The following is a 576,716-nucleotide window of genomic DNA, read 5'->3' as shown; positions in this document are numbered from 1 at the left end:
TAGCTGGGGACGGACACGATCACAGAGAGCCTTTGAGTTTATTTACACAATTGGTCTCACCCACTAAGAGTCTGGATAATGGTTTACTTTAAATTTATGTTTAGAATTGGGATTGTGTTCAGGGAACCTTAATAATTCCAGGTCTGCTCATTGACAGGTATGTATAGGAGTCTACCACCAGCCCCAAGCATATACACCTGTGCCCTCCATGTTACAGAACACATCACGGCTCATCCCACTGCTATGACATCACTGATCCTACTGCTCCCAGAGATAAAGGACCACCCCTAGTACAGGGGCTGATGACCTCACACCCTCAATAGACATCACATTAAGGTAAGGCTAACTGGTAAGTCTATGGTGTTGAGGGATATAGTTGTCAGCTGACCACTTGGCCTAGCATCTGAATTTCCTCCACTGAATGTTTTGTTTTATCTAAATGGATTTATTTATTTATTTAGCAACTGGAGCCACCACAAGAGGACGCTTCTAACCTTACTGCATACTGTATACACCAAGTATACTCAACCTGCCATCTGGTGTAGGTCCGAGCTGAAGGAGTCCAAAATTTACATATGACACCTCTAACTCTCTGGTTCTGCCCATGCTCCCTTTGACCACACTCAGTCCGTATCTGGACTACAGCCTGCCAGTTGAGTACCCCTGGTCTATACAATAACCTCTAGTGGTGTCTGCAGACAGACAAGTTTTATCATTTATGTCTTTGCAGGGGATTTGGAGCTCTGCATCAGAAAACAAACTTCTGACTAGTGCAAGTCATCAGCATGCAATACCTGACTGTGACATAAACTGGTAGGGGCAGTATTTACTAGACAGTATCCACAGCGGTACATAGTAATAAATTAGGCCTTCTCCTTTACAGATAGCTCATCTCTTTCCTACCCAGGCCTAACTATAAAGTTCAGAGTTTAACTCTTGAGGGTTTGTTGTCTACAGCAGCAAATCCGCATTGATGTGAACCTCAGGGCCTGTTACCAGTTATTTATCATCTCTTCAGGCGATAAATCGGTTAAGCGGCCTACATTTCCCAGTAGTCTCATTCTGGAGAAGGTCTGGGATGTTTGGCGGCTGGAATGTGGTGGGATGTGCAGGATCCTCATTCCTGGTGTCAGATCAGAGGCAGCGGAGCCGGTGATGAATGCCCCTTCACAAGGGGTCAGGGCTACATTATGGGGAGACAGGATAAGTCTGATGACTCCCACTCTCCTGAGGCAGCTTAAGAAGCTTCTTCCACACATGGCTGTCAGTGATATGTTCTTCTGTCTGTCCATCCACACCTGGACGCATCTGTAAGTTCTCGCTATTGTCCTCACATCCTTGTATCCTTATATTCTGCTTACCTGTAAGTCCTGCTAATAACAGGAAGAAGCAAAGACATCATCCATCTAGTCAGTGACTACCGCAGGCTCGCCCGCCCCATGTACAGTAATCCTATTTATGCCACATTAAGAGCTCGTAGCAACCGTAGATAACCAAGAACATCCATAAACTAGGATTTCATGCACAAATCGCTTCAATCATTATTACTAAATTCTGGATCTGGATCTTGTGCGTGAAGAAACCTCAAAAATACCATAAATGATTCCAGAATTTGGATTGACCCAGTTACAGCCAACGACCTCAATCTATAATCATAAAGGAGCTGTGGATGACGCCAATGCTATTGGGCTAAGTGGACTATTGTGTGAGAAGGCCCAACATTGTTGAATCTTGTTCTTTGGTCCTGGAACCTCCAATGGTCATGTTCTTTTGCCTGGCTGAAGAACATACTTCAAGATGAAGAGTTGTATCCCACTGGGGATCATACGATGGTGTATTCATTATCCAGTACCCTACTCTTGGTGTGGCGTTGAAAACGGTCCCATGACATCTCCCATCTCACAATGTCCAATAAGAGCCCTCCGAAAGAGAAACAGAAATTGACCACTAAAGCTGGCCATATGCATTAGATGAAAGTCGACTGACCCTGCCGATTTTGGTAAGATTGACCAACCATCTAATGTGTAAGAAGAACTCTCTCGATCCTCTTCTTCTCAGGACAGAGCACACCACCAGAAGTATCTGATATCAATTTACTTCCCTCTCTCTCCATAGACAACAACAAGTCATGGTCTGATATACGATGGCCACCAGCTCTTGAGCGTGAGGATCCTGCCAAATAACTCCCTATATCTTAGGATCTCTGGAAGTTTCAAGAAGTTCTGCCTAGACTAATGTTGACCATGGAGATCTTGTCTAAAAAGATGTTTCTCGGAAAAAAACATTAGGCCTTACTGGCAGATTTACGTCCATGTTCAGATTGAAGGGACTGGCTTTAATTCAACAGAGAAACTCTTGTGGAAACAGTTATAAATCCAGCCTGATGACCGTTTTCCCAAAATGTATACTAAGGTACGGTCAGCCTCCCAGGGATATTAGACTGTCCTCAGATCCTGCCAAAAGTTAAGAGAACCACTAACATAAATCCAGGGCCTAGAGCAGCCTTGAGGGCCTCAAAGGAAATTTTTGTGACTTCAACAGAAATAAGTGAACCTGTTTGAATCGAACTGGATCCAACCTGAGCTTAACAAAAGGTTTGGGCTCAACTCAAACCTGAAACGTTTGGGATTCGTCACCCACAAATCACTAATACTAATACTCTGAGGTTCTCATAGGTGGAGGCCTAAGGAGGTGTGGGAACATAATAGACACAAGTGTCATGATGTCGGCAGTCCCCTGGGGCACGTGACATCAACCAGGAGGCCAGAAGGGGATGCCCAAGGACCCCCAAGCTCTGCAACGGTGCTTAGGATTGGTGACACAACGTGATTATCACTGCTTATTATGTTTCTGCACCTCCTCTGCTACTCCACTTGTTACTATCTGGGGTCTGAAGCAAACCACAACCTTACAAATATTCATCAAAACAAATCTTGTCCATCTGTAGTTGCCAATATCAGATCGGTGGTGGGCTCGACTGCTGGCACCCCCACTGGTCAGCACTCACCTCTTAACTGTCTACCAGGCACAGCATGGTACATAGTCTGGCGAATGCCTGGAATAGGCGCTCAGTCCCATTCACTGAAATGGGACTGAACTACACAAGGATCATGTAATTGATGGCCATGATATCAGTAGCTATAGTGCACACCCGAGCATCATGGCCCCTTTAAGTGGCTGAATGGTGGGGTCACCAGTTGGGGGATTCCCACCAATCTGATATCTAAGTCCTGGAATACCCCTCTAAGACTGCATATCATCCGCGGTAGTCACTAGGCTGCTAATGTTCATCTCTAACGGTCCTGGCACACATTGCAGTGAAAACCAAAATATCCACAAACGGCAAAATCTCCAAGCCACGCCAAGTCCTAGAAAGTCCATCATCCGCTGTACGGACTACGACAGGAGGACATGGACTGATGGGTTAACCATTTCACTCTTAGACGTCTACAGTAGGCTACACACACAAATAAAGCTCTGGTCCGTCGCCTTCCACCTCATCTGTCACTTGTTCGGACGTGTTGTACAGCTCGGATTGTTCCAGACACAGAATCGATTCTTTACAGTTACTTGTCCTTCTCCACTCATATCCATCCATCAATGTGTCTGTCTTGGCTGAACTTTCTTATTTTGGAGATATGGACAAGGACTCGTGGAAACGAGGAAGACACGGCGAGCATTTACTGGATGGACCCTGTTCACTGGCGACTCGACACTCACGACTGTCTCTATGATTATCTTCCGATACTGTGACCTGTTGGACAATGGTGGGAATTAACTCAAGACTCTTGACTCAAGACTCTCTTAACATAACTCCAGCAAGACTCACTCCTTAACCTCTTCACGCCCAGACTCTTTTAGTCTAATCTTTCTCCTGCCATCAATCTCTCGCAGAGTAAATCCTTTAGTCCTTTAAAGATCCCCTGCCTTTAAAGTCCTTATTCCCGAGAGGCGGAGATCAGTCACATAAAGCCCCGGGTATTATACACCATAAAAGAATATAATCCAATAAATATACAAAAAAATCAAACAGTAGCAAACAAGCAATATTGCACAATCAGTTAGTGGCGTAGGAACAAGGGGGGACCTTATCCCTAAGATATCTGATCATTGGGGGCCTGATAACTGGGTACCCCAATGATCAGCTGCACGAGGAGGCACTGGGGCTGAGATGCTCAACACAACCCCTACCCAATGTATGACGCTGTGCTTGGTGTTCGGACGCTGCGGTCTCTTCATACAGTCTGTCTGTGGGGGTTCCGATTGTCCGACCCCCACCAATAAGATATTGGAGACCTATCCTAAGGACAAGTCATCAAGGTTTACTGCACCCCTTTAACAATGCCTCTGCCTAGAGCACCTGTGACCCAAGTCAATGTTTATGCTGAGGGTCAACCTATGGATGAAACTGGCCACAATTGGTTCAGTATTTCATGTTAATGATAAATTTAACATAAAATAATTTTTTTTGTCCAGGGGGCTAAATACAAAAACCATTGTTTATTGAGGACACCGCCCATTGTCTACGTCCAGCCCCCTATATGTTATTAGGGTTATATCAGTGCAGGATATTACTAATAATGGCTCCTTGGTCTACAGGCTTATTGGGCTCTACGTGGGGGATGGGGGGGGTCACGCAGAGGTCTCTGCACATTTTAGATATTACCTAAACAGGGACGCAGCATCTGCAATAATCTGAGATGTACGAGAGAAGAGTCGTGTGCCGCCGAGGAAGCGTTATTAAATCACACATACATCTCTTCTCCAAGAATAATCATCTTAGCAAATGTCATGCCGGGACTCACTGGGGGGGATCTGTACACGGCCACAATCAGGAGCACCAGAGGCACAAGACGTCTTGTATATCTAACATAACCGGGACCAGTAAGGTTAAGTGACATTAGGAATCCTGGGGCGATCTCTGACAACCTAATCGGTAATGAGGGGCCTCATGACTGACCCAACTGATGGGCTGAGAGGTCACACAGGAGCCAACAGGATTTCCAAGGATTTTACTGGATCCCTTGTCAAAAAGCTTAAAGGAAATGTCACCCTACGAATTTGACAAGTATCAACCTACTATTAACCTTAGTGGCCAGAGTAAAAATTGCAGGATATAAAACTTAAAAAAAGAAAAAAAAAGATGGAAAATGAAAAACAAAAATGATGAAAAAAAAGTCTCTTTTAACGTAAAAACTAGGTTTAAAAAAACTAGGTCATTTTCTGCTGACACATTCCCTTTAGGTCTCTGTATCAAAAAATGGAGGTCCGACTGCTATCAAGAGATTAAGAAATTAATTAGCAGAGATTATTGAGCCTGAACACAACATCTTATTCGAAGGTGGACACTCAGTCTATGGGTATTTGGTGGAAAATTATTCATGGTTCTCCCTCTTCCTCCTCACGTTCCTGTGTTTGTCTGTAAGATAACTGGCTGCAGCAGGAGCCCCCCCCCTCTACTGTCAACCCCTCCCCTTAGCTAAACCACGCCCCTTTTATGCAGGAACCAGCTGAGGATGGATATGTTCAGATTAACCCTGTGTTCTCTTCTGTGTTTGTGCAGACAGTGTTCTCGTACATTGTTATCAACATATCTTTTAATCCCTTCAAACACTTAAGAATATTTCCATCCCGCTACTTTGTCCTAAACCTGTTGTTGGTCAAATGTCCGACCTGAGTCATCTCGTATTATGATTCTAGTCAATGGTCGGTGTCCAAAGAAGGAAAAGAGATAGAAGTGTTGGTGAAGGAGCAAGTGACACGAAAGGAAGTCATGACCACAAGATAGGATTGGGTGTCTTTTCTACTAAGTCTGATAAACCGGACTCTGATAATTCCTTCATGCTGATCGTTTCCCAAATATATTACTTCTTACACAAAGCCCCAAACCTTCAGCATAGTCATAGGTATATGGCATGGAATATCGGTGCCCGTAGGACCAATCATATAGTCATCATCACTTTCAGTCTGGCAAGTGGACCACCAGCTTTAGAATGGTGGGACAAATAAGGTTTTCCAAAAAAAAAAAACAGGCATCCAAAAACAGCATGGGCGCAAAACAAGAGAAGACTCACAGTGTTGTAATGGCCCAGTCATAGTCCAGATATCAACCCGGTAGGAATGCTGTGGCCGGACATTAAGAGATCATGCAGATTACGATCAGAATCCGATCTTTCCCGATCACTCAATCCTAGTCAATGCTTCTCTATGGGAAAAGTCACTTTTAGGGTTGAGCCGATTTTGAGATTTTAAAATCCGATCATTTTCCTGACGATCCCGATCGTGAAATTTGCTCAATCGCCGATCGGGATCCGATCTTTTCCAATGCCGATTGCTCAACTCTACTCCAGAATGATGAGAGAGGATTCTAAGATGGCAGACTTTGTTTTTCTCAAGACTGTATACCGTACATCTTTATATTCAGTAAGAAAGGCTTCTCGCAGCGAACTGTCTCGGTGATAAAATTAGAGCCCACATAAGTGACACATCTATACAGAACCCAAGATTGTGAAGACTCTGTTGACAACTCAGTAAGATAACGGGCCCGATTGACAGTCATGGGTCAAGTGAGGGGCAGCGTGACGAATACTCGCACATCTCCTTCCCTGGAATTCACAACTCCAAATCATTGAACACTTTATTGTTGTTCTATCAGAAAATCCTAAAAACATCCCAAAAGGAAAGAACTGACCTAAACTTCCTCTATAGCAATTCTCCCAGAGATAAGTCTGCAGATTAGTCCTCCTGAAGAAGTATATACCTATAGGCAAGTCATATAGGCAACTTGTATACCTACAAGTCAATGTCCGACCCATGACAGAGACTTGAATTAGGATCTCTTCCAAAAAGTAGAGAAAGCTGTAGAAAAAGCAGGGTGCTAGTTGGCTGGAAGAGATAGACTATATATTCTGAATGGGATGGCTGACACCTGGCCCCCAGACTGATCAGCTGTATGGAGCCGCATCTACGTGGCCAGGAGAAAGCTCCATAGACTCAGTAGACAACAGACGGAGCTTTCTGCTTCTGGCCCTGTGTTGTGTACTTGAAGCGGCTCCATACAATTGGTCGGTCCAGGGGCTGGGAGTTTTCCCAATGTTGATCATATATAGGCCTGAACAACCGCTTTAACATAGGTCTTTGGGACTCTCAGGGACTTATCAGTGGCCCATTACGTGTCCAGCCACTGTCACTCTGGTTTGCAGTGGTTGACCATTAGGGGTTATCTAATGTGTTAAAATTGATTGCCTATCCCTAAAATAGTCCACCTACTTTGCATTGGAGGGTGTCTGACTCTCAGCGCCCCCGCTGGTCATCTGTTTTTAAGAAGCTGTGGTGCTCATGCAAGAATTGAGGCCTCTTCGTTTTTCTCCAGCACTATACAGACTCAGACTGCTGTATTTTGTATTGCAGTGTTGTCCTCACTTGAACCTGTGACAACCCTGATTTGTCTTCTAGATGGTCCGAGATTCGTAAAAAGTGTCTGGAGCTGAGCTGCAATACCAGACATGGCCTATAGAGTGGCGCTCTTTATGACAGGAAAAGTCTTTCTCTAATCATGGTCAAGGCTTTCTTATCTGATCTTTTGGAACCAAGTCATAGGGGTATAGTTAATAACATACAGATGAAGTCTTGTAGCTTGGGTGGCCCTTTATTTTATAAAATTTTTCAGAATTCTTGGAATCTTTGTGTATCAGTTTCCAGAAAAGCAATAATCTTAAGTTTAAAGGAATTTTCTTGTATTTCAGTTCTTTTGAAATCCATCAAACCAATGTAACCTGCTTATGTAGAGTAATTCTCGAGGAGTCGGAGACGGTGTAATGAGCTGATGAAGAAGAGGTTAAAGAGGAATTATTCCGGATTCTATTAAGGTGGGATTGAGAGCCTGGCGAATAAACAGCCGTCGTGTGTAGGGGAGGGGTTTTTTTTCTTTAACAGGATTGGATTAACTGGGAAAAACCACATCTGCTTCAGTACATTAACTATATTATATGTAATGTGCAAGGAGACAGATAAGGGCGAATTGGGAAGTTAATTCAATACAGACCGCACTGCGAGCCGCACTGTACCTCAGGACAGGTTGTACTGTAATGTGCAGAGAGGACTGGTATAGCATAGTATATAGTATATACCCAGAGCAAGACACACAAGTACCACAAGGAATATTAACACACAGGGAACTGAGCAGTGAACCCAATACAGGAATACTGTATACATATATACATACATGTAGTGTCCTCCTGATAACCAGCCATGATGTCCTTATTGTGGTCGGGTCATCTTCTCATACATGTAGTGTCCTCCTGATAACCAGCCATGATGTCCTTACTGTGGTCAGGTTATCTTCTCATGCATGTAGTGTCCTCCTGATAACCAGCCATGATGTCCTTATTGTGGTCAGGTTATTTTCTCATACATGTAGTGTCCTCCTGATAACCAGCCATGATGTCCTTATTGTGGTCAGGTTATCTTCTCATACATGTAGTGTCCTCCTGATAACCAGCCATGATGTCCTTATTGTGGTCGGGTTATTTTCTCATACATGTAGTGTCCCCTCCTGATAACCAGCCATGATGTCCTTATTGTGGTCAGGTTATTTTCTCATACATGTAGTGTCCCCTCCTGATAACCAGCCATGATGTCCTTATTGTGGTCAGGTTATCTTCTCATACATGTGTCCTCCTGATAACCAGCCATGATGTCCTTATTGTGGTCAGGTTATCTTCTCATACATGTAGTGTCCTCCTGATAACCAGCCATGATGTCCTTATTGTGGTCAGGTTATTTTCTCATACATGTAGTGTCCCCTCCTGATAACCAGCCATGATGTCCTTATTGTGGTCAGGTTATCTTCTCATACATGTGTCCTCCTGATAACCAGCCATGATGTCCTTATTGTGGTCAGGTTATCTTCTCATACATGTAGTTTCCTCCTGATAACCAGCCATGATGTCCTTATTGTGGTCAGGTTATCTTCTCATACATGTAGTGTCCTCCTGATAACCAGCCATGATGTCCTTATTGTGGTCAGGTTATTTTCTCATACATGTAGTGTCCCCTCCTGATAACCAGCCATGATGTCCTTATTGTGGTCAGGTTATCTTCTCATGCATGTAGTGTCCTCCTGATAACCAGCCATGATGTCCTTATTGTGGTCAGGTTATCTTCTCATACATGTAGTGTCCTCCTGATAACCAGCCATGATGTCCTTATTGTGGTCAGGTTATTTTCTCATACATGTAGTGTCCCCTCCTGATAACCAGCCATGATGTCCTTATTGTGGTCAGGTTATCTTCTCATACATGTAGTGTCCCCTCCTGATAACCAGCCATGATGTCCTTATTGTGGTCGGGTTATCTTCTCATACATGTAGTGTCCTCCTGATAACCAGCCATGATGTCCTTATTGTGGTCAGGTTATCTTCTCATACATGTAGTGTCCTCCTGATAACCAGCCATGATGTCCTTATTGTGGTCAGGTTATCTTCTCATACATGTAGTGTCCTCCTGATAACCAGCCATGATGTCCTTATTGTGGTCGGGTTATCTTCTCATACATGTAGTGTCCTCTCCTGATAACCATCCATGATGTCCTTATTGTGGTCAGGTTATCTTCTCATACATGTAGTGTCCCCTCCTGATAACCAGCCATGATGTCCTTATTGTGGTCAGGTTATCTTCTCATACATGTAGTGTCCTCCTGATAACCAGGTTTATGGGAGACATCACAGTAGTTAGTTTCAGGCCACCAACTGAAAATTAAATACAGAACCCGCAGAGGGAAAACTTCTGAACAATGCAAAATACAAGTCCTATAATGGACATATACAGTGTTACTCCTCACGTATACAGGCTGTACTAATGATTTATGCAATGTTTGATGAAAGGTAAGCTACATATTAAATGGGTTATCTGGAATATTAATATTCATAGCACAGGCCATCAATATGTGACCAGTGTGGGTCCAAGACCTCATACCCCCTCCAATCATTTGTTTAAAGAGACCATAGTGTTCGGGTAGGTTCCTCGGCCTCTTCGATGTAATGGAGCCTTATTTGTTTTTTCCTGTTCCTTTACTTGTCCGCTGTATCCCCCTCCTCCTCCATTTAGCACATTACTGATATTTTGAGAATTTGGCACCGTAATGTCTGTATTAGTCTAATTTACAAAACCAAATTCCTGTAAGGTAGAATACTCCATGTTTGCGGTGCCATTTAGCAGATATAATATCAGGAAACAGATTGTAGCTGTGGCAGTAAAGGCTGATGCGGTCACCTACTGACATGACATAGCGCGCTCACGCTGGGCCTCATTCACATCGGCGAGTGCTGAGTTACAGGTCAGATATTCAGGGATTCGTCTATTTAATGCACTGGTTGAACATGTGTAGATGAAACCTTGTTTTTACTACCTATTCTGTTACAGCAGGGAGGTCATAGAGAAAGCACATCCGACTTAAGAAAGCCTGGAGAGAGGAAGAGTACATCTGCTTGTCTTATGATCAAAGCAAGACATAAGCAGGAGGCACAACCAAGGCACCTCTGCAACCTGATCTTTCCTGCCCCCCTTATTGCCTCCCTAAGTCTTATTACAATTGCATTTTAACCTCCACATTGTTCTCCTCTTACTGCTATTACCTTCTTCAGTCTTGAGGGCCCCTTTACTGTTTGCTCTTTACCCCCCCCCCCCCCCCCCCCTCCATTTTCTCTTACTGCTCCTTGGACTTCCACTTCACTTCTGGAATTTTTCTTTGTCTTCAAGACTTTCTGCACTCTAATCTTGCTCCTACTTTTCTCTGCCTTAGTCTACCTTCAAGGTCTTTCCTTGTATCCTTATTGTTTCCTTGGTCTCTTGGCCCCATTTCTTCTCCATTCTCACACTGCAACCTCTCTTAGTATATCACAGCACCTTGAACAATTCCCCAGTGTCTTGCTGCTCCTTTATTTCTTCCCTAGTCTCATCCCTGCTTGTTCCCTGGAGTCGTCTCTTTCTTCCTCAGTATCTTCAATGTCTCTCTTTTTCCTTGGTTTCTTCCCACGGCCTTATTTCATCCTGAGACTCCTCTACTCCCCAATATCTTCCCTCTCCTCTTCCCACACCCCTATTTCTTCCTTAGCTCCTTCCCAAACCCCTTTTTCTTCCTTATCCCTGTCTCACACCTCTATTCCTTCCTTAGCCCCTTCCCACACCCCTGTTTCTTCTTTAGCCCCTTCTCACACCCGTTTCTTCCTTATCCCTGTCTCACACCCGTTTCTTCTTTAGCCCCTTCCCACACCCGTTTCTTCTTTATCCCCTTCCCACACACCCGTTTCTTCTTTAGCCCCTTCCCGCTCCCCCATGTCTTCCATACACTTCCAATATTTCCTTTTTCATCTTGTACTCTTCCTACACCTCTGTTTCTTCCCTAGGCTCGTCCTTCTCCCATTACTCCTTAGTTTCCTCCCCTAATTCTTCTCTTACCACTCGTTCTCCATTAAGCTTTTCCCACATTCCTCTTTCTTATCCTCATCCCATCTGATTCTGACCCCTCCTGCTCACTCCTTATCGACCCCCACCCTATGCACTGACCATCATCTCTTGTTCCCTTCTTTCCTAAAATTAGGCGATGTGACTATGTTCCCCGCACCCTATATATTCATCTGTTGGACATGGCAGTAGAAATGTGGTGGTGTGTGGGGGGTGGGGTAGCAGTGCTGTCCGGCTGTCAGGCCGTTTGATGGATGAGAGGTGGTAAAGCTGCAGAAGGAAGCAATGGGGAGTTGGAGACATTACACACAAATAATAATAAAGACATTAATCATTCCCTGACAGTTGCCAGTCACCCCTCTCCAACCTCCACAGCTGCTCTCTGCGCTCGCTCCCCCCAGCACCTTGCATCAGTCCCAGCCATGTGCTGTTTGATATGCACCGGAGCTGCCTCCTAGGGAGGAAAATCTGTTCCCTTTCCATACAGCGGCACAGAACCGTCTCATCCACGGCGAGCCCAGACACCGCATTATTACCGATACATATGGAATAGGTTAGAAATGTTGTCAATCTGTAACGCAGAGCTTACAATCTAGTCTGGGGAGGCGTACTCCCTTAACTAGCTTATTATAATCTCATTTTACCCATATTATTAAAGGAATTCTACCATTAAAATTTAATTTTTTTGTCCCTATCACACATAGGAATAGCCTTAAGAAAGGCTATTCTTCTCCTACCTTTAGATGTCTTCTCCGTGCCGTCGTTCAGTAGAAATTACGGTTTTCGTTGATATGCAAATGAGTTCTCTCACAGCACTGGGGGCGGTCCTCAGTGCTCAAACAGCACTGGGGGCATCCTCAATGCTGCGAGAAAACTCTCAAGCGCCGCCTCCATCTTCTTCAGGAACAGGTCTTCTTCTGGTGGTTGGCTTCAAACGTCTAGGCCTCGGGCCTAGAGAAAAGCCGACTACACGTGCCCACCGGCCACAAGAAAATGGCCACTTACACAGTATTGTAAGCGGCCACTTTCTTGTGGCTACGGGCATGCGCAGTCAGCTGCCTAAGGTCTAGAAGTCTGAAGCCACTGCCGGAAGAAGACACGAAGAAGACCTGTTCCTGAAGAAGATGGAGGAGGCACTGGAGAGTTCTCTCGCAGCATTGGGGACACCCCCAGTGCTTCGAGAGAACTCATTTGCATACCGACGAAAACTGGGATTTCTACCGAACGGCAACACAGAGAAGACAACTAAAGGTAGGAGAAGGCTATTCGTACGTGTTAGGGACAAAAAATTTAATTTTAATGGTAGAATCCCTTTAAACCCAAAATGAGTAGTCCCAGAAGGAAGGTTGGGCAGTGCACAAATATACCAAAACCAGCTGTGGAATTATTGGTAGACTGAACACGGACTCCAACTCTGACTCCTACGTAAGCCATGGGCAGACTGGTGCAGGAAAGAACCTTATTCACAAAAAACACTGAATCCAATGGACCCCAACCAACCCCATAAGCTGTCTGGTGCTCCCTCTCCTCCTCTTCAGTGACTTCATGCATCCGGGCCCACCATGACACGGGCATGCAGAGCGTTATGACGTCATAACCCTCAGCATGAACATGTCACCACTATTTGCCCAAACACAGGCCTCAGCGGGGACCCCGGGCACATCACATTACCAGGAGAGCGCCAGGGACCATGAGGAGGCCCAAAAGAGGTAACAAAGTGAATATGAATATTTACTTATGGGCCTCCAGCTACTATATGCTGTGGACTGAAGAAGGGACCCCAGACTATAACGCAGCGGCCATTTTAGTTTGCCCAAGACTAATCCCCAATTTTTCGAGTTTGTAAAAAATTGAATAATTTGGAATATTGGGTTTGAGCTGGGCTTGGTGCGAGTCAGTGCACCCATCTCTAGTGCCAACTGGATGTTTTAGTGCATTTGAACCCTTAATATTCTGCACTATGGGATCCGGAGGCCTAGAGGAGCAGATCAGCCCTGTAGTACTGGTAACTGGAGAAATTAGCAAAAGGGTCTTTATTTCATTTATTTATTTTTTGGGCTGGGGGGGCCGGCACAATGTATATAAAAAAAAAGAACAGGCATCCCCCTTATATAAAATCAATAAAAATGACATAAAATTAAAGCTCACAAAAAAAGACACTAAAATAATTTCAACATAGCCAAAAAAAACCTGAAGATGTGTCCAGTCATAAAGAAGAAAAAATGGCCTGGCCATGAAGGGGTAAAGAGTCCTCACCTGGTATGAGAGATCACATTATAGTGCCACCTAATGGAAACATTCACACTGAAGCTTTTTAGATACTTAAAGGGGTTTTCTGGCCCCGAATTGATAGGTCATTAGTATGAAAAATGGATTTGGGGTCAGAAAACCACTTTACTCAATGGCACACCCATCAATGTAGTTTTTGGGGAGGGGGTGATATATTTTGACAAATAGCTCTTGGTCTACCGTGCCTTTTATAGGATCGAATCTGTGGCTTTATAGCAGAAGAGATTTTCTATAGCAGCGATAACGTAACGATATGGTGCTGAAAGGGTTACAGCGGGGGGTGCGCTCTCGCACTCTGCTATGGGGGCTGCAGAAATGCTGCTCTTTACTTTTTGCCAATTTAATTAACCAAAAACTACCAGGGAGCTGACAAATTTATTGCTCGGAGGATGGAAGTGGAGCCTTGGAGTGGAACAGAAAACACTCAGGATCTGTCTATTTTCTCTTGTTTTTAATAGGTCGGGAGATTTACACAATCAGCGAGCAGTAAATAACCCAGCAGGACGGAGCGCAGCAGCCAGCCCCTGTGATGTATGGAGCAGCTAATGGACTGAGGTCACCGCAGCAGCAGCAGCCAGCAGGGCGGGCACCCCCAACACTAAGCTGGCACTTATACAGTATCACAGAGGACACTGGGCTCAATCCTGCAAATGCCAAGGTCCTACGGCCTATAGGCAGCCTGGTGATAGAGCACTGCAGGGCACATTAACTCCATCCAAAAAGTGGTTGTTTGTATATACCTGCTTCAGGTGATCTTCACTGCCAGGACATACAGCGCCCCTTCTGATCTGCATCGATGGACTGCCAGCTAGTTCCCTGCTCCGCACTGACGAGGGGCAAGAACCCCAACACAGTTGTCACCAGACAGGTGTCTTTTCCTTACAGAAGAGATTTTTTGGTTTGGCTTTTAGCTGAAGTCTTTTCACAATGATTCTCTCAATAGGTGGCGCTAGAGGCAGGCCCTGGTCCAAAAGCCATGACTGTTAGCTGTGTCCCATCCATACATATTTCCATTTCCCTTTCCTTCTCTATCTGGCCCAGACCGCCATGATGACTTCTCCACAACATGTCTACACACAAGCTTCCCATCATTCCCATCCCCAGTCGCTGCCCCCATATCCCAGTAATCCTGCCCCCTTATGTGCCACAGCCTCCCCCACACAATCCTTCCTTACTATATGCTGCCTTTTGGGTAGTGAAACTCTTAGTATCTTCATTACTGTGCACCAGAGGGCAGGGGAGATACATTTACGACAGACGACCAGACATCAATGGAGATCAGAAAGAAGATCTAAGTAGCCTTAGTGTGTAGAGGGCGACCTGCGGACCCCACTGGCTTATGGGCCCAGTGGCAGCTGCAACTTCTATACATAGGCCACTGCTTATAGGCCCCCTATGACTCCTGGGCCTGTGAGCAATCGCACCCACTCAAGTTACACCCCTGGCTACTAATTTTCTTTTTTTCCATATCCAACTGTAGGGCATATGAGGGCCCCTGGGCTGCACAGTGACAGCAAACCCAATATTATATAATTATTATTGTTTATTTATATAGCACCATTAATTCCATGGTGCTTTAAGTATCCATCTTGTCCTTGGCTACAGAAATGTGCAACATATTTGCCCAGGTAATCCACAGCGTACTCGTCAACAGCCCCAATTTGCCTTGGACAATCCTGTGAACCGAACCGAAACCAAAAGGTGCCATGAAAAGGGTTAAACTTGGGATTCATGATGGCTGGGTCGCGATGCAGTAAATATGTCTAGTCTGAACTGGTCCTTTGCTTTAGCTTTGTGTCCATTTACTGTATGGGGGCAGAAGTTGTTTTTCTGTGACAGCTCCACTCCCAAGCATTGGTGGGCGTCATGATGACCCTTACCTATGGTACATTGGATGGTGGTTCCCATAATCATTTTATCTGGGGGGCCCAAGGAGCCTCAGTCCAATACTTGGTCATTTCAAGGCCTAGTCCTAGAGCCCAATGTATAATATGTAATGGGGACCTTGACTATCATTAGTTATTCATTGGTTTTAGGACCCATCATACTCTAGGGGCCCCTTAAAAGGGCAGTTTTACATGTGCTCCTATTGGCTTGATGATGAGTATAGAGAAACAGTACAGGATGAGAACATGGCGTACAGATATTGAGGCCTAGGAGAGCCTGCCGTATGTAATAAACCTTCGGACCAGTCATGCTGGAAACCAGACCCATCTATGCAGCGATCGCTCCCAGTCCCTATTGCTGGAAACCATTACCTATTCTAATAATTTTCCCCAAATCGCAGTTGCAGCGTACATACCCCCAGCCGTGTGCTGCGCTACATTCTGCTTCCCAGTACGTCAATCTGATCTCTCTCAATAATGGAAACCGTCTAGCGAGGCAGATGCTCAGGCGGAACAAACAATGACAATCGTAATGAAGGGGTGACCAGGGGCAGAGGGTGATATACCCAAATTTAGCAGATGTACAAGAACAGAGAAGCTGTCATCTCTTCATCAGACCCCCAAAAGCCAAGCTAACAGTTTGGGGCGAGCCCGCTTGGGGTCACGGGGGGAGTTGCAGGGGGGAGCGTTGTCCATCATACTACTTTAAGGGTAAGGCCTGGTTCAATTGGAGGGTAATGAAACCACATCAATCATGCAATTATACACCTGTCAGGGCCAGAACAATGGCCGAATGCCTTAATGTAGTGCTGGGGGGGCCGCGGAGAGGTGGGACCATTCAGACCGGCTCCAGTGATTGACAGGACGTGATGTGTGGGAAGACAAACCCAATCTTATCACTCCAGAGACAAACTACACCTGGAAATGGGATCTGTACACAGCGGGCCAGGAAAGCCCAACAATATCCAAAAATACAAAAGGAGTCATCCAGGAATGAGAAAACCTAAACGTGGAGATTAAAGAGATCCAAAACTTTCCACCGGTCAGGAAACCATTGTATAGAACGAGAATACAAGAATACATGGTCTACTAATAAGATCTATAGATCAGACTGTACTGAGTATAGACTAATATATATATTATATGGGGAGGATATCATAATACTTATTATATAATGCACTGACTATAGACTAATATGTTACATGGAGAAGATGTCATATTATATATTATATACTGCACTGAATATAGACTAATATATTGTATGGAGAGGATATCATACCCCAGAATGTTAGATACTGCACTGACTATAGACTTGTGACATGCTTTACCTTTCAGGTGACATGTGCAGGGGATTACAGAGAAAGCTGCGATACCGCCAAACACCGGACAAACCTGTCCTATGTTCAGGCCTGCTGTGGCCCCTGCCATAGACTCCTGATACTGTTCTATGTTCAGGCCTGCTGTGGCCCCTGCCATAGACTCCTGATACTGTCCTATATTCAGGCCTGCTGTGACCCCCACCATAGACTCCTCATACTGTCCTATGTTCAGGCCTGCTGTGGCCCCCGCCATAGACTCCTAATACTGTCCTATGTTCAGGCCTGCTGTGGCCCCCGCCATAGACTCCTGATACTGTCCTATGTTCAGGCCTGCTGTGGCCCCCGCCATAGACTCCTGATACTGTCCTATGTTCAGGCCTGCTGTGGCCCCCGCCATAGACTCCTCATACTGTCCTATGTTCAGGCCTGCTGTGGCCCCTGCCATAGACTCCTAATACTGTCCTATGTTCAGGCCTGCTGTGACCCCCACCATAGACTCCTGATACTGTCCTATGTTCAGGCCTGCTGTGACCCCCACCATAGACTCCTAATACTGTCCTATGTTCAGGCCTGCTGTGGCCCCCGCCATAGACTCCTCATACTGTCCTATGTTCAGGCCTGCTGTGGCCCCTGCCATAGACTCCTAATACTGTCCTATATTCAGGCCTGCTGTGGCCCCTGCCATAGACTCCTAATACTGTCCTATGTTCAGGCCTGCTGTGGCCCCTGCCATAGACTCCTCATACTGTCCTATGTTCAGGCCTGCTGTGACCCCCACCATAGACTCCTCATACTGTCCTATGTTCAGGCCTGCTGTGGCCCCCGCCATAGACTCCTCATACTGTCCTATGTTCAGGCCTGCTGTGGCCCCTGCCATAGACTCCTAATACTGTCCTATATTCAGGCCTGCTGTGGCCCCTGCCATAGACTCCTAATACTGTCCTATGTTCAGGCCTGCTGTGGCCCCTGCCATAGACTCCTCATACTGTCCTATGTTCAGGCCTGCTGTGACCCCCACCATAGACTCCTAATACTGTCCTATGTTCAGGCCTGCTGTGGCCCCCGCCATAGACTCCTCATACTGTCCTATGTTCAGGCCTGCTGTGGCCCCTGCCATAGACTCCTAATACTGTCCTATATTCAGGCCTGCTGTGGCCCCTGCCATAGACTCCTGATACTGTCCTATATTCAGGCCTGCTGTGACCCCCACCATAGACTCCTCATACTGTCCTATGTTCAGGCCTGCTGTGGCCCCCGCCATAGACTCCTAATACTGTCCTATGTTCAGGTGTGCTGTGGCCCCCGCCATAGACTCCTAATACTGTCCTATATTCAGGCCTGCTGTGGCCCCTGCCATAGACTCCTAATACTGTCCTATATTCAGGCCTGCTGTGGCCCCCGCCATAGACTCCTAATACTGTCCTATATTCAGGCCTGCTGTGGCCCCTGCCATAGACTCCTAATACTGTCCTATGTTCAGGCCTGCTGTGGCCCCTGCCATAGACTCCTGATAAGGCCCAGTGCAGGGATTTTATAATGTTTTGTGTCTTCCAGGATGACTTGTAGAATTTGGACAATTCTAAGGATAAGCGAACCAGTTTGTAAGGAGCCAGAACAGACCACATGACACTATGTACCATCTATATGTTATATGCAGAATACATCTCAGACACTGCTGGTATATGTGACTTTTTGCCTTCTTGCCTTTGCCTCCCCAGATGTAATTTGACATAAAAGGTTTGTGTGTTGCAGGAATGTTAGCCCTGACATGTCTCTTTCAGTCCCTCTGTCACTTTCTACCCCCCTGGGAGGAGCCTCCTTCAGTGGAGCCGAATTCCTGGGATAGTTCTTGAGCAGAAGAAAGGAGGCGAGAGCAGACACCTGCCCGCTCCAACAGCTGGCTCTATTCTGCGCTGTGTGAATGCCGCCTATTTACCGAGGCCTCCTGGCCGCAGAACCCGGGCAAACCCAAAGGACAAAGCAGCAAAGGAGAGACGAGGCCGGGGCCCAGCTTTGTGTTACCCCAATTGTCAGCAGGAAATTCCATAAATGGCCGTTACCACGAAAATAGAAAATGACAATACCCAAGGGAAAATGTGGCCTGAGCCTTCCAGTAACACGGCTTGTCACAGAAGTCATGTATATACACACACTATATCTTACAGTATATATATATATATATATATATATATATATATATATATATATATATATATATATATTAGGCCTGATCTGCCCACATCGAAGGCTCGGGGCTTTACAAAGGGGGCATCACCATTTAAACAAAAAATTCAGTGCCTTCTGGATGCCAAAGTGAAAAAGTTGGCAATCCATTTATGTACAATACAGTAAATATAGTATATATAGAGCAATAACTTTCATCCAGCGTCATGGGCTCTTGGTAGGATTATCAGATATTCTGCATTATTGCACAAAACTGTATAAAGTCACATGACAGCCTTCAAGAAAAATACTAAATATGTAGAGAAAAACGTCTGACATGATTTAAGGTTGGACTTCAGATTTGCTGGATTATTAGATTCCAGGTTAAAGGATTTTGCAGGGCTGTAGGATTCCTCTAATCCGCTGTCTGTGCATATAGTTATAGGAAGGTATATATATATGATTCTGCACAAGAATCTATGTTCCTGTTATTTTAGCTCTCACACTAATATCTCAGCCCTGCAGCTGTTCACATAGTAGTTACATAGAGCAGCCACTGGGGGCGCGCACTGCATACAGATCACAGTAAATTAGATATAAAGATAGCTCCCCCTAGTGGAGACCGAGGGCAGGCAAAATAAGATCAAGTCATAGAAAGAGCGAATAAAAGAGTGTCTCCAGCTCAGCGGCCGCTTATAAAGGGAAACATTCATCTATATTAGGATACACAGATGGGTAAAACGGTACGAGATTCATTTCAATACATATCTGAGGGTTTGTTTTTGGCTGAACTTGCTATTATAGTGTGGGGTCTCCTCTGATGCAGGAGAGGTGCGGTGACAAATAAACCCCTGGACTCCCCCTGCTCCCCTCCCTGGGCTGCCCCTGATGTTGGGGGGGGGGGCCTTGGTGCCCTCTTCAGGCCTCCTGTTTAATGTCATAGGTGCAGAATACCTTATCTTATCAGCTCCTCAGTGAAGAACATGCATGCTCAGCTGAGTCGAGTGTGCATGTGGGGATTTTATAGGAAGAGACTTCAGCTATGTAAGTGATTGGTGATAAGATACTGTAAGTGCATGAGAACCTTAAAGGGGACTTATCATTACAGACCCTCATCCCCGTATCCAGGCGCACAGGAGTAGAGGTCACGTTGCGCTTGTGATGCAGATGAACACAATGTAACGCACTGCTTTACTGCAAACTGGTGCAATTATCAAGTAATTATCGTGTCCACACATGTTTATTTGGTAAAATTGCTGCTTAAAAAAGGTTCACATGCAAAAAAAGACCCCCTGATATTGATAATGATTAGAAATCACATCAGTTTGTGGTAAACCCACATGGTTGGCGTCTGTGCGCATCAAAGCTGGATCTCAGCCACACAGTGATCACTACATGTGGAGAGACCTGTAGGTAGTCATACACATACACGTGAAAGCTATCCCTACCATTCAATGTGCGTGACTGACATCTAGTGGTCATACGTGACATTGTGTATACTAATGTTGATGGACAGTGTGTGGCTGAGGACATCTAGTGGTCATACATGACATTGCGTGTACTAATACGGGTGGGCAGTGTGTGGTGAGGACATCTAGTGGTCATACATGACATTGCGTGTACTAATACGGATGGGAAGTGTGTGGTGAGGACATCTAGTGGTCATACATGACATTGCGTGTACTAATACGGGTGGGCAGTGTGTGGTGAGGACATCTAGTGGTCATACATGACATTGTGTGTACTAATACGGATGGGAAGTGTGTGGTGAGGACATCTAGTGGTCACATGTGACATTGTGTGTACTAATGCTGGTGGACAGTGTGTGGCTGAAGACATCTAGTGGTCATACATGACATTGCATGTACTAATACGGATGGGCAGTGTGTGGTGAGAACATCTAGTGGTCACATGTGACATTGCGTGTACTAATGTTAGTGGACAGTGAGTGGTGAGGACATCTAGTGGTCATACATGACATTGTGCGTACTAATACAGACGGGCAGTGTGTGGTGAGGACATCTAGTGGTCACATGTGACATTGCGTGTACTAATGCAGATGGGCAGTGCGTGGCTGAGGACATCTAGTGGTCATATGTGACATTGCGAGTACTAATGCAGATGGGCAGTGTGTGGCTGAGGACATGTAGTGGTCATACGTGACATTGTATGTATTAATGCTGATGGAAAAGGTTTGTTTTTGTACCGTGTTAGCCAGTGGGTAGGAAATATAAAAACAAAAAACTTGAGAGTCTTCAGTAGTTGATACCTTTTTTTAATTGCTAACTAATAATGATGACAGATTACAACGTTTCAAAGCGCTTGGCTTCTTCTTCAGGTATATCTAAAAACAATTTCTGAAGGCTGCATATTTATGTACAGAGAGACACATAGGAATAGAATTCTAGGAGGGAAGGTGGAAACCAATGGACCGCCCTACCTACATAAGATGGGATAGCTTTCATCCAAAACACATAAAGAACTCCATTGTCTACAGCCAGGCTATCAGATACCATCGCATATGCTCAAACCCTGCAGATAGAGACAAACACCTTGGGGGTCTCAAAAACACATTCTTGAGGCAGGGTTACCATCCAAGAACTATTGAAAACCAAATCACCAGAGCCACCAGAATACCAAGATCAAAGTTATTAAAATACAATACCAAACAGGAGAACAATCGGGGGCCCCTGGTGTCACATATAACCCCCACCTGGAGACGCTGAGAGGAATCACACGCAAATTACATCCACTACTGCAAAAAGACAACTGTCTAAAATCCATATTTCCAGACCCCCCTCTCCTGTGCTACAGACAGCCACCAAACCTCAGGAATATGGTTGTCAGCAGCTCTCTGTCACCTCTGACTAACAAAGGAACATTTCCATGTGGACAGAAGAGGTGCAAGACCTGCCCTCACATACTGACCACTGACAGGATAGAGATCCCAAACTCTAACAGGGAATATAAAACCCCAGGTACGTTCACCTGTAACACACCGCATGTAGTGTATGTAATAATGTGCACCAAGTGTCCCACTGATAATCTGTATGTTGGAGAGACCGGACACAGCTTAGAATGAGAATTAATTCACATCGCCATACAATTAGAGAACAAAGAATGGACCTTCCCGTGTCAAAAAATTTCTGCAATGAAGATCATAATATCACCAATGACATGAAAATTTTGGTTTTAAGAGGGAATTTTAAATCCGGGAAAGAGAGACGGATCTATGAGTACAAGTTTATGACCCTGCTTCAAGCATTGCAGAAAGGGATGAATCTGTCACATGGGTTCATGGCATCCTACAGCAATCACTGAACTGAGACAGCCATAATGACACTCTGTGAACTGATAAGAACATTGCAAACTGATGAATTGTTTATTTGTATGTACCAATAACTTTCTTCCACCCTCCCTCCTAGAATTCTATTCTTATGTGTCCCTCTGTACATAAATATGCAGCCTTCAGAAATTGTTTTTAGATATACCTGAAGAAGAAGCTGAGAGCTTCGAAACGTTGTAATCTGTCATCATTATTAGTTAGCCATTAAAAAAGGTATCAACTACTGAAGACTATAAAGATGGGCAGTGTGTGGCTGAGGACATCTACTGGTCATACATGACACTGCGTGTACTAATGCTTATAGGCAGTGTGTGGTGAGGACATCTAGTGGTCATCTGTAGTATTACAGTCAGTGATGCAGAACTAATTGTGATGCAGTTAATGACTGGTCACATCATTATACGTCCCCACTATCTGATATACTTAATAATGTCTCACCTGATTTCACCGCTTCATCCACCAATAAAAGCGTTTACAGCAGGGTTTTACTCTATTAGCATAGAGTTCATATATAACATGAATCAAGCAAAAATTTCAGCAACTAATCTGCTGTGTGTGAATATACCGGAAATTATAGGCATGGCAGGATATAATCTGTACAATAACACAGCGCAACAATGATTTTGTTACTGAGAGAAACACATGTGAGTTATACTAAAATGAGCGCACTGATACCAAATATAAACTCGGAATTTGTCTCACACGTCTAGATTTTAAGTTATACACGTAAAGCCTATTCATTTATAATATTAATATATTATATACTGGAAATATTCCAATGGACATGCACAGACCTGTCCGGCACCACAACTTCATACTTTGGTCATAGACATAGCAAGTTAGCTCCATACTATGCAATGAAAAGCGATGTCTGTTTGGGCTCGTTCACACGTGAACAAAGGGGCGGATTTTGACAGCGGATTTCACTTCAAAATCCGCCCCTTTACAATGGTGGTCTATGCAGACCGCCGGGCTTCTTTTTTCCACTAGCAGCGGGCTGCTGCTATCGGAGAAAAGAAGCGACATGTCCTATCTTCAGGCGGAAGCCGCAGCGCGCTGGAGCGCGGCTTCCGCCTAGCGGCAGCACCCTCCTATGTCGCCTCATTGATTTGAGCCGACATAGGAGGGGAAAGCCGCAACCACGATGGTTGTGGCAGGCGGGTTTTGACCAGAGAGAGACACAGCTGTGTTCTTGTGCCTGTGGAACAGTCGTGACAACAATCATTACTATACGAGACAGTGACCTCTCAGAGCCGAGCACACAAATGGTCAGTACAATGTACAACACAAATCTCTGGTCCATCCACTACAGGTTTATCTTGTAATTGTACATGATGGTGACGGAAATGGTTTCCAGTCTATGAAGGAGAAGTTTAGTGCACTGAAAACTGAGGCTAAAATAAAGGCTGGAACTTTTATTGTCCCCGAAATCAACAAACTAATGCGATGACACATTCAGAATAAAACTCAAACCTCTGGAACTTGCAGCTTGGGATGTGGGAGGGGGGCAGAAAGCCTTATTGTACATTCCCACAGCACAGGGACAAATGTAAAATGTGCTACAGCCATAATGTGATTATTAGCAACATAAAAACTGATAGGACATCATGTGTGAGGCTTATACAGTCATAGACACTGCAGATGTGCAACTCAGGTAAACACTTTCTTGGTAGAAACTGAACCAGAATTCTGATACATTAGTAAATCTCCCCCAAGTGTGGAGGAAAGGGGAGCGGCTAAGTATCAATGGCATAATTCTATACTTAGTGAATACACCAAAGGTTCACACGCAACTGCGAATTTCAGATCAGTCCACAGTGGACATAGTGATCACAGCCTTATGCCCCATTCACATGAACGTAACTGTTATTACGGATAGTATATGAACCCATTCATTTCAATGGCTTTATATACACTCGCCCATACAAATGTTTTTGTGGATTTTTGATTACAGATGACATAATGCAGACATGTTTCTTGCAGACATTAAAGGGGTTGTCCCATGAAAAGCATCCTTTCTATACTGCTAGTTTATGTGGATTTAAGACTTTTCCTAAATGCATTGCTTTATCAGAACTGCTTTGTTTGGCCGCTATCTTAATTTATTCACTTCATTGTTAACACTGCGTTTCTATGGCCACTGGGCTTATCTGCTCATTTTGTAGGGGGGAGGGAGGGGCTGACAAGCAACGAGCTCCTCAGATAGGGGAGGGGGAAGGTGAGAGCTCCGGGATTACTGTGCTGTCTATCTTTAGCTTTTCCACTTATCAGCCGGTTTAATTGAATTTGGCTGATAAGGGCCCATTACCTCTGTAAGTAATGCAATCTGACTCAAATCCAGCTCTGCTACATCAGTTTCCACATCAGCTTTATACTGTGGTAATGCATTTACAACCAATCCTCATTACTAACTGCAAACATAGCAGATAGCAGAGCAAGTGAAACCCCGCCCACCAATGTGCCGAGAAATCCAGGAAGTGAAGAGAGCACACAGCCTGCAGGCAGCTGAACAAGAGTTATGGGAATACCCCTTTAAAAGCCACTGTGGCAGTGTACATGCAGCTTTAGGCCTTGTTCACACAGCAACATTTTTTCACTGATGCAGATGCATCACAGCAATGAAAGGCAATGAGTCCGTAATAAAACACAAACAAACAGTGATCTGTTTTTCATATCCCAGAGACACAGAAAAGCACTGGAGCGGTGACAAAAAAAAAAAAAAAGAAGGTCAAAAAGATCAAGTGTGAAAACCAGATGAACCCCGGACAACCAATGACCTGCACATAAGGGGTCTGTCATCATCACATGCGTGAATATGGCCCTGCAAGACACAAGGGCGTCCCAAAATCATCTGCATTAGCGAAAACATGGATTCTGGTAATGACGCTATCTTAGGGTATTGTCCTTTGTGTTAACCCTTACTGATACCGTAGTAGGGTCTGGACATAGCCGCACGACATTTCATAGTTGTACACATGGGAACCCCCTACCCTTTAGCTCAGTAGGCGGCCTAAACCAAAAAAAAGAATCTCCCCACCCCTTTAACAAGGGTATTTCTAGCTTAATTCTTCTCAATTAGGGCAAATAGTTCCCACTTACAACCATCTGAGAGCTCGGCTGAAGATTGGCGGGGTCAGATGTCAGTATCTGACTATAAATAGCAATCTGGGAACAGTTATTTGGGGGAGAATTATTGGGAATTCAGAGATAGCTGTCAGTTTGGGGGCCGGTGCTGACAGACCATTGTGTTAATAATATCTCTCCTTTAATGTCGGCTTTCAGACATTCCCGCACCCCACAGATGGGACAGTTAGAAGAAACAAGCTGCGCCAAGTTCTGCTGCAGATGTCTTAGGCTATATATTATACCTATAGGGAAACTTCCATACTTATAATTGACAAGTCCACACTTTTTGTGAAAGTAGATGATCTTTTTTTTCCATGTTTGTCAATGTCTTTAGGTCTGTGAGGACAACGCCAGGACGACCCCATAGACCTGCATTGCTGCGATGTCTCCATGTCCATGAGGACATAAAAATAGACGATCTGTATTCTGTGCGCAGACACTCCATGCATGTGAGATGTGGCTGTGTGAATAAGCCCTTAGGCTGGAGTCACACAGGCCGGACATTCAGCAGGTTATCCAATAGGTTATAGATCTGACCTGTCACACAGGAATCATAATCACTCAGCTTTCTAACACTCCTGAATGGTATAGAAGACTAGTTATGCAGAACATAAAAATAAGTGGATATATATCTAGGTAGATTTCAGGACTCATGGAAGGCAGCGGGGGCATACATAGGAAATTAGAGAAAAGTAAGTGACACCTTGGCCACAACGTTTGTCGCCCAAATTTCCAAGGCAATGGGATATAGGTCTGGTTATGCAGAAATAAGGAATCTTGTCTAGCCACATCTATCATTCTGCAATGACAAGACCTGTAGCAGATATAATGGAAATCACCCAGCTTTCCCAGAATATTCGCCACTTGTGATTGTTGGCTTTTAGCATGAGATTATCTGCAGTCGGTAACCACATCAGTGCATTCATCCTCTGGATCCCAGCCAGCAACGCACAGAAAAGGAAGGGTTAATGCGTGCAGCTGTCACTCGATTCGGCGCTCTCCCTTTCATTCCCCCCTAATTGCTCCTAACAAGGGACATTAACCCTAATAATGTCTCTTGCAGACATGCTGGAGCGTTTAGTGCAGCAATTGGATACAGACTGAGCAGCTATGAGACTATATTTCTATGTTCGGGTCACAGTTTTTGGTACTGGGGGCAGATACGTTCTATCTAAAAGACATTCCAAGATGGCGGTGGTTTCACCGTACAATACATCAATGGATTATACGAGTTGGGATGGAGTAACCTTAGACTCAATGTGTGATGTAGCAGAGTTGAGTGTTGCCTGGTTTCACAGAGGGCTGCCCGCTATATTATCTTGCAGTCCCCCCCCCCCCCCTCTGATGTGTCAGTTTTAGTAAGTATTGGATTTCCCATGAAATAACAATTCTGAGAATCCTTCATTTCAACTCTTGGGCTGCCCCTCTGTTATTCCTCCTGGACATGGCTGAATTAATCGACAACCGGGAGTCTCCATTCATTTTTATCGGTCATTACACATGGTGACACAATCCGTACTACCTAGGTAGTGTCAGCAGCGGCAGGACCACCTCCATAGCAGCTATAGGGCCCACAAGATTAAGGGGCCCGCCCCCACTGCTTTTTTTTTCTTTAATAGCCGGCTATTACCTACAGGCGGATGTTCAGCGTCAGGATGTGATATGAAGCAAGAGGCTGGAGCTGAGATGGCTCTGGAGCGGGGAAGTGAATAGCGGCCATTACCTGCTGTGGAGTAATCTAATAGGTAGAAGCCGTAAGTCAGTCACTTACTCTATGGGCGGAGTAAACTTTGGGGCACAAGGACAGATCTCTAGGGGCAGAATAGGGATTGTCCTGTTGGCTCTGTGTTGTGGTTGCCCCATGACCATTGGTCGTTCTTTCAGCTCGCACCAGGCCACCATATCCACCTTTCACACTATACAATCGCCTAGTAGACTACGCTATGCTGACAACATGTGGGATATGTTATTATGAATGAAGCAAACTTAAACATAGATCACACAAGTATAATGACATCACAGTAATAGATATCAGGCTTGCTGGTCTCTGTAGTCCTACCTCCACCACTTGCAGGGTGACGCTTAGACCTCTTTACACATGTCCTCCATACAATCGCTGGCTCAGGATAAGTTCTTTAGCGCTATAATGCTGCTCCTTTGTCTCCCTCTTGTGGTTCCTTCAGGGTACAGCGTACAAGAGTAGTCAGGTGCGTAAAATCTCATAACCAACAACTCACATCTCAGTGACTGACAATAGTTTATATTTAGGATAGGGCTAAAAAAAAAACTTTGGACGCGACTCCTGAGGTGCACACAGAGGTTGCTCTGTGACTCTTTCATTAAAGAGGACCTTTCATGTTGTAAAACCGCACATGCGGTTTTATATACTGCTATAAAGCAGACGGTGCACAGAATTTCCCGTTATGCACCCAGGGGCAGGAGATATTATTGCCGTTAGTTTCTGCACCGATCTCTCCCCACCATCAGAAGGGTGTCCCTGACCGTCTAGCTGGGCCCAAACACCCCCCAATAGTACTTTCCCATAGCGCTGTATAGTCAGAGGGGGACATTCCTCACAGCCCAGCTAGACTATCAGGGACGCCCTTCTGACAGTGAGGAGAGATCGGAGCTGAAACTAACGGCACCTATATCTCCAGCCCAGGGGTACATAACAGGAAATTCAGTGCACTGTCAGCTTTCTCGAGAATGTGCCCGAGGACATGAAAGGTGCTTTATAATGTTAGTGACTGACTCCTAGTGTGCCACAAACGGAGACATCAGCCCCGGAGAGCCTGTCACAGGGCGATAAGCGAAATAAGCTGAGGCTCCTTATACTGCGAGGGGGCCTCACCAAAGACATTACACCATGTAGGGGCCACATTATACTGTGTAGGGGCCACCATGAGGACATTATACTGTGTAGGGGCCACAAGGGACACTATACTATGTAGGGGCCACCATGAGGACATTATACTATGTAGGGGCCACCATGAGGACATTATACTGTGTGAGGGCCACCATGAGGACATTATACTATGCAGGGGCCACCATGAGGACATTATACTGTGTAGGGGCCACCATGAGGACATTATACTATGTAGGGGCCACCATGAGGACATTATACTATGTAGGGGCCACCATGAGGACATTATACTGTGTAGGGGCCACCATGAGGACATTATACTGTGTGAGGGCCACTATGAGGACATTATACTATGTAGGGGCCACCATGAGGACATTATACTATGTAGGGGCCACCATGAGGACATTACACTATGTAGGGGCCACCATGAGGACATTATACTGTGTAGGGGCCACCATGAGGACATTATACTATGTAGGGGCCACCATGAGGACATTATACTGTGTAGGGGCCACCATGAGGACATTATACTGTGTGAGGGCCACCATGAGGACATTACACTATGTAGGGGCCACCATGAGGACATTATACTATGTAGGGGCCACCATGAGGACATTATACTGTGTGAGGGCCACCATGAGGACATTATACTATGTAGGGGCCACAAGAGGACATTATACTATGTAGGGGCCACCATGAGGACATTATACTATGTAGGGGCCACCATGAGGACATTATACTATGTAGGGGCCACCATGAGGACAGTATACTATGTAGGGGCCACCATGAGGACATTATACTATGTAGGGGCCACCATGAGGACATTATACTGTGTGAGGGCCACCATGAGGACATTATACTATGTAGGGGCCACAAGAGGACATTATACTATGTAGGGGCCACCATGAGGACATTATACTGTGTGAGGGCCACCATGAGGACATTATACTATTTTGGGGCCACCATGAGGACATTATACTATGTAGGGGCCACCATGAGGACATTATACTATGTAGGGGCCACCATGAGGACATTATACTATGTAGGGGCCACAAGAGGACATTATACTATGTAGGGGCCACCATGAGGACATTATACTATGTAGGGGCCACCATGAGGACATTATACTATGTAGGGGCCACCATGAGGACATTATACTATGTAGGGGCCACCATGAGGACATTATACTATGTAGGGGCCACCATGAGGACATTATACTGTGTGAGGGCCACCATGAGGACATTATACTATGTAGGGGCCACCATGAGGACATTATAGTATGTAGGGGCCACCATGAGGACATTATACTGTGTGAGGGCCACCATGAGGACATTATACTATGTAGGGGCCACCATGAGGACATTATACTGTGTAGGGGACACCATGAGGACATTATACTGTGTAGGGGCCACCATGAGGACATTATACTGTGTGAGGGCCACCATGAGGACATTATACTGTGTAGGGGCCACCATGAGGACATTATACTGTGTGAGGGCCACCATGAGGACATTATACTATGTAGGGGCCACCATGAGGAAATTATACTATTTAGGGGCCACCATGAGGACATTACACTATGTAGGGGCCACAAGAGGACATTATACTATGTAGGGGCCACCATGAGGACATTATACTATGTAGGGGCCACCATGAGGACATTATACTATGTAGGGGCCACCATGAGGAAATTATACTATTTAGGGGCCACCATGAGGACATTACACTATGTAGGGGCCACAAGAGGACATTATACTATGTAGGGGCCACCATGAGGACATTATACTGTGTAGGGGCCACCATGAGGACATTATACTGTGTAGGGGCCACCATGAGGACATTATACTATGTAGGGGCCACCATGAGGACATTATACTATGTAGGGGCCACCATGAGGACATTACACTATGTAGGGGCCACATTATACTATGTAGGGGCCACATTACACTATGTAGGGGCCACCATGAGGACATTATACTGTGTAGGGGCCACCATGAGGACATTATACTGTGTGAGGGCCACCATGAGGACATTATACTATGTAGGGGCCACCATGAGGACATTATACTATGTAGGGGCCACCATGAGGACATTATACTATGTAGGGGCCACCATGAGGACATTACACTATGTAGGGGCCACATTATACTATGTAGGGGCCACATTACACTATGTAGGGGCCACCATGAGGACATTATACTGTGTAGGGGCCACCATGAGGACATTACACTATGTAGGGGCCACCATGAGGACATTATACTATGTAGGGGCCACATTATACTATGTAAGGGCCACCATGAGGACATTATACTGTGTAGGGGCCACCATGAGGACATTATACTGTGTAGGGGCCACCATGAGGACATTATACTGTGTAGGGGCCACCATGAGGACATTATACTGTGTAGGGGCCACCATGAGGACATTATACTGTGTAGGGGCCACCATGAGGACATTATACTGTGTAGGGGCCACCATGAGGACATTATACTATGTAGGGGCCACCATGAGGACATTATACTGTGTAGGGGCCACCATGAGGACATTATACTATGTAGGGGCCACCATGAGGACATTATACTGTGTAGGGGCCACCATGAGGACAATATACTGTGTAGGGGCCACCATGAGGACATTACACTATGTAGGGGCCACCATGAGGACATTATACTGTGTGAGGGCCACCATGAGGACATTAAACTGTGTAGGGGCCACCATGAGGACATTATACTGTGTAGGGGCCACCATGAGGACATTATACTGTGTAGGGGCCACCATGAGGACAATATACTGTGTAGGGGCCACCATGAGGACATTACACTATGTAGGGGCCACCATGAGGACATTACACTATGTAGGGGCCACCATGAGGACATTATACTATGTAGGGGCCACCATGAGGACATTATACTATGTAGGGGCCACCATGAGGACATTACACTATGTAGGGGCCACCATGAGGACATTATACTATTTTGGGGCCACCATGAGGACATTATACTATTTTGGGGCCACCATGAGGACATTACACTATGTAGGGGCCACCATGAGGACATTACACTATGTAGGGGCCACCATGAGGACATTATACTGTGTAGGGGCCACCATGAGGACAATATACTGTGTAGGGGCCACCATGAGGACATTACACTATGTAGGGGCCACCATGAGGACATTATACTATGTAGGGGCCACCATGAGGACATTACACTATGTAGGGGCCACCATGAGGACATTATACTATGTAGGGGCCACCATGAGGACATTATACTATGTAGGGGCCACCATGAGGACATTATACTATGTAGGGGCCACCATGAGGACATTACACTATGTAGGGGCCACCATGAGGACATTATACTATGTAGGGGCCACCATGAGGACATTATACTATGTAGGGGCCACCATGAGGACATTATACTATGTAGGGGCCACCATGAGGACATTATACTATGTAGGGGCCACCATGAGGACATTATACTATGTAGGGGCCACCATGAGGACATTATACTTGTCACGGAGCAAAGGTATACGTCTTCCTCCGGATGGTCTTTTGAATCAACAGGGACGCAAGAGGTCGGGAGACAACAGCAATTTATTGTAATCCACAAAGTTAGTAGCCGGCGGCGGTCACATCAACCGTAATAACAATAAGTCCACAGAAGTCACAATCCAATGATAACTTTGGTTCCTTGGTCCTGTAACTAAGTCCTGGCTCTCTGCAGAGCTGTGCACAGGCCGGCTAACACATACTAACTGCTAGCTACATCTATATACTAAACTGTTACTTCCTATACCTGGGGGTGGGAAGGGCTGAGTCACAGATCCTTCCCCCCTCACCTATACCAAGGAGAGCAGACTCCCTGTCTACTATGGACAATGCACCGTCCAACATCTTCTTGGAGACACTGATCAGATTATCTCCACCCATTGTCCTCACTGGTCCTCACTAGTTAGAGGGATTTGCATACAATGTGCTAACACACTAGACCCCAATCAGCCAACTACACACTGATGTATATAACAGGTTAGAGAATACATTCCACATGAAATATATATTCCACATTGCCTATAGTATAGACTCTAACCATCCCGTGACAACCCCTCCCCCTCTCAAAACATGTGCATGACACAATTGGCCTACACAGGTAAATTGGGGAATGCACATCAGTCTCTATAGCTCATATGTCCTCCTGCCGGGATAACCCATCTGCGTTCTGGTGTTGGTTCCCTCGGCGGTACTGAATGGTAAAGTTGTAGGGTTGAAGGGCTGGCATCTGTCAGAAAATCCGGTGGATCCATGTTGGCTTCTCTCTGAGCTTGGCTTCGGGTCACTGCTCCCACAAAGTGGCACTGTAGATTTCCAACATCGTTGCCTAACAGAACATCGGCCGGCAGCCCGCTCATCACACCAATTGTGCATCGTTTTGGTCCATAACCATAGTCGAGTTCCACGGTAGCTTTAGGAATACGTTTCCGAGTACCTCCTGCCAACTTGATAGAAATGCCAGGGCCCTCCTCTAGGGCCTCGGGTCGCACAACTCGGGGGTCCGCTACCGTTAGGAAAGCTCCCGAGTCCCGGAATCCAACAACTGTTCGGCCATCCAGTAGGACCTCCTGCAAGTGCTTCCTCTGAAGGTTTGCGGGATGTGTGGCGGAAGGCTGAATCCCATAGACCCCTGGAGGTGGAACAGATGGGTCATTCATGGAGTCATCTGGAAATGGGGCCAAACTTTCTGTCCTAGGGGTGGTTCCCAGGTAGTGAATAGGCCGGGATGCCACGGTGGCCCGTGCCCCCATGTTAGCAGGGCAACTAGCTTGCAAATGTCCAGGCCGCCCGCACCCAAAACATCTGCGCTCTAGCATTCTTCCAGTGGGTCGTTGTCTAGGGACAGGGTTGTTCATAGCTGGAGGCCGATGGGCTGGGGCAGGGGTAGAGGGGGAATTGTAATCCTGAGGCCGGACACGAAAGGTGGGTGGCTGGCTGAAGGGTGTCTGGCGGACTGTGGTAGTTTTCCGCTCCTCTGCAAACAACCTCTTCCACTGCGGCTTGATGGTCAGGCCCTCATCTGCAAGGGAAGCAGCTTGCTCCACTGTGGCTGGGTTCCGTTCCAGCACCCACTCACGGATCTCAGCGGGGCACTGGGAAAAGAACTGTTCCTTAAGTATGACTTGGAGGATCTTATCGACTGTGTCAGCCTCCTCTCCTTCTAGCCAGCGCTTGCATGCTTGCTTCAACTTGTGGGCGAACATGTGGAAGGAGCTTCCCCCATTGTAAGACAAAGAGCGGAACTGAACTCGGTAGGTCTCTGGAGTGACTGCATAATACTTCTGCACCGCTCTTTTAATGGCCTCATAGTCCCGCTGATCACTAGGGTCCATGGCTCTGAGAGCTTCCGCAGCCCCATCTCGTAGGTGTCCCACCAGATACCGGACCCAATCCTTCTCTGGGACTTCCATCAGGCGGCACTGGTGTTCGAAGTCCTGAAAATATCCATCAACATCCCCAGCCGCTTCCTCAAAGGTCTTGAAGTGTTTATGGGAGACATATGGTGGTTCTCTCACTGTTGGGCTGGGGGTCGACGTTTGATTATAATTCCGCGTAGTTATCTCAGCCATTCGCATTTCATGCGCCATTCTTTCCTTTTCATGCGCCATTCTCTGTTCCTCCTTCTCCGTTTCCTGAGCCCTCTGTAACGCTCTACTCCTTTGCTCTGCAGTTGCTCCTAGCCCCAGCACTGCCAATTCCTCCTCATACAAAACAACCCATCTGCTCTTTTGGGTCTGTACCTGCCACTCCCGTATCTCTCCAGTCTCCTGGGGGCAGCCCTCCTCATGGTCGCTTTGCAGGGTCATCTCCTCCAGTGCCTCGATCAGTTGCTCTTTCGTTCTTCCCTGGTAACTCAGGTTTAGTTCCCGGGCCCTTACTTGTAGACTTGCCATAGTCCAGTTCCTGTATTCTGAGGTTGTGGCTCCATTAATCGCTGGGCTGCTGTAGTCCATCTCGCTATCCGCTGTTGATCCCACCGCTGCCAACCAGTTGTCACGGAGCAAAGGTATACGTCTTCCTCCGGATGGTCTTTTGAATCAACAGGGACGCAAGAGGTCGGGAGACAACAGCAATTTATTGTAATCCACAAAGTTAGTAGCCGGCGGCGGTCACATCAACCGTAATAACAATAAGTCCACAGAAGTCACAATCCAATGATAACTTTGGTTCCTTGGTCCTGTAACTAAGTCCTGGCTCTCTGCAGAGCTGTGCACAGGCCGGCTAACACATACTAACTGCTAGCTACATCTATATACTAAACTGTTACTTCCTATACCTGGGGGTGGGAAGGGCTGAGTCACAGATCCTTCCCCCCTCACCTATACCAAGGAGAGCAGACTCCCTGTCTACTATGGACAATGCACCGTCCAACATCTTCTTGGAGACACTGATCAGATTATCTCCACCCATTGTCCTCACTGGTCCTCACTAGTTAGAGGGATTTGCATACAATGTGCTAACACACTAGACCCCAATCAGCCAACTACACATTGATGTATATAACAGGTTAGAGAATACATTCCACATGAAATATATATTCCACATTGCCTATAGTATAGACTCTAACCATCCCGTGACAATACTATTTTGGGGCCACCATGAGGACATTACACTATGTAGGGGCCACCATGAGGACATTACACTATGTAGGGGCCACCATGAGGACATTATACTATGTAGGGGCCACCATGAGGACATTACACTATGTAGGGGCCACCATGAGGACATTACACTATGTAGGGGCCACCATGAGGACATTATACTATGTAGGGGCCACCATGAGGACATTACACTATGTAGGGGCCACCATGAGGACATTATACTATGTAGGGGCCACCATGAGGACATTATACTGTGTAGGGGCCACCATGAGGACATTATACTATGTAGGGGCCACCATGAGGACATTATACTATGTAGGGGCCACCATGAGGACATTATACTGTGTAGGGGCCACCATGAGGACATTATACTATGTAGGGGCCACCATGAGGACATTATACTATGTAGGGGCCACCATGAGGACATTATACTATGTAGGGGCCACCATGAGGACATTACACTATGTAGGGGCCACCATGAGGACATTATACTATGTAGGGGCCACCATGAGGACATTATACTGTGTAGGGGCCACCATGAGGACATTATACTGTGTAGGGGCCACCATGAGGACATTATACTATGTAGGGGCCACCATGAGGACATTACACTATGTAGGGGCCACCATGAGGACATTATACTATGTAGGGGCCACCATGAGGACATTATACTGTGTAGGGGCCACCATGAGGACATTATACTATGTAGGGGCCACCATGAGGACATTATACTATGTAGGGGCCACCATGAGGACATTATACTATGTAGGGGCCACATTATACTGTGTAGGGGCCACCATGAGGACATTACACTATGTAGGGGCCACCATGAGGACATTATACTGTGTAGGGGCCACCATGAGGACATTATACTATGTAGGGGCCACCATGAGGACATTATACTATGTAGGGGCCACCATGAGGACATTATACTATTTTGGGGCCACCATGAGGACATTACACTATGTAGGGGCCACCATGAGGACATTACACTATGTAGGGGCCACCATGAGGACATTATACTATGTAGGGGCCACCATGAGGACATTACACTATGTAGGGGCCACCATGAGGACATTACACTATGTAGGGGCCACCATGAGGACATTATACTATGTAGGGGCCACCATGAGGACATTACACTATGTAGGGGCCACCATGAGGACATTATACTATGTAGGGGCCACCATGAGGACATTATACTGTGTAGGGGCCACCATGAGGACATTATACTATGTAGGGGCCACCATGAGGACATTATACTATGTAGGGGCCACCATGAGGACATTATACTGTGTAGGGGCCACCATGAGGACATTATACTGTGTAGGGGCCACCATGAGGACATTATACTATGTAGGGGCCACCATGAGGACATTACACTATGTAGGGGCCACCATGAGGACATTATACTATGTAGGGGCCACCATGAGGACATTATACTGTGTAGGGGCCACCATGAGGACATTATACTATGTAGGGGCCACCATGAGGACATTATACTATGTAGGGGCCACCATGAGGACATTATACTGTGTAGGGGCCACCATGAGGACATTATACTATGTAGGGGCCACCATGAGGACATTATACTATGTAGGGGCCACCATGAGGACATTATACTATGTAGGGGCCACCATGAGGACATTACACTATGTAGGGGCCACCATGAGGACATTATACTATGTAGGGGCCACCATGAGGACATTATACTGTGTAGGGGCCACCATGAGGACATTATACTGTGTAGGGGCCACCATGAGGACATTATACTATGTAGGGGCCACCATGAGGACATTACACTATGTAGGGGCCACCATGAGGACATTATACTATGTAGGGGCCACCATGAGGACATTATACTGTGTAGGGGCCACCATGAGGACATTATACTATGTAGGGGCCACCATGAGGACATTATACTATGTAGGGGCCACCATGAGGACATTATACTATGTAGGGGCCACATTATACTGTGTAGGGGCCACCATGAGGACATTACACTATGTAGGGGCCACCATGAGGACATTATACTGTGTAGGGGCCACCATGAGGACATTATACTATGTAGGGGCCACCATGAGGACATTATACTATGTAGGGGCCACCATGAGGACATTATACTGTGTAGGGGCCACCATGAGGACATTATACTATGTAGGGGCCACCATGAGGACATTATACTATGTAGGGGCCACCATGAGGACATTATACTGTGTAGGGGCCACCATGAGGACATTATACTATGTAGGGGCCACCATGAGGACATTATACTATGTAGGGGCCACCATGAGGACATTACACTATGTAGGGGCCACCATGAGGACATTATACTATGTAGGGGCCACCATGAGGACGTTACACTATGTAGGGGCCACCATGAGGACATTATACTATGTAGGGGCCACCATGAGGACATTATACTGTGTGAGGGCCACCATGAGGACATTATACTGTGTAGGGGCCACCATGAGGACATTATACTGTGTAGGGGCCACCATGAGGACATTATACTATGTAGGGGCCACCATGAGGACATTATACTATGTAGGGGCCACCATGAGGACATTATACTATGTAGGGGCCACATTATACTGTGTAGGGGCCACCATGAGGACATTATACTATGTAGGGGCCACCATGAGGACATTATACTATGTAGGGGCCACCATGAGGACATTATACTATGTAGGGGCCACCATGAGGACATTATACTATGTAGGGGCCACCATGAGGACATTATACTGTGTAGGGGCCACCATGAGGACATTATACTGTGTAGGGGCCACCATGAGGACATTATACTGTGTAGGGGCCACCATGAGGACATTATACTATGTAGGGGCCACATTATACTATGTAGGGGCCACCATGAGGACATTATACTGTGTAGGGGCCACCATGAGGACATTATACTATGTAGGGGCCACCATGAGGACATTATACTATGTAGGGGCCACCATGAGGACATTATACTGTGTAGGGGCCACCATGAGGACATTATACTATGTAGGGGCCACAAGAGGACATTATACTATGTAGGGGCCACCATGAGGACATTATACTATGTAGGGGCCACCATGAGGACATTATACTGTGTAGGGGCCACCATGAGGACATTATACTATGTAGGGGCCACATTATACTATGTAGGGGCCACCATGAGGACATTATACTGTGTAGGGGCCACCATGAGGACATTATACTATGTAGGGGCCACCATGAGGACATTATACTATGTAGGGGCCACCATGAGGACATTATACTGTGTAGGGGCCACCATGAGGACATTATACTGTGTGAGGGCCACCATGAGGACATTATACTATGTAGGGGCCACCATGAGGACATTATACTATGTAGGGGCCACCATGAGGACATTATACTGTGTAGGGGCCACATTATACTGTGTGAGGACATGACGGGACAGTGTGCCATCACAGCAGCCTGGCGATGTGACCTGTGATACCTATACAGTACAGTACTGGCCGCACATCGTGTCTCCTCCTCCTCCTTTGCCGTCTGAGGGCTCCGGAGCTCTGAGGAGAAATTCACAGACACCAGTAGACTGGGCTGTTGTCCCTGGCAACCAATAAAGTTCCCGCTTCCATCTTCCAGCCCTCTGATTGGTCACTAGCAGCAGCTCCTGTACACTGGCTGTAAGATAGCCCAAGAAACCACAAGCCCCTCCCACTCTTTGATGGGGTCCTATCAGTATGCGAGGGGCGTGGTTTATTATGTGCTTAGTGACTAGACCGTGTAGGCTACACCCGGATATCACAGTAGGCTGCGCCATGTCCGCCATCTTTATTAAGGGCCATAGCAGTCACATACATTTTAGCAAAGTACAGACCCTGCGGCTCTTATAACCTGTAAAATTATCTTATTCTACTTTTTGTTTGCGGTTTTTGTGGGGTTTTTTCCCCCTTTTTGGTTCCACTTCCTTTGGTGACCTTCTCCAAGATGGCGGCATGGAATTCTCAGACGCTGCGTCATGACGTTTCGTGTGCTGACGTGATGACGTGGGGGGCGGCATGTGTTGTCCTGCAGTTGCCGATTCATTGTGGAGATGGCGGTGAACGGAGGAGAAGCCGCTGGCCTGAGGCAGGTGGCCGCCATGTACGAGCAGCTGAAGGGCGAGTGGAACAAGAAGAGTCCGAACCTGAGCAAGTGCGGGGATGTGCTGGGCAAGCTGAAGGTGAGGCGGCGGCGGGACAAAGCCTGGCAGTGGGGGAGGGGGCCGAGAGCTGGAGGCTGCAGGTCGGTGATCATGGGGGGTGGTGGGGTCAGGATTTAGGGTGACTCCTCCTCAGATGAGTGGGGGCAAGTCCTCATAGATGCATGACGCTTCTGTCTGGTTTTGGGGGTGATGAGGCCCCGGGGTGACAATGTCCTCGCCCCCCATTCTAAATCTAGGCTCTCTTCACAATCCTGGGACCAGTCCCTGAAATATCACAATCCAGGCTGTTAGAGGGGTGCGCGGAATCGGTGCACAGGGGTCTCCTACCGGCAGCTCCAGGGTGTGATCATGTCCAATATGGTGGAGGGGGCGCAGTCACCACAAGACCTGGCAGGGATGACTGTGCCGGAGCCCAGCATGATGACCAAGTCTCAGGGTCTGGGGTGTCTGCGCTCTTCTCAGGACAGCGCCATCTTTGTCCTCAGGTTGTATATGGGGAGCTGGTCAGATAGGAGCGCGGGTCTGCCATCGTCACCCCTGAAATAATCTGCAGGTTACTCACTGTCACACCTGCTGCTCCTTACGGTATGGCTTGTATTTGGGCAGGTGTCGTCATGTCCGCTGTGACCACTACTGAATATGAGCAGGGGGAGATCACTTGATATAAGGAGTGGTGGGGTCACAGTGCTCGATTCAGTGTGGTCCATGGTCCCTTCTTACTGATGGATCCTTGGTCCCTTCATGGTCCCAAGGATAGGCCATCAATAACAATGACCTAGACAACCCCTTTAAGGCCCCTATAAATCTGCCGCTGCCTCCAGACTGATCAGTCTTTAACCCTTTATACTGCTCTACACTAATAAACAGGCACACGTTTCCCGACTGACCTTTAGTGCGGTGTCTGTGGATCTGCTGCTCCCCCTGTCCTGTGGCTGCGCTGCCCTTGTCTTATTCTCATCTGTCACTCCTTGTGTATGTTCATATGGGCACCTCCTGGCATCACTGGGGGCTGGTATATGCAGCGCCTCACATTGCTACTACCATTAATACCTTGTTTGCTTGTTGTTGACCTGGGACTCTGCCGTGACCCGTATTTGGTGCCCAGCAGGATTTTTGACACTAATCTGCATCAGAATATATATTAAGGGTATTCTGGTTCTAAAGTTCTGGTTATGATCAGTGGGGATCTCTGGGACCCCTCCTATCCTGAGACCGAAGAGCCCGCAGCGCTAATTTAGCTGTTTCCCCATCACTATCATCTTCCTGTACTTCATTGATGTAACTAACCTGGTACCCCAAGATTTGGTGCATAAAGAACAATCTCCAAAGAGAGAAAGCACAGGTAGAAATGAGCAGAATCGATGTGGGGGTCGTTCACTTTCATCTTGGACATGACTATTTGTGCCCATGAAACCTACATGCCCTATGACATGCCCTGTAACCCTCTGTGTCTTCTCTCCTCACAGTTGGCCCTTTTGGAACAGAATTTTCTTCCCACCACTGATGCCAGACTGACCAAGCAGCAGCTTATTTTAGCTAGTAAGTATGATACATACCCATCATGGATATAACGTCTCCGTATGCCACAGTTTTATGGGACAGAGACGTATCAGGTGATGTTACTGCTGGGGGGGATCTATTCCTTGTCATCCCCATGGATCGTGAGGGGCACAGAGCTTTAGGTCTGGAGTTTGCATCTGCATTACAGACCCACAGTAATGAATTAGATGTATTAATGTCTCATAGATTTTGTACATGGTGATCTCATCGGTGTGGAGCTGTATTGTACAACCTCGTAACTGCAGAGATTGAGGGGTGCGGTTAACCCTCTCTGCGCTGACATTAATTATGAGAGAGTCTCCTTGTAGGTGTCATCTCGGGTCCTGGTGGCCAAGTCATTGGAGCTGGTGACAACATAGGGACAACTGTGGCCCTAAATGGAGTCTCTCTGCAGTTTGATTCCCCCCCCCCCCCCTATAAAGGCCATGAGAGAAACATGGCTTTGTGCATGCATGCTTTTTGCAGAATTGACATATCCAAGAGTTAATGACCCTGGTGCTAAGATTGTCAGTACCCCGGAGGCTTTCCCGCCTTGTATCGTGCCTTGCGCTTTCTGCTTTGACCCCTGCCGTGTCCAGTTGAGGGGAGGTTCGAGCCGCCACTCATAGGAGGGGTTGTGGAGCGGCTGAGTGCAGTGATCAGAGCCGTCCATGTCCAGGAGCTGTGTATGGTAGATGAAATGTTCTACTATATCCCCTGCATACGAGATCCAGTGCACCGTATACCTCTGTGTACCTAGTAAGGGCAGCAGGTTTATAGGTTGCCTGTAAGTTTTGCTAAATCTTTGCAAAACTGTTCCTTCAAGGGTTAACCCCATTTCACGCATTGATTGGCAGATCCCTAGTCTCCTATTTGCACCTCCATTCTGACGCAGCTTTGATCCCAATATAGCCCAAAGTTTCCTATTGGTTTTCCTGTAGATTTGACTCTAATACTAGATGCCACAGGCTGCCCTATTGTCATAAAAGAAAACCTAAACCTGTTAATGTGAACAGAGGATTAGGGCCCATTTCACATCTGACCATGTTCTGTTCTGTGTTCAGGAGACGTCTTGGAGATTGGCGCCCAGTGGAGTATCCTGAAGAAAGACATCCCATCCTTCGAAAGATACATGGCGCAGCTGAAGTGTTATTACTTTGACTACAAGTAAGATCACACATATTTTAGGCTGTTTTCACCCCACTTTTAGGGCGTATGTTTGGGATGGACATGTGAAATGTGCTGCTGACTATATGGGGAGCTGTTGTACGTCTAGTCACGTATATCTCCCGTTAATATAAAATGTACATACACTATGTGATCAAAAGTATCCGGTCACCGGGCTGACAATGACTTACAAGTTGGTGGCGCCCTCCATGGGTAATGCTGGATACAATATGGTGTTGGCCCACCCTTAGCCTTGATGACGGCTTCCACTCTCGCAGGCAGACGTTCAATCAGGTGCAGGAAGGTTTCTTGGGGAATGGCCGCCCATTCTTCACGGAGTGCTGCACTGAGGAGAGGTATCCATGGAGGGTGGTGAGGCCTGGCACCAAGTCGGCGTTCCAAAACATCCCAAAGGTGTTCTATAGGATTCAAGTCAGGACTGTGTGCAGGCCGGTCCATTACAGAGATGTTATTGTGGTGTAACCACTCCGCCACAGGCCGTGCAGGATGAACAGGCGCTCCATCGTGTTGTAAGATGCAATCGCCATCCCCGAATTGCTCTTCAACAGTGGGAAGCAAGAAGGTGTTTAATACATCAATGTAGGCCTGTGCTGTGATAGTGCCACGCAAAACAACAAGGGGTGCAAGCCCCCTCCATGAAAAACACCACCACACCATAACACCACCGCCTCCGAATTTTACTGTTGGCACTACACGCTGGCAGATGACGTTCACCGGGCATTCGCCATACCCACACCCTGCCATCAGATCGCCACATTGTGCACCGTGATTCGTCACCCCACACAACGTTTCTCCACTGTTCAGTCGTCCAATGTTTACGCTCCTTACACCAAGCGAGGCGTCGTTTGGCATTGACCTGCGTGATGTGTGGCACCCAATCTCCTGACCATGTTCCAAGTCTGTGAGTTCGGCGGAGCGCCCTATTCTGCTCGCTCACGTGTCTAATGTCTACTGAGGTCGCTGATATGGAGGACCTGGCAGTAGGGGGCAGCACAATGCACTGAATATGAAACACGGATGTTTTGGGGGTGTCTGGATACTTTTGATCACATAGTGTATGTACATGGCAAACGTGTTCAACAAGATCAGAGTCTGGTTACTGAAGTCTGTGGCAGCTCATTCTATATGTTCGGAGGTGCTTACAATGTATATGTGTAATGCACAGCAAACGATTGGTGGGAATGGACTGCCTTACGTGTTCTCCTCACCGGAGCCGCTCGCCACTCTGGCCCCTTCTGACATAGACAAGGATTGTCACACACACACACACGTGTTATTTTGGCATTTTACATATCCATAATATCTTATATACTTCTCTCTGTCGTGATTGGATGTGAATACGTTCTCCGTACGCATGCTCGGCGCTGCACAATATATCCCGCCACTATGTATATAATCCACAACAGCTTCTTGTGTCTTCTCTCACCGCAGGGATGAACTCCCAGAATCCGCCTACAAGCACCAACTTCTAGGCCTCAATCTCCTCTTCCTCCTGTCTCAGAACAGAGTGGCCGAGTTTCACACCGAGCTGGAACGGTTACCTGCCAAAGATATTCAGGCTAATGTCTACATAAAGCACCCGGTGTCTCTAGAGCAGGTTTGTGTCTGCAGTGACCCGGATGTCGGGCTGAGGGCTCCTCCATGAATCTTATAACACTCATATCCCATTTCTTCCTGTATTCTAGTACCTGATGGAGGGCAGCTATAACAAGGTGTTTCTGGCCAAAGGGAACATTCCTGCAGAGAGCTACACCTTCTTCATTGACATCCTGCTGGACACAATAAGGTCAGGGCCAGTTCTGTGCGGCGTCTGCTTATTTCTGGCAGCTCTTACCAGCTCTTAGTCTTATGTTACAACCTGCAGTGTATGAGTGATGTACAGCAGAGATCCGGCAGTAATATCTGTGATTGGAGACCGCTCCAACGCAGGTATTAACCCTATCATTGTGCTCCGCAAACTAAAATAAAAACATTTGTACCTTAGCTGAGCTCACCAGGCTGGTCACTACCTCATCTGGTCATCATACCAGCCTGGCCCTGCAAATAAAGACTCTCTATTCATCCCCATACATAGGGGTTAAAATGTAAAAACCTAAATAAGGGTGAGTTCACACCAGCTCCCGATTTCCATTTTGCAGGTTTCCGTTTCCTGTCCAAGAAACTGGACAGGAGACGGAAACCTGCAGTCAGTTTTCAAACCCATTCACTTGAATGGGTTTGGAAAGTGTCCGGCCGTGAGCGCCGGTGAGCGTTTTGTGCTCTCCGTGGTGAAACCATTTTCACAAAGTTGGATATGCAGGATTTTTTTGTGTCTGGTTAAAAAAAAAAAAAAAAAATCTGTTTTGCCGCGGAGACTAGAAAACGCTCACAGGCGCTCACGGCCGGACACTGTCTGTCAGGTTTCCGTCTTCTGTCGGCAGAAGACAGAAACCTGAAAGTGGAGGCCGGGGCGCAGATGTGAGCTTGGCCTTAATTTGGTATCCCTGGAATCTTACCAACCCATAGAATACAGGTGACGTCATTTTGGCTGCACATGGTAAAAACCAAACCTGGAAGAAAGTCAAGCAAAATGCAGTTTTTCTCCAATTCCACCCCATTCTGAAATCTTTTGTAGCTTTCAAGTAAATTGTATAGAATATTAATTGTTACCATTACAAAGAGCAATTTGCCCTGCAAATATTAACCCCTTCCCGACATGCGCCGTAATAGTACGGCGCTGCCGGGAAGGGCTTCCCGCAAACCGCCGTACTATTACTGCGGCTGCATGGTGCGCACACAGAACCTGTGTGCGCACCATGCGCTGCGGGTGACAGCCGTATGTTACGGCTGACAGTGCCCCGTAACACCCGCGGTCGGAACCGGGTCCGATCGCGGGTGTTAACCCCTGATATGCCGGCGGTCAACATGACCGCCGGCACCTCCGGGGTTTCGTTTCAAAATGGTGGCGATCGGCACCCCCCGCGCCGGTTTCGGGGGGTGCCGGTGTTCGTAGAGGGCAGCCCGGGGTCTGATCAGTGACCCCGGGTCTGCCCCATCACTTACCCCCTTCACTACCTGGTTGATACTGCCTAAAAAGGAAGCTGTCAGCCTGTGCGTCCACACAGGCTGACAGCTTCCTATACTCTGCAATGCACGTGTAACACGTGTATTGCAGTGTATGTGTAGTGAAGCGGTGATCAGCCGATCACTGCTTCAATCCCCCATGGGGACAGAAAAAAAAAGTTGGACAAAAGTAAAAATAAAAAAGTTTAAATAAGTTTAAAATAAATTAGAAATAAATAAAGCCCCAAAAATCCCTTTTTCCCCATATAAAATGTTTTATTATGTAAAATAAAGAAAAAAAAGAAAAAAAATTACATATTTGGTATCGCCGCGTCCGTAAAAACCTGAACAATAAAATTAAAACATTATTTAACCCGAACGGCGTAAAAAAAAAAAAAAAACGTAGAAAACCGCACAAAATAATGATTATTCACCACCTTTCCCTTACAAAATGTTCAATAAAAAGTAATCAAATGGTCAGATGAAAACCAAAATGGTACCAATAAAAAGAAGAGGTCATCCCGCAAAAAATAAGCCCTCGCCCAGCTCTGTGTAGCGAAAAATAAAAACGTTATGCCTTTCAGAAGATGGCGATGCAAAAATAATTGATTTTTTTCCCTAAATTGAATTTTATTCTGCATAAATAGCAACACATTAAAAAATCATATAAATGAGGTATCGCCGTAACCGTACTGACCAGCAGAATAAAGGTAACATGTTACTTATGCTGTACGCTGCACGGGAAAAAAATAAATGCTAAAAAGCAATGCCAGAATTGATGTTTCCTTTTACATCCCACCCAGAAAGAGTTAATAAAATGTAGTCAATAAGTTACAGGGCCCAAAATGGTGGCATTGAAAAGCTCATCTAATACCGCAAACACCAAGCCCTCATATGGCCACATTGCCAGATAATAAAAATAAAAATCTTGCTTGTACAATGTGAAGACAAAAACCCTAAAAGTCGCCAAATCATTAGGACATAAGTGGCTGTGACTAGAAGGAAATGTATAAGCGGTGCGAGCGTTTTCAGGGGACCCCCCATATTTAGAGCTTATGAGGGATTATACACAAGGGGGGGGGGGGTCACTTTCTAGAGGTTTCCACTGTTTTGACTCCTCAAGGGCTTTGTAAGTGCGACAGGGTGCCTGAAACTGATCACAGCCAGATCTGCCCTCTAAAAGCTCTTTGGCGCGCCTTCCCTTCTGCGTCTCACTGTGTGTCCATATATTAGTTTACACCCACAAGTGGGGTACTATGGTAGTCCGGAGAACTTGCCTAACAAATTGTGGGGGGCGTTTTCTCCTTTAACCCCTTGTGAATGTGCAAATTCTAGGGCTAAACGAAAATATTAGGAAAATAAAATCAAATTTGAAAATTTCACCTCCATTTTGTATTAATTCCTGTTAAGCACTTATAGGGTTAAAATACTAGGTTTATGTTGTTTTGGCTGATATCGATAGGCGCTGCTGTGGAGAAGTGCGTCCCTGGACCGATAGCACTTTTTTCCGGGGCACAGATCGGGAAAGCCGATAGTGCGCTGAATTTAATGCACTGTCAGCTTTCCAGCAGTATATAGAACTGCCTGTGCCCAAATCGGTGAAAGGGCCTCTTTAAGGGATATGGTTATCATACAGGGTAGTCCTGCTGGGATTCTCACCTTTGTGACGTTCTCCCCTTGTATTTGTGTAAAGAGTCTGCCCTGGAGTCTTCGGGTAATATTTTAATGCTGCTTTTCATCAGTTCTCGGTGCTGTCAGGATTTTTCAACTTTATATTTTTTTTTTTCAGTATTTCTTGCCCTTCTCTCTACACAGCACTGTTAGTAATATGATGGTTTTCTTCTACAGGGACGAGATTGCAGGTTGCATTGAGAAGGCTTATGAGAAGATCCTGTTCAATGAGGCCACCAGGATATTGTTCTTCAGTACTCCAAAGAAAATGACAGACTATGCAAAGAAGGTGAGTCTGACCGCCATATATTATCTGCTGGAGGATCCACCTAACAGCACAGATTCTGCACCTAGAAACCTGTATAGTTTAGCCCTTTTGGCTCTTCTTCAACCCTGGGCGCTCCCTGTGTCCAGGGATGTTGTTCCAATGTATGCTACACCCTGACACTGGAGGCCATTAGGACCGGGTGTGCCAGTGTCTGGAACTGCAGCAGAGCCTGATGGTGAAGAAGTAAGAATCCTATAGGCCACAGTATTGGGGTCCCTGACTTTATACATACAGAGGCCAGATTTACTATCGCTGTAGGATTTAGTTATAATTATATTGTTCCTTTCTTTTTGTGTCTAGCCTGCTCACGGTGCTCATCCATAGACGAGTATTATCAGGAGGGGAGGGGGCGTTCCTCCCCGCTTACACTGTACAGCGCGATTGGCGCTGCTGTGGAGAAGGACGTACCTGACAGACTGTCAGGAACGCCCTTCTGACTGTAAAGAGTTACGATACCGGGACCGATAGCGCTTTACCCGGGACACAGATCGGGAAAGCCGACAGTGCGCTGAATTCAGCAGTATATAGAACTGCCTGTGCCCCGGACCATGAAATGTCCTCTTTAAAGGGAACCTGTCGGGTCGATTTGGGAGACTACCCCATCCACCGGTTATGTGAATATTCCCCACTGAAATTAATGCAGCCATGTGATGGCAAAAAAAACCTGCCATCACACGGCCAATTTTTCACTGTTGTGTGAATATAGGTTGTAGTCCCCAATCTGGCCCGCCGTTTCATAAACAACAGACAAAGTGGTGCATCCTTAGGATAAGTCATAAGTTGAAGACTCTTGTGACCCCTGCAGATCAGCTGTTTGAAGTGGCAGCAGCATTCTCTTGGCTACACTTTTTGGACCCTGTGATATCACCTTGGTCTGCTCACAGCTCAGTCTAATTCAAGTGAATGGGCTGAGCCGTTACCCCAAGTGCAACGACTATACAATGTACAGATGTGCCAGGTAAGTGCAGAAGAGGATGCGATGCTCACCGTGCTCTGCAGCCTCTTCTAGCAACTGAGTTGGCCCAGGGCTCGGGTGTCAGACTCCTAACCTCTGGATAGGTCATCAATTGTTTATCCTGAAAAAACTGCTTCAAGCTCCAATTTGGCACAAAAGGTGTTAAAATAAAACCCGCTCTTGTCTTTTTTTTTTTTTTGTCGTCTACAGCGTGGTTGGGTCCTGGGCCCGAATAACTACTACAGTTTCAGCAGCCAGCAGCAGAATCCGGAGGAGGCCACAATTCCTTCCACAGAACTAGCCAAACAAGTGATCGAATACGCCCGCCAGCTGGAGATGATCGTATAAGTGACGGGAAGTCGCTCCAGCCAACTTCCCACTTGTGTTCTCTGTTCGGCTCTGCCTGTTCACTTCCCATCCCCACTTGTATCTCATCGTTTTATAGGTTGGCGGGGGGAGGGGATATTTTGTAAGAAGATATATTATTATTAATACCTTTTCCCCCTGGGCTGGTTTTATGGGGTAACTGACCCCTCTGTAACCACAATAAACTTTTCCTTTTTTTTTTTTTTTTTTCTTTTTTTGGACTAGAGGAACTATTTTTGACTTCCTGTGCGGCTTTGCTGCTTTAGTTACATGGCTGCAGCAAGGTTTCTTTATGTTCCAAGACTGGGCGTCCTGTCCTCCTATTAGTGTCATGTAGAGCTTTCTGGGTTTAAAGGGGATGTCGCAACAAGCACCCCCTCCCCCTTCTCAAAAGCAAGCTGTGCGATCAGATGACCTTGCCAAGGGAATGTTATAGGCGGCCACATCAGCATTGCACAGTGCCCATTGGCTCACGGGTGGATCCTAAATGTGAAAATCGCCTCTATGACTTGGGGTATAGGAACAGGGGTTGTGTAGATGGATGGACCTTCAGCGCATACTTAGTAGCCTATACACCTCTCCTGGGCTATCTGGCCCATGGTGACTCTTCACAGGGCCATTTCTACCACCTTGGTCTGACACGACACAGAAGTTACGTCTGCAGTTCCTGATGTTTTTGGTTTTGGCTGATTAGGGCCGGTAACGGTGTAGCCTTCATACCAGAGGCCTGGATTAGTGATAGGCCTGGAAAAGTAAGATTCATTGACACCTTCTATTTAAAAATGTGATAATAAAATAAAATCTGATCTTTTGAGACTTTCAGACTTGTTATTGGTGTTTTTTTAAACGTCTATGAGATACAACTCCCGTCATGCACTCCTCGTGTTGTGGTCCTGGAACTCGCAATGAAGTCCATGGAGAATGCTAGGAGTTGTAGTGCCAAAGGTGGCTAACCCCTGGTGTATGATCACTGGAGCCTGTTATTATGGAGTGGTGGTTTGCTCTAGAGCAGGGGTAGGGAACGTACGGCTCTCCAGCTGTTGCAAAACTACAACTCCCAGCATGCATACTGGCTCTGCTGTTCTGGGAACTCCCATGGAAGTGAATGGAGCATGCTGGGAGTTGTAGTTTCACAACAGCTGGAGAGCCGAAGGTTCCCTACCCCTGCTCTAGAGCCAAAAGTGGACGACAACTCTGATAACGAATGTGAGCGAGCTGAAATTGCTGTTATTATACTGTGGGGTCTCTTTGTACATCAGAGTATAATAAGCGGAGGTCAGGAAACATAACATAAGTGTTACTCACCTCTCCTGGGCTTTGGCATGGCTCCCTCTTCTCTTGCTGTCTTCTGACTGATGTCAGGGACCGATGAGGCCTGTGATTGGGCCACAGCCTGACTCCAACGACTTCATAAATGGCTGACAACTGTGGTCTGTCAGAACTAAAGCTCCTCTAATTCCTTAATTCAGTGATTGATCCCTATGACAGTAAATATGTTACAAACTCTACATCTAATTCTATTCTATAATATCATAAACCTCTTCCTGATGTCCGCCACACTATAATACAGCAAAGACCTGACACTAAAGCCCCCGATGAGCCCCCTCACTGACTGTGCATTAAGGATCGAGGCGCCATTTTTGAATAAACCTTACAAGGCCAGAATTGATGTTTTAGCCTGGACACAAGTCGCTGGTCAGGCCGCATTTTTGGGTTCCTGTATACGTAAAGGATAAAGCTGATCTGGAGCGGGTGCAGGGGAGGTGACCATGGGCCGACAAGACAGTGATGGTTGTGTCTGAATGTCCCTCACAATTGTTGGTTTCTGGTTGTCATCGCTATATGGGGGTGAACGGATGGCTCTTCCCAATATAGTCTTTATTGGTCGCTTGCTCATTGTCCTGTCGATGAAGGTGACTTTTGAGCCCATGTAAAAAATACTACCCTCCCCCAATGATTGACATGATCATAGCGCCATGTAAAGGGGGGTCTTTAGAAGGAGCCTCTTCTAGGCCTCATACGTCAGCCATTACTACAACACATTGGGGCCTATTTATTATCATGATTAAAACTGCGGTGGTCGCCCATAGCAACCAATTACAGCGCAGCTTTCAGTTTGTATATTGTGTTTGAAAGCTGCGCTGTAATTGGTTCTTATGGGCGACAAAGCCTTCATAATGAATATGCCCCATTGGTTTCCATGTGTCTAGTCCTATATTGTCACCAATCCATCAATAGACATAAGTCTACGAGGGATCCAAGAAAATGGGTGCAATATGGCCTGTGTGCATGAGGCCCAAGTCTGAGTGCTACATGTGCAGGGATCATATAGAAACCCGCCACAAACTCACCGATGGCCACCCTGCGGCCATTACTGCAGGTAACATCTGTGGCCTTCATCCTTTGTAATGCAATTTCTGAAGGTGACCCCCAAATACATCAGATTTTGCCACGAGCCATCCATTTCTTCTGCAGCAGACTGTAGTATCTCAGCTTAGCTGCTCTGATTCACGTTTGTAAGTTACTGGTGCACTGGGAAAGTAGGATAGTAGGGATCATGATGTTGTATGGTAGTGATATAGTATAATAGTGATGCGATATGGTGTAGTAGTGATATAGTATGGTAATGATGTGATATAGTATAATAGTGATGCGATATGGTGTAGTAGTGATATAGTATGGTAATGATGTGATATAGTATAATAGTGATGCGATATGGTGTAGTAGTGATATAGTATGGTAATGATGTGATATAGTATAATAGTGATGCGATATGGTGTAGTAGTGATATAGTATGGTAATGATGTGATATAGTATAATAGTGATGCGATATGGTGTAGTAGTGATATAGTATGGTAATGATGTGATATAGTATAATAGTGATGCGATATGGTGTAGTAGTGATATAGTATGGTAATGATGTGATATAGTATAATAGTGATGCGATATGGTGTAGTAGTGATATAGTATGGTAATGATGTGATATAGTATAATAGTGATGCGATATGGTGTAGTAGTGATATAGTATGGTAATGATGTGATATAGTATAATAGTGATGCGATATGGTGTAGTAGTGATATAGTATGGTAATGATGTGATATAGTATAATAGTGATGCGATATGGTGTAGTAGTGATATAGTATGGTAATGATGTGATATAGTATAATAGTGATGCGATATGGTGTAGTAGTGATATAGTATGGTAATGATGTGATATAGTATAATAGTGATGCGATATGGTGTAGTAGTGATATAGTATGGTAATGATGTGATATAGTATAATAGTGATGCGATATGGTGTAGTAGTGATATAGTATGGTAATGATGTGATATAGTATAATAGTGATGCGATATGGTGTAGTAGTGATATAGTATGGTAATGATGTGATATAGTATAATAGTGATGCGATATGGTGTAGTAGTGATATAGTATGGTAATGATGTGATATAGTATAATAGTGATGCGATATGGTGTAGTAGTGATATAGTATGGTAATGATGTGATATAGTATAATAGTGATGCGATATGGTGTAGTAGTGATATAGTATGGTAATGATGTGATATAGTATAATAGTGATGCGATATGGTGTAGTAGTGATATAGTATGGTAATGATGTGATATAGTATAATAGTGATGCGATATGGTGTAGTAGTGATATAGTATGGTAATGATGTGATATAGTATAATAGTGATGCGATATGGTGTAGTAGTGATATAGTATGGTAATGATGTGATATAGTATAATAGTGATGCGATATGGTGTAGTAGTGATATAGTATGGTAATGATGTGATATAGTATAATAGTGATGCGATATGGTGTAGTAGTGATATAGTATGGTAATGATGTGATATAGTATAATAGTGATGCGATATGGTGTAGTAGTGATATAGTATGGTAATGATGTGATATAGTATAATAGTGATGCGATATGGTGTAGTAGTGATATAGTATGGTAATGATGTGATATAGTATAATAGTGATGCGATATGGTGTAGTAGTGATATAGTATGGTAATGATGTGATATAGTATAATAGTGATGCGATATGGTGTAGTAGTGATATAGTATGGTAATGATGTGATATAGTATAATAGTAATGCGATATGGTGTAGTAGTGATATAGTATGGTAATGATGTGATATAGTATAATAGTGATGCGATATGGTGTAGTAGTGATATAGTATGGTAATGATGTGATATAGTATAATAGTGATGCGATATGGTGTAGTAGTGATATAGTATGGTAATGATGTGATATAGTATAATAGTGATGCGATATGGTGTAGTAGTGATATAGTATGGTAATGATGTGATATAGTATAATAGTAATGCGATATGGTGTAGTAGTGATATAGTATGGTAATGATGTGATATAGTATAATAGTGATGCGATATGGTAGTGAGGTAGTAGTCATAGGATACTAGTGATATAGTATGGTAATGATGTGATATAGTATAATAGTGATGTGATATGGCATACTGCATATGGCAGTGAGGTAGTAGTGATGTAGTGATATAGTATAACAGTCATGTGGTAGTGATATAGTATGGTAGTGAAGTAGTGGTGATATAGTATAATAGTGATATAGCATGGTAATGATGTGATATAGTATGGTAGTAATATAGTATAATAGTGATGTGATATGGTAGTGAGATAGTAGTCATAGGATACTAGTGATATAGTATGGTAGTGATGTGATATAGTATAACAGTCATATGGTAGTGATATAGCATGGTAATGATGTGATATAGTATGGTAGTAATATAGTATAATAGTGATATGGTATGGTAGTGAGGTAGTAGTCATAGTATACTAGTGATATAGTATGGTAATGATGTGATACAGTATAACAGTGATATGGTAGTGATAGTGATGTAGTGTTAGCTTATGCTAGTGATATGGTTTAGTAGTGATGTAGTGTTATAGTATAGTAGTGATATTGTAGTGAAGTTATATAATATAATAGTGTAATAGTATAGTAGTGGTATGGTAGCGAAGTGATATAGTATAATAGTGTTATAGTATAGCAATGGTATGGTAGTGATGTGTTATAGTATAGTAGCGGTATGGTAGTGATATGATGTAGTATAACAGTGATATAGTATAGTAGTGATAGCAATGTATAGTAGTGATGTAATACGGTGCTGTGACTTAGGCCTTATACAGTAGTACAATGTAGGCATGTTCTCAAGATGTTTATAAAATTTATTTTGTAGTTTGCGATAAGACTTTTAGTCTCTGGACAGTAACAGGTTAATCCTCCATGACCTCTCTGGCCTAGGATTCGTTCAGCGCTCGTCGTCTGCCAGGCTGCTGGTGTTCGCCACATGGACATGGATGATCCTGTAAGATTTTGGTCCCAGTGAGTAGGGAAGAGGCGATGGTATGAGGGGTGACCCAGTCAGACCCTGCCAGCTTGTCCTGTGCCACGGAGAACCTGATGAAGAATAAGGGGTGCACTTGGTAAATATTCTCAGCGGGAGACTCCCTGCAGGTCAAGCATTGTCTCTCATCACCCATTCTATCCAGTATCGTCTGCGCCATCTTCACAGCAGTGTAGGCTCTCATGGTCCGGCCATGGAGAAGTCAATTGTTACCTCTTGTAGGTCCATCCATGTTATATGGGGACTAAGTCCCTGAGATGCCACCAGTGAAGACCATGACATCTGTACACTGTGGAGAACAATGGTGCTGAACCTGTGATAGACATCCCCGGGGGTGTGCGCTCCAGTAAGAGCCACCGTCCCCCACCACCACATACTATTAGTACTTGATCATAGCACTCGCTGCACTTCTAAAATAGATTGTGTCCTGGGCCTCGCCCACCTTCAGAAAACTGACAAGACCAGCGGAAAAACTCCACCTGTGGTTATTGTAGTTGCAGGTGGCGTTAAATAGTCAAAAGTTGCCAATTTGAAATGACGATCCCCCTGCCATTGTTTTCCTTTGATTTATTAATGTTTAGCACCAAAAGGAATGACAGTGTGCCCCCTGGGGGAGCTATAGGGGTGTAGAGGCCCCCAAAAGTCCCTCTGCCACATTATATACACCACTGTCCTAAATGGCACAAGGTATGGATGTTGCATTGGGGCCCAGGAGCTTCAGGTTTCGGCTCTGTGTGCCCCTCACTCTGCCTCTTTGGTCCAAGCAGACAATGGATGGGGCTTAAAGTCTAACAAATCTATCAGACAGCACCAAACACTGTGGTAAATTGTGCACCTCTATAGACTATACAAAGCTGGTACTGTCTATTACACAGTGTTGGTCAATGTACCCCATTGTTTATTACACTGAGCACCCTGATATTGTCAGGGAGATAACTATCCACTATAGAGGTGACAGATACATAGATTAGTTGTTCCCCCGCACCGCCCCTGCTGCTATATTGTAATCTATAGTTGCATCTCCGTAGATACGAGCCAAAATTTTTCCAACTTGCTAGACATTTCTTGTAAAATTCTGTCTGAAATAAATGGTGGTATAAATGTAGACCAGACAGTGTGAAGATACAGCAGAGTTATCATTGAGCATCAATCACTGTGATAAATCTGGTGTAGTATCAGGTGTCCGGTCTAAGTTTACACTAACTAATGATAAGGAAATCTGGGTTGCTGTGTTTCCAATATGCACAAGGAGGAAGAACTCCAAAATACATGAAGTAGCACAGCACTGAGTACTTGAGGCGATCTTCTTCAGACGCCATATGTATGGATGTATTACCCTCTGGACAAGTCCCCAGCAGAGTGTGATATGACCGTACGCAACTCCTTGTCCTGCCATATAGCCTCTCACATACATTCACGCCTTACCTTCATACACACTCACCATCTCACTACATTAGGTGGAAGCTTTCCTGGGCGGTGTTTGCATCTACATTTCATGGTGCAGGAGTTGTCCACATAGAAATCTTTCCACCTTCCAGATGGTCGATGTTTTGGGACCACATCTGGATCAGGCTCGTCCTTCTCTGCACCTGAAATATTATCTAGGACCTCTACAGTGGTGGTTGGTTCCTTGGCCGCTTCGTTCCCCAGGTCCACAAGAGACTGATCTGGAATCTGGTCTTTGGAATTTGGGCATTCTTTTATTCCCTTGATATCGGGGACAGATGAGGCTGAATCAGTCAAGTCTGATGCATCATTGTGTTCCTTGCCTTCAGACTGGGGCAGAGGGTCTTTATGATTAAGAGGTTCGAGAGCAGCAATGATTGTATTGTTTTCCCGTGCAGGCTTCCCTACTGGAACAGATTGTGCGGCTTGTAGACTGATGTCTAGTGGTTGGATAGATACATCTTTACTCTTAACCAATATTCTGGATGTAAATGTAGGAGCCAGATTACAGACTGGTTTAGGTCTGCCAGTTCTTTTGATAGGATATGATTGATACACCTTCTCTTTTTTAGCATCTTGGAGCTTGACCTGTTCCTGTGACTTCCCAGTTGAAGTGTTTTTGCAAAGCTGTGTTGAGTTGTTAGGTGTCGAGCCTTGATGTTTGGCCACATTGCAAGAACCTTTAAACTGGAAGTGATCCTTTGGATTGTTACAAGAAGTCCACGGAAGCCTTAGCTGTCCCTTGGTGGCTTTAGAAGGTGGTGTTGATGATCCACTTGGGTTCCAAGATTTTCTGCTGTTTGTCTTGGGATTTTTAGATTGTAGTTGAGCATTGCTTTGCCGTACATTAGTCACAGCTATTGTTTTTGTGTCACCCTTTTTCTCCATGTTGGCTTTGTTCTGATGTCCACTAGATCTCTGCTGTACTATTAGGCCTTCTTCACCTTGACCAAGGAGTTTTGGTGCCCTCACTTGTTGTTTGACTTGAAGGCTTCTTTTTAGAGCATCTGCATAGGAGAAACTTGTAGCTGACTTCACTTGTGTTTCTTCTGGAGTATTTTTTGGGACACTCCGAGGCGATGGTGGTAGTGTGCTTATCGATACACCTTTCACTGGATTTGTCTTAGCCATTAAACGAGTATCTGCTTTTTCTTGTGTCATTTTTTCTTGAATATCAGGAGTGAGTATGCAAGGATGTCCTCTGGTGGCTTCTGATGCAGAAAATGTGAAGGCAAATACTGGGTGAGCTTTGGCTGCTGGTCCGATATTCTGGCGGGCATTTACTGGCGAGAAGACATTGTTTGGTGGTTGAGTGACGTTAGGCATAGATTCCAACGCTGTACAATTGCTCTTAGCCAAGAACACGCCTTGCTTGGTGGCACTTCCATCTGCAGTTTTTGGTGTTTGGCGCTCTGATGGTTTTGCTCTTGTTGTTCTCCAGTCTTGTGGCTGCTCTTGACAGATTACGTGATTTCTGTCAGAACTTAATGGTGTGAATTCTGCCAATTGTGTGCTTATAGAAGCCATTCCTACAGGGTACAGGGGAGTTTTCTTTGGAAATCTTCCAGAAGAAAATCCCAACACTGGTGGCCATATAGCATGAGGTTCCTTAGATATTATATCTCCTTCCACCTTATATTTGCCATCACTGTTATTGCCTCTGCTATCATCTGCCGCTTCTGCAGCCGGAGCTTCAAATTTTTGTATTTGTTTGTTACCTAAGAATAGACTGTTCATAGGTGGACCCATCATTGTAGGCATTGACCATTGCACCTCTGGGAGATCCTGCTCTATTGGCAGTTCTGTGCTAGTATTAAGGTTGATGTTCATAGGGCCCTTCCATGGAGCACTTAGAATGGATTGTACCTCCATATCCTCTGTCGTAGGTCCCCTAAATATCTGGTCTTCTTCTCCAGTTTGAGTGACTAGGTTCATAGAGTAGGGATGAAGGCCAGGAGGAGATACGTCAGGCTGGGTTCCTCCAACAGTTCCGTCACGGATTCTTCTACACATATTTCCAATTACTGTCTCAAATGATTCCTTACTTTCCACCCCCTCTATGTTACCCATGTTTTAATTCAGGAACTATCCAGGCAAGCTAACACAACAATCGGTGGAGTATCTGTAAGATAAGAACAATCGGTGGAGTATCTGTAAGATAAGGTGGGGTATCTGTAAGATAAGAACAATGGTGGGGTATCTGTAAGATATGTACAGACACACAGGAGAATTGTTAGTGCTTATGTCATGCAATGTCTCAGCATTAGAATGGGAGTGAACGTTTCTTTGCTATGTATTGAAGGGGTATTCCCATATCAGATAGTCATGTCATATCTAGACGATAAGCCATAGATGTCTGACAGATGCTGACCCATTTTGGGGGCTCTCACCTATCCCCAGGACCCTCATCCTGCTTGTTGATACAGCCATTGTAAATGGAGAAGTGGCTTACTTACATGTGAAGTCACTTGTCTATTCACAGCACCACATTACCAGATGGCCTAGGGCAGGGATAGGGAACCTTCAGCTCTCCAGCTGCTGTGAAACTACAACTCCCAGCATGCTCCATTCACTTTCATGGGAGTTCCAAGAACAGCAGAGCCAGTATGCATGCTGGGAGTTGTAGTTTTGCAACAGCTGGAGAGCCGTACCTTCCCTACCCCTGGCCTAGGGGTTGGGGGACCCTCATACTGGAGACAGCTCAGGTTTCAGAGGTCTATCTGACAGCTATTGCATATTGGTAAATATATTGCATATTATGTAAATGTCTTTGATAAGAGTACCCCTTTAATGTCAGCACAAAATTTAGTGTTTGGTCCTCCAAGCTCACAGAGGACATAAGTACTTGGATAGCTCTGCCCCATTCAAGGGGTGATAGGTTGCAATACAAGACGCAGGCAGGGCACAGGAGGGGGCGCTATTTCTGCAATCACATACATCTTTAGCTATTACAACTACCCAGCTACTGAATGTGCAATAATTTGGGAGTGGTAGATGACACCCTAGGTGAAAAGATGGGAGACATGTGGCAGCTGTATATGGATGCTAAAATTGGACTTTAGGTAACAGGGACTCTGTGTACATATATAAGCAGTATATAAACAAGGGTTGCTCCCCCACCCTGTATGGCAAAGTTCTCAACCTCACTACTGTTATACAACCCCTTTAATACACAGTACACATTGGAGACAACCAGTACAGTAACCCACGTCATTCCAATGTCAGGCAGCAGGGGGCAGTACTGCACCACCTAAACCTCTTCCTACCGAACTCCATTCACTATATTTGCCGGCAATTCATGAACAGACACAAGTTTCCTACCGTGGTCTGGACGTGTCTGTAGCGCTAATCCCCAGTCTACACAACTGCCGCACTCCTCGTGGGCGGAGGAGTCGGGACTGGCGCGGAGGCGTGGCCAAGTAAACTCCCGCGGTATGTAACTGTACAGCTGTGTGTAAGCTCCCCATTCATAGCCACGTGACCCAGAGCTCTCCTGTCTACATAAGTATAATGGTCATATAGGGGTATACACTAGATTTTGGCTTGTTACTGCCCCCTAGGGACAGATCATCCCAGTCATATATTTTCTATTCAGCTATATACATCTGTTCTCCTGTGCAGTTTACAATGTATAATCAATCAGCCAAATGTCCATTGCATTCTGACCTTTATGGATATTTCATGGGAAATGAGAAATCCTTTGCTGCATTAAGAGGCCATTTATCCATTGGGAAAGTAAAATCCCTCCTAAGGCTCCTGAGTTATACAGTATATACTGTATACTGCCCTCCAGGGGCTAATATATCCATATACCGGCAGGCTACTTATTATAGAGCCCTACATTAGTATATACCCATTATAATGGCTGTGTCTTCTCTACCATGGGTCTCCTTTAGCACAGATGTGTTACATCTTTTTGGCCATGTGTACGTTGGGGCAGATTTTATTATGCCTTACCCATCAGCTTTCTGGGGAACAAGGAATAAAAAGTCGCACATTTTTTGCACCAATTTTTTTTTTTTTTGCAACAAAAATTTGCAACTTTTTCTTTTCGGTGCTGACATCACCGCTTACCTGAAAAGATGTAGCAAGGGCAGGTAGGAGTCGGGGCCATTGTCTCCACCAGATTTATCATCCTCTAGGCTAGTGGAGGGTATGCTTCATTTTCGGGAGCCGTGCGCCTTGTCATTGCACCTTCCGCCGGGGTTACGGAGACCGGTGTGGATAACGTCAATCCTCTAAGTCTTCCCTATTGTGCAGACTTGTATAATAAATATTGCACAAATCGCAGCGCGCGGAGTTGTGATTCTGACGCCGTCTGACATGATGAGTCTTTATTTTACACACCCAAGTACTGGAGGGCATTTGCATTTTTTTTGCACCTTTTTAACCCTATTTTAGGACTTGATGCCCAAACCATGTTTTGTGTTTTTATTGTTCAGATCCTTGCGGACTCGGCAATATCCAATATGTGTGTTATATTTTATATTTTACAATGCATGACACTACCTGTCAATTTATCACAGCCCTTCTATTAGGCCAAGCCTTTGGGACAGCCTAATTGGAATTTACTTAGGACACCCTGGGGGCTTTGAACTAGGTCCTTAGCTGCCATGTAAAGACATCGGACCTCTGCAATCTTGTCCACAGGGCTCCCGATGCCTCCAGGTGGGAGCCCCCTCCCCTCCCAAACCATTTAGATGCTGTGGTTGCTATTGAATGCAGCATCTAGAGGGTTTAAAGCCAGGGATCCTCAGTTTGCTAATCTCTGGCAATAGAAGCAGGACGCCCCCTGTGAGCATGTGGAAGATCCCGCATCTGTTGTATAATGTCTATACACCAGTCACTAATGGGTTAAAAATGGCAGAAGTTATCAATATAGAGATAAAAGAAAATATACTTCCACCACAAGTGGGTGAGGGCAGCCTAACATTCTGGGACATAGAAGTGTAAATGCGTCATACATAAAGTGCAGATCAAATAAGACAAAGAAAAAGATGGAAATTACACCAAAACTTTAATAAATATGCCCCTATAGATATATATATACATGAAGGTGTCGCCAGTCACCATAAGCAGTCGGAGTCTCAGGACGCTCCTTCTGGCACTGTGGCCAAACCTCTGACTGGTACTGAAGACGCGGCGCTGGATTGAGCTTATCATGCCACCATCATTGTAGTAATTGTCTCTGTGTATCTGTCTCAAATCTGTCTCTTCCTATTTTTTAGGGCAATATATTTGTTCCAGGCCATGTCCTCCAAATAAAGGGGCTATTGGTGATGGCCAATATTTCTTACTCACCTCTCCTCTCATGTGCGATAGTGCCCAGAACATGAAAAGGAGTCCAATCTGCTGAAGAGGAGCCTGAAGATGTCACAGCCGCAGAGACAAATGTAAAATGTGCTGCAGCCATAATGTGATCATTAGCAGCAGTATACCTATAGGACGCCATGTATATGGTCTATACAGTCATGGGACAAACTGCCCAATTGCAACTCTTCATTAAACCATAGTACCCTTTAACCCTTTCCTGCCACAGGAATTTTCTGATTTTGGTTTTTGACCGCCCGCCTTCCAAAGGTGGTAACTTTTTTTATTTTTCTGTCCTGTAATGTTTGCAGGACAAATTGTTCTTTATAATTATTTATTATTCTGTACAATGTAGTGGCAAGCTGGAAAAAAATTCAGAATGGGGTGGAATTGGAGAAGAACTGTCCCTGTGACTTTCTTATGGGCTTTGTTTTTACGGCGCTCCCTCTGCAGCCAATATGACCTGTCCCCTGTATTCTCATATTGTATTCCCCCATATTCTGACACCCATAACTTTTTATGTTTCTGTGTACGGGGATGCATAGGGCATTTCTTTTTGCAGGGCCGGACGTACCTTTTAGTTGTTCCATTTTGGGGAATGTCTATTTCTTTGATGGCTTTATAGTCAAGGTTTTAATAGAGGTGAAAAAATGGCGGGTCGACCCTTTTGATTTTTTTCCCTCGATGGTGTTCAGCACATGGGAAACCTATTTTTATAATTTGGTAGGACACTGGGATAACTCATTGTATACTATTTATAATGCTCTATGGGGTCTGAGCTATCATGTCTGGTAATATTGTTGATTGTTTTGGGGTCTTAGGATTTGGTCTTGGGGCAGAATTATGGGCGTAGTATTTTGGGTCTCTAGAGTAGCCTAAGGGGGTTATCTTGGCTTTATTAAACCTATAACTTAGCGGATGACCTCTGTGGTCACTGTTGTAGATGCCCCTCTCCCTATAAGAGCTTTATAATGGGGACAATATATAGGAAATATTTGATAAATAGGGATATTCTGATAAGATCCACCCATGTCAAGGCTTGTCCAAAAAGTCACATCCCATAGCAAGCCAAACCATTTCATATGAGCTGTTCCTAAAAAATATCAAATGTGCAATTGATGGTCCTTCCTATCTTCTGACTTGCATCCATGACACGGCAAATGACCAGTGTTGGACTGGCCCACCAAAGCACCAAAGGAACCCCTGATGGGCCCAGGCTCTACTTCAGTGACGGTCCAGCAGATGATACCCAGAGTTCAAGGGTCTATCTCCTAGAAGTTGTTGGAGGGCGGCCCTCAGAGCCAAGTCATCTGGTGGGCCCAAGGAAATTCAGTCCAACACTGCAGATGATATACAGAAATTTGGATATACAGTGGCTTGCAAAATGATTCACACCACTTGAACTTTTTCACATTTTGTCACCTTGCAGCCACAAACTTGTATAAAAATTTATTTTCTTGCGATTTTCATTGATAACCAACCCAAAGTATCAGATAAAGTGGAAGGAAAAGATACAAAGTAATCAAATAAAAATCTGAAAACTGACGTGCCAAAATAGGGGGTCTCTCCACCAATCAAGTGAAAAGCGCTGCGGGGAAAAAGCACAATGCGTTTCTGCCGCGGTTTTCCCTGCAGAGCTTTTTCCCTGTGGCTGGTTATATGGGGGCATTAGACTGCTTTTTGGGGAGGATTAGGGTGCGGTAACACATCCTAAAAGCCTAATTTTCCAGCATAGTTTTTTTTGGGGGGTTTTAAAGACATTTTGGGTTTTGTGCCCAGTATCATCATTTACAGCAGTTTTATGGTGTATATAATGCCGACACTGACTAAAGCAAAGAACTGTTGTAGTTTCTGTTTCGGTGCGTGGACCGGAGAGGACGACGGCCCCTGTACTGTAGATCTCCATCATGTCGGGTCCCATCCTCAAGGCTTATGTGACTCGTGGTTTGGGGTCTGCTCACGGATTATACACAACCGCCGGCCTGCGCAGCCCCCTCCCCTTGTCTCCCGTATATGATGACTGTCATTTATGTCTCCTGTAAGTCTATGATGGTGAAGTTTTATCAAAACTGGTGCAAAGGAAAACTGGAGTAGTTTCCGTATCAACCAATCAGTTTCCAGCCACATTTTTCAGCAAATCTGTTCTAACCATAAACTACAATCTGATTGGCTCAGTGGCCCATAACAACCAATCATCTTCCAGCTCTCATTGTCTCATTTGTAAATGAGAGCTGCCCCCTGATTCGTTGCTATGAGCAACTTCTCTAATCTTGATAACTCTCCCCTATGTCTTAGGACGGGGCACTTTAAGTGATAAATGACCCATAAGACTCCATAAGGCGACAGTCACACAACCAAGTTGCAGAATGGCTTTAAAAAACGTCCATTTTTCAGGGCCGTCTTGCTCCCAAGGGGCAGCCATTTCCAGGGATTCCCCATACAATAGAGGGGTCAGAAATAAGACATGACCTATATTTCGGCAATCCATTACAACAGATGGTCATGTGAATGGCCCCCATTTGCTCGAATTGAATTCAACGGTGATGTGTGGGGTCCATTAAAAATCGGATGTGACACGGCCATTAATCACTGTGGTGTGAATACAGCCTAAGGCCCTATTCACATCTGAGTTTGGGTTTCCGTTCCATTTTCCTGAACGCAAACCTATGCGCATAAAAAAAGAAGTTACCTAAGGAAACCCGTGACCCTATAGACTATAATGGGGTCCATATGGTTTCCGCACGAAACATTGCAGAGAGAAAACTGCTGCTTGCAGGATACCGAGCGGAAACCACACGGACCCCATTATAGTCTATGGGGTCAGTGGGTTTCCTTAGGTAACTGTTTTTTTATGTGCATAGGTTTGCATTCAGGGCAGAGGGGGTCCCCAAGTGAACTCCCTGAACGGAAACCTGAATGCAGATATGAATAGGGCCTGAGTCTTATACCTGACCTATAAAATGGCAGAATTTTCCAAACATGGGTGTAAGAACTGTAACTATGTATCTATTGCATATAAATAGTGCAGTACCGGTTATGGCCTGTAGGGGGGCAGTGTGACTGTTATACCCTTGGCACCCTTTCAGTGCCACATCTGACTGCTCCTCATATAACACAATGTATCAGAGCCGGCTGCAGCAGCTTGTTACATTGTATCCTGTGTAATATCCGAGAGCTGCTGCAGCTCCATCACAAGGATCAGACTAAGGAAACAGGTGCATGTGAGAGCCAGCGCTAGGACCATGCAGTCTCCCTCCTCTCCCAGCCCCCCTTCTCCCTGCTGCACCCCCCATTCCCTGTAGCACCCCAGTGGCTCCCGGGCCCCAGCTCTCCATCCCCGGCCCTGGGTGCAGGCAGGCCCCGCACAGCTCAGCCTCCAGGTGCAGCACAACAGACACAGCCCAGGAGGCAGAGAGGAGGGGGGAGGAGGAGGGAGGGATGGGGGTGATATGAGATGTTGTTACCTGGAAGATGGCTGCTCCTCCAACAGCCACATCATGATGCCCAGGGAAAAATGGAGAGAAAAAAGCAGAGGAGATGAACAATAAACCCTTGTGCCAGGAATTTGCATTTCTCCACCATACACATTACACTGGCAAGCCAGGAGCCCAGGATCATCCAGGAGACATCCAGCAGCCCTGGATCCCCATCAGCTATGGACAGAGAGTGAGTGCTGCCTTTTTCTATCATTGCCCCCTTGCCTGCCAACCCTAGGTGCCCCCCTAGACCAATGGCCACATGTAGATGGCAGACCCCAGCCTCCCCATCCCCTGGCCCCCTGACTCCCCTGTCATTCTGCATGGCTGCTGCAAATCTGGCAGATTCCTCTTTATTCTGCATCATTTCCTGCACTGGCTGCTGCCTGTGTGTGTGCACTGGGGGCTACATGGGGGGCACTGCCAGCTCTGCTCTTATTTTCCGCTGCCATTCAAGGTGGGGAAGAGGAAGGGGCAGATTTTTGTGAATCAACCCTATTTGCATCTGGATTCATTCATAAAAAAAGGGCTGTGATCAGTTTGAGGCACCATGATAGCTGCTTCCCCTCCCTCCCCACCCTCCCCCTCCTCCTTGGTGTGAGTGAGTGTGTGTGTGTGAGTGTGTAAGTGAGTGTGTCCCTCTGCAGATGTGATGCCCAGGCCAGGGCCAGCACACAGGGCTCCAGCCCATAAGCAGGGATTTAGGGACCCTTGTCACACTCTCACCTGCAAGCACAAAGAACCTCTGGTCATGTGACCAGCCATTCACAAAAATTCTCCTCCATTCAGAGATGCTTCATGTCTCCATGCATAGGGGGGTTCAGCTCTTCTGCCCCCTAGATGCCAGGGGCCCCTGCTTTGCAAATGGACACCCCCCTCCCCCAAGTAAAGAGACAGATCTGATTTTACTGCATGACAGGAAGGATCATTTGAGGCAGCTACAATGAATCTCCTCTATTTACTTAACCCTGTCACTGCCAAATGGGCATAACAGCAGGGCAGAGGGATTGCAGCAGCGCTCGCCTCCTGCTCGCCATGGCTGGGCTAAGCTCCGGGCAGCACCTTCATATATCACTTTATTTTTATTTTATTATTATTCTATTTTTTATTATCAGTGTCCTGCGGCTAATTCTATATCGTGGTGTCTTATTGCATTGTTAGATGTAGGTTGGATAATATCCTATATCCTCCTCCTAAGAGCCTGCTTACAATATGAAGGGTGATTCATGCAGGAAGTTACATTATACAGATGATTTATTTATAATCCTGGTGAGATATAACATTAGTGGTCGGTATTATGGCGAGAGGATGGGTCTGGGGGCTGTCACAGGAACATATAGATAGATATACATGAAATATATAGGCTTAGGAATCTGTGTATTTATTTTATATTATTGATACCATTCTATTATTATTTATATTATTACATTATTATTTATACTAGCACTTATAGTATTAATAGAATATTAGATTATTTATAATATCATGGTATTATTATTTAGATTATATTATTATTATTTGGATTATATTATACTAGGAGATTATCATGTATATTAATCTATTTACAATATGACATTCTTATTATTCATATTATTCCGTTATTATGCAGATATTAGAGGATAAATAATATAATAATAAGATGACTTTGTTAATATCCCCTTATAATCGTATTATTGTATAATAAGGGCGTCTTTCTCGATGTGGGTGCACAATGCTCGTGACGTCAGCGGTGTTTTTTTTTTTGCAGCCCTCCCCCCCCCCTCCAGATACAAAAACAGGTTCGGGGTTCCCTAAAAGACTGCAGCAGAATGATTTCAGCCCGGCTATAGGTGTTTGTCCTGGGGTTGGCAAAGCCGTCAACCAACGATGGCCAGAATAGAGATCACAGACTGAGCCGTCGGGATTCTCAGGGAATAGACATCTTTCCAGGGGTTCCCCTATGGTGATAGTCTTGGGAACCCCTGATGTAAATTGAATTTCAGCATGCCCAATGGGAGGTAAAGAGACGTACTGGTAAAGAGACGTACCTATAAAGAGACGTATCTATAAAGAAACATACCTATAAGAGACGTACCCATAAAGAAACGTACCTATAATGAGACGTACCTATAAGAGACATACCTATAAGAGATGTACCTATAAGAGACGTAGCTATAAAGAGACGTACCTATAAGAGACGTACCTATAAGAGACGTACCTATAAGAGACGTACCTATAAGAGACGTAGCTATAAAGAGACGTATCTATAGGGGACATACCTATAAAGAGACGTACCTATAAGAGACGTACCTATAAGAGACGTACCTATAAGAGACGTACCTATAAGAGACGTAGCTATAAGAGACGTACCTATAAGAGACGTAGCTATAAGAGACGTACCTATAAGAGACGTACCTATAAGAGACGTAGCTATAAAGAGACGTACCTATAAGAGACGTACCTATAAAGAGACGTATCTATAGGGGACATACCTATAAAGAGATGTACCTATAAGAGACGTACCTATAAGAGACGTACCTATAAAGAGACGTACCTATAAGAGACGTACCTATAAAGAGACGTACCTATAAAGAAACATACCTATAAGAGACGTACCTATAAGGGAAGTACCTATAAAGAGACGTATGTATAAAGAGACGTATGTATAAAGAGATGTACCTATAAAGAAACGTATCTATAAAGAGACGTACCTATAAGAGACATACCCATAAAGAGACGTACCTATAAGAGACGTATCTATAAGGGAAGTACCTATAAAGAGACGTATCTATAAAGAGACGTACGTATAAAGAGACGTACCTGGCAGCGACCCTTCTCCTCTCCAAAATAAACATACATGCTCAGCCGAGCCAAGTCTAAGGTGTGTTCAGATATTGCGGCAATAACACGCAGTTTCATTATGATTTGCCGCAGCACCTTGTTCACGAAAACCACAAACGTGCGGCAATTCCCAACACTGTTGAGGTTACGACGCCGGCATAGAGCTGGCGCATCCTCGGCACATCGTGGGCCTCTTGGTTTGACCATTAATTTTTTGACATGTTGGGTTCGGAATCTCAGAAAATGGCACCAAAATTGTGTCATGCGTTCTGGCTCAAAGCCAGCGAAGTAAAAGATGGCGTAACCTCAAATATCCGGCGTTCTCATTATGGATGACTGAGGGGTGCGGACACAAGGCGGCTGCCATATGTGGTGGAGCGTTCACGTGGTTTGTTGCTTGGCCACACAGTTTTCTCCCGTGATGTTACCGCTGCAGTTTATGCCATATGTATGTTCAGTTTAGGATCTGTTCACACCGGGGTCCATCACACTGGTGACTGTCGCAACCCACTGACTCATTTTGGGATTTGAGGATTCTCTCATTTTAATGGTAAAAATAGCGCCACGTGATAGACTGTTCTGGACATCAGATGTGACACTGGAACCCCCCCTCCGCCAACAGAGCCTAACATATGACACGCAGTTCACATCCTATACGGGGATCTCCCTGTGTTACTCTAAAGCCCAATTCACATGACATAATGTCCATGAAAACTGAATGTAGACGTCTGGTTTTGGCACCGTTGTTCATCCACCCTGTCTGTTTTTGAGGGCCGCGTGTCTTCCATTTTGCATCCATGTTTAATCTGGTGAATTTTGTTGCGCCTTCTTTTTGATCGCACCGATCCGTTTTTCTTGGACGAAACTTGGACGTCACTTTGTTTTATATCTGTTAAAAATGGATCCATTGATTCCTATCCTTGTATGTGTCAGAACAGAGGAGTTAGATAGAACCGATCCGTGTTATTACCGCTTATCTGTCAGACATGTGACCACACTTATGTGAATAAGGCCTAAGGCTCAATCCAGAGGAGGCCGATATTCTCTGCTGCGGCTTTACTGCGAATCCTCAGGAAATCGGTGAAGAATTCTGGACAAAATCTGTCAGTGCTGAAAGCGGATTTTGTAGGAGATTTGACCAAATGGCGACATTTGTATTGCAAATTTCTGATAATTCTGCGCAGGAATGAACATTGAGCATGCTGTAGGTTATAACATATGAACATGCTGCGGATTATATCATATGAGCAAGTTGTGGATGAACAACAATTCCGTCATGTCTGAGTGTGACATCATTTGCTGTTCTACCCCAATGAGGTTGTTTGTCCTCTTCTGGCATTGGGTGGGTTACCCATATGGGCTAATACTGGGGGTCACACGGTTGATGATGCATACAGTAGATCTAGAAATCCAGTTCTCAGCATCTTCCCATGTATATTAGGTGTAGTAAGATGTTATGATGTAATGGTGGGGGGATGTTTTACATGACCCCCTTTTCTTGGCCCCCACATAGCACACAACCACCTTCTTTTTGGTCTGCACAGTATGTGACCCCTTCTGTTATGCCTCCCCCTCCAGTATATGACTGAGGAGTATTATTTTTTGTAAATTGGCTTCTACTTATCGTATTATTGCAGTAAGTAGCGGCCAATAATGTTTATGCACCCGTCCACGCTTCTTTTCAGTCCGGCCCTGCTACCGCCCCTAGGATGCGCTATAGGTGACGTTGAAGAATACGAGGACGCTGGTTGTAGCATCCTGGCGTCCTTCAGCGTTGTAACGTAAGTGCGAGCACTGCCTAGAGGGGGTGGCAGAGCCGGCCTGGACAGGAGAGGAGACAGGTGAGTAAAAAGTATCGGCCGCAACTTACTGCAATAATACCATAAGTAGCGGCCAATTAGAAAAGAAATGTCTCCCCCAGTTTATTCCTTGAGGCACCGCCTGAGACCATCACCATAGGGCGCATCATGGAAGGTGCACCCCCTGGTTGAATCAAATCAAATAGGCTTTATTGGCACGTCCGAATAGATATTTGGCATTGCCAAAGCTAGTAAAGTGGGGGGGGGGAGTTGGAGTCGAGGTGGAGAGTATGGGGGAGGTCGGGTGTGGTGGCTGATTTGGGGTATAACAGTCCGTGGAGTCTCATCTTCCTCTTATTTGGTGGCCACTATATGGGGAGGTGGGGTGGGTGGTTTGGGGTATAACAGTCCGTGGAGTCTCATCTTCCTCTTATTTGGTGGCCGCCATATGGGGAGATGGGGTGGGGTGGGTGGTTTGGGGTATAAAAGTCCGTGGAGTCTCATCTTCCTCTTGTTTGGTGACCGCTATATGGGGAGGTGGGGTGGGTGGTTTGGGGTATAACAGTCCGTGGAGTCTCATCTTCCTCTTATTTGGTGGCCACCATATGGGGAGGTGGGGTGGGGTGGGGTGGCTGATTTGGGGTATAACAGTCCGTGGAGTCTCATCTTCCTCTTAGTTGGTGGCCGCCATATGGGGAGGTGGGGTGGGGTGGGTGGTTTGGGGTATAACAGTCCGTGGAGTCTCATCTTCCTCTTAGTTGGTGACCTCTATATGGGGGGTGGGGGGTGGTTTGGGGTATAACAGTCCGTGGAGTCTCATCTTCCTCTTAGTTGGTGACTTCTATATGGGGGGTGGGGGGTGGTTTGGGGTATAACAGTCCATGGAGTCTCATCTTCTTCTTGTTTGGTGACAGCTATATGGGGAGGTGGGGTGGGGTGGGTGGTTTGGGGTATAAAAGTCCGTGGAGTCTCATCTTCCTCTTGTTTGGTGACCGCTATATGGGGAGGTGGGGTGGGTGGTTTGGGGTATAACAGTCCGTGGAGTCTCATCTTCCTCTTAGTTGGTGGCCGCTATATGGGGAGGTGGGGTGGGTGGTTTGGGGTATAACAGTCCGTGGAGTCTCATCTTCCTCTTAGTTGGTGACCTCTATATGGGGGGTGGTTTGGGGTATAACAGTCCATGGAGTCTCATCTTCTTCTTGTTTGGTGACAGCTATATGGGGAGGTGGGGTGGGGTGGGTGGTTTGGGGTATAACAGTCCGTGGAGTCTCATCTTCCTCTTATTTGGTGGCCACTGTCACGGAGCAAAGGTATACGTCTTCCTCCGGAGGATATCTTGAATCAACATGGACGCAAGAGGTCGGGAGACAACAGCAATTTATTGTAATCCACAAAGTTAGTAGCCGGCGGCGGTCACATCAACCGTAACAACAATAAGTCCACAGAAGTCACAATCCAATGATAGCTTTGGCTCCTTGGTCCTGTAACTAAATCCTGGCTCTCTACAGAGCTGTGCACAGGCCGGCTAACACATACTAACTGCTAGCTATATACTATATACTAAGACTGTTACACCTATATCTGTGGGTGGGAAGGGCTGAGTCACAGATCCTTCCCCCCTCACCTATACCAAGGAGAGCAGACTCCCTGTCTACTATGGACAATGCACCATCCAACATCTTCTTGGAGACACCGATCAGATTATCTCCACCCATTGTCCTCACTAGTTAGAGGGATTTGCATACAATGTGCTAACACACTAGACCCCAATCAGCCAACTACACATTGATGTATATAACAGGTTAGAGAATACATTCCACATGAAATATATATTACACATTGCCTATAGTATAGACTCTAACCATCCCGTGACAACCCCTCCCATTCTCAAAACATGTGCATGACACAATTGGCCTACACAGGTAAATTGGGGAATGCACATCAGTCTCTATAGCTCATATGTCCTCCTGCCGGGATAACCCATCTGTGTTCTGGTGTTGGTTCCCTCGGCGGTACTGAATGGTAAAGTTGTAGAGTTGAAGGGCTGGCATCTGGCAGAAAATCCGGTCGATCCATGTTGGCGTCTCTCTGAGCTTGGCTTCGGGTCACTGCTCCCACAAAGTGGCACTGTAGATTTCCAACATCGTTGCCTAACAGAACATCGGCCGGCAGCCCGCTCATCACACCAATTGTGCATCGTTTTGGTCCATAACCATAGTCGAGTTCCACGGTAGCTTTAGGAATACGTCTCCGAGTACCTCCTGCCAACTCGATAGAAAGGCCAGGGCCCTCCTCTAGGGCCTCGGGTCGAACCACTCGGGGGTCCGCTACCGTTAGGAAAGCTCCCGAGTCCTGGAATCCAACAACTGTTCGGCCATCCAGTAGGACCTCCTGCAAGTGCTTCCTCTGAAGGTTTGCGGGATGTGTGGCGGAAGGCTGAATCCCATAGACCCCTGGAGGTGGAACAGATGGGTCATTCATGGAGTCATCTGGAAATGGGGCCAAACTTTCAGTCCTAGGGGTGGTTCCCAGGTAGTGAATAGGCCGGGATGCCACGGTGGCCCGTGCCCCCATGTTAACAGGGCAACTAGCTTGCAAATGTCCAGGCCGCCCGCACCCAAAACATCTGCGCTCTAGCATTCTTCCAGTAGGTCGTTGTCTAGGGACAGGGTTGTTCATAGCTGGAGGCCGATGGGCTGGGGCAGGGGTAGAGGGGGAATTGTAATCCTGAGGCCGGGCACGAAAGGTGGGTGGCTGGCTGAAGGGTGTCTGGCGGACTGTGGTAGTTTTCCGCTCCTCTGCAAACAACCTCTTCCACTGCGGCTTGATGGTCAGGCCCTCATCTGCAAGGGAAGCAGCTTGCTCCACTGTGGCTGGGTTCCGTTCCAGCACCCACTCACGGATCTCAGCGGGGCACTGGGAAAAGAACTGTTCCTTAAGTATGACTTGGAGGATCTTATCGACTGTGACAGCCTCCTCTCCTTCTAGCCAGCGCTTGCATGCTTGCTTCAACTTGTGGGCGAACATGTGGAAGGAGCTTCCCCCATTGTAAGACAAAGAGCGGAACTGAACTCGGTAGGTCTCTGGAGTGACTGCATAATACTTCTGCACCGCTCTTTTAATGGCCTCATAGTCCCGCTGATCACTAGGGTCCATGGCTCTGAGAGCTTCCGCAGCCCCATCTCGTAGGTGCCCCACCAGATACCGGACCCAATCCTTCTCTGGGACTTCCATCAGGCGGCACTGGTGTTCGAAGTCCTGAAAATATCCATCAACATCCCCAGCCGCTTCATCAAAGGTCTTGAAGTGTTTATGGGAGACATATGGTGGTTCTCTCACTGTTGGGCTGGGGGTCGACGTTTGATTATAATTCCGCGCAGTTATCTCAGCCATTCGCATTTCATGCGCCATTCTTTCCTTTTCATGCGCCATTCTCTGTTCCTCCTTCTCCGTTTCCTGAGCCCTCTGTAATGCTCTACTCCTTTGCTCTGCAGTTGCTCCTAGCCCCAGCACTGCCAATTCCTCCTCATACAAAACAACCCATCTGCTCTTTTGGGTCTGTACCTGCCACTCCTGTATCTCTCCAGTCTCCTGGGGGCAGCCCTCCTCATGGCCGCTTTGCAGGGTCATCTCCTCCAGTGCCTCGATCAGTTGCTCTTTCGTTCTTCCCTGGTAACTCAGGTTTAGTTCCCGGGCCCTTACTTGTAGACTTGCAATAGTCCAGTTCCTGTATTCTGAGGTTGTGGCTCCATTAATCGCTGGGCTGCTGTAGTCCATCTCGCTGTCCGCTGTTGATCCCACCACTGCCAACCAGTTGTCACGGAGCAAAGGTATACGTCTTCCTCCGGAGGATATCTTGAATCAACACGGACGCAAGAGGTCGGGAGACAACAGCAATTTATTGTAATCCACAAAGTTAGTAGCCGGCGGCGGTCACATCAACCGTAACAACAATAAGTCCACAGAAGTCACAATCCAATGATAGCTTTGGCTCCTTGGTCCTGTAACTAAATCCTGGCTCTCTGCAGAGCTATGCACAGGCCGGCTAACACATACTAACTGCTAGCTACAACTATATACTAAGACTGTTACACCTATATCTGTGGGTGGGAAGGGCTGAGTCACAGATCCTTCCCCCCTCACCTATACCAAGGAGAGCAGACTCCCTGTCTACTATGGACAATGCACCGTCCAACATCTTCTTGGAGACACCGATCAGATTATCTCCACCCATTGTCCTCACTGGTCCTCACTAGTTAGAGGTATTTGCATACAATGTGCTAACACACTAGACCCTAATCAGCCAACTACACATTGATGTTTACAACAGGTTAGAGAATACATTCCACATGAAATATATATTACACATTGCCTATAGTATAGACTCTAACCATCCCGTGACAGCCACCATATGGGGAGGTGGGGTGGGGTGGCTGATTTGGGGTATAACAGTCCGTGGAGTCTCATCTTCCTCTTAGTTGGTGACCTCTATATGGGGGGTGGGAGGGGTTTGGGGTATAACAGTCCGTGGAGTCTCATCTTCCTCTTAGTTGGTGACCTCTATATGGGGGGTGGGGGGGGGTTGGGGGTATAACAGTCCGTGGAGTCTCATCTTCCTCTTAGTTGGTGGCCATTATATAGGGAGGTAGGGGTGGGGGGGGGTTTGGGGTATAACAGTCCGTGGAGTCTCATCTTCCTCTTGTTTGGTGACAGCTGGACACGTATCGGGCAGCGATCTCCACAGTGGTTGTCTGTTACCATGGAGATACATAGATCTGAGTAGCAACTGTAAGCACAAAATGGTAGGAAATATTTTAGTGAATTCTGTTTCTGTTCCTTTAATTTCTATTTCCGATGCTTTGGAGCAATAAAATGGATGTGAAAGGTGAACTCACAATTTTAGGCAGATTTTAGAAATGAAGAGTGTGCACTGCCTGGGGGACCCTCAATGTCCGTCCAGTATTCTTGTCTTATCTTTATTGGGTTATATAAAAAGGGGACAATGTACTGTGCAGGGGCCAATAAAGGAGATGTTATATTATGTGGGGGCCAATAATGTAGGATTTTTGACCTGCAAATGGGTGGGCAGTTCCGGTAAAGAGGGCCATTAACCCATCCCTGTTCTCCAATAATTTATGTCTAGTGATTTATAAGGACTCTCTGACACATCGGGGCTGATATATTATGGCCTGTACAGCAAAAAACTTGTGCACAAGCCATGAAAAAGTGGTAAGGATCTGGTATGGGGTTCTGTTGAGGTGCATGGACCCCGGAGGATGCGCCTACTTTATAACAAGGTGGTCACTTCACTATAATTTAGGCACAAGCTCCAGTGGGGGAGAGATTATCAAAACCAGCATGGAAAACACCAATCTTCATCAGGTTAGGTTCTTCCATTGCAGACTCCATCACCAACAGGTGATGTCAGTAGACTTTTTTGGATACCCAGTGCTCCTGCCATTTTGTAGACAGGACATTTCCTGCTGGTAGATTGCCGTTGGTTCTCCGTCATCCATACTTTAGTGAACGCCCCACAGTCATTGCTGTTTCTTTGCTGGTCCAGGTGCTTTAGAGGGTCTTGGACCACTTGGCTGTACAGTAGACATTACTGATATTTGCACAGATAGATGATGACAGATTTAAAGGGGGCACTTACTGTATGTGAGCCTTTAACTGAGATAGTATATTATGGGGGCCTGTAATGGGGGAAATTGCTGTGTGGTCGGCCTGTATCGGAGATAGCATACTATGGGGGCTTGTAATGGGGGAACTTACTGTGCGGGGACCTGTAACAAAAATAGTATACTGTATGGGTACTGTAATGGGCACAGTATATTGTATGGGGGCTGTAATGGGGATAGTATATTGTATGAGGGTCTGTAATGGGGATAGTATATTGTATGGGGGCTGTAATGAGGATAGTATATTGTATGGGGGCTGTAATGGGGATAGTATATTGTATGGGGGCTGTAATGGGGATAGTATATTGTATGGGGGCTGTAATGGGGATAGTATATTGTATGGGGGCTGTAATGAGGATAGTATATTGTATGGGGGCTGTAATGGGGATAGTATATTGTATGGGGGCTGTAATGGGGATAGTATATTGTATGGGGGCTGTAATGGGGATAGTATATTGTATGGGGGCTGTAATGGGGATAGTATATTGTATGGGGGCTGTAATGGGGATAGTATATTGTATGGGGGCTGTAATGGGGATAGTATATTGTATGGGGGCTGTAATGGGGATAGTATATTGTATGGGGGCTTTAATGGGGATAGTATATTGTATGGGGGCTGTAATGGGGATAGTATATTGTATGGGGGCTTTAATGGGGATAGTATATTGTATGGGGGCTGTAATGGGGATAGTATATTGTATGGGGGCTGTAATGGGGATAGTATATTGTATGGGGGCTGTAATGGGGATAGTATATTGTATGGGGGCTGTAATGGGGATAGTATATTGTATGGGGGCTGTAATGGGGATAGTATATTGTATGGGGGCTGTAATGGGGATAGTATACTGTATGAGGGTCTGTAATGGGGATAGTATATTGTATGGGGGCTGTAATGGGGATAGTATATTGTATGGGGGCTGTAATGGGGATAGTATATTGTATGGGGGCTGTAATGGGGATAGTATATTGTATGGGGGCTGTAATGGGGATAGTATATTGTATGGGGGCTGTAATGGGGATAGTATATTGTATGGGGACCTGTAATGGGGATAGTATACTGTATGAGGGTCTGTAATGGGGATAGTATATTGTATGGGGGCTTTAATGGGGATAGTATACTGTAGGAGGGTCTGTAATGGGGATAGTATATTGTATGGGGGCTGTAATGGGGATAGTATACTGTATGAGGGTCTGTAATGGGGATAGTATATTGTATGAGGGTCTGTAATGGGGATAGTATATTGTATGGGGGCTGTAATGGGGATAGTATATTGTATGGGGGCTGTAATGGGGATAGTATACTGTATGAGGGTCTGTAATGGGGATAGTATATTGTATGAGGGTCTGTAATGGGGATAGTATATTGTATGGGGGCTGTAATGGGGATAGTATATTGTATGGGGGCTGTAATGGGGATAGTATATTGTATGAGGGTCTGTAATGGGGATAGTATATTGTATGGGGGCTGTAATGGGGATAGTATATTGTATGGGGGCTTTAATGGGGATAGTATACTGTATGAGGGTCTGTAATGGGGATAGTATATTGTATGGGGGCTGTAATGGGGATAGTATACTGTATGGGGGCTGTAATGGGGATAGTATATTGTATGGGGGCTGTAATGGGGATAGTATATTGTATGGGGGCTGTAATGGGGATAGTATATTGTATGGGGGCTGTAATGGGGATAGTATATTGTATGGGGGCTGTAATGGGGATAGTATACTGTATGAGGGTCTGTAATGGGGATAGTATATTGTATGAGGGTCTGTAATGGGGATAGTATACTGTATGAGGGTCTGTAATGGGGATAGTATACTGTATGGGGGCTGTAATGGGGATAGTATATTGTATGAGGGTCTGTAATGGGGATAGTATATTGTATGGGGACCTGTAATGGGGATAGTATACGGTATGAGGGTCTGTAATGGGGATAGTATATTGTATGGGGGCTGTAATGGGGATAGTATATTGTATGGGGACCTGTAATGGGGATAGTATATTGTATGGGGGCTGTAATGGGGATAGTATATTGTATGAGGGTCTGTAATGGGGATAGTATATTGTATGGGGGCTGTAATGGGGATAGTATATTGTATGGGGGCTGTAATGGGGATAGTATATTGTATGGGGGCTGTAATGGGATAGTATACTGTATGAGGGTCTGTAATGGGGATAGTATATTGTATGGGGGCTGTAATGGGGATAGTATATTGTATGGGGGCTGTAATGGGGATAGTATATTGTATGGGGGCTGTAATGGGGATAGTATATTGTATGGGGGCTGTAATGGGGATAGTATATTGTATGGGGGTTGTAATGGGGATAGTATATTGTATGGGGGCTGTAATGGGGATAGTATATTGTATGGGGGCTGTAATGGGGATAGTATATTGTATGGGGGCTGTAATGGGGATAGTATATTGTATGGGGGCTGTAATGGGGATAGTATATTGTATGGGGGCTGTAATGGGGATAGTATACTGTATGAGGGTCTGTAATGGGGATAGTATATTGTATGGGGGCTGTAATGGGGATAGTATATTGTATGAGGGTCTGTAATGGGGATAGTATATTGTATGGGGGCTGTAATGGGGATAGTATATTGTATGGGGGCTGTAATGGGGATAGTATATTGTATGGGGGCTGTAATGGGGATAGTATACTGTATGAGGGTCTGTAATGGGGATAGTATATTGTATGGGGGCTGTAATGGGGATAGTATACTGTATGAGGGTCTGTAATGGGGATAGTATATTGTATGGGGGCTGTAATGGGGATAGTATATTGTATGGGGACCTGTAATGGGGATAGTATATTGTATGGGGGCTGTAATGGGGACAAGTGTGGGGGCCAATAAAAACAATATACTGTGTGAGGGGGATCAGTCAAAGAGACATTATACCGTGTCAGGGCCCATTCAAAACCTCTTGCTATGGGGCCCCCTCTGTCCAAGTTACAGCCCTGTGTAGAGTTGTAACCAGCCATGGTGGCTGAGAAGGCCCAAATGTCCCTTTATTAGTAGACACCTGCCAGACACTCCCTACATACAGGTGCGGTGCGATTTCTGGATTAAGCAGCTACATTTCTCTAACTCTTGAGGCCGCGGCGATTCTCCATTTTTGTTCTTCTGGTTTTTACTGCTCGCCTTCCAAAAGCCATAAATTGTTTTTATTCTTCCATTCGCAGAGATGTATTTTTTGTGGGACACGTTGCACTTTGTATTGGCGCCATTTAATGTTCTGTACAATGTACTGGGAAGCCGAAACAAAATCAGAATGGGGTGGAATTGGGAAAAAATCACAAATGTGCCGTTTTCTTCTAGGTTTTTACTGCGTAGGACACGTGTTACGTATGACATGTTTGCTTTATTCTATTTATGCTAAGGAGACTTTTTCGTGGGCCATATATAGTTTTTATTTTACCATTTTGAGGGATGTGTGAGGTTTTAATCACTTTTTATGTCATTTTTTAAGAGGTGAAGTCAGGTTAAATGTTTTTATATTTTATAATGAGAGATTTTAGGACTTGGAGATGCCTGAAGGGTTAATTTATTTATATGGGGTTTAGAGATAGGGTGATTTGCAATTTTATATGGATTTTTAAAAATATTTTTAATACTGTTGTCTATTACCAGATATATGTGCCATCAATTTAGAAAAATGGCAACTGCGTGCCAAGATTAAGCATCATGATGTCTACCTATATAATAGAGAGATGTCTATTTCTGCCATTGGGATGCTTTCCTGCTGTCTTGAGATGGACAGCAGACCACATGATTCAGACAACTCGTGTGTATAGAAGTCTATAGAGAGGGAAGGGGGAGGAGTGAGCAGGGAATACAAGAGATAAAGAGAAGGAAAGATGGTTGTCCTAGAATGTTATGGCTTAGTGTCCACGTGACCTCCTATGACTGGTATTAGGCACCACGTTTGTGTCCACGACAAAGCACGCGAGTAAGAGTTACATTTAGGTGAGACGTACACTATGTGATCAAAAGTATCCGGAAACCCGGCTGAAAGTTGGTGGCGCCTCCATCGGTAATGCTGCATACAATATGGCGTTGGCCCACCCTTAGCCTTGATGACGGCTTCCACTCTCGCAGACATACGTCTAATCCGGTGCTGGAAGGTTTCTTGGGGAATGGCTGCCCATTCTTCACGGAGTGCTGCACTGAGGAGAGGTATCGATGTAGGTCGGTGAGACCCGGCACCAAGTCGGCGTTCCAAAACATCCCAAAGGTGTTCTATAGGATACAAGTCAGGACTGTGTGCAGGCCGGTCCATTACAGAGATGTTATTGTGGTGTCACCACTCCGCCACAGGCCGTGCAGTATGAACAGGTGCTCCATCGTGTTGTAAGATGCAATCGCCATCCCCGAATTGCTCTTCAACAGTGGGAAGCAAGAAGGTGTTTAATACATCAATGTAGGCCTGTGCTGTGATAGTGCCACGCAAAACAACAAGGGGTGCAAGCCCCCTCCATGAAAAACACCACCACACCATAACACCACCGCCTCCGAATTTTACTGTTGGCAGACGACGTTCACCGGGCATTCGCCATACCCACACCCTGCCATCGGATCGCCACATTGTGTACCATGATTCGTCACTCCACACAACGTTTTCCACTGTTCAATCGGCCAATGTTTACGCTCCTTACACCAAGCGAGGCGTCGTTTGGCATTGACCTGCGTGATGTGTGGCGCCCAATCACCTGACCACATACGAAGTCCGTGAGTTCCGTAGAGCGCCCCATTCTGCTCTCTCACCATGTCTAATGTCTACTGAGGTCGCTGATATGGAGGACCTGGCAGTAGGGGGCAGCACAATGCACCGAATAGGAAAAACGTAGGTTTTGGAGTGTGTCTGGATACGTTTGATCACATAGTGTATGTACTTGGAGGGATCGCCAGGAAATATCCATTTTATTATAAAACTCTATTTTCTAATAAACATATTTTTTAAGAATTTTTGGTGATGTTTTTAATTTTGTATCACCACAGGTCTAGGCCTGCTCTGTGACCTGGGCAGGAGTCATTGTGTAGAGGGGAGAGTAGATAAGATGTGACATCCTCTATAGTGACTGGTGGATTCTGTATCTTATCATCGGTGTGCTGTAAGTCAGGTGACTGCTGCAAAGAAACCTCCTACAGAAAACAGGAAGCCTCAGCGTATTATTTGGCTTAACCCCTTCCTGCCGGAGGAATTTTTTGTTTTTCGTTTTTGACTCCCCTCCATCCAAACCCTATAACTGTTTTTTTCTTCATGATGCCGCCATTTATTATTCTGTACAATGTCCTGGGAAGCTGGAAAAACATTCAGAATGGGGGGGGGGGAATTGAAGAAAAACTGCATTTGTGCGATATTCTTATGGGCTTTGTTTTCACGGTATTCACGCTGCAGCCAAAATGACATCACCTGTATTCTATGTTTTGGTACGATTCCAAGAATACCAAATTTAGGCCGGGGCCCCACAGGACGTAAACGCCGCGATTTGCCCGCAGCGGGACGCTGGTAAAATGGTGCCTCAGTCCACTTTGACCAAGGCACCAGAGGGGTTAATGCCTGTGATCAGTGCCCACAATGATTGTGGGCATTAGCGTAGGGTCTCTGCTGTATAAAACAGCGGAGACCCGGTGTTAATGGCCAGAAATGTGGGATTTTTAGGATTTTTTTTAAAACATAGATAATGACTTGGACAATTTTTAAAAACCTCATCAAAAATTCTTAAAAAATATGATTAACATAAAACTTGATTTAAATGAATAGACCATTTTCTGGTTAAATTTACTACATGTGAATGATGCTATTCACATGACCATCTTCTTTGGCGGTCCGTTTTAACGTATCGTATAAATATAGGTCATGACCTATTTCTGGCCATTTTCACGAATTCCTCAATAGACACAAATCTATGAGTCATCCATGGAAACGGGTGCCCCTCGGAGGCAAAACAGACGTGAAAAACGAGCCTTTTTCAAATTAGTTTTGTCCCTTATTCGTTTGAATTTAGCTTTACTGTGACTTGGGCCGCACTGTAACAAGGCAGAGGGTATGACAGAGGGTATGACAGAGGGTATGACAGGGGGTATGACAGGGGGTATGACAGAGGGTATGACAGCTGTCACCATCAGTCACATGCCGGGAGCCGAGGCTGCACCACCTGCTAGATTCAGGCCAAGTGTGAACCTTCTAGCCCATACATCTCAGGAACAACCAAGAAAACACAGACTTAGATGTTGGAGATGAATATGACAACCAAAGTGCTTTACTCACATCTGTACATGTCAGTACTTCTCTGTATATGTCCTGCATGGTCCTGGGCCTGTTACTGAGTGCAAGCCCATTAACGAGCAGATTCTCCTGTACTTACTGTGTGCAGTGTATAGCATTTAGTATACAAACACCAGGATGGAGAACTAAAAACTCTACATAGAGGAGGAAACTGCTAAAAACTGTTAGTAATGTAATGGCCATAAGTAGTGATACTCCTCATGTAATGTCACCTGAAACAACCAGGGTAGACAACAAAATTGAATGGGATTTTTTGCATATTAATGACCATATCAGACATGGTTTTGGGCCTGTAGGGCTGTTTGGTCGCCGACTTCTGGTGAGTGCCTTGTTATGCTGTGATGTCAGAGTGTTGTCTTCGTGTAGGTTCTGCCTGATAGTATCCATACAATGACCAGTAACATGGTATGATCTGGAATATCCCATCAAGATTTGTTCCTTCCAATGTTTTGAGTGTTTTTGCACCTTTTGTTTCCTTTTGTGCCGTTTGTAGTTGCATCTTGAGTATCCGTGCGGTGGTGATGTCCAGAGATGACTCCAGTGGGGGCTGGGTACCTATGGCAGGAGGAGGTCTCAGTCACATCACGATGAGCAAAATACGACGACCAGACACCTCTCGCCAACGAGACTTCCTTATTCTTGGGGAACGGGTGAGAGACCAGAGTGTACGTATCACCGCCATGTAACGTGTATAAAAGCAATGTTTATATTATTTTTCCTATGTCACATAATGGGATAAGGAATAGGACATACCAAATACCCGCAGTCATCACAAGCAGTCAGCCATGTTAGGGAGGGGGTTGACCTTTAAGCTTTAGGAACCCCAGTAGTTCATCACAAGGTGAGGACCACAACCCCCAATATAAGCTAATTATATATCTCCACTGCTGGACCCTCATCAATCCACTAGAAAGTTTAATGAAACCTGTAAGTAAGTGCTCAGTTCCCCTGCAGCGCCTCCATAGGGGAAATATAGTATTGCATGGAGCTAACCTTAATAACATGACCTTGTAATATGCAGACATTCTGGTGCTTACATTTCACCTGTTCCAGTCCCTCTGGCTGAGACGCCAACGAGAGGCTCCGTGTCCTCCTATCTCACATCAACAGGGCTTATATCTGTGGAAAGGCTGAATAGATTTGGATAAAAAAAAACCTCCAAAATGCTCAGGGTGACATATTATGTATGTCATTGGGCTTCTTCGTGGCTGCTGTGAGTGGAGAGGTGGCCACGTATGTCTATCCCTCTTTATCCATTTCTATGGCCTACTTGGCTATATCTGAAACTCCCATTCTAGAAAATGGCAAAAGTCGGCCACATCTCCACTCTTAGTTGCATCTGATGGGGGTAGTGGGACCCCTGCTCTCAAAAATAGGTGCAAGTCCAAGAGAGGTCCAAGAAAACCTTCATCTATTGGAAATGTATATCATATCTATAGGTCATAAATTTACATCTAACAATTAGAAACACTTACCTTAATATGCAGGATACCAGTGGGTGATAGCTGTTCACGTTTCTTCCACAGACCATGCTTGAGTGTATCCTGAAAAAGGGTCTTGTCTACAATAAAGCCAATCCCATCTTCCATCACTGGAAAGTAGAAGAGAACAGGTTTGGCCTGACCTTCCAATGCCCAGCCGATGGAGACAAATTTGAGAATAGAGTGCAGGCTGCTATGGATGAACTGGGAGAAGGTTTGTGATAAAGTCTATTGTTCTCTGGCCTTAGATACTATATACTGTATCTCAAGAATGTACCAGGGGTGGGTGACCTACCGTTCTGCTGGGCGCCGGATGCCAAGGGATACTCCAGTTTTCTCTGACACTCCAGAATGTTTTGTAAAGCCTTGCTTCCTCTATCTACAAGATCGGGATCTAAGAACTGTCCACGTTGTACTTCTTTGCATGTCTATGGTCAGTGTAATAATATAATAACATTCACTTCTTCCTCATAGGGTCTATGACACACTCAACATCCTCATCTTCATCCTCCTCCTCACGAGAAGCGGCTCAAGCTATGGGGGATGTCATGCCAGTAAGTCTCCAACCTACAACCCTTATCAGTCCTTTCTTCATTATGTCCAATGAATCCATATAAGTCCTTTAGCCGATCCCTTGACCAAATCCAAGGACTATCCCATCCCTTCCGTGTACAACCTAAATTTCTTTAGTAATCTACTGCATTGATAAGATTTTTTTTCTACTTTTTGTGTTAGATTCATACAGATAGCGAATCATCTTCTAACAGCCGGAAGGAAATGTTACCAAAACACATCACCATCGTCACCAGTGAGTCGTCCTCTAGCTGCTACGTGAGATCTCCTGTTTCTGAAGAATTTGGGTTTTCCACTGGTCCATCAGTCAGTCCAACCACACAGGTATAAATAGTTGTCTGTACTTATACTTGCCAGTCTGTAGTTGACCTGTAGGAATTTGGAGAAAAATTGGAGGCAGTCTTCCACCCTAGATTCCTCTCCATATCCTGGCCCTGTGGAACCTATAAGGGAAAACCAAAGCAGAGATTCATAAATAACAACCTTCATGGTCCATGTGTCAAACCTTTTGAGGTTGAGAGTCCCAGATGGTAACTTACTCATCTCTGATCAACCCCATTGACGTCCTGACCTCCTCATACACATGCATCACTGGCTGTGGTAAACTGGCCATATTTTCATGGGAATGGGAGGCGGGCAAGTGGGGAGAAGATGGGTTGTTCAACTAATTGTTGTCATGATGCTTGTCTGTGTAATTGACAAACTGTATGACTATTAGGAAGAATAAAAAATGGGCGTATACTTCAGATAGCTGTTGGGCAGAGGGGAGTAAGCTTCATCAGGTGGGTTTTATGCTCTTTCAAATAAGTGGTTGGCCATGCTGAAATTGGCCATGCCCAATCCTTTCTTACCCAGTATCTGAAGAAGGACGTCAACTGAACGCCTAATATACGTTATGTGGTCACCAGTCCAACCAAAGTCATTGGGTTTGGCACACTTTAGTCTAATATGTATGGTCACCTTTAAGATAAGAAGTGTCTTTTCGTTGACTAACGTATTCACTTCTCCTTCAGTCACAGCCTTTAAAGCGTTTGTCCTTCCATGACGAAGAAGAACTTGAGAGCATCAACCCATGCAAAGATCTTTGGGTATCCAAGGGATATGAAGACTATCGGCGCGCAGCTCTACAGCAGCCTGAACAGTCCAAGTCCGACTTGAGAGTCCACTTCCAAAAAGCCACCGGGAGCAAAGCCAAGGACAGGCACTTTCCAGGAGCTGTGGGCTCGAGTACATCAGAAAGTGAGAGTCAGTTGAAGGACCCTAGGGCCTCCCCTTCATGCAGGATTCATGGCACCCCTTCTCCTAAGTCTAAGGAACACTCTCATCTGTCTGGGGAGGAGGACACAGCCACCGCCCGTTGCGTCTATTGCAGGGACGTGTTTAGCAGTGAAGAGAATGGCAGAGGGCAGTGCCAGGACGCTCCAGACCCCATAGGGCGTTGTGTCTACCAACTTTCCTGCATGTGGTGTGCTGAGAGCTTACTATACCACTGCATGTCAGACTCAGAGGGCGAGTATTCGGACCCCTGCTCCTGCGACCCAGGGCATCCCCATTTCTGTATACGCTGGGCTGCCCTGGTGGCCTTGTCTCTTGTGGTCCCCTGCATGTGCTGCTACCTCCCATTACGGGCATGCCACTGGTGTGGTGAACACTGTGGCTGTTGCGGGGGGAAGCATAAAGCGGTGCGGTGAGAGGAAGAGAACAGGGTACGAGGAGGAAAGTGTAATGTTCAATTTTCAACCTCCTGAGAGCCAGCATATTTATATGGCAGGCAGGATCTGTGCCAATCTTTGTGAGCGGGCACGTCATACAACTAGCCCGGGAGATATGTGTATTTCAGACAGGATATGGCTGCAGAGGCATCGACCTACCAAAAAGAGGCAGGAGGGAATTTGGTTCTATGTTATAACGTGTCATGTATTACAGGCTTGAAGTGAAATTCCACAGAAGACCAAAAATGAGCGAAGGTCTCAAAGAATCCAATGTACAGACTAGCCTTCGATTTGAGGGGATGAAACCGTGTACACATGCCCTCTCTCTGAAACCTATAGAATGTCACGGGTTACAAGGGTAACAGGGTAATCTTTTCGCTCTCAGATTCAAAAAGTTGAAGACTTGGACCATGAAGTTCCTACAAGACTTTCATATCATACTAAGTTTCACCTTTAAGGGTCATTGAGTCATAATGATGTCATCATCCAATGTCCGTAATGTGGACTTTAATTGTCCTTCTGAAGGACACGGCAACCAAGATAGGCCAAAGTGTAAATGTGTCATGACATAGGGACAATTATGCCAAAAACCCCATCGATGGTGAGAACATGACTATCTTTTCTAGCATTATCTTCATGGTAGGGTATTTTGGTCTTCTGTGGAACGACGTTTCCATACTGTAATTACCGTAGGCAAAGTTGTCTTGTGGACCAAAGCTTGGATGTACAGAATCAGGAAAGCAAAGATGGCAGAGATATTAGATGTGGGGAGGCATCACACGTTCCCATGTAACTAGCACCTCTGTATCTACACCTGCAATGCTGACATTCATCCGGGAGAACTTAGACTGTCTCAGTGTAAAGGACCTTGCGGTTTGGGGTGGGTCAGATCATGGTGGGTCAGGCCATGTTTGCTTGGACAGGCTGAGTAAATTTTGACTGAATTAACTGTGCGCCCTCAATCGTGTCCTTATACCTGAGCCTGTTCTTTGGTGTATTTTCCTTTCCGATCCATGTTTATATCAATAACATAAGGGGGCAGCCAAACCGGCGGAGACGCTTCTTCCGAAACAGCTATAGAAGGCCAAACCTAATGGTCATTTATACATGGCCGCCAGCAGCTGTGATTTTTTTTTTTTATAGCTGTTTTTGTAAGAAAGACGCCTTCACCTTGAGGAATGGACAAGGCTTTACTCCAGTGGTCAGTAGTGGATGGGGCTGAATTATACTGGTATCATACTGGGACAGGCTAGGCCCAACATGGAAACCTTCTCTGCGTTCAGTAGATATTTAAGAAGTTTTTGAAGTTCTTAAGATTTCAGTTTATCAAATCAACATAAAGTACTCAGTTCTCAATATGGTGCCTGAAATTACCTGGGAACCAATCACATCGCAGCTTTCATTGTTCAACAGCAGGATACAAATTGAAAGCTCAGCTGTGATTGGTTGCTATGAGCAAAAAAAGTGATCATCCTTAACAACAGTCAGTGCCGTAAGCAGATCGTGACTTGTTTCCATGTTCCATACTTGCCAACGTCTCAAGATGATAGTCCGGGGAAACGTCACATGATTGAGGATATAACACTGTCGGGGAGGCCCATTTTTGATCATTCCACGCCCGTTTGTGATGTGGGCATGGTGATGTGCTGATCACATCATATTTTTGTGATATGACTCGCTCATAATTCGCCCTTTTTGGGAGTGTTACGTTTTTGTGACGTGATGATGTTCATGTCCAGGTTAAAGGGGTTGTCCAGGGTAAAATATTTTTGAAATTCGGCCAGGAGAGGTGAAAAAAATAAATAAATAAAAATCATACGTGTCCCTGGTGCTCTGGTGTCCTGGCACGTTGCGCCCCTTCTGCTCGCCGTCGTCTACCAGTGGAATTCCTCGCAGGCTGTGACGTCTCGAGTCCGCCAAGGCCCCTGATTGGTTTCACTGGTCATGTGAGGCGGAAGCTTCCACTGGAAGACGACAGATTTGCAGGTCCAGACCACACGGGGCAGGACTGGGGACAGGGAAGTATATTTTTATTGGTTTTATCTCCCCTAATTACATTTTTTTATCCTGGACATCCCCTTTAAGCCTGCTGTTTGCTCATACCATGCCCACATCATCTAATAAATAACATTGGCCCAGAGAACCTTCTCCTAGGACCGGTAGATTTGCCTATTCTTCTAGAGCCCAGGAGGTCACCCTTGTTTTTGGGAATCTCCTGGACGTCCAGGAGACTTGGCAAGTATGCAATGTTCTTATAGGTTGCTCAAGGAGGAGTAAAGATTGTCCACGTATGATGCTCTAGTATTCAGCAGGTCATTTTAGGCACAAATCGTTACATAGGACACAGATACTGAGTACATTTCAGAGATTTTTGTAATTTTGGAGCATTTTTTGGATTTATCCGTTATTGACCGGCAGATGGTTAGGCGTGTTCCGGCCGTGGTCACCATGAATCGTACCAATTATTTATTAACATAGGAGTGCCTGATTTTATACGATAAAGGTCCCAACCAAGAATTCTTTGTTTCTTTATAGAAATGTTGGACAATCATTGTAAGTGAGACACATCTGCCACGAGCGGGGCCACGTTCTATAGAGTCGTCATAACCCATCGTCCAGCCATTGTTAAACTGACCAGTTCAATTAATTGAAAACTATAGATTAGATAAAAGCATTTCGATCCTAATTCTACTAAAAAATCTTTAAAGATAAGCTTTGAGCGGCCACTATTTTTGCGGTCTATTTATCCATTCTTCTTGTCCTTTGGCGGACCAGAACAATGGACAGCCAGCATTAGTGTGAACCTAGAGTAACAGCCAAAATTTTTCTGATCAGTGTTTCTCATCCTTCTCAGACTTTGGTCACCCCTAAATGAAAAATAGCTTTGCAAAAAATTGAAAACCTGCTGTTTTTATGTGATTTTTAGTGCATTTTTTGCAGGTGAAACAGGTTAGAAAACCTCATGAAAATCTGCATCAAAACGCAGCGTCTCAATGCACAGGCAAAACTAGAGGATCCTATACTTCCGTCCCAACCTCCCCTACCCAGAAACATATCAAAATTCTACTATAATGCCCCCATTGTGGCCACCACACAGCATAATACTCTCCAGTAACCTCCACACAGTATAATGCCCCTTCATTGGCCTCCACACAGTATAATGCCGCTTCATTGGCCTCCAAACAGTATAATGCTCCCCCCAGTCTCCGCCACACAGTATAATGCTCACTATTGACCCCCAAATAGTATAATGCTCCCCAGTGGCCCCTACACAGTATAATGCCCCTTCATTGGCCTCCACACGGTATAATGCTCCCCAGTGGCCCCTACACAGTATAATGCCCCTTCATTGGCCTCCACACAGTATAATGCCGCTTCATTGGCCTCCAAACAGTATAATGCTCCCTCCAGTCTCCGCCACACAGTATAATGCTCACTATTGACCCCCAAATAGTATAATGCTCCCCAGTGGCCCCTACACAGTATAATGCCCCTTCATTGGCCTCCACACAGTATAATGCCCCTTCATTGGCCTCCACACGGTATAATGCTCCCCAGTGGCCCCTACACAGTATAATGCCCCTTCATTGGCCTCCACACAGTATAATGCCCCTTCATTGGCCTCCACACGGTATAATGCTCCCCAGTGGCCCCTACACAGTATAATGCCCCTTCATTGGCCTCCACACAGTATAATACTCTCCAATGGTCTCCACTGAGTATAATGCCCCTTCATTGGCCTCCACACGGTATAATGCTCCCCAGTGGCCCCTACACAGTATAATGCCCCTTCATTGGCCTCCACACAGTATAATGCCCCTTCATTGGCCTCCACACGGTATAATGCTCCCCAGTGGCCCCTACACAGTATAATGCCCCTTCATTGGCCTCCACACAGTATAATACTCTCCAATGGTCTCCACTGAGTATAATGCCCCTTCATTGGCCTCCACACAGTATAATGCTCTCTCCAGTGTCCCCCACACAGTATAATGCTCACTATTGACCCCCAAATAGTATAATGCTCACCAGTGGCCCCTACACAGTATAATGCCCCTTCATTGGACTCCCCACAGTATAATACTCACCAGTGTCTCCCACACAGTATAATGCCCCTTCGTTGGCCTCCACACAGTATAATGCCCCTTCGTTGGCCTCCACACAGTATAATGCCCCTTCATTGGGCTCCACACAGTATAATGCCCCTTTATTAGACTACCCACAGTATAATGCTCACCAGTGTCCCCTACACAGTATAATGCTCCCCCCAGTGTCCCCCAAACAGTATTAATGCTCTCCAATGGTTCCCATACAGTATAATGCTCCCCCAGTGTCCCCCACACAGTGTAATGTTCTGCAATGGATCCTTCACAATATAAGTCTGTTTGCAGCTCCTGCATATGATTGATTTATCTTGACTAATACAGTAGTATCTCTCACGAGTTGCATTCATGATACATCCACAGGATATGCCTAGAGATGTCTCGCAGCGGCTTTCTTCCCCCTCCCCTTTGAGATCTCACACTTCCTTCCAGTATTAATGGCTGGATGATGTTACTGCTCATCATGTATGGTCTACCTGGACCAACGCAGGAGACAGTCTCACTGATCACTCAATGGAAGGACGGCCTCATTCATGGCAATGTGGTCTCACCGGAAGGTTAGATGATGGTCTCACTGTATGTGCACCCACTGCTGAGAATACCTAGTCAGCTGGGGGAGGGGGTCATGACTATGGGCTTGTTTCTTACGTGATCTCTGATGGTCATTGGGATTATAAATGAAATATATTCAGAGTAAAATTGTGCCTGATGTGAGAAGTAGAGAATCCAAAGTAGAATAAGATAAAATGCAACGTCCTGCAACGCATCAACAAACCGGTGACCAACATTTATTTACAGCACTGTGCAAAGGTTTTAGGCAGGTGTGGAAAAAACACTGCACAGTAAGAACGCTTTCAGAAATAGAAGGGTTAATAGATTATTTATGTCATTGAAGAAAAGAGAAATGTAAATCTCATCAATATTCGGTGTGACCTTTGCCCTTTGCTCCCATCGGTTCTTCTTGGCACTTGCAGACTGTTTTTGGCAAAACTGGGCAGGGAGGTTGTTCCTGGCGCCATCTTGGAGGACTAAGCCCAGATCTCCTGTGGATGTCGCTCGCTCCAATCCATCTGTCTCTTCATGTCATTCCAGACAGACTGGACGATGAGATCAGGGCTAGATCTGGGGGGGCCGGATCATCACTTCCAGGACTCCTCCTCCAAAGGGCAAAGGTCACACCAAATATTGACGGGATTTACATTTCTCTTTTCTCCCTTCACAAAATTAAACTATTAACCCTTCTATTTCTGCGCAGAACTTTTCCTACACCTCCCTAAAACCTTTGCACAGTGCTTCATGTCTATCAATTGCAGGGTGAAGCCCCTTGCTATATACTATATACTTCTCGTGCTTTTCGCTTCCATGCTTTGGATTTCTCTTGATCTCAGCAGGAACAATTTTGCAATTGTAAATTTATTCCGATACATTGTGGAATGACTGGGAATGTCAGAACATCTGAATCATGCAGATTGTCTGGGATTATATTGCTGAGCAGGGTCAGGGGCTGATACTTTGTAATGCACACTTGTCATGAGATCCTGCAGATTGTGTCCGGGAACCCCTTTGTATTTCGGGGTTATCAGCATTCCTAAACCTTTACGTCTATCAGTAGAGTATACGAGGCCCAGGCTCACTTGCATCTTAAAGAGAATCTGTCACCTACATTTGGGGCATTAAACCAGTAACCGGTCCCCAGTTTTGCCCCAAATATCACTATATTAGGCCTCCTGCTGATTACTTCTGTCCCACACAGGTCAGCAATGAAGCCAGATGAGTCCAGATTGGCCATACTGTGCATGTACCTGACATCCAGCGCATGCGCGGTGAGGCGGAGGTGTACGTCTACTGTTTGTGCATTGGCAGCAGTAGAGATGAGTCTAATGCAACTCACTGGACTCATCTCATTTTTTTAACCCCTGCATGGACAGGCTTTATCTAGCATTTGGGACACTAAACCATGGGTCCATAAGGATTTACTCTTGGCCTAGTATCCTAAAGGTAGTTGACAGGTTCCCTTTAAAGGGATTATCCAGGATTAGAAAACATGGCTTCTTTCTTCTTTTCAGGTCTGTTGGTGTCATGGCCTTGCTGCAGCTCAGTCCAATTCATTTAAATGGGATTTAGCTGCAGCATGGCTGTGTGACCATTGGAGGTGATGTCACTTCCTGAAAAGAAGACAGCAGCCATGTTTTCTAGTCCTGGATAACTCACTTAAAGGGATTGTACAGCCTTGAAAACAATTTTTAAGCTGCAATACCGGATTCAGCCTATGGACAGGAGTGGTGCTATTTCTATAAAATAAGCAGGCTGTTGTTTTCTAACCTGGCTGGACTCGTGTACGTTATCATTGTGACTTCTCATAGGAGTCCGTGCACATGTTTAGCTACCTTGGTGCACCAACAACTCATTTCCATTGGCTTCTACTAAATGCCCCTTTTGCCCCTTGAGTCTATTAGACTGCGCCATCAGATGCAACTTATTTATTATCCATTTATCTAGCTGTGTTATATGAGCCTGGGCCTATTCTCTACCATATGTTATATACATACTACCGTACCTGTATACAGTGGTGTATACTATGAAAGAGCAATGTCCATCTCAATGGGGGAAAATCCAGCCTTTTTGTCTGTAGACCCTGATATACTGCAATGAGCCCTGACGCACAGTAAGCACCTCCAAAACCTAACCAAACCAGACTATATAGCAATCTGCACAACGACTCCCATCGTCTCATGTCATTCCTAGAAGCCACTTTATCCTATTACATAGTGCAGGACATGAGCATTGCCAATAGGACATCCCCAGCCATTGGCGCCATCCCAATGCACATTATAATGACAATCTTCCCCTTGGCCTCATGGAAAGTGGGAACCTTAAAGGGGAATTCCACCTTTAGATTATGTTCAATGATTGGTATGTAGAAGACCTCCCACATATATTACGCTTTAGTATATGGCGCGGCGAGTTAGTACGCCTTTTGTGAGTTGCGTTAGTTGTTTTCTAGACCAATAGAAGTTAAGGAAAAGTTTGTAGGATTTTTGGTGCCGGCCACTTTCTGGTCACTCGTGCGGAGGGTTATGTATTAATAATGGGGGCAGAACAGTTGATTCCTATGGTGCTTGTTTAAAGGGATTATTTTTTGCCTATTCTTAGGCCAGGCAGCCCGGCCTAAGCATCAACTGTCTGGTGCCGCTTCTGAAGCCCCCACTATACATGACATGGGACCACTGGCTGATGGATATTCTGTAACTCTTGCCAAAGCCAAACTAACCAATTGCCAACCAAGCAAACTATATCTGGGTGGCAACTGTACGCCCTGCAGAGGGGACAGAGCTGGCAGAGGGTGCACCCCATTTCTGAAGATGGGCACGTCTACTCCTCACTTCCACACTGAAATCAGCGCCAATTTCTATGCGGTGTCAATTTAAGAAATCATTTATGCCAATAAACCGGAGCAGACGATCGTTAGGCTGGTCTTACACGACCGTAGTTTTGCAACGCAAATGGCCCGCAATTGCGGGTTCAAAATTGCGGACCATTTACGGCCCCATAGTTTTCTATGAAGCCTCTTACACGACCGTAGATTTTGTCAGTGGTGTGGCGCGCCGCAGCCGTGGTCCGGACAGTATACCGCATGTCCGCAATGGCACGGAAGGCCCAATAGAAGTCTATGGGCGCGTGCATTTTTGCAGATATACACTGAACATACGTCAGTGTATATCCGCAATTGCGGATGTCAACATGTGTGTTTTGTTTTTCGCAGATCCGCATAATACTGATACACACGGAACGTTGCGGATGCACTTTGCGGATGTCTGCAGAATTAATTTTTAAAGTGAAATTTCTGTTGCGGATCCGCAAATTGCGGACTGCAAAAACCACTACGGTTGTGTAAGACCAGCCTAAATCTGGTTGGGCCGGAAATAGGGAAAAAGCGGCAAATTTTTATGCAAAAAAATCTGCAACTTTTTCATGCCTTGTATGCCAAAAAAAACTTGGGGATAGGGAAAATTATAAAAAAAATAATTCAATTGTACAGGGTAAAATGTGAAAAACAGACCCACTCCCTGATATAAAAAAAATAGAAAAAACACACAAACCTAAAAATAACATAAAAGCCCCAGGTACCACCCAAAAACGACGCCAAACTTATTACAAATGTTATGGCCCTCGAAACCGCATGTACCAAAAAAACCCATAAATGCATCCAGGGAATATGGCCCGGTCATGAAGTGGTTAACCCCCCTTCCCACAAGCTATATATGGCAGGAAGGGTTTAACGTAAAACCGAACCAGAGAGGGAGCGAATGGCTGATATCCTGTAGCCTCTAGACGGGAAGGTCACCCCGAGAAAACAAGTCACCTCCACATCCAGATCCACACGGTCACTGCAGACGGAGGTGCCATCGTCATCGCACACAACCGCGCCACACACACAAGCCTGTAAAGTTTGCACTAGCTGTGCAGTGTTCTGTATATTGCTGGAATGTTTTATTGCTATTTTGTATCAAACAAACAAAAAAAAAAGGTTGCTATGAAATAATTTTTTTTGTGGTTGGAGCTAATATCTTTTCTTTTCTCGAGGAATCTATTGTGTTTTTCTACTGTTATTTTGTACAGAGAGATGGAAGGTAACAAATAGATCTTATTGTTATTTTGTTCTTGCCTCCTAGAAGTGGAAAGTGAAGCTGTCGCACACTCCCATAGAGGGCGGTTATTTGGTGGTATGGACAAGTACGAGGCGCGAGGCACGCCGTGCCCCCCGCCCCTGGGATATCAGTAGTGGATCCATACACATCGGGCCCGTACAATGGCCGCTTCCTGCCGTGTGCAAGAGACAGGTTCACTTTAAAGAGAAATACACTATAAAAAAAAAAAAAAAATATTCATAAAAAAAAATGGTCGACTATATTTAAATTTTAATAAACTTTGCAATTTATTTCTTTGGAAATTGACCTATTTTTTAATTGTGTTTGATATTTGGTTCTGACGCTCTTCCTCATGAGTGGAATAGGTCGCAAGGTTGGGATCTATTTCATTTTGCATATTACAAATGGTATCTTGATTCTGGTTCTCCTTTGCGTTTCTTCCTGTAACCCCCCACATGACGCCCCGCCATCCCTTCTGATAGTTACGTGTTTCAGATTATGATTTAATCATTAAATATGTTTATTTTTTAATGAACGATGGATCGTTGGACTTTATTTCGTTTGTCTGTGGTGATGCGCATGAGTGTGGATGCTGTGGTTGGTCTCATACCAAATATATCTGACTCGCTGTATACCGATATCATACCCTTAATCACCACACACTCATAAAAGGGGAACTCCACTGTCACACTTCCCTATCACACTAGCCTACACTGGAGGTAAGTGACCTCTACCGTCACACATCCACACAAATAACCGCTATCACCCATCACTTTACAGACACCAATATCCACAAACCACTCATCTCTCACTCATCTCTCACTCGTGCAAATCCCATCCCCACTTTGCGGAAAAGATCGCAGCGCGGACACACTGTGATTTGCAAAGCCGTTGCGGCTTTCCTGTAGATATAATGTTAAGAGAAAGTCAGCGGAGGAAAACTCTGTGAACTTTCTCTTAAAAGTGTTGGGGAAAGAAGTGCAATGCATTCACGCAGCAGTTCTTCCCGCAGCGCTTTAGTGCTGCGGATACGACCCTTAGGCTAAGGCCCCACAGGCCGTATCCGCAGCACTAAAGCGCTCGGGGAAGAACCGCTGCGTGATCGCATTGCACTTCTTTCCGCAACACTTTTAAGAGAAAGTTCACAGATTTTTCCTCCGCGGACTTTCTCTTAACATTATATCTATGGGAAAGACGCCAGCGTTTCCGTATATATAATTGACATGCTGCGATTTGCAAAGCCGCAAATACTATGTGCAGAGCTGTGAGGGGGCATTATACTATGTGCAGAGCTATGAGGGGGCATTATACTGTGTGCAGAGCGGTGAGGGGGCATTATACTATGTGCAGAGCGGTGAGGGGGCATTATACTATGTGCAGAGCGGTGAGGGGGCATTATACTATGTGCAGAGCTATGAGGGGGCATTATACTATGTGCAGAGCTGTGAGGGGGCATTATACTATGTGAAGAGCGGTGAGGGGGCATTATACTGTGTGCAGAGCGGTGAGGGGGCATTATACTGTGTGCAGAGCGGTGAGGGGGCATTATACTATGTGCAGAGCAGTGAGGGGGCATTATACTATGTGCAGAGCGGTGAGGGGGCATTATACTATGTGCAGAGCTATGAGGGGGCATTATACTATGTGCAGAGCTGTGAGGGGGCATTATACTATGTGCAGAGCGGTGAGGGGGCATTATACTATGTGCAGAGCTGTGAGGGGGCATTATACTATGTGCAGAGCTGTGAGGGGGCATTATACTATGTGCAGAGCTGTGAGGGGGCATTATACTATGCGCAGAGCTGTGAGGGGGCATTATACTGTGTGCAGAGCTATGAGGGGGCATTATACTATGTGCAGAGCTGTGAGGGGGCATTATACTATGTGCAGAGCTGTGAGGGGGCATTATACTATGTGCAGAGCGGTGAGGGGGCATTATACTGTGTGCAGAGCGGTGAGGGGGCATTATACTATGTGCAGAGCGGTGAGGGGGCATTATACTGTGTGCAGAGCGGTGAGGGGGCATTATACTATGTGCAGAGCGGTGAGGGGGCATTATACTGTGTGCAGAGCGGTGAGGGGGCATTATACTGTGTGCAGAGCGGTGAGGGGGCATTATACTGTGTGCAGAGCGGTGAGGGGGCATTATACTGTGTGCAGAGCGGTGAGGGGGCATTATACTGTGTGCAGAGCGGTGAGGGGGCATTATACTGTGTGCAGAGCGGTGAGGGGGCATTATACTATGTGCAGAGCGGTGAGGGGGCATTATACTGTGTGCAGAGCTGTGAGGGGGCATTATACTGTGTGCAGAGCTGTGAGGGGGCATTATACTGTGTTCAGAGCGGTGAGGGGGCATTATACTGTGTGCAGAGCGGTGAGGGGGCATTATACTATGTGCAGAGCGGTGAGGGGGCATTATACTGTGTGCAGAGCTGTGAGGGGGCATTATACTATGTGCAGAGCGGTGAGGGGGCATTATACTGTGTGCAGAGCGGTGAGGGGGCATTATACTATGTGCAGAGCGGTGAGGGGGCATTATACTGTGTGCAGAGCTGTGAGGGGGCATTATACTGTGTGCAGAGCGGTGAGGGGGCATTATACTGTGTGCAGAGCTGTGAGGGGGCATTATACTATGTGCAGAGCTGTGAGGGGGCATTATACTATGCGCAGAGCTGTGAGGGGGCATTATACTATGCGCAGAGCTGTGAGGGGGCATTATACTGTGTGCAGAGCTATGAGGGGGCATTATACTATGCGCAGAGCTGTGAGGGGGCATTATACTGTGTGCAGAGCTATGAGGGGGCATTATACTGTGTGCAGAGCGGTGAGGGGGCATTATACTGTGTGCAGAGCGGTGAGGGGGCATTATACTGTGTGCAGAGCGGTGAGGGGGCATTATACTGTGTGCAGAGTGGTGAGGGGGCATTATACTGTGTGCAGAGTGGTGAGGGGGCATTATACTGTGTGCAGAGCGGTGAGGGGGCATTATACTATGTGCAGAGCGGTGAGGGGACATTATATACTGTGTGCAGAGCGGTGAGGGGGCATTATACTGTGTGCATAGCGGTGAGGGGGCATTATACTGTGTGCAGAGCGGTGAGGGGGCATTATACTGTGTGCAGAGCGTTGAGGGGGCATTATACTGTGTGCAGAGCGGTGAGGGGACATTATACTATGTGCAGAGAGGTGAGGGGGCATTATACTGTGTGCAGAGCTGTGAGGGGGCATTATACTATGTGCAGAGCTGTGAGGGGGCATTATACTATGCGCAGAGCTGTGAGGGGGCATTATACTGTGTGCAGAGCTATGAGGGGGCATTATACTATGTGCAGAGCTGTGAGGGGGCATTATACTATGTGCAGAGCTGTGAGGGGGCATTATACTATGTGCAGAGCGGTGAGGGGGCATTATACTGTGTGCAGAGCGGTGAGGGGGCATTATACTATGTGCAGAGCGGTGAGGGGGCATTATACTGTGTGCAGAGCGGTGAGGGGGCATTATACTATGTGCAGAGCGGTGAGGGGGCATTATACTGTGTGCAGAGCGGTGAGGGGGCATTATACTGTGTGCAGAGCGGTGAGGGGGCATTATACTGTGTGCAGAGCGGTGAGGGGGCATTATACTGTGTGCAGAGCGGTGAGGGGGCATTATACTGTGTGCAGAGCGGTGAGGGGGCATTATACTGTGTGCAGAGCGGTGAGGGGGCATTATACTATGTGCAGAGCGGTGAGGGGGCATTATACTGTGTGCAGAGCTGTGAGGGGGCATTATACTGTGTGCAGAGCTGTGAGGGGGCATTATACTGTGTTCAGAGCGGTGAGGGGGCATTATACTGTGTGCAGAGCGGTGAGGGGGCATTATACTATGTGCAGAGCGGTGAGGGGGCATTATACTGTGTGCAGAGCTGTGAGGGGGCATTATACTGTGTGCAGAGCGGTGAGGGGGCATTATACTATGTGCAGAGGGGTGAGGGGGCATTATACTGTGTGCAGAGCGGTGAGGGGGCATTATACTGTGTGCAGAGCGGTGAGGGGGCATTATACTATGTGCAGAGCGGTGAGGGGGCATTATACTGTGTGCAGAGCGGTGAGGGGGCATTATACTGTGTGCAGAGCGGTGAGGGGGCATTATACTGTGTGCAGAGCGGTGAGGGGGCATTATACTGTGTGCAGAGCGGTGAGGGGGCATTATACTGTGTGCAGAGCGGTGAGGGGGCATTATACTATGTGCAGAGCGGTGAGGGGGCATTATACTATGAGCAGAGCTGTGAGGGGGCATTATACTGTGTGCAGAGCGGTGAGGGGGCATTATACTGTGTGCAGAGCGGTGAGGGGGCATTATACTGTGTGCAGAGCGGTGAGGGGGCATTATACTGTGTGCAGAGCGGTGAGGGGGCATTATACTGTGTGCAGAGCGGTGAGGGGGCATTATACTGTGTGCAGAGCGGTGAGGGGGCATTATACTGTGTGCAGAGCGGTGAGGGGGCATTATACTTTGTGCAGAGCGGTGAGGGGGCATTATACTGTGTGCAGAGCGGTGAGGGGGCATTATACTGTGTGCAGAGCGGTGAGGGGGCATTATACTATGTGCAGAGCGGTGAGGGGGCATTATACTATGTGCAGAGCGGTGAGGGGGCATTATACTTTGTGCAGAGCGGTGAGGGGGCATTATACTGTGTGCAGAGCGGTGAGGGGGCATTATACTGTGTGCAGAGCGGTGAGGGGGCATTATACTGTGTGCAGAGCGGTGAGGGGGCATTATACTGTGTGCAGAGCGGTGAGGGGGCATTATACTGTGTGCAGAGCGGTGAGGGGGCATTATACTGTGTGCAGAGAGGTGAGGGGGCATTATACTGTGTGCAGAGCGGTGAGGGGGCATTATACTGTGTGCAGAGCGGTGAGGGAGCATTATACTATGTGCAGAGAGGTGAGGGGGCATTATACTGTGTGCAGAGCGGTGAGGGGGCATTATACTGTGTGCAGAGCGGTGAGGGGACATTATACTATGTGCAGAGAGGTGAGGGGGCATTATACTGTGTGCAGAGCGGTGAGGGGACATTATACTATGTGCAGAGAGGTGAGGGGGCATTATACTGTGTGCAGAGAGGTGAGGGGGCATTATACTGTGTGCAGAGCGGTGAGGGGGCATTATACTATGTGCAGAGCGGTGAGGGGGCATTATACTGTGTGCAGAGCGGTGAGGGGGCATTATACTGTGTGCAGAGCGGTGAGGGGGCATTATACTGTGTGCAGAGCGGTGAGGGGGCATTATACTGTGTGCAGAGCGGTGAGGGGGCATTATACTGTGTGCAGAGCGGTGAGGGGGCATTATACTGTGTGCAGAGCGGTGAGGGGGCATTATACTGTGTGCAGAGCGGTGAGGGGGCATTATACTGTGTGCAGAGCGGTGAGGGGGCATTATACTGTGGGAGAAACGCTCTCTGTGATTTATAGGCCCCTCCCCCGCGATATCCTTCCATAACATTCCACACACGCCCCCCGAGGTCAGACTCCTTTTTGGAGGAGACCCCTTTATGTTACACTGTCCGCACATTCAGTATATTTATAAAGTTAAATACATTTAAAAAAAAAAAAAAAAAAACCCACTGATATGGATTCTGATTGGTTGATGAGTTTGACGTATAATACATGAGTCAGTGTCGGTTGCTAGGAAACAGAGGGGGCGGGACAAGCGTGTGGTTACAGGTGAGACGATGAGCGAGTCCGGAAGCGAAGACCAGGAGCCCGGAGAGAAGATGGAGGAGGAGGCCTGGCGGGGGAGAGAGCTGAGGGAGGCGGCCGGACTGCTGCGGGAGCTCGGGTGAGGGCGGAGGAGGAGGAGGCGGCCCCGGTCACTGTGTAGTGTCAGGTCCTGCTGGGACTTATGGTCCGACATGACGTCACTGGAGCTGCTGTAAACAAGCAGGAGGACTGGGGGGGAGGGGTTTATACTTAACCCCTTAGTGACTTAGAATTGTAAGTTCTAACAGTTTTTGGGAACTCGGACACGTGACCTCATAGTCCCAGCACTAGTCCTGCAGCCTCGGAGACCCCATGGCTGCGGCTGTGGACACAATGGGTTAAACGGTTGACATCGGAGACCTCTCTGATCCTGGCCAATAACGCTGCAGGATTGGTGGTTGATCGGACCCCTCCCCCGCTCTGCTGCATCGGTGCTATGTTCCTGTAAGGCGTCGTATTTACGCTGCAAAATTCTATACGTTAAAAATAAGTAAATAAAACTTAAATATAAAATCTATCCTTTGTATTGCTGCGTGTTCACACCTGTAACCTCTCCTGATCTTGTCCTATACGTTGCTGTATAAGGCTACGTTTATAGTGCTGGCAGAGATTGGCGCAGGGTCTACCGAAATCTGGCAGAGGAAACCGTGCTGTATGGAGAAATATTCTCCCCTGTCGGACGCCATTATAGTCAGGGGGTCCAGTGGTCTTCGTGCGCCCCCCCCCCCTCCTCCCGCTGTTTTATCGCTCCGCCCCCTAAAAAAGATGATTTGAACATTTTGACCTTTTTTGCACTTCGGATACGTCATCAATATTTGAGCGTTGTGGGAGCAACACGGTCGCTCAGTGGTTAGCATTATAGCCTTGCAGCGCTGGAGTCCTGGGTTCGAATCCTGCCAGGAACATCATCTGTTTGTAGGTTCTCCCTGTGTTTGTGTGGATTTCCTCCCATTCTACAAAGACACATGGATAGGAAAAAAATGTACATTGTGATCCCTATATCATATATCCCTATATGGGGCTCACAATCTACAAATAATATTTGATCCTTGTTGGCCTGACACCCCGGACCCCATTGGCTGCGGCCTGGTCTTTGTGCTGATGATGTCATGTTTATCGGTCACATGGCATAGCAGCAGTTCAGTCCCATTCCAGTGAATAGATCTGAGCTCAGCCACTATGATCCAGTGCTGTGCATGGCATTCAGTGAAGAGGCTGCCGCCCCCCCGGGTGTTGATCCCCCCCCCCACTGATCACAGATTGAGGGCTTATCCTAAAATCCTGGAAAACCAGGCTCTGTGTGTCTTTGGTCCCCTGATCAGAACCACAATGGATAAACCTGAGCCCCTGCTTTAGGTTGCCGTATTTGGATGTCTCTGTTATATGTTGGTGCTGGTAGGAAACTAAGTCCCTAAATCGCCCGCAAGGCCAAGCCGGGGTTTATATAACAAACTGGTCTCATTGCTGCTCTGTGAGTATTAGTGTTTTTGTTTTCTTCTTTAAAAAAACAATGGTGGGGTGAAGAAACGTGGCATAGGCGTATTTTGGGACGTGACTGTTGATCCATAAGGACATGCTGGTGCTTTAGTGTGCCAAGAGCCTGCACAAGGGCGCAGAGTGACCCCTCCTGAGCCACATGAATGCACCAAATATCGCACCCAGTTTTTGACACAAGATTAATGATTGATCTTCTGCTTTTCTATTACAGCTATCCCGGACTTTTATGTAATGAGGACGCTCTGCGGAATTCCTGCGAGTCTGGAGCCGAGTGCCAAATGTTTACATCACTTTGTGTGTGGCTGGTGTCAGAGCTGAAATCTGTATGTGACCTGGTGGAAAATGTCAGCCCGACCGAAGGTGAGAAGTGCAGTGTTGGTTCAATTCTGCTGTGCCACAGATTCAGCTGCTTTACTGCTATGCAATAGACTCCAGTCCAGACACTCTGCTGCATCTCTGTGTCCGCAGAATTGTCAGACACCTAAACAGACCAGTCAGCTGACCTATCCCGGTGCAGGAGGCTACACTGCAGGATGGGGTCGGAATCAGCTTGGCTCCTATACAAGCAGTAGGTTTAGAGCTGCAGCCTCGTCCATTGTACAGCAGTGGCACAGGGGCACTCCATCTCTGAGCCTATTACTTGAATAGAAGCAGAGCTTCTTCTGGCCCTATCCAAAGCAGTAGCTTTGCGTGCAGGGACACAGCCAGATTGTCATAGGTTTGCATGCTGAACTCCCACTGATTGAATATCGTAGTATAAGGAACCACCTGGGAGCTGGAAAATCCTTTTAATTTATATAGACCTGTATTGCAGTTCCCTGCACAAATGGTGGCTGGTTCTGGAGATCAGACAAGCACTGGCCATAAAGTAAAGCCATGTCCTAGGGATAACCCTTTCATCTGTTGCTTACTTGTAGTAATGGGGTTTGGCCTCTAGGTGACAGTACATGCCACTAATGTCACGTTTCAGTTCTCGCCAGTCTAAAGACTTGAGACTTTTATTGAAATGATGTCACTTTCTGATGAGAACGTTCCCTTATGATATTACAGCAAGGTCTATCTGACCACAGCCGCTGTCTGCGCTTCCTGATTGTTACCTGGATCGAACCGTTTGACACGTGGTTTCTCACAATGACTAGCAGCAACGTGGGAGAGGGGCGTCTGACTATTATGTAACACACAAGCTGAAAGGGGGCTCTTGTAAGATGTTACCATACGTTATTGCAGCATCAAAGGTGTTAGCATGTAGAATACACTTACAGACCTGGCCCTTGTGGTATTGTAGGAATATATATAATGTATGTACCACATAGCCAGCTTTAATGTTAAAGGAGATGTGGTTTGCTTTGCTGTTTCAGCAAACTGCAAAAACTAAATTGGCATCTCGAAAATGAACCTCCATCATGTCATTTTAGGTACTAGACCCTGCATAGATGATTTTCTTAAAGGGGTTGTCCCATTGTCTCATTGCCCATATTGACCCCTCTCGCCTGCTGAAAGTTCCTTCAGTGAGCACATCAGACCTGGACCATAGAGCAGGGACAGAGGCCTGGTCTGATGAGATTTAGGAACAGTGCAAACACTATTGTAACCCATCGTGTGCTGCAAGTCTTGTGTTTAGAAGAAAATGGCTATTTACAGCATTTAGTTATTGTCCGACCTAAAGCACCTGCTTTGTCCTCAAGAGGTTCTGCAGCAGATGCTGTGTGTTATAAAGTACAGTGTACCAGGATATGACTTCTTACACAGCACATGACATTACTTTTATTGTGTATAAGGCGACTCGTTGCTCAGGCCGGGACACAGAATTCACAGGGCGCTCTTGTTTTCTCCTTCCTTTAATACAGTAAATCTCCTCCTCAGGCCCTGCAGATTTTGAGACCTTTCAGCTGGAGATGAGTGGCGTGGTGAGCGAGCTGCATTGTCCCTACACATCGCTGACCTCTGGAAATGTCACGTCCAGGCTGCTGAAACCTGCAAACTGCCTGCAGCTCATCGGTAATGATAAGCCGTACGTACAGCGGGCCGCCATGTCCTGCTCTATATGTCCCATCCAGATATGTATATAGATAGACCTGCAGTAAAAGCTGTGATTGATCCCAAATTATATGTGTTTGTTTCTCACCCCTCCTGTGCAGCTAGGGTGCTGCTGCCTGATGGGCATTGTCTGAGCTGGAGATCAGATATATAGGAATACAGTGAGGACCAGTCAATAACTTGTTAACGTCTTCTCTTGGGCTCCGGCCACAGGTCAGGGGTATATGTCTGAATTATTCTCTGACGTATACACCTGCAAAATAGTATATACTTCAGAATACACATTCGGTGGCATATGTTAAAAAAGGAGACCAAAAGGATACTGGTTTTGACCTCTGTTGAGTGAATTGGGGGCTGTGTCCTTGTTCAGGGGATGAGCAGGGAGATTTTAAAGGGGTTTTCCTCTGCAGCTGACCAGTGGTATTGCCGGGTGTTGGACCCCTGTAGATATAATATTGATGACCTATCCTAAGGGGAAGGTATCAACATTTAAGACCCAGAAATCCCCTCTAACAAGCCAGTCCATCCTTTCCCTTAGTATTTCTCAGCACTGAGCTGGAGGCGGCACGACTTCTGAAGAGATCCAGTGTTTCCACCCCTGAACCAAGAAGACACAACGAAGAGGTTCTGAATGAGTTCCGGCTTATTGGACAAGCACTGGGTTTGCCTGAGATTTCTCTGGATGTCCCGGTCACTGAGCTCATGAAAGAGCTGAAGAATAAGGTAAATGTGCTGGCCTGATAGATTGTCAGCTCTGTGGACTCTCTGCTTGCCGGTGTTACTGTGATGGATAGACCTGGCAGGCAGAACGGTCGCTTTTACGGGATATTTTAATAAGGCGTTTCTTTTTCTTTGGATTCTTTTTAGATCACAGAACTTTCTGGAACGGTCCACCTATCCGCCCCTCTCTTTAATGCTCAGCTACAGCCTGAACAATGGGTAAGGAGCAAAGGCTGGGACTTGTCCAAACATATGACCCAGCCAATACTTCTAAGCGCTCGGGTCTCGCAATACTTGGGTGTTTCATGCATAAAATGTGTTTGTTATTTAGGTATTCAGTGTGTCCCCCTCCCCCCCACCTGTGCTGACCCCGGTCCTCATGGCCCCTTCTTACTGTCTCTGCTCCTCTCCTAACATACAGGGCAGAGATCTATTTCTATTGGCTGCCCTGCAGGGACCTGAGGATCATTGTGCACAGACGGGACTGAGCATGTGTGTCTTGTGAGGAGACACTCCTAAATGCAACTAAATTCACCACATTTTGAGTCAAAACCACAATCGTAAATCTCTCCGTATTTTTTTTTTTTTCCTTAGGAAACCCTGCAGGACTTGCATTACTCCATGCTCAGGGAATATGAATGTAGAATGAGGATGCTGGTGACCCGATTTGACGTTACGGTGCAGTCGTTCCATTGGTCCGAGAGGGCTCAGGTCAGTTATTTACAGATCCTTACCAGAAACTGCGCCCCTGCTGTCCATAGGCTATGCCTGGTATTGCAGTGACCCCTTTTTAGGTGAAAGAGAATGATCTGCAATACCAGAACCAGCCCTGGAGAAGGCCTTCTCATTGCATGTGTTCCCTTTTATTTTAGGGGACAGACTTCATGTCCCCTTAGGTCTGTTACTGCAGCTAACTGTATACTGTATATACTAGACATGAGCGAGTAGTATTTGAACGAATACCTCCACGCCATAGGTATGCGTGTAAGCGGCTGGCCACCAAGGGGTTAAACACATTGAATAGTTAATGCGCTTAACCCCTTGGTGTTCAGCCACTTACACAGATACCTATGGGGGGAAGGTAATCGATCAAATACTACTCGCTCATCTCTAGTATATACATCTCTTATATCTCTGTTCTCTCCTGGGCTCAGGTAAAGGGAGTTTCCATGAATGAAGTCTACATTCCTATAAGAGAGTCACTCACAACAGAGTCCGGGATCACAATCTCACATTTATTGGCTGCCCGGGAAGATTACTCCCGTATCCATCGCACCTGCAATGCCACCTTGTGCCAGAAAACCCGCACCGCCATTCAGAAGGTAGCGACCGAGGCTGACGCATGCGCCAACCACATAACCTGCTCTTTCCTTTCTCTTGTGACTTTTGGGTAGATTAACACGTGCTGGTTTTTGTGAGTTTCTCTGCCAAGTCCCATTTCTGTGACGTTCTGTTCACACTTTGTGGTAAAGCACTGCATGTTTTTTGGGCATGTTGCAGTTGCCCATATAGTGTGTATGGATTTCAACATGCCCAATCATTATTTTTTTTGAGGGGGAGAGATGTCTGGCAGAAGCCAATTCACTAGTCCCTATTGAGAGTACACAAAATCTCAGCCTTGCATGCATGTGTATGTGGAGATGAGGACACGTGGCCGCCAGCCGAATGTTTCCATGTGTATACCAGATCTGTGACCCCGGCAGGGTTCTCTGAACGTGTCCCGGACACACAGCGGAGGCTTTTCTTCTTCTTTACGTTTATGGTGATTTCTGGCTTTATTCCATTACAAAAAGGACAATCTTTTGTTCTTGTGTTCTAGGTGCTGATGACGGGTGCTGTGCCTGACCGAGGAGGGCGACCTAATGAAATCGAGGCGCCAATGCCTATGTGGGAGAAGCGGAGGGAAGGGGGCAGTGGGCACCAGCGATGGGGCAAAAAAAATAAGAGAAAAAGGAAGTGATCCCAAAGGAAAGAAGGAAGGGTTTTATAGGGCGTGTTTAGTGCCTGCGGGACCGCCAAATGAATTGTGTGTGTGTGTGTGTGTGTGTGTGTGTGTGTGTGTGTGTGAGCTCAGGGAGGGGACTGTGGCGCCATCTTGTTGGTTTTCACTATGGTCACCCGCGGCATGTTACTCTGCGCTCTTCATCCTCTACATAGCACGACATAGGAGTCATATCTGCTGACTGACCCCTTTAACACTCCTCCTGGACAAAATGTCCCTCATGTACTGCAACCAGTTTAGTTTGGCTGGGGTAAGTGACTATATACCTTCTATAGACTGTATATCTTTGTATAGACTATATACCTTCTATAGATTACCGTATATATCTTACTATAGCCTATATATCTTAGTATCTGGCATCCGATCCTACAAACCACCGACCACCTAATATCCTGCAGGCAGTCCGTGAAAGGAGTGGGGACGAGCCATGGACCCCTCCAGCAGATCATGTAGTATTTCTTTTATTTATTATTGTTTTTTGGGGGAGGGGTCTGCACTGTCGCTCATAGACGTGAGGTTGTAAAGTTTTGTTGTAACCTGCACATAACCTCGATGTCCGTTTTTCGTTCTCCTCACCGCGCCATTGTGCATTTCTTTATTTGGTTTTTAGCTTACTTTGAGCTCCAGTATTAAGGCCCGTGATATAACGTATTGGCCTGATGGACCCTTTTTATTTTGTCATCCAAAAATCTGGGTGACCCCTGCTTGAATAGAAGGCTCCTTACAGATGGCAGCAATTTTTTTAACCTTTTATGATTTGTGCTGTCAGGACAGGGAGCAGTACAACGTATGATGAATGATATGTCCAATATAATGTAATGATTACTGTACAGCTTTACTTGACGGCGAGCCAATGGTTAATTGTAAGACTGTATAGCGCCATATGCTTGGTTTTGTTTTTCAGGACGCGGAGGTTATCCTCATCGCGAGCTAAAGACGGTCCCGTAACTCTCCTGACATCTCAGTTTGTATTTGATATCATTTGTTTTTATTTATAAATGTATTTAGAGCTCAGTATTGTGCCGTCCCTCCATTACTCCTCCTGTAAAAGGAATCTAGATATTGACATCAGGATGTTCCCTTCACCTTGTCAGCAGAGCGCTCGCTGTAACACCATAGACACAGATTAACAAGAGGAATGTTAGAGGGGTTTTACCCCATAAGTCACCAGTCCATTATCACTGAGATCCCGCTTCGTGTGCGCCTCTTCTGTTTCACAGGTTATGTCACATTATTAGTCACATGGCCTGATCCTAAGGATAGGTCATCTATTGACAGGCCTAGAAAACCCTTTAACTCAATGTGTTTGTACATTTCCCGGAGGAGTAACGATGGAACGGCACACTGACTTAGAGAAACTGCTCCAGAAATATGGGGCACACAAGTATTTACTAAAACAGACAGGTCAGGAGAGGAGACCGAATCTTTATCTTACCCTGCTGGGTATAGGCTGTAAATATCTAATCGGTGGCTGTTCCCTGCACCGACCAACTGAATGCAGCTGGTGCCGAAAATATACACAACACCACGGGGGCGGAGTCAGCTCGGTGCACTGTGTAGTGGCCAGTGCTGGTACTGCAGCCCAGGTCCCACTGATATCCCATTACTATTTGTGCTGTGTATAGTGCAGGTGATGCTTTGCCCTCCACCGATCACATATTTATGGCCTGTGTTAACGCCTGGCTATACAATCCAATATTCTGGAAACCCCTTTAAGTTTTATAGCAGAATCTGTGTATATAGTATATACCTAGGTCTGTACCTCACACGTATACGGAGATCTGCTTTCTGTATATTCGCTCGCTTTGATAAATAACAATCAATAAAACTCCTGATTTCTGACCTATTTGGTCCCACTTCGTGTTGTATTTGATACAGTCCGCAGTTTTATTACACTTTGTTTGAAGAGCAAATGTTTTTGCATTTTGGATTAATTATAGGATTTTTTTTTCAACTATATATCACAGGCAGAACTTCTGTGACCGTCCCAGAAATCAGTGTCCTGCCAAAATGGCCCCCACACACACGGATGGAACCGTAATGTTCAGATGTCCAGAAGTTTGCAGGTTGTTTTTTTTTTTTTCCCCATGTTTTACTTTTCTTTCAACTTATTTATTTATTTTTTTTTTTTTGCAGGACGAATTCCACTTTTTTTTTTAAAACTTCCATAGACAGCTGCCCTGGAGATCATCATTAGGCCCCGAGTGCTGTCAGAACCCAGTGGCACCTTACAATGGCGTTTCAGGGGCCCTACAGGGAGGACTATCCCTTTTAGATGCTATAGATCAGGGGTAGGGAACCTTCGGCTCTCCGGCTGCTGTGAAACTACAGCTCCCAGCATGCTCCATTCACTTCCATGGGAGTTCCAAGAACAGCAGAGCAAGTATGCATGCTGGGAGTTGTAGTTTTGCAACATCTGGAGAGCCGAGGTTCCCTACTCCTGCTATAGTTGCTACTGACCATGGCGTCTTAAATCTGGTGGCATTCGTGGCCAGGTCACTAGCCACCTCTGGGTCCGTTCTTGCCCTGGGGGAGAGAGATGGCTGCACAGATCCAGATGGCAGCTGCTCTGTGTTTTTACGTTCCATTCCCAATTGTCTCCGTATTTCAGATGGGAAAGTGCAATGTAGTGGAAGAAACCAGTTATACAAATTTTTTAGCTTATTTTCCAAAATAAAAAAAAACTTGAAATTTTGCATTATCCCCCAGAGCCATGACATTTACCCAGCTCGTACTCTGCTCTGTACTGACAAAGAACAAAACCTCCAAAACAGTTGGGTACAGAAGGGCCCTAAATCCCTAGTGATGGTTCAGCCTTATTTTTATAGGTCGGCCATTCTCTTTCTAGTGCCACCTAGTGGCCGCTCCCTCGTAGGGCAGGTTCCATCCTCCTGGAGCTTATATGCATGTTGAGCAGTGCACACCTAGAGATTGCGATACGATCTGTTCCCAACATTCCTAGAATTACGTGACCCAATATATTGCACCGTTCCTTCTATCCAGAGCTATAAACCTCTCTCCTTATTATCCTCTCCAGGAGGTAAAGTACAAATCCCTTTAACTTCAGAAAATCATTTTCTGGGTTTGGACAATGTTAGAAAAATTGATTGCTTGGCTGTGATCTGTGATCTGTGATCGATCCAAGGAGCAGGGGCTTCCTATCGCTATAGCACCACCACAGGTGAAGTCAGGTATTACACAGTTCCTATAGCACTCACTGGGCTGTTCATGTAATGCATAGACTTGTCGGGTCCTCCAGCGAGACGTTCCTTATACCTGCTCTCCGCAGATTTATTTTGGGCTAAGTTTTCTTAACCCTTTAAATAAAATTGTTCATATTCTTTTAGCTGACTTTATTTTCCTGCCGTCTATTCCAGCTCTCTCTGACGTGCAGGGATCCATGTCGCCATAACGTGCCCACCATTGGGAGGTATGAAAGAGTCCTCACATTGTACAAGTAGTTCAGTCCTGTCTATGGAGAGTGTTTTACAAGACGTATTCGGTGTTCGTCAGGGGTTGCTTTCACTGTGTATTTTTAACGCTTTCAGGGTCTCAAGGATTTGTGTGAGCGCCGGTTTCATCTTGGAGTCCTTACTCAGTGCTTGCACCTTGTCTTGTAATACACTTAGTTGGTTGTGCAGGTTGGCGTTATCGGCCGCCAGCTGCGAGTTGGTGCAGTGCAGTCCCGTGTTCTCCATCAATAGATGATTCCTCTCCTGCAACCAAATACCAAGGACATGTAAGATAGTCATTGTACTTGGCACGAGAGGGGATGGCGGTATACAGATCAGCCATAACATTAAAATTCAAGCCCATGCAGGTCACACCTCACATCTTATAGGGCTTTCTCTTGGCGCCAGATACTACAGGGCACCTTCACAGGTTTTGTAGTGCTCACGTCCGGACCGGTCAGAGCCGTTTTGCTGCAGCAGGTGGTTTTAAACTTATGGCTGATGCATTTCGCTGACTATTCCTTACATATCATGTCCTCACCTCTTCCAGGTCTTTTAGCTTCTTCAGTAAAGTGTCCGACCTCTTGCAGCCGTCCCCACACTGACATTTCACCTGATCAGGATCTGCCGCTACAGGCCCCTGCGGCTCATACGCTTTTTGTCCCTGACCGCTTCTCTCCACGCTTTTCTGACTCGTCGGCCAGTTCTCGATGACCTCCTTGTGCAATCCTATAGAAGAAACCGCAAAGTAACCAGCCAAGATGTCAGAATCCAGATCTGGAGCAGAAGGCTCATTTCATTATTGATGACGCCATTATTCAGTGGGGGACGTTGTGGATCTTCGCTATTTGGGACCTCCCACTATTTCAACTTAATTTGCTTAAAATGGGTTTTCTTTGGAATGAAGAAGATTGGAGGGTCTTGGACAACCTAAATGTCAGATCTTCCAGGAATACCCAACCTTCCTCTAATGCAGGGGTAGGGAATAGAGATGAGCGAACACTGTTCGGATCAGCCGATCCGAACAGCACGCTCCCTTAGAAATGAATGGAAGCACCTGGCACGCTGACTCTGCCAGCAGCCGGCCGGCATCACAGGTGCTTCCATTCATTTCTATGGGAGCGTGCTGTTCGGATCGGCTGATCCGAACAGTGTTCGCTCATCTCTAGTAGGGAACCTTCGGCTCTATAGCTGCTGTGAAACTACAACTCCCAGCATGCTCCATTCACTTCCATGGGAGTTCCAAGAACAGCAGAGCGAGTATGCATGCTGGGGGTTGTAGTCTTGCAACAGCTGGAGAGCCGTATGTTCCCTACCCCTGATATGCATGACGTGATTGTGACAGAACGGACTTACCTGCAGATACGTAGCCTTGCTTGGCCACACTCCAAATCTGCAAAAGAAGAGATGAAATCAGCTACAGAAATGGTGCAACTAGTAAGGAGACCTATATGTCACCCTATTGGTCATATACAGCCAATAGTCTGGGGCTGACACATTAACTCCCATTAGATGAGCTGTGACATCATCTATTGTCAGTAGTGATGTCATGATGACTCGGTGGTGTTATCTATACAGGTGTTATCTTCTATTGTAATCCTGCTGCAAAAACAAAACCTACAGAATTGGTAAGTGTCGATCTATTATTAGGCTTAGTGGCCAGAGTGAAACCCAATACTTGTCTATAAATTAGAACATGCAAAATTATAAATCTTCCTAAATTATCTATAACATAAAAACTCGGTTTAAAAAGTAGGTGAATGTTTGCTGGCACGTTCCTGATCCCGTAGGGATATCCTACAAGGAGTATACTGCTCTGAGGCAGTACATAGTACGCCGCTATAGCGTGTCACAAGTGTTTGTCATCCCTGTCGCTGTGACAATACTGACTTAGTCACTTCAGCAGAAATGTAACCACAGGCCGCGTCATATCCTGACTCTTAAGACATTGGGTGTATGCAAAGAAAAATCCAAGCACACAAGGGAAAAGGCGCCGGGTTCTGCATTGGGGCCGTATAATTCAATAGTGGTTGTGGCTTTAGATTTCCAGAATCTTTGTTGTTTTGTTTGTAAACCTAATACTTGTCTATAAACCAAATAATAATATTAGAATAGAAATCTGGAATACTGATGGCGTCTCATCAATACAAGACCAGATCTGACACCCGGGACCACCAAAGACCACCTCAATGTTCAGGTGAGGACAGCGCCGTATAGTGGCTCTGCTTGGTATTGCAGCTCAGCCCCATTCACTTGAATAGGACTGAGCTGAACCTGTAGCATGTGACTGATGAACATGATGTCATTGGAACAGAAAGGCACAACAAAGCCTCAGAAATCTCATATTGAACACGTATCCTAAGGAAAGTCTTTCCATGTTTAAGTCCCCTAAGAGGATGGTAAATAACCAATATAGACAATAGGCGGCCCCACTACTAAATACATGTAATAAGAAGAAGGGTTCTTACACAATTGGCACACAGTGGGGTTTCCTTCAGACGTATCTCCACCAGACTTTGCAAAAAAGGAAGTCCCAGCCTCGAGCAGACCTGACTGGCTTTCATGAAATATGACGTCATCTCCTGATGGGTGACCGGGCCCTCTCTAGGAAGACATTACAAGATGTGTCATATACATAGATAGTGCCATACAATGCTCCTCGGCTCAGGGACTAGATCTTATATATTAGTTTCTTACCTACAGGTTGTCACCAGAACATGACACTTAAAGGGGTCATCCGGTTTACTAAATCTATTAATATCCTCAATTTATAAAGGAATCCCCTACTTGTAGAGATAACCCCCTTCTTACAAGGGTCCCTCGATAATAGAGAGATCACAAGCAAAGTGTTCACACCAGTCAGCAGCGATCTGTCTTGAATCCTGGCGTTCAGTTTCCCAGCAGCGCCACCACAGGGGAGATGAAGTATTACAGTACATATTGTCCATTCACATCAATTGACAGGTTAATAGTCACTCTTTGTAACCAAGACAACAAATCACTTAAATCAATCTTGAGCAAACCCCTTTAAGAGGATCTTTTGCCACTTGCCGCTCTTTGCGTCCTTCAATAGGTGCCGCTGCAGTGATTATGATGCATAGTTGGGATTTTTTCTGTAGCCCCTGCAGTTCCTGAGCAGTCATTACTGTTTGTTTCTGCACATCTAGGCTCTCTAGTGTCAGGGGGGCGGTCCCAGGCTGGAGTAGACCACCCACTTGACAGTCGGGAGTGTAATGGATGCAGAGATGGAATAGTGAGGGCTAGAGAAATAATTCCAATCGCCCCGGAATTATTGGAACAACACCTATGGAAGGATGCAAAGAGGAGGAGGTGGTGAAGGGTCCCTTTAAGTCATTTAACCGCGCCCCGATACACACCTGTCCTTTTCCAGAATGTGACAAGAGAAGGGCAGACTGGAAACCACTTTTTCAAAGTCTTCCCGGGATATGAAGCCTCGCTGATCGGGATCATAGAACTGGAAAACCGACTAGAAGAGAAGAAGTGGAGGTTAGCTGGGGCACACAACCATACAACGAAGTCTAATGTGACTTCTGGTCATCCATGATCTTGGCATTAGCACAAACACAACGCAGCTTGGACATTACCAGGGCTCATAGGGGATTTTTGTGTACTCCTATAGAGCAACCTCTTCACCCTGGTCAGAATACATGGCCCCCTGGTCACTCATGGCACTACTGTAACCAGCATGGGCAGATTTTTAGAAATTTTTATATGTAGGTAAAATTATTTTGCATGCGACTCCCCGGTATTCACAGACAATTTATAGAATAATGTATGAGAATTTATTATCTGGTTGATATGCGTCAACGTGTGAAATATTCAACATGGCTAATACATAACATGTAACCCCTATAGCTGCAGCCCCGTGTATAGTGTATGTGCGAACACATGTGAGTGGCAGGAATGGTTAACACGCTGAGCAGGAAGTTGTGGTCAGGAAGTGAACGTGTGTCCGTGATCTCTGACTGACGGCGTCAATTATTTGTTCCACTTATAGGTAAGAGCCGAATGGCGCTCAGAACCTGAATATCACGTAGGACCGTAGATAATCCCAGTGTAGATTTTTGGGGAATAGAATGGCGTAACCTTAGTGCATAGGTGTGCAACATTAGCAATTCTGGCAAATATGGGCAAGTCCTATCCCAAAAGGGTTGGGGGTTACTGGAATAACAGCTAATAGGGGCGTTCTGGTGTGGTTTGGCCCTTTTGTTTCATCTCATTCACTTCTACAGAAGAAGTTTAGAGCAGCGCCACTTGTTTGATTCTGGCCCTGGTGGTTGGCAAAAATCTGCCACCATATAGATTACATAGCTATAGGCCTATGCTTCCAGCACCCAATACACATGCATACTCGGCCAACGTACATAAGAATGCAGAACGCGACCCATCTGTGACCAGACTCCTCTAGTGACAGGAGATTTCCCATTGGACGTGACATTCAACTGCCCAAAGCTTGTTTTGCCCAATATCCGCCATCACGGGAGATTCGAGAAGCCCCCTACCCATTAGACGGTGGTGACCATGGGGTACTGCAGCTGGATAGGACTTCATTGTGAAACTAAAATTATACAAACCTGACAAAAAATTGCAATGTAAATGACAGTTTTCTGGTCTAGAGTCGGACTGCTTCATATTCCTGGACCGTGATCACATTGGGATTATTTTACAATCCGGACAATGTAACTTTTTACTTTTTGTTTTATTAAGTAGACGATCACTCGTGTTACTGAAAAGTGACTGAATATTAAACCAGCAGAGTCATTTCAGTACATGGCTAACACATATGTGACTAATGTCTGTATATCTTCTCATCTACAGCTCAGAGGGGCTCGCCCAGGATACAGAAAAGCAGATCTGTGGTTCTCTATCAATCATTGAAACATAGACATGTCTACGGGAAGGTTTTGTGGAGCATCTAAGCCAGGCTTCGAATGTGGTACCTAGGTTGGATTACAATGTGGCATCTAGGTCAGGTTAGAACGTGGCACCTAGGTCAGGTGAGAATGAGGCATGTAGGTCAGGTGAGAATGTGGCACCTAGATCAGATTAGAACGTGGCATCTAGATTAGGTTAGAACGTGGCACCTAGGTCAGGTGAGAATGAGGCATGTAGGTCAGGTGAGAATGTGGCATCTAGGTCAGATTAGAACGTGGCATCTAGATTAGGTTAGAACGTGGCACCTAGGTCAGGTGAGAATGAGGCATGTAGGTCAGGTGAGAATGTGGCATCTAGGTCAGATTAGAACGTGGCATCTAAGCCAGGTTAGAATGTGGCACCTAGATCAGATTAGAACGTGGCATCTAGATTAGGTTAGAACGTGGCACCTAGGTCAGATTAGAATGTAGCATCTAGGACAGGTTTCAAAGTCTTAGTTATATATCAGGACATACAAGACTTGTAAAGGTATCAGCAAACCAGCCCTTGATTCAGACTCCAAAATATATAGAGAACAGTCCAAAGGATTTCAGTTAGCCATGTGGTTTACTCATCCATGCAATGTGACATTTCTGCATGATCCATCCTTTGTGAGTCCTTAAGTAGCGGTAAAGTAAAATAAACCTACTCTGGTGCTGCTTCCTCCCCCATCTTCATTGAATGGACCCTACGTCTACTGTAACCCATTGTAGACAAGTAGCCACACAAAGTCGTATCGGTAAGAATATTGTGCCGGGAGCGGCTGTCATTTGATAGTTGTTTCATTCTATGGGGTGTCCAAAATTTAGCAGAAATTGTTACTGACCTGATATGTTGTATAGGCTTAAATAAGTAGGACTGAGTCTAACCAGATGTCAGCTATTTTTCTAGCCTCTCCCATATACCTATGGCTGGTTGGTTTGAGTAAACCATTGTCAGAAAACTCAGAACCAAAGTATTAGGCATACTGAAATCCAATACCCTGATTCTTCCTGCCACTTCTGCCGTCAGAGAAAACTCAAGACTCTTTCACACCGTTGTATGACTGGCTCATCCCACCGAAATGACCATGTTTGACAATCTATCACCTATGTCAGCTTGTAGTCCATCACTTCTGAGGAAGCTTACCTTCACCATCTGCTCTACATTGTGGCTGAGACTCTCCGGATCCAGTTGTAAAGATTCTCCCGGGGTCCAGTCTGGAATCTCTTCTGGTGGTTTAACTGGAGTGGTGGACTAATGGGATAAGAAGAATCAAGATATGAAGAGCCTTTTGTCATGAACTTATTTCTGCTGTAGTGTTATAATGTTAAGGGAATGTTTAGAGTCAGCACCGATGTAACAGAGTAGACGTCAATGAACTCCAAAGATTTCATGGTGCCGCTCATCACTATTATCTTAAAAGCTCAATAGACACCAAATTTTGGATTTTCACGTAGAATGGTGAAGACCATGAAAACCCACCTGCATTTTGTCAGCTATAGTTGGTGCAGCCCATCCTGTGCATCTGATCTAGAGACCATACAAGAACCCCTATACCAGGAAGCCAGATTTCTTCCAACATACACAACTTAGTCGTGACTGTCTAGACAGACTAGTCTTGGTCCACTAAATGCCCATATGGCAAGCGAAGTAACCAAGCTCATAATACTAAAGCTGCAAGCACAGCATTCGGCAATATTCTTACCACTAATTTGGGACTGCGGGGCTCCCGGGTGTAGGATAAGGAGTAAATCTCATCTTCCGTATAAAACGTGTCCAGTGATGACTATAAAGAAAAGATTAAACCTGTAAACATTTGGCCAGAAAAATATATGAAATGACCGTAAACAGTAAAACTTCAGCAAAATTGCACTTATAATGGTCTTCTAGAGTGGTGGTCCTATGTACAAAGTGGTGCAACATGTCAGGCAGTGGTAGGTAACCTTAGTGAGGTGGAGATGTACTGATACAACTTCAGAGGGTCTTGAGATCCACGTGGCACAGAGTGATGTGAGTTATAGATCTAAGTTACTGGAGGATGGAGGTTCCTTGTGAGTTCCTGAGCTCAAGTCCAAACCACGTCGTCTTGTCCTACCCAGTGTGCTTACTATTGACCTACTTGGCCATGTCTTGTCCAGATAATCTTATCTAGTATCATCTGCGATATCAGGTCTTTAATTACTTTCTCCTCATTTACGGTTCTATGACCATTGACTCCCATAACAGAAGAGCACTGGTTTATGTTCCGTCAAGAACCTCACCAGCTACGTACCAGTAGGCATCAAACATCAGGATGACCTGGTCTTCTTCTATGCCTTAAATGAATGGACATGTTCCTCCACACACTTAGATTTTGTTTCCCCTTTGTCTTTTCATTAACCTCCATCTTTCCCATAGGCGTCAACATCTCCGACATAATCTTGCTCTTACTCTGAGTTCTCTTTGTTCCCTAATCTGGTCGTTGGCTCATCCTGGTTTAGCACATGCTTGTGTCTCTTCCATCTTGTAAGGGGGTCCTTCAAAAATAGTACCTATACAATGTACCCATGAGTTCCACAACCCAGGTGCAATCTATAGTGATGTGTCAACCATATGGCATCCACAAATTCTGATTCCTCTGTATCGGAGGACATCAAAGAGTTGTGAGACAAGAGGAACATCTCATTTCCACCAAAAATACTCTCACATGGAGCCAATGGGAGATCTTATAGAATAGCTTAAGAAAGTCATCATTGTTGGTTCTGGGACATCCACTAAAATAACCTCACTAAAGCTTGTGAGCCCCTACACTATATCTGCGACAACTTCCATCCTACACCAACTACGTGCCATATATGTCTTCTTACGTGGTAGATTGGCTTCTGGGTCCCTTCAGGTGACAGGACTTGTATACAACTGCTATATCTGCACCACCTATAGCTCTACCCCGGTCTAAGTTACTTGTTTCTGGTTATGTATATTAGTACAGCACGCTCAGGGGGGTAACATTTGGGACCTACTCACCGTAAGCAGCAGTATCACGTCCTTGTTGGCTTTGAATGGCGGACTGGCCTTCTGCAGCTGACGTAACTCCAGGATATGTTGGTAGAGACTCTGCAGTTTGCTGACATTGATTTTCTTATTTTCCAAATAATCGGGGAGGGCCTCATTAAGTGAAACCAAGTCCTTTAGCTGCACCCCAAGAATGGGAATTTTAAAGCCCCCACATTCATTATATACCCTCCGATAGGTACTGTAGTTACTGCTCGAAGATAGGAGCTCCGTCATCTCACTGAGGGTCTGTGAGGAGAGACAAGAGAGGAACCATAAGTACAAAAACCCGACCACAACAAGGACATCATGGCTGGTTATCAGGAGGACACTACATGTATGAGAAGATAACCCGACCACAATAAGGACATCATGGCTGGTTATCAGGAGAGGACACTACATGTATGAGAAGATAACCTGACCACAATAAGGACATCATGGCTGGTTATCAGGAGGACACTACATGTATGAGAAGATAACCTGACCACAATAAGGACATCATGGCTGGATATCAGGAGGAGACACTACATGTATGAGAAGATAACCTGACCACAATAAGGACATCATGGCTGGTTATCAGGAGGACACTACATGTATGAGAAGATGACCCGACCACAATAAGGACATCATGGCTGGTTATCTGGAGGACACTACATGTATGAGAAGATAACCTGACCACAATAAGGACATCATGGCTGGTTATCAGGAGGACACTACATGTATGAGAAGATAACCCGACCACAATAAGGACATCATGGCTGGTTATCAGGAGGGGACACTACATGTATGAGAAGATAACCCGACCACAATAAGGACATCATGGCTGGTTATCAGGAGGACACTACATGTATGAGAAGATAACCTGACCACAATAAGGACATCATGGCTGGTTATCAGGAGGACACTACATGTATGAGAAGATAACCTGACCACAATAAGGACATCATGGCTGGTTATCAGGAGGACACTACATGTATGAGAAGATAACCTGACCACAATAAGGACATCATGGCTGGTTATCAGGAGGACACTACATGTATGAGAAGATAACCCGACCACAATAAGGACATCATGGCTGGTTATCAGCAGGGACACTACATGTATGAGAAGATAACCTGACCACAATAAGGACATCATGGCTGGTTATCAGGAGGAGACACTACATGTATGAGAAGATAACCTGACCACAATAAGGACATCATGGCTGGTTATCAGGAGGACACTACATGTATGAGAAGATAACCTGACCACAATAAGGACATCATGGCTGGTTATCAGGAGGACACTACATGTATGAGAAGATAACCTGACCACAATAAGGACATCATGGCTGGTTATCAGGAGGACACTACATGTATGAGACGACAACCTGACCACAATAAGGACATCATGGCTGGTTATCAGGAGGACACTACATGTATGAGACGACAACCTGACCACAATAAGGACATCATGGCTGGTTATCCTTTTCCCTAAGGCTATGTTCACACAATGGAATTTGGAGAAGAATTAGGCACTCTTCCACCTCTCCAAAATCCGGCCCAGTGTAACCTATGTTGGAAAGTTAAAGGAGAGCTCCACTTTCCATTGCAGGTTTGCAGTTAGACTTAGATTTTCCAAAGTGTCTGAAAATCTACTTTTGGTCTAATGTAACCCATCACCACTAGAGATGAGCGAATAGTATTCGAAACTCTAGTTTCGAATACCTCGCTCCATAGGAATGAATGGTAGCGGCCGGCGCTTAACCCCTTGCTGTTCGCCCGCTCCCATTCATTCCTATCGGAGCGAGGTATTCGAAACTATGTTTCAAATACTATTCGAATCAACTCTCTTCACCACTTAGTTGGCTCGGTTTCAATGGTTGAAATTTCTGCATTACCAAAAATTCTACATATTCCCAATGTGGGGTCTTCGCCGTACTCATCTCCAGATGGCGCGATATAGAAATGATACCGGTTGTATCTTCAAATTTAGGAAGACGGCACTTACCATGGACTAACGTCAAATATCCTATAAATTCTCAGTGAATAAGATTTCAGGTTGTTACAAAAATTCCTCGAGACTATTTTTGTTTTAACCCCTTCACAGACCGCTCGGCACCTTCCTCCATACTGAACCCATAAGCGCGACTTTATCCCATGTGCTGACAAGCCTCACCCTGACATTGGCCTTACGTCTTATAAGATAGGGTAAGTGATTAGAGATGAGCGAACACTGTTCGGATCAGCCGTTCCGAACAGCACGCTCCCATAGAAATGAATGGAAGCACCTGGCACGGCGACTGGCTGCCGGCAAAGTCAGCGTCACAGGTGCTTCCATTCATATGGGAGCGTGCTGTTCGGAACGGCTGATCCGAACAGTGTTCGCTCATCTCTATCAGTGATATAAAACATTCATTTCAGTAACGACCAGCGATTGTTTCGAATTCCTTGACATGACGTTGCCTGAACGAAGGGTTAAACCAATAATAAGTCTTGTAGAAATCACCTTTGTGTGTTCTTGTGCTAAGGCGTTGTGGTGAGTTTCTTAGAATGAGTGATGGTGACGGCTCCCCGAGTCTCAGAAATGTCGATGTGTTTCAGTAAGAACGCAACTCCTGTCCTGACACATATTCACGGCCGTGACTTCTTCTTACTGATTCTGACCTTTTCTTAAGTTCTTAAGGATAGTTCTTATAAATACTACCTAGATTTGCCCTATTTTTTTGTCCAACACGACCTTTTCTTAAGTTATCAACCTCAATACACTCTCCTGCCTGAGACCTTGATCGTTAAAGGGTTAATTACTATCCATATTATATCACCTATATGTGCACCAAACTGTGACCTTCACACATATACAGTCCTATGAAAAAGTTTGGGCACCCCTATTAATCTTAATCATTTTTAGTTCTAAATATTTTGGTATTTGCAGCAGCCATTTCAGTTTGATATATCTAATAACTGATGGACACAGTAATATTTCAGGATTGAAATGAGGTTTATTGTACTAACAGAAAATGTGCAATATGCATTAAACCAAAATTTGACCGGTGCAAAAGTATGGGCACCTCAACAGAAAAGTGACATTAATATTTAGTAGATCCTCCTTTTGCAAAGATAACAGCCTCTAGTCGCTTCCTGTAGCTTTTAATCAGTTCCTGGATCCTGGATAAAGGTATTTTGGACAAACAATTCAAGTTCAGTTAAGTTAGATGGTCGCCGAGCATGGACAGCCCGCTTCAGATCATCCCACAGATGTTCAATGATATTCAGGTCTGGGGACTGGGTGGCCATTCCAGAACATTGTAATTGTTCCTCTGCATGAATGCCTGAGGATTTGGAGCGGTGTTTTGGATCATTGTCTTGCTGAAATATCCATCCCCGGCGTAACTTCAACTTCGTCACTGATTCTTGAACATTATTCTCAAGAATCTGCTGATACTGAGTGGAATCCATGCGACCCTCAACTTTAACAAGATTCCCGATGCCGGCATTGGCCACACAGCCCCAAAGCATGATGGAACCTCCACCAAATTTTACAGTGGGTAGCAAGTGTTTTTCTTGGAATGCTGTTTCTTTTTGGACGCCATGCATAACGCCTTTTTTTATAACCAAACAACTCAATTTTTGTTTCCAAAATGAAGCTGCCTTGTCCAAATGTGCTTTTTCATACCTCAGGCGACTCTATTTGTGGCGTACGTGCAGAAACGGCTTCTTTCTCATCACTCTCCCATACAGCTTCTATTTGTGCAAAGTGCGCTGTATAGTTGACCGATGCACAGTGACACCATCTGCAGCAAGATGATGCTGCAGCTCTTTGGAGGTGTCTGTGGATTGTCCTTGACTGTTCTCACCATTCTTCTTCTCTGCCTTTCTGATATTTTTCTTGGCCTGCCACTTCTGGGCTTAACAAGAACTGTCCCTGTGGTCTTCCATTTCCTTACTATGTTCCTCACAGTGGAAACTGACAGGTTAAATCTCTGAGACAACTTTTTGTATCCTTCCCCTGAACAACTATGTTGAACAATCTTTGTTTTCAGATCATTTGAGAGCGGGCTGTCCATGCTCGGCGACCATCAAACTTAACTGAACTTGAATTGTTTTGTAGAAAGAAATGGTCCAAAATACCTTTATCCAGGATCCAGGAACTGATTAAAAGCTACAGGAAGCGACTAGAGGCTGTTATCTTTGCAAAAGGAGGATCTACTAAATATTAATGTCACTTTTCTGTTGAGGTGCCCATATTTTTGCACCGGTCAAATTTTGGTTTAATGCATATTGCGCATTTTCTGTTAGTACAATAAACCTCATTTCAATCCTGAAATATTACTGTGTCCATCAGTTATTAGATATATCAAACTGAAATGGCTGTTGCAAACACCAAAATATTTAGAACTAAAAATGATTAAGATTAATAGGGGTGCCCAAACTTTTTCATAGGACTGTATATAGGAATTCTCTGTCATTGTAACCCTGCCTGTCCTGATAATGAGATGTCTTCAGAGAAGTGATCTCTACAGAACAGGAAGTGTTAGACTATTGTGAGGCTCAGCGGTCACTGTAAGAATTGCAAGATTTCAAGATTAATATATATATCACATTTAAAGGGATGTTCCGGGACTACAGTACTGATAACATATTCTTAGGATAGAGCATTGCTATTAAATCAATCAAATCCAACACCCGGGGCCTTGCCGATCAGCAGTATGAAGAATTTGTGGCACTTGTGTGAGCTCCACTTCCTCTTCTCAGGCCTGTGACATAATATCCACGGTCACATGGCCATGCTAAACCTCGGTCCCATTCAAATGAATGGGGCTCAGCTGCAATACCAAGCAAAGCCACTATACAGAGTACGGCGCTGTGCTTGGAGGGCAGTGAAGAAGTCGCAGAAATTGGCCAAATGCAGCAAAAATATAACACTGATGAGGTTAATGTAAGCATTATGGCCTCCACTCTCTTGTTTTCCTGTATATAAGTGCCTTACATTACATTGTGGCTGCATCTGGTACTGCAGTTCAGCTGGTCACACTCGAGTCATTAGGATTGAGCTGCAGTACCGGGCACTGCCACAACTAACTATGGCACTGTGTTTAGACAAATAATAAATAGCAGGTGGTGTAAGCTGGAGTGGCGCAGTCTCTTCAGCTGATCAGTGAGGGACCCAGGTAGCAGACCCCAACCAGTCACATAGATGTCAACTATACTGATTTTATTGGGACTGTCCTAATCCTGGCAAATTTGGAAAATCCTGGCCAAAGGTGGGTGGTCCTGTTCACTTTAAGGGAAACCCAGAGCAGTTCAGGGTTGGCCCTGGGGACGGAACTTAAGCCTCCCTATTGAACCAATGTAAATTTGGTGGGTCTGCGTTCAGATACTGATGACCAGCCCCATCCTATATTGTCCCTGTACCGGGCTCCTCTGCTTTCTACCCTCCCCCTGACCAGAGGTTACCGAGATCAGATAATCCTGTCTTGTACCCTGTACAGTCACAGATGTGTTTTCTCACTCACTTTCAGCACATCGTGGGATAGGTAACTATGGGTCTCCTTCAGTCTGGAGATAGCGCTGTGACATAGTCCTCCGATCACCGCCATCAGGGTGCTGAAGTTCTGTAGTTTCCGGAGTTTCTGCAAAAGAGAGTCCAATAATAGTCAGAACTGCAGAAGCCGATGACTTGGACTCATTCTCCATCTTGCCATCGGAAACTTCCCCATCCAATGGAATATTTATGGAGGTGTCCCGAGTAATGTTGATGGAGATCAGAAGGATCAGGTACGATAAATCTTGCATGCCCAGCACTGGATAAACCAGAAGTGCCTGGAGTAGCTTATATGTCATTCAGACAACATGCATGCTCGGCCAAGCCCAGCACACATAGATATCGGGGGTTTGGGAAGATCAGCTTTTGTTCTGAGACTGAAGCTCTTTATCTTTTCCTTCCATTACAATCACATAATATATGCTCTATAAGTGGACATTTGGACCAGTGGACCTTTCACCACCTCCACCAACTCCAACTCTTTGCAACCTTCAGTAGGTGTTACTGCAATAATTCCTGAGCAATTGGAAGCCCCCACCGTTCCTGAGCATTAACTTCTGTTAGTTTCAGATACGAGTCAATGGAGTGACACCTGTTGAAGGATGCGAAGAGTAGACCTGGTGGAGGTGGTGAAATGAATAAATCATTGGCACGCCTACAATATACAGAACTATGACCTATCATGGAAGCCTAGTCTATTGCAAGGTGGATTTCCATCATACAAAGTGATGACATATGGCCGAATTTCCAACCTGATGCCACAGTCATTCCAAGCACCAGATGATGAAATATCATGTAAGAGAAGTTCTTAGGAGAATAGAACTAGAACTACCAAAGCATTGCACATCTAGGAAAGGTCTTTGTATGAGCACATGCTCCTTCCTTCTACTCATAGAGTGACCTCCATTCTTGTGGGGATCCAGGTTGGGTTGATGTTCTGCAGGCCATCAGTGTCGGTAGGACATCTGACTGTCTATGGATGTTCTTAGAGAACCCAATAGACCTCCAGCCAATTTTACCAAACTGTTACCAAGACTAAACCAGAGCTATACATAAGAAATACTACTCAAAATTTTTGTAACTTTGTAACTTCAAGAACTGAGACTTTGGAACCATCGACCTCTTTACGCATGTAGGTTATAAGTAATCCAATTCTACTAAAGACCAAGGCAAAGGCAAACCTCAACCCCACCAACCATTGAGAGTTATTCACCTTGGCAGGGCACATGAGCCACAGTTACCAGATATTGTCAGGTTTTTGTTGGCAGTCATATCTCATGTCCAATGGGACAACTGAAGTGTAAAGAAGATGGACTCACCTGTGTCACCTGAATGAACTTGGTAAACACTTCGGCCCTCTGCTGTGGAGAAGGACGGTTGAGGATCATGAGTTGGACCCATTGTGAAATACTGTTGCACAAGTTGACGGATCTCTCCAGTCGAGGAATTTCCCTTAGAGAACTTTGTAATGTATATCTCTGATAGTCTAAATGCTGAAGAAGACAACAGGATGAGTAAAGATGGACCAGATGACCACACAAAGTCAGACAAAGCTGCCCGTACACATGCATACCCGGCTCAAGCCCAGCTATTCCTTGTGACTCCTCCATATACATACCTGCTCTCCTGACTAGGCCAGACATGCAAGTGTTTTCAATAAGGAGAGGGGAATAATTGGCTGCCAGGCTCTTGTGTCCATACTGGACTTCAACAAATGGGGAAAACAAACATGCCCGATCCCCTATACCTCATACAGATTAGACACAAAAACAAACAGGACATCTGGATATAAGAACTTTGTAATATATCTTGTTGAAGGCTAATGCTTCTTTCTCTATTTACAGTCCTATGAAAAAGTTTGGGCACCCCTATTAATCTTAATCATTTTTAGTTCTAAATATTTTGGTGTTTATAACAGCCATTTCAGTTTGATATATCTAATAACTGATGGACACAGTAATATTTCAGGATTGAAATGAGGTTTATTGTACTAACAGAAAATGTGCAATATGCATTAAACCAAAATTTGACCGGTGCAAAAGTATGGGCACCTCAACAGAAAAGTGACATTAATATTTAGTAGATCCTCCTTTTGCAAAGATAACAGCCTCTAGTCGCTTCCTGTAGCTTTTAATCAGTTCCTGGATCCTGGATAAAGGTATTTTGGACAAACAATTCAAGTTCAGTTAAGTTAGATGGTCGCCGAGCATGGACAGCCCGCTTCAAATCATCCCACAGATGTTCAATGATATTCAGGTCTGGGGACTGGGTGGCCATTCCAGAACATTGTAATTGTTCCTCTGCATGAATGCCTGAGGATTTGGAGCTTCGGTGTTTTGGATCATTGTCTTGCTGAAATATCCATCCCCGGCGTAACTTCAACTTCGTCACTGATTCTTGAACATTATTCTCAAGAATCTGCTGATACTGAGTGGAATCCATGCGACCCTCAACTTTAACAAGATTCCCGATGCCGGCATTGGCCACACAGCCCCAAAGCATGATGGAACCTCCACCAAATCTTACAGTGGGTAGCATGTGTTTTTCTTGGAATGCTGTTTCTTTTTGGACGCCATGCATAACGCCTTTTTTTATAACCAAACAACTCAATCTTTGTTTCCAAAATGAAGCTGCCTTGTCCAAATGTGCTTTTTCATACCTCAGGCAACTCTGTTTGTGGCGTACGTGCAGAAACGGCTTCTTTCTCATCACTCTCCCATACAGCTTCTATTTGTGCAAAGTGCGCTGTATAGTTGACCGATGCACAGTGACACCATCTGCAGCAAGATGATGCTGCAGCTCTTTGGAGGTGTCTGTGGATTGTCCTTGACTGTTCTCACCATTCTTCTTCTCTGCCTTTCTGATATTTTTCTTGGCCTGCCACTTCTGGGCTTAACAAGAACTGTCCCTGTGCTCTTCCATGTCCTTACTATGTTCCTCACAGTGGAAACTGACAGGTTAAATCTCTGAGACAACGTTTTGTATCTTTCCCCTGAACAACTATGTTGAACAATCTTTGTTTTCAGATCATTTGAGAGCGGGCTGTCCATGTTCGGCGACCATCAAACTTAACTGAACTTGAATTGTTTTGTAGAAAGAAATGGTCCAAAATACCTTCATCCAGGATCCAGGAACTGATTAAAAGCTACAGGAAGCGACTAGAGGCTGTTATCTTTGCAAAAGGAGGATCTACTAAATATTAATGTCACTTTTCTGTTGAGGTGCCCATATTTTTGCACCAGTCAAATTTTGGTTTAATGCATATTGCGCATTTTCTGTTAGTACAATAAACCTCATTTCAATCCTGAAATATTACTGTGTCCATCAGTTATTAGATATATCAAACTGAAATGGCTGTTGCAAATACCAAAATATTTAGAACTAAAAATGATTAAGATTAATAGGGGTGCCCAAACTTTTTCATAGGACTGTATTATATTGCTCTTCTTCCCTTCCTTTACTGAGTCTGTTATGACTCATACAAATCATAGAATGGATAGAAGTCTATGGAGTCACTACTCTGTAGACTTCTTTGTTAGAAGTAACTCATGTATCCATGGAGGGGGGGGGGGGAGGAGAGATGAGTGGAAAAAGCAACCTGATAAATGGAGAAAGTAGCATTTTTCTTTAATACGATATATTACAAAGTTTCTTATATTCACTTGTCCTGTCCATGTATGAGGAGTTTTATATAACTGAAGATTCACTTTAAGTGACGTAACCTGAGAATTCTAAATTTCTATACGTTTCATCTAATATTTATTTCTTTGTTTCAGGTTTTATCCCAGTAGAAGAAACTGTGGGAAGTGTAACAAGCATTTCAGAAGTTTCGAGGAAAAATGTAATTTTTTTTTACCGAAATCCTGCAGAAACATTTAAATTCCAGGAAGCTGAGATGATCTGCAAGTTCTGAGGGCTCCAGGTGATCGAAAAGGAGCGAGACTTTCCTCTTCTTGTTGAAGCTGGGGGACTCTGGAAATGGCTTAGTGACTTCTTGGTCACAACTGTCACTGACAAAGAGGTAAGAAGAATGGTGAGTATTGGGCCAGATTGTCCATGTCCTACCTCCTCTTGCGCCAGATTTCAGCTCTAATTTACACCAGTTTCTAGTGCAAGTTATTGTAAATCTTCAACTTTTGGAGACCATCGATATCTCCTCCACCCACTAAACCTGGTCCTGACGGATCTCCTTTTTGGAAAAGTTCTGCATGGAGTGCAAAAAGTGCCAAAAAGTGCAAAAATGTGAAACTTTTATCATATAAAACTTTTGCTTTTTTGACTCCATTGAACTATTATCCCTGAAGAAGAAACATTGGCATCTTCTCTGGAATGATGTAAGTCAAATTTTTGTAGGGTAAGACCAATCGCTCATCCCGGAAGTTACACAGTAACACCTATCCGAAGAACCTGAAAGGACCTGCAGACCCCTCGGCCTCTGGCCTTTATCTTCTACAATTCTATGGTGAAATTATTTAAAGAAATTTTTATAATTGTTGCAAAAAATTTCCTATGTATGTTTACATTAAAAAAAAGGGAATCTTGGAATCCCACAATCCACACCCGTAGAGGCCAATGCAGACTGTAAGCAGCCACAATTTTGGCATTTACTGGAGTTTTCTAAGCGTTGATATTGATGGCTTATCCTTAGCATATGTAATGAGTATCTGATCATGGGGGTGCAACGCCCAGGACCCTCCCCAGTCAGTTGTTTAGGACATAGCATACAGAGGCACAAGCAGAGGGCTCTGTACACTGTCTAGTGGCTGTGTTATACTATTACAGTTCAGTTCCCACTCATTTGATTAGGAATTGAGCTGCAATAGTTGCTTTAGGCCCCAAGTAGCTAATCGGTGGGGGTGCTGGGTGTTGGACCCTGATCAATCTGATATTGATGACCTGTGCTAACAATAGTCCATCACTGTCAACTTTTAGACAAGGTGGTACCTTAGGAGTAATAAAGTTTGCCACAGTGCATTCCCTTGGTTCTACGGAGACCTTGGTGGAAGGCAGCGGGGGAGGCCTGAACTCTTGTTCCTCTGTCTCCCCTGCTGACGCTCCGACTACCAGTCATATGGCCGACTCCACTTCCCTCAATGGACCTGCAGCCTGAGTACAGCAGAGACGGTGACAAGAGTTGGTGTTGGAACAGCTTCAGGGAAGACAGAGAAGCGAGAGCTTCAGCCTCCCCAGCTGCCCTCCACCAAAGTAATAAACAGGATTATTAGTAATAAAGCTTAGCCGGGGTTTTTATTTCCCAGAACCCATCTGACTCTTTACCATTGCAGGGGATTTAGAGAGTTATCATTATCAGTTATCTTTGTCATATAAAGACCCATAATAACAAGTGAATAAGCTCAGATGTTTGGGAAAGATTGTTTTTCTTCAAATAATACAGGGAGTGCAGAGGTAGCGCCTTGTCTCTGAGTCCTTAGGCAGCACATAGACCACATAAGAAACCGCCAGTATTGTAAACGTCACATGTTAGGTGAGGGGCCCTGTCGTGGATTATGTATTGGGCCCCGGAGCTATAAGGCATTTCTGTGTTCTTACAAGCATGAGCTGTCAATACTTTGTCGGTGATCACTTGTCCTTCTTCTGTCCTTTACCACTTCCCAGAAATCACCCATCAGCTCTTCTAGTTCATTGTCCAGTCGAAACACCTCAGGATATTGATTCACCCAGAACCTAGAGATAAGAGAGGACTGAGGTCAGATCTATCAACCATTACAGAGGTTATGTAAGGGGCCAAAAGGTGACATTATTGAAAGGGAGCCTGTCATAAAAGCAAGCATCAAATGAGGCTGTAAGGAAGGAGGGAGGGGCACATGGAGGTATGGACTGGTTGGAGGCTGACTTTTTTTGAGCAATGCCAACATCCTTGGATCCAAAGGGTTAATTTGCATATTGACAAAAACCAGTGATTCTCAAGGAGAAAGCACTGTCTGATTCAGGTGACAGTAACCTATCTATCTGCAGGGCTGGGGTGATATGCTGGTTCTGGTGACAGTAACCTATCTATCTGCAGGGCTGGGGCGATATGCTGGTTCTGGTGACAGTAACATATCTATCTGCAGGACTGGGGTGATATGCTGGGTCTGGTGACAGTAACCTATCTATCTGCAGGGCTGGGGTGATATGCTGGGTCTGGTGACAGTAACCTATCTATCTGCAGGGCTGGGGTGATATGCTGGGTCTGGTGACAGTAACCTATCTATCTGCAGGGCTGGGGTGATATTCTGGGTCTGGTGACAGTAACCTATCTATCTGCAGGACTGGGGTGATATGCTGGTTCTGGTGACAGTAACCTATCTATCTGCAGGGCTGGGGTGATATGCTGGTTCTGGTGACACTAACCTATCTATCTGCAGGGCTGGGGTGATATGCAGGTTTCGGTGACAGTAACCTCTCTATCTGCGGGGCTGGGGTGATATGCTGGTTCTGGTGACAGTAACCTATCTATCTGCAGGGTTGGGGTGATATGCTGGTTCTGGTGACACCAACCTATCTATCTGCAGGGCTGGGGTGATATGCTGGTTCTGGTGACAGTAACCTATCTATCTGCAGGGCTGGGGTGATATACTGGTTCTGGTGACAGTAACCTATCTATCTGCAGGGCTGGGGTGATATACTGGTTCTGGTGACAGTAACCTATCTATCTGCAGGGCTGGGGTAATATGCTGGTTCTGGTGACAGTAACTTATCTATCTGCAGGGCTGGGGTGATATGCTGGTTCTGGTGACAGTAACCTATCTATCTGCAGGGCTGGGGTGATATGCTGGTTCTGGTGACAGTAACCTATCTATCTGCAGGGCTGGGGTGATATGCTGGTTCTGGTGACAGTAACCTATCTATCTGCAGGACTGGGGGGATATGCTGGTTCTGGTGACAGTAACCTATCTATCTGCAGGGCTGGGGTGATATGCTGGTTCTGGTGACAGTAACCTATCTATCTGCAGGGCTGGGGTGATATGCTGGTTCTGGTGACAGTAACCTATCTATCTGCAGGGCTGGGGTGATATGCTGGTTCTGGTGACAGTAACCTATCTATCTGCAGGGCTGGGGGGATATGCTGGTTCTGGTGACAGTAACCTATCTATCTGCAGGGCTGGGGTGATATACTGGTTCTGGTGACAGTAACCTATCTATCTGCAGGGCTGGGGTGATATGCTGGGTCTGGTGACAGTAACCTATCTATCTGCAGGGCTGGGGTGATATACTGGTTCTGGTGACAGTAACCTATCTATCTGCAGGGCTGGGGTGATATGCTGGGTCTGGTGACAGTAACCTATCTATCTGCAGGGCTGGGGTGATATGCTGGGTCTGGTGACAGTAACCTATCTATCTGCAGGGCTGGGGTGATATGCTGGGTCTGGTGACAGTAACCTATCTATCTGCAGGACTGGGGTGATATGCTGGGTCTGGTGACAGTAACCTATCTATCTGCAGGGCTGGGGTGATATGCTGGTTCTGGTGACAGTAACCTATCTATCTGCAGGACTGGGGTGATATGCTGGTTCTGGTGACAGTAACCTATCTATCTGCAGGGCTGGGGTGATATGCTGGTTCTGGTGACAGTAACCTATCTATCTGCAGGGCTGGGGTGATATACTGGTTCTGGTGACAGTAACCTATCTATCTGCAGGGCTGGGGTGATATGCTGGTTCTGGTGACAGTAACCTATCTATCTGCAGGGCTGGGGTGATATGCTGGTTCTGGTGACAGTAACCTATCTATCTGCAGGACTGGGGTGATATGCTGGTTCTGGTGACAGTAACCTATCTATCTGCAGGGCTGGGGTGATATGCTGGTTCTGGTGACAGTAACCTATCTATCTGCAGGGCTGGGGTGATATGCTGGTTCTGGTGACAGTAACCTATCTATCTGCAGGGCTGGGGTGATATGCTGGTTCTGGTGACAGTAACCTATCTATCTGCAGGGCTGGGGTGATATGCTGGTTCTGGTGACAGTAACCTATCTATCTGCAGGGCTGGGGTGATATGCTGGTTCTGGTGACAGTAACCTATCTATCTGCAGGGCTGGGGTGATATGCTGGTTCTGGTGACAGTAACCTATCTATCTGCAGGACTGGGGTGATATGCTGGTCTTGCAGTAGGGGGACATACCATGTTATCTGGGGTAAGACAAATGGGGCAAAGAAGGTAACATTTTTTACCTGAGGAAATGGCAGATCTGCATTTTTCTGTGGTTTTGAGCGGCTTCCCTGTAAGTAGTTGTTGGTTAAGGGTCTAAACAATGAGATATTGGGCGTAATAATAAATTCTAAAAACATCTTAGATTGTATCACAAGACAGGTAAGGATATAGTTGAAGAAGCTTCTGTGCAAATTCAGCAGATGGCACCACCCAGCTATGCATGACCAGGATCATATGGATGGTGTCTTCATTCCTCCAGAGCTTCCCATCCACATCTTGTCAAACCAAATAAAACAAGTGACATTAGTGACGCTGACACAATCCTCATTGTCCATTCTGTCTTATCTGCTATCAAGCATGGAGATTGGCGATGGCCACTGTACATGTTTTTCCAGGATGGGCCGACCATCTAATGTGTATGAAGAAATTCCAACTCTATGATGGCAGATGTCGGGGGAAGAAGGAAGGATCGACTTTCTGGAGAAACCTTCAGTCATAATACATTTCTCCTATGCCTTTAGATCCAACCAAAAGCTTCAGACACGTCATGTGTTACACTAATCTGCATAAATCTCAGCCCAGCATCAATAGCGGCTAGATTTAGGTCTGCTTGCATAAAACATAGCTGCATTGTGCATTGAGACTCAAGAGATGGAATTTTTCCAAATTTTTTTGGTTAAAATATGGGACACCCCATTGCCCCAATTATAGTCAATGGGGTCCATGAGTCTCCATTGGTGTCTGCTGTTCTGGTCCTCTAACAGACCAGAACAACGGACACCCCAGTGCTAGTGTGAACCTAGTATAAGCCAATCGCTCTTTACTTAAGGCCAGATGGAAACAAAGTATCAAGATAATACTGTCATAAACCAACCAAATAATACCACCACATATGATACAAATATTACTTGGTTTTGTATTACGGCTGAGGTCTCGATCCTTGGACCGCCACCTAGTAAGGGACACTAATCTTCTACAATATTGGCATCGAATCCAGAATTTCCCACCAATCTGAGGCGAGACAATTGGATCTTGAATATATTTCTATGTTCTTGGGAACGTTGGCTGGACAGCCAGTTGACCGGTAGATTTTGCTCTGATGGATACGGCCAACTTGAGGCACCTGCAATTATTTAAGGTTCCTTGGCTCCTCAGACGAGACCGTTTCGGATAATAAGGACAGTTTTACTTACCGAAGGACTGTATACATTTCTCCATCAGTTCTTCCAGACTGCAGCTCTTTCCCAGTTGTTCCAGTGTAACAGAGCCAAGAGCCTTGTTGATCTCGGCAGGGCTTGGACACGTCATCCTTCTCCTCCTCCGACCATGACTATGCCGACTTTTAACCGGTACAACGACTCCATTACTGATAACAGTTTGACTCGTAGACTCCAGGCGAGATTTCCTGTGAACATCACAAACCCTGAAACTTAATTTTTTTGACACTTCAGTAGGTGTCCATTAGTCACATAAGAGAGGCCACTTCTAGCAAGACAAGGCAGAAGAGTCTGAATTTTTGAGGATCTTTCTTGGACTTGTGTCGGTGACTTGGTGGCCACAGAGCAGCATAGGGCCTGATCAATATTCATCCGTGTTGTCGGGACGGAATGGACCCGGAAGCCCAATAGAAGTGAATGCATCATGGAATGAACTCTGAGTGTCGTCCTGACTACGTTTCGTTATAAACTTGTCCCCCAAATTGGATGTACACTCGGTTGTGTGCATGGGTCCTTAAAGTGATATAGTGGGTCACTCCCTGACCTGATATTGGGTTGCCCCTCTAATGATATTAATGTTGTAGGGCACCTCCATAGGGCAGATTTATATACCCTATAGGATAAATCTGAGTTTATAGAGGGGGGTCCCTGTCCCTCATTTCTTGGCCAGAGTGGACAGCACTTGCAATGAGTGTCTGGAGGACCTCCCCGATCCTGCATTATACAGACAACCTATAAATCTGAATGGACACTGTGTAATACTTCTCTCTCTCCTGTGGTGGCGCTGCAGGGAAAGTGAACACTTACTACCATGTTTTCTCATACATAATTGCTGAACGTCTCATTGCTAACAGTAGAATTTTTTTGTAATCTCCTTTGTTTTAAGGGGCTCTTTTAAAAAGTTGGGAACCCTTTTAAGAAAACACCATGGGGCAGATATACTAATAAGTTTTAGAAAGTGGAAATTTAGACTAGACATTCTTAAACTGCACCTGATTTTCCAGAGACGCGTCCATTGATTTACCTTCCAACCAAATTTTGTCAAATTCTCCAGGATTTTGCCACATTTTTGGGTGGTCAGTTTTGCATATTCGTCAGGGTTCTATTGCATTTGTATTAGTTTATCTGCCCCCGTGTTTTGCTTTTTTATACATCTTGCAGTAACTAGCAGCACGTAGGCCCCAAAGCACAATTTGTCCTACGACCCCCAACTACCACGTTGCCATCTATAACGCCAGTGATGTCCTGATGTGGCTCATGGCATTAAGCACCAGGGCTGGGTTCAGTTGCAATTTCTGCCCCTTGGCTGATGCATAGGGCTAAAGATGTCAATATATTCCTCTACCACAAGCCAAGTACCTGTGCATCCATCAAACTAGGCTACCCTTCCAAACACATTTATGGCAGTGGTGCTATAGATGTTGGAGAACCTCCATTTGGACATCAATGATAAGAAGATCGGAGGTTCTGAACCTTGCAGTGTCAGGCTGAGTTTCCTTGGCTGTGCCACCTGGAGACCCACCCTTTAACAACCCTTAGGAAATAAACCATAGTACTCTTCAAAGTTGGGTGTCTTCTGCAGGACCATTGTGTTAAATCCTGGACCCACTGGAAGATCCTCTGGTACTCTTGTGGGCCAGTCCCTTGGCAAACAACTCGACTACTTCCATATTTTCCACAGAGCATAGTGGAGACTAACTCATATTCATGGCTGACTTTCCTCTATAAACACGAGACCCAAGACCTACATTTTTAGGATCAGCGTTGATGTCCCTTACAGATCATACATTTATGGTATAGCCTATCAATATACCACATGGGATGGAAAGAGTCATCTATAGGCCAAAGCTGGTAGAACTTTGGCATGTCAGACTGAACCACCAGAGGATTCCCTTGATGGTTCCCAGTTCTGAAAAAATAATAGGACCAGCTACAACAAATCCAAAGAGGTTCAGAAAGAAACAAACCCGTAACCACCTAAGAATGGAGAAGATCATTTGCCAGGAGACTCTGTCACAGCGAGCTCCAGGTGGTCCAGGAGGACACAACTCTTTGGAGCTAATCCCTGGACCCTCTAAGGACTTTATGGGGCATTTTAACTAATAAATACATCCAGGTCATATTATGGAGAGGTTTTCATTCTGTAACATAGATCCATGGGGCATCTGTGTATCGCTGTAGAAGGTCCATACAAATACTCATGCAGTAGAGGATTAGAGGACCATCCTAAGCTTTTTCCCAAGCTCTCCTACCTTTTCCTACCTTTCCATTTCCACTATCCCCAGTCCACTAAGCCTCTGACCCGGTGGGTTCTGTCCGTACCTATGGCCTCCTGCCCTTGTCTATCACAATCCATCCCCCAGCACAATGCACTCTGCACCAAAAAAGCAGAAATCGCACTAAATCAGGAACTGAGGTCTCCGTCAGTTGGGGTTGGTGGGTTTCTCACGGTCCTTAAAAATCTACAAATGTGAGCCCTGAACAACATGCTAAAGGTTCACATCCATGAAGGTGCGTGATCTCCTGGAGAAGCCAAGACTGGGAGTCTACATCTCCAGGAGTCTCACCACAAATGGAAACACAATCTCCTCACCTTTTGCTGTCCTTGCGATTCATGTTGATGGAAGGCTGTGAGGATGAATGGTGGGGCCACTGCTTGGGGTCTGGAGGTGTCTTTGCTTAGAGTTCTTGCTCTTCGGACCCCCAAGTCATTACACAGAAGGGATGGGACGGTCTCTGACAGGGGAGTGTCTTGTCAGTAATGCAGTCTGACAAAGAGGAACTGTGTAAGTGTGTCAATGTTACGAGGCGAGGATTCAGCGAGCTTTCATACCACGATTAACCATAGACTTACGAAACACAACACATAGCTCGCGTCTAGAGCCTTTAACCCTATCCTGAACAGGCTGCTACAGGTCAAGACATCTTGGGGTTCTCCAGCTGTTGTACCCTCAAATAGAGACTATAGTCGTGGACGCGGTCTACTGCTTCTTTATGTGGTCTCATGATGATTTGCCTACACGCACTCCATTCAGTCCTCCTAATTTTTGGGTAGGTGGAAGAAGATCTCAACACATTTTGACTGGTGCCTTGAAATCCTGGGTTCCTGCTGCACAGGACTCGGAGGACGGTGCAAATTGTGTGGTATAGTCTTACAGAGCCAGGTTAAGACAGTGTACAGTTTGTCCAGAGTCATCCTCCAGTATCAGTCACGGTGATAAATCTGGTGTATATTCAGACTGTCTCGCTAAGACTGGGTTCACACTTGCATTAGGTGTCCATCCATAAAATTGAAAGCTACAGGCCTCCATTGACCCTATGGAGACCAAAGGCCTCCTATTAGGTTCCGATAGTCCCGACAATCCGCTGCCACGTCCACCAGATTATAGGAAATTATCATGAAAATTTCTTGCAGATCCTTTCGCTCGGGAGTATGGGGCAACTACGCGGCCTCAACTCCCAATTGTGCGGCATGTGGCCCTGCGACCCCTTAACTAATATGAGTGAGTGAGTGGGGTCACAATCCGCCAGATCGCAGCGCACTCGGGGTCAGTTGTCCTCTACCCCGAGCCTATAACTTGTGGCTGTGACTCTCCTGACCTGGCTGCAGATTCTCCCAGTATTACCGCAGGGATCCAGCCCAGTTCTTGCTCCCTACTTAGAGGGGTCAGAGGACATCTCCCAGCATTCAATGCAGCCCAATTGTTTGGTTCAGGTAATAGGTGAGTGTTCTGGCAATGGGGGAGATTTGCAAAGACTGACCCGACGTCTGGTATTAACAAGGTGTGGCCTGTAGGGGTAAATGCCAGGGTGTAGGGTGTGTATAGTCCTCTAGGTCTGGCGTATAAGGGGGTCCTTACAAAACCTGTCTGTGAATACCCCCCTGGTATAACTGTGACTCTATGTCAATGGCTTGTGATGCCGCTATTTCCCTCTGTTATCAGCCGTTTCACACTGTATTATATGTATGTTATTATGGATGCTCTCTGTAGGGGTTATATCGCCACCTAGTAAGTGTATATAGGAGATTATATCGCAATATTACTGCAGCTTGTAAGGAGATGTAATCCCTGAAGAGTCACAGGTGTGCGATATAAGGGTGCATTCACACTGAGTAAACGCTAGCTTATTTTGTAAAGTAAAATTACACTTGTAAATTTTGCTATCCCATTGACTTCAATGACATTTTACAGGCGTATTTTTACAGGCGTATTTTTACAGGCGTATTTTTTACAGGCGTATTTTTACACTTGTAAAAAAATATCATTGAAGTCAATGGGATAGCAAAATTTACAAGTGTAATTTTACTCTACAAAATAAGCTAGCGTTTACTCAGTGTGAATGCACCCTAATGGGAGTGAAGTCCGGCATCATGGACCCCACCAACCAAAGGGGTGACCCTACAAATCAGGGGGGAACTGGTTATCATGCACAGTATAGGGGTCTATTCACACATAATTGGGTTTTGAGGCAATAATATCTCAGTTCTGCAAAAACTGCAACCTGTGAAGAGACGCTTCGGGGACATGGTCATGTATAAAGCCGCAGGTCATACACCCTTGTGAATTTAGGACAAAGAGAGTCAGCACTACGAGATAGATTATACCGTATTATGTTATTCTATGGGGTTTATAATGCTGCGGTTATGTAATGAGGCCGGAGCCATCGCCTTCCCCAAAACGGGATTGGTGGGAGAATCTTACCCGAGATTGGGCTGTGTAACGGTTTGTTGACTTGGGCTTTGTGTGTTTTATAATCCATTTTATGACATGTATTGCGCTGGGTACACTGGTGTGCACCGTATGATGTATACCGGCGGCCTCTCGCGCCGTAAGATGTATACCGGCGGCCTCTCGCGCCGTACGATGTATACCGGCGGCCTCTTGCACTGTTTGATGTATACTGGTGCACGCTGTATGATGTATGATGTATACCGGCGGCCTCTTGCATCGTATGATGTATACCGGCGGCCTCTTGCGCCGTATGATGTATACCGGCGGCCTCTCGCGCCGTATGATGTATACCGGCGGCCTCTCGCGCCGTATGATGTATACCGGCGGCCTCTCGCGCCGTATGATGTATACCGGCGGCCTCTCGCGCCGTATGATGTATACCGGCGGCCTCTCGCGCCGTATGATGTATACCGGCGGCCTCTCGCGCCGTATGATGTATACCGGCGGCCTCTCGCGCCGTATGATGTATACCGGCGGCCTCTCGCGCCGTATGATGTATACCGGCGGCCTCTCGCGCTGTATGTTGTGTCACTGTCACTTTAATTGTATGTACTGTTGAGTCATCGCTTCTACCTCAGTCTTTCTGGAAAGAGGATGGCGTGATAATTCTCCAAATAAGTTACTCCTAGTTGTGCCCTTTTGGTTCTGCATTTGTTACTTTGGGGCCAATTGACGTTTAGTCTTTGATCGCTCCGACTTGACACCTTGCAGTCAGAGGGGGAGGGGAGGCTTTCAGACACTTTCAGGCTCACACCGATAATATCCTTGGCTAGTCTGGAGTATCGTGAGCCTGAGAAGCGGTGACTGTGGGTGTTGAGTGTAATACCCTGTGGGAACTGGGCAATGGCGGTGTGTGCAATACGTCTGACGTTCTCAAGCCACTGTGTCCCCCCACTGGGCCGCTGTTCCCATTCCGAGTCAGTTGATCTGTTTTTGTCATGTTGGACAGCTGATGCTCATCCTGGTATTGAGTAACTCGGGTTACTGAACATCTTCTACCCCAGTAAGCTGCGGTGATCACGTACCTGTGTGAGTAGAAGGTACTCTTTGGCCATGACCCTAATACCTTATGGTTCTATGGCGACCTCCGCTTCATTCAGTAGAATGGCACAGGGTCCAGGTCTGGTCTTAGACCATATAGTGCTCTCTGCAGAGCCATAATATACCAACCCCTGGAAGTCTATAGAGTCATATTGTACCGCCTTAGCTTGCCCAATTCTATATGTATAGACCAGACTGTCCATGTCTCATCAGTCACCATTATTATGACGATATTTGTCCCTACGAGCTTCTAGAGGAGAATCTCTCCATGCCATAGTAGCAAAGGTAGGTACCATGTGTGAACCTGAAGGGACTCCATGAACAAGACTCTACTATGAGCCAATATTCCTGCATGTACCGTTTTCCTATCGCTTTTCCTTAGATCCGCTACTCATCCCTGAGGTCCTCTATTGGGGCAAACATTGGTTCAGCTAGTACCAGGTATGATCTCTGGTCTGCTGTATATTATTACACTTTATGTTGTAGGATAAGAGACCCGTGGAGGCCTCACATTTGGCATCATGAGAGCTACGGGGCCTTCGGTCGTCATACTCCAACATCTAAAGTCCCTGGGAATAAAACTCCGTATGCCGAAGAAGGCGCTCAGCCCCGACGTCCAGGTAAACCTCAGAAGTAGGGGAGGTGACGTCCCAATGATGTATTCTTGTATTCATCGATGTTTGTGTACTCTAGAGGAAGATTTCAAATGGGGAAATATTTGGGGTCCCCCTGCAGTCCCTTCCACTCAGCGAAGAGGGCGAGATCCCGCAGTAAGTATTTTTACCAGAATTTTCTCAGAACTCTCAAGTTTCTTCTGGTCTTCTTCAGTCTGGTGTTTTGTTCCCTTTCATGGTCCATGTTACTGTAAATTCCATCCAAAGTGAATTGACTCTGGGATAATCCAGTATTTTCATGTGAAAGATAGCTAGAGATTCTTGACCATTGTCTTCTTCTACTTTAGGTTTGTGGTGGACGTCTGCCATTTCTTGAGTTGCCATTTGGAGACTGAAGGACTCTTCAGAAAGTCGGGATCAGTAAACAGAATAAAAACCTTAAAGGTATCACCCCTTTACTTTTATGATGTTTTGGTGGTTTGGAGTCTTCTGGATATCTCAGCTGAGGAGGGGGAAGACTCCAATAGACTTTGGACATGTCCTTGCTGTAGGGTAGGCTTCATAACATGGAAGGTCAAAGTTAGGAGAGAGGCAACGTGTACCCAAAATAATGGAGACAATGGAACACAGATACCAATGACCTAATGCTGGAAATGATCTGGAGGACCATCTCAATAATGGTGTCTGGTCACCACAACACAACCGGGTCCATTAAGACAAAAATCAGACAATACCATCTGAGACACTTAAAATCTTCTCCATTTGGGACAAAGTACTCCTGTCCGAGACATACAAACATGGACAGATGGTGCTTTACAGGGGAGAGTCATGTTGGATGTCTCTTAGGAAATGGAGGATTGGGGTCTGTTAGCCAAGTACGGATGGTTTTGAAGGGATTCTTTATGGATGGAGGACCTGCCAAGGGTAGAATAGGTTTGCATGTTTAATATATGGGAATGGCCTTCACTCTGATAGGACTGTTCTAATTCTTTGGGTAAGAGACTTTAGAATGCTGTAAAAAATCTGAAGGTATAAGGAAGTGTGGTAGAGCAGTTTTCCTACTGAAGATGGAAGCTCTTCAAAGCCTGTAGGAATTTGTGCAGTGGTCCAGGAGAACCAGGAATGGCACAAACCTATTCTGGATGGTCAACCTTCCAAGACTAGGAGAAGTATGACTGTGCCTACTTAGGTTAGGATAAGTGAAAATGTGCATTGGTCAAGGAGGACTGGCTTATAAGACAGTGGGATATCCCTGTTCTCCTACTCTGGATGGTCCACTTACCAAGGCTACGAGAACAATGGCCAGGTCATAAAGCGACACCTTTCTCCATCTTTAGATGGAGGACTTCCCCAGGCTAGGATAAGTGTAGACTGGCTGAGGAGGAATGTCTTAGAAGACAATGGAGTAGCGATGTTCTCCTACAAGGCTGTAAGAATTCTGAGTCTGTTTCTTGTATGTTTTAGGTTTCTGGAATCCCATCACACAGGCCTGGGTAACTGAGCAGTAAAATTACTCTAGAATACCCTATAAAGTTTCTGGGATTTTCTTCAACCCTATGCACAATGGTCCTCACAATCTGCAGTGCGGTGTGTCGGGTCCTTACTCCGGCTGCTCAATGTATTTAGTAGAGTTCTCCAAGCCGTCTCTATTCCTGTGTTTAGTGACTCAAGTGTGAGATTGTGCAAGGTTTGTGATGGTGCAAGATTTTCCTGCAAGAGAGGAAGAACTGGCATCTTATGACCACAGTGGCCGAGGTTGACATTTGTGCAATAGTGACTCTACGGATGCATGTAATGTTCAGGGGAGCGGCCCTGCTATGTTTTGCATTCGCCATGGCTTGGGGCAGGGACAAGCGCCTTGCAATAAGCTGTCTGCATGTTGTATGTGTGGCCGGACCGTGCAGGACTTCTGCTACATTGTCTTCGTGTCAGTTTTGGAAATTTCCTTGCCGTGTAGGGTTTTGCTTGTCTTTGTGTAGCAGTGATGTAACATCTGGGGGAACTTCCATGGCCTCTAGTCAGACTTTTGGGCTTGCAGTAGCCAAAGTGAAAAGTTCAATCAGTTTTATAAATCCAAACCAGATGCAACAAATGTCGTCCACCGATCCGGTATCTGATAATCTGGCACTGCCGCTAATCTGGCACATTTAGGGTAGATACTGTCACTTTAAGAGCACCCTCTATTATGAGGCAGCATAAAAAGGGGGTCACAATACTCAGCTGTTCAGGTACAAGGGCCCATATATTATTTTGGCACCGGGTCCTCTGTCTTCTGTGCCCAACCCTGGTGCAAAGACAGGTTGTGATATGTATAACACGGAGTCCTCTTGGATATTTTACATTGGGTCATTGACGCTTTGGGGAATCCAGACTATTAATTCCAGATTAATGGGATTTTGACAGTCATTGTAGTACTTTATGTTCCAGAAACAGTGACACCCTTGTCCGCAGGCTATGTGTGGTACTGCAGCTCAGAATCTGTGTCTTTTGACGATCCCCTTTAATATTCATCTATTTTGTTTTTTTTTTTTTTGTTTTTTTTAAATCTGACATGGTGATAGCACCACCTATTGGAATGCTTTTTTACAGAGGGTCACCAAAGACTTGAAAGACAATGAAAGCCTATGGGTGTATTCACACAAGTCAGTGAGGCTGCTGTGACTGTAACCTCCAGCAGCGCCCCCCCAAGGCAGCCCCATAGTAGTGAATGGCAGGTCGGTCACACAAGTGCACTGGTGCTGCAATCGCAGGGGGCCTTATGGGACTTTTGGTCTCCTGATCACTGGATCAGTCCCCCCTTGTCCTGAGGATGTGTCCTTAATGGGACAACCCCTTTAACAAACTCCCCAGTGTACAATATATAGTATATGCATTGGGTGTCTGTACAGTGGGACCTCAGCATGACTTGTACTGGTGTGCGACACTGATGCCGGGTATTACTTTTGTAGTAAATGTATACATGAGTATTATGTGGCTGTTTAATGTATGACGGTAATATTTAGGAATTGTATCCTGGGGAAAAAACCTGCCTATTCAGAACGACTGTTCAACAATGGCAAGCGGGCCCTCCTACATGCCGGGGGCCCTATCCTCTATAGCACTATGCCAGATCCGTGTGCATCCATTCTATTCCTGCTGATGGCGCTGGACACTAGTTATCTGATAGGCCTCCATATAATCTGTGTTTGTGTTACAGGCTCAGTTGGAGTCCGGGGAGAGCGGCCTGTCCGCTGCTCAGCCCAGTGATGTGGCGGCATTACTAAAACAGTTCTTCCGAGAACTCCCCCATCCGCTTCTAACCCCAGAACTCCAGGACCCTCTATGTCAGATACAGCAGGTCCTGTCTGAGGAGGAGAAGGCTTCTGCCACCGCCTTGGTCACCTGCTTGCTTCCTGCCATTCATGGGGAGACTCTCAGATACTTCTGCACCTTCCTACAGACAGTGGCCTCCAGGTAAGCCGTGTAGTAACCCACAGTCATCACAAGGGGGAGCCGTATACCCGCACATTTATCATATTAATCCCTCGTCTATCAGAACACTGGACAGTAATATACAGTATGCACCATGGAGCGGATTCATTATGCCTTGTATGACGTTTTTCTGCCTTACTAAGCGTTCCTTTTTATACATTTTGTAAATTGCAACTTTTTGGTTTCTGCGCCGCCCTTGTTGCTTGTAAATAATGCAGGAACCCTATGCCAGCTATGAGCACGATTACTATATGGGGGGCGCTGACCGGGGATGGGACAGATGCATATTGTGAACTAATCATCATGGTGGTCTGGGCCAGATAGAGAAGAAAAGGGAAATGCTGCAAAAAATGTCATCTGGGTGGCGTCACACATTCACAGGAGACGCCAACAACACGTTGTCTTTCCAAAGTTCCTATATTACTCCACTTCCATCTTCAGCGTGCAATAGCGGGGGCTGCAAATGTGCAAGATTGCAACCAGACATGGCTGATACCAGTGAAATAACCTGCATTTACGTTATACAAGCAGCGCTGATGATGTCAGACAACCATCAATGTAGATACAACGCTATGGAACATGTTGGCGCCATGCATAAAACCGCTATATGTTCTCCTCTCCATAGCTGCATACTGTCCCCTTTATTGTAGGATAGATGTAAGCCGGGGCCTAACGTGCAGGTCCTCACGTCCTATATATAAAAGGGTCCTCAATCATTCTGTCATTGTTACTATTTTGTGTCTCTGAGCCCACTTAGGCTCTATTCACATGTTCGGGGTTTGACACAGATTTTGGTGCCGATTCTGCAATATCTGAGCTTAATCTGATAACCGACCCCATTCAATGCGTGTAAATGGGGACTAGAACCCGCGAGTGACTTCCATCTCTGCCCCAATCACTATGCCCCTACAGGTGATTCTTGGTATTACTCATGTACGATAATTGTTGCCTCTATTTCTTTCTTCCAGGTCTGCAGAGAACAGAATGGATTCTGGGAATCTGGCCGTAGTGTTGGCCCCAAGTTTGTTCCCGAGCAATAACTTGTCTGAGAAGCTGACGCTCGCCACCGAGAAACAGCTTCAGCTTCAGGCGTCCGCCATCCAAAGCCTCATTGACAAAGCACAGGACATAGGTACTAGAGTCTTCTGTCGGGTCAGCGACACCACTCAGGTCAACTGATATGTGTGAACATAGACCAAAGGCCATGGCTGCGGCTCTTAGGGCTTCGGCCATTTCTTTGTAATTCGGTCACTTCTGTATCCTCTGAACTGCTTGGATTTGCTTTGTCTCCTTTAAGAAACCACGCTCAGTTCCCATAGTTACTGACGGTCCCGAATTTCCATTGACCACGTCCTGGAAATGTCCCTGTTTTTGCCTTGTCCAAAATGAAACCTGACACAACTATGTGTGTCCATGGTAACAGACTACTAGAAAGCCCTGCGTCGTCTGAATGTGGCTGTACTGATACACAGTAGATGAAGCCCTATCATGTATATATGGGGGGACTCCGACCTCTACTAGAAAGCCCTGCGTCGTCTGAATGTGGCTGTACTGATACACAGTAGATGAAGCCCTATCATGTATATATGGGGGGACTCCGACCTCTACTAGAAAGCCCTGCGTCGTCTGAATGTGGCTGTACTGATACACAGTAGATGAAGCCCTATCATGTATATATGGGGGGACTCCGACCTCTACTAGAAAGCCCTGCGTCGTCTGAATGTGGCTGTACTGATACACAGTAGATGAAGCCCTATCATGTATATATGGGGGGACTCCGACCTCTACTAGAAAGCCCTGCGTCGTCTGAATGTGGCTGTACTGATACACAGTAGATGAAGCCCTATCATGTATATATGGGGGGACTCCGACCTCTACTAGAAAGCCCTGCGTCGTCTGAATGTGGCTGTACTGATACACAGTAGATGAAGCCCTATCATGTATATATGGGGGGACTCCGACCTCTACTAGAAAGCCCTGCGTCGTCTGAATGTGGCTGTACTGATACACAGTAGATGAAGCCCTATCATGTATATATGGGGGGACTCCGACCTCTACTAGAAAGCCCTGCGTCGTCTGAATGTGGCTGTACTGATACACAGTAGATGAAGCCCTATCATGTATATATGGGGGGACTCCGACCTCTACTAGAAAGCCCTGCGTCGTCTGAATGTGGCTGTACTGATACACAGTAGATGAAGCCCTATCATGTATATATGGGGGGACTCCGACCTCTACTAGAAAGCCCTGCGTCGTCTGAATGTGGCTGTACTGATACACAGTAGATGAAGCCCTATCATGTATATATGGGGGGACTCCGACCTCTACTAGAAAGCCCTGCGTCGTCTGAATGTGGCTGTACTGATACACAGTAGATGAAGCCCTATCATGTATATATGGGGGGACTCCGACCTCTACTAGAAAGCCCTGCGTCGTCTGAATGTGGCTGTACTGATACACAGTAGATGAAGCCCTATCATGTATATATGGGGGGACTCCGACCTCTACTAGAAAGCCCTGCGTCGTCTGAATGTGTCTGTACTGATACACAGTAGATGAGGGATAGCCGCTTATATCGGTGGGGCAGACTAAGGCCTATCATGTATATATGGGGGGACTCCGACCTCTACTAGAAAGCCCTGCGTAGTCTGAATGTGGCTGTACTGATACACAGTAGATGAAGCCCTATCATGTATATATGGGGGGACTCCGACCTCTACTAGAAAGCCTGCGTAGTCTGAATGTGGCTGTACTGATACACAGTAGATGAGGGACAGCCGCTTATATCGGTGGGGCAGACTAAGGCCTATCATGTATATATGGGGGGACTCCGACCTCTCCCCAGTGCTTGATGTCGATGGACGCTGACTTATTTCCTTCTCCCTCTTGGATCTGACTACACAGTGCGTGTTTGTGGTCTGTTACCATGCAGACACAGGTCTGTACAGGGACTGAAGCTTCACGTCTTCATACGCCTCTCTGTCTCGGCAGGGCAGCTCCCCTCATTTATCAGGGAAAAGCTTTCTGTCCCTTGTAATCTGGGCGAAGAGGACTCTGTGACCAACAACTCAGAGGGTCTTCGCAGGAGACGCCGACGAAGCATGAGTGGTACGGTAAAATCCAAAATGTGCTAAAATGCCAAGTCCCCGGGGCTTGTGTGATGGAGGGTTGGTGTCAGGTGGGGTTGGGCTCACCAGATGACATGATTGAGGGTCTACCTGCCCCTATATAGATCACGTGTACGTCCACCTTCACCTCCACCTCCACCTCCACCGCTACCTTTAATTGCATCATAGACTTTGTAGTTGTCAATGTATACACAAGACTTTCATCCCATTAGAAACGCCCAAATTATTGTCTCCAATATCCATTATTTGCTTTGGGCAGAAGAACCTGAATTTACACCAAAGATGAAGATGAGGCCTCCAATTGGGGTTGTGTTCTGCCTCTTTGGAGTTTGTTGTGTATTCTGTGGGATACTCCACCATCAGGAGGTCAGGCATTAGATGATCTTTTTAGTTCTTACTAGGACAGAAACAAGGACATACCCCGAGGCCTCCAACACTATCTGCTCCTGAGAACCACTGGTGGTCATGGCCAGCCAAGAGATGGTGTCTTCATCGCCTCTTGGCTGGATAGGCTTTGGTCCTCCTTCAGTTGAGCGGGCCTCATACATAGGAATAACAGATGAAGTCTGGGTCTCAGAGATTGGATGAGTCCTTAACATTTGCTCTGGAACTTTTAATATTGTTCATTTCTGCTCATCTGCAGCCAACGTTTCACCAAGCCAGTTCCTACACCCATATCTTGGGGAATTGCTCTCTGTGACTTGTCCATCACTGAGGCTGTATAACCAATCTGACCATACAATTACGCAATCTCTTTCATTACCTTAAAGGAATTGTCAATGAGGCTTTAAGTAAGCTGAAGTCCGGTCTTGGTCCTTCTAGTGATCGAGGAGGTGAGGACAGGTTGGAGATTCTTTATATAGAATAAGCTTTGCCTCATTTTGAGGATCTTCCAATCTTCATTGTTTGCTTTGGGCAGATGAACTGGAGCTTCCACCGAGAAACAAAACGAAACGTAAAGCTTCAGAGGATTCTGGATGTGGAGAACAGTTCACGGCTAAGAAACGGTATGTTAGGGAGGGTTCACACGGTGTAACGTGCCGCGTGATGTGGTACGTCTACGCCACGGGAGCCTTTGTGGGCCGTACACGCTCCCATTGATTTCAATGGGAGCGGGGATTGTATGCGCCGCGCTAGTTTGCGGCCGTGATGTTGCGGCAAAATCACGGCCGCAAACTAGTGCGGCGCATACGATCCCCGCTCCCATTGAAATCAATGGGAGCGTGTACGGCCCACAAAGGCTCCCGTGGCATACAAGTGCCACATCACGCGGCACGTTACACTGTGTGAACTCTCCCTTAGAGGGAGAATACAGAATTTTTAAATAGAGGTTTTCAAGTATGTTGATGCCCATGGAGGCCCTTCTCTTCTCTCTTTCCCTCCACCATGACGTTGCCACTTTTCGATATATCACATACCAATAGCTTTTACAAAGACTGGTTTAGGGGTTGATGACCATCCCTAGTGATGTCTTTGGAGGTCTAGTATGTAGGACAATCCTTCTAATTGATAACCTAAAGGACACTTGTCACCGATCCACTATCTAGGTGATGAATACTGATCAGTGGGACCCTCGTGGGTCACTACTGTGGTAGCACTGAGCCTCCAGGTCCACCACATTCCACAACAAAAGTTAAGGAGTATGAATGGAGTGATGGTCCACCATATGTACTACCAGTCTATGGAGCTGATGGAAACAGTCAAGCACTGTACTGAGTTGTCTCCATCAGCTCCCCATACCTTGAATTGAGCAGTAGAAGACATGTATGACCCCCCACTCCATTCCAGCATCTCCTCACTCTGGTCATGCACTGAGAGAAGTCTGATGGCTCACCATTCCCATTCTAGTGATGGTTGGGTGTCCTTCACTGTTGAGACAATTATTGCCTGAAAATACAGCATGTGCTATTAGAATAAATAATATGCATTAAGGTTCCCCTGAATTTTTGACATTTTATTATTAAAAAATTTTGTTAAAAATATATTTTCTTCATAGGAAATCTCTAGTGGAGGCCGTAGATGGCAACTTGTCCAGTGAAGAATCAAGTGAGCCACATGGAGCTCCGTCTCCACTCCAAGGTTGGTGGCAATTTAAGCCTGTCCACCATGTACTTCTCGTATTCGAAAGACATTGACCTTTCTGTAACTCTTTTCTTAGATGATTCCGGAGGCGTCAATGCCTTTTCTGACTTCTCGCTGAGCCCTGGTGACTTTTTAGAACTAAGTTCTGAATCGCCGGCCATTCCAGCAACTCCAGATTCTTCCTCACGAGGCCAGAAAGCAAGAGCTAAACGGCGAAATAGCAATCGAGGCAAAAGGTGACTCCGGTTCCCAATATATGCAGAGCTTGTGTTCTTGTCTCTATTCACTAGTATCTAGTCTGCCTAGTCTGTCCATTTTGCCCTCATGCCTTGGCCAAAATGGTCAGCGCTTATGAGGGTTATTTCAGCAGTGCCATAGAATTTGTTTCGTACATCAGCACTCCTGCTTGACTGCAGCTCCATTGACATTGGAGACCCACATTTTGGTAGTCCTGAGGGTCCTAGGGGTTGGCTCCCCAGATGTCTAGTATTTATCACATGTCCATTAAATGCATCAACACTTATTCCTTACTAATGATTTGCATGGAGGTGTCTGGAGCCTAACTCTATATGGTGTAATTTTTGGAAAAAATTTTTTTTGCACATCTGCTCCAGCACCATTCTGCAGATTTTGCAATATGAAAATAACTTCTCCTCTTACAGGATGACATCTGGTCAGGTCTCGCTTTCTCCTGCCCAGCTGGACAGAAAGGAAAAGGTCCGTAACTCTTTGAGACTCTTTCATCGAACGCGAGCAGCCAAGCAGCCAGTAAGCATGAACCCAATGGCTATTGCCAAGCTCAGCTACCTTTTTGGAAGTGTCCTTGATTCATCCATGATCGTTCAACCTTTATCTTTTGTAGACCCCTGAAGGTAAGAGCGTAGAGCCAAGTGGGTGGAATATAATGAAGAGGATGGTCTCTGAAGCCTTGGAGGGTCCCATTTTCAATGGAAGAGATTTTCGAATGAGCACTTTTTCCCTAAGAGGGTCAAACTCTGGTGGGTTCCTCTAATGTTACACAGCCAATATTTTTAGATTTTCTCTTTTCTAAACATTTATTTGAATCTCTACTTGACTTTTCTTCAGGTACTATTACAGATGAGAAAGTTTCATCTGCCCAGCATCCAACATCTCCTCCCTCCCTGAGGTCATCTCCTTCTTGGAAGTCTTTAGCTGTGAACAGTGAAGACCTAGATGAAAGAGATTCTGGAAAGAATCGCCGAGTCTTACGTCGGTCACTTAGCATGCCGGAAAAAGTGGGCGATAGTGCCAAACCTGAAAAGGATCACGAGGAAACGAAACTGAATAGCTTAACCCCCAGTGATGAGGGTAGGATAGAAGACAATGGCGTTAACCACATGGAAGAGAGAACCTCAAACCATGATCTGCTCCCTTCGGTGGACTGTTTAATTTCCAGGAAATCCAACACAATCCGTAGTCCAGTCTCTGTAACTGACCTTGGTGGTTTACAGTCTACCGTGTCACTGAGAATACCAAACGGTCACACCTCCCAATACCGCAGTGTACGGAAACTGGTCCTTAGCTTTCCTTGGGCTTCTAGTGCTGCAGATATGGATCCTCAGTTGAAAGATTGGGAACAGCTGACAACTCACACTATTAAACGCAAGGGGGCAAGGAGGTTTGGCCGCTCCATAAGTCAAGAGAGTGGATTAAGATCAAATGAAGAGAGATGTTCGCTGAAGAAAACAGAAGAGCATTTCACAGACAACAACAACACCGCCTTAAAAACTCTAAACGGCCGAAACAGAAAAGTCTTTGTCAGTCGTAAGAACATAACCTTGAGCAACTGGGGGTCGCGTAGTCTGGATAGTGAATGCCAAACCTCTGTCAATACATTGCCATTAAATATGGAAAGCCTAGTTTTGGAAGACCTCGTAAAGTTGGACAAAGACGCCTTGATTTTGAAGGATGTGGTTGAGGAGGAAGAGACTAGAGATGGGGGTTCTCCTAAAAGCCCTGTTCCTGGCACCATGCTGGAACCTATAAGTGATATTGTAGAGTTGTAAGTGGGCAGATACAATGCTGGGGAGTGTCTCTTCAGTTTGGTGGTTGATGTAAGAGGTGACCACACACAAATGCCGTCACTTATTCCTGGAGCGAGAAGTCTTAGGTCCAATATGTCTAAGAAAATTGCTGACAAATTTCTTCTATGCCACGTTAAACTTTGGGACGGATCTTCTGCTTCCTGAGGTTGGAGAGATTCCTCCTTGGCACCAGCTCTTCACTGGAACAGCAATAACAATTGAAATAAGTCGTGTCCATCAATCTCCTGCCACTTCCCAGGTCTCTGCCGATGGCTCTTCTACTCCTTGGTCCTTGTGGACACACAATAAGTGAGCGGCCATGTTTACTGTGGGACCAGGACGGAGAGGCCACCAGGGACCATCAACATAAGTGACAGGGACATCCGAGTGCTATTACTTGAATGTTCTTACACTTTTCCTGCCTGGACAACCCCTTTAAATCAAGTCCCGCCATCCTTGGCTGCTGCCCTCTTAATGTCCTTTTAATGCCGTTTCTGCTTTTAATGGACTTCCTTTTATTTATTACACTTTTCATTCGTTCACCTTCTAAACTTATTTTAATGATATGCAAATCCTAACCTATTTATGCCACCCACGTATTGTCTTGATGTGTACGGATCATTCTTAAAGGAACACTCCTTAAAAAAACGGACACACTGTTACACCTAGTAGGGCCCTGGGGGGGTAACAAGACACAGGGGTTCTTTTTGTGGTGTTTAAGTGATTTTTTTTAAAAAAAACTTTTTGGGGTCGATCGTCTTTACCCAGGGTCCTTTGCACTCTTGACAACGTGAAGGAGTTTTCGAGACAACCGCTGTGATGACGTCCGAGGACTTACAAAGAAATTGTCACTTTGGTTTGCTTTACCGTCCTTGTGTTTTCAGTCGATGTCCTTTTTTTTTATACTTTGTGCTGTTTTTGTTCCTTTTCCTGTTGTTTTTGGATTGTTATCGATGTTACTTACTTGCAATAAATAATTTCGCTTTTACTTAGAACTTGTCGATGAATTCCTGGAGAGATTTGCGGAATCCCTTGGTAATCCGTTGCCTATTTTTACGTTTCGTGCTCGTTGATGCGCTCGATATGGCGCCACTTAATTATTATGATTTTATTTCTCCCCTTAGACCAATTTTGCAAATTTCCCATAGTCGCTCTCTTTAATTTAGAATATTTAGTTCTTGCACTTCTTGCCGTGTGCTACCCTCCTTTTTTGCATCCCAGACCCCCCACCCCCTATGGACAATTTGGCTGGTGCTAACCTAGCTCTCTCCAATCAGTGAGTAGAGGAGGGGAGCGCGGAGGGGCTGGCAGGATCTGTCTAGGTCTGTGCGTGTGTCATCTCTGTACACAGTGAGAGGAGAGCTCGGCAGCCTCTCTCTCTCCCCCTTCTTATCACACGGATTACACTTCGGTCATCGTCACCAGCCAGCAACCCAGGAAGGGTCATCCTCTAAAAGGCAGGAGGGTACCCACAACATCATGGCCGAAGGAGGAGAGAGCGAGGATGAGATCCAGTTCCTCAGGACGGTGAGTCTTCAAGTGCAATAAGGCACCGACTTCTCTACGTTTACGGCAATAGATTGGGATTGATAAATAATTGCCCCCCCCCCCCCCCATCCCCTGATCACACATTTGGATCCGGTTCTACAAGACGGCTTTGGAGTCCAAGGGTCGACTTTGTATGTACAAGCTGAAGAGGTTAATTTCCTGGAGGATGGCGATATATAGCCTTACCCTGAACACGGGCACCTGTTGGACGCCAATCATTATGTGACAGGCTGTAGAGGGCTGGGGGTGTTGACGCTCGGGGGGGAATGTGTGACTGACAGCAACCGAAAGGGAAACATAGCTGGGGTGTGAGACTCCAGAACTACTTTAAGGAACAGAGTTGGGGGTGGGGGGCGGTCGGGGATTCATGTAGCACTAAGAGCGTTACATATCATGTGCTTGTCTATATGACAAATGACTATAGACACGGATAGGTGTGTATGGGATTTAGATTGCTAGCTCTTGGGTCTGATTTATATTCTGTCAGGCTCAGACAATATGTGTGTAATTGTTAAGCTATTATTCAGGCGCCATTATAATCTTACAGTAGACCTTGCATCTTCTGAGAGGCCGGAAGAAATGTTCTAGATGTGACAGTAGTCGGGTATTATTCTAGATACTGATTCTAATACTGTAAAATACTTAATTGCAAACCTCAATGAAATAAAAGATTGAAATGGCGCCACCCTCATCCATGTGGTGTCTCAGGTATTGCAGCTCGGCTCAATACTCATCAACAAGGAGGAGTTGCAGTACCAGACACAGCCTTCGGAAGAGGGTGGTGCTAGTCCTGAAAAATGGCAGACAAGCCAGTTAGTTGTTGTTTAGGGAACAATTCCCTGTAATATCTGATTTGTCCCCTTTTGTTAAAGTCCAAATAACCAAAGTGGCTGTGGGGAATGCAAATGGGTTATTATTTGGCATAGGGTAATAATATCATTTTTGGGAGTCGCTATTTGTGAAATTTCCTCTAATCTGATGAACCGTTCTGAAATGAAACGTTCCCAGATCTGTTGATATTGCGCCGGGGTCGGGTGTCTGATATCCGATGACAGGCCAGGTGCCTATGGTTATGGTTGCTGGCCTGGGGTCAGTGGGCAGTGATACGGCTCGGACCTCGGTGCCAAGTTTCCTTACTGCTGTGACGTCTCTGGTGCTATTCCTTCACAATGGCATCTGCAGATGTGAACAGACAGTCACGTCTACGGGGCCGCAGGCGCACATGGGGCTCACAAATGGATAACGTGAGGGTAATAGAACGTTCTAGAAAACTTTCCTACTGTACAGGCTGTACCTCCACTTTATAATGGACTAGGGGTGAGGCAAGTCATGAACTACCCATTGTAAGCACTGGCCTGGGGCAATACACAACTGGCCTGGGGCAATACACAACTGGCCTACACAATACACAACTGGCCTGGGGCAATACACAACTGGCCTACACAATACACAACTGGCCTGGGGCAATACACAGTTGCCTTCCATTGAAGTACATGGACTTGGAACATTCATGTTATGGCAAACACGTGTGACTACAATTTTATTGAATTATTAAACACTGAGTGGGGAGCCTGACTCAGATCGGGACACCTCACCCCATGGTCAGCTGGGCCATTCCCACCAAATGGCCATTCACCCCTCCCCATATTATACCAGGACTGACCATGTAGTCATGTCACCTCTCACTGGACGTTGGCCTTCTCCATGGAGTTGCTTCTTCTGTTGTCGGTCCATAACATGGCTGTGTCTTAGGTGAACTGCCGTGACGTCCACTTCACACTGTACTGTACGATATATGATCCCGAGACCTAAATCTCTGAAGTCCCCAGTGTATAACTGGCCCTCCATCGGCCAACAAAAGACACACATTTGAAGGCTCCTCTGATGTCGGTGGGGAGAAACACTTGGTCCGGTGGGCCCAAGGAACTCCTTGTCTGATTCTAACTTCCCTCTTATGCCTGTAACTATAACTTATTTTCCTCTGCTCAATCCTGTCCCCTGATTTTTCCTCCTGAAACTCTGTGTTCCTCATACAAAAGCCCCTCCACCTTCTATACTTCTGTCTCTCCTAGCCCAGCGCTATCTTTGCTCCACCAGATCTCTCCACTTGTCGTAGCCACCCTTAAATTAGAGGTAGCAGTGTCCATCCTGACACCCAACCTGGCCCACACCACGATGCAGCAAAACACCAACCCACCACCATCAGTGGGCTATCATGTAGGTGTCACGGCAAGGTCCACCACATGCCAGTGACCTCCTTATGGCTCCTCATCCACAGTTCTGAAATGGTTCCAAAGTTACCAATACAATACTGGTAAATCTGGTTTGTCCTGGGCCAAAAAAGGGGTGGGGCAATTAAAACCCCACCCAAAATTGGACAGTGTCAAGATGGGCCCTATTTTACAAACACAAATATTAGTTGAATTTTTTCATGGAATTCTCTGCTTTTTCTGTGATTAGGAGTCAAGTGGGCGGTCCTGGCTGCAATCACAGAGCTAGACCGCCCACTCGAACACAGAGTAGGGATTTCAGTGGATCTATGATGGATTATGCCGAATATTCTCCCTTGAATCTTGATTTAAAGGTCATGAGCTTTACCATCCCTTTAAGGACCCGTGCATGGTGTATATGGTTCTCGGTTCCAACCTATGGTGCGGTATATCTAGATGTCAGGTTGTGAATGTGATGGTGACCGTTCGGTCCTGTATCCTGGTCGTCGGACTCCGGGCCTGTATATGAATCCCTGTATACAGTCCTTCCCTTTTTGCTGTCAGCAGAAGACGAGACGTTTCACCTGATCTATAAAAAGCCGGAGTGAAGCTTGAGAGAACGGGAGGAAAGATGTGGCCTAAATTATTTCCAGCCAGGAGCACTGGGGCCTCCCTCAGATCTAGTCCTCATCTGCCTGCTATATACCATCTCGTACAGGGCTCCAAACGCGTAGTCTCAATATAGCGCCTTCTACCCTTGGCACTCGTCGTGTCTCCGGGACATTGTGTTTCGTCTTATCGCCATCTTCAATAGATCTCGATTCTTGCAAAGATAATGTTTCATTTCTCGTACCTGAGAAAATCATTCGATACGAAATATTAACCCAGGTGCGAAGTCTTGTAGGATGAGCAAGAATGACCTAAATTATTAAGATGGAGGACGGGGTCTTTGATGTTCTTCCTGGCGATCCAGGTCTATGTGCAATGGTAGCTACCAGGATGTGTTATACAGCACGTAGCTCGCGCCTCCTCCGGGCCTCTGTGTTTGCCGCGTTCGTTGCGCTATTCATTCATATTGCAGACGGTTACACTTTAACGTGAGTTGAATATTCGTAACAATGTGGCCATTACAGTTCATTACAAGGGTTGTCCGGGATTTAGGTTTTTCTGGCTCATCCGTAGGACGATCGCCGGTCACTTCCTCTGACACCCGTATTATACACGACACGGGACTGGAAGCAGATGGATTCAATCTCTCTATAGTGGCCGGCACCGATATTGATGTCAAGGTGCAGTACTGGCACCCGGCCACTATGCAGGACACAGAGCCAACTGGGAGCCCATATTGGATATAGCACGGGCGTCCGATGTGACCCTTTAAGTAGCAGGGCTGAGGCTGTGAGTGTTACATTGTGGGGGTTTGTCATTAGTTTCAATATATTGTGTATTCCTTGGCTTTATATAGGAAAGGAGATGACATGGCTCTGCTACATCAACATATCTGTGACCAAGACCATGAACCGATAATCTGATCATTTGGTCATGGCATGTGTTACGTATGTGGTGTCCTGCCGAAACCCAGTGAAGTTATACACCACCCCCTTGATTCTTATATTCTAAAGGTGGTTAGTCCAAAAACCTGACCACGGAGGCTCTCAAAAAGATAGAAAAAACCTGGTTCATGTCCCAAAAATGGCCACCGACCATCAGAGCGTCTTCTTACAATCATCTTCGCTCTCTCTAGGAGGTATGTATACAAGCAGTATACATATATATACCATTGGATTACAATATAAGGAGTCTACACCAGAGTTTTCACGTAGAAAAATCCCAGGTAGGGCCACTGTTCCACCAAAGGGTCTACTAAGGTTAGAATGGAATATGCCCGTCTTCCTAAATATCCCCCATTGGGTCCTTCAGGATCCAGCTGGATAATCCCATAGATCCTGTCATTTTAGTTTGCAAATCTCTGCTTCCAGTATTGCTGATGTCATACTACAAGGCAATGACATCATCCACCTGCCTTCACAATCTCAGCCCCAGCAGCAGGACAAGGACCTGTCGCTATGGTGGTGTAGGCCACGAGACTGTCCTGACCCCAATCACTTGAAAGTGATGGTTACCTGGAGTTAGAGTATTACCGCCCTGGTCTTCTCTCTGGCCAAGACCGAGGTGGCAAAGTGGACAATGGTGTGGGGCACCTGCTACCTACGGGGTCTTCTAAGGACTGATCTCAGGAGCCACCAGGAATGGAGAATATAAACCTTCAATGTCCTGGACAACCAGCGGTTTTACCACTAATGCTTTCATTGTCTTAAACCACCATGTTATAGTTCAGGCGCTGTATGACGGTATTATATATGACGGTATTAATTGTAGGACTGTCTATAACATAGAAGGTAGTGTTATTTGGGCACAATATGGCAGCAATAATTTGCTAAGGTATGCTGGTGTGGCATTGTGCGGCAGTAAATGTTATTATTTGTGTTTAGTGTATGGCGGTGTTATTTGGACAGAGTGTTTATTATTCTTGCTAGCGTATATCAGTATTATTTGGACAGAGTAGTATTATTCTTGTTAGCATATGGCAGAGAGTGGTATTACTCTTCTTAGTGTATGTCAGTATTATTTGGACAGAGTAGTAGTATTCTTGTTAGCATATGGCAGTATTATTTGGACAGAGAGTGGTATTACTCGTGTTAGTGTATGGCGGTATTATTTGGGCAGTAAATGTTATTATTTGTTAGTGTATGGCGGTGTTATTTGGATAGTGAGTGGTATTACTCGTGTTAGTGTATGGTGGTATTATTTGGGCAGTAAATGTTATTTGTCTTAGTGTGTATGGCGGTGTTATTTGGACAGAGTGTGTTTATTATTCTTGCTAGCATATATCAGTATTATTTGGACAGAGTAGTATTATTCTTGTTAGCATATGGCAGTGAGTGGTATTACTCGTGTTAGTGTATGGCGGTATTATTTGGGCAGTAAATGTTATTTGTCTTAGTGTGTATGGCGGTGTTATTTTGGCAGTGAGTGGTATAATTTGGTAGTGTACGGTAATATCTTGGTATAAACAGAATAAAATGTACATTATGCATTTGGCTTTATATGTGCAAAAACATTCGTATTAAAATGGCGAACCAATGGCGGGCTCCTACTTTTCTTAGTGCCCGGGTTCCAAAGTCCTATAACGTGGCCCTATGGACTTGTTGGCCCTCCACCAGCTGATCCCTATCTGCAGCGCCTTCCGTGATGGGACAAGCGCCAATCTAAGTGCAGGAAAGGATTAACATTGTCTGAAACTCCAGGACTAGGAAGACGTCTATAGATATCCACCCAGCTTTCCCAGGTCCATCAATTAAGTCTAATGACGCACCCCCCCCCCCCCCCCGTCCTCCCAGTAAGCAAATATAATGGCAGCCATATTGGCCTTAACTCAGCTTTTCCAAAACCAGAAACCGTGAAAGAACGGCGGCGCGGATGACTTTATTTGCCGGACGACACTTATGTATGAAAAACCCTTCCTTGAAAGAGGTGAATATTTCTATATCAATGGGAAGGAGCGAAGTATCGGCCATGTGAGCAGCGGAGAAGCAGACCTGTTACTATGGCAACGCCATACTCCGCGGCTGCAGGGAGTTCGAGGCAATTTTAGGATCTTTGATTATTAGATTTCCCATCATCCTCAGCGGTTCTATATTTACAGAGCGAGGACATGTCCGTGTCATTCACAGCATCAAAGTGGGATGAAGACGACCATCGCCCTGAACCTAGGCCCTAATGTACGACCTGCGGTAGGGCCGCCCCATGTGGGACAATGCGGTAAACTTGTGTCTTAAAGAAAGCTTTGGGCCCACATAGGTGAATGGACCTGGGGGTGAGGGCACCACTGCGCCCCCTATGGCCGTGTCTATGACTAGTGGCGTCCAGCAACCAGCAAAGGCAAGATGGCCACCAGTCAGGGCTGGTCAGTGCACTAATACAGGGGTTCACCAGTGACATGGCCATGTGCAGCTGAGTCTGGTTACACGTTACAATCATCCAGAGGAGTCGATCGTCCGAACTTGACCATTGTGCTTCAAAAAACTGTGCACCTGTAGGATTGGGATGATGGATGTTACTACAGCGGTCCATAGGGACGGATTATTGTCCCTGCCTTCCAGGTCGCACTGTATACACAGCTATGGGAACCCTATAGAACGGGTGACATGAAATGGCTAGGCTAAGGTCACACTTGTGTTTGTCTCTCCATTGTTTGGGTCCACCAGGGAACCCGAATGACAAATGGCGGTTACCCGTGGACACTCATGGACCCCATAGACTATAATGGGGTTAGTCAGGTCTCCGCCGTTCATATACTGAACCCAGCAAGGACTCCGGCACAGTGTACGGTATAGGAGTGATCCCTTTAAGCGGCTACTGTATAGGAGTGATCCCTTTAAGCGGCTACTGTATAAGAGTGATCCCTTTAAGCAGCTCCGGTGCAGCTTCCTGTGATACTTGGCAGCGAGGTGCTGACTACTGAAATAGCAAGCTGTTATCACACACAATAAGGAATGGTACGCGGACCCAGCCGAGATGTCATATGGCACCCAGACTAATGACCAGACTCTGGGGGCTACTGAGGGATCCATATGGGACCAATAGTCATAGCTGGAGGGTATGTTCGTATAGGCTCAGGTTATTCTTCCCCAGGGTGGGTCAATTTCACACTGGTTTCTGGTGGGAATTATACCCGCTCCCTCTAGATGAGAGGTCCCCTAGACATGCCCGGCAGCAGGTCAGGTCCGGCACCAGGTTTGTGTGGCCCCTTGGGTAATACAGTCTAAATGGGCCCCTTTGCAATGTGTCAATGTGTTCCTGTTAAAGCTACTTTAGCAAAAAAACACCCAATTTGAGCAAGAGTGGTGAGGAATTCTGAGTAGTCGCTCCTGTTACCAATGCAAAGAGTGATAGGTGCTGACACCGGCCCAAAAACCTGCCCGTATACCAGTAATGAGGAGACCATTGGGAATTCCTTCTGGCCTGGGCTTTCCCTATTGATGATCCTCAAATGTGGCAAGGTGGACACTGAGCCTTTGTCAAATCCATTGGAGTATTTCGCACCAAGCCATTTGGAGTCTTCGTAGACATGTTGAGCGCTGGAGCATTAACCATGGCACCTTGGTGTCTCCAGTACTTTCTTCTACCTTTGCCCGTGATGACAATGTCCATAGATCCCAGAAGTTACCCAGCTCATAATAACATCAAAAAGTTTAGATTTTTTTTGGAATCTACCATGTCGCATGACTATTCCTGCTTTACATGGGAAGGGTTTCCACCAAGAACGATGAGAAATCCTATCCACATGGACGTTTCCTTTGCTGTATCCATTCACTTTCTTGGCAAGAATGGAGCTTTAAGACTCTTAAGTGTAAGAAGGTCAAGGAATCTGGTTTTTCCTTTCCATTGCATTTAATTCCTTCTGACATATAAATGCATTTCCAGTAATCTGAGACGTCGTCCCCAGTGCCCAAAAACCCAGAGCCCTGCGCACTTGATGGGTTTACCATCATAGTCAACTGCAATAATGGTTGGTAAATTGGTGTAAGTTTAACCCTCCCTGTACAGGTCTCTTCCCGCCCGGCTCGAGTTCCTTCAATTGTAGCCCTCTATGGATAATGGTGGAGTAGTCCCTACTATCTGGCCGTACAAGGGCTGATTTCTAGATCGGCTGCTGTCCCCCATGTGGTCAAGAAATTGAGACAAACGTGACCACTCTTGTTTTGGGCAGCCTGTGATGTTGCAGCGTTCATGTAAGTGAGCTGCAATACTAAACTCAGCCATAGATGACAGAGGCGCTGATTTTGGAATGAGTTGTCTACCATCCATTGGATGAACGTAGAACAGTCTGGCCATTAGATTTTGGCTGGACCCTTGGAAATAGATATGACCTGAGGGTTGAGATGAGATAAGAATACCTTGAAACCAGGCGTGAACAAGTACAAGCTGCGTAGAGCATCATCCCATTATCTGAAACTCTGTAGAAGGTTCCAGAAACATCTGGAATAGAGCTGGTTGGACTTTGCTGAGCATTTGCACCAAAACCAACCCCTCCTTGTATGTTCCATTCCCATATTACACACTTACTCAGGCTCATGTCATAGGAAACAAAGTAAGCAATGGCAGTATCCTATCACATCCCATTAGAAGCCTCCCAAACTCTGCAGATAGGGGGCACTGCACAGAACAGAAGATAGCTGTAGAAGTTTTGCCCCACGTAGGGTAAACCTATGAACTTGTCCGGCCCATTGTGTTGAGCAGATGCTCCCTGCGCCATGCACATCTATACGTTTTTTGCTGACCGTCTATGAGCTAAGTTTGGTTTTCTCTTCACTCAATATTTTTGGCCAATTTTCCCGTCCTATCGAATGTCATCATTTAAATAGCTGGGAGGTGTGAGAGGGTCACGTTTGTCCGCCAGTCCCTTCTGCGGTATGACTTGTATGATGTAGATTTATTCATGCTTGTGCTATGCACTGCCTATGATAACCTACAGACCGGCCGCCATTGACTTCCCCTTTAGGCAGAGCATACAGTAAGTACACACAGCGGATCGGGCAGTGGGGCCCATCATGCAAAATCTAGCTCGGAAATCTTCCTACCCCTGTTCACTTCAACACAAGGTTCAGACGGAATAGATCGGGCAGGACGCTTCTGATTTTTGTTTTAGGTTCTGTCTCCCATTGAGTGAATTGGAGACAGAATCCCTTCGACTGTTTCCACTGCAAATATTCCCCTGTGTGAACCTGCCCAGGTTTTTTTTTTACGAAATCTGTTTGATGGTCATAGAACTCGGTCTGTTCACTTGTTACCAAAAATACATTGAGAGGTTGGTCTTTAAACACTGCCCCCCTATTTTGTGCAGGCAATGTGTCCCCCTTGTGAGGGGCCTCTCTCTTATATCTGTTGGGGGGGAGGTTGTATATAATTAAAAATTTTGACTGAGAGAGTGAGCAATTAGCGTAGCGAACAGGCACCAAAGGTTCAAGTTATATCTCTGAAAACTTTAAAAAAAATCTTAATCTTCCCATTGGGTCTGATCACATTCTTGGTCAAAAACATACATGGGGATTATGGAACTTCAGACTTGGCATCCAAACCTGACAATTTTGGTTGGACCAGCAATTATCTTAAAAGGGATTTCCCCAACATACAATTCTAAAGCTTGAGTACCCATACCGATAACCTACCCGCCCTGTACCTGCGACTTCACCCACCTACTATGTCTAGTTAGTTTTAATAGGGACTAGTGTTCATTTTCCAGTGCTGGGATGGTGACAATATGGCTGCTCCTCCGTGGTCTGCACTGCACTCTGCTGCGGCTTATGAGTTGTGCCCTGCCTGTCTTCTGCCAAATTGATGCCCAGATACATATAGAACAACAGCAGAACAGAAGGTCTTTCCCCTAAGATTGTAAGCGGTGGCGGTGAGTACCAAGGATCCACGGCAGGTGATGGTGCTGCCCCGCACTGGTGATACTGTCTTTTTGTTCTTGAGTGTCCTTAGGGATATTGGTGTCTTTTTTGGCTGAGAGACTGCTACACTGCACAGGCTTACAAGAAGTCTTCAATATGACTGTGCCCCAAACTACATGCTGTCCTCCGCTCCTACAAGTAGTCCTCATCCCAAGCTATCCTCCGCTCCTACAAGTAGTCCTCCTCTCAAGCTGTCCTCCGCTTCTACAAGTAGTCCTCATCCCAAGCTATCCTCTGCTCCTACAAGCTGTCCTCCGCTCCTACAAGCTATCCTCCGCTCCTACAAGCTGTCCTCCGCTCCTACAAGTAGTCCTCATCCCAAGCTATCCTCTGCTCCTACAAGCTGTCCTCCGCTCCTACAAGTAGTCCTCTTCTCAAGCTGTCCTCCGCTCCTACAAGTAGTCCTCATCCCAAGCTATCCTCCGCTCCTACAAGTAGTCCTCCTCTCAAGCTGTCCTCTGCTCCTACATGCTGTCCTCCGCTCCTACAAGTAGTCCTCCTCTCAAGCTGTCCTCCGCTTCTACAAGTAGTCCTCATCCCAAGCTATCCTCTGCTCCTACAAGCTGTCCTCCGCTCCTACAAGCTATCCTCCGCTCCTACAAGCTGTCCTCCGCTCCTACAAGTAGTCCTCATCCCAAGCTATCCTCTGCTCCTACAAGCTGTCCTCCGCTCCTACAAGTAGTCCTCTTCTCAAGCTGTCCTCCGCTCCTACAAGTAGTCCTCATCCCAAGCTATCCTCCGCTCCTACAAGTAGTCCTCCTCTCAAGCTGTCCTCTGCTCCTACATGCTGTCCTCCGCTCCTACAAGTAGTCCTCCTCTCAAGCTGTCCTCCGCTTCTACAAGTAGTCCTCATCCCAAGCTATCCTCTGCTCCTACAAGCTGTCCTCCGCTCCTACAAGCTATCCTCCGCTCCTACAAGCTGTCCTCCGCTCCTACAAGTAGTCCTCATCCCAAGCTATCCTCTGCTCCTACAAGCTATCCTCCGCTCCTACAAGCTATCCTCCGCTCCTACAAGCTATCCTCCGCTCCTACAAGCTGTCCTCCGCTCCTACAAGTAGTCCTCTTCTCAAGTTGTCCTCCACTCCTACAAGTTGTCCTCCGCTCCTACAAGCTATCCTCCGCTCCTACAAGCTGTCCTCCGCTCCTACAAGCTGTCCTCCGCTCCTACAAGTTGTCCTCCGCTCCTACAAGCTATCCTCCGCTCCTACAAGCTGTCCTCCGCTCCTACAAGCTATCCTCCGCTCCTACAAGCTATCCTCCGCTCCTACAAGCTGTCCTCCGCTCCTACAAGCTGTCCTCCGCTCCTACAAGCTGTCCTCCGCTCCTACAAGCTGTCCTCTTCTCAAGTTGTCCTCCACTCCTACAAGTTGTCCTCCGCTCCTACAAGCTGTCCTCCGCTCCTACAAGCTGTCCTCCGCTCCTACAAGCTGTCCTCCGCTCCTACAAGCTGTCCTCCGCTCCTACAAGTAGTCCTCCTCCCAAGCTATTCTCTGCTCCTACAAGCTATCCTCCTGTCCTACACAGAGCGCTGAATTCTTTTTGGCTATGGATTCGAGTTAGTTTTGGCTACTGCTATCACTACACTGTCAGGGGGTTCGGCCTCACAGCTCGGGGTCATTGCTAGGTGGTGATGGACACCCCTTTACACTATGTGTCAATAGAAGGGGGTGTTCTTCAGCACAATGACGATGGATTTTGGGTCCCTCTGACTGTGCCGGGATACCAGTAGCCAAAACTAACTTGAATTTGTAACCAAAAAGAATTCACATGCCATATTTTAGAGGATGTGACAGTTCCTCTTTAAATTAGGAACCTTTCCCACCCTGGGTATCCCCGGTGACACCTGACAGCACACCATTGGGGTGTAACAAACAACTTCTCCCATAGGCAATCCATAGGTGCAACCTTGTTCCACCTCTGAGAGTCAGCACATGATACAACTTCCAGAAGCCTCTAGGACACTGATCACACAATCACCTGCACTATATAAAGCATACCTCCCAACTTTCGAAGAACCGAAAGAGGGACAAAATGTGCGGCACGTGTAGCGCGCCGTGGCAAATTTAGCCCCACCCACTTTTGTGTTGACTCCGCCCACTCGTTAATTTTTCATGTGCCCGCACACAGTATAATCCTCCTACAGTCACCCGTAAATTATATGTCCCCCCTCTATCTCTCCCCCAGTTTCATATACACCCTTCATCTGCCCCTAGATTCATGTCCCTCCATCTCTGCCCCCAGATTCATGTCCCCTCCATCTCTGCCCCCAGATTCATGTCCCTCCATCTCTGCCCCCAGATTCATGTCCCTCCATCTCTGCCCCCAGATTCCTGTCCCTCCATCTCTGCCCACAGATTCCTGTCCCTCCATCTCTGCCCCCAGATTCCTGTCCCTCCATCTCTGCCCCCAGATTCATGTCCCTCCATCTCTGCCCCCAGATTCCTGTCCCTCCATCTCTGCCCCCAGATTCATGTCCTCTCCATCTCTGCCCCCAGATTCATGTCCCCACATCGCTGCCCCCAGATTCCTGTCCCTCCATCTCTGCCCCCAGATTCATGTCCCCACATCTCTGCCCCCAGATTCATGTCCCCACATCTCTGCCCCCAGATTCATGTCCCCACATCTCTGCCCCCAGATTCATGTCCCCTCCATCTCTGCCCCCAGATTCATGTCCCCACATCTCTGCCCCCAGATTCATGTCCCTCCATCTCTGCCCCCAGATTCATGTCCTCTCCATCTCTGCCCCCAGATTCATGTCCCCACATCGCTGCCCCCAGATTCCTGTCCCTCCATCTCTGCCCCCAGATTAATGTCCCCACATCTCTGCCCCCAGATTCATGTCCTCTCCATCTCTGCCCCCAGATTCATGTCCCCCATCTCTGCCCCCAGATTCATGTCCCCACATCTCTGCCCCCAGATTCATGTCCCCTCCATCTCTGCCCCCAGATTCATGTCCCCACATCTCTGCCCCCAGATTCATGTCCCACATCTCTGCCCCCAGATTCATGTCCCTCCATCTCTGCCCCCAGATTCATGTCCCTCCATCTCTGCCCCCAGATTCATGTCCTCTCCATCTCTGCCCCCAGATTCATGTCCCCACATCTCTGCCCCCAGATTCATGTCCCCACATCTCTGCCCCCAGATTCATGTCCCCACATCTCTGCCCCCAGATTCATGTCCCCACATCTCTGCCCCCAGATTCATGTCCCACATCTCTGCCCCCAGATTCATGTCCCTCCATCTCTGCCCCCAGATTCATGTCCCTCCATCTCTGCCCCCAGATTCATGTCCCCTCCATCTCTGCCCCCAGATTCCTGTCCCCTCCATCTCTGCCCCCAGATTCCTGTCCCCTCCATCTCTGCCCCCAAATTCATGTCCCCTCCATCTCTGCCCCCAAATTCATGTCCTCTCCATCTCTGCCCCCAGATTCATGTCCCCCATCTCTGCCCCAATGTCATGCCGTCCTCTCCTTCATCTGCCCCCAGATTCACGTTCCACCTCCACATTAAACTTACCTTCTCCTCCGCTCCCTCGCCGCCTCTCTCGCTGACACATGCGGCTGAAGGAAGGAGCTGACACAGGTCAGCTCCTCGCTTCGCCGCTGCCCGCCTCTCTCCCTGACACACGCGGCTGAAGCTGCTCGCGTGCTCGCTTCGCCGCTGCGTCTCTCTCTCTCGCTGACACATGCGGCTGAAGTGAGGAGCTGACCTGTGTCAGCTCCTCGCTTCGCTGCTGCCGCCGGCTCCTGGCGTGTACATCGCGTCTACAAGCCAGGAGCCGGCGGCAGCAGCGAAGCGAGGAGCTGACACAGGTCAGCTCCTCGCTTCAGCCGCATGTGTCAGCGAGAGAGAGACGCAGCGGCGAAGCGAGCACGCGAGCAGCTTCAGCCGCGTGTGTCAGGGAGAGAGGCGGGCAGCGGCGAAGCGAGGAGCTGACCTGTGTCAGCTCCTTCCTTCAGCCGCATGTGTGTTCAACTCAGATCTGCGTCCTCTGGACGCAGATCTGAGTTGAAATCGGGACATACCTCCCTCCAACCGGGACCGCGGGACATGTCACCCAAATCGGGACTGTCCCGCGGAAATCGGGACGGTTGGGAGGTATGTATAAAGTGACACAATATACAATTCAGTGCAAGTCATAACACACAGTACATCAGCGTAACAATAAACCGTCCTTTGCAGCCAAAATTACTTTTTGCACTAGCCATAAACCCAAAGTGTGCGTCCACTCCACCTTCCAGCACTATATAGGTCTTGTATATATGGCCCTGCAATGTGGGTGAGGTATAAGGGGCAGCAGTGAGGGATCCGCTCCCTATCACAGGAGAAGTACATGGCTCACTACAAGGCTGTATGATGGCTCCATGCACAACCCGTATTCATGTAATAGCAGGGATGGGATCTGACCCAGTCTGTGAGATGACACGAACAGCAAGCACCCATAGAAATGAATGGAAGCACCTGTGACACCGGCCGGCCGCCGGCAAAGTCAGCGTCACAGGTGCTTCCATTCATTTCTATGGGTGCGTGTTGTTCGGAACGGCTGATCCGAACAGTGTTCGCTCATCTCTAGACACAATCTTTCCCCAGGGATATATCTAAGGAAATTATCCTGTTTCTACATGTATACAGCTCTGGTTACTGCAGCAGATTCATGGCAGAAATTTGTGCAACTAAATATACGTTCCGTAAATGTGATCGAGGTGGTTTTTGCAGCATCTAAATGGATTGCTGCAACAAGTGTGCAGTGTAATGTTTCTTTTGTCCTGTGGTGGCGCTGCAGAGGATATAAACCCTGCCTGTAACGTCCCCCATGTATGGTATTACATCTCTGGAGTCCTGGTCCTGCAAAGGGAAATGAACTGATAAAATTTGTCATTCTGATCATTGGCCGAAAAAGGGGACCCGTCCATATAGTATAGTATATAGGTCCATATAGTATATAGGTCCATACAGTATAGTATATTGTTCCATATAGTATATAGGTCCATATAGTATAGCATGTAGGTCCATACAATATATAGGTCTGTATAGTATATATGTCCATATAGTACATAGGTCCATATAGTATATAGGTCTGTATAGTATATATGTCCATATTGTATATAGGTCTGTATAGTATATATGTCCATATAGTATATAGGTCTGTATAGTATAGCATGTAGGTCCATACAGTGTATAGGTCCATATAGTAGTTCTACAAAAACAGAAAGCTGGAACCACTTTAAATACAGAGGTGATGACTTCACTCCATTCACAGCGCCCCCTTTATGTCACTTTAAGCCCCCTGGCCCTAAAGGTATGTACAGATCTCAGTATAGCAGTACACCCGTATAGTATACACTGCAGGGAGACATGATAACCCCCTGCCAGGTATACGGTAACTGACAATACACTATGTGGCACTATCCGGTGTATGGTGGGCCGCGGCGGCCTCGGTGTCCAGCGTGTGGCCCTCTGCTGATCACTGTGCGGGGACTGCAGGAATCCTTGTTATTTGCTGAGTCCAGGTCACAGTAAAACCCAGAACAGGTGCAGCCCTAAAATATCCCTGATGGTTGTGGTGGGGAGCGGAGCGGAGAGGCTGCGGGCGCAGGGAGAGCACAGACCACAGGGCAGGGAGAGAAGAACTTACATTTAGCTTATATTACAGATTTTATAGTTGAGAATCCCCTGATGTCATTGTGACGGGTCTATAGCGGGGGATGTGATGGAACGTAAGGACTGGAGACACCGAGGGATAGGGTTTATGGACATCGTCCTCATATATACGATATCCCATCCCTATAACCTTTCCTATTTCCCCATATAATGTGTCTATTACCCCATATACCCTCTATATAGAACTCCTCCTATAATACCATAGATTCCCTCCGTGTCCTATTACTCTATACATACCTGCTATATATAACGTCCCCTACTACTCCATATAATGTGTCTTATGTCCCCCTATATTACCCCATCTACCCTCTATATATAACTCCATATACTATATATAGGCTGCCTATTCATTATAGAATAAAATATAAAGTTATTACTCTCATCCACAAGGCTCTCCATAATGCCGCACCTCCCTACATTTCTTCCCTCATCTCTGTCTACCGCCCAACCCGTGCTCTCCGCTCACTCAATGACCTAACACTTCCATCCTCTATTATCAGAACCTCCCACGCTCGTATACAAGACTTCTCCCGAGCTGCACCACTTCTCTGGAATGCTCTACCCCGGACAATAAGATTAACTCCCAACTTCTACAGTTTCAAACGCAAACTAAAGACGCATCTTTTCAGACAAGCCTATCACAATTCCTAATGCACAAAATTGTCTGAACACTGTATAAGCAATGCCGCCCCTGCTACCTCTTGTGTCACCCCCTCTACCTCATAGATTGTAAGCTCTTTTGAGCAGGGCCCTCAGTCCCATTGTGTGAAATGACGTTCTTTGTTATGTATGTCTGTATCTGAACCCTATAAATTGTACAGCGCTGCGGAATATGTTGGCGCTATATAAATAAAATGTATTATTATATTATTATTATTATATATTACCCCATGTACCCTCTATATATAACTCTATATACTATATATATTACCCCATGTACCCTCTATATATAACTCTATATACTATATATATTACCCCATGTACCCTCTATATATAACTCTATATACTATATATATTACCCCATGTACCCTCTATATACAGTGTTGGCCAAAAGTCTTGCCCCCCTGCAGTCCTGTCAGATAATCCCCGGTGTCCCCCAGATAATGATTACACAGCACAAACTCTTATATAGTATATAAGTGACACAGGGTATATACAGTATAAGTATCGCCCCCTGCAGTCCTGTCAGATAATCCTCGCTGTCCCCCAGATAATGATTACACAGCACAGACTCTTATATAGTATATAAGTGACACAGGGTATATACAGTATAAGTATCGCCCCCTGCAGTCCTGTCAGATAATCCCCGGTGTCCCCCAGATAATGATTACACAGCACAGACTCTTATATAGTATATAAGTGACACAGGGTATATACAGTATAAGTATCGCCCCCTGCAGTCCTGTCAGATAATCCCCGGTGTCCCCCAGATAATGATTACACAGCACAGACTCTTATATAGTATATAAGTGACACAGGGTATATACAGTATAAGTATCGCCCCGTGCAGTCCTGTCAGATAATCCTCAGTGTCCCCCAGATAATGATTACACAGCACAGACTCTTATATAGTATATAAGTGACACAGGGTATATACAGTATAAGTATCGCCCCCTGCAGTCCTGTCAGATAATCCTCGCTGTCCCCCAGATAATGATTACACAGCACAAACTCTTATATAGTATATAAGTGACACAGGGTATATACAGTATAAGTATCGCCCCCTGCAGTCCTGTCAGATAATCCTCGCTGTCCCCAGATAATGATTACACAGCACAGACTCTTATATAGTATATAAGTGACACAGGGTATATACAGTATAAGTATCGCCCCCTGCAGTCCTGTCAGATAATCCTCGGTGTCCCCCAGATAATGATTACAAGCACAAACTCTTTGGTAATATCTTCAGTTATTTTGCTTGCAATGAAAAAACACAAAAGAGAATGAAAAAAAAAGTCACATCATTGATCATTTTACACAAAACTCCAGAACTGGTGCGGACAGAAGTATTGGCGCCCTCAGCCTAATACTTGGTAGCACAACCTTTAGACACAATAACTGCGCACAACCGCTTCCGCTAACCAGCAATGAGTTTCTTACAAGGCTCTGCTGGAATCTTAGACCCTTCTTCTTTGGCAAACTGCTCGCGGTCCCCCCTGAGGTGTGAAGGGGGCCTTCTCCAAACTGCCCCCAAGAGATCTCTCCTCCCCCTCCCCCACAGGTGTTCTATGGGATTCAGGGCTGGACTCATTGCTGCCACTTTACAAGTCTCCAGGGCTTTCTCTCACCACCATTTTCTAGTGCAGACCTGAAGTGTGTTTTGGGTCCTTGTCCTGCTGGAAGAGCCCTGACCTCTGAGGGAGACCCCGCTTTCTCACACTGGGCCCTACATGATGCTGCACAATGTGTTGGTCGTCTTCAGACTTCATAATGCCATGCACACGGTCAAGCAGTCCAGTGCCAGAGGCAGCAAAGCAACCCCAAACCATCAGGGACCTCCGCCATGTCTGACTATAGGGGGCGTCTTCTTCTCTTTTTTCCTGTAATCTCTATGTTGAGGCCTTTTCCTACTTTTGTCTCCTCTGACCAGAGAACATTCTTCCAGAACGGTTTTGGCTTTCTCAGGTAAGTTTTGGCAAACTCCAGCCTGGCTTCTGTCTGTGGGTAAGAGGTGGGGTCTTCCTGGGTCTCCTACCATACAGTCCCTTCTCATTCAGACGCTGACGCTGGATAGTACGGGGTGACACTGTTGTACCCTCGGACTGCAGGGCAGCTTGGACTTGTTTGGATGTTAGTCGAGGTTCTTTATCCGCCATCCGCACAATCTTGCGGTGAAATCTCTGGTCAATGTTTCTTTTGCGTCCACATCTAGGGAGGTTAGCCACAGGGCCATGGGCTTTACACTTCTTACTGACACTGCGCACGGTAGATACAGGAACATTCAGGTCTTTGGAGATGGACTTGTAGCCTTGAGATTGCTCATGCTTCCTCACAATTTTGCTTCTCAAGTCCTCAGACAGTTCTTTGGTCTTCTTTCTTTTCTCCATGCGCAATGTGGTCACACAAGGACACAGGACAGAGGTGGAGTCAACTTTAATCCATTTGAACTGGCTGCAAGTGTGATTTAGATATTGCCACCACCTGTTAGGTGCCTCAGGTAAGTAACAGGTGCTGTTAATTACACAAATTAGAGAAGCATCACATAATTTTTTCAAACAGTGCCAATACTTTTGTCCACCCCCTTTATGTTTGCTGTGGAATTAGATCCAATTTGGCTTTTTGACAATTCTTTTTGTGGTTTTCCATTGAAGACAAATTAAATGAAGATAATAATACCAAAGAATTTGTGATTGCAATCATTTTCTGGAAGAACACGAGTATTATCTGACAGAATTGCAATACTTTTGGCCAACATTGTATTGAGGTTTACCTCTGGCAGGTCTCAGTAGTTATACAGGGATTTTACCATAGACTGCAATACAGTCAATTGTAGTGGTATGATCACAGATTCAAGACTCCTAGTTTCAAAAAAATTATTTTTTTTATGTAAAATTCCTTTCACCCAAACAGTGAGAAATTTGTGTTTTTTTTCTCTAATTTCACTCCATTCTCATTTTCGATAAGATGGTTAATAAATGATACCATTACAAAGTACAAATTGTCCCACAAAAACTGAGACCTCCTAAGGCTTAGTGAATGGGAAGATAAAAAGTTATGGTTTTTGGGAGGTGAGGAGTAAAAAGAAAATTGAAAAAAAAATTGGTGGCAGTGGGAAGGATACAGGATCCCATTTTCGTTCCAAACTTCCTTGCAAAGACACTTTACTTTGCAGGACACATGCTGAAGATGAAGGCTAGGCAAACTAGGCATCGGCCACCAGGGCATTCTCTATACAACCACCTGGACGCTGTGTCTGATATCGCTGTACTTGACCCTCTTTGGGCGACGGCAGACCATTCAAATGAATGAATGTCCACCCAACAGCTATGGGGCTGAATATCAGAGACCGATGGTGGACACAACCTGAAACCCTGCACCAAGAGAGAGGCTTCTGTCACTGTCCGTCCCCATGACCGGGTATTACATAATGCTATAAATATAATCCGGCCTATTCAGCAGTAGAAACCGGCCTAACCCACATTCTGGAGACCACAGGAAACCAATCTGAAATCCCGGCGCCATATTCTCGGCAGTACAGCTGTTCTTGTGTCTTGTATCTTTTTATAATAAAGCTGGGTGACCACTGATAGGGGTTGAGCCGATCTTGAGATAACGTCTGGCCCCAATCCCGCTGGAAAAGATCGGGAATCGGAATTCCGATCGGCGATCGTGAAATTTACTTGATCGCCGATCGGAATCTGATCTTTTCCGATCCTGATCACTCAACCCTAGTCTCATACATTCCTGCTTAAGAGGGCAAAACCAGAATGAAATCCTATTGAAATATCTGACCTGGTGATCTACATCTACCATCTCTGGTCATAGTGTGCATAGCCGTCCATATCCACCAGCAGATCTAGCATTGGACTGGCCCATCGGAGCACCAACATAATAATTGTCTGGAGTTGTTGGATGGTGGACCCAAGGAGCCGCAATCCAACAATGAGCTCATCTATTAGAGCTGGCCATGTGGCCACTATGGGTTCAGCTATGGTTGGCCATCCGTTTTGGTATCTGATAGTGAGAACCAGTTCGGGAACAGCATTGTCCTAAAATGTAGAAGAAAACGGGGGTCTAAAGTTTTTACTGCCCATGGAGACAGAGCTACCTTGATCTTTGCTCCATAGTCTTCACAGACCCCAATTCTTTAAGGTCCATGCAGCATCAATAAAGTCTCCTAAAAAAACGTAATACCACAATGGAATGAGCAAAATAAAGGTCGGGGCTTTTTAAACTTTTTTTTTTTTTCAACCAAATCTATGACATCATTAGAAAACTTTCCACCTTGCTCAGCAAACATCTGCGGTGACCTTAATGCCGCCTGTGCTCACAGTGCGACTCCGACTACTCATAACTGCTGACTGTATAAGAGACCGTACAGATAATGGAAGCGCTGGGACTTCGACGCTAAATCCGGAGCACAAGGCAAATTTTTTATTTCCTAATTGCTTTCTTTGGGACACGCATGTGTATGATGTAGTGCACAAGTATAGCGCCGGATTGGTTAGTAAATGACTCCTATTTGTCAGGCACTTACAGGACGTATAAGAGGTGATATTGGGTCCTGTAATGGGTGAATGCCTATATGACCTTTTGGCTTGTTGACCCTACAGATCACTTTCACTAGGTGCCCATATTGGGTCCAACAGGGCAGTTTGAACACATTGGTATTCCCAATGCAAAGGTTTCATAAGCGGCATGTGTAACAGGTTTTTTTTTTCCGAGTTAAGCCATGCCGCTACCCCTGCCCAGTATACTGACCACTCAGTGACCCCCACACAGTATAATGACCCCTTATTGCCTCCACACACAGTATAATGACCCCTTGATGCCCCCCACACAGTATAATGACCCCTTAATGCCCCCACACACAGTATAATGACCCCTTGATGCCCCCACACACAGTATAATGACCCCTTTAATGATCTTCACACAATAGAACGCCTCCTTACGTGTTCCACCTTTTCCCCCACACAATATAAAGTCTTACGTTTGTCCCCATGCAAGTCGTGCCATACACTTATACTCATCCAACCCCATGGAAGTGTCTTCAGGCTCCCGCTTTAGTGCGGGTCCAACTTTTTTTTTTCTTCTAGTTGTAGCCTGAATGGTGAGCAAGGACCTGATGGCTCAATTTTATCTGTGTCCCAAGGGGGTATGTAGAATTGAATGGGGATCCGTTGGCCGGAATGGTTGGACAGGGATGTCCCGTTGGATCCAAGTTGGGGCCACGCCTGCCAGAGCATTAAGTCTCACTGCAAAATCTCTGTCCTTGTCTTAGAAGCAGCAATGGGTGTCAACCCCAAATAAAAATGGGTGCTCCAGTATGGGCGTTGTTCTCTTGCTATGGCATGGTTGGGTTGGGTTGGTCTCATTGCATTTCCTATACTGTGATGGTGGAGATACAGAGAATATCCAGTAGCCATATCACACATCTTACTGAAAGTGTAAGTAAGAAGACAAGTAGGGTAAGTTATTGTACCCCATGTCAAATAATATAATGTCCAACACCAACAATCCAGTATCAGTCGCCATCTTTGGTGGGCCTCTAGTGTAGAGTGGACGTTTGAGGTGTTCTGATGACCTTCTCCGGGTTCTCATGATGTCTCTCCATTGCAGGAGGATGTGGTGGTCTTACAATGCAGCGCTACAATCCGGAAAGAAAACCTCAAGATGTGCATGGGAGCGGAAGGCTTTGGAAATCGCCTTTGCTTCCTGGAATCAACATCCAATGCTCAGGTAGAAGAACATCTCAGTGTTCCTGTGGCGTTGACTTCATATCCAGATGTTAAAGTGTTTTCTTATATTTGCCTGTTGTATATTTTTCCAGAATAAACCTCCAGATCTGGCCGTCTGCTGCTTTATTCTGGAGCAATCTCTGTCTGTTCGAGCTCTACAGGAAATGTTGGCGAACACAGTAGAGATGGGGAATGAGGTAAGGTCCGCCATCTTTCTGCCCCTTGGTCACTATGGACAGTTGTCTTTGGCTTGCTGGTCTCGGTATCTCCGTCGCCTATCTTGTATGTGCATTGCTTTTTATATTTGTTGCTTTTTTGTATTTTTATTGTTGAAGCTCACCTTGATTTTCCTCCCACTATAGTTTCATCTTCCTAGTAATCCGTTACCTCTTATTCCTCGCTGGGTCTACAGTTTTTTGACATTTTTTTGCATAGTTTGTATTTTCCAGTTTTCCTTTTTTTCATTACATAGTTTTTTGTTTTTTTTTAATGACCAAACTTTGACACATTTTTGGCCACAACTTAAATTCTCTCCATGGCCAAATTGTCCAGTTCTTAGAATATCATTAAAAACCAACAACCTCCAGCCCGGGCCTGAGATAGATCACTGCAGATTAATCTTTGCTTTGGAAAAAGTGATTTATTAAAACATTTTGACCCAATGACTGATATCATTATGATCAGATATATGTTTTTTTGATTTTCCTATTCAAGTGGCTCTATCAGGTCTCCTATACTACTATACAAGTGGTGGGGGGAGCAGGACTCACAGGCTCTATATGAGTTGTGGGGGGAGCAGGACTCACAGGCTCTATATGAGTGGTGGGGGGAGCAGGACTCACAGGCTCTATATGAGTGGTGGGGGGAGCAGGACTCACAGGCTCTATATGAGTGGTGGGGGGAGCAGGACTCACAGGCTCTATATGAGTGGTGGGGGAGCAGGACTCACAGGCTCTATATGAGTGGTGGGGGGAGCAGGACTCACAGGCTTTCTATATGAGTGGTGGGGGGAGCAGGACTCACAGGCTCTATATGAGTGGTGGGGGGAGCAGGACTCACAGGCTCTATATGAGTGGTGGGGGGAGCAGGACTCACAGGCTCTATATGAGTGGTGGGGGGAGCAAGACTCACAGGCTTTCTATATGAGTGGTGGGGGGAGCAGGACTCACAGGCTTTCTATATGAGTGGTGGGGGGAGCAGGACTCACAGGCTCTATATGAGTGGTGGGGGGAGCAAGACTCACAGGCTTTCTATATGAGTGGTGGGGGGAGCAGGACTCACAGGCTTTCTATATGAGTGGTGGGGGGAGCAGGACTCACAGGCTCTATATGAGTGGTGGGGGGAGCAGGACTCACAGGCCCTATATGAGTGGTGGGGGGAGCAGGACTCACAGGCTCTATATGAGTGGTGGGGGGAGCAGGACTCACAGGCTCTATATGAGTGGTGGGGGGAGCAGGACTCACAGGCTCTATATGAGTGGTGGGGGGAGCAGGACTCACAGGCTTTCTATATGAGTGGTGGGGGGAGCAAGACTCACAGGCTTTCTATATGAGTGGTGGGGGGAGCAGGACTCACAGGCTTTCTATATGAGAGGTGGGGGGAGCAGGACTCACAGGCTTTCTATATGAGTGATGGGAGGAGCAGGACTCACAGGCTTTCTATATGAGTGGTGGGGGAGCAGGACTCACAGGCTCTATATGAGTGGTGGGGGGAGCAGGACTCACAGGCTCTATATGAGTGGTGGGGGGAGCAGGACTCACAGGCTCTATATGAGTGGTGGGGGGAGCAGGACTCACAGGCTTTCTATATGAGTGGTGGGGGGAGCAGGACTCACAGGCTCTATATGAGTGGTGGGGGAGCAGGACTCACAGGCTTTCTATATGAGTGGTGGGGGAGCAGGACTCACAGGCTCTATATGAGTGGTGGGGGGAGCAGGACTCACAGGCTCTATATGAGTGGTGGGGGGAGCAGGACTCACAGGCTCTATATGAGTGGTGGGGGAGCAGGACTCACAGGCTCTATATGAGTGGTGGAGGGAGCAGGACTCACAGGCTTTCTATATGAGTGGGGGGAGCAGGACTCACAGGCTCTATATGAGTGGTGGGGGGAGCAGGACTCACAGGCTTTCTATATGAGTGGTGGGGGGAGCAGGACTCACAGGCTCTATATGAGTGGTGGGGGGAGCAGGACTCACAGGCTCTATATGAGTGGTGGGGGGAGCAGGACTCACAGGCTTTCTATATGAGTGGTGGGGGGAGCAGGACTCACAGGCTTTCTATATGAGTGGTGGGGGGAGCAGGACTCACAGGCTTTCTATATGAGTGGTGGGGGGAGCAGGACTCACAGGCTTTCTATATGAGAGGTGGGGGGAGCAGGACTCACAGGCTCTATATGAGTGGTGGAGGGAGCAGGACTCACAGGCTTTCTATATGAGTGGGGGGAGCAGGACTCACAGGCTCTATATGAGTGGTGGGGGGAGCAGGACTCACAGGCTTTCTATATGAGTGGTGGGGGGAGCAGGACTCACAGGCTCTATATGAGTGGTGGGGGAGCAGGACTCACAGGCTCTATATGAGTGGTGGGGGGAGCAGGACTCACAGGCTCTATATGAGTGGTGGGGGGAGCAGGACTCACAGGCTCTATATGAGTGGTGGGGGAGCAGGACTCACAGGCTCTATATGAGTGGTGGAGGGAGCAGGACTCACAGGCTTTCTATATGAGTGGGGGGAGCAGGACTCACAGGCTCTATATGAGTGGTGGGGGGAGCAGGACTCACAGGCTTTCTATATGAGTGGTGGGGGGAGCAGGACTCACAGGCTTTCTATAGGAGTGGTGGGGGGAGCAGGACTCACAGGCTCTATATGAGTGGTGGGGGGAGCAGGACTCACAGGCTCTATATGAGTGGTGGGGGGAGCAGGACTCACAGGCTTTCTATATGAGTGGTGGGGGGAGCAGGACTCACAGGCTTTCTATATGAGAGGTGGGGGGAGCAGGACTCACAGGCTCTATATGAGTGGTGGAGGGAGCAGGACTCACAGGCTTTCTATATGAGTGGGGGGAGCAGGACTCACAGGCTCTATATGAGTGGTGGGGGGAGCAGGACTCACAGGCTTTCTATATGAGTGGTGGGGGGAGCAGGACTCACAGGCTCTATATGAGTGGTGGGGGGAGCAGGACTCACAGGCTCTATATGAGTGGTGGGGGGAGCAGGACTCACAGGCTCTATATGAGTGGTGGGGGAGCAGGACTCACAGGCTCTATATGAGTGGTGGGGGGAGCAGGACTCACAGGCTCTATATGAGTGGTGGGGGAGCAGGACTCACAGGCTTTCTATATGAGTGGTGGGGGGAGCAGGACTCACAGGCTCTATATGAGTGGTGGGGGAGCTGGACTCACAGGCTCTATATGAGTGGTGGGGGGAGCAGGACTCACAGGCTCTATATGAGTGGTGGGGGAGCAGGACTCACAGACTCTATATGAGTGGTGGGGGGAGCAGGACTCACAGGCTTTCTATATGAGTGGTGGGGGGAGCAGGACTCACAGGCTCTATATGAGTGGTGGGGGGAGCAGGACTCACAGGCTCTATATGAGTGGTGGGGGGAGCAGGACTCACAGGCTCTATATGAGTGGTGGGGGAGCAGGACTCACAGGCTTTCTATATGAGTGGTGGGGGGAGCAAGACTCACAGGCTTTCTATATGAGTGGTGGGGGGAGCAGGACTCACAGGCTTTCTATACGAGTGGTGGGGGGAGCAGGACTCACAGGCTTTCTATATGAGTGGTGGGGGGAGCAGGACTCACAGGCTCTATATGAGTGGTGGGGGGAGCAGGACTCACAGGCTTTCTATATGAGTGGTGGGGGGAGCAAGACTCACAGGCTTTCTATATGAGTGGTGGGGGGAGCAGGACTCACAGGCTTTCTATATGAGAGGTGGGGGGAGAAGGACTCACAGGCTCTATATGAGTGGTGAGGGGAGCAGGACTCACAGGCTTTCTATATGAGTGGTGGGGGGAGCAGGACTCACAGGCTTTCTATATGAGTGGTGGGGGGAGCAGGACTCACAGGCTCTATATGAGTGGTGGAGGGAGCAGGACTCACAGGCTCTATATGAGTGGTGGGGGGAGCAGGACTCACAGGCTTTCTATATGAGTGGTGGGGGGAGCAGGACTCACAGGCTTTCTATATGAGTGGTGGGGGAGCAGGACTTATGAGTGGTGGGGGAGCAGGACTCACAGGCTCTATATGAGTGGTGGGGGAGCAGGACTCACAGGCTCTATATGAGTGGTGGGGGGAGCAGGACTCACAGGCTCTATATGAGTGGTGGGGGAGCAGGACTTATGAGTGGTGGGGGAGCAGGACTCACAGGCTCTATATGAGTGGTGGGGGAGCAGGACTCACAGGCTCTATATGAGTGGTGGGGGGAGCAGGACTCACAGGCTTTCTATATGAGTGGTGGGGGGAGCAGGACTCACAGGCTCTATATGAGTGGTGGGGGGAGCAGGACTCACAGGCTTTCTATATGAGTGGTGGGGGGAGCAGGACTCACAGGCTCTATATGAGTGGTGGAGGGAGCAGGACTCACAGGCTCTATATGAGTGGTGGGGGAGCAGGACTCACAGGCTCTATATGAGTGGTGGGGGGAGCAGGACTCACAGGCTTTCTATATGAGTGGTGGGGGGAGCAGGACTCACAGGCTCTATATGAGTGGTGGAGGGAGCAGGACTCACAGGCTCTATATGAGTGGTGGGGGAGCAGGACTCACAGGCTCTATATGAGTGGTGGGGGGAGCAGGACTCACAGGCTCTATATAAGTGGTGGAGGGAGCAGGACTCACAGGCTCTATATGAGTGGTGGGGGAGCAGGACTCACAGGCTTTCTATATGAGTGGTGGAGGGAGCAGGACTCACAGACTCTATATGAGTGATGGGGGGAAGCAGGACTCACAGGCTTTATATATGAACTTAGCATCTCACCCTATAGTCTGCGCTCAGATGGGGGACCTGACAGATCCACTATAAATTGTTACTGTTCTACCATGATGTCTCTGGAATTGTCTTGCTTAGAAGGCACAGCCATTACTAGTTGTTCTGTGGCCCGGACCCCAGGTGCTACACGTCCAACTAAAATAAAGTGACTTGCACTGGGGTCCATAGACCTTAAAATCCTCCCTAACCAAAGCCCTAGCTACACCCCTACCAAAATTCACCCTTTCATTTAAGTCGTCAATGCAGGATAGAAATGTCTTGTGATCACATCCACATTGTCTCAGACTCAATATGGCTGCCTCTCAGACTTCTCTTTGACATAATTTCTTCTGTGTTTTGTTTTGGCTTTCTCTTTTTGTCTTCGTGCTAGGCGCCCAATTTGGATAAATGGGTATGTTTTGTGACCTTGCTCTTTGTCCTCCTGTGACTTTCCATTCTTTCCTCCTGACTGCTGAAGCCCTATCACTCCATCTCACTACTATAAGACATTGCCAATCCTTGAAGATGTTCCCTTTCTTCTGAAAGCCCCTAGTGTCGCGTTCTCTAATACATTGTATCCTGTTTGCTTCCTGCTGGGGAATATAATGACACCGGAATTCTAAATGAAAAGAATCCTTATGGGAGATTTTGTGACCATGATCTTCTTAAACACATTCTTAAAATTCTCCTCCACTCATATTTCCCATCAGCTGTCTAAAAAAACTCTTCGAAAATAGATCGCCCCCATCTTATGTCTCTTCGCGGAAGCTTGAAGAGATGTATTTGTGAATTTATCAGAAATTTTGGCTAAGGATAGAATATACAAGCCTTAATACATGGAGGGTGTAGCCTAAATTTAGTACATATATCTTCAAGAAACAAAAGTAGACACCGAATGGGTTTCTTCTACTTGGGAAGTTGGTAGAGCCCAAGGACATACAGTAACTTTCATGATCTTCATCCTTTTAAGTTTCTTAGATATAGTTTGTCTTTCTTGGCTCCAGCAACAAAGTAGTCAAATAATAGACAACAGGCTTCACTCTTAAGATTTGTACCCAATTTCCAAGTCCAATTGGACTATCCATGGAGAGATAAGGTTCCAGCAGGTTTCTTCTCCCCATCCTCTATCTACCAGTCTCCTTGTTTTGCAGCCTGTGTGCAGAAGTCTTTTTTTTATTTTGTCCTCTTCTTCTTCTCATCTCACAAAGACTAGACCTTCTTTTCTCCCATTGACTCCTGTTTTTATGATTCCTTCTCTTTCCTTCCTTCACCGCATGGTACAAACCAAACCTCCACTCTAACAGGTGTTTACCAGGTTTCTGAAGATCTTGGAAATGCAAACGATGGAATCCTTGATTTTTTTCGGCTTGGGTGGAGCGGGAGTGTGGGACATCTTGAGTCATCCTTATCAATGGATTACTTGATAGTTATGGAAGCAATACTCATCCATGTTCTCAGATACCATACAAATAATTGATTTCCAATGGTTTTTGGTGCATGCCAAGACATGTCTCTTCTTCATCTAACCTTTCTAAGAGAGAACACTGAGGATTGCTCGATAAATATGTTTGGGTTTATTCGTCCTTTTAATGGACATACATTCCAATGACTTAACCCACAACATATTTTAATTTGCATGTAATGTGACTGGGGAAGAGTCTGGTACCCTTAAAGTCAAAGTTTGTTCTACATGTCCTAGATTTTGAGGGCATCGTGGATTAGACCAGCATTATGTAGGACACGTTGACAAGACTTGGTAGTCCATCCACCTAAGTATTACCACCCAGAAGACCTGGTGGAATTTTAAGGATAGAAATTTAGGAAATGTTTCATCTCTTGATTTGCAATTTCTCTTCCCCGTCTAGTCTTCTCAAGGTGGTGGACACAGAACATTGCTCTATGGTCATGCTATTCTCCTGAGGCACTGTCACAGTGATATGGTAAGTTGGCACTTAAACTTGATATTGATCTTGATTCTCACCAACTAAATATCGACATGGGGGGGAAAACAATCATTGGCCAAATTTGTTGTCAAGGTGTCTATTGAGCGAGAGTCCACCCCCAAAAAAGCTTGTGTTACCAGTTTGGTGTATTTATCCTCTCCTATATTCTTTAGTACCTCTGCTGTCTGACAACTTCACGGTCTCATACTGATAAACTAGCTTTTGATGTTGGTCTACAAGAAGATGCCACAGGTATGGTCCAACTGTGTGTATGGTGTGAAGAAACATCTAGTAGTGTGTAGGTAACTGTCCCATATTGTACCCAACATTTCCATTCCAACATGGAAGATCATTACCTTGTCTTTTCCTAAACAGGAGAAGCTTGTTGGTGGACCATCCATCCAGCATCCAAACAACGTTCAGAAGGTGAGAAGGTGCGAATAGGTGATGATTTGATCCTAGTCAGTGTATCCTCCGAGAGATACCTGGTAAGTTTAGAGATCCTCTATGTTCCTTCATGTAACATTACATATGTTCACCCATGTATGTCCTATTTCTATCGATGGATATTTTCAATCTGCTTGCAAGATAATTTCTTTGTATTTCGATAGCACCTCTCCACGGCCAGTGGGGACCTTCAGGTGGACGCTTCATTCATGCAGACTTTGTGGAACATGAATCCAATCACCTCCGGTTGCGAAATAGCTGAAGGTCCGTAACCCCTCAACTTGGACACCGTTCCATGAAATGCAATCTACAAATCTACGAGAAATAATATCTATTTCTTTATATTGTCACAGGATATCTAACTGGTGGAGATGTTCTACGCTTGTTTCATGGTCATATGGATGAATGTTTGACCATTTCATCGACAGACCAAGGAGAGGAGCAGCGTAGGTAAGATGGACACTGTACGATTCACTCCGTAGTCTGGATCGGTGATCTAGTTATAACCACTCGATCTCCCTCATATTTACAGGTTAGCCCATTACGAGGGAGGGGCTGTTTGCTCCCACGCGCGGTCTTTGTGGAGACTCGAGCCTTTGAGAATTAGGTAATTATGAAATTGCTCTAAATTGCAGAAATTCTGCAAACAAAGACCGAAATGTTAAGCAAATGTAAAATTCTGACATTGAGTTTTCACAATCGGATCTCCCAGGAGGTCTGGCATTTGCTTGGTATTGTATCATTATGCTAATGAGAAGGTCTTTTATGACTAATTTATTCACAGCTGGAGCGGGAGCCACTTGAGATGGGGGCAGTCATTCCGGGTGCGTCATGTAACGACAGGAAGATATTTGGCTCGTGATGAGGAGAAGGGCTTAATATTGGTGGACGCTGAAAAAGGCAACACCAAAGCCACCGCTTTCTGCTTCCGGGCTTCAAAGGTAATGTTAACCTAGTCCTGATTGGCAAAAATTTTCAACAAATTACCAATTGCAACACAATACAAAGAGAACCTGTCAGGGATGCGGAGGTAAAAGCCGCACCTGGACCCCAAAGTCTATCCCGCCACCAAAGACAAATGGTAGGTGAAGGACCCTGGAATAGATTCTGTATTGGAGCCTCAAGTTACACCCTGTTATCTTTGGGGATACTTAGAGTAGTTTGCTTTAGAAAATGTATTTTGGTCTGAAGGACCCCCTAACAATAAGCCGATCACTTGGTTGGATCCCCAGTGATCCCATCTAATTTACAATGTAACCAGTCAACAAGTCTCCAATTCACCTGCAGTATGGAAGAGAACCAAGAACAAATTTGGAAAGAGACATGTAACATCTAATGGCTTCTATTTTCTATGAAATCTCTACAGGAAAAGTTGGATGTTGCACCCAAGCGAGATGTGGAAGGGATGGGCCCTGCCGAGATAAAATATGGAGAGTCTATGTGCTTCGTCCAACATGTCCATAGTGGTCTTTGGCTCACTTATGGGGCTGCCGACTCTAAAGTGGTCCGTTTGGGTCCTGCAAAACGCAAGGTAACATATATATGTGGTTATATATGTCTTCATTGTTGGTAAGAATTTATTGATTGTTTTGTTTCATTTCCCTTCACGTAAACTCTTTCTTATTGTCACGCTAAGGCTATCTTGCACCAAGAAGGTCACATGGATGACGCTTTGTCCCTGTCACGTTCCCAAAGAGAAGAGTCCCAAGCTGCGAGAATGATATACAGCACGGCTGGACTATTTAATGTGTTCATCAAGTGAGTCCATTGTTGTTTATGCGTGATCCCCAGCCAGCAGTCAGTAATGTGCAGATCTCCATATGATACATGTATGTACAGTCTACAGTAGAGGCTGCCATCATACGTAGTGTTGGATAAGGGGATCACATACATGCATATTAAAACCAGAGGCTTCAATTCAACATATAACTTGGTAAGGTTAAATCGGTTTGGTCTTCTATCTGAGTACGATATAGGATAATGGGGGAGCAGGACTCACAGGCTCTATATGAGTGGTGGGGGGAGCAGGACTCACAGGCTTTCTATATGAGTGGTGGAGGGAGCAGGACTCACAGGCTCTATATGAGTGGTGGGGGGAGCAGGACTCACAGGCTCTATATGAGTGGTGGGGGGAGCAGGACTCACAGGCTTTCTATATGAGTGGTGGGGGGAGCAGGACTCACAGGCTTTCTATATGAGTGGTGGGGGGAGCAGGACTCACAGGCTCTATATGAGTGGTGGGGGGAGCAGGACTCACAGGCTCTATATGAGTGATGGGAGGAGCAGGACTCACAGGCTTTCTATATGAGTGGTGGAGGGAGCAGGACTCACAGGCTCTATATGAGTGGTGGGGGGAGCAGGACTCACAGGCTCTATATGAGTGGTGGGGGGAGCAGGACTCACAGGCTTTCTATATGAGTGGTGGGGGGAGCAGGACTCACAGGCTGTATATGAGTGGTGGGGGGAGCAGGACTCACAGGCTTTCTATATGAGTGGTGGGGGGAGCAGGACTCACAGGCTTTCTATATGAGTGGTGGGGGGAGCAGGACTCACAGGCTCTATATGAGTGGTGGGGGGAGCAGGACTCACAGGCTCTATATGAGTGGTGGGGAGAGCAGGACTCACAGGCTCTATATGAGTGGTGGGGGGAGCAGGACTCACAGGCTTTCTATATGAATGGTGGGGGGAGCAGGACTCACAGGCTTTCTATATGAGTGGTGGGGGGAGCAGGACTCACAGGCTCTATATGAGTGGTGGGAGGAGCAGGACTCACAGGCTCTATATGAGTGGTGGGGGGAGCAGGACTCACAGGCTCTATATGAGTGGTGGGGAGAGCAGGACTCACAGGCTCTATATGAGTGGTGGGGGGAGCAGGACTCACAGGCTCTATATATGAGTGGTGGGGGGAGCAGGACTCACAGGCTCTATATGAGTGGTGGGGGGAGCAGGACTCACAGGCTTTCTATATGAGTGGTGGGGGGAGCAGGACTCACAGGCTCTATATGAGTGGTGGGGGGAGCAGGACTCACAGGCTCTATATGAGTGGTGGGGGGAGCAGGACTCACAGGCTCTATATGAGTGGTGGGGGGAGCAGGACTCACAGGCTTTCTATATGAGTGGTGGGGGGAGCAGGACTCACAGGCTCTATATGAGTGGTGGGGGGAGCAGGACTCACAGGCTTTCTATATGAGTGGTGGGGGGAGCAGGACTCACAGGCTCTATATGAGTGGTGGGGGGAGCAGGACTCACAGGCTTTCTATATGAGTGGTGGGGGGAGCAGGACTCACAGGCTCTATATGAGTGGTGGGGGAGCAGGACTCACAGGCTTTCTATATGAGTGGTGGGGGGAGCAGGACTCACAGGCTCTATATGAGTGGTGGGGGGAGCAGGACTCACAGGCTTTCTATATGAGTGGTGGGGGGAGCAGGACTCACAGGCTCTATATGAGTGGTGGGGGGAGCAGGACTCACAGGCTTTCTATATGAGTGGTGGGGGGAGCAGGACTCACAGGCTCTATATGAGTGGTGGGGGGAGCAGGACTCACAGGCTTTATATGAGTGGTGGGGGAGCAGGACTCACAGGCTCTATATGAGTGGTGGGGGGAGCAGGACTCACAGGCTCTATATGAGGGGTGGGGGACAGGACTCACAGGCTTTCTATATGAGTGGTGGGGGGAGCAGGACTCACAGGCTCTATATGAGAGGGGGGGAGCAGGACTCACAGGCTCTATATGAGTGGTGGGGGGAGCAGGACTCACAGGCTCTATATGAGTTGTGGGGGGAGCAGGACTCACAGGCTTTCTATATGAGTGGTGGGGGGAGCAGGACTCACAGGCTCTATATATGAGTGGTGGGGGGAGCAGGACTCACAGGCTCTATATGAGTGGTGGGGGAGCAGGACTCACAGGCTGTATATGAGTGGTGGGGGGAGCAGGAGTCACAGGCTCTATATGAGTGGTGGGGGAGCAGGAATCACAGGCTTTCTATATGAGTGGTGGGGGGAGCAGGACTCACAGGCTCTATATGAGTGGTGGGGGGAGCAGGACTCACAGGCTCTATATGAGTGGTGGGGGGAGCAGGACTCACAGGCTTTCTATATGAGTGGGGGGAGCAGGACTCACAGGCTCTATATGAGTGGTGGGGGGAGCAGGACTCACAGGCTCTATATGAGTGGTGGGAGAGCAGGACTCACAGGCTTTTTATATGAGTGGTGGGAGAGCAGGACTCACAGGCTTTCTATATGAGTGGTGGGGGGAGCAAGACTCACAGGCTTTCTATATGAGTGGTGGGAGAGCAGGACTCACAGGCTTTCTATATGAGTGGTGGGGGAGCAGGACTCACAGGCTCTATATGAGTGGTGGGAGAGCAGGACTCACAGGCTCTCTATATGAGTGGTGGGGGAGCAGGACTCACAGGCTCTATATGAGTGGTGGGAGAGCAGGACTCACAGGCTTTCTATATGAGTGGTGGGGGAGCAGGACTCACAGGCTTTCTATATGAGTGGTGGGGGGAGCAGGACTCACAGGCTTTCTATATGAGTGGTGGGGGGAGCAGGACTCACAGGCTCTATATGAGTGGTGGGGAGAGCAGGACTCACAGGCTCTATATGAGTGGTGGGGGGAGCAGAACTCACAGGCTTTCTATATGAGTGGTGGGGGGAGCAGGACTCACAGGCTTTCTATATGAGTGGGGGGAGCAGGACTCACAGGCTCTATATGAGTGGTGGGGGGAGCAGGACTCACAGGCTCTATATGAGTGGTGGGGGGAGCAGGACTCACAGGCTCTATATGAGTGGTGGGAGAGCAGGACTCACAGGCTTTCTATATGAGTGGTGGGAGAGCAGGACTCACAGGCTTTCTATATGAGTGGTGGGGGGACCAAGACTCACAGGCTTTCTATATGAGTGGTGGGAGAGCAGGACTCACAGGCTCTATATGAGTGGTGGGAGAGCAGGACTCACAGGCTTTCTATATGAGTGGTGGGGGGAGCAAGACTCACAGGCTTTCTATATGAGTGGTGGGGGGAGCAGGACTCACAGGCTTTCTATATGAGTGGTGGGGGGAGCAGGACTCACAGGCTCTATATGAGTGGTGGGGGGAGCAGGACTCACAGGCTCTATATGAGTGGTGGGGGAGCAGGACTCACAGGCTTTCTATATGAGTGGTGGGGGGAGCAGGACTCACAGGCTTTCTATATGAGTGGTGGGGGGAGCAGGACTCACAGGCTCTATATGAGTGGTGGGGGGAGCAAGACTCACAGGCTTTCTATATGAGTGGGGGGGGGGAGCAGGACTCACAGGCTTTCTATATGAGAGGTGGAGGGAGCAGGACTCACAGGCTCTATATGAGTGGTGGGGGGAGCAGGACTCACAGGCTTTCTATATGAGTGATGGGAGGAGCAGGACTCACAGGCTTTCTATATGAGTGGTGGGGGAGCAGGACTCACAGGCTCTATATGAGTGGTGGGGGGAGCAGGACTCACAGGCTCTATATGAGTGGTGGGGGGAGCAGGACTCACAGGCTCTATATGAGTGGTGGGGGGAGCAGGACTCACAGGCTTTATATGAGTGGTGGGGGAGCAGGACTCACAGGCTCTATATGAGGGGTGGGGGACAGGACTCACAGGCTTTCTATATGAGTGGTGGGGGGAGCAGGACTCACAGGCTTTCTATATGAGTGGTGGGGAGAGCAGGACTCACAGGCTTTCTATATGAGTGGTGGGGGGAGCAGGACTCACAGGCTCTATATGAGTGGTGGGGAGAGCAGGACTCACAGGCTTTCTATATGAGTGGTGGGGGGAGCAGGACTCACAGGCTTTCTATATGAGTGGTGGGGGGAGCAGGACTCACAGGCTCTATATGAGTGGTGGGGGTAGCAGGACTCACAGGCTTTCTATATGAGTGGTGGGGGGAGCAGGACTCACAGGCTCTATATGAGTGGTGGGGGTAGCAGGACTCACAGGCTTTCTATATGAGTGATGGGGGGAGCAGGACTCACAGGCTCTATATGAGTGGTGGGGGGAGCAGGACTCACAGGCTTTCTATATGAGTGGTTGGGGGAGCAGGACTCACAGGCTCTATATGAGTGGTGGGGGGAGCAGGACTCACAGGCTCTATATATGAGTGGTGGGGGGAGCAGGACTCACAGGCTCTATATGAGTGGTGGGGGGAGCAGGACTCACAGGCTCTATATATGAGTGGTGGGGGGAGCAGGACTCACAGGCTTTCTATATGAGTGGTGGGGGGAGCAGGACTCACAGGCTCTATATATGAGTGGTGGGGGGAGCAGGACTCACAGGCTCTATATGAGTGGTGGGGGGAGCAGGACTCACAGGCTTTCTATATGAGTGGTGGGGGGAGCAGGACTCACAGGCTCTATATGAGTGGTGGGGGGAGCAGGACTCACAGGCTTTCTATATGAGTGGTGGGGAGAGCAGGACTCACAGGCTCTATATGAGTGGTGGGGGGAGCAGGACTCACAGGCTTTCTATATGAGTGGTGGGGGGAGCAGGACTCACAGGCTTTCTATATGAGTGGTGGGGGGAGCAGGACTCACAGGCTCTATATGAGTGGTGGGGGGAGCAGGACTCACAGGCTCTATATGAGTGGTGGGGGGAGCAGGACTCACAGGCTTTCTATATGAGTGGTGGAGGGAGCAGGACTCACAGGCTTTCTATATGAGTGGTGGGGGGAGCAGGACTCACAGGCTTTCTATATGAGTGGTGGGGGGAGCAAGACTCACAGGCTCTATATGAGTGGTGGGGGGAGCAGGACTCACAGGCTCTATATGAGTGGTGGGGGGAGCAGGACTCACAGGCTTTCTATATGAGTGGTGGGGGGAGCAGGACTCACAGGCTCTATATGAGTGGTGGGGGGAGCAGGACTCACAGGCTTTCTATATGAGTGGTGGGGGGAGCAGGACTCACAGGCTCTATATGAGTGGTGGGGGGAGCAGGACTCACAGGCTCTATATATGAGTGGTGGGGGGAGCAGGACTCACAGGCTCTATATGAGTGGTGGGGGGAGCAGGACTCACAGGCTCTATATATGAGTGGTGGGGGGAGCAGGACTCACAGGCTTTCTATATGAGTGGTGGGGGAGCAGGACTCACAGGCTCTCTATATGAGTGGTGGAGGGAGCAGGACTCACAGGCTTTCTATATGAGTGGTGGGGGGAGCAGGACTCACAGGCTCTATATGAGTGGTGGGGGGAGCAGGACTCACAGGCTTTCTATATGAGTGGTGGGGAGAGCAGGACTCACAGGCTTTCTATATGAGTGGTGGGGGGAGCAGGACTCACAGGCTTTCTATATGAGTGGTGGGGGGAGCAGGACTCACAGGCTTTCTATATGAGTGGTGGGGAGAGCAGGACTCACAGGCTTTCTATATGAGTGGGGGGGGGGGGGCAGGACTCACAGGCTTTATATGAGTAGGGGGAGACACAAGACAGTCCTTTGCCTTCCAGGGACACTTTTGTTTCTGCATACAGTAGATACGACATGATGATATTTTTTCTCTCTCACTTTTATATTCAGAGGCCTGGACAGTTTAAGTGGAAAGAACAAGCCTTCAAAACCGGTCACCCTGCCCATCAGTATGGTAATTTTAACCCTGCAAGATCTGATTGGCTATTTCCAGCACCCAGAGGAGGAGTTACAGCATGAGGAGAAGCAGACCAAGCTACGGTCCCTGAAGAACCGTCAAAATCTCTTCCAGGAAGAGGTAGGATTACACCAGATACCAAATAGTCTGGATGGCAATGTAAAATATGCTACCGTTTTGTGTACACAGCTCCCATGTGGTCATGTGTTACTCCTCCCCTCCCCGCCCTCCTGTATGGGGCTGATGCACATGACTGAAGGTCCATAATTCAGGACCATTCTGCAGATATTTTGCAATCTTTTTGTTTGTTCCTCCTCAGGGAATAATCTCCCTCGTCTTGGACTGCATAGACCGTCTCAATGTGTACAGCACAGCCGCTCACTTTGCAGAGTTTGCTGGGGAGGAAGCTGCAGAGGCCTGGAAGGATATTGTGAACTTACTTTATGAACTGCTTGGTAGGTACACTGATCTCTTACCTGTGGTGGAGATTGGATTTGGCATATGGATAGGTCCTGTTTCCCGGGTAGGATGAAGATTACTGCAGTATTGTCTGACTAATGGGGATGACACTAGTTTGGATATCTGGAAATAATGCTATTTGTTTTTCTCAGCACAAAAAGTTAGGCTATCCCGCTTTTCTTTGAGAATCATGAAGGCTAAGTGAACTTTTTGACCATTTACTTTGACTGTGTTTGTTTTTGTCACACAGCTGCACTTATAAGGGGGAACCGCTCCAACTGCGCCTTGTTCTCCAGCAACTTGGACTGGGTGGTCAGCAAACTGGATCGATTGGAAGCTTCATCAGGTAGGAGCCCGAGATCTTGAGGAAGACCATATTCCTATTAGGAGATAGGAACAATGCTATAAGACTGTCCTTGAGTTTTTCCAGGGAATACAAAGATTTTAGTTGCACTTTCAGTCTTGGAGCCAAATGGACACCAGTGCTATTAAAGGGATTGGCTAATTGGAAATATTTCTCACTCATCCACAAGGACCCCATGTCCCTTGTATGAATACAGTAGTGGTCATGCATGCACATTACTCCATTCAAAGTCTGTGGAACTGTTGGAGGTAGAGAAGGTCTTGACTTCATTGTGGCCATGAGCCCAGTAAAGTTTGTAAGGAGTGGTGGACACCTTTGGTCTCATGATCGATGGCGATCCAAGCTGTCAGGCCCCAGCGATCATACTGATACCACCTACCTTGTGAGCCAACCCCTTTATGAGTATTTGTCAGATGTCCCTGTTACAGGTTTTTGGGTGCAGGACCTCAACGTTAAGAAGTGTAGCTTAACCTACAGATGCTTTAATGTTTCAGGGATTTTGGAGGTTTTGTACTGCGTCTTGATTGAGAGCCCTGAAGTTTTGAACATTATTAAGGAAAATCATATCAAGTCCATTATTTCTCTTCTGGATAAACATGGACGAAACCACAAGGTAACTGAAAAATCTGATCACCTGATGAGCATAGACATGTTAACTTTTTGGAGGTTGCGTCTTCTTGACTTGTCCCTTCTCCTTTACACTTAGGTTCTGGATGTCCTCTGCTCTCTGTGTGTGTGTAATGGAGTGGCTGTGAGATCCAACCAGAATCTAATCACCGAGAACCTTCTTCCCCGAAGAGACCTTCTTCTTCAGACCAGGATGGTCAACTATGTCACCAGGTATGTAGTTTACGTAGATAAGCCTGATGTTTTTTTCTCAAGCACACGTCCATCTTAATGTCAAATCTATGTTGTATTGCAGTATGAGACCTAATGTCTTTCTGGGAACCTGTGAAGGATCCACACAGTTCAAGAAGTGGTATTTTGAAGTTATTGTGGATCAAGCAGATCCTTTTGTGACTCCTGAGGCCACTCATCTGCGTGTTGGCTGGGCTCTGACTGAGGGTTACAGTCCTTATCCTGGAGCAGGCGAAGGCTGGGGAGCCAATGGAGTGGGTGACGATCTGTATTCCTTTGCTTTCGATGGTCTTCACCTTTGGTCAGGTAAATTCACGTTATTGGTGGCGTTCAGCGCTTCTATGAAGATTTTTATCGTCTTAAGATGTCAGACATGAATGGGCCATTGGTTAGTAGTTGCCTATAATGCCCTTTGCCTTCTTTTTGTATAGGTCGGGTTTGCCGCTCTGTGGCTTCTCACAACCAGCACTTGCTGACTGTGGATGATGTGGTCAGTTGTTGTCTGGACCTGACAGTTCCCAGCATTTCATTCCGTTTCAATGGGCACCCTGTTCAAGGCATGTTTGAGAACTTCAATTTGGATGGACTCTTCTTCCCGGTAGCTAGCTTCTCGGCTGGAGTCAAGTGAGTGCCATGACTAATTAGATAAATGACATGTCTCTGATGGTGAATACGACCTCATCTGTGACTTTTTTGCGCAGAATACGGTTTCTTCTGGGCGGTCGACATGGTGATTTTAAGTTTCTACCCCCACCTGGCTATGCTCCAGTCTATGAAGCTCTCTTGCCCCGGGATCGTATGCGCGTGGAGCCCATCAAAGAGTATAAACATGACTTCGAAGACATTCGTAATCTTCTTGGGCCCACCAAATCCCTGTCCCATACCTCGTTCGTTCCTTGTCCTGTGGACACTATACAGGTAGGATAGCCAATATAACCTTGATTTATTCTAGGTTCATATGTTTCTATATTTCCAGCTTCTCATTGTACCCTCCACACACATCTCACCAACCCACCGAGTTAAGCCCATGATTATTGTACTTTGTCATCTGGACTCTTCATATATTATGTTGATATAACATATTACATCTATGTTTGTAGATTGTTCTTCCACCGCACCTGGAACGAATCCGTGAAAAGTTGGCAGAAAACATCCATGAACTTTGGGCCCTCACAAGAATTGAACAGGGATGGACCTATGGGCCTGTAAGTGTCCGTCTTACTCTACCAATGTTCCTTCACCTTGGCTTCATCTGTCTCTTATGGTGCATTTGGTGCATCATGCTTATTTCGTGCTTTTTTTTGTAGATCCGGGATGACAACAAGAGGTTACATCCATGTCTTCTCGACTTCCATAGTCTGCCCGAGCCAGAGAGAAATTACAATTTGCTGATGTCTGGAGAGACTTTGAAGTAGGCGTACGACCATGGAGTTCAATGATTGTGGGATGAGTGGGGTTGTGTGTATTGGAAGACTTTGGTGGATGTATAACAATCTATGCTGTGTGTGAAGACTAAGCCTAAAACTATGTATACATGTATATAGACATATAAGTGATGGGTAGTGCGCCAACTGAGCTAGTGGAAACCTGGTTTAATAGTCATGTCTCAATTGCATCATCTCGACTCACCTCAGCTCATCAAACCTGCACACTTTGTTTCCCCACGTTCCAATAATTGCTTCCACGTACCATCTTGGAGTGAATTCAGAATACTAATTTGCATGTAATTTACCCATACAGAACCCTCTTGGCTCTGGGATGTCATGTCGGCATGGCTGATGAAAAGGCAGAAGAAAACCTGAAGAAGATAAAACTTCCCAAAACGTAAGTGTCTGGAACGTGAGGACAGGAGTGATCAGAGCCATGCCCGCAAGTCATATACAGACTATAAGTTTCATTGTTTACTCCTATAGATACATGATGTCCAATGGATATAAGCCGGCTCCCCTCGATCTGTCCCATGTCAAGCTAACACCAGCACAAAACACCTTGGTGGACAAGCTAGCAGAAAATGGTCACAACGTCTGGGCGAGAGATAGAGTGCAACAAGGATGGACCTACAGCATCATACAAGTATGCCGACCCCGGTCCGCGTCTTACAGCTCATTTTATCCTTGCTATTTGACACTTGTGCCATACCCTACTCTCATTGAAGTTAGCAAATCTGCATTTGGTTTAGTAGGATATTAGTAACACCCATCCACCAAAGATGAATGACTGGGATCTGCCCAATGCTAGGATATAGTATGCAAACCCTTATAGTGCTTCTTAGATGGTCCATAGAGACTTATTTGCATGCAATGCTCCTTGGGAATGTAATATGCAACCTGTTGGAAGAAAGTAATCTTAAATTCACCAAACCAGGGACTCTTCCATAAGGAAGAGAGATGTTATCGACAAGGGTATGAATCCTAATGCAGCGGTCTACAGATATATGTCCAGTTATATGAACCTGGGGGCGCTAATATGGTAAATTGCTCAGTTATTCTGGAGGGGATCCAATAACCCATTGTGTTCCTTCCAGGACATCAAGAACAAGAGGAACCCTCGCCTTGTGCCATACAGTCTGCTAGATGAAAAGACCAAGAAAACCAATAGAGACAGCCTGTGTGAGGCTGTACGCACTCTTATTGGATACGGATACAATATTGAACCCCCTGACCAGGAGAGCAGTAAGTCCAATCCAAGGAGTAACAGTAAATTTAGTAAGTTGTAGTATTTGGTTTAATAGATGTCAACTATAACATCGAAACAGTCCTTTAAAGTAGTATTCAATAAAAAAAATGCACAGTCTGACCACCAGTTCTGAGCTTGCTCAGCTATGTAGACAGAATATTACCCTCACCATCGTGGTTGAGTTCCTGTCTATACTATCTGTGTGTGCTGTGTGCAGAATGTTCTGTGTATCCTATGACATGCAGCTTCCCCTGCCTCCTACTTCTAAGGGCTGACAGTAAGAAACCTATCACAAGCAGGAGGCAGGGGAGAAATGCTGAAGCTGAATTGCAAAGGAGACACTGAAAACTGCAACATGAATAGATTCCAACCCTTCTTCTTTGGAGAGCCAGAGGCATAATGGGAAACATTCACAAGGGAAAGAAGCGAAGAAGATGGCAGAAAACCTATAAATTGCACATCAGCTAACACGGCCACAAGCAAGAACCTCCACATTAATCTTTAATAATAGTCTAAGCTGCTTTATACTGGTAAAGAAACCATTTTCCCGGAGTTCCTCTTTATTCCAGAGCAAAAACCTGCAACATTTTGGAACGTCCTGTAGATGTTTCTGTGACGGATGACCGACCAGCATGGAGACATCTCAGTATTTGGTGTATTTACAGTCAGGGGATAGCTGAAGAGGACAAAACTCTTTTCTTACATAACATTTGTTTTCGTTCTTTCCTCAGCGGGTCAGGGAGTAACAAAGCCTCGGGCTGAAAGAATGCGCATCTTCCGAGCGGAGAAATCCTACGCCATAAAATCTGGGAAATGGTATTTTGAATTTGAAGCAGTAACAACAGGAGAGATGAGAGTGGGGTGGGCGCGACCTGAAGTGCGACCGGATGTGGAACTTGGCGCGGATGATCTGGCTTATGTGTTTAATGGCTTCAGGGTGAGCGATGACATTGTATACGGGACTGTGCATGAAATGGATACATGGTCTTATCTGGTTTAAGCTGGATCATACTCGTCTTCAGAGGACTAGGGACTCCTTTTAGGTTTCCGGGCTCTGACATAAAGTGGTCTCCAAAATTCAACCCATTTGGAGGTGGTTTGGTGCCAAGTCTATTGTTTATGGAATTCACAAATTACCTATTAGACCTCATTCCATGTATATGATGATGACTACGAGAATCACAATCTACATGTTCTGTGTAGATGTATGGTAGATGCCAAGAAGAGAATGTGATCGATGGGTCAATGGATATATCCACTGGCTAACACGGTACAAGGATATTTTTTCTTATAAGATGGGTCAATGTCAGACTCGTGTTTAACCATGTAGGAGACTGTTCAGTTGTTGTATACAGGTCCATTTATTCTACTTACATCCTTCTTATTCTGCCTCCCCACAGGGTCAGCGCTGGCACATTGGTAGTGAACCATTTGGGCGTAACTGGCTTCCGGGAGATGTTGTTGGGTGTATGATTGACCTGACTGAAATGAATATCATGTTTACATTGAATGGAGAAATGTTAATAAGTGATTCGGGCTCTGAATTAGCCTTTAAGGATATAGAAATTGGAGAAGGTAAGTCTGACACCATTGTAGTTCCTTGATGTCCTTGAGTATATGTTCTTACCCATAAAACCATCAATGTCCCATTTTAGGGTTCATCCCTGTTTGCAGCCTTGGAATGTCCCAAGTTGGAAGACTAAATTTGGGGCAGGACGTCGGTAGTCTTCGATACTTCACCATCTGTGGTCTGCAGGAAGGGTTTGAACCGTTTGCTATCAACATGAAAAGAGAAATCACTACTTGGTTTAGTAAGAGTCTTCCTCAATTTGTGCCGGTGCCTCAAGATCACGGTCATATTGAGGTAGGAGGACAAGAACTTTTGATAAAAATACAAAGTTATCCAGAAAATGGATTATATACAACCAAATCTGTATTTTTTTTTAGGTTGGAAGAATTGATGGTACGGTGGACAACCCGCCGTGTCTTAAAGTGAACCACAAGACTTTTGGTTCCCAGAACAGCAACAATGACATGCTCTTCTTTAGACTTAGCATGCCTGTCGAATTCTATGAAACCTTCAAGATCACACCAGGAGCTACTCCACTTACCCGAACTTTTACCATACCTGAAGAAGAAGTCCAAGATGTTGATATGGACTCGGAGTTTGAGCAGCTGAAGAAATCTGCCAGCCGAAAAGAAGCAGAAGCTACGAATGAGAAGGAAGCGCCTAAGGAGCCGCCAAAGGAGGTGGCCAAGCCGGAGAACGAGAAGGATGTGACTACAGAAAAGACCAAAGGAAAGAGAGGGTAAGCCAAGGAATACCAATCACTATCCAGATGACTTGGCCATCATGAATATTCACTATTTAACATCTCATCTTTCTCAGGTTCCTCTTTAAAGCCAAGAAGCCAGCGTTTATCTCTCCACCTCCTGTTGTACCGACTATGCCTCGCTTGGTGAAGGACGTAGTGCCTGATGATAGAGATGACCCTGAGATCATCATGAACACTACTACGGTAAGCTAATATTACCCACGTCCTTAACACAAACATTGGCTGGCCTAGATAGCTGACGACGAACGTTTGCACATTTACGACCCTGTCCATGTACTCTTGACTCAACAATGTGTGTTTGTAATGGAGAAAGGCAAATAAGCCATGGATAGCAAGGTCTGGGAACCACTTATCTTCCTTGGGAAGAAAAGGATGAAATCAAACTACCTAATCCCGGGGTGTAGCTATTGGGGTTGCAGAGATAGCAATCGCTTACCGGGACATAGAGCTTCAGGGGGTCCAATGGGCTCTGCACAACAGATGACAATATCAATGTTATAGATTCCATATTCTCAGTGGGGTCCCAGTACATATTCTGCTCTGGGGCCTAGGAGTTTCAGGTTAATTCCTTCCGCCACATCTACCATTAGGGCTCAGCCAGGATACCACCATAGACATTAGATAGTTGGTCGGTCCTGCTAGAATTAGGGGTTTGGTTTGCATTTATCCACCTTTACTGGTGTGGAAAAGAGAAACGTTTCCTGCCTCAGCCCTATTTCCAAATACCCTGGTCCAAGCACAGTGGCTTGTTGGCAACCACCCTGGCACCCAGGACGCACGTCCCTGCCTGGCTACACCATACACCATGGTCATTGGACATGTTCATTTATGCTTGATTTCTTCAGCCAATAATTCATAGCTCCTTGGCTCATTCTGTTATTTTCTTCTCTTGATGTCTTCAGTATTATTACTCTGTAAGAATTTTTGCCGGACAAGAACCCACTGGAGTTTGGGTAGGTTGGGTGACTCCTGACTATCATCTATATGATATGAACTTTGACCTGAACAAAGTCCGTATGGCCACCATCACGATGGGCGATGACAAAGGGAACATATTCAACAGGTTGGTAAAAATTGTTGGTTGGTTTTAAACATAGATCCAAAAATTAGTACGAAACCAGATTGGGCCAAGCTCATGAGCCATGGTTGGGGGACTACTGATGTAGATGATATGGAACTATGCATTAAGGTGGTGGAAGACCAAACAGAAAGACTTGTCAGGAGGACATCTAAGCATGCTTTAGGGGTGTAGTTTCGAGCACTTGTATGGTGAAGAAGATGTAATTTATTTTGGGATATGTATCCATTATATCTTCCTTGACTCCTCAGCATCAAGCGCAGCAATTGCTACATGGTTTGGGGTGGAGAATTCAGCAATAATACCCAGCAAGCTCGTGTCCGAAAAGAGGATCTTGTGATCGGTTGCCTGATAGACTTAGCCACCGGGCTTATGACCTTCACAGCCAATGGAAAAGAAGTTAATACTTTCTTCCAGGTACATCAATGCCGAAACTTGCTATATCTAGACTGTATTGTACCAGTATGGATCCTTGGGTCCAAAATGTAAAAAATGGTGTTGACTTGTCAGATGATGTCCTGCTTTGTCTTTCTCCTTAGGTCGAGCCCAACACCAAGCTTTTTCCGGCCGTCTTTGTTCAACCATTGAGCCAAAATTTGTTCCAGTTTGAACTGGGAAAATTGAAGGTACATGTCAAATGCTCTTCTCAGTAGACAAGGTGCATCCTTGACCATGTGTTTGACCATTTGCACATGTTTACTTTCCATCCGCAGAATATCATGCCCATATCTGCAGCCATGTTCCGTAGTGAAAATAAGAACCCAGTGCCTCAGTGCCCACCCCGTCTGGATGTCCAGATGCTGACACCTGTAATATGGAGTCGAATGCCCAATGAATTTTTAACGGTAGAATCAGGGAAGGTCAGCGATAGACATGGTTGGATGGTGGAGTGCCTAGAACCATTGATGATGATGGCTCTCCATATTCCAGAAGAAAACAGGTAAAATAAGTTCCTGAGATATGCACTGTTGCTTGACAACCCACCCAAAATTATTCATCAATCCACCAAATTTCCAAAATTTGCTAACAGCAATGACGTTGACCTTGTTCAATTTGCTTCATTTGCAGGTGTATTGATATCCTTGAGTTGTCAGAGCGCTTGGACATGCTGAAGTTCCACTACCATACCCTGAAGCTCTACTGCTCAGTCTGCGCTCTTGGAAATAACCGGGTGGCCCATGCCCTCACAAGTCATGTCAATGAATGCCAGCTGCTTTACACAATTGAGAGTAACCACCTCTCAGGTCTTCTTCGCAGCGGCTTCTATGACCTCCTCATCAGCATCCATCTGGAATCTGCAAAGAGGGCACGTCTGACAATGAACAGTGAATTTATTGTGCCAATGACCGACCAGACAAAGAGTATCAAGCTTTTCCCCAATGAGAACAAGAAATATGGGCTACCTGGCGTAGGCATGAGTACGTGTCTGAAGCCCGATCTCCATTTCTCCCATACTTGCTTTGTCAGCACCAGTACTGAACTTTACCAGCACAGCCCATTCATCCCACTGGATATCTTGAAAACCAAAGCTATCAACATGTTGACGGAATCCGTACTGGATGGCGGACAACACACCAGAGATCCGGTCGGGGGAAGTGTCGAATTCCAGTTTGTACCAGTGCTGAAGCTGATCTCCACTCTCCTTATCATGGGTGTCTTTGAGGACGATGATGTCCGGCACATCTTAAAGATGATAGAGCCCAATGTATTTAGTGAAGAAGAACCAGCAGAAGAAGAGGAGAAGACAGAGGAAGGTGAAGAGGCAGGCGCCGAAGAAGAGGCTGCGGAAAAAACTGCTGAGGAGGAGGAAGGAGGAGAAGAAGAAGGACAAGAGAAAAAAGAAGATGAAGAAAAAGCAGTAGAGGCTGGGGAGCAGGAGGAAAAAGAAGAAGAAGAGAGTTTAGAAGAAGGTTTGCTGCAGATGAAGCTGCCAGAGTCGGTAAAGTTGCAGGTAGGTCATTGGAACATCTAGTAGGTTATCCAGGATTAGAGAACATGGCTGCTTCCTTCTTCTCAGGAAGTGACATCAAATATAATGGTCACATGACGGTGCTATATGAATGAGACTGAGCTGCGGCTTGACCATGTGACCAACAGACGTGATGTCACTTCCTGAGAAGAAGGCGGCCATGTTTGCTATTATGATACCAGGTCACTATTATGATTATTATTACTGAATAGACTTTTACTTCATCCCGTAGATGTGTAATTTACTACAATATTTCTGCGACCGTGAGTTGCAGCATCGTGTTGAAGCCATCATCGCGTTCTCTGAGCGCCACGTAGACAGTCTGCAAACCAATCAGAGGCAGCGTTATAGGGAGCTCATGCAGGCCTTCACCATGTCCGCAGCAGAGACCGCTCGTAGGACCAGGGAATTCCGGTCCCCACCACAGGAACAGGTAAGGCCCCATCCTTTCTACTCCCACAGATGAAATCATATTACGTGCGGTTTTACCTATGCTTTATTATTCTATTTTGCAGATTAATATGTTGGTAAACTTTAGGTCCATGATTGAAGAAGAATGCCCTATACCTGAAGAAATTCGTGATGAACTTACCGAATTTCACACTGACCTTCTGACACATTGCGGTATGTAGGACACCTGGACATTAGGTCTATAGGCTCCATATCAATGCACGTTTGTACAGTATGAGACTCATTTCTTATGTTGCTTGACATTACAGGTGTCCAAATGGAAGGGGAAGAGGAAGAAGAGCAAGAAGACACGAGTGTAGCAAGACGTCTCTTCAATTTACTCGAGAAAGTGCGTAATCTACGGGGCAAGAAAGAAGAACCAGAACCTGAACCAGAAGAGGAGGAAGAGCCAAAACCTAGTAAGTGATGGGTTGCCAGACTCCTCTACAATCGTTTTGGGTTTTTCTATAGAGATATATTTGGAGATGACTCTATATTCATTGTTCTTCAAGGCACCTTGCAGGAACTCATCTCTCACACGATGGTGCACTGGGCACAGGAGTCTTTTATCCAGAACCCTGAACTGGTGCGACTTATGTTCAGCTTACTACACCGTCAGTACGATGGTCTGGGAGAGCTTATTCGAGCTTTACCTAAAGCCTACACCATCAATGAAGTGTCAGTAGAAGATACCATGGAACTGCTGGAGAGTCTGGGACAAATTCGCTCCTTGCTTATTGTGCAGATGGGACCTGAAGAAGAAAACTTGATGATCCAGAGTATTGGGTCTGTCCCATACAATGTGTTAGCCTTTGTAGAGTAAGCCATAGTTGTCTATGTTTTCCGTCTCTTCACATTTGACTTTTCCTTGATTTAGGAACATCATGAACAACAAGGTCTTCTACCAACATCCTAACTTGATGCGAGCGTTGGGAATGCATGAGACTGTTATGGAAGTCATGGTCAACGTACTGGGTGGAGGAGACTCGAAGGTAAGACAGCTGAGGCATTGCACTTCATTTATAGAATCCAGAATCTATTAAATTGGGAGGATTAAAAAAATCTCATTTTTATTTATCAGGAGATTCGCTTCCCTAAAATGGTCACCAACTGCTGCAGGTTCCTTTGCTATTTCTGTAGAATTAGTCGACAGAACCAAAGAGCAATGTTTGACCATCTTAGCTACTTGCTCGAGAACAGTGGTATCGGTTTGGGTGAGTAAACTCCAGCGGATACAATTTATCACCAGAGTCTTGCCAAGAAAGAATTGTCTTCATGCATTGTCTTCCTCATGGCAGGTATGAGAGGATCCACTCCTCTGGACGTAGCCGCTGCTTCGGTGATTGATAATAATGAGTTGGCTCTAGCTCTGCAAGAACAGGACCTCGAGAAGGTGAGAAGACAACAGGCAGTAGAACTGACCCAAAACCATTCTGTCTCATCCATTAAAAAAAAAATCTCTTCTCTCGTGTCCAGGTGGTCTCCTATCTGGCTGGTTGTGGATTACAAAGCTGTCCTATGTTGCTAGCCAAAGGTTATCCTGACATTGGCTGGAACCCTGGAGGAGGGGAGAGGTACCTGGACTTCCTTCGATTTGCTGTTTTTGTGAATGGTGAGTGTGGTTGACGTTTCATAGTATGTATTAGATGACGGAACACCAAATTTTGGTTATATTTCTTTATACATTTGTTGTAAAATTAATTATACCATTTACGATACCTAGGAGAGAGCGTGGAAGAGAACGCCAATGTGGTGGTACGTCTTCTCATTCGACGACCGGAATGTTTTGGCCCAGCTCTAAGAGGAGAGGGAGGTAATGGGCTGCTTGGTGCTATTGAAGACGCCATCAAGATCTCTGAAGACCCTGCTAGAGATGGTCCCACTGTCAAAAAGGACCGTCGTAGGGAAATGTGAGTGAGGAAGATGCTTTATTTCTATAAACCGGTCTATATACCAGTGGCACCACCACTTTTCCTCCCAACCCTATCACTCATTCCTTCCATGATTGTCTATTCTTCAGTAATATTGGGTGGTTATTCCATTTATCTATTTCTAGGTATTGTGGGGAGGAAGTTCATGAAGAAAATCGTGTCCACCTCGGTAATGCCATCATGTCCTTCTACGCAGCTCTTATTGATTTGTTGGGTCGTTGTGCTCCAGAAATGCACGTGAGTAAAAGAAACCTATGAAAAGTTATTTTTACCATGTCCTCGTTGGGGTTTTTGTCCATTTTTGTTGTTTCATTTATGGCTTGTTTTTCATATTTTCGTTGTCTACTTGGTTTTAAGAAATGTTTTTGAAAAGTCCACCCAAAATTTCATATTAGAGCCAGACATCGCCTACATAACTATCACCAAACCCTGATGAAATAGCAACCAAAATATTTCCACAGTGACATCTCTCCGAAAGTCTAGATCTTTGAGAAAACCACTTCTTTAGCCAAACCACATTTTCTGTGATGGATTTTCAGTTTTCCATGCTCACCATCATATATGAGAAGTCCACCTCTCTAGAAGACCATATTTTGCTATTTTCAGTGGTCGTCTCAATGAGGCTTCACTATATAGAACTGCTAAATAAAACTTAATAGTCAGAATGATGGCACTATAACACACTACCTTCTACGTCAGCTGGTTACTCAATGTCCAGTCTAGTTCCATGGTGTGCAGTTTATAACTGGATTATGTCTCCTTATATTCCTCCAGTTGATCCAAGCTGGAAAAGGTGAAGCCTTGAGAATCCGAGCCATCCTTCGATCTTTGGTGCCCCTTGATGACTTGGTTGGAGTTATTAGCCTACCCCTTCAGATACCGGCGTTTGGAAAGGGTAAGAATCTTTAGGACTTGAAGTGGACTAATGCTTGTGTAGGACATGGACATCTAAGATGGTACCATAAATGAATTTTATTATCTCTTTTTGCCAGATGGAAATATCATTGAGCCAAAAATGTCTGCTAGCTTTGTGCCGGACCACAAGGCACCAATGGTTCTTTTCTTGGACCGTGTCTACGGCATTGAGAATCAGGATTTCCTTTTGGAAGTTCTAGAAGTTGGTTTCTTACCAGATATGAGAGCCACGGCATCTCTGGACACTGTAAGTACATTGTAACATTCCGACCTACGGCGCTCTCTTTGGTCCAACCTATAGAAAGGTGTGGCGCTGTTTCAGAAAAAAGTCAGTTATGTCTTTCTAATCTTGTACAACCCCTTTAATTTACTTAAACTCTTAATCCTTCAGTTCTTGGACATTATTCCATATGTTCTCTCTTCCTTGAACCACAGGCTGCGTTCAGCACTACAGAGATGGCCTTGGCCTTAAACCGATACCTGTGTTTGGCGGTTCTTCCTCTAATTACCAAATGTGCTCCTCTGTTTGCCGGCACTGAGCACCGCGCTATAATGGTGGACTCCATGTTGCATACGATTTACCGATTATCCCGTGGACGTTCTCTTACCAAAGCCCAAAGAGATGTTATTGAGGAATGTCTAATGGCACTGTGCAGGTAAAGAACTCGTAGTCCCTTCTCCAAGACCTTGGACAATTGATGTATTCCTGAACTCTGGTATACGATCACGCCTAGGTCTAGTCTGTTATCTCTTCTCCAGCAGCATGTTGTTGCGCTCCCGTTACGTTTCATGGCCCAGTCTACATTTCTTATCGGTTTTTTTTTACATGTGTCAACTATTTGCCCAATTTTCATAATTGTAACCCTGCCTCTCTGTGTCTAGATATCTCCGTCCATCAATGTTGCAGCATCTGTTGAGAAGGCTGGTCTTTGACGTTCCAATTCTTAATGAGTTTGCCAAAATGCCATTGAAGGTGAGTTCATTCTGTAAGGAGGTTCTCCTCCTTGGACAATCCCTACTACTTAGAATTGTCCGCTATAGCCAAGAAATAAACATTCTGAACATTAGACTCTACTTTTATGAAAATGGGTTTTCCAAATTGGGCAACCTCCACCGAACTTCAAATCATTGGATTTAACATGAAAAATACTTTGTTTTTGCAAAAATATTTACCCTCCCTCCATAGACAGTAACCATTTCTTTCCATTAAAGCTCCTCACTAACCACTATGAACGTTGCTGGAAATACTACTGTCTCCCAACGGGATGGGCCAACTATGGCGTGTCCTCTGAAGAGGAGCTTCATCTGACAAGGAAACTTTTCTGGGGCATATTTGAGTCTCTCGCTCATAAGGTAACTCCTTTTTATTTCTTTTCTATCTCAACTATAACATTGTTTTTCCGATTTTTGGTAAATTTGGAATTCTTCCTTGACAGAAATTTGATGCTGAGCTCTATAAGATCACCATGCCATGTCTATGTGCCATTGCTGGGGCCATACCGCCTGACTATGTGGATGCCAGCTACTCTTCAAAGACCGAGAAGAAGGCGTCAGTGGACGCCGAAGGAAACTTTGACCCCAAGCCTGTGGAGACCCTAAAGTGAGCATTCTTGTACATTTATGACATACCTGACGTGGAAATTAATATGACATGACGATAAAATGGAGATTGCCCCATGAACATAACCATATCTAAATCTAAAGACAATTAAAACTTCAACATGGTTACAAATATAATTACAAATTTTGCAGAATTCACCATCTCAGTGGTGGCCTCTGTTGTCTTGATCAGTTACCAATGGATAGGACCATGAATAAAGGATGTTTCTATGGTCTGGACTAGATCAGACACCCAGCTAAGGTCCCTTGTATAAGATTTATGTACAAACATGTATTTTCTATCTCAGTGTGATCATCCCTGAAAAACTTGACGGTTTTATCAATAAATACGCCGAGTACACCCATGACAAGTGGGCTTTTGAGAAGGTAAGGAGATCTTCCTTGCATTTGATGATATGGGTTATTGGTTACCAATCGCTCATCCGTGGTCAATCTTTTATCTGGTTTCAGATACAAAATAACTGGTCCTATGGAGAGCAAGTGGATGAAGAAGCCAAAACACATCCCATGTTGCGCCCCTACAAAACCTTTTCTGAAAAGGTAGGACAAAAATTTCTAAAAATTGTATAGTATGATTTGCTCTGGTTATAAAAGCAGATCAATGGGTTTTACTTTTTGACATCATTTTCCTGTAAAGGACAAGGAGATCTACCGCTGGCCTATCAAGGAGTCACTGAAAGCCATGATAGCCTGGGAATGGTTGGTTGAAAAGGCGAGAGAAGGAGAAGAGGACAGGACTGAGAAGAAGACTAAAACACGAAAGATCTCTCAAACTGCCCAGGTAAGAACCAACTATCTATCTATCTATCTATCTATCTATCTATCTATCTATCTATCTATCTATCTCCTATCTATCTATCTATCTATCTCCTATCTATCTATCTATCTATCTATCTCCTATCTATCTATCTATCTATCTATCCTTTGGATATAGAGGAACATTATTTGACCATTCTTCTTTCCATACTACCCAGCAAACCTACGATCCTACAGTCCAAACGTTTAGCCCAACTCCCATGGACCTTACTGGGATCACCTTGTCTCGAGAGCTTCAGGTAGGGACATCATTTTATAACTCTATTTCCACTTGACGTAACCAACTGATCAGAGATTACGTAAATATGGAATACATCGATGATGTTTGTGACCCGAGAGACACAATGTAGACACTTTAAAAAATTTGTCGAAGATTAATCTTTAATTCCTATTCCTGTTTTAGTCAATGGCTGAGCAACTGGCAGAAAATTATCACAACACGTGGGGCCGTAAGAAGAAGCACGAGCTGGAGGCAAAAGGTAAAGCCTTCGTTAGGAAGTGTTATGTTGTGTCCATCCATCCAACTTCGCATGCAATGCCGTTGTCCTGGCCAATGGTCTTCAACAGAATTTTCCATCTTCACTTCTACTCTTATCTAGGTCATGTTTGATGTCATCTAACTCAAGTTGTTGTCAATGATATTGGTTTTCAGGTGGAGGAACCCATCCCTTACTTGTACCCTATGATACACTGACTGCCAAAGAGAAAGCTCGCGACAGGGAGAAAGCGCAGGAACTTCTGAAATTCCTCCAACTTAATGGCTATGCAGTGACCAGGTTGGTGCGAAGGACTTGTTGATGGGATGACGTTTGTCTAACATTAATATCGTGGAGTGGATGACCATGGTGACCAACTTCTTATCACTTTCAGGGGGCTGAAGGACATGGAGTTAGACACGTCCTCTATTGAAAAACGTTTCGCTTATGGCTTCCTACAGAAACTTCTGAAGCTAATGGACACGGCCCAGGAGTTTATAGCACACTTGGGTATGTTCTTGGAAGCAACTTGTCTCATGTCCTAGAATATTATCATATCCACAAGCCAAGAGTTGTAAGATGTTGTATTTGAAAAAATTGCAGAAGTAGTCAAGTAACGTCTAGTAACTTTTTGGTGTGTCCTATTAGTCGTAACCTTGACGTTGAGTTTGGCGCCTTCTTTCTGTTTTGTAATTTTTAGAGGCTGTTGTGAGCAGCGGCCGAACGGAGAAGTCACCTCATGAGCGGGAAATCAAGTTCTTTGCCAAGGTATGTAAAAAAAATTCTCCCCTGCCTAGGTCTAGCAAGTAAAAACCGAAATAACCTCAATGGCGAGTAGAAAAGCAATAAGTTATTTCCAACAGTTACCAAAATTTACAACACTCCTTTAGAAATAAAGAAGAGCCAAGATTTTAGTAGTTGGTTTAGAGTGATGACATGAATCCATTGCTAGTGGGTGGAGTATGTTGAAGGACCATGAAGTCATCCAACTGATTGCTTGACAGAGGTTCCTAACGCAGATCCTTAAATGTAGATGTTACAGAACCTGGTCTTCTTAAGATAATGGGAAGATGGCTCTGCCTGAATAACGTCAGCCACAACTCACATCCCGCCATCTTTCTGCTCTACAGATCCTTCTTCCACTTATCAACCAATACTTCAAGAACCATTGCCTCTACTTCTTATCTACGCCAGCCAAGGTCCTGGGCAGTGGTGGACATGCATCCAACAAAGAGAAGGAGATGATTGCTAGGTTAGTGCTTAAAGCGATTGACTCCTAGGGCAAGCCAGTATATCCTATTTGGGTAGGGCGCACCTGCGTACAAGTTGTTGGGTTGTGCAGTATCGAATGGTGAAGCCAACGAGATTGACCAAAAATAAGATATTTTAATTGCATGCACATATGAATTCCTCTAAGTAGATGTCTATAGTATAGTTTAATGTGATATAGGAGTCCCCATTGTGGTATAGAACTGTGTATCCTGTGCATTAGACTCACTTTCACTGTCTCTCCTCCTCCTTCCCCTTGTACCTGCCTCTCTCACCCTTCTTAGCCTATTCTGTAAGATGGCTGCTCTGGTACGGCACCGCGTGTCTTTGTTCGGTAAGCAGTGAGATATTGCTGCTGTGAAGATCTCCTCATTCCACTAATCTTTTCTGCATGAGCTGACCCCATACTGACTGCTCCCAAAATCTACTGGATCCACGTGTTTTCTCCTCTGGATTTGTGGTGTGGAAGGGGTCTATGTTTGCGTTTTGCTTAGGTCCAGTTAAGGGATGTGTGACTTTCTATTAAATGAGTGTCTCCCAATATTCCCTCAGGAACGGATGCTCCAGCCGTTGTCAACTGCCTTCATATCTTGGCACGCTCTCTGGATGCCAGGTAACCAGGTCGTTCCATATCTCGTCTCTTTCTCTCCTTGCAAATGTCGTCTGTCACGTAAGAACACGTCTCCCAATTACCCTTCCTTACAGGACAGTGATGAAGTCTGGCCCAGAGATAGTCAAGGCTGGTTTACGTTCCTTCTTTGAGGGTGCGTCTGAAGACATAGAGAAGATGGTTGAGAACCTCAAACTTGGAAAGGTTTCTCAGTCCCGCACTCAGGTCAAGGGCGTGGGCCAGAATATCAGTTACACGACGGTGGCCCTTTTGCCCGTTCTGACCTCGCTATTTGAGCACATTGCCCAACATCAATTTGGAGATGATGTTATATGTAAGTTTCAGGTTTGGATGTTGGGAAGGGTCATCAAAAAGTTCACCAATGTCAAACAATAGGAATGGAGCAAACAAACCTCAAATAGTGTTCCAGCCTCATATGTATCTTCTACATAAAACTACACATAGATCGAGAACCTCAATAGATGGTATTTTATATTGACAGATCTCTTCATTATTCATTGCAATCCATGACATGTTCCATATAGTAATATCACACCGCTGACATGTTGTCTTCTTCTGTCACCTCAGTGGATGACGTACAAGTCTCCTGCTACAGAACGTTGTGCAGTATCTACTCTCTAGGAACCACTAAGAACCCCTATGTTGAAAAGTAAGGACGTTCTCCATGGTGTGTATGTTATACTTCAGTAGACGAGAAAACTCTTACAGGTGAAATTTGTGTATATTGTTAGGCAACGTCCAGCTCTGGGAGAGTGTTTGGCCAGACTCGCTGCCGCAATGCCCGTGGCTTTCTTGGAACCCCACTTGAATGAGTACAACATCTACTCTGTTTATACCACCAAATCTCCTCGGGAACGTGCCAGTAAGTAGAAGGCAAAGACACACAAGATCACCAATTCCTACTCATTCCATTTCTACACATTTTCTGAATCCTCGTTTTTTACTCTCCACCTAGTCTTGGGTCTTCCCAATTCTGTTGAGGAAATGTGTCCAGACATCCCTGACCTGCAGACATTGACGAAGGAAATATCGATGCTGGCAGAATCTGGTGCACGGTATACCGAGATGCCGCATGTCATTGAAGTAACATTGCCTATGTTGTGTAATTACCTTCCACGTTGGTGGGAAAGAGGACCAGAGAACATCCCAGATGACTCTTCACCTTGTTGTACAAGCGTCACCTCTGAACACCTCAATGCCCTTCTGGGAAACATCCTCCGAATTGTTGTCAACAACCTTGGTATAGATGAGGCCTCATGGATGAAGAGACTTGCAGGTATCTTGGAAGGCTTGTATTGTGTAAGGTAGCCATATTCGATTCCCGGGGAACTGGCCAACCATCTAATATGTATGAGGGTCTCTTAACTTTTTCTTGATGGTAGATGTCAGGTGGAAAGAACGTTGGTTTATTTCACCATTGAGAACACCTAAACTCTCAATTGATCCAACAGTGCCCATATATCGGGGAAGTCTAGAGGGATATCTATGGTTTACGACCACTTCAACATTGTAATGTATATACAATTTGTCTTCACCAGTGTTTGCCCAGCCCATAGTGAGCAAGGCTAAGCCTGAGCTTCTACGATCTCATTTCATTCCCACCATGGAAAAATTGAAAAAACGGGCAGGCAAGGTTGTGGCAGAAGAAGAGCAGCTAAGGTTGGAGGCCAAGAGCGAGTCTGAAGATTCAGAGAGTCTGATTCGCGATGAGTTCTCTGTTTTATGCCGGGACCTCTACGCTCTATATCCTCTACTTATCCGTTATGTGGACAACAACAGGTAGAGTAATCAGCCATTGAGACCAACTACATAACCGTGATACCAACCTATTCTATGGTGACTTTGAGTAATAATAACATTGGGTGGATCCATCATTGACTTTACAAAGATATGATTTTTTTTTTAACTTTAGGGCAAATTGGCTGACAGTGCCCAACTGTGACGCAGAAGAGCTTTTCCGCATGGTTGGTGAAGTGTTCATCTTCTGGTCTAAGTCTCATGTAAGTTCTAGATAATACTACGAGTACAGGGCTGGTTTTATGGCATTCTTGCTTGGCCGACAGCTATTCCTCTTCTCTGTGACCACACAGGTCACACTCCAGGGCTATGTAAAAGTTAATCTTGCCTTCCTTAAATCTGATCCATCACATCTGGATTCATATAGTCCATCCTATAAGACGTCCATCAAATAAGACATACATGGAATGTCCTACAAAGCTCTAGAACCCATTTTCTTCTTGAGACTACCATTAACTTTCTGATATATATTTTTTTCCCCTTCACTTCTAGAACTTTAAACGAGAGGAACAGAATTTTGTGGTCCAGAACGAAATCAATAACATGTCCTTCCTCACCGCAGACAGCAAAAGCAAGATGTCCAAGGTGGGTAGACCATTAAAAACATCTCCATACAGTTCCTTGGTGACATCTTAAAATACAGATGCAGTCTTCTGAGATAGTGAATCTCGTCCTCTGTCGTGACCAGGTCCAATTTTTCTCCATATTTTTTAAGGATGAGTAAAAACCAAACCCCTAAGTAGACATTAAATATATGGTGGCAACTCAAGTTATGTCCATAAGTTCTTCCTAGCATGAAGGGATCAGCAACCAACAATGGACAAGTTGACAATCAAGCTATGTTCTCGACTGGCCACCAAGTGTTGGTATAGTTTTTGGTGTTACTGGTCATTTTCGAGCTTCTTATGGCATTTTCTTTGCAATTTCTTTAGTATTGTGTCCATATGACTTCCCGAATCATCGTAATTTTGCCATTTTTTTTGCTTATTAGATGTTTTTCATTTCCAGTTTTTATTCTGTAACAAACTTATATGTTTCTCTCTTTGTTCCCTTGTTAGTCTGGAGACAGCCAGGTCAGCAGTCAACCTCTTTTCTTGTGGTGGGGCTGCTGCATTGTTGCCCTCTGCCTGTGTGGGAAGCATGGCTACTTCCGTCTGTCTGTCCTGCTTTCACTTGTTTATCACTTCCGTCAATGACGTGCTCTGTAAGACTGCACGGTGTTGGCTGGTCCTTGCATCGGCGGCTACACTTTCTGCAGTCTTACGAGTACTTAGCTCGAGCAACTAGTTCATTGGTCCTAGAGGAATACTTAAAGGACTCCTTTCACTTTACTGCCTCAAAGTTCTTGTAGGATATTCGGCAAATATTGTAGGAACAACCCAGGGTACCCCGCTGTAAGTCCTGGCCCACACAAAGAGTCCATCATGGCTTCCTCCACTTTCTGAACCCATAAATTCTGTTTACTAGGTTGCTTTAGAGGAATTGGGGAAGACCATAAGTTAGTCATACAGAGATATGCTCGTTCGGTGGACAGTTGTCCCTCTCGAGTCTTCCATACACATGTGCACATAGTTCAGACAATCATACGTGTAGAGTGGAATAAGCTGCTGTCAGATACTTCTGCTGGTGACATCTCCTTTGAGAACAAAGGATCAAATATATGTTGAATTCCACCATACCCAACCCCTCGTTCCCCTGATTTCCTCAAGGGATAGTTGGGACACCATGATGCACATTAGGTTTTAGCTGGTCCCACTAAAAATTGGCCACTTTAGCTCCCACAAACATTTAGACCTGACATTTTTCCTTCCTAAGACTAAGCCTGAATACTTAGTCTTTTCAGGTTGCCTACTCTATACCAAAGAACGAACATCATCCTTGGACCAGTTGACCAACTCTTGTCACCAACATGGCAGTGGTTGTGAAGAGGAAGAACTTGATTAGGTTCCACCTCCTCAACCGAATGGGTTAGGCCACATCTACCCAGGCCTCATAGTCTATTCATAGTCCATAGTCCATTGATCAGAAGTGAGAATTAACAAACCAGATAAAGTCCGAGACACCTGGTGATCGCAGTCATGTTTCGTGAAGAAAGTGAAAGGAGGTCAGATAGATAGATGATTTTGCATGTTCTCCGCAGCCACTCCCGATACTGGGATGGTTGTGTGTTTTCTTCTGCCTGAGCAACACATGGCACGTGATATGTGTTGGCAGAGAGTGAGGGCACAGATGTGGGTGACAACTGGGGTGCAGGAAGGCTGCACCCTTCCAAAATGTGCTGTTTTCACTTGCTTTTTTTGTGATCTTCTGTGGCTGCCTTGGAGGGTGATGTTTCTCTGTGGAATTCTTCAGAAATTGTCTATTGCTTTTCATTCTCTGCAATGCAAATCCTGCAAGAGATAGAGACGCGGTCTGCTGTCACGTCCATTGACATGGACATCTGTTGGATAATCTAGTCTATACAAAAAGACTGATAATGGATGGACAACAGCAACAAATGTCCTATCCAACAACAATCCTTCTGTTGCTTGTGCTAGGTTCATGCCTGTATTGGGTTTCCGTTCTTTGGGTCCTCTTGGAAACCCATGGCTCCCATAGACTATAATGGGTTCCCTTGGGTTGATGCCCAAAAATACAGCGATAAAAGCCTTGCAAGACTTTTCTCTCTGCATTTTTCTAGCGGATGCGGCAATGCAATCCCTGAGCTGAGATCGGGCACAGGTGCGAACCAAGCCTTACTTATTGTGATACAAGACAGCAAGGTTATGTTAGCAGGGCAGATATCTCACAAGTGCAATAATAATAGTTCAGACTTAGTAAACTGGAGCTGCTAAGGATATTTAATGTACTGGGGATGTTAATCCCAAATGCAAGAATCCAAGGTGCTTTGTACACCACACACCATAGGAAATAACAATATGGCTGCATGTTACTAGGCCATACAGAAGTTTGTACCCCCCCCTCTGACATCACTCAGTGCTCCATAGCTATTGGCCAAGGAGGAAACTTAAAGAGGTCTTGCTTATACCTCCAGACAGTACTAGTAGTATCTACAGGTCTGTGATGGAGTTGAGCCTAGAAGGAGTCCATCAGGTGGTCCTTTATACTGGAACCAGTATACTGGTTTACTTATCCATACTGCAGAAACATGACAAACATGGAAGCACGCCGGTTACGACACACATAGACAACACTCTTAAACACTTACATGAGCGAGCGGACAGCCCTTCCGGTCACACTCATGGTCTAGACCTCCAACTCCATGACTTAGTGGCCAGAATGTCGCAGACTGACTAAACCAGTAGAACTCCAAACACAAAGTCCACTCTTTATACAATGTGTTTTTGCCCCACATCCAGAACTAAGTCACTCCAGGGACGTCTTCAAGAAGTTTAGCCCATAGCTGCAGAGGGTGATGCCAGAGGATCGGGCGTTGGTTTGACAACTTCTGCTGCTTGGCCCAGTAATAGGCAGCAATAGTTGTTTGCCTGTAGTATTAAAGGGGTTGTCCAATATAACCCATTTTTGGCCAGAAAATCAGTGAAAGTGAAAAAGAAAACAAACCTACTCACCTGTCCCTGGTGCTCTGGTGTCTCTCACCATGGTCCGGTCCTGCCGCTCCTGGGTCTTATTTTGGTGGAATTCCTCTCCACTCCTTACACTGATGAGGCTGCAAGGATTTCTGCCAAAACAAGACCCGGGACCAGCAGGACCCAACCAAGGTGGGAGACATTGGAGAACCGGGGAGAGGTAAGTATAGGTTTTCATGGACAACCCCTTTAAGGTCATAGAGTATACATATCCCCATTGAGAGTGCCCAAAGTACCTTCATTTTACTAATTATTTTAATAGTGTAACAATTTCCCTGCTGTCTCACTTGTGATACGATTTTAATAGGGCTCCTTGTTCTCCTACAGACTACTCTAAAATTGCATATATGAGTCTAAGGAATGATAACTGCCTCCAAAACGGACTATGTAGACTGCATGGCAATGAAATGTGATAGTACAAAGTAAGAAATGATGTCAAATTGCGTAGGGTTTGGCATTAGCTGACAGAGGAGGATGCATAGGATAGTCCCCTATGTATCTGGGTTGTGTCCAGTGTTTATTTCCAATAGGATATCCGTATCTGCATTGGGTTTGCCATTGATATATCTTCTGATTGTTTCTTGTGTATTCATCTATTGTCACGTCTCCTGAAACTTCACGTCCTCTTCCATTCTCCTTGTTACCTCCTGTCAACCATGAAGTGCTATGTTCTTAATGGGCATCCACCATCTTCGTGTCCTCCATGTTTATGTCTTTGTAACTTTACGTCTTCTTAAACAGTCATCATTCCAAGTTTCTGTTCCGTTTCTATGTACATTCTTGTGTCTTTGAGTTTTCTCTCCATCGTCCCCATAAATTTCTTGTCTCCAGTAACAACAAAACCAGTTTATTGTCTTTGACAGATACATTGCCCTTGGAGACACTTTACAACTCCTCGAGGTTTCCTTTTGGTTAATGGGTCTTTCTTTCTCCGTTTTACATCACACCGGGGAGATCCATGAGCCTTAGGACAATGGAAAGAGGAATCGCGCCCTCACATTCTCTTATGAATTGTTTCCTTTGTCTCCGAAATTTGTTTCTCCATTTGATCCAAAAAGACATATTGGGAAAACTGATTCACCAAAAATTATCTATACTGGAGGGCCGTAAAACATCAAAATTTCATTGACTCTTCCAAAAAACGTATTGATACCTATGGAATGTATCTGTATGCTTCTTCGTTCCTTATATCATCCATCCTCCTCCTCCATCCTTCATACCATTATACTCACCCACATCTGTGCATTTCCTTCTCAGATTAAGGAGTTCTCCGGCAGTTCAGTATTACATTTCTCCGTAGATTACATTGTAACATACGTGTTATGGCGCACCCAGATATTCTATAGATTCCTTCTACGAGCGTCCACCTAATGCATCCAGTGCAGGTGGTCACACATGCTCAGTAGTTCATTCCCACCACCCCAAAATCTCCCCGACACACGTAGCAGAGTAATTCCTTCTTTTTTGCATGCCATCATTTAGGATTGAGTATATTAGTATATCCTTTCGATCGCCAGCACTGGACTCCATAGGTGGACATTCTGAGAGGGGGTGCCATAACAAAACTGTAACACCAATATCTAGTCTCTGGATTGTCTTCTAGACCTGATTCCACGTGAAGAATTGTTCTGTTTTTGGTTATCTGAGTAATGTAATACTAACACAGGGACAACTCTTTTATCTACATTCATCTTGTTGGCTAAACATCCATTTTATCGTGTTGTACAATCCATCGTACCTTGTTCTTCGACTCTTCTATAGAGCACCATCCATCAATGTGTAGCCTACATATGATAAGACCAGTATACATTATATGTGCACCCTCATTTCTAGACTTATAAAGAAAATTTGAAGATAAAATTCCTATTTTTGGCCACAAATGGTGCGAAAAAGTGGAAGTTCCACCCAATAGTATAGCTATAGGAGGATGTTGACGAATATCTTCTCGTAGACTGAATGAAGCTCTCAGTAATATCCCCATTGTTGTAACCATAATGGAGGCCAAATTGGATTTTGTTATTTGTCGTCCATGGACACAAAGATCCTAGAAGGTTGAAGTCTCCTTGGGTGATGCTTGTTGGTGGGCAATGGTTTTTTGCTGGAACTTGGCACTTGGCATAAAATATCTTGTATGAGTAGCTTTAGATATTGGCTGAAGGAACACTTGGCAGATTGTGGCTCGTTGGCTGGATGGATGAGATGTTGATGCCTTTTGTGACTGATCCGTGAAGGTGTTTGATGTTCCTTCACTTCCACACTTGGGCTGCATGCACGGCATAGGTCCAGTCATGTCTTCATGACTACATGATCTAACTTTCCATTCCCCTCTAGTCTGGTGGCTCTGACCAGGAACGCACAAAGAAGAAACGTCGTGGAGATCGGTACTCTGTTCAGACATCTCTTATCGTGGCCACCCTTAAGAAGATGCTTCCAATTGGGTTGAACATGTGTTCACCGACTGACCAAGAGTTGATCACTTTAGCCAAGACGCGTTACTCTCTGGTGGGTGTGATCTTGGAAAAAATTCTCTATTGCTGCCCATCCTCGTTCTTTCCGTTGACCTTTGTCAACCATTGTCCTTATTTTACAATTTCTCTACAGAAAGACACAGATGAAGAAGTGAGGGAATTCTTGCAGAATAACCTTCACCTACAGGGCAAGGTAAGTGAGTCTTAATGTACATTGTATGATCTAAAATGCATGTACTTATAGCTTTCTTGTTCCCATCTGAGTCTTCTCCAATTTCCCCCACAGTTCAGGGCATTGCAAGGCTTAGCATTTGTGCAACCTACGTGTTCAGACGTGGTCCAGTAGGTGGTAGAGACCACCATCACCTTCAAAGCAGCTTCAGGACAGAGATATTGGATTTCATAGCTTATAACTACTCGTGAAGACCAAGGGCCGAGGGTGCTGTGACACCCCAGGCCCAGGAGCTTTAGGGGTGTCACAGGGGTGTATTTTCCCAGTATAAGGAGGCCAGTACTATAAACGGTATCATCATTGGGTGCCTGGTACAAATTTTGCATTGGGTCCAAGAGTTTCCTGTTTTGCTTCCCATGTCCAGATCCCCAACCGCCCTGCAACGTAGACTACAAAGGCTTAGACTTAGTTCACACGGGGGGCGGTAGGGCGGATTTTGGCACCGAGAGTGACGCAGGGAGCCGCGTCACTTTCGGGTCAAAACCTTGTCGTGGCTTCCGACAGTCGCAGCTTCCCCCTCCGAAGCAGGCTCAAATGAATGGGCCGACATCGGAGGTTGCTGCCGCCAGGTGGACGCCATGCTCGACGAGCCGCGGAAGCCGCCTGAAGAAAGGGCAGCCCGCTTCAGTAGCCTGTCGGTCTACATAGACCACCATTTTGAGTGGGCGGATTATGACATGGATTATGCACCATAATCCACCCCCTTAGAGGCCGTGTGAACGAGCCCTTAGGGGCAACATTTCCAGCAAAGAAGACACCTGCGACTAGTGGTTGGTGAACAAAGAAGTTTTGGGGTTGTATAACCTAGCTGAATTGTTGCGCCAAGAGTCCTATGACCCTTTAGCTTGGAGATCTTCTCCTCTAGGGGCATTACATCTACGGGGAATACCCCCAGTGATATCGTGCCATGCAGAAGCATACTATGGTGGCGCATGCGCTGACTGTGTCTCCATGCTTTGAGGCCTTCTTATGTTATCTCTTCCCTTTATTCAGTGTGAGAATTCTTCCTCAATGCGTTGGCAAATGGCCCTTTACAACAAAATGTCGGGTAAAGCAGAAGACTCCAATAACCCTGAGAAGATTGTGAAGCGTGTGCAGGAGGTCTCGGCCGTCCTCTACCATCTGGAACTGGTGAGCATCTTCCAGTCTTTACTTTAGTGCTTGTCCTATCCTTCTTCTTCTTGGCTTGTGGGTCATCTTCAGTGTCTCTCGTCTTCATTGACATGTCTCACGACCTTCTATCCACCAGACTGAGCATCCATTCAAATCCAAGAAAGCCGTATGGCACAAGCTTCTGTCCAAGCAGCGTCGTCGTGCTGTGGTGGCGTGCTTCAGGATGACTCCGCTATACAATCTCCCCAGGTGAAGAATCAAACTGCCCCACCACTAGAGGGAGCCTAGGAGCGTACTGCCTATACATTCACCCAAATAATAGCACAGTATACAGAAAACTCCTTGGCTCCATATAGTGGTGGCTGCAGACTCAACGACTGAAGTTCTGGCATTGTTGTATACATGGCAGCCGACATGACATTATTACATATTGTATTTCTATTTTGCAGACACCGCGCCTGTAACATGTTCCTCGAAGCTTACAAACACTCCTGGATTATGAGCGAGGCTCACGACTTCGAGGACAGAATGATCGACGACCTGGCTGTGAGTAGAATAATAGAGGACCAGAGATGATAAATGACCACTCGTATCAAATACCAGACAAGGTTCCCATAAGATGTAATGGCGCACCAGGACCTTATAAAAAATCAATAACCCAAGAGAAGCCACAATTACCAAAATTATCTATCTATCTATCTATCTATCTATCTATCTATCTATCTATCTATCTATCTATCTATCTATCTATCTATCTACAGTGTTGGCCAAAAGTATTGCCCCCCCCTGCGATTCTGTCAGATAATCCTCGGTGTCCCCCAGATAATGATTATAAGCACAAACTCTTTGGTAATATCTTCATTTACTTTGCTTGCAATGAAAAAACACAAAAGAGAATGAAAAAAAAGTCACATCATTGATCATTTTACACAAAACTCCAAAACTGGTGCGGACAGAAGTATTGGCGCCCTCAGCCTAATACCTGGTAGCACAACCTTTAGACACAATAACTGCGCACAACCGCTTCCGCTAACCAGCAATGAGTTTCTTACAAGGCTCTGCTGGAATCTTAGACCCTTCTTCTTTGGCAAACTCCAGCCTGGCTTCTGTCTGTGGGTAAGAAGTGGGGTCTTCCGGGGTCTCCTACCATACAGTCCCTTCTCATTCAGACGCTGACACTGGATAGTACGGGGTGACACTGTTGTACCCTCGGACTGCAGGGCAGCTTGGACTTGTTTGGATGTTAGTCGAGGTTCTTTATCCGCCATCCGCACAATCTTGCGGTGAAATCTCTCGTCCATCTTTCTTCTGCGTCCACATCTAGGGAGGTTAGCCACAGGGCCACGGGCTTTACACTTCTTGATGACACTGCGCACAGTAGACACAGGAACATTCAGGGCTTTGGAGATGGACTTGTAGCCTTGAGATTGCTCATGCTTCCTCACAATTTTGCTTCTCAAGTCCTCAGACAGTTCTTTGGTCTTCTTTCTTTTCTCCATGCGCAATGTGGTCACACAAGGACACAGGACAGAGGTGGAGTCAACTTTAATCCATTTGAACTGGCTGCAAGTGTGATTTAGATATTGCCACCACCTGTTAGGTGCCTCAGGTAAGTAACAGGTGCTGTTAATTACACAAATTAGAGAAGCATCACATAATTTTTTCAAACAGTGCCAATACTTTTGTCCACCCCCTTTATGTTTGCTGTGGAATTATATCCAATTTGGCTTTTTGACAATTCTTTTTGTGGTTTTTCCATTGAAGACAAATTAAATGAAGATAATACCAAAGAATTTGTGATTGCAATCATTATCTGGAAGAACACGGAGTATTATCTGACAGACTTGCAGGGTGCCAATACTTTTGGCCAACACTGTATCTATGATTTTATTGTATTATTGAATTTCACTCTTCTCATTGGTTTGACAATTGCTCAGAAATCTGGTGAGACAGAAGAAGAAGAAGAGGAAGAAGAAGAGAAGAAGCCGGACCCGCTGCACCAGCTCATCCTTCATTTCAGTAGGACAGCTTTGACGGAGAAGACGTGAGTATAGTGATGGGAGTCTGGACATAATATGGTCGTCTAATGGAATTAGAACATGAAATATCCTAAACTGACCCTGTCTACTATTCTACCACAGAAAACTGGAGGAAGATTACTTATACATGGCCTACGCAGATATCATGGCAAAGGTAACCTGTCAAAATTGTTTCTTTCTAAGGGTCAGTTTAATTTACTTTATAATGTATTGTAAGTGGAGCAAGAAAGTATAGAAGGACAAAATAGCAGAAACCTCCACTTATCTCCAGTAATTCCCACGTGAGAAATGGAAAATTGAAATTCTTCTAAGCTCTGACACCCCAACTATCTACAATGGGGTAGCTGTATTGCCTTAAAGTGCTGGGATCCTGGATTTCAACGAAACCAAGAGCAACATCTGCATAGTTTGCATTTTCTCCCTGTGTTTGTGCCTGGAATAGAGGACAGCATAGCGGTGTTGGTGTCTATCTGCAGGGCTGGGGTGATATGCTGGTTCTGGTGACAGTAACCTATCTATCTGCAGGGCTGGGGTGATATGCTGGTTCTGGTGACAGTAACCTATCTATCTGCAGGGCTGGGGTGATATGCTGGTTCTGGTGACAGTAACCTATCTATCTGCAGGGCTGGGGTGATATGCTGGTTCTGGTGACAGTAACCTATCTATCTGCAGGGCTGGGGTGATATGCTGGGTCTGGTGACAGTAACCTATCTATCTGCAGGGCTGGGGTGATATGCTAGGTCTGGTGACAGTAACCTATCTATCTGCAGGGCTGGGGTGATATGCTGGGTCTGGTGACAGTAACCTATCTATCTGCAGGGCTGCGGTGATATGCTGGTTCTGGTGACAGTAACCTATCTATCTGCAGGGCTGGGGTGATATGCTGGTTCTGGTGACAGTAACCTATCTATCTGCAGGGCTGGGGTGATATGCTGGTTCTGGTGACAGTAACATATCTATCTGCAGGGCTGGGGTGATATGCTGGGTCTGGTGACAGTAACCTATCTATCTGCAGGGCTGGGGTGATATGCTGGTTCTGGTGACAGTAACCTATCTATCTGCAGGGCTGGGGTGATATGCTGGTACTGGTGACAGTAACCTATCTATCTGCAGGGCTGGGGTGATATGCTGGTTCTGGTGACAGTAACCTATCTATCTGCAGGGCTGGGGTGATATGCTGGTTCTGGTGACAGTAACCTATCTATCTGCAGGGCTGGGGTGATATGCTGGTTCTGGTGACAGTAACCTATCTATTTGCAGGGCTGGGGTGATATGCTGGATCTGGTGACAGTAACCTATCTATCTGCAGGGCTGGGGTGATATGCTGGTTCTGGTGACAGTAACCTATCTATCTGCAGGGCTGGGGTGATATGCTGGTTCTGGTGACAGTAACCTATCTATCTGCAGGGCTGGGGTGATATGCTGGTTCTGGTGACAGTAACCTATCTATTTGCAGGGCTGGGGTGATATGCTGGATCTGGTGACAGTAACCTATCTATCTGCAGGGCTGGGGTGATATGCTGGTTCTGGTGACAGTAACCTATCTATCTGCAGGGCTGGGGTGATATGCTGGTTCTGGTGACAGTAACCTATCTATCTGCAGGGCTGGGGTGATATGCTGGTTCTGGTGACAGTAACCTATCTATTTGCAGGGCTGGGGTGATATGCTGGTTCTGGTGACAGTAACCTATCTATCTGCAGGGCTGGGGTGATATGCTGGTTCTGGTGACAGTAACCTATCTATCTGCAGGGCTGGGGTGATATGCTGGTTCTGGTGACAGTAACCTATCTATCTGCAGGGCTGGGGTGATATGCTGGTTCTGGTGACAGTAACCTATCTATCTGCAGGGCTGGGGTGATATGCTGGTACTGGTGACAGTAACCTATCTATCTGCAGGGCTGGGGTGATATGCTGGTTCTGGTGACAGTAACCTATCTATCTGCAGGGCTGGGGTGATATGCTGGTTCTGGTGACAGTAACCTATCTATCTGCAGGGCTGGGGTGATATGCTGGTTCTGGTGACAGTAACCTATCTATTTGCAGGGCTGGGGTGATATGCTGGATCTGGTGACAGTAACCTATCTATCTGCAGGGCTGGGGCGATATGCTGGTTCTGGTGACAGTAACCTATCTATCTGCAGGGCTGGGGTGATATGCTGGTTCTGGTGACAGTAACCTATCTATCTGCAGGGCTGGGGTGATATGCTGGTTCTGGTGACAGTAACCTATCTATCTGCAGGGCTGGGGTGATATGCTGGTTCTGGTGACAATAACCTATCTATCTGCAGGGCTGGGGTGATATGCTGGTACTGGTGACAGTAACCTATCTATCTGCAGGACTGGGGTGATATGCTGGGTCTGGTGACAGTAACCTATCTATCTGCAGGACTGGGGTGATATGCTGGTTCTGGTGACAGTAACCTATCTATCTGCAGGGCTGGGGTGATATGCTGGGTCTGGTGACAGTAACCTATCTATCTGCAGGGCTGGGGCGATATGCTGGTTCTGGTGACAGTAACCTATCTATCTGCAGGACTGGGGTGATATGCTGGGTCTGGTGACAGTAACCTATCCATCTGCAGGACTGGGGTGATATGCTGGGTCTGGTGACAGTAACCTATCTATCTGCAGGGCTGGGGTGATATGCTAGTTCTGGTGACAGTAACCTATCTATCTGCAGGGCTGGGGCGATATGCTGGTTCTGGTGACAGTAACCTATCTATCTGCAGGGCTGGGGTGATATGCTGGTTCTGGTGACAGTAACCTATCTATCTGCAGGGCTGGGGCGATATGCTGGTTCTTGTGACAGTAACCTATCTATCTGCAGGACTGGGGTGATATGCTGGGTCTGGTGACAGTAACCTATCTATCTGCAGGGCTGGGGCGATATGCTGGTTCTGGTGACAGTAACCTATCTATCTGCAGGGCTGGGATGATATTCTGGTTCTGGTGACAGTAACCTATCTATCTGCAGGGCTGGGGTGATATGCTGGTTCTGGCGACACTAACCTATCTATCTGCAGGGCTGGGGTGATATGCTGGTTCTGGTGATAGTAACCTATCTATCTGCAGGACTGGGGTGACAGTAACCTATCTATCTGCAGGACTGGGGTGATATGCTGGTTCTGGTGACAGTAACCTATCTATCTGCAGGACTGGGGTGATATGCTGGGTCTGGTGACAGTAACCTATCTATCTGCAGGGCTGGGGCGATATGCTGGTTCTGGTGACAGTAACCTATCTATCTGCAGGGCTGGGGCGATATGCTGGTTCTGGTGACAGTAACCTATCTATCTGCAGGGCTGGGGTGATATGCTGGTTCTGGTGACAGTAACCTATCTATCTGCAGGGCTGGGGTGATATGCTAGTTCTGGTGACAGTAACCTATCTATCTGTAGGGCTGGGGTGATATGCTGGTTCTGGTGACAGTAACCTATCTATCTGCAGGGCTGGGGTGATATGCTGGCTCTGCTGACAGTAACCTATCTATCTGCAGGGCTGGGGTGATATGCTGGTTCTGGTGACAGTAACCTATCTATCTGCAGGGCTGGGGTGATATGCTGGTTCTGGTGACAGTAACCTATCTATCTGCAGGGCTGGAGTGATATGCTGGTTCTGGTGACAGTAACCTATCTATCTGCAGGGCTGGGGTGATATGCTGGTTCTGGTGACAGTAACCTATCTATCTGCAGGGCTGGGGTGATATGCTGGTTCTGGTGACAGTAACCTATCTATCTGCAGGGCTGGGGTGATATACTGGTTCTGGTGACAGTAACCTATCTATCTGCAGGGCTGGAGTGATATGCTGGTTCTGGTGACAGTAACCTATCTATCTGCAGGGTCTGGTTGGTGTGCTGGACTCCGGTGACACTCCACTTGTCAAAATCTTCAGGCTCGCACTATTATTCCCATCATTTTTATGGTCTTCATAAGATTTTGTTTCCTTCTATATGATATGTTCTCCTGACCCTTTGGCCACCGATAGATGATTTACGCAGGGGTTCTTCTGTTTCCAGACTTCTCTCTCTCAGTGATATATATGATATATCTGTAATCTATGTATTTTCTTGCAGAGTTGTCACATGGAAGAGGAAGGTGAAGAAGAAGCCGTTGCTGGTGATGAAGAAGAAGCTGAACTCTCATTTGAGGTATTCCTTGAATATCAATATAATGTATAGTTCTTAAAGGAATATTCTTAATTTTGTGGACCCTTCGACCCAACTCCCTGGGCTGACCCACATTGTTCCTCTTCCATTCGTAGGAGAAAGAGATGGAGAAGCAGAAGCTTTTGTACCAGCAGTCCCGTCTCCATAACCGCGGCGCCGCAGAGATGGTCTTGCAGATGATCAGTGCATGTAAAGGTGTGCAACGAGTAAAAGATTATCTCTATCTATACCCCGGTCTTCTGTATTTTTGGTCAAGTCCTTATCTCTTTCAACCTATGTAGGTGAACCTGGAGCTATGGTCTCCTCTACCCTCAAGCTTGGAATTTCTATCCTGAACGGGGGTAACTGTGAGGTTCAGCAGGTAGGAGATGCATCGACGTGTTGCCACATAATAACCAATGTGTTCCGTAATATTAGTGGATACATAGTGAAGAATGACTATAGACCCCTGGAATTATTCGGATAAGTTGGATTGTAAATTTCTAGCTATTAATTTTTTATATATTTTTTTTCTATAGAAAATGTTGGATTACCTAAAGGAGAAGCGAGAGGTTGGCTTTTTCCAGAGTGTCCAGGCCCTGATGCAGACCTGTAGGTGCGGAGCTTTCTGTTCACTGCTTACTGTCTAGAGATTCTCAACAGGGGTGACTTGGAAACCCACCACGACACTCTGGTTGGTTCGATGACCATAGGCCTTCATTCCATATAGTGTGCACTCCGACACTCTGGTTGGGTCGATGACCATAGGCCTTCATTCCATATAGTGTGCGCTCCGACACTCTGGTTGGGTCGATGACCGTAGGCTTCATTCCATTTAGTGTGCACTCCGACACTCTGGTTGGGTCGATGACCACAGGCCTTCATTCCATATTGTGTGCACTCCAACACTCTGGTTGGGTCGATGACCGTAGGCCTTCATTCCATATTGTGTGCACTCCGACACTCTGGTTGGGTCGATGACCGTAGGCCTTCATTCCATATTGTGTGCACTCCGACACTCTGGTTGGGTCGATGACCGTAGGCCTTCATTCCATTTAGTGTGCACTCCGACACTCTGGTTGGGTCGATGACTGTAGGCCTTCATTCCATATAGTGTGCACTCCGACACTCTGGTTGGGTCGATGACCGTAGGCCTTCATTCCATATTGTGTGCACTCCAACACTCTGGTTGGGTCGATGACCGTAGGCCTTCATTCCATATTGTGTGCACTCCGACACTCTGGTTGGGTCGATGACCATAGGCCTTCATTCCATATTGCGTGCACTCCGACACTCTGGTTGGGTCGATGACCGTAGGCCTTCATTCCATATTGTGTGCACTCCAACACTCTGGTTGGGTCGATGACCGTAGGCCTTCATTCCATATTGTGTGCACTCCGACACTCTGGTTGGGTCGATAACCATAGGCCTTCATTCCATATTGCGTGCACTCCGACACTCTGGTTGGGTCGATGACCATAGGCCTTCATTCCATATTGTGTGCACTCTGACACTCTGGTTGGGTCAATGACCGTAGGGCTTCATTCCATATTGTGTGCACTCCGACTTTCTAGTGCTATCTATAGGACGTTACCTTCTAATGTCCTCAATGTCCAACCCTTACCATATGATTTTGGGCACCATTTGCTGCATGCTCAGCCATCTTGAACCCACCACCAACCACCTTCTCTGAACCAAGATCTATAGAGATCTTCGAGTATATGTAAAGTAATACCCAAGCCTTTAAGAAGGGAGTACTTGTATGCAACCCCATTGGTACATGTGTCTTCTTTTACTGTAGTGTCCTGGACCTGAATGCTTTTGAGCGGCAGAATAAAGCCGAAGGACTTGGTATGGTAACAGAAGAGGGAACAAGTGAGTAATATCACAAATCCCAAATGTTGTTCAACCTTGTATGATGGAACTTTTATGATACATAAGTAAAACCAAGGACTTAAAGGGGTTGTGCCCCTGTCCTGTGGATAAGGGATAAGTTTATGATCATGGGGGTCCAACCATGAAACCCCAGTGATCAGAAGAACAGAAAACTGAAAGTCCCCCTTAAGCCTCCATGTATATGGAGGTCCTGTGTACTTGCATTTACTTCTTTGGGGCTGTGGGCAGTGCTGGAGATTGCAATCCCAACAACCCCAAATAAGTGAATGGAGCACTGGTGATGCTCCATTCACAGGAAAGCTTTAGGGGAATTTTCAGACCCACATTCTTCTGATCGCTGGAGGGCCAGGTGGTCCAACCTTCGGTGATCAGACACTTATCTTCTGTCCTATAATGGCACGATCCCTTTAACTCATTCATCCACCTGGTAGACAATTTTATGGTATTATTTTTTTAGAAAATACATGGAGATTCAACTGTATCCAAAATTTGCCCATCAACAGGAGTTCTGGCCCCGCTGACTACAGAGCGGTGGAAAATATATTAGGTCTGGCATTTCCTAGTAGAGGTCCCGACTGACATGAGGCATTCCTGAATTACCAAGAAGCTCTGACCTAGTAATAAATGAGTTGCACTATGGATGGAAATCTAGGTTAGATGGAACTGGCGTAGATCTCCTATATAACACAAACCAATTTTCTGATATGGGTTATAATTAATAGGCAGGACCGACATTGTGGTGCATCTTTGGAGCAAAAAAGGCTGTGCACCCAAGAAGTGCCTCATTAATACCCGTACATGCCAGAAAACTGGAATAGATAAATTCCCCCCAGTGTCTTTGAATGAGAAAAAAAACAAAAGACCCAAAGAAAACCAAAAGATAAAGTGAACATATATCTCCATTGTAAGATGTTCTGCTTGCTTGGTGGTCATCATCAATCTTGAGGATTTTACATAAAGTCTTACATAAAAATAAGTTTTAATGTTCATGATAATGATGATTTGAAGGATTGCTCTAGGAAAGACTATAATACGCCATATAAAGGATCCTCGGGGGCGGTACATACCATAGATATTGTCTAATTAGTGTTCCGTGAATCCTTCCCTATGTTACGCCTTATATAGTATCCTCAGGGGTAGTACATAACATAGCTATCCTCTGATTGGTGTTCCTTGAATCCCTCCCTATGTTATGCCTTATATAGGATCCTTGGGGCGGTACATAACACAGATACTCTCTGAGTAGTGTTTCTTGAATCCCTATGTAATGCCTTATAAAGAATCCTTGAGGTCTGTACATAACATAGATAGTGACTGATTTGTGTTCCTTGAATTTCTTCCTATTTATGCCTTATATAGGATCCTTGGGGGCGGTACATAACTTAGATATCCTCTGATTGGTGTTCCTTGAATCTCTCCCTATGTTGTGCCTTATATAGGATCCTCAGGGGCGGTACATAACATAGATAATGTCTCATTGGTGTTCCTTGAATCCTTTGGTTATGCTTTGTCATTTCAAGCCCTGTACTAGGCATAACAAATCTGATCCTAGGACACTATGTACACTGCAAGTTGACCATGCTTCTCTTTTCTGTAAATGTAATTTTACTGAATGTTTTTCTTTGTAATTTTTGTTTTTTATCCTTTGATATAATTATTACAGAATCTTTGTTATCTTGCTGTAGAGTTCCCAGATCTATTTATCCCTATATATGCAAATATTTAATGTTTGGTCACAAATCATGCTGCTAAAAATTTCTGGTTTGGCCACGCCCATGCTCGGTGAGGACGCCCCCCCTTTTGGGTTACGTCACGCACACTTTTTGTGATATTGATACTAAAATGTGCCTGTCCTGTCCCTGTTTGTGATGTCACAGGCACAAAACTGTCCCACGTCATGTATTAAATTACAGAGAGCCTGACACATATGGGAGCATTCTGACGACTCCGGAGATTTGATAGTTTTTACAGGAATCCTCAAGAAACTGCATCTTATTTCGGGATCCTCCTGGATGTACCAGGAGAGTTAGGAGATTCCACTGACAATAAGTTGATCATAAAGTTCTCTGATCCCCAGTGATCCTTGGGGAAACTAGTAGGTGTTCAAATTCTCTGCAGCGCCATCACAGGTGAATGTAGGCATTACACAATGTCAGGTCAATGGGTTATTTGTGTAGTGTACAACTAGATGAGTCCTCCAGAATGAGGAGTCCTCCATTTTCTGGCTTCATTCTGGCCAAGAGATGAGGAGTGGACAAACCCTTTAAGTTTGGCTGAAGCTGGACAACCCATCGAGTAGGTCGCTCTATTGTATTTGTCTCCATTTCTTGAATCAAACACTGTTGTATTTGGCTACATCAGACATGTAAGGGTCAATAACCTGGTTTTTATCCATATCTGGCCTATGTTCTCCAACCCATCTCTATCCTCATCACGTCATCTCTATACACGAGACATAATCCGTTCTGTATTACAAGCTGTGTTTCTCTCTCTTTCTGTTTCCGTTGTTGGGGTCGGGTGGGGGACGTTGTTATATTCTTGACACCATCTAATTAATGAGTTTGATATAATGATAATCACATTTTCCTTCCTGTTCCCTGACATGGTTGTGTTCCCCTCCTTTTCCCGCCTGCCTCTCTCATTCCCTGACCTCCTTGGTTCCCAGTCATCAACCGTGAACAGGGTAAATGTTCATTTAAACCACGTTTCACCGATGCTTCGACTAACCGCTCACAGCCGCTCCTCCCCTTCCCTTTTCTTCTATTGGCTAAACCCAACCTTATAAATTTTATTTCCTTGTCTGCAAACAGACAATTTTTCCCATGTGTGTACAGTCCGCATGTCTGCAGAGGAGATTGACTTGGAGATCGTGAGAGACAATGTGTCATCTGCAGTATGAACCGAAATAGTGCATTATTTTCACCACTGGGATCCTTCAATAGGTGACACTCTACTGATTCTGTTGCACTTGGAATTTTTTCTCTAGCCCTCACCATTCCTGAGCAATTGGTGCTGTTAGTTTCACCACCCAATACGTTATTTAGGCACTCTACTGTCAGGTGGGCGGTCCTGGACTGGAACAGACAGCCATGGACCGCCTACCTGACAGTAGAGAGAACAGTTGTGTCAAAGATAACAGCACTGATTGCTTAGGAATGGTATGGGCAAGAGAATAATTCCAACTAACGCTAGGAATCACTCAATATCACCGATATGTAACCCGCGATCCTATTGATGATACAGATGATTGGGTTGAGTCAGCTCAGTGAAGTCCATCACTACTAATTTCCTTAATTTCCTCTCACTCTCCTTACTAACAAGTTTCTCATACCTCCAAGCCTCAGATGGTAGACCTGGTTTCCAGGTACGGTCCTAGAAGCCTAGAACATCACATATTGGTAGACGTTGACCCCAGTTGTGTTTGAAACGATGTCCTAAGATCAAAGGTTGTCCTGGTGAGACCTTCAGTGATCAGGTCTCACCTGCATTTCCTTGCAGTGCCACCAGTGGTGATATAAAGTATTACACAGTGTCCACTGAAATCAACAGGAGGTGTAAACTAATAGTTCAATGTGTATAGTGACCACCAAATTAAAGGTATGTTCTTCATAGACATTGTCATCTCCCAAGGGTATCACCTATCTTCGGTTACAATGAACTTAGCAACAGAGGAAGCCCAAACTATTCCGCACTGCCCCAACCCATATGGAAAGGACTTGTATAGGACCCCTTTGTACCTCAATGGTTGTAGAGTTGCATGGGCCAAGAGAAGAACTCTCAGCAATGGAAAAAAAATTGGAAATTTTTAGTGCAGAACATTGTGGTACCTAGGGTAAGGTTATCTGAGGTCTCCCGTCTCACCACACCCGATAAACCTCTAACTGCACGAGCTCTGGACTTGCTGGTTTGTAGTGGATTGAGTTTGGGAACGAACTAACGTTGACTCTCGGAGTGGCGCTTGATCTATAACACACCTACCATGTTTCTGCATCCGTACTACTGTTATTCTTCTACCTTCTCGCTGTCGATCTGTCGATCTCTACCCTCCTTATTTATGTCTTACTAACCACCATCTTGGTCTTTCTTCTATCCTTCTATCCTTCTTATTCCTTCGTCTTACTTTCCTTCGTCTCGCTCTTGGTCTTTCTCTTTCATTGATTCCATCCTCTCTCTTCCATTACACGTTCTACCTTTCTTCTCCTTTCTCTACACATTTGGAGCCTTTCTGTCTCTGACTGATACTGAATATATCAATGGCTTTCTAACATTACTGTTTTGGTGATTGTTGCGGCTTTTAGGAGAAAAAGTCATGGCGGACGACCAGTTCACCCAAGATCTATTCCGCTTCCTGCAGCTCCTTTGTGAGGGACACAACAATGGTAGGACAGAGAATACTTGCACTTATGGAATATCATTTGTAGAGCTCTAGAGCGTTGGCCGTACAACTTTTTGTCTGTTTTGGATGTTGCTGATGTGTCCTTTCTCACCTTTCATCTTGGCTTGATGTCCTTTAGTAACTGGGAATGTTTAGTACTTGTATACGCTTTCATTGAGATTACTCTGCATTACATAGGTATTGGTCCAACATCTACCATGATCTGTGCTTACAAATGATCATTTTGCAGATTTTCAGAACTACCTACGTACTCAGACTGGCAACACCACCACCATCAACATCATCATCTGCACCGTGGATTATCTTCTGCGCCTACAGGTAGTCTCCAACTGCAGGAAACACATCCCTGTTAAGCTCTGAAATGTCTATATTAAAATGGTTTTCTTGGGTTGAAATATCAATGACATCCTTAAGATAGCATGGGAAGAATATGCAAATCTGTCTTCCATGATGTAATTAGGAAGTCAGGTGCCTCAGTGTTGCAAACCAATAGAGGGCGCTCACTGGAATGTGCAAGCCTGTCTTCCCTGATGTAATTAGGAAGACAGAATCTCAGTGATATAGCCTAATAGTGGCTGCTCCCTTTCGCATCATGCTCGACCTTCCAAGAGGCCTTTGTTTTGCAATGACGCTGGGATTATTACTAGGTATAGTCTCTCAACCGAGGACGGCCGTTTCAATGTTATTGCATCTCGTCAGCCCGGTGTAGAGAAGACTAACCTGGTAGAGATGAGAGGCTTAGACAGGGTTAAGGGAATATCCTCACGAGCATGATGTTGAAGGGAGCAGCCTTTATTGGGCTATCTCACTGAGATTCTGCCTTCCTAATTACATCAGGGAAGACAAGCCTGCACATGCCAGTGAACGCCCTCTATTGGTTTGCAACACTGAGGCACCTGACTTCCTAATTACATCATGGAAGACAGATTTGCATATTCTTCCCATGGTCCCTTGCAAAGTGGAGTGCTAAAGGCTTAATCAGTCTCCACACACCTATATGGTGGTCTCTCCCCAAGGAGTGACGATATCCCCTTAATCCTTAAAATAGGTCAGATAGGTGGGGGTCCCAGACCCTGTACAACCACCGAATGGATGATCACACAGGCAAGTGACGTAATGTTATTTGATCATAATGCCTGCAACCCAGCCCCATAAATGGACACCATACATGATAGACAGTGCAATGACCCCAGTACTAGTCCCGCAGCCTCTTCAAAAGCTGATTGGTGGGGATGTCCGATGTCCAACTACCACCAATCTGATTATGATGAACAATATAAAGAACAGGTCTTCCACATCATAATCCTGAAAACCCCTTTAATATAATCTGTTGAGTGAACTGAAGTTTAACCACCTATAACCATTTCTCTAAACTTCCCATCCCAGGAATCCATCAGTGACTTCTACTGGTATTATTCCGGGAAGGATATTATTGATGACCAAGGCAAGAGGAACTTTTCCAAAGCCATGTCTGTGGCGAAGCAGGTGTTCAACAGCTTAACAGAATATATCCAGGTAAGAGAGACTAGGATGCGTTGTCTTCTGTGTTAGAAGGGACCCTTGATGTAAAGCTGACCATAGCCTGTTATAAGATAGGGCTGGGCTTGGGCATGATGGCACTCGGTACAGTACCTACTATGACACGTCCCTTACAGGGTGACCAATTTGTACTGCCATTGGGTGTCCAAATCATAATACACAATTAGTAACCTAGGAAATATAGTATTTATTTGCAGTTGCCTTTCAGTGGGTTGGAGCACCAAATCTGGGATGGGTGGTTCAAGCATCAGGACCACTAGCACCTTCCTCAGTAATGATAAGGCTGGCCACCACTGAGACTTTCCAGCAGTCACCTATAATTTCTGTGAGAACTTGGCAGCAAGTGTTCAGTTATAGCACCCCCAAAGGGAACATTAAACATTACATGGTACATATTGAAATCAGTGGCCTGGAGAACACGTTTGGTCCTCCAAGACACTGCTTGGCTTCACTTTGGCTAAAGGAATGGTCCTGAATGGTAAACTATCCTATATTAACTCAGATTGTGTGTAAAATGGGGCTTTAAAACCAGACAATCCCAGGTCAGTGATGGCCGATTTGTCGACTAAATTTTTAATCAAGTAGTATTTTTTGATAAGTCAAGTTTTTGGTTCTTCCATAGGGTCCTTGCACTGGTAACCAGCAGAGTCTGGCACACAGTCGTCTCTGGGATGCTGTGGTTGGTTTCCTCCATGTTTTTGCTCACATGATGATGAAATTGGCCCAGGTAAGCGAAAGTTCAGCTTCACATCTCATGTCCACCATTACCAGAATCCATCCCTTTCTATCCTCCCACTTTGTGATTCGAAAACTTTTTCAACTTTAATAAATTCGACTTTACCTACAAGAAAGCTCAGTTACGTCCACAGACACAGCTTTGTGATGCAGAACCAATATCCTCTCTTTCAGGACAAACATAATATGTGAATAATGAGTTAACTTGTTAGCTGGATCCATCATTGTGGTTCTCCGAAGGTTTCTTAATATATTAAATTTTTACATATGAATCTAAAGGCGCAAGTAAATAATGAAGAATCTTTGCAAAGGATTTGCTAAATAAATCTGCAACAATGTAACAACAGTTCCTATACAGACTTGTGTGTCTCCATGGCGACAGACTACAAACAAACCATGTTTGTAGTCTGATCCTCCTCCTGTCTGTCGATAGATTAAATAATATTTCCTAGAGAAGCCAAGGTTAGACTAAAGGGAGGGAAGATTATTCTAAATAGTAGTTGAAGTCCCCAAAAACCCATCATGCAAAGATCTGAAGAATAGTTTTATGCTCGTTTCCTCAACAGCATGAAGTCTCCATCGTCTCCATCTTCTATAATAAGATTAAGTATTATAAAATGCACCAAAGGCAGTATTATTTATACACATGACCAGGCGCTATCCCATGTAGGTACCTATTTTATCAAAGCAGGCTAGGAGAACCCCTAAAATTTTTATGTCTTGGGACCTGGTTGAGTAAGGCTTTCAGCGTGAGGAGAACCAACCCTAACCTAACCAAACCCTAACCCCGAGTTTTAAGCTACCCATACACATTAGACGAACATTGGCCAAACCAGATGGTTTCAGGAGGACCAACAGGCCATCTAATGTGTATGGAAGATGTCAGTGGAAAGAATAATTGGGCATGTTGGATTTCAATTTTTCTTTTCACATCGGAGGTAAGCCACCACCATGGGTGACTGTCGGTGACTTACCTCCCTCGTCACGTTGAGATCATATGCATGTTTACCCAAGTTGTGCATGCATGCATCTTAAGCGTAATTTATTGTGTGACCGTCAGCCGAAACTTTTACCCATTCAATCGTGAGATCGTATGAGTAAAATATTTTTGCTTCTTTCTTGTTTCTATTGATAAGATAGGTCATCCTCAGATGTATGTATTGTGATGACCTAACCCAGGGTCTTCTAGAGTCATATATGATGATGATGAAGCTGGCCATACACATTAGAATGAATGTCGACCAATCCCTCCAGTTTCATTGGGAAGCCTCGGCCACCTAATGTGTATGCGGGCCTCTGACTCTCTCCCGATGGGAGATTTAAGGACATGGCTGATACTTTTTTCTTGGAAAGTTAAGCTTGCAGATGTATCTGGCCACAGCTTGTCTTCCTTCTCTCAGTTCAGAACACACCGAGAATGCATGTGCATGGGGCAAAAAGGAGAGATGGCTGCTGGTTGAATGAATGTTTGGGCAACAGCTAACCAAGATGTGTGGCCAGTGTTAGCCATGGGCATAATGCTGTCTGTAGACATTAGATAATTGATGGCAGATAGCCAATGTTGGCTCAACCCATTTGTCCCGTGAGAAAGCCAACAATGAATCCAGTTTAATGTGTGACGATGTAGGGTAGACACATGTCCTTATGGTGGAATCGGGAAAGATAACCGTCGGCCAAAAATTTTTTTGGCCAGCGGTTATTTTATGTCCATGGCCAGCTTCACTCTTCTTCTCTAAGGGTCAAGTATAAGTAAAATGATGTTTGGCATGCAGTGATTCTGAATAATACTTTTATTCTAATATATAACAGATGCCCCAAAACGGAGGACTACGAAATGGCGTAAGAATTTTTCTCTGTGGCACGGCTGCATTTCCTCAAATTGTCTCAGCTAGACGTGCACCCTAGCCCATTCCGTGTCTGTCAGCCATCCATACTATCTGTCTCTCTATGTTCTCACTGTCTTCAGCCTCTCATCCTTGTTTATAATATACGTTCCTGTCAATCTTTCTGACTCCTCTCTAAGTTGGATCGTGGGCTCTTAGCTTTAAGTTTTTGGGTGCCTTTTTGGTGTTTTTGTGGTTTCAGAAAAGTCCCTCGTAGCTCTCTGTCTGATATTGTTATATTTCATCCTTGGAGAGTAGTTTTTTTAGTAAGTCATTGGGGCAACCATTTGGTTGACCCTACTGGTCACCACATGGACATGGCCTGCATAGTTACCTGAACCTCAGTTCCTGATATGTAAGATGAAAACCTTCTCAAGAAGAACATACGTGGATTACAAAATGGCGGCCTCAGATGTGAGACTACGTTGATGTTACTTTTTAGGCAATGGTAGATGTTTTTGTTTTTCTAAACTTGGCTCCATAGTTTGAGGACAGATCTGCCATGTAAGGGCCTAAAAAATTTTTGAAAAAGAGAATTCCTTAATGGCAACATAAATAAAAGATATGATATGTCAACATTCCAGAGAGTATTTATACAGACAATACTGTGCAAAAGTTTTAGGCACGTGTGTGGAGGGGGAAATATTGCAAATTAAGAGCGCTTACAAAAATAGAAGGGTTAATATTTCATTTATGTCAATTAACAAAACACAGTGTGAAATCCCATCTAAATTTTGGCGAGCTTTGCCCTTTGAAGGAGGAGGATTTGGGCCCTACAGACATATCTCTGATCCCAACATCATCCAGTCTGTCTGCGGTGACATGAAGAGACAAATTTATTGGAGCGAGCAACATCCACAGAAGATCTGAGCTTAATTCTCCAAGATGGCGGTGGGAACAACCTCCCTGCCCAGTTCTGCCAAAAAACTTTACCATTAGGAACCGATGGAAGGCAAAGGTTAAAGGTCACACCAAATATTGACAGGATTTACATTTCTCTTTTTTTCGTTATCTTCATTTTCGTAGTTGGCAACAATAAACTATTAACCCTTCCTTTTTTGACGGTTTTCTTACTTTTCAGTATTTTTTCCACACCTGACTAAAATTATTGCACAGTACTATAAAGTAAAAACTGTTTATCTAGGTCTCCCATATGTTCTATATAGCACTAGTATATGTCCGTGTCAGATCAACCTAAGAATTGTAACTAGTACAGTGGCTGACATTGGCTTCACAGGGTGTGTAGTAGGGTACATAGACGACGTTTTTTTTGTTTCTGGTTGCCTTCTAGTTATTTTACTCCTCTCTGATTCGTTCAGGCTTTTGCTATCTCTCTATCATTCTCTCTTTAGTCTCTAATCTTCCGTCTCTCCTTTTAGTCACCCCTATTGTGCCCGTTTTGCCAGCAGCCGCGTGACAGTTCAGAATTGTGTGGGCACAGCCCGCTTTCTTTGGGGTGGTCTCATTGCTTTTCTTGTGAACTGGCGCCTCTTGACATTTTGTTGGTAATAGGGGGGGAAGAAGGAAGAGGAGAGAGAGTATCCAAGCAAAGTCACTAGCTGTGATGCAAAGAGCCATAGTCAAGACACCGGTTATGGGGGTTACAAGTAACGACGTTCAATCCTTGGGGCTTCCAACCACCAATTCTAGTACATGCCATGTACACCTAACCTTGACCCCACAATTCATACCAGGTCACTCTTAGACAGATAGACACAAAAGTAAGTCACATACGCACCCTAAGTCCACCTATAGATAGCCATGGATACCACGTCTCTCCCTCCTTCTCCTCCCCTCACCTGTCTGTCTGTTTCATGCAGCATTTTTTACTGTAGCACAATGTCTGGGGTTGGAGAGGGAGGGAAAGCCAGGACATGTTAAAATGCATTTTCCACCCCTTCCTCCTTAACCCTTCCATTGCTGGTGTGAACTCCTATCCATCCTCCCGCATTGCATAGATCCTAATGGTGGAGAATTCTAAATTTTTTAATTAAAACTTAGCTAAAAATGAAGTTTTGTTAATGGGCTGAGCTATTCGTATACATCAGAGACCAGATATTGTATGAAGAATCCCTTTAAATCGTATTGTATTGGGTTGGACAGATACCAGTTACCACCTATGGACAAGGGTGGAGCTTTTTCTGGGAAAAAGCAGCTTTTTTTATATATATAAGAATATACAACCCCTACAACAACTAGGATAAAATATAAGTTGGTCTCCATCTCTATGTTGCGTACATATGAAATAGGTGACCCACGAATCGCCCCTGACTCCCCAATGAATGCCCTCCAGTTACAATACACTGTCTCTATAGGGGCCGGGTATTGTGTGATGGCAGGTGCTCTTCTCAGACAAGGGTTTTGGAGCTAGTTGTATTTAAAAAGTTTGTTTTTATTGCATTGCACACAAGGATCATTTTTGGAGTCACTACTATCCAGAGGTAAGATGGAAAAACTCGACCCTACATTGCTTTTGACTTTTGTACCAGGTCCTCTAATCACTTACTGCATTGATTCAATGGTTTTTACAGCTTTGCTTTGCAAATTGTCACTAAGTGGGTTCAATGTATTCATGTCATGTAGACCTCCAATCTCTCTCCGAGTCTTGACTGGACAGGTAAAAGTATGGAATAATCCTGCTCACCCATAATGGGAGTTGCTTTTTGAGCTTCAGAGTAATATCTCAAACTGCAATCACCATAACAGCAAACACGTTGCTTGTGTCCCCTGGAGAGAGCCAACTTCTCTTTCCTTTAGTAACCCCTTCCCCAATTATGACAACTAACCAAATCATGGTCAGTTGGGTCACAAGTTCCAAGACCTCATTGACTTGGTTTATGTCTTAAGGTGTTACCGTATTTTGGAGAATATCTAGAACGTCACCTAACAATGAATTTTTGTTTGGCTTGTAAGTGACGCAAGACGTAAGTTGGAAAGAGCTCGAATTCCTTGATTTGTGCTTTTTTTTTTCTAGGACTCCAGCCAGATCGGACTTCTGAAGGAACTGCTCGATCTTCAAAAAGATATGGTGGTCATGCTGCTCTCTCTACTAGAAGGTAAAGAACATAGGGCAAGTCTTGTAGATGTTACCAGCTTAGTCCCAAATGTTCCAATTTAAGTAAACTACAGTAATAAAGATGAATAGGGATTATAGATGTACAGTATAAGGATATCTTCTATTGATATTGAATCTATCCTAAGGATAGGTCAATATGTAGGTCCTGGAGAACCTCTAACTAATGGTGATAGTTGGTGAACCCGCAATTGACTTACATCTTACTAGAACACCATGAATGACATTTGGTGGAACCTAACCAGATCAGAACGGTCTCTTTATTATCCCTTCCAGGCAATGTTGTAAATGGAACAATTGCTCGTCAGATGGTGGACATGCTGGTGGAATCTTCTAGCAACGTGGAAATGATACTTAAGTTCTTTGACATGTTCCTGAAACTGAAGGATATTGTGGCTTCTGACGCTTTCAGGTAGAGTATAGGTGATGGTTAAATCATAGAGGGGTTGTCTAATGAAGTCATCACCTGTGCATGAAGGACGTCTAGATGTCACACAGACAAGTTCCATGGACAAAACCTCCTTCTAAGAGTCATTGCTGCATGGAATATATCCGGTCAGAGAAGGCTTCACTTGACAAAATCGTCTGTTTGCCAATCAGACAACCTTCCTCCCGAATTATAAGTACCAGGAGGAACTGAAATATTGCCAGGAATGATGTGAGTTGTTCTTGTAATTTCAGAGATTACGTCACAGATCCTCGAGGTCTTATATCCAAAAAAGATTTCCAAAAGGCAATGGACAGCCAGAAACAATATACAGCATCCGAGATCCAGTTCCTTCTTTCCTGCTCAGAAGCCGATGAAAATGAAATGATCAACTTTGAAGAATTTGCCAACCGTTTCCAGGAACCCGCCAAGGATATTGGCTTCAATGTGGCAGTATTACTAACCAACCTGTCCGAGCATGTCCCTCATGACATAAGGTTGCAAAACTTTTTGGAGCTGGCCGATTGTATCATCAACTACTTCAAGCCATATCTTGGCAAGATCGAGATCATGGGAGCAGGAAAAAGGATTGAGCGTATCTACTTTGAGATTAGCGAGACCAATAAAGCTCAGTGGGAGATGCCTCAGGTCAAGGAGTCCAAACGTCAATTTATCTTCGACGTGGTCAATGAAGGAGGCGAGTCGGAAAAAATGGAGCTCTTTGTCAACTTCTGTGAAGACACCATCTTTGAGATGCAGATTGCTGCACAAATCTCAGAACCGGAAGAAGAAAAGGTTGAAGATGATGATGACGAAGATGTTGGAGGAGCAGAAGGAGCTGGGGAGGGTGAAGAGGCCGAGAATGGGTCTGCTCCACCTGAAGCTACATCAGCTTTTGGAGAGTTTATGAACAATGTGATAAACTTCTTCAAGATGTTTACCTACAAGAATCTTAGAAGACAATATCGAAAGGTAAGTACTTTAGACATATATTCCTTGTATACATTCCTCCTCTATCCCTCAGTGGTTCAATGTAAGAATGCTGTCAGAAATGGAAGGGTTAATAGTTTACTTTATTTTTCCAAGATGGTGGCAACAACCTCCTTGCCAAGTTCTGCCAAAAACTAGCTGTACCTAGAAAAAGGCAAAGGTCACACCAAATATTTATGGGATTGACCTGCCATCAGTCATTTGGGATATTAAGAGGATTCTGTTGACTCTGTCTCAGTCTACACAGCAAAGCTGAAACTTGAGATAGAGAGTAGAGGAGACGTCAGATGATTGTATCTACTCGATTAGGCAGATTATTTAGATACAAATAGACAACAGAAGTGATCTTAGTGGTTGCTTGATGTGGTTGTTTCTCACTTTTTTTTCACAAGGTCAAGAAGATGACAATAAAGGAAATCGTGTTGGCCATTATTTCATTCCTATGGACCTTATTCATTGGAACTCTTCACTTCATCTACAGCATCTGCAAGGGCATATTCTTCCTGATCTGGCACACACTGTTTGGCGGTAGCCTTGTAGAAGGGGCTCAGAAATTAACTGTGACTGAAATTCTGGCCAGTATGCCGGATCCTACACAGGATGAGGTCCATGGAGACGTATTGCCCGCAGCCATCAGCGATGAGTTACCTGAGTCTGGCGATGCGACGGACTTTGTAGATTCAGGCAAAGAAGAAGTACAAGAAGAAGGTGCAGAGATATTTGGGCTTGAACTTAAGAAAGATGGTGGACACTACAGACTCAGCGCTCCCGATGCTCCTGGTGGTTTAGGCGATATGGGTGACACCACTCCGGTCGAACCACCAACACCAGAAGGATCTCCCATTTTGAAGAGAAAGTTTGATGTAAGTAAATTGTAACAAAATATTCAATGATGTAACAAATTTCAGTAGTAATAATAATGACCATGAGATTTATATGTAGGCGGAAGAAGCTCATATTCATTTGGATGGTGCCCCAGAGCAACAGCCAGTGGAAGAAGAACCAGAGCCAGAGCCTGAACCAGAACCTGAACCAGAACCGGAGAAAGCAGAGTAAGTATCAGAGCTCCATACAGCCCGGGAGAGTCCAATCCTTCAATAAAACATCTTTGTATCTGCTCTTCACAGTGAAGAGAATGGAGAGAAAGGCGAGGTCGCAGAAGATGGAGCTCCTGGTCCTGAGGAACCCGAAGAACCAGAAGTTGTCGCTCAACCAAAGAAACCACCTCCAAAAGAAAAGAAAGAAACCTCAGAGGGAGGATTTGAGTTCTGGAATGAGCTGGAGATGCAAAGAATAAAATTCATGGTTAGTGATGGTTCATATTAATGTAGCAATATGGAAACGCAACACTGAGAATCCATTATTGGATCCATTCCGAATCTTAGTCTAATGTTTCTAACATAGACTGTTAGTCTGGAGACAACTCATTGAGGTCTATGGGAGAGTTTTCTAGACTCTGTGCAGTGAGGAGATAAGCTGTGACATCCTCTATTGTCAGTAGTGATGAAATGATAGAGGTGTTATCTTCTATTGTAATCCTGTTTGTGATGTAAATGAGGTAACTGCAAAGTCTAACAGAATTCACAAGTGTCACTTATCATACTGTTTTCTCTTCTTTCCAGAATTACCTGTCCAGAAATTTCTACAACCTTCGGTTCCTGACACTCTTCTTGGCCTTCGCTATTAATTTCATTCTCCTGTTCTACAAGGTGAGTTCTGGAGACATAAGGGGATCAGTGATGGAATTTTGTAAAACGTCCATGGTTATAATGACTTTGACCTTTGCAGGTATCTGACTCCCCACAAGGAGAGGATGACTTTGAAGGTTCTGGATTAGAGGAAGATCTGCCCATTATGGATGAAGGAAGCGGTGACGATGAGGACGATGAAGATTCTGTGGTCTATTTCTTCCTGGAGGAAAGCACGGGCTATATGCAGCCAACGTTATATGTTTTGTCTATAGTCCATACACTCATCGCCTTCCTGTGTATCATTGGCTACAACTGTCTGAAGGTGAGGTTGTTGTCTTGAGGGACCACTGTACTGTACTGTATATCTTATATATGGCAGTAGACTAGAGGGTACACATTTGTTTCCTAAACTTTGGCTTCCCCGCTCATTAGGTACCACTGGTCATCTTCAAACGGGAGAAAGAGTTGGCACGTAAACTGGAATTCGATGGTGTCTACATTACGGAGCAGCCGGAAGATGATGATATTAAAGGGCAGTGGGATCGTCTGGTCTTAAACACTCCGTAAGTTCCCAAAGTGGCAGGAATGGGGGTGAAAGTCTTACAGTTGGATTGAAGAGATCCTGAAGTTTTCTGGTCTTACATTCTTTTCTAGATCGTTTCCAAGCAATTACTGGGACAAATTTGTAAAGCGAAAGGTAAAATCCTTAGAGGTGTGAACACGGTCTCGAGTTGTTTCTGTCCCGGTCTTACGCTTAGTACACACTTATGTTTCTCCAGGTATTGGATAAATATGGAGACATTTATGGCAGGGAAAGAATCGCAGAACTGTTGGGAATGGATCTGGCCAGTCTGGAAATCACCTCTCAGAACGGGAAGAAACCAGAGCCGGATAAATCTCTCCTAACATGGTGGGTCTAGAAAGTCTGTGCCTGTCTAATGTCCTGCCTGCAACACCCACGGCCACTATTTGAGTCGTCTCCTCTTTATTGTGTCCCTATACTCATATGAATCCATGTATCGTGATTTGACACATATACCCTGAACTAGACATATCAAAATCTATTCATTTCCTTGGAGTGTTCCTTTAAGAATGACAACTTTACCCAAGTAAACCCAAATCTCTATTATGTTAGTTCTCTCCATAGTTGTCTTCTCCATGTCCTGACCTTTAGACATATTGTTTCTTTACAACAGGGTCACCTCCATCGACATAAAGTACCAGATCTGGAAATTTGGAGTTGTCTTCACAGATAATGTGAGTACTACTTCCGAATGGTAGCATCTTAAGGGGAAAGGCAATGGACAAGGGAGTCCTGGGCCTGTATCTCCATAATGAAGAGGGGCCTCACACCTTAAGCCCAATTAGAAGTCACCATTGATCAGGTGGACAGGAGACCAAAAGTCGCCCTAAAGCCTCCTTGTAAATGAACACCAGTGCACTTGAATAACCAGTTCAATAGCCCCTTCTACGTGTCTGCCAGGACTGTAAGCGCCATTCCCAAGGAGGCCTAAGGGGGAATTTTGGTTTCACATCCTCCTGATCTCTGGCAAATTCAGCACTGGGACCAGAGCAATTGGACTCTTATTCCTTCCCATGTATAAGGGATTACTGTCCAGTTTAATAGTTGCCACTTCACTGATTCCGTCACAGTTGGAATTTTTACTCTCACCCCCACTGTTCCTGAGTAATAAGTACAGTTAGTTTTGGTGCCTCATACATCATCTAGTAGCGTGGAAGGGGGTGTGGTTCTGAGCTCTGATTCTGTCTGACTCTGATTGGACAGTGTCAGAGAGTTCTAAATCCCACCCCCATGCCTGCTCCCGCCTGATACCACCCATTTGACAGTAGAGAGCATGGATATCAATCAGGTACCAAAACTACCTGCACTGACTGAATACAGTGCTCAGGATTGGTGGGGGCTAAAGAGAAAATTCCAATTGCCCCAGAATCAGAGGAGTGCAAAGAACTGGGGTCAGTTCAGATGGTGGAAAATCTTCTTAACAAGTAACATTCTCTTGTGTTCTTTTTGATCCCAGTCTTTCCTGTACCTGGTCTGGTATTTGGTCATGTCCCTTCTTGGACACTACAACAACTTCTTCTTTGCCGCTCATCTTCTGGACATTGCCATGGGAGTGAAGACCCTCCGTACCATCTTGTCATCAGTCACCCACAATGGCAAACAGGTCGGTGGACCAAGTTTTTACCCTTCAAACTTCTCTACCTTCTAGAAACAGGATTCTTTGTGACGTCTGACATTTTCAATGCATGATGTTCCGTTTGTCACCTAAAAAACCCCTTCAATTTGCCATATGGGATTTTTCATAGGCCGATACTTACCGCATTGTTATAAATCTCAGAGGGTTCCTTGATTTTCCTGCCCCTTCTATAACTTCTTTCTGCCCTATTTACCCTCCTTTATTTTTGACAATTCCCGGCAGCTCATGATGACGGTGGGACTCTTGGCCGTGGTCGTGTATCTCTATACTGTGGTCGCCTTCAACTTCTTCCGGAAATTCTACAACAAGAGTGAGGATGAAGATGAACCGGATATGAAGTGTGATGATATGATGACTGTGAGTATCCTATCGAATATCTGGGGTATTCAGTGAACCCCATAATTATAGGTCATATGGACAGAAGGGGGTTCCCTACTCATGATCCGACATTATTAGCAAGAATACCAAGTCACTGTGTAAGAGCAGCTCCCCTTCTAGTGCACTAGACCTGTCCAGGTTCTCGTTGGGCTGAAGTATGGGGATCCCCATTTCTCTGGAGGTGGCCATACAATGCTCTCGTGATAGTGGGCTACCTGGTGGGGTTGAGCCGATTATGAGATTTTTGATCGATTTCAAAATCCGATTTCTGATCATTTTCCAACCGATCGCGAAATTTGCTCGATCACCGATCGGATCTGATCTTTTCTGATCCCGATCGCTCAACCCTAATTGTATATTATATCTACAGTAGGGTTGAGCCGATCTTGAAATTTCAAAATCTGATTTTCGATCATTTTTCAGCTGTGAAATTTGCTCGATTGCCAATTGGGATCTGACCTTTCCTGATCCCGATCGCTCAACCCTACTGCCTAGCCATCGAACCCTCAGCCATCATACATTGATGAGTTCTCCTTTGGAGACATTAGAAGATAAATGTTTCTCATGGGCTTAGTCTTTATCTTGCCCTTACCCAGTCCGAACCTTACACACGTTTTAACCAAGTCGTGTACTTCTTGCCTGTCCTAACACACAATTCTTTGGGCTCCCCTCCATGCAGTGTTACCTCTTCCATATGTATGTTGGGGTACGAGCCGGTGGAGGAATCGGTGATGAGATTGAAGACCCTGCAGGAGACGAGTATGAACTTTATCGTGTCGTCTTTGACATCACATTCTTCTTCTTTGTCATTGTCATCCTTCTGGCCATCATTCAGGGTAGGTTACTCTTCCAAAACCTCAGCCTTGTCTTTTTTTTCACTACTTGCATAAGAATCTCAATGTCCATTGCACATGTTCTCCGCCAACAGGTCTGATCATTGACGCATTTGGAGAGCTGAGAGACCAACAGGAACAAGTGAAGGAGGATATGGAGGTAACACAATTCCCTCAATATGTTACACCCCATCAGTCAACCGGATGACCACATGCTTCAGTCGTAGCTCCACCAATAGTCCGTCTTTTTCCTTTACCTTGTCTCCTTTTCTTCATTGTAACACGTTTCTACATTCTCCATAGCTAATCTTAAGGAGTTTGTACAAGAATAGAAAGAAATGGCGGCCTTTTAGTAGAAATACCAACAGGCCCATCAATCGGTTGTATCTGGTTCAGTTCCGTTAACAGTAAAGGGGTTGAACTGCAATACCGTAGACAACCTCTGGACAGGTGTGGTGCTGTTTGTAGAACAAATCAGCCACTTTGACATCCTCTTCATTTTCTGAGGCCCCTCTTATTCCCAGACATCTTCCAGACCTTCGCCTCATCATGGGTGGAAATATTGGTTTGTAACAAGTTTTTTTTCTTTCTCTTTTTTTCTCCAGACCAAATGCTTCATCTGTGGCATTGGCAGTGATTACTTTGACACGACGCCGCACGGCTTTGAGACGCATACCCTTGAAGAACATAACTTGGCCAATTATATGTTAGTCGGGGGGTTGCTTAGAGAATAATGAAGTTATGGTCTTATTTCTGATACAAGATGTTATGCGTTTTGACATATTTTGTATCCTGTGTCTTAGGTTCTTCTTGATGTATCTCATTAACAAGGATGAGACGGAACACACTGGGCAGGTGAGCTTCTCCCCACCATTACACATTGTATTGGGATTGGTACACTCGCTGGAGAGCTTCGTCTCTTCAGTCAGCTGGAGGACAGATCTGATATCGATGGTCTATCCAACCCTAGTCTCATTGAATGCATAACATGTAGGTGACATTGTCCACTTAATGCCCAATATCTTTGTTTCCCATGAAGGAGTCGTACGTCTGGAAGATGTACCAGGAGAGATGTTGGGATTTCTTCCCGGCTGGAGACTGTTTCCGGAAAACCTATGAAGATCAGCTTGGATAACGTACTGGGTAACATCTTCTTGATCCAAGAACCTGAAGGAGACATTGGAGAGATAATCCACCTCCGTCTCTTCTAACACAGAAGTGATTCTGAAGAGCGTCAACTTTCTAACTGGATGCTACCATATCGTTAAGATCCAGATGTCTTTGAAGACCACTTTATCTTAAGCGTCAAGATTCCTGCAGAGCATCAAGTTTTTGCAGCTCCTGCAGAGCATTTTGTATTTATTTCGAGGACTTTGCCAGGACTTGGCACCATAAGTTTCAGGTTCTCCGAAGTGTTCCCCATGGCTCTCCAGGAACCTGTTGCCTCAACGTCTTCTCACTGCCACCAAGAATTTGCAAAGTATCGATAGGTCAATGTCTTCACTGCCAACAAAATTTACTATGGAGAAGTGCAATGATGAAGTGAGATTGTTACTTTGTGTATTGCCGTCACTTTAAGGTCACTCTTCCGATGGTGGTGAATTTTTTTTTTTGTTCTTCTGTAGGCCTGACCTTTCCAACATGTCAAGAGTATAGTGTGAGAAAATTTTTTGTGCAGAGAGGAGAGACCTCACCACCGATCTGTGAACACAATACACAACCTTAAATTCTGGTTTATTTTAGTAACCATGTGGTATTTACCATTGGAAACTTTTTGTCTGCGGTTTTTGTTTGTAGCGAGGCAGTCTATACGGAACAGCAACCTCATTGCAACCTCACGATTTGATCGCCCTTAGTTTGCTGTTCCTATTTTCCGAAATTGAAAAATTTTCTCCTTTTTTTTTCCAAATGTAGAAATTTCTAAAACAATAAAAGGAATGGATTAGGAGATGATGTAGCTTTGCTAGACTCTGGGTTGACCTTTCTTTGTGCCCTGATATCACACGGTAGCCACTGGCACTGCCCATCGACCTGGACAGCCAGATACATGCACAAAGTTTGCTGGTCGCTTCTGCAAGTTGTCGTCACTGTTGATGGGGATGTTACTTGTGTTCGCTCTATTCTAGTGCCTTATACCTCTAAGTGTAGGAGAAAAAAAAAACACATTTTGACATGTGGGGTTAGTGTTTTTTTTTGCAAGTCTGAACGTTTACCATATTGCTACATGGGAGGATTGGCTCCTTAGTACAATGGTCGCCTGAATGTAGTCCTTGGTGTTGCGCGTGTTGTGACCGTCCCATCTCTCTCATACTTTGTATCTATGGGAAGGCACAACACCCACCCCAACAATCAGCAATATACTCTCTGTAGTACGGTCGCCCCTTACAGATCTGTGGAGATGCATAGAGTTCTATAGGGGCGAGTCTGCGGGGGAGGGGTAGAGCTCACTGTGCAACATTTTTGTCTTTTTTTGTCTGTAATAAAATATTTATTGATGACGCTGGAAGATTTGTGGCCTCGTTATTGCTAATACAAAGACCCTCCTTAATACAAGTTAGTCACCTATAGAGATGTAAAGCCTTAGAGTCTGCAACTCCTATGTTAAGCTTCTCCAGATATCCCTAATGGGGCAGGGCATTGTGACATCACAGTGGGGCAATATGACATCACAGAGGAGAATTGTGAGAACATAATGTGTCTGGTCGACAGCACTATGGGGCACCATGGCATCATAGCGGGACATGGTGACATCACAAGGGGGTACTGTCATATCAGAAAGAGGAATTGTGACCTCATACTGTGGCATAATGACATCATAAAGGGCAATGTAACATCCTAATGGGGTTTTATAATGTTACAATAGGGGTTGTGACACCACAATGTGTCTCTGCAATGTATCAGTGGGGCATTGTGGCATCACACTGGGACACTGTAACATAATGCAACCGTGACATCAAAATGGTTCTCTGTGACATCACTGTTGAGCACTGTGACATCACCATTTGCATAGTGATGTCACAAGGGATATGGTGAGCAGAGGAATTACCCCCCATATACAGACACCTAGGTGTATATACTCTCACCAGATATTGGAGGAAGTTTGCCCATCTCATGGACTGCATCGCACCCTGTAAACCTTGTAAGATTCGCTTTATGAATATTCCCGAGGTTCGTCCACCAGATTCATTTCAACAAGTTCACTCCAAACCAGAACAGCTTCAAACCAATGACAAATCCAACAAACTTTTATTAAAAGTGCATGAACCTACAGAGACATTCAGACAGTATCTCCCACAATACTGCCGCAGCCAATACACAAAGCTTATACCGTAATACAGACAGCAGTCCTTTCCCAAGGAAACTCATCCTACAAAAAGACGCCTTCTCAGGGTTCCCGATTTCTTCCCAACATGGAGGTGGGTGCTTGGGGATCCAGCGGAGGAGGCTTATTATCCGGTCCATTGGAAGGCTAACATTCATGAATGTACAAGTTGGTGTTGCTGTTATCCGAGCGCTGAGCCTCAACTATGATCTTTCTTCTGTTGTAGGAGAAAAAAAAAGTCATCTTCAGCTTATACAACAATCCTTAAGGGCTCCTGCAACCTCTTGTCTATGCTGCCGCCATACTGGATACTCAATGTTATACCAGGGCTGCAAACAAAGTATGGACTTGCATCTACTCCATCAGGCATGTCAAACTCAGGGTACCCCGCGGGCCACATGAGTAACAAGAGGTTGTTGCGAGGGACGCACACAGCAGCTAATGGCTAGGGCCTAGGGGACTGATCACTAATACCATACATCGCAAAAATCCGGCATTTCTATTGCAGGCTACATAGAGTCGCATACAATAGAAAGTATAGAATCACAGGCTGGAGCCTCACAAGGCTCCTGGCTGCCATAAAAATGCACGCAGGCCCCGAATCTAGCTCCAGGTGCCTTTGATTGCTGGTAAAATGACACCATTATTGTGTTGGAGTGCTGGGGAAGGAGGGGGCTGGGGGAGGGGGCTTTCTGGATGTCTGGCCCTCCCTTTTTTTTCCCACCCACTTGCAATTCTTGCACTTGGGGGTTAATAGGAGCACTACAGACTGTAATGCTCCAATTAACCCCCAAGTGGAAGAATTACAAGGTGGGTGGGAAAAAAAACAGTCCTCAGGCCCAAGGAAGGGCCAGACAGACATCAAAAAGCCCCCCTTCCCCAGCACCCCAACCCTTCCCCGTAGGATGGGGGTTAAATACTTGAAAAATCACAATTTCTTCTGTAGAAGCTTACCTGCTTCTGCTCTTCAGCTTGCGCAGCGGTCTTGTGAGACCGCGTAGGACGCAGGCACATGTCGGGTGCAGGCCTGATTACGTGGCCACATCACCCGGCGCGTGGGGAGGAGGGGGCGGAGCGGAGGGAGGAGGGGGCGGAGCGGAACAGGCAGAGAGCAGGCAGGGAGACCTGCTCTCTGCGAAGGGTGAGGGGCGGCCGCTGGAGCAGCGCTGCGTCCAGCAGGGCCGCCCCAATCCACCGCTCACTTTCCAAGTGCTGATCATGAGTTTTGTACATCTGCGGCCTGCACAAAAGTCTCAAACTTTGTCTCTAAAGTTTAGAGACAAAGTTTGAGACTTTTGTGCGGGCCGCAGATATGCCTGTAAAGGGCCGCATGCTTGACATGCCTGTACTCCATGAACCACCACACAGGTCTCGGGCACATGGCAGATGACATGTTGGAGACAACGAGGTAAATTGGAGGACATTTCTATACTAAGGTATTGTAAATTTCTTAGCATTAGCTTCAGGTAACCTTAGAAGGTCACTGATGGTGGAACACCATAAACACCTCGACACTGAAGCCACCTGGGTGACATCACAGACCCCGAGGGACCACAGAGACCAGTTATGGGTCTCAGCGGTCACATGGGGTTGATGACATCACCCAGGGTGTTGAAAGATGACCAAAGAGGGGAGCGTCAGACACCTCAAGGAGCCCATGAGAGGTGAGAGAAGGGATGGCCCTTTATTAGGTCTCCGCACCTCCCATAGGCCTCCACTTATTATACTCTTGGATCTGAAGACACCTCAGAGTTTCAAAGTGATTTATGGACGACAAATCCCAAAAGATTCAGGTTCAGACCAAACCGAAAGCTATTAGACAGCTCGTGTCAAAACCGATTCAGTCTGAATCGAGTTGCTCATCTCCTTGTGGTCTTTCTTGTGGTTTGGGGCTACGAGGAGTTGTTTTTAGAAAGAAGAAAGAAGTCTCCATGTTCTCACCTGTCTGACGACAACAAGCGTAAACTGCGATCTAGATAGTCCACCAGTACCTGAGGAAGAGAAGGGATCTGAGAAATAGACGGGAGGTGAAGGGTCTACGGGTCTCCTAGTGTCACCGAGCTGCAGAGCGCTCACGTCTAGGGCTTGTCCTAAGAGCTGCAGTCATGGCAGTCAGCCATTGTCCCTTCTGAAAAATTTTAGTCTAGCTGTAAGATAACTGGCTGCGGCAGCAAACAGATATGAAGATCACTAAACCATATCCCTAAGCGCTGGAGTACTGGGATCGAATCCTGCCGAGGACAACATCTGCAAGGAGTTTGTATGTTCTCGCCTAGTTTGGTGGGTTTCCTCCAAGTACTCCGGTTTCTTCCCACATAGGGAATTTAGATAGTGAACCCTACACGGGACAGTGACTGACAATATCTGTCGTGCTACAGAATATGATGGTGATATACAAGTAAGAGAAAGATTTCACTTTTACTATTAATTTCTAGGTTTAAGGTTCCTTTGGTGACCCTTGTCAAGTCATCGTCTGGAATTTATGATCTAGCCAATACAATTCGGTTCAGCAAGGGAATGATACATTGTTAGAAATATTCCTTATTCCATATCTGCCCCTTTGCACATCTGAATACTTGGACTTACCTCTGCTAAACTCAATTTCCAGACCTGAAATCCTTTACTCCTTAAAACCAGGACGTAGTCATCAGAAACAGCTGGAAAGATAAGACACATTGCCAATGAGTTCTGGGTCAGAATGGGGCGGATAGGACAAAAAGTAACAAAAATGTTCACAGGATTTGTGTCATTAATAAATTGTGTCATATACTTTATTCCTAGATTTAGTCTCCTTTCTGTGAAATCCTGCTCTTCATTCCTTCCCTTGTTTTGTGTACTCGGAGTACAGGGGATGGTTCTTGTTTAATGCAGGGAAGCTGAGGCTGGGAAGGGGTCACTACAGTTATATCTCAAGCTTTATAAGACTTAGAACAGTGATCCTGGTGTCCAATGAAAGAAGAGATCCTCACCTTTCATACTACCAAATTATAGTTTTGGCTACAAAATTTCCAAATTTTCATTTTGGGTCAAACCCCTTTAAATATTAGATCACACAGTATGAAATAAGCTTCGCGAACACTGGAGTCTCACCCATGGAGTCCACCGGGAAAGAAAATGTAGGAAAATAAAATGAATGCTGAGGTTCTCCTCTGTGGTTCACCAAATTTAGTGTATCTGTAACAAAGAAGATCAGACATTGGTATTTTGCATCCTCAGAAGAATAAGGAATAGAGTAGACAAGCGGGTAGCTGGAGGGCATCCTTACTGTTTGTGAGGACCAAGACCTGGTCATAGCCGATCTGCGTCACCTGCACCGGACCCGTCCTGGAGTCTCCTTCTAATAAACAAGGAGGTCAACAATCACATTTGGTAATGTCTACGAAAGCAACAGTACGATGAAGACTACCGGTCCACAGACTGTTCGGCGAATCTCTTACCGTCTTTGTGGTCTGTAAACCAAGAGGTCAACGAATTGAGGTTGATGGTCTGGAACTGAATTTTGCAATGAGGGGACGTCCCCTTGCTAACCCCGATACACACTACTGGATACTGTTCTCCTGGCACCACCAGCATCTCAAATACCTTCAAGGGGCACGGCAGGGGGAAGTCAAAGTGCTTGGGAATGAGAAGAAGAAGAAGAAGACACAAGGTTAGTGATGAGTCTGGGACATAAGAAATGTCAAGAGACTACAAGAATATAACATGAGTGAGAAGTTGGAGAAACAAAGACCAGGAAAGTGATCACTAACAGAAGAGGTCCTTCCAAAATACAAGGCCTCCAAAGAAACATGTACTGCAAGACAACATGGAATCTTCTCTTCAGTTTTGATTGTTGTCTATGATATCTTGCAGTAAGTTGAGGACCAAGACTTATGTCACCTCTACAATGACTCTTCACTTCCTACAAGTCCTCATTGCTCTTGAATTCCCATTACATTTGTGGCCCATTGGTGGCCCATTGGTAGCCCCTTCCTTATCCTCCTGGCAAGATCCTATCAGACTTATGGTATGACATTCAGTTGCTATACAGTAATGATAGAAGGGACAAGGAACACAGCGAAGAAGATTGACGACTATTACCTTTAACAACATGAACTTTTCGAGAGGGTTATACCATTCCAACAAAAGTACGGAGGCCTCCAGGGCGGCGCAAAGGAACCAGCTGCCGGACGTGTCATTGTGAGCTGAAAGTGACAACATAATGGAAGAGGAACGAAAGAAATACAACAGGAGACCATGGCCATAGACGGCAAAGTCAAGTATCAGTATGGCAAGGTGACTTACCTACACAACAGCTCTTGCAGCCTTTAGTGTCTGGGATTTTGCTAGAAGTTGATTTCTTCCTGTAGAAAGGATATAATAAAATAAAGATTAGGAGTTTAGTTCTGGTCATCTCCATTTGTTACCCTCTTTTGTGTTCCATATGTCCCTATGGATGGGACTTTCACCACCTCCACCACCCCATACTCTTAGCATGGAGATGGCTCCGTACACTGTATAGTGGCCATTCACATGAACTGTGATAGCATAGGATGGCCTCTTTTTCCTGCTCCATGCATTCAGTGAGGGGCCCAGGTGACGGAATCTCCAATGAATGACCTGTCCTAAGGATAAACTATTCATCCTAAATTTTGGAGAACCCCTTTAAACCCTGTAACCCTCTGTTAACTCTATTGGCACACCCCAGACAGAGTCATCTAGACCAATGACCTAACCTCCAGTGGTCAAACCAGATCTCCAAGCCCACCAGCATACCCCTCACAGTGTCTAGGGAAGGCTATAGGGTCGCTGTGTATACCTGGGCAGGAGTCTGTGCGTAGGGATGTGACCCAGGCGATACTCTCTTCGAATTTGTTCGTGGAGAGTCACAAGACTGTGCGAGTAGAGCTGGGAGACTTTACCTGATAGAAGAAGACCAGACATTGAAATATCATCCGTTATGTTATACAGAACACACATGTTAGATGTCCTTTTGATCTTCCTTACCCGTTATGGACATCAGTACATTGTTGATACAATAGACCCATGTTGTCCGACCTGGAAACAACTTGGAGAAAGAAATTTTTTTGGTAACAAGTGCATAACGTATATCATATAGCGACAGAAAACGTACCATGTACAGAATTACCCAATCTGCTCTACCTAGCACCCCCTCCTCATCTCAGACCAGAAGACCTCTTACACAGGACTCCCCTATTTTGGGGTTGGTTACTCACTAGGTCCAGAGAGGCCTGAGACTCTGAGCGGTTTAATGTGAAGATCCCTTCTTCAGCTCCCAGTATCACATGGACATCTAAAATATGCAAAACATCTCATATAATAATGGAATAAGCAAATATGGACAACAAAGGGTTTGGGTAGAGGACGGATCCCACCTTTAGAGGTTGGATGGTTCCAGGTGGTTGCGGAATGGATTTTCAGGGGACATCCGTTAAAGATTTTCTTTAGCTGGAAGTCAGTCTGTACACCGGGATACATCAAAGGTTACGTATAGGACACAGGGTAAGGTAAATGCATGATATACTGTGTATATGTCCTAATAATATCAGTGTGCATGGTTGGTAGAGGCTAGATGCCGTACACTGCACACAGTAAGTAGAGGAGAATCAGCCCCATAACTGTCTCTATCACGCAGAGACAGTCCAAGGACTGTGCAGGACATATAGAGAGAGGTGCTGACCTGTTCAGATGTGATTGTACAGATTTTGGTTGTGATACTCTTTATTTATCCTCCCCTATTTACCCTCTCTCCCCTCTCCTTTCCATAGGCAGCTACTATTTGTGCACATTAGAATTCAATGGTAAAACCGACATTGTGCACAGAGGATGTGGAGACAAACAATAGTCTTACCTGTTTCACTTGTGTTCTTCCTTTCTTTGGGGGCAAAGATGGGGGAAGGTTTGTTGGAAGATCTTGCACTAAGAGGGATGGCTCTGGGATGGGAGGAAAGCAGATGGTATATGAGCTCTTAGGATAGTGCTATAGGCCCCATGCACACAGTAATATGGCTGTATATGTGGGCTCGGCTATCGTGGCTCCCTGTCTGTGCACCAGATTTATCAAATGCAACTTTCTCTCAAGTTGCAAAAAATGTTGCAACATCCCTACAGCCCATGCACACAACCAGAGAGCACAATGGTCCATTCTTCTCTATGGCCCTATACACGTACACATAACCGGGTTTTTCATGAGTCCATATGGGGGGTCCGTGAGCCTGAAAACAAAACTATCCATTGTTAAGGCATGGGCTCATTCAATGAAATGTATCACAAACAACACATGCTATTGGTGCAAATTTATCCAACATCCTGTAGCATTTGATACATTTGGTGCAAATTTCCGAAACACGGATGCCATCAAAACTAACTGTAAAAATTCTCCTCCATTCCCACCACTCACCAGAGATGGCAGCAGATAACTGGGTCTCCAACCTCTCCGGCCAAGCCTGTGCTGGACTTCGGGGTACACTTGGCCCACTATAGCATCGGACCAGCGTGGAGGGAGTGTGGAGCCGGTCCGGATCTCTCTTCGTTTCAGCAGACGAAGTGCGGAATCTGGGCTGTATAGGATGGGAGGAGTTGGTAAGTTGATGCAACATCAATGGGAATCAAATGAAGGTAGCACGTGGAAGAACTGGCCTCACCTTAGGGGGTAATGGAGGAGGAGAATCCTCAGGGGATGAGTCGCTGTTAAGGTCCATGCTGCCGGGTCTTTGGATAAACATATCAAAAAGAAAAAGTTGAAAATGGAATTAAAGGGATTTTCATATCAATCATATAGGCCACATTGGAAAAATATGATAATGTTGATTCTGACAGCTTTGGGAAGCCTCTAACAATGGGGTCCATATTACCATTTACATAGCGAAGAAGATCTCTTACACTGGGGCATGTGACTAAACTATTGCGCTCCGATAAGGGTTTCCAATTCCGTCAGACACCAATATGGTAGTCACATTGGGCTATTAGATTCTGTATGTGGCTCCACAACTTCAGATACTACTATAATTCAAGAGCACCAGGTAGGTCAAGGCATTATTAAAACTTAGCACCAGGTATAGGACATATCACTTCCAGGAGACACCAGGTTTATAACACAATATTTAAAGAGGACCTTTCACCCCCTCCACAAACTCCAACTCTTTGCATCCTTCGATAGTCACCGCTCCACTGATTCTAGCACAGTTTGAATTTTTTCTCTAGCCACCACCGTTCCCGAGCAATCAGTGCAGATACTTTCAGTACAATTATGCTCTCTGCTATCAGGTGGGCGGTCCCAGACTACATGCTTTAACCAAGCTCCGCCCACCTGATAGTAGAGAGCATAATTGTACTGAAACTAGTGGTAGATTACTCGGGAACGGTGCGGGTTAGAAAAAAAATTCCAACTGCGTCAGAATCAGTGAAGCAGGGTCCATTGGAGGATGCAAAGTGTTGTATTCGGTGGATGTAGTGAAAGGTGCTCTTTAAAGGGATTGTCTTGATGAGCCAATTCATTTAATACTGCAATAGTTTTCTAATATAAAGCAGTTCTCTAAGATGACAATTAATGACTTATCTATAGCTAAGTCCTAATTTAGAGGTCGGTGTAGATTTGGTGTCCAGGCTGTAGGTCCTTTTCAAATACATTGTTCTCTTATCTGTCACAATACTTCAATTTTTTAACTGTATAGGAAAGTGTAGTCTGCTATACCATGAAGAAGGCTGAGGCTGATAATCTAGAGGAGGTAAAGATACTCAAATGGAAACCACAGCCCCCAGTTTCATTTCATGTACATACTTACATGTCAACATCATCATAGTCATCGTCTTCATCAGAACAGAAACTGTAACACAAATTATAGCACATCAAACGCTATATATATGCAAAGTAAGCAGCAGATACATGGTGTCTCTCATTGAATGGCTCACTGTGCTTAAAGGGGTTGTCCAGGCGAAATTGGACAATCCCTTTAAATTTTATATCAGCCAAGGGCAGTGAAAATTTGTTTTAAAAAATGCATAATCACCTGCCCGCTATACTCCCCTGGGGCTTTGTGGTTCTTCTGCTTTGGCGGCTTCTCCCGCGTTTCTTCTGGATTTCCATTGAAGCTGCTGATTGGCCTATTGGCCAATCAGCGGAACTCCGAAAGAGACCCATGTGGCATAAGGACCGGAACATGCCAGGGGAACACTGGAGCATCAGGGACAGGTGAGTATCAATTTTTTAACTTCTTTTCAATTCCCCAGCTGATTTAAAAGTTAAAGGGATTATCCATTTTTTCCTGGACAAACCCTTTAAAGTGAGTCGACAGAGAACGGCCGATTTTTATGTTAAAAATATTTGTAAATATATATTTTTTTAAATTTTCCATGTCAATATAGTTTACAAATTTTTTTTTTCCACAAGACAGAGTTTACATCTCATTTTGGGATAAATTTTGGTATTTTGGTAGGAGCCCCATGGTTGCTTGTATTTCTTACTTACCTGACGTATGGCGCAGTACTGGCGGTGCTCTGAGCTTGGCTTGGCTCTAGGTCAGTCTTCAAAAAGAAAACACAAGTGTGAACAGAGAAGCAGAAGACCTTCCTATCCGGCCATGACAAGGGGTGGAGCTTACATAAATAGGTGGGCTTTGATATTTATTATTATTTAATTTTTAGTCTTCAGTATCAGTAATGATCAAGAACTGGGTGACCATATAGAGGTCATGTGGCCATATACAAGACTATATGACACCAAGAGTATTTGCACCTTGGATTATGCTCCTCATTACCTTTGGCACAATTGGTTCTTCCATTTTCAGTTTCGGAGGGCGATTTAAGTTGATCTGGGTTACTATAAGACAAAACAGGAAAGATTTTTTTACCTTATGCTCCATTTTCATCCTTATACCCAACAATGGACACCGCGACTCACACTGGATGTCCGACGATGAGCGCCCAACTTTTTTTGGAAGACGTTTTTTTGAGAGGATTCGAGAGAATGTTGAAAGGAACTGTAGGACAAAAGTTACAATAGATCATTGTATTGTGTAAGTGAGGCCCAAGAATTTGCAAGATCTGTTACGGAAAGACAAGAAAAGATTAGGAAATCAAACGTGGAAATCCTACAAGATGTTCTCCAGTTATGGCAATGGAGAACCAGAATTGGTGAACCATTGTAGTTTCTTGGCACCAGTGTTGGGACTAGAACTTGTCCACCACTACTATAATAAATACACTGGTACTTTTTGAACCTAAAACCATACTGGTTCCTTATTAGGATTTCATATACCTGCAGTTCTGACATTTTTTATAGGATAGTAGCTTTAGGTTTAGTGCTCCTCTATGGTGATGAACACTTCCATGACCAACTACAATAGCGGTGGAATTCTGGTTGGGATTTATGGAAGTGAACAGGGTTAGTTTCTGGCCACTTATCAGGGCCATAAATACTGAATAGAAGCCCCTGTAGAATGGCCATCCAAAATAGTCTTCTAGAGTCATGTCCTTCAGAAGAAAAGGCCCCAAAGCAGAAAAATTCTAGATCAGATGTGGTCTTCTCAAAACATGAACCTTGGAAAAGTTCTAAAAAATCTTCCAACCTGTTGGAGATAATGAAGTTGAGAAGGCCAAGGATGGTCCTCTGACCATATTGAGTTTAGGGGAACATTTACATTTCATCTTGCCACTATAAAGTTTAACCAAGAATTCCCTCACCTCCATGTCATCCTCTTCTTCAGCGTTGGAGGTTTCATGATGCTTTTCTGGATTTCTTAGTTTTTCTAACAGTTCCATAGTGAGAAAAGGACCAAGTCCTGTCTGGGCGACAAACTGGTGCTGGAAGAGAGTAGGGAAGACAGAAGTCATGTAAAATGTTCCAAAAAAAGAGGCAAATGGACAATAATGGCTTCTATTATTATAGTAGCCGAGATGGCCTCGATAGTCCATAATAAGAAGGTCACAAAGAGGTGAGAATGGAAACTGGCAAGTAGAGAAACAAAACTTGTAGGGAAGTAACCGCCATTGGGACAGGTAGGAAGTGCATCATGTGCACAAATGACGTATTCCACCGTATAAGTTTCTTCTTTGTAGACATCTAGTTCTGCAGAAAATACTTACTGTGAGCAACTTGGAGGCACTTGGTCTCTTCTTGGGGTTTTTGGTTAATGCCACCTTGATAAAGTTGTGAAATGCTGCAGACCTAAGAGACCAAGAAGATATTCTAGGTATGTCAGAATGCAAACAGGAGGAACAGTCTTGTACAAATCAGACTACGTTTGGCTGAACCCAACCAGGTAAATGGTGCCAGCCAATGTTCTAATGTGTGTTAGACATTTGGCCAACATGTCGGGGAAAGAATGATTGGGCATGCACAATTTCGACATCTCCCACCCATTGTTTACAAGGATGTCTGGTCTGGTGTCTGGTAACTCGCTTGGGTCATGCATGTGCTTGGAGAGGTCAGTAGGACTATCTGTTGGACTACTGTTGAAGGTGTACAGCCACCATGTGCTTGGAGAGGTCAGGAGGACTATCTGTTGGACTACTGTTGAAGGTGTACAGCCACCATGTGCTTGGAGAGGTCAGGAGGACTATCTGTTGGACTACTATTGAAGGTATACAGCCACCATGTGCTTGGAGAGGTCAGGAGGACTATCTGTTGGACTACTGTTGAAGGTGTACAGCCACCATGTGCTTGGAGAGGTCAGGAGGACTATCTGTTGGACTACTATTGAAGGTATACAGCCACCATGTGCTTGGAGAGGTCAGGAGGACTATCTGTTGGACTACTGTTGAAGGTGTACAGCCACCATGTGCTTGGAGAGGTCAGGAGGACTATCTGTTGGACTACTGTTGAAGGTGTACAGCCACCATGTGCTTGGAGAGGTCAGGAGGACTATCTGTTGGACTACTGTTGAAGGTGTACAGCCACCATATGCTTGGAGAGGTCAGGAGGACTATCTGTTGGACTACTGTTGAAGGTGTACAGCCACCATGTGCTTGGAGAGGTCGGGAGGACTATCTGTTGGACTACTGTTGAAGGTGTACAGCCACCATTTCCGCCAGGATTGTCATCCGATATCACTTACCACTTTGACTTATCCTTCAGTTTAGGAGGCTGATAACCACTTTTAGACATTAAGAAGAGGACCCTGAAGTTAAAAGAACAGATATGAGATAAATTCCAAGTAGAACTTACACATCTACTCTCTACATAGGAGGGAGCTCATGTATCACTAACCTCAAGGGGTGCACATGGAACATGGGCGGCTGCAGCTCAGTTAGTTCGATAGCCGTGATTCCTAGAGACCAGACGTCACATAATTCCGTGTATCCCCCCTTGAGTTCCACCGCTGCCACTTCGGGAGCCATCCTGCATGGACATAAAATCCTAACTTATTTATGTGTTGACACTATTTTCCAAAAACACTACTCTATGTGGATGAACCAACGTAAGGAAGGATGGACATATCTCTGAAAACAGTATACCTTACCAATAAGGAGTGCCGATGAAGGAATTCCTTCTCGCAAAAGTCGCCGTGAGCTGAGCAGAAATTCCAAAATCGGCTGTAAAATAAACAGCTTGGCCTTAGTGTTGTCGCCTTCCACCATATTCTTTAGGATCTGTTGACACTACACTTTTTCCTTTGGTTAGAGGTGTATATTAGAAGTATCCTCTAACGGAAGCCCTAAACATTCCTGTATCCATCTGTAACAGGTAAGCTGACACATAGAGGCCCGACATATGCCAATAGGACACTATTCTCACGTGATCCTTGAGAAACCTAAAAAGTTGTGGGATAAGGCGGGCCAACAATTCACTACTGTATTCCTACAAAACATAGAAGGAAAGTCCATTTCTGCTAGAAGAGTCCCCTGAAAATAAGCTGCTCGCAAGTGTCTGATTCTCCTGCAGTGCCCCCGCAGGGAAATTTAGGAATTGCATGCCACTCACTAATACCATTAGGCTATCAATATAAAATACTGACATGACAGGTCCTCCAGGTAAATTTTTTAATAAGTCCACCTATTTTTTTTGTTAGTGTGAGAAAATCTACTCCGTTACGTTGGATACTTAGTATTAGCTTTTACTTCCTCATTGACACTCACCCAGTTTGACATCTCCGCTGTCGTTGAGAAGAATATTGGCTCCCTGGAAATGAAGAAAAACCCAACAATGGGCTTCAGTTATTCCATCCATATCATACGATCATACGACAAATGTGATGAATGGTCTCCCATTGTCAGACCACGGTCATGTTACGGTTTGTAACAATGTAACAATTGCACCAAGATGGAAGCCTCCAAAGTGGTCAACATCATGAAGAATGAGCAGAGACATTGTCAAAGACAGAACAAGTTGAATTGGTGGCCAGTGCTGGGGTCTGGGATTGCTCGCTACGCCGTCCCTTGGTCACTGAAGTTGAGTATAATATACAGTATAATGGACAGTCATTAGATTAAAGTCTCCCTGCCCCCGCCCTAGTCTTGTTATATAAGACGCCTCCTTCCTGATGGACACATGTAGGGTGGACAGGTCGCTCTATCACATATAGACTGTGCTGTAGGGCCAACAAGTTGACCTTCCACCTGCATCCCTCACCCCACATATAATTACATATATATATATACACATTTTTGCTTTTTTCTTATTTAGAAATGTGCAGGTGAGTAGTCAAAACAGAAATGCATTGAAATAAGCCATAGGTACCTACCTTAATGTCCCTGTGCATCTTGCCTTGGTTATGGAGATAGGACAGGCCCTGGGCAGAGATGGTAACAAAACATTTGTAATTCTTTCCCAAAAAGTATAACAGCTCACCCCTATATTGGAAGAGGGCGTCCCCCTATAGTTTTACCATTGATTAACCCTGAGTAAAACCAACACAGTGATGTATATATTCTACTAACATGTAATAGCCCTTGTAATAAACCTCATATACTCACCTGGAGGGTCTCTCTACACACATAAGCAACTTGTAGCTCAGAAAGTGCTCCAGTAACTGAGAAGAAAGGAATAGGATTAAAGAGAGTGTCACCAAAACCAGTATATCACCCCAGCCCTGCAGATAGATAGGTTACTGTCACCAGAACCAGGATATCACCCCAGCCCTGCAGATAGATAGGTTACTGTCACCAAAACCAGTATATCACCCCAGCCCTGCAGATAGATAGGTTACTGTCACCAAAACCAGTATATCACCCCAGCCCTGCAGATAGATAGGTTACTGTCACCAAAACCAGTATATCACCCCAGCCCTGCAGATAGATAGGTTACTGTCACCAGAACCAGCATATCACCCCAGCCCTGCAGATAGATAGGTTACTGTCACCAAAACCAGTATATCACCCCAGCCCTGCAGATAGATAGGTTACTGTCACCAGAACCAGTATATCACCCCAGCCCTGCAGATAGATAGGTTACTGTCACCAGAACCAGTATATCACCCCAGCCCTGCAGATAGATAGGTTACTGTCACCAGAACCAGCATATCACCCCAGCCCTGCAGATAGATAGGTTACTGTCACCAGAACCAGCATATCACCCCAGCCCTGCAGATAGATAGGTTAGTGTCACCAGATCCAGCATATCACCCCAGCCCTGCAGATAGATAGGTTACTGTCACCAGACCCAGCATATCACCTCAGCCCTGCAGATAGATAGGTTACTGTCACCAGAACCAGCATATCACCCCAGTCCTGCAGATAGATAGGTTACTGTCACCAGAACCAGCATATCCCCCCAGCCCTGCAGATAGATAGGTTACTGTCACCAGACCCAGCATATCACCCCAGCCCTGCAGATAGATAGGTTACTGTCACCAGAACCAGCATATCACCCCAGCCCTGCAGATAGATAGGTTACTGTCAGCAGAACCAGCATATCACCCCAGCCCTGCAGATAGATAGGTTACTGTCACCAGAACCAGCATATCACCCCAGCCCTACAGATAGATAGGTTACTGTCACCAGACCAAGCATATCACCCCAGCCCTGCAGATAGATAGGTTACTGACACCAGATCCAGCATATCACCCCAGCCCTGCAGATAGATAGGTTACTGTCACCAGAACCAGCATATCATCCCAGCCCTGCAGATAGATAGGTTACTGTCACCAGACCCAGCATATCAACCCAGCCCTGCAGATAGATAGGTTAGTATCACCAGACCCAGCATATCACCCCAGCCCTGCAGATAGATAGGTTACTGTCACCAGAACCAGTATATCACCCCAGCCCTGCAGATAGATAGGTTACTGTCACCAGAACCAGCATATCACCCCAGCCCTGCAGATAGATAGGTTACTGTCACCAGAACCAGCATATCACCCCAGCCCTGCAGATAGATAGGTTAGTATCACCAGACCCAGCATATCACCCCAGCCCTGCAGATAGATAGGTTACTGTCACCAGAACCAGCATATCACCCCAGCCCTGCAGATAGATAGGTTACTGTCACCAGAACCAGCATATCACCCCAGCCCTGCAGATAGATAGGTTACTGTCACCAGAACCAGTATATCATCCCAGCCCTGCAGATAGATAGGTTACTGTCACCAGAACCAGCATATCACCTCAGCCCTGCAGATAGATAGGTTACTGTCACCAGAACCAGCATATCCCCCCAGCCCTGCAGATAGATAGTTTACTGTCACCAGACCCAGCATATCACCCCAGTCCTGCAGATAGATAGGTTACTGTCACCAGAACCAGCATATCCCCCCAGCCCTGCAGATAGATAGGTTACTGTCACCAGACCCAGCATATCACCCCAGCCCTGCAGATAGATAGGTTACTGTCACCAGAACCAGCATATCACCCCAGCCCTGCAGATAGATAGGTTACTGTCACCAGACCCAGCATATCACCCCAGTCCTGCAGATAGATAGGTTATTGTCAACTGAATCGAACAGTGTTTTCCTAACCTAACCTATCTATCTGAGTTGATATGCTGGATTCTGGTGACACACACTGTCACCAGAATCACATTATGACATCTTCCTACCTTGATATATGTCTTGCAGAGAGCCTCCTCCACAGAACTCCATACAGATCCACAACTTGTTTGCCCTGAAATTAGCCACCAAGAAATATCAGATATCAGTAATTTGGCTCTTTATTTTATATATGGAGGAACCTAAAGAAACCTTTCTACTGTCCATATTATAACTTGTGGCCATTAACACCAATGATGAGTGTTGTAGAGATGGTAGACATTGTAATGGACCAGGGTGGCAAAAAACCCACCTGAGAATGTGACTTAGGGGTGTTATATGACGGATACTCATTTACCTCAGTATACACATGACCATTACCTGATCATATTTTCTTCACCGGGGGTTTTATATATACAGGGAGAGAAAGAGACTGAACCAATAATGAAACTGGGGACGTCTCTCAAACTATCTCAGACTCCTTGTGGCTGCTGTAGATAATTGGTTCAACCAATGAAGGTGAAAGAGTTGTCCAAATGTGGACATAGACTTCAATGGGGCTCTCAACTCTCGTTAATGGGGAGGTCCAAAATGTGGGATCCATTTTTTTCAATTGCACTAATACCTATGGCATGATGGATACCAAGAGTTGTCCCTTCTTGTGGTGGAGACCATGTCTAGTCTCATTAGATCCTCACCTCATGTAGCTTCCATAGTACGCCACAATGTTTTTGTGAGCGCAGCTCTTCAGCATGATCACCTCTTTTTGGATTATAGAGAAATCTTCATCTGCAGAATAAGTAGAGAAAATAGCAAATGTTTAGGGGATTCCTTGTCCGGAGACATGTACCACCAAGAAGATGGATTCATCTATCTGATCAATTCCTCTGCAAGGTCAAAAATGGCCACTAGCTAAAGATCCTGTATCCAACCTGTACTTATATTGTTGGTGAAAGGTTCTCTTTAAAGAGTTCCCCCGAGAAGAGTCATTTAAAGCCCCCAATGCTGCAAAGTGAGGGACACAACACGTTTGGCTCAAGTGGACGTCATGTTCTACAATTGAAGCCACCGGTGCTATGGTTTCTCTAGCCTGCATGTGATCAGCTGCAAGAGACCTCTCATGGACCAAGGAAACACAGAGGGGAGGAGACCCTAAGGGGCAAAACATGAGGCATGGCGCCCTCATATCCGGACTAGTCAGTGGTAATGACTACTTGTGGAATTCACTTTAAGCTTTGTTTAGCTTGTAACAAAGTCTGTCCTGGTGTTTGGTTCTCTGCGTAGTTTGGGGTCTGACCAACACCATCTATGGATCATGAATTGCTCAGAAATGGTGGGGGCTAGAGAAAAAATTCCAACTGCACCAGTGGAGGGGCACCTATGCAAAGAGATGGAGATGGTGAAGGTGCTGAAAGGTCCACTCTAAGCAAACCTGAAAAACGGCAATACAGTGTTACACCAGAGCATGCATAATGTTCACCCGGGCGAGATTCGACCTACTGAGCGATCTTGTAGAATAAGGTGAGTGCCAGTGCCATGTAGATGCTATCTGAGCACAGTGCACAAGTGTGAACAGAGATGAATAGTGATAAGTCTCTTCTCAAGCACCAGCATGTGCTGTATGCACCGGTTAGGTGTGTGGCGGTCTGTCGGCGCTGCCTGCTGCAGGGCGTGTGGCCCAGGAGAAAACATTGATAAGGAAGTCGTAAAAGAACCACAAGAACTTACTCAGGGTTATTTCTCCTATTCTAATGAAGACACAAAAACTAGGAGTCAGTAGTGTTAAGTACTTGAGTGCCGCACCCTCTGCTCCCTGCTCTCTATCATCTGACTGTCTTTCAGGTCCTCCTATGTATAGACATCCCCTTTCATCTGTACCCGTCACAGAGGTTGTTTGTGGCCATCCCTAATACTGTCAGAAATGACATCTGTATTCTGTGGACGGCAGCTAATGGGCAGCACAAAGAACAAGGTCAAGAGCAAGCACCGGGCTTAAAGGGAATGTGTCGCCAGAAAATTACCTATTTTTTCATAACCTCATCCCTTTAAATGAGATATGTTGTTAAGAGTCACCGACCAGCTCTGCAGCAGCACAACAAAAACTGAGAACAACCTGACCTTTATAGAAAGCCTCAGAAAGTCTGTTTACCGTGGAAAGAACCACAAGACGGCGGCCAATACCGAGATAGCGGCAACATAGAGACATCCACATGTCAAGAATATGGAGAGGTGGGCGAGGGCATGGTGAAAGAAGATAACAACGTCATGTAAGAGGAGAGACAGCTCAACGCTACATGGATTTAGTTTTCTTGAGTGTTGGCAAAGATCTTGTTTTTGTTTCTTGAGTTTACCTGAACTACTAAGGAATAGATCACATGTGGTGACCAGGAGGCATACTACATGTATGAGAAGATAACCCGACCACAATAAGGACATCATGGCTGGTTATCAGGAGGACACTACATGTATGAGAAGATAACCCGACCACAATAAGGACATCATGGCTGGTTATCAGGAGGACACTACATGTATGAGAAGATAACCTGACCACAATAAGGACATCATGGCTGGTTATCAGGAGGACACTACATGTATGAGAAGATAACCCGACCACAATAAGGACATCATGGCTGGTTATCAGGAGGACACTACATGTATGAGAAGATAACCTGGCCACAATAAGGACATCATGGCTGGTTATCAGGAGGACACTACATGTATGAGAAGATAACCCAACCACAATAAGGACATCATGGCTGGTTATAAGGAGGACACTACATGTATGAGAAGATAACCTGACCACAATAAGGACATCATGGCTGGTTATCAGGAGGACACTACATGTATGAGAAGATAACCCGACCACAATAAGGACATCATGGCTGGTTATCAGGAGGACACTACATGTATGAGAAGATAACCCGACCACAATAAGGACATCATGGCTGGTTATAAGGAGGACACTACATGTATGAGAAGATAACCTGACCACAATAAGGACATCATGGCTGGTTATCAGGAGAGGACACTACATGTATGAGAAGATAACCTGACCACAATAAGGACATCATGGCTGGTTATCAGGAGGACACATGTATGAGAAGATAACCTGACCACAATAAGGACATCATGGCTGGTTATCAGGAGGACACTACATGTATGAGAAGATAACCTGACCACAATAAGGACATCATGGCTGGTTATCAGGAGGACACTACATGTATGAGAAGATAACCCGACCACAATAAGGACATCATGGCTGGTTATAAGGAGGACACTACATGTATGAGAAGATAACCTGACCACAATAAGGACATCATGGCTGGTTATCAGGAGGGGACACTACATGTATGAGAAGATAACCTGACCACAATAAGGACATCATGACTGGTTATCAGGAGGACGCTACATGTATGAGAAGATAACCTGACCACAATAAGGACATCATGGCTGGTTATCAGGAGGACACTACATGTATGAGAAGATAACCCGACCACAATAAGGACATCATGGCTGGTTATCAGGAGGACACTACATGTATGAGAAGATAACCTGACCACTATAAGGACATCATGGCTGGTTATCAGGAGGACACTACATGTATGAGAAGATAACCCGACCACAATAAGGACATCATGGCTGGTTATCAGGAGAGGACACTACATGTATGAGAAGATAACCTGACCACAATAAGGATATCATGGCTGGTTATCAGGAGGGGACTACATGTATGAGAAGATAACCTGACCACAATAAGGACATCATGGCTGGTTATCAGGAGGACACTACATGTATGAGAAGATAACCTGACCACAATAAGGACATCATGGCTGGTTATCAGGAGGACACTACATGTATGAGAAGATAACCGACCACAATAAGGACATCATGGCTGGTTATCAGGAGGACACTACATGTATGAGAAGATAACCCGACCACAATAATACACACAGTGATGTCACAGTACAGGATAATACACACAGTGATGTCACAGTACAGGATAATACACACAGTGATGTCACAGTACAGGATAATACACACAGTGATGTCACAGTACAGGATAATACACACAGTGATGTCACAGTACAGGGATAATACACACAGTGATGTCACAGTACAAGGATAATACACACAGTGATGTCACAGTACAGGATAATACACACAGTGATGTCACAGTACAAGGATAATACACACAGTGATGTCACAGTACAGGATAATACACACAATGATGTCACAGTACAGGATAATACACACAATGATGTCACAGTACAGAGATAATACACACAGTGATGTCACAGTACAGGGATTATATACAGTACATTACATATGTAGATTGTTGTATATTACATAATCACATATTATTATATTTTACCAGATTCCTCCTTCACAATCTTCACTGCGGCCAATTCTCCTCCCACCTTGTTCCTCGCCTGCACAAGAAAAAAAAAACATTAATAGAATAATGAAGTAACATAAAATAATCCTAATAATAATATTCTGATGATAGTCCACCTAGACCAATGGTTCTTAACCTCTTCAAGTGAAGGACCCCCTAGTGAGATGTCTTAACCGATCCCCCCAAAGTAGACATCACTTATAAATGACATATAGTTCTGTAATGGCCCCCAAAGTATCCCCAAATGTAACATAATAGTCCCCATGTATGACATACTAGTCCTCACCCCCAGTGATGTCTGTATTATGAGCCGCACTGTATGGAGGATCCTCTCGCCCAGGACAGGGGTCTGCATGTGGCCACAGGGGCCATGAGGGATGTACGCAGCTCACCGCCCAATTCTGGGGTGCCAGTAACTGCAATGGACGGCTCCATAAGGACTGACTGACGCTTCATTGTGCTTCTAACGTAAGCATGGCACCTGGGGCTACGCATGGATGTACCCCTGAGGACAGTGTGACATACCTCCTGGGGCTATATATTGGTGTACCCCAGAGGACAGTGTGACATACCTCCTGGGGCTATATATTGGTGTACCCCTGGGGACAGTGTGATACCTCCTGGGGCTATATATTGGTGTACCCCTGGGGACAGTGTGACATACCTCCTGGGGTTATATATTGGTGTATCCCTGGGGACAGTGTGACGTACCTCCTGGGGCTATATATTGTTGTACCCCTGGGGACAGTGTGACATACCTCCTGGGGCTATATATTGGTGTACCCCTGGGGGACAGTGTGACATACCTCCTGGGGCTATATATTGGTGTACCCCTGAGGACAGTGTGACATACCTCCTGGGGCTATATATTGGTGTACCCCTGGGGGCAGTGTGACATACCTCCTGGGGCTATATATTGGTGTACCCCTGAGGACAGTGTGACATACCTCCTGGGGCTATATATTGGTGTACCCCTGGGGACAGTGTGACATACCTCCTGGGGTTATATATTGGTGTACCCCTGGGGGACAGTGTGACATACCTCCTGGGGCTATATATTGGTGTACCCCTGGGGACAGTGTGACATACCTCCTGGGGCTATATATTGGTGTACCCCTGAGGACAGTGTGACATACCTCCTGGGGCTATATATTGGTGTACCCCTGGGGGACAGTGTGACATACCTCCTGGGGCTATATATTGGTGTACCCCTGAGGACAGTGTGACATACCTCCTAGGGCTATATATTGGTGTACCTCTGGGGACAGTGTGACATACCTCCTGGGGCTATATATTGGTGTACCTGTGGGGACAGTGTGACATACCCCCTGGGGCTATATATTGGTGTACCTCTGGGGACAGTGTGACATACCTCCTGGGGCTATATATTGGTGTACCCGTGGGGACAGTGTGACCTACCCCCTGGGGCTATATATTGGTGTACCCCTGGGGGCAGTGTGACATACCTCCTGGGGCTATATATTGGTGTACCCCTGGGGGCAGTGTGACATACCTCCTGGGGCTATATATTGGTGTACCCCTGGGGGCAGTGTGACATACCTCCTAGGGCTATATATTGGTGTACCTCTGGGGACAGTGTGACATACCCCCTGGGGCTATATATTGGTGTACCCCTGGGGACAGTGTGACATACCTCCTGGGGCTATATATTGGTGTACCCCTGGGGGCAGTGTGACATACCTCCTGGGGCTATATATTGGTGTACCCCTGGGGGCAGTGTGACATACCTCCTAGGGCTATATATTGGTGTACCTCTGGGGACAGTGTGACATACCTCCTGGGGCTATATATTGGTGTACCCCTGAGGACAGTGTGACATACCTCCTAGGGCTATATATTGGTGTACCCCTGAGGACAGTGTGACATACCTCCTGGGGCTATATATTGGTGTACCTCTGGGGACAGTGTGACATACCTCCTGGGGCTATATATTGGTGTACCCCTGAGGACAGTGTGACATACCTCCTGGGGCTATATATTGGTGTACCTCTGGGGACAGTGTGACATACCCCTTGGGGCTATATATTGGTGTACCCCTGGGTACAGTGTGACATACCTCCTGGGGCTATATATTGGTGTACCCCTGGGGACAGTGTGACATACCTCCTGGGGCTATATATTGGTGTACCTCTGGGGACAGTGTGACATACCCCTTGGGGCTATATATTGGTGTACCCCTGGGGACAATGTGACATACCTCCTGGGGCTATATATTGGTGTACCCCTGGGGACAGTGTGACATACCTCCTGGGGCTATATATTGGTGTACCCCTGGGGACAGTGTGACATACCTCCTGGGGCTGTATATTGGTGTACCCCTGAGGGCAGTGTGACATACCTCCTGGGGATGTATATTGGTGTACCCCTGGGGGCAGTGTGACATACCTCCTGGGGCTATATATTGGTGTACCCCTGAGGACAGTGTGACATACCTCCTGGGGCTATATATTGTTGTACCTCTGGGGGCAGTGTGACATACCTCCTGGGGCTATATATTGGTGTACCCCTGGGGACAGTGTGACATACCTCCTAGGGCTATATATTGGTGTACCCGTGGGGACAGTGTGACATACCTCCTAGGGCTATATATTGGTGTACCCCTGGGGACAGTGTGACATACCTCCTAGGGCTATATATTGGTGTACCCCTGGGGACAGTGTGACATACCTCCTGGGGCTATATATTGGTGTACCCCTGGGGACAGTGTGACATACCTCCTGGGGCTATATATTGGTGTACCCCTGGGGACAGTGTGACATACCTCCTGGGGCTATATATTGGTGTACCTGTGGGGACAGTGTGACATACCCCCTGGGGCTATATATTGGTGTACCCCTGGGGACAGTGTGACATACCTCCTGGGGCTATATATTGGTGTACCCGTGGAGACAGTGTGACATACCTCCTGGGGCTATATATTGGTGTACCTGTGGGGACAGTGTGACATACCTCCTGGGGCTATATATTGGTGTACCCGTGGGGACAGTGTGACATACCCCCTGGGGCTATATATTGGTGTACCCCTGGGGACAGTGTGACATACCTCCTGGGGCTATATATTGGTGTACCCCTGGGGACAATGTGACATACCTCCTGGGGCTATATATTGGTGTACCCCTGAGGACAGTGTGACATACCCCCTAGGGCTATATATTGGTGTACCCCTGGGGACAGTGTGACATACCTCCTGGGGCTATATATTGGTGTACCCCTGGGGACAGTGTGACATACCTCCTGGGGCTATATATTGGTGTACCCCTGGGGACAGTGTGACATACCTCCTGGGGTTATATATTGGTGTACCCCTGGGGGACAGTGTGACATACCTCCTGGGGCTATATATTGGTGTACCCCTGGGGACAGTGTGACATACCTCCTGGGGCTATATATTGGTGTACCCCTGGGGACAGTGTGACATACCTCCTGGGGCTATATATTGGTGTACCCCTGGGGACAGTGTGACATACCTCCTGGGGCTATATATTGGTGTACCCCTGGGGACAGTGTGACATACCTCCTGGGGCTATATATTGGTGTACCCCTGGGGACAATGTGACATACCTCCTGGGGCTATATATTGGTGTACCCCTGGGGACAGTGTGACATACCTCCTGGGGCTATATATTGGTGTACCCCTGGGGACAGTGTGACATACCTCCTGGGGCTATATATTGGTGTACCCCTGAGGACAGTGTGACATACCTCCTGGGGCTATATATTGGTGTACCCCTGGGGACAGTGTGACATACCTCCTAGGGCTATATATTGGTGTACCCGTGGGGACAGTGTGACATACCTCCTAGGGCTATATATTGGTGTACCCGTGGGGGCAGTGTGACATACCTCCTGGGGCTATATATTGGTGTACCCCTGGGGACAGTGTGACATACCTCCTGGGGCTATATATTGGTGTACCTCTGGGGACAGTGTGACATACCCCTTGGGGCTATATATTGGTGTACCCCTGGGGACAGTGTGACATACCTCCTGGGGCTATATATTGGTGTACCCCTGGGGACAGTGTGACATACCTCCTGGGGCTATATATTGGTGTACCTCTGGGGACAGTGTGACATACCCCTTGGGGCTATATATTGGTGTACCCCTGGGGACAATGTGACATACCTCCTGGGGCTATATATTGGTGTACCCCTGGGGACAGTGTGACATACCTCCTGGGGCTATATATTGGTGTACCCCTGGGGACAGTGTGACATACCTCCTGGGGCTGTATATTGGTGTACCCCTGAGGGCAGTGTGACATACCTCCTGGGGTTATATATTGGTGTACCCCTGGGGGCAGTGTGACATACCTCCTGGGGCTATATATTGGTGTACCCCTGAGGACAGTGTGACATACCTCCTGGGGCTATATATTGTTGTACCTCTGGGGGCAGTGTGACATACCTCCTGGGGCTATATATTGGTGTACCCCTGGGGACAGTGTGACATACCTCCTAGGGCTATATATTGGTGTACCCGTGGGGACAGTGTGACATACCTCCTAGGGCTATATATTGGTGTACCCCTGGGGACAGTGTGACATACCTCCTGGGGCTATATATTGGTGTACCCCTGGGGACAATGTGACATACCCCCTGGGGCTATATATTGGTGTACCTGTGGGGACAGTGTGACATACCCCCTAGGGCTATATATTGGTGTACCCGTGGGGACAGTGTGACATACCCCCTGGGGCTATATATTGGTGTACCCCTGGGGACAGTGTGACATACCTCCTGGGGCTATATATTGGTGTACCCCTGGGGACAATGTGACATACCTCCTGGGGCTATATATTGGTGTACCCCTGAGGACAGTGTGACATACCCCCTAGGGCTATATATTGGTGTACCCCTGGGGACAGTGTGACATACCTCCTGGGGCTATATATTGGTGTACCCCTGGGGACAGTGTGACATACCTCCTGGGGCTATATATTGGTGTACCCCTGGGGACAGTGTGACATACCTCCTGGGGTTATATATTGGTGTACCCCTGGGGGACAGTGTGACATACCTCCTGGGGCTATATATTGGTGTACCCCTGGGGACAGTGTGACATACCTCCTGGGGCTATATATTGGTGTACCCCTGGGGACAGTGTGACATACCTCCTGGGGCTATATATTGGTGTACCCCTGGGGACAGTGTGACATACCTCCTGGGGCTATATATTGGTGTACCCCTGGGGACAATGTGACATACCTCCTGGGGCTATATATTGGTGTACCCCTGGGGACAGTGTGACATACCCCCTGGGGCTATATATTGGTGTACCCCTGGGGACAGTGTGACATACCTCCTGGGGCTATATATTGGTGTACCCGTGGGGACAGTGTGACATACCTCCTGGGGCTATATATTGGTGTACCCCTGGGGACAGTGTGACATACCTCCTGGGGCTATATATTGGTGTACCCCTGGGGACAGTGTGACATACCTCCTGGGGCTATATATTGGTGTACCCGTGGGGACAGTGTGACATACCTCCTGGGGCTATATATTGGTGTACCCCTGGGGACAGTGTGACATACCTCCTGGGGTTATATATTGGTGTACCCCTGGGGACAGTGTGACATACCTCCTGGGGCTATATATTGGTGTACCCCTGGGGACAGTGTGACATACCTCCTGGGGCTATATATTGGTGTACCTCTGGGGACAGTGTGACATACCCCTTGGGGCTATATATTGGTGTACCCCTGGGGACAATGTGACATACCTCCTGGGGCTATATATTGGTGTACCCCTGGGGACAGTGTGACATACCTCCTGGGGCTATATATTGGTGTACCCCTGGGGACAGTGTGACATACCTCCTGGGGCTGTATATTAGTGTACCCCTGAGGGCAGTGTGACATACCTCCTGGGGATGTATATTGGTGTACCCCTGGGGGCAGTGTGACATACCTCCTGGGGCTATATATTGGTGTACCCCTGAGGACAGTGTGACATACCTCCTGGGGCTATATATTGTTGTACCTCTGGGGGCAGTGTGACATACCTCCTGGGGCTATATATTGGTGTACCCCTGGGGACAGTGTGACATACCTCCTAGGGCTATATATTGTTGTACCTCTGGGGGCAGTGTGACATACCTCCTGGGGCTATATATTGGTGTACCCCTGAGGACAGTGTGACATACCTCCTGGGGCTATATATTGTTGTACCTCTGGGGGCAGTGTGACATACCTCCTGGGGCTATATATTGGTGTACCCCTGGGGACAGTGTGACATACCTCCTAGGGCTATATATTGGTGTACCCGTGGGGACAGTGTGACATACCTCCTAGGGCTATATATTGGTGTACCCCTGGGGACAGTGTGACATACCTCCTGGGGCTATATATTGGTGTACCCCTGGGGACAATGTGACATACCCCCTGGGGCTATATATTGGTGTACCTGTGGGGACAGTGTGACATACCCCCTAGGGCTATATATTGGTGTACCCGTGGGGACAGTGTGACATACCCCCTGGGGCTATATATTGGTGTACCCCTGGGGACAGTGTGACATACCTCCTGGGGCTATATATTGGTGTACCCCTGGGGACAATGTGACATACCTCCTGGGGCTATATATTGGTGTACCCCTGAGGACAGTGTGACATACCCCCTAGGGCTATATATTGGTGTACCCCTGGGGACAGTGTGACATACCTCCTGGGGCTATATATTGGTGTACCCCTGGGGACAGTGTGACATACCTCCTGGGGCTATATATTGGTGTACCCCTGGGGACAGTGTGACATACCTCCTAGGGCTATATATTGGTGTACCCGTGGGGGCAGTGTGACATACCTCCTGGGGCTATATATTGGTGTACCCCTGGGGACAGTGTGACATACCTCCTAGGGCTATATATTGGTGTACCTCTGGGGAAAGTGTGACATACCTCCTGGGGCTATATATTGGTGTACCCCTGGGGACAGTGTGACATACCTCCTGGGGCTATATATTGGTGTACCCGTGGGGACAGTGTGACATACCTCCTGGGGCTATATATTGGTGTACCCCTGGGGACAGTGTGACATACCTCCTGGGGCTATATATTGGTGTACCCCTGGGGACAGTGTGACATACCTCCTGGGGCTATATATTGGTGTACCCCTGGGGACAGTGTGACATACCCCCTGGGGCTATATATTGGTGTACCCCTGGGGACAGTGTGACATACCTCCTGGGGCTATATATTGGTGTACCCGTGGGGACAGTGTGACATACCTCCTGGGGCTATATATTGGTGTACCCCTGGGGACAGTGTGACATACCTCCTGGGGCTATATATTGGTGTACCCCTGGGGACAGTGTGACATACCTCCTGGGGCTATATATTGGTGTACCCCTGGGGACAGTGTGACATACCCCCTGGGGCTATATATTGGTGTACCCCTGGGGACAGTGTGACATACCTCCTAGGGCTATATATTGGTGTACCCGTGGGGACAGTGTGACATACCTCCTAGGGCTATATATTGGTGTACCCGTGGGGGCAGTGTGACATACCTCCTGGGGCTATATATTGGTGTACCCCTGGGGACAGTGTGACATACCTCCTAGGGCTATATATTGGTGTACCTCTGGGGAAAGTGTGACATACCTCCTGGGGCTATATATTGGTGTACCCCTGGGGACAGTGTGACATACCTCCTGGGGCTATATATTGGTGTACCCGTGGGGACAGTGTGACATACCTCCTGGGGCTATATATTGGTGTACCCCTGGGGACAGTGTGACATACCTCCTGGGGCTATATATTGGTGTACCCCTGGGGACAGTGTGACATACCTCCTGGGGCTATATATTGGTGTACCCCTGGGGACAGTGTGACATACCTCCTGGGGCTATATATTGGTGTACCCCTGGGGACAGTGTGACATACCTCCTGGGGCTATATATTGGTGTACCCCTGGGGACAGTGTGACATACCTCCTGGGGCTATATATTGGTGTACCTGTGGGGACAGTGTGACATACCCCCTGGGGCTATATATTGGTGTACCCCTGGGGACAGTGTGACATACCTCCTGGGGCTATATATTGGTGTACCCGTGGAGACAGTGTGACATACCTCCTGGGGCTATATATTGGTGTACCCGTGGGGACAGTGTGACATACCTCCTAGGGCTATATATTGGTGTACCTGTGGGGACAGTGTGACATACCCCCTGGGGCTATATATTGGTGTACCCCTGGGGACAGTGTGACATACCTCCTGGGGCTATATATTGGTGTACCCCTGGGGACAATGTGACATACCCCCTGGGGCTATATATTGGTGTACCTGTGGGGACAGTGTGACATACCCCCTAGGGCTATATATTGGTGTACCCGTGGGGACAGTGTGACATACCCCCTGGGGCTATATATTGGTGTACCCCTGGGGACAGTGTGACATACCTCCTGGGGCTATATATTGGTGTACCCCTGGGGACAATGTGACATACCTCCTGGGGCTATATATTGTTGTACCCCTGAGGACAGTGTGACATACCCCCTAGGGCTATATATTGGTGTACCCCTGGGGACAGTGTGACATACCTCCTGGGGCTATATATTGGTGTACCCCTGGGGACAGTGTGACATACCTCCTGGGGCTATATATTGGTGTACCCCTGGGGACAGTGTGACATACCTCCTGGGGTTATATATTGGTGTACCCCTGGGGGACAGTGTGACATACCTCCTGGGGCTATATATTGGTGTACCCCTGGGGACAGTGTGACATACCTCCTGGGGCTATATATTGGTGTACCCCTGGGGACAGTGTGACATACCTCCTGGGGCTATATATTGGTGTACCCCTGGGGACAGTGTGACATACCTCCTGGGGCTATATATTGGTGTACCCCTGGGGACAGTGTGACATACCTCCTGGGGCTATATATTGGTGTACCCCTGGGGACAATGTGACATACCTCCTGGGGCTATATATTGGTGTACCCCTGGGGACAGTGTGACATACCTCCTGGGGCTATATATTGGTGTACCCCTGGGGACAGTGTGACATACCTCCTGGGGCTATATATTGGTGTACCCCTGAGGACAGTGTGACATACCTCCTGGGGCTATATATTGGTGTACCCCTGGGGACAGTGTGACATACCTCCTAGGGCTATATATTGGTGTACCCGTGGGGACAGTGTGACATACCTCCTAGGGCTATATATTGGTGTACCCGTGGGGGCAGTGTGACATACCTCCTGGGGCTATATATTGGTGTACCCCTGGGGACAGTGTGACATACCTCCTGGGGCTATATATTGGTGTACCTCTGGGGACAGTGTGACATACCCCTTGGGGCTATATATTGGTGTACCCCTGGGGACAGTGTGACATACCTCCTGGGGCTATATATTGGTGTACCCCTTGGGACAGTGTGACATACCTCCTGGGGCTATATATTGGTGTACCTCTGGGGACAGTGTGACATACCCCTTGGGGCTATATATTGGTGTACCCCTGGGGACAATGTGACATACCTCCTGGGGCTATATATTGGTGTACCCCTGGGGACAGTGTGACATACCTCCTGGGGCTATATATTGGTGTACCCCTGGGGACAGTGTGACATACCTCCTGGGGCTGTATATTGGTGTACCCCTGAGGGCAGTGTGACATACCTCCTGGGGATGTATATTGGTGTACCCCTGGGGGCAGTGTGACATACCTCCTGGGGCTATATATTGGTGTACCCCTGAGGACAGTGTGACATACCTCCTGGGGCTATATATTGTTGTACCTCTGGGGGAAGTGTGACATACCTCCTGGGGTTATATATTGGTGTACCCCTGGGGACAGTGTGACATACCTCCTGGGGCTATATATTGGTGTACCCCTGGGGACAGTGTGACATACCTCCTGGGGCTATATATTGGTGTACCTCTGGGGACAGTGTGACATACCCCTTGGGGCTATATATTGGTGTACCCCTGGGGACAGTGTGACATACCTCCTGGGGCTATATATTGGTGTACCCCTGGGGACAGTGTGACATACCCCCTGGGGCTATATATTGGTGTACCCCTGGGGACAGTGTGACATACCTCCTGGGGCTATATATTGGTGTACCCGTGGGGACAGTGTGACATACCTCCTGGGGCTATATATTGGTGTACCCCTGGGGACAGTGTGACATACCTCCTGGGGCTATATATTGGTGTACCCCTGGGGACAGTGTGACATACCTCCTGGGGCTATATATTGGTGTACCCGTGGGGACAGTGTGACATACCTCCTGGGGCTATATATTGGTGTACCCCTGGGGACAGTGTGACATACCTCCTGGGGTTATATATTGGTGTACCCCTGGGGACAGTGTGACATACCTCCTGGGGCTATATATTGGTGTACCCCTGGGGACAGTGTGACATACCTCCTGGGGCTATATATTGGTGTACCTCTGGGGACAGTGTGACATACCCCTTGGGGCTATATATTGGTGTACCCCTGGGGACAATGTGACATACCTCCTGGGGCTATATATTGGTGTACCCCTGGGGACAGTGTGACATACCTCCTGGGGCTATATATTGGTGTACCCCTGGGGACAGTGTGACATACCTCCTGGGGCTGTATATTGGTGTACCCCTGAGGGCAGTGTGACATACCTCCTGGGGATGTATATTGGTGTACCCCTGGGGGCAGTGTGACATACCTCCTGGGGCTATATATTGGTGTACCCCTGAGGACAGTGTGACATACCTCCTGGGGCTATATATTGTTGTACCTCTGGGGGCAGTGTGACATACCTCCTGGGGCTATATATTGGTGTACCCCTGGGGACAGTGTGACATACCTCCTAGGGCTATATATTGGTGTACCCGTGGGGGCAGTGTGACATACCTCCTGGGGCTATATATTGGTGTACCCCTGGGGACAGTGTGACATACCTCCTAGGGCTATATATTGGTGTACCTCTGGGGAAAGTGTGACATACCTCCTGGGGCTATATATTGGTGTACCCCTGGGGACAGTGTGACATACCTCCTGGGGCTATATATTGGTGTACCCGTGGGGACAGTGTGACATACCTCCTGGGGCTATATATTGGTGTACCCCTGGGGACAGTGTGACATACCTCCTGGGGCTATATATTGGTGTACCCCTGGGGACAGTGTGACATACCTCCTGGGGCTATATATTGGTGTACCCCTGGGGACAGTGTGATACCTCCTGGGGCTATATATTGTTGTACCTCTGAGGACAGTGTGACATACCTCCTGGGGCTATATATTGGTGTACCCCTGGGGACAGTGTGACATACCCCCTGGGGCTATATATTGGTGTACCCCTGGGGACAGTGTGACATACCTCCTGGGGCTATATATTGGTGTACCCGTGGGGACAGTGTGACATACCTCCTGGGGCTGTATATTGGTGTACCCCTGGGGACAGTGTGATACCTCCTGGGGCTATAAATTGTTGTACCTCTGTGGACAGTGTGACATACCTCCTGGGGCTATATATTGGTGTACCCGTGGGGACAGTGTGACATACCTCCTGGGGCTGTATATTGGTGTACCCCTGGGGACAGTGTGATACCTCCTGGGGCTATATATTGTTGTACCTCTGTGGACAGTGTGACATACCTCCTGGGGCTATATATTGGTGTACCCCTGGGGACAGTGTGACATACCCCCTGGGGCTATATATTGGTGTACCCCTGGGGACAGTGTGACATACCTCCTGGGGCTATATATTGGTGTACCCGTGGGGACAGTGTGACATACCTCCTAGGGCTATATATTGGTGTACCCCTGGGGACAGTGTGACATACCCCCTGGGGCTATATATTGGTGTACCCCTGGGGACAGTGTGACATACCTCCTGGGGCTATATATTGGTGTACCCGTGGGGACAGTGTGACATACCTCCTGGGGCTATATATTGGTGTACCCCTGGGGACAGTGTGACATACCTCCTAGGGCTATATATTGGTGTACCCCTGGGGACAGTGTGACATACCTCCTGGGGCTATATATTGGTGTACCCCTGGGGACAGTGTGACATACCTCCTGGGGCTATATATTGGTGTACCCCTGGGGACAGTGTGACATACCTCCTGGGGCTATATATTGGTGTACCTGTGGGGACAGTGTGACATACCTCCTGGGTCTATATATTGGTGTACCCCTGAGGACAGTGTGACGTACCCCCTAGGGCTATATATTGGTGTACCCCTGGGGACAGTGTGACATACCTCCTGGGGCTATATATTGGTGTACCCCTGGGGACAGTGTGACATACCTCCTGGGGCTATATATTGGTGTACCCGTGGAGACAGTGTGACATACCTCCTGGGGCTATATATTGGTGTACCCGTGGGGACAGTGTGACATACCTCCTAGGGCTATATATTGGTGTACCTGTGGGGACAGTGTGACATACCCCCTGGGGCTATATATTGGTGTACCCCTGGGGACAGTGTGACATACCTCCTGGGGCTATATATTGGTGTACCCCTGGGGACAATGTGACATACCCCCTGGGGCTATATATTGGTGTACCTGTGGGGACAGTGTGACATACCCCCTAGGGCTATATATTGGTGTACCCGTGGGGACAGTGTGACATACCCCCTGGGGCTATATATTGGTGTACCCCTGGGGACAGTGTGACATACCTCCTGGGGCTATATATTGGTGTACCCCTGGGGACAATGTGACATACCTCCTGGGGCTATATATTGGTGTACCCCTGAGGACAGTGTGACATACCCCCTAGGGCTATATATTGGTGTACCCCTGGGGACAGTGTGACATACCTCCTGGGGCTATATATTGGTGTACCCCTGGGGACAGTGTGACATACCTCCTGGGGCTATATATTGGTGTACCCCTGGGGACAGTGTGACATACCTCCTGGGGTTATATATTGGTGTACCCCTGGGGGACAGTGTGACATACCTCCTGGGGCTATATATTGGTGTACCCCTGGGGACAGTGTGACATACCTCCTGGGGCTATATATTGGTGTACCCCTGGGGACAGTGTGACATACCTCCTGGGGCTATATATTGGTGTACCCCTGGGGACAGTGTGACATACCTCCTGGGGCTATATATTGGTGTACCCCTGGGGACAGTGTGACATACCTCCTGGGGCTATATATTGGTGTACCCCTGGGGACAATGTGACATACCTCCTGGGGCTATATATTGGTGTACCCCTGGGGACAGTGTGACATACCTCCTGGGGCTATATATTGGTGTACCCCTGGGGACAGTGTGACATACCTCCTGGGGCTATATATTGGTGTACCCCTGAGGACAGTGTGACATACCTCCTGGGGCTATATATTGGTGTACCCCTGGGGACAGTGTGACATACCTCCTAGGGCTATATATTGGTGTACCCGTGGGGACAGTGTGACATACCTCCTAGGGCTATATATTGGTGTACCCGTGGGGGCAGTGTGACATACCTCCTGGGGCTATATATTGGTGTACCCCTGGGGACAGTGTGACATACCTCCTGGGGCTATATATTGGTGTACCTCTGGGGACAGTGTGACATACCCCTTGGGGCTATATATTGGTGTACCCCTGGGGACAGTGTGACATACCTCCTGGGGCTATATATTGGTGTACCCCTGGGGACAGTGTGACATACCTCCTGGGGCTATATATTGGTGTACCTCTGGGGACAGTGTGACATACCCCTTGGGGCTATATATTGGTGTACCCCTGGGGACAATGTGACATACCTCCTGGGGCTATATATTGGTGTACCCCTGGGGACAGTGTGACATACCTCCTGGGGCTATATATTGGTGTACCCCTGGGGACAGTGTGACATACCTCCTGGGGCTGTATATTGGTGTACCCCTGAGGGCAGTGTGACATACCTCCTGGGGATGTATATTGGTGTACCCCTGGGGGCAGTGTGACATACCTCCTGGGGCTATATATTGGTGTACCCCTGAGGACAGTGTGACATACCTCCTGGGGCTATATATTGTTGTACCTCTGGGGGAAGTGTGACATACCTCCTGGGGCTATATATTGGTGTACCCCTGGGGACAGTGTGACATACCTCCTAGGGCTATATATTGGTGTACCCCTGGGGACAGTGTGACATACCTCCTGGGGCTATATATTGGTGTACCCCTGGGGACAATGTGACATACCCCCTGGGGCTATATATTGGTGTACCTGTGGGGACAGTGTGACATACCCCCTAGGGCTATATATTGGTGTACCCGTGGGGACAGTGTGACATACCCCCTGGGGCTATATATTGGTGTACCCCTGGGGACAGTGTGACATACCTCCTGGGGCTATATATTGGTGTACCCCTGGGGACAATGTGACATACCTCCTGGGGCTATATATTGGTGTACCCCTGAGGACAGTGTGACATACCCCCTAGGGCTATATATTGGTGTACCCCTGGGGACAGTGTGACATACCTCCTGGGGCTATATATTGGTGTACCCCTGGGGACAGTGTGACATACCTCCTGGGGCTATATATTGGTGTACCCCTGGGGACAGTGTGACATACCTCCTGGGGTTATATATTGGTGTACCCCTGGGGGACAGTGTGACATACCTCCTGGGGCTATATATTGGTGTACCCCTGGGGACAGTGTGACATACCTCCTGGGGCTATATATTGGTGTACCCCTGGGGACAGTGTGACATACCTCCTGGGGCTATATATTGGTGTACCCGTGGGGACAGTGTTACATACCTCCTGGGGCTATATATTGGTGTACCCCTGGGGACAGTGTGACATACCTCCTGGGGATATATATTGGTGTACCCCTGGGGACAGTGTGACATACCTCCTGGGGCTATATATTGGTGTACCTGTGGGGACAGTGTGACATACCTCCTAGGGCTATATATTGGTGTACCCCTGGGGACAGTGTGACATACCTCCTAGGGCTATATATTGGTGTACCCCTGGGGACAGTGTGACATACCTCCTGGGGCTATATATTGGTGTACCTGTGGGGACAGTGTGACATACCTCCTGGGGCTATATATTGGTGTACCTGTGGGGACAGTGTGACATACCTCCTAGGGCTATATATTGGTGTACCTGTGGGGACAGTGTGACATACCTCCTGGGGTTATATATTGGTGTACCTGTGGGGACAGTGTGACATACCTCCTAGGGCTATATATTGGTGTACCCCTGGGGACAGTGTGACATACCTCCTGGGGCTATATATTGGTGTACCCGTGGGGACAGTGTGACATACCCCCTGGGGCTATATATTGGTGTACCTGTGGGGACAGTGTGACATACCCCCTGGGGCTATATATTGGTGTACCTGTGGGGACAGTGTGACATACCCCCTGGGGCTATATATTGGTGTACCCCTGGGGACAATGTGACATACCTCCTGGGGCTATATATTGGTGTACCCCTGGGGACAGTGTGATACCTCCTGGGGCTATATATTGTTGTACCTCTGGGGACAGTGTGACATACCTCCTGGGGTTATATATTGGTGTACCCCTGAGGACAGTGTGACATACCTCCTGGGGCTATATATTGGTGTACCCCTGGGGACAGTGTGACATACCTCCTGGGGCTATATATTGGTGTATCCCTGAGGACAGTGTGACATACCTCCTGGGGCTGTATATTGGTGTACCCCTGGGGACAGTGTGACATACCTCCTAGGGCTATATATTGTTGTACCCCTGGGGACAGTGTGACATACCTCCTGGGGCTATATATTGGTGTACCCCTGAGGACAGTGTGACATACCTCCTAGGGCTATATATTGGTGTACCCCTGGGGACAGTGTGACATACCTCCTGGGGCTATATATTGGTGTACCCCTGGGGACAGTGTGACATACCTCCTGGGGCTATATATTGGTGTACCCGTGGGGACAGTGTGACATACCCCCTGGGGCTATATATTGGTGTACCTGTGGGGACAGTGTGACATACCTCCTGGGGCTATATATTGGTGTACCTGTGGGGACAGTGTGACATACCCCCTGGGGCTATATATTGGTGTACCTGTGGGGACAGTGTGACATACCTCCTGGGGCTATATATTGGTGTACCCGTGGGGACAGTGTGACATACCTCCTGGGGCTATATATTGGTGTACCCCTGGGGACAGTGTGACCTACCTCCTGGGGCTATATATTGGTGTACCCCTGGGGACAATGTGACATACCCCCTAGGGCTATATATTGGTGTACCCCTGGGGACAGTGTGACATACCTCCTAGGGCTATATATTGGTGTACCTGTGGGGACAGTGTGACATACCCCCTGGGGCTATATATTGGTGTACCCCTGGGGACAGTGTGACATACCTCCTGGGGCTATATATTGGTGTACCCCTGGGGACAGTGTGACATACCTCCTGGGGCTATATATTGGTGTACCCCTGGGGACAGTGTGACATACCTCCTGGGGCTATATATTGGTGTACCCCTGGGGACAGTGTGACATACCTCCTGGGGCTATATATTGGTGTACCCCTGAGGACAGTGTGACATACCTCCTGGGGCTATATATTGGTGTACCCCTGGGGACAATGTGACATACCCCCTAGGGCTATATATTGGTGTACCCGTGGGGACAGTGTGACATACCTCCTGGGGCTGTATATTGGTGTACCCCTGAGGGCAGTGTGACATACCTCCTGGGGATGTATATTGGTGTACCCCTGGGGGCAGTGTGACATACCTCCTGGGGCTATATATTGGTGTACCCCTGGGGACAGTGTGACATACCTCCTGGGGCTATATATTGTTGTACCTCTGGGGGCAGTGTGACATACCTCCTGGGGCTATATATTGGTGTACCCCTGGGGACAGTGTGACATACCTCCTAGGGCTATATATTGGTGTACCCGTGGGGACAGTGTGACATACCTCCTAGGGCTATATATTGGTGTACCCGTGGGGGCAGTGTGACATACCTCCTGGGGCTATATATTGGTGTACCCCTGAGGGCAGTGTGACATACCTCCTGGGGATGTATATTGGTGTACCCCTGGGGGCAGTGTGATATACCTCCTGGGGCTATATATTGTTGTACCTCTGGGGGCAGTGTGACATACCTCCTGGGGCTATATATTGGTGTACCCCTGAGGACAGTGTGATACCTCCTGGGGCTATATATTTGTGTACCCCTGGGGACAGTGTGACATACCTCCTGGGGCTATATATTGGTGTACCCCTGGGGACAGTGTGACATACCTCCTGGGGTTATATATTGGTGTACCCCTGGGGACAGTGTGATACCTCCTGGGGCTATATATTGGTGTACCCCTGAGGACAGTGTGACATACCTCCTGGGGCTATATATTGGTGTACCCCTGAGGACAGTGTGACATACCTCCTGGGGCTATATGTTGGTGTACCCCTGGGGACAGTGTGACATACCTCCTGGGGCTATATATTGGTGTACCCCTGAGGACAGTGTGACATACCTCCTGGGGCTATATATTGGTGTACCCCTGGGGGCAGTGTGACATACCCCCTGGGGCTATATATTGGTGTACCTCTGGGGACAGTGTGACATACCTCCTGGGGCTATATATTGGTGTACCCCTGAGGACAGTGTGACATACCTCCTGGGGCTATATATTGGTGTACCCCTGAGGACAGTGTGACATACCTCCTGGGGATGTATATTGGTGTACCTCTGGGGACAGTGTGACATACCTCCTGGGGCTATATATTGTTGTACCCCTGAGGACAGTGTGACATACCTCCTAGGGCTATATATTGGTGTACCCCTGGGGACAGTGTGACATACCTCCTGGGGCTATATATTGGTGTACCCCTGGGGACAGTGTGACATACCTCCTGGGGCTATATATTGGTGTACCCCTGGGGACAGTGTGACATACCTCCTGGGGCTATATATTGGTGTGCCCCTGGGGGCAGTGTGACATACCTCCTGGGGCTATATATTGGTGTACCCCTGAGGACAGTGTGACATACCTCCTGGGGCTATATATTGGTGTACCCCTGGGGACAATGTGACATACCTCCTGGGGCTATATATTGGTGTACCCCTGAGGACAGTGTGACATACCTCCTGGGGCTGTACATGGGTGTACCCGTGGGGACAGTATGCCATACCCCCTGGGGCTATATATTGTTGTACCCCTGGGGACAGTGTGACATACCTCCTGGGGCTATATATTGGTGTACCCCTGAGGACAGTGTGATACCTCCTGGGGCTATATATTGGTGTACCCCTGGGGACAGTGTGACATACCTCCTGGGGCTATATATTGGTGTACCCCTGGGGACAGTGTGACATACCCACTGGGGCTATATATTGGTGTACCCCTGGGGACAGTGTGACATACCTCCTGGGGCTATATATTGGTGTACCCCTGGGGACAGTGTGACATACCTCCTGGGGCTATATATTGGTGTACCCCTGGGGACAGTGTGACATACCTCCTGGGGCTATATATTGGTGTACCCCTGAGGACAGTGTGACATACCTCCTGGGGCTATATATTGGTGTACCCCTGGGGGACAGTGTGACATACCTCCTGGGGCTATATATTGGTGTACCCCTGAGGACAGTGTGACATACCTCCTGGGGCTATATATTGGTGTATCCCTGGGGACAGTGTGACATACCTCCTGGGGCTGTACATGGGTGTACCCGTGGGGACAGTATGCCATACCCCCTGGGGCTATATATTGTTGTACCCCTGGGGACAGTGTGACATACCTCCTGGGGCTATATATTGGTGTACCCCTGAGGACAGTGTGATACCTCCTGGGGCTATATATTGGTGTACCCCTGGGGACAGTGTGACATACCTCCTGGGGCTATATATTGGTGTACCCCTGGGGACAGTGTGACATACCCACTGGGGCTATATATTGGTGTACCCCTGGGGACAGTGTGACATACCTCCTGGGGCTATATATTGGTGTACCCCTGGGGACAGTGTGACATACCTCCTGGGGCTATATATTGGTGTACCCCTGGGGACAGTGTGACATACCTCCTGGGGCTATATATTGGTGTACCCCTGGGGACAGTGTGACATACCTCCTGGGGCTATATATTGGTGTACCCCTGGGGACAGTGTGATACCTCCTGGGGTACACATACAACAGGTTGAGAACCACTGTCCTAGACTACAACGGCACATTTACAAAAACCCTTGTACCCCCTGCATTGCCAGGGATTTTAGGTGAGTGCCCCTGGTCTTGCTAATATTTGGATAACCATGTTTCAAAACCGCTTTAATAGATCGGACATTGAGTTACAGAGTAGTGACCTATAGCACCATTAATTCCATGTTCTCAAATTCATTGCGATTACAATAAGACAAGCTAAGCCTGACATACAGTCCTATGAAAAAGTTTGGGCACCCCTATTAATCTTAATCATTTTTAGTTCTAAATATTTTGGTGTTTATAACAGCCATTTCAGTTTGATATATCTAATAACTGATGGACACAGTAATATTTCAGGATTGAAATGAGGTTTATTGTACTAACAGAAAATGTGCAATATGCATTAAACCAAAATTTGACCGGTGCAAAAGTATGGGCACCTCAACAGAAAAGTGACATTAATATTTAGTAGATCCTCCTTTTGCAAAGATAACAGCCTCTAGTCGCTTCCTGTAGCTTTTAATCAGTTCCTGGATCCTGGATAAAGGTATTTTGGACAAACAATTCAAGTTCAGTTAAGTTAGATGGTGGCCGAGCATGGACAGCCCGCTTCCAATCATCCCACAGATGTTCAATGATATTCAGGTCTGGGGACTGGGATGGCCATTCCAGAACATTGTAATTGTTCCTCTGCATGAATGCCTGAGGATTTGGAGCTTCGGTGTTTTGGATCATTGTCTTGCTGAAATATCCATCCCCGGCGTAACTTCAACTTCGTCACTGATTCTTGAACATTATTCTCAAGAATCTGCTGATACTGAGTGGAATCCATGCGACCCTCAACTTTAACAAGATTCCCGATGCCGGCATTGGCCACACAGCCCCAAAGCATGATGGAACCTCCACCAAATCTTACAGTGGGTAGCATGTGTTTTTCTTGGAATGCTGTTTCTTTTTGGACGCCATGCATAACGCCTTTTTTTATAACCAAACAACTCAATCTTTGTTTCCAAAATGAAGCTGCCTTGTCCAAATGTGCTTTTTCATGCCTCAGGCAACTCTGTTTGTGGCGTACGTGCAGAAACGGCTTCTTTCTCATCACTCTCCCATACAGCTTCTATTTGTGCAAAGTGCGCTGTATAGTTGACCGATGCACAGTGACACCATCTGCAGCAAGATGATGCTGCAGCTCTTTGGAGGTGTCTGTGGATTGTCCTTGACTGTTCTCACCATTCTTCTTCTCTGCCTTTCTGATATTTTTCTTGGCCTGCCACTTCTGGGCTTAACAAGAACTGTCCCTGTGCTCTTCCATGTCCTTACTATGTTCCTCACAGTGGAAACTGACAGGTTAAATCTCTGAGACAACGTTTTGTATCCTTCCCCTGAACAACTATGTTGAACAATCTTTGTTTTCAGATCATTTGAGAGCAGACTGTCCATGCTCGGCGACCATCAAACTTAACTGAACTTGAATTGTTTTGTAGAAAGAAATGGTCCAAAATACCTTCATCCAGGATCCAGGAACTGATTAAAAGCTACAGGAAGCGACTAGAGGCTGTTATCTTTGCAAAAGGAGAATCTACTAAATATTAATGTCACTTTTCTGTTGAGGTGCCCATATTTTTGCACCGGTCAAATTTTGGTTTAATGCATATTGCGCATTTTCTGTTAGTACAATAAACCTCATTTCAATCCTGAAATATTACTGTGTCCATCAGTTATTAGATATATCAAACTGAAATGGCTGTTGCAAACACCAAAATATTTAGAACTAAAAATGATTAAGATTAATAGGGGTGCCCAAACTTTTCCATAGGACTGTATAGACATACGGGGCCACGAGCTGCGAAAACCACACAGATGTAAATATTCTGCACACCGCAAGCTATATACTGACAGCTCGCCAGACTATTAATATCAAGACACGGTTACACCCATGCAAAACCCCGTCAGCACCAGCAGTGCCGGTCACACTGCAAACATATACAGGTCAGGAGGGATTCAGACCTTTGTGATGGTTCCCATTTTTCTATGGTTGGCCAACATAACACACCAGCCAACGGTGTGAGACACCAGGACAGAAATAATGGACACCCAACAAGCCCCATTGTGGCCTCCCTCTGCATAGTGTCCCTATGGTCCTGAAACAGACCAGAAGAACAGAGACAATCAGCAATGGTGAACGCGTCCATACCATGACACATATCAGCTACATCAACATTGGACAGGCCAAGTCCCCGCACGGGCAGTGGTGCCATCAAGGATAATGCTCCTGCCACAATGCAAAAACCATCCATAAGTGGTATACGGGACATGACCAGAGTTCAAGGCAATGATTCGGCTCCAAATTTTCCAGATCTCAATCTTATCCAGCCAATGTACTGGAAAAATAAGTCTGATCCAAGGAGGCTCAACTCAATGTATAGAACTCATAGGCACAGCAGGGAACGTCTTGGTGGCAGATATCACAGACGTGTTGGTTTTGGCATTTGGGAGGTTTGGTGTGATACAGAAGCCCCTCTAGGAGACGTCTCATGATGGCCTCACTGTAGATATAACCAGTCTCGTGTTTACTGACATTTCCGTTGTTTGTTTGTGACATTTTTATAACATGAACTGAAGACAACAACTAACCACAAGTATGGGAAAGCTTGTGCAAGAGGTGCAGGCCATGCGAGACGCAGAAAGGAACAAGAATCAGTAAGACTGTTATACTCTGATGGGGCGAAGAACGTCCAAATATCTGAGCACCGGGGCAATACTCTGCACAGCGCCAAATACAGAACCAGCGTAATACATAGGGACAAACATGAGGACCAAAACTGAGGCTAAGACTACTACAACCTTCTTATGTCATACATTCATCCAACCACGGATCACAGATTCACTAAACCGATAAAGTATTATCCAAACCATCATAGACCTGAACTACACGGTCACAAAAATTACCAAACTCTATTACGTAAGGACCCAGACCCAGCATATCACCCCAGCCCTGCAGATAGATAGGTTACTGTCACCAGAACCAGCATATCACCCCAGCCCTGCAGATAGATAGGTTACTGTCACCAGAACCAGCATATCACCCCAGCCCTGCAGATAGATAGGTTACTGTCACCAGAACCAGCATATCACCCCAGCCCTGCAGATAGATAGGTTACTGTCACCAGAACCAGCATATCACCCCAGCCCTGCAGATAGATAGGTTACTGTCACCAGAACCAGCATATCACCCCAGCCCTGCAGATAGATAGGTTACTGTCACCAGAACCAGCATATCACCCCAGCCGTGCAGATAGATAGGTTACTGTCACCAGACCCAGCATATCACCCCAGCCCTGCAGATAGATAGGTTACTGTCACCAGAACCAGTATATCACCCCAGCCCTGCAGATAGATAGGTTACTGTCACCAGAACCAGCATATCACCCCAGCCCTGCAGATAGATAGGTTACTGTCACCAGAACCAGCATATCACCCCAGCCCTGCAGATAGATAGGTTACTGTCACCAGACCCAGCATATCACCCCAGCCCTGCAGATAGATAGGTTACTGTCACCAGAACCAGCATATCACCCCAGCCCTGCAGATAGATAGGTTACTGTCACCAGACCCAGCATATCACCCCAGTCCTGCAGATAGATAGGTTACTGTCACCAGACCTAGCATATCACCCCAGTCCTGCAGATAGATAGGTTACTGTCACCAGACCTAGCATATCACCCCAGCCCTGCAGATAGATAGGTTACTGTCACCAGACCTAGCATATCACCCCAGCCCTGCAGATAGATAGGTTACTGTCACCAGAACCAGCATATCACCCCAGCCCTGCAGATAGATAGGTTACTGTCACCAGAACCAGCATATCACCCCAGCCCTGCAGATAGATAGGTTAGTATCACCAGACCCAGCATATCACCCCAGCCCTGCAGATAGATAGGTTACTGTCACCAGAACCAGCATATCACCCCAGCCCTGCAGATAGATAGGTTACTGTCACCAGACCCAGCATATCACCCCAGCCCTGCAGGTAGATAGGATACTGTCACCAGACCCAGCATATCACCCCAGCCCTGCAGATAGATAGGTTACTGTCACCAGAACCAGCATATCACCCCAGCCCTGCAGATAGATAGGTTACTGTCACCAGAACCAGCATATCACCCAGCCCTGCAGATAGATAGGTTACTGTCACCAGACCCAGCATATCACCCCAGCCCTGCAGGTAGATAGGTTACTGTCACCAGACCCAGCATATCACCCCAGCCCTGCAGATAGATAGGTTACTGTCACCAGAACCAGCATATCACCCCAGCCCTGCAGATAGATAGGTTACTGTCACCAGAACCAGCATATCACCCAGCCCTGCAGATAGATAGGTTACTGTCACCAGAACCAGCATATCACCCCAGCCCTGCAGATAGATAGGTTACTGTCACCAGACCCAGCATATCACCCCAGCCCTGCAGATAGATAGGTTACTGTCACCAGACCCAGCATATCACCCCAGCCCTGCAGATAGATAGGTTACTGTCACCAGAACCAGCATATCACCCCAGCCCTGCAGATAGATAGGTTACTGTCACCAGAACCAGCATATCACCCAGCCCTGCAGATAGATAGGTTACTGTCACCAGAACCAGCATATCACCCCAGCCCTGCAGATAGATAGGTTACTGTCACCAGACCCAGCATATCACCCCAGCCCTGCAGATAGATAGGTTACTGTCACCAGAACCAGCATATCACCCTAGCCCTGGGGTATAACACTTTGTCATTACACTGCGGTTTTCTGCTGCTGTGTAGGCTCAGATAAATTTATGAAAAATTAAATTCTTGGAAATTGTTGATATATATATATATATATATATATATATATATATATATATATATTATTGCATATATGTAAGTAAAGATTTAATTTATATATACAATAAGTAAAAAATACATAAGAAAATCACAGTGTCACTCCCTGTATGACCTCAGTGGTTTTGACTGGTTTGGAGCTTTCAGTGTTTAACAAAATGCTAAGGAGGAAAGATATCAGAAACGATTTTAGAGAAGAGACTGTTGCTGCCCATGAACCTACGAGGAGTAAGAAGGACATTTACAAACTATTTGAAGTCCATTATTCTACAGTGGGAAAAATTATTCACAAATGGGAAACATTTAAGAAATCCTCCCAGAAGTGGACATGGAGCAAATTCACCCCAAGGTCAGACTGTACAAGTTCGTTTTTACAATCGTTGTGCCATGGACATAGGAAAATCGGCATACAAGAAGAGCAGTAGATCAATAATTCTTCTAACGTTTCGGTGGTTGGACCTTCATCAGAACTGATCTAAGAGAGAGCAGCTGGCCGGTGTGAGTTGTCCAAGGCGTTGAGTCTCAGGCCTGGACCGGGTCTATCTGCATTTAGCAGGTCAAGGTGACAGATTCTGGTAAAGGTCCCAGATTCAGCATTGGGGTCCTGGAGCTTCAGTTGACTCCTAATATGCATAATAGTGCAATAGTGATAGAGCCGGTGATATGTGAGTATTGCTACATTATCTCAGGGTGTGATCGACAAATGAGCACACCGCTATCAATTGTAGAATAAAAGCAAGGCCTAAATGTCATCTGCAGAGTATAAAGATGACAACGTGGAACAAGAGACACCACAACTATCTATACACTGCGACAGGGGAACCCCTAATGTAGGAGGGAGTCTCTCTTGGGTTCCATGGAAAGTATTGCACAGAGTCGCCCTGTTGTAGTAACATTGAATTACGTCATGCAATAATGTGCAAAAAGTCTCAATATTACAAGAAAGTTAACACTAGCCAAAGTCAGACGTCAGACCACTTGTTTTATACAACCCAAGAGGTCTAAGCTCAGGATCTCCGAGACCTGTAAACTCTTATAGTAATATTATATGTTTAGGTGCCGTCCCCTCCATTGGCCCATGGGCTACAGATCATAGTGATCCTCAAATATGGCCATAAACTAGATCAGATTAGATCTGGTTGGCCTTCACCCTTCCAGCACAGGAGACGGACATGTTGTCAGGTCATGGGGAATGTCCATTGCACTATGGATATAATAATAATCATCATCATTTTACTTTGATGCAGGAGTTGGTGACTTTTTTCCCGACTCTGACTCCACAGCCCTTCTGTTGGGTGTTTGACTACTGGGACCCCCAGCGATAATGAGAATAGAAATCCCTAAGTTCCTTGTCAGGATGAAGCACTATTGTGTGCGCTCCATTGACTTCTATGGGACTTTCACAGATAACTGAGTACAGGGCGCCGTCATTCTCATAGAACTGAATGGAACAAGGGTCACACAAATATAAAGGGAAGAAAGGATAAGTGTTGTGAAAATGGAAATCCAATGGTGATTTGGTCATGCCAGAGATTGCTGGTTTGCCCTGCGGCTCGATCACTAATCTTAGTGCACGGACTCGCACTACGACCCCAAGAATTCCACGACCATCACAAAAAAGTCAAGTAATGTTTGACTCCTTCAGCAACTAGAGGTCAAAGTCATTGGTCCTTCAGGGGTTGCAATAGTGATGGAGGTGCATGGAGACCAAAGTCACTGTGCAGCCCTAGACCATTGCTTTCAGTGATTTCTATGGATGCCGCGTGACCTGACATGACCTTTCTGTTGTCTGCTGTCCTCACTTTGCCGAATCAATCCCTACAAATTAGAATATGATCTGTCCCCAAAACCGATCCTATTAGGGTCCTGCTTCTAAATCTAAAGCGGTCACTTGTGACTCTAGTAATATCACATCAGTAGATGAAATGCAAATAGTTTCTGTATTTTTAGAAAAAAGGAACCAACAATAATCATTAAAAATACAACAATTAGCAAAAACTGGACATCACTGAACGGGACGAAACGTTTCAATGGGACGGTAGTTTATGAGGGTAGAGCTTAAGGACCTGAAAGGCGGTGACTGCAATGGAAATTTCTATTTGTTAAAAGGGTTCCCCGAAAATAAGATGATCATAGAGCAGGACTGATACTAGATCTGCAGAGGAATTCAGTAGTCAGCTCCCCTGCAGTGCCCCCACAGGTGGAAATAAGCATTACACAGCATTCATTGCTATCAAGAGTAGAGATGAGCGAACACTGTTCGGATCAGCCGATCCGAACAGCATGCACCCATAGAAATGAATGGAAGCACCTGTGATGCCGGCCGGCCGCCGGCAAAGTCAAGAGGCATTCCGTGTAATCCTTGGATGTGGACTACCGAAAAACCACATTTATAAGCTAAGTCACAGATATGTAAAAATGTATGATGTCTGGGACCCCCATCGATCACTAGAACAGGCTCCCGAGTCCCCCGTTCCTTGTGCAGTGGGCTGTCCGGAGATCCCCAGTACTCAAGTATTGGAATCAAAGGACATGGTGAAATACCTAATGTCCCCCAATGGGGGCGCTGTATGGAAATAAAACACAGATCCTCCATGAATTACAGCTGATCACCGGCGATCTCTTATCATTGAGGATCCTTCCCCTGGAGATCGTCTTCTTCTTACATCATCATATATTCTCTTCATAGATCACAATGGGCATCGCATCTCCCCGACCGCTGCTATAATTTCTGACACCCAAAGGGGATGCAAGAACATGATCCGTGCAGGAGCGCAGGTGTCAGATCCCACACAGATCACACTGTGATGGCTTATCCTGTGGACCTGTATCTGACCATTGAGCTGATCTAGCTCCTCCATGCTCGCACCTCCTCCTTAACGCCCAATATCTTCACACTTACTGAGACCACTCCAGCTATGATATTTTTTGACACTTGTTTGACATTTATATCATGAACTTCACTTTCAACCCCCAGAAACTTAAAGACATTTTAAGAACCATAAAAGTTTTGTTACATTTCTACATAAGTATATAGAATAGAATTCATCTAATTAGAATAATAATATAATTACATATATATAATTTACCAAGTCCATTAAATTGAGCATCGTCTCTTCGTCCACCCTACGGTGCTGCTGTGGGTGACTACTCCCTTTCCATACCCGTGGCTCCCCGATTCCACCACACCTTTCCAAGGGTCCCGACGACCCTCAGCTGCCGGTGCGCGGCTTTACCTCTCCCTATACCACAGTATGGCGCCAAGTCACAGTGTGAGAATCCAGCTTCCATCTCTATGGGATTGATGGAGATAAGTACTAGGGTTTGTCATAGAAGTGGATGGAGCATTGGTTATCCAGGTGCATCACCAATTTGCACAGGAAATTTGGGAGCCCAGTGGTCGGACCCCTAGTGATCAGATCTCAGTGTTGACGAATCACTGATTTTTTTATTTATTTCCTATACATGATTATGGGGGCAGCCATCTTGTCTGAACTTCTTCTCCGCTCCAGTAACAGCATTTAGTGATCTGCTTTACAGCACAGTCGCTTCATACCCAGCAACAGTCTGGGGTCGACTCAATGAGGTCTATGGGAGAATTTACTAGATAAGCTGTGACATCATCTACTGTCAGTAGTGATGTAATGATGGCGCAATGGTGTTAACTACAGAGGCGTTATCTTCTATTGTTATCCTGTCTGTGATGTAAGTGAAGCGACTGCTGCAAAGAAAAAAAATGTCACTATTTTTGGAAATAAGATGTACATTTGAAGGCAGATACCCTCTGGGCCGGAGGCCTTCATGAAATGCAAAACCTGTGTAGGTCTGGGCCTTGTATGACCCCCTCCAGCGCTGAAGTAGTTACCATGAGAAAGAGCGGCCGAGTGCAGCGAGTGTCTTACAGGAAGCCCAGAGGATGCTGCTGTGTGCACCTGTGTCATGCAGAAGAACAGGAAGCCACAAAACACAGAATGGCCCGGGGAAAGCAAGACTATCAGTCAGCAGGTGGCCTAAATATTGCAACATAACTAATACAGCTTGGTGTCCTGAGCTGGCGGTGACATCAGCACGGTCAGTCCGTGTCACTCAGCTCTTCCTGACATGTGGTGGACAGATTGTGCATGAGATAACAGCATGAGAAAAGGATGCTAAGCCGAGCCATTGTACAAAAATGTCACACCCTAAGATCTGCCGCTGAGGTGGAACCACAAGTCCCAGCCCTAGCTGCAATCAATAACCCAATACATACACAGTGCATTTCTGGCATAAACCAGACTATCTGATGTGGTAGATGACCAGATGCCCATAGAAAAGTCTAAAAAAAATTAGGAAAGTGTCAAACTTTAGACCACCCCTTTAACCGACCCTTTAACTGGGACTCAATCAATAGCTGAAAAGAAAAGTAGATATAAAGCATAAACAGTCCTATGTGGCAAATACTGACAACAGAGGTGAATATATACAAAAAAAACCCAGAAAATCCAAACAGATAATGGGGGGGGGGGGCAGATCTTCAGGGTTTTGCACAATTTTTTTTTATCCAGGTACAATTTTATTTGGCTTTTCTTGAAATGGGGGAATGGCAGGAACTGCTGGGACACCAAATCAAAATGTTGCCATAAATTCATTGGAAAATGAATCCCTTGAAATGTTTATAAACCCCTTAGTAAATTCATAGACCTCCTTGTTAACGTCACAAACCCCCCTGTAAAGTTCTTACACCCTCTGTAAAGTTCATAATCCCTTGTAACCCCTTCCCGCCGTAGAAATTTTCGTTTTTGACTCCCCACCTTCCAAACCCCATAACTTTTTTATTTTTCCGCTCTCAGAGCCATATGAGGTCTTAATGTTTGCGGGACAAATTGTTCTTCATGATGGCGCCATTAATTATGATTGCAGAATACATAGATTATCCTACAATAGAAGTCAATGAAGGACAGTCCTGGGAGCATTCACAAAATTCCCGGGTGTTATAGCGCCAGGACGCCGTCCCTGGAGCTTGGTCCGGGTGCTGGCAATGCCTGGCAAAATGGCGGTGCCCATACGCCACCAGTAAAATTTTGCCTCGGTTCGAGGTGCCAGAGGGGTTAATGCCCGTGATCAGTGTGGACACTGATCAAGGGCATTTGCACCGGGTGTCTGCTGTATAAAACAGCAGAGACCCAGTGTCTATGGCAGCTGCCCAACTCCCGAGTGGCCACCCTCTTTAAACACCTGGCATCCACTGTACTAGTGCAGCGGATGTCAGGAAGGGGTTAAAGTAAAGGCCCATTGTAAATCTATACACCTCCTTATAAACATCCTGCATCCTCATGTAAAGTTCATACCCACCTTGTAAAGTACAGACCCCTTAAAAGTGTATACACCTCATTCCCATACCCCCTTGTAGAGTTTTTATACCCTTTGGGTGCGTTCACATAATGTAACGTTGCGCATGATCTGGCACGTATACACATGCCAGCAGATGACGCGCTCAAAATGCTCCCATTCATTTCAATATACGCCGCGTTATTTTGCGCCCATGATTTTACACCTCCTTCTAAACTTCCTATACCACTTTGTAAAGCTCTTACACGCTTTGTAAATTTCTAAGCCCTTGTAAAATATATGCACCCCCTTGGTAATCTAGACTTCTTAAGTTCATACACCACCTTGCACGGATCGAACCAGTTGTAAATGTTATAGTGTACATCCCCTTGTAAAGAACAGTCACTTATAATATTATACACCTCCTTATAAGCCTCATTAAACCCCTTGTAAAGTTCATATACCTTCATGTGAATTGCAAACTCCTTGTAAACTGCGCAGCTCTTTTGTAAAGCTCTTACATGCTTTGTAAAGTTGTAAAATTCATGCACTCCCTTGGTGGCCTAGATTTTGGTTAAGGCCGTACACCTTGCAAATTGATGTACTTCGTTGTAAACTTGGTACATCCGCTTGTAAAGTTCATACACCTCTTTGTAAACTTTCTATATCCCCTTGTATAGTTCATACACCTCTTTGTAAACTTTGTACATTGCTTTGTATAGTTCATACACCTCTTTGTAAACTTTGTACATTCCTTTGTATAGTTCATACACCTCTTTGTAAACTTTCTATATCCCCTTGTACAGTTCATACACCTCTTTGTAAACTTTGTACATCTCTTGTAAAGTTCATACACCATTGTACGTTTTTATACTATACACCCCCTTGTACAATGTAGCCCCTGAATAATTTTGCGTTTTCTGACAGTCACTTCCATGGGATCTGCTCTACACTTGCCACATGGCTTGAGCTGTGACACTGGGGAGCCACAAGTTACAGCATTATCACAGCTCGCACACGACCGCAATGTGTCCCTATGAGAGAAGGGCTGTCAACCACTTACAATGTTTACAAGAATTTGAGTCATATAAGAGTGATTAAGGTTTATGCAAATAATAAGATTGCACAAGGATTAGGCAAACGTTGTCATTTCACTGTGGGCATCCATTTGTCACCATAGGCCGCTGATTCTCATTAATCAAAAAACCAGGGGGGTGATCATTGTTCCCAATGGAGAAGTGACCGCTCGTATAAGGTAATTTTCCATTACAGTCTATGGAGACTTGGAAACAGTCACGTCTGCTGACCAGAGAGACAAGAGATAACCCTTAAGGGGAAAGATACACATCTTGTAAAAGGGACAAAAAAATCTCAAGTCCATTCTCCCTCCAGTTTGCAACTGATTACAATCTATTGCTCCCTGTTATCAGCCAGAGAGTGTCTGTTATGTTCTTCAATGAGCTTATTGACAGGAAGTGCACGGCTGTATCTGCGCCCATGATCACTGCCGTATCTTTATATCTCCCCTGCAGAACTTCCAGACACATTCATGTACACTCAGTATAAATCATGTATCATTTATAAGGTTATGGCCGACTTTAGCATACAATGTAATTTCTTTTAGCATATAGTACTAATATAATATCTAGGACAAGTCACCCCCAAAAATGTGGGCCCCCTACAGAGAGAAGTAGTACTGTGCATCAGTCTAGGCATGCATAATAAGACCAGAGGGTGCAGAATACACACAATATACTAAATTATGGTATAGACCGGTGGTCAAAGTGAAACTACAACTCTCAGCATGACCTGAGGTTTGCAAAACTTAAGAAAACTTTGCCTACGGACGGTGATAACTTACATACAGAGCCCATCACCTACCTTATAAACCTCCCCATAGCTCCCACTACCCAGCCGGTGTATCAGCTCATACACATCCTGGGGGTCTCGATTGGAAATATCCAGTCGACCCTGCACATCCATTCTGCACACTTCACAATGTGCAAGTGTCGCCGCCAGCAGTAGTCAGTGCCTGAACGCCGCGCCCTGCGATTGGCTGACACAAGGCCCTACAGTTTCCTGAAAGTTCAGCCTTGTATCACCATCTGCTCCTTAGACACATCTTATAGTGACAGTGGTTTCACCCGTACAGAGGAGGAATAGCAGAGCGAGAATCAGACGTAGAGGAAGGCGTAGTTGTGTGCAAGCCATGTACATGATGATTCATAGATATATGCAAGATTGTACGACAGATACAGATATAGAAGAGTTGAGTTTGTCATCATAAGGTGATATGGCTTCAATGGCAGGGAGTGCAAGTCCGTCTGTACAGAAATGTATCTATAAGATGATCAGAAGCAGAATACTGGCGAGCCAATGGGAATCAACCAGCACAATATAGACCATTAAACCTATACATTATATACTATATGTATCTATCTATCTATAGATTGTAGTTGCCGTCCTGGTCAACAAGCCTTTACCGACAACTTTCAAACAACGGAAAGAGGGACAAAATCTGTTAGTGCTTTACGGCAAATTTAGGTATTGGGATCTCTGGGCCTTCCCATTGTGAGAGTCAAATCCTCTAATCTTGTATTTTGGCAGCCATCTTGTACTCTTTCACATATAAACTGTATAAGTATGTATTTTTCTGCTTAAGTCAAGGAGGCCCTTTGTTAGACTTTAAGGAATGTGATAATGAACGTTAATGCAGAGGTTGCTAATCATTATCTCTCAAGGGCCTCATTTTGAGAAGATGCAGCTGACTTTGTATATCTCTTATCTCCTTTACATGATGTATGGACACATAACCAACAAAAGTATTAATCTTATGGTATCTGGGCACTTTGTCATATTTTATGGTATATGAAGGTCACTTAGAGTGTGTAGAGACAGAATCTATGTAGCTTATTGTTAATTAAGTTGGAACATGTCATCTTATCTCTTTTGCCATGATATATACATATAGACAGTCTGGGATGTTAGCTCACACATAAGTATTTTGAATCCTTCTTTGTTTCATGGGAAAGTCCATCCCAGTTTGGAAAATTATAATGAGATGCAGATTATATCAGGCCTCAGCCAATAGTCATGTGCCAGGCTTATCTTATATCTCTATGACCAATCATGTTATACTAATTAGAATAACCAAGCCAGCTCTTTGTCTGTAATGTATTTAAACTACCTTTTTCTTACAATAAAATTAGAATTCACTTGGTACACCATCAGCTGTGTGCGTGTGTCTTCTGCAGGCCTGTGATCTAATCTCTAATTAGGACCTCTACAACATACGGAGGGATCCATTGATGTCCCTATCACCATGCCCACATAGCCTCTGCCCATTCCCAACCATTCCCCCATACAGTACAATGCCCATTTAGTGGCCCATCATGCTCCATGTGGTCCCCACACAGTATAATATCCTCTTGTAACCCCTATAGTATAATGCCCCCCCATTGTGACCATCCCAATATAATGCCCCCCATTATGACCATCCCAATATAATGCCCCCCATTATGACCATTCCAATATAATGCCCCCCATTATGACCATTCCAATATAATGCCCTCCATTGTGACTATCCCAATATAATGCCCCCTCATTGAGGCCCCTACAGTAAAATGTCCCCCTCAATTAACCTCCACAGTATTATGTCCCCGGCGGGGGGCCACACGGTGGCTCAGTGGTTAGCACTGTAGCCTTGCAGTGCTGGAGTCCTGGTGTTCAAATCCCGCCAAGGGCAAAGAAACCATCTGCAAGGAGTTTGTATGTCCTCCCCGTGTTTGCATGGATTTCCATCCCATATTCCAAAGACATACTGATAGGGAAAAATGTACATTGTGAGCTCTATGTGGGGCTCACAATCTACATAAAAAAAATAAAAGTATTATGTCCCCTGCAAGATGGCCTTCGTAAATTAGTCCTAGGCAAATGAATGGCGATGAGCTGTAAAACCAATACCAGGCCCAGTATACCGTAGACAGTGTACAGAGCGGTGCTTGGTGAGCCGACAAGAAGCTCCAACACTCCTCCAAGTGGATGCAAAAAAATGGAGCACCACATTTGTAAGTGTCTGATGACTTGGTCTGTAAATGCTGGTAGTTCTGCACCAGCTGGGTGTACGCCGAGGGATTTCTCATGTATACACCCATATTTTGGGCTTGCATCCAGTTCTTCCAGTATAACATCGGCCTCGCCATTCATTACCCAGTATTATCCGCTCCCACATGTAATTCTTCATCACATAGTAACTGAATGAACGTTCTAGTTCCAAAGCAATGATGAATAAGACAATTTAAGATGAGCGACCGCTGTAATGACTTGTCGGCACCACCATAGAGTCCATAACTCAGCCCAATGACGAGGACGGGGAGCGCAGCTGTACACTCCTAGGGTACGTGGTCACCAGTCATTAACATTAATATCCAGTGACGGGCTGAAGAAACTAACAGCGTACAACACCCGGCAGAACAGCTGTGCATGAGAGAGTGCTGGCTGCAGGCCTGGAAGAACAGGCATCTCCTGTATATAGAGGACTTCGGGACATATGGAAAGCTCACACATAGCAGGCATCAAATACAATGAAGTCTGCAGACATGTCAACTCATCCAGCTTTCCCAGGAGTCTCCAGGGTTTGGGAAGAGAAATATAAATTGTGGACGTCTGTCTATAGCAGCAGACTACAGATATCAAGGGTCAGAGACCTGCGGCCCTCCAGCTGTAGTCAGACTACAACTCCCATCATGCATCCTTGCTCTGCTGTCCTTGTTGCTGAAGGGAGCATGCTGGGAGTTGTAGTTTCAGGTCGCTGATCCCTGTCCTAGAGACCCGTCAGTCCTCTCTGGGGGACAAGTATTAAGGACGCCCTCCCCTGCACCCCCAGCCTTGCAGATCCCGCATTTCCTCTTTAGGCTGATACCGTATCACCCGCAGATTTATTGTCGGCATTTATGGTTCCTCTTTCATTTCTCCTGAAAAATTAAATATTCAGACTTTCATTTTCAACCCGCAAATAGATGAGAAAAACAAAGTCCATCCTCTGCAAAATCTTTGGTTTTACTTATCAAGAGGTTATAAAAGAATATTCTGGTTCTTGGAAGGTCTCAGAATTAGCAATGAATTTGCAGGGACTTTCTCTTTGTAGAACGATGGACTTTGCCCTATAACCCTGCCCACACTGATCGGCTGCAGCGATTGCTTTGATAAGATCATTGCTGATGTCTTTCCTCCCTGACATGTCTGACTGCACCAGAAGAATGCACCGCCATGTTTATCAAGTTGATCACATTGTATTGTCCAGGGCGTTGTATTGTCAGCACCTGACCGCCACTTACCCTCTTAAGGGAGGCATTAAAGGGCCATTCCAGCCTCTAACATAATAAGCAACACCTAGTGCTGGAATTTTGTCGGACGGCCAGAAATAGTACATGACTTTGTTCCACACTGAATGATTGATTCATGATTGACCAATCCCTTCTATCTGGAATCTTCATGGCGGGGTCATTGTATGAAAGTTCCAAGTCTTGTCTGCGAGTCTATGGATGAGAAAGGTGTTGACCCATCTAACAAGCCATGTCATTGTATATCATCTGGTGCCGCAGGCTGCCCTCTATAGCCAGGGTAGCTTTAAACACGGCTGTGTACTTGCATTGGGCCCTCTGGTAACGGGGGCCAACTTGGGACAACAGGACAATCTTCCTGGTGTCCCAAGTTCGGTCTACCCTGACTCCAATTCAACCACGTCTTCAGAATACAGATGAGTGGTAGAGATGAGTGAAGCCGAGAGCAGTCTGCCTCCTACTCCACCATTCGGCCCCTGTCTCTGCCCTCGGGGTCCTGGAAAGTAGTGTGTGTGTGTGTGGGGGGGGGGGGGGGGGGGCATTATACTGTAGGTGCAACTGTAGGGACACTTGGGAGGGACAGGTTAATGTCTGATGGTTACTGGGGGGAGGGACAGGATAATGTCTGATGAGCCATTATATGGGGCCATTGCAGGGGCATTTGACTGTGTGATGGGCCACTCAGAGGCAGTTATATTGTATTGGCATTATACAGTGGGGCATTATAATTTGGGCAGGTCAGTTGGGTCTAAGTGGTGGTGAAGCGGAGGACCCGTTTATGAAATGTTTGCACTTGTCTCACCAATGTGTTACAGCTGATCGCTGGGGGGTGTTGGACCCTCCCCGATTTGCTAATGACGACCTGTCCTTAGGATGGGCCATTGCTATTCATTTCTTAGCACTTGTCCTCTGGCCTAATATTTATGCAGGTTCCTTTATCTTCTTATAGGTTCCCGGTGGTTAGAAGAGCCAAAATACTGAGCAGGACTGAAAGCAGAAGTGTAGAAAGGGCATTTATTTATATCAGAAAGAGGAAACCCTACAAGCAAATATAAGATCAGACCCAAAAAGTTATTATAGGACCACACCATTAGATCATATGGAGGAAGTCTATGGGGCTGGCTGGATACACGGCCTCATCTATGGGGCAATTACAAGAAATCCTTCATTGGATGGGCCCCACAAGTCAATCTGCTCTGACGGAGGGGCCACATAGTGCAATCACTTAGATGGCCATCATGTAATACTACATTTCCCCTGTAGGGGGATCTGAGCCGATCACGAGGATTTTCCAACCCAACTCAATCAGCCAATCGCTCCTTTTAGAATGGAGGTGCCATGCAGGGAGCACCCCTTTAACTTAAAGGGATTTTCACTTTTGAGTATTACTTTAGATGGACTCCATGTACTACTGCATCTCCCCTGTAGGGGTCACCCTATAGCCCTTGATAAGGAGTTCTCATCTCTCCACCTTCCACCTATTAAAGGATTATCTTATCTTATCTCTTATCTTCTCGTGAATGAATGTAGACTAGACCTCAGAGCCTTGCCCGCAGCAGCAGAGGATCCCGATAAACAACTGCAACAATATTAGGCAATGGCCAAAGCCGAGATTTCATAAGCAGATCTATTTAGCAGGTTGGTTTGCTGGCCCTTAGCCATGTCTTGTTGTTTCTATAGTGCCAGCATTCTCTGTAGCGTTGTACACAAATCGTTCCAAGTGGGGCTCAGGATCTAAATACAGACACGGGGCCAACGGAATAAGAAGTCACTGCTTAGGAAGAACATACAGACGCCGTACAGATGTAGCATCAGCCCCTTCCTAAATCTGCAACCACGCGGAACCATCGTGTAGAAAAACTGGAGCCCTGGGCTACAAGAAGATGAATCCCCTCAGGCAGGCATTGTTATGTTACCTATATAAGATAATACCGCCATATGGTGACCCAATATTACTACTGTACATTGTCAGACTTGCACCAGGGCTGCAGAGGATCTTCCAGGGAGCCCGGGCTCTAACACCAGAAGACACCTACATATGATGGCGTAACTAGGAATGGTGGAGCCCCAAGGCGAACATTTGACACGGGCAACCCTTCCCCCCCCAACTGTAAATCCAATTCACTTTCATCATCTACAACAGGTCTCTGCTATAACTTATAACTCCGCTCGTTCTCCTTGTTCACGGACTGGCCCAGGAGATGTTTGTCTACCACAAGGGGGCGCTGTCTGACCCGTCCGCTGTTTTATATGCTTGTATATATGTCTTATATGTTTATGTTACGTTACATTACATATTTATTAGGTTTTATTGCCTACTATGATGTCTTGTTTACACAGCAGAGTGTGAACAGGTTCAGCTTTGCGGTGGATTTTATTACATTGTAAATTATTTACATCCGCCATAATGTGTAAAAGTTCTGCACGGTACTAAAGCTTCCAGAGATAGAAGAGTTAATTGTATGTTTTTGTCAATGAAGAAAGGAGAAATGTAATCCAATCAATATTTACTTTGCTCTTTGGGGGAGGAGTCCTGGAAGGGATGATCCGGCCCCCGCTGATCTCATCATCCTCAAGTCTGTCTGAGATCGGCCGATCGGTGGCGGTGCCTGGTGTCAGACTCCCACCAATGTGATGCCGTATTCTAAGGATAGGTCCTCAATATCAAAGTCTGGAAAATCCCCCATATAAGAGAACCCCAGAGATGTATTCCCCATTCATGTCCCTAGAGCAGGGGTAGGGAACCTTCGGCTCGCCAGCTGCTGTGAAACTACAACTCCCAGCATGCTCCACTCACTTCCATGGAAGTGCCAAGAACAGCAGAGCCAGTATGCATGCTGGGAGTTGTAGTTTTACAAGTATGCATGCTGGGAGTTGTAGTTTTACAAGTATGCATGCTGGGAGTTGTAGTTTTGCAACAACTGGAGAGCCGAAGGTTCCCTACCCCTGCCCTAGAGGGATCTTGTAGCATCTTTGGCCCCTCTCCTTATCGAGACACCTGCACACCTGGCCGAGCTGAGCATTCATGTGTATAGGGGAACATCATAGTCATATGTAGTTTTGCTCATGGGATTCTGTGCGCTCAATAAAGGTACAGTAGTGGGTGAGATCTGCGCCCCTTGTGCTCTGACTGTTGTGTTTTGGCGGGGCAGGGAGGGGCAGGACTGGCGGTATATAAATTATAGACTTTCTACGAGTCTGTAAACCACGCTGATCATCTTTTTAGTCACTGCAAGTGTTTGTGTAGAGAAGGCAGACATAGTGGGAATTCAGAGTGTGCATTAGATCAGCCGACGCGCTGTCTGCGTCCATGGTGGAGGCGGCCGATGACCTTTAACATTGTGAAATCCGTAGCCTGGCAAGAGGCGAGAAGTCAGACTGGATTAACCCCCTCGATGTCCTCGTCTGTATACCATGGAAGCTTTTATACATCACACTCCAGGCTGTCACAAGGGGATTTCAGATTGCATTAAAAATCACACAAAAATCAGTGGCCCGCATGTCACATAGAACGTCATTGTGAAAAAAAACAGGTTTGGCCACATTTTTGTTAGAAGGGCTAATATGCAGACCGCTGCTAGCCAACCCTGCGCCTTACATCAGATCTTCTTGGTAATCTATCCTATATGGTATGGGGCTCCTTATATTGGAAAAAAACAAGGCGAAGGCTCCTGGGTTTAGGTGCAGCTGCATCCAGGGCTGAATCTAGCTTTTCTGCTGCCTGAGGCGAAAATCAAAATGGTGCTGCCCTCCGAAGTTAATTATGTTTGATTATTCCTGCACTCTGCACTGAAGCAGCCTGGCCAAGTCGCTGAGACCCCGGCGCATGCGCAGTAACTGACATATACCCAGCTTCAGTCCTCAGCTTAAAGGGGTTATCTAAGAATTGCTGCAGCCCATTTAGTCCAATTAGCGGCCACAGGGTCACTGGAGAGGGATCAGTGGCCTCATCTGGTGCAAATGCCCTCAGTGTCGCCCCCTCTATGCCACTGGAGGTAACCTGCATGTAGATAAGGCCCTGACTGTACCCCCTCAATAGCGGCCCTTTCCCTGTTACATTGGACCTGCAGAACAGGGGTCCTATAACCCAGAACCCCCTGTAGTATACAGTGTATCTGCAGTGGTCGGCGCCTATAGATAGCCCTCAGCTGTTGTTTATAGTGCTGAGCTATGTAGTGGGTAATGAGACACCTCGTTCACACATGACAGCGATGCACCGGCCCCGGGCGCAGCGAGGTCTGCGGGATTCCCATGTGCTGAGCCATATCACGGGGCTCCTGATGCTTCCTTCTTGGCTAGGACAGAAGATCTGTAATAAAGGGGAACCCGGCTTAAAGCAACATCCGTAGTAAATGATTGATACAATCAATAGAAACTCTTATGTAACGTTATAGATGGATAACTATAATAAAACAGTTACAGAAGAACTCTAATACAGAATACATATCACATTTCTGTTGGTAAAAATCAGGAAATTTGAGTCCTGACCCTGCAACTCTCCCACCTCTATTCAGGAAGGGACAAGTCACTTAAAATTCAGGACAATCCTGGCAAATTTGAGACTATTGACAACTATGATACCAATGCCCTTCATTACCAGGCACAGCGCCGTACATTTTGTAGTGGCTGCCTCTGGTATCGCACCTCATTGCTACTTGGTTGCAGTGTCGGTGTCTTGGGCGCAGCCACTACATAATGTATGGAGCTGTGCATGGTAGACAATAAAGAGGACATGCAATCAGCTGATTGGCGAGGGTGCCCAGAATCAGACCGCCATCACCTCTGGATCAAACATTGCACCCATTACTTTTGCTAACAATGACATTCTCTCCATCCAAGAACAAGGGGATGGAACAAACCAGGGCTCTTCTGTCCCCGTCCAGGGGCCACATCTATGGCACATCGGAAGGATCCATTGGCTACGGCAGCTGCAGATTGTCCCCGGAGGAACAATTTTTGTTTATGAGAAGCAAACCCTGAGCCCTGTCATCGCCGTATAAACTGTGTGACTCCGTTTAATAGCAGTAAATTACAATTAGATTACCCTAAGCCGTTTATTACAGAATTATTTTTTATAGTTTTTGTAGCCGTCACTCTTCTCTTTGTTATCACTTGTCTAATAATCCAGACGGCCGTGCACATTACTCTGTGATCTGCAGAATTTCTGGCTTTACATTAGAGGTGAATATACAACCACTCTGCAGGATTAGTAAAACATGGATACATTGTTCCAGAAACAGCGCCACATATGTCCACAAGGTTGTGCCTGGTATTGCAGTTCAGCTACATTGAGCTAAAATACTGCACACAAACTGGGGAGAAGTATGAACCCCTTTACTGTTGCTGAATTTTGACACATTGGCGCATTTTAAGCCACATCTTGTCCCCCTTAAGCCACGTAAGCCACGGCTCTGTCCCACTAAGCCATGCCTTTGTCCCTCTAAACCACGCCTCTGTCCCTCTAAGCCACGCCTCTGTCCCTCTAAGCCATGCCTTTGTCCCTCTAAGCCACGCCTTTGTCCCTCTAAGCCACGCCTCTGTCCCTCTAAGCCACGCTTTGTTCCTCTAAGCCACGCCTCTGTCCCTCTAAGCCACGCTTTGTTCCTCTAAGCTACGCCTTGTCGAGCAGATTGGAAAAAGGGTCCACAACACATAATAAATAACGTGCATAATAGGTTTATTTTGGCACAAATGGCAGATTTAGTTCAGGAAATTTCCCCCATTGTGTAGTGATCTGATATGTTATTCTTGGAATGAAGCAAAAGTATAAAACATTGGCCGGTTGTACAGGTTACAGGAGCAAAATAACAAGATTATGTGTGACTACATTATACAGTAGGAGACAGGGAAGCAGTACTATCTGTGTCTATATCATCTACAGCAAGAGAAAAGGAGGCAGTACTATCTGTATCTATATAATCTACTGCAAGAGACAGGGAAGCAGTACTATCTGTGTCTATATCATCTACAGAAAGAGACAGGGAAGCAGTACTATCTGTATCTATATCATCTACAGAAAGAGACAGGGAAGCAGTACTATCTGTGTCTATATCATCTACAGTAAGAGACAGGAAGGCAGTACTATCTGTGTCTATATAATCTACTGCAAGAGACAGGGAAGCAGTACTATCTGTGTCTATATCATCTACAGAAAGAGACAGGGAAGCAGTACTATCTGTATCTATATCATCTACAGAAAGAGACAGGGAAGCAGTACTATCTGTGTCTATATCATCTACAGTAAGAGACAGGAAGGCAGTACTATCTGTGTCTATATAATCTACTGCAAGAGACAGGGAAGCAGTACTATCTGTGTCTATATCATCTACAGAAAGAGACAGGGAAGCAGTACTATCTGTATATATATCATCTACAGAAAGAGACAGGGAAGCAGTACTATCTGTGTCTATATCATCTACAGCAAGAGAAAGGGAAGCAGTACTATCTGTGTCTATATGTACTACAGAAAGAGACAAGGAGGCAGTACTATCTGTATCTATATCATCTACAACAAGAGACAGGGAGGCAGTACTATCTGTATCTATATCATCTACAGCAAGAGACAGGGAAGCAGTGCTATCTGTGTCTATATCATCTACAGCAAGAGAAAGGGAAGCAGTACTATCTGTGTCTATATGTACTACAGAAAGAGACAGGGAAGCAGTACTATCTGTTTCTATATCATCTACAGCAAGAGACAGGGAAGCAGTACTATCTGTGTCTATATCATCTACAGCAAGAGACAGGGAAGCAGCACTATCTATATCTATATCATCTACAGTAAGAGACAGGGAAGCAGTACTATCTGTATCTATATGTACTAAAGCAAGAGACAAGGAGGCAGTACTATCTGTATCTATATCATCTACAACAAGAGACAGGGAGGCAGTACTATCTGTATCTATATCATCTACAGCAAGAGACAGGGAAGCAGTGCTATCTGTGTCTATATCATCTACAGCAAGAAACAGGGAAGCAGTACTATCTGTATCTATATCATCTACAGCAAGAGAAAGGGAAGCAGTACTATTTGTGTCTATATGTACTACAGAAAGAGACAGGGAAGCAGTACTATCTGTTTCTATATCATCTACAGCAAGAGACAGGGAAGCAGTACTATCTGTGTCTATATCATCTACAGCAAGAGACAGGGAAGCAGCACTATCTATATCTATATCATCTACAGTAAGAGACAGGGAAGCAGTACTATCTGTATCTATATCATCTACAGTAAGAGACCGGGAAGCAGTACTATCTGTATCTATATCATCTACAGCAAGAGAAAGGGAAGCAGTACTATCTGTGTCTATATGTACTACAGAAAGAGACAGGGAAGCAGTACTATCTGTTTCTATATCATCTACACTACAATAAGAGACAGGGAAGCAGCACTATCTGTATCTATATCATCTACACTACAATAAGAGACAGGGAAGCAGTACTATCTGTGTCTATATCATCTACAGTAAGAGACAGGAAAGCAGTACTATCTGTGTCTATATCATCTACAGCAAGAGAAAGGGAAGCAGTACTATCTGTGTCTATATCATCTACAGCAAGAGAAAGGGAAGCAGTACTATCTGTGTCTATATCATCTACAGCAAGAGAAAGGGAAGCAGTACTATCTGTGTCTATATGTACTACAGAAAGAGACAGGGAAGCAGTACTATCTGTATCTATATCATCTACAGCAAGAGACAGGGAAGCAGTACTATCTGTGTCTATATCATCTACAGCAAGAGAAAGGGAAGCAGTACTATCTGTGTCTATATGTACTACAGAAAGAGACAGGGAAGCAGTACTATCTGTGTCTATATCATCTACAGCAAGAGACAGGGAAGCAGCACTATCTATATCTATATCATCTACAGTAAGAGACAGTAAAGCAGTACTATCTGTGTCTATATGTACTACAGAAAGAGACAGGGAAGCAGTACTATCTGTATCTATATCATCCACAGCAAGAGACAGTAAAGCAGTACTATCTGTATCTATATCATCTACACTACAATAAGAGACAGGGAAGCAGCACCATCTGTATCTATATCATGTACAGTAAGAGACAGGAAAGCAGTACTATCTGTATCTATATAATCTACTGCAAGAGACAGGGAAGCAGCACTATCTGTATCTATATCATCCACAGCAAGAGACAGGAAGGCAGTACTATCTGTACCTACATCATTACCAGTGAGGCATCATTGTCTGGAGCCTCGGAGCTGGTGTAAGATTCCCTGAGCCCTGAGGGACCGAAACGTTTGGGATTTGTATCCTTGTTATGTGAGTGGTAACAGAGCTTACATCACCGACCAGGAATGATAAGAGAACTCTACACCTACACAGCCACATAGAGTGGTATTATCTGTGTGGCCAACGTCCCTCTGCTCATCTCACCACCACCACTACCCCCCATCTTGTTACATGCATGCTCTACAACACCTACCTTAAAGGGACAGGCGTATGTCAGCTGCTGCCTATGATTATTTATTTTTGCACAGATCTGCCACTGTTTGCCGTGCCCTGTATTTGTCTTGTTATGGCTATGAGCTGTGACCATCCTGACTGCTGATTTGTATGACCACGCTCCTGGCACCTCACTTACCATGTGGTGGACATTAGTGGTGCCAACTGGAAACTTCCCTATCTTGGAGTTTCCGTATCCAGGGCTTTCAATGCACAAAGTCAACAATACTGTGCTGAGGACAGTGCATTAACCTCATGCACACGATTGGATTTTTCCTCCATGTTAGACAGCACGCTGACCCATTCATTTCTATGGCCCCACACAGGTCTGTGCAGGGGACTGTGAACCTGGGCTGCAAAACGGAGAGCAGGTCCTATTCCTATCTGCTTGAGGCCGGTGGCAGATGGCCATGGTGTAACCAGCCGGCTGTGAATTTAAAGTATGGGCAGCATACGGGGATGTCCCTGAGTGCCGTCCGTGCTTCTGCGGCTCCTTTCCTGAAATAAATAGGAGCCGCGTAGGCAAGGGCCACAAATAGGACAGGAATATATTTTGCACCCCGGACTATCATGCGTATTTCACGGACAGCATACTGACCATGGCTACGGTTGTCTGCAACAGTCCCTGGGGTGAGGGCTCACGGAAACCAAATTCCCAAACCAAAGTGTAATTTTTGTACCTATTTTTTGAGCCAAAGTCAAGAGCAGCTTCAAAAAAGAACGAAAATTATAAAGGAGGCTTCTTATTCTCAATCTACTCTTGGCTTTGAATTAAAAAAAATGCAGCAAAATCTGCAACAAAAAAAAACACTGCTTTTCTGTAACGTGGGGTCTTATAATGTTGCAAAGAATTGCTGATTCATAAAAACCAGAAAAACAGGGTCGGATCACATTCTTGCAACGAACAATTGACCTATTCTGGCAAAACATGTGACAATTACATTCTCCATGGGGAGATTTATGGTGCCGGCCTTACCACGTGTGCCACGACAACATTGTTCAGAACACAACAGCCTCCTGCAAGACACTGTCCATGGATCTTTGGAATGGAAATCATTGGGTAGATGAAACTCGGGGATTTTCTAGGTCACAATAGGATAGCGGGGTGCAGAGCGATATAATATGTTGCTGCTGACAAATCGTAACATTGTTGTTTTAAGAAATTTTCTACCCTATAATTTACGGATTTGCTAATCAGATTTCTATGGGATGCTTTTAGCACGCAGCGGCGCTCACTAATGTGTGGTTGGCGCTCACTTGTCCGCTCGGGGTGCAGTGTCAGCAGTAACAAGGCTCTGTGCTGTTTCTGTGCAGCTCCAACATGATCACTTAGGATAAACTAGGAGTCAGCTGAGGCTGTGCGGTCATACAGTGACACACCTTGGGAGGAGGCACAGCAACAAGCTGGCAGGGCCAATCGCTTCCCAGTGCCAGCCCACCACTAAGGGAAGCCCCACGGCTTGCCAGGGAAAGCCCACCCATTGCAATAAGCAGACTGGGATCTATTTTTTCCTATTTACAAGGCCAACTCCTAACACACAGATAGCAGCGGCGCTGCACCATCTCCTGCCTGCTCCTCACTTCTGGATAATCCAGTTTCCTGTTTCCTAGTGTGACTCAGAGTCTTCAACAACATTATAGCTGCAAGTCACACTACACAGCCGCCCATCACAACACTGTGCATCCTGCTAAACACACCCATGCCAGGCCAGTGTGCTGCTGAATACACAGCCTGGCTCCTCCTATTGCTATACAACCATACACACCCCTGGAACAAATCCTTCTATCCCTGTTCACATTCATTCTGCACTACTATTTACCTGTGCATGTTGACAACTGATACAGGAAGGTGCTAGAGACTGGCAAATACCTGCAGAGAAGAGAGTCCTTGCTCTACCTGCACCTGAACTACAAGGAGGTCCGACTGTGACATGGTTGCAAGATTTCTGAACTCCACCTGAGCTAAAAGAAACTGTTGCAATTTTCCCGGGGCTGTAAGAAGGTTCATCTACTCTACCTGCACTGCAAGGAGGTTCCTCCACTACAAGAAAATTCTCCAACTCTATCTAGGCTGCAAGGAGGTTGCACGAGTCTACCTGCACTGCAAAGAGGTTCCACGAGTCTACCTGCACTGCAAAGAGGTTCCACGAGTCTACCTGCACTGCAAGGTGGTTCCCTAATATTTCTTTGGCTACAAGGAGGTTCCACGAGTCTACCTGCACTGTAAGGTGGTTCCCCAATATTTCTTTGGCTACAAGGAGGTTTCACGAGTCTACCTGCACTGCAAGGAGGTTCTTCTACTCCACTTGGGCTACAAGGTGGTTCCCCAATATTACTAGGACTTGAAGGAGTTCCCTCTACTCTGAAGGATCTGCAGAAAAAGTCCCTGTTCTACAAAGAATTCCCCTTTCCTACAGAGCCGCCTTCCACTTGGAGAAGCTTCCATCCACCTGTGCTGCTAAGAGTCCAAGGTCCCCATTTACCTTCAGTGTACGGAAATATCTGAGCCGTGCTCATGGCTACTGGAGAGGTTCGATACTGCTCCAGATTTCCATACCTGTGCCTGAAATTCACCCTCATTGCATACAGTACTATATTCTGGGTAAGTTTCCTTTATCGGGTTTGGGCGGGTGGATTTGTTTGGTCTTGGTGTGACTGTATTGACCTGTGTCACCCGTAGACGTGTAGTCTATTGCATCTGATATGTGGTGGATTCTGTTGTTTTCCGTTCTCAGCCATTTCAGGCTGGGTAGAGACAGTTTATTGAATGTGTTTCTCAGGGATCACTATCCATATGTAACCACATACGTGCGGGTTCTATAGACAGATCCTAGTTGATGTTACAGGGAATCCCTTCAGTCAGTGGATCCTGTAGATCGTCCGTGTCTTCTCCTTTGCGTGACTATATTGTCATCTCTGGGGTCATGTCTTAACATGGCCGGCGGTTTAGTCAGATAAATATTTGCTTACTGAATTCAGGTAAAATGTACACAAGAAAAATCAATACAACTAGCTGAACCTGTTGGAGGGATCCCATGGCTCGCTGTTACCTAACTCCCTTAGTCATGGTGTGGTTCACCTTGTAAGATTACAGACAGACAATGGATCTGAACTTGAGCATTTGATATTAAGTGGGTTGTACAGGATCTGAAAAACATGACTGCTTTCTTCCAGAAACTGCGCCACACCTGACCTTAGGTTGTGTCTGGTATTGCTTCTCCGCTTTACTGAAGTGGACCTACAACACCAAACGCAACCTGTGGCACATGTGACGCTGTTTGGGGGAGAAAACTCGCCTTGGCCCTTTAAAGGGGTTGTCCAGAAAGTGTTCTTACACATGCTGGAGTTTTCTTGGTGCCGGACCTGGAGGTTCAATGGATTGGAACCTGCGCTGTCCATCACCCCATCCTAGGCTATAGTCAATGGCTTTACTATAGTCAGCAATCCCCCCTAGAACAGGTAAACTATCTGCAAATATAGGAGAGGAGGTAGGAGGAGCGACCCTGGGGAACGGGCTTGTTCCAATCATGTGACCCAGGGTCCAAACCTGCCTAGAACCTCCAGGTTTGGCATCAAGAAAATTCCGACATACGTAGGTACCAGTTACTCTCCTTGGACAACTCCTCTAATATTCTACTATTCCAGTTCTTCTGAACCTTATATAACACTTCCACAATTTAAGAAATGTTCTTACTACGAAATTTGGAGCTGATTTTTGAAGTGGATTTTTGCATCAAAATCTGCTACAGATTCTGCCCGAAACTGGACGTCATTTTGGTTTCTTTTTTTCAGGACGCTATTAAAAGTGGCACCTTGTGCCATCTTGCTGCAGAATCTGTATCGCAAGGCTCAGGCTGAGTAGCCCCGCTGTGCTTGAGGCTAATAGGATCGCAAACCTGTGATGGGTTCACATGCGCGGAATTGGAGAGGAATCTGAAGCGGAAAAGCTCCCAAATCCGCCACATGAACCTAGCCTTACTGTGCAACAAATAGGATTGGCTCTTGTCACCTTTCCCTGCTGTCTGGACCCCCATGGTTTGGCAGAACTGAGGCCGCCATAGGGTACTGTGGCCATGTAGAACCTGCCAAAGGCACTGCGGTAAAGCCATGTGCATGCCGACTGTATGACAGCAGGTGGGTGACTCTGTGTGGCCCCTATTCTGCCTTACTTCTATAATATGAATTGATTGCATAAATCCGCCATGTTAAATCAGCGAACGATGGTGTCCCCTTGTTTATAGGTTTCTATCGGTGGCATATTACATGTGATCTAGGTTTGTTAATACATTGGAAGAGAACTTACTGGTCACACTAATTTTCTGGAGCAAAAGTGGTTCATTTTTTTGGCTACAATTGCCCCGCTTTATCTATTTTTTTTTTTCGACCGGTTCGCAACTTTTAAGAAAAGTGTGTGGTGCGGGGCAGTGATCGGAGTGGTCCGGGGTGGGGACAGATTTACTATAATTCAGACCAGAAAACTGGCGCAAGTTAAACCTGAAATCTGTGCCAGTCCCTGAGCTCTCAATTCCAGCACATGGCGCCTCCTGAGGTGCGCCAGATTTAAGGAAAGGCTGGATTACAGTACGGGACAGTGTGTTACTCTCCCAGCATGAAGGACAGGCCGGCCAACGCACAGACACATGAACCTAGCCTAACATTGGACATAGACAAGTGACTTGAATCGCACCCTTTGACACTGCTCAGAGACTTCTTACTCCAGATCAGATACAATGTATCAAAGGGCCATAGGAGAGAGACCAGAAATCTCTGAGTCGAGTCAAAGCGCTTCAATGTCTCCATTGATGGTCCTACATAGATACGTGTTCAGAAAGCTGACTACTTTTGCCCATGCACCATGTGGGCTAGGTGTCAGTCGAACAAGTCTATGGCCACCTCAGGAGTCTTTTTAGTTGCGGTTTATTGCTATATTTTCTCGTAACCGTCTTATCAGTTCTTGTTTCAGTAAGGAGTGGCGACTTATCAGTAATGGCGATATAACGTAACACAACGCCCACTGGAAACTGGTCAGGGCATTGTTAGGAGCAGAAAGCAGGCAGCAGTACGGTAGAGCGACTTCTGCCAGCCATGCTCCTGCACTGCAATGTCAATGGCACCTAGAAAGTTGCAAATTCAAAGCCTGCAACCTTTTCACACTGCAAATCGATATAGTAAATTAATAAATCTCCCCCAATGGGTTCGAACTGCAATACCATACATAACCTGTGGGCAGGTGTGGCGCTATTTTTTGAAGAGTAAAAAAAATTTCACGTAAAAACTTCACATGTGCATTGAAGATTCAATTGAGCCCCGCGCATGCGCCAAAAACTGCATCACAACTCTTAAAAATGTTCAATATTTACAAAACTGAAGCAATGAAGGTTCTGGGATCTTTGGGTTTTGGCCCCTATGCTGGTTTAGGGCCCCAAGCTTGATGACAGGTTCCTTTTAAATCCGGGGTGTGAGAATACACGCAGTAAAATGTGCACGTCATATATGTAGTAGACATGGCCAGGGTTATGAAGATGACGGTCCGGATACAGTGCTTGGGATTCCTATGGGTCCAGCTAACACGTCCCATGTATGTGATCCAGTATATAACATTTTGCAGCGTATATGATATACGTTGCTTTTTGGCCTGTGGTTTCCCAACGCCCTGCCCCCGCAGCTGCCTCGTGATAATGTCTACAGATAAAGAGAAGTTTCCCATACTATTATGGGGGGGGGGGGGTCTCTCCTGTCAGGTCCAGGCTTGTGAGGGGATCCGTGACACAAGAAGAATGTAGCGTGAAGGAACCGGCGTCTATTCATTGCCGGGAAAGTCATAGAGAATAAAGAGGTGGGCTGGGAACGCTTCAGAGCCCCCATCTTGTCCCCATAGCTTGTATGGTCTTGCAGTTTTCTTATTACAGACGTTCCTGACAGATTTCAAGATCTGTGCTTGCTGTCATTGCTTATTTCCAGTCCTGGTCACGTGATGTACGTGAAGGTGCACTGCTCGTCCCACGGCTTTGATCACTGTGCTGCAACGAGCCATGCACCGGTGTGGAAGTCTGCAAGGTTCTTCTTCAATGACGGCAAGCAGAGGTCTTAAAAACGAAGGAACTGATGAAAGTATCTTGGAAAACGGTAGAACTTTTCATTAGATCAACTTTACACTCTCAAGAAAAGGGGTCTCTGACCCACCGACCACATTGGTAAAGCGTCAAGGATTGAACAGGGCATGTGCAGGGCTCTCTGTAGACTTCTATGGGATTTATCAGGTGTTCTGTACATATAGTTTATATGGGAATAACCATATTAACTGATATATGGGGGGGTCCTGTGTGTCAGACCCCTGCTGATATCCATGACCATTACATGGACGGCACATACTGGTGATTTTTGGATTTTTATATACCCCCCCTTCTTACCCCCCAGCTTATAGGTGCTTTTGTCTTGGCCATCGGGATCTATGCTGAAGTCGAGAGGCAGAAATTAAAGACGTTACATGTCGGCTTCCTTGCTCCGGCCGTCATCCTCATCCTGCTGGGGCTGCTCATGTTTGTCGTGTCCTTCATCGGAGTCTTGGCCTCGCTCAGGGATAACTTGTGTCTGCTGAAAGCGGTGAGTGCGGCCTTCGTCCGGAGAGATGTAGGTACCAATTTCGATGACCGTGTTATATCTTTATATATTGTCCTACCTTTGCAGTTCATGTACATCTTGGGGATCTGTCTTATTTTGGAGCTGACTGGGGGGATTATTGGCTTGATCTTCAGGAATCAGGTAAGGACTTGCTACCCCGCCCTCCTGTCCCAGTCCTCTTACCCACTTTGTCCCCCCATTGCTCCCAGTCTCCTGACGCCTCTTGTCCCTATGAGGAGATTAGGGGAGCGCCTCCTCCAATCCGCAGATCCATAATATGTCTCTTTTCACACCAGACCATGGAGCTCCTGAATAAAAACATTCGGAAGGGAATACAGAATTACTACGATGATCTCGACTTCAAAAATATCATGGACTTTGTGCAAAAACAGGTGAATATTTACAAAAGATTAAAGGGGTTGTACGGGATTAGAGAAACACGGCTGCTTTATGTTCTCAGTGCAGGTAGTTTTGGTGCCTGATATGCTAACTAGACTCCCTAATGCCCAGTGGGTGGCGTCAGGAAGGAGCAGCTTCTGATTGGAGCGCTAAATCACGCCCTTTTGTCTGCTCCTCCCTGACACCACCCACTTGACATTAGAGAGTCTAGTTAGCAAATAAGGCACCAAAACTAACTGCACTGAATGGTGGGGACTAGAGAAAACATTCCAACTGTGCCAAAATTAGCAGAATGGTACCTAATAAAAGATGTAAAGAGGTGGAGGAGGTGAAAGTTCATCCTTAACTGTATGGGTAAGTTCACTTGGAGGAATTTGCCGTGGATTACGCCACCGAATCTGCAGCAAATTCTTCACAAAGAACATAGAAGGATGATGAAAGAATAAGTGTCCTGCTCCATCTTGCTGCAGCTCTAGATTCACTTGTGAGGGCCATTCATCTGGGCCTAATCGGCAGCCATGACTGAATGCCGATACCCTACATCAGTATCTTGTCGCAGGTAGACCGCAGTCAAAAGTGGCAGCAGAAAATGAAGTGGAATTGCTCAGTGTGTGAACATAACCTTTGAGAGCTGTCTGCTTCCTGCTCCATTCTCTGTGTATAAGCTGCCAAGACCAGCTGATCGGTGGGGTTGCCGGGTGTCTGACTGCCACTGATCCTTAGGAAAGGTCAGCAATAATTTTAGCCTGGAAACGCCTTTAGGCTGAGGGCCCACGTTGCGGAAACACAACTTTTTTTGTTGCGGTTTTTTGAGCCAAAAGGAAAAAGGAATGGGGAATATATAGGAAGTTGTTATACTCTTCTCCTTTCTGCTCCATCCACTCCTGGCTTTGGGTCAAAAAATCGCAACAAAATCTGCAACAAAAAAAAGCTGCGTTTCTGCAACATGGGGCCTCAGCCTTAAGGAAACGTAAATTGTTGTGCGGATTCTGATTATTTTTCTTAATCTATTTTTTTCCAGTTCAAGTGTTGTGGTGGATCTGAGTATACAGACTGGGAAAAGAACCAGTATCACTCCTGCACGGCCCCCGGGCCCCTCGCCTGCGGAGTCCCCTATACTTGCTGTTTAACCAACAAGGTAATTGAGATTCTTCGGTATAATTTGCTGTTATGGATGACTAATCTTAGAGTCACATGTTCTATTGTGGGTTAGAATATGCGTGCAATGCCCCATACACGCTGTGGGGTTAAGTTAGGAGTTCTCAGGCATGAGACTGGGACAATATGGGAGAACACCGCATCATTGCTATCTTGGTGCTTGTGCAATGAAGGAGTTCCCATAGCACATAGCAGGACATGCTGCAGGCTCCATTTATCGACCATATGTTTTGTAGTAAACTTGTTTAACGGGTGCAAAAAATGTTTTTAAAAAAACCATGCAGTAAGATGTCTGTTTGTTCACATAGAGATCAATCAATAAAAAAAAACCTTGATCTCTATGTAAACGGATAAGCAAACATGTGAATACAGACATAGACTTGCATGGGTTAAAAAACGGGTGCCAAAAAAAATGGAGATCACACAGCCAATTTCCACTGCCATGTGAATAAGGCCTAACCCTTGCATGGTTCCCAGTCTGTCTTCAGTAGTATTGACTATTTACATTTGCGGACATGATCTGACAAGTTGTCGGTGGGGTCGCTGGAATCCAGTCTGGCGACTTTACATATAACCAGTTCTAGTCCAGTGACCGTCGCTTTACTGTGTATTGCAGACTGCAGTGATGAATACATTGTGCGGATACCAGGCCATGAAGTATGACGTAAGTACTCGATGTACAGATCACCGCCTAACCTACGTGTAGTACCGCCTGTCTGGTTGTTTCCTCTTTGGCTTCATCTTTGACTCCTTTTGTTACTTCCTACGACTATTACTTTTGCTGTCTCTTATGTTCCCATTGACACGTTGCAGTCACTGACTCCATCTTGTTCCCCTCCCATCCAGAGACATGAAGCTCAGAAGTTCATCTATGTCCGAGGCTGCACGGATGCCGTCATTATCTGGTTTCTGGATAACTACACGATCATGGCTGGAGCATTACTGGGTATCCTGCTCCCACAGGTGAGTGTGCAGGACACGGTATATTATATGTGCTCAGTGTGTGCAGGACACGGTATATTATATGTGCTCAGTGTGTGCAGGACACGGTATATTATATGTGCTCTGTGTGTGCAGAACACTGTATATTATATGTGCTGTGTGTGTGCAGGACGCCGTGCATTATATGTGCTGTGTGTGTGCAGGACGCCATGCATTATATGTGCTGTGTGTGTGCAGGACACCGTGTATTATATGTGCTCAGTGTGTGCAGGACACTGTATATTATATGTGCTGAGTGTGTGCAGGACACAGTATATTATATGTGCTGAGTGTGTGCAGGACACAGTATATTATATGTGCTGTGTGTGCAGGACACGGCATATTATATGTGCTCAGTGTGTAGGACACGGTATATTATATGTGCTCAGTGTGTGCAGGACACGGTATATTATATGTGCTCAGTGTGTGCAGGACACGGTATATTATATGTGCTCTGTGTGTGCAGAACACTGTATATTATATGTGCTGTGTGTGTGCAGGACGCCGTGCATTATATGTGCTGTGTGTGTGCAGGACGCCGTGCATTATATGTGCTGTGTGTGTGCAGGACACCGTGTATTATATGTGCTCAGTGTGTGCAGGACACTGTATATTATATGTGCTCAGTGTGTGCAGGACACGGTATATTATATGTGCTCAGTGTGTGCAGGACACGGTATATTATATGTGCTCAGTGTGTGCAGGACACTGTATATTATATGTGCTGTGTGTGTGCAGGACACCGTGCATTATATGTGCTGTGTGTGTGCAGGACACCGTGTATTATATGTGCTCAGTGTGTGCAGGACACTGTATATTATATGTGCTCAGTGTGTGCAGGACACGGTATATTATATGTGCTCAGTGTGTGCAGGACACTGTATATTATATGTGCTGTGTGTGTGCAGGACACCGTGCATTATATGTGCTGTGTGTGTGCAGGACACTGTGCATTATATGTGCTGTGTGTGCAGGACACAGTGTATTATATGTGCTGTGTGTGTGTGTGTGTATGACACGGTATATTACATGCACAGTTCCACATAGCAGCCACAAGGTGGTGCACTGATGTGCAAGTTTTTGCAGTTTTTGATCATTAGAAATGTATGTCAAGCTGTGTTCACACTACCGTCAGTACAGTCCATTGCTAGGATGGAGATTGCTAGTAATAGTGAGTTTCTGCCATGTTTTTGCATGCTGGTTAATGGTGACACAGATTTTGCAGGTAAGCCACATCACCATTAACAATCGAAAATCCATTTTTAACAATAAATATGAATATTGTGCTGATTTGCAGATCGCTGCGGTTCTTACTTGCAACATGGTTATTTCACTCTGCCACCCGGCGACCCTACAGTAAGGCTTCTCAATGTTTAGCATTCCAATTGGACATGATCATAACGTTGTGGAGCCGACAAGTGATTAATTTGGTCAAAGCTAGCACTCCAAGGAGTCTTCAAGGAGTCCAGCGGCCCTTCTACATTATATATTGTATACATGCCATCTAACACTGAGACTTTATCTCTCCACTAGTTCCTTGGAGTCCTCCTGTCCCTTCTGTACGTGACGCGGGTAGAAGATATGATCAGTGAGTGGAACACGTCTGCTGATGTTCTCCTGGAGGGTGAGGCCTCCAAACCAGAGATTGAGTTCTCCACCCTGGGCTGTTGCCGGTGCTATCCAGGGGAGGAATCCTCAGCCTGAAAGCTTTGCAGCAATTGTCACGCTAACTAACACTAACCTTAACCGCAGAGCTCACCTGGGACATTGGACAAGGAACGTGTCCTCGGTGATGGCTTGGTGGACACACTATGGTTGACGGGTGACCAGAGGGACTGCATTGTGGCTGCTGACTGTTCTGGATAGGACAAGGCCGTCATCGCTTCTCAGAGACTGTACATTCTAGTTGTAAGGACTGTCTTGAAGTGCACTCCAAGGAGAATTCTTCTCTGTGATGAGGAATCTGCTGCGTTCTAGTTTCCAGGTGAAAGACCTAAAATCCTTTGGCAATACCGCCGCGTGCTCAACGCCTCAATTGCTGCGTCCGTTTTTCAACATTGTCAGCATTTTTTTTTCTAGCTTTAGGGGTTTAAAAGGAAAACTTCATACCTCATGGTCATCAAGCAGGGTGCAGAAAGCTAGCAAAATGGAGACTTAAAGGGATCGCCCACTTTTTACAATCGCTTTTTTTTGTTAGTGAGTATTCCAAAAAGAATAAGCAGATTTCAGGTTATCCAGGTGCTGGGGTCCAGCGGTGAACGGCTGGAATGGACGCTGACACCGGGCTAGAAGTGTTTACTTACCCGACAGCACCCCCACAGGTGAAACGAAGCATTGCATGGTGTCCACTGACATCAGTGGGCTGTTCATATAATGCAAGGACTTGCCAGGTCCTCTAAAAAGGCAGTCACAGGTTTTTTAACACGTTAATTGATGGGGGTCCTGAATTAGGGATTAAGGATACCCCAATGGGGTGTTAGGAATTGACTTTTCTACATCGGACCTTTCCTTTTAAAGGGGTTCTCCACTGCTTATAAATAAAGTTCTTTGACCAATTTCTGGGGACATACATTGTCAAAGAACACGCTGTATGTACTCAATAGCATTGCTCTGATGGCGGCGGCTCCCGATATCTTTTCTTGGGGGGCTGGGGATATATTAAATTTATGAGAATGAATGGGTTAATACAGTGGGTTTTCCAGAACGTTAATATTGATCCTTAGGATAGGTCATCAGTCTGTGATTGGTGGAGGGGGTCTGACACCCTGACCCCCACAGATCAGCTGCTCTTTCCTGTGCCAATGACTGGGGCTGACCTGCAATACCAAACTCAGCCATACGATATGTATGGCGCTGTATGTCAGTGAAGAGGCTGCAGAGTATTCGGCCGCCACTAGTCACATATTGATGACCTATCCTAAGGATCAATATATAATCCCAGAAAAATATCCAATTCTGGACACTTACCCTCCAATCACAGGACTGGGTCCCCCAGTGATCAGGAGGACGGGTGACTAATAGTCCCCCCTAAGGCAGGGGTAGGGAACGTACGGCTCCCAGGTGTTGCAAAACTACAACTCCCAGCATGCATACTTGCTCTGCTGTTCTTGAATGGAGCATGATGGGAGTTGTAGTTTCACAGCAGCTGGAGAGCCGAAAGTTCCCTACCCCTGCCCTAAGGCCTCCTCGTAAATGGAGTGCCGTGGTGCTTGGTTGACCAGTGCTCTATAAACTTCTTTGAGGTTACTGGGATTGTAATGCCCCCCCATAGAAGTGAATGGAGCTCCAATCACACTCGCACTCTATTTGCAAAGAGGACTTACGGTTACTTCCAGTCCTCCTGATCACTAGGGGACGGGGCGATTGGGCTCCCATTGGTCGAATATTTATCCCCTGTCCTGTGTCCATAATAGGACAACCCCTTTAATAACGCCTCTCGCCCCCGTGCAGCGGATTCACTGACACTTTTTGCTTTGCTAGGACTGCGACGTGTTATTTGCAGGTGTTATAGGTCATATTCTAGTCTACACCTGCTGAGACGGTGCTATATTAATATATATTTAATCCTGGGACCTCGAAGATCTGCAGATATGTAGTTTTAGAAGGGATTGTGGTGTGTTTTGTCTCCCGTCATGTTTACATGGAGGATATAACTTTGCGACTAGACTAACTGGTCTGTGCTCAGGTGTAAAGTGCCAATAACTCGACTCTGTATTCTTTCCTTTTTACCGTCTATACGCGGCTCAGTTGTCCAGAAACTGAAATGGGTGGTAGAGTCCACAAAATGGCCGCCTCAGTTTTCGCTTGAAGGCGGTGCGGCCTAAAAAATGGCTTCTGAGCTGCCCTTAGGATCTGGTGTATTGTGAAATGTCTACACGTACTGCGTAAGAGCGACTTACTGTAGGGGAGGCTATCCTCTCCATATGACTGGTATAGCGGACACTTCTTCTATATTGTGCCTTTAGTGTTTACTCCTATTAACCACTTGTGTGGATTTGATCACCAGACATGGGGTATACGGACTGCGTGAGGTATACGGACTGCGTGAGGTATACGGATTGCTTGAGGTATACGGACTGTTTGGGGTTTGGCCTCTTCAGGACATTACAGGGCCGGTCTGGCGATGGATATCTTTTAACATTTCACTGTACCGTACATATGGCTGCCGACTTTACAGTACAACATGTCTTTTGCAACCATAGCAAATCCTGCTAAGAAGGGCCTTAAGGCGCCACCATATTGGATGGGTTGCTATGGGCAACCACTCCCAAACTGTATCCTATACATAAAGCCCTCGAGACACCGACTGTTCCTGATATAAACCACTAGTAGCCATGAATTCACTCGGGACCATATTTTGTGGTCGGCCGTATATGGGTCTCATTCCGCCTAGGAGGCCTATGGATTGGACCTTCACTCTTAAAATGGCTGCCACTACGCCTAAACCTGCGGCGATGTAACCTATCAAGGGTCATGTATTCTAAGCAATATACACCAGACTTGCCATGCGCTCAGTGAGGAGTCTATACAGTGGCAGAGAGCGCCTCGTATGTCTCCATATTACTGAGCCATATGTGACTGTGTGCCGCCATACAATGCTGCATGGGGTACAAGATGTAAGAGCGGTTTTTACCAAGCAGCAATTCTGTGATGGCAGGAAAGCTCTGTACATTTGTCCTGCGATGGAGCAGGACATCCTTCTATATCATGTAGACGCCATATTACAGCTCTGTACAGGGCGGTAATAAAACTGTGTGCATGGGACCTAAATATGACAGCATATGCTCAACAATATGGGGGGAAACTGGAATTCAACTCAGAACCTCACAATTCTATCGTTGTACAGAGTATTTAACATATAGAATAGATAGCATTGCACAGTAGATAAGGCTCTGTTCACACCTCCGGTGGAGGCTCGATTGCAGATTTTATCATGTCAAATATTATAAACCTATAAAGAAGACCTAGTGAATGTGCCCTTAAAGGGGCTGTCCAAAAATTGATATTGATTGCTTATTGTTAGTCTTGGGTCATCAATATCTGCTCAGCTCACGCCATGATCGGTGGGAGGTCCCAATGACGTGAACCCTGGCAAGGCCACTACTGTGTGCTTATGGATCCCTACACAAATGCGGCAACCGATCAGTCTGGTATACATAACCTACTGAAAGGAGGGACCGTTATACTGTATATGTAGTCATGGACAACCCCTCTAAGATCCATGCACACCTAGGGCACATTCACATGGCAAAAAAATTACATTTTGGAAAAATCCAAAATTTGCTTTTGCCGTGGAACCAACCTTGACGATTTTGCTGGGATTTGCATTTTTAGTTTTTGGCGCACGCAGACATCAGAGCCAGATGGGAGTCGCAGTTCTTCCGAGGTTTCCATCATGCAAGAATAGCACAGAACAACCTCATTGTAAGCCAATGGTGCCCATTCTGTATTCTATGGGTCTGTTGTCCTGCAAAGTGAGCACAGCCGTCAAGGCTTCCATTATAATTGTACACCACAATGCCTATGTGAACAGAGCCTTAGACACCCCCTGGGAGAGCCCGGCCTTACTGGTGCATTGCAGTAACAGGGTATTGCTAAATATTGCACTGTATTTGGCCAGTGTGTTTTGTTGCCTATGGAATATGTGGATATACAGTATATATATATTTGTTTAATGAGCTTTAACATCAAAAGATTTTATTAAAGACATGATTTTATTGTGATTATCATTAATAAATATTATGTATGGTCTATAGCGTGTTCCCAGTTGCTAAAGATTTTATTGTGCAGAATAAATCTAAACTAGTTCTAATAGACGGTGGTGCTGTGGCCCGTCGCAACCACAATATGGCTGACATCTAATCTGTGCAAGTCAGAAGGTAAAAGCTGGGATCGGAGCGGCTGAGATCTGCATGAATGAGGCCGGGCCGCTGCATCTTACGGTTCTCTTATATAGAGGCCGCTCCATCCACTGAAATAAATAAGGGGTCAAAATGGCTACAAATCTGCACAAAAAGCCTCAGTAAAATATGCCTGTGTCTCATGTGGATTTTGGTGCAGACTGAGCCATGATTGTCACTCACTGCATTGAAATTAATTTTGCTGTGAAAATCTGCTTAGATTTTGGGGAGAAACAAAAACTCTCCCATTTATTTATATGGGACGGAAGGGGATCCAAAATCTATGAATTACAGATATGGAGCATGGCCCCGTTCCCTTTGCCTGAATGAAATGGCAGCTTGAGCTCTGCTACTCTGTTCATTCTCTGCGGAACTGCTGGAAATAGCGGGGTGCAGCTTTCGACTATCTCTGAAAGTCCTATAGAAATGAATAGGGGGTTCACGCATTTGTTACCCACCGCACCATTTAGACTTAGGTACATGGGAGTGAATGGGGCTCCATGCATTCGTTACCCACCGCACCAATTAGATAGGGGTACATGGGACTGAATGGGGCTATATGCATTTGTCACCCACCGCACCAATTAGATAGGGGTACATGGGACCACTGTTTTCAGCATTCGGACACCCAACAATAATAATAATAATACATTTTATTTATATAGCGCCAACATATTCCGCAGTGCTGTACAATTTGTAGGGTTCAAATACAGACAGATACATTACAAAGAAAATCATTTCATACAATGGGACTGAGGGCCCTGCTCGCAAGAGCTTATAATCTATGAGGTAGAGGGGGTGACACAAGAGGTAGCAGGGGCGGCATTACTTATACAGAGGTCAGACACTTCTGTAATAGAGGTGACTGTCATTACATAAACATAAAACTGTCTGAGCCGTCACCAGTCGTGTCCTGTAACATGTGGATGGAGCTTGGACCTATAAAGTTAGCCTGAAATGGCCTTATATCGTGTGGGGGAATGTGGGGGCCGGGACAGAGGAGGGTTAAGGGCTTACATTAATAATGTCAGACCTATCTGACTGATAAGATGCGTCTTTAGTTTGCGTTTGAAACTGTAGAAATTGGGAGTTACTCTGATTGTCCGGGGTAGAGCATTCCAGAGAAGTGGTGCAGCTCGGGAGAAGTCTTGTATACGAGCGGGGGAGGTTCTGATAATAGAGGATGGAAGTGTTAGGTCATTGAGTGAGCGGAGAGCACGGGTTGGGCGGAGAGATGAGGGAGGAAACAATAAATTTTCTCTGGTCCAATGGATAGGGGATAACTTTAATACCGCCTTAGGCATAGGTCACCTGGTGCACATTTTCAGTGGGATGTCTGTAGTGAATATCCTGCAACAGATCAGCTTGTTGGCGGCTGAGGCCCCACGTTGCAGAAATGCTGCTTTTATTGTTACAGATTTTGCTGTGGTTTATGCAGCCAAAGCCAGAAGTGGATTGAGCAGGAGGGAGAAGTAGAAGCTCTTCCATTGCTCCCTTTGGTTCAAAAAACTGCAAGAAAATCTGCAACAAAAAACACTGCAGGGCCTCTGTCTAAGGCCAATTCACACAAACGCCAAACACGACCATGTGACCGTCATTGTTAGAGCGCACTCATTACAATGTACAAGTCCATCAATAAACACAACACGTTCTATTTTTGTTATTCTTGTTTTGAGTCATGTCTATGAGGGATCAGTGCAAATGGAGCCCGGGGCGGATGCAAAACTGTTCTGTCCATTCTTATCCATGGTTGTGTGAACAGAGCCTAAATCAATGGTTTCGTAGGCAGGCGATTTCCATTTTTTTATTGCACTGGTTGAAATTGTGGACATACACGCGGCAATATTTGACATGCTTTGTGTTCACACACACAGACACTTTGCAATGAAGGTTTTTTCTGCAGTGTGTGAATGGGATTTGTTGTATTGTCATCTGCTTTACTTGTCAGGTTAACCCGCCATTGATTCTGCCACGGATAACTTGCACCCTGTTGGCGAATACGTCAGCCATTACTGCAGCAAAGCTGCACGCTCAGGACACATCTGGTCACCTGACTCCCATCCATACATCTATAATACATAGGCCACTGTAAGTAATTTAGCCCTGCTGCTTAGCTGCAAGGAGGGGAAGTAAATCTGGTATCTTTATGTCTTCCTGGCCTAGGTTCTGGAATGTTTTCTCCCCCTGAGCCCAGATATTTGGACTCCATCACATCACCGTGTGGCCCAATACATTACACTAATCTGTATGGCAAAGGGGCGCTACATTCTGCGCATGCGCGCCTCCAGCCGCTCCACTGCAGCACGTGACTAAACTGAGGGCGGAAGTGTATCGGCGTAACCGGGCAGAAACAGGAAGTGAGACCCCGGTTCCGTTTCCGGTCTTTTTCTCCTGCCTAGAAGCAACATGGCCTCGTTTGAGCAGATGAGAGCGAATGTGGGGAAATTACTGCGGGGCATCGACAGGTGATAACCGGAGTGTGCGGGGCTGTGTGTGGGCAGAGGCCTGGGCTGAGAGATAAGCCATTGGAGGATTCGCACAGGATTGTGGGTAGAGTCGTATAACGCATGCTGCTGGATAACGCGTCTCTATGTGACACAGTGTGTACAGGGGGCAAGCTCCCAGCACGGTTTCCTCCGCTGACTTGTATACTGGTGTCACAGCGCGGTCTCCTGACACTACACACTGTGCTGTAGTCTATGGCTCTGCCTGCTATAGTCCTGTTGACACTGGAGAGAGATTGCTGGGGGTTAGGACCCCCCCTTGTGGTTGCTGTGCACCAGCTGCAGCACACAGCCCCCCATCCCCCGATGTATTATTATTTAGCTTATATAGCGCCGTCCTATTCCGTAGCGCTGTACAGATCCCGCCAGTCACTGCCCCCTATAGTGGACACACAGACACGGGGAGCAAATACAAACCCTGCAGATTTTGTCCTTGGCTGAATCAGAACCCAGGACTGTTACTGACACATTGTAACGGACTCTGCTGTGAGACGTGTTCAGTCCATACAGATTTTATGGGTAAAGCAGGGGTAGGGAACCTTTGACTCTCCAGCTGCTATCAAACTACAACTCCCAGCATGCTCCATTCACTTAAATGGGAGATCCAAGACCAACAGAGCGAGTAGGCATGCTGGGAGTTGTAGTTTTGCGTTAGATGGAGAGCCGAAGGTTCCCTACCCCTGGGATAAAGTGTTTCTATCCCGAGACTGCAGGCAGAGATCTAGATCACAGGAGAGGATTGAAGCAAAATAACCGGCTTAGGAATCATCAATGATTAGAAAAGCTTAAGTTGCAGCCATGTATCTGTCAGGAGCCCAGCAGGTCTTTAGTAGAAAACAGAAAAACATTTCAGGGTTTACAAGTCATACAAAAGTTACTGGGTTTTGTGTATTTTGCCCCATATCAGTTGATCCCTGGGGGTCCAGCGCTTGGCACCTCTACCTCAAACAGATAAATTTGCCATAGAAGCTACAGCCGTCTACTGGGGCAGCACTGTGGCTCGGGGGTTAGCAGTGCAGCCTTGCAGCGCTGGAGTCCTGAGTTCAAATCCTGCCAGGAACAACATCTGCCAGGAGTTTGTATGTTCTCCCTGTGTTTGTGTGGTTTTCCTCCCCTTCTACAAATCCATACTGGTAGGAAAATAAATGTACATTGTGATCCCTATATCTTATATCCCTTTATGGGGCTCATAATCTACATAAAAAAGAAGCTACAGCCATCTATAAGGGCTACGTAGGTGAATATTTACTACCTGGATACAAATATCTGGATCTTACAGGATTCCCCCAATGTATTAAGTCGTACAAACAGGGGTCTTCATGAGACAACCCCTCTAAGGCCTATAGACCACTCCAGGAATAGTAGTGTAAAGGTGTCATCCAGGTGTGCTCTCCCCATGCAGTGTGACGTCTGCCATGTTGTTATGTTGCCAAGTCACCATATTGTGTATTATTCTGTGTGACCAGTGCCCGATATTGGCCATAGATTGGTTTCTTTGGCCGTCTGATTACCCAGCTTACAGCTGTACCTCTCATGTCTGGTCTGGGAGAGTTTGCACAAGCCTATAGTCACTAGTAATAGGGGTCCAAGTGTGGGGGGGGGGAGCAATATTGTGAATAATATGTAGGAAATGCAATGTCAAGTGCTCCGAGAGAGGAGTAGCCAGATGGCTCTTGGTTGTAGTCCTACCTGGCGAATGGCTTAAGTGTCAATTTATTTCTTATAGGTACAATCCCGAAAACCTGTCAACATTAGAACGCTATGTGGAGACCCAGGCGAAGGAGAACGCCTATGACCTGGAAGCTAATCTGGCTGTACTGAAACTGTAAGTGTCTCCTATGTATTAGGAGCTGTGTGCTGTGTCTTTAAGGGTTAAAGGAATATTTCAGGTTATTTTTATTGATGTCCCGATCACCTTGTGCAAGCGCTGACGCCATCACTCTTTACAGCAGGTACCATCTCATTCATAGGGGCCATGAGATCTAATTCCAGTCACTTCTATGAGAGAGACCGTCATTACATTGCACGGCTCCTATGAATCAGATGGTGAGAAATGTAAATAGTAAAGGGGTCACTGCATAGGCACTGCACATCCTTCAAACAGCTGTTCAGCAATGGTCCAGGGTATCGAACCCCCACTGATCCTCAGTGATTTTTTTTTTATTGGTGACTTATCCTGCAGGTAGATCATCAGTAACAAGGAGCCGGAGTATTAGGATCAATGGTCCCTGACTAGCACCAGAGGTCTAGGATTATATTCCCCTTAGCTGCTCTTCTATACCGTAAAACTATATACAGATGCTGTTTGCTGTATCTATAGACTCAGAATGGAGAAAGACGTATCTACTCACCCTAGATTGGGTACCGTCACGGTCTATGGAGGTGGGGACATCAGCAGCAGGGAACTTGATTTCCCTCCACCTGCAATTTGCAGGAACCCTCTAAAGTGCATTGTAACAGGTTGTTGTTCAGTTTGGAGAAGCCGTTTCCTTACACCCTGTTATTGAGTTAATACAGGAGGGTCTTCTATTTAGGAGAGCGGTTACAGTAAGTGCTGCTCGCTCTGGAGGACAAGTATTAGCGGACGAATGATCAAAACACGTAAAATAACGCACTCGGAGAGAAGGAAACTTGTCTGTGGAGAAGTTGCTGAGATTGTTGCTGTGCACTGTGGATACTTAACAGAGGACCCCCCCACCCCCTCCATATTTTCTAGGTATACATTGTCCTATGGTCCCAAATTACTGATGTCTCTGTTTTTGTGTTTTTTTCAGCTATCAGTTCAACCCAGCTTTCTTCCAGACCACAGTCACTGCTCAGATCCTGCTCAAGGCGCTGACCAACCTCCCCCACACAGACTTCACCCTGTGCAAGTGTATGATCGACCAGACTCACGTATCCTGTGACATCTACATGGATTGTTTGCTCTATAACGCTACCGCATGTTATTTCAAAAGCTTAAGGTTGAGGCCCCATGTTGTGGAAATGCAGCTTTTTTTGTTGCAGATTTTGTTGCGGTTTTTTGAGCCAATACCAAGAGTGGCTACAAAGGGAATGGGAAATATATGGGAAGTTCTTCCGCTTCTCCCTTCTCCTCAATCCACCCCTGGCTTTGGCTCAAAAAACTGCAGCCAAATCTGCAACAAAAAAAGCTTCGTTTCTACAACGTGAGGCCTCAGTCTAAGGGCTCGTTCACATCTGCGCTCAGGTGTCCGTTCTGCAGGTTTCCGTTTCCTGCATAAAACAGAGCAGGAGATGGAAACCTGTAGGACTCTTTCATTTGAATGGGTGAGAGAGATGTCCGGCCGTGAGTGTTATATGCTCTCTGCCGCAAAACCAGGTTTTTTAATCCGGACACAAAGTTGGACATGCAGTACTCTGTGTCCGGATTAAAAAATCCGGTTTTGCGGCGGAGAGCATAAAACGTTCACCGCCGCTCACGGCCGGACCCGGTCTGTGCTTTGCGTCTTCTGGCATGCAGAAGACGGAAAGCACAGAACAGAGACCAGAACGCAGGTGTGAACCCAGCGTAAAGGGGTTTTCTAGGTTCATCAATTTATCTGTCCTTAACCCTAAGGGCTCATTCACACGGGGGAACGGTGGGGCGGATTTTGGCACTGAGAGTGACGCAGGGAGGCGCGTCACTCTCAGGTCAAAACCCGCCTGCCACAATCGTCGCGGCTGCTTCCCCCTCCGGAATTGGCTCAAATGAATGGGCCGACTCCAGAGGTTGCTGCCGCCAGAATTCTCCTGAAGAAGGGCAGCTCGCTTCTTTTTTCGTGACTCACTTGATGTTTGCATGACAAGTTGTACTTCAAATTGATACCCTTAATTATTTTGTACAACGTACCGGGAAGTGAGAAAAAAATTCAGAATGAGGTGGAATTGAGTTAAAAAAAATGCAGTATTGCTGTTTTTTATGTTTTGTTTTGTTTTTTTTTTTTACGGCTTCCACTCTGCGGTAATAATGCTCTGTTAGCTTTGTTCTGTAGGTCGGTACGATCACAGTGTTACCGAATTTCTCTAGTTTTTTTTTCATGTTTTAATAACTTTGCAAAAATTCTGAATTTTGAAGAAACAAAAATTCTTTGAATCCCCGTATTCCGACCCCTGTAACTTTTTGATATTTCAGTAGGTAAAAAGAAGAGCTTCACACAGATGTAAATGCCAAAACAAACAAGTGTGTTTATTGGTAGAGCTTTAGCTGGAGCAAACGTTTTCGGTCTGAGTAGACCTTCTTCAGGCTCTACATAAAAAGACAATATAACACAAAATGATACAGTGATAAGATCCCAAATGATCACAATAAACACAACACAAAAACATCAACAAATTAAATTAAATGTATGCTATTTACAAAGAACCAAAATATAGTCAGAATGTGTTTGTTATCCGTGAGGAAACCTTGGAAAGATATGAGAACATTGAGTCAAGGTAGATAACATGTCATAAAATAACATAATAGCACATAAACGAATGTTATCAAGGTCCACCCTAACTTCACTATTGTAGGATAAAAAGTACAGTTCCAAAGTGAAGCATGACCAGGGGCGGAAAATACGTATCCATAAATAAGAGTTGTAAACAAAAAGTATCACAATACCTGTAATGTGTAATACAAAGACGCAGGTAGCTATGGTCTGGAGGTAACTGGAAGTGAAAGGAGCCAGTAACCTGAAGATAGCATGTGATAATTGATTAGATCTAATTGCAATACCAAAGGTATAAAAGTCATAAGTGTAAGAGGCCATAGCTCCCTATAAACAAGGCTCGTTGCTAGGGGTTCCTTACCTCTGCCGACACCAGTCCGTGGCCCGCTCACTCCGTGGAGAAAAATGAGCAAAAAGAATATGCAATGTAGTCTGCGCATAGAAAATAGGCTAACCGCCGCAAGCAAGCGCGTCCGTGCTGTGTCTTGCGGGTCTTTAAATAGTGTGCCGGACCTAGTTCGTCCGGAGCGCGCATGCGCCCATACACCAGTTCAGGTGTAATATAAGTGCGCATGCGCGAATACGCATGTTGCGTAAGAATTCCATGCAGAGTGAGGAAGCAGGAAGAGACATAGACAGCGCATGCGTGCGCTGTGTCCGTACGTATTGATGATATAAGACACACACAGGTTTAAGTGCCGGTATTGAAAGTAAGCGAGTTGTATAGAGATCCGGGAAACAATGAGACTAAAAGAAGAATAAAAGAAGAATAAGACTGACACAGAGACCAGACTGCAATATAATGAACCAAAGGGAGTTGAACTTAATGAAAAAGCAAGCATAGCAGTGAAAATAATGGATTATAGACTTTGTGAGAAAAGAATAGGAGAATTCAAAATTAAATATGAAAATAAGAAAGGAGTAACAGGTAAATGTAAGAGAAAAAATGAAGGCATACCATAAAAAGTAAAAGAAAGAAAAAAAAGAAAGAAAAAAGAAGAAAGAAAACCACCCAAGTAAAAATAAAAGGATGAAAAATAAAAAATAAAAAAGTGAAGAATAAAAATAAAAAATAAAAATATAAAAATAAAAATAAAAAATGTCTAAAAAAAGTCTATAAAAAACAAATGGGAAATAGAAAATGAAGAATAAAATATAATAAAAATTAAAAATTGAAATAAAAAACAAAAATGCGTTGACAAGGATACCAAGATGGGCGGGCCCGGTGGGGTCAGTCAGATGGTGGCCTAGCGAGTCTGTAAGAGAACATATACAGGTAAGTGAAGAGTCATGACATGTTAAGGAGATGAACAATTAGAATAACCGCTAAACAGATAGTGACACCTGGTTCATAAATATGCCTGAATCTCGTAATCCCTATTGAGACCACGTGGCTCCATAGTTTGTAATTTGTGTATCCAGAATGCCTCCCTCTTTTTAAGGAGGGAGATTCTGTTACCACCTCTTCGTGGATTCTCCACATGTTCAAGCACTTGAAATCGGAGCTGAGAGACACTGTGCCCTGCTTGAATAAAATGGGATGGGATGGGTAAAAGTAAATTACGACAGCGAATATTTGATTTGTGTTGTTTGATGCGGTCTCGCACACGTTGGGTGGTCTCCCCAACGTATGCGAGACCGCACGGACACTTAATAAGATAAACGACGAAGTTTGAATTGCAAGTGAAAAAATCCCGAATGGGGAAGGTCTGACCTGTATGTGGGTGGTAAATTTTATCGCCCCTCAATATATTAGAGCACTGATGACAGCTAAGGCATGCAAAAGTCCCATGTCGTGGGCTGCTCAAAAAAGTTTGGCGAGATTGTTTGATATCAGATCCTAGGTCAGCTCTTACCAATCTATCACGCAAGTTCCTTGGTCGCTTAAAACAGGCTCGAAATGTGTTTTGGAATTCTGGGATTTCAGGGTATGCTCTAGTCAGCAAGGGCCAGTGTCTCCTTAATATATTATGTATTTTGTAACTGTAAGGGTGGTATGTATGTACAAATGCGATTCTTTTGTCCTCCCGCTCTGGACCTAATGAGGTTGGCTGAACAGGAGCATCACGTCTAACTTCCCTAAGAGCTGCGTCCAAGATTTTTTTGGGATAACCACGAGTTGAAAATTTATTCTCCATCTCACTATATCTAGTCTCCCTAACCCCTGTTTCTTGAACAATTCTCTTAACCCGAAGGAATTGGGAATTGGGAATTCCTTCGGGTTAAGAGAATTGTTCAAGAAACAGGGGTTAGGGAGACTAGATATAGTGAGATGGAGAATAAATTTTCAACTCGTGGTTATCCCAAAAAAATCTTGGACGCAGCTCTTAGGGAAGTTAGACGTGATGCTCCTGTTCAGCCAACCTCATTAGGTCCAGAGCGGGAGGACAAAAGAATCGCATTTGTACATACATACCACCCTTACAGTTACAAAATACATAATATATTAAGGAGACACTGGCCCTTGCTGACTAGAGCATACCCTGAAATCCCAGAATTCCAAAACACATTTCGAGCCTGTTTTAAGCGACCAAGGAACTTGCGTGATAGATTGGTAAGAGCTGACCTAGGATCTGATATCAAACAATCTCGCCAAACTTTTTTGAGCAGCCCACGACATGGGACTTTTGCATGCCTTAGCTGTCATCAGTGCTCTAATATATTGAGGGGCGATAAAATTTACCACCCACATACAGGTCAGACCTTCCCCATTCGGGATTTTTTCACTTGCAATTCAAACTTCGTCGTTTATCTTATTAAGTGTCCGTGCGGTCTCGCATACGTTGGGGAGACCACCCAACGTGTGCGAGACCGCATCAAACAACACAAATCAAATATTCGCTGTCGTAATTTACTTTTACCCATCCCATCCCATTTTATTCAAGCAGGGCACAGTGTCTCTCAGCTCCGATTTCAAGTGCTTGAACATGTGGAGAATCCACGAAGAGGTGGTAACAGAATCTCCCTCCTTAAAAAGAGGGAGGCATTCTGGATACACAAATTACAAACTATGGAGCCACGTGGTCTCAATAGGGATTACGAGATTCAGGCATATTTATGAACCAGGTGTCACTATCTGTTTAGCGGTTATTCTAATTGTTCATCTCCTTAACATGTCATGACTCTTCACTTACCTGTATATGTTCTCTTACAGACTCGCTAGGCCACCATCTGACTGACCCCACCGGGCCCGCCCATCTTGGTATCCTTGTCAACGCATTTTTGTTTTTTATTTCAATTTTTAATTTTTATTATATTTTATTCTTCATTTTCTATTTCCCATTTGTTTTTTATAGACTTTTTTTAGACATTTTTTATTTTTATTTTTATATTTTTATTTTTTATTTTTATTCTTCACTTTTTTATTTTTTATTTTTCATCCTTTTATTTTTACTTGGGTGGTTTTCTTTCTTCTTTTTTCTTTCTTTTTTTCTTTCTTTTACTTTTTATGGTATGCCTTCATTTTTTCTCTTACATTTACCTGTTACTCCTTTCTTATTTTCATATTTAATTTTGAATTCTCCTATTCTTTTCTCACAAAGTCTATAATCCATTATTTTCACTGCTATGCTTGCTTTTTCATTAAGTTCAACTCCCTTTGGTTCATTATATTGCAGTCTGGTCTCTGTGTCAGTCTTATTCTTCTTTTATTCTTCTTTTAGTCTCATTGTTTCCCGGATCTCTATACAACTCGCTTACTTTCAATACCGGCACTTAAACCTGTGTGTGTCTTATATCATCAATACGTACGGACACAGCGCACGCATGCGCTGTCTATGTCTCTTCCTGCTTCCTCACTCTGCATGGAATTCTTACGCAACATGCGTATTCGCGCATGCGCACTTATATTACACCTGAACTGGTGTATGGGCGCATGCGCGCTCCGGACGAACTAGGTCCGGCACACTATTTAAAGACCCGCAAGACACAGCACGGACGCGCTTGCTTGCGGCGGTTAGCCTATTTTCTATGCGCAGACTACATTGCATATTCTTTTTGCTCATTTTTCTCCACGGAGTGAGCGGGCCACGGACTGGTGTCGGCAGAGGTAAGGAACCCCTAGCAACGAGCCTTGTTTATAGGGAGCTATGGCCTCTTACACTTATGACTTTTATACCTTTGGTATTGCAATTAGATCTAATCAATTATCACATGCTATCTTCAGGTTACTGGCTCCTTTCACTTCCAGTTACCTCCAGACCATAGCTACCTGCGTCTTTGTATTACACATTACAGGTATTGTGATACTTTTTGTTTACAACTCTTATTTATGGATACGTATTTTCCGCCCCTGGTCATGCTTCACTTTGGAACTGTACTTTTTATCCTACAATAGTGAAGTTAGGGTGGACCTTGATAACATTCGTTTATGTGCTATTATGTTATTTTATGACATGTTATCTACCTTGACTCAATGTTCTCATATCTTTCCAAGGTTTCCTCACGGATAACAAACACATTCTGACTATATTTTGGTTCTTTGTAAATAGCATACATTTAATTTAATTTGTTGATGTTTTTGTGTTGTGTTTATTGTGATCATTTGGGATCTTATCACTGTATCATTTTGTGTTATATTGTCTTTTTATGTAGAGCCTGAAGAAGGTCTACTCAGACCGAAAACGTTTGCTCCAGCTAAAGCTCTACCAATAAACACACTTGTTTGTTTTGGCATTTACATCTGTGTGAAGCTCTTCTTTTTACCTATTGATACGGGGTGGGACCCTAGCTTCTACACTGGGACGAAGTCTGTATCCCTTGAACATTTTTGATATTTCAGTGTACGGAGCTGTGTAAGGCGCCATTTTTTTGCGGGACAATATGTAGTTTTTATTGATACCACGTTGAGGATTGTCTGTTGTTTTGATCACTTATTATTCCATTTTTTTGGGGGGAGGTAATATGGCAAAAAAACGTCAAATCGGCCATTTTGATTCTTTTTCCTGCTACAACATTTACCATACGGGGCAAATATTTTAATAGTTTTGGCGTTTTCGGACTTGGCGATACCTAATGTTTTCACATTTATTTATACTTATATTATATGTGATCTAGGGAAGGGGGGTGAATTTAAACTTTTAGGTTTTTTTTCAATTATATTTGGAAAAACTTTTTTTTTTCTTTTTTAAGTTCCCCCTAGGTGGCTTGAACATGTGATCTTTAGATCACCTGCATTGCACTGTATTGCAGTCTGTGGCAGATTTCCTATGTAACTATTGAGGCTTGCTGTACGCAATACTATGGCAGCGCTGAGAGTCTTCAGAAGGCTACAGGCTGCCATGGTAATGGGACGCCTCCCGCGATGGCGCCGTGGGGGGAGGGGGGGGGGGCGGCGTCCCAAAGAGAAAGCGAAAGTAACCACTCGGGTTCCATGGTCGCCTTTAACCACGGCATCTGAGTGGTGAAATGTATGTGATCCGAGTCATCTCTGATCATGGGCAGTGCTCCCGGGTCCCTGCTGTAAGAAACAGCACTGGCCCGGCAGCCATGTTTTTTTCAGTTCACCAGGATGCAACTGTACATCCTGGTGCGCCTAAGGGTTAATCTGTCATCAATAGAAAATCAGCGGAGATCCAACACCCAAGACCCCTGCCGATCAGCTGTCTAAAAAGCCTGCAGCGTTCAGGTGAGTGCCGTGGCCTCTTCACAGAAAACATATTACTGCGCCATCCGTTGTACAGTGGCTGTGCTTGGTATTGCAGCTCAGCCCTGTTCACTTGAATGGCCTGTGACTGATAAACGCGACATCACATGGCTTATGAAGTGCAGCGCCGCTACCAATATACGCAGCTGATTCCCAGGGGTCAGAGCCCTGCTGATCTTCATTGGATGACCAGTCCTAAGGATAGATCCAGAAAACCTGAATATGTTTGTGCTGTATAACATGTGATGCACCTTGCAGGCCTGGAGATCTGACTGTGCCACAGATTGTCCACAGAACCTTCCCTTGGTACTTGGGTGTCTAAAAAAAAAAAAAAAATTTTACCATTATATTGTTGTACATTTGTGGCCTGCAGGAGGGACAATAGGCTACAAGGATCCTCCAAGATTAACCCTTCCATCAGATTTCCACGCTCTGCGCAGCAAAGTAAAATCATCAATTTTCTTACAATTTCTAGTAATGTATAAACTATGGCAGGTCCAGCCTGTCGTGTGATGGTCAGAAGTATAAAGAGTAAAGGAGCGCTCCGGGCAGGGCTGACATTATCACTAGTGTGGGGCAGGGCGTGAGGCCACGATTCTCTTATTGGTACCTTTGATTTGTTGTATGATGTTTTGCCTCCTCAGACCTTGCACTAGCACAGCCTCTCCGTCCTGCCTTGATTGTTGCTATAATCTCTCGCTTAAAGGGTTTCGATGCACAAAGACATCCAGAATGTTTTTAGACATCATCCCCCTCCTCAGAGCAAGTCCTGCAGTGGGGAAAGTGACTGAGGATGTGTCCGCCAGCACCCCGGCCATGAGGTAGATCTGCACATGCACATTGACACCACCAGGCGGCGCCACAGTCGGTAAATGTCAAACCTCTTAAGCTGAGGTTCTATGAGATGATTGGTTGGCCTCGCTGAAATCCTTGGATCTGGTCGACATTAATCGAATGCGCTCGGTTGGGTTTTACTGGATTTATATAAACTGCAAAGCGTTGTCTGATGATCTTTTCCCTGAATGTGATGGTGACCGGTGCGGATAAGCTCTTTGTGTCTGTGCGTCTGTACTTTTCCTTAACCTATGGACTCTCAGCAAGAAGAACGTCCCATCAGACAAATCCTGTACTTGGGGGACCTGCTGGAGACCTGTCACTTCCAGGCGTTTTGGGTGAGTGTCCTCATATCCTCTGGTGTTGCTGACATTGGACTGTATGAGGCTGATGTGAATGACTCTGGTTCATCTCGTGTGTCTGCAGCAAGCGCTGGACGAGAATCTCGACCTTCTCGATGGTATTGCCGGGTTCGAAGACTCTGTTAGAAAGTGTAAGTAGTGAGATGGTGAAATATGGTTAACCCTTTCCCGCACCTTGATGTAATAAGGGTCTCGGGTAACTGTCACCTTGTCTTACTATTACATCAGTGTCTGATTTTTCTTCCCTTAGTTATCTGCCATGTTGTGGGGATCACCTACCAGCACATTGACCGGTGGCTTTTGGCTGAGATGCTCGGAGATTTGTCAGGTAAGTAGAAAAGTAGTAAAGGGTTTCCAGTAGTTGCTCTGTGATGTGGATTCCCTTTATATACAGTGATAAGACTCCCTGTATACGGTTTACCCAGGGATCAGCGTACTACAATGCACCTGTATAAGCCGCCAGTCTGATGAATCACAGCGTACATGGCAGTATCACGTGTCTACATGTATGGGTGTACAGTGTGTTTGTGTAGGTCCATGATCCGTATATGTTAGGACAAGAATATACGTCTTCGAGAAGCCCCTGACATTCAGTATTGCTTTGTGTGGTTGGATGAGATTAGAGAACAATAGGGAAAGAAGGGATGGGTGATCTAGTCTCCATATTGCTCCACTTATAGGAATGAAGGAAGGCAATTGCATAATTTTCCTTTTTTTTCTCCAGAACCTCAGCTCAGAGTCTGGATGAGCAAATATGGCTGGACAGAAGCAGAAAATGGCAAGATCTTCATCTGCAACCAGGAGGAGAATATCAAGCCCAAAAACATTGTGGAGAAGATAGACTTTGACAGTAAGTTCTTCCCAATGAGCTGCGGGGGAAGCGAAATATCAGAGTCTGTGATAATATCTAGTCCGAGAGCTCAGGATCTGCACAGAATGAGTTCTGGAGAGTTTCTGCCTCATCTTGTCTGACCTCTGGCCGGTTTATCAGATCTTGTTAGGAACTAGAATGTCATTGATCAGGTCATTTGTGGTTACTGCCCGGCTCCTGCAGCCTGCAAGTGTCAGTAAAGGGTTACTCGGGACTTTTAAATTGATGACCTGTCCATAGTATAGGTGATCAATTAGAGATCCCCGGGGGTCCAACACCCAGGTCCGCCACCAATGAGATCGGTGAAGTGGTAGTGACGCTGTTTTTAAGGCCGTGTGACAATGTTTATTGGTTACATGGACTGATTGCAGCTCAGTCCCATTCAAGTGTATGAGCTAAGCAGCGATACCAAGCACAGCCACTACAAAAAGCTGATCAGCCGGGAGCCGGGCTATTGAACCCCTGATGATTTTTAATTGATGTCCTATCTTAAAATCCTCAGCCTTTACCTCCTAAGTTCATCAGTGTGGGAGTCAGAGCTGTGACGTTGGAGTCATGGGGCAGATGTATGAAGGATGGCGGATCCCCTAACCTGTTGTAGGATGCACTTTCATAACTGGAGCACATTCTCTGCCACATAGTGAGCCTGCATGCTGGAAGCTAGTCGGAGTAGATTTTAGTTATCCAGAACCTGAGGCAGTGGTAATAAATTTAGTGCAAAACAGAAAAATAGTTGCATAATTTTATGCCAAAAAAAAAAACTATTTGCAAATTTTTTGTGCCTTATATCAGGGGTCGGCAACCTTGGCTCTCCAGCTATGGCAAAACTACAACACATAAATGATCAGCTCAGCCAGGTGTGCAAGTGTCTCAATGGGGAGAGGGGCCAAAGATGCTACAAGATACCTCTAAGGCAGGGGTAGGGAACCTTCGGCTCTCCAGTTGTTGCAAAACTACAACTCCCAGCATGCATACTTGCTCTGCTGTTCTGGGAACTCCCATGGAAGTGAATGGAGCATGCTGGGAGTTGTAGTTTCACAGCAGCTGGAGAGTCGAAGGTTCCTACCCCTGTGTTAGATGATTGGTGTAAAGGGTAAAATAAATATGCCCAATGGAGTACAGGTCAGTTTTGGGTGAAGTCTGAGTTGGACTCGGTGGACACTGTAGGGGATTGTAGGATTATAGGTTGGACTTGATGGACTGAGGTCTTCATCCAACCTCATCTACTATGTAACTATGACATGTTCTGACAGTAGCTTCAAAATAAAATGATGTGTGTGTGTGTGTGTATATATATATATATATATATATATATATATGTTGTAGAGCTTGTTATATACACAAAGATTTAGGAAAGTTAAGGCATCTTCTTCTTATATTTTATCCTAAGCCTATACATACACTTACCTCCTCCCCTTACCTACCTAACGCCACTTTGTTCTGTTTTCCCGCAGGCGTCTCTGGCATCATGGCGTCTTCTCAATGACTTTCCAACAGAAGAAAATAAATTTATTTTATGTACAGACCAAATGTTACAGCTGGTGAATAAATGCGGTGAATTAGTCCGAACGTGTCGTGGCCTCCTGTGTATTGTAGGATGAGTCGGTGTATGGAGCTCTGAGCAGTATTTGAGGACGCCATGTGCAGTGATTTCCCAGCATGCATTTGTCTGTTACTGCCGAGCTGCAGGTCCTTGCAGGAGTCATGTCAGGCTTTCATGTAGGACTATAATCAGGGCTGAGCGATTGTGACCGAAAATCAAAATCACGATGATTACGGTTAATGGTGATTATTTAGGTACATTTAAACCACCCCATTTTAGAGTATGTGTTTGGTAAACCGCTCAGGGTTCACCGAAGGGGTTCGTTCGGACCAAACACTGCCGAAAAAAAAAATTCACTACTTTAAAATATCTAGACTAGAACATGGCAGGCTACGGGTGATAGAGAGGGGTGTTTGTCCTTAAAGGGGTATTCCCATAACTCTTGTTCTGCGGCTCTGTGCTCTCTTCACTTCCTGGATTTCTCAGCACATTGGTGGGCGGGGTTTCACTTGCTCTGCTATGTTTGCAGTCAGTAATGAGGGATTGGTTGTAAATGCATTACCACAGTATAAAGCTGATGTAGCAGAACTGGATTTGAGTCAGCTTGCATTACATACAGAGGTAAAGGACTCCTTATCTCAGCCCTTATCAGCCAAATTTAATTAAACCGGCTGATAAGTGGAAGAGCTGAAGATAGACAGCACAGTAATCCCGGAGCTCTCACCTTCCCCCTCCCCTATCTGAGGAGCTCCTTTGCTTGTCATCCCCTCCCTCTCCCCTGAGAGCAGGCAGCTATGTCACTTCGGAAGTGAGCAGATAAGCCCAGTGGCCATAGAAACACAGTGTAAACAATGAAGTGAATAAATTAAGATAGCGGCCAAACAAAGCAGTTTTGATAAAGCAATGTATTTAGGAAAAGTCTTAAATCCACATAAACTAGCAGTATAGACAGTATGCTTTTCATGGGACAACCCCTTTAAAAAGGAAATAACCCATTCTCTGCTATGGACGTCTATAAATTGATAGGCTATAGATAGGTATAGTATAGGCAGTGCAGACTTGTTTGTCTTAATCAGTTAATTTTTATTAAATCCACTAATTTTCCGAGAGACTTGAAAGACTTAAAAAAGAAACGTAAAGTATAAATTAGAATACAAAGTATATATCAGGCATAGTGACAGCTCATAGACTCATTCCCAATGTATTGAACGTAGCCAAGCACCCCACCCCCTCCGATGCAGGAACGGGACCAACTGCGAGGTCAATAACGACAAGCTATAAGAAGCAGAATCCAGCTGGACAGCATGCAGGCATCATTTATTCCAGGGTAACCCCGGTGGTATAATACAATGTGTGCCAGAGCGCGACATGGCAGCGTGAAATAGATAAGAGCTGGTCACAGGAGTGTTATCACTGAACAGCGGGAAGATCCCCAATACCTAACCAACACCCCCATGAGGAGACCCGGACCATCCAGCCATGGTCTCCATACTTGTGATAGGCATTGGGCGTGAGGTACACCCCGCACTCCAGGGGTATACTGGTGGTCAACCAGTGTAAGGGCTAGCAATGTACTGGCTTGATATAATATGCAGGAGATCCACAGGTCCCGGGAACCTCCATGTCTTCCATACCTGCAAAATCATTGGTATTTTCCGTCAAGGTATAAAAGGAGCAGAAAATCTGCAGAAAAAAAACGTGATGTGTTTCCGCCGCTGTCTTTTCTGCAGCATTATTTTGCAGCAATTTGCTAGGTGGAGCCTTCAAGCTAAAATGCTGCTTTGTGAAAATTCTGAATCTTTGGCCTTTGTGGAAAGAAACAACCTCTGTGTGTTACCGTCCCCGCAAATTGAAGACTTTATCTAATCTCACACTCCAGAAAAAACATGCAATCGCTTTATGATAATTTTACCTGCAAATTTGCTTTGTTTTCCCCATAGACGTCTATGAAGGGGGCGGTTTGCTGTGTTTTGTGTGCAGCATGGGGGGGGAGGGGGTCTTATGAATATATGTCAGGGGTGCAGCAGTGACCCCAGATTAGAGTGCTTCAGCTGGCCGGACATGTGAGGTATCCACCATCCTCCCTAAATCGCCTGGGCATGCTCCTGATGAGGTTGTGGATGGTCTCCTGAGGGATCTCCTCCCAGACCTGGACTAAAGCATCTGCAAACTCCTGGACAGTCTGTGGTGGGATGTTGGTGGATGGAGCAAGACATGATGTCCCAGATGTGCTCAATGGGCTTCAGGTCTGGGGAACGGGCAGCCAGTCCATAGCTTCAATGCCTTCATCTTGCAGGAACTGCTGACGCACTCCGGCCACATGAGGTCTGGCATTGTCCTGCATTAGGAGGAACCCAGGGCCAACTGCACCAGCACAAGGGGTCTGAGGATCTCATCTCGGTACCTTATGGCAGTCAGGCTACCTCTGGCGAGCACATAGAGGAATGTGCGGCCCTCCAAAGAAATGCCACCCCACACCATTACTGAGCCACTGCCAAACCGCTTATGCTGAAGGATGTTGCAGGCAGCAGATCGCTCTCCATGGCATCTCCAGACTCTGTCACGTATGTAACTTGTGCTTTGTGTGAACCTTCTTTCATCTGTGAAGAGCACAGGGCGCCAGTGGCCATGTTGCCAATCCTGGTGTTCGGTGGCAAACGCCAAGTGTCATGCACAGCGTTGGGCTGTGAGCACAAACCCCATCTGTGGACGTCGGGCCCTCATACCATTTTCATGGAGTCGGTTTCAAATAGTTTATGCAGACACATGCACATTTGTGGCCTGCTGGAGGACATTTTGCAGGGCTCTGGCAGTGCTCCTCCTGTTCCTCCTTGCACAAAGGCGGAGGTAGCGGTGCTGCTGCTGGGTTGTTCCCCTCCATGTCTCCTGGTAGCGCCTCCAGCCTCTGGACACTACACTGACAGACACAGCAAACCCTCTTGCCACAGCTCACATTGATGTGCCATCCTGGATGAGCTGCACTACCTGAGCCACTTGTGTGGGCTGTAGAGTCCGTCTCCTGCCACCACCAGTGTGAAAGCACAACCAACATTCAAAAGTGACCAAAACCTCAGCCAGAAAGCATTGGTACAGAGATGTGGTCTGTGGTCCCCACCTGCAGAGCCCTCCTTTATTGAGTGTCTCCATAATTGCTAATAATTGTCTATTCCATTCACACAACAGCAGGTGAAAGTGATTGTCAGTCAGTGCTGCTCGGAGTTACATTGTGTTACTGAAGTGTATATACGCTCTATGACAGTACATCATATGGGGGGGCAAACACCATACGGCTGTATAAGGGGATCTGATCAGCAATTCTGGGATTGACATCGGTCAAAGGACACATCAAAGATATAATAACATGACTTCTGCCTGTTAACCCGTAAGTATGTTATATATGTCCCTGTTCCCTCCGTATACAGATACGTGTCCCTGTTCCCTCTGTATACGGATACGTGTCCCTGTTCCCTCTGTATACGGATACGTGTCCCTGTTCCCTCTGTATACGGATACGTGTCCCTGTTCCCTCTGTATACGGATACGTGTCCCTGTTCCCTCTGTATACGGATACGTGTCCCTGTTCCCTCTGTATACGGATACGTGTCCCTGTTCCCTCTGTATACGGATACGTGTCCCTGTTCCCTCTGTATACGGATACGTGTCCCTGTTCCCTCTGTATACGGATACGTGTCCCTGTTCCCTCTGTATACGGATACGTGTCCCTGTTCCCTCTGTATACGGATACGTGTCCCTGTTCCCTCTGTATACGGATACGTGTCCCTGTTCCCTCTGTATACGGATACGTGTCCCTGTTCCCTCTGTATACGGATACGTGTCCCTGTTCCCTCTGTATACGGATACGTGTCTCTGTTCCCTCTGTATACGGATACGTGTCTCTGTTCCCTCTGTATACGGATACGTGTCCCTGTTCCCTCTGTAGACGGATACGTGTCCCTGTTCCCTCTGTATACGGATACGTGTCTCTGTTCCCTCTGTATACGGATACGTGTCCCTGTTCCCTCTGTATACGGATACGTGTCCCTGTTCCCTCTGTATACGGATACGTGTCTCTGTTCCCTCTGTATACAGATACGTGTCCCTGTTCCCTCTGTATACGGATACGTGTCCCTGTTCCCTCTGTATACGGATACGTGTCTCTGTTCCCTCTGTATACAGATACGTGTCCCTGTTCCCTCTGTATACAGATACGTGTCCCTGTTCCCTCTGTATACAGATACGTGTCCCTGTTCCCTCTGTATATGGCTCCTTTCGTTCTGTCTTATTATTATTTGTTGTTCTTTCTGTGACTTTCTATCACTTCTTCTATCTGACATTCTCCTTCTCTCTTCCCATAGGAATGTATTGCTTGTGTTCCCCTCTTTGCTGTCGCTGCCTCCATTGCTGGCGGTCCTCTCTGGCTGTCTGCTCTTCCTCCTCCTCCTCCTCCTCCTCCTCCTCCTCTCCATGTCTGCTCCCTCCACCTCCCTTCTCTCCTCCTTCTCATTATCTGCACAGTCCCAGCATCCCAGTGACGCAGGAATGAAAGGAAAAAACATCGCAGCAGCACCAGGATCCTAATCCGACCCAAATCCACTGGATCCAGGGACCAACATCAGGACCAGCGGCCGCCTGAGACAGGAGCAGAGACCACCAGGACCAGCAGCAGGTGAATCAGGACCAAGGACAGCGGCAAGGCCTGGGTGAGTCTGACTACTGACTACCTGCTGGAATCACAGAGGCCGACCGGAGACATGGAGACCATCTAGTCATGTACACAGTGGTCGGGGTCTGTCATCTATTATCTATCTATCTATCTATCTATCTATCTATCTATCTATCTATCTATCTATCTATCTATCTATCTATCTATCTCCTATCTATCTATCTCCTATCTATCTATCTCCTATCTATCTATCTATCTATCTCCTATCTATCTATCTCCTATCTATCTATCTATCTATCTATCTCCTATCTATCTATCTATCTATCTATCTATCTCCTATCTATCTATCTATCTATCTATCTATCTATCTATCTATCTATCCATCTATTGCATTATATATCTATCACAGTATATATTCATCTCTCTCTATTACACTACGCAGATATACAATGATGAAGAGACATCCAGCTGTATACAGATACTATGGCGTAGTATATACTGATACAGGGAATTTTATAACACAACAGTTTATAACAAAAGGACGTAATCTGCACAGATGTATATAGAGTTGTATATATGTATATATGTATGTATATATCTGCACAGATGTATATAGAGTTGTCACATAGACACATTATAGTATATATAGGGAGACTGTATATGGGACAGTGATACGCTCGCTCAGTAACCAGCACGAGTGACTATGATTTATTAACAAGTACTTTCCAAATTACTTCCCATCGTAACCCTCCCCCTCCAGGCGTCTCATGAGTGTCCATCATCACCCTCTCGCCCTCCCTCCATCTCTTTATATCTCATTGCCTTTGCTCGCTCTTTCTGTTTGTCTCCGTTTTATTGTCCTACTCTGTGCTCTTCCCCGTAGTTGTCGTATATCTGACTGTATCACTATGGCTGATGTACAAGTAACACGGTTCACCCTGAATAAATCCCCATCCTTTTCCTTCTTATGTTCCTGACTCCATCCCCTATTCCCTTGTCCCAGCTCCATCCCCTATTCCCTTGTCCCGACTCCATCCCCTATTCTCTTGTCCTGGCTCCATCCCCTATTCCCTTGTCCCGACTCCATCCCCTATTCCCTTGTCCCGACTCCATCCCCTATTCCCTTGTCCTGACTCCATCCCCTATTCCCTTGTCCCGACTCCATCCCCTATTCTCTTGTCCTGGCTCCATCCCCTATTCTCTTGTCCTGGCTCCATCCCCTATTCTCTTGTCCCGGCTCCATCCCCTATTCTCTTGTCCCGACTCCATCCCCTATTCCCTTGTCCTGGCTCCATCCCCTATTCTCTTGTCCCGACTCCATCCCCTATTCCCTTGTCCTGGCTCCATCCCCTATTCTCTTGTCCCGACTCCATCCCCTATTCTCTTGTCCTGGCTCCATCCCCTATTCTCTTGTCCTGGTTCCATCCCCTATTCCCTTGTCCCGACTTCATCCCCTATTCTCTTGTCCTGGCTCCATCCCCTATTCTCTTGTCCTGGCTCCATCCCCTATTCTCTTGTCCCGACTCCATCCCCTATTCTCTTGTCCTGACTCCATCCCCTATTCCCTTGTCCCGACTCCATCCCCTATTCTCTTGTCCTGACTCCATCCCCTATTCCCTTGTCCCGACTCCATCCCCTATTCTCTTGTCCTGACTCCATCCCCTATTCTCTTGTCCCGGCTCCATCCCCTATTCTCTTGTCCCGACTCCATCCCCTATTCCCTTGTCCCGGCTCCATCCCCTATTCCCTTGTCCCGACTCCATCCCCTATTCTCTTGTCCTGACTCCATCCCCTATTCCCTTGTCCCGACTCCATCCCCTATTCCCTTGTCCCAGCTCCATCTCCTATTCTCTTGTCCCGACTCCATCCCCTATTCTCTTGTCCTGGTTCCATCCCCTATTCTCTTGTCCCGACTCCATCCCCTATTCTCTTGTCCTGGTTCCATCCCCTATTCTCTTGTCCTGGCTCCATCCCCTATTCTCTTGTCCCGACTTCATCCCCTATTCTCTTGTCCCGACTCCATCCCCTATTCCCTTGTCCCGACTCCATCCCCTATTCTCTTGTCCTGGCTCCATCCCCTATTCCCTTGTCCCGACTCCATCCCCTATTCTCTTGTCCTGACTCCATCCCCTATTCCCTTGTCCCAGCTCCATCCCCTATTCCCTTGTCCCGACTCCATCCCCTATTCTCTTGTCCTGGCTCCATCCCCTATTCCCTTGTCCCGACTCCATCCCCTATTCCCTTGTCCCGACTCCATCCCCTATTCCCTTGTCCTGACTCCATCCCCTATTCCCTTGTCCCGACTCCATCCCCTATTCTCTTGTCCTGGCTCCATCCCCTATTCTCTTGTCCTGGCTCCATCCCCTATTCTCTTGTCCCGGCTCCATCCCCTATTCTCTTGTCCCGACTCCATCCCCTATTCCCTTGTCCTGGCTCCATCCCCTATTCTCTTGTCCCGACTCCATCCCCTATTCCCTTGTCCTGGCTCCATCCCCTATTCTCTTGTCCCGACTCCATCCCCTATTCTCTTGTCCTGGTTCCATCCCCTATTCCCTTGTCCCGACTTCATCCCCTATTCTCTTGTCCTGGCTCCATCCCCTATTCTCTTGTCCTGGCTCCATCCCCTATTCTCTTGTCCCGACTCCATCCCCTATTCTCTTGTCCTGACTCCATCCCCTATTCCCTTGTCCCGACTCCATCCCCTATTCTCTTGTCCTGACTCCATCCCCTATTCCCTTGTCCCGACTCCATCCCCTATTCTCTTGTCCTGACTCCATCCCCTATTCTCTTGTCCCGGCTCCATCCCCTATTCTCTTGTCCCGACTCCATCCCCTATTCCCTTGTCCCGGCTCCATCCCCTATTCCCTTGTCCCGACTCCATCCCCTATTCTCTTGTCCTGACTCCATCCCCTATTCCCTTGTCCCGACTCCATCCCCTATTCCCTTGTCCCAGCTCCATCTCCTATTCTCTTGTCCCGACTCCATCCCCTATTCTCTTGTCCTGGTTCCATCCCCTATTCTCTTGTCCCGACTCCATCTCCTATTCTCTTGTCCCGACTCCATCCCCTATTCCCTTGTCCCGACTCCATCCCCTATTCTCTTGTCCTGGCTCCATCCCCTATTCTCTTGTCCCGGCTCCATCCCTATTCTCTTGTCCCGGCTCCATCCCCTATTCTCTTGTCCCAGATCCATCCCCTATTCTCTTGTCCTGACTCCATCCCCTATTCTCTTGTCCTGGCTCCATCCCCTATTCTCTTGTCCTGACTCCATCCCCTATTCTCTTGTCCCGGCTCCTTCCCCTATTCTCTTGTCCCGACTCCATCCCCTATTCCCTTGTCCCGACTCCATCCCCTATTCCCTTGTCCCGACTCCATCCCCTATTCCCTTGTCCCGACTCCATCCCCTATTCCCTTGTCCCGGCTCCATCCCCTATTCTCTTGTCCTGGCTCCATCCCCTATTCCCTTGTCCCGACTTCATCCCCTATTCTCTTGTCCTGGTTCCATCCCCTATTCTCTTGTCCCAGCTCCATCCCCTATTCTCTTGTCCCGACTCCATCCCCTATTCTCTTGTCCTGACTCCATCCCCTATTCTCTTGTCCCAGCTCCATCCCCTATTCTCTTGTCCTGGTTCCATCCCCTATTCTCTTGTCCCAGCTCCATCCGCTTTTCTCTTGTCCTGGCTCTGGCCCCTATTCTCTTGTCCTGGCTCTGGCCCCTATTCTCTTGTCCCGGCTCCTTCCCCTATTCCCTTGTCCCGGCTCCTTCCCCTATTCCCTTGTCCCGAATCCATCCCTTCTTCCCTTGTCCTGGGTGTTTGCAGTGTCCCCGTTGGTCTCTTCAGTATCTCTCGCCTCTTCCTAAGTCCTCTGTTCCCTTCTACGCCTCCATCTTTCTTCCCTGGTCCATTGTATTGGGTCTGACTCATTGGTGTTCAGTCCCTTTTCTGTCTTGCTTTGCTCTTTGTGGCGGCTGAGCCCAGTCGATGCTCTTGCCCTCCCCGCTGAGCCCTGGCTTGGTGCCTGCGGACATTTTCAGACACAGCCTGGAATAATCTAGCATCCTGAGAACAGGCTGTGATGGGCCCTGGCTGCTCGCCTGGCTCTGTCCCACCTCTCCTTGGCTACAGACTGGAGCATTGTACGTGTTGTACAATCAGCGTCTTGTAGTCACATGCAATGTGCGAGAGCTGCAGGACTGGGAATTGGGGATGTTTACTGGAGGAGCCATCTCACTGTATGGGGGTGTAGGAGGCTTGTGTTATTATTACAGGGCTGGTCTTGTGTGCACCGGGCACTGTGGTGTGTTCTGGTCCCGCACTGGGATGATATACATGGTCCATAAAGAGCTGTATTGTAATGATGTATAATGTGAACTGGGGTTATGTGACTGGTCTGTGTGTGACTCTGCAATTGACTGGTCTGATAATAGTCTATACTGAGATTCGGCTTCTATCCTATAAAGGACTTTATTGCAACTAAATGCATTTATAAACCTGATTAATATACTGATTTGTAAAAAATAAATGCGACATTTGTTCATCCGAGCTGGTAATGTGGGATAGTGCACCCAATATTAATATTAGATTGTGCCCGTATACAATCACTAGCTCAGAAACTTAGAGGGCTTGTCCAGTTTCAGACCAAATTAACACTGAGAGATAAATGTTATTGTTTGTGTAATAAAAAGTTGTGCAATTATCCAATAGACTTTCTGTATCAATTCCTCGCAGTGTTCTAGATTCATTGTGTATAATCTCAGTGGATACAAATCAGTCCATGGTCATGTGATATACAGTCCATGGTCATGTGATATACAGTCCATGGTCATGTGATATACAGTCCATGGTCATGTGATATACAGTCCGTGGTCATGTGATATACAGTCCATGGTCATGTGATATACAGTCCATGGTCATGTGATATACAGTCCATGGTCATGTGATATACAGTCCATGGTCATGTGATATACAGTCCATAGACATGTGATATACAGTCCATGGTCATGTGATATACAGTCCATGGTCATGTGATATACAGTCTGTAGTCATGTGATATACAGTCCATGGTCATGTGATATACAGTCCATGGTCATGTGATATACAGTCCATGGTCATGTGATATACAGTCTGTAGTCATGTGATATACAGTCCATGGTCATGTGATATATACAGTCCATGGTCATGTGATATACAGTCTGTAGTCATGTGATATACAGTCCATGGTCATGTGATATACAGTCCATGGTCATGTGATATACACATCTGTAGTCATGTGATGTACAGTCCATGGTCATGTGATATACACATAAGGGCCTATTGTGATGGCCAGGTGTCTGCAGACCGCACATGGACCTGCACCCGTGAGCCTTGTCACACAGACCCAAGGTCCTTAGGAATGAAATTACATATACTCCAGTTTCGGTCCATTTTTGCAGATCTGAATAATATCTTTCAAAACACAGTCTGATATGTTTTTGGACTTCACACTGAGCATGCCCAGATCTGCATCGGCCCCAAGATCTTTCTTTTCTTCTTTGACCCTTTACATCCACGGTAGGGAACCTTCGGCTCTCCAGCTGCTGTCAAACTACAACTCCCAGCATGCTCCATTCACCTCCATGGGAGTTCCAAGAACGGCAGAGCAAGTATGCATGCTGGGAGTTGTAGTTTTGCAACAGCTGGAGAGCCGTACGTTCCCTACCCCTGCTTTTCATGATCTGGCTGCTTTAGTATAATGTTACTGTTGAGTACTGGGAATGATTTCTTATATGACCAGACCACAGAGAACCTTCTAGTAATTCTACAGGTCCGGTCTTGGATTATTTGACCATAGTCATTACATCTATAAGGCTGTATTCACACTGAGTAATGCTGGCGTTTTTTGTGCTTATTTTTGCACATAGCGCCGCATTAACGCCGCATTGTGCGTATATGCGACGTTAATGCGGCGCTATGTGCAAAAATAAGCACAAAAAACGCCAGCGTTACTCAGTGTGAATACAGCCATAATGTTGTTTCCCTGGATTATTGCTTGGACCTCCTGGTATTTTATGGTTGTGTTCACATGGTGGGATCTTCAGACAGGTTTTGGTGCAGACTCGGCACAAAGGGGTTTTCTGGGCTAAACACATTGATGACGTTTCTTAGCCAGTGCACAGAGAATGGAGCTGGATGCCGTCTGCTATTCTCGCTGATTTATGGGGGTGCCAGATGTTGGATTGTGGGATTATATTATTAGACTCCAGGGGGGCTACACGCCATCATAGTCACTACCCACGTTCACCACTAGGGGCAGCTATGTGTATTTAGATTGATGAGTGGTCTCCAAGCTGCGGCCATAGAGCTGCGGTGACGTTACTGTACATCTGTTTTGCACCCGATATGTGATATGTAAGAAAGTTACTGATGTTTGCTGCACCATACATTGCCTTATTACAGAATCCTTCTGAAATTCATTGTACTGTTCTGAGCCTGGGTTAAGCCCATGTTACCAGACCACCATGTTACTGCTATGACTGCTACCTGCACCCAGTATAACTGACTGCTCCATAGACTTCCCCGTGCTGTTGCTACAACAGTGTTTCACAGGCCTCCTGCACGCACTATGGTGCGGATCCCATACAATACTACATCCATAGAGTTTTGAGGATTCATGCTTTATCTGATCCCTAGCGCCTTGGTAAGCTGTAAAGCAGTCGCAGCACTCGCCGGGATGTTAGGTGCCGTACCCCTCTGATCCATCAATATCATAAATCTGGAAACTCCTTTAATTTTATACAAAAGCCACAATAAACCCATGATATGTAAGTGCTCCATAGCGCGCCTTATTGGTAGAGTGATGTCTCTGTAGTCTATAGACCCTGGTATTTCTCTAATAGACTGCTAGTAACCTTGCACAGATTTCCCTCCAATATATAATATACTATGGGGCACAGGGAACCTAGCTGAGGTCAGGAGAAGAGGAAGGGGGCAGAGCGAGCCAGGAGGGTGTGGACTGGTTCCCATCAAGTGATCCGGGGGTCGGAGCCAAGCCAGAACCCATGATGAAGAACCCACCAGATAAATTATGGTTTAACCCAGCAGATGATATGGGTATGTCTAGCATTTTGGAATTGATTCATAGACTCAACTCTACTTTCAGGTCTGGAAGTGTCTAATGCATCTCCACTCCATTGAGTGCCTTACTGAGGTCTTCAAGGAGTCATCTTAAGATGCACAAGATCTGGGGTTATTATATTTCCTGATTTTCCTTGCATTATATTCATTTTAATCCTATTGGTTATCACAGAATTATGACCAGGGAGGACCCTCCAGATTGTGCGCCCGAGGAGGAGAACCAGCGACCCATTGATTTCCAGAGTCCGATCCTAGAGAAGCGGAAACGACCAGTGGTTCACCCCTCGGCCCCGGCTCCTCTGCCTAAGGATTATGGTAACTACTAATACATTCCTATATTATATATGGCTTTACATCGCCCGGTGTTTCCTCTTCTCATGTCCGCTTCCTCTTCTCAGCTTTCACATTCTTCGATCCCAATGACCCTGCGTGCCAGGAAATCTTGTTTGACCCCCAGACTAGTATTCCTGAACTCTTTGCAATCATCCGGCAATGGGTGCCGCAGGTCCAGCACAAGATCGATGTTATCGGCAGTGAGGTAGGTTCTCTGGGGTTGTAGACGTGAATGCACATTACTCTCCATCTTACAGGATAAAGGCATCGCAAGTTGTATCAATTGTATTGTTGTAATGTTGTATTGATTCCATATAAACTCAATAATTCCGTAACGACTCAATAATTGTTAACTATTCATAGTCTGTTTACTGCTTTACAATGTCTCATGTTGGCTATTAATGAAAGGATTGAAGATTACAGATTACATACTAGCGGCAGACACAAATAACAAGAACAGTATATGGTGCAGTATATGGTGCAGTATATGGTGCGGTATATGGTGCGGTATATGGACCCCTTCATTTATATCCACACCTGGACTGATGAAAACACAGAGAAGTCTCAGCAGTAGGGTTGAGCGAACGTGTTCGGAAAAGATCGGATTCCGATTGGCGATTGAGAAAATTTCACGATCACGATCGGAATGCCGAACATGATCTTTTTAGGTGGGATCGAGATCGGTGATTATTTCCCACAATGCTTTGCTACTGGCCAAGCATTGTGGGAAAAGCTAACAATGTTAGCCTTCACACTGAGTATACAATCTGCTCATTCTGAGTGGCGTGTATACTCAGTGTGAAGGCTCCACTGCGGTTCCATAGGAATGAATGGAAGCAGCCGGCACACAGCCTTAACCCCCTGCGCGCCGGCTGCATCCATTTATTTTAATGGGAGACTAGCTAACATCTCTAGTAGCTACTTACCTGCAGAGATGGCTGGTCAGGTGTTCTCGTTCTTCTTCGCCTCGCTGCTCCCGCCTCCCAGGTTAATGTTAAAGAGCTAGGAAGTAGGCGGGGCTTGTGGCCTAGAGTGTGGGTGGGTACAGGGCGGGGATACGTGATGTCTCCCCTCCAAGTACCTGCCCACGCTCTCCTAACCTGGGAGGCAGGGGGCAGCGAGGCGAAGAAGAACGAGAACACCAGGCACCGGACCAGCCATCTCTGCAGGTAAGTGGACACCAGGGGGGACTAAGTAGCCAGAGGATTAAAAAATCACTACACAGTGTGGATTCTAACAAATAAAGCGTTCACTTGTTAGATTCCATGCTGTATAGTGAATAGGATTGTTTTTAAAATCCGATCTCCGTTTAGTAAAAAAAAATCCCATTGACTTGCATTGGGATCGGAATTGGGATCGAGATCGGGTTCGAATGAAAAATGATCGGAAATCGGATTTCAAAATTGATCCTGAAAAGTCAAGATCGGCTCAACCCTAGCCAGCAACTTTCCTGATAGAAAGAAACATTCTATGGGTACGTTCGTATATAAGATTTTGCCACGGATTTGGCAAAGATCGCAGCACCAACACCACAGCTTGAGACTCCCCACTAGGCCCGTTCATCCGGCGCCCATCACCAGCCGAAAGCTGCAACATCAGCATTCTGTCGCTGGAATCCCATGGACATAGACTATTGTTCACATGGGCTGAACTTTAACATTCTGCAAAATTCTTGCTAAGCAGATGTGATTGCAAAGTCCAAGGAACCTGAACCTGGAGGCAATGTGAGGGACGGGAACCCCAAAACCCACCAACATATGTGCAACCATTACAAATGATAGACAGTAGATGTATGAAAAGTATTATATTAGGAAAGGTATACAGTATATTGCACCACCAGTCAGGGTACATTGGAGTAAGGTCAGATGGAGGAGGTGTGCCTAAAGAGGAAAAGAGGAAAGAAGGATCAGGCATACTGAATTGGGACATGCCTGATCCTGTCACCAGAGGTGTCTGACTGCAGGTTATTCCATTTTATACATTATAAGAACATGGACACTCGGCTCATGTACGGGAAGGTCACTAGGAGTAGGTGTTGATGGAACAATCATTAGGCCGGGAGCTATAGAAGGTATATGGCCTCTTTAAGACCAAGTATCTCAGTTATTCAAGGACCCTGAATATACTGTATATCACAGGTAACTATGTGTAAGCAAGGGTTAAGGCCGCAGACGGACCAGGCGTATGTGTGCCGTCCCTATCAATAGAATAGATGAGACAGAAACAGACAGGAAAGCACCTGCTCCATATGTTGCATCTCAGGGCTACGGCCCCTCACAGATCCATAATATATATGTATATGGTCTTGTGCATGAGGCCTTACATTGTCTGACATGGGGTTTGCTTGGGGGCTGAACCTTTATAATGCAGAATTATTTACTCTTCTTTCCTGACAGATCTTGAAAAGGGGCTGCCATGTGAATGACCGGGATGGCCTGACAGACATGACCTTATTACACTATGCCTGCAAGGCCGGAGCACATGGTGTGGGTACGTAGTGGTCACCAACCAAGATGGCGTTACGTGATGGACTATTGTATACATAGTGAGGTTAGGTAATAGGCTGGAACCACCAAAGACATATCCAGCAATAATGTCACAGTCATGTGCAGGAGGCTTTAGATGACATTCAGATGAACGAGGTGCAAAACGTCCATTTTTCAAAGCCACCTTGTACACGAGAGACACCCGTAATGGTGAAAAATCGGACATGACCTATATTATGTCACAGACTGTCAAAATAACATTCACTGACATTGAATCAGGCGGCCATTAATCACTATTGTGTGACCGTAGCCTTAGTCTTAGGTTGCGTGTGTTGCATATCTTCGGGGTCGCCTCTGACACTCGCTGTGTTCATTCCTCTAGGAGACCCCGCGGCCGCCGTACGACTGACCAATCAGCTTCTTGTGCTGGGAGCGGACGTGACCCTGCGCAGCCGCTGGACTAACATGAACGCCTTGCACTACGCCGCTTATTTCGATGTCCCTGAACTGTTGCGCATCTTACTGAAAGCATCGAAGCCTAAAGGTAAGAAACATGATAAGGAAAGTCCAGAACTGCAGGATGGTCCTTGCCGGGGAGTCACCACGTCCTCCATCTTCTCTTCACTTAGTGCTCAACTCCACCTGCAGCGATTTCAACCATGGAACCGCCCTGCACATTGCGGCCTCGAATCTGTGTCTGGGGGCTGTGAAATGTCTCCTGGAACACGGCGCCAACCCCTCAGTAAGGGTAAGTAAGGGCTCATCTGCTTAGTATCACCTTGTGTTTCTAAGGAATCTGTAAGAGAGTGACTTTCTTATACGTAGGCCGTATGCAGTGTAGGTTTTATGGGGACACAATATGGCACCCATAGCCTGCTATAGGGCCCTGCTGTACTGGAATATGGCATTATATAGAGGGGCCTACGCAGAGACTTCACATGCCGCCATACAGCCTCCAATATGTAGAGCTGTATGGTCACTTAAAGGGGTTGTCCATATCTATGTAACTATATTGTAATACATAAGGCTGAATTATGCAACCTTATAAAATGTCTTCCTCTACATCCGCTGTATAACTATGTAAACCTGCTGTTCAGGACTCTGGGAAAGCTGAGTGATAACCTCTAGAATGGTGCTATATTCGTGACCACATGGGCTGCTGTTATCCAGTGTTTTATCTAAGCCATGCTCATTTTTGCTTCCCCTACACAGAACAGTAAAGGCCAGGTCCCGGCTGATGTGGTTCCTGACCCTATGGACATGGGACTAGACAAGGCCGAGTCAGCCATGATCGCAAAGGAACTGAAACAGCTCCTTCTAGACGCCGTGCCCTTGACTTGCAACCTGCCCAAGGTGACACTGCCCAACTATGACAACATCCCCGGGAACCTGATGCTGGCATCTATAGGGCTGCGGCTAGGTGACCGGGTCCTGCTCGACTTAGAAAAGGTACAAGATTACAATTCTCTATAACAACATGTCTGATTCTCCCCGTACAAAATATCTAACTGGGGCAACAACTTTCTTATGTTTATGTAAGAACACAAGTCCCATATTAGGAAGCAACTTATACAGACGTCCCTCCAACCCCCCAAAGCACATGCACTCTTGGTTTGGAGAGTAGAGGGGAATAGGTCAGAGCCAGACACCCCAGGCAGGGCCTTATCCTTTCCTACTTGTTACAGGAAGATTCTGTTAATGATTTTGGTCACAGATTTTCCCTAAATATTGCATACACTTTATATAGTCAGCCACTAAAATTGTCAGGTCCAGCCAATGCTACCAGAATGTCTTTGGGCACCATTATGTCACATGTGGCTATGGACGGACATATGGGGGCGAATGGACACGTTGCATATTAAAAAAAATTCTACAAGTTGCAGAAATTTTCTGTGTGTGATTTGACCAATGGTGCAGATTCTGGAGCTTGTCGATACTTTCAGGCTTTCTTTGCAGATTTGCAATATTTAGGGAAAATCTGTGACCAAAATCATTAGCAGAATCTTCATGTAACAAGTGGAATTAGCCGCAGAATCACAGCCAAATCTGCACCAAAAACACAAATAGCAAATCCCAATCCCCTTATACGTGACTGCTACTTGTAGGATCATGGACCCCCAGTCCCCCGAGATCTCCTACATATGGTATATACCCATGTATTTATATACCCTTGTTATTGGACAGGCTGGCACACTCCGGTTCTGCGGCACGACTGAGTTTGCCAGTGGTCAGTGGGTAGGAGTGGAGCTGGATGAGCCAGATGGGAAGAATGACGGCAGTGTGGGCGGCATCCGCTACTTTATCTGTCCCCCCAAACATGGTGAGTACGAAACCTAACACGTGCGCCCTCACCTACATGAGATGACGTTCCATGTTGTTATACGGTATATCTGTACTGGGTGTGTTGTATTGCGTCATAGTGCTGTGAACGTATAATGTGCATTACAATGATGTCCACGTCCCCATAAGCTTCTCCTAAACTCTCTGTCACTTCGCTTCCTAGGAATTTTTGCGTCAGTGTCCAAAATCAGTAAAGCTCCCGATCAGACGCCCTCCTCCGTCACCTCCACGCCAAAGACCCCACGAATGGACTTCTCCAGAGTCACCGGCAAAGGGAAGAAAGAGAAAAAAGGTGATGATACAATATCCCATATGGGTGTCCATATCAAATCCACGGCAGTCAGGGACAACTGGGAGCCTTTACTATAGAGATACAGGGAACTATAGCAGGGAATAATCTACAGACACAAGGTCGGCCCTACAGCTACAATACTATAACGGCCAGTTATACGCAGGCTGGTGGCCGTATAGAAGTAGAGGATGTGTAATGTACGGGTAACATGAACAGGTCACTGTAGAGTAAGACATAATGGCATGATGGATAGTGACGTAGTGGATTGGTAATAATATAACGCTACACTAAGGTCTACTACTGCTGTAAGGTGTCTCTCCATTGTATGTTATATCTCCCAGCAATGCAGAAGAAGTCGGTCAGCGTGGGCAGCTTAGACAAAGAGGGGCTCAACATTGACCTGGGGGACCAGGTGCTCGTAGCCGGACAGAAGCAGGGGGTGGTGCGCTTCTATGGCAAGACAGACTTTGCACCAGGTAAGTTCTATGACATATCGTGCAGGACAAAGATGAAGGTTTGTGCACGATCCTGGGAAAAAGGGTTGGGCATATCAGATTCCAGCATGTCCGATCCGTGGTCACTGGTGTGGGGGCGTAGGATGGGTATAGAGCTGTATGGCCAACTTTACGGACTGTATAACATGATCTGTCCTTTTTACTAGGATACTGGTTCGGAGTCGAGTTAGAAAAGCCTACAGGAAAACACGATGGCTCAGTATTCGGGGTCCGGTATTTCACCTGCTCCCCAAAACATGGAGTGTTTGCTCCACCCTCCAGGGTTCAGAGGTGAGTGTGGTGCACCATTACACAAAGGTCTACTGTAGGGTGATAGGAACATCATTCTGAATATCTGGATGTCCATTGCAGGATTGGCGGCCCAAAAGATCCTCAAGTGGAGAACAACAGTGTGAAAAAGGTTCATCAAGTTACTAGTAGGTATACGGCGTACGCCGCCTTGTTGTGGCTTCTTGTAGACTTCACTGTCATTGGGTACCATTGATAAAAGTAGCACCTATAGTAGTACCTATAGAAAGGATATACTAAGTCATCACATATGTTCAAATAGGTAAAAGTGATCAGATCTTCAAAAAATGTAAGGACAGTATTAAGATGTATACACAAGGTCATTGTCCGCCTAATATGGGACAGTGGGACTGTCGTTGAAAAGAAGAATCTGGCATGTCGGATCTTAACTTACCTGATCCTTGTTCTCGGGAGATAACCAACGCCAAGTGTCTGGCAGTGACTTGGCCAAAACGGTGCAACGTGTAAGCGGTGGCCCCACTCCGTGATACCCATAGGATCTAATACGACACATGAAAGGGGGATCTACAACGACATATTAGGAGAATGAAATGTAAAGGACGTCAGTGCCTGAGAATTCTAAAAACTGCATAGGAGCAATGCTATCCTCAATCAGCATAATCTATAGAAGAAAACCGTATGTCGTATATCGCATTGCATTTCAGAATTTTCTTTTTTCTTACCTCCAGTGTCACAACCAAAGCGTAACTTCAACACGGTGCGGACACCGAAAGAGCTTGCGTCGGAAAATTCTATCTCCAGGTATCACTGCTGCCAGTAGGACGTTACATACAGCTTAGCTATATACATGTGTGACAGGCCTGACGCTGCAGCCCACAGGTCTCTATAGGAGTATGGCCCATTATGTCGCAGCATCTTATCTTATCTTAGTCAGTTCTAGAACTTTCCTGGTAACCATTGATACAATTGTACAACATGTCTGTGCATTGATATTATATAAAGCTTTATAAGTGCAGCCGTGTCTGATAAAATAAATCTACGTCAGTGTCCCCGTATTCTGACATCTTAGTATATCGCCTCTTTTTGGGGGGGGGGTCCCCACTACCATGAGACAGGGATCTATTATAATGGTTTGATCTTCTATAAGACCTGCTACATCCCGTGTCAGTAACACGTTAGGAAGGGATTCAGTACACAGAATTATAGAGGGGTAACCCTAGTATGATTTTCGCCAATTTGACGGCCATTGAGGTCTCTTTTTGACAAATAATAAATGAATTTATTGTCTTATTGGATTTGATGGACGGGCGAATCAAAGACAACTATTTTCTTATGTCTATGGAGAATAGTGGCAGCTAGAAAAAACTAAAAGGGGTTTCCTACCATTCACCAATATTACATTATCGGGGTCTGACCGCCGAGACCCCTGCAGATCAGCCGCTTCCCAATGCACTGCCCACTTGCCTAGTGGCGGATTTGGGTACTGCATGACCAAAGTTACGAGTGAGCAATAAACAATGCCTGAAGCTACATGAATGGGGAAGCTGCTGATCTGCGGGGGCCTTGACAGTCTGAAGGGTAGGCTGTCCATAGAGGTCACAATATCCTCTAAACCCCTTATATCCTGTTGATGGGCTGGTTTGTAACAAATCTTTTTTGAGCAATCTTGTGGCTGCGAAAATCAACTTTGAATCAGTATAGAAATGAGCTGTTTGGTGCGCCCAGTGCGGGGTCCTGTCTGCTGGGGCGCCTGGGATTACCGGTGGTCACCGCACAGAACAGCTTATAGTCATACAGGTGCAAAAGCCGGATTGCAATATGATACAACAATGGTGACTGCACCCCTGTAACCAGCCCGACAGCAGCGTATAAGCGGCCCAGACTAATATCATTATCATGTTTTATAATGAATTATAATGAGTAGTGATGGATCTATATGGATTTATACATCTTATATTCTCAGTGGGCAGCAGGTGTGACAGTGTCCGGGTCAGCAGAGGTGGCAGGGGGAAGGGCAGAGATCAGAGCCGTACCCATACCTGTACCCGTCAGGTCCATACCCGCTGCCATGTCCTCCAGTTATGCCATTGTGAGGGCTCGGATAGGCTTATAGCAGGTGTAGCGGTCTCCATCACTTTACTGCATTGTTGTGTCTCTACTAACTCCACAGCCCACGCCGTATACTGTATTCATTGTCCTCATTGTCTGGCTGTATATATTGTACCACATTCAATGCCTTCTTTGTACTCTGTTATATGAATCGCAGTGCAAACAAATACAGCGGCGTTACCCATAACAACCAATCAGATTTGTCTATTAGAACAATACCTGATTGGGTGCCATGGACAGCGCCATTGTTCTCTCCATTAGTCGTACAGTCTGCGTGACCTTCCTCCATAGGTCTATAGATGTTTCCCCCTCCCTAGATTGTGCCTTCTGTCTCTCTGTACGCGTTTCTCCTCTCCGCTCACTATGTCCATCCTTTGGCGCGCTCTGTCTCGGCTACATTCATGATTTTCTCTTATTTCTGCATTCTTGCTTTCACTCTCTAGTCGTCTGCTGTCATCTCTCTGGTTAAAGGGGTTCTCCAGCTCTACTGATGCAGGGGCAGACATAGCAGCTGCACAGGGGCCCGCTAGGTCAGGGGGCCCGCTCACCTTAGCAGCAGCTTTCTACTGTCTATTAGGTGATAGATAAATGTATACATGATTACTGGTGAATTGCTACATTAGTGTCGGAGTGTCTAATGGATTTCTAAAACAGTGGACACCAACTGAGCCCGAGGGCCCCCTTGGCTATGATGGGTCTGTCACGTCTCCCTTGATTTTAACAGAATGTGTCGGCCGAAATATGCTTGCAAGACTTTGACAGGGAATTTTAGACAGGCACTGCAACAGTCATTGATTTCAATGTTGTATTACCATGACATAACTAGAAGGGGTTTCCTGATATAGCTCATCAATATCGGATGGTGGCACCCCCATGATCAGCTGGTTGAAGAGACCCCAGTGTTCAGACAAGTACAATGACTGCTTCACTACTTACCAAACACAGTGCCATACGTTGTATAATGGCTGTGCTTGGTATTGCAGCTCAGCCCCATTCACTTGAATGGGACGGATTTGCAAACTGGCCATGAACGTGATGTCAGCGGCCTGTGAAGTGGAAATAGCTCTGACCAGAGCACCACTGCTGCTTGGATCAGCTGATCTGTAGAGGTCCCCGATACTGGACAATCTCTTTGAGAGTAAGATACTCTGATCAGCTCTGCTATACATATATTATTATTTCAATGATTGGAATCCCATTTGTGCTACTAAACCATCACCCTTTAAGTTTTGGCACTTTAGGGGGTCGTCCAGGTATCTCGTTTCCCGATTCATGGCCTGGCCAGTCTAGTGAATGCGGAGAACCCCTTTAGCCTGTCGCTCTTTGTTTTCAGTTGTATGCATTGATCTGCTCTGTCCATTGTCTCCTTGCAGTGGCGCTCTTTCTCTGCACTGCACTCACTGTCCTTTCTGTTCTCCTTCAGGTTGCTGTTTTGCTGTTGGTTTCCCTGGCTGCTTCGGGCTGAGATGCAATCTTAACCCTTTCTCCCAATCAGCCCTGCATCTTCTAAGCCCTGTCATTTGGAGCCACAGACTTCCGCCTCCTTCTTGTCTGTGTCTGCATCCCTTGACTCCCCAGTGCCTTGTCTAATGTTCCTCTGAAACAGGGGCCCCTCTGTGTGTCACTGTCTCATTCAGTGCAAAATAAATTACCGGAGGAGGGGGTAAGAAAGTTCCTGCTTCGTACCGGTGAAGGTTTTACTTGCTTCCTTCCTTAACAGAACCTTCAGCTGGACACCAAATGCAGGAACCCTCAACGCTATCCAAGCTTTCTCTAGCTGCCATTCATTTTCTATTAAACTTCTAGAGGAAATATTCGAAAAGTTCATGGGCCTATAATGTCTGTAGAAACTCCACAGTAATGTCCACAACACTACTAATAGTCACAAACATCACTTTACAGGTTCAATCACACTCGCTGACCCACCAAGATCATACAAGGCTCGGCCAGATCTCAAGTACTAGCTGCAGCCCGGGACGGGGCCAACAATGGTCCGCCATATCTTCCCCTGTCGTCATCCATATAGTGATATAGTTACATAGTAGATAAGGTTGGATCCATGGAGCCCAACCTGAAGTGGTCCTGATCCATTCCACGTGGACATCATCGCGCAGTACTTGAGCTTGACCTGTTGTATGATATTGCTGGGTAAGTGGTTGGAAAACAGTGAATGTAATGTAAAGATCAACCCGAAATACAAGATTTAATGTATGTATATAGCATGCCCGAGCTCCACACTATCCATTTCCTATAATCTCTTCTGTATACACCCCTATATCTCAAGGGTACCCTCTAGGACATTGACCGAGACACCGCACACCATGTTAGTGTGTCATATTACAAAGACACCGATTCTCAGAGGATGAAGGAAGAAATTAGGCCACATCGGACAATGCGTTGTCATCATCGTGTCCTTGGTCTTCCATTGCTCGATACATCTCCTCTCATCAACGAGCCACCATAGTCACCAGTGTCTTAGCCCTACTGGCTCCAGACTTGTAGTCCTTTGATATCTCTTGTATACCTGTACTATGCCTTAATGTTGACTCTTCTTCTCATGGTCTAAAGCTTGTCCAGTCATCTGATTCTCTACAGCTCATGGTTTTCATTGTGTAATAAGATTTGTTGACTTGTCCTATCATGACGTGCAAAGCTTTAGTCTTGACTTTCTAAAGATGGTCCGGCAGAAGGCAACCAACTTTGAAGGGTGTTGGATAGTAGGCCATCAGATTCATTTTATCTGGTGCACCCAAGCAACCTCAGCCACCTGATGACAATTCAAAGATTGTTCAACCACCATCCTAACGTGTATGGCCACTTTTATTATCTTTCAATGGCATTCTACTATAGTTTGTCCATAGTTCTAGAGTATGCAGTCTACTCTTTCCTCTATGATGATGTCTTGCTTATAACCAATCACCCGGCCCCTGAATTTGACATCTCAATTGCTTCCTTGCACCTTGTCCAGATATGGTTGCTTCTTCTTTCCATGTTTTTGGTTACTGTTTTCTCCTGGTTGGTTCTTCCCATCATCCCGTCCTTCGCCAATTTCTTCCTATTATCCTCCAGTGTCTTCTTGCAATAACTCCCACCCTTCTGGGTGAATCAGGTCAATGCTCTGAATCCCATGTGGCGTGTAACCAAGACATTGCCCATTGGATTTGTCTTTCCAACTCTGTCTATAACCCCATGTATAACTGGTCACTGCATGCAGCCCCCTCCTCTGTACATAGTAGCATGGGGTATTCTGTGTGCTGTGAGTAGTAAGTATCTCTGTACATTGTGCTATATATTAGCCAGCACAACCCCACCCGGGGCTCACTGGGCCATTCAGAGAGGATCATACACACACTCTATAGAGCGCATATACAGATGGCAGCGTATATAGACACACATACATAACCATATATGACTGACATAGAGTACACAATACATGCACCATAGCAGTGATCTGTATAGCTATATATATTCATACAGTTAGAGCGACTACCTGTATACAGATATACTGTCACATATACATGTGGAGGTATATAGGACACCTTTGTGAGGATGTGTTTTATTATATGACCCCCGGGGGGGACATCACTAATTCTCTCATATAGCGGACCCCACATATTTTCCTTGAAACGTGTACTGGGGCCCCTTCCTGTAACCTTGCGTAAAATCTTGTGATCTGCCTGTAACTTGTGGTCCTAATAACCCTGTATACGGGACATGTGGATGTATGTCAGATAATAAACTGATTTAACTATTGATCCTTTGTCACGAGTCTTTGTATTACATAGTATCCAGTTTTACTATTAACCATGGGACGGGTTTTCAGGTTTTCCCCCCTGTGTAATACACTTTGTACAGCCGAGGTTGGGTGAAGGGAACTGACAACTCCAGGGCATATTTCTGTCCCAGGAAAGTAGTTGTCACTGAAATTTACCCTATTGTACAGAGGAAAACGCTGCTAAGAATAAAGTGCGCTATCTGCTCAATGCCTGAGTTTTTTCTTCAAGAAGTTTTTCAAAACCACGGCGAGTATTGGAGAGGAATCAGCACAGAAGTCAATGGGAGAATGGGTAACATGGTGGCTCTGGTTAGCACTGCAGCGCTGGAATCCTGAGTTTGAATCCTGCCAGGAACAACATCTGCAAGGAGTTTGTATGTTCTCCCTGTGTTTGCATGGATTTCCTCCCATTCTACAAAGAGAGTCTAATACATTGAAGGGGATGTCCGGCCACTTCAGGCTAACTTGCTGATCAACGAAGAAAGACTTGCACTATCTCCAGCGGTCCTCCGTAAGCAGTTCAATAAAATGGTGACACCTGGAGATGTCCGATGTCTCTATTCTCCGTGTATGTGCTCCCAGTAGGTGTGATATGGCGATGTCACTTATATTGACTGCGTCCTGAAACTTCCAGAGAGAGGGGGCGAGAGGAGCTTTATTTTTGTTTGATCCATTATACTGTGGGGGCAGCTGGAAGGTGAACTAAATACTGCAGGACAACTGGAGGGGGACATTATACTGTGGGGACAGCTGGAAGGGACATTATACTGTGGGGACAGCTGGAGGGGACATTATACTGTGGGGACAGCTGGAAGGTGAACTAAATACTGCAGGACAACTGGAGGGGGACATTATACTGTGGGGACAGCTGGAAGGGACATTATACTGTGGGGACAGCTGGAGGGGGACATTATACTGTGGGGACAGCTGGAGGGGGACATTATACTGTGGGGGCAGCTGGAGGGGGACATTATACTGTGGGGACAGCTGGAGGGGACATTATACTGCAGGACAACTGGAGGGGGACATTATACTGTGGGGACAGCTGGAAGGGACATTATACTGTGGGGACAGCTGGAGGGGACATTATACTGTGGGGACAGCTGGAGGGGGACATTATACTGTGGGGACAGCTGGAAGGTGAACTAAATACTGCAGGACAACTGGAGGGGGACATTATACTGTGGGGACAGCTGGAAGGGACATTATACTGTGGGGACAGCTGGAGGGGGACATTATACTGTGGGGACAGCTGGAGGGGACATTATACTGTGGGGACAGCTGGAGGGGGACATTATACTGTGGGGACAGCTGGAGGGGGACATTATACTGTGGGGACAGCTGGAGGGGACATTATACTGTGGGGACAGCTGGAGGGGGACATTATACTGTGGGGACAGCTGGAAGGGACATTATACTGTGGGGACAGCTGGAGGGGGACATTATACTGTGGGGACAGCTGGAGGGGGACATTATACTGTGGGGACAGCTGGAGGGGGACATTATACTGTGGGGACAGCTGGAGGGGACATTATACTGTGTGTATAGCTGGAGGGGGACATTATACTGTGGGGACAGCTGGAGGGGACATTATACTGTGGGGACAGCTGGAGGGGGACATTATACTGTGGGGACAGCTGGAGGGGGACATTATACTGTGGGTGCAGCTGGAGGGGGACATTATAATGTGGGGACAGCTGGAGGGGACATTATAATGTGGGCGCACCATGAGGGGGACATTATACTGTGGGGACAGCTGGAGGGGACATTATAATATGGTGCACCATGAGGGGGACATTATACTGTGGGGACAGCTGGAGGGGAACATTATACTGTGGGGGCAGCTGGAGGGGGACATTATACTGTGGGGACAGCTGGAGGGGAACATTATACTGTGGGGGCAGCTGGAGGGGGACATTATACTGTGGGGACAGCTGGAGGGGACATTATACTGTGTGTATAGCTGGAGGGGGACATTATACTGTGGGGGCAGCTGAAGGGGACATTATACTGTGGGGACAGCTGGAGGGGGACATTATACTGTGGGGGCAGCTGGAGGGGACATTATACTGTGGGGGCAGCTGGAGGGGGACATTATAATGTGGGGACAGCTGGAGGGGACATTATACTGTGGGGGCAGCTGGAGGGGGACATTATAATGTGGGGACAGCTGGAGGGGGACATTATACTGTGGGGACAGCTGGAGGGGGACATTATACTGTGGGGACAGCTGGAGGGGGACATTATACTGTGGGACAGCTGGAGGGGACATTATACTGTGGGGACAGCTGGAGGGGGACATTATACTGTGGGGACAGCTGGAGGGGGACATTATACTGTGGGGACAGCTGGAGGGGACATTATACTGTGGGGACAGCTGGAGGGGGACATTATACTGTGGGGACAGCTGGAGGGGACATTATACTGTGGGGACAGCTGGAGGGGACATTATACTGTGGGGACAGCTGGAGGGGGACATTATACTGTGGGGACAGCTGGAGGGGGACATTATACTGTGGGGGCAGCTGGAGGGGGACATTATAATGTGGGGACAGCTGGAGGGGACATTATAATGTGGGCGCACCATGAGGGGGACATTATACTGTGGGGACAGCTGGAGGGGACATTATAATATGGTGCACCATGAGGGGGACATTATACTGTGGGGACAGCTGGAGGGGACATTATACTGTGGGGACAGCTGGAGGGGACATTATACTGTGGGGGCAACTGGAGGGGGACATTATACTGTGGGGACAGCTGGAGGGGACATTATACTGTGGGGACAGCTGGAGGGGGACATTATACTGTGGGGACAGCTGGAGGGGACATTATACTGTGGGAGCAGCTGGAGGGGACATTATACTGTGGGGACAGCTGGAGGGGACATTATACTGTGGGGGCACCAGGAGGGGGACATTATACTGTGGGGACAGCTGGAGGGGGACATTATACTGTGGGGACAGCTGGAGGGGGACATTATACTGTGGGGGCAGCTGGAGGGGGACATTATACTGTGGGGGCAGCTGGAGGGGGACATTATACTGTGGGGACAGCTGGAGGGGGACATTATACTGTGGGGGCAGCTGGAGGGGGACATTATACTGTGGGGACAGCTGGAGGGGACATTATACTGTGGGAGCAGCTGGAGGGGGACATTATACTGTGGGGACAGCTGGTGGGGACATTATACTGTGGGGGCAGCTGGAGGGGACATTATACTGTGGGAGCAGCTGGAGGGGGACATTATACTGTGGGGACAGCTGGAGGGGGACATTATACTGTGGGGGCAGCTGGAGGGGGACATTATACTGTGGGGCAGCTGGAGGGGGACATTATACTGTGGGGACAGCTGGAGGGGGACATTATACTGTGGGGGCAGTTGGAGGGGGACATTATAATATGGTGCACCATGAGGGGGACATTATACTGTGGGGGCACCAGGAGGGGGACATTATACTGTGGGGACAGCTGGAGGGGGACATTATACTGTGGGGGCAGCTGGAGGGGACATTATACTGTGGGGACAGCTGGTGGGGACATTATACTGTAGGGACAGCTGGAGGGGACATTATACTGTGGGGACAGCTGGAGGGGGACATTATACTGTGGGGGCAGCTGGAGGGGGACATTATAATGTGGGGACAGCTGGAGGGGACATTATACTGTGGGAGCAGCTGGAGGGGACATTATACTGTGGGGACAGCTGGAGGGGACATTATACTGTGGGGACAGCTGGAGGGGGACATTATACTGTGGGAGCAGCTGGAGGGGGACATTATACTGTGGGGGCAGCTGGAGGGGGACATTATAATGTGGGGACAGCTGGAGGGGACATTATACTGTGGGAGCAGCTGGAGGGGACATTATACTGTGGGAGCAGCTGGAGGGGACATTATACTGTGGGGACAGCTGGAGGGGACATTATACTGTGGGGACAGCTGGAGGGGACATTATACTGTGGGAGCAGCTGGAGGGGGACATTATAATGTGGGGACAGCTGGAGGGGACATTATACTGTGGGAGCAGCTGGAGGGGACATTATACTGTGGGGACAGCTGGAGGGGGACATTATAATATGGGGACAGCTGGAGGGGACATTATACTGTGGGAGCAGCTGGAGGGGACATTATACTGTGGGAGCAGCTGGAGGGGGACATTATAATGTGGGGACAGCTGGAGGGGACATTATACTGTGGGGACAGCTGGAGGGGGACATTATAATGTGGGGACAGCTGAAGGGGACATTATACTGTGGGAGCAGCTGGAGGGGACATTATACTGTGGGGGCAGCTGGAGGGGGACATTATACTGTGGGGACAGCTGGAGGGGGACATTATACTGTGGGAGCAGCTGGAGGGGACATTATACTGTGGGGGCAGCTGGAGGGGACATTATACTGTGGGGACAGCTGGAGGGGACATTATACTGTGGGGGCAACTGGAGGGGGACATTATACTGTGGGGACAGCTGGAGGGGACATTATACTGTGGGAGCAGCTGGAGGGGGAAATTATAATGTGGGGACAGCTGGAGGGGACATTATACTGTGGGAGCAGCTGGAGGGGACATTATACTGTGGGGACAGCTGGAGGGGACATTATACTGTGGGGACAGCTGGAGGGGGACATTATACTGTGGGGGCAGCTGGAGGGGACATTATACTGTGGGGACAGCTGGAGGGGACATTATACTGTGGGAGCAGCTGGAGGGGGACATTATACTGTGGGGACAGCTGGAGGGGGACATTATACTGTGGGGGCAGCTGGAGGGGACATTATACTGTGGGGACAGCTGGAGGGGACATTATACTGTGGGGGCAACTGGAGGGGGACATTATACTGTGGGAGCAGCTGAAGGGGACATTATACTGTGGGGACAGCTGGAGGGGACATTATACTGTGGGGGCACCAGGAGGGGGACATTATACTGTGGGGACAGCTGGAGGGGGACATTATACTGTGGGGACAGCTGGAGGGGGACATTATACTGTGGGGGCAGCTGGAGGGGGACATTATACTGTGGGGGCAGCTGGAGGGGGACATTATACTGTGGGGACAGCTGGAGGGGGACATTATACTGTGGGGGCAGCTGGAGGGGGACATTATACTGTGGGGGCAGCTGGAGGGGGACATTATACTGTGGGGACAGCTGGAGGGGACATTATACTGTGGGAGCAGCTGGAGGGGGACATTATACTGTGGGGACAGCTGGAGGGGGACATTATACTGTGGGGACAGCTGGAGGGGGACATTATACTGTGGGGACAGCTGGAGGGGACATTATACTGTGGGGACAGCTGGAGGGGACATTATACTGTGGGGGCAGCTGGAGGGGGACATTATACTGTGGGGACAGCTGGAGGGGACATTATACTGTGGGAGCAGCTGGAGGGGGACATTATACTGTGGGGACCGCTGGAGGGGACATTATACTGTGGGAGCAGCTGGAGGGGGACATTATACTGTGGGGACAGCTGGAGGGGGACATTATACTGTGGGGACAGCTGGAGGGGACATTATACTGTGGGAGCAGCTGGAGGGGGACATTATACTGTGGGGACCGCTGGAGGGGACATTATACTGTGGGAGCAGCTGGAGGGGGACATTATACTGTGGGGACAGCTGGAGGGGGACATTATACTGTGGGGACAGCTGGAGGGGGACATTATACTGTGGGGACAGCTGGTGGGGACATTATACTGTGGGGGCAGCTGGAGGGGGACATTATAATATGGTGCACCATGAGGGGGACATTATACTGTGGGGACAGCTGGAGGGGACATTATAATATGGTGCACCATGAGGGGGACATTATACTGTGGGGACAGCTGGAGGGGGACATTATACTGTGGGGGCAGCTGGAGGGGACATTATACTGTGAGGACAGCTGGAGGGGGACATTATACTGTGGGGGCAGTTGGAGGGGGACATTATAATATGGTGCACCATGAGGGGGACATTATACTGTGGGGACAGCTGGAGGGGGACATTATACTGTGGGGACAGCTGGAGGGGACATTATACTGTGGGAGCAGCTGGAGGGGGACATTATACTGTGGGGACAGCTGGAGGGGGACATTATACTGTGGGGGCAGCTGGAGGGGACATTATACTGTGGGGACAGCTGGAGGGGACATTATACTGTGGGGGCAACTGGAGGGGGACATTATACTGTGGGAGCAGCTGGAGGGGACATTATACTGTGGGGACAGCTGGAGGGGACATTATACTGTGGGGGCACCAGGAGGGGGACATTATACTGTGGGGACAGCTGGAGGGGGACATTATACTGTGGGGACAGCTGGAGGGGGACATTATACTGTGGGGGCAGCTGGAGGGGGACATTATACTGTGGGGGCAGCTGGAGGGGGACATTATACTGTGGGGACAGCTGGAGGGGGACATTATACTGTGGGGGCAGCTGGAGGGGGACATTATACTGTGGGGGCAGCTGGAGGGGGACATTATACTGTGGGGACAGCTGGAGGGGACATTATACTGTGGGAGCAGCTGGAGGGGGACATTATACTGTGGGGACAGCTGGAGGGGGACATTATACTGTGGGGACAGCTGGAGGGGGACATTATACTGTGGGGACAGCTGGAGGGGACATTATACTGTGGGGACAGCTGGAGGGGACATTATACTGTGGGGGCAGCTGGAGGGGGACATTATACTGTGGGGACAGCTGGAGGGGACATTATACTGTGGGAGCAGCTGGAGGGGGACATTATACTGTGGGGACCGCTGGAGGGGACATTATACTGTGGGAGCAGCTGGAGGGGGACATTATACTGTGGGGACAGCTGGAGGGGGACATTATACTGTGGGGACAGCTGGAGGGGACATTATACTGTGGGAGCAGCTGGAGGGGGACATTATACTGTGGGGACCGCTGGAGGGGACATTATACTGTGGGAGCAGCTGGAGGGGGACATTATACTGTGGGGACAGCTGGAGGGGGACATTATACTGTGGGGACAGCTGGAGGGGGACATTATACTGTGGGGACAGCTGGTGGGGACATTATACTGTGGGGGCAGCTGGAGGGGGACATTATAATATGGTGCACCATGAGGGGGACATTATACTGTGGGGACAGCTGGAGGGGACATTATAATATGGTGCACCATGAGGGGGACATTATACTGTGGGGACAGCTGGAGGGGGACATTATACTGTGGGGGCAGCTGGAGGGGACATTATACTGTGAGGACAGCTGGAGGGGGACATTATACTGTGGGGGCAGTTGGAGGGGGACATTATAATATGGTGCACCATGAGGGGGACATTATACTGTGGGGACAGCTGGAGGGGGACATTATACTGTGGGGACAGCTGGAGGGGACATTATACTGTGGGGGCAGTGGAGGGGGACATTATAATATGGTGCACCATGAGGGGGACATTATACTGTGGGGACAGCTGGAGGGGGACATTATACTGTGGGAGCAGCTGGAGGGGGACATTATATTATGGTGCACCATGAGGGGGACATTATACTGTGGGAGCAGATGGAGGGGACATTATACTGTGGGGACAGCTGGAGGGGGACATTATATTATGGTGCACCATGAGGGGGACATTATACTGTGGGAGCAGATGGAGGGGACATTATACTGTGGGGACAGCTGGAGGGGACATTATACTGTGGGGACAGCTGGAGAGGACATTATACTGTGGGGGCACCAGGAGGGGGACATTATACTGTGGGGGCACCAGGAGGGGACATTATACTGTGGGGGCACCAGGAGGGGGACATTATACTGTGGGGGCACCAGGAGGGGACATTATACTGTGGGGACAGCTGGAGGGGACATTATAATATGGTGCACCAGGAGGGGACATTATACTGTGGGGGCACCATGAGGGGGACATTATACTGTGGGGGCACCAGGAGGGGACATTATACTGTGGGGGCACCAGGAGGGGGACATTATACTGTGGGGGCACCAGGAGGGGACATTATACTGTGGGGACAGCTGGAGGGGACATTATACTGTGGGGGCACCAGGAGGGGACATTATACTGTGGGGGCAGCTGGAGGGGACATTATACTGTGGGGGCACCATGAGGGGGACATTATACTGTGGGGGCACCAGGAGGGGACATTATACTGTGGGGGCACCAGGAGGGGACATTATACTGTGGGGACAGCTGGAGGGGACATTATAATATGGTGCACCATGAGGGGGACATTATACTGTGGGGGCAGCTGGAGGGGACATTATACTGTGGGGGCACCATGAGGGGGACATTATACTGTGGGGGCACCATGAGGGGGACATTATACTGTGGGGGCACCATGAGGGGGACATTATACTGTGGGGGCACCATGAGGGGGACATTATACTGTGGGGGCACCAGGAGGGGGACATTATACTGTGGGGGCACCAGGAGGGGGACATTATACTGTGGGGGCAGTTGGAGGGGGACATTATAATATGGTGCACCATGAGGGGGACATTATACTGTGGGGACAGCTGGAGGGGGACATTATACTGTGGGGACAGCTGGAGGGGGACATTATACTGTGGGGACAGCTGGAGGGGGACATTATATTATGGTGCACCATGAGGGGGACATTATACTGTGGGGGCACCAGGAGGGGGACATTATACTGTGGGGGCACCAGGAGGGGGACATTATACTGTGGGAGCAGCTGGAGGGGACATTATAATATGGTGCACCATGAGGGGGACATTATACTGTGGGGACAGCTGGAGGGGACATTATACTGTGGGGACAGCTGGAGGGGGACATTATAATATGGTGCACCATGAGGGGGACATTATACTGTGGGGACAGCTGGAGGGGGACATTATAATATGGTGCACCATGAGGGGGACATTATACTGTGGGGGCAGTTGGAGGGGGACATTATAATATGGTGCACCATGAGGGGGACATTATACTGTGGGGGCACCATGAGGGGGACATTATAATATGGTGCACCAGGAGGGGACATTATACTGTGGGGGCACCATGAGGGGGACATTATACTGTGGGGGCACCATGAGGGGGACATTATAATATGGTGCACCAGGAGGGGACATTATACTGTGGGGACAGTTGGAGGGGGACATTATAATATGGTGCACCATGAGGGGGACATTATACTGTGGGGGCACCATGAGGGGGACATTATACTGTGGGGGCAGCTGGAGGGGACATTATACTGTGGGGGCAGCTGGAGGGGGACATTATACTGTGGGGGCACCATGAGGGGGACATTATACTGTGGGGGCAGCTGGAGGGGGACATTATACTGTGGGGGCACCAGGAGGGGACATTATACTGTGGGGGCAGCTGGAGGGGGACATTATACTGTGGGGACAGCTGGAGGGGACATTATACTGTGGGGGCACCAGGAGGGGACATTATACTGTGGGGGCAGCTGGAGGGGACATTATACTGTGGGGGCACCAGGAGGGGACATTATACTGTGGGGGCACCATGAGGGGGACATTATACTGTGGGGGCACCATGAGGGGGACATTATACTGTGGGGGCACCAGGAGGGGACATTATACTGTGGGGGCACCAGGAGGTGACATTATACTGTGGGGGCACCATGAGGGGGACATTATACTGTGGGGGCACCATGAGGGGGACATTATACTGTGGGGGCACCAGGAGGGGGACATTATACTGTGGGGGCACCAGGAGGGGACATTATACTGTGGGGGCACCATGAGGGGGACATTATACTGTGGGGGCACCATGAGGGGGACATTATACTGTGGGGGCACCATGAGGGGGACATTATACTGTGGGGGCAGCTGGAGGGGGACATTATACTGTGGGGACAGCTGGAGGGGGACATTATACTGTGGGGGCACCATGAGGGGGACATTATACTGTGGGGACAGCTGGAGGGGGACATTATACTGTGGGGGGACCAGGAGGGGACATTATACTGTGGGGACAGCTGGAGGGGGACATTATAATATGGTGCACCAGGAGGGGACATTATAATATGGTGCACCAGGAGGGGACATTATACTGTGGGGACAGCTGGAGGGGGACATTATACTATGGGGCACCAGGAGGGGACATTATACTGTGGGGGCACCATGAGGGGGACATTATAATATGGGGACAGCTGGAGGGGACATTATACTATGGGGCACCAGGAGGGGGACATTATACTGTGGGGCACCAGGAGGGGGACATTATACTGTGGGGGCACCATGAGGGGGACATTATACTATGGGGACAGCTGGAGGGGACATTATACTATGGGGCGTTATACTGAGTGAGGGCGCAATAAAACAATGGCTGATAACAGGGGACAATATGACAATAGCACAGTAGAGATTATACTCGGGCAGATTGCCCATAGCAACCAATCACAGAGCAGCTTTCACATTCCCCAGGTACTATGAGAGATAAAAGCTGCGCTGTGATTGGTTGCTATGGGTAACGCAGGTTTTCTCGTCGTTTCCGCCATTTTCGTTGTGTTTGGCGTCTCTTTCTTTGTCTCCTCCTCCAGCCTGTGTGTACTCTGACCACCAAGCACAACAACACTGACTATACAGAGAAATCCCCAGCCTGGCGCTTAGTCCCGCCCATTTCCTCTAGCTGAAATGTCATTGGTTTCCTCGGGAAGTTCCATTCTCCATCCTGATTGGCTGTCTCAGCTGTCACTCACAGACCTTGCTCCCGGAAGTGACTGCACGCACGGCATTGTGGGAAAGGTGATGTATATATACTGTATATATACTCTAGGTGCAGGGCTGTATATACAGAGGGGACGTGATATACATGGCTGCACGTGCTCTGATCCTTCACCTCAGTCATTTCTAGTCTCAGGTTCGCTATATGTTGCAGAACTACAAGTCCCAGTATTCTCTGACAACCTAATGGCATGCTGGGAGTTGTAGTCACCTGTAGGAAATCTCTGGTCTGTGGTTGTATGCAGCCTTTATATGACATTAGACACTGCCCAATGAATAGAAGAGCGTGTCGTCTTAAAAATTGTCAGTATTTGGGAAAGCTGGGTGGAAAGGTTCTATTCTAATAATCACCGGTTGATGGAATAGGTCCGGACTGTAACGGCTCATGTTTATTAATGTGTTAATTGCATTAATAATCGCCATGTGACCTGCGACATCTAAAGTAACACGCACACGCCAGGTCACTGCAAATGTATTGTGTAAGAATCGCTCAGTACTCGGCGTCATGGCGGCGACAACCTCTAGATCACAATAAGATGATGCTTCTTTCTGCCATTACGCCGGGTGTTGCAGAGTGATAGTGTGATCTTTGGTTGTACAGAGGATGGAGCTGCTACAGATGAGCGAGTAGTGAAAGATTCCAGATTCCATATTCGTTTCCAGTACAGCCTCAATATTAGACTACTCGATCGAATATCGAATCCCATTATAGTCTATGGGAAAAAATGCTCATTTCAGGGGAAACCACTATTGGACTAAAGGAGAGTCACCAAGTCCATGAGTAGCAGGAGGAGAGTGTTTAGGAGGAGCGCTGTGCAGTTAGCGCACAGACCCCATAGACTATAACGGGTCCGTGTGCTTTAACTGCACAGCGCTTGCAGTTGCGCTATTTTGTTCAGGGGGGGGTCCTCCTGTGGACTCCTGCCGGACGGGAGGCGAGCGCTAATGTGCACTTACTCGTCCTGCAGAACCAGCATTGATTGGCCGAATGCTATACAGTGTACAACATTCGGCCAATCAACGCTGGTTCTTCTGGAGGCTCATCTGTGAGGAGGCGGAGTCTAAGATTGGACCACAGCAGTCTCCATTGTGGTCCGATCTTAGACTCCGCCTCGTCACAGACGAGCCTCCAGCGTTGATTGGCCGAATGCTGTACACTGTATTGCATTCAGCCAATCAATGCTGGTTCTGAATCGAATCTTTACTGCGAATAGCAATAGTATTCAAACGAGTACTTTGAATACCTACTCGATGGAATACCTACTCGCTCATCTCTAGTAGCCGCCAATATTACCCTATAAATCCGGGAAACTAATTTCCTTCCCTTGTACATCATTGATTCATTTCCATGTCTGATCGAGTAGGGAGTTCACGTATAACTAACATGTTGTGGAAAGTTTCTGCAGCAACAAAGGGCTCGAACAGGTGGAAAAATTTTTGTGGTTTTTTGGCGCAGCTAGCCGCACGGGATCCTGCTCCTGACCAGGCCCGAATGAATGGGAATCTGCAGCAAGATAGGTCATGTCGCTTCTTTTTTCCACAACCAGCTAGTGGGGAAAAAAAGCGAGACAACGGGAGCCATTTTTGCAGACGGATTCCGCGTCAAAATCTATAAATGTTTGTCTGGCTCCGTCACTGCCTCTGGTCACTCCGCTGCCGCCATGATGCGTCAGGTGATCATGTGACTGTGGCAGCCAATTCCTGTTCTGGCAAAACCACTATACTTGTATGGAATCCGTCTGATTTCAGTTATGAGGCTGGACCAAGTAGTCACTCCCATTTGACGGGTTGGCAGGATGAGTTACTATAACGGTGTGTAGGGACGTCATGATGTAGCAGAGCTCAGTCATTTGTACAAAGAAATAGTTACATGACAAATTCAGCTCTGATACATAAAAGAGGACCATGTATGTGCTGATTGTTCTGATGTCTGTATATATAAAAAACGTAATGTGTTCTATCTTGTTCTATACACAGGCTGCGGAAATGCAAACCAATATCTCTGCGACCGACCTGGAGAACTTCCTTATAGACAAGGTATCGGTGCATGAGCCAGGTGTTACTTCTCATGTACACACATATGGCAACTTATCCTAGGTACCGAAAGGGGTTGTCTCTTTATGGACACTTCTCCCTTATGAACAGGACAGGGGATCAGTGTCCGATCACAGGGGGCCGGATTGCCTGCCCCAGTCATCAGGAGGACAGGGGACTAAATGTCTCCCTAAAGCCTCTTGCAGGGCGCTTGCATGTCCAGCGCTCCATTCACTTCTATGGGACTGTAGGCACATTACAGTGACCCCATAGATGTGAACGTTGTGCTGGTCACACAAGTGCACTGGTGCTCAATTAGCAAGGAGGCTTTAGGCCGGGGTCCCACGGGACTAAATGACGCGATTTGCCCGCAGCAGAGATGCTGCGGGAAAAATTGCGGCATTTTACAGTGCAAGCGAAGGGGATGGGATTCATGCGAATCCCATCCCCACTTTGAGGAAAAAAACTCAGTGCGGACACCCTGCGATTTGCAAAGCCATTGCGGCTTTGCAAATTGCAGCATGTCAATTATACGCCGGCGGCTTTCCCGTAGATATAATGGGAAGAGAAAGTCCACGGAGGGAAACTCTGTGAACTTTCTCTTCAAAGCGCTGCGGAATAAACCACAATGCGATCACGCCGCAGTTCTTCCCACAGTACTTTATCACTGCTCTTACGGCCCGTGGTGCCTTAGCCTTAGGGAGACTTTCAGTCCTTTGTCATGACAATCCTAATCTATAGTCTGACCTGTCTCCTAGGTTCCTCGTGCTGCCTATTACATCCCTGAATATATCACCGCGGCGGAGGAGGAGTATTTACTGCGTCAGGTGCGGTAACTTCACAACATCTATTGTAGTAGTGGTGTGAGGGGCCGTCTGCATGGTGGGTATCGGGGTCGCTCCTAACCCCTCCCTGATCTCACGAGTAATGAATTAATTACCTGTGCTATGGGGGCTGTCTTTCCTAATACATAGCACACGTATTCAATTACCTCTTATTTGTAATAAGAGCGGGTGTCTTTAATAAAGTGGCCATTGGTTGTATGTTGTAATATATGTGTGGTAGATGGTAAATCCAAAGAACAGTCGGGATAAGGTTTAATGGCTGTGATAAGTATTGACTAGAAGCCAGCGATCAATGTTCACATTGATTCCTAATCTCTCCTGTTGTACATAGGACCTGTCTGCCCTCATCTGGGTTTGTTTTGGCAGGTTTGTATTTGAAACATCCCCCAGCTGTCTTACAGGGCCCGGGACATAACCCAATATACAGACAGGGGGATAACGCCATATACACCTTGTTTATCCCCTATGTTATGAGCAGGTCTCATATGCTGTATATACTGGTATACTGTATATATGTATATGCTGTGTGAGCAGGTCTCATATGCTGTATATACTGGTATACTGTATATATGTGCTGTGTGAGCAGGTCTCATCTGCTGTATATATTGATATATGTATATGCTGTATCAGCAGGACTAGATCAGCCGGGGCTTTCAGCTTATGGATACACTGATAATATCTGACCCTTTCCGCTCTTGTGTATACTGATTTTAACCTTATATCTTCCCGTGTCCATCTCTTCCTCAGGTCTACAATGCTCCAAAGCCAAAATGGACTCAGCTGTCCGGGAGGAAGTTACAGAACTGGGGTGTGTAGGAACAAACTCCTAAAAGTCATAGCTGGTAGAAACGGGTCAGATATGGGATGATTCCCCCATAGATGTTTTTGGCATATCCATATCTATATGATAAATGTAGGACCCCCTATGGGACTGGTTCCTGTTTTCAGAAGTTTGCCAATCCCTTCCCACCCGCTGGCCAGGACTTAAAGGCAAAGAATGAATGGACAGGCGGCCGCGTGTGTGCACAGCTCTCTGTACGGTTTTAACAGAGTCTTCCTATTTTGATCATTTCCACGCGCACACGGCCACTGCTCATTCCTTCTCCACCTGGTTGTGGCCACCATCAATCACCATATCAGGCTCCAATAATGGGAACGGGTCAAGCTCCAATACCACATGTGGACGGGGGGAGGCGCTGTTTTCTGACATTGTACTTACATGTGCTCAGCTCAGAGACTGGCATTAGGAGTTAATAGTGTTAATGTTCATTGGCTTGAGGTCGATGTATCTCTGCCATGTATGTGTCTAGCCTTGGCTTGTCCAAATGTAGCCTCAAGAGCTTGGCACGGGCTGAGAATTTGTGGGAGATGAAAGAAAGCGTTGAGCAGCGATTGGTTTGGCAGACGATATATTTATCCACTTTTAATTATTAATCTCATAAAATAACACAATTACCGAAATAAAGAAGAGGAGACATTGCCGGGATCTGTGTGAATGTTCCGTGTGTTTATATGGTGTAGGCCATTACTTGTCTGGTTGGCTCTCCTCCCTCCATCTATAGGAGCAGACGTCGCTGTCACTTCTGTCCCTTCGGTTTCCAGTCCCTGCAGCGATGATGTCCCAGTTGTCATCGCTGTTGCCCATCATTAGCCTCAGTGGTCAGCTCCCATTCTTGTACACGTGACCCCTGAGTTCTATGGTTGGCTACAGTGGTCACGTGATGACGGATTAGACATCATCACTTCCGGCCCAAGGCCTTGGCCGCTGCCCCAGTATCAGGTGGACCTGTAGCTTATGGGTATCTATTCTTGTTACAGGAGGTCTCCCTCATCCACGGGGCATGGTGCCCGAAAAGCTTCCCGCCTGGCTCCAAACCTATAGTGACAAGATTTCCTCTCTGGAAGTGTTTGGAGGGAATTGTGCGAACCACGTGCTGGTGAACGAATACAATCCTGGGGAGGGGATCATGGTGAGTGTGCGGTACACGAGGATCCAAGGTTAGTACATGACAAGTATGCGCTGACTGCTGTGTATCCATCTTACAGCCACATGAGGACGGGCCCCTGTACTATCCCACAGTCACCACCATCAGCCTGGGGTCACATACTTTGCTAGACTTCTATCTCCCGATCAGCAGGCATAGCTCTGGAGAAGATGAAGAAGACCAGGTAAATGTCTTATGACTTATTACTTTTAGACTAATGGCCGATCCTTAGGATATATCGTCAATTAAGGATTTGTGGGGGGATCTCTAAAGGGATTCTACCACTAAACGAACATTTTTTCTAATTACCACGTCGGAATAGCCTTAAGAAAGTCTATTCATCTCTTACCTTTAGACGTGGTCTCCGAGGCGCCGTTCATTAGAAATACCGGTTTTCACTGGTATGCAAATGAGTTCTCCGTAGCAATGAGGGCGGGGCCCAGCGCTCAAACGGCGATGGGGGGGTGTCCCCACTGCTGCCCGAGAGCTGCCCGCCTCTTCTGTCGTTCCAACTTCCGACGCCTGCATAGTACGCTCCTGTATTGAAATACAAGAGCAAGAGCGGCCTCCCAAAAATGGCCACCGGCAGCCATTTTTGGGAGACCGCTCTTGCTCTTGTAGTTCAATACAGGAGCGTACTGCGCAGGTTCTCGGTTGGACCGAGACGGAAGACAGAGGAGGCGGGGTTGCAGCTGAAGATGGAGGCGACGCTGGAGAGACTCCTCGGGCAGTGGTGGGGTCGCCCCCATTGCCGTTTGAGCGCTGGGGCCGCCCACATTGCTGCGGAGAACTCATTTGCATACCGGTTAAAAACGGTATTTCTAAGGAACGGCGCCGCGGAGACCACGTCTAAAGGTAGGAGACGAATAACCTTTCTTAAGGCCATTCCAACGTGGTAATCAGAAAAAATGTTTGTTTAGTGGTAGAATCCCTTTACATGACCCTATTATTGGTCTAGATATGGGGCACAGGACGGGTTTCTTCTGAGCACTCTCTATATTGCAGGTCCCCAGGACGGAGGAGCAGCGACACGTTCTCTCCCTCTTGCTGGAGCCGCGGAGTCTTTTTATTTTACGTGAGGACTTATATAAAACTTATCTCCATGGGATTTGCCCCTTGACTGAGGACACTCTGGACCCCAAGGTGGCCAATCTGGGTCAGTGCAAGGCACAATTGGGGGAGACCCTGACCAGGAGGACACGAGTCTCACTGACCATCAGATTTGTTCCTAAAGTGTTGAAGGCTGCCCTTTTTCTAGGGAAGAGAAAGTAGAACAGACATCGGCCCGATCCAGCATTAGCACATTGACTGAGCTGGGTGTGTTATTCAGGAGTCTGGGAAAGCTGGGTGACATCTCTTTTCAGACCTCGAATGGCATCTGTTTAGGTTTCTGGATTAATATAAATTGCAATGATCGGACAGAAGAGGAAGATTCGGGATCTGTATCTGCGGGGATCATGTTATATTAAGGAGAAATGTTCTTAATACAGATTTTATTAAAGGGGTTTCCCGATAACAACATTTATAGCTCATCTACAGGGTAACGGGTAAATGTCTGAATGCCGGGACCTCCAGCAATCCTGAGAACGCGGGTCCACAAGTGCCCAGTGAGGGGTAATAGTGCACAGGAGGGATCACCGCCCAGTACAGCGGTCTGTCATAGAAGTCAATGGGGGCTCAGGGACTCACTTTTTGCAAACTGCCGAGTTCTCAGCATTGAAATCACATGGGCATAGGTGATAAGTGATGTTAGAGTAAGTTCACACTGAATTTTGTGCAGGTAGGTTTTTCAAGGGGGAATCTACCTTCAAAAAAAATCATCTCCCAGCTCTCCCATTCACTTCAATAGAAGTCAGGAGCAGATATTTCTCCTTGATCTGATTTTTCTCAACTAAGGGCCTGTGCACATGGAGCTAACGCGCACTCCTTTTTTTTTGCATAATACACGTGTAAAAATCAAACTCCCATTGACTTCAATGACATTTTTTACACGTGTATTGTGCAAAAATGAGTGCGCGGTGTGCACGGACGGAAAAAAAATAAATAAATCTTCAAATCGATTCTGCTTTGCAAACTCCATCGAAATGGATGGGAGGCAGAAAAAAAATGCTAGTATTTTTTTTTTAAGTCGTTTTTGCAAAAACTTCTCCAAAAATTGCTGCAGAAAAATCAGAGGAAAAAAATCTGCTCCTCATTCCCATTGAAGTGAATGGACGAGATGGGAAGCGTTTCTTTTTCTTTCTTTTTTTTCTTTTGTACATCTGCAAAAAACTCTGTTTGAGCTTACCCTAAGGGCTAGTTCACACGGGCACAGAGGGGGCGGATTATGGCGCGTAATCCACGTCATAATCCACCCCCTCACAATGGTGGTCTGTGTAGACCGCCAGGCTACATAGAAAGAAGCGAGCTGCCCCTTCTTCAGGCGGATTCCGCCTCGCGGCAGCACCCTCCGAGGTCGGCCCATTCATTTGCGCCGACTCCGGAGGGGGAAGCCGCAACTGCGACAGCCATGGCAGGCGGGTTTTGACCCGAGAGTGACCCCCGGCTCCCTGCTTCACTCTTGGTGCCAAAATCCCCCTCTATATGAGATCTAATTTATTGATTGGAACTTTTTGAAAAAAAAAAAAAAATCTATATCTCCTATATTATACGGCTATTGTCTATGAAACCGCAGTGCGGTGGCCTGTCTGTGCAAGGAATACTTAGAAGACAATAAGAAGTTGCAGTATCTTCCTTTTCAGATTCACAGAGGTCAGAGATCTCCTAAGTGATGACATGTCCTAGTGATACGCCATGTAAGGGCCATGTCCACACCACACTTTTGTTACATTCCCCTTGTCAGTAGGACGTGTCACAGACTATTTGCACAAGCTGATAATCGGTCTGATTGAAATGCAGCCAAGAACATGCATGAGAAAGCCCCATGTGCTGTGCTGGCAGCGCCGCGTCCCCTTCATACGTACAGTTGTAGTGCAGATGAATCAGACTGAGCTGCAGTACCAGGAACAGCCACAGCTGTGTATATGGCGCTGTCCCTGGGTATATAGGAAGCTGCACTAGACCAGTAATAGATCCCATGTTAATAATGTGCCTGGTATTACTGTATCCCGGTCCATACCCAAGTGGACACCTGAGTCCTGCAGCTTAGACTTGTTTGAATAAGGTAAAGTCATGAATGATAAGACCTCAGAAGAGTCGAGCGGACGTCTTGGCTGGCACCAGGTGCAAGGACATATCTGACCATGTGCAATGTGATCAGTGTCCTAGCACGAAGCCTGCAGTTACCCCTGTCCTAAGGTGCTGGTGCTGACTGCAGAGGGGTGATACCATCATTGCAACAGATTCGCTACAGATTGGGGGGGGTCCAGCACTAGGCCCTACAGATTCGGGGGGTCCAGTACTAGGCCCTCCAGATTCACTACAGATTCGGGGGGTCCAGTACTAGGCCCTCCAGATTCACTACAGATTCGGGGGGTCCAGTACTAGGCCCTCCAGATTCACTACAGATTGGGGGGTTCCAGCACTGTCCCCCCAGATTCACTACAGATTCGGGGGGTCCAGTACTAGGCCCTCCAGATTCACTACAGATTGGGGGGGGTCCAGCACTAGGCCCTCCAGATTCACTACAGATTCGGGGGGTCCAGTACTAGGCCCTCCAGATTCACTACAGATTGGGGGGTTCCAGCACTGTCCCCCCAGATTCACTACAGATTCGGGGGGTCCAGTACTAGGCCCTCCAGATTCACTACAGATTGGGGGGTCCAGCACTAGGCCCTCCAGATTCACTACAGATTGGGGGGTTCCAGCACTGTCCCCCCAGATTCACTATAGATTGGGGGGTCCAGCACTAGGCCCTCCAGATTCACTACAGATTGGGGGGTCCAGCACTAGGCCCCCCAGATTCACTACAGATTGGGGGGTCCAGCACTAGGCCCTCCAGATTCACTACAGATTGGGGGGTCCAGCACTAGGCCCTCCAGATTCACTACAGATTGGGGGGTCCAGCACTAGGCCTTCCAGATTCACTACAGATTGGGGGGTCCAGCACTAGGCCCTCCAGATTCACTACAGATTGGGGGGTCCAGCACTAGGCCCTCCAGATTCACTATAGATTGGGGGGTCCAGCACTAGGCCCCCCAGATTCACTACAGATTGGGGGGGTCCAGCACTAGACCCTCCAGATTCACTATAGATTGGGGGGTCCAGCACTAGGCCCCCCAGATTCACTACAGATTGGGGGGTCCAGCACTAGGCTCCCCAGATTCGCTACAGATTGGGGGGTCCAGCACTAGGCCCTCCAGATTCACTATAGATTGGGGGGTCCAGCACTAGGCCCCCCAGATTCACTACAGATTGGGGGGGTCCAGCACTAGACCCTCCAGATTCACTATAGATTGGGGGGTCCAGCACTAGGCCCCCCAGATTCACTACAGATTGGGGGGTCCAGCACTAGGCTCCCCAGATTCGCTACAGATTGGGGGGTCCAGCACTAGGCCTTCCAGATTCACTATAGATTGGGGGGTCCAGCACTAGGCTCCCCAGATTCGCTACAGATTGGGGGGTCCAGCACTAGGCCTTCCAGATTCACTATAGATTGGGGGGTCCAGCACTAGGCTCCCTAGATTCACTACAGATTGGGGGGTCCAGCACTAGACCTTCCAGATTCACTACAATTTGGGGGGGTCCAGCACTAGGTCCTGTAGATTCACTACAATTTGGGGGGGTCCAGCACTAGGTCCTGTAGATTCACTACATTTTGGGTGGTCCTGCACTTGCCCCCCCAGATTCACTACAGATTGCCAGGATACACACGTGTAGTTCAGGAAACAAGCCGTGGCCTGACAGTCAAATAGAAGAGAGGAGATCAGTGGCTGCCAGTCACCCTGGGGCTGCTTATCTACAGAGAAAACCAAAATCTTTTACCTAAAGTGAATTTGTCACCAAAAATGACCTTATTTTAAAGTTAAATTCATATCTTGACCATATTTTTAAGCCTTTTTGATAATTTATTGTTATTTTTCCATGTCACTATCTATGTTTTTTAAAAGTTCTATATCCTGCAATTTTCTTTCTAACCACTAAGCCTAATAATGACAAACACTAGCCAATTCTGTGGGGTGTGGGATGGGGGTTGCAGCAATCACCTCCTTTTACTTCCCAGACAGAATTACAATAGCAGCTAACACCTCTATAGATAACACCACTGAGCCATCATTACATCACTACTCACAATAGATGATGTCACCGCTTATCTCCTCCTCCTCCCTGCACTGAGCATGCCTAGAAAACTCTCCCATAGACCTCAAGGAGTCGGCTCCAGACTATTGCTGGCTATGGACGTGACCGTGCTGTAAAGCAGATCACTAAATGCTGTTAACAAAGCAGAGGCGAAGCTCAGGCAAGATGGCCGACCTCATAATCATGTATAGGAAATAGAATAAAAAAAATCTACCATCTACACCTGGTCGTGCGCACGAGGACTTAGATTTGGCTCAAACTTTTAACACAATTCTCTCCATTTAGTTGGAAGTTTTCTTTTATAATCTTATAATAAAAAGTGGGTCCCTAGCCTAAAACTATTTGGGACCGCCCACTTTGGGACATAGTTTGGTTAGCCACACCCCCTCTACCTGGTGAGACCTACCTGATTTCACTGGGATTGTTCAAGACAAATTTTGGCAATTATGTTTTTGCAATTCCAAATTCCTTACATTAGCCTAAAATTCTGCCTCCCTGCGGCCACCACTAGAGGGAGCTCACAGGCTCGCTGCATACAGGTTTATCACTATGGTCAATGACAATCTTCGTGATTCGCCATCACCCCTTACGTGTTTGGCAGCTTTACCGTTTTCGTGCTTCGTGACAATGTGCAATGGCAGAACCTGAGAATGTTACGAGTATGAGACGGAATCCTGCGGTCAGGCCGGGGATTGTGTTTTCTCGCCGTATTACATGATCACGTGGCTTCCTTGTATTGGATCAGTTTTCAGACCTGTTTACTGTTGGCCTCTTTATCTGGCCCTTGTTTTCTCAGTATTTGTGACTCATCTTGTGTTGTCTCTTTATCAGCCGCCTCCTGGCATTGTGTGAACAGTACACAGCACAAAGCGCCAAATTATAGTTTGGCTCAAAGACAAGAGCAGAGCGAGGTCCGGGACCCCGGTGTGTACAGAACCCTGCGCGAGGCCCCTGCGGATGCTGTAAGTAGAGATTATAGGAATTCCCGTCCTGCTAGTAACGCCGCCTTGGGTTTCTGCCCCCAATGGGTTAATACTGTGTGTAGGAGCCGCGGTCTGCTGCGTAGCGTGTGACACACAGAGCCTCCTCTTTACCTGGGTCAGGTAACTTGATTCTGTACGCCCTCTCGGGGTGTGTCTACAGCTGCCCCTACCCCGCACTGAGACAGCACCAGAAATGTCAGCAAGCCCATCCTCTGCAAGCATCCCTGGCCGAGGGTCCGCACAAGACGCCGGGCTATAAGGTAGGGCCAATGGATCTGATTGCCATATGGTAAGAGTAAGAGGCCATAGTATAGGGATCAGTTCTGTGTAGCAGGTTTGCAGAGCGTAGCAGAGCTGAGTTTGTCCTTTGACACAGTTCATTGCAATACAACGGTGTATTGATTGACTGGGTTTACATAGGACTACACACAGTTATCATGAACAAGCAAGGCAAGAGTTAAAAGTACAGCATGGTTCTGTTTCACTGGTATGACCTCACCTACACACCAGAGGTAGCAGAGCTGAGTTTGCAGCCGCCTCATTTGTACCTATTGATAACTCTGTTTAGCTGCAGTCCTATGTAAGGAGATTGAGTGAGCAGCTCCTCCACTCTGCTACATCGGTGCGTTATAGACAGACGCAACTCAAAAAGGCAAACTAAGGGGATGCATCACCGATTTGGGCTCGTTTTCCGCCACGCAAGTGCATAACATTATGATGAATAATAAGGTCAATGTCTTACCTGCACTTTTTGCAGTCTTATAAGGTGATCTCAATGCAGACGTTGTGTGTCATAGTCACATTGCAGATTTCAGGAATATAGTAATAAGACATCAGATTGTTATAGATCATCCTAGTCCCGGGGCCGCCAGGTATCACTGTGTGTTAGGTGCAGATGGTTATCTCACATCCTCCTAGTGCTGATAGACGGCTGATAACTGCAGGGTAAAAGCTGTGCACCTGCTGGAGGGAGGAGCGGGGACCGCTGTATATGTATAGGTGTATATAGGTGTCTGTATTTCTCCATACATATATATATATATATGTATTCCAGGACGATATGTAACTATCACACAGCCATTACTGTCACTGAGATCTGATGATTATCTCTAGTCCTATCAAACCCTGTTGTTGGTGCAGCCATGATGGGTGTTCTCAGCTGGTCCTCTATTGTTCGCCCTAGATATGGGCACCACTGCATGGCAGCCCCTTATCTCCTTCATCTCTAGACATGTGTCTGACCAATTGATTGGTTGCCGTGATCAGTCACGTGTGTAGATGGCACCTTATTAACGCAGCTTAGAAAATGCAGGGGGCAACACCAGACAACACTGAAGGATCAGCCCCCCCTAGTGAAAGAGTAGGAATATATAATATATGCGTGTGGATACAACTTTTGGGCTGGCCCTTGGGCCGGGCCCCAGACACTCCAAGGGCCAGCCAAAAAGTTGTATCCACAAACAGTGGACAGCCATGGACTCTTCTAATTCAGGAAACAAAGTAACGACTGAATCCTATGAAAGTAACTCTGTGACAATGTATCTAATTCATTATCTAGTATTGATAATTGTACAATATCCTTATAAATAATTAGTCATTTTATTTCAAATCTGGACTCAAATCTAACCCTGACTCGGCCTGGCGCTGACCATAGCGATTTGAGCACCATTTATATCTTATTCATCCCGAGATAAGCGGCTACATCGATCCCTGGCGGTTATTTCATGTATGGGACGCTTTCTTTGTATTCCTACCTTGCAGATTTATTATTATTGATCACATTTCCAATACTTAACTCTTCCTGTGCTGTAAATATATCTCAGGATCGTGTAAATGACTTCACGTCAGGGCGAGCAGCGGCGCCCGATGCTCTTTTCACTCTATTGTAAACTACCGACCTGCCATGACTAATCTCTTGTAAGCACATGGGATATAGGTGATGTCTGATGGCAGCTCTAATGGTTTAGGCGGACGTGATGCCTCCCATTACATCACTGTAGACTATTAGTACCTTGTCTTATTCCAAGAGCTGACGCTTCATCCAGCCCCGTACCCTGGATTTCTAATAGATCTTTTTGTTCATCCCGTCTGCCTCGATACTGAATGCAAATATTGACTGAGTATATTTAGCCTGGCATCAAACGGCAAGTCTGCAGCAGGTCTATTCAGGCGGCATTGTGTAACGCTCTGCAGGAGTCGTGGCCCCAGAGGGTCTGTTTATCCCTTAGACACAGGACTTGTGTTCAGAACATTATCTGGCCCAAGCTCCTGCCTGTAAGTACATAACCATGACATGGGTGTGCCGCATACATATAAAGGAGCATTCGCTTGCGGCAGCCATGCCCATTACCCGTCACCTGGACAAATAGCTGGGAGCTGTCACCCCTATATCATGTATAACCTGCACTCACCGCCAAATTGTGGAAAAATTAGGAGATTATTCGAGAAGATGGGATCATTAGTACTGTCTGTATTTCACAGATGACACCAATCTATGTACTATAATGCAGTTTTTGGAAGTCATTCACAGGTTACAAGCAGTCTCAGACAGGCTCGGTGCTTGGGTATCCACTTGGCAATGAGATTGAATGTGGAAGTAAAGTTATATGTCAGGGTAAAAATAATCTGCCTGTGACATACAGTATGTCCTGGGGGTGTAAAACTAGGAGAGTCACTTGTAAATAACAATCTGGGTGTAGGTGTCAATCACAGACTACAGAATGACATAATGTCAGTCAGCGGCGTCTACAGCCAGAAGAATACTGTCGTGTATTACAAGAGGTATCTAAGGGAACCTGCTTAATGGGGTTGTCCGGCTCCCAATGGTGTATCCATAGGGTAGGTCATCAGTATGTCATCTGTGGAAGTCCAACATCTATTCTAATTCTAGTGACAGTAACCTATCTATCTGCAGGGCTGGGGTGATATGCTGGGTCTGGTGACAGTAACCTATCTATCTGCAGGGCTGGGGTGATATGCTGGGTCTGGTGACAGTAACCTATCTATCTGCATTGCTGGGGTGATATGCTGGTTCTAGTGACAGTAACCTATCTATCTGCAGGGCTGGGGTGATATGCTGGTTCTGGTGACAGTAACCTATCTATCTGCAGGACTGGGGTGATATGCTGGGTCTGGTGACAGTAACCTATCTATCTGTAGGGCTGGGGTGATATGCTGGCTCTGGTGACAGTAACCTATCTATCTGCAGGGCTGGGGTGATATGCTGGTTCTGGTGACAGTAACCTATCTATCTGCAGGGCTGGGGTGATATGCTGGGTCTGGTGACAGTAACCTATCTATCTGCAGGACTGGGGTGATATGCTGGTTCTGGTGACAGTAACCTATCTATCTGCAGGACTGGGGTGATATGCTGGTTCTGGTGACAGTAACCTATCTATCTGTAGGGCTGGGGTGATATGCTGGCTCTGGTGACAGTAACCTATCTATCTGCAGGACTGGGGTGATATGCTGGTTCTGGTGACAGTAACCTATCTATCTGCAGGGCTGGGGTGATATGCTGGGTCTGGTGACAGTAACCTATCTATCTGCAGGGCTGGGGTGATATGCTGGATCTGGTGACAGTAACCTATCTATCTGCAGGGCTGGGGTGATATGCTGGTTCTGGTGTCAGTAACCTATCTATCTGCAGGGCTGGGGTGATATGCTGGTTCTGGTGACAGTAACCTATCTATCTGCAGGGCTGGGGTGATATGCTGGTTCTGGTGACAGTAACCTATCTATCTGCAGGGCTGGGGTGATATGCTGGGTCTGGTGACAGTAACCTATCTATCTGCAGGGCTGGGGTGATATGCTGGTTCTGGTGTCAGTAACCTATCTATCTGCAGTGCTGGGGTGATATGCTGGTTCTGGTGACAGTAACCTATCTATCTGCAGGGCTGGGGTGATATACTGGGTCTGGTGACAGTAACCTATCTATCTGCAGGGCTGGGGTGATATGCTGGTGCTGGTGACACTAACCTATCTATCTGCAGGGCAGTGGTGATATACTGGGTCTGGTGACAGTAACCTATCTATCTGCAGGACTGGGGTGATATGCTGGGTCTGGTGACAGTAACCTATCTATCTGCAGGGCTGGGGTGATATGCTGGCTCTGGTGACAGTAACCTATCTATCTGCAGGGCTGGGGTGATATGCTGGTTCTGGTGACAGTAACCTATCTATCTGCAGGGCTGGGGGGATATGCTGGCTCTGGTGACAGTAACCTATCTATCTGCAGGGCTGGGGGGATATGCTGGCTCTGGTGACAGTAACCTATCTATCTGCAGGGCTGGGGTGATATGCTGGTTCTGGTGACAGTAACCTATCTATCTGCAGGGCTGGGGGGATATGCTGGCTCTGGTGACAGTAACCTATCTATCTGCAGGGCTGGGGGGATATGCTGGCTCTGGTGACAGTAACCTATCTATCTGCAGTGCTGGGGTGATATGCTGGGTCTGGTGACAGTAACCTATCTATCTGCAGGACTGGGGTGATATGCTGGTTCTGGTGACAGTAACCTATCTATCTGCAGGGCTGGGGTGATATGCTGGTTCTGGTGACAGTAACCTATCTATCTGCAGGGCAGGGGTGATATACTGGGTCTGGTGACAGTAACCTATCTATCTGCAGTGCTGGGGTGATATGCTGGCTCTGGTGACAGTAACCTATCTATCTGCAGTGCTGGGGTGATATGCTGGGTCTGGTGACAGTAACCTATCTATCTGCAGGGCTGGGGGGATATGCTGGCTCTGGTGACAGTAACCTATCTATCTGCAGGGCTGGGGGGATATGCTGGCTCTGGTGACAGTAACCTATCTATCTGCAGGACTGGGGTGATATGCTGGGTCTGGTGACAGTAACCTATCTATCTGCAGGGCTGGGGTGATATGCTGGGTCTGGTGACAGTAACCTATCTATCTGCAGGGCTGGGGTGATATGCTGGTTCTGGTGACAGTAACCTATCTATCTGCAGGGCTGGGGTGATATACTGGGTCTGGTGACAGTAACCTATCTGCAGGACAGTAACCTATCTATCTGTTGGTTCTGGTGACACATTCCCTTTAAGGAGCCTTGTGGCCTCTCTCTGCATACATTGGCAGTGCAGGTGGTTGCTTACACAATAGGACTTTCCTAGGTGCTGATCCTTCTCTCTGTAGATACTTTCTTAGCACACAATGACATTAATGCCTTTGGAAATGTATAGAATTCTTGTTGTGATTGTTGATCTGCTCTGGACACCACCTGGGGTTGCAGGTTTAGGTTTAGCCACTCCTATGGTCTTACCAACCTGACAGTAGAACTTCGTATATGTCGCTGTTGTTGATGATTTTCCTGATGGACATTGATACATAAAGTTGCCAATATCTGAGATATTCTCCATTCATCTACACGGATACTTTTAGAATTTGCCTGGTTGCCCCTGCATACAGTCAGCAGTGTAATTCTCCTGTGTTGTCAGCGTAGCTCCTGCTGTGTAAGTATCATCCAGACTCCCACAATGCACTGCGTGTCGTCAATAATGACTTTGGGATAGGAAAACCCTTGTGAAGTCCCTCAGATCTCCGCACAAGGGGCGCAGACAGTATACATAGACTTCTGTGTGAGCACGATTGTATATTCGATGCCAGCTTCGCTCTCATTAGGATGGGTCACTGGATAGAGCGAGGTCTGAGGCTGGAAATTTACATGGCAGATAATGGAGGGCTGCGGGAACAATGGACACTTATGTTATTCTGTAGGACTATGCAAAAAGAGGCTTCGCCCTTATCACGGCCTGCAGAAATTCGGAAATTATCAGTCACTGACAGAGCCCTGTAACGCCCTTCTTGGCTGAGATATCCATCTGCCTCATCCGTAATAATGCCATATTGTTGTGGGGATGTTTTGCAACTACATATGGTTTTGTGGTATTGTATACCTATAGGTAAAGTCATCCTCGATATAGGGGGCTCTGCTTATATTAGTGTGCGATCATAGGACGTCAGATTAGAAAACCCCCAAATCCTTGACTTGGAGCTCTCCTCTCATGTTAAAGGGGATCAGGGCAACGGGATTGGGGTTCGAGAGACAACTTATGTAATACACAATGTGTTCCAATTCTGCAAAAATGTATCAGTTCTGCAATTTGTTTCATTTTCCAGTTTGCCCCGAATCTTCTAATCTGTTCCCCGATCTCCGCCATCACTACCCCCTCCATCTTGCCCGCAGTCACAGAGACCCCGCCGTCCGGCAATCATTAACACTGACCTGGATATCTACAAAGACCTCGCAGTAAACGCCTCAATAGCCGCAACGTTCGCCTCGTAAATGTAATTGACAGTTCTCAAATCTCCATAAACCGAGGAACATGAAAGGAGGCAAAAGTGTCATCTCCTGCATAGGCGTATAAAGAGAGGAATGTCCAGACATGGCCGCCTCACGTATTAACCGCCACTCCTACAGCCCGCTATTAAATACTACATTTATGGGACGCAGGAACCCTCACGTTTCAGTCCCGGGCAATTGTTAGTCAGTGCACAAGGTACAACCCCCAACCCGCTCCACATCCTAATCTTATACATGAACAATCCAGCCCGGAGTTTATGTTCTTAGTTGATGAAGTTTTATTTCTTTTCTTGTTATTCGTATGGTTGTATATACTGCATTCTCCCGGGCAAGTATAAGGGGCCCCAGATATTTAGGGGGGTCCTCCGCTGACCGAATACCGACTTGTTTTTTTTCCTTAATTGACTGTTACTTATCAGATTATCTCAGTAGGTAACAGCTGATCACCGCGACTTGTTCCTCTTCCTCAGCCCAAAGTGTTCCTGTACTTGATGTCAGGTCTGAAGGTAACGTGCAGCATCTCCTGGAACTACTCAAATGATGGCAGTATATAGTCTGGAGGAACCCTATAGTGGGAGTATATAGTGTGTGGGGACCCCTATAGTGGGAGTATATAGTGTGTGGGGACCCCTATAGTGGCAGTATATAGTGTGTGGGGACCCCTATAGTGGCAGTATATAGTGTGTGGGGACCCCTATAGTGGCAGTATATAGTCTGGAGGAACCCTATAGTGGGAGTATATAGTGTGTGGGGACCCCTATAGTGGAAGTATATAGTGTGTGGGGACCCCTATAGTGGCAGTATATAGTGTGTGGGGACCCCTATAGTGGCAGTATATAGTCTGGAGGAACCCTATAGTGGGAGTATATAGTGTGTAGGGACCCCTATAGTGGGAGTATATAGTGTGTGGGGACCCCTATAGTGGCAGTATATAGTGTGTGGGTACCTCTATAGTGGCAGTATATAGTGTGTGGGGAGCACTATAGTGGCAGTATATAGTGTGTGGGGACCCCTATAGTGGGAGTATATAGTGTGTGGGGACCCCTATAGTGGCAGTATATAGTGTGTGGGGACCCCTATAGTGGCAGTATATAGTCTGGAGGAACCCTATAGTGGGAGTATATAGTGTGTGGGGACCCCTATAGTGGGAGTATATAGTGTGTGGGGACCCCTATAGTGGCAGTATATAGTGTGTGGGGACCCCTATAGTGGCAGTATATAGTCTGGAGGAACCCTATAGTGGGAGTATATAGTGTGTGGGGACCCCTATAGTGGGAGTATATAGTGTGTGGGGACCCCTATAGTGGCAGTATATAGTGTGTGGGGACCCCTATAGTGGCAGTATATAGTCTGGAGGAACCCTATAGTGGGAGTATATAGTGTGTGGGGACCCCTATAGTGGGAGTATATAGTGTGTGGGGACCCCTATAGTGGCAGTATATAGTGTGTGGGGACCCCTATAGTGGCAGTATATAGTCTGGAGGAACCCTATAGTGGGAGTATATAGTGTGTGGGGACCCCTATAGTGGCAGTATATAGTGTGTGGGTACCTCTATAGTGGCAGTATATAGTGTGTGGGTACCTCTATAGTGGCAGTATATAGTCTGTGAGGAACCCTATAGTGGCAGTGTATAGTCTGGAGGAACCCTATAGTGGCAGTATATAGTCTGGAGGAACCCTATAGTGGGAGTATATAGTGTGTGGGTACCTCTATAGTGGCAGTATATAGTGTGTGGGTACCTCTATAGTGGCAGTGTATAGTCTGGAGGAACCCTATAGTGGCAGTATATAGTCTGGAGGAACCCTATAGTGGGAGTATATAGTGTGTGGGGACCCCTATAGTGGCAGTATATAGTGTGTGGGGACCCCTATAGTGGCAGTATATAGTGTGTGGGGACCCCTATAGTGGCAGTATATAGTCTGGAGGAACCCTATAGTGGGAGTATATAGTGTGTGGGGACCCCTATAGTGGGAGTATATAGTGTGTGGGGACCCCTATAGTGGCAGTATATAGTGTGTGGGGACCCCTATAGTGGCAGTATATAGTCTGGAGGAACCCTATAGTGGGAGTATATAGTGTGTGGGGACCCCTATAGTGGGAGTATATAGTGTGTGGGGACCCCTATAGTGGCAGTATATAGTGTGTGGGTACCTCTATAGTGGCAGTATATAGTGTGTGGGGACCCCTATAGTGGCAGTGTATAGTCTGGAGGAACCCTATAGTGGCAGTATATAGTCTGGAGGAACCCTATAGTGGGAGTATATAGTGTGTGGGGACCTCTATAGTGGCAGTATATAGTGTGTGGGTACCTCTATAGTGGCAGTATATAGTCTGGAGGAACCCTATAGTGGCAGTATATAGTATGTGTGGACTTCTATAGTGGCAGTATATAGTATGTGGGGACCTCTATAGTGGCAGTATATAGTCTGGAGGAACCCTATAGTGGCAGTATATAGTATGTGTGGACTTCTATAGTGGCAGTATATAGTATGTGGGGACCTCTATAGTGGCAGTATATAGTGTGTGGGGACCACTATAGTGGCAGTATATAGTGTGAGGGGACCTCTATAGTGGCAGTATATAGTGTGTGGGGACCACTATAGTGGCAGTATATAGTGTGAGGGGACCTCTATAGTGGCAGTATATAGTGTGAGGGGACCTCTATAGTGGCAGTATATAGTGTGAGGGGACCTCTATAGTGGCAGTATATAGTGTGAGGGGACCTCTATAGTGGCAGTATATAGTGTGTGGGTACCTCTATAGTGGCAGTATATAGTGTGTGGGTACCTCTATAGTGGCAGTATATAGTCTGGAGGAACCCTATAGTGGCAGTATATAGTATGTGTGGACTTCTATAGTGGCAGTATATAGTATGTGGGGACCTCTATAGTGGCAGTATATAGTGTGTGGGGACCTCTATAGTGGCAGTATATAGTGTGTGGGGACCTCTATAGTGGCAGTATATAGTGTGTGGGGACCACTATAGTGGCAGTATATAGTGTGAGGGGACCTCTATAGTGGCAGTATATAGTGTGAGGGGACCTCTATAGTGGCAGTATATAGTGTGTGGGGACCACTATAGTGGCAGTATATAGTGTGAGGGGACCTCTATAGTGGCAGTATATAGTGTGAGGGGACCTCTATAGTGGCAGTATACAGTGTATGAGGATCATCATGGTGGCAGTATATTGTGTCGGGGATTACTATGTTGCCTGTATACTATGTGTGGTGGCACCAAGGGGCTAGTATTAGGGCTACTAGACATAACTTTTGGGGCCACAGAAATGACAAATTCAGTCCCATCCAGAGCACAAGTTTAGTGTTTCCTTGTGGGGGTAAAGCTGTGGGTGACTTGAAATGCCTACAAAAGTTCTGACCACGTCCAGCCATGATGGTTGCTGTACTATGTATTCTAGATCTGTAGAGAGGGGTGGGATGATTTTTAAGGATGGGCCCCCTCCCCCATTGTCTATATGATTAGACTCGTTATTATTTGCAGGTAATTGTTTGTGGTTTTCCAGACGTTTCGAGTCACGCAGGTTCTCCTCTTACATAACACAATCCAGTGTGTTCCTGCCAGTCCCAGAGGCGCAGCTTTATCTCTATGTTACTTGGCATGGTTGGCACAGAATACAATGCCCAACGGCCCTGAGTCTAGAAGGTTCTCCCGAGCAGCTGCCGAGCCAAGAAGAAGAGGAATAGAAGCAAGTGGGGGTCCCATTGGGTGTAATAATAATGGGGCATCATCCAAAGTTCCTGATTTTTGGGGGGGCCAGACATCACCTGCTAATAGGGGCTGTAATATAGTAATATAAATCAACATCCAAAAATTAAAAAAAAAACATAAATATAAAAATAAAGCCCCAAAAATTATAGCCCAAAAACTGCAGGAACAAAAAAAAATAGAAAAATTGTCTGTATAGAACAGACATGTCAGGAGGGGCGAGAGGTTCTCTTTAAAGAATTTGCATATGTGACTACTTCATGTAAATTATATGGCTTGCGCCGCGGTATTTATAGACGGAATTTGATTTTCAGTTTCTAGAGAACTTTTTGGACTGGACGTTGAGCGATAACACATCACGCAATAATGGCCGTCAGTGTTTGCACCCTATGATTAGAGGACATAATGAGCGGATTGTAGGGAGGTAATCGTACACAACCACACGGGGGCACACCCCAGGACACACGTGGTGCGGGAACAGGGCGAGGCTAGTAACTGTACGGGTGTAGCTGTAAAGGGGGGCTCTGGCCCGGAGTCTGTAGTATGTAGTAGTCCTCTAACGTCTTATATAGGGGATTGGTCTGGTGTCCATATTAAGTTCAGGCATCTGATCTGGGGTGGTATATTTATTTGCGGGTCTGGGGTCTATACTTTTTAGGGGCTCGTGTGCTTGATCTGTTTTTGTTTGTGGGTCTCCGATCTGTATCCCTTTAGCCCCTTCCCCCTGCGGCCATTTGTGTTTTGGTTTTATACTCCCCACCTCCTGAAAGCTATAACATTTTTTTTTCCCATTAACAAAGCCATAGGAGGGCTTGTTTTTTTCAGAACAAATTGTACTTTTTAATGGCACCAATTACTATATCATAGATTGTACTGAGGAGCTGGGAAAAAAATCAGAATTTGGGAGGAAATGAAAAAAAAAAAAAAAGTAGCCTTTTTTTTTTACATTTTTTTTTTTTTTTATAGGTTTCATGGTGCTGTAAAAATGGCGTCTGCCTTAATTCTGTGGGTCATTATGGTCATGACAATTCAAAATTTATATAGTTTTTGTTATGTTTTAGTATTTTGCCAAAAATATAATTCTTTAGAAAAAAAAAATTCACCACCACATTGTGAAATTCTAGTTTCGTAGACAGAGCTGTGTAAGGGGTCTTTTTTTGTGGGGTAAACTGTAGTTTTTATTGATATCATTTTGAGGAATTTTTGTTGTTTCAATCACTTTTTAAAAAAAAAAAAAAAAAATTGTTTTGGTATGGTGAAGTGTAAAAATTTTTGAAAAAAGGACAATTCAGGTATTTTTTCCAGCAACAGTGTTCACCATACAGGGAAGTATTTGTAGATTGTAATAGTCCGGGTATTATTGCAAAATTGGGCAGATTATGAAAATGGTTTTAATAGGTAAAATTGTCCTTGTTTTCTGTAGCAACCAATCAAAGCTCAGCTTTCATTTTTCTTGAGTATACTACAAAATGAAAGCTGCGCTGTGGTTGGTTGCTATGGGCAGTGATTGGTTGCTATGGGCAGCTGACGATCGTGTTTTTATACCATTTTAATAAACCCGTCCATTTACGTTGCCTTTGAGCTTTTTTAGCGCGACTCGGGGGCTCGAACACACAATTATTAGACCGCTCGTACCATAAACACTTCTGTATTGTAGTCCATACCTCCCAATTTTTAAAGAACTGAAAGAGGGACAAAATGTGCGGCGCTACGCGTGCCGCGGCAAATGTAGCTCCACCCACTTTATGTTGACTCCGCCCATTCTCATTCATTTTTCATGTGCCCGCACACAGTATAATCCTCCTACAGTCACCCGTAAATTATTAGCCCCTCCTCTATCTCTCCCCCAGTTTTATATACACCCTTCATCTGCCCCCAGATTCATGTCCCCCCATCTCTGCCCCCAGATTCATGTCCCCCCATCTCTGCCCCCAGATTCATGTCCTCTCCATCTCTGCCCCCAGATTCATGTCCCTCCATCTCTGCCCCCAGATTCATGTCCCTCCATCTCTGCCCCCAGATTCATGTCCCCTCCATCTCTGCCCCCAGATTCATGTCCCACATCTCTGCCCCCAGATAAATGTCCCTCATCTCTGCCCCCAGATTCATGTCCCCACATCTCTGCCCCCAGATTCATGTCCCCCCTCCATCTCTGCCCCCAGATTCATGTCCTCCATCTCTGCCCCCAGATTCATGTCCCACATCTCTCCCCCCAGATTCATGTCCCCCCATCTCTGCCCCCAGATTCATGTCCCCACATCTCTGCCCCCAGTGTCATGCCGTCCTCTCCATCTCTGCCCCCAGATTCATGTCCCCACATCTCTGCCCCCAGATTCATGTCCCCCCATCTCTTCCCCCAGATTCATGTCCCCCATCTCTGCCCCCAGATTCATGTCCCCCCATCTCTTCCCCCAGATTCATGTCCCCCATCTCTGCCCCCAGATTCATGTCCCCCCATCTCTTCCCCCAGATTCATGTCCCCCCATCTCTGCCCCCAGATTCATGTCCCCCCATCTCTGCCCCCAGATTCATGTCCCCACATCTCTGCCCCCAGATTCATGTCCCCCCATCTCTGCCCCCAGATTCATGTCCCCCCATCTCTTCCCCCAGATTCATGTCCCCCCATCTCTGCCCCCAGATTCATGTCCCCCCATCTCTTCCCCCAGATTCATGTCCCCCCATCTCTTCCCCCAGATTCATGTCCCCATCTCTGCCCCCAGTGTCATGCCGTCCTCTCCATCTCTGCCCCCAGAATCATGTCCCCACATCTCTGCCCCCAGTGTCATGCCGTCCTCTCCTTCATCTGCCCCCAGTTTCATGTTCCACCTCAATGTCTACACACAAAAACACTTCTACTCACCTTTTCCTCGCTCCCCGCCGCTCTCTCCGCAGTCTCACTCACAGAGTTGTAGGCGCGATGTGACGTCATCACATCGCGTCTACACAGCCACTAGCCGGAGCGCAGCGGCAAAGCAAGGAGCTGAGCTGTGACGGCTCCTTGCTTTAGTCGCATATGTATTCAACTCAGATCTGCGTCCTCCAGACGCAGAAATGAGCTGAAATCGGGACATACCTCCCTCCAACCGGGACCGCGGGACAGGACACCGGAATCGTGAATGTCCCGCGGAAATCGGGATGGTTGGGAGGTATGTTGTAGTCTATGGGAAAATTTCTTGGTTTGGATTAAACTCGGCCTAAGGCCTGGTCCGAGCCTTCAGAAGACGCCTGGCTGTCATGGCAACAGAAAAGCTCTGTACAATCGGGGCTGAAAGTAACCTGACAGATGCTGACAGCGGCATCCGAGGGGTTAATGGCCCATAAATGGAGTCGTCCATTGGAACGGTCACTCTGTGCCCACCATGCCAAAATACAAAGCCAAAATAGCGAGGGGCTGCTGCTGAAGTCTCAGATACCCCGGGGCATGGGTCATTACCCAAAAACACCCCTGAACACCCCAACAATAGGCCGGGCCCAAAGGGATACAAAATCTGGAGCAAAATTATAAAAACCAGTAGCCGCCCTGGGAACAGACGTAAGATTTTCTGTCTAGTATTACATATGGCGAGTACTCTCCGTGCCGGGGGCCACAGACTCTATTTATAGGCCCGTGAGCACAGTAGCCGCAGGCAGGACGGTCCGGGGTTGCGTTGTCAGGTTGTTTGTTTTGGCGTGGTGTCAGGGAGACGTTACTTTGGACTTTGGTCACATCCTAACTGAAACCTGACAACACATCACAGAGGTGTCCACGTGGAAATCCCCGGTCTGCTGCATGGATAACAAGCATCACCCCGTGCGGGGGCTTACAGGCTGGGTATGTGCGGGGGCTTACAGGCTGGGTATGTATAGGGTGGGCTTACAGGCTGGGTATGTGCGGGGGCTTACAGGCTGGGTATGTATAGGGTGGGCTTACAGGCTGGGTATGTATAGGGTGGGCTTACAGGCTGGGTATGTATAGGGTGGGCTTACAGGCTGGGTATGTATAGGGTGGGCTTACAGGCTGGGTATGTATAGGGTGGGCTTACAGGCTGGGTATGTATAGGGTGGGCTTACAGGCTGGGTATGTATAGGGTGGGCTTACAGGCTGGGTATGTATAGGGTGGGCTTACAGGCTGGGTATGTATAGGGTGGGCTCGGGCCCGTGCTGTGGGGGATGGGAGGGTATTTAGCACAGACATTGCACATGAACGCTAGAGGAGATGTAGTGACATATATATATATATATATATATATACTGGTGATACTATGTAATGCTGTATTCTATATGTATCATGTTACTCTCCGAATCTTGTAATACTAGGTTAGGGTTCTTCCTTATTGGGAGTCCTAACTGTAAAAATAATATTGATTTATGCAGATGACGGGGCCTGTACATGACATCTGTATGTGCAAACACTGCTGACAACTTACATGTCCAAGAGCACGCTTAGGAAAGGGGATGGGGGTGACGAAATATCTGTTATGTGACGTACGGCCTCCATACCATTACTGTCAGACTACTGCAATGTATGATTGACCATCTTCACCTTAGAGCCCGGCCATGTTATTGTGTCATTAGTGCCTTCCCCCGATAACATAACTCTTAGTTATAATGAATCAAAAAAGAAAAATAATGGGTGGGCACTCACCAAACATTCTCCAAAGGACGACAATCGTCTTCTCTTTTTCTCTAAAACATATCCTTTTATTAGGTGCATAAGTAAAAGAAATCCAAAGGGAGGGAGTGACAGCACAATTGGCAAAAAAAGAGGCAACAGCCGTTTCGCGTTCACAATCACGCTTCTTCAAGCCTAAGGTGCAATACCACGGACTCCAAACCCCAGGTCTTAAGAGAAACGAAGAAGAATATGGGTCCGTTACAGCAGAGCTGTGTAAAGCAAAAACAGAATTAAGAACGAGACTCAATGAACAACAATTTGCTGTTACTAATAAGCGATTAGAGAAAAAGTTGACAACAACACAAGCAGAAATAAAAGAACGCAAACGTGATAAGTTTATTCGGGACAAGAATGACTTCGATCAAGGAAAAATCTTTCATTGGAGTGAAAAGAACAAACAACAGCAATTTAATAGGAGAAGGACTAGGTCCAACGGATCCTACAAGGGCTTCAAGGCTAAGAATCCTAATAATAATAAGAAACAGAAAGTGAAGGAGTACTGGACCTCAGAAACTGACACATCTGATGATCAGCATTCTGATTCAAATAATAAGGACAATCCATCAGCAAAAAGGCGTATGGAGCAATCGGTCCCTTTAGAAAAAGGTCGGTCCGAAGAGGACGAAGGCGAAGAGTTAAGGATCGGAACCAAGAGGAAGCAGGTTTCTTGGAGAAGTTAAAACCTGAGAAAATGGAGGAAAAAGAGAATATGGTGATTAATCTCACTGAGACGCCTTTGAGTGAAGCCTGCGTCTCTCTCTTGAAAAAGGGACTTAATTTCGGTTTGACTGACCCCTTTGACGAGGTCGAATTTGAGGTCGACCTTTTTAAAGGGATCAGGAAACTTAACCTCTTTAAATACTATAATAGCCAAGTATCGGCTGAAAAAGCTCCACTTGATGGTGAGGTCCCTTGTACCATTGGTCCCCTGGGTTTTTTTGTAAATAATCCCCTGACAGAGCAGGAACAGAAGGCTTATTTGGATTTGTTAGAAGACACTCAGTCTGGTGACCACTCAATCGGTTGCGACTTTGAACCTTTTAGAAAAGGTGTAAAGTCACGGTTTAATCCTCCCATACAATCCGGCAGTACGATAGATCTATTTTATCATCAGGTGATAAAAGATGTGAAGGCCCTTGTATATAAAGGAGAAAGATCAAATCTAACTAAAAAGGAAAGTGATGCTCTCGCCTGGCTAAAAAAACAACGTCATTTAGTTTTTAAAAAAGCCGACAAAGGCGGAAATGTCGTAGTTATGAGTCAAAGTTACTATGTCAGTGAGGCCACAAGACAGTTGTCTGATCATAGAACATATAGGCTCTTGGAAAACAATCCTATTCCATCTATAAATAATAAGATAAGGAGTTTTCTAAGGTTGAACATAGAAAATAATGTCATCTCTAAAAAGACAGCAGAGAAATTGTTTGTGACTGAACCGACGAAACCATGTTGGTACTTTCTCCCAAAAGTGCACAAGAGTTTAGAAAGTCCACCTGGGAGACCTATTGTGTCGGGAGTAGGTTCCGCTACGGAACCTCTATCCCAATACATCGATTGGCTTTTACAGCCTTTACTGCCCCTTATACCAGCTTACGTAAAAGACACAAATGATTTCTTAAGGCATCTGAACGAGATAGTTTTTGAAAAAGGAATGCGATTAGCATCGATTGATGTGGAGAGTCTCTATACCAGAATCCCACAAAATAAAGGTATAAAAGCCATAGAGAATATTCTGAGACATGCTAAAAAGGAGGAACATCTCGTTAACTTTATCGTAAAAGGGGTGGAGTTAGTATTGGGCAACAATGCATTTATGTTTGACGATCGCTGGTACCATCAGATAGATGGAACAGCGATGGGGACACCATTGGCCTGTACATATGCAAATATTTTTCTTGCCGACTTTGAAGACAAGTACGTTTATACGTCAGGAAATAGGTTTTCCAAATACATTTCCCTATACCTGCGTTATGTCGATGACATTTTTTTATTGTGGCTGGGTTCTGACATAGATTTCTTTGACTTTGTCGACTATTTGAATACTAATGACTCTAATATGAAATTTACAGCTAAGATTGAGAGTAATGTGCTTGAATTTTTAGATGTTTTGGTAAGAAAATCCGAAACAGGTATAACAACAGAGGTTTATCGTAAACCCACTGCCACCAATGCCTTGTTGCATTACGATAGTTTTCACCCCTATTCAGTCAAAAATTCTATTCCTTATAGCCAGTTCATCCGATTAAAACGTATTAATAGTGACGAAAAAACTTTTGAAGAACAGGCTGACGAATTGAGGAAACGTCTCTTACGGAGGGGCTATCCAGCCAATAATATAGATAAGGCTTATGAAAGAGCAAGATCAATGGACAGGGAAAGACTCCTTACAGGCAACCATAGAAAAAAACAAAAAAAGGACAAGGAGGAAAGGTTCAGTTTTACCTTTAAGTACAGCCCCATGGCCAACCAGATTAAAAGTGCAATCCACCAGAATTGGAATATCATTGAGTCAGATTCTATACTATCCCAGAGAGCTAAAAATAGACCACTAATTAGCTTCAGACGTAGTCGCACTATTAAGGACACCCTGGTCTCGAGTAGATTTTCGAGTAGGACTGAACATTGGTTAGAATTATCCTCCCCAAAAGGCAACTTTCGTTGTGGTTGCTGTAATTTTTGCAGATATAATTATGGAGGAAAAATCTTGACGATAGGTGGGGTAGAACATAGGGTGACACAATTTCTAAACTGCAGGACCCAGTTTGTGGTCTACGTGATTTTCTGTCCATGTGGTTTCTTTTACATAGGCAAAACGATACGACCTTTGTTCGTTCGTTTTAGGGAACATTATAGATCAATCACCACACAGAAAGGTTCGGCCCGTCTTATTAAGCATGTTCATGATGAACATAGCGGCAATGCTGACTGTCTTAGGTATGCGGGCATTGAGCAAGAAAAAATACCGGTTCGGGGTGGTGACAGAAAGAGGCTTCTACTCCAGCGAGAAGCAAGGTGGATTCTGAGGACCAATGCTATAGGACCTTTGGGGTTAAATGAGAAGACAGACATGAGTGTCTTTCTTTAATATCGCTATTTTTGCTTAATTTTCTGGGTTTTTGGTTTTCTTAGTTTTTCTTTTCTTTCCTTTTTTTGCATGTTTTTTGTTTTTTTATGTTTTTTTATGTATATATATTTTTTTATGTATATTTGTATATCTTTATAACTGTTCCTGTTCCTATCAGCTTGAGGGGACGAGCCTAGATAAAATTGAAGGCGGATTGAATTTTATCCATGTCTAGCAAGAGGTCCCGATTTGCAACTGGGCTTAACCAACTTTTTTTCCCCCTTTTCTGTATCGGATCAGATGTATTATGGTCGGCGTCCTCAGGATTGGCCACTGCTGGTCACGTGCTTGCAGCAGGTATCTATCACTGCCCATAAGCTTGGTGTCTGGTCGGCGCCCCTGTGATTGGCTGTACTAAGGTCACGTGGTTACAGCGAGTGTTTCTCGCTGTTTCCCTTCAGGTCCGCTATATCGCGGACGATGTTCTTATTGGGTTCTGCGCATGCGGGTCGGCACCTCTAGGATTGGCTACATCGGGTCACGTGGATTGCCGTCCCATTTGAAAGGAATTTCTGTCTATGTCGGCGTCACGCTCATTGGTAGTTCATCAGGTGGGCGTTCCCTTCTATAGTTAGACTGCCTTTGTAAGAAGGTATATCTCTGGGAGGAGCATATTAGTTAATGTAACATTCCGATTGGTTAGTTCAAGCATTCAGTGGTTTCCATTCAGGTCCGACGAAGGGTGGAGCTAAAAGGAAGTAATCTGATTGGATGGCTTCCGTTACTCAGGCCGTAATATGGGGGAATGTCAAATTAAAGGGACAGGCTGGTTTTTGCCGCAATTTTGATTGGCCGTCTTTTCAAGCTGATACATGTTGCTTCTGATCAAGTGTAATTACAGTTCTTTATTTAAGACCTGGGGTTTGGAGTCCGTGGTATTGCACCTTAGGCTTGAAGAAGCGTGATTGTGAACGCGAAACGGCTGTTGCCTCTTTTTTTTGCCAATTGTGCTGTCACTCCCTCCCTATGGATTTCTTTTACTTATGCACCTAATAAAAGGATATGTTTTAGAGAAAAAGAGAAGACGATTGTTGTCCTTTGGAGAATGTTTGGTGAGTGCCCACCCATTATTTTTCTTTTTTGATCTATTACCTGTTCGTCTTTTTTCTGGGTAGTTGTGCACCTCCATTGTTTTCCTTGGCTCTTTTACACTCCAAGGACTTTAGCTGATTTTTTATTGTTTGTCCTTACCATACATTTCATCTGGAGCTAAAAGCTGTGCCATCTGCAGTTCTCTATTTTTCTTAGTTATAATGACATGTTGTACTTTGTAATGGCACCAGCTAATATTCTGTAATATTCTGCAAACTACTGGGAAGTTGAAAAAAAATTCAGAAGGGGGTGGAATTGGAGAAAAACTGCATTTTTGCCAATGTCTTATGGGCTTCATTTTTACGGCGTTCACTGTGAAGCCACAATGACCTGTCCCCTGTATTCTGTGTTTCGGTACGATTCCAGGGATACCAAATTTATATGGTTTTATTTACAATTTAACCCCTTAACAAATACAAAACTTTGAAAAAAATGTTTTTCTTGGATTTGCCCTATTCTGACACCCGTAACTTTTTATATATATATATATATATATATATATATATATATATGTACAGGGATGGATAGGGCGTCTTTTTTCCAGGGCCAGGTGTCCTCGTACTTTATAGTTATACTATTTTGGGGAATGTCTATTACTTTTTATTGATTTTTGTTAAAATTTATATCAGAAGCTCTTTTGATTTGTTTGATTTTTTTTTTCCACCACGGCATTCACTAAAATAATTTTCTTAGTTTGTAGACCAGACATTTTCAGACACAGGGAAAATAATGTGGATGTGTTTCACCAGTGGCGCAACTAGGAATGGCGCGGCCCCGTGGTGATCTTTTGACGTGACCCCCCCACCCCAACCGATGCCGAAGACCTCAACGACCCCCTCCTCCACATTCCTGCGCTCTATTATGTCCCATAGTGGCCCCTGCACACAGTATTATCCCCCATAGTGGCCCCTGCGCACAGTATTATGTCCCATAGTGGCCCCTGCACACAGTATTATCCCCCATAGTGGCCCCTGCACACAGTATTATGTCCCATAGTGGCCCCTGCACACAGTATTATCCCCCATAGTGGCCCCTGCACACAGTAGTATCCCCCATAGTGGCCCCTGCACATAGTATTATCCCCCATAGTGGCCCCTGCACACAGTATTATCCCCCATAGTGGCCCCTGCGCACAGTATTATCCCCCATAGTGGCCCCTGCACACAGTATTATGTCCCATAGTGGCCCCTGCACACAGTATTATGCCCCATAGTGGCCCCTGCACACAGTATTATGTCCCATAGTGGCCCCTGCACACAGTATTATGTCCCATAGTGGCCCCTGCACACAGTATTATGCCCCATAGTGGCCCCTGCACACAGTATTATGACCCATAGTGGCCCCTGCACACAGTAGTATCCCCCATAGTGGCCCCTGCACATAGTATTATCCCCCATAGTGGCCCCTGCACACAGTATTATCCCCCATAGTGGCCCCTGCACACAGTATTATGTCCCATAGTGGCCCCTGCACACAGTATTATGCCCCATAGTGTCCCCTGCACACAGTATTATGACCCATAGTGGCCCCTGCACACAGTAGTATCCCCCATAGTGGCCCCTGCACATAGTATTATCCCCCATAGTGGCCCCTGCACACAGTATTATGCCCCATAGTGGCCCCTGCACACAGTATTATGTCCCATAGTGGCCCCTGCACACAGTATTATGTCCCATAGTGGCCCCTGCACACAGTATTATGTCCCATAGTGGCCCCTGCACACAGTATTATGCCCCATAGTGGCCCCTGCACACAGTATTATGACCCATAGTGGCCCCTGCACACAGTAGTATCCCCCATAGTGGCCCCTGCACATAGTATTATCCCCCATAGTGGTCCCTGCACACAGTATTATCCCCCATAGTGGCCCCTGCACACAGTATTATGTCCCATAGTGGCCCCTGCACACAGTATTATGCCCCATAGTGTCCCCTGCACACAGTATTATGACCCATAGTGCCCCCTGCACACAGTAGTATCCCCCATAGTGGCCCCTGCACACAGTATTATGTCCCATAGTGGCCCCTGCACACAGTATTATGCCCCATAGTGTCCCCTGCACACAGTATTATGCCCCATAGTGGCCCCTGCACACAGTATTATCCCCCATAGTGGCCCCTGCACACAGTATTATCCCCCATAGTGGCCCCTGCACACAGTATTATCCCCCATAGTGGCCCCTGCACACAGTATTATCCCCCATAGTGGCCCCTGCACACAGTATTATGTCCCATAGTGGCCCCTGCACACAGTATTATGTCCCATAGTGGCCCCTGCACACAGTATTATGTCCCATAGTGGCCCCTGCGCACAGTATTATGTCCCATAGTGGCCCCTGCACACAGTATTATCCCCCATAGTGGCCCCTGCGCACAGTATTATGTCCCATAGTGGCCCCTGCACACAGTATTATCCCCCATAGTGGCCCCTGCACACAGTATTATGTCCCATAGTGGCCCCTGCACACAGTATTATCCCCCATAGTGGCCCCTGCACACAGTATTATCCCCCATAGTGGCCCCTGCACACAGTATTATCCCCAATAGTGGCCCCTGCACACAGTATTATGCCCCATAGTGGCCCCTGCACACAGTATTATCCCCAATAGTGGCCCCTGCACACAGTATTATGCCCCATAGTGGCCCCTGCACACAGTATTATCCCCAATAGTGGCCCCTGCACACAGTATTATCCCCAATAGTGGCCCCTGCACACAGTATTATCCCCAATAGTGGCCCCTGCACATAGTATTATCCCCCATAGTGGCCCCTGCACACAGTATTATCCCCAATAGTGGCCCCTGCACACAGTATTATTTAAATACCCAACATAGAAAGATGGCTGTCAGGAGGGTTTTTAAAATCCAGGCGAGAATGTTATTTTATATACTGCAGCATAGGAAATCACATTCTCAACTGTGTTGGTGACTTGCTGGTATAAAGTATATTACAAAAATGTTCCGCAAACCCCTCCCTGCACAATAGCGAGGTGATCCGGACTCTCCCCATCTCTCCTAGGAGTCCTGTCCAGATTTATTCTGCTCCAAATCAAAAATACAATACAGAAAGTAAGAGGCCAAATCCTGAACAACAGCCCCATAACAATGGCGCAAAATTTGGAGCAAGTTTCTTGCCCATGTGATGTCTGTGATCCATAAAAAAAATAGGCCACGATCACAGACCTGAAGTTGTTAGTAAAAAAAGATGGATCCCACGTGAGATGTACAAGTGAGAATCGGCACAGTAGTGGAGATATGACGTTGGTCTTATACTATGGTTACTGAAAGGGCTGGGCGATTCGGAGTTAAATAACATTTTAGGTGAGTAATTGCGCATTTTACCTCGATTACAATTAATGGCAATTGTTTAGGTCACACCCCTTATAAGCCGCGTCCCCTTTACATTATGTTTATGTGTTGGGTGAATTGCAGAATCTCCACCTCTTTTAGGCAGGGTTTACCATAACCATAATTGTTTCTGAACATTCAGGACAGTCCCGGCATATTTGGGACAGTTGGCCATACTGAGCAAGGGTTGAGTGTTCCTGCACGACAGCGTCATATTGTGATGGAAACAAGTCGTGTTCTCCGCTGTGTGTCAAGTCACTTGCTGTATCTTAGCTTTGCATACTGTGCATTGCACATAGAAATCCTGCAGACCTGGCCTAAATGTTATGGGCGCAGCACCAAGTTCTTCGGTGGCAGGCGAGACAATACACAATACCGCAGGCTACACTGTCTGAAATGCAACATGTTTTCTTCAGGTGTGAGAACATCTAGAGAATTGCCGCCCTAATTATGTGACGTCGGTATCTGTGACGTATCTAAGTAATGATCCCACGTGAGGCTTTGTAATAATATCGCCCCATGTAACTGCGGTTTAAAGTGTAACCAAACTTTTGTACATCTTGGGATTCTCTGGCAGTATTTGTGTCACTAACACAACAGCCTCCTTTGTGTGAAATCCTGCATTTCTTCATTTGTTCCCTTGATTACATGTGGCCGCTTTTTAGGAGTCTCCTAGACATTCCAAAAAGAGTGACTGGAGGATGATACAAAAACATCCCCTTGCTGAGATAACCACAAAATGTTCCCCTGCAGGGATCCCTAACTTTTACCTATAAACTGTGAGGGAACTTAGCAGTAAGTGATGAATTCTCCTATAGCACCCCCGCAGGAGTAATGAAGTATTACACTATTGAGATCAGTTTGATGCAATTCATGGACATACTGGATCTCTCAGACAGAGACACAATGTACATTATCAGTATATATATGTAGTACATGTATATATTATAACTAACTGGCTTTCATGTTGTTTACACAGGAAGATCCCACATCATGGAGCCATGAGAGAAGATGACATCATCTTCATGAGTTGTCCCTCTTTCCCCCACCCTAGTTGTCCCTCATCTCCAGATCTATCAGATTTCCCTTCTTCTTTTCCTGTAATCAATGTTTCTTCACTTTCTCCCCATGAAAACGCCTCCTTTGTAGACAAGTCGGACTCCTCCTCTTCATCTTCTCTGCATGTTTCTTCTATGGCTCCTCAGGACTGCTCTTCTACACCCAAACTTACCTCCTCCTCTATGTCATCCCTACACTTCCCTATCAAATCTGAATACTCCTCGTCCACATCAAGTCAGAACTCTTCTTCAAGATCCCAAACTGCTTCTTCCGCTGTAAGATGTGAGAACCCCTCGTATACACGTGATTTCACCGACTCCAAAGTAACTTACAGTTCTACGTCTGACTCAGAATATTCCTTGTCGTTACATATGAATGGCTCTTCCACGTTGCAGACCATCAGCCACTCTTTACCTCCTGCAAATTGTTCTTCTACATTACAGCGAGCTTCTTCCTCTGAGTCACCTCCAAAGTCATGTCAACCTGAGTACTCATCTTTGTCATGTCAGAACCCTACATCAGTTCGGAACTGCAAGTCTACATCTGAACGCAACCAATATGAGTGGTCTTCTAGGCCACAAATGAATGGAGAGTTGTCTATGTCACCTCTGGATTCCATCTCCTGCTATGCTACGCCAACTGAAGACCCAAGTGAATTCTTTCCTGCATCCATATTTAATACCTCCCTATTGTCTGGACATGGTGAATCCTCTACATCGACACTCGACTGCCAGTCACCCAACCGGCATGCCGTAACCATTCAGGAATGCCATAGTAAATCCCTGTCTGACAACTGTTCCTCTCTCGATTTTCCCTGTATCTGCACTTGTGAGTCCTCCACTGATGTCCGGCTTGGGACCTCTTCATGTCACCTCAACTCTTATCATCATTGTGATCCACCAGTGAAGAATGGCAACCCCATGTCTTGTAGTATTGACTGTTCAACTCTTAATCTTTCTGGAGAACCAGAACATGAAGTCACGTATTCATTGACGTCACAGAACTATTTAGATCTATCAAACAACATCAATGACATCCCTAACCCACAGCTGAATTCTACAACCCATCCATGTGGCAAATTTACTTCCACTGATCATAGCACACACGTTGGACCTTTCACTCCATGGTCTACCCAGAACTTTCAGTCTCCAACATTTCCTGAGACTGATGTGGTTCCCACCAATGAGGACCTATCTGTTGACTATTTACTTGTCAATGGACATTATAGTCCTCACTTACCCATCAAATCCACCAGTAGCTGCTCTCTTCCCAGCTTCATTGACTCTTCAGACAATAGTTCTGACACTCCTCAGGCCCCAGCCTCTACTTATCCCAACAATACGGACCGGACTGTGTTCGCCAATCCTCATGGAAAACATCCCATAATCCCTAGCTGTTCTCATGTCCTATCTTCTGGTGAAACCCCCAAGTATGGTCCATTACCTGGAGAAGAGACCACAATCCAGGAGTGTGAAGTATGCAAGGCGTCATTGGAAAATAAAGTTCGGTAAGTAATACCACAGCCAAGGACATAGATGGCATATAGACGGACCATATGGCTGCTATGGGATCCTTAGAAAGGTAGATGGGTCTCAGTCCTGGTTGTTCAATTCTATTTGCTACTGGGTGGAGAGAATCTGTACAAGACTCCACTTCTAGGATAGGAAATTGGCCCAAGAATAATGGAAAGAGGATTGGAAAACAGACATAGGGCCTTGTATACTGGTTGGCAAACCAGGTGCCTTTACTATGTAAAGGTGTCCATACTTGTATTTGAAGGTGCCATCTATGTACTGGCAGGTATCGGGCACCAATAAGATCAGACATTCACATTTAACACACCCGATCCTTTTTTCCTCTAACATCTGTCGAGGGAGAGTCAGGAGGATCCATAACAAGACCATCAACCAGCCCCAACAAAATTGCTTGGTTTGGCCAACTTCTCTTACATGTATTACTATTTCCATCTATTACCCCATTTTCCCACCAGCATGGATCAGGACAGACGACTGTGCGAACACTTCCTAGACTCCCTCTCCCGTTTTGAGGATTGGCTACAGATTGCACAGAAAACTACGTCTCAAGCAAACCTATACAAGACACTTCACCAAGAAGCCAAGCTGGTCCTGAGGAAGTATGAGGTAAGGGTCACTAAAATTTGGTTTTCTACCATTTTACCAATAACCATTTTCTGACCCAAGTCCTCACCGTCCAAGGTCCTACTAACAGAAATACGGGAGAAATTATTAGACCTGGAGACTCTGAACAGACAGTACTGGAGACTGACACAGACCCCTCAGCAGACACTGCTTCCAAGTATCCTCCGGAGTAGGATGCAGGAGGTCAACACGTTATGGGAGAGTCTACAAGACGAGGCAGAGACCTTACACAAGACATTGAAGGTACAGCAACATCTTGAATTTAGGTAACAGACAATGTAGATGTAGCTACTGATGTTCTATAACCTTCCTACAGTCTAGGGTCCAGCAGAGGGAAGAATTTGAAACTGACCAAGATGACATGAAACTTTGCCTGACCGAGATGGACCTAGAATTATCCAATGTAGAGTATATCTATAGAGGCAACTCCACAGAGAAGATACAACAACTGAAGGTAAGAAACTTAGAACAAGGGAGTAAGGGTGAAACATCTTATCTTATTCCGTCTTATCGCATTCCTTTTCTTCATGAGGCTAGAGGTTGACTTTATATCTTGACGGTATCAGAATGATAGAAGGTGGAAGACGCATAGGACATGTGGAACATCTTCCAAAAAGTCACCAGCCTAACATGCACCGCTTCTTAATTCCTTGAAGCTCTGATCCCTAAGAGAAAGAATCAACCAGAAGGCTCAGTTCATCTATGACACCACCCATTGTGGGCAGGGTTGATGTCCCAAAGACTTAGATGACCTAAGCTTGTCCAGTGCTTGGATTTCTAAGTCATATGTAGCAAGAGAGTATCTATGACAAAGGCAACATGGATTTCAGAGTGTAGTCAAACAAGACAGTGGTTGGTAATGGGGGTTTGGGAAAGGCCAATGTGAAGTTAGATGAGCCCGGGTTCAGGTAAATAAGGTGCAAGGAGTCAAGTGTTAGGTTGAATGGGAAGATACTTTTGGAGAAGATGTATATAGTCACCACAAGCCAAGGGGTGAAGTAATGGAGGTCAAACAAGATTATGATGGGGGCCAGGACATGCAATGGTGCTGGAATGCAACTGTGCAAGGACCTCTTATCCATCGGTAGTTTCTGATATTGCAGCATTAATCTCATATACCCCCTCTAATAAACATACCCTAATATGGCACCACAGTAGATCCCTTGGTGGTTCCTTGAAGTTTAGGATGAAAGAAAAACAGCTCCTTCCAATTCAGTTCATTTATGGGACTTAGCCTAACAAAATAATCCATGACAATTCATTTCTAGGCCTTCCAGGAGGATGTTTGGAGCAACATGAAGAGGGTGGAGGATCTTCTAGAGCGAGGAGACCAGCTGATAGACGACAGTGATCCTCGAGACGCCGCAGACCTAGAAGTGGAAATGACGGAGCTCGGCTCATACTGCCAACAGATCTACACCCGTCTCTCTCGCTTACAGAAGAGACTTGTGAGCACCAAACTGGTACGAGACTATCCAGCCAAGTATTTAGGGTTAGACCAGACATATAAAAAGTCTGAAGTGATGGATTTCTGCATTCTACTTGGTATGTAATTCATTGACCATTTGGGCACAGTACTATAGAGTTGGGATATCCGACTATCATAGTGATGTCTACACCAAGTCCACTCCACCATATCTTCCTGCCAGAGATGAGATGAGCATGAACTGGGTCTACCGGACCCTAACCCAACTTTACATGTATTATTGCCTATCTGATGACATCATTGAACGTAATTCTTGTTTTTCTCTTGAAGGTGTTTGAGGATGACTTCCTAGATGGTGCCATAGAACATCTCTCGTCAGGCTCTTCAGATGTGTTTTTAGATCTGGATATTGAAGACGAAGAAGTTTCCAGTTCAGTTAATGTTCCTTTTACCAGTGCAGCATTGCCTATAGACTTGGAGTGGGACCCATTAGGTGATGTTGGAAGATCAAGCTCTCATGATGGACAAGAGTCTTTCTACACGGCCACCTCTGGTATATATATTTTTGGTTTTGACGTCTGATCAGGTACAGAGTAAGGGTACCATGGGACCCGGGCTGTTCAGAAAGCTCGCCCTTCACCCATTCATTCCAATGGTCCCTATGACAAAATAATGTCCCACATTGGCCCTCCAGATAGAATATTGTCTCATAGAGGCCCCTCCACATAGTATAATGGTCCCACAGTGGCCCCTCCACACAGTCTAATGGTCCCATAGTGGTCCCTCCAAATGGTATAATGTCCCATAGTGACACATACACAGAGATAACTGAATGATATCATCAGGATGTAAGAGAACCAGGACCCATGTGCCAGAGCCCAGGGGAGGTGAGTAGTACTATCTATTGTCTTTACTCACCTCTCCTGGACCTCAGTATATTATACTCCAAAGTCTTAGGAGACCCCTGAGTATAATAATAGCCAATGTGAGTCAATCCTTGCCAATATTGGTGTGAAATCTCACAAGGTTCACCCAACAAATACCTCCATTTGACTCCTGTGCCCCCCAAGAGTAATCAACTGTCTTGGCGTGTGTCCGTACAGTTGATTACAGGATTAGATTATAATGGGGCACATGGGCAATTGCCTGATGTTGGGCCCCCTTGCAACCTGGGGCCTGGGCAACCACACATTTCACCCATATTATAATCCGCTACTGCCTCTGCTGGCCATGTATACACAGTGCAGGATAACAGTATATATACAATTCCATCTCTAGCACCATGGAAGCTGACCCAGAGGAGCGACGGATCTCGGAGTAGTCTCAGCTCATCTTCTGGCATTACTTACTCCAATATAAGAAGACATGAAGTCAAGGAACCTGCGGGAGATCTTCACAACGGTCTTACTGCTCCTCGAGACACTTATCATGTAGAATGGACTGAAGAGCAGATTCATGGCCAAGGACAGAGAGAAAATCCATCAGTGAGTCCGGCAGGTTCTGCTCAGGCTTTGCTTGTAGTGCGAGATCCCTGCCTTGTGTTACTATCTCCTCCCTTATTCTCTTCATTTCTTTGTATTTCATTTTGTCTAACTAAAATCAAGAATTTAACTTTAAATCTTCTGCTGGTGTCTCAGGAGCATAGATGTCCCCACCCCCGCCTTCACCTCCTCACTGCTTTGGATTTAGGTGTAGAAAACTAAACTAGCTGCAGCAGGAGCCTCCCCCCTGTGTCCTGTCTGCAGCAGGAGCCTCCCCCCTGTGTCCTGTCTGCAGCAGGAGCCTCCCCCCTGTGTCCTGTCTGCAGCAGGAGCCTCCCCCGTGTCCTGTCTGCAGCAGGAGCCTCCCCCCTGTGTCCTGTCTGCAGCAGGAGCCTCCCCCCTGTGTCCTGTCTGCAGCAGGAGCCTCCCCCCTGTGTCCTGTCTGCAGAAGGCCAAAAAGACTATAATAGGTTTTTTATTAAATGAACAAAATGAAGTGAAAAAGAGAAATGTAAATTCCATCAATATTTGGGGTGACCTTTGCCCTTTGGAGGAGGAGTCCTGGACTTGATGATCCGGCCCCTGCAGATCTAGCCCTGATCTCATCGTCCAGTCTGTCTGGGATGACATGAAGAGACAGACGGATTGGAGCAAGCGACATCCACAGAAGATCTGGGCTTAGTTCTCCAAGATGGCGGCGGGGACAATCTGCCTGCCCAGGTCTGCCAAATACTGTCTACAAGTACCGAGAAGAAGGAAAAGGGCAAAGGTCACTCCAGATATTGATGGGATTTACATTTCTCTTTTCTTCATTGACATAAGTAATCTCCTAGCCCTTCTATTTCTAAAAGCATTCTTATCGCGCAGCAATCTACCCCCTGGTCTAAAACTTTTGCACCGCACTATAGATAACAGCTAAAAATACACATTTGAGCGCTTCTACCATTCTAACCCAATAGGCGATGCACAACTCTCTGCTATGTCCGGACGCAGGCAAGGGACAAGACGTCATCTCCTGTTCTGGTGAGTTCTACAGGCATGACGTATATGGTGAGCCTGGGGGAGGACATTGTGGGGCTGTGTATTTTGTGTATTTTATTCCAGGTGCTTCACATGTGATTTAAAGGAGAACTCCAGATACTTCATACCCTTAAACAGATTAGATTATTGTTTTTATATGTTAATTTCTGCATCATTTATTATTACTATTTGTAAATCTGTCCCACTGTAGGAGGAGCTTAGTCAATTACGTCTTTGTTATTGACTTCATTCCCCCATCTGCCACTAGGGGGAGTAAATGTACTTACTCCGTTTCCAATGATTTCCACAGGAGCTGTACAGATCTCTAAGCGGTGCTCCCCCTAGTGGCCCCTACAGGCAATCAAACACATCTAAAAAAATCTTGGGTCACAGTTTGCGAGCCCATACATGAGCCGGACTCCACACATAATATGTGCAATTGTTTTATTTTCCCGGGATATTCCTGGAAAATCAGATCCAGAGAGTGAGGTGACATCTTGTTCAGAGGTGATTGACAGCCGGTCACAACCAAACTGCTCTGGACAGAGGAGACGTCAGCGCAAGAAGAAGCGAGGGGCGCAGAATCAGGTGAGACTCCCGTTCACAGGTATGTGTCCACTAGGGGGCACTGATATCCATAGCTTGTCAGCCTAGGTCTATGACCTCTTCATTCTATACGTTGTAGGATGCCAAGGGGACTCTCAAGCCTACGAAGCCGGACGTGTCAATTCTTATGGAGAACGGGTAATCCTTTAGCTTCATAAAGTGATGATTTTGACGACTACATTTAAAGGGATTGTGCAGGATTAGAACAATATGGCTGCTTCCTTCTAAAACACTGCGACGCCTGTCTATGGGTTGTGAGCGGTATTGCAGCTCTGTCCCAGAGGTGGTGGGGCTGAGATTTATCAATGGGACCCCTGGGCAATGGTAGGATGTTTAATACCCAAGTAGACTGGTGGCCACAGGAGACCACAAATGGTCCAAGTGCGACTTCACATAGGGGCTGACGGTCTAGAAAAATACTGCGGGTCTTAGTGTCATGTGTATTAGTGTGTGTATTCACTCCGTAACCTCCAGATTTATTTCTCTACCGTCAGGGATGACTTGTCCCATCTGGACCTCCACAAAACCTCCTACAGACCTTCATGTTCTCTTTGCCTTTGGATTAGACGCTTGGCCTTCGTCTCGGTCTTGTTCTTGGTCCTGGTCACGTCTCTTCTCTTTCCATGGGGTCGTCAAACCTGCCCTTATAGTCGCCTCTCCTGGTCGCTAATGCTGACATATGTGAATGGACCTCCACCAACATAACGCAGGACCGATGTGACGAGGAGACCCCTGACAAGCAGATCCCATACTCAGGAACCAGCAGATCCCATCCAAGAGAGGGTCACATGTTCTTATGGGATCTACCGCTACCCATCAGGTGTATTATAGTGTATTTAGTGTATTATAGATGTATGTCAGCAAATGTGGCTGTGAATCTCTTAGAAATCAGGTGAGTTCAGAAAATGTCTGAAAAGAAAGGGACGTCCATGGTTATAAATAACGTCACCCTGGAGGAACCAATATAGTCACAAAGTAAATCATTGAATCCCATAGATGCCTTGTAATGCTTCTTTCCTCCTGCGGGGGCACTGCTGGAGAATTGATCGCTTGCTGCCAGGTTCTCCTGCAGGTAACCACTGATCATTAGGAGTCCCAGCAGTGGGACACCCTGTGTTTGGCTAACTCTCAAGGGGTGCTTTGAACCAAATGTGGACAATCCCTTTAAAAGACGTTTACCATGTGTTACTATGTATATGTGGATATTTTCCATTTAAAGGAAACCTTTCACCCCCTCCACCATCCTTCCGACTGATTCTGTCGCCTCGGTCATTCCAAAGCACAAGAATGCTCTCTGCTGTCAGGTGGGCGGTCCTTGTTTTTTTGATCCGCCCATCAGAATTGATTGCTCAAGAATAGTGGGGGCTAGAGAAAAAAATCCAACTGCACTGGAATCAGGGGAGGGATTAAGAGTTGGAGTTGGATCTAAGTACATCTCCATTGAGAGGGAATGTGGGTCAACAGCACGGGCCCTGCATATTTGGGGGTTCTGACTAAATTATGACTAAAATGAACAACCCTTTTAAGTCCGCCCACTTTAAGGTCCTTTCCACTGGGACTGTCTCTTTGACATCAGGACAGATGATTGTGATGGACGGAGTGGCTGGACGTATAGTCTATCTGTGTGTAATGTATATTTATTCATGTCTGCTGATATTTTTGTGTCTATATTGCTTACTACTTTTTGGAAACCCATCTTGTTTCTACCTCTGACCTCAAGATTTATGTTTCCTGCAATGATGCTCAGAAAACAACAAAAATAAACTTTGCTTCGAATTCTTGTGTTCATCATCATTGTCTGTACATTGTGTTACCTGCTAAAGCAGCAGTCTGTGCTCCAGAGCTGATCTTCCTTCTTACTTTTACGCAAACCCTGCCCCTTTCAGGTTGGTCACACCCCTTCCCACCGATTTCCTTCTAAAGTTTTCCCTACTCTTAAGACATTCACTAGTACAAGTGACACCAGTTGTGCTTAGTCTTCTGCTTGACTTACTTCGGAGGCGACATAGTAGACTCATAATGGTCATTCGTGGTCGTAGCTGGGATCAGGGGAAGGCCTAGGGGCAATTGCTCATAGTGAATCCATACATTGATAGGTTGCAGCCAAAATTCCTCTGTCTCACACTGTCTGTTTATACTCTCTGTGAGTGCTGTGTGCAGAATTTCAGTGTATTTCTATGAGCTTAACACTGCTCCCTCCCCCTCCTGCTTGTAAGTGATGACGCGGATCCAGGGCCGGGCGAGACGGGCAACCGCCCGGGGCCCCGCGCTTAGCGGGGCCCTGCGGCACGGCCGGGACCTATTACCATTCCCTGCGAGTTAGCAGGCGCGGGGCTTCTCCTCCCTGTGCTGTGCACTGCCGGCATGTAGCAGGACGTGTGCTGCCCCTCCCCCACACAGATCGGCGTGTGCAGGGGGAAGTCTGCCGGCTACTGCAATGAAGCAAGAGCTTTCACCACAGGCCAGACAGGACAAAGCTGCACAGGAGCCTCCTTCATATCCAGTGCACCAGGCCAAATGTAAGTACATTTTTTGGGTAAAAATATGCATATTTAATGTTTGTATATTTGTGTAAAGTGTCTGTGTGAGCCCTGTATGCTTGTAGATAGGTGTGTGTGTATATATGTATGTATATTTAATGTGTGTATATTTGTGTAAAGTGTCTGATATACTGTGTGAGTCCTGTATGTTTGTAGATAGGTGTGTGTGTCTGTATGTATATTGTATATGAATGTATGTGTGTAAATATATGTTATATGTATTAGGCCTGGTTCACACTTGCGTTCAGTATTCCTTTTTGGGAAGTCCACTTGGGGTTCCCCCGAACAGAAACCTATATGCATTAAAAAGCGGTGAGCAATGAAACCACACGGACCCCATAGACTATAATGGGGTCTTTGTGTTTTCTGTGCGGTGTCCACATGAATCACGTGGAGAGAAAAGGAGTACTTGCAGCACTTTTCTCACCACACGATTCATGCGGACGCTGCACGGAAAACACATGGACCCCATTATAGTCTATGGGGTCCGTGTGGTTTCATTGCTCACCGCTTTTTAATGCGTATAGGTTTCTGTTTGGGGGAACCCCAAGCGGACTTCCCAAAAAGGAATACCGAATGCAGATGTGAACCAGGCCTAAGTATATTCAGCATATGAGTGTCTTTCTGTGTTTTCTTCTGTACATGTCTACCATTATGCATACTAGAATTGTATTTTATAGTGTGATGTTCAGTATATTGAGATGTTACAGGGGTTATCCAGGAATTACAGTTCTCTGCAAGGGAAAGGTCACAAATAAGAAAAAAAAAACATACTCGCCTGCCCCCGGTGTCTCCCACCTCCGTCCGCTCCAGTGGCTCCCGGAGCGTTGTTCTGGCAGATGTCATCGCCACACGTGACTGCTGAGGCCAATCAGCGGCCTAAAGAAAGGACACGTGACATCACAGGTGACATATGTGAGTGATATCGCGGTTTCTTTCCTTAGGCTGCTGAGGCAGATGATTGACTTCATCAGTTACGTGTGGCGAGGACTGAAAAAACTCTGGGGCACCGCTGGAGTGGACAGGGGTAGGAGAATCAGGGACAGGTGAGTGTGGGTTTTATTTTTTTTCCTTCACCGGCCTCCTTGTAGAAACCTGTAATTCCTGGGCAAACCCTTCAAGGATTAGGCCCTACAGAGCAAAACACAGCTAACACTGGATTCACACCAGCGTCTGGTCTCCGTTCTGAGGTTTCCGTCTTCTGCATGCAGAAGACGGAAACCTGTCGGACTGAGTCTGGCCATGAGCGCCAGTGAGCGTTTTATGTTCTCTGCGGCAAAACCGTTTTAAACCAGACACAAAGTCTTGCATGTCCGACTCTGTGTCCGGTTAAAAAAAACAAAAACGTTTTGCCGCGGGGAGCACAAAACGCTCACAGGCGCTCACGGACGCACACTTCATTTGAACGGGTTTGAAAAATGCCTGCAGGTTTCCATCTCCATGGCATGACACTGGGGCAGAGACGGGGGGGAATGAAACTGTGGGCAGATAAAGGGGGAGAATGGCATGAAACTGGGGACAGAGATAGAGGGGGGGGGGACATGAAACTAGGGGTAGATGAAGGGTGTATATGAAAATGGGGGGGGGGACATATAATTTATGGGTGACTGTAGGAGGATTATACTGTGTGTTTTTTTTTGTGTTTTAAATATACTGTGTGGAATCACATGAAAATTGAATGAGAATGGGTGGAGTCAACATAAAAGTGGGCGGGGCCTAATTTGCTGCTGCGCGCGCCGCACATTTTGTTCCCTCTTTCTGGTCTTCAACAGTTGGGAAGTACAGGTTAAATTACGTGACCCCCAGTAAGTAGGGCCCCGCCAAAGTCAATTGCCCAGGGCCCCGCAAAACCTGGATCCGCCACTGCATGGATCAATGTTCCAGAATCAGGAGGCAGAGAAAACAGGTCGAGGATGTATGACATAGAAATACAAAGACTCTGCAGGGGATCAGCATCACTGAGCTATCACTTATTGCCCTTAGACAACACTCAGGACAGGGCGAGTACAGTGCGAGGTAACACCACCCCTATAGCTGTACTGAGCCAAAGGCATGATGGGAAATGTAGTCTGTAACAACCGATAAATGGCACATTCACTAAAACAGACAGACGAATAAAATATTTGCTGGAGTTCTTCATAAAGAATGACCAATATTTCTACAATAACCGCATTTTATTAGTAATAATCACACGAGCAGAGTTTGAAAATCTTGACCTGGGTGTCTGCCCCTTTAAAATATTTTTCATCTAATACAAAGATCAGACTTCACATATCTTTTCACCTTAAAGGGAGTGTGTCACCCTGATATGGGTGATATGCTGGTCCTGGTGACAGTAACCTATCTATCTGCAGGACTGGGGTGATATGCTGGTCCTGGTGACAGTAACCTATCTATCTGCAGGGCTGGGGTGATATGCTGGGTCTGCTGATAGTAACCTATCTATCTGCAGGACTGGGGTGATATGCTGGTTCTGGTGACAGTAACCTATCTATCTGCAGGACTGGGGTGATATGCTGGTTCTGGTGACAGTAACCTATCTATCTGCAGGGCTGGGGTGATATGCTGGGTCTGGTGACAGTAACCTATCTATCTGCAGGGCTGGGGTGATATGCTGGTTCTGGTGACAGTAACCTATCTATCTGCAGGGCTGGGGGGATATGCTGGTTCTGGTGACAGTAACCTATCTATCTGCAGGGCTGGGGTGATATGCTGGTTCTGGTGACAGTAACCTATCTATCTGCAGGGCTGGGGCGATATGCTGGGTCTGGTGACAGTAACCTATCTATCTGCAGGGCTGGGGCGATATGCTGGTTCTGGTGACAGTAACCTATCTATCTGCAGGGCTGGGGGGATATGCTGGGTCTGGTGACAGTAACCTATCTATCTGCAGGGCTGGGGTGATATGCTGGTTCTGGTGACAGTAACCTATCTATCTGCAGGGCTGGGGTGATATGCTGGGTCTGGTGACAGTAACCTATCTATCTGCAGGGCTGGGGTGATATGCTGGTTCTGGTGACAGTAACCTATCTATCTGCAGGGCTGGGGGGATATGCTGGTTCTGGTGACAGTAACCTATCTATCTGCAGGGCTGGGGGGATATGCTGGATCTGGTGACAGTAACCTATCTATCTGCAGGGCTGGGGTGATATGCTGGGTCTGGTGACAGTAACCTATCTATCTGCAGGGCTGGGGTGATATGCTGGTTCTGGTGACAGTAACCTATCTATCTGCAGGACTGGGGTGATATGCTGGTTCTGGTGACAGTAACCTATCTATCTGCAGGGCTGGGGGGGATATGCTGGTTCTGGTGACAGTAACCTATCTATCTGCAGGGCTGGGGGGATATGCTGGATCTGGTGACAGTAACCTATCTATCTGCAGGTCTGGGGTGATATGCTGGGTCTGGTGACAGTAACCTATCTATCTGCAGGGCTGGGGTGATATGCTGGGTCTGGTGACACTAACCTATCTATCTGCAGGGCTGGGGTGATATGCTGGTTCTGGTGACAGTAACCTATCTATCTGCAGGACTGGGGTGATATGCTGGTTCTGGTGACAGTAACCTATCTATCTGCAGGGCTGGTGATATGCTGGTTCTGGTGACAGTAACCTATCTATCTGCAGGGCTGGGGTGATATGCTGGGTCTGGTGACAGTAACCTATCTATCTGCAGGGCTGGGGTGATATGCTGGTTCTGGTGACAGTAACCTATCTATCTGCAGGGCTGGGGTGATATGCTGGTTCTGGTGACAGTAACCTATCTATCTGCAGGGCTGGGGTGATATGCTGGTCCTGGTGACAGTAACCTATCTATCTGCAGGGCTGGGGTGATATGCTGGTTCTGGTGACAGTAACCTATCTATCTGCAGGGCTGGGATGATATGCTGGTTCTGGTGACAGTAACCTATCTATCTGCAGGGCTGGGGTGATATGCTGGATCTGGTGACAGTAACCTATCTATCTGCAGGGCTGGGGTGATATGCTGGGTCTGGTGACAGTAACCTATCTATCTGCAGGACTGGGGTGATATGCTGGTTCTGGTGACAGTAACCTGTCTATCTGCAGGACTGGGGTGATATGCTGGTTCTGGTGACAGTAACCTATCTATCTGCAGGGCTGGTGATATGCTGGTTCTGGTGACAGTAACCTATCTATCTGCAGGGCTGGGGTGATATGCTGGGTCTGGTGACAGTAACCTATCTATCTGCAGGGCTGGGATGATATGCTGGTTCTGGTGACAGTAACCTATCTATCTGCAGGGCTGGGGTGATATGCTGGTTCTGGTGACAGTAACCTATCTATCTGCAGGGCTGGGTGATATGCTGGTTCTGGTGACAGTAACCTATCTATCTGCAGGGCTGGGGTGATATGCTGGTTCTGGTGACAGTAACCTATCTATCTGCAGGGCTGATTCTGGTGACACTCCCTTTATGTCCCATTTTGGAGGTTCCTTAAAACTGTACAAGGGACAACACCACATCTCCATCAATCTCTAGGTTTTCAACCATTTGCAAGTCTGGTAAGCGGTGAGCATAGTCACAGAAATGTTGTCCATTCACATAGACCTTGTATCGGCCATTTCCGGTGCGGATGGAGATCTGTAGGAATAGAGCGTTCTGTATTAGACACATCATTATTGGTCCAATCACCAACTGAACCCCCAAAACAGTCACCAAGGTAATACCATAGACTGTCTGCACCTCCACCTCTTGTCATCCCAATCCTTCCAGGATCCCCAGACACTTACATCAAAATACTGTCCTGGCACAAAGGGGTTGTCTGCCATTTCCCTCTCCTCGGCGCCCCAGCAGCCCCCCAGGAGACTGTTCCGCACCACTGTAAACTCATTCAGACGAACATTGAAGTGTAAAGCGATATCTCCACTTGATGTCGTAAAATTAATGTGGAAACTGAAAGAGAGAGAAGTTATTACATATCTGTAGGGTCTTGGTTTTATGTAATATTCTGGTTATCTGCTGCACCCACTAGAGGGAGCTACAGGAGGTAACTGTATAAAGGTTATGCTCACTTTTGGCCTCCCTCTGGCATGAATCCTCGAATCACAAAGGTCCTCTTGGGTGTCACTCCTCCGGGTATGAAGGCGCGGTAAGGAACAGACTGCAAGGGGACAAAAAAATAACCAGATGAGTACCCTGGTGCCACGTAACCCTACAGGAGCATGTAGTGAGGATGCCTTTAAGAGGGCACAGAGGATTTAAGGGGCAGAAGGTGCAGTTACTGATGTGGGTGATAAAGTGGGCCAGTTTCCCCACGGAGAGGCTGCAGACGGACCCTGGTGGTTTGCTTTTAAACCCATTCAAATGAGAGACATCCCCTGCTCAGTTTCTCCAGGGCTCAGGACGGAATCCTGGTTGACTGACACAGGGCTGACACGGGCGCAATGTGGATGCCCCTTCATCTACAACCTTATACTTGACCTGTTGTACAGACTTGATAACTAAGGTCACTGGACTAGAGGACAGAAAGACATGTTGTGGACATGCACAGAGTGGCCCAAACTCCTGTATACTGACCGGGTTATAGCTGGGTCCTCCCATCGCCTGAGAAGATACATGAAAAAGAAATTAGAATATTGGAAGTTACGTGAGTAAAAATCTATGTGCACAGAGTAACGTGAATGTGAATGTCTATGTATACTCACAGGCAGGGTCATGGATGGGTATCCGTGCAGTGGCATCACCTTGAGATACAGAGAGAGAATGTCCATTACAATGACCATCAGTGACACAACACATGGAACATCCAATGTCTCTATCAGAGTATGTATCCAGTGTGATGCTATAACTTACCCCGTCTGATGGGTACGCAGGAGTCATCATTGGGCCCTACGAGAGAGAAAATTGAAAAATGCAAGGGAAGTTTTATTATATCAGGGGGCTGAGATTTACCTACGGCTCCTTTTGTACCTTATATCTGCTACCTTATATATACCCCATACACATGTACATGGCTTAGCCGAGTATACAGAATAACTGAGACTGACCACTGCAGATACCTCTGGTGACCTCCTGGGTGAACAAAGGATAGGATTTGATAGGACTTCCCTCGTGTGGTGTCATCTGTGGGGGGAGATTTAGGAGGCCCCTATACACTTAAGATACTTGACATGCTCTACTAAAATTGCCGTGCTTGGTCCACTTTTTTCTTATGTGTATGGGGTCATTACATTGACCTTATCTCCTTCCTTCCTAGATGAAGGTCCTAATTTCAGCCGGGCCAACCAACCATCTAATGTGTATGAGTGTGTCCTGACTCTCTCCAAATAGATATCGGATGTATGAAGGGTAAGGCATGTTGTTCTCAACTTCAAGGAGGGTAACCTGCCACCAGAGGTGTCTAGTAGTGTCTTACTGCCCTCTCTTCGGTATGTGTTGTGGACTTAGAAAGCAAATATGTAGCACGAAAGAGTGTATGACGAGATTCAGTCTCCTGTTCATGGTCCCCTTACACCTACCACTTCCTTTCTCGGTCCCTACCATGATCCACCTCAATGTTTCTACTTCCCTTCCCAATTCCATGTTCCTCTTTTACTTTTCTGGACACCATTGTCTTCTTTTATGTCCTTGACGTTAATCTCTCCAGTTCTATCCAACCTGTTCCTCATCTACTTATTTCCCTTCCTAATCACCAGACCACTTTGTGTATCTCCGGTATGGTCCTCTCCTTCTACAGTCCTCTCTCCATCTTGTTCCTCATCCAGTGCTTGCCTTATGTCCAACCTTTCTCCTCCAGCCTCTTCCTATCGTTGACAAGTAACCACAACCAATGTTTTACTCACCCCGCCTCCTCCTCCAACAACGCTCAAAGACTGGATGGTCACATCTCCATCCACTTGAACATTGTCCACACTCTCTAGAGGAATCCTATGCTGGTACTCGTAGAAGAAGGAACCATTTACATTCACCTGGACAAAAGGAGAACCGATGGTCATTATTGTCAGAAAAGGACGACCTACCATTGGTAAACAATAATGTTCATATGCAGCAAAAGCCGTAGTCGTAGTAGTAGTCATCGTTGTAGTTGTAGTACTAGTCATCGTCATAATCCTAGTCATCGTCGTAGTCATCGTTGTAGTCCTAGTCGTAGTAGTTGTCATCATCGTTGTAGTCCTAGTCGTAGTAGTAGTCATCGTCGTAGTCATAGTAGTAGTTGTCATCATCGTTGTAGTCCTAGTCGTAGTAGTAGTCATCGTCGTAGTCATCGTTGTAGACATAGTCGTAGTAGTAGTCATTATCGTAGTCGTAGTAGTAGTAGTAGTCATCGTCATAGTCCTAGTCGTAGTAGTAGTCATCGTCGTAGTCGTAGTACTAGTCATCGTCATAATCCTAGTCATCGTCGTAGTCATCGTTGTAGTTCTAGTCGTAGTAGTAGTCATCGTCGTAGTCATAGTAGTAGTTGTCATCATCGTTGTAGTCCTAGTCGTAGTAGTAGTCATCGTCGTAGTCATCGTTGTAGACATAGTCGTAGTAGTAGTCATTATCGTAGTCGTAGTAGTAGTAGTAGTCATCGTCATAGTCCTAGTCGTAGTAGTAGTCATCGTCGTAGTCGTAGTACTAGTCATCGTCATAATCCTAGTCATCGTCGTAGTCATCGTTGTAGTTCTAGTCGTAGTAGTAGTCATCGTCGTAGTCATAGTAGTAGTAGTAGTAGTAGTCATCGTTGTAGTTCTAGTCGTAGTAGTAGTCGTCGTAGACATAGTCATAGTAGTAGTAGTAGTCATTGTCGTAGTAGTCGTCATAGTTGTAGTAGTAGTCATCCTCATAGTCCTAGTCGTAGTAGTAGTTATCATCGTAGTCATAGTAGTAGTTGTCATCATCGTTGTAGTCCTAGTCGTAGTAGTAGTCATCGTCGTAGTCATCGTTGTAGACATAGTCGTAGTAGTAGTCATTATCGTAGTCGTAGTAGTAGTAGTAGTCATCGTCATAGTCCTAGTCGTAGTAGTAGTCATCGTCGTAGACATAGTTGTAGTAGTAGTAGTAGTCATTATCATAGTCGTAGTAGTAGTTGTCGTCATCGTTGTAGCCCTAGTCGTAGTAGTAGTCATCGTCGTAGTCATAGTAGTAGTCATCGTCGTAGACATAGTCGTAGTCGTAGTAGTCATCGTCATAGTCGTAGTAGTAGTAGTAGTTGTCGTCATCATTGTCGTCGTAGTAGATGTTCCTCACCTGGTAGCCTCCAGGATTGACAAAAAACACCAATTCAAAGTGCCGCCCTTTGTGGAAGGGGAATCCATCTTTCTTTTTCTCTTCTCCTCCCCATGATCCGGATTGAAGAGTGTTAAACACCACTTTGTCCTTTCCATCAAAGCGGGGATTAAAGTGGAAAGCAATGTCTGATCCGTCATACTGACCACAGGCAAAGTTCACACAGAACCTAAGAGGAAGACAAGGACAATGAAGTTACATCTCTACCTGGTATGATGGATCCTTCCTGCAAAATGTCTTCTCATGTCATGGCCCGAACCTTGTAAAATCTCTGCTCTGCAATTACCCAGGAAATCACCGTTGTGGATCTACATGTGTGGGTGTTGCTTGCTCCAATCCTTCATGTCACCAGAGACCATCACTACTTATCAGTGAGGGTCTGACCTCTGACACCCCCAAGAATTGGCAAATAACATGTTATAGGCCTTTTCCAAGCATAGGCCATCAATGTTATACCATCTAGAACTTAACATCCCAGGTGAACAATTGCTAGATCTATACGCCTTATCTTATCTGTACTGTATCTGTAACCTGATCGGTGCAAAGCTCACGAGGATCATCACAAACCAAAGCATTAAAAATAGCTCAGATCAGATGTGCACCTTGAGCAGGACTGTAGACATTGGTCAAATTTCCTTATCTACTCCTGAAATTACTTCCTCTTACCATCTCCTTTGGCTTATAGGTCAATATACAACCAAGCAAAGGGGTGTAGTCTACAAGAGGGGCCAAGAGGAACATGGGCCACCAACCAATTACCTATCCAGGAAGCCCTGCAAGAGAGAAGAACAAGTTGTCTCCCCTTGTCTAAGCTTAGGTTGACTGGCCTTTACCTTGGGCTGCTGCCAAACCATCCTCTGTATCTTTTAGTCTACATATGGCTCCCTTAAAGGGAACTAGTTATAAGGAACCGGAGAGGAACCTAAGAGCCATCAGGGAGGGCATCCTGTAAGGTCACCGCACCCTGAAATATTGTTTGAGCAGAAAGTGAACAACCTGGGGACCAAGTGTCCTAGCTGTTAGACTTTAAGATACTACATCATTCTTTCCTAAAGCGAATTATGCAATGTAAGATATAGATCTGACTCATAGGGTGTGCACCACTGCTTTATGGCGCACAACCAGATAAGGCCTTTGTGCTAATACCCAAATTGTGCCTGATATTACTGTCATCAACCAAGTGCCATAAAAAGTTTAACCCGGTTTACTGAGCCAAGTCAAACAAGGCTTGACTGATAAGGTAGACTCCATCCAGGCTCCAGCAGGTCCATCCAGGCTCCAGCAGGGTATTGTGTAGAGAAAAGCATTGCCTGCGGGGCTGTCCTAAGTCTGGAGACAGTCAGCACCAGTGGTATCTCTTATACAATGGATCTTATAGACTTCTCACTTTCTTTAGGGTTTCTACAGCTCCAATGCACCAAAATCTGTATGAACAAGTATGAAAATCTGCGCCAAAAGACAATTACCTACTAGCATGATGAGGGATCATCCCCTGAATGTAAACCGACATCCCCGGCTGCAGACCGCCATAAATCGGATTCCTGAAAGGTACAGGCTGAACAAAGGTGCACAAGTAAGAATGACGAGGAGTGACCGACCCATAAACATCTGAGCACACGAACATGAATACAGTGGGGTCCTAATGTTCCATTCATCAAAGGATTATCTTATCTTATCTTATCTTATATATATATAAGCCACATTGCAAATAATTGATACAATTTTACTACATTGTATCCACAGTTCCTATAGAGACCTACCGTATTTTTTGGACTATAAGACGCACTTTTTTCCCCCAAAATATGGGGGGAAAATGAGGGTGCGTCCTATAGTCCGAATGTGGAGCATCGCCAGCGGCAGGAGCGTGGCAAAGCCGCAGGCCCCGGCACCTGTGCCAGCGTCTAAAACCCTTCCCTTCTATTGCCGGGGAGGGTTTGATGCCGGGTCAGTAAGAATAATGGCGGCAAAGCGGTCGCTATATGCGGAGGCCCAAAGCTGATGCCCACAGTCAGAATGCATTCTAATTGTGGGCATTAAAACTTAACCTCCCCTTCCCCCCAAAGTGTAGAATACCCCTCGAGGCAGGTCGCTACCAGCCCCATACCTTTAAAGTTGCAGGCCGGCTCCTGCGCGGCGAGGTTGCAGGAGCCGACCTGTTCTGGTGACAGCCGGGAGCCAACTGAAGGCTCCCAGGCCTGTCACTGTTATATTACTATTGCGGCTAGTCTATGACCAGCCACTATAGTAACACAGAGAATCTCCCATAGACGGTAATACACTTCTATTGCCGTCTATGGGACTTGCAATCAGATGACTGCAGGTTCACGCCCCCTAGGGGGAAGGGGCAATAAAATAGTGAAAAAAAAGCTTAAATAAAATAAAATAAAACTTCTAAATCCCTCCTTTCCCTAGAATATGTATAAAAGTAGAAAATTACTGTGAAACACAAACACATTAGGAATCCCTGTGTCCGAAAATCCCTGCTCTACTGATATTTTTCAAACCGCCGTCTACAGGCTGTAGACGAGGAGGCAGATAGATGGAAGTAACACGACGATGGGATCTGACTACACGTTGGGCTTGTTTGTAGTCTGAAACCATGGAAGCCAATAATAACCCGTTGCGAGGCTGCTTTATTCTCATTGCTATTGACGCTGTGACGCCATGTCCGTCTATTACAAGAGACAATAAGAGATCAATGCAGGACTGTAAGGTTTATGGTGTTCGTACGGAACGTACAGAAACATACGCGAGTCCCTACAGAACATGACGGACCGATCCCATAACCTAAGGCTATGTTTAACCCTCACACCCCACAGGAATGACCAATAATAATAGATGGGAATCGTAACGATGACGACTCCATTTGGGCAGAGTTTAGAAAACGTGAACCCTCATTTTGGAAGGCGATTGAGCAGGAAGGAGCTGGGAGTTACTCACCGGGTTGTACGCGGGCTGGTAACCGAGAGGTGAAACAAACGTCATGTCTGAGATTGTCCTGGAAACACACAAAGTGCAGCGTACACAGAAGGCTCCTTATATACACACGTCACATGGGCAGGGGCCACGGCTTATTCATGCGTTTCACCTTTGCTCCTGGCTCAGCGCTCCGGTGTGCAATAGAAACCTTTGGACGTCTTATCATAATCTTCATAGAAGCAGAAATCTGATAATAGTCTGCAAGGAGACCATAAAGGTGGACAAGGAAAGACCCTGCCGATCCTCAGAGCTTATAAGACTCCTACACGTGACCATAATATGCGTCCATACCAGGGCATAGCGGTGCAGAGACAGTATACAGCGCTCAGTGGACACCATATAGACAGTATACAGCGGTCAGTGGACGCCATATGTTATTAGACAGTATATAGCGGTCAGTGGACGCCATATAGACAGTATACAGCGCTCAGTGGACGCCATATAGACAGTATACAGCGGTCAGTGGACGCCACATGTTATTAGACAGTATACAGCGGTCAGTGGACACCATATGTTATTAGACAGTATATAGCGGTCAGTGGACGCCATATAGACAGTATACAGCGCTCAGTGGACGCCATATGTTATTAGACAGTATACAGCGCTCAGTGGACGCCATATGTTATTAGACAGTATATAGCGGTCAGTGGACGCCATATGTTATTAGACAGTATATAGCGGTCAGTGGACGCCATATGTTATTAGACAGTATACAGCGGTCAGTGGACGCCATATGTTATTAGACAGTATACAGCGGTCAGTGGACACCATATGTTATTAGACAGTATATAGCGGTCAGTGGACGCCATATAGACAGTATACAGCGCTCAGTGGACGCCATATGTTATTAGACAGTATACAGCGCTCAGTGGACGCCATATGTTATTAGACAGTATATAGCGGTCAGTGGACGCCATATGTTATTAGACAGTATACAGCAGTCAGTGGACGCCATATAGACAGTATACAGCGGTCAGTGGACGCCACATGTTATTAGACAGTATACAGCGGTCAGTGGACGCCATATGTTATTAGACAGTATATAGCGGTCAGTGGATGCCATATAGACAGTATACAGCGCTCAGTGGACGCCATATGTTATTAGACAGTATATAGCGGTCAGTGGTCGCCATATAGACAGTATACAGCGCTCAGTGGACACCATATGTTATTAGACAGTATACAGCGCTCAGTGGACGCCATATGTTATTAGACAGTATACAGCGCTCAGTGGACGCCATATGTTATTAGACAGTACAGGACGCTGTAGTACAGGGGTAGGGAAGCTTTGGCTCTCCAGCTGCTGTGAAACTACAACTCCCAGCATGCTCCATTCACTTCCATGGGAGTTCCAAGAACCGCAGAGCAGGTATGCATGCTGGGAGTTGTAGTTTTGCAATGGCTGGAGAGACATACGTTCCCTACCCCTGTTATAGTGGAAGCCATATGTTATTAGACAGTATACAGCAGTTAGTGTATACTATAGAGGAAGCCATATGTTATTAGACAGTATACAGCAGTTAGTGTATACTATAGAGGAGGCCATATGTTATTAGACAGTATACAGCAGTTAGTGTATACTATAGAGGAGGCCATATGTTATTAGACAGTATACAGCAGTTAGTGTATACTATAGAGGAAGCCATATGTTATTAGACAGTATACAGCAGTTAGTGTATACTATAGAGGAAGCCATATGTTATTAGACAGTATACAGCAGTTAGTGTATACTATAGAGGAGGCCATATGTTATTAGACAGTATACAGCAGTTAGTGTATACTATAGAGGAGGCCATATGTTATTAGACAGTATACAGCAGTTAGTGTATACTATAGAGGAGGCCATATGTTATTAGACAGTATACAGCAGTTAGTGTATACTATAGAGGAGGCCATATGTTATTAGACAGTATACAGCAGTTAGTGTATACTATAGAGGAAGCCATATGTTATTAGACAGTATACAGCAGTTAGTGTATACTATAGAGGAGGCCATATGTTATTAGACAGTATACAGCAGTTAGTGTATACTATAGAGGAGGCCATATGTTATTAGACAGTATACAGCAGTTAGTGTATACTATAGAGGAGGCCATATGTTATTAGACAGTATACAGCAGTTAGTGTATACTATAGAGGAAGCCATATGTTATTAGACAGTATACAGCAGTTAGTGTATACTATAGAGGAGGCCATATGTTATTAGACAGTATACAGCAGTTAGTGTATACTATAGAGGAGGCCATATGTTATTAGACAGTATACAGCAGTTAGTGTATACTATAGAGGAAGCCATATGTTATTAGACAGTATACAGCAGTTAGTGTATACTATAGAGGAGGCCATATGTTATTAGACAGTATACAGCAGTTAGTGTATACTATAGAGGAGGCCATATGTTATTAGACAGTGTATGATAGACATATCCAGAGACGTAACTCCTGAGAGCGCTAAGTGTCATCAGCTCCAATACAAAGATGCATTTATTAGGGTGACTACTGAATGGTGGCAATCCAGGGTGCAGGTGCAGCACTAGCTCCGGGTCACATTTGGGAAGTCCACTTGGGGACCCCCTGACCGGAAACCTATATGCATAGAAAAACGGTTACCATAATCTATAAAGGGGTCCTTGGGGTTTCTGTTCGGTTTCCATACGAAACATGCGAAGAGAAAAGTAACGCTGACATGTTTTCCCAGGTAACCGCTTTTCTATGCCTACAGGTTTTCGTTCGGGGGTTCATGAGATAAAATCTTTAAAATCTTTTCTACTAAATTCTCTAACTATTATAATTACAATACTGTTTAACTCTTGATTGTCTGCAGATATACTGTATATATGGTTATGGTCATGGGATGAGACAACTGAGCCAGACATCAGCTGACTGCTTTATCCTCTTCTTTTATCTACGAGTTTTATGGTTCCTTTGCCTTGTCCTAGTCTTTCTATTTTTGCCTGTGTGGCCCTATAAGACTTCCCTTTGTACTGTCCGCTCTATACCTCCATCCTATTACTGCTTACATGGGACACGATATGGAATGGGCGACCTACATGGCGCATGCGCACTGGGGCTGTTATACTCCTCTGTACTCAGTGATGAGCTGCACCGGCGCGAGGAATCCTGCGGCAGGGGGAGGGTAAAGGGTTTGTATTTTTTAATATGGCTGTACATTGCTTTATAACAGGGCAAATTGGGGCCCTAAACCCCCAATCTATAAGGATCTATGGGTGGCACAGTGTCCCCAATCACCCTGACAAGTTCCCTTTAAAAATGGAGCAGAAACGTTGTGATAAACAGAAGAGATTTTGCGGTTTGTTTTCACCAGAATTGTATAATGCAGATGTATTTTTTTCCAGAAGGGAACGCAGAACTGGACCCGGACCCCGATGTCTGACCCCTCCTGCCACATGGAAGACCCCAGTTTAATAACTGATCCCTTATAGGTGAGGAGCCCTGTTACTGACTCTGCACCGCGGCCCCTTCAGACCATTATCTGGGCGACCAATGGTCAGACTTTGACAGTCGTTGCGAGTTTCGTTCTCCACTTCCGCACCAGTCACACATCATCCTAATGGAGGATTCCTGCGGGCAGAGCTGACGTTCCCTTCCCTTTGACCACAAAGCAATTACAACGAGGTCTATGTGTAATATGGGGCAGGGCTGGAGATTGCTGATATTATTAACCAGGCTTATCAGTTAGGAGAGGCCGGACGGACAGCGATGCTGGCTGTGGTGACGGCCATGATGAAGTGGTGTCCTAGGATTACAATGAGGGACATGGAAAGGGTCTGTGGGACAAGGGTAGAGGGTAGGACATGTTATATAGAGCTGCACCCACATACCACACCCCGTTCCTACATTGTCGGTGTCTGGCCTATGTAGAGCCTGCACATACAACATTGTACAACTCGTGGACATACATTTAGTTTTCCTCCCATAGACGCGTCGATCTCTGAGCACCGGATGAAGGACAATCACTTTCCTGCCCATTGACTGACCTTGGAGACACTTGTCTGTAGTCACGTGGCCATTACCAAGCACCGAGGAGTTAACCATTTATTTATTTACTTAACGCCCCAACCTGGTGTTCTTGTCCCAACGATGGTCCCATCTCAGCCATTACAACCACTATGGATAGGTTAGCAGATCACACCCAAGAGCAGTTACCTGTCCAAAAACGATGATATGGAAGCTACTACTGTCCCTCCAGGTGTATATATATATATATACTGTATTATAGATGCAATTTGGAAGAGAGGAGAAGACTACATAATGGGATGTCGGAAGCTACAAACATCTCACGTTCTCTGTCTGGAGGACTCGGTGTCCCTGGGCATTAGACAATCATTTTTCTTGTAATTCTTCATTATTCCTGTAGGGGCACTGCAGGAGAATTAATCACTTGTGATCAGGTTCTCCTCCAGATCGCCGCTCATCACTTGGGGTCCCAGTAGTCGGCGCCCTGCAGTCAGCTTATTTTCAGAGGACTCTCGAAGGCCGACATATTGGCCTGCTCAGTAGTCAGATAACCGTCAACATGTTTATATAGAGCAATGATCAGATATAAGGAATCTTATGAATGTTCATTTGTGTACAAGGGGGTCATTGTGAGGAATAGAGAGGCGAAATGTATCGCGTATTACACAACTATCCTACTATATTCCTATTAGGCCACTTTTCACCAAAATACTGCCATGACTCGGATGTCCTTGTAGAAATGCTCTGTACAACTTTTTGGACGCCATCTTGTTTCTACTTATTTCCCCGGGTTTATGGCGTTCCCTGTAATGCTAATTATAATGAATGAAATAGAAACTTGACAACTTTCCTGAGGCCCCGTTCACATCTGCGCGTGGGTTTCCATCCATTTAGGGACCCCCAAACGGAAACCTAATCCACATAAAAAAAAACCCTCACCATTATCTCCTCAATAACAATATTTTATTAGTTATAATCGCACGTGCTCAGTTTCAGAATCTTGACCTGGGTGCCCGTCCCTTTAAAAAAAATTATCTAATACAAAGACTTCAGTTATCTTTCTATGACATTTGGAGGTTCCTTAAAACTGTACAAGTGACAACACGACATCTCCATCGATCTCCAGGGTGGTGATCATTTGCAGGGCGGAGAAGCGGTGGCGGTAGTCGCAGAAATGCTGCCCATTCACATAGACCTTGTATCGGCTATTACCGGGGCGGATGGAGATCTGTAGGAATAAACAATTGTGTATTAGACAACCCATCAATGGACACCTGACCAGATGAACACCCCAAAAGAGTGACCGAGGTAACACTATGGACTGCCCCAAAAGAGTGACCGAGGTAACACCATGGACTGCCCCAAAAGAGTGACCGAGGTAACACCATGGACTGCCCCAAAAGAGTGACCGAGGTAACACCATGGACTGCCCCAAAAGAGTGACTGAGGTAACACCATGGACTGCCCCAAAAGAGTGACCGAGGTAACACCATGGACTGCCCCAAAAGAGTGACCGAGATAACACCATGGACTGCCCCAAAAGAGTGACCGAGGTAACACCATGGACTGCCCCAAAAGAGTGACCGAGGTAACACTATGGACTGCCCCAAAAGAGTGACCGAGGTAACACCATGGACTGCCCCAAAAGAGTGACTGAGGTAACACCATGGACTGCCCCAAAAGAGTGACCGAGGTAACACCATGGACTGCCCCAAAAGAGTGACCGAGGTAACACCATGGACTGCCCCAAAAGAGTGACCGAGGTAACACCATGGACTACCCCAAAAGAGTGACCGAGGTAACACCATGGACTGCCCCAAAAGAGTGACCGAGGTAACACCATGCACTGTCTGCACCGCCACCTCTTGTGAACCCATCGATCCCCAACTCCCACCCCTGGAAGTACAGATACTCACATCAAAATATTGCCCCGGCACAAAGGGATTGTTTGACATGCCCCTCTCCTCGGAGCCCCAGGAGCCCCGGATATGGCTGTTCCGCACCACCGTCATCTCATTCAGGCGAACATTGAAGTGAAGAGCGATATCTCCAGATGATGACCTAAAATTAATGTTGAACCTGAAAGAGAAAAAAATTTCAATCATAACAATTTTAGGGTATTGGACTGTGGTCCCGGGGACAGAGACAGAGCAATGTGTTATGATCACGGGGTCGGCACTGATGATGTGGGTCTTAGCCGAATTCAACCAAAGTCAACCTAGAGTCTACAGGATCTCGCTTGTTTTGTAGGGTTTGGTTCTCTCCCAGACTTCAAAAACATATCTAAAGGGTTAATAGGTCTTACAAAATTGGCCCTAATGTGAGATTTATCCCGAGCCTTTTAGTATATTAGGTGCAATCCTCTACGACTCTCCTCTTCCGTCTTATTGGCGCTAAATATTCCATTATCATCATGCTGGGTAAGTTCTATGCAGGAAATTGTGATTTTTGCATCGGAAATAGCGCCCTGTCCACTATAACTATGTACTAAGGCAAGAACCAGCAAAAGAGGTCAGACCGAAGAACAACATGGCGGCAAATGATGGAAATCACGATGGCTCTAGGAATGGCAGAGCTCAGTAATAGATGATGTTGATATTTGCTCATTTATATATACTTAGTATTAGACCATGATGAGTCACAGTATAGCACCGCTACGCCCTCACTTTTGGCCTCCCATTGGCATGAATCCTCTAATGACGAAGGTCTTCTTAGGCGTCACTCCTCCAGGGATGTTTGCACGGTAAGGAACAGTCTGCAAGTAGGAAACGCACAGAGATATTAACAAGAAATACATGTAAGGGTCCATTCTCAAACCTACTGCTCAAATCGCCCCAAGACCTCATGTTGTGAGTAGGATTGAGCAATCGGGAGCGGAAAAGATCAGATACCGATACCGATCTTTTTGTGCAGGATCAAGGTCTCACATTAGTTCCCACAATACTTGGCTACTGGCCAATCATTGTGGGAACTAACGTGAGACCTCGATCCTGCCAAAAAAGATCAGGATCGGTATCTGATCTTTTCCAAGGTCTCAGTGGCCAATCATTGTGGGAAGTAACGTGAGACCTCGATCCTGCCAAAAAAAATCGGGATCGGAATCCGATCTTTTCCGATCCCCATCGCTCAACCCTAGTCGTGAGGATATTGTTAACTCCTTGGTGACTTCCACTCCCTTTGACATCTTATTGGTTCCACCATAACACCATCAACAGACGCCAATGGGAGTCCATCCTATCATGTCCTGTAGGTTAGGTAGAGCTTATCGGTTAATTCTTGGAATTTGGTAAATCAATTCTTAGTTCTTAAGAGTCCAAGATTGTACAATGGTTTTACTATCGGCACCAGACTTGGGAAATCTCTAACCCCCGATCTGTTGGGAATACTCAAGTTGAAAGACGAGTCTCGATGGATATACAGAGTATGACAATGTCGGCTCCATACGAGCCCTGTATACTAACCGGGTTATAAGTGGGTCCTCCCATTGCCTGAGAACATAAGAAGAAAATAGATTAGGATGGTGGACCATATATACAGTACAGTATATATACACAGAGTCACTGGTATACGATACTCACCGGTAGGTTCATGGATGGATACCCGGGCATTGGTGCCACCTTGAGAGACAAAAAGAGACTATACATTATACTGGTCACATGACAACAGATGGCCTATCCAGCGGCTCTATCCTGTGACACTTACCCCACTTGGTGGGTAGGCAGGAGGCATCGCAACGCCCTAGGACATAAATGTACACAATAAATAACCAACTCAGTTGTAATACTATCACCCCGAACTCTTATCCTTATAATTCTTCTTAACATGAAAGGGATCGTTCAATCTTAAAAAAAAAAAAAACCTATAGAGAGAAGAACCAAGAGCGTCTCTGGCTCTGGAGGACCCGACCTGTCCTGTATTACATAGACAACCCAATCATCTGAATGGACATTGTGTAATGCTTCGTTTTACCACTGGTGGTGCTGCAGGGAAACGTCACCCCTAGTGCCAAATATCCTCAACAACAAGAGTTGACTCAACAAAGGGACATTTTGTAGAGATGGCACAGACCAGCCATTGCGGGGAGTGTCCGGACTATGTACTACACAGCGCACAGACTCAGAAAGCTCCATGCTCTATCGTGGCAGGGCGCTGTCGCTATATGGCCATCAATAGGACCCCTTTAAGTTCCATTTCCAGTTTCTTCCTTCAGAAATACATTTTAACTCACCCCACCTCCTCCTCCGACAACGCTCAAGGACTGGATGGTCACATCTCCGTTCACATGGACATTGTCCACCCGCTCTAGAGGAATCCTATGGTTGTAGTGATAGAAGTGGGAACCATTTAAATTGACCTGGAGAGAAAGACAACGTAGGGTCACGATGGCCCAAGATGGATGACCGCCACATCATGGAGTTCATTATTTTGCTTCCTCACCTGGTAGCCTCCAGGATTGACAAAAATCACCAATTCAAAGTAGCCTCCTTTGTGGAAGAGGAACCCGTCGTTCTTTCTCTCTTCTCCTCCCCATGACCGGGATTGGGACGTGTTCATCACCACTTGTTTCTCATTGATACGGGGATTAAAGTGGAAAGCGATGTCTGATCCGTCAAACTGACCACACGTAAAGTTCACGGCGAAACTAAGAGGAAGACAAGGGTATGAGTATGGTGGTGCTCTGTGCCCACACGACTGGTAATGACTGCCTTATGGTTGGGGGTTCCATCACTGGGGCCCCTACTGATCAAAATGAGGACTCAATACAATGGTTATAACCAAGCACTGCTGCCCTATATAACGTCCTTGTGTCTGATGAAGATAGCCGAGTGTCTCATAGAGATTGAATGGCGGGACGATGACCACCACTCGATTCAGACAGGAAAAACAAGACCTCTGATCTCCTGATCAGTGGGATCCCAACATTGAAACCCCTAGCCAACAAGAAACACAACCACTAGCCTGCCAATGGGTGAGAAGAGAAATATTTCCTAAAAAAAAAAACAACCCTGCAGTTCTTATTGTGGCCACTAGGCCTAGTTAATATGCTGAGACTGTATGAGGTTTCTTTGCAGCAGTCACCTCACTTACAGCACACTGATGATCACAGCGATCACGTATATGTAGATAAGATACAGAATCCACCAGTTACATAGGTAACGTTTTATCCACCCACCCCCACCCCCTACACAATGACCCCTGACCAGGTCTAGAAAACTCTCCCATAGAAGTCAATGGTGTCTTCTCCAGGCCGTTGTGTCTATGGATCCATCTCTAGGGCACAGGAAGTCCAGGCGCCATATACAAGATAGGTCCAGTGTAGTGTACATTTAGTTTAGGCTTCCATAGTTCTTGGACCTCTAATAATTATTTAGTCAGTTTGATATTCTGTACAACGTCATCCATTCTGCAGTACCAGGGGGTGTAGGGTTCACCTCTCTAGGTGTGCACGTCCGCTTTAGGGACTATACAGTATACTAGATAAGGACTGTGTGCTAATACCTGCAATAAAACAGCACCAGAGAACTCTCGATAAGCCAGACTGTACCTGGTGGACTACAAGAACCATTAACATTTATAGCCATGTAGGGCCATATAAGTTTATTACCCTGAGTTACACAGTCCCCATCCACATTATATTGTGACCAGGGTGATAAGAATACAATATATTTACTCTGCACTGATGACATCACCTATCACATAGGCTGGGCGATCATACATTCGGTCAGTACTTATCTAATTGTCGGCCGAGACCTATTCCTCTGCCCTCCACCAGACACATGCACACTTGGTTCTGCCCAGCATGCATATGTTCTTAATGTTCTTATGTTCTTATTTCATAATAAAGCCCCGACTGGCACGAGCCGCTTCTGAATTATTATAAGGCTCCGACCTCTTAATATCTGAGGTCCCCCTCACATGACATCTACACCAGACAACAACATGGCGCATCTGTGGCCCATAAACGAGCCGCTTGCACGAGATGCGCCACATCTATTCCCAATTCCCTCCATTGTGTTGACGCTGAGGTTTTTGGCATGATTTTCGTGTTGTTTACCTTTTAGCATGATGAGGGATCATCCCCTGAATGTAAACCGACATCCCCGGCCGCAGACCGCCATATACTGGTTGTCTCAAAGGGAGGACCTAAACAAAGAAGGATAAATATGAAAGACATTGAGTGAACCATTCTGTATAAAGACGTGTCGCAGGGCGTGTAAACATTTGCAACAGATTTTTTTATTGCTTCGGTGCAACTTCAGCTCCTATACAGACCTATGATATGGGGGGGGGGGGGCAGATAGATAAGACCCAGGCTTCTGGCATCAATGATTGGAATGATCATAAATCTGACAAGGCCGAAGACCCCGCCAATGCCACATCCCTGGCCACGTCACCTACAGGAAAGTGGCGATAGCGGCCTCAAAAGTGGCGCCAAATATTAATAAATGTGCCCCAAAAAATACGTTAAGATAGGCTAGAAAATGTTCTTATGAGGTTCCGAAAATGCAATAAAAAATAATCAGAAAGAGAAAGAAGGGCCAAGACGTCACTTACCGGGTTGTAAACTGGCTGGTAGCCGAGAGGTGACACGAACGCCATGTCTGATGATGGGCACCTACAAATATACAGAGTACACCGTACACACAGCGAGTGCTTTATATACACACACGTAATATGGGCAGGTCTCCGCTTTATTACTGACTTTGTTCCTGTCTTATTGTACCAAAGCTCAACATAAAGAACCTTTGCACCTGTTACATGCGGCTCTGAAGAAACAGCCTGGTCACCGTCTGCCGCAGCGATAAATGGCTGTAGATGTAAAGGATTCCCCTCATCAATATATACAGAGATTATATCACTACCTGGATGTCCCGGAATATTCACAATACACTGTCAGACTATTACCGGAGTCTGCCATACAGAGGTGTAGAGATGTGGGACACATGGAGTTAATGGAAGAGGAGGCTGATAAGAGAGAATAATAACAGTAGTCATGGACAAAATGGAGAAGCAAACTAACACTAACCGATCTATCTGCAGGGCTGGGGTGATATGCTGGTTCTGGTGACAGTAACCTATCTATCTGCAGGGCTGGGGTGATATGCTGGTCTGGTGACAGTAACCTATCTATCTGCAGGGCTGGGGTGATATACTGGTTCTGGTGACAGTAACCTATCTATCTGCAGGGCTGGGGTGATACGCTGGTTCTGGTGACAGTAACCTATCTATCTGCAGGGCTGGGGTGATATACTGGTTCTGGTGACAGTAACCTATCTATCTGCAGGGCTGGGGTGATATGCTGGGTCTGGTGACAGTAACCTATCTATCTGCAGGGCTGGGGTGATATGCTGGTCTGGTGACAGTAACCTATCTATCTGCAGGGCTGGGGTGATATACTGGTTCTGGTGACAGTAACCTATCTATCTGCAGGGCTGGGGTGATACGCTGGTTCTGGTGACAGTAACCTATCTATCTGCAGGGCTGGGGTGATATACTGGTTCTGGTGACAGTAACCTATCTATCTGCAGGGCTGGGGTGATATGCTGGTTCTGGTGACAGTAACCTATCTATCTGCAGGGCTGGGGTGATATGCTGGGTCTGGTGACAGTAACCTATCTATCTGCAGGGCTGGGGTGATATGCTGGTTCTGGTGACAGTAACCTATCTATCTGCAGGGCTGGGGTGATATGCTGGGTCTGGTGACAGTAACCTATCTATCTGCAGGGCTGGGGTGATATGCTGGTTCTGGTGACAGTAACCTATCTATCTGCAGGGCTGGGGTGATATGCTGGGTCTGGTGACAGTAACCTATCTATCTGCAGGACAGGGGTGATATGCTGGGTCTGGTGACAGTAACCTATCTATCTGCAGGGATGGGGTGATATGCTGGGTCTGGTGACAGTAACCTATCTATCTGCAGGGATGGGGTGAAATGCTGGGTCTGGTGACAGTAACCTATCTATCTGCAGGGCTGGGGTGATATGCTGGTACTGGTGACATTAACCTATCTATCTGCAGGGCTGGGGTGATATGCTGGGTCTGGTGACAGTAACCTATGTATCTACAGGGCTGGGGTGATATGCTGGTTCTGGTGACAGTAACCTATCTATCTGCAGGGCTGGGGTGATATGCTGGGTCTGGTGACAGTAACCTATCTATCTGCAGGGCTGGGGTGATATGCTGGTACTGGTGACATTAACCTATCTATCTGCAGGGCTGGGGTGATATGCTGGGTCTGGTGACAGTAACCTATGTATCTACAGGGCTGGGGTGATATGCTGGTTCTGGTGACAGTAACCTATCTATCTGCAGGGCTGGGGTGATATGCTGGTCCTGGTGACAGTAACCTATCTATCTGCAGGGCTGGGGTGATATACTGGTTCTGGTGACAGTAACCTATCTATCTGCAGGGCTGGGGTGATATGCTGGATCTGGTGACAGTAACCTATCTATCTGCAGGACTGGGGTGATATGCTGGTTCTGGTGACAGTAACCTATCTATCTGCAGGGCTGGGGTGATATGCTGGTTCTGGTGACAGTAACCTATCTATCTGCAGGGCTGGGGTGATATGCTGGGTCTGGTGACAGTAACCTATCTATCTGCAGGGCTGGGGTGATATGCTGGTTCTGGTGACAGTAACCTATCTATCTGCAGGGCTGGGGTGAAATGCTGGGTCTGGTGACAGTAACCTATCTATCTGCAGGGCTGGGGTGATATGCTGGTTCTGGTGTCAGTAACCTATCTATCTGCAGGGCTGGCGTGATATGCTGGTTCTGGTAACAGTAACCTATCTATCTGCAGGGCTGGGGTGATATGCTGGTTCTGGTGACAGTAACCTATCTATCTACAGGAATGGGGTGATATGCTGGTTCTGGTGACAGTAACCTATCTATCTGCTGGACTGGGGTGATATGTTGGTTCTGGTGACAGTAACCTATCTATCTGCAGGGCTGTGGGGATGTGCTGGTTCTGGTGACAGTAACCTATCTATCTGCAGGGCTGTGGGGATGTGCTGGTTCTGGTGACAGTAACCTATCTATCTGCAGGGCTGGGGTGATATGCTGGTTCTGGTGACACTAACCTATCTATCTGCAGGGCTGGGGTGATATGCTGGGTCTGGTGACAGTAACCTATCTATCTGCAGGGCTGGGGTGATATGCTGGTTCTGGTGTCAGTAACCTATCTATCTGCAGGGCTGGGGTGATATGCTGGGTCTGGTGACAGTAACCTATCTATCTGCAGGGCTGGGGTGATATGCTGGTTCTGGTGACACTAACCTATCTATCTGCATGGCTAGGGTGATATACTGGTTCTGGTGACAGTAACCTATCTATCTGCAGGGCTGGGGTGATATGCTGGTTCTGGTGACAGTAACCTATCTATCTGCAGGACTGGGATGATATGCTGGTTCTGGTGACAGTAACCTATCTATCTGCAGGGCTGGGGTGATATGCTGGTTCTGGTGACAGTAACCTATCTATCTGCAGGGCTAGGGTGATATGCTGGTTCTGGTGTCAGTAACCTATCTATCTGCAGGGCTGGGGTGATATACTGGTTCTGGTGTCAGTAACCTATCTATCTGCAGGGCTGGGGTGATATGCTGGTTCTGGTGACAGTAACCTATCTATCTGCAGGACTGGGGTGATATACTGGTTCTGGTGACAGTAACCTATCTATCTGCAGGGCTGGGGTGATATGCTGGTACTGGTGACATTAACGTATCTATCTGCAGGGCTGGGGTGATATGCTGGGTCTGGTGACAGTAACCTATCTATCTGCAGGGCTGGGGTGATATGCTGGTTCTGGTGACAGTAACCTATCTATCTGCAGGGCTGGGGTGATATGCTGGTTCTGGTGTCAGTAACCTATCTATCTGCAGGGCTGGGGTGATATGCTGGTTCTGGTGACACTAACCTATCTATCTGCAGGGCTGGGGTGATATGCTGGTTCTGGTGACAGTAACCTATCTATCTGCAGGGCTGGGGTGATATACTGGTTCTGGTGACAGTAACCTATCTATCTGCAGGGCTGGGGTGGTATGCTGGTTCTGGTGACAGTAACCTATCTATCTGCAGGGCTGGGGTGATATGCTGGTTCTGGTGACAGTAACCTATCTATCTGCAGGGCTGGGGTGATATGCTGGTTCTGGTGACAGTAACCTAACTATCTGCAGGGCTGGGGTGATATGCTGGTTCTGGTGAAAGTAACCTATCTATCTGCAGGGCTGGGGTGATATGCTGGTTCTGGTGACAGTAACCTATCTATCTGCAGGGCTGGGGTGATATGCTGGTTCTGGTGACAGTAACCTAACTATCTGCAGGGCTGGGGTGATATGCTGGTTCTGGTGACAGTAACCTATCTATCTGCAGGGCTGGGGTGATATGCTGGTTCTGGTGACAGTAACCTATCTATCTGCAGGACAGGGGTGATATGCTGGGTCTGGTGACAGTAACCTATCTATCTGCAGGGATGGGGTGATATGCTGGGTCTGGTGACAGTAACCTATCTATCTGCAGGGATGGGGTGAAATGCTGGGTCTGGTGACAGTAACCTATCTATCTGCAGGGCTGGGGTGATATGCTGGTTCTGGTGACAGTAACCTATCTATCTGCAGGGATGGGGTGAAATGCTGGGTCTGGTGACAGTAACCTATGTATCTACAGGGCTGGGGTGATATGCTGGTTCTGGTGACAGTAACCTATCTATCTGCAGGGCTGGGGTGATATGCTGGGTCTGGTGACAGTAACCTATCTATCTGCAGGGCTGGGGTGATATGCTGGTACTGGTGACATTAACCTATCTATCTGCAGGGCTGGGGTGATATGCTGGGTCTGGTGACAGTAACCTATGTATCTACAGGGCTGGGGTGATATGCTGGTTCTGGTGACAGTAACCTATCTATCTGCAGGGCTGGGGTGATATGCTGGATCTGGTGACAGTAACCTATCTATCTGCAGGACTGGGGTGATATGCTGGTTCTGGTGACAGTAACCTATCTATCTGCAGGGCTGGGGTGATATGCTGGATCTGGTGACAGTAACCTATCTATCTGCAGGACTGGGGTGATATGCTGGTTCTGGTGACAGTAACCTATCTATCTGCAGGGCTGGGGTGATATGCTGGTTCTGGTGACAGTAACCTATCTATCTGCAGGGCTGGGGTGATATGCTGGGTCTGGTGACAGTAACCTATCTATCTGCAGGGCTGGGGTGATATGCTGGTTCTGGTGACAGTAACCTATCTATCTGCAGGGCTGGGGTGAAATGCTGGGTCTGGTGACAGTAACCTATCTATCTGCAGGGCTGGGGTGATATGCTGGGTCTGGTGACAGTAACCTATCTATCTGCAGGGCTGGGGTGATATGCTGGTTCTGGTGTCAGTAACCTATCTATCTGCAGGGCTGGCGTGATATGCTGGTTCTGGTAACAGTAACCTATCTATCTGCAGGGCTGGGGTGATATGCTGGTTCTGGTGACAGTAACCTATCTATCTACAGGAATGGGGTGATATGCTGGGTCTGGTGACAGTAACCTATCTATCTGAAGGGCTGGGGTGATATGTTGGTTCTGGTGACAGTAACCTATCTATCTGCAGGGCTGTGGGGATGTGCTGGTTCTGGTGACAGTAACCTATCTATCTGCAGGGCTGTGGGGATGTGCTGGTTCTGGTGACAGTAACCTATCTATCTGCAGGGCTGGGGTGATATGCTGGTTCTGGTGACACTAACCTATCTATCTGCAGGGCTGGGGTGATATGCTGGGTCTGGTGACAGTAACCTATCTATCTGCAGGGCTGGGGTGATATGCTGGTTCTGGTGTCAGTAACCTATCTATCTGCAGGGCTGGGGTGATATGCTGGGTCTGGTGACAGTAACCTATCTATCTGCAGGGCTGGGGTGATATGCTGGTTCTGGTGACACTAACCTATCTATCTGCATGGCTAGGGTGATATACTGGTTCTGGTGACAGTAACCTATCTATCTGCAGGGCTGGGGTGATATGCTGGTTCTGGTGACAGTAACCTATCTATCTGCAGGACTGGGATGATATGCTGGTTCTGGTGACAGTAACCTATCTATCTGCAGGGCTGGGGTGATATGCTGGTTCTGGTGACAGTAACCTATCTATCTGCAGGGCTAGGGTGATATGCTGGTTCTGGTGTCAGTAACCTATCTATCTGCAGGGCTGGGGTGATATACTGGTTCTGGTGTCAGTAACCTATCTATCTGCAGGGCTGGGGTGATATGCTGGTTCTGGTGACAGTAACCTATCTATCTGCAGGACTGGGGTGATATACTGGTTCTGGTGACAGTAACCTATCTATCTGCAGGGCTGGGGTGATATGCTGGTACTGGTGACATTAACGTATCTATCTGCAGGGCTGGGGTGATATGCTGGGTCTGGTGACAGTAACCTATCTATCTGCAGGGCTGGGGTGATATGCTGGTTCTGGTGACAGTAACCTATCTATCTGCAGGGCTGGGGTGATATGCTGGTTCTGGTGTCAGTAACCTATCTATCTGCAGGGCTGGGGTGATATGCTGGTTCTGGTGACACTAACCTATCTATCTGCAGGGCTGGGGTGATATGCTGGTTCTGGTGACAGTAACCTATCTATCTGCAGGGCTGGGGTGATATACTGGTTCTGGTGACAGTAACCTATCTATCTGCAGGGCTGGGGTGATATACTGGTTCTGGTGACAGTAACCTATCTATCTGCAGGGCTGGGGTGGTATGCTGGTTCTGGTGACAGTAACCTATCTATCTGCAGGGCTGGGGTGATATGCTGGTTCTGGTGACAGTAACCTATCTATCTGCAGGGCTGGGGTGATATGCTGGTTCTGGTGACAGTAACCTAACTATCTGCAGGGCTGGGGTGATATGCTGGTTCTGGTGAAAGTAACCTATCTATCTGCAGGGCTGGGGTGATATGCTGGTTCTGGTGACAGTAACCTATCTATCTGCAGGGCTGGGGTGATATGCTGGTTCTGGTGACAGTAACCTAACTATCTGCAGGGCTGGGGTGATATGCTGGTTCTGGTGACAGTAACCTATCTATCTGCAGGGCTGGGGTGATATGCTGGTTCTGGTGACAGTAACCTATCTATCTGCAGGGCTGGGGTGATATGCTGGTTCTGGTGACAGTAACCTAACTATCTGCAGGGCTGGGGTGATATGCTGGTTCTGGTGAAAGTAACCTATCTATCTGCAGGGCTGGGGTGATATGCTGGTTCTGGTGACAGTAACCTATCTATCTGCAGGGCTGGGGTGATATGCTGGTTCTGGTGTCAGTAACCTATCTATCTGCAGGGTTGGGGTGATATGCTTGGTCTGGTGACAGTAACCTATCTATCTGCAGGGCTGGGGTGATATGCTGGTTCTGGTGACAGTAACCTATCTATCTGCAGGGCTGGGGTGATATGCTGGTTCTGGTGACAGTAACCTATCTATCTGCAGGGCTGGGGTGATATGCTGGTTCTGGTGACAGTAACCTATCTATCTGCAGGGCTGGGGTGATATGCTGGTTCTGGTGACAGTAACCTATCTATCTGCAGGGCTGGGGTGATATGCTGGTTCTGGTGACAGTAACCTATCTATCTGCAGGACTGGGGTGATATGCTGGGTCTGGTGACAGTAACCTATCTATCTGCAGGGCTGGGGTGATATGCTGGTTCTGGTGACAGTAACCTATCTATCTGCAGGGCTGGGGTGATACGCTGGCTCTGGTGACAGTAACCTATCTATCTGCAGGGCTGGGGTGGTATGCTGGTTCTGGTGACAGTAACCTATCTATCTGCAGGGCTGGGGTGATACGCTGGTTCTGATGACAGTAACCTATCTATCTGCAGGGCTGGGGTGATACGCTGGTTCTGGTGACAGTAACCTATCTATCTGCAGGGCTGGGGTGATACGCTGGGTCTGGTGACAGTAACCTATCTATCTGCAGGGCTGGGGTGATATGCTGGTTCTGGTGACAGTAACCTATCTATCTGCAGGGCTGGGGTGATATGCTGGTTCTGGTGACAGTAACCTATCTATCTGCAGGGATGGGGTGATATGCTGGTTCTGGTGACAGTAACCTATCTATCTGCAGGGCTGGGGTGATATACTGGTACAGATTTCTTACCATGATACAATTTGATCATTCTGACTTTGCTCACACTTGTTTCTTTCTCCATCCAGACGTTTTGCACGCTTCACCCCTTATTCTGAGCCCTTGCACTGAGGATTATTACGGAGCGCAGGTCATGTGATCTCCTTCCCTTTGACCACAAGTTATTACCACGTCTGTATATAAAATGGGGATGGTCTGGAAATTTCTGGAATTATTAACCAGGCTTATCAGTTGGGAGAGGCTGGAAAATCCTCTTCTACACAGATGTGTAGGGGGGGGGGAGCGGCGCCATCAGACAGCCATGATAAGAGGACAGCACCAGTTTGTGCCATGTCCTGGGCGAGCACTGCAGTCTGGTGCATCTGTCCATACGTGTCTAACCACAGAGCGTTGTCTGCTATCTCACCTGACATCTCATCTCCATGATCGTATGACACCCCAATGGACATATAAATGTTATGGAGGGAGATATTCGGGTGTCAGACAGACCTGGTGACAACTGATCTTCAGGGATAACATCAGGTCTAAATCCAATATGTCCTCTGCTTTGGCTGTTCCATGACTTTGGGGATACCCATATAATCAGTAGCACCAATCAATGAAACCTTCCCATTACTGCAGTTATCTTAGGGGTGATGTCAGGAATCCGATAATCAAGGCTACTTTCTTCCAGAAACATCCACACCTGTCCATGGTATTGCAATAGAGCGTCCGGTCTCGTCCTCTCCCAGTGTTTGGCTGACGTCACGAGCCCCGGGCTCACCTTTGAGGCTCAGTCACTGGATACATCGATGTCCTCAGGATGCAGACTCTGCACTGGTGGTCTATGTGGGTCATCTGGAGCCTGTTCACCGTGTGGGCCCTCACATAACCTCTGCTCCCAAAACCTCCTAACAGCCCGGGTCAGGACGGCCCAGACGGCAGCAATTCATTGAAGTGGCCCTCCTGCTTCTCTCCTCAGTCCATTGGTGCCCCCTCTAACAGTCTGTCAGTTGTACTTCAATGCATTATAAAGGCAAGTCTAGCCGATATCTCACCAAAAACTACACTACCCAAAAGTAGCCACTAAGAGTCTTTGTACTGGGAAGGCAGATACATTGGTTCCATGACTAGTTACACAGTATACAGGGTCACACTTACCGGTACGGACGTACAATTTCTCGACACTTTGATTTGCAGATAGCAGGTGCTGGTCAGGTCTGTTTGCTGATTCTGGGTTGTAATAACGTGTGATGCCGTGTCAGTAACTCCCGGAGGAATCATTGCATCGTTACCTTGGAATTGTCTCCTCGGGGTAAAACACATAGAGAGTGACTGCAAAAGGGAGAAAACCGGGACCAGGACGGGGTAACGCGGCATCGGTTGGGCGAGTGTGAGGGTTTTGTTTTTGTTTTGCCCCCACCCGGCTGCCCCTGAGTTTTCCATCATTCCAGACAACCCCTTTAATATCTCCCGCACACATCTCATCTACATCCCCTTTCTTTGCCATCACAGGTTCAGCACGGCATGGCGATGGGAAATTTTGTATAAAAAGCAGAAACAGACGTCGGTCACGTGAGAAGATTCCTGTACGGACAATATCAGGTGAAACATTAGATAGGGATTGCAGAACTACAAGATTGATGGTGGAAAAGTCCTGGCAAAGAGGAAACTTCATATTCACATTGTCTGAGTGACGACCAGGTGACGACAGGTACAGAAATGTCAGGATCTAATGTCTGCTGTACAAGAGGCTGCAACTCACTCTGCACAGACTTGTTCCATATCCCCTGTACTCATGTAGATGACATATAAGACACTGCACAAGCCTGTGAGTCCTGCTCCCCCCACCACTCATATACAGTGTTGGCCAAAAGTATTGGCACCCCTGCAATTCTGTCAGATAATACTCGTGTTCTTCCAGATAATGATTACTATCACAAATTCTTTGGTATTATCTTCATTTAATTTGTCTTCAATGGAAAACCACAAAAAGAATTGTCAAAAAGCCAAATTGGATCTAATTCCACAGCAAACATAAAAAGGGGGTGGACAAAAGTATTGGCACTGTTTGAAAAACCATGTGATGCTTCTCTAATTTGTGTAATTAACAGCACCTGTTACTTACCTGAGGCACCTAACAGGTGGTGGCAATAACTAAATCACACTTGCAGCCAGATGAAATGGATTAAAGTTGACTCCACCTCTGTCCTGTGTCCTTGTGTGACCACATTGAGCATGGAGAAAAGAAAGAAGGCCAAAGAACTGTCTGAGGACTTGTGAGGAAGCCTGAGCAATCTCAAGGCTACAAGTCCATCTCCAAAGCCCTGAATGTTCCTGTGTCTACCGTGCGCAGTGTCAGTAAGAAGTGTAAAGCCCATGGCCCTGTGGCTAACCTCCCTAGATGTGGACGCAAAAGAAACATTGACCAGAGATTTCACCGCAAGATTGTGCGGATGGCGGATAAAGAACCTCGACTAACATCCAAACAAGTCCAAGCTGCCCTGCAGTCCGAGGGTACAACAGTGTCACCCCGTACTATCCAGCGTCAGCGTCTGAATGAGAAGGGACTGTATGGTAGGAGACCCAGGAAGACCCCACTTCTTACCCACAGACAGAAGCCAGGCTGGAGTTTGCCAAAACTTACCTGAGAAAGCCAAAACCGTTCTGGAAGAATGTTCTCTGGTCAGAGGAGACAGAAGTAGGAGAAGGCCTCAACATGGAGATTACAGGAAAAAAGAGAAGAAGACGCCCCCTACAGTCAGACATGGCGGAGGTCCCTGATGGTTTGGGGTGGCTTTGCTGCCTCTGGCACTGGACTGCTTGACCGTGTGCATGGCATTATGAAGTCTGAAGACGACCAACACATTGTGCAGCATCATGTAGGGCCCAGTGTGAGAAAGCTGGGTCTCCCTCAGAGGTCAGGGCTCTTCCAGCAGGACAAGGACCCAAAACACACTTCAGGTCAGCACTAGAAAATGGTGGTGAGAGAAAGCCCTGGAGACTTGTAAAGTGGCAGCAATGAGTCCAGCCCTGAATCCCATAGAACACCTGTGGGGGAGGGGAGAGATCTCTTGGTGGCAGTTTGGAGAAGGCCCCCTTCACATCTCAGGGGGGACCGCGAGCAGCAGCCAAAGAAGAAGGGTCTAAGATTCCAGCAGAGCCTTGTAAGAAACTCATTGCTGGTTAGCGGAAGCGGTTGTGCGCAGTTATTGTGTCTAAAGGTTGTGCTACCAAGTATTAGGCTGAGGGCGCCAATACTTCTGTCCGCACCAGTTCTGGAGTTTTGTGTAAAATGATCAATGATGGGACTTTTTTTTCATTCTCTTTTGTGTTTTTTCATTGCAAACAAAATAACTGAAGATATTACCAAAGATATTTCTTAGCTTATTACATTGCAGACCTTCTTATACCAAATGATTATTTCAAAAACCAGGTCAGGCGATTATTCAGATAATTCTTTATTAATAACTAATAATAACTAACAAGTCAGAAAAAAACAACTTGCATCAAATCTTGTCTGATTGTGTGTATACAGCTCACATATAGACCTGTGTGTCTCCATGCTAACAGTCTATTGTAGTCTGACCCTGTCGTCGTGTTATTCGGGTAGAAGAGGGGACGGATCACAAGGGTGACTGCGGGGTTCTTGTAGTCTGTTACCACAGTGACACAAATCGGGATATTAACTATATACATAATTAAACAAAATTTGTTCATTTTTGACATTCGTTGCAGAACTGGACGAGCCCTTGAGCGCGCGCTGTGGATGGTTTTTACATTCACATTTGGAGATTAAGGGGTTAATGCGTAGGTTCCGCTTCTACGCGAGATTTCGCCATTCTCTAAATTAACCAATCAGAAGTCTCTTCGGACGCCATCGCACATCAGGTGACATCCAGTGACCGCGTCCTCAGTGTCCGCACCTAGAGCTTGGAGAAGGTCACGTCTTTCGGCGTCTTCTTCTGCAGCGCGGCCTGAGCGGAGGACATGATGTCCTGGGTCTGTAGCATGCTCATGTTCCAGGTGGCCTGAGACACAGACAGAAGAGGTTACCGCAACGTAATAGCCAAGGTCCAGGGGACGGCGGAACAAGATGGACACTCACCATGTAATTCAGACTCTCCTCCACCGAGTGGTCTCGGGAATACACTAAGTTCACTTTGGTTCCTTGGACGGCGACAGGGCTTTTGCTGGCGATCTCAGAGGCGAGGTCAAAGGCGGCACTAAGTAGGGAGGACTTATCGGGGAACACACGGCTGGGGGAGGGGAGGAATTAAAAGAACGTTATAAAGGGGCGGAAATAGCGCCGCTCTAGTCCAGGGGCGATGTGCGGTATTGCAGCCTAACTGGAGCTGCCGGATCAATCACAGCTCATCGACACGAGTGAGGCCTTTACTGGAAAGTGACCATATATCTGTAATATTAGGTGACCCCTTACATCACAACATCCGCAGATCATTCTATACTTCATGTGTGATACTCTCAAAGTTCTCAAGATCTCTGCTAGCGTCAGAACCGAAAATCTGCCACTTACACAGGTGTAGGATTTGTGTCAATGTATCAGAATTCTCATTTGTAACAAATCCCGCACCCCTGCGAGTGACCTGACACCTATATATCATAACCGGCGTCCTGTCAGCCCTATAATGCGTCCTGCGGTGGGCTTTGTGTCTAATCTGAAATCTACTCCATCCCCTGCACCCCATATGACGCTAGACGGTTCTGATCAATATCATGTGCTGAACGCCAGCAGGTCAGATATAGATGGAATAAAGCAATGCAATAAATGTGAGATTGCAAAAACACTGCAAGCAGAAGGAGCGGCCACGGAGAGCCAAAGGTCTGGTCGCTATTGGCAAATCTCTCCCATACGATGTCACAATGTTACATAACGCGGCGTATAGGGGCGGAGACACGGCCGTACCTGACTAGTCCGCTGCTCAAGGCCTCATCCGACATCATCTTCCTGGCAGTAAAGGCCAGCTCATTCACCAGGCTGGAGAGGAAGGAGGGAATCTTGTTATCACGTAGCCGCCATATACATACGGAGTAATACCAGGACCCCGGAGACGAGGCGTGCTCAGACCGATATATATATATATATATATATATATATATATATATATATATATACACACATACATTACCCAGGTGTCCACCCATCATCATCCTCTCATTCACAAGCCCCAAATTCTGTGACCATTAATCTGTGTCAGAGCTCAGTTTTTCTGATACAAAGCTCCAAATCTCCAGCATAACGTAGAACTATTCTATAACGCGCTGTGCCTGCAGCCCCCACTAGAGGGAGTTACCTATTGGGATTAACCCCTGCCTGACATCTGTACCAATAAAAACTACAGCTCAGCCCATAAAAAATAAGACTAGCCTTCACAAATCTCCATAGACAAGCACAGCGGCAGATGTCACCCCATAAAGAAATGTTTTTACCATGATACGGTAAATGAAGTGAATCCATTAAATAAATACGTCTTGTCCAGCAAAAAACAAACCCCCATACGGCTAGGTGAAGGGAAAAGCAAAAAAGTTATAGCTCTTGGAAAGCAGAGAGAAAAAAAAAACCAAATACCGGTCCCCATAAAATATACTAATATTCTCGATGGCACTCAGTAGGGGCCACATTACAGAATTGCATTGGGGCCCAGGAGCTTGACGTTACGCCTCTGTGTATATAGCGCAGTTAGCGCCCTCTAGAGGTAGTGGTACAGCAGGTTATATACGCAGGGGTTTCGGCGCTGACTGCTATAAAGACTGTCACTTACCTTCTGTTCCCGATGACATTCGGCAGGCGCTGGAGCGTTCCCACATCAGCGGCCAATCCCACATCCACCTCCTGCAAGAAGAGACGATGACGTAGCCGCAGATTTTATAAGAGGACTCCGCTACACTGCACACGGGGGCGGCGATACCTGATCCAGTACAGGGGGAATATATGAGGGGACTACTACACCGGGGTAAACCTTAAAGGGGTTTGGCCTTTCCAGGTCATCAGCAGGGGCGCAGCTCAGGCCCCCAGGTACTGACTGCCAGAGGAGGGCGCCCACAAGACACAGTCACACACTATACAGAAAAGGATTAGAACAACAAACTTCACTTTTGCCCCAGGTGCAGGAGTCTTGCACTAGCTCTGACCGATGTGCGACCCCCAGACCCCGCACACATTGCAAGACACTCTGTTCTGTCCACACTGGTGGATTGATCTCGATCTGGTTCTACATTGTAACATTTTTGGGGAATGTTTTGAGCACATTTTTTGTTTGCTAAAAGCAAAAATGGACCAAATGTTCTGTTATTCCCCTGGATTTTGAAAGGTGAAGGCCTAGCACATCTTCAAGATGCCCTCCCCACTTTAGAACGGGCGACCCTACTCTGTGGTTTAAAGGGTTTGCTCTTTTGGATTGGTCATCAATCAAAAATTGGAGGGGGTCCGATATCCAGACCACTACATAGACCATGGGACATCACATCCATCGGTCACATGACCCGTTCACTGCTCCGTCCCATTCAAGTGAATGAGGCTGAGCTGCAATACCAAACACAACCACTACACAATGTACGGCGCTGTGCTCGGTGTTCAGTGAAGAGGCCGCAGCACTCACAGGGTAACACTACGACCTCTACATACAGCTGATCCACAGGGGTCCCAGGTGTCAGACCCTCACTGAATGCATCTTGAGGTGTAGCGCCCCTTTAAGGAACATGATATCTCTTACCTTCACTTGAAAATAGGCGTCTTGGGAGCAGTAGCGGATGTCGCAGGCAGTGACCAGATCTACACCTGGGGAGGGGGAGTCACAGTCTTAGTAAGTCACATACGGTCTCGCTCATTATAATAAGTCCGTATTATCCGGGCCTTGTCTCACCTCCGCCAATACAGCCATTGTGGACCGCGGCGATCACAGGCTTGGTGCACTGCAAGTGAAGACACAGTGTCAGTAAGGAGCCTTAAGGAGGCCGAACTCCTCCAATAGGGGTCAGCAGAATAAGCTATTCCTATAACCCGCTCATACACGTGTACGCTCAGCTTCAAGGGGCAGGGCTTTCTGCAGTGAGAACAAAGGATCAGGCATGTTGTCATCCAACACGTCCGATCCTTCTGTCCTCCAACGTCTGTTGACCGAAATTGGTGGTCATGGAACTGCTGTAAAGTAACAAGGTCAGTCCGATAAGGACTGGATACACCTTGTGCGTGCAGCCATGTTGTGGAGGAGTCATCATGGTGATCTGGGCCTGATAGAGAAGGGCAATGTAGATGTGGACAGATGGGACGCGGCTGCGGGTTGTGCGGCCCAGGCTGAATATCTGCACCGAGGCCTTTGGTGAGGCCGCTACCGCTGAGCTCGTACTCCGTGTCCTACACGCTCACCACACGAACCTTCTCGATCACAGAAAACGTTTCCTGATATTCGCAAATCTTCTTGCGGATATTCCAGGCGTTCCGGGCGGCATCGTCTTCTTGTGGTTGTAAAAAGTCGCCGGCCATGTCCATGAGATCGATCCCTGCGGGCAAGACAAAAAAAGGAAGGTAGACGCTAACGCTACGGCTCCGCTATTAACCCCTTCCCATCGCAGCCATGTTTTGTTTTGTGAATCGCTTCCCCCGTTGCTGGAATATCTTTGTTTTTGTCAATATGAAAATTAGCTCTTTGGGGCAATGGCAAGAGGGCGGAGCTATGTATGGGAATGTGTGTCAATGGCGCCCTATGGCGGGGTCTGACTTACTGCTCCTAGGACTGACCTGACGTGAACATCTTCCCAGCCCCCGATATAACCACCGCCCTACAGTTCTTGTCTTCTCCGAGAGCCCGAAAGCAGACGACCATCTCCCTGCGGGGTGAAAACACACAAACACATGACGCCGAGCAGATCAGGGGGTGATACCCCAATAATCTTCCCATGTATGGGGGTGTCATGGTGGGATGGTTAGCTTTACTCTGTACCGCACTACAGTATAGGAGGGCGCTATAGACATTGGTAATACCTCCAGAAAGCCTTGTTCATGGCATTTCTCTTCTCCGGGCGGTTGATCTCCACGTGGAAGATGTGATCGGCTGGTGTGGTGACTTTCAGAGTTTCATAGGTGTAGGAGGACGGTCCCGCCTCGGACGACATGTTTCGGAGACCTAGAACCACCTTGTGGAGGTCTGAAGATAAAATGGATCATGTCAGTATCGCCATCGCATCATCATAAATAATCTGCACCAGATTTATGTCACACCGCCATCTCCATCAAATCACGTAGAACCGCCAACCCATCACTCCACAGAAACTGCCCGAACCAAAGTCACTAATGACCTTCTAACTGCCAAAGCCAAGTGTCACTACTCTGTCCTCGTCCCTGACCTCTCCTCCGTCCTCTAACACCATGGGATTAATATAATAATGTACAGCACCATGGGATTAATATAATAATGTACAGAGCACCATGGGATTAATATAATAATGTACAGAGCACCATGGGATTAATATAATAATGTACAGAGCACCATGGGATTAATATAATAATGTACAGCACCATGGGATTAATATAATAATGTACAGCACCATGGGATTAATATAATAATGTACAGCACCATGGGATTAATATAATAATGTACAGAGCACCATGGGATTAATATAATAATGTACAGAGCACCATGGGATTAATATAATAATGTACAGCACCATGGGATTAATATAATAATGTACAGAGCACCATGGGATTAATATAATAATGTACAGCACCATGGGATTAATATAATAATGTACAGAGCACCATGGGATTAATATAATAATGTACAGAGCGCCATGGGATTAATATAATAATGTACAGAGCGCCATGGGATTAATATAATAATGTACAGAGCACCATGGGATTAATATAATAATGTACAGCACCATGGGATTAATATAATAATGTACAGAGCGCCATGGGATTAATATAATAATGTACAGAGCGCCATGGGATTAATATAATAATGTATAGCACCATGGGATTAATATAATAATGTATAGCACCATGGGATTAATATAATAATGTACAGAGCACCATGGGATTAATATAATAATGTACAGAGCACCATGGGATTAATATAATAATGTACAGAGCACCATGGGATTAATATAATAATGTACAGAGCGCCATGGAATTAATATAATAATGTACAGCACCATGGGATTAATATAATAATGTACAGAGCACCGTGGGATTAATATAATAATGTACAGAGCGCCATGGGATTAATATAATAATGTACAGAGCACCATGGGATTAATATAATAATGTACAGCACCATGGAATTAATATAATAATGTACAGAGCACCATGGGATTAATATAATAATGTACAGAGCGCCATGGGATTAATATAATAATGTACAGAGCACCATGGGATTAATATAATAATGTACAGCACCATGGGATTAATATAATAATGTACAGCACCATGGGATTAATATAATAATGTACAGCACCATGGGATTAATATAATAATGTACAGCACCATGGGATTAATGATGATATATAAACAATAATAATAATAACCCCATCACATCGGCGCTGCTCTGGCCTTGTACTACAACCACTATAACCCTTTCATTGCCGCGCTGCCTTGAGTCATAACGTCGTTCCCTTAGATTACCGCTGTTATAACTACAACTCCCAGCATGCCCTCAGTTGTAGCTTTGAACAGCTGAAGATTCCCAGGTTGAAGACGATGGACTAAGCTCAGGTCACTTGTGTGTATGTCCTGGTCTGCTGGAATTTGTGGTTCTTCTATTCCATGAGGCCGAGTCTTACAGAGAGGATTCGCGCACCTTGCTGACCGTCGCCTCTGGATCAGGAGTCAATGTGCCAAGTATTTGGGGTAAAGTTCAGTGTGGCCGGTGAGGAGTTGGAGACAAAGTCTGCAGGTTGGGGTGTGTATACTTATACAATCACACTAGCTTATATACAGGAGCGTATTATACTATATGTATTATATAGGATTATGTCACGTCTTTACCGTATCATCCCACTGTCAGTATTGTCATGTCTCCCACCTGCAGGCGAACAATCACCACTCTGTCCCTTTAAGAGGCAGCCAGTGTGACACTATGGAAGCTGCCGGTGACTGCGCTCACCTCTCCTCAGGAGTCCTCTGATCACAGCCATGAGATTTCACCGTCTTCCAGCACAAACCAGGACTTAGGTCAGACTGTGGGCACCGCCATATTGTGCTCTGCCCCCTCCTCTAATACATGGAGCTACTCCCTGTGACTGGAGGCGGGCAGGACACATGGAGCTCTGCTCTGCTCCTGGAGAGACATGTGCGCCCTGTCTGCTGCCTCCACCTACTGGTCACAAGATGGATTACACATTGAGCACAGGACCCCACAACCCCTGTTCTTTATTTTTCTGTCTCTATTCCCTGGTCTTGTTTTTTGCAGGACACGATGTATTTTTCAATGGCACCCTACAACGTGTTCAGTGAAATTTGTCGTTCTGTTTGGACTTCATTTTTAAGGCGTGTCCAGTCCGGCGATATGACGATAGCTTCATACTGAGAAATCAAATTTGTATAGACTTTGGTTATTTCTACTTTGTGTCACACATTGTCAGATCCATCACTTTCTTCTTTGGTAGAGTTGGGTGAGGGCTTGTTATTTGTGGGGGGAGCTGTCGTTTTTATTGGTACGATTTAGGGGTAGAAATGACTTTTTGAACATTCTCGTTCTATCAGTTCTCCCGTTGATTTTAATGTTTCTTTTGCCAGGAAGTCAATGAAGACTCTAAAGGGTTAAACGGTAGGGACCCAACGTTATCAATGATCCCTTGTGTTGCAGGCAGGTACAGACAGCGCCCACCATGTAAGGAGCAGGTTTAGCTCCTGCGCCCTTCTCCATACACTTTCTTGCAACTTGTGACATCATGTACAACACTTGTCAGGAAGGGGCTACAAAAGAACCCCTCCCCCAGATTTGGGGATGAAATGACTGAATGGAACCCAGACACAGGTGTGAACCCATCCCCCAGCCTTACATGCTATATACACTGTATACAGACTCCTTATACTGTACTAAGTATACAGAGAAGCTTGTATTAATCCCCCAAATAAAAGTCTGCCCCCTGCAGGAAAGGGTAATGCCTGAGTGTTTTTCTTGGAGCCCTGCAGTGGTGGACACAGACAGCTGAGGGTCCCTTGTTTTGCATTATCTTGGCTTAGAACATGCTCGGGTCTCTCTAACGATCCGCCAGTAATTATTAGCCATTAAGACCCCACACGTAGCGAGGGGGGGGGAGGGGAAACCATGGCAGCAATGTGTTACGATTTTTTCCGCAGCGTTTTTCATTGTGATTTTGCAGGGCTTCCTTTACACCTACATGGAAAAAGCCAGGGTTTCCACAAGTAGAATGGACACACTGCGATTTTCAAAACCAAGTTTTTCCACTGCGGATATTTTTCTGCAACGTGTAGATGGGATTAGTCAGAATCTCTGCCACTTTGCAGGTAATGTAAAACGCAGGACTTTAATTTTTTCTTTTTTAAATTTAGTCTAGGACGACCAGGCCACGACTCCAGTTGCACAACCAGATGACCAGGTCGCTTCTGCAACCCCCGTACAAATGTAAATGAATAAAGTCAGGTGGCGACAGTACAGGCGCCCTCACCGAAATAAACCAATCAAAGCCCTGCTGGATGGCAGGCCCCTCACAATCACAATGCATCCATTCACAACCGTGGGCTTCGTCAGGGTTTTACGGCTAGCATACTGTTTTTCAGTTTATGCAAATACCAATCCTGCCAATCCGTATTTTCCACCCTCCAATCACTTCAGTCGGAGTGATCAGGAATCTGCGCGGTGTTTAGGTCATCGGAAAATCAGCATCAGCATCTCCCATTGACGTGAATGAAGGCTGTGGCAGAATCTGGTGCAAAACTCAGGACAAATCCTATAACTGTTTGGCGGCAGGGGCGCACTAGCATGGAGTGACACCCGTCAGGCAAGTTCCAGCTTAACCCCTTAAGGACCAGGCCATTTTTTGGTTTCGCATTTTCGTTTTTCCCTCCTCACATTTCAAGAGCCATAACTTTTTCATTTTTCAGTTCACAGAGTCACATGATGGCTTATTGTTTGCGGGACAAATTGTACTTTGTAATGGCACCATTCAATATGCTGTGCAATGTACTGGGAAGCTGGAAAAAAATTCAGAATGAGGCGCAATTGGAGAAAAAATGCATTTGCGCCATTTTCTTATGGGTTTAATTTTTACAGCATTCACTGTTTGGTACAAATGACATGTTACCTGTGTTCTACGTGTCAGTACGAACGCGGTGATACCAAATTTATATAGTATTTGAAATTTTTTGATACTTTAAAAAAAATGATAAACTTTGCAAAATAGAAAAAAAAATTTGTCATCATGTTCTAACACCTGTAACTTTTTCATATTTCCATGTATGGAGCTGGTTGTGGTGTCTTTTTATGCGGGACAAGATGACGTTTCTATTGATACCATTTGGGGAAAGATCCGATGGTTTGATCACTTTTTATTCAATTTTTTATAGGAGGCAAAGTGTTGAAAAAAACGCTTTTTGGCTGTTTTTATTTTTTTTGCCGCTATGCCGTTCGCAGTACGGGATAAATGTTTTAATATTCTAATAGTTCAGGCATTTTGGAGCGCGGGGATACCTAATATGTTTATGTTTAATGTTCTTTAATTACTTTTATAGCTGATCTAGGGAAAGGGGGGTGATTTGAACTTTTATATTTTTTTTATTTTTTTAATACTTTTAAAAACTTTTTTTTTTCTTCTGTTACATTTATGATCAGACCCCTTAGGTACCTTGAAACCTCGGGGGTCTGATCGCTCATACTATTCACTGCAATACTACAGTATTGCAGTGAATAGCAGAATCGCAGCACTTCTATTAGAGGCTGCCTCTGGCATCCTGTAATAGATCTCATGCAGAGACAAGCCTGGAAGCCTTCAATAGTCACAGGCTGTCATAGCAACCGATCACCGCCCTCATGTGACGTTCAGGAGGGCGGCGATCGGCAAAACATGGCGGCGCCCATGCCGCCGGCGCTGTTTACACACTGCGGTCACGTTTGACCGCAGTGTGTAAAGGGTTAACAGCAGTGATCGGCTCGGGCACCGACCGCTGCTGTTAGTGGCAGGTCCTGGCTGTATTATACAGCCGGCATCTGCCCTGTATGGAGCGAGCTCAGCGTGTGAGCTCGCTCCATACATCCCCATGACGTACAGTTACGTCAAGGGTCGCTAAGGGGTTAAAGAGGACCTTTCATGGTCCCGGGCACAGGCAGTTCTATATACTGCTGAATTCAGCGCAGTCGGCTTTCCCGATCTCTGTCCCAGGTAAAGAGCTACCGGTCCCGGTACTGTAACGCCTATAGCACTGTACAGTGGGAGCCGCTTCTTCCAGAAAAAAGAAGCAAGGTGTTCATTCTTCAAGACAAGTCGCCTCATGGTTCGGCCTGCAGACACTCCCTCCTCCGGACTAGGCACATTCATTGGACATAATCTGGAGCCGAGTGCGCGACTGGATGCCGATGCAGTGCACAGACTTTCAGACCGGAACCTGAGGCATATGAACTTACCTAATTTAGCTGAAACCCCTCCAAAATCTGATATCCCAAAGGCTGTAGGACAAGCAATACACCCTATTAGGTGAGGGTATAGGAATGGCTGGATATTGTAGTGACAACCACAGGTTCACCACTTTCCTTAGTGTCTTCAGGTGCAGGAGTTGTCAGGAACACGCTTGCAGTACAGTATAGCAGTGATGTATATAGCGCTGGCTCTTATATACACTGTGCAGAATTATTAGGCAAGTCGTATTTCAGGATTCTTTTTATGTTCTCAATCAAAAGACTAAAAGCTTAAAGGGGCTCTATCACTGGGAAAAGTCATTTATAACTAATCCCACCTTTGCAGAGGCTTTAGAAAGTCTATTCCACACCTACCTATAGTATGTAGATTGCCTCAGTGGTGTCTGAATAAGTCTGTTTTTATTCATATGCTAATTAGTCTGGTGCAGGATACATCGTGCACTCCTCTCCTGTTGTTAACTATCTGAGGCTGCTGCTGCTGATGACTCAGCCTCCTGTTTGCCTCCGCACATAGGAGATAACAGAAGAGACGAGTGCTGCTGGGAACTTCCTGTGCTGGCTGGAAGCTCATAAAAACGGACTTAGGGTGCATTCAGACTACGTAACGCCGGGCGTGTATGAGAGCCGTACACGCCGGCATTACGGCAGACTGCCGAACACTTCCCATTCACTTCAATGGGAGCGCTCGTAAACGCCGCTGTTACGAGCGCTCCCATTGAAGTGAATGGGAAGTGTTCGGCAGTCTGCCGTAATGCCGGCGTGTACGGCTCTCATACACGCCCGGCGTTACGTAGTCTGAATGCACCCTTATTCAGAAACCACAATCTACATAGCCAGGTGTCTACTGCTTTAAGCAGTAGACAATCGGCTCTAATGCCTCCATTTTGCCGGTGATCACCGGCTCCTGGAACAAGCTCCAGGGCTGACATCACATTGCTGACAGCCAGGAGCCTTTACAAGGCTCCCAGGCTTGTCTGCAATCTCTTTCTTTTGCAGGCTGCTCTATGCAGCCTGCAAAAGAAATGATTTTTTGCAATGCATTAGCATTGTAATGCATTGCATTAGTGATCAGACCCCCTGGGGTTCAACAGCCCTAGGGGGGGGGGGGGGGGGGGGGGGGGGGTCTAATAAATGCAAAAAAAAAAAATTAAAAAGTATTAAAAATTCAAATCACCCCCCTTTCCCTAGAACACATATAAAAGTAGTTAAATCCTGTAAAACACATACATGTTAGGTATCCCCGTATCCGAACTCGCCCGCTCTACAAATCTATACAAATATTTTTCCTGTTCGGTAAACGCCGTAGCGGGAAAAATAGTCAAAAGTGCCAAATGTTGCAGCTCTGAAATGTGGCAAAACTGGTGACAAATGGCATCTTCACGCTTGATTTTCCTCAATTCATGGGCAGTTATTTTGCGCCTTTTATCAGCACGCTTCTTGCGACCCCGTTGACTATTTGCCATTGAACGCTTGATTGTTCGGTGATCACGCTTCAAAAGTTTTGTAATGTCAAGACTGACATCCCTCTGCAAGACATCGTACCATTTGTGACTTTTGAGAGTCCATCCAATCTCTCTTCTGATCCATTTTGCCAAAGGAAAGGAAGTTGTCTAATAATTCAGCACACCTTATATGGGGTGCTGATGTCATTAGACCACACCCCTCCTCATTACAGAGATGCAAATCACCTGATTTACATAATTGGTAGTTGGCTTTCAAGTCTATACGGCTTGCAGTAGGACGACATGTATAACAAGGAGGATGTGATCAAAATAGTCATGTGCCTAATAATTCTGCACAGTGTATGTGGACTGAGCTGCCGTGTGCGCTCAGACCTCCTCTCGTCACTGGCGGATTCTGTGTCTTCTCTATATACACATGAGAGCTGTGAGCACCAGTGTGCTGTAAGTGAGGGGCCTGCTGCAAAGAGACTTACAGAAAACAGCATTCAATTTAGCTTAGTGGCCAGAGTCAGAACTCAGGGTTGTTCTTTGTTATAAACCCTCAAAGTCGTTTCCTGGTGATACAGACTCCATGTAAGATGTTGCAACCATTCCTGGAGATTTCCTTACAGAACGGAGAGGCGATGTAAGCTTTAGGCTTTATGAACCATGGGACGAATGGCAGACTCAGTCACTGACGCAGAACAAGTATCCCCAAACAATTTATTAACATGTGCTAGACACGGCACACAACCATACGTAAAAAAAAATTATATAAGACCGAAAATAAAAACTAGCTCAACTGGTACTAAACATCAGCTGCGGGGAGGGAGTCGCGGCGTTGTATCCTGGACGTTACGATGCATGCTGGGCGGTGGAGAAGCAGAGCTTCAAGGTGTAAGGGTAGGGGCCGTCTGTAAGACAAGAACAGCTGTGACTGATCTACATTATATACAGTAACATTCAATGACTTTAGTTTAAAGGGTTTGACACTTAAAGGGGTGGTCCTGGAGTAGGGTTTTTATTTTACCTTCCTTGACCTCTGGAGGGAAAAATAAAATTTTCTTTTTTTACCCCCTTTCATATTGGCAACCTACCCTTAGGATAGGTCAATTGAAGATGGGTTGGGTCTGACATCTGTGACCCCCACCCCCGTTATGTAAAGAGGTCACAGCTCAGCCCATATGACCAATGTCTCATGGCGCTCAGGTGAGCTTCAATTGATGACCTATCCTAAAGGTGGGTCAAACAAGACCAGGAAAACCCCTTTAATCAAACTAGTTTAAGTCCACGTATCATAGGCATTGGTCTGAGCACTCACTAGGATTCTTCATCTGGTAATGATTCAGAAGGCTGAGGGTTTCGAGGGCATCGCTCTTAGACTCCCACTCCAGCAGACCTGAGGAGCTCCTGTCACCTAGAAAAGAGAATGAAGTCATGAAAACCTCTTCAAAGAACACCCTTACCCAGCGCAACCACCGACATTATCTAGAGCAGGGATGGGAACCTTCAACTCTCCAGCTGCTGTGAAACTACAACTCCCAGCATTCCCCATTCACTTCCATGGGAGTTCCAAGAACAGCGGAGCCAGTATGCATGCTGGGAGTTGTAGTTTTGCAACATCTGGAGAGCCGTACGTTCCCTAACCCTGCTTTACAGGTAAATGTGCAGAGACTTACTTTTGCCAGAAAACACTTTGACAGATGCCGGTTTCTTGACCCCGAGCTCATCAGAGATCTATAAAGCAGATAAGAGGGAACAGCAATATGTCAGTGAACATAGACACACGTGGGGAACACTATAGGCTGTGAAGCCATTTGTGCCCTTAATAAGAGACTGGTTTTACTATAGTTAGTCAGCCCCCATAGTACAGGTGTGAAGGTAGACCATGTCCATTCTTATTTTTATACATGCTTTATACTGCTTAAGAAATTATATTTTTCTTTGTGCAACGTTTATACATTAAGATGGCACCTGTATCCAGTACCGCACCCAGAGGCTGACGCACACGATCGTCATGTGGTTTACAAGAAAGACAGTATCATTTCTTGGGAAATCGAAATCTAAGAGATGTTGAAACTTAAGAGCCAATGACTGATCGCCAGTGTATTCGGATACAAGACGTATATGCTTACAGCCTGCAGTTATCTTATCTTTCTTGCATTCCTGTATAAAAACTGTAACTTCCTCAATAAACCTCAGGACTGTGTGAGCAGGCTAAGCGCCCAGTGCATGGACTGAGATTAACACCGACTTATGTGTCGGAATTCATTCTGGTCAGCGCGCACATGCATGATTGATTTGGAGCAGGTGACTGACCACTGGAAGTGACCCGTATTCTGGCGGAGGTCACTACCTCAACACAGGTACCAAGCTGCAAATTCACAGGAGAGAAGGGAGGCGGTGGCGAGACCCGAGTAACCGCCAATCACATGATCCAGGCTCTTAGCCTGTCCGCAACCCCCCAGGTTTGGAATAAAGACAACCAGACCGGTACATTTATACTCTCTGAAAAACCCCTTAAGAGCAAAGTCTTATTCCACAAGCCCTGCTTTGCTCCTCACCTCTAAGAAGTTCTGCTCGGTCACTTCCGGAGGGGCGTTGAAGAAGTGAAGCACGTTGCTCGGCTGCTGGATGCGATTCTTTGCAGCCTGCTCAGGGGAAGTGAAGCGATTGTTCCGGGAACCGCTGAACACCTTGAAGCTGCAGGAACCGTCCTCCAGGCCGTACGACTGACCCGGCACAATGGACTGCTGCTTTGACACACTATGGACGTAAAACCTTATCGTCAGAAATCCACCTAGAAACTAAAGACTGTGTGCGAGGAAACAAGTGCGATGTGTAACTCACCAGACGCTGAGCTTCTGGCCAAACATGAAGTTATTGTTCAGATGGGTCAGAGCCCTGTCCACTGCGTACCCGTCAGCCATCTCCACCATGGCGGCCCCAGGCTTACTCTTCATGAATTTTACCTAAAACCCAGAGACGCAGGTTATTGCCAGCCAATACACTGTGCACTAATCCCGACCGGTCACACGTCGCAACGTCGTACCTTCTCTACATTGCCATAGAGACAAAAGATGTTGAACACTCGATCGCAATTCATCTTGTTTGGCTCGAGTCCATACACCATAAGCACCGGACTGTCGGCATGGGGGCAATACTCTGGGGGTGGGGGGGGTGGAGGGTGACCATACTGGGGACCATAGCGGTTTGGTCCTCTGCGGGGGGCTCCAACTGGAGGAGGTCCCATCCTGCGGCCTTCATAGTGAGGGGGTGGTGGGCCGTAACCCTCATCATGATAGTGCCCATGGTAACCACCGTGTGGGCCGCCACCTGAGGTACAAAGACAAAGGTATAAGTCGATGCTCACATAGATCAGCAAGCCTCAGAGGGTCGGCAATTTTGCACATTTAGGCCAAAACATGAGCCATTATGGTAGTCATCAATGCTAGAGGATGCAGTGCAGTCACGTGAAGGGTAACAGGTGACCTGCCCAAAACCTCACAGTATGGATGTCACCACTAGGCCTTTAGACTCATCCGGTCTGATCAATGGTCATGATACCAAATACAATACAAGAGTGCCAAAAAATATCAAGGTGTTAGAATCCACCAACCCATTCCAAAAGAAGAGTGTTTAGTATGATCATATGACACTGACTGAGTCACACGGCTCACTGCAATTGTCTACCCCAAAGAGAATGAGCACTGACAGGTGAAAGTCTCAGCAGTCCGGCTACAATTAGGGTTAATGGTAAAAACCCCTTACAGGGATTCTACCATTAAAATGGAATTTTTTCTCATTGACACGTCAGTATAGCCTTAAGATGATTCTTCTCCTACCTTTAGATGTCTTCTCCGCGCCGCTGTTCGGTAGGAATCTCAGTTTGTCGGTATGCAAATGAGTTCTCTTGCAGCACTGGGGGCGTCTCCAATGCTGCCAGAGAACTCTCCAACACCACCTCCATCTTCAGGAAAAGCCTCTTCACATGTCTTCTTCTGACTGTGAAACTTAGGGGAGAGCCGATTGCACATGCCCGTGGCCACAAAAAAAGTGGCTGCTTACACCGTAAGTAAGCAGCCATCTTCTTGTGGCCTGTGGGTGTGCGCAGTCGGCTCTGCCCTAAGTTTGACTGCCCGCGCCAGAAGAAGATGCCGTTCCTGAAGATGGAGGCGACGCTTGGAGGGTTCTCTGGCAGCATTGGGGACGCCCCCAGTGCTGCGAGAGAACTTATTTGCATACCGACGAAAACTGGGATTTATACCAAATGGCGGCGCGGAGAAGAATAGTCTTTAAGGCTAATCCTATGTGTCAACGAGAAAAAAAAAAATTGAATTTAATGATAGAATCTCTTTAAGGCTGAGACCCCACGTTGCAGAAATGCAGCTCTTTTGGTTGCAGATTTTGTTGCACTTTTTTAAGCCAAAGCCAGGGTTGGATGGAGCAGAAGGGAGAAGTGTAAGAACTTTATCCATCTCCTGTTCCTCTTGTAGCCGTTCTTGGCTTTGGTTCACAAACCCGCAACAAAATAAGCTGCATTTCAGCAACGTGAGGCCTCGGCCTTAATCTCCCCATCCTGTATGGGTTTTAGCAATGACGACTCTACATCAAGGCAGTATTACCATACTCTGCAGGGTGGTCTCCCAGTAATGGTGGGTTTCTCTGCCGTTTATTGGGGTTTCCTGCACCATCTCCTGTAAATCAGAGCACGAAGACCAATCAGCATTTGGTGACCGCGGCATCGCAGACCCCCAACCAACTAATCAAAACTGGGGTAAACGTAATGCTACCTACCCAGATTAAAAAGAACTGTGTATCAAGGCTCGGAAGAAAATAAAAACTGACATACTACTAAGCCCCCACTACCCCAGAACCAGCACTATAACGCCACAGAAGATCCCTTAACACCTCCCAGGCTAAGTCACCTTGATACACAGATCCACCCCCGAAAAATCAGCCACCAGCCCTTAGCAAAAAACATCTGACTGAGCACAAGACATTTCATTGGGGAAGATTGAGAAAAGACTTACTTACAGCCGTGTCCCAGGGACAACAACATATCTGTATTTCTCTTACCATTGGATACCTCATGTGTGCGTAAGCAGAGCTCTGAAAGGTGCCGCCCCGCCATACACACGTTGCGACCCTGCATCACATGGTTTCAGTCATGAGTTACATCGAAGAAACACAACTCAACAAATTCTGTAAAAAGAAAGTTGCTAAAAATGTTTCCTCCGTGTTCTGTGTGCTCCATGTGCATGTTTTTTTTTTTTCTCGTGAGGCTGCTAGCTGGTGTCTGGCACACGTCCTGTATCTTGAAGAGGTGTAAAGAAGGTTGTGTTTCGGCTCTTCTGGACTTGGTTGGTGAGGAGATACTGTCTGTGATGGGAATGGAGGTTCGCATGGTGCTGCTAATGTTGTGGCCTGTCCCGTCTCTGCCTGCCGTGGCATGTGCAGACCCACTTCTGTGCCCACTGTGAATACACTGCTATGGCATGTAACCATCAGTAAAATGCCTGCTGTAATGTGGAGAACGGCCTCTGTACTGGTCATGCCTGCAGCGTGGTGAGAGCGTCTCTGTGCTTGTTACATGCCTGTTGCAGCCCCAGTTTCAGCGTCTTTCTCTTGGTTCACCATGTGATGTTCTCCGTGTGTGAGCTCTGCAGAAGGCCTGGTATCTCTGCGATGAGTGTCTCCATGCTTTCTCACTACACTGTGTGTTTTTTTTAATTTTTTTTTTAAATAAACCAAACGATGTGCAGACGAGGGCCTGTCAGTCCTGGACCCCAAGAGGGAGCCGGGAAACTTCCCATGAAAACCAGTACTGTCACCTCAGGGGTCAGTTACAGATCAACGCCTGAGCACTGAGCTGGCCCCTGCACATGGATTCTAGTATGTACCTTGGAAAAGAAATGTGTTAGGTTTTGGACATGTAATGCCATTGCTTGCTCTAGGGAGAAACGGCCAGGAGTCAAACGACTCGTACACAAAGGATTTATTTTTGTATCTGGCAAATTTGGTAGAAAAAATAAATACATTTTTAACTCAATTGAATAGACTAACTTGCATTTCTTAGCCATACCTTACGCTGAGCAAATAAAGCTGCAGCTTAGGGAGAAGGAAAAAGGGACCACGTTTCTTGGTGGCCGAGAGCCACAGCAATGGCATTAGAGTGTGACGTGCCAGTCTGGTGCATTTGATCAAACTAATTGATAAGAGAATGTATACATGAAAGACGCAAAGAGAAATTTTTACCTTGTCCGCTCAGAGTTGGATTCGTATAGTCCCAGGTGTCCTGGTCGTTTTTGAAGACGTTCAGTCTTGTGGGCTGTGAAAAGAAAGCAAACGAAAACCTAAATAACATGGACCCCGGAGGCAAATAGTCTCACGTCCCTCCTGATAGACGTTGCTTACCTTTGCGTATTCAATCTTTAGAGTACAACACCCGGAGTAGATGTCTGCTCCATTCAGAGAGGCCTTGGCACGTTGAGCGCTTTGCACGGAGTCAAATGTTTGAAAAGTTAAGGGGGAAAAAAACATGATGCAAAAAATCTATTTCCTGATCAGTCAGCTATGCATCGAGTATACCGTATTACAGGAGAGAAAGCGGACATCAAAAGATGGATGACAAACAAGAACATTCATTACACAGGACATTGTAAAGTCATATAGCGAGGATCTGCCCGTCTGAACTCTGACCTCCACAGGTCCTGAACATGAAGCTGCACCAATATAGATGCAGTTTGCCAGAGACCACCCCTCTTATCACACAGCACGGCCTGCTGATATCACCTGCACAGTGCCAACCTGGCCGCCGTGAAGGGACTCAAAAGCAAAGTCAGACCAATAAATCTGATTCATGTAAACGCTGCGAAGGATATTCTACCATTGCCTGGACACCATTCTTCCGGAAGATGACAATCCGCTGCACAGGTCCACAAGGATTGCAGATGGTATAAAGCACGTCCTAAAAGAAAGAAATGCAAAAATTTAAAAAAGAGGAATAAAATGTGCAGAATCTACAAGTTCTCATAAGAACCAGGGGAGTCTCACTGGCTGCACCAGGAGCAGATGAAGGCCTGCAACATGGCCGAGCACAACTCCCTTGTTCTAGCTATTAGCAGATGAAACTGCATCACCAATACACAAATCTGCAGTAACATGTGGCAGGCACCTCGCTCCTTCACACCAGAAGCCGTTCTTACCGTAGTGATGGAATAGATGGGGTTGAGGATGGTAAAAAGCAGGACGTTATTAACACCCCTCGAGTCATCGCCGGTGTCCACGGGGCGTGAGATCTTCTGACTGGTGGAGTAGTTGACAAAAGCTGGGTGACCGGCGACATAGATCTGGTTATCGGCAGCGTAGTTTACGGCATTGCAGGCTCCCAGGATGTCTTCAAACTCAACCAGCGCTTGTCTCTTCTTCGGCATTACAACGACGTAACTGCAGAGAGAAGGCGCCACAGATTAGCTAGAACACACAGAACGCATGACATACAAAGGAGCATTGATGCAGAGAGGCGTGCAGGATCTGTACAGGGCACACACTGAGGTCTGTGCGGCTCCATACTACAGAACTGCAATGACTGTGTGCTGCAATGCTACGCTCTGACATATTTGAGCGCATGTAATAGGACATGGTATTTATTCTGTAGGAGTCGTAAGAAAAGGGACCAAAATAACAGAAGTTATTCGTTTACAACCCCACGAACCTCCATAGATGCTTTATTACTGCCTATTAATACAAGCAGCAGCCTCAGTTCTGATGTTACATGACATGAGACTTCACAAACGATATCTAAGGCCATGTCCCAAAAGGTGACAATCATCGGCAAAGCCCCAACCCTTCTGGATTGATCAAGCATGGTGTTCACTACTGTTCGATAAGATGAGCCGTGTGACATTTGCAGACTTATGTCACACAGCCGAGAGTCCCCATCGAGCTCTAATCCTGTTTGGCAGATTTCAGCTCTGGCTTATCAAACCGGATGTAAAGCAAAATCAGAATAAGATGGGGAAGTCTTTAAATGTATTACACTATAGAACATATAGACACTGATGACATGAAGAGACGCTTAAGTGTAAACTAATGAGGTCAGGAGGGGGTAGTGCCGTCTTACCTGATAGTACCAAATTCCTGAAGCGCCTCTGCAAGATCGGCTTCCACCACGCCATCAATGAGCCCCCTCACATGGACCACCGGAGAAGCCGGGGTCTTGTGAGGGTCTTCGTAACCTTCCTAATAAAGACAAGACAAACAGGTGTTAAGAAGGCATGGCCGTCACCCACCAGAAACCACATTACTCCGGTGCCTGTAGCCTTAAAGAACACAGGCAGCTGAACTAGAGACCTCCGCAGGGGGAAACCTGGTGCCATATGTCCAGACAGAAGCCTAGGCTGGCAAAACATGGCAATGATTAACGTGGGCATGTGGGCAGTCTGCCCGGGGTGTAAGACATTACATCAATGGATGTCACATACTACAATGTGATCTATGCAGAATACACATCAGCACCAGTCACAGAAACAGAGGGGCCAGAAAACACTGGAAGGGGAAGAAGTATATAGGGCAGACACACTATACATCCAAAACTGGGCCAGATCCAAGGACAGGATTCACCAGCCTTACAACATACACAACCCTAAGTGGACGTCCGCAGTCTCCGTGCACATACCGATTCCCCCATTGCTATAGCCATAATAGGCCTCCATGTGAGCAAGGGTTAATAGCTGCAGACCTGCTGCAACATGGCTTTCCATATATAAGTAGCCTGTGCCGCCATCACCAGGTGGGTGTATACACAGTAGACCTGTTATATACATCAATATGACATCACGTGGCTGCTAACAGGTAGCACATGGGCCCGGTCCCGTCTATGCCCCATACACAAGTGTTTCTGCAGGGCCGTAAATTCAGCCAGGTCCCATTTCTGTATATTTTGTGGCCTGGGTTCCTCCATTCCAGTGAAGGGTCTGTGGAGAGCACAAAAAGCAAACCAGTGTCCTCCATTCTGTCTCATGGATGGACGTGTGCAGTCACTTTAACCCTCTCAGGGAGCGATCGCTGCAAGCAGTTTACCTGCCGATGTAGGAGGACCCTCGGCTTGTACAAATAATTTGTAGTTTTAGCCCATTTTCTCAGCCTTGGAAAGTTGTATTTATACATGCTGCGGCTTTGTAAGACTGCTCTGTGTCCCATCCATTACTCCCAGGAGCCGAGTATATGACCCTACATTATAAACGTATGAAACCATCAAATGCTAAAGCCCCATGGACACGGTAACAGATCCCTGAGGTGGTCAAGTATCTAGCACGTCCTACTCCTGTGGTTTTGTCAGCCATGAAAGCATCACACGGATCCATCTGGTTTCCAGGGGCCGGCACAATGGTTTCCATAACTGGACACCCCCTTTAAGGATCCATGCACATGACCATGTGCATTGCCAGCGTGCTGACCCATTTTGTTCCTATGGCTCATACACGGGCCCATGTATATGGTCATGAGCAAGACTCGGGACATGCCGATTCTGTGGCCCGGGCTCAATGAAGGCAGTGACTGGACGGACACAGAAGTCTCGCTTAGCCAGAGACCTGGAACAAACAATATCCATCAGGTCTGGTTCACATCTGTGTTTGGGAAGCGGGGATCCCAAAGCGGACTCCCCGAACAGAAAAAGCGGATACCTGGGAAACCTATAGACTATAACAGGGTCCGTGTGTCCTGCAAGCAGCACTTTTCTCTCTCCGCAGATTGCATGCGGACACCACTCGGGCCTTATTATAGTCTCAGAGGTCTCCTTTAGATAATTCATGCGTATAGGTTTCCGTTCAGGGGGCACCCAATTGGACTCCCACAAATGCAGATGTGAACCGGGCCTGGGTCTACTAATGAAAGAGATCCAAGGGACCCCCCTGCTTATAATGGGGCCCGTCAGGGATCTCCTCCGCTCCTCGTCATCTTCAGAGTCCGACTTGCACAAGGTTTCGGTCACGATTCCCGGCAGATCCAGACGTCTCTCCTCCCGTTTCCTCTCTGGTCCTTATAAAGATGCAATTTGACCCTCAAAGAATAAGATTTTTTTTTTTTAAGCAGTTTCTTAAAGTTTTTGTCCATCTTTAGTCTATGCCATCTTCTTACAATCTCCAATGGGCAAGGGACCCCTATGAGGGGCTGCAATACTGAATAAGACCCCCGACCCGTCACACTTGGGACCCCCGGGGATCCGGGATGAGCAGTAACACATAATGGCGGTATAATATCATCCTATAAGGGGTCAGTCCCCCCCACGGCGGCTGTGTTGCCCCCCACGGGCCTGCCGCTACATGGGCAGCCATTCATTTACCTGAGAAAAGTAAAGGGAAGGCCAAATGGGACATCGAACAATCCACTGACAGGTAACAGAGAAATAAAGAAAATCCCTTTAAATCATTCCCTTTAAGCCCTGGAGACTGTCACGTACACGGTGGAGGAGACACCAAGTGACCCAGAACTCTCATCCCCTGCACAGGACACAATGGGACGGGACACAATAACAACACCAGACCCCCTGTCAGTGCCCGGCCTCACCGCACTGGCCGCCACGTTGTCTTCAGTTCCGTCCGTCTTCTGCCTCTTAGGGGCACGGCCACCCTCAGTCCCGTAATAAGCTGACCTTCCTCCCACAGCTGCAGTTGCCGCCATCTTCAGAGCTCCGCCGGGACTGAAAGCTCCGTAACATGGCGCCGGGGCTAAACCTGAAGCGTCCCGCCCCCTTACTGGCGTACGATTGGCCTGCGGAGGTGCCACTTCTACAGATAAGCTATTGATTGGTTGTCATTGAACGCCAATCAAACAGTAGAACCGCCTATTGGACGGAATGAGAGGGGAGGGAATGTAACGATTTCTTCTCCCATTGGTCAAAGAGCTCGTCAATCAAATCCTTTGTCCCGTTTTTTCGAGGGTTCCTATTGGCTGTTGTCACTGAGGCGACAAGAATTATTTGTGGCGCTCGGCCGCCATCTTGTGCGCACTCAGCTCTGTGTAATGGCGCCTCATGCGTTACAAAGAGGCTGACATTTGTTGTATAGCTCTGTGTTCACATGTGTTGTTATAATAAGTTGTGAAATAAAGATGAAGCTGTGATGGCAGTGTGTGTAATAGTAATGGCCGGAGCCCCTTACCCACCCACATAGCGCACACTTAGGCAGGCTAGAAATGGTGTGAGGAAAATCTAAGGCCGGACAAGTACATAATAGTAATATAATAGTGTAACTGACCAAGTCATTGGAGGCTGTTTAGGGCTCAGCCATAGAAATGGCCCATCGGGGGATCAGAACAACGGACTGCTAAAATAGCAAAAGCCACTGGTGACCGACGGACCTCATTGACTATAATGGGATCCATCGTGTGACTGTTCTTTTCCATGGAATGACATAAAATGTAAATTAATTGGACGTTTTACCTCAGTTACGATTAATGGTGATTATTTAGGTTGTGCCCCTCGTAAAGTAAGAGTGTGTTGGGGCGAGTGATTTCGTATGGACCAAACATGTCCAAACCAAAGTGCCTACCGGTATTATAGTCCTGGGTCTCCCAGAGTATAATAAACAGAGGCCCAGGGGAGGTGAGTAATCGTATAAAACAGCGTTACTCACCTCTCCTGGGCTCCGGCACAACTCCCTGTTCTCTTCAGGTATTCTGCCTGACATCAGCATAGACATAGGAGAGGATTCTTTACTGTAAGAGCATTGAGATTATAGAACGCTGGGGAATTCTGTAAAAACATACAGGCTCAATCTCAGGTCCCTGATGTCAGACCGGACGAGGAGGAGGAGGAGGAAACCGCCCCAGAGGCCAGAAGGGGCGAGTAAGGGCCCCTTCACACAGAGTTTACGCTACACTCATTCAGACACGTATACGCGAGCGCTTCAAAACACATCCCATTCACTTCAATGGGAGCGCACGTATTTCTCCGCTCCCAGAGCCATATGAGGTCTTAATCTTTGTGGGACAAATTTTTCTTCATGATTCCGCCATTAATTATTCTGTATAATGTCCTGGGAAGCTGAAAAAAAATTCAGAATGGGGGGGATTTGAAGAAAAAGTGCATTTCTGTGACTTTCTTACGAGTGTTCACTGTGCAGCCACAATGACCTGTCCCCTGTATTCTGTGTTTCGGTACGATTCCGAGGATGCCAAATTTATACGGTTTTATTTACACTTTAACCCCTTTAAAAAAATCCAAAACTGTGTTAAAAAAAATTTTCTTCTAAAAGTCGCCATATTCTGACAGCCATAACTTTTTTATATGTCAGTGTACGGGGATGTATAGGGCGTCTTTTTTTGCGGGGCCGGGTGTACGTTTTAGTTCTACCATGTTCGGGAAATGCTTTTGCTTTGATCACTTTTTATTCGAATTTTTATCAGAGGCAAAACAGTGAAAAAACAGCGGTTTGGCACTTTTGACTATTTTTCCTGCTACGGCGTTTACCGAACAGGAAAAATATTTGTATAGATTTGTAGATTTCAGACTCAGGGAGACCTAATGTGTAGATGTTTCACAGTATTTAACTACTTTTATATGTGTTCTAGGGTGATTTGAATTATTAATACTTTTTTTAAAAAATTATATTTTTTTTACTTTTTTTAAAAAAATTTTTTTGCATTTATTAGACCCCCTAGGGGTCTTGAACCCCAGGCGGTCTGATCACTAATGCAATGCTAATGCATTGCAAAGCATTGCAAAATATCGGCGCTTCTATTTCAGGCTATGTAGCATAGCCCGCTATAGAAGCAATGTAATGACAAGCCGGGGAGGCTTCACAAGGATCCCAGCTTTCATAGTAATGTGACGTTGGCGCCGGCGCTTACTCCAGGTGCCGGCGATCACCAAGAAAATGTCGGCGCCCACGCACCTCGGTCAGCTTTGACTGAGGTGCCCGAAGAGTTAATGCCTCTGATCAGTCCCTGGACCGATCGGAGATATTAGCTCCAGTTGTCTACTGTGTAAAGCAGTAGACACCCGGCAGCTATGGTATAGTTACACACCCGGCATGTGCCGTACTATTACAGCGGATGTGGGGAAAGGGTTAAAGCTTGGAAAATCTTTTTGTATCCAAATCCGGCTTTAATCTTCTCCACGACAGTATGTGGGACCTGCCTGGTGTGTTCCTTGGTCTCCATGATGCTCTCTGCGCTTTATACAGACCCCTGAGCCTATCACGGAGCAGGTGTATTTATACGGAGACTTGGTTACACCGGGGGATTCTATTTATCATCAGTCATTTAGGACGACATTGGATCATTCAGAGATCTGAACTGAACCGAGTGAAAGGAAAGGGGCCGAATAATCCTGCACGCCCCACTTTTCAGTTTTATCTTTGTTAAAAGAGTTTAAAATATCCAATAACTTTTGTTACACTTCACAATTGTGTCTCACTTGTTGTTGATTCTTCCCCCCAAAATTAACATTTTTTATCTTTATGCTTGAAGCCTGAAATGCGGCAAAAGGTTGAAAAGTTCAAGGGGGCCGAATACTTTCTCAAGGCGCTGTACCAGCAGGACAATGCGACAATGTGTCATAAAGCTCGCAGTGCGTGGTTGGAGGAGCACCAGGATGAGTTTACTGCACTCCCTTGGCCAGCAAATTCCCCGGACTTGAACCCAATCGAGAATCTGTGGGATCACCTCGATGGGGTTGTTGATGCCATGGATGCTCAACCACGTAACCTAGCGCAGCTGGCCACGGCACTGGAGTCGGCATGGCTCAACATCCCAGTGACCATCATCCCCGCAGCGGTCCGCTCTGCCAAAGGGGGTTATTCTGGATTTTGACAGGTGGTCACATTAATGGGACTGGACTGTGTAGAATTGCTTTATATAGTAGTGACAGCAAAAGTGGCGCTATGTATAAAGAAATGACAGCCCCTGGTTCAGGTCGGTATCTGCGGTGGTATCTATACATGACACAAAAATATTTTCATTTTTGTTTACTTCCTGCATTCCAAAAGCTATCACTTACCCTTCATTCACATCTGCATTCGGTAATCCATTCAGGGAGTCTGCATGGGGACCCCCCAAACGGACTACTGAACGCAACTGCAAGCGGTGTGCAGTAAAAGCACATGGACTCCATAGACTATAATGGGGTCTGTGTGCTTGCCGCGCACTGCCCGTACAGACAGGAAATTAGAGGGTGAACTACTTTCCTGTCCACATGTACCCTGCGGAGATCTGGCGGCGAGCACACGGACCCCATTATAGTCTATGGGGTCCGTGTGCTTTCACTGGCACACCGCTTGCAGTTGCGTTCAGTAGTCCGTTCAGGGAGGTACTCATGCGGACTCCCCCGGACGGAATCCAAACGCAGATGTGAACTAGGCCTTACTAATTTTTCTGTATAGGTAGTCATATGAGGGCTTGGTTTTTGTGTGATAAGTTGTACGTCATAATGGTGCCATTTTTTATTCTGTACAATGTACTGGAAAGCTGGAAAAAAATTAGATCTCGTTATAGATCTCCCTTTCCATTTGTAGCCATTCTTGCCTTTCACTCAAAAAAAAAAAACGCCGAAAATGTGTCTGGTCCAGGACCACAAATTGGCCCGGTACTGAAGTGGTTAAACAAAACAAGGGCCCATTCACACGGAGTAAACGTGCGTGTATTTTGGCAAAATACACGTGTAAAAATAAGACTCCCATTGACTTCAATGACATTTTACATGTGTATTTTGATGTGTATTTTGATGTGTTTTTTTACACGTGTAAAAAAAATTCATTGAAGTCAATGGGAGTCTTATTTTTACACGAGTATTTTGCCAAAATACACACGCGTTTACTCCGTGTGAACGGGCCCTAAATATGTTAGAGCTTTTTTGTTTAGCCCCCACACCAGTGGGTGTGAACATATAATCTTGAAGGGGAGATGGGGGGCAGAGAAACCCAGGGAACCGACTGCTACCTCCGATCACATGACCGGGGGGTTGTCACGACCTTGGTAAATGAACACTCCCGGACAACCCCTTTAAAGGGGGTCTACCGCCACCAAAATCGCTTCTAAACCCCGTATATGCTGCTGTAAGTGCCGGTTAGTGACATAGTGAACAGACTTTTTTTGTTTGTGGATCTTGTTGACAAGTAAGTCAGATAGTCATCTGTATGCAAATTAGTTATTCGGTGCAGTCAAGGGGCGTGGCCATGTTTGTTGGTGCACCCACTTTTTGTCCGTGGTCGCCTCATCTCTGTAGATCCTCATGTACACAGAATAATTTTTGGTCGTGTCAACAGATTGCAGAACCACAACAGTCTCCAAGACCTTCGGACACCCAGGTAGTTACAAAATTGTCTTTTTGTTGTGGACGCAACACAGACCATCTGCCATACATTGAGAAGGATTGAACAGGGCGCTTTTATTTTTTTTCATTGTCCTGCTTCCATCTCTGCCTCCCAATAAACACAAATAGGAGGCGGATTCAGGAGGGAACTGGGATCGGATTTTGAGGCGAAATCTCTTTCAGAAACAGCATTTTTTAGAGGGCCGTTCAATTTGTCCAGCAGAAAATTTCTGCTTCAGAAATTTGAAGCAGATTTTTTTACTGCTTATGGGTCCATTCACACAGAGGAAAATGGTGAGAAATTTGGTGTGGAATTTCAGCCCCCTGACAAAAACTTATTTGTTTTTTGATGCTGAACTTGAAGCAGAATTTGCCGCTGTATTTTGCCTAGATTGGACGGAGCCAAATTAGAAGTCAAATTCAGGTGTATTTTGTGGCCCAGGAGCTCCATGTTAGGCCTCTGGTTGCTCCATGAATGCGACCATACATGTTTTTTTGCATTGACACCAATTCCTTCAAATGGTTTCAGACATAGAAGGTTTTAATAAATGAAGCGATAACACAAGGATCAGAAACCTTCATCTCTCCAGCTGCTGTGAAACTACAACTCCCAGCATGCTCCATTCACTTCCATGGGAGTTCCAAGAACAGCAGAGCCAGTATGCATGCTGGGAGTTGTAGTTTTACAACAGCTGGAGAGCCGAGGTTCCCTACTAGAGATAAGCGAGTACTATTCCAAACTCCTGTTTCGAACAGCACGCACCCATAGGAATGAATGGACGCAGCCGCACATAAGGGGTTAAGCAGCCGGCCGCTGGCAAAGTCTGCGTGCCGGCCGCTTCCATTCATTCCTATGGGTGAGTGCTATTCAAAACTCAAATAGTACTCACTCCTCTCTATTCTCTACCCCTGCCCTAACAGAAATGTAGACCCCGTTACCCACAAGGACCAATCACAGTGCAGCTCTCAGTACGAGATCAGAACTTTCTGATCAATTTTTAAGGTTTTTATTTTTTTTTTTTTTTTTTGGGGGGGGGGGAGCAAAGTGACCAAAATACAATAATTTGTGCATTGCAACATATTTTATCTTTTTTTTCCAATGTTTACCGCATGAGATAAATAACGCTATTTTTGGATAGTGGTGACTTATACACACTGGGGGAAATCTTACTTTTGTTCACTTTATTCTGTTTATATGTGTTTTAAATTAAAAAATGTTTTTTTTTAGTTTTTTTTAAATTATTTATACTTTTTATTTAATTTTTTATTTTTTTTTGGTCTCACAACGTGCGATCTCTGATACTCAGTGTAATACATCGTACTGCGGCACATCACATGTCGGCTCCCTGTGTGCAATAAGGATACAAGCCAGGAGGTCCCAGTGATTGGGCTCCTGTCTGCCATGGCAAACCCTCAGACACCACAATCTAAATCTGGACTTTAGTAAGCGGAGAGGTGCTCCGACCCTAGTGGAGATCCAAGGGTCATGTATTGAGATAGTCAGGACCTATAAGTACCTGGGCGTGCTCCTCAATAATAAACTGGCCTGGGCCGATCACCTGGAGGCGCTGCACAGAAAGGGCCACAGCAGACTCTACCTGCTCAGGAGGCTGAGGGCCTTCGGGGTCCAGGGGACACTTCTTAGGGCCTTCTTCAACTCTGTGGTTGCCTCAGCCATCTTTTTCGGTGTGGCCTGCTGGGGGCGCTGTATATCAACCAGGGACAGAAATAGACTTGTCAGGCTGATCAGGAGGGCCGGCTCTGTCCTGGGGAGCCCCTTGGACCCAGTACAGGTGGTGGGTGACAGAAGGACACTGTCTGTGGTGACCTCCATGCGGGAGAACAAATCCCACCCCATGTATGGGACCCTGATGGGACTTGGCAGCACTGTAAGTGACCGTCTGCTTCACCCCAAATGTGAGAAGGAGCTATCGCAGGTCCTTCCTTCCAACCGCGACCAGGCTGTATAATCTACATCAGTCCAAGCGAAGACACTCCACACAGAGAACTAATGATTATGACTATGAAGTCTTCCTTCTTCTGTTCTGTTCCTTAGCTGCTATGGACTCCTAGTATATCTTCTCTTCTCAGCATATGTGTGTCCTGTAATATATTACTGTGTATTATCCTGTATCTGTATTACTAGGCTGCTGTAACATACTGAAATTTCCCCACTGTGGGACTACTAAAGAATTATCTTATCTTATCTTAGGGTCCATTGTCACGGAGGAAGTTGGCGCTGATTCTGGTGTGGAACTCACGTCACAATCAGCGCTGAAAAAAATAGACTCCCATTGACTTCAATGGCTTCCGTTTTCCGTGCGGCACCCACTGAAATCAATGGGAATCTTTTTTTTCAGTGCTGATTCTGACGCGAATTCCACGCCAGAATCAGCGCCAACTTCCTCCGTGTGAATGGAACCTTATTGTAAGAGATCCAAGAGTTAATCTTATCCCCAGATACAGAATCTGAGGGGCTAAGTTGCAGGAGTCTATATATACTGTATATATATCTTAGTCCTGGGTTTCTGCTGTGTAATATTACTTTTTGGGCTCTGAGTGTTAGCTATATGTTCAGTGTTATGTAATAGTACGGTGCAGAGCAGGAAGGGGTTAAATCTTAGCTACAAAAAAAAAGTGCCTTCTGATAATTTTTTATGTATTTATTTTGTTTTATACCCCCCTCCCTTCTACATAGGCATAGCATTGAGCTCTAAATGGGATTTTGGGAGTCTGATGACATCACATCCTGCAGCCGGGCACAAAAACATTCATGGAGTTGTTTTTTATTTTTCCAGGAGGCGCCCGCAGTGCCCAGGAGATTTGCCAACTCCTCTGGTAAGGTTGCCCATTTTCCATGAGACGGCAAGTATTCGCTAAATGTTGTTGTTTTTGCCTTTCCATAATTTTCACGATGCTAAACTTTTTTTTTTTTCTCATTGCCGAGACTGTATTTATGATGGAAAGTAATTTTTTGTTTTTGCTCAGATGCCATTTAGCGGTACATCTATATTACTGTGTGCGTCCATTGAACATATACAGGTACACCAGGTCAAAGCGTCCGCTATGCAGAGGGTTCAACTACAGCTATATACCAGCCAGAGGTCAAAGGCAATATGTTTGGCTAATACAGGTAGTCCTCGGGTTACGACATTTCGTGGTTACGACTAGAGATGAGCGAGTAGGTCCTTACTAGTCAGGAGAGCTGGCAGCTTGCTGTTATGAGGGAGCTTACTTTTTCTCATAGGAATGCATTGGCCAGTGCACAGCATTCGGCCAATCAACGCTGGTTCTGTCGGAGGCTCGTCTGTGAGGAGGCGGAGTCTAAAATCAGTCCGATCTTAGACTCCGCCTCCTCACAGACGAGCCTCTGGCAGAACCAGCGTTGCTTGGCCGAATGCTGTACACTGGCCAATCAACGCTATTCAATTCATGACTATGAGAAAAAGTAATCTCCCTCGTAACAGCGAGCTGCCAGCTCTACCAACTAGTAAGGACGAGCCTGCTGCGGAACCAGCATTGATTTGCCGTAGGCTCGTCTTTGCTAGTTGCTGCAAGCTCTCCCTGTACAGTACATGATTTAGTGTGCAGAGGCTCGGAACTGAGGTAGACTGTACTGTACTGATTATCATTACTTTTGGATCACCCCTCATACATGGTACAGTCTTCCTCGGCTCCGAGCCGCTGCACACTAACACGTTAATCTGTTCCTACGTGGCATTGTATGGTACATGTTTCCGACTTACGTCGAAATTCGGTTTACGACACCGCGTAAGAACGGATCAACGTCGTAAGTCGAGGTCTACCTGTATTCTCTTACGAACAGGCTTACTACATTACGTCAGGAGAAATACCAGATGCTAAATGTCTGTCATATGATGTGACTAGAGTCACTTAATAGAATTTATGGGGAATTAATTTAAGTTTCAGACTAAACACCCCGTCCTTCATGTTATTACAGTTACGTGGTTACCTAATAAGTGGCGCTGGACAGCTGGGCTACATGGGGTCCGGTGCACTGCTTAATCTGGTTTTCCCAACCAAAGCAAGTTAACCCCTTGGGTAATAAATTGCAAAATAGTCCAGTGGCTCAGACTCCCACAAAAACACATTCTGGTCAGGGGATGATACAGGAGAGCAGATAAAACCCTTTGATGGGAAATCCCTTTAATAAGGCTCTGTGGATCCTAACCTATCTATCTGCAGGGCTGGGGTGATATACTGGTACTGGTGACAGTAACCTATCTATCTGCAGGGCTGGGGTGATATGCTGGGTCTGGTGACAGTAACCTATCTATCTGCAGGGCTGGGGTGATATGCTGGTTCTGGTGACAGTAACCTATCTATCTGCAGGGCTGGGGTGATATGCTGGTTCTGGTGACAGTAACCTATCTATCTGCAGGGCTGGGGTGATATGCTGGGTCTGGTGACAGTAACCTATCTATCTGCAGGGCTGGGGTGATATGCTGGTTCTGGTGACAGTAACCTATCTATCTGCAGGGCTGGGGTGATACGCTGGTTCTGGTGACAGTAACCTATCTATCTGCAGGGCTGGGGTGATACGCTGGTTCTTGTGACAGTAACCTATCTATCTGCAGGGCTGGGGTGATACGCGGGTTCTGGTGACAGTAACCTATCTATCTGCAGGGCTGGGGTGATATGCTGGGTGTGGTGACAGTAACCTATCTATCTGCAGGGCTGGGGTGATATACTGGTTCTGGTGACAGTAACCTATCTATCTGCAGGGCTGGGGTGATATGCTGGGTCTGGTGACACTAACCTATCTATCTGCAGGGCTGGGGTGATATGTTGGGTGTGGTGACAGTAACCTATCTATCTGCAGGGCTGGGGTGATATGCTGGTTCTGGTGACAGTAACCTATCTATCTGCAGGGCTGGGGTGATATGCTGGGTCTGGTGACAGTAACCTATCTGCAGGGCTGGGGTGATATGCTGGTTCTGGTGACAGTAACCTATCTATCTGCAGGGCTGGGGTGATATGCTGGGTCTGGTGACAGTAACCTATCTGCAGGGCTGGGGTGATATGCTGGGTCTGGTGACAGTAACCTATCTATCTGCAGGACTGGGGTGATATGCTGGTTCTGGTGACAGTAACCTATCTATCTGCAGGGCTGGGGTGATATGCTGGTTCTGGTGACAGTAACCTATCTATCTGCAGGGCTGGGGTGATATACTGGTTCTGGTGACAGTAACCTATCTGCAGGGCTGGGTGATATGCTGGTTCTGGTGACACTAACCTATCTATCTGCAGGGCTGGGGTGATATGTTGGGTGTGGTGACAGTAACCTATCTATCTGCAGGACTGGGGTGATATGCTGGTTCTGGTGACAGTAACCTATCTATCTGCAGGGCTGGGGTGATATGTTGGGTGTGGTGACAGTAACCTATCTATCTGCAGGACTGGGGTGATATGCTGGGTCTGGTGACAGTAACCTATCTATCTGCAGGGCTGGGGTGATATGTTGGGTGTGGTGACAGTAACCTATCTATCTGCAGGGCTGGGGTGATATACTGGTTCTGGTGACAGTAACCTATCTATCTGCAGGGCTGGGGTGACAGTAACCTACAGACATACAGCGCACACACACACAAGCACTTTGGATGCATTATTGAGCTTTTATTGATCGGTTGAAGTCTTAAGCAGTACAACATGGAACGAGTCCTATTGAAAAGTAAAACATTTTGGAGCAGGATCAGCATTAGTGCACTGGACGGGAGGGCAGAAATAAAGAGGGAGGCTGCATAGCTCAGCGTTGTGTGTCAGTCAGGAAAGGGTTAACCCCGTCTCTCCCACACTGGGTCAGCGGACAGCAGGGCCAATGTCGGACACTATTGCCCAGGGGGGGCTGGAAGACTGAGCCAGACGAAATTAAGAGGGGTGTGTGGAAATTATATATTGGCCTCAATCGACGATGAACACTGCAATATAACATTACACAGAGGACATGGCGAAAAACGCGAGTGACACCAGAAACGGACAAAGGTCATTGTCCATACAGTCAAGTGCAACCATGTCAGTGCCAAAAGTGAGGAGACGCTCCATAGGCTTAGTGTACAAAACATTTGGGGTGTCAGTGTAAAGTCGGGTAAAACCGCTATATGGAGACAGGCCGCAAGTCTCAGTCGCATAATACGGACGGATCCAACCTACAAACAGAAGAGGCGAATTCACAAACATCTAGAGACAGGGTCTGGATAGGAAGGTCAACTGAGATGGAATGAAAAGGTGCGAGGTCAGGGAATGTTTAGGAATGGCAGTCTGATCGATCCTATCATGTCGTCACCGGCACTGATCAAACACGGAATGCTGCAGGGGGGGGGGATCAGCAGCTTTACATGGCGGCCATTATAATGCATGGAGCGGCCGGGTTCTGGCTCAGAGGGGGGAGGCAGCAGGGTGGGGGGAACCACCTCTGTAATGCTCATATGCCCCTATAAGGATTAGGAACTGGGGCTGTCCCTTTAAGAGATGGCCAACACAATCAAGCGCTTTGTAGAGTACAGGCACCAGTCTGGTATGAGAAACGACACGGCCGCAGGATTCTGCGCCCGTGAGAACGTAACACTGAAACATTCACCCCGCGCAGACTTCGCTGTTCGTCCACTTTCGCTACCGGGCTGTTGAGTGATTTATGCTGCCGAGCAAGAGGTAACCAGCCCTTCGTGTTAACAATATTAGGGAGACAGACAGAGCGTTGGTTGCTGAGGTCTGAAGGAAGAGCAAACGCTCCGGCGTGTTAATCGCTTCGCACTACGTATTAAGGCAGATATCGCAGGGGGCTGTCACTTAGCGAGTCCCTTGCAGCCCTGCAACTCCAAAAATCTCCCTTTAACTTCCATTACATAACAAAATGGGTCAGCCACATTTGGTTGATGAGGATCGCTCCTTCAAAGCTCCTCTACTGAACCGATAAAATTAAGAAAAAAAAAAAAAAAATCATATATTAAAAAAATAATCACCATAAAAAGAGGAATTTAAGATTTGTAGTTTGACGTTAGCCACATGAGGCCTTCGTACAGTCCCTCTCCAGTGTTGGCACAAGATGGCTGGACGTACCAGTTCCTGTCCCTGATGCGGGTTAGTCCCAGCTTTTCCTGGATTTCGTGAGGCTTCATTGCGTCCACCAGGTCCTGTTTATTGGCGAAAATCAGAATGATGGCATCCCTCATTTCACGGTCATTAATGATGCGGTGGAGTTCTTGCCTCGCCTCATCTATGCGATCTCGGTCGGCACAGTCTACCACAAAGATGAGTCCCTGTGTGCCTGTGTAATAGTGCCGCCATAGAGGACGGATCTTGTCCTGGCCGCCAACGTCCCACACGTTGAACTTAACATTCTTGTAGGTCACCGTCTCCACGTTGAAGCCAACGGTGGGAATGGTGGTAACAGACTGGCCCAACTTTAGCTTGTACAAGATGGTCGTCTTCCCGGCTGCGTCTAGGCCCAACATCAATATCCGCATTTCTTTGTTCCCGAACACCCTGGATAGCATATGCCCCATGATGGAGGCTTAGAGTCCATACAGCTGGGCTGGAGGGAGAGAGAGAAAAAGAAAATGGCGCACGTGAGTAATAGAAAATATCACTATTTCTTTGACAATACATCTCTCCTATCAAGCCCTGAAAAGTCCATTAAAACTTAATTTTTTGTCCCTAACACGTAGGAATAGCCCTAAGAAAGGCTATTCGTCTCCTACCTTACGATGTCTTCTCCGTGCCGCCGTTCCGTAGAAATCCCGTTTTATCAGTATGCAAACGAGTTCTCTCACAGCACTGGGGGCGGCCCCAATGCTGCACGAGAACTCTCCAGCGCCGCCTCCATCTTCTTCATGAACGGGTCTTCTTTGCCTCTTCTTCCAGCGGTGGCTTCAAATTTGTAGGCCTCGGAAAAGCCGACTGCGCATGCCCGCCAGCCACAAGAAAATGTCCGCTTACACAGTATTGTAAGCGGCCATTTTCTTGTGGCTGGCGGGCACGCTCAGTTGGCTGCCCAAGGCCTAGAAGTTTGAAGCCACCGCCGGAAGAAGAGGCGAAGAGAGGCCAATCCTGAAGAAGAGAAGAGATTTCTTGGGGCCGCCCCCAGTGCTGTTTGAGCGCTGGGGCCCGCCCCCAGTGCTGCGAGAGAACTCATTTGCATACCAACGAAAACCGGGATTTCTACGGAACGGCGGTGCGGAGAAGACATCTAAAGGTAGGAGAAAAATAACCTCTCTTAAAGTTATTCTTACGTGTTAGGGACAAAAAAAATTTAGTTTTAATGATAGAATCCCTTTAAAAGGATTGTCCCATTGGTGGGGGTCTGACCTCTGAGGTCCCGCACAAATCCAGAAAATATCCTAGCATTTCTAGATAGGCTGCAATACAGAGAGATGGATCGATAAGTCACTGTACGGCTAGGCGACACCTGTCCTGCTCGGCTTCTTCTCTAGTGAACTCCTGTACGTTTCAGACCTGAACACATGGAAGACTCACACAAATACACAATAACACAAGGGACAGATATAGTTTAGGGTTTAACTATATACACAGAGCCTATATGGGAAGAAAATAATTGGGTTTCCAGAAGGGAAGGCCTATGGTAGCCCAAACATTCTCGAACATCGAAGACACAAAGTAAAGGATTACACAAATTGCACTTGTTTTCCCCCGTAGACTATAAGACTACACATGTAGCTCTGTGTAACCGATGGCCCCCCATAACAAAGTGCGTAACAAATGTAGTGGGAATGAGGACAAGACAATGGCTTCACTGTCTGCAAAGGTCAGAGGAGACACAAAGCAGGCGGCCGCTGGTGAACGCGCCAATAACTCTGCACAACAATCTCCAAACAAGTCCCGTACACACAATGCAAACACAAGAGGCAGAATAGTATATACGGGACTAGGCACATACGAGGCCATGATAGCCCACCACCAGGACGCAGGCAGAAAGGACCCAGACCTAGGGCTGGAAGCCAATGCAAAGTACATGATGTAGACATGGCCGCCACCTCTACTGATCCGGGGATTAGTTTATAGGTTGGACAATTTCTGTTTCAGACAATTCCTACTTGTTAGAAAGATAACGTGACGTTAAAGGGGTTGTCCAGGATTTTTGATACGCATGACCTGTCTACTAGAGGCAGCTGTATATAAGGTATACAGCAAGAAGCAGCTACGACTGTGAGAAGGCTACTACTATAGTGCGGAGAGGTCTGTACACTGTATTCAGCTTCTGATCCGTCCACGATATAGCAATGGCGCCTGGAACTGCAGACCCTTTCCCTTGAATAGGAACATAACTGCTTCCGGCTGTATACCTTATATACAGCTTCTTGCAACCACACCAGCTGATCAGTATGGGATCCAGGTGTCATATCCAGGACCTATCCTGTGGACATCAGTAGCAGATATGTCCAGATCCTAAGAACGACAGCGTCCATTCATTTCAGTAGGATGCCTGTGTAATACACGTCAGGTCCTCCAGGGCAAGGACTCTCTTTGCACTGTGTCCTACAGAGGAGGATCTTGAATAGATTGGGAACTATGGAACTGATTGGGGGAGGTCACTAGTAATGTCTGATGACATCAGGTCAGACTTGTATACAGGATATAACTACTCCCTCCCCCCCTTCCTATACTACGACATCCATATAGTGGCCGCACAGTATACGGTACATTCTGGATCACATGCAGATTCCAAAGCTGACGTTCCCATTACATTGACAACAACACAACCCACATAAAAAAGGGTTCAAAATGCTGGAAAAGGAAGATCAGTAAATCCCCAGCACAACATTGACTGCACTGTGTGAATGGGCTATTTTTGGTGAGTCATTTTTCTCCACACCCAATGCCGAGAAGCCAGAAACCAGCCAAATATAAGTGAGGATCCCATCAAGGAAAACGTGAAGGATCTTCCCATCCGCAAACTTTAGGTCAAAGGTTTTCCTGCTTTTGTCTTATGGAACGCTCTGTGGTTTTTGGCAAGGATTACCAGACCCTCATAGAGACTATTAATACAGATGTGTTCAATCTCATGTTATATTTTTAGATTTATATTTAGGGGGGGGGGGGGGGGATAAGGACTCCATACTGCAAGTATGAAATAAAGTATGATGAGCAGGGGTGTCACATCCTCATTCACACTGCTTTATAGACTTGCAGGATGCTTAGTAAATTTGGTTTTCCCACCAATGCAACCTATGGATTGGGGATAAATTGCAAATTGGTGGGTATCCCAATCCAGATCCTAAAAATGGGGGAGTGCCACTGGAACTGCAGCTTGGATGGGTGGGGAAGTCCCGTTATACAATGCAAAGGGCACAATCAGCACCAAAATCTGCATGCATTGTAGCAGAAAAACTAAATCCACCACTGAATAAATCCTGAGTCTGGAAATACAAGGAGCACCCTAAAAATTTTAGCCCAAACTGGATGCACCATCTAGTCTAGTGATAATCACAATAGCAAATTTGGGCCAGCGTCTACTTTGTGGCCCTGCAGCCACTTTCTCTCTGCACATTTGCAAGACTCACATTGGGGCTCACTTAGACATGCATAAAGAACACGACCCCCCAGTCCAGAATAGACAATTGGTGGGGGGTGGAGGTTTTGGGGGGTTGGATTAAGACCGGAGATTCTTACACAAGTTGTAAGAATCTCCGACAGGTGCACAACTGGCCTGAATTACTAAAAAGCTCCACAGGTAGGTCTCTGATGTCAGGTCTATGCCGGCCAGGGACTCAGCCAAGTTAAGGTGAATTTTTGGCCACTTTCAAGGTGCAGCAGCTTCAGTAAAGGCCGTTCTGCTGATCACATGATGAACAGGGAAGGGAAACAAACTGCAAAATACACAGAAAAAGCACCAGGTGCAAAATATGAAAAGGAAAAGAAATAGCTGCTGCTTTAAGGGGATTCTCCCTTGTACATCACCAGATTGTAAATATAGAGAACAATTTTGCAAAGTTTTAGAGATTTTCTGCAAGGCTGGGATCACCTCTGAGCTCCGTTACAAATTCCATCACACAAACAGACGAAAATCATTGAGAGAAAGGTCTTGTATGGAGGAAATCACATAATAGTCTATGGGGTCCATGTGTGCAGATCTTACACCAGGTCAGGACACACAATCCTAAATCAGAGTTCAGTGCATTGTGAGATTCCTGAGTCATCAGAATGTCAGTGTGCGGGCATGTAGCAGTCACATGGGCCGGGTCTCCCCAGACATGGCTGTGGGAATTGCCCCTGGGTTTACACTGCGATTTTTTTATTGTAGTAAATTGTAGCACATGTATCTCTGCATCTACCTGTATGATATCCAGAGCGTCAGTGTAATGGACATTAGCATACAGGTGAGATGTATAGTAACAAGGACCCGGCCTTAGGAAGCTGCAGAACAGTCATCTCTGGCCGCACTCATGTTTTTAAAGGGATTCTACCACTAAATCACTTTTTTTTTCTGCTTTAGACGTCGGAATAGGCTTTAGAACGGCTATTCGTCTCCTACCTTTAGACGTTGTCTCCACGGCGCTGTTCCTTAGAAATCCCAGTTTTTACCGGTATGCTAATGAGTTCTCTCGCAGCAATGGGGGCGGGCCCCAGTGCTGCCCCAGAACTCTCTCCAGCGACGCCTCCTTCTTCAGCTGCATTCTCCCCTTCTGTGTCGTCTTCCTTCTGCATCAGCTCCGACGCCTGCGCAGTCGGGTCTGCCAGCGAGACACTAGTAGAGCCGACTGGGCATGCCGGCCAGCGGCCATATTTTCGAGGCCACAATTGTGCGCACGCGCAGTATACTCCTCAAAGTCTTCGCCGAACAGAGCGTACTGCGCATGCTCAGTAAGGTCTGTACAGACCTCCGACACGTGAGTGAAGTCATCCAGGCTTCGGAGGGTCTGTACAGACCTTACTGAGCATGCGCAGTACACTCTGTTCGGCGAAGACTTTGAAGAGTATACTGCGCGTGCGCACAATTGTGGCCTCGAAAATATGGCCGCTGGCCAGCATGCCCAGTCGGCTCTACTAGTGTCTCGCTGGCAGACCCGACTGCGCAGGCGTCGGAGCTGACGCAGAAGGAAGACGACACAGAAGGGGAGAATGCAGCTGAAGATGGAGGCGTCGCTGGAGAGAGTTCTCGGGCAGCAGTGGGGACGCCCTCATTGAGCGCTGGGGCCTGCCCCCATTGCTGCGAGAGAACTCATTAGCATACCGGAAAAAACCCGGATCTTTAAGGAATGGCGCGGCGGAGACCACGTCTAAAGGTAAGAGACTAATAGACTTTCTAAAGGCTACTCCGACATCTAAAGCAGAAAAAAAATACATATTTAGTGGTAGAATCCCTTTAAGATTCACAAATGCCGTCACTTCTCCAGTCCCAGCAGCCAAGGATCACAAGATACAGTGCTGTGCAGAAGTTCTAGGCAGGTGTACAAAAAAATTGCTGCCCAGTAAGAATGCTTTCAGAAATAGAAGGGTTAACTGTTTATTTTTGTCAATTATCAAAATGAAGTGAACGTAAATCCCATGAATATTTGGTGTGACCTTTGCCCTTTGGAGGCGGAGTCCTGGAAGTGATGATCCGGCCCCCACAGATAAAACCTTGATCTCATCATCCAGTCTGTCTGGGATGACGCGAAGAGACAGACGGATTGAAGCAAGCAATAACCACAGAAGATCTGGGCTTAGTTCTCCAAGATGGCGGCGGGGACAACCTCCCTGCCCAGTTCTGCCAAACTGTCTGCAAGTACCGAGAACAACAGATGGGGGGCAAAGGTCACGCTGAATATTGCTCGGACTTACAATTCATTTTGGTCATTGACGAAAAGAAACTATTAACCCTTCTATTTCAGGACGCGTTCTTACTGTGCAGCAGTGTTGTAAACCTGCCTAAAACTTGTGCACAATACTGTGGGCGTTAGAGGTGGAACATACATCTAGTCATCCACTGGATATACCAGGAAGTTCCCAGAATACCGCTTATCCTTGTACAGTAAAATGTTCTGCTATCTCCTTTTTCAAGATATCTGCTTACTGTCAGTGAATGGTAATATACAGTATATATATATATATATATATATATATATATATATATATATATACACACACACCTATCTGCAGCTGTATCCAGAGTGCACTAAATACAACTCTTCATCCTGATGATTTGTTACAATGTATCGGTGTAGGTGATACAACCTGTACTCCAGCAGATACATTGTAGCCATGGATCAGGACAGACATTACTGCAGTTATATTTAGCTCGCGGAGCATTGTCTAGACTGGATATCATACACATCCCCCCCTCCGCTGTGACTACTAGAAGGTCCAGACAGGCTTCTGTATTCTTAATGCAATAATTCTATTCACTGACAGCAAGCCCTGGGAGAATTATACACCCAGTATATCAGAAAGTTGCAGAACTTTTCCTTATCAGGGATGATCCCACACGCCAGGACCAGGCGACTGCAGGGCGACATCAGTGCAGCCACCTAATACCCATCCAGTTCTTGCCCCCATTGTCCCCCCCACCTGATACACCCAGAACTTATAGATCTACCCCCATAGTCTGCATTTACCCCACCAAACTCCTCAGCCAGGGTACAACCACTCCCATCATCCATGCTGAGCACCCCCACCCTGCTGTACATGCACATCCCAAACAATGGCCAGTTATTAGGAAGCCAATCTCTGCCCCCCAGACAGTCCCAGTGCACAGCTGTGACATGACAGCCTGCACCATCAGCCCCCCACTGCACCAGCCCGCTCTCAGCCCCCTCCCCACACCCCGTTCCATGCAGTACCGAGCACATACATTGCCCCCGGGTGTCACAGCTGGTGCTGGCTCTCAACGGTCCCGGCTCCTGATCCGGAATCGGAAGGGCGGCGGGCAGCAGAACCACACCGAAAGCAGCCGCGCATGCGCACTAACCCGCCCACCCAGCGCTCTGCCATCACACTGCTGTAGCGTGCCGTCTGCGCATGTCTGGTGCCCTCGCCCTAGTTCAGTCAGCGTAGTGCGCAGGCGCACTGGCACCTTCACGCCTACTGTCTCACCGGCACAATGTCCATTCAAAAGAAGGCTTTATTAGTCCTTGTGCGCATGCGCGCTTGTTTTCCCTTTATTTGCTCAGGGCTCATGGTCAAGTGCTTTTCCTTTGTAGCACTTCAGTGTTATCCTGACTGAATGCAGTGCATTTCTCTGATTCTGCACCTTGGGGCTACCAGCAAAGCATTCCTATTAGCCATATGTGCATTTATATCAATAACTGGGACAAGCGGCAGACCAGAATAGTATGGCGGTGTGTGATATATTATAGTCACGTGCAATGCTATAAACCTGAAAAGAGCGCCTGCGTAAGATAACCTGATAAATGTGGCGCAACTTTTCAGAAGCTGCAATTTTGCTTGTGTCAAGAAAAGATAAGATATTAAGATAAGATATTCCTTTAATAGTCCCACAATGGGGAAAAAGAGACATAAGGTGAAGCTCTGGGGCCCAAATGCAAAATCAGTAAATGGGGCCCCTGTGTAACTGGTACCCTTTAGCATGGCGACATATCTTATATATGTGGCAAAGGGTCCTTTGGGGCCCCTCACGGTCTAGGGCCCACAGTCAAGATTATGTTCCCTCAGCACAAGTCACTTGTACGGTGTGTAGTAACCGCAGCACAAGGATGAGATTCTAGGAGTTGTCTAGGAATTGGAGCAGCCTGTGCGGAGGATGGGAGGTGTAAAATACTAAAAAAGAATAGTCTCCTGTCCCTGCAGGGGCGTAACTTCCAGGGCCCGGGACATTAGGGGACATGGCGGCTGCTACCACTGCAGATTTTTTTTTCCACCTTGAGGTCCCCCACTGTGTCCCTGGTACTCTGCCGCCGTGTCCTCTTTGCCAGAAGTCGTATGTAAGGTATACAGCCAGAATCAACTGCAGTTCCCTGAGTGTATGGAGCTCCGTACACTGTATACAGCTTCTGATGCATGCACTGTATACAAATGCTGCATACAAATCCATACACTGTAATGGTGGCGCCTAGAACTTTTGCCCCACTTGAACAGGAGCAGAGCTGCTATTGGCCGTTGATTGGCTATTGATCGGTGCAGAATTGGATGTCAGACTCCAACCGGTCTGATAATGACGACCTACCCGATCAATTATCTCCAGGCCCTGGACAACCTCTTTAACGTCAATGTCCTACAGACTTATCTTCATCATACAGTTGTATCTGGTAACCAGTGTCATGGACGGCGGACATTGTTATGTCATTCTCTTGTCCCTAAAGGAACCTATGTAAAATGATCAGTAATAATTGGGTGTATTTCCATGTAAGGCCTTGTTCACAGAGCCATTGACCTCATTGCTATGACATTCTATGATTCGGCGGCTTGTACATGGGATGTCCATTAGTCTGGAGACCCGTATGTGCTCCATCTGCTTCCCCTCACCCTCCATTTCCTCCCTGGCGATACTATTGTTCTGTCTCTGGTCGGACACTTGGAGGCCGTACACATGCTGTGGCCATCTGCTCGAGCATTTGCTTCTAGTTACTGCTGTGTAATAGATGTTGGAGATGTATTGGCTGAGAGCCTGCACTCTTAGGCTGAGGAACATGAAGGACCTGCAATCAAATTTTGATCTATGGTCAGGCCTGGAAACCTGCACAAGGTCTGGGGTGTTGTGTGTCAGGACATGGCCAAAAGTATTTGTCTGCAACGCGCTGTAGTGTGACTTTATAGTGTAGAATTGTGTTACTTTCCTTAAAGGGGTTTCCAAAGGTAAGATGATGATGAGAGAGGTCATAAATGTCCGACTTGTGGGGTTCAACACCCAGGACCTCCACCGATCAGCTGTTCCCATAGAGCAGAACCCTTCCTCACTAAACCTGTTCCTAAACCCCAATAAGTGGAAAATAGTAAAATAAGTCAAGGATTTACACATATAACGTGGTTTGCACAAACTTTTTTTCTAAAATTTGTTTGCACCAATGGGCTTTATGGGATTGAAGTCGGTTTGTGAGGTTGTCTTATCGTGTACGTCACCTCTGGCTTGTATGCCGGTACATCTCATTGGAGCAATGAAGCATCACTGAAGCCATTTTTTCTAGAAGGAACGTGTAGGTTTATGTCCCGTTACCTGCAGAGATCTTCCAATGACAGAACCATGGGGTGTAGGATTGATGGGGAGTTGACCGAAGGGTGAAACCCACCAAACTGAATGTTATTGTGTTCATGTAGGGTCTGGGGTTTACTGGGCCCACCAGAGGGAATGATATCATTAATAAGATCTAATGGATTATATTGTGTAAGAAATAGACCCTTGTTGGCTCAAGTCAACTCCAAATGGGGTTGCTCTTGGCTGGACCTTTGTAGATGCTTGCTATGTCAAAGCCTTGGCACAATGGAGGATCCTCAGGCATTTGGGTGACCGGTCTTACCATGCGTTCAACAAGAGGGTTACAGAAGATTAGAAAGCTAGGACAAGGCCCTATTACCTGGCTGGACCAATAGCTGTAGGCCAATACAATCGATTGCCGATCTGCGTGTTACATCAATGATCAGCACTTGCCCTCCGCTGCATCGGCGCATATTAGCGACAAACTAAATGTAGCAGAAGCCAAGCTCTGAATTGTAATAATCATCTCTCCATTGCAGTCATAAAACATGGCAGAAAGTGCGGACAAAGCCACAATAACCAGACATTAAAGAGGCGTCCACATTGAAGAATATTTAATGCAATAATATTCTACACAGCGTTGTCTTCAAATGGTGCAAAGTAGAAATACATTGATAGGAATACATTGATACATTGATAGGAATACATTGATACACTTTGTGAAGAAGTGAAGCAACATTTATCACAAAGGGAAGGATCACCTCGTCTGGAGGACTTTGGTGAAGGTCTTCAGGACAGCACCACCGAGATGGGTGACATTAGAGGCTGAGTTCTCCAGCATTGTGATACCACAGTCGTCCCCTCGTTATTCATGTGCATATTATCATTTATAGTGAGATTGGCAGCCATGACATGGTCATCACATTCGGCCGTGCTCTTGTGTGTGGCAATATCAATTCTCATACAGATGCAAGACAAAGTAAGTGAACCCTTTGGAATTACCTGGATTTCTGCATTGTTGCATAAGTCGCCATTATACACAAGCACGATGTAACAGGATTAATAGATAATTGTACCCTTCATGTCTTTTATGGAGAATGTTGAGCAACAATCTGCAGTACTAATTGGTGAAGGTTTCACTTAGACCTTGGTGCTCTGGTGTCTCCTACCGTAGTCCAGTCCTGTTGCTCTGGGGTCTTGTTTTGGCAGAAGCCCCCACTGCACATGATGGCTGGGTCCCATCTGTGGCCTAAGGAAAGGACACGGGGTGACGTATACATAGGCCTCAGTGGTGGGGACTATCGCCAAAACAAGACCCTGGAGCAGCAGTTTTGGACCACGGTGGGAGACACTGGAGCACTGGCAACAGGTGAGTATGTTTTGGGTTTTTTCATCTTCCTCAGCCTCCGTGCAAATAACAGATTATTCTGGAGAACCCCTTTAAATAAAGGCACACCCTGCACGGTGGACGTTTAGTCAGAGATGAGCACTAGTAATGTGCAGTTGTGTATTTCGTTGCAATGCATTTGTCTTATTCAATTCAGGGAATTCCAAAAGAATTGCTTATTTTTCTTACAACTATTTGTCATAAATTCATGATGGTGTTTCCTTCTCCGATGCAGCATGCGGGGTGCGCCTACACTCATGGCCGTCCTAGCTGAGTAATAATGTGCGGTGATTCTTCTAGACATATGGTCCGCGCATAGTGAAGTGTAAACATGTCTGAATTTTTTTTCGTTCCAATTTATTCTAAGACACATGCTCGACTTAAAACTTGTAAATGTCTCCACAACTAGACACTCAAAATGTGTTACTGCTACTTCTTCTCACACACAAGTGCGCTAGGACTTCTGGCCTCCTATCAAAAGGGAGAATCGCACTGGGCCGGTTAAAATTAGAGATGGGCGAACGTCTCAAGATTCGTTTGGGGTATGATGGCTTGGGTCCCTGATTCGTTTCGGATTGAACACGTTTGGTACACACCACATCTTAGAACATAGTTTAGAGTACGCTTAGGTCTTCTAGGAACCTGGCTATCTAATTTCTAGCTCTCTAAGGCAAACACCTATATATACTTTGGGGTCTGAAGATTTGGCAACCATTGCGGTTTGACCGATTTGTTAAATTTTGTTTAAAAAAATTAACAATTTGGAGTTGAACCCGACTCGATATGAACCAATTTGCCCATCTCTAGTTAACATATTGAAGAACATGAACCATTTTACCCAGTACCTTCTGATTCATCTGTGAATACGGAAAGTCTGTCGGAGGCTTCTTGTACCATCCATTCAACCATGTCCTGAACTTCAACCTTTAGGGAATCTAAATCTTGGCCCTCACACTCCGTACCATTATCTTCATTACTGACACATGTATGGCGGATATCTGAGTCCTGGTAGGTAAGGTCTATGGTGTTTGGTGATATTAGCACCTCTTTCTGTAACCCCAGAACTTGTGTGTGTTCCTCTTCTGAAGATGCAGAGGTAAGGATGTTGTTGGGTGTTGTCTTCTTCTTCACGGATGTAAGAAGCTCTTCATTGTCTTCAGAGTCTAATGTCTTCTTAAGAGGCAAATCTTGCAGCTGACAGGTCACGGGCTCTTTATTTAAGGTGGACACGGCTAGTCCTTCATTAGAGGACATGTTTGTTAAATCTTTCTCTTCTTGAATATCTAAGGAGACCTCTGAGACCTCCACAGGATTATCCTCGAGTTCTTCCAATGTTTCTGCTCTGGTCTTCACAATGTCTTGACTGTCTTCTTGTGATACTTTTTCCCAAGTGTTTTCCACTTGACTGTCCAAGTTGTTCTTTTGGTCAGACTCATCGCCTGTCTCAACATGGTCTTCCTTATCTCCATGACCTTCATTGTTTTCCAGGTTGTCCACAATATCTCCTTGCTCAGCCATGTCTTTTTCCTTCATCTCTTCCTGACCACCTTGATCCGGCAAACTGTTCCTTGTGTCTTCCTCCGCACATTGTTGTCCTGACAGATTATTTGTAGTATGTTCCACTTTGTCTGTATGACCTTCTTCTTCTGATAAATGATTCCCAGCATCTCCCCCCTCATCTCTATGACATTTGTCTTCTGGAATTGTTTTCTCCATTCTACTCTCTGTGTTGGTTCTCACACTGTCTTGACTCTCCTGCATGGGTAAGTCTTTTTCGTTTGTTCCCTCGTCTTCTTCAGGCTTGGGTTTTTCCTGCTTTCCCACCTGCTCTGGTTGGCCCACGTCCAAATCCTCCAACTTTGCTGTAAGACTCTTTTGTTCGAGCACAACTTCCTCCTGATCTCTTGCTCCATCTATTTCATCTATTTGGCTCTGTTGTTCCGCCAAACTTTTGTCCTCCACAAGATTCACCTCTCCTTCTAGCAAGGCACTCTTATTTTGTAAAGTCTCATCACAACCCTCCTGTCCAACCAAGTCTTGGCCCGTGCCCTCTAAACCTTGTGCAGGATCTTCTATCTTCTCTGATTCTTCTTCCGGGAGCTTTTCCATGCAGGATTCCTGTTTTCTTGAGCTGCCTGGTTCTTCCACATGTTCTTGGAAATCATTGCCTGCTACTTCCAAGGTTTTTGCATGTTGCTCTTGTTGCATAGTGTCTTTTCCCGCTTCATCATGGTTCATACTTTGAGGACCTTCTTCTCTCTGCTCTAATACCCGCTCCTTGTGCTGTTTCACCTCTGCATTCTCCTTGTCATGCTTACGTTGCGCCATTTCGGCCACTTTCTCCTTCTCTGTAGCATCCTTTTCTCGCATTAATCTATAGCACCTAATTTTCCGAAGAAATGAAGCCTTAGAATACGGTTTGAGTTCTTCTTCTTGAATGACATCGTGGCTCGGTTCCCCCGGCTTATCCTGAATGTCATTGGCTGTCGTCTCTGCAGGTCTGAGGCACGGTAGTCGGAAGATGCTTCCACTCACTCTCCGTCTTTTGCCTCTTCCTCCCTCCTGATCTTTCGTACTTTGGTTACTGGCTTGGTCCTCCGCGGTTGTATTGTTTGGTTCTGCCCTCTTTGGAAATATACGGATGAGAGCTCCTCTTAGGCAGGATTGTTGAGCTGCTTTTGGACTTTGGTTGCTTTCTGTAGATGACTTTCGAGACGTCTCAAGTTCTTTGGATATTGTGTTTCCAGAAAGCTCTGACTCCGCCATTTGCAGGACTCCCATGTCTTCACAGTCCGAGGTCTTTTGGCTAAATGAAGTAAGAATAGGTTTCAAGCGTGGAAATAATTGGATTTTCTCAATAGCCCCAAAAAGGTCAGTCTCTATTAGCAATACTTGTAGTAAATATCTGAACTCTTCTATTATAATTGTGTCGTTCCTCTGTTATTACTCCCGGAAGTATTTAATGTACACAGATAACTAAGTGTTATTGATCAAGTGTCAGTATATAATTATTACTAGAAACACACCTTATTGACCAAGGGAAGGGTAAAGCCCAGTTATAAATGTAATATATATTTCCATTAGGAATAACAGAGGAACAGCACAATTCAGAGCTGTAAGAGATGCAGCATTGTTACTGCATGGGAATATTTACTAACGCAGATGGAAGAGCTGAAGCTGACCAATAATAATAATAATACATCTATATCTAGGGCCAATTTATTCCCCACCAATTTGCAATACATAGAGTAATGTGATCCATAATCTGCTGAATTAGGTAGAGCCTCCTCCCTCCTTAGTAGATATCAGGGCAGAGAAGGATCGGAGAGTTGGATTTCAACATGTCCAATCTTTTTGTGTTCATTGGAGATAAACCACCGCTCGAGGTGTCTGGCAGGGACTTTATCCCTTCTCCCCGTTCAGGCTGAGCATGCATGTATGGAGGGTTGGGAGGGGAGGTTAGGGATAGTCATCATCTGACTGCAGGGGTAGCTAGGGACCCCCTTTACAGATTTTGCATTCGGCCCCCGGAAATCAAAGTTACGCCTTTGACCGACAGCAATCTAAAGTGTATGGCCAGTTTAGATGTCCCAATAACCATTGACTCATACCTGAATTGAATCCCCGGGCAGTCCAAAGAGAGTTGGCTAATTTTCCATGCACAGCACCTTGAGTGGTCTTAAAGACGAAGAGTCAGCTGTAAAATGAAGTGGTGCAAGATCCTTCTTAGCATATACAACATGCACGGCACAAGGCAGACAATCATTCACATCAAAAACCATATAGAAGTAGATCATACCATACCATCCTTACATAGACTATACCATCCCATCCTTATAGAGACTATACCATCCCATCCTTACATAGACTATACCATCCCATCCTTATAGAGACTATACCATCCCATCCTTACATAGACTATACCATCCCATCCTTATAGAGACTATACCATCTCATCCTTATAGACACTATACCATCCCATCCTTACATAGACTATACCATCCCATCCTTATAGAGACTATACCATCCCATCCTTACATAGACTATACCATCCCATCCTTATAGAGACTATACCATCCCATCCTTACATAGACTATACCATCCCATCCTTATATAGACTATACCATCTCATCCTTATAGACACTATACCATCCCATCCTTACAGAGACTATACCATCCCATCCTTACAGAGACTATACCATCTCATCCTTATATAGACTATACCATCCCATCCTTACAGAGACTATACCATCCCATCCTTACATAGACTATACCATCCCATCCTTATAGAGACTATACCATACCATCCTTACATAGACTATACCATCCCATCCTTATAGAGACTATACCATCCCATCCTTATATAGACTATACCATCCCATCCTTACATAGACTATACCATCCCATCCTTATAGAGACTATACCATCTCATCCTTATAGACACTATACCATCCCATCCTTACATAGACTATACCATCCCATCCTTATAGAGACTATACCATCCCATCCTTACATAGACTATACCATCCCATCCTTATAGAGACTATACCATCCCATCCTTACATAGACTATACCATCCCATCCTTATAGAGACTATACCATCTCATCCTTATAGACACTATACCATCCCATCCTTACATAGACTATACCATCCCATCCTTATAGAGACTATACCATCCCATCCTTATATAGACTATACCATCCCATCCTTACAGAGACTATACCATCCCATCCTTACATAGACTATACCATCCCATCCTTATAGAGACTATACCATACCATCCTTACATAGACTATACCATCCCATCCTTATAGAGACTATACCATCTCATCCTTATAGACACTATACCATCCCATCCTTACATAGACTATACCATCCCATCCTTATAGACACTATACCATCCCATCCTTACATAGACTATACCATCCCATCCTTATAGAGACTATACCATCCCATCCTTATATAGACTATACCATCCCATCCTTATAGAGACTATACCATCCCATCCTTACATAGACTATACCATCCCATCCTTACATAGACTATACCATCCCATCCTTATAGAGACTATACCATCCCATCCTTATAAAGACTATACCATCCCATCCTTATAGAGACTATACCATCCCATCCTTACATAGACTATACCATCCCATCCTTACATAGACTATACTATCCCATCCTTACAGAGACTCTACCATCTTATCCTTACAGAGACTATACCATCCCATCCTTACAGAGACTCTACCATCTTATCCTTACAGAGACTATACCATCCCATCCTTACAGAGACTATACCATCCCATCCTTATAGAGACTATACCATCCCATCCTTATAGAGACTATACCATCCCATCCTTATATAGACTATACCATCCCATCCTTATAGAGACTATACCATCCCATCCTTACAGAGACTATACCATCCCATCCTTACAGAGACTATACCATCCCATCCTTACATAGACTATACCATCCCATCCTTACAGAGACTATACCTTCCCATCCTTATATAGACTATACCATCCCATCCTTATATAGACTATACTATCCCATCCTTATATAGACTATACCATCCCATCCTTATATAGACTATACCATCCCATCCTTATAGAGACTATACCATCCCATCCTTATATAGACTATACCATCCCATCCTTACAGAGACTATACCATCCCATCCTTATATAGACTATACCATCCCATCCTTACAGAGACTATACCATCCCATCCTTATATAGACTATACCATCCCATCCTTATATAGACTATACTATCCCATCCTTATATAGACTATACCATCTCATCCTTATAGACACTATACCATCCCATCCTTATAGAGACTATACCATCCCATCCTTATAGAGACTATACCATCCCATCCTTATATAGACTATACTATCCCATCCTTATATAGACTATACCATCCCATCCTTACATAGACTATACCATCCCATCCTTATATAGACTATACCATCTCATCCTTACAGAGACTATACCATCCCATCCTTATAGAGACTATACCATCCCATCCTTATATAGACTATACCATCCCATCCTTATATAGACTATACCATCCCATCCTTATAGAGACTATACCATCCCATCCTTATAGAGACTATACCATCCCATCCTTACAGAGACTATACCATCCCATCCTTATATAGACTATACCATCCCATCCTTATAGAGACTATACCATCCCATCCTTATATAGACTATACCATCCCATCCTTACAGAGACTATACCATCTCATCCTTATATAGACTATACCATCCCATCCTTACAGAGACTATACCATCTCATCCTTATATAGACTATACCATCCCATCCTTATATAGACTATACCATCTCATCCTTATATAGACTATACCATCCCATCCTTATAGAGACTATACCATCCCATCCTTATATAGACTATACCATCCCATCCTTATAGAGACTATACCATCTCATCCTTATAGACACTATACCATCCCATCCTTACAGAGACTATACCATCCCATCCTTACAGAGACTATACCATCTCATCCTTATATAGACTATACCATCCCATCCTTACAGAGACTATACCATCCCATCCTTACATAGACTATACCATCCCATCCTTATAGAGACTATACCATACCATCCTTACATAGACTATACCATCCCATCCTTATAGAGACTATACCATCTCATCCTTATAGACACTATACCATCCCATCCTTACATAGACTATACCATCCCATCCTTATAGACACTATACCATCCCATCCTTACATAGACTATACCATCCCATCCTTATAGAGACTATACCATCCCATCCTTATATAGACTATACCATCCCATCCTTACAGAGACTATACCATCCCATCCTTATATAGACTATACCATCCCATCCTTACAGAGACTATACCATCCCATCCTTATATAGACTATACTATCCCATCCTTATATAGACTATACCATCTCATCCTTATAGACACTATACCATCCCATCCTTATAGAGACTATACCATCCCATCCTTATAGAGACTATACCATCCCATCCTTATATAGACTATACTATCCCATCCTTATATAGACTATACCATCCCATCCTTACAGAGACTATACCATCCCATCCTTATAGAGACTATACCATCCCATCCTTATATAGACTATACCATCCCATCCTTATAGAGACTATACCATCTCATCCTTATAGACACTATACCATCCCATCCTTACAGAGACTATACCATCCCATCCTTACAGAGACTATACCATCTCATCCTTATATAGACTATACCATCCCATCCTTACAGAGACTATACCATCCCATCCTTACATAGACTATACCATCCCATCCTTATAGAGACTATACCATACCATCCTTACATAGACTATACCATCCCATCCTTATAGAGACTATACCATCCCATCCTTATATAGACTATACCATCCCATCCTTACATAGACTATACCATCCCATCCTTATAGAGACTATACCATCCCATCCTTTATAGACTATACCATCCCATCCTTACAGAGACTATACCATCTCATCCTTATATAGACTATACCATCCCATCCTTACAGAGACTATACCATCCCATCCTTACATAGACTATACCATCCCATCCTTATAGAGACTATACCATACCATCCTTACATAGACTATACCATCCCATCCTTATAGAGACTATACCATCCCATCCTTATATAGACTATACCATCCCATCCTTACATAGACTATACCATCCCATCCTTATAGAGACTATACCATCCCATCCTTTATAGACTATACCATCCCATCCTTACAGAGACTATACCATCTCATCCTTATATAGACTATACCATCCCATCCTTATATAGACTATACCATCCCATCCTTATATAGACTATACCATCCCATCCTTATATAGACTATACCATCCCATCCTTACAGAGACTATACCATCCCATCCTTACATAGACTATACTATCCCATCCTTACAGAGACTATACCATCCCATCCTTACAGAGACTATACCATCTCATCCTTATATAGACTATACCATCTCATCCTTATATAGACTATACCATCCCATCCTTATATAGACTATACCATCCCATCCTTACAGAGACTATACCATCTCATCCTTATATAGACTATACCATCCCATCCTTATATAGACTATACCATCCCATCCTTATATAGACTATACCATCCCATCCTTACATAGACTATACCATCCCATCCTTATAGAGACTATACCATCCCATCCTTTATAGACTATACCATCCCATCCTTACAGAGACTATACCATCTCATCCTTATATAGACTATACCATCCCATCCTTATATAGACTATACCATCCCATCCTTATATAGACTATACCATCCCATCCTTATATAGACTATACCATCCCATCCTTATATAGACTATACCATCCCATCCTTACAGAGACTATACCATCCCATCCTTATATAGACTATACCATCCCATCCTTATATAGACTATACCATCCCATCCTTATATAGACTATACCATCCCATCCTTATAGAGACTATACCATCCCATCCTTTATAGACTATACCATCCCATCCTTATAGAGACTATACCATCCCATCCTTTATAGACTATACCATCCCATCCTTACAGAGACTATACCATCTCATCCTTATATAGACTATACCATCCCATCCTTACATTGCATAAGACCACTACCATCCACTTTGTATCCCATATAGATTTCTTCCTACTTTACAGACTCTCTTCTCTTCCCTTATAGTGTGTAGAAACATTTTTGTCAAAAAGTTAGTGCCCCCTATTCTGCAGTGCATGCCTGTATCGCCCTGGCATTGTGTGTGACATTACCTCGACTCATATTCTCCTTCTCTAACAAGCGAGACCAAATACATCGTCTTGTTGCAAAGATTTCTAGTCCGTCTTATCTTTCCCTGTCTTATCTGTCTTTTATAGTATGTGTGCAGGTTGTCCTTGATAGTCTCTGCCGCCTGTGCTATATGTGGTGACCCCTTGTAATATGACATAATACACAACTTCTACCGAATGTAAGAGGTCGCCAATAAAAGGAATGATTGCAATATCCCTATCTGATAGACATGTATGTGATTCACGGGGTCTCCTCTCGGTGACTGGTGGTCTGCTGGAATGGTCTGGTGCCATCTGTTCTGGTCCCTGCACTAGACGGACAGGTGGATCCTTTGTCGTCTGGTTTTCTATGATCTCACCCCATAGATGTGACTACATGAAGTCCTAGCCCCCCGCCCCTGATGGTGAAGCGCCCTGCCATGTTATGGATGCATGTCCTAGCCAGCGCTATATTTGGGTCCCATTCCCCACCCCTTCCGTCATCTTACACAGCGTGCAGCCTTGGCTCCTCTCTTCTGTGGGATGCAGACTGTGTTTCTGTGCAAACAGACCCCCCACCATCACACACACAGACGGCGCTCGCACTTCACTCCCGTCGCCATGGCAACTGATCTGCAAAACCATTCAGAACCTGGAGAGGATGCACTTGCAGACGTGTGTATTATTGTTATATCTGCGGAGTCTTCAGACACGCTCATGGCCTGATGATCATCGATTACGACATGGACAGATGCCTCAGCATTTCTTTCCAGGCAGCTTTACGGAAAGGCATCGTCATGATGAAGCGTTTCCTGAATGGATCTAAAAAAAACGTGGATAGAGTCGATATCGTAGGCCTGGGGATTGATCCGGGCGGCCACCCGCTGAGCAAGAAACACAAGGGCATTCCTGAGAGGCAGCGGCGTAACCCAAAACTCCTGGGCCCAAAAGCCGTGTCTGAGACAGGACCCAGGATAGTGGTAGAGAGACCTATGGGGCCCCCTCTGGGTGCAGGGCCTGGTAGTGACCCCGATCCCTGCACCCTCTATAGCTGCACCCCTGCTGACAAGTCTCACTCCGGGCGGCCACCCGCTGAGCAAGAAACACAAGGGCATTCCTGAGAGGCAGCGGCGTAACCCAAAGCTCCGGGCCCAAAAGCAGAGTCTGAGACTGGGCCCCAGGATAGTGGTAGAGAGACCTATGGGGCCCCCTCTGGGTGCAGGGCCTGGTAGTGACCCCGATCCCTGCACCCTCTATAGCTGCACCCTGCTGACAGGTCTCACTCCGGGCGGCCACCCACTGAGCAAGAAACACAAGGGCATTCCTGAGAGGCAGCGGCGTAACCCAAAACTCCTGGGCCCAAAAGCCGTGTCTGAGACAGGACCCAGGATAGTGGTAGAGAGACCTATGGGGCCCCCTCTGGGTGCAGGGCCTGGTAGTGACTGCTGTCCCTGCACCCTCTATAGCTGCACCCTGCTGACAGGTCTCACTCCGGGCGGCCACCCGCTGAGCAAGAAACACAAGGGCATTCCTGAGAGGCAGCAGCGCAATCCAAAACTCCTGAGCCCAAAAGCAGTGTCTGAGACAGGGCCCCAGGATAGTGGTATATTTTATGTGACCTATGGGGCCCCCTCTGGGTGCAGGGCCTGGTAGTGACTGCTGTCCCTGTACCCTCTATAGCTGCACCCCTGCTGACAGGTCTCACTCCGGGCGGCCACCCACTGAGCAAGAAACACAAGGGCATTCCTGAGAGGCAGCGGCGTAACCCAAAGGTCCGGGCCCAAAAGCAGTGTCTGAGACTGGGCCCCAGGATAGTGGTAAAGGGATCTATGGGGCCCCCTCTGGGTGCAGGGCCTGGTAGTGACCCCGATCCCTGCACCCTCTATAGCTGCACCCCTGCTGACAGGTCTCACTCCGGGCGGCCACCCACTGAGCAAGAAACACAAGGGCATTCCTGAGAGGCAGCGGCGTAACCCAAAGGTCCAGGCCCAAAAGCCGTGTCTGAGACTGGGCCCCAGGGTAGTGTTAGAGAGACCTATGGGGCCCCCTCTGGGTGCAGGGCCTGGTAGTGACCCCGATCCCTGCACCCTCTATAGCTGCACCCCTGCTGACAGGTCTCACTCCAGGCGGCCACCCACTGAGCAAGAAACACAAGGGCATTCCTGAGAGGCAGCGGCGTAACCCAAAGCTCCGGGCCCAAAAGCAGTGTCTGAGACTGGGCCCCAGGAAAGTGGTAGAGGGACCTATGGGGCCCCCTCTGGGTGCAGGGCCTGGTAGTGACTGCTGTCCCTGCACCCTCTATAGCTGCACCCTGCTGACAGGTCTCACTCCGGGCGGCCACCCGCTGAGCAAGAAACACAAGGGCATTCCTGAGAGGCAGCAGCGCAATCCAAAACTCCTGAGCCCAAAAGCAGTGTCTGAGACAGGACCCCAGGATAGTGGTAGAGAGACCTATGGGGCCCCCTCTGGGTGCAGGGCCTGGTAGTGACTGCTGTCCCTGCACCCTCTATAGCTGCACCCCTGCTGACAGGTCTCACTCCGGGCGGCCACCTGCTGAGCAAAAAACACAAGGGCATTCCTGAGAGGCAGCGGCGTAACCCAAAGCTCCAGGCCCAAAAGCAGTGTCTGAGACAGGACCCCAGGATAGTGGTAGAGAGACCTATGGGGCCCCCTCTGGGTGCAGGGCCTGGTAGTGACTGCTGTCCCTGCACCCTCTATAGCTGCACCCCTGCTGACAGGTCTCACTCCGGGCGGCCACCCACTGAGCAAGAAACACAAGGGCATTCCTGAGAGGCAGCGGCGCAATCCAAAACTCCGGGCCCAAAAGCAGTGTCTGAGACAGGACCCCAGGATAGTGGTAGAGAGACCTATGGGGCCCCCTCTGGGTGCAGGGCCTGGTAGTGACCCCGATCCCTGCACCCTCTATAGCTGCGCCCCTGCTGACAGGTCTGACATTCCAGATTTAAAGGGGTATTCCTGTTTGAGACTTTTATGGTAGGAAGGGGTTTCACCTCTCGAATCCCTAAATCTGCAGAATGAGGGTCCTATGAAAGGGATCAGATTAAGGAAAGGCTCACACTACCGTTATTAATGTCCTTTACCCGCACCCGTCGTATGATGACAGTAACAGACATTGAACGGGTTGACCTCTTATGGATACTTATTCCATATCCAGAGAACAGGTGATAAGTGTCCAATCTCTGTCCATTGCTCTTATCCTATGACTGTTGACAGCAATAGACTTCAATTAACAGTAGTGTGAACGTGTCCTAAGAGCGGTGCCAAGCTTGTTGGACTCTGTACCTCCGGATGTCACGCAGACCCCTCACCCAGTGACCCATCAGATATTAATGTTAATGAGTCAGACAGAGAGATGGAGCCTTCACGTCATTATCGGATGGTTATAGGGGAACATTTAGGGTGCAGGGGTAGCAATACACTCAAAATCCTCGCTACGACCTGAGATATAATGCTTAGCCCAGATTCACACAAACACGGGATCCACGACAGCCGTCAGAAATTTATTTTTGAAATGTTAAAATTAAATTCAATTTAAATTTTGAATTTTCATTTTTAGCAGCCGTTTTGCACAGGAGGGCAGATGTTTGTCAGGGATCCCTCAAACATTTGAGTATATCGAGGGATCCATGAAGACGGATGAAAATAGAACATGATCACTTCATCAGAGTGTCCAAAAATACGTCCTGTGAAGATCTCCATCTGCATAAGTGTTGGACACCAGTTATGGCGCCAGACATTTTTTTGCAAAAATTCTGGTGCATCTTACAGCAGTGTAAAGCATCGTAGCAGGTGGGCGCCACTAAACTACACGCCGGAGCCCGGCCAGGGGGCTACAAGGACTGACAATGGATCTCAAACCGACAGTCACAGCAATGCTGCCACCTAGTGGCCAAATGGAAACCCAACATAAGTTACTTGGTCATTTCTTTCCATATTAGTTGGAATCTAAAAGATCATAAATGTTATTTAATTTCAGATCTTTTTTTTTTTTCAATAAAATTATTTTTTAACCCTTTGCTTAGTAGAAATCCCAGTTTCAGCTTTGTGCTATTGCCGTACTTCCGATTTCTGGTGCAAACGCGTGTCCACAACAGCATCAGGTGGCTTCACTAGTGACATGCTATGTAAGGTGAAGGCGAATACACCGTGCAAAGCCAAAATAAAGCTGCATTTTACCATAAAACCAAAGTGAATGAAATTCTGGTTAAGGCCTCATGCACACAACTGGGTGTACAATGGGTGTGCCTGCTGGGTTTTTCACGGCTAGTGCATTGACCCATTCATTTCTATGGCCGCATACACACGACTGTGTAGTATTATTATTATTATTATTTATTTATTTATTTATTTTTTATGGTTTGCTATGTTATCTGATGTGCAGAGGAGAGGACAGATTGGGCCCCAAGCAGAACAGGGGCCTGCACTGGAGTGGACTAGTACTGAATGTGACTGATAGAGACAACAACCACTGCAATGGCATATATGCCAATAACGGCAAAATGATGCTTGGGTGTAGAGGTGTAACCTGAAGTGCCCAGGCCCCAATGCAAAATCTCAAATGCGGCCCCCACTTACCAGGTGCTATCTGTAATAATGGGGTCTTCATATGTTGCAAAGAGACACTTCGGCCCATGAAGCTCCAGGGCCCAGTAGTGATTGCTACCTCCCTACCATCTATAGCTACGCCCCTGTTTGGGAGGAGAGCAATAGGTGATAGCAATGTGGATGAGATGGCCACATCGACGTTATAGAGCAACAAAGGAGAGTCCACGGGTGAGACAGGTCAAGGGGGTGAGACAGGTCAAGGGGTGGGGCTCCCTGCGGTCATAGACAGGGATGGAAGTATGACCGACTGTGAAGCAAAAGCAGAGAGGAGACTTTCTGATACCTGCATAGTAGGAACCATGCCAGGGACCCGTCAATAAAGAGGGAACAGAAGGGCTGCTTGCACGTCTCCAGCTGACATCATTGCACCAGTGTATGGCCAAAGAGACTCTCAATGTAATTGTGGCTTTTGCTGCTTTTTTACAGGCTGTGCCCATTGCAGTGGTTACTTTTAAACGTGCCAACTGCTGTGGTTGGTATTAGAGACTGTGCCTATTGTTGTGGTTGCTGCTAGAGACTGTGCCTATTGTTGTGGTTGCTACTAGAGACTGTGCCTACTGTAGTGGTTAGTGTTAGAGACTGCGCCTACTGCTGTGGTTGCTGCTAGAGACTGTGCCTACTGCCGTGCTTGCTGCTAGAGACTGCGCCTACTGTTGTGGTTACTATTAGAGACTGAGCGTACTGCTGTGGTTGCTGCTAGAGACTGTGCCTACTGCCGTGCTTGCTGCTAGAGACTGCGCCTACTGTTGTGGTTACTATTAGAGACTGAGCGTACTGCTGTGGTTGCTGCTAGAGACTGTGCCTACTGCCGTGCTTGCTGCTAGAGACTGCGCCTACTGTTGTGGTTACTATTAGAGACTGAGCGTACTGCTGTGGTTGCTGCTAGAGACTGTGCCTACTGCCGTGCTTGCTGCTAGAGACTGCGCCTACTGTTGTGGTTACTATTAGAGACTGCGCCTACTGCTGTGGTTGCTATTAGAGACTGCGCCTACTGCTGTGGTTGCTATTAGAGACTGCGCCTACTGCTGTGGTTGCTATTAGAGACTGCGCCTACTGCTGTGGTTGCTGCTAGAGACTGTGCCTACTGCTGTGGTTACTATTAGAGACTGCGCCTACTGCTGTGGTTGCTATTAGAGACTGCGCCTACTGCTGTGGTTGCTATTAGAGACTGCGCCTACTGCTGTGGTTGCTATTAGAGACTGCGCCTACTGCTGTGGTTGCTGCTAGAGACTGTGCCTACTGCTGTGGTTGCACCCAGTAAAGAGACTTTGAGTTGTGTATAGCGCCTAAAGTCTTATGTTATGTTGCACTTGAACTTCACCTTCCCTTGTCAGTCCTTTTATTCCATGCAAAGATCCTGCCATACCACTAATGGTCTTGGTGGTGTCACCCCTTACCTCCGGACAGACTGATACAGTGAACACCTCTGGGCCCTGGGCTCCCTCATTCATACACTGCCCTCCATATCATATTACCCTCTGACTATTACAGATTCTGTAACACGCATGGATTCCAGCTATTGGGTGCCTGAGGATTTTCCTTGTGTTGCAGATTGCCTCACCCTCACGAAAATATAATTGCAAACAGGTTTGAACAGATCGAGTTATCTCATGCAATATCTTCACGAAAAGCGATAGAGCGAGAAATGTGACTCACAGCCTACTTCTATGCTTCTCTATGGACCGGTGGTCGTACGGTCGGTTGCATTTTACCCCTAAGTGACACTTTGAAGCTGTGGTGAAAATCACTATTGTATCACTATTGTACTGCGACTATCAGGATTCTCTGGGAAATCTGAGTCGAAATCCAGGAGTAAGAGCAGCAGTTCTGTCTTGAGGTTTCATCTTGGAACGTCCATACCCTTAGAAGTAAATGTTATATAGTTTTCTATCCCTTCAATAATCTGGAATCGGTGACATGTCAGTCCTCATTAAAGATGCCTTAAAAAAAAGAAAATTTTGCTTTTTGTTCTACAATTTAGCAATAACGCGGAGCATTTAAAAGGGATTTTCCGGGTCCAAATAGAAGAGTAGATTATAAGTATGTGAACTGTTGGGGGTTAACATCTAGATAACATGCAAGTAATACGGGTGGAACTGCAATTCCCCAGAACCACCACTATACAGTGGAGGGCGCTTAAGAGGAGCGATGCTGAATGTGCCCCCACTCTACTAGTAGCTTCCAGCTGATCTGTGCAGGGTCCAGGTGTCAGATCCCACAGATCACATCGAGATGACCTATCCCATTGCATTGCATGGACAACCTTGCTTTTGATGAGAAAGTGAGACAACCCCTTTAAGGTTGAACAGCCCCCAACCCCTAAACTCTTACTTATGTGTTAAGATCTTTGTTTCTGTTGATCATGACACTGGCGAGATATTAAACAATTCAGAAGAATATTTCTATGAAGGTCTAGAGCAGGGGTAGGGAACCTTTGGCTCTCCAGGTTCTGTGAAACTACAACTCCCAGCATGCTCCATTCACTTCCATGGGAGCTCCAAGAACAGCAGAGCTAGTATGCATGCTGGGAGTTGTAGTTTTGCAACAGCTGGAGAGCCGTACGTTCCCTACCCCTGGACTAGAGGGCCGATGACATCTGGGTGATGATTGTATCACCAACTGAGCAGACATGGCAGACCCCTGGATTCGGGGCCTTGACATACAGGCAGATGTTCTATACCCGTCATATTATGGACTAGGAAAAGATACAGAGGAAAGTGACATTTTATTCAGATACAGGTTATGACCATGCCTATCTCCAGGAGGATGTATATGATGGGCAGAGACTGGGGAAAAAGCATTTAGATAACCACAAACATAATGTTGACATCGCCGTCCACCTCCAACTTGTCCACTTGCTGCAAATTGAAGAGCCGATGAGCAAAGTTGAAGCAGTGACTTCCATTCACAAAGACTTCAAAGTGTTTTTCACCACTTCGGACAGAAATCTGGAAAAAAAAAAAAAAATGAGACAACCGGTTAGCTCTACTGTGCTGTGCAAAAGTTTTAGGCATCTGTGGAAAAAATACTGCAGTGTAACACTAAGTTCAAAGTAGTGTTGAGGTTTCTGACCCGAAAAAGCTCCTGCATCCACCTCCTGCTCCTCCCCCCACACACCCCTGAGCTCCTGCATCCACCTCCTGCTCCTCCCCCCCACACCCCTGAGCTCCTGCATCCACCTCCTGCTCCTCCTCCCCACACACCCCTGAGCTCCTGGTTCCACCTCCTGCTCCTTCTCCCCCTCCCCACACACCCCTGAGCTCCTGCATCCACCTTCTGCTCCTCCTCCCCTCTCCTCACACACCCCTGAGCTTCTGCATCCACCTCCTGCTCCTCCTCCCCCTCCCCACACACCCCTGAGCTCCTGCATCCACCTCCTGCTCCTCCTCCCCCTCCCCACACACCCCTGAGCTCCTGCTTCCACCTTCTGCTCCTCCCCCCCCTCCTCACACACCCCTGAGCTCCTGCATCCACCTTCTGCTCCTCCTCCCCCCTCCTCACACACCCCTCAGCTCATGCTTCCACCTCCTGCTCCTCCTCCTCCTCCCCACACACCCCTGAGCTCCTGCATCCACCTTCTGCTCCTCCCCCCCTCACACACCCCTGAGCTCCTGCATCCACCTCCTGCTCCTCCTCCTCCTCCCCACACACCCCTGAGCTCCTGCATCCACCTCCTGCTCCTCCTCCTCCTCCTCACACACCCCTGAGCTCCTGCATCCACCTCCTGCTCCTCCTCCCCCTCCCCACACACCCCTGAGCTCCTGCATCCACCTTCTGCTCCTCCTCCCCTCTCCTCACACACCCCTGAGCTCCTGCATCCACCTTCTGCTCCTCCTCCCCACACACCCCTGAGCTCCTGCATCCACCTCCTGCTCCTCCCCCTCCTCACGCACCCCTGAGCTCCTGCATCCACCTCCTGCTCCTCCTCCTCCTCCCCACACACCCCTGAGCTCCTGCATCCACCTCCTGCTCCTCCTCCTCCTCACACACCCCTGAGCTCCTGCATCCACCTCCTGCTCCTCCTCCTCACACACCCCTGAGCTCCTGCTTCCACCTCCTGCTCCTCCTCCCTCCTCACACACCCCTGAGCTCCTGCATCCACCTCCTGCTCCTCCTCCTCCTCCCCACACACCCCTGAGCTCCTGCTTCCACCTCCTGCTCCTCCCCCTCCCCACACACCCCTGAGCTCCTGCTTCCACCTCCTGCTCCTCCCCCCCTCCTCACACACCCCTGAGCTCCTGCATCCACCTCCTGCTCCTCCCCCTCCTCACGCACCCCTGAGCTCCTGCATCCACCTTCTGCTCCTCCTCCCCCCTCCTCACACACCCCTCAGCTCATGCTTCCACCTCCTGCTCCTCCTCCTCCTCCCCACACACCCCTGAGCTCCTGCATCCACCTTCTGCTCCTCCCCCCCTCCTCACACACCCCTGAGCTCCTGCATCCACCTCCTGCTCCTCCCCCTCCTCACACACCCCTGAGCTCCTGCATCCACCTTCTGCTCCTCCTCCCCCCTCCTCACACACCCCTCAGCTCATGCTTCCACCTCCTGCTCCTCCCCCTCCTCACACACCCCTGAGCTCCTGCATCCACCTTCTGCTCCTCCTCCCCCCTCCTCACACACCCCTGAGCTCCTGCATCCACCTCCTGCTCCTCCTCCCCTCCTCACACACCCCTGAGCTCCTGCATCCACCTCCTGCTCCTCCCCCTCCTCACACACCCCTGAGCTCCTGCATCCACCTCCTGCTCCTCCCCCTCCTCACACACCCCTGAGCTCCTGCATCCACCTTCTGCTCCTCCTCCCCCCTCCTCACACACCCCTGAGCTCCTGCATCCACCTCCTGCTCCTCCTCCCCACACACCCCTGAGCTCCTGCTTCCACCTCCTGCTCCTCCTCCCCACACACCCCTGAGCTCCTGCTTCCACCTCCTGCTCCTCCTCCCCCTCCCCACACACCCCTGAGCTCCTGCTTCCACCTCCTGCTCCTCCTCCCCACACACCCCTGAGCTCCTGCTTCCACCTTCTGCTCCTCCTCCCCCACCCCACACACCCCTGAGCTCCTGCATCCACCTCCTGCTCCCCCTCCCCACACACCCCTGAGCTCCTGCATCCACCTCCTGCTCCTCCTCCTCCTCCCCACACACCCCTGAGCTCCTGCATCCACCTTCTGCTCCTCCCCCTCCTCACACACCCCTGAGCTCCTGCATCCGCCTCCTGCTCCTCCTCCCCCTCCCCACACACCCCTGAGCTCCTGCATCCACCTCCTGCTCCCCCTCCATGTCCAGGATTCCCTCTTCTATATCCAATACCATTGTCTTGTCACTCACCTCGAAGTATTCTCCCTCTTTGAAGGGATTTTTTGCCAGTGCTGTCTCTTCCTCTCCCCAGGTCCCATTGATAAAACTGTTCCTGACCACGGTTTTCTTGGACAATCGAGCGTTCAGATGGAGGGCAACGTCATTGGTGAAACCAACCTTAAAATTAATAGTGAAGCTGGAGAAACAAACAATGGGAAAGTAAATGATCAGTGTAGATGAAACATAACCTACCAAACCAGACCCCCAAACTGGGCTGCCCCCCAATACCTGAAAACACTAATAATTCATTCTCATGAGGCCACTGACCATCTAACACGGATCGGGGTCTCCCAACTCTAACACAATAGCAACTATCAGGGGGAAAAAATCTGGGATGTTAAGTTTTATTAGGCCTGATATTAGACCTCTCCTGACCTCCATCCAAACTAATAAGGCGGCCACCAAAGCCGAGGAAAAATGGAGAGATGGTCACGCATGGGGATGGTTCAATCTATAGGATGTGCTATGACTGTCTTAGATAGGGTTACCCTTTAAGTGTATAATCCCCTTCACCATAGGTTTACACTGGATTTCTGTAGGACCCACCAGTATGGCCAACCCAAGTCTCTGGTTCCACCTCACCAGGGGAGTAGTTTGTATGGAGTCGTGTTGACCATGACCCATTGCAAAGTAATAGTAGATTCATGTGCATTGAAAAATCTTGCATGAAACCATATGACGCTCTTAATTCTTTGGGATTATATACTGGTATGGATTGGTGGTTGAGTATCTGAGCTGTTGTTCCATACATCTCTATAGGAAAGGGGTTCTCAACTGGTGGATCATGGTCTGAGTCAAAATGGGGAGTGCAGCTGTACAGACCCCATAAACCTGCCATCATAGATGCAATATATCCATTACACAGGTACATAGGGTCCAACTCAATGAGTAACCTTATCCCGAATCTACTCCTAGGGCTCCGAAGGACGTTGCTCCTCACCTTTTGGCTCTAGATTTCACCATTCCTTTCATAATCACTGAGCGTCTCGGGATCATCCCACCACTGATGGGAGATGTAAATGGAACTGTCTGGAAATAATGATGTGGTGGGTCAGAGATGGAGATCATGCTGAAGTTGGAGAATGATGGGAAGAAAGTCTAATACGTGTAATAGGAAGACCTGGTTACTTACCCCATTTACATTGTGGGGCGCAAACACGGGCTGAATAAAGAAAAAGAGAGACCGTGAGACCTGAGAACCAAATATACAGAACATGTCCGCTCACATTCACATTATATCTCTGCAGTACGTGGTCTTAGGCCCGGAGGTCTGGAGAAGATCTTATAATAACCTTACGTTTACATAGATCGATGAATATCTATTCCTTATAATAACTGAACAACAGAAACCCAAGGAGTAAACCCGAGAGCCCTCATTATACTGACCAGGAGATTGGACTGCGCCACTGACAATATAAGACCCTGAAATGAATATACAATGGTTACTATACCAAAACATAGAAAACACAGACGTCAAATATTCACTAGTTACACAATCATCATGTCCTTTCAAGAATAACCCAAACCACAAGCTTACTAGTGAAGGTCTCCCTGCTGGACAGCTATAAGAACCGAGCCCAAACAACCAACAATGATAACTCTGATGGGAAAATAAGGACATCATGGCTGGTTATCAGGAGGACACTACATGTATGAGAAGATAACCTGACCACAATAAGGACATCATGGCTGGTTATCAGGAGGACACTACATGTATGAGAAGATAACCTGACCACAATAAGGACATCATGGCTGGTTATCAGGAGGACACTACATGTATGAGAAGATAACCCGACCACAATAAGGACATCATGGCTGGTTATCAGGAGGGGACACTACATGTATGAGAAGATAACCTGACCACAATAAGGACATCATGGCTGGTTATCAGGAGGACACTACATGTATGAGAAGATAACCTGACCACAATAAGGACATCATGGCTGGTTATCAGGAGGACACTACATGTATGAGAAGATAACCTGACCACAATAAGGACATCATGGCTGGTTATCTGGAGGACACTACATGTACGAGAAGATAACCCGACCACAATAAGGACATCATGGCTGGTTATCTGGAGGACACTACATGTACGAGAAGATAACCCGACCACAATAAGGACCTCATGGCTGGTTATCAGGAGGACGCTACATGTATGAGAAGATAACCTGACCACAATAAGGACATCATGGCTGGTTATCAGGAGGACGCTACATGTATGAGAAGATAACCAGAGCACAATAAGGACATCATGGCTGGTTATCAGGAGGACACTACATGTATGAGAAGATAACCCGACCACAATAAGAACATCATGGCTGGTTATCAGGAGGACACTACATGTATGAGAAGATAACCTGACCACAATAAGGACACCATGGCTGGTTATCAGGAGGGAACTACATGTATGAGAAGATAACCCGACCACAATAAGGACATCATGGCTGGTTATCAGGAGGACACTACATGTATGAGAAGATAACCCGACCACAATAAGGACATCATGGCTGGTTATCAGGAGGACACTACATGTATGAGAAGATAACCTGACCACAATAAGGACATCATGGCTGGTTATCAGGAGGACACTACATGTATGAGAAGATAACCTGACCACAATAAGGACATCATGGCTGGTTATCAGGAGGACACTACATGTATGAGAAGATAACCTGACCACAATAAGGACATCATGGCTGGTTATCAGGAGGACACTACATGTATGAGAAGATAACCTGACCACAATAAGGACATCATGGCTGGTTATCAGGAGAGAACACTACATGTATGAGAAGATAACCTGACCACAATAAGGACATCATGGCTGGTTATCAGGAGGACACTACATGTATGAGAAGATAACCCGACCACAATAAGGACATCATGGCTGGTTATCAGGAGGACACTACATGTATGAGAAGATAACCCGACCACAATAAGGACATCATGGCTGGTTATCAGGAGGACACTACATGTATGAGAAGATAACCTGACCACAATAAGGACATCATGGCTGGTTATCAGGAGGACACTACATGTATGAGAAGATAACCTGACCACAATAAGGACATCATGGCTGGTTATCAGGAGGACACTACATGTATGAGAAGATAACCTGACCACAATAAGGACATCATGGCTGGTTATCAGGAGGACACTACATGTATGAGAAGATAACCTGACCACAATAAGGACATCATGGCTGGTTATCAGGAGGGGACACTACATGTATGAGAAGATAACCCGACCCAATAAGGACATCATGGCTGGTTATCAGGAGGACACTACATGTATGAGAAGATAACCTGACCACAATAAGGACATCATGGCTGGTTATCAGGAGGACACTACATGTATGAGAAGATAACCTGACCACAATAAGGACATCATGGCTGGTTATCAGGAGGGGACACTACATGTATGAGAAGATAACCTGACCACAATAAGGACATCATGGCTGGTTATCAGGAGGACACTACATGTATGAGAAGATAACCTGACCACAATAAGGACATCATGGCTGGTTATCAGGAGGACACTACATGTATGAGAAGATAACCTGACCACAATAAGGACATCATGGCTGGTTATCAGGAGAGAACACTACATGTATGAGAAGATAACCCGACCACAATAAGGACATCATGGCTGGTTATCAGGAGGACACTACATGTATGAGAAGATAACCCAACCACAATAAGGACATCATGGCTGGTTATCAGGAGGACACTACATGTATGAGAAGATAACCTGACCACAATAAGGACATCATGGCTGGTTATCAGGAGGGGACACTACATGTATGAGAAGATAACCTGACCACAATAAGGACACCATGGCTGGTTATCAGGAGGACACTACATGTATGAGAAGATAACCTGACCACAATAAGGACATCATGGCTGGTTATCAGGAGGACACTACACGTATGAGAAGATAACCTGACCACAATAAGGACATCATGGCTGGTTATCAGGAGGGGACACTACATGTATGAGAAGATAACCCGACCACAATAAGGACATCATGGCTGGTTATCAGGAGGACACTACATGTATGAGAAGATAACCTGACCACAATAAGGACATCATGGCTGGTTATCAGGAGGACACTACACGTATGAGAAGATAACCCGACCACAATAAGGACATCATGGCTGGTTATCAGGAGGACACTACATGTATGAGAAGATAACCTGACCACAATAAGGACACCATGGCTGGTTATCAGGAGGACACTACATGTATGAGAAGATAACCTGACCACAATAAGGACATCATGGCTGGTTATCAGGAGAGGACACTACATGTATGAGAAGATAACCTGACCACAATAAGGACATCATGGCTGGTTATCAGGAGGACACTACATGTATGAGAAGATAACCCGACCACAATAAGGACATCATGGCTGGTTATCAGGAGGACACTACATGTATGAGAAGATAACCGGACCACAATAAGGACATCATGGCTGGTTATCAGGAGGACACTACATGTATGAGAAGATAACCTGACCACAATAAGGACATCATGGCTGGTTATCAGGAGGGGACACTACATGTATGAGAAGATAACCTGACCACAATAAGGACATCATGGCTGGTTATCAGGAGGACACTACATGTATGAGAAGATAACCTGACCACAATAAGGACATCATGGCTGGTTATCAGGAGGGGACACTACATGTATGAGAAGATAACCCGACCCAATAAGGACATCATGGCTGGTTATCAGGAGGACACTACATGTATGAGAAGATAACCTGACCACAATAAGGACATCATGGCTGGTTATCAGGAGGACACTACATGTATGAGAAGATAACCTGACCACAATAAGGACATCATGGCTGGTTATCAGGAGGGGACACTACATGTATGAGAAGATAACCTGACCACAATAAGGACATCATGGCTGGTTATCAGGAGGACACTACATGCATGAGAAGATAACCTGACCACTATAAGGACATCATGGCTGGTTATCAGGAGGGGACACTACATGTATGAGAAGATAACCTGACCACAATAAGGACACCATGGCTGGTTATCAGGAGGACACTACATGTATGAGAAGATAACCTGACCACAATAAGGACATCATGGCTGGTTATCAGGAGGACACTACACGTATGAGAAGATAACCTGACCACAATAAGGACATCATGGCTGGTTATCAGGAGGGGACACTACATGTATGAGAAGATAACCCGACCACAATAAGGACATCATGGCTGGTTATCAGGAGGACACTACATGTATGAGAAGATAACCTGACCACAATAAGGACATCATGGCTGGTTATCAGGAGGACACTACACGTATGAGAAGATAACCCGACCACAATAAGGACATCATGGCTGGTTATCAGGAGGACACTACATGTATGAGAAGATAACCTGACCACAATAAGGACACCATGGCTGGTTATCAGGAGGACACTACATGTATGAGAAGATAACCTGACCACAATAAGGACATCATGGCTGGTTATCAGGAGAGGACACTACATGTATGAGAAGATAACCTGACCACAATAAGGACATCATGGCTGGTTATCAGGAGGACACTACATGTATGAGAAGATAACCCGACCACAATAAGGACATCATGGCTGGTTATCAGGAGGACACTACATGTATGAGAAGATAACCTGACCACAATAAGGACATCATGGCTGGTTATCAGGAGGACACTACATGTATGAGAAGATAACCTGACCACAATAAGGACATCATGGCTGGTTATCAGGAGGGGACACTACATGTATGAGAAGATAACCTGACCACAATAAGGACATCATGGCTGGTTATCAGGAGGACACTACATGTATGAGAAGATAACCTGACCACAATAAGGACACCATGGCTGGTTATCAGGAGGACACTACATGTATGAGAAGATAACCTGACCACAATAAGGACATCATGGCTGGTTATCAGGAGGACACTACATGTATGAGAAGATAACCTGACCACAATAAGGACATCATGGCTGGTTATCAGGAGGACACTACATGTATGAGAAGATAACCTGACCACAATAAGGACATCATGGCTGGTTATCAGGAGGGGACACTACATGTATGAGAAGATAACCCGACCCAATAAGGACATCATGGCTGGTTATCAGGAGGACACTACATGTATGAGAAGATAACCTGACCACAATAAGGACATCATGGCTGGTTATCAGGAGGACACTACATGTATGAGAAGATAACCTGACCACAATAAGGACATCATGGCTGGTTATCAGGAGGGGACACTACATGTATGAGAAGATAACCTGACCACAATAAGGACATCATGGCTGGTTATCAGGAGGACACTACATGTATGAGAAGATAACCTGACCACAATAAGGACATCATGGCTGGTTATCAGGAGGACACTACATGTATGAGAAGATAACCTGACCACAATAAGGACATCATGGCTGGTTATCAGGAGAGAACACTACATGTATGAGAAGATAACCCGACCACAATAAGGACATCATGGCTGGTTATCAGGAGGACACTACATGTATGAGAAGATAACCCAACCACAATAAGGACATCATGGCTGGTTATCAGGAGGACACTACATGTATGAGAAGATAACCTGACCACAATAAGGACATCATGGCTGGTTATCAGGAGGGGACACTACATGTATGAGAAGATAACCTGACCACAATAAGGACATCATGGCTGGTTATCAGGAGGACACTACATGCATGAGAAGATAACCTGACCACTATAAGGACATCATGGCTGGTTATCAGGAGGGGACACTACATGTATGAGAAGATAACCTGACCACAATAAGGACACCATGGCTGGTTATCAGGAGGACACTACATGTATGAGAAGATAACCTGACCACAATAAGGACATCATGGCTGGTTATCAGGAGGACACTACACGTATGAGAAGATAACCTGACCACAATAAGGACACCATGGCTGGTTATCAGGAGGACACTACATGTATGAGAAGATAACCTGACCACAATAAGGACATCATGGCTGGTTATCAGGAGGACACTACACGTATGAGAAGATAACCCGACCACAATAAGGACATCATGGCTGGTTATCAGGAGGACACTACATGTATGAGAAGATAACCTGACCACAATAAGGACACCATGGCTGGTTATCAGGAGGACACTACATGTATGAGAAGATAACCTGACCACAATAAGGACATCATGGCTGGTTATCAGGAGAGGACACTACATGTATGAGAAGATAACCTGACCACAATAAGGACATCATGGCTGGTTATCAGGAGGACACTACATGTATGAGAAGATAACCCGACCACAATAAGGACATCATGGCTGGTTATCAGGAGGACACTACATGTATGAGAAGATAACCGGACCACAATAAGGACATCATGGCTGGTTATCAGGAGGACACTACATGTATGAGAAGATAACCTGACCACAATAAGGACATCATGGCTGGTTATCAGGAGGGGACACTACATGTATGAGAAGATAACCTGACCACAATAAGGACATCATGGCTGGTTATCAGGAGGACACTACATGTATGAGAAGATAACCTGACCACAATAAGGACATCATGGCTGGTTATCAGGAGGGGACACTACATGTATGAGAAGATAACCCGACCCAATAAGGACATCATGGCTGGTTATCAGGAGGACACTACATGTATGAGAAGATAACCTGACCACAATAAGGACATCATGGCTGGTTATCAGGAGGACACTACATGTATGAGAAGATAACCTGACCACAATAAGGACATCATGGCTGGTTATCAGGAGGGGACACTACATGTATGAGAAGATAACCTGACCACAATAAGGACATCATGGCTGGTTATCAGGAGGACACTACATGCATGAGAAGATAACCTGACCACTATAAGGACATCATGGCTGGTTATCAGGAGGGGACACTACATGTATGAGAAGATAACCTGACCACAATAAGGACACCATGGCTGGTTATCAGGAGGACACTACATGTATGAGAAGATAACCTGACCACAATAAGGACATCATGGCTGGTTATCAGGAGGACACTACACGTATGAGAAGATAACCTGACCACAATAAGGACATCATGGCTGGTTATCAGGAGGGGACACTACATGTATGAGAAGATAACCCGACCACAATAAGGACATCATGGCTGGTTATCAGGAGGACACTACATGTATGAGAAGATAACCTGACCACAATAAGGACATCATGGCTGGTTATCAGGAGGACACTACACGTATGAGAAGATAACCCGACCACAATAAGGACATCATGGCTGGTTATCAGGAGGACACTACATGTATGAGAAGATAACCTGACCACAATAAGGACACCATGGCTGGTTATCAGGAGGACACTACATGTATGAGAAGATAACCTGACCACAATAAGGACATCATGGCTGGTTATCAGGAGAGGACACTACATGTATGAGAAGATAACCTGACCACAATAAGGACATCATGGCTGGTTATCAGGAGGACACTACATGTATGAGAAGATAACCCGACCACAATAAGGACATCATGGCTGGTTATCAGGAGGACACTACATGTATGAGAAGATAACCTGACCACAATAAGGACATCATGGCTGGTTATCAGGAGGACACTACATGTATGAGAAGATAACCTGACCACAATAAGGACATCATGGCTGGTTATCAGGAGGGGACACTACATGTATGAGAAGATAACCTGACCACAATAAGGACATCATGGCTGGTTATCAGGAGGACACTACATGTATGAGAAGATAACCTGACCACAATAAGGACACCATGGCTGGTTATCAGGAGGACACTACACTACCACATTTCCATGGTGCGTACTTCTCTTATCTCCATACCACTACACTTACAATTCCTCATTGATACTTACGCCCTTTACCGGTGGTCCATTGCTAACAATACTTAGATGTTGAACACAAATATCTCCTGCCACTTGCAGCGTGTTCACTTGAGCCAGAGGAATTCGGTGTCCATATTCGTAGTAAGGAGCCCCATTTGCAAACACCTGGATAATGCAGATATATGTTATATTACCGTATGTTATACTGTAATATCTATGTATATAAGTAATCTAATCAGGTTCAGCATCACTGAACTCTATGGAGATGTCCAACGCTTGTTTTATATCTTCAGGCTTTATAGTTAAAGCGCAACTTTAATACAGTAGTATGAAGACTCTGATACGTGTCTATGTGGATCTTGCCCATGTTTACGGGATGTGCCAATAATCAGGTTCTTTGGGCAATGTGACTGTCTCCATTGGTCTGGGAAACAAGGATCCTAGACGTTTCTGGTCTTCTGTTTCCCCTTAAAGGGATTGTCCAGTTATGTAGTCGGTAAAGATTACTGTAGCCAAATGGTCCATCTTACCTGATAGTTGTTGCAAGTCACCTCATACATGATCATGAAGATTTTTCCGGACTTAAAGGGCACGTCTCGCTTCATTTCCTCCGCTCCCCAAACTCCACCTTCTTTTGTGTTGAAGACACAACGGTCACGTCCATCATATCGAACGTTCATGTGAAAGGCGGTGTCTGACGTGTCCTCCTGTCCAGTGGTAAAGTTGATAGCAAACCTTGTCCAACCAAAAAGAGAATGGATTAAAACAAAATCAAATTTATAAGAAGTCACCATCATGGCCTCCATCTTGTCTTTGATGGGTGGCCCCCAAGACCCTAAGATGGTGCCGCACACTCCTTAGAAGCTGCACAATGTTGTGATGCCGCCCCTCCCTATTAGTTAAAGATCAGACACTGATAAGTTGTGACCCTAGAAAAATCCCTTTAAGTGGAGCGTGCACGCTGCCACTCCGGACATTAAAAAGAACTCCAGTAAAAAAAACTTTTTGTCTTCTCCATTTGAAAAGGAGTCTGTGTGATGGTGTAATATCATGGAGTACGCTCCTGCCAGCTGTATTGTGAAGTTAGGTGCTCCCATCTGGAGCGCTGATCTCCTCTCTGCTCCTCTGATGCACACAGTGGGGGCAATTTCAGGCTGGAATTCTGTATATTACTATTAATCAGGTCCCCAATTCCTAGTAGGCCCCAACTCTTCAGGCCAATCCTACGCAGAAGAAGTAAAATCTACGCCATTCAGGAACTTGTATAGACTTCATGTATAACTCACACCAGCATTCTAGTCTGAGTTATGGTAAATTTGTCGGGTCAGGTGTCCCTGTCTCAATCCGCCTTGGTCTCTGCCCCACTCCACTGACTTTGACCTCTTGTTCATACAGAACACACTGTGTGCAGCAGAGAGGAGGCCAGTGCTCCATATGGGAGCACATAACTTCAATATAACAACTTAATTTTAAACATATCTGAATTAAAGATGCTTTTTTTTCTGGAGTCTCCTGTACAAGATGGATCACATGAATGGAGTGAAAACACCATACACCCGGAGGCGACGAGCGGAGCAAATAAACTGTTACAGTCACTGTACAGGGAGACTCCCAAAAAGAGCTCATGTAAACAAGGAGAGCTTTATTCATTATCGCACAATCTCCCAAAAAATAGAGGGTCTGTTCCTATTACAAACAAAACTACAGTGCCAGATGTAAAGTTGCAGAGCAGAACGAACATGGCACAAGCGCACCACGCACGCCCAAAAATTGAAGGTTGCATACATTCCCCTTTCCTGTAGCGCTGAGCTGCTATGTTTTACCAAAAATGATCTACTTATTAAACCAGGTTTTTGTGTTAAACCTATTTTTAGAGAATTTCCTTTTTGCGTTTTCCATATCACTGTCAATATTTAAAAATAAGGGCTATATCCTGCAATTTTCACTTTGACCACTAATCCAAATAATAGATTGGCACTTGCCAATTCTGTAATAGTTTTCTTTGCAGCAGTCACTTCATTTACATCACAGACAGGATTACAATAGATGATAACACCTCTATAGATAACACCACCGAGTCATCATTACATCACTACTGACAATAGATGATGTCACAGCTTATGTTAGAAAACTCTCCCATAGACCTCAATGACGATTGCAACCTACAACCATGAGACTAAATACCTGCTGACTAATAATATGGCCTTACCTGTTATAATTACTGGGGAGCGTGGCCTGGACACACACGACCATCCCCACGCGCAGTCCGCCTGCTATTACTGTGCAATAAGGGATGGGCTGCAAAAAAAAAAATCACAAAATTATAAATGTTTGGAATCAGAAATTTGTTTAACACTTAACGCGCCAAACGGTAAATAATACGCGGTAATCCGTTACAATAAAAGAAAAGATGTCAATGACTCAGTAGGACCGACCGCTGGATAAACTTCTTTTTCATTTCTTTGATGTCTGGTAGTCTGTGCCATCCTAAATTTGTTCCTCCTGTCCTCTGGTGCACTGGAGTGGGAACATTTATGATACATAGCCTTCCACTGTCAGAAAGGTAAAGAAGAACCCGTTCATGGCAAAAAATAAGTAATAGTCAAGGAGACATATAAGGGGAGCCTAAGGCTATGGCCTATGTGGGGGGCACTCACTGGGGACAGGAATGATCGGAAGCTTGCATGCACAGACATGTTGTGAAGAAGTAGTCATGGTGGTCTGGGCCAAATAGAGAAGATAAAGGAAATGTAAATGTTGCTTAAAGGGGCTCTATCAGCAAAATTATGCCGTATGAGCCCCACATATGCGTTAATAGCCTTTAAAAAGGCCCTTCAGGCACCGCAAATCTTATTTTAACCCCCCTCCCCCTCCATTTTAAAATAAAACCATAAAAACATATATGTAAATTATACTTATCATGCACACTGGGCGGTCATGCACGGTCCAACGTCATCTTCTGGCACACCTTCCTCTTCTTTCGGCGATGCCCTCCGGTCCTGGCTCTTCCCAAGCTTCATAGTCCTCTTCTTCCGGCGGGATTGGTTCAAATCCGGCATGTGTGCAGTAGCGCTAGCCTCAAGGACATGAGCATACTGCCATTGAGAAAAATGGCGCCGGAGCGTGCATAGTAGCTCCAGAGGGAGCACTACTGTGCATGCACCGGATTTGAACCAATCCTGCCGGAAAAAGAGGACGATGAAGCCGGGGAAGAGCCAGGACCAGAGGGCGTCGCCGAAAGAAGAAGAAGAAAGAAGAGGAAGGCGTGCCAGAAGATGACGTCGGACCGTGCATGACTGCCCAGTGTGAATGATAAGTATAATTTAATTAAACAGGTGGCTGCTTTCTGCCTGAAAAACCTCTATAAAATTCCTGCCACGAGGCGTCTCCCTTCTAGCTAATTTGTTGTTCAGTCTTTTGTTACCAAGGAAAGTCTGTCCCTAGATACAATCCACTCTGTCTGGTTTATTACAGTGAATGTAGAGAGCGTTCCTTTGTCCCTAGATACAATCCATTCTGTCTTGCTTATTACAGTGAATGTAGAGAGCGTTCCTTTTCTCTGTTAACACAGTGAATGAAGAGGGGAGGGGCTGATTCTCTTCACAGCCTAAACAGACATGTCTACAGCTGTGTGCAAAGGACTGAAGATTCAGCAAATCTCACAGATTACAATGTAAGAAGTGTCTTCTGTGTACTTGTATCTATCTGGCTGCTCATGTGGTTGCAGATGGGATATTATTCACAGACAGCAGCAGCTTTATTGACTTTTTTTCTTGTGTTTTATCTCCTTGGCTGCTTGCATTTGGATATTATTTTACCGTCTTTCCATAGGAAGTAGATGGAGTGTTCAAAGTCAACTCCATAGCCAAACAAGACTTGCAACTGACTTGGAATTGGTCCAATTGCAAAGTTTTGGAGACTCCTTGTGATGGTCAGACCTGGCCCGTTGGCTTCGTTGCACCTATCACAAGATCGTTTCTACTTTATGTTTTTGCTGTAGGATAGAACTTAGTTCAGAACACTTACAAGATTTCACCATGACCTGTTCATGACCACAAACTTACGGGAGCCATTCGTTCCCAGCGAGCATAGACAAAGGTGACATTGTGCAGACAAACATTACATAGCAGATAGACTTTCCAGGGTAAGCTGGTGCGCCTTGTTGGCACCTCCATTGGCACTTATGGCGCATGCTCAACTTCCTTAGATATTGCCCCGATCCATACGTGGACCTGGCACAATGCTACTAATAGGAGACGACCATAAGACCATCATCAAGACCATGATGGACTCTATCACGTATTCATAATATAAAGCCTGATATCGACAAGTTTGTATTCCGAGGGTGTACAAGAACTATTCTGCTCCTCTTCCTCATGTAATGACCACATGACGGGCGTGACTCTCCGATTCTTTCATAATGCAGCATTTGTTATCTGCTCTTGCCCATAGACATGGAGTATTTTAGACTGGGTGTGTCGCTGAGCCCCTCTCCTATCTCCAGTCATTCTCAAGGGTTGACTCACACTGAAGAAAACATGAAGAAACTCAGAGACTCACACAACGTTCCCAACAAATACATCATCACGGTATTAAGGAAAGCCATTGTCTCCTCTGCAGCCCCCTCCCCACTCACATACTACAGATATTTTCCGGTCTAGTTGTTACAGGCATGTGCTGGTCCTCCAGAATGTCAGAAGATCCTCAAGTGCGCCCAAGGTCTTACACAATAATGGCACCAAAGGTGGAACAGAAGATATGGAACCAGCACATATCACTGGGGGTTATCTCTTATGGGTTTGACTCTATTTTGTATAAATGGAGGGAAGGGTCAAGAAACTGCAGTCTGATACAGAAGTTGTTCTTTTTTGTCTTTATGAATTGCTGCCTCTGTTACTGAGATATTGCTGCTTTTCTCAATATGCAAATGACCTCTTTGAAACAAGGACAACGCCTCATTGCACCAAAGTCCTCATTTACATATTAAGAAAAATATCTTGGCAATGGAAGCAATGATATCTATCTGCAGGACTGGGGTGATATGGAGGGGTCTGGTGACAGTAACCTATCTATCTGCAGGACTGGGGTGATATGCTGGTTCTGGTGACAGTAACCTATCTATCTGCAGGGCTGGGGTGATATGCTGGTTCTGGTGACAGTAACCTATCTATCTGCAGGGCTGGGGTGATATGCTGGTTCTGGTGACAGTAACCTATCTATCTGCAGGGCTGGGGTGATATGCTGGTTCTGGTGACAGTAACCTATCTATCTGCAGGGCTGGAGTGATATGCTGGTTCTGGTGACAGTAACCTATCTATCTGCAGGGCTGGGGTGATATGCTGGTTCTGGTGACAGTAACCTATCTATCTGCAGGGCTGGGGTGATATGCTGGTTCTGGTGACAGTAACCTATCTATCTGCAGGGCTGGGGTGATATGCTGGTTCTGGTGACAGTAACCTATCTATCTGCAGGGCTGGAGTGATATGCTGGTTCTGGTGACAGTAACCTATCTATCTGCAGGGCTGGGGTGATATGCTGGTTCTGGTGACAGTAACCTATCTATCTGCAGGGCTGGGGTGATATGCTGGTTCTGGTGACAGTAACCTATCTATCTGCAGGGCTGGGGTGATATGCTGGGTCTGGTGACACTAACCTATCTATCTGCAGGGCTGGGGTGATATGCTGGGTGTAGTGACAGTAACCTATCTATCTGCAGGACTGGGATGATATGCTGGTTCTGGTGACAGTAACCTATCTATCTGCAGGGCTGGGGTGATATGCTGGTCCTGGTGACAGTAACCTATCTATCTGCAGGGCTGGGGTGATATGCTGGTCCTGGTGACAGTAACCTATCTATCTGCAGGGCTGGGGTGATATGCTGGTTCTGGTGACAGTAACCTATCTATCTGCAGGGCTGGGGTGATATGCTGGTCCTGGTGACAGTAACCTATCTATCTGCAGGGCTGGAGTGATATGCTGGTTCTGGTGACAGTAACCTATCTATCTGCAGGGATGGGGTGATATACTGGTCCTGGTGACAGTAACCTATCTATCTGTAGGGCTGGGGTGATATGCTGGTTCTGGTGACAGTAACCTATCTATCTGCAGGGCTGGGGGGATATGCTGGGTCTGGTGACAGTAACCTATCTATCTGCAGGGCTGAGGTGATATGCTGGTTCTGGTGACAGTAACCTATCTATCTGCAGGGATGGGGTGATATACTGGTCCTGGTGACAGTAACCTATCTATCTGCAGGACTGGGGTGATATGCTGGTTCTGGTGACAGTAACCTATCTATCTGCAGGACTGGGGTGATATGCTGGTTCTGGTGACAGTAACCTATCTATCTGCAGGACTGGGGTGATATGCTGGTTCTGGTGACAGTAACCTATCTATCTGCAGGGCTGAGGTGATATGCTGGTTCTGGTGACAGTAACCTATCTATCTGCAGGGCTGGGGTGATATGCTGGGTCTGGTGACAGTAACCTATCTATCTGCAGGGATGGGGTGATATACTGGTCCTGGTGACAGTAACCTATCTATCTGCAGGGCTGGGGTGATATGCTGGTTCTGGTGACAGTAACCTATCTATCTGCAGGGCTGGGGTGATATGCTGGTCCTGGTGACAGTAACCTATCTATCTGCAGGGCTGGGGTGATATGCTGGTTCTGGTGACAGTAACCTATCTATCTGCAGGGCTGGGGTGATATGCTGGTTCTGGTGACAGTAACCTATCTATCTGCAGGGCTGGGGTGATATGCTTGGTCTGGTGACAGTAACCTATCTATCTGCAGGGCTGAGGTGATATGCTGGTTCTGGTGACAGTAACCTATCTATCTGCAGGGATGGGGTGATATACTGGTCCTGGTGACAGTAACCTATCTATCTGCAGGACTGGGGTGATATGCTGGTTCTGGTGACAGTAACCTATCTATCTGCAGGACTGGGGTGATATACTGGGTCTGGTGACAGTAACCTATCTATCTGCAGGGCTGGGGTGATATGCTGGGTCTGGTGACAGTAACCTATCTATCTGCAGGACTGGGGTGATATGCTGGTTCTGGTGACAGTAACCTATCTATCTGCAGGGCTGGGGTGATATGCTGGTTCTGGTGACAGTAACCTATCTATCTGCAGGGCTGGGGTGGTTTACTGGTTCTGGTGACAGTAACCTATCTATCTGCAGGGCTGGGGTGATATGCTGGGTCTGGTGACAGTAACCTATCTATCTGCAGGGATGGGGTGATATACTGGTCCTGGTGACAGTAACCTATCTATCTGCAGGACTGGGGTGATATGCTGGTTCTGGTGACAGTAACCTATCTATCTGCAGGGCTGGGGTGATATGCTGGTCCTGGTGACAGTAACCTATCTATCTGCAGGGCTGGGGTGATATGCTGGTTCTGGTCACAGTAACCTATCTATCTGCAGGGCTGGGGTGATATGCTGGTTCTGGTGACACTAACCTATCTATCTGCAGGACTGGGGTGATATGCTGGTTCTGGTCACAGTAACCTATCTATCTGCAGGGCTGGGGTGATATACTGGTTCTGGTGACAGTAACCTATCTATCTGCAGGGCTGGGATGATATGCTGGGTCTGGTAACAGTAACCTATCTATCTGCAGGGCTGGGGTGATATGCTGGGTCTGGTGACAGTAACCTATCTATCTGCAGGGCTGGGGTGATATACTGGTTCTGGTGACAGTAACCTATCTATCTGCAGGGCTGGGGTGATATGCTGGGTCTGGTGACAGTAACCTATCTATCTGCAGGGCTGGGGTGTTATGCTGGTTCTGGTGACAGTGACCTATCTATCTGCAGGGCTGGGGTGATATGCTGGTTCTGGTGACAGTAACCTATCTATCTGCAGGACTGGGGTGATATGCTGGGTCTGGTGACAGTAACCTATCTATCTGCAGGGCTGGGGTGATATGCTGGGTCTGGTGACAGTAACCTATCTATCTGCAGGGCTGGGGTGATATGCTGGTTCTGGTGACAGTAACCTATCTATCTGCAGGGCTGGGGTGATATGCTGGTTCTGGTGACAGTAACCTATCTATCTGCAGGGCTGGGGTGATATGCTGGTTCTGGTGACAGTAACCTATCTATCTGCAGGGCTGGGGTGATATGCTGGTTCTGGTGACAGTAACCTATCTATCTGCAGGGCTGGGGTGATATGCTGGTTCTGGTGACAGTAACCTATCTATCTGCAGGGATGGGGTGATATGCTGGTTCTGGTGACAGTAACCTATCTATCTGCAGGGCTGGGGTGATATGCTGGCTCTGGTGACAGTAACCTATCTATCTGCAGGGCTGGGGTGATATTCTGGTTCTGGTGACAGTAACCTATCTATCTGCAGGGCTGGGGTGATATACTGGTTCTGGTGACAGTAACCTATCTATCTGCAGGGCTGGGGTGATATGCTGGTTCTGGTGACAGTAACCTATCTATCTGCAGGGCTGGGGTGATATGCTGGTTCTGGTGACAGTAACCTATCTATCTGCAGGACTGGGGTGATATGCTGGGTCTGGTGACAGTAACCTATCTATCTGCAGGGCTGGGGTGATATGCTGGTTCTGGTGACAGTAACCTATCTATCTGCAGGGCTGGGGTGATATGCTGGTTCTGGTGACAGTAACCTATCTATCTGCAGGGATGGGGTGATATGCTGGTTCTGGTGACAGTAACCTATCTATCTGCAGGGCTGGGGTGATATGCTGGCTCTGGTGACAGTAACCTATCTATCTGCAGGGCTGGGGTGATATTCTGGTTCTGGTGACAGTAACCTATCTATCTGCAGGGCTGGGGTGATATGCTGGTTCTGGTGACAGTAACCTATCTATCTGCAGGGCTGGGGTGATATTCTGGTTCTGGTGACAGTAACCTATCTATCTGCAGGGCTGGGGTGATATGCTGGTTCTGGTGACAGTAACCTATCTATCTGCAGGGCTGGGGTGATATGCTGGGTCTGGTGACAGTAACCTATCTATCTGTAGGGCTGGGGTGATATGCTGGTTCTGGTCACAGTAACCTATCTATCTGCAGGGCTGGGGTGATATACTGGTTCTGGTGACAGTAACCTATCTATCTGCAGGGCTGGGGTGATATGCTGGGTCTGGTGACAGTAACCTATCTATCTGCAGGACTGGGGTGATATGCTGGGTCTGGTGACAGTAACCTATCTATTGCCTGTGCCATCTCTGTATCATCTGGTTATGTGTGAACATGTTTCTATGTATGAGTCACTATACTGTTGGAGGATGAGGATTGTACAATGATAGTTTTCGTCCTTCTAACCAGAAACAAAGCACCGCGCCCTGTCAGCACTTGAAATCTGTAAACTGGAATGACGTACAGATAATCTCCTCCATGACTGCAGTATCTGATATATATATATACTGTATATATAGTGTCCTCCATACTGATAACCTGTTGGTGATTTACATGAGTGCACATATACACAGATATACACAGGCTCACACGTTGCAGACTCAGAAAAGCAAAACTTTTCCAGCTTCCATTTTTGGCAGGCAAAACAAATGACAGACAGTTGGTGCCTCCGAGGGCCATGAAGCCGTTAGTCTACAGTAAGCCGGATGGGTCAGATCTGCAATTCTTAAACATTAAGGTAATTCCTTTCCTTTCCATGATGGGACAGGTTTTGCATCGTCATAAAATTAGTGAGAGAGGAGGAACATGTCGCAGCCTATCCCAGCGGTGCAAGTCCAAACCCATCCCCACGGCGGCCATAAATACATCACGAAGGGGGATTAAGATATCATCAGGGTCTAAAAGGACAAGTTATTGGGAAAACCCAGGAAAGCCGAGAAGACCAAAGATTATCGTATGTATTCAGAACTGGATCTGCAGAGTATAATGGATGTGATGTACTACGGTATATAGGCACTATAGGGCGGTATTATGTGGGCACAGAATGTGATCTATTCTTCTACTTTCTAGGAACACAACATTCTGTTCCAGGGTCAGGCCATGGGTATATGAGAACTCCTCCGATGGCTGGATCCGCTGCTCAGACGATCATGAACCCTCCTACTCTTAGAAGAACTGTAACCCCCATGATGGACCATAACCCCACACTTAGCAGGGGCCGGGTCGTCTCCCTATTGGTATAAGGGGCACTTTGTGCGATTACAATGTTATTTCTAAAGTCATTGAAGCAGAAAATGCAAATAAAAACTCCAAGTGCACTTGACATACCGAGTGTTATCGCACCGAACTGCTCAAGGATTCCAGGGTGTTACTAATCTGAGCAGGAATGTTAATAGGAGAGATCCCGGCCCCCAGGTCAGATTCTGTAACAGGTCACCCCACCTACTGTCCGCCATTGCCTTCTTATGTAGCAGAAGTATCTTGACCCTCTAAGGATACATTACATAAGGATACACTACATACGGATACACTATATACGGATACACTACATAAGGATACATTATATACGGATACATTATATAAGGATACATTACATTAGGATACATTCTCATGATCAGAATTACCTGCAGATTTTCTGTACGGATTTCATCGTGTAACATCCACAATGTAATCCGTTAGCATTAAAGTCATGTACATTGTGCAGAAATTGACCTGTAGCCCAGATTATAATACCTGCAGATTGTCAATTTATCTTATTTTCTGGTGCAGATGTTTATGGATTCACAATCCACATGTTAGAATCCGCACTGAATGAACATGAATGAGAATCCCCCGCCAGTTATTGCAGATCCACATGGGTCTCTGTGTTTGTACAAGTGGATTTTCCTAATGTAAATCCTGACGTGCGCTCGTACACTTAGGTATTGGGAATCTTGTGCATCTGTCACCTCTGCACCCAGGGCCGCTTCAACCATAGAGCCTTGGAACAGCGCGACCGTCCACTGGTAAGCCAAGCATGCACGGCCACCCAACATTCAATATGGCAGCAGCACCAGTTGGGACAGGGGTTCAAGGGGCCGTCACAAAATTGGTCTAACAATACAATATATAGTTGGAGACTCTTACTAGGCTATACAGCAATATAGTCTTCATGATGGATCCTGGATGTCTACACATGGATTGGATAGGTTGGATATAAGCCTATCGCGCCATAAACCTCCCACACCCATCTCAATAACAGGTAGGACAGTGACAATTACCGCCATTAATAGGATCAGACATATAACAGTCCACCCCACATAAGTTTGGCCAGGGGTTATATGGAGAGATGGCTGGTGATTACCAAGGATCAGACAGATCAGATCCCACTAATCCAATCCATGTTGTACCAGACATCTTGGTTGGCAGATCATGTCTAAGTTTACAAGTTCTGCCTCCTAAAATCTAATGTTCCTGGTCACGTTGAATCACAGACTGGTCTTCCAGGATGCCTCGCTGTGTCTGACATTATTATTATTATTATTTATTTATTTATATATATAGCACCATTAATCCCATGGTGCTTTACATTTGGGGGTTACATACAATTCACAAAAGATACAGGTAGATATCATACTAACAGTGATCGGCTGGCACAGTGGGGTAGAGGGCCCTGCCCGCGAGGGCTTACAATCTATGAGGGAAGGGGATAGAGACAGAAGGAGAGGGGGAGACTGTACAGATGGGGGTGCATTAAGACATCTTCATCCTTGTGTTCTCGGTAGAGATTCCTTATTGTATCTATAGACAGGCAAGGAACCTGGAGAAGACGATATCACTGGCACACCCTGACTCTCCTTTCCTCCTTCTGTCCCGCTCGCTCACACTCAGCTCTGTTGTCCTGCTTGCTCAGTTTTTGGCACCTTCACCCCTGTTGTCTGAACTGAACAATGAACAATTCTCTTTTTGACCCAAAGGATGGAATGAGCGGTCTGTGAGGGAGTGCGGTGTTGGCACAGAGATTGGGTTAATGCACCACAGTCTTTAGTACCTAGAAGTAACCGGGCGAGGTTCTATCTCACGCCCCGCGCTCCTCCTCTCTAACCTACAGCTTACTCTGTGACCCTTTCCATTGATAGGACTTGGTAAATTCTATGACATTTTTAGAAATGTTTAAGAAAAAATCTTTTTTGAGTCAAAGGAAAAAAAACCCTGTTTTCTTGTAACTGTGGCTTAAGGTTCTAGACAAACTAATAGGGACAACCAAGTGGAGATAACACAAGCCGGACCCGCCTAGAAGGAACGACAAATTCTCAGACCTGTAAAGGATCTGGAGGAGAAACATTGGTCGGAGTGAATCCTGGGTGTGGGGGATCATTGGTGGGACACGGGCCAAGGTGATGGCGGGATGTCAGAGGAGTCACTCTGCGATGACGAAGATATTGAGATGCAGGGCTGGGCCAACAACACCTCTGCCCCGGGTGAAGAATAGTCTAGAAGGAACCCCGACTGACATTGTACGTCTCCGAATTTAATAAAGAAGACGGGAGCGATCATTTAGAAGTTGTCAGCAAATAACCAGTTCTTACATTTGTGCTTGGAGGGTTGTAGCCATCCTACAGGTCCGTGCACGCACCATACTGGTATTAGATACAGGTAGCTTGTGCACGGATAAGTCGGAGTCGCTCCTGTTGGGTAATACGCCACAGCTCACTAGTCCAGGAGGGCGGGGGCTTGTTCACCCCATCTCTGTGTGTTCCTGACTACGGGAATTGGGCTAAGCTAGTATGTGCACCCCTAATATACATCCTAATAGACATCCGTCCTGTATGGTACATTACTTTGCACGCACCCCCAAACCAATGGCAGCCCCCCCCCCCCCCCCTGTAATACAGATGTTACGAGATCTCCTAATATCCACAGACAATCCAAAATACTTGCTCTATATCTGCTCAGTAGGTAAGAATGATGACATGATATTTTATAGACTCTATGGAGCCCAAGCAGTCAGTACTTACAGGGTTGAAGGCCGACTGGTAGCCCGGAGGGGCGACGTACGCCATGTTTGCTGCTATAGACAATCGCTCAGCACAAAACAGTCTTGAAGTGTAAAGATGCTTTATATCCTGAGAGAAGGGGCAGGGCTGAGGCGGGACGTGTCAGAAAACTGGAAAATCCACTTCCAACTACTAAACACAAACCTAGAGAGACTCCTGCTGGAAGATCCTCGGAGTATACGGGTAACAGTACACACAGTATATTAGTGCCGCCCTATAACAGTCTATCGGGGAGGGGGCTACAGCGCAGAATAGAATAATCCATCTTATTGTTACAATATTTGGTCACATACGGTTATCGACTTACCAAATGCTCAGGACACCAACCTCCGAGACAGAATTGTATGATTTTCTGCTGACATTGATGCCAAGGGGATTGTTTTTTGTGGGATCAGTTGTTTTATATTAATGGCCCCATTTTGAGGTTTAATGGACTCTTATGGTTCTATTTGGATAGATAAGGTGTTGCCATTTTTCGTTTCGTATGATTATGGCAATAACAAATCGGTACCGGAGACTCCGGCGCACATGTGACCCCAACCGCAGCTATGTGTGGGCTTGTTTTTTTGCAGGGTGAATTGAGGTTTTCATTGGTTACATTAGACTTTATGATGGGACCAAGTAGGTCAACGGCGCTGATCATTACTCCCACGATACCCATTACCTACTGGAAATATTGAATTCATGAATCCTCTGCTGAAATTCTCTTTCTGTCTCTGCTTCTGTATTGGCATTAGAAATCCTCACTACGTCTTACTAGGGTGCAGATTACAGACAGTCCCTTACAATAGTTGATGGAAACAGCTTAGGTGCACAATCCTGATATAACATCCGTGAGGGGGCGGGTGCTTGCATTTCACATGCTGCAGTAATACAGACAAAAAAGGACAGTTAGCCCTTTCACTGCCAATAACCTAATTTTGTCTGTCTGTTTTGCAGTAAAGCAGTTTGACCCGTCCACACAGTATGTAACATAGTTAATGTATGACAATAAGTACAACAACACTACAGCTACTGGCAGGGCTGTCAAAGCCAGAAGTAGTGTTGCTGTTGCCATCCACATTTTTTGTTAATAGTAGTACTTGCACAAGTGTTTCCTTGTCTCTTTCCTTTTTCCTGCCCCATGCCCTGTTTTTTTTTACCAGTCATTTACTGCACACTGCTTACTGACACTGTATTGACTCTGTTTAGATGTTCAGCAAACTAAACTTCTTAAGAAATGAATTTTTTTTTTTCAAGTTGACATCACTCCATCAGACTGTATATTTGCTGACCAGAGCAAGCATTGTCTTGTCAGTAATAAGTATGTTTAAAAACTCTGTGTATAGGGGTAACTGCTCTATTGCACAACAGGCAGACAAAATTAGATTATTGGCAGTGAAAGGGTCATCTGAATCATTGTCCCAATGATTCACCTGGTGGAGTGTTGGTGAAGGACCATCGTGTGACCAGTGCAGAGAAGGATGGTGGAGGGATGATGAAGGACCATCATGTGACCCTTGTCTTGTAAAGTTGAATTCTTGAGAAGTTTAAGGTTTCTTTAGATCACGTTTGATGGAGCCAATTGTGGCATTGCCAGCACCCCAGGCCGGGCCATCTTTGTACTTTCCAGGTTGCAAATGGTAAGAAGAACCTTGGAGGTCGGGCATCTCAAACATGATCTGGTCATCCTCAAAAACTTCAAGCGAGGAGATTTTCTTGTCCTTAAAGCAGTCAGGGACCGAGGGACAGTCTTCTGCAAACTCCTTGCTCTGTTCTCCAAAGTCCTTGTCTTCGTAGACTTTCATTTTGTGGGAATCATGGGACCGGGACAGGGAGGAATCTGCGATATCGTAAAGATCTCGATGAAGCGCAGTTCATATGATGCATGTCACACAGCGTCCCATCAAGCCCAGTCTATGCACCGACCCTATTGATCTAGAGGAAGGCAAAGAACTCGCTTATTCCTCACTAGCAGGAGGACTCGGCTTCGCACGGATATATTTCATTTTTTGATTGAGGAACAAACGCAAGAACATCCAAACTTTCCCATATATAATATTAGTAGGAATTGTTGTTTGGGCCTCGTGTGTAACCGGTGTCAGCAGGGTCAGGTTTATTCCATGATGTCGGCCGATATTGACTCCGCACGGTCTGTAGATTGGCGACCCCTACAGTAACACCGTGTACAGTCACGTGATATCTGAGGACAGAGTGTTTTTCGGCAGTCGGCTCCAATGGGCGTTGACAGCAGCGCGTTTCATCTCTATGTAATTTGGGGATCTCACAAAGCAGCGCCAGAGTCATCCAGATCCGTCCTGCACAGCTGGAGGCGAAAATAATGTACAAGAAGCAACTGTGGGAGGTAAAACAGAACAAAGGGGGTTACATCAGAGGGACGCCGTGATGTCATCGAAATAAAGGGACATCTCCGTCCAAAAATTGTTACCAGGACTAGAAGTGTCCGACGTTGCACCGAGTGGGGAGCGGGATACTATAATCTTCTGACGTCTGACACTTGTAGTCCTCCTGATACTGACGGGTATTGGGTTTGTTAGCGAGGAGGACGCAGCACCAGCGATTGAGGATCAGACTACATCAGTCTGTAACCATGCAGACACATAGACCTGCACAGGAGCTGTAGACAATGCTGGACGACCTTGGTGCATGACCTTTGGCTATGGGCCGGACCCTCAATCCAAACCAAAGCCAAATTATATATATTTGGGATTCCTTGGGCAAAGCTTTATTTAAAGGGGACCTCCACTTATAACAAGTTTTCATAAATGGATAGTACAAGTGAATATAAGAAGCTTTGTGATAGATGTTATTAAGGAGATCTGTCCCCTGTTCCTCTTACTAGGCTGCTCGTCTCCTCCTCTTCCTCCTTATCAGACTGTTTGTTTACATAGAGTCCATTGCTGTATACTGCTGACACACAGAACTCTATGGAGAGGGGAGGAGGAGGCGGCCTCTTATCTCTGGCCTAGCAGTATTAGGAGAGGTCCCCTGGGGGATTTTCAAGCAGCCTCCTCCCCCTCCCCTCTCCATAGAATAATAGTATAAAGTAACTCAGCTTGGTCTATGGAAAAGGCAACATATATATTAAATAAGATCTATTACAATGTGTCTGATAGTCACCTGAATTATTCATTTCTGAATTTCTTTAAATAATTGGGGCTAGGATTTTAAGGCGGCGCCTCCAGTGGTGATGCGGACCATGTCTGTCCTAGAGGTGTGATGGTAGGAGGGCAGGTCGTCATGTTGTACATTGTCAGAAGCCTCTTGGTAAAGTGTTTGGTGTCACGTGGCTGCCTCGGCCATTGGCCCACTCCCTTATTGTAAGAGGTATCAATACATCCATACGGATTAGATGACGCTTTACATGGGAAACTTCTGGCTACTAATCACTTAAAGGGGCTATCTAGGACCACAATGAGAGCTCCACTCCCTCAACAAGGCCATGCTGAAACTCAGTCCCATTCAAATGAAAGGGGCTGATCTCCAATACCAAGCACAGCCCCTGTACAGCACTCAGTATAACGGTCCCTTTCCTTGAGGTCGGAGGACTAAAGCTAAAACATAACTCATCAAAGGTTTAATAGGTTTAACCCTAGCCTAACCGATAACTAGTACAGGACTGAAGGGGAACTTACACATGACATGGCTTGCAAAACAAAATTACAGAAATTTCTGTAAAATATCCTGAGGACTCAAAGAAAACAATCAGCGAGATCGTCGGCGTACAGCGATTATTATTAGCAAGGACTCGCTAATAGATCAATGAAAGCGAAAACCTGAACATTCTATCTATCTATCTATCTATCTCCTATCTATCTATCTATCTATCTATCTATCTATCTATCTCCTATCTATCTATCTATCTATCTATCTATCTATCTATCTATCTCCTATCTATCTATCTCCTATCTATCTATCTATCTATCTATCTATCTATCTATCTATCTATCTCCTATCTATCTATCTATCTATCTATCTATCTATCTCCTATCTATCTATCTATCTTCTATCTATCTATCTCCTATCTATCTCCTATCTATCTCCTATCTATCTATCTATCTATCTCCTATCTATCTATCTATCTCCTATCTATCTATCTATCTATCTCCTATCTATCTATCTATCTCCTATCTATCTATCTATCTATCTATCTATCTCCTATCTATCTATCTATCTCCTATCTATCTATCTATCTATCTGTCTATCTATCTATCTATCTCCTATCTATCTATCTCCTATCTATCTATCTATCTATCTATCTATCTATCTCCTATCTATCTATCTATCTATCTATCTCCTATCTATCTATCTATCTATCTATCTATCTATCTATCTTTCTCCTATCTATCTATCTATCTCCTATCTATCTATCTATCTCCTATCTATCTATCTATCTCCTATCTATCTATCTATCTATCTCCTATCTATCTATCTATCTATCTATCTATCTCCTATCTATCTATCTATCTATCTATCTATCTACCTCCTATCTATGTATCTATCTATCTTTCTCCTATCTATCTATCTTTCTCCTATCTATCTATCTATCTATCTATCTATCTCTCTCCTATCTATCTATCTATCTATCTATCTATCTATCTATCTATCTATCTATCTATCTCTCTCCTATCTATCTCCTATCTATCTATCTATCTATCTATCTATCTCCTATCTATGTATCTATCTATCTTTCTCCTATCTATCTTTCTCCTATCTATCTTTCTCCTACCTATCTATCTATCTATCTATCTATCTATCTTTCTCCTATCTATCTATCTATCTCATGCTTTTCCAGGACATCTGATGACTTTTGGCTCCTGGCGCCATCTAGTGGATAGTTTGTGTCTTACATGGGTGAAACGCTTCCTTTTGGCAGACTATACGCCTGCTGTCCTAGCTGTCATCTTTGTAGATCCATTAGGACCATCAAACATGGGAAGATGCCAAAGGTCAGAGGGTGCGGGGCCCATGGGGATTGTTGTTCTGCTTGTCAAGCTAAAGGTGGCATAAGACAGGAGGAGAGCGGAGACTTGGTCACCCATGTGCCCACCTACAGTATTGGCACCCCTGCAATTCTGTCAGATAATCCTCCATTTCTTCCAGATAATGATTGCAATCACAGATTCTTTGGTATTTTCTTCATTTAATTTGTCTTCAATGGAAAACCACAAAAAGAATTGTCAAAAAGCCAAATTGGATATAATTGCACAGCAAACATAAAAAAGGGGGTGGACAAAAGTATTGGCACTGTTTGATAAATCATGTGATGCTTCTCTAATTTGTGTAATTACCAGCACCTGTTACTTACCTGAGGCACCTAACAGGTGGTGGCAATAACTAAATCACACTTGCAGCCAGATGAAATGGATTAAAGTTGGCTCCACCTCTGTCCTGTGTCCTTGTGTGACCACATTGAGCATGGAGAAAAGAAAGAAGACCAAAGAACTGTCTGAGGACTTGAGAAGCAAAATTGTGAGGAAGCATGAGCAATCTGAAGGCTACAAGTCCATCTCCAAAGACCTGAATGTTCCTGTGTCTACCGTGCGCAGTGTCAGTAAGAAGTGTAAAGCCCATGGCCCTGTGGCTAACCTCCCTAGATGTGGACGGAGAAGAAACATTGACCAGAGATTTCACCGCAAGATTGTGCGGATGGCGGATAAAGAACCTCGACTAACATCCAAACAAGTCCAAGCTGCCCTGCAGTCCGAGGGTACAACAGTGTCACCCCGTACTATCCAGCGTCAGCGTCTGAATGAGAAGGGACTGTATGGTAGGAGACCCAGGAAGACCCCACTTCTTACCCACAGACAGAAGCCAGGCTGGAGTTTGCCAAAACTTACCTGAGAAAGCCAAAACCGTTCTGGAAGAATGTTCTCTGGTCAGAGGAGACAAAAGTAGGAGAAGGCCTCAACATAGAGATTACAGGGAAAAAGAGAAGAAGACGCCCCCTACAGTCAGACATGGCGGAGGTCCCTGATGGTTTGGGGTGGCTTTGCTGCCTCTGGCACTGGACTGCTTGACCGTGTGCATGGCATTATGAAGTCTGAAGACGACCAACACATTGTGCAGCATCATGTAGGGCCCAGTGTGAGAAAGCTGGGTCTCCCTCAGAGGTCAGGGCTCTTCCAGCAGGACAAGGACCCAAAACACACTTCAGGTCAGCACTAGAAAATGGTGGTGAGAGAAAGCCCTGGAGACTTGTAAAGTGGCAGCAATGAGTCCAGCCCTGAATCCCATAGAACACCTGTGGGGGAGGGGGAGAGATCTCTTGGTGGAAGTTTGGAGAAGGCCCCCTTCACATCTCAGGGGGGACCGCGAGCAGTTTGCCATGTAGTGTCCTCCTGATAACCAACCATGATGTCCTTATTGTGGTCAGGTTATCTTCTCATACATGTAGTGTCCTCCTGATAACCAGCCATGATGTCCTTATTGTGGTCGGGTTATCTTCTCATACATGTAGTGTCCTCCTGATAACCAGCCATGATGTCCTTATTGTGGTCGGGTTATCTTCTCATACATGCAGTGTCCTCCTGATAACCCAACCACAATAAGTCCATATAAAGTTCCTGCACTCACGACCATATCCAATCAAGACATCAATTTTTAAAATTCATATTTCCAATTTTAACCCTTGCCTACATATTGTTGTGTTCATGGAGACCCCCTCCCCTCCTTATATCTATATACTATACATAGAATTCCTCTTCCACTCTTCTCACATCATTTAGACACAACAGCCAATCACCATCCTCTATCACGGCAGGGAGTGACTGAGCATGTGCGTCCACCAGCACTCATCCCATTAGGTGGACGTGCACATTAATAAACACTTTGTACACCAGGTGGCGCCGGACTTTGTATATATGCAACACAGAAAAGTCAAAAAACCACAAACTGAGCAGATTTATCTTAAAAATATTACTTTTATTGTTCTGTCCGGAGTTGTAGGAGGTGCAGGAATGATAGAAAGACGCTGCCCCCTGACATTGCTCCTGGTGGGCCGCTGGTATAAAAAGATGAGATAAGGAATGTTACAGACCTCGTGATAAACAATCAGCAACCATTTTGTTTTTTTGTTTTATTATTTAGAAGACAAGAAAAAAAAAAACTGCAAATATAAGTTCTGCTAGGTGAATATATATTTATATCATAAACCCCTAAATTACGTACATAGTAACCCTCGTAAAGTTTTACTTTATTATAATTTGTCATTTTTTTTTTGGTCCTCAGGGAAAAAATAAAAACCATTATAGGGCGTAGAAAGTATCAAGACGAAGAACAGAGCGATTTCATGATCCCGCTGGGAATATACAAAAAAAAAAAATGGAGGCGCGACCTGGGAATGGGTGACCGTCATGCACATTGTGACGTGGAATGATAGGTTTGGTGTGTTTGTGCCCGTCGGGAAGGACGCGAGCGGTTGTAACAGATCAGAGCGTCTCATACCAGCTGCCTCTATAGTCGGCCCCCTCTTAAAATATTCTATGGTAAAACAGCTGGAGGCCGTAAAGCACCCCCCTCCCCCCACATTATGGATCTCTCCCCTGCCTGCAGTGCGGAGCCCTCCATGCCAGGACCTCACCGTGAGGCCATAGCACCATGAAACTACAATAAACAAGGGAAGAAGAAGACAACGTTAGTACTGGGCTGCGCGGGCACCGACCACATGCCACGCACAGCAGGGATTTGTAGGACCAGGAATAAATAACCCCAAGGACGGGAGAGGGAGGGGTTTGTGAGACCTGTACAAGGTGCGAGATATGAAAAAAAAAAAAAAGTTACCCCAGAAGCGCAGTCAACGTGCCAGCTGTGTGTGGAAGCACCCCTGCCCCTTAGCCATTGCATAGATAGCTTTGCAAAGGGGGGAGGAGCGGTCCTGCAGCTTCTGCTCTGTCTTCTCCTCCCTCCTTGCAAAGGGAACGAAAGCTAATGTGATCCCCTCCCTCTCCCCCTTGACAGGGGGGACACTAGTGACCCCATCTCCCCCCCCCCCCTGACCATCTGGCAGAGCTTCTCCCCTTCTGCAGCTGAGACATTAGTAGCTGATGGGGGGGGGGGGTAGGGCAGTGTTGGATCTCGTCCCCCATCAAGCTCACAGGTCGCTCTCGCCGTACAATGCAGTAGAAAAGGACTTGTAATCCAGTGCACCAGGCACTGTATCGGGACCGTGGTAGGGCGCCATACGAGAGATGCAATACTCTGCTTGGTCTGGGGGCAGCTCCCGGCACAGCTCTGCTGCTGTGATGTAGTTCTGGAAAGCAAAAGGAGAGAATGTTGCAAAATGTGTCTTATAAGAAGGAGATCTCTTACAAGTTGCAGATCAGGGACTCGCCAGGTGCATCAGACTCTTACCTTATCTCCAGCCAGGACCTTAAAGGAGGAGATGACTTGGTCCGCAGTGTCCGTGTCTGTGGTCTCTTTCGACATGAAGTCAATGAACGCTTGGAAGGTCACAGAGCCAGAATTGTTGGGGTCGACGCTGGCCATGATACGGTGAAATTCAGCATCACCCTGACGTAAGACAACCAGAAATCAGTGAAAGAAGAAGGAAGAAAGGGCAATCTAATACAGAGGAGACTAGGAAAGGACCAAGCGGGAATGACAGAGGGGAGACGCCTACCAAGCTGTATCCCGTAGAGATAAGGAGCGCTCGAAAGTCATCGGCATCCAGAGCAGAAAGTCTCTTCTTTTCCAAGAAACAGTAATAAAGAAAGGAAAAAAAGAATAGCAAACGGAAGGAAAGAAAAAGGAGCCGATCCGGCAAAGGAGGAGATGCATAAGAAAGCAGGAGACGGAAAGAACGGAGGGATGAGAAGAGGACGAGAGAGGGGAGAAGAGAAAGCGGCAGAGCATTAGTTTGGCTTAGCAGGGTATATCGGGTACCTGTCTGTCATTCTCCACATCATAGCCCAGACTGATGAGACAAGCTTTGAATTCTTCAGGTCCCAGAGCACCCGTATGATCCTGTCACGAGTAGAACATGGTGGGGGGAGAGGACATGAAGGCCCGAAGAGCAAGCGGTGGTGGGCAGGAGAAAGAGGCCATGAAATGGAGTGGAAGGCGATGGGTGGACGCCGTGGGCAATGGAAGAGAAACAAAACATTACGTTACGGAATGCATACAATGACTTGGAGACATGGGGGATGGACTCGGCGGTTTTCTGGGACGGACATGAGGAAGGGAGACAAAAGGGGACATGAAATGGGATTCCAAACCTTCTTCCTACATATTGCCCTGATCATATTACAAAAATGTTGGCTATCGGAAAATCATAGTGGGCCCTCACCTTGTCGAAGTGATTGAAGGACGCTCTGTACTCATGCATCTGCTCTTGGCTGATGCCCTTGGCGTCACGTGTTAAGATCTGGTTCTCCACCTCATTTATGGTCCTGGCGACTGTGGTGGCCAAATGTTCCCAACCGACACGGATGTGCTGTGAAAGGATTGCATGTCAGATTACATACAGATCAGGCCACCACCTACATACCAGGGCTCAGGAGCGTCCTCTCACCTCCATAGTGTAGTTTGTGTGCTTGTTATCGAAGATCAAGGCCTCCTGGATGAGCTGATGCTGCTGCTCCAGGGCGTCTATGTTGGGCTTGTAGTTTATGACGCTTTGTTCAAACTGCCTCAGGTGATTCATCTGATCTTCCAGGGTGCCATTCAGTTCAATGGCGATTCTTCCAATCTCCTGAGAACAACGTGGATATCGGGTGTTATAATAAAGGCAGACATGTATAGGGAGGTGCATTACGAAAACAAGGCAAAATAAAAATCACTTGTCAAGCGCCAAACTGACTGATGAGGTAGCCGTAGTTTACGCCAGGGCCAGTTGTGTATGTGAACTTGCAGGACTGTAGACCCATTAGGGTAGAGGAGGATTAACAATTGTATTTTATTTCATTTTACACCACTAGGTAATTTTAATATCCAAGGAAACTCCCATAAAGCTTAGCAGTACCAGGCATGCAGTTCCAATCTCATACACTAGGTGGCATCTTGGCCTAGTACTTCCCAGCTGACTCCACCCCACATAGGAGATGCCTGGTGATAATTATGCAACAAGAGCAATTAAAACAAATGCCCTGTACCTCCATCTTGGATTGAATCCACGGTCCCACCACATTCGCTTGCTTAGCAAACTGCAGACGTAGACGCTCGTTGGCATGCTGCTTCTCCTGTTCTTCTCTCAGGGCATTGTCTCTCTTAGGCACCAACTCTTGGACCTGGACATTAAACAGAAATTGGCATTTTACAAGTCTGTGCCCTGGCCACGCCGGGTGTATTCCAACCTTGTCACGGCCACTTACCTTCTCCCACTTAGAATTGATGGTCTGTGGGGTGATGGAGGTGTAGGGGTTCCCAGATGCCAACCTGATGTGGTTGATATCGGCAATCTTCTGAGCTTGGCTTTGGATATCAAGAATGGCTTCTCTCTCGCGGTCAGCGTCAGGCAGTGTGGACTTGAACTGCTCGTGGGCCGCAATAAGCCCCTGGAACAAAACAGAAGCGCCATCTCGTCTCTGTACATCAAGACCCAAAACCTCTGCGAGTATAGTTTAGTAGAAGCCTTACCTCAATCTCTTCGATAGTGTGCACAATAAACATGTCCAGCAGGTCCTCCGTCGCTCCCCCCATCCAGTTGTTGAAGGGCGCTGCTCTTTTTGCATATTCCAGATATAACTGGTCTATGGCCTCCAGATGCTTCTCTGTTCGCTAGAAGCCAAAAGTAATAAAAATCAATACACAATGGAGAGGGCCGTGCACTTCTAAGCCTTGCTCACCCATGGCGGCAGTCCTCACCTCTAAGGCCTCCCGTCTGCTGTGTGTCAGAGACCCCAATACGTCCCACTGGTCGCAGATCTTTTGGCAACGTGCGTTCACGCTGGGAGAGTCGTAATAATCCAGCTCACTAGAAGAGACAAAGACGGGTCAGGTAAGGCCTAGGCAGGGGTTTGGGATTCTGGAGAAGATCCTCACACCCACGCGCACCCCCAGCCCCCTCGGCTCTCCACGTGTCAGTGGAATAAAAGGATCTATTCACGCCGGCGATAGGCTTGGAGACGTGGAAATTGTGAAAGGCAGGCCTTGGAATGTCTTATAAAAGCGGTGAGCGAGACAATGATGGCTCTGTGTCTCTCACCACACACCTATGTCAGGACGCAGAGCGAACCCACACGGCATCCGAAACTACAAAGCCAAACCAATCTGTACAGGTCTCAAGATGTTTAATGCCTGAGTGTGTCAGGTTTATAGCAGAGGTACAGTATGGCGTAGAGCAGACAGTCGCTATTATGTAGATAGCAGGCGCCCGTCCTCATCACTATACATTACATAGGAGCAGAGCTCGGTATTGCACTTAACCTGGACTGACCCCAGAAGTGAATCCCAATATCTTAGTCCAGGTTAACCCCTTCTGACTTACTTCAGCTCCTGTGCGATGGCTGCTATCTGCTCCACTCGGTCCTGGTGGGCTGCCAGGTCACTTTCAAAGGCCTCATGTTTTTTAAGGAGAGCCTTGATATCTGCTAGCGTGGCCGTCTCGTAGTCCTTCTGTGCCAACATGGCCTCTTTACCTATTGAAACCAATGGAAGTAGTCATCCATCTTTTCTCCCACAGCTTTGCAATGAACGTCCCTGTCCGATGTCTAGTCAGGAGACTCACCCTCAGTCCAGTTGTCATGTATAGCTGCTTTCTGGCTGAATTTCTCAGCTAAGTGATCCAGCCTTGCTAACCTACGAATTTCGATTAAGAGCCATTCTTCATAACCCTTCTCTGCCTGCTCCAGATGCTGCCAGCCATTATTAATGTCCTGAAATTGGGGGAGAAAATGGAGTGAGAAGATAGAAAATAGTTGGTTCCCCAGTCAATGACTGTACTCATTTCCAATTAAAACCATGTCTACAAAACCAGCCATTCACCCAGAGACGCCATGTTCTACTCATCCTGGCACTCACCGATACCATCCTCCCCTCGGAGGGCATGAAGGCCGGCCTGTTACTGAGCCTCAGCTTGGTCTGTAAGGTGTTAAAGTTAATCTCCAGCTGGCATTTCTCCTGAACCTTTGGGGGTTTGTGCACGCGGCGATAGTCCCGGAAATCTTCAAGTTTTTGTTGCATATCATTCATGGTCTTCTCCGGCTGACGATTTTCCAGCCATGGGATTGTGCGGCGGATCCATTCCAGGAGCTACAAGAAGAGGAGGAAGACTTCAATGACAAGGATAGGAAGTATGGAGGGATAAGAAAGGGGGCGGAGAGCTGCAAAATCCAGGAAACTATGAAAACTAAAAATCGATTTCTTTGTTTTTAATTATTCCAAAATTTTCAGACTAGAAGACGGAGGTCGCCTTTAATACAGAACCTCACTAAACAGGGACACAGAGGTGACACTAGAAAACTAAGGAGACACAAAGGACTCACGTCACTGGCCAGTCTCTCATAATCTTCCATCAGATGCTCGTTCTCTTGATTCACGGCCAAGACTTTGCAGATTCTGTTGGCTGCCGTCTCGGCCTAAAGGAGGACACGTTGTTTAGAAAGATTGGACACTTGTCAGATAAATACAGGAGTCGAGTTGATAAAACCCCATGAAGATTTCTCACAAAATGTCATGGAAATGAACAAGGATCAGCCGTGCAGACCTGGCAGCCGCTCGACATGTCAGCAGCTAATACCCCAGATAAGAGCCGGGAGGCGAATAGACCGCAATACGGTGACATCTGTGGACACCACATGAAATATACGTGCACACTTCTGTGCGGAGATGTATCCTATGGATTTAGGTGATATATACATATACGGTGTATACAGACATTGTAAGCAGCGTGGACATAGAAAATGCAGCAATGCTGAGGCTAAGTTGCAAATAGACAATTTTACTAATGATAAATAACTTGTGGCAACTACAAGGTTAACAGGTACTTAGCCATAAATTGCATTGAGAAATATTAGGAGGAGGTTGCAGTTGATTAGTAATTAGGAAGGGAGGAAACTCCGAGGTTATGACCTCAAGATCAGGACAAGATCAAACACCCAGTAAGAAACGCCAGCAAGCCGCCGCTCACCTTCTGAGCACCAGAGAAAGCGTGGTAGAAGCAGGAAACGTAGGTCATTATGGCCTTCTCATCAGGCCTGAGAGTGCCCACAATATCTGTGCAGAGAAGAAAGAAAAGGACAAGTGGCAGGTGAGGAGGTGCAGGAGCGGCCAGGAGCCAGGTAAGGGCTTCTGTCCCAGATCTGCACCTCTCTGCCCTCTGGTCTGCACCAGGAATCATAAGATGGGGGTCGTTCATCACTCACTCTACAATAAGGAGATAGTGACTTCTACCACCGAGATTCCTGACACAGAGGCGACAACATGCCGTGCAAGTGCAGGGAAAGCATGAGGCATGCGGAAAAGAAAGCACAAGAGGAGACAGGTGGGGGCGCTGTGGTCGCCCCAAACACTACCTTCTGTGCTCCTGAGAAGGCGTGGTAGAAAGAGGACACGTATGTCATGATCGCCTTCTCGTCAGGGCGAGCCGTGTTGACTATGTCTGTGGATGAAGAAAATGGGTTAAGAAGTCATAAGGGAGCGGGGTCAATATCCGGGGGGTCCTTGGAAAGGGCTTTGGCTGAGAATAAAGAAGGGGTGACCACAGATCCAAGACTATAAAGCGGCCTGGGGTTCAGATACTGCGGAGACAAGGCCTTATTACGTAACAGGTCACAGGAGTAAGAAGAGCCGGAGATCCGTACCTTCAGCGTCCAACATCTTAGGGATATCCAGATACTTCTCCGCCACCTCGAAGGCATTGTTCAGATTGGTGACCGGGTCATCCTAAGACACAAGAAAAGTATAAGGAAAGGGCTTAATCCTGAAGGACATGGGGATGAGGTGCGGGCGGTAAGGGATCTCTCCTCACCTTTCTAAGCTTGTCGTATTCTATGAGCTCCGGTCTGTGTCTGTGGATCAAGGCATTGAAGGCGAGGCCGTCCTTCCAGCTGTAACAGGAGGGAGGACAGTTAGTATATAGTATACAGGCAGTATGGCAGGACGTCTAGCTATAGTTATCCGAGAAGCCGACCTCTGACCCATCCTAAAAGAGCCGAACCAATGTACAATGTACATAAGTGACCAACCCAAAAACATACACACTGTACCCAGCACACACAGAATAGCCCGGCCGTGGGTGCAGGGAAGAGCAAGATGGCGGCCAGGACACCGTATGGCTGGTGCTTGTAAGTTGAATAGGTTTACTAGCAGTGGATTTGGTAGCAGGACCCTCCGTGCAAAATCTGCCTTATAAATCTTCCTGCAAGTGGCAAATATTTTCCTACTCCCTCCATTCCTGCATTCTTACATGCCAATATGGGTCTGAGTCTGCTTTTTGTAGATACAAGATGGAATATAGACTTGTACTGTAAAGACCCGCTTCATCATGGGACAAAGCTCAGATACATTGCACCACCGTGGTATGTGCTAGTGCCATGAGCCCCTTGGTTATAGTGCCCCTGATTTACCTAATTCAGTTCCTATCCCAATGTCAGGCCATTAACATTGGGAAATCCCTTTGAATAGATAAGGTCTCGTTCACACTTTGCAAGGGCCATGACAGCAATAAGACATCAGATTTAGGTGTGAGAATATTGGTGCACAAAAGCTCATAACACAAGTGTGGACGAAACCCAAGACAGAGACCAGAAGATTGTGTCTATAAGGAGTCACCTGATGTGGAAGTTCTGTACATTGACATTCTTGTAAGGCGCCGTCTTCCTCTGACACCAGAGCAATAAGCCTTCCTTGGCTGAAGTTTCTGTGGAGACAGAAGAAGTCGCTGAGCACCAGGGGGGGGGGGGGGGGGGGGGGGGGGGGACAGGGAACGGTACGCAGTGATCCAAAATGTACAAGCACTTACCTTCCACGGAGATATCCTGAATGGCGAAGCGAAGGATAATGGTCCAGATCATTCCTAAGGTCATCTTTGCATTTCCATCCACAATTTCTAGAAAAGAAAGTGAAATTGAAAGTGATGCATTCAACACAATGCAAAACCTTCAAATCCAGGGAAGCTTTATTGAGAGCAGACACGGAGAGGTGAGAGAGTCTGACGTACCTTCAGCTCCGATGGAGACCAGCTTCACGCCTTTACTCGCAATGAAGTCCAAGGCTTTATTGACATTATTGATCTTGTGGACTCTCATCTTTCCTCGCTCCGGTTTGGGAAGACGCTCTCCTAAATAGATGAAAGGGAATGTAAGTGAAGCGGCCGACACGTTACCGACCCCCGATGATCCCCGCCTGACACCACCACCCACCTGAAATAACCTCCAGGAGTAACATCAGCTTTAAGCCATCTCTGAAATCCTCGTCGATATTCTCGATCTGGGTGCCGGCCTTCCGCAGGTGGGAGTTACACCAAGCTGTGAACGTCTGCAGAGAAAACACAATTCAATGAATAAGAGTCCTAGAGCAAAGATAAAGGTGAACGATAAGTAGCAGGGGAGGGGAACCATCTGAGAAGCAAAAACCCAAATCAGCAACCTGATCAAGATCCAGACAGTGCTCAAGTCAAGGCAGAATGCTCCTTCCATCTTGACAATTGGGGTTTCCCGGACCCATCTTGTCCACTATGGAGGGGAGGGGGCTGCATATGAAAGTCTCTCCAGTCACCTGTAGGGGAGTTTCGAGACGCGAGGCCTGTCTGCTCGGTCGTCTTAGAATTGCCATAGACGTACAGAATAGGATGGCGCTATATAATATATCCCATAATCAATGATTGTTCTTATATTCTCAGATCCGAGGGGGGGAGGGGGGGGGGGGTCACTTAGGACTTTGGCATCTTCACCTTCTCCATGTTTATGAGACAAATCTATGAGAAGAGCCTGAACTGCTCAAGTAGGTTTGGCTGTAAATCTTAAGAAAAATAAAAAGATAAGACCAGACAATAGACCCGCGCGTCTTCCTAATCCATCTATACTCCTAGTGACTCCAATAAAGCCGTGCAAGGACATCGGGAGACAAGGCAGTGACGGCCATGTTTGCTATGCAATGTTATAATGCTGTGCGTGGAATGGCCCAACACCGCCAGGGCCCAGAGCAAACATTAGGTCTAAGTGGACCATAAACCTCCATGGTAAACACTGGATCCATGGTCATAGCGAAGCCTCATAGCTCAGGTATATCTGCCCAAAGGTGGATCGCATGTATAGAATAAGATAATCCTGGAATAGTCCGACCATGGGGACAGTCAACGTGTTACACGTCTGCTCACACTGGCGTCAGACTTAAGAATTGCACTACAAGTACTTTCCTTCCTGCCAAAGTAATGGGCACCACAATGAGAGCAGTCGGGGCCATCACGATGGGGACCAGTTGGACAATCCCTATGGGGGACCAGTTGGCCCATCCCTATGGGGGACCAGTTGGCCCATCCCGATGGGGGACCAGTTGGCCCATCCCGATGGGGGACCAGTTGGCCCATCCCGATGGGGGACCAGTTGGCCCATCCCGATGGGGGACCAGTTGGCCCATCCCGATGGGGGACCAGTTGGCCCATCCCGATGGGGGACCAGTTGGCCCATCCCGATGGGGGACCAGTTGGCCCATCCCGATGGGGGACCAGTTGGCCCATCCCGATGGGGGACCAGTTGGCCCATCCCGATGGGGGACCAGTTGGCCCATCCCGATGGGGGACCAGTTGGCCCATCCCGATGGGGGACCAGTTGGCCCATCCCGATGGGGGACCAGTTGGCCCATCCCGATGGGGGACCAGTTGGCCCATCCCGATGGGGGACCAGTTGGCCCATCCCGATGGGGGACCAGTTGGCCCATCCCGATGGGGGACCAGTTGGCCCATCCCGATGGGGGACCAGTTGGCCCATCCCGATGGGGGACCAGTTGGCCCATCCCGATGGGGGACCAGTTGGCCCATCCCGATGGGGGACCAGTTGGCCCATCCCGATGGGGGACCAGTTGGCCCATCCCGATGGGGGACCAGTTGGCCCATCCCGATGGGGGACCAGTTGGCCCATCCCGATGGGGGACCAGTTGGCCCATCCCGATGGGGGACCAGTTGGCCCATCCCGATGGGGGACCAGTTGGCCCATCCCGATGGGGGACCAGTTGGCCCATCCCGATGGGGGACCAGTTGGCCCATCCCGATGGGGGACCAGTTGGCCCATCCCGATGGGGGACCAGTTGGACCATCCCGATGGGGGACCAGTTGGACCATCCCGATGGGGGACCAGTTGGCCCATCCCGATGGGGGACCAGTTGGCCCATCCCGATGGGGGACCAGTTGGCCCATCCCGATGGGGGACCAGTTGGACCATCCCGATGGGGGACCAGTTGGACCATCCCGATGGGGGACCAGTTGGACCATCCCGATGGGGGACCAGTTGGACCATCCCGATGGGGGACCAGTTGGACCATCCCGATGGGGGACCAGTTGGACCATCCCGATGGGGGACCAGTTGGACCATCCCGATGGGGGACCAGTTGGACCATCCCGATGGGGGACCAGTTGGACCATCCCGATGGGGGACCAGTTGGACCATCCCGATGGGGGACCAGTTGGACCATCCCGATGGGGGACCAGTTGGACCATCCCGATGGGGGACCAGTTGGACCATCCCGATGGGGGACCAGTTGGACCATCCCGATGGGGGACCAGTTGGACCATCCCGATGGGGGACCAGTTGGACCATCCCGATGGGGGACCAGTTGGACCATCCCGATGGGGGACCAGTTGGACCATCCCGATGGGGGACCAGTTGGACCATCCCGATGGGGGACCAGTTGGACCATCCCGATGGGGGACCAGTTGGACCATCCCGATGGGGGACCAGTTGGACCATCCCGATGGGGGACCAGTTGGACCATCCCGATGGGGGACCAGTTGGACCATCCCGATGGGGGACCAGTTGGACCATCCCGATGGGGGACCAGTTGGACCATCCCGATGGGGGACCAGTTGGACCATCCCGATGGGGGACCAGTTGGACCATCCCGATGGGGGACCAGTTGGACCATCCCGATGGGGGACCAGTTGGACCATCCCGATGGGGGACCAGTTGGACCATCCCGATGGGGGACCAGTTGGACCATCCCGATGGGGGACCAGTTGGACCATCCCGATGGGGGACCAGTTGGACCATCCCGATGGGGGACCAGTTGGACCATCCCGATGGGGGACCAGTTGGACCATCCCGATGGGGGACCAGTTGGACCATCCCGATGGGGGACCAGTTGGACCATCCCGATGGGGGACCAGTTGGACCATCCCGATGGGGGACCAGTTGGACCATCCCGATGGGGGACCAGTTGGACCATCCCGATGGGGGACCAGTTGGACCATCCCGATGGGGGACCAGTTGGACCATCCCGATGGGGGACCAGTTGGACCATCCCGATGGGGGACCAGTTGGACCATCCCGATGGGGGACCAGTTGGACCATCCCGATGGGGGACCAGTTGGACCATCCCGATGGGGGACCAGTTGGACCATCCCGATGGGGGACCAGTTGGACCATCCCGATGGGGGACCAGTTGGACCATCACGATGGGGGACCAGTTGGACCATCACGATGGGGGACCAGTTGGACCATCACGATGGGGGACCAGCTGGACCAGCACGATGGGGGACCAGTTGGACCAGCACTGTCTGCAGTGATTGTTCACAGGGATGGACTAGATTTTTTAGGCAACAAAATGATATTGTTTTAGATAAAGATCACTTTATAAATTTTTACGATTTTCTTAAGGTCTTGCGATGAGACCACCCATATCCGGCCGGGGTGTATCTCCTTGGCATCCAGTTCTCGGCCTTTACTACATGCCATAAATACTTGTGTCCGCTCCTCAGGAATGTCACACAGCGGAGCGGCCGGGTAAATGATTACACCAGGACCTCGGCCCAGAGGATGAATGATTCACAACATGGTGCAAGGCAAGAAGGAGTAGAAAGGTCTCCGAATCTGTGCACGACATGGAATAAACATCTCAGGACATGGCACCACCCAAGACATGCCAGCTGAGGAGGAGCCAGGGGTGTAGCCGACATCTCACAAGAGGGGCGAGGTGCCAGCCAAGAGACCTCTAGTAAGACAAACATTTCTGGGTCATTTCCTGGGGCCCCTTCCCCCCACACTGAGTCACATCTCCTGAAATAGGCGCTCGCAGGCATCTCCGCTAAACAATGCCTTCAGCTTAACCCCTGCATGCCTGCTCGCTCGCTGCAGAGACTGACCCACGTTAATCCCTTTATTTGCATGCAGCTATTTTTATTGAATACTTTGTCAACAGAGCTGACGCTTTAGCTGAATTATTCATGGAGTAATTCCTCATTTCCATAAGAATGCCCGGGGAGATGGCACTTATTATTCTCTGCCGCCATTTTCAGGTTTCGCATTGCTGCAATAGTTGGGTTAGGAAGGTGTGAATACCTTTACAATTGCACAATCTCAGCACAACAGGGCGGGTGTAGTAAAGGAGAGAGGGAAGGTGCAGGCACAGCCCGTCATTGCATCAATACGGCGAGGGGTGAGGACATCCTTGGACTCGGCACCTGTTACAGCGCCGGCTTACTCATAACACGCTGGCAAATTCTTCCACCTGCAGAGCAGAAGTTTCCATTGTTCTATTACAACACCCTGTTCCCCTATGCTGCGGGACCTGCCCAGCGAGAGCACGTCAAGGCTCTAATTCCTCACATTCTTGCACCTTTCAGGTCACAGTTTCACCAGAAAGGTAGAAGCGTCCTTGAGATGGGGGCAGGTGAGGAGTTTGGAATGTGAACCGGCTGCAGTACGAAGCACTTCCCCCTATGTACACACCCTGCGCGCTCTGTGCAATGACTTGCCCCGCACCCTGCACGCTCTGTGCAATGACTTTCCCTGCACCCATGACTGCCGGCCACACCTAATGTGCTCACTTATCTGGCTTGCAAGACCCTCGGTGTTTGCAGAGATCTTCTGCATTGCACAGAGGCCATCTTATATACACAGTGACCTGATCCTTTAAGGGCTTGTCTAGGCTCGGTGATGGTTAAGCCATCAGTATCAGACAGTTGGATGACATTGGTATAAAGAATTGGGCATTTTGCTTTCCAACATCCTTGATCCTTTGTTCTCAGAGCTAATCCCGTCTAGCAGCAGTCTATTCCCTACCCATTGAGAACACATGAAAGCTTGGCGGACCTCAGTATGGGCACAGGCTGGCCATGGGCTATTGGTCGTACATGTCCAGCTTGCATCCATTTCCTTTCAATGCAAATTGCAGAGGAGGCGACACCCTGTACAATAAAGCGCCTTCGACTAAGTCGTAACTTGCATAGACAAGTAATAAATGTATACACCATGTGATGTACAACCCCAGACCGTAGGTCACAGACACAAGGGAGAAGGGCCATGTGTGGTCCGAAGATGATTTACACCAGTCACTCCGGCGCTGCTCACTTTATCGTGCCCTTGGGGAACGGGCCTCATCGTTTCGCAGGAATATCCTAGGAGGAGTCAGGAAGAAAAAAAATGAATGAATGTCTGAGGTCGTTTTCCTTATCGGTGTACTGGGAATCTGGCGCTGTGCACTGGACACAGCCGAGAGGCATTTATGACATTGTAATGAAAGGTCCATACGTCTCCCACAGTCACCATCTGACCAATAGCTATTCCTTCCGACTCGCTACATACACAGGCATGCTCGGTTCTACCAAGAGCGCTTGCATTGTCAATGGGGAGACAAGTGTAAATGGCTGCCAGGGGAACAATATCCAATAATACTTTTATTTTAAGGCTGCCGGCCAACCCCAATACTTTTCATACCAAGCCCTAAACTATGCACAGAAGAGGTTTCGCCTCACATTCTGCAAGCAGATCTGTCCTGAGACTTGATATCGAGTCACTAGAATACGTTGCATTTCAACAGTTGCAGAAGATTCTGTACAACCCAAGGACCCTGCAATCCTTGTGGCCTGGTATTCGGTGACCCAGTATCAGGTACATACACGGATGAGGCCGGCTGTTCCCCCGCCCTTCCTGCCTCGGGCTAACCAGTATGGCTGGCATTAGCTCAGCCCAGAGGAATGTGGCACAGACAAGTCGTGAAATCAGTCATTCATCTGAACAAGGAGGGGGGGGGGGGGGATGCAAGAAAGATTCCTATGACTGTGGCATCAAAGCTCCGGCTTGTAAATCTAAATCCACGAGTGACGTGTGCGCTTCTAGCTGGACAAACAGTTGCATTTTGACAGGGAGGGGCAGCCCCGGGGACAAAGGACGCTGACATGTTCCCCGGTCAAGTTTGTCCATGGGAGAAAGTACATGAAAAATGCATGCTCTGTAGCATCTGAGCAGAGAGCTGCAACCGAACCTTGTACAAGTGAAGCCACGTGACGTCTGCGCGAGCGAGCGGCTTCCTGGACTGTAATAAAACCTAAAGCAGAAAGGTGCGGCAGGAAGCCCAAGCTCATGCACAAGTCCTGCTCCATCCATAACCTTGTAAGCACCTTATCGTTCGGAAGGTAGAGGCAAGGCAGGAAGCCGGCGAGTTCACGGCGGTCAAGTCGTGGCCATCAAGAGACGTTCACACTGGGTCTACAGAGGCCGTTTTTGGAAAACTCTGAAGACAGAAGCAGAAACAAGATTTCCCTGAGAATGATGTAGTGCTTCCTGGCTGGGACAGCGTCCAGCAAACACGAAGCCGAAACCTTCAGCGACATAAGGAATGTTAAACACACAGGACAGGAAGGCCAGGAATGTGCGGGGACCACAATGTGCACGGAGTGGCCCCTCCATTCACAGGAGTCCTAGCAAGTCTCCCACGCACATGTTTAACCCCCCCACAATGGGAAGTGGTCGCAGTCCTGTCTCTGGTCTGCAGACGGTATAAGAGGTGTTGAAATTTAGCACCATTTGCAGGACATCCATAACATAGGAGCCCCTCCCCGGCTCGGCAGACAAATATTTCCTGCCGCTGAGCATTTCCGCTGTAACGTGCTCACGGTTAGCAAACTCTGACAAATGTTCTTGCACTTGTTTTGTGTCCGACGTGGAATTCACAAGAGGCAGATTTTTGCATTACAGAAACATGAAGGATTACAAGGGCCGACGGAAACTATGCATCAAATGTATACTTAGGGCTCGGACAATGTAAACGCTAATGCACACAGACACGTCACAGGCATGTAAGGTGACATCTGAGGAATGCTCAAGAGAAACATTAAGAAGGCGAAGCAGGGGCGAGGGGTGTCACAGGACCGGAGGAGACCATGACCAAGTCAATGATGGAAATCACTAGTCAGGACTATCCAGTGATAGACAATTAACAAAGACAAACGACTCAATTAAGGGCAGGTTCTTACACGACAAGATGCAGATCCCCGAAACCCAGACCAAATGCAGAGGGCGAGGTTCTCTCATCACTAACTGGCCGCAAAGTTTTACTGGTTAGACCAAAGTTTACCCACAAAACCAGAGGCCCATTATTAATGCTGGTAGGGGTCCCAGACCCCCAATATCCCCAGCACAAGAGCCATCGGATTGGAGACACATTGTACAAGTTTGCACAATGGCTGAAACCGTGGCCAGGTCAGAGGTCATGTTAACAGATTGGACGATTTTGCCAATAAAGTGGTGTGAACATGACTAGATGTTCGCGTAGTTTTAGGAGGAAAACCGTCGCGTTAGTAAAGTTACTTGTCCTATTAACCTCGTCCTCAAACGGCAGCAATGGTTAGGGCCACCTACAGCTGCTGCAACGTGGAAATAGATCCCAACTCTCTCACCAATGAGATAAACAAACCCATATCTACAGGATAAGCCATTGGTCAGGGTCCAACCACTGGGCCCCTCACAGATCACAAGAGGAGGGTTGCAATTCGGCTATTGAGATGAATGGAGCTGAGGTTCAGACTGCCGGACCACCAGCAATTATATTGCAAGGATCAGTCATTTCCAGTAAGAACAAGCGCCATCCTGTGTTCCTGGAGAGATAAGGAGTCCGAGGTCACAGACACCTGATTTTCCCCTATAAACATTTACGGCTTTGCTATAAGTTTACCTGTATATGGAGGGTATGAGCGAATCTTACGTTTCCAGCTGTCAGCTATGTAAGAGTACAGTCACCTACAGGAGAGTTTACAAAAGGATCCTCCATAGAGGTCAATACATAAATTGAATAAGGATAGAAATCTTCTAGGGCGCACCGACTACCTCTGTCCTGGGTATTAGAGATCACTTATCACATGCACAGGCTGGAGGCGATACGCACTTCTGCAAACTGAGTAACCGATCAGGATGTAAGACTGCGGACTCGCCAGGAACTGAGGCGCCTATACTCAATGTTTCTGCGGTTTTCACACATGTAGAAATAACCCGGCCTGCAGAGTCATCCTGCACACGCTCCGCACCATAGACAGGTCTGACTTATAAAATCACAAACACATTCACAAGCAAACTACATATGGCATTTATTTTTGCACATTACATTCAGGCAGCTTCAAAGCAACCTCAGAAACAACCTTTGTATATAGACATCTGTGTATGGGGTCCGGGGTCTGAGAGGCAGAAAGCATTAGACATCACAGGTGCAGATGGCCGGGGTCAGGGCCTGTCTATGTGGGACACAGTGTCCCCCTTTATAACAGCACAAATCCCTGTCCTGATCTCAGATCCCCCAGTAAGTATGTATGTATTATGTATGCTTGCATGTATATGTTATGTATGCGTGCATGTATGCATTATGCATCTATGCATGTTGCTGATCACAGTGCCAGAGTCTACAGGGCGCAGACACTTTTCCAGGGCTCTGCAAACAGTCCCTAGCTCGGCTCACAATGGCTTCTCAAACTGGTTTAGCAGCAGCACCTTTATATCTACTGGTCTACATCAACTTCCGGCTAAAACCTGGAAAACTAGTACAACTGGGTGTGTAGGGCAGGAGGGGGCCTGGGGGCAAGAGGGGGCCTGGGGCCAGTAGTCCGGCATAAACTAAATGTGGCAACTTCCATTGACATTAAAGGGAAGCAAAAATTGCAGCATATTCTGCTGCAAAACAAGGTCACAAATGCTGCGCTGTCACCTTTAATATTCGTAAATGAGGTTGTGTAGAAATTCAGCAGGGCTAGGTGTCTGCAGAACAAAATGATTGCCCTACGAGCATTGCAATAGATGAATCGATAGGCATCAGCAAGATAACCCCCCATGGTTAAAGAAAGAAACTTTGCAGGATAAGACTCACGGACGTCTCATCCCAACAGAGCGAATGACCCGGATAGTGTCCGGGTCCTCCCATCAGGCCGTGCGTGCGTTTAAAGACCTGAAGATCGCCACTTTAATGATCCAAAGTAAAAACTTTTCACTTTGAGTGTGAACACTGCTTTTTCATTATCACGTTGAAGTAGGTTTTTGCACCGAGGAGCATTTTTTTTCTTAAAGGGGCGGTCTTCTAGCTATACTATTAATGGTTCTACTACACAGTATACAGAGCTGTGCTAGTCCCGATACACAGGAGGCGGCCGCCGGGATCTGGACCGATCCTACATGACACAGCTAAAATTCCAAAAACGTCACATTTCCCTGGATATTGCACCAAGACATGCTGTTCATAAGAAGTAGAGACATCCATTGTGGCAGACAAGCATTGCCTGGTATGTATAGAGAGTGTGTGGTTTCCTTGTAAGACGTGTTGGGTTCTTAAACCTATAGCAATATATTGTCCTGCCCTGCCGAGGGGCATCTTGAAGACATCGCACAAAGACTCGCTCCAGCACAGACCATCATTTCTTCCCTCATTCGTCTAGGATTGTCTTACACAAAATCCTATTTAAAACTGCAGAAATTCCAGAGCCCCTAAGTTTAGGCGCTGCGAGCGCGGGCACTTGAGATTTGCCATATTTGGGGCTGCAGCCGGGGGAGATTTTTTAGAAATATTTGCGACTCTCGTCCATTAGTGGCAGGTTCGAAAGCAACATTAATCCTGGAAGAGGAAAGAGAGTGATGCAGAGAATTACACACGTGTATGAGAATAATAGGGGGGCGGCCGGGAGGGGGGGGGGCAGTGTGAGAAAGAATTTCCTCATCCTAAAATTCAAAAGTTTGCAAACGCCTAATAAGGATAAAGAATGAGGAGAATTCCCATCGCTTGATCCTACTGGACAAATCCTATTAAGCAGCTGCTCCAGGAAATGTGAGCGAGGAGGGCAGAGTATCTGAAGGAAACAGGAGTCACCGGCAGCCCAAACATGACCGAGGATGCGCTCCACTCCCTAACAAAGCTGCACAGACGCCTTCCGCTGAGACCTTTAATGTGAATAACACCGACCAAGTGACCGATAGAGAGCACAGGACAGGTGCAGGACTTTGTATCATCCCCAGGGACTCGCCTGGACGCAAGCAATAAAGGTGCAGGATTTGGCAGGGGGGGCAGCAGTTTTACTGAACAACAACATGGCGGCCGACCTCGCCCCGGATCGTTGCAGAATATTGTGGACTGACCTATACAGCAGAGCATGAAATATTCAGTTTTCAGGAGACATCGCAACTCAGAGACTGACTAACACTCGCCGACAAAAATTGGGTAAAAAATAAAATTATGGCAAAAACTACTGAAGTGTTAAATGGCGGCCAACAGACCTTAGACCAATTGTTCAGACACCATCCAACCTACCCATACACTTGTAGCTGCTGTCACAAAGCAAATGATTGGACATGTTAATAACAGACATGCCCAATCGTGTGAGGTCTTAAGACAGTTACACATCAAGTGGTCAGCCAGACCATCAGAAATTATTGGGTTTGGGTGCCCATCATGGTCACCTTAGAAGTGTGGTCCTGAAAGACAATTTCCAGAACGCAGACCCTGGAGATACAAAGACGACTGACCCAGGGCGAGCTTTTGGCTCCCTGAACACAGATGGACGTTGCAGCCATGACAGGTGCAAAGTGGACTTGCCGATCAGTCAATCTGTTCTTGGGACACCAATATGACTCCTTACAGCTCTCACAGGGGTCAGCACTCAGCTTTCCAGATACCCGACTTGCAAAACAGCATGACTAGACAGAAGTGGTATTCTGGAGACCCGCACAGCACTTTCAATAGGAACGCACCGATCACTTGTCAGGACAGATTTTAATATTGCCCAGTTTGACAAACTTCGACAGATGCCTGATGTGTACGGTTAATATGCAGATATAAGATGCACAAATAAACTGCAGAGAGTAAGCCAAGGAATGTTCAGATGATGTGGATGGTTAGAAAAAAAAAAAATAAAAAATTGGCAAGCAGCGGGTCGCTGACAGGGGCCCTTGAAAGCAATCAGTGTGTTTATCGGAGACTTAAAGCAAGGAAGCTCTGACTTCCGGATCACAAGCAGCCCCTATGAGACAGGATGGGGAGGAGGGGGCATTTGCATGATTGCTAAAGGACAAGACAAAGGCCGCACATCTCGCTAGCCAATGGAGAGTCATTGAAAGAGGCCACCTATGTGATTTGCATTGCAAAAGTGCCCTGTACCCATGCTGAATACCCTAGAGAAAGCCTGTCTGCACAGCAGTGCCAGTGTTTTGGACGGTTCCACCCGACAACCAGCCCTGGTGCAGATCCTCAGCCCAGCCCTCTAAAAAACAGGTCTGTTCCACATGAGGAGACATCCACCAACCGAAATATGTGCAAGTCCAGACCTGCAAGGAGCTCCAAACAACCCTCCACAATGGTGTCTGCGCCTTGCACAATGTCTGACAGCGTCTGCAGGTCAGGAGATAAGCTCATGTGAAAGCACTTTTTTAGTGCTCCTGGCACATTTACTGCAGTCACTTTCTATTACTCCATGAGATGTGATGCAGAACACAGTACAGGGGAGGTGCGCGGCCCGGAGACAGCCCACTCCCCCAATTCACACACTAATTGGACTGAGTGCACACAAAGCTCCTTTACTCCATGCTGGCACAATCCTGCTTTTATTACACATTCCAACTTCCCAAAATTAACACTGGGAAAAAAAAAAAAAAAAAAAAAAGGTCCACGTCCCAATTATGGCACAAGTTAGGACGGAAGACTATAGATGTGACTGCGAGTCATGCAAACTCAATTGCCTACACCGGATGTTTGGTCATTTACAGCCTTTGTTCTCCGGACACAAATGTCACTTGTGGTCAAGGCTGAAGTCTGTAGGAGGAAAATGGAGACGGTCAGGCCCCTGCACACAGGCAAATACAGTATATAGTCTGGACCATATAGTGTTGGACAAGGACCGTATAGTCCTTGTTCCATAGAGATCTACGACGTGGGAGTCCTGGCCTCTCGGCTCATAACAGGACAGGCATCAGGGTGGGGCAAGGACTCCTAGTATCATACATCACTATGCTATAAGGAGTACTGACCTCCAGACCACAGTCAGTAGGGAAACGCAAGCAATATATGGTGGACCATACTTGGCTGTGTGCATGGGGCCTAAGGATCTAAAGTAAACGTTCACGACATATATACAATGGAAAAAGATCACTTGCTGGTGCAAAACAGACAGTTGCATTGGTGTAGTAGAGCACAGACCTGATACCAGACAAGACATTATATGGGCCAGATCAATACCCCAGCTAACTATATCCAACCTGATCACCGAGCATGGTTTGCAATGGTCACATGGTTTAATGCAATTGTGAACACTGGATAGAGGGTGCAGAGGGTTGGTGTATGTGTAAAATAAAATTTTAGATTTGCACCTGAGCCCTTGTGAAAGATCTCTAAAAAGCAATATATCTCAAATATATCACATGAGTAGTCTTCAGGGTTACGGTCAGAGCCGCAGCTTCCCTTGCATATTATCAGACTTTGTTTCCCCAGGAAGCCTCAATAAATTCTGAATCTGCTTTGCAAGGTTCAGGAGTTTGCAGTCTATAGCATTGCACGCTGTGTGTTGTATTCTTATGGATTGTCACCTGCAGCCTTGTCCATGCTTCAGATCTGTCCGTACAACTAGCAGCAACGGTGCAGGGTATTGCAGCTTTGTCCCATTCACTTTACTACTTGGGGTGAATGCTAACATAGCGGCAGCCACACGTGACCACCAATGATGATTATACAATACATCCCATCTATGGTATTAGCACGCGGGCATGATTTAAGCCATAGGCAGCTGCCACCCTAAATGTGCAGACCCATGTTAATTAAGGGTTCAGTGCTTGTCCAAGTACCAATAACCCTACAAACACCTGACTGGCAGAAGTGCAAGGAGCGAGAGCAAAGCACTGCCCCAATACTGATGGTCTATCCTAAGAAAATGTCACCATTACTGATAAGAAGCCCATAAGGGTAAGACCGTGCATGCATGTTACTGTAATATATGGTTGAATATCATGGAGTCTGCTACCCACTAGCACACAAGCCCCTGGGAATCCAATGGTTGCCTGCACGGTTATTATCAGGTTAGTGCTGCAGATAACAGAAGTGATTACTCAATAACAGCCATGTGAGATCTTTGCGATCCTGTTTTACCACATACACATTCTGGTCAGAGGAGAGCTGCTGTACTAGTGAGGTGTAGGCGACACAGATCTGCTCTAGGAAGGTGTGAGAGTCAAGTATACACAGGGCCGCATGTCAGAAGGAAAAAAAAACAAGTCACACTACCTGTCCCACAAGGGGAGAGGCCCCGAGAGCACTGACATGTCCTTACTTGGTAAAAAGAGCCAGGACGACACAGAAAGCAGAATCCTCCCCTGTTTTAGATTCAGTAACCACTATGTATTTACATAGACAAGAGGCTGCAATACAGTATCAGCCAGGGCTGGGGCTGGGAACGACCGTCCAGGGCATCAGAGGACATCTCTAAAGGGTACAATCAGATAGAACAGACCATAAAGGGTGTCATGACAACCCCACCTTCACCGAAAGGCTTTGAGGGTCCATAATGGGGACTGGCACATAGCAAAAACTATTTTCCAGCCCAAAGTGCAAAGTGAGGTCATCCAAATATTGCAAGGTGCCAGGCCAAGATGCAGGCTCCCTTTTAGGCTGTGCCGTTTTCAGTTGCACCCCCACAAACAGCACAGAGTAGGGCTGAGAAGTCTGCAAGTGAGCAGCAGGTAAAACCTCATGAATTTGGGGGATTTTTGCTGTAAAAGTCCAGCACAACCTGTGCCCTCACCCATAGGGTACGTCCACATCGTACGGATACACTGAAGGTTTCTGCAGAATTGCAGGCCGGTGTTTGCACCCCATTGTCTGATTGACTCCTGCAAAGTCATAAATGGCCGACCGCCATGTTGAGCAGAAGCTGCGATTGACGCCTATGAAAGTAAAGCTCTGCATCCAATTACGTAGATCAATAATTATAATTAATGATTTTAATTTGAAGCAGAGAACTTTTTTCCCCGACTCCACCCAAAACTGGTCCCGACTCAAGACTCCGGCTGCAGATCCGGGGTTCCCAGTAGCAGCAAAGTGGGCGACTGTTTTCCAAATCTGTGTCAATGGCCTTGTATTGCAGAGTTTATAGCCACTCATTGCAGATAGAGGGCAAGGCACGGAGGGAAATCTGAGCAAACCCACAACAAAAAGACTGATACAATTGGCACTGTGGATTTTGGCCATACACACTGTTGATTCTCCTTGGTGCAAAGTCTGTAGTGTTTACTTCCCGCTTGGTCCTACCTTTAAGCCCCTTCCATACCCGCCACCTACTTACGTCATAGGCTTTTGCAGCCCTTGGATGGGTGTGGATGCCTTTTAATTGTAGGTTTTACGAATCTAAACCAGCAATGATCTGGTGATAGAAAAAACAAATGCACATTCCTTCATTGCAAATTGGAAAGAGCGTAATGTCTAAGGATAGATAACTCGCTGTCTCCGAGACCGTCCTTAAGTGAGAGTTGTCAGATCGGTGGACGCAGGGAGGGGCGCGGTGCAGATTTTAATTTCATTACAGGTTTCTGGATAAAGAACATGAAAGCGAAATGCATTTATGACCCACAAAAGCGAGTGTGTACACAAAACTCCCCCTATAAATATTGCGAGCGGGGTCTGACATCAGAGCGTTCGAGGTGGGACTGCCGGCCCTCCCACTGCTATAAATAAAAAGGACTGAAAACACTGACTCACGGCTCAAGGTTTTTACACATGCAGTGAAAATTAGAAGTATCAGGAAAGAAATGTAATAGACAAGGCACATGTGAGAGGGAAGCAGCAACTGGATCTACTCCTGGACGTGCCGCACCCTGGAAAGAGCGTGTTGTACTACTTGTACATTCATCCCCTGCCCCGGCCAGCGGCCTGTGAGCCGCTCTCTCCCTGCCCCCCCCCCCCCCCTCTTAAGCCCATTTTACAACCTTTGCAGGACTGCACAGTTTCATGCACACAAAAAAAAAAAAAAAAAAACAAACAGGGACAAGGTCAGTAAAACCAATACAGGAACACCGGCAGTTTCTACATTTCCTCTTGCAAAAGTGCTGCCTTGCAGTGGTGCCCGCGCGGCGGAGGGGGGCGGTTGTGACAGTTTATAAGAAAACATACTCTATAGGGATAGAGGTTACCAAACATGGAAATCTGCCATTCCTCTGAGTAAAACCGCCAAGAAATTTGTAATTGCTGGGTGCAGACAGGCGGGATCCTGACAATAAGACGGACTGGCTGGGCTCGTCCTACCTGTCGCCGGGCAGCTTAACCTGTTCATGAAATACCCCCTTGCTTGTTGGTTAGTAGGACTCATCTCCACAACCCCATGACAACACAGCGACCACTATGACCGAATACATACCGTGTCATCCAGATGAGCTCAGGGCTTTACTAGTCTTATAGAAACGTTGCCACACATTCAGGGCGAGGTTGGCGGAGCACTGCAGACATTATACTTCCATCCCTGCAATCTCTGGCTGACCACATAGACCAAGCGCTTGGCTGAGACATGGGTCATGGCTGCTAGACGTTGATATGAGGCAATATGTGGTCAGATAAAGATTTGACAGTATTTATAGGCAACCTTGTCAAGTGCATGGGTCCATTATCCACATGCTATCCGTCATGCGGTCTCAGGGTTACTGATATGAACTTTGCAAACCTCACGTCACACAAGCGTATATTGCAGGCTGTCCGATCCTTTATAAAGTAGGATGGAAGGGCACTTGCTGTAGCAAGGTTGCAAATGTTTGGAAGAAACAGAATATAGAACTAGCAAACAATATGCTCGTCTCCATTGTGTACAGACAACTTTCTGTGGAAATGACATTGTGGTTAGCTAAGCATTTCATAAATGCAAAAGAATCAGCAAGGCTTGGGAGTAAGAGACAGCGAAGGCTGAAAGCCCGGCGAGAGGAGAAGTAGGCCAAGACTGCGCAGCCATATAGAGATGTGCAAATCAAGGTGCAATGCTACACTGAGTGATAGTCAATGTGGTCATGTCGTAACCCACAAGGGCAGACAGAAATGCAACAAAACCTTTGATGACCAAATAGTCTGGGTAAGGGGGTGGTCTTTTGGAGAAGTTTCACTATACAACCTGCTGGGTTTCTGTTTGACTACCTTCACCATGTAGCGCCCGCCTCTTTCAGTAAAACATGTAACCCAAGACATACATTCTCTCAAAAAAACGAGTCTTCCAGCCTGAGCTACAGCCTTGAGCCTGCCCATTTGCAGATACCTGTATCCTCCATGATGGCCTCTCCTTTAGAATAGGTCCAATACCAAGATCTTTGAGCCCGGCTCCCCCTTCACACACCATGCAACGTCACATCCATTTGTCACATGACCACGAGCTGCTGGGCCGCCATTCCAACGAATGGGGCTGAGCTGCAGGACCAATGACCATCAGATGATCCTGGGTGTTGGACCCCTAATCTTCAACTTGAGACCTATCCTAAGAAAGAGGTCATCAGTCTGGAAAACCCCTTTAACTTGGGGTGTCACTAAATAGATATTGCCATCGAGCAACAAAAGACGACAAAGAACTAAATATATATTATATACACACTGTACAGGCTCAAAAAGAACACAAAAAAACTTGTGTATTAGCAGAAATCCCCTCATTTGAGTGGTCCAAGCCCCAGGCCCCCTCCGCGACATCCTTCTGGCTCCAGCCCGGCCTATTAACACAATACAGCCCTCAAATACATCTTGTGTTTCCAGGCTGGCACCTATCCAGCCACAAGTTGGAGCAAACACCAATATTACACCCACAGCAATAACAGAGGAAAAAGCTGGTAGCAGCCAGGTTTGTGGGAGCAGGACTGGGGGCTCCTTCAAGACGTCGCTTTTTCTCTTCTCTCCTCTGCTGCGGCAGTCTGGGAAATGCTAATTATAGTGATAAGGCGGCCGAGAGTTTGGATCTAGAATAGAAAATGGAAATGCATCTTTACTGGCACGGCGTGGAGATCTGGTTTGTTGAAGTTTGGGAAAACAAGCAAAGGGCGCACACATTTTCTGCTTGGCTGTTTGAAAAAGCGCATAGCTGAGATTCCTGTCCGGCAACCCGAGGGAACGAGGCAGCGAAAACCACAGGAAAACTTGGCCTTTTGCAGCAGTAAATTAAGTCCTGCTCTGAACACCTTCCTTGAGAAAGGGGACTCAATAGAAGCCCAGACATATATGAGGGGAGGGGGCGCACTTCTAGAGGACATGGCGTCCCGCGTACACACCTAAGCCTGCTCCACAGATGTTCATATTATTAGAGCTGCCAATAGGAGAAACACAAAGACACATTATGAGCTCGCCACTTTCCAGCGCAGTCTATTTTCAGGCTACCGGTTACCTCCCTAGGGTGGTTTTCTGGGGAACAAGATGCATTACCCCAGTAACCTGGACAAAGTGCCACAAAACAGGAAAACCTCTGCACCTTGGGAGTTTATGTGGCCCTATAGAAAGCCTAGACATGGAGGACAAGAGTCTTTTCAGAGGTGGCGGTTAGTGGAAACCTAAAGAGCAGATTCACAAATGGCGGGGGTAAACCCAACGCTATGATGTGTGATCATCGGAACAATCACACCAATAGGGCTAAACTGTGACAACCAATCTGAGGGCCATTTGGAATGATTCCCATCGGTCGTCAATGGTGTCACCCTAATAAAGGAAATGGAGAGGTCACATGCTAGGATATACACAAAAACTGATTATGATCTATGGCGCCTCTGTGCTAGTCTGTATATCGTACGGGACAGTGGAATCACCAGGGAGCAGAGACTCACTATACCGCTCTGAGTCTGGGCCTGGATTCCCAGTATGTACTCTACCATGTGCATGGGGCCTCACACTCACTTAGGGCTCGTTCACACGGGGAGCCGCGTCACACTCGGGTCAAAACCCACCTGCCACGACCGTCGCAGCCTCCCCCCTCCGGAGTCGGCTCAAATGAAAGGGCTAACTTCGGAGGTTGCTGCCACCAGGCGGACGCCAAGGCTCATCGAGCCACAGAATCCGCCTGAAGAAAGGGCAGCTTGCTTCTGGTCTCCATAGACCACCATTGTATGGAGGTGGATATTGAGGCGAAATCCGCTATCAAAATCCGCCTCCCTGCCCCCATGTGAACAAGCCCTTATACTGTCCATTCTACAAAACATCATATGAACCAGAAATATGGAGTGTGAATTAGGTCTGGAGTGTATTTGCTTCCCAAAATAGTATTTGGGCAAGGTAACGTGTTGTGTGACTTCTATGTTCTCCTACAAAGACTTTTTTAATTCGAGGTGGCTTTTTTAATTCTTCCCCCGCCCCCCAGGAAAATATGGGCTTCAGGAAACCAGTAGGCCAAACCACGACTCCTATTTTCCCATAACCTGACTCCGCCTGCTTCATCAATGGCTGAAAGTAGTGACAGCGCTCCTCCAATCCATGATAGAAAGCCAGCCGCTGAATTCGTATGTAAAAAAAAACTATCAGACTACGATACCAATCATTGCAAAATAATTTAAAAAATCATTTTATTTTGTAGCCGAGTCAGTAACCAAAGTCACCCAGGTGTAATCCTGTACTTAGATGGAGTCAGCCATGTGTAAATCTGATAATGGTGGAAAATAGACTAAACTAAATAAAGTGCAAGTTTGTTGTAAGTAACACTAGAGAATGAAGTGACCGTCGGAACCTCCACATCTTGATGTAACCCATTAGTTGTACTCGTAGTGAGCGCTATAGTGTGCCCAGTGACTCACTACAATCCGACCCATTAAGTGGCCATTAGAGACTCCTAAATAGAAAGTCACGTGTAAAACCGTGCAGAGGAATAGTAAAAAAACTAAACATGGCTGCACATGAGGCCAAAGCAAACACCCGGCATCTTCTAGTGGGTTGGTCAAGAGTTAAACCATTTCTGCTTGCTCAAGTTGGCAAACGTAGGACTCATTAACCTATTCTCTACTGACAGAGCCTTGATGGAACCGGTTAATGATTAAAGAGCAAGAAGGTTAAAAGTACAAGTCCACAGCTAAGCCTGCACCCTGCTATGTACAAAGGACACTGCACCATGTCATTCCAGAACACAATGGGTTAAGCTATAACCCTAAAAGTCATGTCCAGCTATATGGCACAGGGATAGCTTGCAAGCTCTTGTTAAAACGAACGGCCATCTATAAAGTGAGTGACATGAGAGTCCTGGGATCGGAGCTAGAGGGGATAACTGTCAGAATGGCCGATAATGTAAGAAGTGTCATGTTATACCAACAAAAGAAAGCTGGCAAAGACTAGACTGGCACTTGTCACGTGCCCCCCGTTTGTCACTGGTAGCATTCAATGATCTCATGTGTCCTGCCCAAGCAAAGACTAAAACAACCAGGGATGACATGCAAATGCACCATGGAAAGACACTACTAGAATTATCATGGAGCCCTGACCTTAGCAACAAATCTAATCCACTAGATAAATGCAAAAAGCAAAAGAGGTTGTTGCTCCTAAAAAGTTAAAAATCAGCCTGGCTGACCACAAAACAGGACTGGCCCCCAGGTCCCATGCACATTGGCAAATACAGTCCAGAACATATATTGTCCATATTTGTGGACTGTGTGTGGTCCAGGGACTACTTGCATCATAGTGATCCAAGAGTCACTGTCCATATTTTATAGAGTATATTAGTTTCACAAGGAGGCAGGGCCTCAGCAATCACCATCACGTGCAGTCCAGGTTGGATCAGACCAGATTTTCTGTCCCATATTCACTTATGTATAGGAGACCATAAAGTCTACAGTAATTGGCCCGTTGTGACTGTAAAGGTAGAGCAGGTGCAGACCAGCATGCACAGTGTTAACAGCCTTCAATAACAGGAGGATGAAGGGGGTCTGGTCTCCATAACTGAGGCCTAAACAACCCCACATGTTACTAATCCATGAGGACAGGAACCTTAAAATGTGAGAACTCAGGTCTGGTCATGTGAACACTGAGCGCCCTTCTTATCTGTGGTCATTGTGTGCCACAAAAAGGCAACTCTGCTTCCCTAGGAGAGTCCCCATAAAGAGGTCTTTGAGACTAGAGGAGACTGTGCCCAGCCAGGGGAGGGGGGCGGATTTAAAGCACAAACATGAAAGATTTCCAGGCTCTCTGTTAATAGGTCACTGGTTTCACTTACAACTGGCAAACCAGGTTTGGACACTAAACTGTTCAGAGCCTGGAAGAAAAGAGACGCGCAAGAAAGGGACACAATTGTGCAAAGCATTAGACAGGCGGCTCAGCCCTGGACCACAGAAGCCAAGGCCATTAAAAGGAGGTATTCAGGGAAATAAAATGCAGACAGGAGACGCAGTCAGGAGTCCTGTTTACTCAGCTGAAAATAGATCTATGTACATTTACCTTTCCCCTGACAACAAGACAAGTGTCACCTGTACAAACGTGGCTCCCCCCACTGGAGGACCAAGATGATCGACTACACAAACTTTACTACATTGCATAAAGAATAAAACCCAATTCCCTCCTGACTACTCATGATGAAGAGCTTCCTCCATGTTGTCAGGTAGCCCAGCCCAGCGTGCAAAGCATTAATGATCCAAGCCGTGGCCCTTGTGCAGACGGTATTTATGGTCTTATTAAAGTTCACGCTCAGCGTGACAACTGACAGCTTGGTAGCAACCGCAGACCCCCACCCTGGGATTAGGCAACAGCCCCGCAGCTCAGTTAAAAACTGCAATATATCTGAATTTTATACGCGTGACTCTCAGTCATGTCTCACTGATCTCTCGCCACACCCTCCAGTACAATGTGACACCCTGTCAAGCCACCTTGTGCTGCTACAAACCCTCCCGACCAGTCCACTCCCCTCCGCCATACAAATCGGTGAATAACTTATGTGCCCTCCATTATACAGGGCTCCTATATGACAATATGAAGGTATTGTGCCCCGCACAGGGTATATGTCTCAACATGAGGCTGAACAAACAAGAGTTGTGTAAGAAATCACAGGTGCCTCCCTTCTCCGCAGGTGCAATCTACACAGGCAGAGCAATACAATGTACATGGAGACAACCGCCAAGGAAAACTCCCCAAGGGATCTACTATTTGTTTAGTTTCTTGTCATTTTCCCACAGCTCCCCTAAGACAGCACTGAGAAGGGCAATAGACATACAATGTAACACAATATGGCAAACAGTAACTACAGTGTATCCTTGGCTAATCTCAAGATCTTTGTTGCAGCCTAACTTTTATACTTTTAGTAGCCATTGTTGTCAATGCAGAGGTCACAAAGAAAAAAAAAAAAAGCAAACTGGCTCCTAAAGTTTACACCATGTTCACTTTGGCCACCAGGACTCAATCATAGTATAGATAAAAAGTAAAACAACATTAACCAATGTCACCCAGACCTGATGCACACCCATAGGAACAGACGTAAGTATGTCTGCCCACCCAAAATTAGTAATTCTTGAGTGTGAGGGGGGGCATTCTCTCAAAGAAACTGGCACAACTAAATGTGGGCCTGGACAAGGGGGTGGTCTTGGGCTGAGGTTACCCTATGACTAATATTACTAGAAAAACCATACACCAGTCACAACTACAACTCCCAACGTGCCCCGACAGGCCATCAGGGAATGTTGGGAGCTGCAGTTTTGCAATAGTTGGAGGCCAGCAACGTATAGGGTCAGGGCACAGATTTCAGGAGCCAAAGTGGCCAAGAGTTTCCTACAGAGGGACAGTGACACCACATGAAACACAATGGGACTATAGGACACTGTAGGTGCACTACACAAACCAGCTGTGCACCCACAGGTTATACAGGACCAGGGCTGTGCTGTCATCAGGGACTTGTACCAGGGTTATACTGGAATCGGCAGGGCAAGGATTCCTATCCTATAAGTGCATGCACCGTGCCGGATCTCTATGACCAAGCCGGCCATGACAAACTAAGTGCAATTACCCCATAAAACAGATTATATATAATAAGCAGCAGTGTACTGATAGCCACAAGCCAGGAAAAAACCCAACGGCCTGCACACAGCACTAATACATACCCTATACTATATACAGGGAGGACATGTATATAATACGTGTCCATAAACAGGAGGTGCCTGGGACATTACAAGTCTAATTACATATTAAAGCAGAACAACAAGTTATATAAAAGCACTAGCTCGCCCCGGGCTACCAGGAACTCCTACAGAGGAATATATAGGATGCATCAGGAGTGCCACATCACAAAACTACAACTCCCAGCAAACTCAGGTTACCTATAAAGGGACACAAAGCGTGCATAAGGAATGTGACATGAGCACTACAAGTCCCAGCCATACCAGGTGCATAAAGTTATGTCAGAAGTCTGAGCATACCCAGGTTATCTATAAGGGGACATAGAGGATGCATAAGGGGTGTCATGAGGAATCTGCAGGTCCCAGCATAGCCAGGTTACCTATATTAGGGGATATAGGATGCATAAAGAGTGTAAGGTTAGAAAACTAGCAACCAAGTTATCTAGAAGGACATGAAGCAGACGCAAGTGTCACATCAGCAAACTACAAGTCCCAGCATACCTAGGTTACCTATCAAAGGGACACAGGATACAGAGTGTGTAATGTACCTATCAAGGGACATGTGGGAGGAATAAGGTGTCATAACAGGCAACTACAACTCCCAGGATACCCAGGTGATCCGTAAGGGGACATACAGGATGCATAAGGTGTATAATGTGCAACTACAAGTCCCAGCATACCTAGGTTACCTATACAAGGAACATATAGGATGCATAAGGTGTATAATGTGCAACTACAACTCCCAGCATACCTAGGTTACCTATACAAGGGACATACAGGATGCATAAGGTGTATAATGTGCAACTACAACTCCCAGCATACCTAGGTTACCTATACAAGGGACATACAGGATGCATAAGGAGTAATGTCAGACAACTACAACTCCCAGCATGCCTAGGTTACCTATACAAGGGACATATAGGATGCATAAGGAGTAATGTCAGACAACTACAAGTCCCAGCATACCTAGGTTACCTATACAAGGAACATATAGGATGCATAAGGAGTAATGTCAGACAACTACAACTCCCAGCATGCCTGTGTTACCTATACAAGGGACATATAGGATGCATAAGGAGTAATGTCAGACAACTACAACTCCCAGCATGCCTAGGTTACCTATACAAGGGACATACAGGATGCATAAGGAGTAATGTCAGACAACTACAACTCCCAGCATGCCTGTGTTACCTATACAAGGGACATATAGGATGCATAAGGAGTAATGTCAGACAACTACAAGTCCCAGCAGACTGTAGCCCCTGCAGGCCGCCACACATGCTGGGAGTTGTAGTTTGGGAGCAGTTTAGTGCCACAGGTTGCAGCCCCAGGACAGGGGGCACCGAGGAGCGGGTGTGAGGACTGACTGAGCGCCCCTCCCCGGTCACACACAGCCGGGGGGCCCCGTAGTGCGGCGGGTACAGCCCGGGATATCACCCTATAGTCACCTTGCGCTGCTGTTTCTCCCAGGCCGGGTCGAGCAGCAGGTCCCGGTCCCAGTCCTCCTCTTGCTCCATGTATCTGCCATCTTGCTGCAGGTTGGGGGAAACCCCGCCACCACCGGTCATGTGGTAGTCCACCATGGCGGGCCGGAGAGTGCCGGTTATCAGAGAGGGCTGCAGCGGCTGTGAGACGTCGGGGGGTCTCTCCGGTGTGTGAGAGCCTCGGGGTCCTCTCCTCTCCTGGGATCAGCGCCGAATGCGCCTGCGTAGTGGACGTCCTCCGCCACCACAGCGTCTACTTACTCACCTCAACCCGGCCAGCCAATAGCTGAGCACTCCAGCGACAGAGGCACGCCCACCCCGACAACAGACCAATGAGGGATGGAATAGGAGTCTCCCGCTTCAACTAGAGGGGTACCGCCCACTTCTAGCTGACGCCACCGACCACACCCAGTGTCCCACACCCTGACAGTCTGTTCCCGCCCTTTTCTCCTGCCAGGTGTCTGCGTCAATGGGGCCCTGGTGAAGGACTTACCTGAGAGGATCTGCCATAGAGAGACCTTGTGAGACATGGCTGAGGAATCTCCACGCCTGAAACTTACTCACACAATAGTGACATCAGTAAACACAAAGCTGCGCTTGCCATTCAGTATTTGTCCTACCAAAAAAAATTTGGACATAGTTGTGTCATGGTATCACTTAGGGATTGTTTCTAAAAATAGCTGGACGGCAACCAAAATGGACGCCCCTCCCTCGGAAAGTTGTCTCCAAACTCCGTATATACAGATGCCTAGCAACGGGCCCCATCAAGACGTCGTTAAATCGTTACTCATCTACGTTCTCATCGGCGTCTGACAGAATTACTTCACAAAAAAGTCCAACTTTTTTGGCCTTCGAGCTCAGGAAAATCAGTAGACACTCAATGTACACTGTGACAATCGGGGTGCCTAAGGATGTCTTGTCAGTAGTCTTTCTGTTCTTTTGGTCCGTTTGGAACGCGCCGTTACTTAGTAGAGTGCTTTGGATACCACCATTTGGTCACACTCTATATAAACAGCGCACTATCCAGTGCTAGGGTTGAGGGATCGGGAAAGATCGGTTCCCAATCAGCAATCGAACAAATTTCACGATCGGGATTGGCTGGAAAATGATTGGAAATTGGTTTTGAAATCTCAAGATCAACCCTAAAAGTGTTTTTCCCATAGAGAAGCATTGACTAGGGTTGAGGGATCGGGAAAGATCAGATCCTGATCTGCGATCGAGCAAATTTCACGATCGGGATTGGCTGGAAAATTATCGGAAATCGGACTTTGAAATGTCAAGATCAACCCTAAAAGTGTTTTTTCCCATAGAAAAGCATTGACTAGGGTTGAGGGATCGGGAAAGATCGGATCCCAATCGGCGATCAAGCAAATTTCACGATCGGGATTGGCTGGAAAATGATCGGAAATCGGATTTTGAAATCTCAAGATCGGCTCAACCCTAAAAGTGACTTTTCCCATAGAGAAGCATTGACTAGGGTTGAACGATTGGGAAAGATCGGATCCCGATCAGCGATCGAACAAATTTCACGATCGGGATTGGCTGGAAAATGATCGGAAATCGAATTTTAAAAACAATCCTGAAATCTCAAGATCGGCTCAACCCTGTCTATCGCCCCTACAATGGGAAATATGATAGGCAGTGACCGAGAGGTGGAAACCATCAGAAATTTCCAAGTCCACCATACAACGGACCATATTGACTAATACTGGGGCTCTTCGGGTTCCATTGTCATTTTGACAGGAAGACTATTGCTGCGTACAGTGTTTGTCAAATTTGACAGAACGGAGGTACAGACTGAAGTGTCTGACAGTCTAAAACAGTGATTCCCAAAGTGGTCCAGGTGGAACTCAGCCGCGATGTAAATTTCCATCATTACATTACATTCCATCTTCACATTTTTTGATGAGTTTTGGAAATATGGTAGAAATGTAGCAGCAGGGAGTCCACCGAAACCAGTAACATTTTGAAAGTGGTCTATGAGAAAAAAAAGTTTGGGAACCTCTGGTCAAAAATATGTAACGTAAAAGTCATTTACGTAAAACGTAGAAACTCCTTCGAATGGCAACCAATCACATGCTATAAGAAATAGACATTTCATGATTGTTGGCCAAATTTTCCAATTTTGAAGGGTCCGCCTGACTAATATGTGTGGGGGCCAGGCTGGCAGATGGTTCACTGAGAGATAAGCTGCCTCCTTAGGGTTTGTTCACACAGAGTTTTGTGGCAGTGGATTTTGATGCCGAATCCACCTCAAAATCCGCTGCCAAAGACGACTCCCATTAACGTCGATGCTAGTAGCAAAAAAAGAAGCAAGCTACCCCATCTTGCTGCGGATTCCATTGCTGACTCAGCCAGGCTCCCTTTCGATTAGGCCCATTCATTTTGGCCTAATCCGGAGTGGGATCCTGGTGCACTGCATCGTGCATCCACATGCCATCGTGGCTAACCGTGCAGAATGTTCACATGCGGAATGCAAACATACCCTTAAGGTATTGATCTGTCATGGACACATCTCCTATCCACAGGACAGGGGATAAGTTTCCGACCAATGGGCGTCCGATTGCCAGGTCTGCCAGTGATCAGGCGGGAAGGGGGAGTCCTGAAAGTCCCCCTATGGCTTCCTTGTGAATGGAGCATCAGTATGCTAGTGTGACTGGGGCTCCATTCATTTTTATGGCATTGCTGGTTGTGTAATCTCCGTCACCACCCGCACCCCATAGACGTGACTGGAGCGCTGATCACACAAGCGCACTGGCGCTCCAATCACAAGGAGACCTTTCCGTCCCAGCGATCAGACCCTTATCTTCGGTCCTGTGGATAGGGAATAAATGTCCATAATGGGACAACCCCATTGAGGAAATGAGTGACATTAGAAGGAAGTATTACACCATTGATTTCACTAGGACAATGATGATGATGCAATGCCACATATTATGGCTATGAGGCAATCACGTCAATAATATCTTGTAATGTTACTAATGCCAATGACTGCTAAGAGGAAATAGTGTCAGGACTCGAGGATTGGAGATCTTACAACCCTGAGACTATGGCTGGTTTCACCCTACCAAGTCTCAGCTATAAGATTTGGTCTGTGGATCGGTCATCAGCATGGAAAATCCATTTGGGGCTGGACAATCCCTTTAAATTCCCTGCCACACCAGGGGCTACAGTGGTCACACGGATGATGTAATACCACCTAGGACTACCAGAGTTGTGGTCCTGGAGCCGCAGTATACAGCTGAGAGTTTGCACATAAGACGTATGGTGGATGCTCCTGTGGTTCAGCAGATCATCTAATGTGCGGGGACTCCAATTCTTCCATGATGACAGATGTCAGAGGAGAGAAGAGTTGGATGTTTCGAAATTAAAGAGAGTTCCCAGCCCTGAATGGAGTTACTGATGACGCATGCATAGGAGCCCCTCAGGATGTGATAAGTAGGAGTCCAACACCAGGGTCCTGCATAGATCAGCTGTTAAAGCAGACTCCAAGCATAGGAAACTGCTGCAGTGGACGGGGAGCACATGCAGGCTATCCCTACTCTAGTATGCTGCGGCGCAGCAGCTCCATCCATTGCATAGTGGTGGTTTCGAGAAATTGCAGCCTCGATCCCATTACTTGAATTGGAACAGCCTAAACACGTTCCCCGTCCGCTATAGCAGCTTTTGGTGCCTGGAGACAGCTGATTTGGGCGGGGTCCGATTGTCAGACCCACAGATCAGATACTGATGACTTATAGGGCCAGAAAACCCCTTTAGGGTGCATGCACACTACGTAACGCCGGCGTGTATGAGAGCCGTACACGCCGGCGTTACAGCAGGGCTGCCGGACACTTCCCATTCATTTCTATGGGAGCCGGCATGCGAGCACTCCCCATAGAAATGAATGGAAAAAGCAGTCCATTCATTTCTATGGGGAGCGCTCGTAGGCAGGCTCCCATAGAAATGAATGGGAAGTGTCCAGCAGCCCTGCTGTAACGCCGGCGTGTACGGCTCTCATACATGCCGGCGTTACGTAGTGTGCATGCACCCTTTAACATGCCCAATCCTTTTTTTCAGCTTTACTCCCTTGTCACTATTGAGAGCACACTTTCAGTGGTGCCAAGTGTGCATGTGTATGGGAGGATTGGGGGGACTAGCTGTCAGCAGATGGGTATATAATGTGTATGATCAGCTTAACAGAAGAAAACTGGCTCAGAGCGTGGACTAGTGACCTCTGAATTCTGATTTTTTTCCTAATACATTGCCACAAAGACCTAAAAAATGCATCAAATTCCTTCCTGCCATAGACAATGCCTTGGGGAGTCTGATCAGAGAAAGCTCCGAGTTTCTCCCGTCTTCCCGCTTTACATATGAATAGCTTTATCTTGGGGTAGGTTTTTGTTTCTACCCCGGGCGGGCAGGTTTGTGATTGCTGATCCTTGTTGTCCCCAGTATATACACTGGACTGATTTCTTTCATGCTATTTCTTGAATCCAGTTCAAACTCTTTACATACTTAAAGGTTTCAGTCATAACCCTTCACCTTCTTTCCCCAGGGGGCACATAACATAGAGAACCTGGCAAGGAGAACAACATGTCCTCTATGAACAAGTCTGTCCTCCTGTCATGAAGAAACACTAGCTCCTACCACTGGTGCGGATCTGCAGGTGCAACGATACATACAATAATACATGTGTATATACAGCTAATAGGTCTATATACAGCCAGGTATTACTAGTATGCTCAGTGTATGCACCAGGAAAGCTCCAGAGACACTCGTCAAATATATCCACAAGGTTTTATGTGTCCAATGGTTGCCAGAAGAGTGTGCTTTTACCCTTTTGGTGTATTTCAGAAGACATATGCCGTTCAGTATAC

The 576,716-nt window shown here is 46.4% G+C and overlaps 18 protein-coding genes across 28 annotated transcripts; 10 read left to right on the top strand and 8 right to left on the bottom strand.

The window, feature by feature from the left end:
- The first annotated feature begins 39,119 nt into the window (after nt 1–39,119).
- PSMD8 (proteasome 26S subunit, non-ATPase 8) lies at nt 39,120–49,184 on the top strand. The gene is made up of 7 exons (XM_075260784.1): nt 39,120–39,303; nt 40,752–40,824; nt 41,889–41,991; nt 43,444–43,609; nt 43,698–43,798; nt 46,903–47,014; nt 48,219–49,184. The coding sequence occupies exons 1-7, from the start codon at nt 39,175–39,177 to the stop codon at nt 48,354–48,356; spliced, it is 822 nt and encodes a 273-aa protein (XP_075116885.1). The 5' UTR covers nt 39,120–39,174; the 3' UTR covers nt 48,357–49,184.
- Nucleotides 49,185–63,984: 14,800 nt separating this feature from the next.
- LOC142185179 (sprouty-related, EVH1 domain-containing protein 1-like) lies at nt 63,985–84,529 on the top strand. Its single transcript, XM_075260457.1, has 6 exons — nt 63,985–64,185; nt 81,085–81,256; nt 82,118–82,286; nt 82,547–82,626; nt 82,808–82,969; nt 83,659–84,529. Exons 1-6 carry the CDS (start codon nt 64,175–64,177, stop codon nt 84,334–84,336), a joined length of 1,272 nt encoding a protein of 423 aa, XP_075116558.1. The 5' UTR covers nt 63,985–64,174; the 3' UTR covers nt 84,337–84,529.
- A 14,256-nt stretch (nt 84,530–98,785) lies between these two features.
- FAM98C (family with sequence similarity 98 member C) lies at nt 98,786–106,943 on the top strand. Its single transcript, XM_075259122.1, has 8 exons — nt 98,786–98,929; nt 100,559–100,707; nt 102,211–102,345; nt 102,923–103,107; nt 103,252–103,323; nt 103,699–103,815; nt 104,259–104,426; nt 104,924–106,943. The coding sequence occupies exons 1-8, from the start codon at nt 98,823–98,825 to the stop codon at nt 105,062–105,064; spliced, it is 1,074 nt and encodes a 357-aa protein (XP_075115223.1). The 5' UTR covers nt 98,786–98,822; the 3' UTR covers nt 105,065–106,943.
- Nucleotides 106,944–108,612: 1,669 nt separating this feature from the next.
- On the bottom strand, nt 108,613–134,103 carry RASGRP4 (RAS guanyl releasing protein 4). Its single transcript, XM_075260494.1, has 16 exons — nt 133,992–134,103; nt 131,375–131,586; nt 130,351–130,456; nt 130,202–130,255; nt 127,579–127,713; nt 125,885–126,032; nt 123,348–123,521; nt 122,000–122,116; nt 116,479–116,754; nt 115,181–115,261; nt 114,622–114,729; nt 111,936–112,045; nt 111,027–111,162; nt 109,915–109,951; nt 109,100–109,287; nt 108,613–108,822 (listed from the first exon to the last, which is right to left on the bottom strand). Exons 1-16 carry the CDS (start codon nt 134,012–134,014, stop codon nt 108,616–108,618), a joined length of 2,112 nt encoding a protein of 703 aa, XP_075116595.1. The 5' UTR covers nt 134,015–134,103; the 3' UTR covers nt 108,613–108,615.
- A 3,590-nt stretch (nt 134,104–137,693) lies between these two features.
- On the top strand, nt 137,694–148,494 carry LOC142185604 (rho GTPase-activating protein 11A-like). Its single transcript, XM_075261030.1, has 13 exons — nt 137,694–137,792; nt 137,866–137,942; nt 138,134–138,230; nt 140,983–141,239; nt 142,226–142,389; nt 144,249–144,365; nt 145,156–145,218; nt 145,305–145,392; nt 146,382–146,464; nt 146,544–146,703; nt 147,130–147,235; nt 147,330–147,465; nt 147,554–148,494. Exons 1-13 carry the CDS (start codon nt 137,694–137,696, stop codon nt 148,492–148,494), a joined length of 2,388 nt encoding a protein of 795 aa, XP_075117131.1.
- A 1,351-nt stretch (nt 148,495–149,845) lies between these two features.
- On the top strand, nt 149,846–242,596 carry RYR1 (ryanodine receptor 1). 4 transcript variants are annotated; one of them, XM_075260847.1, is made up of 107 exons: nt 149,846–150,039; nt 171,727–171,846; nt 171,938–172,042; nt 178,675–178,749; nt 178,926–179,004; nt 179,128–179,240; nt 179,364–179,463; nt 179,553–179,649; nt 179,732–179,806; nt 179,984–180,140; nt 180,566–180,730; nt 180,836–180,957; nt 186,731–186,917; nt 187,117–187,252; nt 187,507–187,602; nt 188,115–188,233; nt 188,327–188,460; nt 188,543–188,784; nt 188,910–189,102; nt 189,180–189,396; nt 189,579–189,683; nt 189,786–189,889; nt 190,219–190,302; nt 190,392–190,551; nt 191,003–191,150; nt 191,886–192,091; nt 192,555–192,729; nt 192,810–193,018; nt 193,102–193,463; nt 193,544–193,673; nt 194,393–194,553; nt 194,820–194,985; nt 195,108–195,194; nt 195,282–195,508; nt 195,637–196,519; nt 196,770–196,970; nt 197,053–197,161; nt 197,257–197,406; nt 197,500–197,773; nt 197,865–197,979; nt 198,069–198,201; nt 198,286–198,380; nt 198,464–198,599; nt 198,711–198,897; nt 199,044–199,155; nt 199,693–199,813; nt 199,911–200,080; nt 200,269–200,489; nt 200,716–200,806; nt 201,046–201,186; nt 201,270–201,433; nt 201,741–201,819; nt 201,904–201,993; nt 202,091–202,234; nt 202,428–202,508; nt 202,673–202,748; nt 202,922–203,045; nt 203,140–203,255; nt 203,446–203,513; nt 203,876–203,997; nt 204,299–204,348; nt 204,567–204,627; nt 204,720–204,958; nt 205,213–205,294; nt 205,377–205,507; nt 205,601–205,921; nt 206,184–206,424; nt 206,558–206,645; nt 206,935–207,027; nt 207,501–207,515; nt 212,364–212,534; nt 212,634–212,693; nt 213,726–213,863; nt 213,982–214,094; nt 214,295–214,391; nt 215,783–215,889; nt 215,987–216,038; nt 219,959–220,033; nt 220,147–220,246; nt 220,333–220,412; nt 220,570–220,646; nt 221,832–221,905; nt 224,592–224,609; nt 226,225–226,305; nt 226,552–226,640; nt 227,709–227,837; nt 228,484–228,588; nt 230,406–230,435; nt 233,454–233,535; nt 233,829–233,964; nt 234,234–234,951; nt 235,362–235,832; nt 235,912–236,021; nt 236,097–236,274; nt 236,592–236,678; nt 236,758–236,982; nt 237,093–237,223; nt 237,315–237,357; nt 237,440–237,570; nt 237,857–237,917; nt 238,700–238,846; nt 239,102–239,236; nt 239,937–240,093; nt 240,186–240,250; nt 240,696–240,796; nt 240,894–240,945; nt 241,130–242,596. In XM_075260847.1, exons 1-107 carry the CDS (start codon nt 149,992–149,994, stop codon nt 241,223–241,225), a joined length of 15,150 nt encoding a protein of 5,049 aa, XP_075116948.1. In that variant the 5' UTR covers nt 149,846–149,991; the 3' UTR covers nt 241,226–242,596. The 4 variants fall into 4 exon arrangements, with proteins under 4 accessions (XP_075116948.1, XP_075116950.1, XP_075116951.1 ...); XM_075260849.1 differs by lacking the exon at nt 207,501–207,515; XM_075260850.1 differs by lacking the exon at nt 230,406–230,435.
- A 928-nt stretch (nt 242,597–243,524) lies between these two features.
- Nucleotides 243,525–294,032, bottom strand: MAP4K1 (mitogen-activated protein kinase kinase kinase kinase 1). The gene is made up of 31 exons (XM_075260299.1): nt 293,868–294,032; nt 262,685–262,742; nt 259,011–259,101; nt 258,384–258,448; nt 256,325–256,380; nt 256,093–256,140; nt 255,488–255,530; nt 254,872–254,944; nt 254,619–254,750; nt 254,467–254,529; nt 253,496–253,577; nt 253,094–253,213; nt 252,312–252,390; nt 252,169–252,230; nt 251,880–251,935; nt 251,197–251,238; nt 250,057–250,123; nt 249,813–249,972; nt 249,264–249,346; nt 248,788–248,872; nt 248,629–248,705; nt 248,399–248,459; nt 248,211–248,313; nt 247,697–247,755; nt 247,493–247,596; nt 246,850–247,027; nt 246,678–246,746; nt 246,503–246,586; nt 245,999–246,069; nt 245,354–245,403; nt 243,525–243,629 (listed from the first exon to the last, which is right to left on the bottom strand). Exons 1-31 carry the CDS (start codon nt 293,967–293,969, stop codon nt 243,560–243,562), a joined length of 2,493 nt encoding a protein of 830 aa, XP_075116400.1. The 5' UTR covers nt 293,970–294,032; the 3' UTR covers nt 243,525–243,559.
- A 13,241-nt stretch (nt 294,033–307,273) lies between these two features.
- Nucleotides 307,274–318,063, top strand: TSPAN15 (tetraspanin 15). Of its 2 annotated transcripts, XM_075261074.1 has the most exons (9): nt 307,274–308,019; nt 308,050–308,393; nt 312,209–312,394; nt 312,479–312,553; nt 312,709–312,804; nt 313,833–313,949; nt 314,586–314,633; nt 314,816–314,932; nt 316,484–318,063. In XM_075261074.1, exons 2-9 carry the CDS (start codon nt 308,307–308,309, stop codon nt 316,652–316,654), a joined length of 897 nt encoding a protein of 298 aa, XP_075117175.1. In that variant the 5' UTR covers nt 307,274–308,019; nt 308,050–308,306; the 3' UTR covers nt 316,655–318,063. The 2 variants fall into 2 exon arrangements, with proteins under 2 accessions (XP_075117175.1, XP_075117174.1); XM_075261073.1 differs by having other exon boundaries at nt 307,274–308,393.
- A 5,150-nt stretch (nt 318,064–323,213) lies between these two features.
- Nucleotides 323,214–337,061, top strand: EIF3K (eukaryotic translation initiation factor 3 subunit K). Its single transcript, XM_075259181.1, has 8 exons — nt 323,214–323,315; nt 325,081–325,179; nt 326,129–326,249; nt 334,526–334,600; nt 334,689–334,755; nt 334,875–334,952; nt 335,349–335,474; nt 336,950–337,061. Exons 1-8 carry the CDS (start codon nt 323,257–323,259, stop codon nt 336,979–336,981), a joined length of 657 nt encoding a protein of 218 aa, XP_075115282.1. The 5' UTR covers nt 323,214–323,256; the 3' UTR covers nt 336,982–337,061.
- A 4,469-nt stretch (nt 337,062–341,530) lies between these two features.
- Nucleotides 341,531–360,894, top strand: CLIP3 (CAP-Gly domain containing linker protein 3). The gene is made up of 14 exons (XM_075259625.1): nt 341,531–341,738; nt 348,988–349,130; nt 349,214–349,353; nt 351,545–351,638; nt 352,017–352,178; nt 352,264–352,382; nt 352,847–353,083; nt 353,819–353,954; nt 354,138–354,266; nt 354,608–354,742; nt 354,928–355,051; nt 355,133–355,197; nt 355,759–355,831; nt 358,563–360,894. Exons 2-14 carry the CDS (start codon nt 348,992–348,994, stop codon nt 358,615–358,617), a joined length of 1,608 nt encoding a protein of 535 aa, XP_075115726.1. The 5' UTR covers nt 341,531–341,738; nt 348,988–348,991; the 3' UTR covers nt 358,618–360,894.
- A 10,693-nt stretch (nt 360,895–371,587) lies between these two features.
- On the top strand, nt 371,588–377,905 carry ALKBH6 (alkB homolog 6). Its single transcript, XM_075259482.1, has 7 exons — nt 371,588–371,615; nt 373,572–373,631; nt 374,387–374,455; nt 375,221–375,281; nt 376,292–376,443; nt 376,520–376,642; nt 377,464–377,905. The coding sequence occupies exons 2-7, from the start codon at nt 373,581–373,583 to the stop codon at nt 377,728–377,730; spliced, it is 723 nt and encodes a 240-aa protein (XP_075115583.1). The 5' UTR covers nt 371,588–371,615; nt 373,572–373,580; the 3' UTR covers nt 377,731–377,905.
- Nucleotides 377,906–382,580: 4,675 nt separating this feature from the next.
- Nucleotides 382,581–414,404, top strand: LOC142184549 (uncharacterized). Of its 2 annotated transcripts, none has more exons than XM_075259480.1 (12): nt 382,581–382,658; nt 405,925–407,511; nt 407,995–408,145; nt 408,221–408,406; nt 408,480–408,617; nt 409,432–409,626; nt 409,920–410,142; nt 410,868–411,073; nt 412,030–412,093; nt 412,566–412,678; nt 412,776–412,834; nt 413,191–414,404. In XM_075259480.1, exons 1-12 carry the CDS (start codon nt 382,654–382,656, stop codon nt 413,399–413,401), a joined length of 3,138 nt encoding a protein of 1,045 aa, XP_075115581.1. In that variant the 5' UTR covers nt 382,581–382,653; the 3' UTR covers nt 413,402–414,404. The 2 variants fall into 2 exon arrangements, with proteins under 2 accessions (XP_075115581.1, XP_075115582.1); XM_075259481.1 differs by lacking the exon at nt 382,581–382,658 and adding an exon at nt 382,832–382,939.
- A 4,812-nt stretch (nt 414,405–419,216) lies between these two features.
- LOC142185603 (uncharacterized) lies at nt 419,217–437,048 on the bottom strand. Its single transcript, XM_075261029.1, has 20 exons — nt 436,976–437,048; nt 436,476–436,564; nt 434,858–435,062; nt 434,649–434,774; nt 434,123–434,158; nt 433,999–434,037; nt 433,882–433,908; nt 433,087–433,175; nt 432,337–432,499; nt 431,509–431,648; nt 426,405–426,462; nt 424,931–425,019; nt 423,426–423,633; nt 422,039–422,164; nt 421,050–421,085; nt 420,902–420,940; nt 420,774–420,800; nt 420,269–420,357; nt 419,987–420,149; nt 419,217–419,837 (listed from the first exon to the last, which is right to left on the bottom strand). The coding sequence occupies exons 1-20, from the start codon at nt 437,018–437,020 to the stop codon at nt 419,691–419,693; spliced, it is 1,941 nt and encodes a 646-aa protein (XP_075117130.1). The 5' UTR covers nt 437,021–437,048; the 3' UTR covers nt 419,217–419,690.
- Nucleotides 437,049–447,960: 10,912 nt separating this feature from the next.
- Nucleotides 447,961–454,759, bottom strand: ECH1 (enoyl-CoA hydratase 1). Its single transcript, XM_075260082.1, has 10 exons — nt 454,637–454,759; nt 452,518–452,680; nt 452,275–452,363; nt 451,912–452,036; nt 451,400–451,448; nt 451,250–451,314; nt 450,299–450,369; nt 449,443–449,514; nt 448,624–448,774; nt 447,961–448,546 (listed from the first exon to the last, which is right to left on the bottom strand). Exons 1-10 carry the CDS (start codon nt 454,665–454,667, stop codon nt 448,442–448,444), a joined length of 921 nt encoding a protein of 306 aa, XP_075116183.1. The 5' UTR covers nt 454,668–454,759; the 3' UTR covers nt 447,961–448,441.
- Nucleotides 454,760–460,276: 5,517 nt separating this feature from the next.
- On the bottom strand, nt 460,277–470,287 carry HNRNPL (heterogeneous nuclear ribonucleoprotein L). Its single transcript, XM_075259559.1, has 13 exons — nt 470,143–470,287; nt 467,696–467,814; nt 466,779–467,019; nt 466,455–466,540; nt 465,988–466,084; nt 465,829–465,901; nt 464,196–464,267; nt 462,623–462,906; nt 462,421–462,542; nt 462,135–462,336; nt 461,250–461,307; nt 460,892–460,987; nt 460,277–460,484 (listed from the first exon to the last, which is right to left on the bottom strand). The coding sequence occupies exons 1-13, from the start codon at nt 470,254–470,256 to the stop codon at nt 460,426–460,428; spliced, it is 1,623 nt and encodes a 540-aa protein (XP_075115660.1). The 5' UTR covers nt 470,257–470,287; the 3' UTR covers nt 460,277–460,425.
- A 10,215-nt stretch (nt 470,288–480,502) lies between these two features.
- LOC142184551 (ADP-ribosylation factor 6-like) lies at nt 480,503–488,817 on the bottom strand. Its single transcript, XM_075259483.1, has 2 exons — nt 488,694–488,817; nt 480,503–482,438 (listed from the first exon to the last, which is right to left on the bottom strand). Exon 2 carries the CDS (start codon nt 482,407–482,409, stop codon nt 481,882–481,884), a length of 528 nt encoding a protein of 175 aa, XP_075115584.1. The 5' UTR covers nt 482,410–482,438; nt 488,694–488,817; the 3' UTR covers nt 480,503–481,881.
- Nucleotides 488,818–508,565: 19,748 nt separating this feature from the next.
- Nucleotides 508,566–533,008, bottom strand: LOC142184968 (galectin-4-like). Its single transcript, XM_075260131.1, has 9 exons — nt 532,935–533,008; nt 522,254–522,342; nt 520,575–520,779; nt 520,075–520,209; nt 512,568–512,603; nt 512,314–512,343; nt 512,122–512,210; nt 511,152–511,317; nt 508,566–508,775 (listed from the first exon to the last, which is right to left on the bottom strand). The coding sequence occupies exons 1-9, from the start codon at nt 532,977–532,979 to the stop codon at nt 508,629–508,631; spliced, it is 942 nt and encodes a 313-aa protein (XP_075116232.1). The 5' UTR covers nt 532,980–533,008; the 3' UTR covers nt 508,566–508,628.
- A 6,868-nt stretch (nt 533,009–539,876) lies between these two features.
- ACTN4 (actinin alpha 4) lies at nt 539,877–572,090 on the bottom strand. 6 transcript variants are annotated; one of them, XM_075259179.1, is made up of 22 exons: nt 571,822–572,090; nt 548,273–548,387; nt 548,071–548,190; nt 547,873–547,959; nt 547,683–547,770; nt 546,880–546,958; nt 546,713–546,794; nt 546,425–546,510; nt 545,396–545,488; nt 544,932–545,162; nt 544,639–544,786; nt 544,399–544,549; nt 543,777–543,885; nt 543,549–543,689; nt 543,284–543,466; nt 543,065–543,199; nt 542,485–542,664; nt 542,260–542,406; nt 541,857–541,937; nt 541,594–541,659; nt 541,326–541,484; nt 539,877–541,224 (listed from the first exon to the last, which is right to left on the bottom strand). In XM_075259179.1, exons 1-22 carry the CDS (start codon nt 571,954–571,956, stop codon nt 541,066–541,068), a joined length of 2,775 nt encoding a protein of 924 aa, XP_075115280.1. In that variant the 5' UTR covers nt 571,957–572,090; the 3' UTR covers nt 539,877–541,065. The 6 variants fall into 6 exon arrangements, with proteins under 6 accessions (XP_075115280.1, XP_075115281.1, XP_075115278.1 ...); XM_075259180.1 differs by lacking the exon at nt 546,425–546,510 and adding an exon at nt 546,040–546,125; XM_075259177.1 differs by lacking the exon at nt 541,857–541,937.
- Between the last annotated feature and the right edge of the window lie 4,626 nt (nt 572,091–576,716).

Source organism: Leptodactylus fuscus, chromosome 11, assembly GCF_031893055.1.
Source record: "Leptodactylus fuscus isolate aLepFus1 chromosome 11, aLepFus1.hap2, whole genome shotgun sequence".
Classification (NCBI taxonomy): Eukaryota; Metazoa; Chordata; class Amphibia; order Anura; family Leptodactylidae; genus Leptodactylus; species Leptodactylus fuscus.
Note: the sequence above shows the minus strand (reverse complement) of the source record. Positions and strands in the feature narration are given on the sequence as shown.

What these genes read in the sequence shown, in the direction of transcription:
- LOC142184549 (XM_075259480.1), top strand. An exon ending in TCATTGGAAAATAAAGTTCG is followed by an intron (nt 407,512 to 407,994) that starts GTAAGTAATACC and finishes TTTTCCCACCAG; the next exon opens with CATGGATCAGGACAGACGAC. An exon ending in AGCGAGGGGCGCAGAATCAG is followed by an intron (nt 412,679 to 412,775) that starts GTGAGACTCCCG and finishes TATACGTTGTAG; the next exon opens with GATGCCAAGGGGACTCTCAA.
- TSPAN15 (XM_075261074.1), top strand. Translation starts at nt 308,307, where the DNA reads ATGGCTACTGGAGAGGTTCGATACTGCTCCAGATTTCCATACCTGTGC. An exon ending in CATACAGTACTATATTCTGG is followed by an intron (nt 308,394 to 312,208) that starts GTAAGTTTCCTT and finishes CTTACCCCCCAG; the next exon opens with CTTATAGGTGCTTTTGTCTT. An exon ending in TGGACTTTGTGCAAAAACAG is followed by an intron (nt 312,805 to 313,832) that starts GTGAATATTTAC and finishes ATTTTTTTCCAG; the next exon opens with TTCAAGTGTTGTGGTGGATC.
- ACTN4 (XM_075259179.1), bottom strand. Translation starts at nt 571,956, where the DNA reads ATGGTGGACTACCACATGACCGGTGGTGGCGGGGTTTCCCCCAACCTG. An exon ending in TCAGGATATCTCCGTGGAAG is followed by an intron (nt 547,771 to 547,872) that starts GTAAGTGCTTGT and finishes CTGTCTCCACAG; the next exon opens with AAACTTCAGCCAAGGAAGGC. An exon ending in AGGTCCTGGCTGGAGATAAG is followed by an intron (nt 541,225 to 541,325) that starts GTAAGAGTCTGA and finishes TTTGCTTTCCAG; the next exon opens with AACTACATCACAGCAGCAGA.
- LOC142184968 (XM_075260131.1), bottom strand. Translation starts at nt 532,979, where the DNA reads ATGGCGTACGTCGCCCCTCCGGGCTACCAGTCGGCCTTCAACCCT. An exon ending in ATGGACCACCGGTAAAGGGC is followed by an intron (nt 512,604 to 520,074) that starts GTAAGTATCAAT and finishes TATTCATTTCAG; the next exon opens with GGTCTTATATTGTCAGTGGC. An exon ending in AAGAGGGAGAATACTTCGAG is followed by an intron (nt 508,776 to 511,151) that starts GTGAGTGACAAG and finishes TTTTTTTTCCAG; the next exon opens with ATTTCTGTCCGAAGTGGTGA.
- FAM98C (XM_075259122.1), top strand. Translation starts at nt 98,823, where the DNA reads ATGAGCGAGTCCGGAAGCGAAGACCAGGAGCCCGGAGAGAAGATGGAG. An exon ending in AGCTACAGCCTGAACAATGG is followed by an intron (nt 103,324 to 103,698) that starts GTAAGGAGCAAA and finishes TTTTTTCCTTAG; the next exon opens with GAAACCCTGCAGGACTTGCA. An exon ending in CCCGCACCGCCATTCAGAAG is followed by an intron (nt 104,427 to 104,923) that starts GTAGCGACCGAG and finishes CTTGTGTTCTAG; the next exon opens with GTGCTGATGACGGGTGCTGT.
- RASGRP4 (XM_075260494.1), bottom strand. Translation starts at nt 134,014, where the DNA reads ATGAATCGCAAGGACAGCAAAAG. An exon ending in AGTATTGACAGCTCATGCTT is followed by an intron (nt 126,033 to 127,578) that starts GTAAGAACACAG and finishes TGTCAGTGACAG; the next exon opens with TTGTGACCAAGAAGTCACTA. An exon ending in GCAAGGCTACGTATCTGCAG is followed by an intron (nt 109,288 to 109,914) that starts GTAAGTCCGTTC and finishes TTTCTTCTATAG; the next exon opens with GATTGCACAAGGAGGTCATC.
- HNRNPL (XM_075259559.1), bottom strand. Translation starts at nt 470,256, where the DNA reads ATGGCGGCAACTGCAGCTGTGGGAGGAAGGTCAGCTTATTACGGGACT. An exon ending in TCCAACTCTGAGCGGACAAG is followed by an intron (nt 464,268 to 465,828) that starts GTAAAAATTTCT and finishes TCTGATTTACAG; the next exon opens with GAGATGGTGCAGGAAACCCC. An exon ending in GGCCAGAAGCTCAGCGTCTG is followed by an intron (nt 462,337 to 462,420) that starts GTGAGTTACACA and finishes TTACGTCCATAG; the next exon opens with TGTGTCAAAGCAGCAGTCCA.
- LOC142185179 (XM_075260457.1), top strand. An exon ending in TATGGATGAACTGGGAGAAG is followed by an intron (nt 82,287 to 82,546) that starts GTTTGTGATAAA and finishes TCTTCCTCATAG; the next exon opens with GGTCTATGACACACTCAACA. An exon ending in CTATGGGGGATGTCATGCCA is followed by an intron (nt 82,627 to 82,807) that starts GTAAGTCTCCAA and finishes TTTTTGTGTTAG; the next exon opens with ATTCATACAGATAGCGAATC.
- ALKBH6 (XM_075259482.1), top strand. Translation starts at nt 373,581, where the DNA reads ATGCAAACCAATATCTCTGCGACCGACCTGGAGAACTTCCTTATAGAC. An exon ending in AGAACTTCCTTATAGACAAG is followed by an intron (nt 373,632 to 374,386) that starts GTATCGGTGCAT and finishes CCTGTCTCCTAG; the next exon opens with GTTCCTCGTGCTGCCTATTA. An exon ending in GAGGAAGTTACAGAACTGGG is followed by an intron (nt 375,282 to 376,291) that starts GTGTGTAGGAAC and finishes TTCTTGTTACAG; the next exon opens with GAGGTCTCCCTCATCCACGG.
- EIF3K (XM_075259181.1), top strand. Translation starts at nt 323,257, where the DNA reads ATGGCCTCGTTTGAGCAGATGAGAGCGAATGTGGGGAAATTACTGCGG. An exon ending in TTACTGCGGGGCATCGACAG is followed by an intron (nt 323,316 to 325,080) that starts GTGATAACCGGA and finishes TATTTCTTATAG; the next exon opens with GTACAATCCCGAAAACCTGT. An exon ending in GGAGAAGATAGACTTTGACA is followed by an intron (nt 335,475 to 336,949) that starts GTAAGTTCTTCC and finishes GTTTTCCCGCAG; the next exon opens with GCGTCTCTGGCATCATGGCG.
- LOC142184551 (XM_075259483.1), bottom strand. Translation starts at nt 482,409, where the DNA reads ATGGGGCATATGCTATCCAGGGTGTTCGGGAACAAAGAAATGCGGATA.
- PSMD8 (XM_075260784.1), top strand. Translation starts at nt 39,175, where the DNA reads ATGGCGGTGAACGGAGGAGAAGCCGCTGGCCTGAGGCAGGTGGCCGCC. An exon ending in ACCCGGTGTCTCTAGAGCAG is followed by an intron (nt 43,610 to 43,697) that starts GTTTGTGTCTGC and finishes CCTGTATTCTAG; the next exon opens with TACCTGATGGAGGGCAGCTA. An exon ending in TGACAGACTATGCAAAGAAG is followed by an intron (nt 47,015 to 48,218) that starts GTGAGTCTGACC and finishes TGTCGTCTACAG; the next exon opens with CGTGGTTGGGTCCTGGGCCC.
- LOC142185604 (XM_075261030.1), top strand. Translation starts at nt 137,694, where the DNA reads ATGAGAGCTACGGGGCCTTCGGTCGTCATACTCCAACATCTAAAGTCC. An exon ending in CAGTTCACGGCTAAGAAACG is followed by an intron (nt 145,393 to 146,381) that starts GTATGTTAGGGA and finishes TTTTCTTCATAG; the next exon opens with GAAATCTCTAGTGGAGGCCG. An exon ending in AGCTCCGTCTCCACTCCAAG is followed by an intron (nt 146,465 to 146,543) that starts GTTGGTGGCAAT and finishes CTCTTTTCTTAG; the next exon opens with ATGATTCCGGAGGCGTCAAT.
- MAP4K1 (XM_075260299.1), bottom strand. Translation starts at nt 293,969, where the DNA reads ATGGATGTGCAGGGTCGACTGGATATTTCCAATCGAGACCCCCAGGAT. An exon ending in CAGCGGAGATGTCAAACTGG is followed by an intron (nt 254,945 to 255,487) that starts GTGAGTGTCAAT and finishes TTTATTTTACAG; the next exon opens with CCGATTTTGGAATTTCTGCT. An exon ending in TGTACTGATGTCCATAACGG is followed by an intron (nt 248,314 to 248,398) that starts GTAAGGAAGATC and finishes TTCTTCTATCAG; the next exon opens with GTAAAGTCTCCCAGCTCTAC.
- ECH1 (XM_075260082.1), bottom strand. Translation starts at nt 454,667, where the DNA reads ATGGCTGTGATCAGAGGACTCCTGAGGAGAG. An exon ending in CGTTTTCTGTGATCGAGAAG is followed by an intron (nt 451,449 to 451,911) that starts GTTCGTGTGGTG and finishes CTTCACTTGCAG; the next exon opens with TGCACCAAGCCTGTGATCGC. An exon ending in AATGTCATCGGGAACAGAAG is followed by an intron (nt 449,515 to 450,298) that starts GTAAGTGACAGT and finishes CTTCCTCTCCAG; the next exon opens with CCTGGTGAATGAGCTGGCCT.
- LOC142185603 (XM_075261029.1), bottom strand. Translation starts at nt 437,020, where the DNA reads ATGGCGTTCGTGTCACCTCTCGGCTACCAGCCAGTTTACAACCCG. An exon ending in TTGTCGGAGGAGGAGGTGGG is followed by an intron (nt 434,159 to 434,648) that starts GTGAGTTAAAAT and finishes TTTATGTCCTAG; the next exon opens with GGCGTTGCGATGCCTCCTGC. An exon ending in GAGGACCCACTTATAACCCG is followed by an intron (nt 433,176 to 433,881) that starts GTTAGTATACAG and finishes TCCTACTTGCAG; the next exon opens with ACTGTTCCTTACCGTGCAAA.
- CLIP3 (XM_075259625.1), top strand. Translation starts at nt 348,992, where the DNA reads ATGACCAGGGAGGACCCTCCAGATTGTGCGCCCGAGGAGGAGAACCAG. An exon ending in TCCTGCTCGACTTAGAAAAG is followed by an intron (nt 353,084 to 353,818) that starts GTACAAGATTAC and finishes GTTATTGGACAG; the next exon opens with GCTGGCACACTCCGGTTCTG. An exon ending in AGGGAAGAAAGAGAAAAAAG is followed by an intron (nt 354,267 to 354,607) that starts GTGATGATACAA and finishes TATATCTCCCAG; the next exon opens with CAATGCAGAAGAAGTCGGTC.
- RYR1 (XM_075260847.1), top strand. Translation starts at nt 149,992, where the DNA reads ATGGCCGAAGGAGGAGAGAGCGAGGATGAGATCCAGTTCCTCAGGACG. An exon ending in TGGGTCCTGCAAAACGCAAG is followed by an intron (nt 180,731 to 180,835) that starts GTAACATATATA and finishes TGTCACGCTAAG; the next exon opens with GCTATCTTGCACCAAGAAGG. An exon ending in ACAAAACCTTTTCTGAAAAG is followed by an intron (nt 201,994 to 202,090) that starts GTAGGACAAAAA and finishes TTTCCTGTAAAG; the next exon opens with GACAAGGAGATCTACCGCTG.